General features: G+C 39.9%; 4 protein-coding genes across 10 annotated transcripts in view; 2 read left to right on the top strand and 2 right to left on the bottom strand.

Annotated features, from left to right (window-relative positions):
• Window positions 1-184,264, bottom strand: part of LOC127581007 (amyloid beta precursor protein binding family B member 2-like) — a 217,935-nt gene extending 33,671 nt beyond the window's left edge. The window contains 10 exon segments of the mRNA XM_052035069.1: window positions 26,083-26,210; window positions 28,253-28,318; window positions 28,321-28,401; window positions 57,504-57,564; window positions 57,671-57,756; window positions 60,077-60,136; window positions 63,492-63,697; window positions 99,825-100,619; window positions 119,720-119,822; window positions 184,061-184,264. Of these exon segments, the coding sequence (XP_051891029.1) occupies window positions 26,083-26,210; window positions 28,253-28,318; window positions 28,321-28,401; window positions 57,504-57,564; window positions 57,671-57,756; window positions 60,077-60,136; window positions 63,492-63,697; window positions 99,825-100,619; window positions 119,720-119,765 (1,529 nt within the window). The 5' untranslated portion in view covers window positions 119,766-119,822; window positions 184,061-184,264.
• Window positions 184,265-236,129: 51,865 nt separating this feature from the next.
• uchl1 (ubiquitin carboxyl-terminal esterase L1 (ubiquitin thiolesterase)) lies at window positions 236,130-245,479 on the top strand. The gene is made up of 7 exons (XM_052035080.1): window positions 236,130-236,286; window positions 240,882-241,032; window positions 241,291-241,376; window positions 241,466-241,513; window positions 243,873-243,942; window positions 244,416-244,474; window positions 244,973-245,479. Exons 1-7 carry the CDS (start codon window positions 236,233-236,235, stop codon window positions 245,057-245,059), a joined length of 555 nt encoding a protein of 184 aa, XP_051891040.1. The 5' UTR covers window positions 236,130-236,232; the 3' UTR covers window positions 245,060-245,479.
• A 20,542-nt stretch (window positions 245,480-266,021) lies between these two features.
• On the top strand, window positions 266,022-543,173 carry LOC127566568 (LIM and calponin homology domains-containing protein 1-like). 7 transcript variants are annotated; one of them, XM_052008988.1, is made up of 29 exons: window positions 266,022-266,569; window positions 397,773-397,843; window positions 422,475-422,544; window positions 444,795-444,901; window positions 456,818-456,848; window positions 458,482-458,592; window positions 460,488-460,683; window positions 465,180-465,432; window positions 489,122-489,157; window positions 495,674-495,800; window positions 497,704-497,861; window positions 500,142-500,553; window positions 503,067-503,306; window positions 504,630-504,756; window positions 506,356-506,528; window positions 506,843-506,969; window positions 509,033-509,131; window positions 513,505-513,579; window positions 515,344-515,372; window positions 519,236-519,349; window positions 523,166-523,258; window positions 524,025-524,192; window positions 525,204-525,427; window positions 527,842-527,960; window positions 528,592-528,757; window positions 530,067-530,147; window positions 530,381-530,489; window positions 534,228-534,330; window positions 539,526-543,173. In XM_052008988.1, exons 1-29 carry the CDS (start codon window positions 266,471-266,473, stop codon window positions 539,549-539,551), a joined length of 3,744 nt encoding a protein of 1,247 aa, XP_051864948.1. In that variant the 5' UTR covers window positions 266,022-266,470; the 3' UTR covers window positions 539,552-543,173. The 7 variants fall into 7 exon arrangements, with proteins under 7 accessions (XP_051864948.1, XP_051864958.1, XP_051864968.1 ...); XM_052008998.1 differs by lacking the exon at window positions 489,122-489,157; XM_052009008.1 differs by lacking the exon at window positions 513,505-513,579.
• A 19,253-nt stretch (window positions 543,174-562,426) lies between these two features.
• On the bottom strand, window positions 562,427-565,008 carry LOC127566869 (paired mesoderm homeobox protein 2B-like). Its single transcript, XM_052009371.1, has 3 exons — window positions 564,768-565,008; window positions 563,642-563,829; window positions 562,427-562,906 (listed from the first exon to the last, which is right to left on the bottom strand). The coding sequence occupies exons 1-3, from the start codon at window positions 565,006-565,008 to the stop codon at window positions 562,427-562,429; spliced, it is 909 nt and encodes a 302-aa protein (XP_051865331.1).
• Between the last annotated feature and the right edge of the window lie 11,708 nt (window positions 565,009-576,716).

Genomic DNA, 576,716 nt, shown 5'->3' with positions numbered 1-576,716 from the left:
TCATCAATCTGAAATGTCATGTACAGACTGAGTGTTAGCAGTACTTAAATCGTAATCAAAGATCCAGTCACTAATAGAAGCAGGGCATAAACATTCAAAACACTATTTTCTCAAAGCCACACTGCTCACATTTAATAAAACACAATTATTCTGCATAGTTTCCTTCATTCTAATTGCAGATCCTTCAGAACATGTGACCTGACACAATTTTAAAGAAGTAGATTAAACTATATGGAAATCCTTTCGTCAATATTGAACGAGTTTGAACAGTGAACCACCCATCAGGAAATTAAATGGCTTTCAGACAAATATGCTGCTGTTTTAAACCTCAACGTCTAGTGACACGTTGTGCCAGATTGGTAATGAAGTGACTGCAATTACTCCCAGGGATTTTATTTTCCATTTCACAAAGGAGTGACCTTTTGTTTTTTTTAAAACAGTCCAGTGCACTATACTGTAGAGCCTCACATTTCGCACACAATATCCTTACCTCACAAATCCATTACAGTTAAATCTCTCAAACCTCAATCTTGGCACCGATCGCCCAAACAACCGCAACACAGCTGCACACTGCCAGCAGCTGCCTTAATTGAGTTTCAGGTGGTTTATTGCAATTGTTCAATTTAACCTCTGACATAACCATGGACATTTTTACCAATGCATTCTCATCCAAAACAGCACTCAATGAAAACATCCTTTATGTATGTTCACCACTACAGCACAGTTAAAGCCAAAAAGTTGGCCATTATTTAGAAAGGTAGTACTATATACGAGTTACATCATGCACTATTGTAATCATCAGTACCATACAATGTGGAAAAATAACATGCTCCAAGTACTTACAGTACTGCAAATATATCTCTCTGTGTTAGAGAACTGCCAGCCTAGGGGATTGCAAATGTATTTCTTTATCATGCTAGAAAGTGCAATCTTCATTTCAGTCTAGCACATGGTATCTTGCAGAAGGTCTAAAGAGAAAATAAACTGCTCTGTGTAGCATGCTGCTATTAATTTTCCTCTCTTACCCGCTTCAATTACTGCAGCGGAAAGGAATTAAATTGCCGAGCACGTCAGATGCCTTCACACTACAGACAACACGCTGACTAGAATAATTCCCACAGGCTTTGGTATGCATCAGGTGATGTTGAGTGCTCCTGATATAGCCATGTACTTCAATGAACTGTGGAGAACCTCCCGAGAATGACAGCTTATTCATTTATTAATATGCTGATCCAATTTCTTTCAGCCTCTCTGCACTTCCATATCAGACAGTAGCCTAGTTACATCCTCTGATGTCTTACTGATTACAAACAGGTGCTGCAAGTGTAGAAAAACCTCTTCTCAATGCTGTGTACATCCTACAGTCATAATTTTTACAAATCTGTTACTACAAGCAGAATAGTCACTTTCAAATTTGCTGGAGATATTTCTGTAAATTAACGAGTTCAACGAGAGAGGAAAAATGCTTTATCACATTTGCAAAGTACTATGACATTACAATTTTGTTTCTTTTCTCATTTATAAAATATAACTTGTGTAGTTTAATACCGGTTTCATTCAAAAAACAGAGAGCGAAAAATAAATGGATTGGGATGCTAGAATTAATGATGAGATGGCAACAAAGAAACAATTCAGATGGCACAATAGTGCCATTAGAACAGCTGCCACCTCATAGCTCTAATGACATGGGCTCAATCCTAACCTCTGGCGCTGTCTGTGTGGAGTTTACGCGTTCTCTGTGACTACGTAGGTTTCCTCTCACATCTCTAAACAGGTGGCAGGTTAATTGGCTGCAGTAAATTGCCCCTGGTGTGTAGGGGAATGGTTGAATCTAGGGGGAGTTCATGGGAATGTGGGGAGAATATAATAAAAAAGGGATTACGGCAGGTTTGGTGTGTATGGATATTTGATGTTCAGCACAGACTTGGTGGGCCGAAGGGCCCGTTTCTGTGTAGTATGACTTTAAAACCTCATCGAGATTTAACCATCGGGTGCTTTGAAGGTTCAGCAAATTGCTTCCTGGGACAGGGTGGGGGGGGGCGGTGGTGTGGTGGATGGAGGTGGATGGAGGTGGATGGAGTCTCCCATGGGGAATGATTAAGCAGACTGGGGTGGGGATATTCTATCTATAGAGTTTAGAAAAAGGAGAGGACATCTCACTGAAACATATAAAATTCTTACAGTGCTCGATGGGAATGTCGTTTCCCTCAGCTGGTGTGTCCAGAACCGGTAGTCACAGTCTCAAAGGCGGACAGCCGTTCAGGACTGAGATGAGAAGAAATTTCCTCACTAGAAGGCTCATGAATCTTTGGAGTTTTCTACCCAACAGGGCTGTAGAGGCTTAGTTGCTGAGTATATTCAAGACAGAAATTCATGGATTTTTCTGCATTAATGGAATGAAGGGATATAGGGTTAGTGCAGGAAAGTGGTGCTCAGGTAATGATCAGCCATGACCTGACTCAATGGCAGAGGAGGCACAAGGGACGAATGGCCTCCTCTTCCTTCTGTTACTTGTGTTTATAAGTTCATTCAACTTTCCAAAAAACCCTCAAGCCTAACAAGAGCTTTACACAAATATATAACAGAACATTCCTAATCCATGTAATTAAAAATATTCTTTCAAAATTAATGATTTAAATGGTTAAACATGCTGCATAGTCACTGGCTATGTGTTCTCCTAAAATGAAAAATAATATGCTGGGAAAACTAATCCCAAAGTAACTACTTGTTTTTTTTCCCCAAATTTTATCCCACCACATTCTTTTAAGGATCAGATGTGGTAGAAAAAATTATTTTTTAAATTTCCCGATTTTTTTTAACCATACTCCTGTTATTACTATTGTTACATCTCAACAGTACGGAATTAAAGACAACTAGATTTTTGAGGGCTGTATCTATAAATGGTCTAAAGCCTTTTATGAAACACTAACTAAACAAATTTCATAAAAGCTCCAAGTTACTTTTGTTACTAATATCAGACTTCACAATTTCAAATCAAAAAAGTCATCTCAGGATGAGAGAAAATGGTGCAAGAATTATGACTGAAGACATTTCTGTCAGAAGCGAAGTAGCAAGCATTGTGCAGGATTAAATTTTTATCAGTAGCTAACTATAATTCATCAATCTTTCATTACATACTCTCAAAAAAAATTATTTGGTCAGAAATTGTTAGCAATATTTTCATCAAGTGCAGTAGAGCTTTTGAAATATAAATCACTATGAACATTACACATTTTAATAAGACAGTCTCAGCAGCAATGATTTTATGATGAAGCTTTCTGCAACAATAAAACACATCTGTACTGGGAAATTTTCTGATTACAGCAACAACAAAAACTGGCATTGATGTAACACTTTTAATGGAGTAATGGGTCCCAAAGTACATTACTGCAAAGAAGAGTATCAAACAAAATTTGACGCTGAACAACATACTAAGGCAGAGAATCAAAAGCCTGGTCAAGAAAGTAACCTTTAAAGAAGCATGAAAGGATGAATGAGAGGTAAAGAGGCAGAGGAAAGTACCTGGGTAGCAGCAATAATGGTGGAGGAACTAAAATTGGGGATGCATTAAGCTAGAACTGGAGAAGTGCGAGTATGCTGAGGGTTCCAGATGACTCTGGAAGTTTGCAAGCGATTTACAATCAAGAGAATTTTAAAATTAAAACACTGCTTAACCAACAGCCAATGCAGGTCAGGTATGATTGGTGAATGGAGCACTGGTGTGGAATTGGGAAAGTTTTTTTGATGGCCTCAAGTTTACAGTGGACAAAAAGTAGAAAGCTGGGCATCTGTTTTGGAATGGTTAAGACTAAAGGTAGTGAAGGCATAGATAAGAGTTTCAGTGGCAGATAAGCTGAGAATACAAAGGTAGAATGGGTGGTACTGATGCCAGTGAGGATGTGTGGTCAGAAACTCATCTCTGGCCTGATATGACACCAATGTTAAGCAACCTGGTTTGGCCCAAACAACTGCCAGAAATAGGAATGGAATCAATTACTAAGGAATGACATTTGTGGTAGAGCCAATATGCTTAGCTTCCCAATGCGTACTAAATGTTGGATAAGCAATCTGGCAAGTTAAAGACGGTTGAGCACTTGAGTGAGGTAGTTGCAAGGTAGAGTTGTTGTTGTCAGGGCATCATCGGAAACCGATGTGGATTCTTTACATGTTGATGTTTATGGGAAACATGTAGATGAGAAACAGGAAGCCAAAGACAGATCCTAGGGAAACACAGGAGGCAAACCCAAGGTATTGGAATTTTGACAATGAGACTAATTATAACATAATGGATGGACGTTGACATGCTGAAAAATGTATCCTTCTGAAAATACAGTATGGACAACATTTTAAGTTATAACCGAGAGCTCCATTTAAAGCATGACACAAGACTTTTAACAAGGAAAAATAAATCTTAATATAACATGCATGAGCAGTACACCTGCTCTTCAGTGCTTCTCTAGTCCCTCATTCACAGTCTGTCCAGTAATGGGAATTACTTCCCTCAAAGGCAAAAGAAAAGCAGGGAACACTTTTAAAAGAGGCAGGCTTATGCAAGTGGGAAAAAAAGCTACTAGCTCTATATTTTTCCTCTCATTGTAAGGATCTAGACTTCACTTCAAAGCAGTTTACCAGAACCAATCTAACTAATTCAAACCAAGCCACAAGGCTGGAACTCTTTCAGAAAGGGTCTACCAACCACGCATCTTAATTGCGGCAGAAATGGTGGCCATTAGTCTGGAATTTCCACATTCTGTCAAGGTCATGGCAGGAAATTAGAGAACGTCTGGAAATTTCAAATGTCTACAAACACTTTTGAAATGCTTCCAAAAATGTGATGTGCACTGAATAGCATTAAATTTATAAAAACTAACAACACAAAATCGTTTTATTCTATTCATCAACAAGGTCATGGAGGTCACCAATAACTTAAGAATGAGCATTTTTCAATCATCTTAGTTTCCCATTTCCTCTGTTTTATACTTTTGCTACCTCTTGGTTTGTGGTGCATCGCTGATTTGATATATGCAGAGTTTTGTAGCCTGGCTAGTCAAGGCTCAAAAGCCCAAAAATGAGAAAGCATTTTTAGTTCAGCTCTAAATTATTGAAAATTGTGATTATCATGGAGTGAAACTCAGTGAAGGCAATTTCCTTGTCATTTTGTGCCACTCAGAAATTTGAACAAGCATTTCCCTTTGTGAGTTGATCTTGCATGTCTGATCTTCATCAAACTACATTAGCAGCCCAAATTAACCTGGGTGAGGCTACAAGTGGGTACTTCCTGGGCAACCATGTTTTCATTGTGCAGCACTGACTAGGACCCAACTAAATCCCATACCTACCCTCATCAAGTACCCCATGGCCCTTGCACTCGCATTGCCCAGCAATCCACCCCACTCATTATTGCAGGTTCTTCTCCACACACCATGGTGATCTTCCTTCACCAACTGCCACTGGCCCTGGCTCTCCGTGAACCAGTAATCCCCCCAGTGTGTTCTGCCCAGTGTTCCTTCAGATTTCTGATGAGGGCCCCAGTCTCCATCTGCAACTCTCCCCTTGTCCGATCCCCTTATCAGATTGCTGAACACCACATCCATACTCTGACAGCTCTAATCCCAATTGTTGACCATTTACCAAGGCCCCATTCCTGATAACTAACCTAAGGCCCAATCCGCACCATCCCACGGCCCAGTCTGCACCATCCCTAAGGCCCAAATCCTAGGACAGCAACATTTAAGAGGCATTTATTTAGGCAGACGTATGAACAGGCAGGGAATGGAGGAATGCAGATAAGGCAGATGGGATTAGATTGGATTGACATCATGGTCGGCACAGACATCATGGGCTGAAGGGCATGTTCCTGTGCTGTACTGTTCTATGTGATGTCACTCCACCATTCACCTTGAACCCCTGCTGCTGACTAGATCATCATCCCAATCCCAGGCCTATGACCATGGCCCCCTCACCCATCCTGGCCTAAATTCATGCTGGGTGCCACATTTTTTTACCATTAGGTCCAAGGCCACAACTGAAGTTTGCAATAGCAGGGCAAAACTGAAGTAACCAAACAGTGCCCAATATGGTGCGCTCCAATTTGTGCACTCCTTGTTCATCTCTCCTGTTTTAACTTACTTACAAAAGGTATATATTTGCAGAATGTAAACCAGGAACACTAGTCAGCAGAAATCTGAAAAGTCCAGATCCAATCTTAATTGAGCTCAGGAGCAAAGAATGGCAAGAAAATGGAAATAAAGGTGACCACCGCTCCAGCAGGTGGGGTGGGAACTGGGGTTCTACATCTGCTTGTGTGCTTCAAGAAAATCAGAGCACCAAAAACAATTGAAACAAGGAGTTGTCGGGGGGGGGGGGGTCAAGGAGTGTTTCAGCTTTTTACCTTTGAAGATTAGATTTCAAGATTCATTAGTTTATTTAGGTGGGCCATCACTCATCGATAATTACACTATAAACTGGATTACGTGGAATCTGTAGTGTAGAAACAGGACACAGCTCAAATGGTCCATGTCATATTGATACAGCAGACAATTTTCATACCACTCTAATTACTTTGTATCACTCCATTGCCTTATGCATTAAATCTCCTATTAAATGACATAACACTATGTGCTTCAGCATTAAGGAGGCAAAATGTTCCACGTTCTAATTGAATGTGGAACATTTTGCCTTTGATACTACTGGCAGTCATTTGAAAAGTTTTTACTCTAGCTTCAGGGCCTGAATCCAATTGGAGATCATTACTACCTCTGGAGCATCAACAGCCATCATCTGGTTTCACACTAATCTTATTCATCTTTATCTTTCCTACAGAGCCCAAAAGGCTTGATGCTGAAGACTGGAGCAAATGATCTCAGAACCCTTAAGTGCGCATAGTAGCAGAATTTGGCTGATTTATTGGATGACCCCTCACTTCTTCCAATAATTACCATTCAATAATGACCATTAAAGTCACTTAGAATGGAATTGCTGGAAAAAGCAGAATAAATAGTTCAATTAAAAAGTAATGGAATTCACTTAGATCTCAGGTACATTGACAAAGAATGTGATACCATATCTGGCTTTAGATATCATACAACCAATGTGGTGACAAATAACAGGAAACAATAGTTCGTATAAAGAATTATACCAGAATTAAATACTGTTATGAGGAAATAATGGTGATATTGGAATGGGAGTGGGTGGATGGTTAACAAAAGGGAAAAAAAAAGATAATCTGCTTAAACCTCAATACCCGAGTAGTAAAACAGATTTTAATTCATCAAACTTTGTCATGAAACTGACACAGTTCAATTTAATCATTAGTCTCAATCCTTCATTCAGCAACAGAAAACATGGCTGCATATCCTTCAAGGGAGCACATTGACCAGGCATCAGTCTTTTTTCACCTTATTCTCCTTTCCCCAAAGGGCAAAATGTGCCACTACAGTAGGAACACATATATTGAAGTGCAATTGAATAGATTATGAAGCTAATATCCTCAAATACCTTTCCTTCGGACAAGCCATATCAATTAGAACATGTACAGTCGTAATGAACGTTATCTGGACAAATAAATGCACCTGTTTAAAAAACCAAGGATTGACAACTCCTAACTGTATAGAGAGAAAAAAAATTAAATAGGAGCACGTCCAACAGCATTTCTGCCGAATGTATACTGGACCCAATCTCAGAAAGTTTATGCAAACTTGAGGATTCAACACTCAACTTCAACATGTTCCTCCTCTTGGACAAAAGATCTGTAATCAAAATAATGCTGAAGACTGCAGAGCAACAAATACATTTTGGGTAGATTACCAAGAGCACAATATGGATTTTATTCTTAAGAGAAGCCACACCATAACTTCAGTCTGGTCCCTTGAAGGAGGAAGAGAATGACGTCCATATAGAATGCAAAGAGAACTCAAACTGATTATTTGCTTACAGAAGTGTGGCCTGATGTGAGCTGACATAATACCTTTCTTACTTTTTTTTAAATGTCATTACATCATTTCTTCGGAAAAATCTTACATTATGTAGTTAAAGATATCCAGAGACACACAATTCAACTTTTTAACAAGCTCATTTTCTATCTCAGAATATATACTGAATTGAAGAAATCCCTTCAAATGAAGAAGACTCTGCCAACTAGACTGAAAAGAAACACCCTTTGCTCTTACATTACATCTCAAACCAAGATGTGGAGTGGCATAATAGATTTTTCATGTCGAATTCTACAAAACGTAATTTTCTTGCCCATAAGGAGACAAAAGCCTTTGGACAATAACATGTCTGCATCTGTACACTTCAGATCTCCTAAACAGCTAATATTCTTGACAAACACTGCAGTATCTCTACATACAAGAATTAAAAATGAAAGAACGGAAATTGTTCAGGATTTAATGCAGATCTGTTTGGTAGTTATTTACTAAGTTACAGCAGCTACCGGCGAGGGTTTGGATAATTATTTTTATGAGTGGCCTTGACTCATGCAGCAAAGCTCTACCATAAGTGATGAATCATTGGAAGCACCAGTGGCTTAAATTACAACGTTGTATAATGAGAGTTCCTGTATGCCCTGAGGATTACATTTTCATATATACTGAAGACACTTTCCTATCCATTAACTGCAGAATGTTAGTGTTGACAATGTTTTAGCTATAATGGATATATAAATGTTAAGAATTATTTTTGCAAATGTTCCCTAAAAATTGGCTTTTAGTTCAGAATACTGCAATAGATGTGTTGATGCTTTCCTCTATTTTCTCTTGATGCTTCCAAGGTTACTAAGTTTATTCTCGAGTGTAGTGGGGAAGACCAAAGCAATTTCTTACACTCCCCTTCTATTTGTAGTTCCTTTGTGATGGGGCAATGTGCAAGAATTGCCTGATATTAAACTGATAGACTGCAGCAAATTTGATGTCAAGAGCACTAATTTAAAAAAAACTGATTTGTGTTTTCCTTTACAATTAGGGAGTTAACATCCTTAACCAGTCAGTGCTAGCTTTTTTCCAGATGAATAGAGGTGCTGGCTGTGATCACACCCTGCAGTAATCTATATTTATGCTGCACTCTACCTTGCAGTATATACCATGAAGTATAATATTCAAAGTAATGACTCTGACTTCATTAAGCTTTGCTTGTTATTTTTTCTACATTAAGTGTAAAAAATTCTGCACCACCCCTGCCTCAGCCTTGACTCAGTTATGCTACTGAGATGGAATGTTGTAAATTCAAGCCCTATTTTGGAGACTTAAGTAAATAATCCTGGTCGACACTTCTGTATACTGCTGAGGGAGAACTGTGAATAGAAAGATAAAGGTGGCACTGCATTACATTAGTAGAAAATTTTCTTCTGCTAATCATTATATTTATTGGTGCAATAAAAGCTACTAGTCAGACTCTGTTTGAGGTACCATGTAGTTATCTAATCATAGGAAAGATACTGCTAATGCAAAGACAATGGAGAGGGTGAGCAATGCAGATGTAGAGCGCTGGAGGATGAAATGAAATTTTAAAGCAAGGACTGTCTATCTTCAAAAGGTGACTGTGAAAGGTTCCACAGCAATAATTGAAATAAAGAAATTTCTCTTGGTGGCTTGGAGAACTTTTCTCTCTCAGATAAGACAATTTGACTATTTATTTCATTGATGTTTCTGGGAAACTGCTGAAGAGGAATTGTCTGCCTTGTTGAAACTGAAATGACAACACTTCAAAACTGGTCATGAAGTGCTCAGACATCTCAGGGTTGTGAAAGGTGTTATTTCAAATCCACCTGTCGCCAGGTACTTCCTAGTTCTTTAAAACTGAAGTTATATTTCAATACCAGGATAACAGCTGTGAAATTACACAGGGGTTTAAGTCACATAGAGTGAGCAGTAACTGGGCACAGAAAGGCATATTAAACCTGTGGTGCAGGGCAAGCAGTGCATAGTTTTTCCAAAGGGCTTACTCCTGCAGGATTGCATTAAATACAAACAGGTATGGATCAAGGCCACAGTAGTCTTGGGCATCCTGCTGCGGCATGGGCTGGCTAGTAGCCCAAAGAAGAGCCTCCACAAAGGATCTCTTAGCTCCAGGTAGATGTTTTGAGCTTTGGATTTTGCAGGCCTTTATGTTACAGTGAAACAGGCCTCATATCTTACGACAGCTTGCTTCTGCAGAATAAGCCTGTGCTGAAAGCAGGCCAGATATACATCAATGAATCTAATGGAAGTGGCATCCAGCCATGGGTTGCATACCACTGGATGCCATTGCGCAAGGTCTGGTGCCCATGTAGAGGTAACATTTTATACATGGAGGAACCAGAAGAAAAGTCATAGATTACTGATCGGTTTGCTTGAGAATGCCAAGTACATATAAAAGTTGTGCAAGGCTCTAAAATATCAATGCTCCTTATATCAAGGTTCTTAATTATTTTATTAGCTTGATAGTTTTTTAAAAAAAAATAGTAAATTTCTCATCATAATTAAAATTATTAGCAGCTGGATTTACTTTCATTGCTTACCACTCAACCTTCTCTGGGGCAATACTAGTTTTCCTGTGACTAACTGACCAAAATTTCACACAGTAAAACTCCCATAATCCATTAACTAGTTATTTTGAAATCCAGATGGTTTGGCATCTGGCTCACCAGGTGATGTTTTCCACTTTACCTGACTAGGGCCCTTGAAACTTAACAAGTTCAATACAAAATTTATAATACCATATAACATTTTTAAAAAAAGTGAATTAAAATTGTAATGGGGTATTAATAGTCTGGAAAATCTGCCACTCCTGCAGCAAAGTTCCAAGTGTGCTGAATTAATGGAGTTTTATTGTACTTCAATTATATCCTGTGTGGTAGCATCTACAGTTGCAAAATAACCTTCTTTGTTCTTCAGAGCAGCATATAGCTCTCTGCTATTGTAACTCAATACTTCATTTATCTTTTCGTAAAAAAAAATGTACTTTACAGGATGTGGGCATTGTCAGCAAAGCCACTGATTAGTGCCCATCCCTAGTTTCCTGAGCAGAAGGTGATAAGCCATCTTAATGAATTGGTACAGTCCTTTTTGTGAAGGTTCTCCCACAGTCTTGTTGGGAAGCAAGTTCCAGTATTTAGACCCAGCAGCAGCAGTACACTGTGTTGATGCTCTCATCTTTGTTCAACATGGCCCTAGATCTTTTTCCTCATCAGCATGCTTCATCATCATCTGCAGAATACCATATTACCATACTAATTGTGTTTTTTACACCACCACATTCAATTGCATCTGTCATTGAAGGGCTATTGGATTTCAGATACTATAATTAAGATCACAGGGGTTCTGCTCTGCTTTAAATGCAGCTAAATTAGAATTTTAATTAAGAATGTAATCAATTATACACTAAGACATCCCTTTTCCAATGGGCCAATTTACTAAACATGATCTACTGCTCTCACAATGACACTTCCTCCTTCACCCATCCATACTGAATTGGTCTGCAGCTACACCTCCAACCTTGGTTGAAGCACAAGAATAAAAGCAGCAGTGAGCAATTCAACCCCTCGGATCTGCTTCACCATTTAATGAGGTTATGGCTGATCTTTCACCATCAGCGTCACTTTCCTGCAGTAACCCATACCCATCAACTCCCTATTTATCCAAGAAATTAACCAAAAATCTGTCTTAACTCAATGATTAAGCCTTCACAGTCCTTTTGGGTAAGGAATTTCACTGATTTACTATTCGCTGGGAGAAGAAATTTCTTCTCATTTTTGTCCCAAATGAGACTCACAGCTCCAGATAGGCCAGGTTCAATCCTGGGTATCCAGGGTGCCGTCTGTGTGAGTTTTCTCTGGCTGTCTAGTTTCCTCCCTCATCACAAAGACATGTGGGTTGGGAGGTTAATTGGCTACTGTAAATTCCTCTCAGTGAATGGGTGAGTGGTAGAATCTGGGGGCAGTTGATGGGAATGTGGAGAGAATAAAAATGAGATTGGTGTAGGATTCGTATAAATGGGTACTTGATGGTCAACATGGATTCAGTGGGCCTAAATTTCCAAGTTGTATGATTCTATTGATTCTAGACACTCCAGCCAGGGTAAACATCATCCTTGTATCTCCAAAGTCAAGCCCGTAAGAATGCTATATATTTCAGTGATTTCACTTTTCTTTCTTCTAAACCCTGGAGATTATAAGGACAGCTTGCTTTGCCTTTACTCATGAGCCAATGCCACTTTTCCCACCCTCCCCAGCAATCCCAGGAGAAAAAGTCTGGTGAACCTTCAGTACACTCTCTTAATTGCAAGTATGTTCTTCCCTTGGGTAGGGAGGATAGACAGCTACAGAATATTCCAGGAGCAGTATCGACAGCGCTCTCTGAGAAACATCTTACTTTTGCACTCAAATTCTCATGCAAAGGCTAACATACCAGTTGGCCTGATGGGCTTACTCTGCCTGCATGTTTACTTTCAGTGATTCATGTACAAGGACACCCAGATCCCCTTAAACACCATTTTTCACTATTACATTTGAGAGGTACTCTGCTTTTCTATCTTTTGTACCAAATTGGATGATTTCACATATTTCCACATTATATTTCACCTGTCACGTCCTTGACCGTTCACATAGATTGTCTTTTATCCTTCAAAGCCTCTCTGCATCCTCCTCACAATCAACAATGCCACCCAACTTTGTATCATCAACAAACCTGGATATATTACACATGCTCCCCTCGTTCAACATTGATATAGATTATGAAGAGGTGGACTCTAGCAATGATCCCTGCAGCACTCCTCCAGATATAACTTTTCAACCTGAAAAACACTCATTTATTCCTACTCACCATTTTGTCTATTCACCACTCCTCAATTCACACCAATATATTACTCACAATCCCAAATGTTTTAATTTTGCTCAATAGCCTTGTGTGCCACCCTTCTTGAAGACCAAATACACAACATCCACCACTTCATCTATTCTGTTAATATAACCCAAAAAATGCTTATAAATTTACCAAACATGATTGACTATTGTTAGTTACCCCTTAAGATAGGTTAATGGCACAAAGAGTGAAAGAGAGTTGATAGGCATGCAAAAGAGAAAATTAAGTTACACGAGAGCAGGTAAATAAGGAGAGGTGGTTTGGGATGAATGGAATTTCTCCTCTAGCAGTTGGCAGACCTGATGGGCTGAATAGCCTTCTTCTGTGCTGTTAAAAGATATTGAAAAAAATCTTATTTCACCTAATAAAATATCAACAGCTTTGGGCATTGCTGACAGTTTCTAAGTGCCCTGTTAGCATTCCCTCGACAATAGATTTTGCATTCTTCCCATTATTGATGACAGATTAGTGTTGTAGTCAAGAGGTCTGCTCAAAGCAACACGGGCCAGACATTGAAAAAGAGATGTGCAATTTGCTGGGAAGATTTCTTTAAACCTGACAAGGGATTCTTGACCTTAAAAACACTACATAGGAATTAAATCAACTCACCGAGTCATAAAATCCTCCAGCAACTGGATAGCTGCCAGCAGCAAGATGCATTAAGGTAAGAAGCTGCCAAAGTGACAGCAGTTAATTTGCATTCTTCTCCATAAAAGAAAGGTATAGCAAATCATGAAGTGTTAATGAATTTCATTTTTAATTGTTTATTTTGGTTTGATGAGGAGAGTTGTGTGCTCCTGATCTTTTCTTAGCCTTCTAGGTTCAAGGTCTGGGCTCTACTTTGCCATTCATTCTAAGTCTAACTTCAGTACGTCACTCAAGTAGTACAATGGAGGGAGAAACAGAATTCCTCTCTCGGAGCTGCCCATAAAAGAATGAAATTTTAACTTCATGCATTACTTATAAAATAAATCAATGGGAATAACAATATATTTGCACCCAAAGAAAGCAGACTTTATATCTACGCCCTTGCCAAGACTGCCTATTTTCAAATCCACCAAATCACTGGACTTTGGCCCATCCCAGCTCTTTTGCTGGTGAAATCTTCATTCATACCTTTGTTACCTAAAAGTTTAGCTGTTCCAAAACATCCCTGCCCCCCACCTCTTTTTCCACCCTCTAAACTTCAAAACCCTGCTCCCACGTCTTAAATTGCACCATCCCAGTTATCCAATGACCATGCTTGTTGACCTACACTGTTTCCAGTCATAAAATCTCCGACTTTAAAGTCCTCGTCCTTGTTTACAAATCTCTCCACTGTCTTTCCCCTTGCACTCTTTCTGTATTCATCTCCAACCCTATAATTCTCTGAGTGATTTGTGCTCTTCCATCAAATACCTGCCAAGATGTTTGTGCTCCTCTAATACTGCCTCTTGGTTATTCCTTTAATTGCTTACCCGTGAAGGTTATGTACCTAGCTGTTAAGGCTCTAAGCTTTGGAATGCCCCCACCCCCCTTATTTCTTCACCCTACTCTCTCACCTTTTGACCAAGTTTTTGACCATCTGCCCCAAAGCTCATTAAGTGGCTCTGTGTCAATATTTTAGTCTGTTAGCACTTCTATGAAATGGCTTGAGATGTTTTTACTACATTAAAAGTTGCCATATAGGTGAAAGTCATAATCCTCACATAGGAAAATGGAATAATTATTCAGTAAATTAGTGAACCCAATTATAAGTTGACAGATTCATGGAATGTAATTCTCCAAATATTCATAAAATATCATGAATCCTGTGCAATAAAAATGGAATTTAACATTCACAGTCACTTTTAAAATAGCAATCTTGCTCATTTATTATTAGTCTAACTAAAATAAAGAGGCAGACAGCTGCTTGTTTTCAAAACCCGATGACAACCTGACTACAAACTGGCATTAAAGCAACTTAATTCTCAATGCAGGTGAGCTTACTCATCTTATTATCTTCTTCTGACAAGTGTGCTTCTGTAATCCATCCTTTGGGAAAATACATCTACAGCTCAACTTCAGCTATTATTTATCATTTGATTACCTTTAGAAAAAAAATCGAAGCTGCTATTTGTCACTAACAATGTTTCCTTCTAAAGGTGCCGGGCTCTACAAAATAGAAGACAAAAACACAATAAATTGAAGATCTTCAGTTGGAAGAAAATAGAGGTGGGGGTGGGAGGTGTCAAGTATCTAAATGGCACAAAGGCTACAATTAACATTTGGGTCTGGTCAGGGGGATAGTATTCCACTTGTGCAGGCTATCAATACTTTGGCTCAGCTATAATCTTCCATTGGATGAAGTTAATGAAACAACCAAGGAACCATATCTCACAGATCTGTTTCCATTGGAAGTTTTACACCAAGATATTATCCATTAGTAAGGATAACACCAGGAGGTTAATAAATCTACCAAATAAGAAAGTATCAGAGATTATTCCATGTGTCATTACGAAATAATCATCTGCATCATATTTTCTCATCTGAATTCGCTTTGAAGATGAAAATTTAAAATGGACTGCATGGTAGTGTAGCAGTTAGCGTAACACTTTACAGTGCCAGCGGCCCAGGTTCAATTCCGACCACTGTCTGTAAGGAGTTTGTACGTTCTCCCCATGTCTGCGTGGGTTTCCTCTGGGTGCTTCGGTTTCCTCCCACATTCCAAAGACGTACAGGTTAGGAAGTTGTGGGCATGCTATGTTGGCGCCAACAGCATGGCAATATTTGTGGGCTGCCCCTAGAACACTATGCAAAAGATGCATTTCATTGTGTGTTTCGATGTACATGTGACTAATAAAGATATTTTATCTTATCTGCCTTGGTTATGGAAATATGGTGTTCTGGCACAGATGTTCAGATTAATTCAGTGGTCCATTTTATATCTTCATCTTCAAAGTAAATTCAGATTAGATAATATGGTGTAGATAATTATTTCTTAAATGATACAGCAGACAACCAAAGAGTTCTGAATTTTAGAAGTTTAATGGCTTAGTGTGGAACCACAGTCACAGAAATTTTGATGGGCAAAGGTGAAAATTAATTGACAGCAGCCCAAGTAAAGGCCAAAACACCGTATTCAAAGCATCTCCAGAAGAACCTAATTTATGTTGAAATATCTTCACTGCTTTTAAGATAAGATAGCGACAGTACTTACAAAGACTACTTCACTGCCTGTTGTTTTTACTCTGAAACCCAAGAACAATTACAGTGAGTAAAGAACACGTATCTGCTTTACTTCCAGAGCAAGGACAACTTTGGAGCAACTCTATTCCAATCTTTATTTACAGCTGCACTGCATCTCAAAATGAGTATTGGGAAAATGAGACTGAATCAAAATAGTTTAAATTCCACTTTCTATACACTTTACCTTTGAGGCCAACTTTGATCTTTGATAAAGTGCCAGAAGATCAATGAGAAGTAAAAGTGACAACAAATTCAGAAAAGTGTTAATTGTACAAAAGGGAGAAATAAAATATTTTTAAAAATTGCTCCTTTGTGTTGCAAGATACTGATACACAAATCAAAAATTTTGCACCACAATAAAAGATAGAATTAGCATCTGCATCATTATTAACCTATTTACTGCTTTCCAAAAAAAGTAGGATGTGGATCACATAACATTACACCAAAAAAAAATTACATTATTGTGAGATACAATTTGAGCTGCCCATATTTTCTGAAATCATTGAGGACCATACCTTTACAGGAAAGCTATATAAGAAGGCATGTCAAATGAGACCTGAGGGTATATCTGGTTAACTGCAACATGAAGCACTTGAAATGGGTTGTAAAAAATGGCTGACATGCAAAGGTATTGTGTCAGTTGTCAGCACACAGTAAAAGAGCACGAACAAAGAGCCACAATGACGACTTCTCATCAGCAGCAGAAATCTTTTCTGATGACTTAGCAGAAAACATTTTTCTGCTGACTAAGATGCTTAAGATTAAGCAGTTTACACCGTTGCAGATGGGGAAACTCAAAGTTGGAAATTTAGTACATAAAAGTGCAAAAGGATTTGAATAATGAACTGGACAGAGATCCCAGCAGAACCAGCAATTAAAAAAAAAGATAAAACTAAAAGATGTTGAAGCTTTTGGCCAACTCTAGTTCAATGAAACAAAAGAACCTGCTGGGAACCGCACCTGTGTACATAAATTGAGGTGCCAACTTGACAGCACAGCGCGCACTTTATAGCATAGTTCCACATCCCACTATAAGTTTTCCCAATTATTTATTTTGACAATAACCACTTTGCTGAAAGTTTGAATGAACTCACATGAGCAGAGCAACTGACTAGTTATTGTGTGAAGAATTGGGGAAGTAAGATAATTTGCTCAAAAATCCAACACCACACAGGTAATGAAAAAGTAGTCTGGAATTCACTTTATATATCTGTCTTTTATTTGCACGTATTTTCTGTTCACAAAATCTTCTTTGTTGCTTTTGTCCCAATTAAGCACATAGACATATACACTTGGTTTGGCCACATTTCTGCTCCACTACTCAATTAGATCAAGGCTGACCCTGTTCTTAAAGTTTGATTTCTTGACTAATCCTCACATCTTCCAGTTCACTTGGTGTCCAAAATCTATTAACCTCAGCCTTAAATATATGCTCGATGGCTGAACATCCGTAGCCCCAAGATAGAACTTTCCAAAGATTCAAACCATCTGGAAATAAATGTCCCCTCATTTCACTGCCAAATGTCAGACAACTTAACTTGAGACTGCAAACTATGACTTTTGAATCTCCAAGCAGAGGAAACAATCTTTTAGCATCTACCCTATCAATCCCTCTCAGTATTGTGTTATTGGGATATTCTGCATTCTTCTAAACTCCAAAGAGTATAGGCCAACTCTACACAATCTTTTCTTATAGGACAAACCATCAACTGAGGAATCACTGGGTGCATCTATACTGCACTGATTCTAAGTAAATTCTTCTTTAAGAAGTCCAAAAATGCACACAATACTCTAAACGAAGTCTCACTGAAACCCTGTAAAATCTTAACTAAACTTTCTTACCTTTGTATTCCAACCATCATGCAATAAAGGCCAAAATATCATTTGCTTTCTAAATTGTTTGCTGTATGTGCCCATTTGCTTTCTACATCTCATGAACCAGCACACTTCTGAACACCAAAATTCACTAGTTTCTCAATGTTTAGAGAGCTCAAGTTTTCTGCTCTTCCTAATGAAGAACATAATCTCATGTTTTCTAACAATAAATGCCACCCTTTTGATCTCTCACTTAATCTTTGCAATTGCTTTGTATCTTCCCTACAACTCACTTTCACTCCCAGCTTGATATCAATAGCAAACTTCAACACATCTTTTGACCAAAGTCAATACAAATTGTGAATAGCTTGACCCCTGTAGCAGCCCCACTTGTATTTGAAAATGATCACTTTATTCTTGGTCTCTGCTTAAATGATGGAGAATAATGCTAATACGTTACCAGAAGTCATGGTTAGCCAACCCTGACAGGACCTGATTACATGTGTTGGGCTGTGGTCAGGACAGGTGTATATTCTTATGAATCGTTTGTGGTTGGGTCAGATAGGACCATGCCATGAGGTCTGGCTCAGTAATTGATCTAGATCAACATGATTTGCTAGCCAGGTGCCAGCATATTTAAGATTGTTATATTTGTGTCAATGCTTTGTTCTGGAAAAAAGCACTGATCATGTTTTAATTTTACTCTCAAACAGATTTCTAAGTTGCTAGCCTCTTTTTTATGCATGCTACCTTATCAAGTGACTTTTGAAAATCCAAAATCCTGAAATACTTTCCCAAAAAACAGGCTTCTTCTTTCTTAAAGTCATGTTTATTCTTCCTAATTAGATTGTACAGGGCATGTGGAAGATCACAATGTCCTTAATTATGGTTTCAAGAGTTTTGCCAACAATAGATGTCAAGCTAATAGTCCTTTTCTTCCTCCTTTCTTAAACAACAGTGCTGCCTTTGCTACCTTCCAATCCGCTAGAACTGTTCCTGAATGTAAAGCATGTTGGAAAGTCATCACTAATGCACCCCTTCTCTACAGAAACTGCTTTCGATTTCTGGAATGCAGGCTTTCAGGGGATTTGTCTGGGCTTAGTTCCTTTAATATCTCCAGTACTTTCTATTTAATGACATCAATGACAAGTTCCACACAGTCATTAAACCTTTGGTTTCTGTTACATTTATTATGTCTACTGCAGTGAAGGCAGGTACAAAATATTTGTTCAATGTGTTAGGTAATTCTTCAATCCCCATTATAATTTATTGTGTCATTTTTACCTTGCCCCAATTCATTCTTCCCACCATCTTCTTTCTTAGAGTAAGAAGATCTCACAATTGTTTTTATATTTCTTGTTAATTTATTCCCAATCTTTATGAAATTTTGATCATTCATTGCTAAATTTTGTAACATTATCTGATTTTAAATTCTGACCTCACATTTATAAGAAAACTGCCATAGTAACTGGTCATTCTGTTCTTACATAATCTGATCAGAAGTTCTAAAATAAACCTTCAGCTTTGCTCAACATGCCAGCCTCTGTTCCAATTAACTTTATTTCTCAAAAGGACTTGTTCTTTAATTTGCTACAAAAACTGCCAAATTTATATTTTATATACAAAAGAGAAATTGAGGACTGAACTCCATCTGTTTATCTTTGTCCAACTGCATGCTCATTATTTAAAACCACTTCACCTTCAGACAACCTTTGGTCTTGATGGTGCTAGCGCATTGCCATAGAAAATTAATTACTGTGTATATTATGTAAAAGGAAATTTTTGCTATGCATGTAAATAGTGTTTGCAGTTAACACACTTGCTTTGATTACGCACTTGCATCTACATTGGGGAACTGGCTGTAAGCATGATTGATTGTTCCAATGTGCTACACTGCAGGGCAGTGGATAAAGGCTACGGTACTGGGAATGAGTACGAGCTGGAAGTCAGTCAACACTATGAACACACAAAAGGTTTGGGACCTGCTGAGACTGGTACTGGTCCAGGTTATTGTGCTAAATGTCACCATGACAGGATTTGACGAGCAATGAAGCACTTGTCACAAGTACCCACAGCATTGAAAAACTTTGTTAGTCATCAGTCAGACTAACGCCATAACACAAGAATGTATGGAACAAAAGAGAAGGTGATTCAGCTATGAAGTGACCATGCATAGCTATTCTACAGTAGATTTTATCCAATCTCATTTATTTATCATAGTCACTGAGTCATTGAATCATGGAACACAGAAACAGGCATTTGGCCCACCATGTGGGCCTGTCACCAAACACTCACGTGTACTAATCCCATTTTCCAGCACCTAATCCATAGTCTTCAATGCCACGACAATTCAAGTACTCATCCAAATATTTCTCAAATGTTGTGAGACTATCTGCCTCCAATACCTCCTGAGACAGAGTGTTCCAGATTCCAACTACCTCTGGGTAAAATAAAAGGTTTTTTTTCCCCAGATCTCCTCAAAGTCTCAGCCCATGCCTCAGACCTTTGCACTCTGGTTTTATACACCTCTGATATGGGGAAACATTTCTTAATATCTACCCTATTTATGTCCCTCATAATTTTGTATGCTTCAATCAAATCCCCCTTCAGCCACCTGCATTCCAAAGAAAATAAATCTGGCCCATCCAGTCTCTCCTCATAATTGAAAGGCTCCATCCCGGACTACATATTCCTGAATTTCCTCTGCATCCCCTCCAGTGCAATCACTTCCTCTAGTGTGACAACCAACACTCCAGGTGTGGCCTAACACATGTTTTATAAAGTTGTACCTTAACCTCCCTGCTCTTGCCTTCATTAGCCAATGCATAGAATTTGTATCCCATGTGCCTTCTTAAACATCTTAAACATTGGATCCAATTTGCCAACTTGTCCTGGATTGATGGACTTAACCTTTTGGACTAGTGGGATCTTGTCAACAGCCTTACTGAAGTCCATGTAGACTAATCAATCACACTGCCAAGATGTGCAAGGTTTCATCTTTGCTTCTGGATAGATTATTGAAGCCCAGGGATGATCGTTTGCTTAAGACTCTTTGACAATTTCCTTCCATGCTTATATTTTTAAACTGGATTACATAGGTAGATAATCCAATATTACATAAACTGTTTTACCTGAGACTCATTCCATCTTCAGTGGCATGAACTGCTGGTCTACAATGCTTATAAATTCATTATGATCTTAATCTAATAAAAATAATTAGACATTAGGACACTAATACATATCCAACTTCAAAGCAAGTTTAAAACCAATTTTAGTATCATTAAAGTGCTTTTTCACTGTTATTATGCTCCTCACTCTATCGCCATTAGCAGGCACCATATGACATCAAAGCAGTAACAACAAGTCTTATATTTTGTATAATTTCCATATTCCTAGATTCAGTCAAACCCAAATTAATGCTCAACACCCACACATATCCACTTATTCTGTTTCGATCATCAGGGAAACTGGAGTCAAATTCTTTTAAGCATCAGTAACCCAAGAGCAAGCTGAATATGTAATGACAGATTATCAGTGAGATATAATGATCAGCAAGCTTGATAAGTCACCTGCCTGGATCCACTGTAACCTTTATCATTTCTGAAAGTATTCGATATCATCAGAATACATAAAATATAAAATGCAAGAGTTGGTCATACCAGCCTTCAAGCTTGGTCCTATATTATAAAAGTTCATGGCTGATTTTCGACTCTGAACAATTCCCACAGCATATAGAAATCTATCCACCTCAGCCTGAAATGTATTTATCTGAAGAAATATAGCCCTTGTGTAAAGAATTCCAGAGATTCAGATCTACAGCATAACAACATTTTTCATCTAAATCCAAAATGGTCAACCATTATCCTGAGACTATCCCCCAGGATGAGAAATGATAAAAGCTTTTTGCTGTTCTTTTTAATGCATTCACATGCCAGACGCAGTGCATTGCACTCTCTGTATGTCACACTTCAATGTGTCATATTAAATTGGCATGTGTTTCTTGGGAATGCAAGCATGCATTGGATAATGAGTCTTTTGGAAACTTCAGAGAAAGAAGTAAACTTTTTATTCCTTATATTAAATGTAGTCTATTTGCACAGAAATGTCCTCCTACTAAATGCTGGGAATACCAAAGCAATTAGTAACAGACTCTCATCAAATTTGTTTCAGAGCTGCTGTCAACTTTTTTTCCACCACCAACATCAAATTAACTTGCTTACAATAGTGAGGTCTAAAGCTTTTTACTTGAAAGCAAGGACACATACTTATAGTCCTCCAACCCCTGTAATTGCAAAGAACTGAAAAACTGTCAGCAATACTTTTCAATGTCAATGCTACTTCCCTCAGCAACCTAGAATGTATTCCATCCAACCAGGAGAATTATCTACTTCAATACTAAACACATAGTTCTACCTCTGTATCTACTTTTATGTCAACCTATGTTTCAATCTCTTTCTTATTAACGATGGTGTAAAGTCCTCTTCTGTAGTAAACACAGATGCAAAGTATTCAGCAGCTACACCTTCTGCCTCCTCCAAGAACCTTTTACTGTCAACGCAGTGTACCTATAGACCGCCTCTGGATAACATTTCTATATTGGCCCTCAATCAACTCTCATATTTCATCATGCCATTCTTATTTCCTTCTTCACTTCTCCTCCGTACTTTTTATATCAAACATAATAGGAATGCACTTTCATTTTGTACATTTCTATAATAGATGGAAGCTGCCTTGTCTTACAATGTTTGAAAATGAAGGTTAAAAGAAAGTTTACCATAGGATTTGACTGACTTACTGGAAATTAAAATCAAACATGATTTAAGGATTTTGTTTTATGTACATGTTAAATTATACCTGATTAAGGCATGAAAAAGCACTTGGACCCCAGATAATATACAGACATCAATGTATAAACATCCTAAAACAAAAGACATTTTAATCATGGCTAATTGCCAGATCTAGTTTCATCATCATTTATGCGGCAAGGTTTTGTTCCTGCTTTTAGTTCCAGTAAACATCCAAACTCAATAAACAGAAAACATCATTCATATACAACATAGCATTCAAAAGATCTACCAAGACAAAATTATTCCTGATTTATTTTGAAGTCCTATTCTTCACCAAAACTCTTAGAAATAGGGTTTTAATAGAATATATTATTCCCTGATCCAAATTTAATGTTAATGCTTTGGGAGTTAACTAAACTCAAAGTAAAAGTTAACAAATAGATTTAGCATGAATAGATTGTTTTTACAGCATGATAATTTAAGAATAATAGAAATAGTAGGTGTAGGCCACATGGTTCCTCGAGCCTGTGCTATCACTGCTGTTGTACTCTATCATTCTCAAATCTTTGACTGCGAGGAATGTCAGGAGAACATGGTGAGCAAATATGACCTTCAGAGACAATATAACATACTTGGGAACTTCATTAACTATACACGGCACATACAAGTTCAATTCACTAGAGACTCTGTCTGCTTCTAGCTGCAGACCTCAACACAGCCTTTGATCCAGATTAGATCTGAATGTGTAGAGAAGATTGAAGAATTGCGTTTGACATTAAGCTATCATTCAAAACTGAGTGTGCTGACTGAGAGTGGGGGAGGGGGAGGGGGAGGTGAGAGCCAAAAGGAAAATGTAACATGTAGCTGGAGATACACCCCATGTAAAAGTAAAAGAGTATAATTGTTGAAAGCTAATTATCATTCTTTCAACATGTCACAAAACTGGTATACAACCTCTGAGTGGCAGTGTAATGCATCTTCTTAAGTATTTGTGACAATTTGCACACCATCTGATTCCTCAAACTTCTCCCCCAACCACACAACTCAATGAAGTCAAAGATGAAATATTAATTACTTGTCTAGATGGATACAGCTGCGAAAACACTTCAAAGGCTCAACATCATTCTGGGCAAAATAGTTTGACTGCTATGACCTGCCACTTGACTCAATAGTTACCAACAGCGCACTGAGGCTATAATATGCATAATTAACTAAATATATAGTACAACTCATCAAGCTGCTCTTGATAGCCCCAGTGACCTCTACTTCAAGAGAAAAATCAAAGAAGCAACATAGAGAGGAAACTGTCTGATACCAATCTGTCTTTGGCATATACTTCACCATTACTGGCAGAGAATTCTGGAAATCCCTGCCTTACACTTTTGCGATTTATCATCCCCACAAAGAGCACAGTATTTCAAGGAGGAAAAAATCAGCCCCACCTATTTTGCAGTACAACCTGAATTGACAATCAACCTGCATTCCCCTATTCCAAGGAGATCAAAAAGAAGAAGACCAATGTATATATCCTAACCACATATAGAATTGGTAGTTTCAGTTATGGAATGTTAACCAGTGAGTTTCAAGTTGTTTCTGTAAATATGAAAACTATATTATAAAACTATATTTTATAATCCCTGATCTCAGGGAAGGTTCCATTAGATTGAAAATATAATTTATTTTTTCCAAAAGGGAGACAGAATTCAAGCCAAACAGCATAACATCTATTGTGGGGAAAATGTTAGAAGCTCTTATTAAAGATGTTACAGCAGAACACTCAGGTAGTCAGGAAAAGTCAATGCAGGTTTATGAAAGGGAAACCATGTTTGACCAATTTACTGGAGATGCAATGGATAAAGGTGAAGCAGTGATGTACAATACTTAGATTTGAAAAAGGCCTTTGATAAGGTGTCACAACAAAAGTTATTGTGAAAAATTTTAAAAAACTCATACTCTGAGAAGCAAATTATTGGTGTGGATAGAACATTGGTTGGTTATCAGGAAACAGTTGGCATAACTGAATGCCTTTCTGATTGGCAAGATGTAACAAGTGGTGTGCCATAGATTGGTATTGGGGCATCAGCATTTTATAATTTATATGAATGACTTGGATGATGGTACCAAAGCAATGGTTATTAAACTTACTGATGACACTAATACAGCTAGCCAAACAGGTTGCAAGGAGAACATGGAGATGCTACAAAGGGATACAGGGTGTTAAATGAGTGGCAAAAATCTAGCTAATGAAGGATAATGTGGGAAAATGTGAAACAGTAATTTTGGCAAGGAAAATCATAGACGCATTCTTTCCTAATTGGTGGATTATTGCAGAGTTTAGATATGCAGAGGGATGTGTGCCCCCCGTGTAAGATTTGCAAAAGATTAGCATACAGGTACAGCAAGCAATTATGAAAGCTAACAGATGTCATTATATGTTGCTAGCGAGATGGGGCTTCACTAATGTAAGGCTTTGGTGGGAACACATCTGGAACACTATGTACAGTACTGGTCTAATTTAAGGAAAGATGACAATGCATTGGAAGCAGTTCAGATAAAGTTTACTATATTAATACCTGGAATGGGCTGGTTATCATATGAAGAAAGGTTGAATAGGCGGTGGTGCATTTCCACTGGAATTTGGAAGAGTGAGGTTGACTTGATTGAAGCATAAAAGATCCTGAGGGATCTTGATAGAGTGGATATAGGGAGAATGTTTCCTCTGGTGGAAGAATCTAGAACTAGAAGGTACTCCTTAAAAATAAGTGGCTGCCCATTTATGACAGAGACAAGGAATAATGGTTTTCTCTCAGAGAATCGTGAGTCATTCGAACTCTGCTTCCAGCACCCTTTAAGGAAGCAAGTCTTTGAATATTTTTATGGCAGTGGAAGACAGTTATTTGATAGGCAAGAGGGTGAAAGGTTACCATAGGTACACAGGAATGTGGAATTAAAGTTACATCAGATCAGTCATGACCTCATTCAATGGTGGAGCAGGTTTGAGGGCTCATGTGGTCTACTCCTAACTCCCCATTCATATCATTATATAAACAATTCACATTCATGGAATAGCAACAAAATGTGTATTATTTTCAGCTTCTTCAATGCTAATAACATGAACAAAATGAGCAACATAGAAATGTGCAAAGCCTGGCAAAAAAGCAGTTAAGTAAACTGTCAATTTCACAACTACAAAATGCACAAAATTGTTTCCTGATGGTGTAGCTTTCCGAACAAATTCATACAACCATCCTTTCACAATTAAAATATTTGACATTTGAAGTATTTAAATGCTTTTGACTCAACTTTCTAAACTAGAATACCACACAGAAACCATTAAATCCTTTTCCTCTTGAGTGGTCTAAATACTGCACCCCCACCAAAAGATGGGAAAGCAAAATTTAATTCAGCAACACATATCTTTAAAACTAATCACTCACCGCCCATTGTCACGACCAACACCCCACACCCGAATGCTCACAATCGGCTGAGAATGGAGAACAGTACGATCCATGGGGTCAATTAGGTCCAGCATGTTATTTTCCAGGATGAGGTACATATCCTTACCCTGAAATTCAACAATAATATGAATCATTAGCATCCCCCTTAATAATGAGGTGCTTTAACTTCATCAAGTCCAGTTGTTTCATTGGAACTAAAGTTATTGAAAAATCAGCCAACCAACTCCCCCAAACCAAGAAGCACTCAGCAGGTCAGGCAGCACCTGTGGAAAGAGAAACAAAGTTTTGACCTGAAAAGTCAACTAGGTCAACCAAAGTCAACCAATTTCTTTTTCCACAGATGCTGCCTGACCTGCTGACTGCTTCTAGAATTTTTTGTTTTTACTTCCCATTTCCAGCATCTGAGCATCTGCAGTTTTTTTTTTAATTTCATCTCCCAGGGCTGTCCCTTATTAGGATTGCAATCTAGCATTTGTATCCTGTGAGCTGATAAGTCTTGACAGTTGTTTACTCCCAGTGAGTGCAAGAAAGGGAGGGACTGACTGTCTGAACTGTAACTATGCACTCCTTTGGCAAAGTGAAAAGTCTATACTAAAACCAAAGGGGTCTATGTCTTGATTCTGTTATGAAAGAGAAACATGTGCAAATGTCAGGGAAATATGGTTTAAAGAAATCCTGAAATAGAAAAAGGAAGCAAAAAAGAAAAATGAGAAATAATGTGAAAAAGATTTTTAAAAAGTAGAAATGAACAGTATACAAATGCCATATGTACATTTTCTGAAGCCTATGCCTTTTACCCACATTTATTTTGTTCATATGAAGTTTTAATCGTTTTTGTTATTCATTCATGGGAGCTGGGCTTCGCCGGCTTAGCCAGCATTTAATTGCCCATCTCTATTTGCCCTTGAGAAGGTAGTGAGCTGCCTTCTTGAACCACTATACTCCCTGAGTTATGGGTATACCCACAAAGCTGTCAGGGAGGAAGTTTCAAGATTTTAACCAAGTGACAATGATATATTTCCAAGTCAGGATGGTGTGTGGCTTGGAGGGGAACTTAGGGATGATGGTGTTCCCATGCTTTTGCTACCCTTGTCCTTTTAGCTGATAGAGTTTGTGGGTTTAGAAGATGTTGTCCAAGGTGACACAAGGGATGTTGGAGTGGGGTTGAAAAAATACCTCACACTTCCTTTGTTAAGTAAATTTGTCACTTCGCAGTCTCTGCAGTGTCTGCCTGCAGTACATCCTCTCTCTTGAGCTCTCCTTTCTCTGGCTTTAGCCTCAGTACCACCACCAGTAGCCAGGTGGGCCCCCACACTCATTAATTTCCTCCAGAAACAAAGTCACCCCTCCTATTCTCCCTCTTCCTTTTAGATACTCCTGAAATTACATTTCCACAAATTTGCATCATCTCTCTTAATAACTTCCTTTTGGCTCAGCAAAATTTTAACACCCTCTCACAGCTCAGTGACAGCTATCAGGTTGTAGATTTCAAAGCTACACGTTTTAAAAATGTAAACTGTCTTTGTTCTTTACATGGTACATAGAACAGTACAACACAGGAACAGTCCCTTTGGCCCACAATGTCTGTGCTGACCATGATGCCAATTTAAACCAATCCCATCTGCCTGCATTTGGTCTATATCCCTCCATCCCTCATCTGTTCAAGTGCCTATCTAAATGCTTCTTAAATATTACTATGGTATCTGCTTCCACCGCCTGCCATGGCAGCGTCTTCCAGGCATCTACCACTCTGCATAAAAAAAACTTGCCTCACTAATCTCTTTAACCTTTTCTCCTCTCACCTTAAATCTATGCCCTCCAGTATTAGACATTTCCATCCTGGGGAAAAAAAGATTCTATTTACCTTATCTATGCCTCTCATAATTTTATATGCTTCTATCAGATCACCCTTCAGCCTTCGACACTCCAGGGAAAACAATCCAAGTTTGTTCAACCTCTCCTTATAGCTAATACTCTCCAATCCAGGCAACATCTTGGTGAACCTCTTCTGCACCCTCTCCAAAGTCTTCCATATCCTTTCTGTAATGTGGAAACCAAAACTGCACACAGTACTCCAAATATGACCTAATCAACGTGCACTGCTTAAACCTACGGTTAGGAGGAATGGTAATTAGTAACTCTCTCTTACCTCTCCCCAAATCCCAACTGTGTCCCTGATGTCGTTTTTGCAATAGGAGAGCTGACGGATGCAGTTTGTTCACAGCAACCACTACTCTTGCCAGGTGCCAGGTCTTCCTCTGCCATTTCCACCCAACCCAGGGAACGCACAGCAAAACACTGCAGTTTAAAACAATTGGGAATTAATGAAAACAACATTGTAAAACTTCCAGTAACATAATTAAAATCATTTGGTCTCAGTGTCATTTGTATTTTTTTAAATATAAAATAAAAATATTTTTAATCAAGTAGATTTTGTTTAAACAGTTCCCCTTATTAGCTTTGATGCAAAGCTGGTTCAGGTTTGAATTCAAACTGGAAAACTGACCATTAATAAAGGCAATACACGCAAAATGCTGCAGGAACTCAGCAGGTCAGGCAGCATCTATGGAGGGAAACAAACAGTCAATGTTTCGGATCGAAACGCTTTATCAGGACTGGAAAGGAAGAGGGCTGAAGCCAGAATAAAAAGATCAGAGGTAGGGGGAAGAGCACCAGCAGATAGGGCCTCACAGAACTCCTGAAGAGAGGAGGAAAAGCAATTTGATGTCTGTAAATAAACCAAATCGATCAGTTCCCACAAAATGAATCAGTCCATGAAAAAGCAATATCATAAGGGGTACATTTGTAGTCCGTGACAGATAGAAGAAATATAACTTTAACACTTTATGGCCGAGGAGGCATTACTATCAATGAGAACAGAACATTCCTTTGCACTGCATGTAAAACCTCTCGCTAATTGACTTGGGGTTCATACACTAATTGTACAGCCCAATATATACAACAAAAATTACACAACACAGAATTTAATGTAATCTATGGATCCCTATTTTAAAAAAATCTATGAGGACAGAATGTTCTGAAGCCTAGTAGTCATCCTCTGCTCAATATAATTTCCTTGGTTGGGTGCAGTTGTAGGTTTGGCAAGTATATGGGCACATTTGTCCCTGTACAATTAAGATTCGTGAAGAACAGTATTAATCCTTTTTTTTTCCCCACTACAAACTCAGATTGAAAAATTCAGTCCAGAATTTCTTACCAGCTGAAAATTGTCCACACTTGCACCTGACCCACATGAAAAGTTCACTCTTACATTGTGCAAATTTGTCACTGCCAGTTTGCATTCACAAACAGGCCCACTTCGCAACAAGGCACCTGTAGAAACACAGCAGAACCAGAGCAAGCCCCACCCAGAAAACAGCTGATAAAACCTTTCATAGCTGGCTAGGTTATGCCACCTGGCTTAGCTGGCTGTCAAACTTGAATGTTTCCATATATCTCTTACTGAAACATTTAGGAAAAATCTGAGGCAATTAACAATCCTTAAATATTAAAAACAACAAGTTTTTCAGGTCCTGGTCCCTCATTTCCACTCAGCTGCTCTTCCTGCACCAGGTCCAAAGTGGTGTGGATTTAGCAAGCAGATTCTCTCGTGTGAATGCAAGACAATTGCCACAACTTTGCACTCCACAGCAAAACTCTGTGAGGAGTCCAACCTCTATTGTCAGGAAATTGCCAATAAAGAGTACCCAGCAAGTTGAGGACTTTTGTGAAAATGTTGCAGCATTTACTGTATATGGAAAATTACCAGCTGTCCTATCATACTTTATAGATGATTCATAAATCCTACCCAAGGAAAATTACTCCAATAAAAGGCACAAATTTTATTTTTTTCTCAGTTATTTTTGAGAGCTATTGAATTTGACAGCATAAAATTCTCTAAACACACATCTGGTTTATCTGTATCCGAAAAAGACAGATTGACATTTTGAGGACAAGTCCTTTACTGTAAGAGCTCCAAAACGTTTCACTTACAATGAAGGAATTATCCTCAATGTGTCAGTCTGGTGGAGGCAAAACTGAGCATTGGTGAACAGATGTCACAACTAATGACTCCTTCCAATACATTGGGTGGAAATGGCCAGATGAATACTGGGATGGTTAGGCTGATCCTGTTTATTTTGGATATGGACAATCTTACACATTAATTGGATAGAGAACATCATAGCTGTCCTGGTGCAGACTGACAAAGGCGTTGTCTAGCTCTGGTACACAAGCTGTCAGTTACACAGCAAGGATACGGCCAAATCCCATAAGTTCAACCATATCCATTGATCACGTGGAAAGAAAGTAAGAGTTGGGAAACATGTATTACTTATACTCTCACTTTGGACCCAGAAGTCTTAGCTGATCAGGGTTGCAACAGAGAAGCCTACATACTTCATAAAGGGTGAAGTCAACCATCTGATTTCAGATCAGATCAGATATCTTTATTAGTCACATGTACATCAAAACACACAGTGAAATGCACCTTTTGCTTAGAGTGTTCTGGGAGCAGCCCGCAAGTGTTGCCACGCTTCTGGCGCCAACATAGCATGCCCACAACTTCCTAACCCGTACGTCTTTGAAATGTGGGAGGAAACCGGAGCACCCGTTTCACATTTACAATCCAGTTTTAGTGCCACATTAAAGCAGAGACTACACATCCACTAAAAACACTAAAGGTGAATACATCCTAATTTCAGTATTTAAAAACTAAAGAACTGCAATTATTGTCACTTCAAGCATAAATCCAAACTACATCATACAAGCAGTATAAAAAGCTTATCTTGTGATTATACGATACTGCCACCACATGGCCAGAGTTTGCTATAGCAGGACATCAAACAACATCTGCCTTTTGTTATACTTGCTCTGGTACTCTTCAGAGGTTTGCCCACAAAAATGCTCATAGTGCAAGCTGATAATAGCTCAGAAAGGGATTCAGAGTGGCTGAGATCCCGTGAACAGACCAACTATAAAGAGTTATGCCCTTAACTAAAGTGATTTCAAGATTGGGAAATAAACACCCGAAGGATTGAACTAAAGAAAGTGATTTCATTGTCAAACTAGAAACAGAAATAAAGAAGGAATAAAGACTGGATTAAGTGAAAACAGAAGAGAATACCGAAAAATTTTAAATCTGTGAAGGAATGAGACCATATTTTCATTTTTTTCCCCCCACAGTACCAGACGCTGATCAGCAATTTAAAAAAAAATACCGTTGAAGAGTTACTTGCTCTAATTATCAGTTCAAGATATACAGAATGTGGTGGGTTTAAGTTTGGATCTACCATATAAATTGACAACCACAGTATTGTATGCATGTCAATGAGAGGCAGGCAGGGAATTGCCATTTTTACAATGTCAGTGGCATCTCAACAACACTTGGATATTGGCACTTAACCACAGAGCTGCCTCTAGCCTCAGGTACTGTTCACTCCTGTGAAAAGTAACAGGAGTAGGTTATGTAAATCAGAATCAGAACCAGAATCAGGTTTATCATCACTGATATATGTCGTGAAATTTGATTTGTGGCAGCAGTACAGCGCAAGACATAAAAATGACCATGTTACCAAAAAATAAATAAAATAGTGCAAAAGAGGAATAAGAAGGTAGAGTTCATGGACTATTCAGAAATCTGATAGCAGAGGTGAAGAAACTGTTCCTGAAATGTTGAGTGTGGGTCTTCAGGCTCCTGTACCTCCTCCCTAAAGGCAATAACACGAAGAGTGCACGTCCAGAGGTGGCGAGGGTCCTTAATGATGGATGCCGCCTTCTTGAGGCACCGCCTCTTGAAGATGTCCTCAGTGGTGGAGAGGGTTGTGCCCGTGATGGAGCCGGCTGAGTCTACAACCCGCGCCGTCTCTTTCAATCCGCACATTGGAGCCTCCAAACCAGGGAGTGATGCAACCGGTTAGAATGCTCTCCACCATACATCTATAGAAATTTGCAAGAGTCTTTAGCGATATACCAAATCTCCTCAAACTCCTAATGAAGTAGAGCCACTGGCGTGCCACCTTCATGATTGCATCAATGTATTGGGTCCAGGATAGGTCCTCCTAGATATTAACACTCAGGAACTTGAAGCTGCTCACCCTTTCCACCCCCTGACCCCTCAATAAGGACTGGTGTGTGTTCTCCAGACTTCCCCTTCCTGAAGTCTACAATCAATTCCTTGGTCTTGCAGATGTTGAGTACAAGGTTGTTGTTGCGACACCACTCATCCAGCCGATCTGTCTCAATCCTGTATACTTTACACCTATTCTGCCATTCAACAAGATCAAGTCTAACCTGCAACTTAGCTCCATACAGTTAAGATTATATACATTAATATATATTGAAGTTATGAAATACACTTGTTGTATATTTGCGTATTTATATTTGTAATTATTATGTTTGTAATATAATAATTAGAAATATCATATTATATTTACAAATTATTATATTTATTATTAAATTTATTATATTTGTAATTTTCATGCTTCCATCTACAATTGCTGCTTTTTTTTGACAAACTTGGGTATGTTGCTTTCTATCCCATCAGCCAAGTCATTTATAAGTAGTTGCAGGGTCTGATTACAGTCAAACAATGGCAGCATTAACGTCACCATTATTTTAAGATCTAATTGTGGCCTGAAATTTGCCTACAATTGACACCATTTTTCATTCTCTTTCAATTTCACGCAGGATTACCATTTGAATTATCATCCTTTAAGTTACTAATCACTAGTGTAAGTTTCCCAGGTAAAAGTAATAAAATATTATGGCAAATAGTATAAGGTTCAGAATTCAAAGTCAATATAATTTAAAACTCTGACTTATGACACCAGTTAAAACCTACTTATTCAGTTAGATTCTTCTCCAGGCACTGCAGAATTACTTGAGATAAAGCCACTCTCAAGCTCTTGATCTCCACACTGACCTAACTCTCTCAGTGCATTAAGCCGAGACAGCAGAGTCGGTCAACTATACAGTAGTTTGCTGACCTCTACAAAATAGGGGAGCTAGTAATAATGTTGGAGGAATAGCTACATTCTCGATGATCCTGTGAGCACTGTTAAAACCTGCCAGGATAAATACAGGTTTGGACCCAGCTGATTCAGAATAAATCAGACGTTCAGTAGCATGCTTGAAATACTATAATCTAAAGCTTAGATTTGATTAGCTATTCAGGTTTTGAAGTATGTTACCAAATAGAACACATTCAAATTCACTGTCAGAATAAATTGGTAACAGTTGGAAGGATGCCTCAGGTTTCACTGTTTGCGATTAAAATTTTGGATTCAATTAAGAAAGAATTTTCTTACAAAAACATTATAATTTAGGAACCCAATTTAATGCTGTTATAATACTGTTCAAATTCTTTTCACTTAAGGCTATTTGGGCCTTTAAGAGCAGTCTCACTTGTTCAGCAATGCAGTCTGAATTCAAAGCCAGTTCTTCATTTATATGAGGTACTTGAATAAGAATTCAAAATATTATCAAAAATATTTTGGGCCTGTTAGCCAGTCAAAAATTGACTATTTTCTTTAAAGTCTCAGCTTAAGCAGAGATGGAATGCCTGGAAGAGAAAACTAAAGATAATAAACAATGCCCAGTGACTTTAAATAATTTGATAAATCTACCGCACATGTTTTTAGAACAAACATGATGCTGTAACTCCATTACTTAAATTAAACAGTGCAGTGCTAGTTTCTGCTGCAAAGCATTTCTTAAGCATGGTTAAACTGAGAGAACTTTAGCGAGATAATGTATTATTTATTAAAAGTCAAATTTTACCAGAGAATTGGTATTCATTAGGTTCTTCTCCCATGCACAGTGCTACCTTCTAAAATGATTTCAAAAGCTACTTAGAATGGAATATTACCAAAGTATTGGGGTAGCTCTTGTGTTTCTAAGGTACTAATTAATTTTCAAAAGTAACCCTACAAATATTTCTTTAGACACTGGACTGAGGAAGTTGTATGCTGTGGTTGGTTAGATTTTTTACATTCAATTTTTGTTTGGTGTGGTCAGAATTTTGGGCACTGAGTGTCAGTGTCGATAATTTTCAAGTCAGGTGTGGATGAATGCAGAATAAATTTTGTTTTCACAAGATTAATGCTCCTTTAACCCTATTACGTTCTTAGCAATGCCATTTCTCCCAGCAGCATTCTTATGGCACATCAGACCAAAACTGCCTATTGTGCAGAATTAGGGAATATTTTTTATTGTGCCTACCAGGAATAAATTTAAACCTAAACGTTGTGCTCTAGGCCACAGAGAAGAGAATTTAAGCCCTCAAGAAAGACTTTTTAAATTCAGCTCCCATGTGTGACAGTCCAAAATCCAACCAACCATGCCATGCAATTTCCTTAGTCTGGTGCCTGAAGGAATACTTGTAGGTTTATTCTTGAAAATTAATTTTGATCAAGTCTTGATAATGATCAACATAAACTTACCCCGTAACCAAGATTCAACAAAAATGTGGGGTTATGCGAGAGACTGGGAGAATTTCCAAATTCAATAAGTCACACATTGTGGCATACAAAGAAGCCATTCAGAGCCTCAGTTGCATCATTTCTTTGAAAGCAATATATATTTCATCCCATCCCTGCCATTTCCCATAACTTTTTAATTTTCCCCTTTTCAAAAATTTTAATAATCAAAGCAAATAAATATACTATAAACCCTGCTTACACAAGCGTTTCTGGCACAGCATGTACTGACATACTGTTTTGCTGAAATTAATCTCCTATCATCTACCCCATCTCATTCTTTTGCAAAGGCTTTTGAATGAATGTTTTCAAGGTACCAATTTAATAATTCTTAACTCCCTTTGCTCATCAAGACACTTTATATTTTTATCAGTTTAATCTAAGCACTTTACAGTCTAGCTCCGTACTCTTTCATTTCAATTTCACAATTCTGTAAAACTAAAGTTCTCCTTCGGGATCTCAATTCCCTCATCATTCACTGAAGGATTTTTATTCTCACCTTCAATTAGTTCTGCTCCATGTTGAATTTCTTTTACTATCTGTATTTATTAATTTTCCTTTGCATTATCGCCAGTTTCTTTATACTTTCCCAGGCATTCTTTTGTTTGCTTTCCATCCACATTTTCTATACTCTGATTTTGTTATTAATTCTAGATTAATTTATTTTACATTAAAATTCCCCAATGTGCATTTGCTAAACCTGTTTACTTACAACTATTTTGCACCCTAACCTCCTCCCCTTTTAAATACAGACTTTGTTGAAGTTGATTCCTGAAGAAGGGTCCTGACCCAAAACATTGACCACCTGCTTTTCTCCACGGATGCTGCCTGGCCTGCTGAGTTCCTCCAGCATCATCGTGTTTTTCATCTAGATTCCAGCATCTGCAGTACTTTATTTCTCTTTGTTGAAATCTGTAGCTTCCCAATCAAATAATTTGAATGTTGCCCACTGTTTTCAATTTCTATATTAAATTTAATTATTATATGGTGCATTTTGCTAAATGTTTCCTTTTCTTGACAGGGCAACCTTCTGATCCCCAAGAAATAGCCAGGTGAAGCTCTTTTGAACATAAAAGATCTGGGGTTTGACAGTGCTTGCTTCTGCAGAATGGGTGACACAGTATTGTCCACTTTTGTGTACTCCCTGCCTGATAATAAGTATGAATTAGGCTAACAGAACTGGTGCAGGAAGGGAGTACAGAAGGAGGGCAATTCCTAAGCACCAATTTGGTGTTATCAGCCAAAGACAAGGCTGAATTTAAAACATTTCTCATGAGTGTCTTCTATCAACCTGAGAATGAACTAGTCAATTATTGGGATGGGCCAGGTGATAATTTTCAAAATAACAACAGCATAAAATACATGCTAAAAATGAGAGCATAAATATAAAATATAAAACCAAAAGTGAACGTTTCTTATGGTGCTTTCAAGACTGATTTTATGTCTTAAATTAAGAAGCAATTCCTGAAAAATTACGAAGAGGAAGTAAGAAAGATAGCCTGACACGTGAATAAAGCATCAGTTAATCTTTTCCCATCTATTTTATATAACTAGCCGAGAGAATGGACAGGAGCACAGATGGTAGAATGAGGAAGAATATTAAAGCTTGACATAGTTTTTGATCAGCAAAATGCCCAAACTCACTGGTCACCTGCCTATGGACCACACTGCACCCTCAGGGGTATGCTACAGATAAGAGTGTGGCATACACCTGAGGGTGCAGTTTCCCACTGGAAGGTCAGCACCTAGCAGATTGGAAAGCCCCAGTGGAAACCACACCACCCACCCAAAAGTGTCAGACTTCTTCCCAGAATAGTCCCAACAGCCAGCGAGGTTTCACCCCCAGGGTTACCACCAGTCAAAACCATCATTTAAATTAAAAGCCTGACATTTGCAAACATCCAAATGCACTCAGGCACTAAAGAAAAATAGAAGATTTAAATTTGTTAGAAAGAATTATAATATAAAAGTATTCATTCACAAATGAAAACAATTATATAAATTTAATTTAATTTAATTAAATTAAAATAAAGTGGAATTTAACTTCTACTTACCATTCTCTCCCCAACTAATTTTTCTTATTGATCTCAATGGGCCAAATGGACTTACAGCAGGTTAACTGGCACAAGCTCAGTGGACAGATCTCCAAGCTGGTGCAGGGAAATCTGGTGCATTTAAAGTGTCTCAGGATTACTATTTAGTGGGAGCAGAAAGTTCGACTTCACCCTGTGTTTGGGAGTGGGTAAAAGATGTAGATGATTAGGGCTAATAAATAGTTGGCATTTAAGACTTGGGTTTTTGTGGGCATATTTCCACTGACCTTTATCCCTAACTTGGATGCTTTCTTTAGTATGGAGTGGGGAAAGGTAAGAATTTAACCTTCCCACAAATTCTGAATCCATTTACTAAGTTTCAGTAGAAGATGGAATGTGCTGTAGTGATCAGTGTAATATTCCAGAATTGATGAAGTTTTCCTTGGAACCTCTGTCAATTTTAGTACAAATGTACATGTATTTATGTCAACTCTGGAAGCAGCTCAGCAGTCACTGGTTATAGAACCATAGAGTCAAACAGCATGGAAACAGGCCCTTTGGCCCAACTGGTCCATGCTGACCAACATTCCCATCTAAGCTAGTCCCATTTGCCCTCATTTGGCCCACATCCCTCTAAACTTTTCCTATCCATATACCTGTCCAAGTATCTTTTAAGTCTTGTTCTCGAATTACAAAACAATTTGTTGCGACCATTGCAATTACATATCTTCAAAATAATTTAAAATTATATTTGTAGGGCAATATTAGAGGATTGATGGAGATAAACTTCATAAACATGAAAAGAATAATGTGGTTCCTACTGTAATTAATTGGAAAAAATAAAGACAGAATACTTGACCTACTAATTGAATTACTTGCAAGTAAAATTCTGCTAGTGACTACAATGGCTTGCAATAAATCACAACCCATGATTACATTTATAGAAACTAACATTTAATCTGCATTTATTGCAGAGTAACATTTGGAACAATTAAAAGTACCTGTTAATTTGGAAAATTTAGTAGAAGTCAAATATGTGTGTGTGTGTAAGTGTGTGTATATATATAAAAACATAAAACATTAACAACATATGCACATTAAAAAGAAAATCACTTCTGACATTTTCTTTTAAAGTAAAAGGCACTCAAGCTGAATTGATAAATAAGTGCTGCATTATTTAACTGTAATCCTTTTCCAAGGCAGCAAATACATTTTAATGTTATGTTTGGCACTCAGCCAAATATTGCAACAGCAACTCAAATCAGTCACTGTGGCCCTCGACAGCAGCACTTTGGCCCAATAGACCAGGAGCAGACACCCATCCACAACGTTTGACAACTCAGCGACTTTTGTTCCAGTCTCACAGCCCGTCACTGTATAATTCTGGGTAACAAAAGAAATAACTAATACTGTCTGATCCATGTCTCCCAACAGTTTATTTACATTAAAAAGTTCACCTCAATCCTTATATATTTGTGGCTATTCTTACAGCTTTACACTTCAGTTATGCCATACTTAGGTCCAGTAGCTTCATTCTCTCTCAGTGTTAAATCCTAGCTCAAATCATCTCAGTTTAATTTTGTAATTCCAACATCTACATATTCAATAAGTGAACCCTGAGTTGCGATAATAGTAGCCTCTTGAGATCTAATCAAACATTCATACCTTTTGTGTGTGTGTCTATCTATATCTATATATATATATAGATATATATATCTATATCTATATATATATACACACACACACACACACATACACACACACACATCCCTGATGGAGCAGCTAAAGTAGGTTGGGGCTTAGATAATGAGGAGGAAAAACTCTTGCAATGACGTTCCCATGTTGAGATGATTTGCCTCGGCTAGACACAATCATCTTCCTTTGTCCCAGCTATGACTAACTAGTGGAGAGATTTCCCTCTACTTCAATTGACTTTATCTTTACTCATGGTCCGTAATGCCACACTAAGTTATGTGTCACAATTTCAATTCCTCTTTGGACCACATTTGGACTAGACAATGAGGTCCAGAGGCAAATGCCTTTGGTAATCAGCTATCTGCTAGGTGAGCAGCACTTGGCAATACGAGGAATGATTCTTTCCACCATTTCAGTGATGATTGAGGGAAAAATGATCACATGGTAATTATCAAAATTAAATTTCTCCTGTTTTTTGTGGACTGGATATGCCCAAGTGGAATGCTTAGTACCATGTTGCTTATGCACATTGAGCTTTTTTTAAAAAAATAACATGTGCAAAAGAAGAGGAATAAAAGTCTAGTGAATTGATACATCTATAGTAGGGACTGCCTCACAATAAATAAGGTTAATTCTGTTATTTTGCTTAAATAAACTCGGGGGATTATTTACTTAAATAAACCCGGCATCAACCTCCCACCGCAACTCCCAGTCTCATAACTGGGATGCAGGACTCAACCTGCCCCTGTCCCTGGGCCCAAGGCCCATGATGAAAGCCAGTCTCCATTACTGCCATTTATCCCTCCCCTACCACCAGCCTCCTACTTGACTACCACCAGCTGAATTGATTGCCACAGCTATCCTCCTTCAGATTCCAAACTTGCCAATCATCTGACCCCGACTATGAAAATGTGCAATTCCCCTTCAGTACCTACTGACGTTTACAGCAGTTTACAGCTTTGATCCCTTAAAACATCTATATTGGTGAGCTGAGTTAACAGGTTCTTTATCTTGGAAAACACTTAAGTTATTCCCCAAATATTTTAAAGTATTTGGAAGCTATGACTGAGAAGGACGATGGAATCAGATTCCTCAATCACTTCCCCAAAGGCAATTGGCCACTAATTAGAGAGGACTGATATGGAGAGTACTGGGGAATGGCTGAGGCATGGAACTAAATTAACTAATGTTCAAAGAGTAACAACAAGCAAAGGGCTTCCTACAATTCTTGGATCTCAAGCCCATATTCAGCTATTTGTACGACTTGATGCCGAACACCATGTATGAGAAAACTTGTATAAATCAGAAAACAATGGACAAAGTTGGAAAACTGAGAAGTATCAACTTTGAAGAGCAAGTAGAAATGAAATGCAGAATTGAGAGCAGCATTTTCTTTGTGATAAGCAGTTTTCATCACCATTGTGATATATATATTTAGCAGTATTATGTCAATTGGAGAAATTATCATTAGTCATTCAAAGGTACTCAAATTTATTGTAAGCATTTAACACATGCTAATTAATCCATGCACCATGTTGGTCAAAATCTGTTTTGAAGAGTGATGAAACCAACCTGTCCAGTTCTGCCCTCATCTGCACAATGCAGCATATATTAGCAAAACAAAAGCATGAAATACAGAATGCATATTAAATAGAAAGGGACAAAGGAGGAATTGAATATACCCATTATAGCACAAGGGCAAACTAATCAGAACATCTGTTAGAATGGTAGCCTTAATAACAATGAAATATATATATTTAAAAATAATTAGAAGTTGGTTTAATTTAGATTACAGATACTTATTTGTTGGATCCTGATATTAACATGACTAAATCTTGTTCCCTTTACCAAGGATCATACACAGACTCTCAAAAACTAGATCTGAAGAATAAGCCTTTATAAGCTGTGTGTTGGGGCAAAATGAAATCCATATTCATGGACTATTTTGGTATATGATTCTGCGCTGTAATTTATTTGATACCATAAAAATCACTGAATGGCCAATTAATTGTAAATACATTTAGAAATCATTAATGCTAAATATAATTTCAAGATTTTCAATAGATTTCTTTTATTTATCCAAAGTTCTCACATTAACACAACATTAATATTTTGCGGAATACAGGATTTAATTTTCCCATAATACCTTTTATTAAAAATCTGGACTAAAGATAAAATATTACTGGCGTAATTAGCATAGACACTAATTATTAGAATAGCGTCTTCTGTCAAAATAACAATGGTGCTAATAGTACATACTGAAACAAAAAACAGAAAGTGTTGGAAAAGCTCAGCAGGTCAGGCTGCATCTGTGGAAACATCTTGTCGGAACTGGGAAAGAGAAAGACAGGTTAGTTTTCGGTAATTCAGAAGATAAAGGAGTGATATGTAGAAGCAAGAGGAGTGTCTGTGATAGGACAAGTCAAAATGGCTTAATGGCAGTAATTCCCAGCACATTAAGCTTCTTGGTCTGTGTAATGAATTGTTAGTGTAAGGAGGTGGGACTTGTCTGGTAGGCTAGGCTAATGCAAGTAGGATAAGCAAAACAAAGCCAACAAGATACAAAAACAGAAAATGGAAAATGCTGTATAAATTAAGCAGGTCGGGTAGCATCTGTGGAAAGAGAAATAGTTAATATTTCAGATGAAATGCCCCTCATCAAGCCCAAAAGAAATAATTAAGTTAGACTAGATAGCATTGAAATGTGGGTGTAACCAAGGGGATTCCTCATGTCGAGTGATGATATGTAATAGGTGGGATAAGGTAAAGCTACTATGGCTGGGTAATTTGTTCCTGATGGAGCTCTGGGATATTGTGACAAGTCCAGGCAGGTGAGACTCTACACAGACAGCAAAAAAGAAAAGAATGGCAGGCAGAAATGCTTCCTACATGGACAGGAAGAAAGAGCATGTTATCTAAACATTAGATTAGGTCCAGAAAGCTGCAACATGCCCAGATTGAAGATGAGATATTGTTCCATGAGCTTGCACTGGGTCTCACTGTAACATGCAGGTGATTATAGTCAGAGACATTTGCTAAGGAAAGGGATGTGGCTGGGGAATCGAGTCTTGATCAATAGCTTATCGAAGACTAAAAAAGAAACCACTGAGGATGAACAAGGTGAAAGGGACTGGCAGAAATGCTACCAGGGAGCATAGAATTTTCCAAGGTTGAAGAAGAACTTCTGTGCCAATATTGAAGAAGCTCTCCTCTGTTCTCCTTGTTGTTAGTTTTATGAAAATGCCATTTTACTATCTGGTCACCACTGAAATTTACTTAATGGGATGAAGTTGTACTTCCATGGTATGCATGAAATGAATTTGTCACATTGTTGTGTTGTCATTTCAAATTCAAGTATACAATGTAAAATGTATAGAATACCATCAATTTCTTTGGTATTCAAAATTGACCATTAAAAATATGAAGTCACATTCCTTCCAGTATTGTTGTTGATTTTTTTTTAAATCAATAAAAACTTTTCTTGTCTCTATTTCTCTCTTCCTTGATCTATCCTTCATTTCCCTTCACTGATACACCTTAGCCGACACTGAATTCACCAACTTTACATATAAAGTAAATGTTATAAGGCACACATAATTCATTGCTCAGTCTGATTACAGAGGCACACTTGGTTGTTCATGCCCCAAATACCTCATTTTCCATGCCACACCTTTCTCAGCCCACACATTCTAGAAATTAAACATGCAAGGACAAGCCTAATTAAATTGAACTGATAGATACATGCTTATCGAACTGCTGAACAGGACTGCTGTTTCCCAAACATTTAAAACAATGCACTATTGTTGCTTAAAGAATCCAGCAGACGGAGCTGATTTCCTGACTTTGCGGGCTGTGCACTCAGCCATATGAAAAGAAATTTTGTGCAATGTTCTCCCGATCATTTACCAAAGATTCAAAATAACCCCTGGAGAAATGGTGTAAATGGCCATGTTTATTTTTCGCTGCTATCACAAGCAATCAAGGGAATCTCAGAAAATACAGGTATTTTATTTTGTGCAGTATCATTTAGAAAATTTCTATAAACCATATACATGCTGGGATCCCTACAATAATTTGTCCAAGTAGACATTCTCCCCATATGATCCAAAGCAGGCCATGAGACTTCACATTCAAGTTAAAACCCGCCTCTACTTTGAGGCCATGAAATTCCCCATGAGTCACTCTGTGATGCACGATACACAGTTACATTCTTCCGTTTGGCCCACCTTACCAAGCAATCAGCCATTGACTCTTGCTGCTCCCATAACCACAAGTCTTTTGGATGAGTGAGGCCCCACCATGGTTGTCAGTGATCTTTACAACAGATAAAGACCAACTCTTACACAACAGCTAAATGTCCAAAGCCAGCATCTAACCACGGTAGCTTTAGTGCCCCGACAGATGTGACATTCACCGCTGAGCCAGCTGTTAAAATCATCAAAAGACTATGAGTGCTCTTCACATTCTGAAAACATTTTAAATGATTTTAAAGATTATGATTTAGAAATTACATTAGAAATAAAAACTTGTAAAACTAAAAACTTGAAAACAATTAAATAGCATTATCTCAATTAAAAAATGTAAATGACCTGAGCCTCTTTCCCAGAGCCATTCCTGTCTATTGAAATAAATGGAAACAGTGAACCCAAATCAGGTCCAAACTGGTACAGGTCAAACACCCAGATTTCCTCAAGCAACTGCAGTGAAACTACAGGTAATTGGTGCTCTGCTGCAAGATGCCAAGTAGTAAATATTGGAGCACAGTCAGAATGACAGCTCATTGTATGTCTGAGACTTCCGTGGATCTCGTGGAAAAGTTGTGCACCACTGTGTACAGTGGTCAAGAGTAGGAATCTTGGCTAATTGTTCTCCTAGGCTGTCTTACTGCCACTGACTTGAACCCACAAACAAGACTACGTCAGTTGCCTTTGCTCAAGTCAGTGAACTGAAAAACATCAGACCATTGCAACTCATTACCTGTAGTATATACCTAAGATTTGATTGAGTAGTGTTCAAGTTATTCTGCAAGTACAGAGATAGCAGCCAGTCTTATATCACAGAAACAAAGACAGAAATTGCTAAAAAAACCTTGGCAAGTTAGTCAGCCTTTGTACCAAAAAATGGCAAAGGCTGAAGTTGCAGGTAAAAATTTTCATCTGAAGTGGAAGATATTGCAGAGGAATAGCTTAAAAGAAAATGAGGGAATTGTAGGAGTTAGGCAGGGGGGTGGAGGGAAAGAAACCCTATGAGCTGTTAATTGATCAGATCTCAATGTTGAAACAATGTTCAATGTTTTACATTTTATTAAGATCGCTGTACCTCCTTACAAAATTGAGACAGGGTGATCATTTTCCCTCCATTGAGCTTGACATCATATGGAGTATAATTCAAGTAAAGCATCAAAACACATTTACTGGAGAATTTCCTTTACGCCTGGTTGAAGCCAATTTGAATAATCAGAGTATTTGGATGCTCAATAAATGTTTGAAATCCAATGGCTCGGAGAGGAATTATCTACATACCTATAAAATGTGTAAATTATACTCCTGGATAGGAGTATTTCAACTGGAACCTGGGTGACATAAACTAAGTATCGCAACTGTCAGTCTTCTGATAGTTGCAGTAACTTTATTAAGAATGTTGTCGGCAAGAGAAGGAAGCAGGACAATAGCTCACATTCTACCTTCTGTTCCATTCTTTGTCTCTTGTGGAATGTGGAGTGTCATCTTAGAATGTTATGCACTTTGACTCTACACAGAATTTAATCAATCTAGGCCACGATCTTCACCAGGAATGAACGATGGCTTCCTGGCCACCCACTTTGAACACAACAGCTTCACCGAAATTATGTTATCAGCTTGCATTTAGTGTGGGATGCTTCCAAGCTCTCTAGATGGCTGCAATAACTCAGGTCACATTAAGGAGACATTTTATGACATTAAAAATTAGATTTGGCAGGTAAACTTTTGTAGGGATTTGTGATCTCTCAATGCAGCAGTTATAAAAGAATTAACTTTCATTTGTACGACCCTGTACTGTAGCATAATGCTTCACAAGAGTTTTATCGAAAGACTGAAAACATTTTAAAATTGAGTTAAGATATTGGCCACCGAGCTTTGATTTAAGTTCATTGGACATGGGAGGTCAGACAGAAAAGCATTGGAAATGGTCAACTCTTGAAGTAACAAAGGCATGTTGAGGTTTCACATAAGCTAATACAGGAGTCAGGCAACATTATGGAAGTGGAAGTCAGTATTATTGGTGATGGTTCATATTTATGTTCACAAGCTCATTCCTAGTTGCTAGCATCTGGCTCAACAGGAAGACAATCGCCAGGGAAAGAAGTAAACCTGATAGCAATGGAACAGAGCTTGTGTAAGGCTGTGGATACTGAGGCCCAAATACAGGTATGGAAAGCACAATGTAGGATTAACTTGTTCATCAACATTCTAATACCCAACGATTATAACAAATGCATTGTCGGTAATGTTGTTCATTAGTCTTTATTGTTCAAGCATCCAGCCAATGTTGCAAGCGGCTAGCAACAGTTAAAGCAAGCCTACACCAGTAAAACAAGTGCATATGTATTAAAGGAAATGTGCTTTTGGGTTGATCAAAGAACTGGTAACATATCTTACAACTGAGGCTGACCAGGAACTATATTCAAATCATCACATCCCCATCACTCATTAATTTCTATCAATTGGCTTTCATAACTAATATTCTTCTGCTTTAATGCACCTTCAGGCACTTAGCATTGTTCTAACCTCACATGCTCATAGCACAGTTCATGCTAGTACTTCTTAGGCAGTTCTGTAGAGACTTCTACTCCAGTATTTTGAGGATAGGAAGATGACTCTGCATGATTTCATTCGAGATGGGGATGTCATTGCACATTTACCACAAGGCCTTGAAAGAGCAAGGTCTTGGTTCATTGGCGAGGTGGCCCAAGGCAATTGGAGATCAGGTTCTACAGCATGGGCTTAATGTACACACACACACACACACACACACACACACACACACACACACACACACACACACACACACGTGCAGATACACACATCTCTTGCCCACACCCTCTTCTATCCTCCTCCCTCACTGTCCAACATTAGTCACTTCCCTCCAGGTTTCCCTTCCCTTAAATCACCCTTCCTCAAAGCCAGTGTCAATAACTACATAAGAACACTCAGAGTTCAGAGTGACACAAGAATCAGAACAACTTAAGCATCATCACAAGATCACAAGATAAGGGAGCAGAAGCAGGCCATTCGGCCCATCGAGTTATTAAGTTATCCCACAACAAATGGTTTAGATTAAACATCAGTAGTCCTGTGAGTTAAGTATTGTACAACTTGGAGGCTGTGCAATAACAAATACTAAGTCTCTAAATCCTGTGCTTAATAAATTCAGTGTAGTTTTTAAATACACAAAATAAGGTAGCACCAAATGGCCCTGCGAATGATATCTTTCCCAATCAACTACTATAATTAGCACTTCTAACTTGTGCTTACCCAATTTACAAAGCGAAACAAGTACTTCTTTAAAAGCACTGAGTAGGTCTTCAGCTGCTTCCTTTCTAAGTCCTTCATCTTCCTTTTCTTTGACACAGCCAAAGCTGCAGCTTCAAAAATTTTACAGCCAGCACACACTCTGCCGGTAATTCTCCCATGACAGTGACAATATTCAAACATATTGCACAAGACTCCACAGTTCCTTCTCTCTTGTAGGGCACAGTACAAAACAACTGGACAGCAGCAACTAGAGACAGAAGGCATGCTTGCATATTACCATCATGGAGTATGGCATTAATCAGCAGAGGGAATCCTGTTGCCAAGGCCCAAGCCTGCTCAAACATAACCCAAACTGTCCTTTTGCGCTGGCAACAACATCTTCCATCACTTTGATAATCATTGACAGTAGACTAATTGAGCAAAAATTAGCTGGATTAGATTTGTTGTGCTTGCTTTCAACAGGATTTACCTGGCCAATTCTCAACCAGGTTGAGTAGATGCCACTACTGTAAAAGTACTGGAAGAGCTTGGTGGAACCCCAGCTGGTTCTGGAGGACAACCTTTAGAACTATAGTCAGAATATTGCCTGGTCCTATAGCCTCTGCTGCATCCAGTGCTCTCAGCTGTTTCTTGATAACACGTGGAATGAATCGAATTAGCCAAAAATGGTGGGAATCTCAAGATGATCATCCATTTGGAATTTTGGCTGAACAATGATAAAAATGCTTCACCCTTTTCTGTAGCACAGCATCCTACTATCATTGAGAACAAAGACATTAATGGAGCCCTGTTCTCCCACCGTCTAATTGACCTCGCCATTCTCAATTAGCTATGGGCAGGACTTTAGAGCTTTGATCTGATTTGTTGTTTCTGGGGTGACATAATTAAGTTACATCTTAGGAGTATTTTTGGAAAGGGTTGGGAAAGGTTTTTTATTTTGATTTTCATTGCTTATTATATGTGTGCAGTGTTATGGACTCAGTGAAAGTCCCTTTAAGATAGAGAGTGTGTGTGTATGTGTGTGTGGGGCGTGCTTACGTCAATAGAAGATAAAGGACGTAATGACGTTGTTGAAGAGGTCAGAAGAAGAAGAAGAGAGAGAGAGAAGGGAGAGAGACACCAGCCTGCTTGTTTTCTCTATCGATGGATGAGAAACAATAACTGTGTTTGCCACTGAAATCCATGTATGGAAGTTGGAAGTAATCCGGTGGAGTTCACTTTGTTGCTGACCTGTAGAAGGAAACAGGTATTTGTATGTGGACGACCACGGTTCGGATGCTTTTCGGGGTGAGGAAGTCACTACCGAGTAAACACTGAAGTGTCGTTTGGGTTCCATCGTGGAACATTTGGATTTCGTATGTACTCTCTCTATGTTTTTCTACATCTACATCTTATCTTCAGACAACGGTGGTTGTTGAAGAAGCCCTTGCTCATGTTTCACCTTATGGCTTGCGGAACTGAACTTTAAGAACCATTCCGGAACTGGGAGTTTTGGACTTTGTCACACACACACACGAAGAGTTTAGTTTTGGGGTTAACGTTCGAGGTTTAACATTTTTGAATTCTAACATACTAACATTTTTACTTTTATTTTACGTATTATCATAAGTAGTGACTAATAAAATAGTTTTTAACACTGAATCATGCTCAGTGTGTTTCTTTTGTTGCTGGTTTGTGACAAAATTGGGGGCTCGTCCGGGATAGTTCCCAAGGTTAACGAGTGTCGTCTGGGATTGTACCCCAGATTGACGAGATTTGTTCGAGATTCAATCCAAAGATTTTTGAGGGAGCTCTGATAAATTCTTTTTAATTGGCTTGTGTGTGTGGAAACCAGCAGCAATGGATATTAAGGCATTTTTGGAGTCACCAACCCAAAAGGGATTGGAGGTGGCGAAAAAGGATGATCTGATAAAGATTGCTACAAGGCTAAACCTTACAGAACTAAAGCAGTCTATGAGAAAGGCAGATATTCAGAGACTGATAGCTGGCCATTATGTGGAAAAGAAGGTGTTGAGAAGGAAGTGTTAAAACAGTTTCCTGGCAGTGAAATAGCAATTTCTGAGGCACAGGTGCAGCTGGCAAAGATAGAGGCTGAACGAGAACAAACCCAGTTAAAGATAGAAGCTGAACGCGAGCAAACCCAGTTAAAGATAGAAGCTGAACGAGAGGAAAAGAGATTAGAGGCCGAACAAAAGAAATTAGAGACTGAACAAAAGATAACTCAGATGAAGATAGAGGCTGATCTAGCAATGAAGCAGATGGAATTGAAGAGGATGGAGCTGGATAACGAGGAGAAAAAGAGGCAGCATGAGTTACAAATGAAGCGTAGGAGTTCGGAATCTGATTCTGATGATGGTTTTTTCAGCCAGCAGGGAGGTTCGATTAGTCCCTCCGTTTGAAGAAGATCAGGTTGATCAGTATTTCCAACATTTTGAAAAGGTTGCTGTGAGTTCAAACTGGCCAAGGAAAGGATGGGCTCTTATGGTACAGAGTGTGATTACAAGGTAAAGCTCAAAAAGCTTATTCTGCTTTGTCTGTTGAGGATGCAGCTGATTATACCAAGGTAAAACAAGGCTATATTGAAGGGCCTATGAATTGGTCCCTGAGGCTTATAGACAAAAATTCAGAGACTTGAGGAAATCTGCAGATCAGACTTATATGGAATTTGCCAATGGAAAGAGAATATGTTTTGAAACGATGGTGCCTGGCTAAAAATGTAGATGGGGATTACGATAAATTGACAGAATTGATACTGGTGGAAGACTTTAAAAGATGTGTTCCAGCTGAATTAACAACATATTTAAATGAAAAGGCAGTGGAAACTTTACAAGAAACTGCTAGGTTGGCAGATGATTATGCTTTAACCCATAAATCCAAATGGGGACAACCTAAAACCTTTCAAAAGAGTTACAAAGACAATCCAGGGAAACCAGAGAGTAAATTGGGAGGTAATCAAAAAGGAAAGGATGAAAAGAAGCCAGGGCTGGAGAAACCTGTTGAGCGTACTTGTTATTACTGTAGGAAACCTGGCCACGTGATATCTAATTGTGCCCTTTTGAAGAAAAAGAAGGAAGCTGGGCCCAATGCTTGCTTTCAGGCAATTAAAAATCAAAAAGGTTTAGAAGATGCTGTTAAAGATCAGTCCTTGCAAGAGGGAAAAGCGGAAAAGTTGGAGGAGGTGAGAAAAGAATTCCGTTCGTATGTATCAGAGGGTTTTGTTTCACTGAATGATGAGTCACCCCAGGTGCCAGTGAAAATTCTTAGAGATACTGGGGCTAGTCAATCTCTCTTGCTGGACAGTGTTTTAAATTTTGGTGAAGAAAGTGACACTGGTGAAGTAAATCTAGTACGAGGCGTTACAGGTGAGACCATGTCTGTCCCTTTTCACAGGGTGATTTTAAAGTCAAAGTTCGTAGAAGGACCAGTCGAGATAGGGATAAGACCTAGTTTGCCAGTGGAAGGAGTTTCTTTGTTATTGGGAAATGACCTTGCAAATGGAGAAAGTGATCCTGTGGTACGGTTAACAACCAAACCAAGGATTGATGAGTCTGAGAATGATCAAGATGTTTACCCATCATGTGCGGTGACTCGAGCTAGAGCTAAAGAATTAGCCAAGACAGACAGTCCGGTGCAGTCTGATGTAGTTCCTTGTGACAGTCCTAAACAGGAAGAAAATTTTGATGCCTTATCTGAGACTTTTCTGTCTTCACTGGAGGATCAACATCCTTACAGTGAGCCTGAATTTAAAGATTTGTCTTTGTCGAGGAAGGATTTTATGGTGGAAACAGACAAAGGACCCTGAATTGGACAGAATTGAAAGAAAAAGCACTCTCATGTGAGGAGATTGAAAGGTGCCAACTGGATACTATGTCAAAAAATGGAGTGTTAATGAGGAAATGGAGACCTCCTCATGTTCCTGTTACTGAGGAATGGGAAGTTATTCATCAGGTTGTTGTTCCAAAAGTTTATAGGGATGAGATTTTAAACCTGGCCCATAGTATGCCTTTGGGTGGTCATTTTGGTGTGAATAAAACTGTAGGGAAGATCTTGAAACAATTCTATTGGCCTGGTTTGAGAAAAGATGTGGTGATGTTTTGTCGAACCTGCCACACATGTCAGATGGTAGGTAAACCAAATCAAAAACCCCCTGTGGCTCCTTTGAAACCAATTCCTGCTTTTGGTGAACCCTTTTCGAAGGTGATTGTGGACTGTGTTGGTCCATTACCAAAGTCTAAGACTGGAAATCAGTATTTGTTAACCATCATGTGTGCCACTTCTAGATTTCCAGAGGCAATACCCCTTAGAAATATTAAGGCCAAGACGGTGTCAAAGGCTCTTGTAAAATTTTTTACCTTGTTTGGTTTGCCAAAAGAAATCCAATCTGATCAAGGTAGTAATTTTATGTCAAAAATTTTTCAACAAATAGTCTATGAGCTGGGAGCAAAGCAGATTGTATCATCTGCATATCACCCAGAATCTCAAGGAGCTCTGGAGAGATTTCATTCTACTCTCAAAAATATGCTGAAGACTTATTGCTTTGAAAACACCAAGGATTGGGACGAAGGTATCCATTTACTTTTGTTTGCCGTTAGAGAATCGATCCAGGAGTCAATCGGATTTAGTCCGTTTGAGCTTGTGTTTGGACATAGGGTGAGAGGACCTTTGGAGTTGTTAAGAGAGCAATGGGTTAATGAGGAAGTTCACTTGAGTCTGTTGGACTATGTCCAAAAATTTAAAACTCGGTTGGAGAGAGTCTGCCAGCTAGCGAGAGAGAATCTGAAAACAAGCCAGATAAGAATGAAGACATATTTTGATAGACGTGCTCGGCCTAGGACATTCGCAGTGGGGCAAAAGGTATTGGTATTTTTCCCTAGCCAAAATAATCCCTTGCAAGCTCGTTTTTCTGGACCCTATGTTATTGAATCTCGAGTGACTGATCTAACATATATAATCAAAACACCAGATAGACGCAAGAAAACACAACTCTGTCATGTAAACATGCTAAAACCTTATTATGAGAGGGATTCAGTGGTGGCCTTGGTGGATGATGTAAAGGTTATTTCTAGAATGCCTGATGTTGATGTTGAGGAAGGCCAATTTAGACCAAATATTGTTCCATCGAAACTGAAAAACCAAAATATCATGGAGAACCTTGAAACGAAGTTGGACCATTTACAAGTTTCACAAAAACAACAGATGAGAGAATTAATTTTAAAATTTAAAAATCTGTTCCCAGATGTTCCAAACAGAACATCGATAATTACCCATGATGTTGATGTTGGGGATGCAAAACCAATCAAACAACACCCATATCGAATGAATGTGGAAAAAAGTAAACTTGTTGATCAGGAAATCAAATACATGTTGGAAAATGATATTATTAGACATTCTACTTCAAATTGGAGTTCGCCCTGTGTTATTGTACCTAAACCTGATGGAACTGTTAGATTTTGCACAGATTACAGGAAAGTGAATGCTGTAACAAAGTCAGATGCTTACCCTATTCCTAGAGTGGATGATTGCATAGACAGAGTGGGAAAGGCAAAATTTCTTACAAAGATTGACCTATTAAAAGGGTACTGGTGTGTTCCATTAACAGATAGAGGAAGGGAGATTTCAGCCTTTGTAACCCCTTCTGGATTGTATGAATACAATGTTTTGCCATTTGGAATGAAAAATGCTCCGGCAACATTTCAAAGAATGATTAATTCAGTGATTCATGGGTTAAAACATACAGATGCCTACATTGACGACTTAGTGACTGGGAATGATACTTGGGAAGATCACATCTCTGCGTTAGAAAGGTTGTTTGAAAGACTTTCCAAGGCTAACCTTACAGTTAACTTGGCTAAAAGTGAATTTGGCCATGCCACTGTGACGTATCTTGGTTATGTTGTAGGTCAAGGCAAGCAAGCTCCTGTTCAGGCAAAAGTTCAAGCAATATCTGAGTTCCCTATTCCCACAGGTACGAGGACTGTTAGATTTTTGGGAATGGTTGGATATTATCGAAAATTTTGTAAAAATTTTGCTGATATTGCTCTTCCCCTAACTAATCTTCAGAAGAAGGGAGTAAAGTTTGTTTGGACAGATTCTTGTCAAGAAGCATTTGAGAAGCTGAAAGCCATTTTATGCTACCATCCTGTGCTCAGAACACCTGACTTTGAAAAGCCATTTTCATTAGCAGTAGATGCCAGTGATGAAGCTGCAGGAGCTGTGTTGTTGCAGAAGGGTGACCTTGATGATATTGACCATCCTGTAGCTTACTTTTCAAAGAAATTTAATGAGCATCAAAAGAATTATTCCACCATAGAGAAAGAATTACTGTCGCTTGTTTTAGCCTTGCAACATTTCAGTGTATATGTTTGCATCGCTCAGAAACCATTGACTGTGTATACAGATCATAACCCATTGGTGTTTCTGAGCCGAGTCAAAAACAAGAACAGAAGGCTGTTAAATTGGAGTTTAATTTTGCAAGAGTTTGATCTCATGATAACTCACATTAAAGGCAAAGATAATGTGATTGCTGATTGTCTTTCCCGATGTTAAATGGGAAACATGTATCTGTACTAATCTGATAGTCTGTAGTTGTGTAACATGATAATTATTAACATTACTAACTGTATGCGCGGTTAAAATTTTCTTGGGAAAATTTTTTTTTTAGGTGGGAGGTGATATGGACTCAGTGAAAGTCCCTTTAAGATAGAGAGTGTGTGTGTATGTGTGTGTGGGGCGTGCTTACGTCAATAGAAGATAAAGGACGTAATGACGTTGTTGAAGAGGTCAGAAGAAGAAGAAGAAGAGAGAGAGAAGGGAGAGAGACACCAGCCTGCTTGTTTTCTCTATCGATGGATGAGAAACAATAACTGTGTTTGCCACTGAAATCCATGTATGGAAGTTGGAAGTAATCCGGTGGAGTTCACTTTGTTGCTGACCTGTAGAAGGAAACAGGTATTTGTATGTGGACGACCACGGTTCGGATGCTTTTCGGGGTGAGGAAGTCACTACCGAGTAAACACTGAAGTGTCGTTTGGGTTCCATCGTGGAACATTTGGATTTCGTATGTACTCCCTCTATGTTTTTCTACATCTACATCTTATCTTCAGACAACGGTGGTTGTTGAAGAAGCCCTTGCTCATGTTTCACCTTATGGCTTGCGGAACTGAACTTTAAGAACCATTCCGGAACTGGGAGTTTTGGACTTTGTCACACACACACACGAAGAGTTTAGTTTTGGGGTTAACGTTCGAGGTTTAACATTTTTCAATTCTAACATACTAACATTTTTACTTTTATTTTACGTATTATCATAAGTAGTGATTAATAAAATAGTTTTTAACACTGAATCATGCTCAGTGTGTTTCTTTTGTTGCTGGTTTGTGACAGCAGTGAGGAAGATTTTTCCTGCAGTATTTCCAGAACTGCGCCCTTAGTCAATTTCTTTCATACCATAATATAATTAGATTATTTGCATAAATGGGAATAAACAGATTTAAAAAAGGCAGAAGAGAACATTACTTGACACGAAAAAAAATAAAGAAAACTTTCCTACAATAAATTGAAAGAATAGCAAACAAAAATGGGGAACATATAATAAACAATAAAAATCAAACATATTATTCCATGAATAAGACAAAAATGGCAAAAGCTGGGATTTCATACATTAAATCAACACAGGAGTAAAAAAAAAACCAAAAGGATCTCTCTTTTTAATGCAATGATACAAATGAATTGAAATACACAAAAGGTTAAAATTTGGAATTTATATAGCACTGATAATCAGAAATAAGATAGCAAATAAAATTTAATGCAAAGATCACAAAGGAGATATTAGGATATGATTAGAAAAATAGTCAAAGAATTACTTTATCAAGAAGAGTCTTAACGTAGTACAGAGGGGGAAATATGGAGATTTTAGAAGAAATTCTAGAGCTTAGGGGCCACACATCTGAAGGCACACTCAATAATCATTACATGATTAAAATCAGGGATGCACAAGAGACCAGTGTTGGAGGAACGCAGAGACCTAGGTGGGTTATGGGGCTGGAGAAGATTATTCTGGAGCAACCTGAAATGAAGGATAAGAATTCTACAATCAAGGTTTCTGGGCCAGAGGCCAATATAGGTTAGGAAGCCCTAGAGTGATAACTGAACGAAGCAGCAGAGTTTTGGATGAGCTCAAGTTTTAGCACCATTGGATCATTGATGTCTAGTGGTAACAAAAGCATGGACAAGATTTTCAACAGTGACAAATAAACAGGATAGAAATTGATGAGGTTATGGAGATGGAAGTAGGTGGTCAAGCTGATAATCTGCAGACTTTCATCAAGATTAAATATGGCACCCAGGTGAGAACAGTCTGGTTCAGCCTCTGTTGCCAGGAAGCGAGATGGTGTTGATAACTTGGGAAAGGAGAGGTATGGTAGTTACTTGGGAAGACAAAGATTTGAGTTTTCCCAGTATTTTGACAAAGGAGATTTCTGCTCATCCATTTATGGGTGTTGTGGCGACTCACCGTCTAGTCGGGCGAACTGGCTCGGCAGTCGGGTCGCGCGGCGTCGGAGCGACGAGGCCCAAGATGGCGGCGGGCCTCGTCTTTCCGAGCGACGGGGAGAACCCGCGCACGGGAAAGTCCTGATGACGTAGGACTTACGTCATTGCCGGTTTTTTGGGCGGGAGTTTTTCTCCCTTAAAGGGCCCGCACAAGGCGGGAAAATAAACCAGTTCTGTTTGGCAATCCTCCGAGTAGAGTCTTGTTTTATTCCGCGGTAGCAACCGCTACAGTGTCAGAATTTACAGATAGTGGAAGGATGGAGAGAGTTGGTGACAGAAAGTGAAGGGAGAGCTGGATGCCCTCAGCGCACATGTGCAAAATGATACATCATTTTCAGACAATGTCACTAAGGGCAGCGCACTGAGGAGAAGCAGGATATGACCAAAAATAAGCCCTTGGGAGATTCCATATGGAAAGGCGCAGAAAGAAAAGCCACCACAGGGTTATGGCTAGACAGGTTAAAATGGAACTAGTTGGGGGCAATCACATCTGGTTGAGCAATAGAAAAGAAACAAAGAATAATGTGTCAATGGCTTCAGATATAACAAACGATGAAACGTGGTTTATCAAGCTCATCAAATGGCATTTATGACCGATAGCTGCTGATTCAGTTTTGTCAGGGAATCAATATTAAGCCATAAGAAAGGAGGACACCAAGCTAGGAGTCAATTTTGGAGGGGAAAGGGAGGTTAGAGATGAGGCAGTAGTTTTCAAGAGCAGAGGAGCTACAGGTGGGAGAGAAGATTGCTGCCAGGTTTGAAGTGGAGTACAGTAACCAGAGGAGAGATAAGCATTAATCATATTAGGTAACATTGGGGCTACAGCTGGTTAGCCAATAGTGTTGTAGGAATGGAGCTGAAGGATCAGGAGGTGTGTCTTGTGAATGAGCTCAAAGAGTGAGGATGGAAGTACTGGGGGAGATAGGAGGGAAACTAGGGAAAGATGCAGGTTTAGTAGTAGGGCAAGAGGAGAAACCAACAGGAGCAGCTGAAGATTCTGAATCTTAATGACAATTAAATCCATAAGTTTCTTGCCTGTGGCATTGGTGGTGAGGGTGGAGAAGGGAGGAGAAGGGAGGAAGTGTTTATAAAGGCAGATTTTAGAGAAACCAAAGCCTATCTCTGTACCCCAGAATGATCCTGGAATACAAAGCAGATTTGGCAAAGCAGAACCATTAGTCGTTTTTAAATCTAGCCAGATCTGTTAATGAATAACTTAAAAGTTATCCACTAAAAATGCTCAAGTCTGCACCCCTAAGAGCAAAAATGAGGGCTCTGACTAGAAGAATAACCTGGATAAAAGACTTTCATGGGGACAAGGATATCTAAGGAAGACGACATGCTGTGACCTACGACTTCAATATCCATTGATATGTTGCGATTAATAGATGGGCAAAGGCATATAAGCAGTATTAGCAAGATTTATATATGGTTGCCATTAGATGAAAGCTGTAAGCTGGTAGAGAAAAGTGAATGAATGGCAGAATTACTTTATTTCTTACTTTAAAAGATGATTCATGTTGAAATTGTAATACCAGTTGGTACAAAACGAACAGCAAAGTTTATTGTATAAAGAGAGATTCTAACTATTACTTAAGCTTAAGACAAAAATGATTGCACCAGCAAATGTGCATTGCCACTTCAAAAACAAAGTACAGAAAATTATAGTTGAATTCATTTCAGCAGGTATAGACCATAATACAAAGAAACATCAGCCAATGAGAATTATTCTCCGTGGATTTGTGAAGGGCACATTGGCTCAATCAAACTCATGGAAATCTTTGAGGAAATGAGAGACAATGGATAAAATAAATACAGTGGAATTTTTTTTTTAAAAGATAACTCATTATCCTGTATCAGAACAAAATAATTTATATGCAATTCCAACGTGCCTTTATATGTATTGTTGTATGTTTTACCACAAAATTCTTCAATAAGTTATCTGCACTTCGCAAGAAATCAATCTTTCCATAATACATTTTCTCCATAGTTATTCACTTGAATATCTTAATGAAACAGCATCTATGCAAGCAGTCATATACCAGACCTTCATGGGAATATCTCAAGTTCTTAAAGTCATATAGCTCACTAACTCAGAGGTTGAAGGCCATAGTAACAATTCTTGCTCAAAAGCAAGGCTTCGTTTCCAATCCAGCTGCAAAGAAGGATTAGTCCCATATTAGGAAGCAGTTCCCAAATGATGCACATTAACTTTTAGATATCTTTTGTCAAAGGCGATTAAAAGAGCATATGTCAATATGGAATTGAATTGTTCTGAGTTTTTAAAATTAAAGCATGTTCCCCTTCTAAAATTGTAGCTCCAGATCACTAATCTTTCTTTTACATTGAAAGCAGTTTGGTGGTCATCTGATGTTACAGCATACTAACCCTACCAGCAGGTGACTGAATACAGAAGAATATATGCTGGGTAGCTCACATCAGAAAATACAGAAAATAAAGGGCCAATTGCAATCAAAGACTGGCCAGCATTTCCACAGAAAAATACCAGCCAGTGGCATTGTGTCAGTGCATTCTGTGCCCTGCAGGTGGCAGTAGGTCCAATCTCTCACTCTGGACTCAGCATCACCCATTCATTCGAACACAATTGCTGAGCTTCACTTTAAGAGAAGTTAGGTCTTTTTAAATAACATTTTTAATTTAGTTTAGTGATTTGGAAAAGTTTTCACCCATTTCCAAATGTCTCTGGTAACTAGAGATATTTGAAAAGAGCAGACATCGCATTCTGGCAGTACGAGTTGTCAGAAGACTATCAGGCTATGGGCAAGGTTCTAGTTTTCTGCAACCTAGTCACCAGTCAGAGACATCTGTCTTGTGGAGTGACCACAGAGCGAGACCATTAGGCTCCCAGTGTCCTCTGGGCAGCAAAAGTACAACCTCAGGCACCCTGCTAGAGACATTCATGAGGTGCGGACGTGATCTGGTCCATTAGCAATCCCTGAACCTGTAATAGAACTGAAATATTCAATTGTCCTTTCGCTAGAAGAAAACCAATAAACAAAGCAAAGAGCAGCAATGGACCAATTAAATTTTTTTAAATAATGTAATCACATACGTGATATAATTTACAGGCACAGATTTGAAGTGTAGAATGGCAGTGAACCAATACTGACCTTTGCTTCTGGGTCACTGTTGATAGTGCAGGAACCATCTTCCTCAGACTGTGGTACTGTTCTACAGAAACAATACCAAATTGTAAACAGAAAATAATGTAGAAGACAGATACTGCAGTACAGAAAATCTAGATCAATACTTCTGTTGAAAAACAATCATACTTTACCTCAGTTTCAGAGAAGCATAGCGTAATGTTGCTCCCTCAAACTCTTTCAGACTTGGGTCTGGATTTACAGTAGCAGCATGGAGATCCTGTGACAACAGAATACTTGTTTAATTTCAGAGAAAATACTGGAAAACTTCATGAGGTTAGTTACTCACCAAAAGATAAAATTATTAGCATCGAAACACTTGTGCTATGTAGCATCAGTATTAAGTACTCTTATCAGGGATAGTGCACGTCAAAAGCAAGAAAACTTGTACAATTACTTCCGCTTTCCAGATAGACTAATTGTTTGCTTAGCTGAATGACTTTGCTAACCGTGTCAAATAATTACGTGCTTTGTACCATGGGTTCATAGCTACACACACAGACACACACACACACAGACAGGTATTTCATACAGCCTTAGTAACTTGCAGAATCAGAGAGATACAAATGGAAAAGGAGCCAGAGCTAAATGACAATCCCACTACAACAGAGGATGGGCACTGATGAGCATTGTGTTACTCAATGCTGCAAATTTTACTATAATTTCTGACAACTTCCCAGTTTGGAACGATAAAGCTCACCCTCAAAAAAAATTCCACTAGATTGATTTTCCATTCATAAACCTACACTCTCCCTTGCATTGTGCAACACTACAACTAAGTTAAGTGGGATTGATTCAGAACAGACCCAGGAGCTGAAACTGGGCCTCCACAAAGTATTGTGGGCCATTAGCAGTTGCATCATTGACAATGAAAAGTTGTATATTGTTACAAAATGCAACCTCGTGAGTCAGCACACATCCCTCACCTTCTAATCGCAAACAATCCTGTGTCAACAACAAGAATGCCAGGAGCAGCATCAGGAGTTACTGAGTCTAATGACATAGGCCCAACCATCTTCAGCTTCTTCATCACCCATTCACAAGGACAAAAGAGGGAATGTTTGCTGATGACTGCAGAGTGTCAGCTTTATTAGCATCTCCTCAGATAAGAAGACAGTTCTGAAGATTACCACCACTCAAAAATTTAACAGGACCAAACACAAGACTTCTTTCAAGAACAGGACAGAAGTTGAGCATCCTGTGACAAAAGACTCACCTCCTGATAGATAAGTCCACTCCAACAATACTCAAGAAGCTACACATTATTTAAAACCAGATAGCCTACTACATTGACACCCATTAAGCATTCACGCCCTCCATCACTGACTGACTGCAATGCCATCTACAAGATGCATTGTAGCAACACACAAAGAGGTTTTCAACAGCACCTCAGAAGCCTACAACCTCTTCTACCTAAAAGGAAGGTTGCAGCGGGTGCACTGAAGCACCATGAAGCAGGGCCAAGTCTTGTAAATATATGATCATTTCTTCATTGTCTATGTCAAAATTCTTCAATTCCCAACCTGTGAGGAGTATGTCCACCACCACACACAGAGAGCGCCAAATCAAGGAGGCAGTTCACCCTCACCTCAAGGGCAAAAAACAGATGGACAATCAAAATTTGCTTTGCCTTCCTTGCCTACATTCCAGGAATGAAAATTCAAAGTGCCACAAATTTTATTTTGTGTGGACTGAACCAAACAAAAGCAGCTTACTTCAGTTTGAACAAGCAAAATTTATTTCTTGTGAGTGCCAATATGTTTGATCTCATCACTAGAAACCTCACAGCAATTTGAACAAGACCTTGATGCACAGAACTTGGTTAATATATCAAAACCTAAAACTATAGCTTGCAACTTAAGATCGCAAATGCAAACTGACCATCTATGGATTTACTTTTATCATTAAGAGGTTTTGTATTGTCTCATGCACTGACCTTTTTAACTAATCAATGAATTTTAATTTTAGAGTTGATTTTAAAGAAGCACCAGAGCAACACAGACACACAAATATTCAGCCTTTCCACATATCTGCTAGAGACAATGCTGGATAACCAATAATTTGATTTTGAAACATTTGCCACTGCACAGATCCACATGAGAGAAACACTGAAACTTCTCTAGATTTAACATGACTTCAACTCTTCTAATTTTCACTAGAATATTTATTTGGGAAAATCACAAGGTACTAACATTTATACGCTTGCCCATTCAGAGCACTGGAAGGTGGGAACTGCCTTCACAGCTTGTTCTAAATGAGTAAATTAACTCCATGAAGTTCATCACATAAATTAGAAACTGAAATGCTACTATACTGCAAATTATTTAATTACTATGCACTTAAATCCAGTAAACATTCAAAATTTTTCAAGATTCATGCAAGAAATGTTTTTGATCGAGTCTTCAGTGCTGTATGAAATTATGTCTACCTGAGCTTTATCATATAACACTCATTAATTCAGATGTTAAATGGCATCAAAACAATTAAAATAATGCAGTTTTTTTTGTTAAAATTTTTTAAATATTTCATAAAATACTTGCCTTCCAAATGTCACTATTAATCTTTCCACCATTCAGTACAGCAAAGTCAGTCCAAGGTTTCTAGATAGACAATTAATTACAGACGAAGATGCACATCAGCATGGAAACAGAAAACAGGCACAGTTAGCACACCAAAGCAGTTAGTAAGACAACTTCCAAATGCTGCAGTACTATTTCAACTAAAACTACTAGATTTTTAAAAGATTAAATAATTACCATGTTTAACCAACTTAACCATATGTATGTATACAACAAAAATGATGACTGCAGCAAACGAAAAGGAAAATAAATTTAAACATGCATTGACGAAAACCTTGAACATCTCAAAGTACTACCCTAAATGAAATGTACAGGTCTAGAGTCTAAACTATGTAACTCAATCCCCCAATGATCCCTTTACCTCTGCAGATGCTGCTTGACCCACAGTTCTTCCAGCAGTTTGTTTTTTGCCCCAAATCTCTCTGCCTCTTGTTCGCCCTTGAAAACCATCCTAATCTCTACCTTCCTTGACCATGCCTTTGGTCTTTTGCCCTAAAATCATTTGTGTCTTAATGCCAACTTTTGTGTAATAACTTTTTTGTGATATATTTATTCAACTTTCTTAGGATGTTAAAGACACATACAAATGCAAATTGTTGACGCCCTTAAAGCAGACTACAGATCTATATTATTGGTTTCTGCTAATAGATCAGTCATCAAGTAACATAAGCACTACACATTTGTTTCCAGGTAAGGTCAGATGTTAGCTCTTTGGCAGCACAGATATAATGTGGCACTTTGTTTTTGGGGAAGCAAGCAACAAAGTCCTTAATTGCTGTAATACTTCTTCCTCAGAGACCAAACACAAGACAGGATGTGGGGAAAAAAAGGTGCAATGTTTTGTATAAGGGTAAAGGACAAATAGATGATCAACCTTTAAATATTTTATAAGAAATAGTCATATGGACTTGCTCTCTGCTCTGCTATTTTTACCAGTCTCAAATGTATTGAGTGGACAAAAATTACATTGATTTAAGAGCTTAATGTTTGCAAATAGATAACTGGAAGTGAATAAGAGGTTTGGAATTGTTCTTGTACTTAGATTGGACTATTTCACTCAGTTTTGAAAAGCAAAAGTCATAAGTACAAGATTAAGCATATGTGATCTAGAACAGAGGGCAGCTGAAGCTTTTTCCATACTGTGGGTTTTGTAAGGGATAAAGTCAAAAAATATGTCAACATTCAAGAATAGAATAAGCAGATGTATGTGAATAGTGTAAGTAAACATGATTCAAACCATAAGCTTACAGTGGGGTCAGTAATGACATGGACTGATAAGATGACTAGTGTGTTTGTATACAAGAGACCAACAAACAAAGCAGCTGTGAACAAGATTCCAAAGCTCTTTTGAATAATACTTTTATGATATTAAAGCTGTGTAAAAATACAATAGTGGCAGAAAACAACCATCAGGGTCCTGAATGATAGAATCTTAATGAACAAATGCAAGAGAATGTTCAAACAGCAGAAAGGTTCATTCAAAAGTAAACACATAACAAAAATCTCATCTTATTCTACTTGTTAATTTCAGGATATCCTTAGAAAAATATGTCCAGCAGGCTGAAGATCTGAAAGATACTTTCCCTATGCTTGGCAGATTGGAAGACAAACATCAGTAAGACCTCCTCTCTGGGTCAGTCTGTGCTTGACTTACACAACTGTACACTGCAATATGGAAGTTGGGAAAATGCGGGAGGTCAGACAACAGTGAATCTGACCACCTCCTCTGCCATCAGACTCGACACTTCAACCCAGGAATAGAGCTCACTTGCACTGAACTGGAAAGCTAGATATGCTTCATAAATAGCCCCTCTGTCTATGTCAGCTATGGCTGGTGCATGCAATAGCGCTCCATTCATTTGAATAGGGGCACTGATCCAATTGGAAAAGATGTGAAGGCAAATGATGTGTTTATTTTTCCTTAATTTCAACTAATATTAAATGTTTATAATTAATTTATACGTTAAATACATTTTAAGTAAGTTTATTTAAATAACACAGCAGGCTCCTCTAGAAGGTTAAATTGCATAGAATCCAGAGAGAGCTGGCTAATTGGATATGCAATTGGTTTGACGGTAGGAAGCAGAGGGTGATGGTGGAAGGTTTTCTCCCCCCCCGGACTGGAGGCCTGTGACTAGTGCTGTACCTCAGGGGTCAGTGCTGAGCCCATTGTTGTTTGTCATCTAGCTCAACAATTTGGATGAGAATGTACAAGGCATGGTTAGTAACTTTGCAGATGACACTAAAATAGGTGGTGCTGCAGACAGTGAAGAAGGTTTGTCAAGAATTACAGTGGGATCTTGATCAGCTGGCTAAGTGGGCCTAGGAATGACAAATGGAGTTTAATTCACATGTGCAAAGTGTTGCATTTGGAAAGTCAAATCAAGATAAGACTTTCACAGTAAATGGTAGGGCCCTGGGGAGTGTTGTAGAACAGAGGGATCTTGAAGTTCAGTTACATGGTTCCCTGAAAATCGCACCACAGGTAGACAGAGTGGTGAAGGCGGCTTTTGGCACGCTGGCCTTCATCAGTCAGGGCACTGAATATACAAGTTGGGAGGTATGTTGCATTTGTACAGGATGCTGGTGAGACTGCACTTGGAGCATTGTCTTCAGTTTTGGTCACCCTGCCATAGGAATTATGTTATTAAACTGGAAAGAGTGCAGAAAAGATTTACAAGGATGTTGCCAGGACTCGAGGGACTCAGTTATAGGGAGAGTTTGGATAGCTGGGACTTTTTTCCTTGGAGAGTAGGAGACTGAGTGGTGATCTTATAGAGGTGTACAAAATTATGAGGGGCATGGATAGGGTGAAGCCACTCAAGTCTTTTTCCCCAGGGTTGGGGAATCAAGAACTAGAGGTCAGAGGTTTTACCGTGAGATGGGAAAGATTTAGTAGGAACTTGAGGGGCACAGAGGGTGGTACACATGTGGAATTAGCTGCTGGAGGAAGTGGTTGAGGCAGGCACAATAACAACTTCTAAAAGACAATTGGACAAGTACATGGATTGGAAAGGTTTAGAAGGTTTGGGCTAAATGCTGGCAAATGGGACTAGCTTGGATAGGGCATCTTGGTTGGCATGGACCAGTTGGGCCGAAGGACCCGTTTCTGTGCTGTATAACTCTATAACTCTATGATTAATTCCAAGTGTGCCATTGCTTCAAATTTAAAATGTGATTCTTCCTTGTCCATGTCCCTTCCTGCCCCTCTAATTTCCTCCAGTCTGCCATAGCCATGCCCTCCCTCTCCCTATACTCTTCTCCAGTCTTGTAAGCTGCCAACCTTGATTCTTGTTGCTCCTACTCTGGCCCCCTGTGGTTTCCCATTGTTTTGCTTCATCTTGCAAAGGTCTCAAAGCATCAAAGACTACTTTACCTCATTTTCTGGAGTGGGAGAAGGGGTTATTGAACTCAATGACCCTTTTCGTATGTCTGGGACCTCTGCTGATGTAGATACTGGTCGCTCCCACTGGGTAGTGCCAGTTGGTATATGCCAATAATAGATGCCAGCAACATCAGTGATCTTCTTCCATCCTGGTGGGAGATCAGGGTCAGTCTGAAATGACTGATCGCTCCATATGTCTGTTGGAAAGTGGAGTTGAGAAAGCATTAACCAAATTGAAAACCCAATTTAAATCAATGAAGATCACTAGCATTGCTGCTGAGTTTAGATACTAGATGGTAATTAATAGGTCCTTCTCCTGGTTCTTGGAGAGAATTAAAAAAACGCTTCTACTCAAATGGATGTTAAGGTTCCTCTGAATCCAAGATGATCCAATTTAAATCCAAAACATAAAAGGGCACAACAACTCACAAAAGAGATAACATATTTTAGAAATGAATCCTCATCTCACAAAATGAAAATAAAATTCTTTCATTTTCAGAATATACCAAAGCAAACAACTAGGATAATTTTTAAGGGCCCTTGTGCTCAACTAATAATCCTTGCTAGGAAATGTACATGAAATGGAGTCAGGACCAAGCTCATCTGTAAATGGAAAGCAAATCAAAAAGTGTTAAAAATATTCATCAGTTAAGGTAGCATCTGTGGAGAAGGTAAAACAGAGTAAATGGTTGGTTCTGAAACAAACTAGAAAAGTTGATAATATGAACTTGCTGAATCCACCAAGTCCTGAGAGTTGTAGCATGCCCAGTGAGGAGACCAGATGCTATTTCTTGATTTATGTTGAGTTTTGCTGGAAAAGTGAATAAGGCCAAAAACAGAAGTCAGAGTGGGAGTCAGATGGAGAATTAGAGTGTCAAGCAACTGACTGAATGGCAGTGTTCTGCAAAGCTGTCACCCAATCTACATCTGGTTTCTCCAAAAAGCAGGGGATCACGTTGTGACCACCAAATGCAGTGCAATGAGTTAGAAGTGCAAGTGAATTGCAGCTTCATCTGGAAAGCGTGTTTAGGTCCGGGATATTGGGAAGGGACAAGGTAAAAGGACAAGTGTTGCATACCCTGCAGTTGCATGTGAAGGTGCTGCGAGAAGGGAAGTGTGTTGTTTCGGAGGAAATGGAAGAACAAACCAGAGAACCACAGAGGGAAACAGTCACCTTTGGAATACTGAAAGGAGAGGGGAAAGGAATGGCAACACATTGAACATGATAGAAATTACAGATGAATGTGGAAGCTAGGCAGAGGGTGTGGAAGGTGAATCCAAGGGGAACCCTATTTTGCTCCAGGTGGGAGAGAGGGTGAGAGCAGGTGTGTGTTAAATGGAAAAGATGAGAACAGCACTGTGTTATCCAGAAGGCAGACTACAGCCCTCAGCACTCAGCATGGAATGCAACAATTGCAGATAACCATCCCTTTCAGTTTGTACCTGAACTGGCCAGTTCTGATGAAAGCTTCAGCAAAAAAAAACCTGCTGCAGTCCTGTTGCAGGGTCTCAACCCAAAACATAGACAATTCCTTTCCTTCCACAGATGCTGCCCGGCCCGCTGAGTTCTTGCAGCAATTTGCTTTGTGCTCCAGATTCCAGCATCTGCAGTCTCTTGTGCCTTGATGAAAGCTTATCGAGCTTAAATATAAACACTTTTATTTTCTCCACAGATATTCATCAGCCTGACCTGATGAGTATCCCCAGAAAGCTTTTATTTTTGAATTTGAAAGCAACTGCAGTGTTTTATAACTCATAGTTCCAGCACTTTTATTCCTCCCTCCCTCCTCTGTTCTCATTCATCTCTTTCTACTTACACCTCCTCAGACAGTTCAGCTGAGATTAACAAGTCTTCATTCTCTCTGCCCCACCATAATTTGAGTCATTTAGCCTCTCTTGATCTCCAACTTATTGCATACATCCCCTTTCTCTCCACCTCTCCCCTTCTCTTCAGCTTAAAACATGTTTGATTTCCAGCTAATTCTCATTCATCAGAAGGTCATTCACTTGAAATGTTAGCTCAGCTTCTCTTTCTCAAAATGCTGAGTATTTCTTGCAAATTTTATTTTTATTTCAAGCTAACTTGTGAAAACCCCATGACTAAAATGTTCAAAGGACTTTCAACAACTGGACCCCTATGTGCAGAGTGCTCAATAGTAAAGCTTGGCAAGGTCAGGAAAGTGCAATATACCAGGAACTGTCAACTTCAGAGAAGGGGTTAAAAGACTGGAAAAATCTGGAGGGGAATGGGATCAGCAAACCTGAAAATGTAAAAGATACAGGGCTTACTTTCTAAAAACTCTGCTCTAAACACACAACTATTCAGCTAAATTTACTTTTTGTTCTGTACTTTGTATTCTATTGTTTTACATTCAAGCAAACATTTGCATGTGTATTTAAAAATACAATCACGGCTCACCTTAATGACTAAACTGCCAAGTACACAAATATTTTTCCACTCCTATTTCGATCAGTTAATATTCACTTGAACTACATTTTGAGTAAGGCTGCTACTTTCCAGCCGAGTCACATTATTTGGCCAATAAAGTTAAATGAAGAATTACTTTCTGATGGGTTTTGGCAAAAGCTACTGGACTTGAAATTACTTCTTTCTCCACATGTTGCTCAATCTGCTCTGTATTTCCAATATGCTCTGATTTATCATCCAGACCATGGATACAACTTACCGGGAGAAATCACAGGTACATTCTGCTAATCAGAGGCCAAAATATAACTACTTAAACTTGCGAGAATAAATGTCAATTGGAATGTAGTAGTGCAGAACCCAACCCTCACTTGTGAAAGCGTCATGCTGCATGAGGGAGTTTCAAGGAAGGCACAATGTTTGTCATCCCACTGCAGAGGCCAGCAGTGCACTAGAACTAGGCTCAACTGTCAGCACATTGCTAGCTTCACTGAGGAACTGAATTTGTCCACAACAGTATAGACTGCAACTTGTTACAAGGGAATAGGTGGTGGCTCCTGAAGACCTACATAATACCAAAGGCATTTTATGATTTGGAAACCAGATGCTGCTATCTACCCAGAATTTTTACAGTCAATGGCAAACAAGATTCTTGTCACTGACCTGCAAAGACATCCCACCCCGCCCCCCCCACCCCACCTCCTCAAAAAGATCTAGTGATCTCTGGAGAAAGAACTTGCTCACTTTTGCTGTCAGGCATCAATTCAGAAGGATCCTTGGCTTTCTACAGATGTGATGCCCTCAAAGTGGCTATGCAGCTAACCACAGAAAAAAAAATTGCAGACAAGAAACCAGAAAGCAATTGTTTACTTCCTAAAGGTTATACAGAGTGCTAACTGGAGAGTTGAACAACCTATATGATTACAGGCTGAAATATCAAACACATTTTCTAAATTATGAAGTTAATTTTATTTCAAAATAAGCTTTTCAGGGTTGGATGTTTTGCTAAGTAGTAATTTGGTTTAGTCCACCATTAAAAACGTAATTAGACTATGCAACACAGTGCAGAATTTTCAGGGTGCTTTAAAGCAGGAATTTAACCGTCCCTTAGTCCCTTTGGAAGAGTACACAAACAGAACAGATTGTGAAAGCACATTGGGAGCACTAAATGCATCTTCCAGATTTCTACATTAAACCACATATGCATGAAACTCACAAATTTGCTGCTCATTTCACGCAGAATACCAACTGTTTACACCACTGCAAATCCAAGCCACAAGCTGGTAGTTTTCATATTTCTGTATGACACAGGACGCAGCTGTTTAGCCCAAGAAGTCAATGCCAACTCTCAGTACAATCCCATCCATCTCATTCCCACTTATTTTCCTGTTACACATTCCCTATCTCATGTCTTTCAGCTCCCTCCTAACTCTCCTACTGGTCACAAACCTAACTAGGGGTAATTTACAGGAGCCAATTAACCAATAAACCAGCATGGATATGGGAAGAAACTGGACTATTGGGTGAGAGAGGTGGAGTAGATATCCTATGTGGTTACAGGGAAAATGTGCAAATTTTTGAGGCACAAGAATTCACCCACCCAAATTAAGCATTTTTACTATACATATTTTCTTCAGTTAAGCCATTAGCACCTAGGTGGCAAGAATACCTTTGGATTTTTGGTTTCCAGTATCACTAAGGCTTGGGATGAACAACATAACTGACATACTGGTTTCAATAAATCGGTTGAGAGAAATCATTACTACAAGTGACACAAGAAAACAAATTAATTTTTCAATACATTTCCTTCTTCCCACAGCTCCAAGGGAGTCCAAAATCTCCAGCAATGTATGGACAGCAATGCACACCACCATTGTCAAATCAGGAGGCCCAAGTGGGTTAGCATTGCACGATTTGGATTTTGGAGTTTGTCACCCCAGTCCACTGCTGGGATCCAGGTTGTAAGGAGGCAGTAATGTAATACAAATACTTTGCTCCATGTTTGATGTTTTATCCCCAAAAGGGCAAGTGAGGACTTATTAAACTGAATTATTAAACTGCCATAAACAGAGCTCATTATCTTTCTTCATTTTTATGGTATAATGAATTTTTCCAATATCATTTGCGAATGCATTATTTTTTCTATAGAAAGGAATGCAGATAGAATATTTGTTTAAGGAAATTTATGTTGGCCATCTTTAATTGTGACTATATTAAAGGCTTTTAACACATACAATTTAAAAACAATGCTAAAAGTATCTTAAAAACACTTGTCATACTAGTGATGAGTATGAGGTTGAAGTTGCAGGACTCTCAATTTCTTATTGCTCAGGTAGCATACTGACACAAGTTCAAATTGTTTCAGGAACCATGGAGGCCAAGTGCCTTCCAAATCTTTCCATGTATCCTTATAAATGGGAGGGACAATCCAAACAAAATGACATGCTTGTTAAAAAATATTTGTTGTTATGGTATTGGTATGCTAAATCCCTCCTTTTCCTTACTACGAAATTTGATGATGACACATCAAACTTTCTCTATTGGCTTTCACTATGCAGATATATGCAGATACTTTGCATGCTTTCTTTTCTGTAGGATTGAAGTCATCTAATGCATTTCCAAAATTAGTGTTTCCTCCTTCACCAAGAGATCCATAACCTGTAAGGATCACACCTTGGCTGCCCAATCTTTTTGAACTACATACTGTCCTGTAGTCGCATCATGCACCAGCTTGGCATAAACTTCATTATGAAGACTAATGATGCCAAACCTTACCACTTCTCCATTTCTCCTAAAGCCACAACAACTCCATATCATCAGCACATTCTTAAATCATATCATCAAGAAACAAAAGCTTTCTTGTTGCTGATTGCACCTTCCCCACCCCACCCCTCCCCAAAACTCCTTTTACAACCAATTTCTCAGAATGGACAAATAAGAAACAGAATCATGGCATTCTATTTGAACCAAAGCTAAACTGAAAACCATGCACCCCAACAATACTCAAGATCATATTTCCACCTCTATAACACTGCCTGCCTTAGACGCCACCCCAGATTATCTGAAAACCTCTTCGGTTGACTCCAGATATTCTGCAGGTCTGGATTTTGCTTACAAATCCTAGAAAGTCCAGGACCTCCATGCACGTGCAGTCAAATGTGGAAGTCCCAAACCTCCTCACCCTTTCATTGGTACATATGTGCAATTAGCTCACCGCCAAACTGTGCATGGAGTTTCTGGTAGAGTTCCATCATGCAGAGACTCCCCAGGATTTACATGGGGTAAATCAGCTCAAGGGTCCTGCACCAGGTTGGTCCTGAAAGAGGATCAGACATCCATTGATTTCTATGGGAATTATAGAGTAGGAAAGAAAGGTAATAAAAAAACTTATTTCAAAATTGTTTTTTTTTAATGCTTTTACTGATTTGAAACGATTAATCAGATTTATTTTTCTGCATTTTAAGCATATGTATAAAATGTTTCATTCATGTCCATTTAAAATGCCTGACAGTGTTGCTAACCAAAGCTGGGGACAAGGCTTGCAGCTTAAGGTAAATTTTGGAGGTGCTGCTTTTCCACTGTACTACTGCCACATAGAGACTAGTCATTGGCCACCAAGGAACTTCAGACTGCATGACAGGCCCTCTGGATTGCAATCAGGAAGAGCTGAGCAAGGGGCAACTTAACTGGTAATTTCAGACGGTGGTCTCTTCTACAGGCCATTTTGAACTTTCCACTGGTCTCTCAGCCAAGTTACAAATAATCCATCAAATTTCTCCTTGCTAAGCCACAGTGAATCAGTTAGTCCTGATATATTGAATTTAAAATCCTCATTTTCGACTTTAATTGCAAGTTACTTTCATGGGAGAAGAAAAATATTATGGTTCCTCCAGTATGGCCTTGGCACCCAGCATATCTACATTGTGTGATGCAGTGGAGGGAACATCTCAGTTGGCTGCTCTCACAGAATGGCTCTGACAACTGACAAGGCACCACTGACCAAACATTCAAAATCATTCCAGACTTGTAACAAGATGTAAATTACAAAAGGAAAATTAAACAAGTAAAAAAACATGTACAATTAAAAGCAATTAAACTAACTTAAATTATATCAATTGAAAAATGCTGCTCGACATTTGCCCACATGGCCGATTTCTCCCAGTGTTTACTACAGGACTGCTGCACTCGTATCAATTCTAACACAGCCCAGGCTGGGAAATCTGCAGATGGCGGCATGGCACTGCCCTGTTAGACTTCATGAGGAACGGACCAGCATGATAGAGATGTCCATCTACAGCAATGAACCAGACAACAGCTACAATCCAAACTCTTCTCTGCCGACACATTCTCTCAGCATTACTCATGTGGGAGCCTGATGGGCATAAACCGAGTGATTTTTCTCCCACACCACACTAGGCCTATGCTTCAAAAAGGTACTTCACTGCCTATAAAGCACTTCACCACTTCCACAGCTTGTAAAAGTGATGTGGAAAAAAAACATTTCTTTCTTCACTTTTATGTAGATAGCAGCATTCTGACCATGGCTATTCAGATTTTAATTTATTCAACATTTTCAATACAGAGTACTTTTCCAGCTGGTGTCGATAAAATGCATTTCTTTGTGCCACATCAGTTATGTGACTGGTTGGCTGCCAGAGGAATTTTTTGATATTTGGTTAAAAAAAATTAAAAGTCACTCTTCATTTCCTCACCAGCATTTAGAAACGCAAAGAGGTACATTATATGGAAATGTAGCCTCCTAAAAGTTGTATTAAATTACAAATATTTTCTTTTAATTTTGCAAACTGCTTAAAAAACTCCAGGGGCAGGAGGGGTTACAGCAGCTTTTCACTGGATGTAGACAGATGGTTCAATTTTAGATGTTATGTGGCTTTGCAGAATTTCAAAAGTCATTGTTATTTCAGATGGTTAATTCTGTTTCTCTTTGTTTTGAAAATTGTCATATTGCAGTTCAAACCAAATAACACTTAGAATTTCCATCCATCCAAAACACTCCCCTACAATATATTACCACCCTACTCAAAATGTTACAGAACCTTTCAAGGTTCTTGGAATTACAAAACTATCACATAATCTACAGTTAATTTAAGGAGAATAGAGCAATGAACTTGTTCTTTTTTTTAAAAACATGTTTTCCTCCTAGCTTATCTAAAAATATTATTACAATTCACTTGTATACTAAATAGTAACACCAAATTTTAAAGCAATATACTCATGCAAAAAAGGATATTTTTAGCACCTGGCACTTTTACCCATGAGAAGAGACTATTTTCCAGGTGTATTGGAAAACACTTCTTTCTGGGCACTTAAGTATTTATTGTTGCTTTTAACCATAAATTTCATTTCGAACATTGGGTAACCTGGGGCCATTTTCCAACCTACAGTATATCCAATTGAGAATGAATGCAAGATTACATAAATGGAGTTCATAGTCTGCTCTGTTAAGTCAAAGTTGTTTTGCTTACAAACATATCACAAAATCACCTGCAGCATACAGGTCCTCCCCAGGTTGCAAACACCCGACTTATGAGCCCATACATATGAATGAGTATTTGGGAGACTGGGGGGATGGATTTGCTGGCTTCTGGGGGGCTGCAGGCATCTTCTGCCGCCTGGAAACCCTGATCCCAGCTGCATTTCCGACTTGCAAACTGTTCAAGTTGTGAACAGTTCACAGGAACAGAACCCTGTTGTAACCTTAGGAGGACGTTGACTTGTAATTGGTTAACCAGTAGAAGCCTATGATAGACAAACTGGTCAACAAGCTGAACAGACTGGGTCCAAACTTATCATATGTCAACATTAAACTAGCACAAAAACACTTATGAGAACTTTATCCTTATGGGTTCATTAAATGCATATTATGGATTCTGTGCGTTGGGTGTTGTCTGTGGAGTTTGCATGTTACCCTGGTGACTGTGGGGTTTCTAAAGGTGCTTTGGTTTCCTCCCACATCCCAAAGACTTGGTGGTAGGTTAACTGGCTGTTGTAAATTGCTCCTTAGTATAGTTGTGGCAAAAGAATCAAAAAGGAGTTGATGGGCACACAAGTTGCAAGAGAGTATAGTAAAATAAGGGAAAGGAGAATGGGGCCATTGAGATTGCACAGTTGGCAGCCAGCATGGGCTCTGATGGGCTGAATGGCTTGTTTCTGTGTTGTAATAAGTAAACTACTGGATTGGGTGCCTAAAAGTTGTGTGTTATTGCAACTCTCTTGAGACAATGGAATAATGAGAACATGGCAAGGATTGCAGAGTGAGGGGATAGGAAGTAAAATGGATTAAAGAATGCCTTCAAAACTGAGTTTAGGATATAGGATCCATCTCACAATAATTAAGAATGGTAATTCTAACAAAAATGGGAGCAGGAGTAGGCCATTTGGATTAACGATGACATACTTAGAGTCAGAGTAATATAACATGGAAACAGGCCCTTCGGCCCAACTCATCCAGGCCGACCATGGTGCCCACCAAGCTAGTTCCATTTGCTCACATTTGATCCATATCCTTCTAAACCCCTCCTTTCCATGTACTTACCCAAATGTATTTTAAAGGTTGCTATTTCTCCATGTTGTTGTTGCTTCTACAACATTTCTGTGGATTCTAAGATGGCTGATGAATCCAATGTAGAATCCGCAATCTTTGCCACAAGTGGGGAAGTGTGTACTTCACAAAACCGTTGGGGTGCTCTGTGTTCCTCCTAATGTCTGCACATAGGCTCTGTGTGTTCTCGTTGTGGAGGCTCAGTGCCTGCCAAATGTTCCTTCTCTACTGAACTGCCATTGACCCGAGCTTCCCAAGAATCTGCGAGGGTGTTACGTGCTTTGAGGAGACAACCCATAATACATTTTCTCTATCCTTACCATGACAGGATTTGAAGTAGGGAGCTTGCTTTGAGGTCATAGGGAGATACGGCACAGAAACAGGCCCTTTGGCCCACCAAGCCCGTGCTGACCATTAACCACCCATTTACACTAATCCTACATTAATCCCATTTTGCTCTCCCCACATTTTCATCAACTCCTCCCAGATTCTGCCACTCAACTAGACGCAGTGGCCAATTAACCTACCAACATGCACATCTTTGGGAGGAAACCAGAGCATCCAGAAGAAAATCATGTGGTCAGAATCAGGTTTATTATCACTGACTTATACGATGTGAAAGTTGTTGTTTTGTGGCAGCAGTATAGTGCAAAGACATAAAAATTACTATAAATTACAAAAGAAATAAATAGTGCAAAACGAAAGGAATAACAAGACAGTGTTCACAGGGAGAATGTGCAAACTCCAAACAGATGACACCCAAGATCAGGACTGAACCTGGGACTCTGCACTGTGAGACTGTGACTCTATTAGCTGCATCACTGTGCCACCTAAGCACCGACTGGTATTTACAGAACAGAATTCTAACCATCCCATTATACTTTGCATATATTAGTGTTTTCTAACTATTTCTGAGGGGTTGGCTTTAATAATTAATCTATGTCCTCTCATTCCTAATTCACCAACTCACAAGAACAGTTCATCTACTCTATTAGTTCTCCACAAAAACCTTAAGCTTTGACAGAATCACCCATTAATCTTCTGAATTCCTGGTTATTTGATCACTCTGCCTATATGAACTCTGGAGTCCAAGTATAATTCCAGTAAGTTTATACTATACTCTAAGCTAAACAGTTAACCAGTCTTGAAGCTTAGAAACATCTAAAAGCAAAACAAACAAAACTCTAACAATAAATTAAACTAACAAACCAACTTCTTTAATAAATCACTGCAAATTAAATACTTACATTCCTACGTGACCATCCATCAGTTCTTGTGTTTTCCCCTTTGTCTCCCAGTCTGTCCCTGATATCCCACTGTGGTCGCTAATGCCTTTTAAAAAATGGTTTATTGTAATTGATATTTATTTCTAGTTACTCAGTTAAGAGTCATTGCTTGATTTTTAACTCCCAGAAAACACAGAACAAAATTTTAAATACTTATTCAAACAAACTTATATAATTACAATAGCCAAATGCAAAAAAAAGGTACCTTTCCACTCTGCACTGAATTCTTCTGGAACAAAATTCTGAAATGTTTTAACTATCTGTGTTACATTTTGAATTAAGTTAGTGCTGCCAACAATTCAATACTAATATGAAATAGAAAGGTGGCTAGGAAGCAGGTGGGCCACAACATGAGGAGTTTAACTGTCCATTCTATGATGGTCCATCATTTCACCCTGTCACAGACATTCCCTTTGTTCTAACTAATGCTCTTCCTCACCTTCTCAGTTACTTTGACTAACCCGATTTCTCTTTCTCAGTTCTGAAGCATCTTTGACCCAAAATATTAAGTGTTTTCTCGTTCCATAGCTGCTGCTCAACTTCCAGCATTTCTGTTTCAGATTCCGGCATCTGCAGTTTTATTTGTTTTCCATTTCTTGGCCACGTCATACACTTTTTTCCTCTGCCCTGCAGTGAATTATGCCTCCAATTATACAGCCCTGCCTTGTAAATGTATTACTTTAAATTGCTTATCAACTCTGAGATAGCAATCAACTGAACAGACAATTTATTCAATACACTTCACAAGCAAAAGTCTTGGCTGATGAAAGATACAAAGAACACATTTTTCATTCACAGCGTCATTTCAAAGCACTTAAAAGTCTTCAAAGTACAAAAGTGAGGTCAAAGGTAATGTAAGAAAATGTTTATGTTATTTTCACAGAACAGTAATCAACTACATCAACCAGAGAATTTTGAGAACCTTGTTTTTTTCTTAAATCTCTTTTCCAGGGCATGATAACTCAGGAAATTGTTAGAATACAAAATCAAGAGGGGAAATAAGTGTTTAATAGTATGAAGCCAGAGAGAGGGAATGAGAGAATATGCAGTCAACAGGACATACAGAGGGAAAAGAGACTATGAAAATCTCTTTTCCATCAGAAGTACATCAATATAAAGATGAAGGATATTCAACAATTTCAGGAGAGTAATCTTCAAACATACAAGCAGCACAAACATTTAATGTTAACAGTTTTCACCCTATACAAATGATACACTGTTAGTTTAAAATAAATTTACTAGTCAAAAAGATTTTGGTCAATATTCCTCCCAGTGTTGGTACTCCATCACTGACAATGTCACGAATCTCATCTCTGTATTATTAACATATACGTGTTGACAAATGGTGATAACTGCACCAGAGTCAATGACTGGTACAGGGCTGCCAAATTTTGAATGATATTCTGCAGCTATCAGGTAAAGAAGGTTTCATTATACTACAATATAGGTCTGTTTCCAAGAATGCAGTTAATTCAAAGTATTTGAAGTCTCGTTGTGCTAGTAGGTCTGGCATTTAATGGAAACCTGTCACTTCCTGTGATAACTTTCAAAAGGTGAACATTTTGACTAGTTTCCACCTCTCAATTGTACATCATTGTAAAATTTAGTTTAAACAAATAGTGAAATCTTTAAAGTAGGGTTATATATTTAAAAGTGCTCATGATATGACTTAGTATTTTTATATCATTGCTGCAGTGGAACAATAATGATTGTTCAAGAAAATAAACATATGTTAAAAGGACACAAGGTCAAGAGGCAAAGATGGTTAGTTATGTCAAAAAAACTATGCTGGCTGCAAAGAATGTGCTGAAACAGACATTCTTCTGAGCTCTGACATGGCAAACGATTACCAGGCAGATAGAGGACAAGATTCAAGGATGTGCTCAAAGCTTCACTGAATAAATGCAACATCCCCACCAACTCCTGGGGAACCTTGAGGCTATGTACTACAAGAGCATTAGCTCTGTATAACCAGTGGAAGGAGCAGATCAGCTCGCAAACTATCCAGCTGCACAAGTTGTTGGCACCACCTACCACTACTATGGAAGTGTCTGTGGTTCCCACATTGGCTCATCTGCCACCTCAGAATCCACAAAACCAGAGTGAAAGTAATAAGTCATCCTCAATCCCATGAAGCTGCTTAGGATAAAATAGCTGAAATAGATTTGTGTCTTAAAATCAGTAGCGCTCTAATTTAGACTATGTCATGCGGGAAGCAGACAGCATTTAAAGGCAAATTAAATAGGCAAATGCCAATTAAAAATATAGAACATTAGAGGAGATGAAACAGTCAAAGGACCACACCACTGAATCAATGACATTTGTAACAGAATGCAAAATATGTAACGTAAAGATCCATATGAGGAGGAGGTCAGTTTGCATGGAAGTAAACAAGGACAATAAGAAGTTGCTTAATCTGAAAACATGTTATTGAAATGACGAAGAGCAAGATAAATCCGGAGGTTGTTAGCATATATGATCAAGGAAAAAATGTGTATAAAAGCCAGGGAGCAAGAGCACCTGCAGTCAACAGGACTCACAGGGGGAGAAAGAGACTATGCCACAGTGACCCAGCGATGTCATGGAACAAGCTGTGACTTTTGTCTTTGTTAAGCATTGCTTCTCTGTACAGGATGCAACTTACTTAATAAGTCCGTTCTGTTTATATTCAATATACCTATACCCATAGTGGTTTGTTGTGGTCATGAACCAGTTCCTTGAATATGTTTAAATTAAACCTTGGAAGTACAGTGAAAATTAGAATTGTTAAAACTCATGCAAGTGGACGGACTATATTTTTTAAAAATTTGATTTCTCCTTGACAATTTCTCAAATTAAAAAAAACACCAAAACCTCATCTGTAAAGTAAGATACAAGAGACTGCAGATGCTGGAACTTGGAGCAAAAAATAAACTGCTAGAGGAACTAAGTGGGTCTAGCAGCATCAGAACAGAGAGTGCGGAGGGCAGATGGCCAGTATAAAGAGGTGGGGGGGGGGGGTGAGACACAGGGTGGTAGATGATGGGTGGAACCGCGGGAGGTGTGGGGCATAATGGATGGATGGAGCTAGGTGGGAGAGGGGAGGGGGTAGGGGGGAGGTAGGAGGCTGGTAGGTGATGGGTGGAAAGGAATAAGGAAAAAAAAATGGACAGTTGAAACCAGGTGGGGGAGACGAGGGGAGAGGAGAGGAGGGGGCAGGAAAGTAGAGACAAAGGCTGGAAGGTGGAATAGAATCAGATAAGGGAGAGATGATGGACAGATGGAACCAGGTGGGGGAGGGGCTAGGGAGAACCTCCTATTCCACTTGGGTAGCTGACAACCCAATGGTATGAACTCCCCTCCCACCACACAGCTCCATCTGCCCATCATCTGCTACCAGCCCCTGTCTCACCACTCCCTCTCACCTCTTTATACTGGCTACCTTCCCTCCACACTCTCAGTCCTGAGGCAAGGTTATGACCTGAAATGTCAACTATCCCTTTGCCTCCACGGTAGCGTAGCGGTTAGCGCGACGCTATTACAGTGCCAGAAATCGGGGTTCGATTCCTGTCGCTGTCTGTAAGGAGTTTGTACATTCTCCCGTGTCTGTGTGGGTTTCTGCCGGATGCTCCGGTTTCCTCCCACATTCTAAAGACGTACGGGTAGGTTAATTTGGGGTTTAAAATGGGCGGCGTGGACTCGTTGGGCCAGAAGGGCCTGTTACCATGCTGTAAATAAAAAATTTAAAAAAGTTTTTAAAAAAAGATGCTGTTTAAAAATTAATAGCTTTATCCAAACTGTTTGACAAGTTTTCATCTTTTTCAAAGTCTATCAAATCACACTGTCTCCATAATCCCTTCTAATCCCACAATTTTCCAAGATAAAAATAGAGAAATAAACAACTGGAAATAAATCTCTTCCTTTCTTTTAGTATTTTGTGCTGTGTGGCCATATTTTGGACATTCAAAAACTCTTATTCAAAAAGTGTACAATATGAACCCACCTCAACATTACCCAACACTTGCATTTAAAATAATGAATACAATTCTGGCATTTTAAGCATCCCCAACTTTAATCATCCCTCTAGTCGTGGCCCTGCTTTCAACCACTAAGGTCCTAATCTCTGAAATAACTTTGCCACCTCTTTCTTCTCAAGATGCCCCTTAAATATGTTCCTGAAAGCTGATTCCTTTGACTTAGCTATTGGCCTTGTGTGTCACCTTGCCACTGTTTGTTTAATAATTGATTCCGAGAACCTCCCAGGATATCTTTGCTACATTAAAGGCATTATATGTGGAAATTATTTTTCATGGGTGTGTACTCCCATTTCACCTCTATGTAATCCTTTTCTCATGTGAGCTATAGGACACAGACCTTTCAACCTTAGTACCTTTGTTAATATTTTTCTGCTGTATATTTGACAGCAACTATCAATCTGGTTGAAATTATTTGGCCTCTCAGACCTGTCATCCAGAAGGCACATTCTCAGCCTAACACATGGTACATGAGCTAAATCTCCACTTGGAAAATATTTTACATGAAAATTAAATAATATTAATCTTAAAGCAGATTTATACTTCAGCCTTTGGAATTAAAATAAATTTCTAATATAAGGCAGCAAATCATAAAATATTGAAAGAAAGGAAGAGATTGGTCTTCAGTTGTTTATTTCTCCACTCTTAATGTACAAATTAGTGTATTCTTTTGTCCTGTCAGTCATACCTGTGGGGATTCAAATTAATATCAGATGGATCAGGTGAATGAACAGCACTAAGATTAACAAAGTGGGTGGGAATGCACTGAAGAATGACATGTTATGCAAATATCTTGTTTATGCATCTAACTGTTCAATTATGGTGCATGCACAAATTAAATCACCAGAGTCAAATCAAACTTCTGTCACAGCAATTATAGGAATAGATGTTCTAGCAAAATGCCATATAGTCAATGTTACATAGCGAGATTCTTCCATTCTTAGCAGCTGACTCATTAACATTTTATTTTCAAACCATCGCTCAAGAATATTTAATGCCAAATCTTCATTATTGATTGTTGTCAAAATAAAGGGCACCCTTGTCCTAACTTCAACAAAATTTATTGTTATGGAGCACCTTTAAAACAGTAAAATGACCTAACACACTTCATAGGAGCAATTACTAAACCAAATTTGATACCAAGCTAGAGAAGATACTTGGGTGGATGACCAAGCATTTGGTCAAATAAGTGAGTTTTAAGGAATAATTTAAAGGAGGGAAGAGCAGCAATGCAGAGAGGTTTCAGAAGGGAAATCTAGAAGTTACAGATTTGGCAATTGATGGCATGCCACCAAAGGTGGAACTTAATCCAGAGATGATCGAAAAATCAGTACTAAAAAGGTCCCAGGCTGGGTTATACAAATGAAGGAGATTATGGAGTTAGTGAGGAATGAGGCCATTTACAATCAAATGACCATTCAATGAAACACTTATGTAAAAATATGCAATAGACTATAGACAGACAGAGCAAAGCAAATGGGCCTACCTTGTAGAATTATTATTTCCTCACATTGACAATATCTTCTGTCACATTGAAAGTGACACAGAACTCGTCCATAGTTACATGTTTGCATTTGCTATCAGCTAGTCTTTAAGAGTAGCTGTGTTAGATATCTATGAGTTAGTTAACCATCGAGTTATCTTGGGGAACCTATAGGGTAAGAGTCGTAAAAGTCGATGTCTCACAGCAGGAACAGGACATTCTGAGAGAGGAGGGTGAAGAGCCAGAGGTCGTGGTCCATATAGGTACTAATAACATAGGAAGGAACAGGGATGAGGTCCTGCAAAGTGATTTTAGGGACCTAGGTAGTAAGTTAGAAAGCAAGACTTCCAGGGTTGTAATCTCAGGATTACTACCCATGCCACATGCCAGTGAAGTGAGAAATAGATACAAAGTGCAGTTCAATACATGGCGAAGGAGCTGCTGCAGGATGGAGGGCTCTCTTCAAGGGCAGGTGGGACCTGTACAAACAAGACAGTTTGCATCTGAATTGGAGGGAAACCAATATCCTTGCTGGGAGGTTTGCTAGTGCTGCTCAGTATGGAGATGGGAACCACAGCACCAGGGAAACAGGTAGTAGGGTTGGGGGAAAAAAGATGGTATGACAAGTAAGACTGAAAGGAAGTACAGCAAGGGACAGGGTAATAAACATGGTAGGACTGATGGACTGAAATGTATTTATTTCAACACTAGGAGTATTATGGGTAAGGAGGATGAACTTAGAGCCTGGATCAGTACATGGAATTATGATGTTATTGCCATTACAGAGACCTGATGAGTGAGGGACAGGACTTGCAGCTCAACATTCCTGAGTTTTCTTGTTTTAGACATGATAAAGAGGGGGACAGAAGAGGTGGAGGGGTTGCACTACTGATAATGGAGAATGTTACAGCAGTACTCAGAGGACATGCTGGAGGGCTCATCCACAGAGGCAATTTGGGTGGAGCTCAGAAATAAGATAGGTGTAATTACGCTGATGGGATTATACTATGGACCCCCCCCCCCCCCCCCCAATAGCTATTTGAGAGGTGGAGGAACAGATATGTAGACAGATTATGTAAAAGTGCAGAAACAACAGGATTGTCATAGCGGGGGACTTTAACTTCCCAAGTATAAATTGGAACTTCCTTAATACAAGAAGCTTAGATGAGGCAGGATTTCTTCAGTGCATCCAAGAGGGGTTTTTGAAACAGTATGTGGAGGGTCCAACTAGAGGAGAGAAGATAGATACTGGAACTAGTTTTGGGAAATAAGCCAGGCCAGGTGACAGACCTGATTGTGGATGAACATTTTGGGAATAGTGATCACAACTCATTATGTTTTAAAATAGTTATGAGTAAGAATAAAATCAGATCTTGTGGGAAGGTACTAAATTGGGGGAGGGCAAATTATGACAGGATAAGACAGGAGCTAAGGGGCATTGATTGGGAGCAGCTGCTGTCAGACAAGTCCACGTCTGACACATGGGAGTTGTTTAAAGACCCGCTGATCAGAGTTCAGGATCAACATGTTCCAGTAAGGAGTAAAGACTAGGATAGTAAGGCAAGGGAACCTTAGATGATGCAAGAGGTCCTAAATTTAGTCAGGAAGAAAAAAGTATATGCAAGGTTCAGGAAGCTAAAATCAGACTGGGCTCTTGTAGAATATAAGTAGAGCAGAAAAGTGCTCAATCAGGTGGTTAGGAAGGCCAAAAGGGGCAGTGAAATATCTTTGGTGAGCAGGGTCAAGGAGAATCCCAAGGAATTTTATAGTTATATTAAGAAAAAGAGGATAACTAAGGAGAGGGTAGGTCCACTGAAGGATAAAGAAGGGAATTCATGCTCGGAGTCAGAGCAAGTGGTTGAGGTACTAAATGAGCTAAATGAGTACTGTGTGTCAGTATTTACCGAGGAGAAGGAATTGGAGGATAGTGAAAACAGAGTGGGGCATGCTAATATGCTGACTAAAGTTTTCTTTTAGCTGCAGCATAACTTCTTTACTCAACACTCCTACCAATGAAGGCAAGCATCTCGTATGCCTTCTTTACCACCTTATCCACCTGTGCAGCCACTTTCAGTGAACTATGGACCTGGACCCCAAGATTCCAGATTAAGGAGGAGATAGTGCTGAGCCTTCTGAAAAGCATTAAGGTGAATAAGTCCCCAGGGCCTGATGGCATATATCCCAGAATATTGAAAGAAGCAAGTGAGGAGATTGCTGGGGCTTTGACAAAGATCTTTGTGTCCTCACTAGCAACAGGCAAGGTCCCGGAGGACTGGAAAGTAGCAAATGTTGATCCTTTGTTCAAGAAGGGAAGTAGGAATAATCCAGGTAATTATAGGCCAGTGAACCTCATATCAGTTGTAAGGAAGCTATTTGAAAGGATACTGAGGGATAGGATTTATACTCATTTGAAAAGGCATGACTTGATTAGGGATAGTCCGCGTGGCTTTATGTGGGGCAGGTCATGTCTTACAAACTTGACTGAGTTTTTTGAAGAGATGATAAAGGAGCTGGATAAGGGTAAGGCAGTGGACATTATCTACATGGACTTTAGATTGATTCAGAAGATGAAGATACATGGGATCCAGGGCAAATTGCAAGTTTGGATTCGGAACTGGCTTGCCCATAGAAGATAGAGAGTAGGGGGTGGAAGGCTGTTACTCTGGCTGGAGGGCCATGACCAGTGGTGTTCCAAGGATCGGTGCTGGGTCCTCTGTTGTTTGTGATATATATCAATGATGGGTGAAAATGTAGATGGGTGGATTAGCAAGTTTGCAGATGACACCAAGATTGGTGGAGTTGTGGACAGTGTAAAACACTATCAAAGAATACAGCAGGATATAGATCAGTTACAGATAGGGGCAAAAAAGTGGCAGATGGAGTTTAATCCAGGCAAGTGTGAGGTGTTGCACTTTGGGAGGCTAAATGAAAGGAGCAAGTATACAGTTAATGTTAGGCCCCTTAATAGCATTGAAGTACAGAGGGATCTTGGGGTCCAGATCCATAGTTCACTGGCACTTTGGGAGGCTAAATGAAAGGAGCAAGTATACAGTTAATGTTAGGCCCCTTAATAGCATTGAAGTACAGAGGGATCTTGGGGTCCAGATCCATAGTTCACTGAAACTGGCTGCGCGTGGATAAGGTGGTAAAGAAGACGTACGGAATGCTTGCCTTCATTGGTAGGGGTGTTGAGTACAAGAGTAAGGAAGTCATGCTGCAGCTATATGAAACTTTAGTCAGACCACACTTGGAGTATTGTGTACAGTTCTGGTCCCCCTATTATATTAAGGATGTGGAGACTGTGGAGAGGGTGCAAAAGAGGTTTACCAGGATGCTGCTTGGATTAGAGGGTATAAAGAAAGGTTGGATAAAATGAGTTGTTCTTCCTAGAGCGTCAGAGGCTGAGGGGAGAACTGATAGAGGTCTTTAAAATTATGAGAGGAATAGATAGGGTAGGCAGTCAGAATCTCTTCCCGAGGGTAGAAATGTCAAACACCAGAGGTTAGAGGGAGGGAGTATAAAGGCGACATCAGAGGCAAGTTTTTTTTTATGCAGAGTGGTAGGTGCCTGGAATAGGTTACCAAGGGTAGTAGTGGAAGCAAGCAGTTTGGTGGCTTTTAGATAGACACATGAATATGAAAGGAATGGAAGGATATGGATGATACACAGGAGGAGGACATATAGTATAAATTGGCTATGTGGGAGGGAAGGGTTAGATAGATCTTAGAGCAGGATAAAAATGTCAGCACAACATCGTGGGCCGAAGGGCCTGTACTGTGCTGTAATGTTCTATGTTAAGATCGGCACAACATTGTGGGCCGAATGGCCTGTCCGGTGCTGTACTGTTCTAAGTAATACTGAAAAATAAGATTTGTTTCTGGGAGGACTGCTCCCAAAGCTCCCCGCCCCCAACATCCATTAATCAAATTCTACATGACCACATGCAGATTGAACAGCTAAACACCCCAAACTAAATTCTTTAGCAGTATTTTTTAATAGCAAAGCACCTAATCCAATTAAATAGCCGAATATGCTTACAGCAGACAAGAGTTTAACTGTTATACAAGATTAGAAATTAAATTTCTAATCTTGTATAACAGTCTTTGGTTATGGAGAACAGTAATCCCAGATTAATGCCTTATTGGGAGTAGGGGATTGCCTTTTAATCAAAATTTGTTAAATTGGACTTTTGAACAATTTACCAATTCTAACACATTGCAAATTACACAATGCACAACAGGTCAATGCAGGGCTTGTGCGAGGATACGCTGGTACAAAATTCTACTGCACGCAAGACCCAATGCATCATGTGAAACAAAACAGGCCTGTGTGGTTAATGTGCATAAAGACCTTTCCTCAGCTCATTCTAACACTACAGATGTCAAAAAGAACATGGGTAGTGGATTGCAGAGGAGTGTGTGTCTGTGTGCGAGAATGGTGGGCAGATGATCCTAAAGTCATGATGGCGTGGTGAGGAGCGTAGTGGATCCAAGGTAGTAATTAGGCTTTAATATAGTGCTGGGTATCTGAAGGTAATGTCATAGTGAAGGCCAAAAATTTTAAACTCTAGACACTATGATTTTGGACCAACTCAGGCAGGTTTTCATCAATATAGCAAAGCTAAAGTGATATGTGCTTTGTGAAGGCCTGATGCTGCATAAGAGACCCATGCTTACTGTGGCATACATGTGACCAAGTGCCCCAGAGGTGGCATCCAAGCATGTGATGTGAGCCACTGGACATCGCCACACATTCAGGTGCCACTTTAAGTCACAGGCTCCAAGGAATCAGAAGCAACTTTGCAGCATTTGTTGTTTCAGTGCTCAGGTTTCATTCTGGACGTAAATATTCCATTACGTATATCCAAACCCAAGTCAATACTTTGCAGGCCTGGTTCCCAGACTCAATCTATCTCCACTGGAAAATAAACTGCCTCAAGCAACCTCCAAAAATAAAACTAACTATAAATTGAGGTACACAGAAAGATGCAGCTGCTAATGCAGGCATATTACCTTGAATTTACAGTCCAAACGTAGGCCGTTTGGCACACTCAGTCTAAGTGATGGGCTAAATGGCCCATCTTTGGACTAAGCTCCATATAAACCATGGAAATGCAGCAGATTACTACACAAGGACAACGGCCCGACTTTGGCATATTCAAGGTCAACATTATATTAATTTTACAGCATTAGTGAATTCAGCTTGGCTATTAAATTCTATCTAAATAAAACATGAACATACCATCATAATTTCTGTTATTATCCACAAGTCAAACTCCCTCATCTGCAAAAAAAATCACCTTGAATTATCCATTTAAAATCAGAAAATTAATTCCTGTTCACTCCAAAGAATACACAGCACAATACTTAAGAGTTAATGAAACAGCTTTGATAGTCACAAATTACTTGTGAATAAAGAATAAAGAGAAATTTAAGGTACAAAAAAAAAAACCTTCAAGCATCAAGCTTTATTGAAATAGTAATATATGGAATGGCCATATTCTAATCTTAAGTACAAAATGAATAAAAATATTGAGCTACACTGGTGATAATCCAATTATCGTACCCCTTACTTGCTTATATTCCAACCAGATAAATATTGTTCGTTGGTTAACCAGTTGGTTGGCACTATACTCCATACATCAAATTAAAAATTAAAAAATTGTAAAACCATTTGCATAAGGCAGCTTTACAATTTGAGTCCTTGCAATAGTAGTCATGGATGATTGGTTAAATTCTAAAATCTCTACTATACTTATCATTGCTGCATTGTCATAGACAAGGCCTAATTTTTGAATAATTAAACTCCAAATAATTTCACATGCAGAACAAGATGTCCGAAGTTTTACCTACCCTCATAATTCACGATAATGATAGCCAGCATATAATCTTTCCCCAGCATCATTACGAGCACACCATAAATTTCCCCACTTGCAGTTTAACTAATAAAATAAAACCCCATGAAATGCTTAATGGTTAGACAAAAACATTCAGAAAGCAAACTTCTGGGTTGTATCTGGTGAAATACATTCATTGCTAATAAGATTACACAGAGAATGATCATTTGGTGCATTCTGCCTTTCTCTGCTCAGCACATTTTGTTACTATAGCAACCAAAAGGATAGTCTCCCTGCAGTCTTTCAGCAAAATAATCACATGACTGTTGAGATACAGCTTTGCAAGGAGATTTTCATTTTATTGATCAACTAAAATAGTAATTGCAAACATTAAACCTCAAAGGACAAAAGGTTTTCGTCTGGTGTACTTTTGCAAAACATTAAAGGGAGGTCAGAGGCTAAGGCTTTCCCATTGCATAGCCGCATTAGAGTACCACAGCAACATTTCCATAGGAAAATAAATCCATCTCAAGCAGGTAGACACCTTCAGACACCCTTTGCAAACACCGAGAAGCTGCACAGAACCTACATTTAAAAACATGATCCAACAACCGAGTTAGAAGCTGTAAACAATACTCTACAATGTGTAGGGAAAAACAAAATGGTCAGCAATTACAAAGTATACTGTACACTTCACTCCTGCTCCACCACAGAGCTATATTCCTTCCTGAGAAACTCTGACTGACTACCACATATAATCTAGCTGTCAGACATAAAGCCTGATCTTTTTATTAGAAAACCACGTGCCCTATAATTAGTAATTCACTAAATCCTATCCATTTTCTTCAGTTAAGCACTGTTAAAAGACTGACCCTGGGATCTTATGCAAGTGTCATAAATCTTGATAGAAATCTGAAATTTATGTATAATACTGGATAGTTAGATGAATTATAGATGCAATCCCAAGATAGTTCAAGGTGCTCATCACTCATGGACATAAAAAGACCATTAATATTTGTAATTCACTCCATCTTATTGAATGCAGATGGCTTCCTGTGAAAAATGTTCAAGTCTGTGTGGTGACAGCTGAGGATATCTTTAGAATGAAAAACACTTACAACAGCAAAAATGAAATGTCGGAAAGTTGAATGAAAGACAAAATGCAAATTGTGAGAGTCAGTGCACACACTCCAACAGTGTTAGAAATTATAGCCATAAGTGACTTTATATGGAATGTTGTTATCTCGGACTGTAACACAAGATCAAACAGAAAGAATCTACAAGCCACAGCATTGAGCTCCAGAGGGCAAATACTGCTACTTATGCTACACAACTACAACCTTCAGTGGGGAAAAAAATCAACTCTATAAAATAAAGTGGAAAAATTATAATAATGAAGAAAATTGTTTTGGAACTGAAGTCGTGAGGAATAAATAAGGTGCCAACATGTTTAGCAGATGCACTGAATCCATCAGATAGCCATACAAAAATAAGCATTTATCTGTAAAAAGTTTTGGAGAGATCAATGATCAAACAAGGTTACTTGCAGCTTAAAGTTCTCTAAAACATTAGGTTTTAGACATTCTGTCAATGCTCACCTTGTATTTTTCAGCATTGACAAAATTAGTTATGCTTTTATTTTGCTGCCAGTCATGTAAATGTGTTAAAATTCTTCCAGCAACTATTATTAAAGGATATTGTGGCTCCCCAAGAGTGGGACTGAGGGTTCTATTGATATTAAAGAGATATTATTACAAATACTACCCTTTTTAAGTTGTCGCAGGACAACATTCATCAGGTCCAGATCTATTCAAGGGGATCACAAAATAATTGACTGGCACCCAATTAAAGTAACTAAATGACTGAGAGAAGTATCAGTGAGTTGCCATTTAAATAAAAAAAGACTATTTTTCTGCAATAAAATGAAATTCAAGATTACAGTTGCTGATTATAAACCTCAAAAATTCAGCTAATGTCCAAGACAAACAAGAATAGTGGTAGTATGGTCATCTTCGATCAGCAAGAGATAAACAGCATCGACCAAGATTACATTCCACCCCTCACATTCACCTTTTGACAGCATCAAATAGTTACACAACCAAAAGGTGCAAAAGTTAACGGGACTCCTCACCATACATGCAGACTGAGAATCTGAAATTCTACTCCAAAATTAAATTCATACCTGATCTGCTTGTTATATCACCCAAACACTACCACAATCAATTCTGGATCTTCCCAAAATTCAATGACACTAAACATAATGCATTTTTCAATCAAAGGTTCTGATCAACATCGTTGATGTGAATTGCTAACTCTATCCCTCTTTCCATTGATGCTGCCTAACCTGGTGAACAGTTTTAAACAGCTGAGCTTTCAGAAGCCAGTGGGATCTAGAAGAAAACTGCTTAATATGTAGTTTATGGAAAGACAATTTGAAGAGTTTGTAGGAAATAAGAGATTGCTGCATGGATACACAGAAAATTATTTTTCAATGAATTTAGAATTCAGAAATTTCACCAGTTAGAAATCTGTAAACTTGTGACAGATTATTTTGTTCTCCAAACTAAATTTTGAACAAAACTAAATTCATTATTGACTATATCTTCTTTATTTAAAGAATTACATATTATTTAATATTATTTCGGGGACAGGCACTCCAGTTACTTAATTCTCTCTTAGATATTAAGGGAATCTTGGCAATGCAAGGAGACTTCCATTTTCAACAGAATCAATATGCATTATTTCAGAAAATAAATTTTCCAGGCTACAGTAGTTACACAGATAGGAATATCAAAGGTTTGGTTTGGAATATCACCAATTTCATACAAAGGTCACTAATTCAAACAGTAAAATGATATTTCGATAATATGATGTGGAGGGATCAGTTAAAAGATGATGGGAAAGCAAAATTAGCTAAGTCTCAGTTCAAAAACATATACTGCACATCCAACAAGTTTTTAGTTGGTAAAGTTGAATTTGGGTTTACAGAATTGTGGCTACTTCACCTTTTTTTTCTTGGTAGACTATTTGAACAGCTTTGTAGGGAAAGACTAAAAGATGGTTTCCAGATTAGAAATGCAGGTTGCTAACCACCTGTAACAATGTTATTTAAGTGTTTTGCTGTAAACATAATTAAGTTTTAATAAACTGAAGTAAAATAACAATGTAAACAAAACTGTTTTAAGTAACTTCAACTATACTGTGATGAGTAATAAATAAAAAGCAATGATGCAGTTACTTTTATTTCAATTTTTATGTCTTTGCTCTTCACTACTGCTGCAAAACAACAAATTTCACGTCATATAAGTCAGTGATAATAAACCTGATTCTGATTCTATTAACTGTAGCAGCCTAACGAACATTCTGTTTTTCACAGAATGGTTACAGCAGGGAAGGAGATCATTCAGCCCACTGAGTTCATACCAACTCTATACAAGAGCAACAAACCAGTCCCACTCCCTTTAGCCCTCCAAATTCTTTCCTATGTTACTTTTCCAGCTCCAGCCATTTGTATTTTTTCACTTCCTTTTGGAAGTCCACATGTACCACATCCCTTTATCAGCATCTAAAGGTTAACTTGCAGGTTGAGTTGGTGGTAAGGAAGGCAAATGCAATGTTAGCATTCATTTTGAGAGGACTAGAATATAAAAGCAAGGATGTAATGCTGAGGCTCTATAAGGTGTCGGTCAGACCACATTTGGAGTATTGTGAGCAGTTTTGGGCCCCATTTCTAGGAAGGACGTGCTGGCATTAGAAAGGGTCCAGAGGAGGTTTACAAGAGTGATCCAGGAATGAAAGGGTTTACATTTGAGGAGCATTTGATGGCTCTGGGCCTGTACTCGCTGAAGGGGGATCTCATTGAAACCTACTGAATATTGAAAGACCTGGATAGAGTGGACATGGAGAGGATATTTCCAGTAGTGGGAGTGTCCAGGACCAGAGGGCACAGCCTCAGAATAGAAGGACATCCCTGTAGAACTGAGGTGAGGAGAAATTTCTTTACCCAGAGGATGGTAAATCTGTGGAATTCATTACCACAGACGGCTGTGGAGGCCAAGTTATTGGGTACATTTAAAGTGAAAGTTGATAGGTTCTTGATTAGTAAGGGTGTCAAAGGTTACAGGGAGAAGACAGGAGAATGGGGTTGAAAAGGGAAAGATAAATCAGTCATGATCGAATGGCAGAGCAGACTCAATGGACCAAATGGCCTAATTCTGCTCCTATGTCTTATGGTCTATATACCTCAACTGTAGCTTAAATATCTCCACTTTAAATACCTCCTATTGTTCAGTATCTATACCCTTTTCCATTGAAATTGTAAACCTTATGACATTAAGATCACTATTTCTAATATGTTTCCCCACTGATATTATCATTTCACTTATCCCACTTCATTTCCCAGAACTGAGTCCAGGAATGCCAGCTTCCTCTTTGGGCTGGAAATTGATTGATCAATGTTTTGAACAGAAATCCTGATCTTTCATTGCTTCATACATTATTTTATCCCAGTCTATATACGGACATTCAAAGTTTCCCATTATCACTACAACATGGATTTTGCACATCGGTAATTTTCCCCCAGTTGCTTTGCCCACTAACTGGCAGCCACAGAATAGTCCCAGAAGTATAACTGCACCTCGACTGTTTCTCAGCTCTAAACAGATATTTTGATCTTGATCAAAGATATCCCCTCTCTCCAGCTACATTATTCTCCCTAATACTGGGATTCCCATTGCTTTATTGCCTTCCCTTATTTTTCCTGACCAACTTGTGTCCAAGAATACTGAGAACCCATCCTTGTCCTACATTTTAGCCAGCCTTCTGTCACTGCCACAACATTATAACCCCAACTGCAGCTCAACAACTGTGTTAAGTACATTTCTTGCATTTATGTACTTGCACCGTAAATCTATCTTAGTCCTTCTTATACTCTTAATCATGTCACATTTTAAACATATGAATTAGGAGCAGGAATAGACACTCAGTTCCTCAACCAAGCTTTACCATTTATTAAGATAATTGCTGATTTGACTGCAACTTTAACTCTGCATTCCAGTCCTGTTTTAGCCTTCACTCCTTTGTTTATGAGGAAGACTCATGGCCTGTTTAATTCTTATTCCCATGCTATTGCTAGTCATGTATCTCGGGCCTTTTTAAGTCTTTTTTCCTCTCCAATATTACCTTCCTATGGCCACCCCGGCAGAATTAGTTTGAACCTCCACATCGTACCCATAAGAACACTGGCCCTAGCTCTGATAAAGTGCAACCTACCCAGTGTGAATGTATCCCAACACCCTGTGACCTGGTTCCAATGGCCCAGGAATCTTAAGTCCTCCTTCCTGCACTACCCCTTCAGCTACACATTTACCCATGGTATAGGACTGTTCTATACTCACTGGGATTAGGAGTAATCAAGGAAATTATCATCTTTGAGGTTCTGCTTCATAGATCTTCCCCTACTTCCTTAAAACCTGTCTGCTGGACCTCATCCCACTTTCTACATTTTCTTGGTTCTGAAATTGTCATGACCTCTGGAAGTCAGGAGTGACTCTACTTAGTAAGGAGTTTGAGGAGATTTGGTATGTCACCAAAGATGCTTAGAAAATTCTATAGATGTACAGTGGAGAGCATTCTGACTGGTTGCATCACAGCCTGGTATGAAGCCTCCAATCCACAGGATCGCAAGAGGTTGCAGAGGGTTGTAGGCTCAGCCAGCTCCATCACGGGCACAACCCTTCCCACTATCAAAGACATCTTCAAGAGGCAGTGCCTCAAGAAGGCAGCATCTATCACTAAGGACACTCATCCTCTTGTCCTCTTCTCATTACTACCATCAGGGAGGAGGTACAGGAGCCTGAAGACCCACACTCAATGATTCAGGAACAGCTTCTTCCCCTCCACCATCAGATTTCTGAATGATCCATGAACAGGACCTCATTATTCCTTTTTTATGCACTATTTACTTTTGTAATTTATAGGTTTTTATGTCTTTGCACTGTACTGCTGCCTCAAAACAACAAATTTCACATCATACGTCAGTGATAATAAATCTGATTCCACTTCAGAATGTTATATACCTTTCTTGACACATGAATGATAGAAAAATAAGGGGCTATGTGGGAGGGAAGGGTTAGATAGAGCTTAGAGCAGGATAAAATGTCAGCACAACATTGTGGGCCAAAGAGCCTGTACTCTGCTGTAGTGTTCTGTGTCCTATGTTGTGCAATATCCTCCATCTTAGCACCAGGCAGGTACCCTTCTATTCTGAAATCATGTTTGCAACCACAGAAATTCCAGCCTCTTCCTCTAACTATAAAATCCTCTATAGCTATTGCATTCTTGACCTTTCTCCTCCCTTTCAGTGCAGCTGAGCCACCCATGCTGCTATGGATTTATGTCTGGCTGCATTTTCCAGGTGAAACCTCTCCCCCACTGTTCAGAACTAAGTAAAGGTTAGAGAAAACAATACCCTCAGGAGGTTCCTGAACCACTTACTTACTTTTTTTTTGTTTGTCTGGTCATGTATTCCTCCACTGGCTTTACTCTCTTAAGCTTTAGGATGATCACCTCCTGAAACAGCCCATTCACCAAATATTCCACCTTCTTCATAGGCAATATTTAGCTTTGGTGGGTTACAGTTACATCCATTCCCATAACTAAATTAGTAGAGAGCAATGTTTTCAGACTTGATTATAATCAGTACCATTTCAAGAACTCCAGGAGAGGCCACTAGAAGCTTGTGATGAAACTGAGACAGACAAAGGGGGGCAGAAGCACCATCTGCAACTAAACTTATCTGCAGCTTGATAGGATGGGAATGTGGGAGAAGATGTGGTTGGATAAATTGTGTTGAACATTTTATTTGTTGGGGTTGGGGGAGGAGAGAAGGGGCACAGCTGGAAGTCATCATGATCTTCAGTAGAACCAAATACCATTGCAAGGAAGCAGGTTCAGATTCCAGGGTTTTCAGGAGGTAGGGAGTAAGATAAAGGCTGGGACCTCAGTGTTGGCGTTCTCAGGATTATCCTCATCATTTAGTGCAAGTATAGGAAACAGGACAGCAAAAAGGAAAATTGGGGAGGGCTTTGGATTACAGGAGCAGTGGGCTCAATTCTCAGAAAACAACAAGACCTATACAAAATGAGCAGATTATCCTAATCTGGGCTAAGATCCTGTGGGAAAGGCTAACTGAGAAGGGTCTAAACAGATTTAGTTGTTCAGGTTGGAGGAAAGGGTTACCAGATTGAAGCATTAGTGAGGAGATACAAGATGCACAGAAGAATAGGGGTGGTTGACAGCAGTAGAATAAAAAATTAATCAGAAGTAGGAGGATGGAGTGGAAGTGCAAGGTAAACTAAAATAGTTTTGAAATGTATGTGTAAAAGTGCACAGATTGTAGAAAATAAGGAGCAACGAACTGCAGGTACATATAGCAACATAGATTAGGATACCATGGTAATAATAAAGAACTAGCTCCAACAATGTAAAGAATGAAGTCAGGAATATTAAATGCATAATGTATTCAGGAAAGGATGGACAAAAGGATGAGAGGATAATGATATTGTTAAAATATACTGTTACAGTAATGGAAAGGGATGATGTACACAAGAGATTATAAGCAGTTTCATTGGTTTGCATTATTGGACAATAGAAGAGCTATTATGCTGCTGCAAATAGAGGCCACCAAACGGTGAGAAAGAAGAGGAAATTTGCAAGCAAATTCTAGAAAGATGCAAGAACTACATAGGCATAATAGAGCACTTCCTTCATATCAGTCATAAAAAGAAAAGTGTAAAGAACAAAGGGGACGGAATTCTTGAAGTGCGTACGAGAAATTTCTCAATCAACATCTTTCCAGCCGAATAAATCGAAACAAGCACCATATGTTATACTCATGGCACATTTCAATGAGAGGATATTTGGTAAACTCTTGCCTCAATCGACAGTTAAAGAAAGGACAAGTACAGTACAATCAAATGTGAAAAGAGAGGAGGACTAATTTCAAATGGGATTTGGCACAAGTAGAGTGGAATTTCAGTTGTAGTTTTACCTGTCAATCTGAGAAGTGTAAAGCCCACCAGAAGGAGATATTTTGAGCAGATTAGGTATATTCCCACAGGAAGTGAAAAGCATCCAGAACTCAATATTCTTGGGTGACTAATGACCTTGAGAGTAAAGTGAAAGAAAACTTTATAAATAAAACTACTCAAAGAAAGTGTGGGCCAACCGGGGACTAAAACTAAAATGTTCTTTTGGACGCAGGGGGTGTGTGGAATCAAATGACCATTTTGTACTTGTACTTCACTGAAGAGGGGCTTGCTGCCTTTGTCACTGACTATTGCAGGATGAGGATATGGAATAGAATAAAAGTAGATAGAGTGTGTACATAACAGTTAGCGTTTCCCGCAGGATCTTAGCCCTGATTAGGATAATCTACTCATCTTGTATAGGTCTATTGTTTTCCGAGAATTGAGCCCACTGCTCCTGTTATCCAAAGCCCTCCCCAATTTTCCTTTTTGTCTTCCTGTTTCTTATACTTGCACTAAATGATGAGTATAATCCTGAGAATGCCAACAAAAATACGAGTAGAAAAGCCACCTCATCCAGAAAGGATGCACCCTTGGTTGCTGAGAGAAATTATGCAGGAGTCCTAAATTTTTGGTTAGTGGTTGACCATTGACATTTTCTGATGATGCCACAACACTGGACTCTTTATGGGAGATGAAGAAGAGATCATGAAGTCATGACAATTCCCCACCAATTATGGTAGAGATTCCCAGGGAACATCCTGCACCACTGACCGCTTCGCCATTGATTTCAATGGAAGGAAATGGCTGCAAGGGATGAAGACAACTATTAGTTTAGTTTGTTTTCCTCCTAAATTTTTTGAGCATACATACAATTGATTTTAAATGCTTTAATTTTCAATATTTTTAAAGTACAATTTTTCAAAATCTTTTTTTTAAAATAGTTTTAATAATTTCTAGTAGTTTCCTAATTTTTGAAAGTTTCATGTTTTTGAATGTCAGGAACATTCAGATTATTGAAGATTGTTTTGTTGCCAACAAAAATATGAGAAGGAAACATTGACGGGGGCAAAGTAAATCCCTCCAGTTTAGCTGGCTGGTGAAACTCCTAAATGATCTGAGTGTTCCTGACATTCAAAAACACTTTTAAACTTTAGTTATTTCCAACTTTGCTTTCCTCGACTCAGTTCCACCGTGCACTCCCACTGCCAGATCCCATTACATTGCTGGAAAAAAGAAACAAGAAAATAGGAGCAGGTGTAGGCCACTTGACCCCTCAAGACTGCCCTGCCATTAATATGATCAGTATCTGCCCCAGCTTCAGTGGCTTGTCCATGCCAGCTCACATAGCCTCAATTCTTCACATTTACAAAAATTGATCTACCTCTTCAATAAATACCTCCAGCGATTTTGTCTCCACAACCTTCTGAGGTAGAGAGTTTGAGAATCACCACCCTCTGCAAGAAAAAATTACTACACACTGTTACAAGCTAAGGATTCTAAGACATGTCATTTGAGACTTTCCCACTAGTAGAAACAGAGCAACTCTGTTAATGCACAAGATAGCTCTCCAAGGGACCGAATAGGCTTCCATTGGGGAATAACATTAAGCAAGTTATTTCTATGTTCAGTGATCAGAGCACAAATTCTAGCCTATTATTTACCATGTCAAAGGGGAATAAATGTACACTTGTTTTTGTCTATATTCAAGTACATTCAGATCATGCATTCCTATTGATGAAATTTTTGAGAAATAATATTACGTACAATTCCAGCAGATAACAATCCACAGTAAGGTTTGCTCTCTTCAAAAAATTGCTTACACCACTATTTTTTTGTTTTCAATGACAGCTTAAGATTGCCTCCTCTGCATTCAAAGTTATTTCCTGTTTTGGGCAGTAAGAAGAATAAACTCCGAAGTCAACTGGTCTCATCACGGGCACTCATAGAAAGACTTGCCATGTTCCAGGGTAATCAGGGCAATCAGGGCAAAGCAGCTTTTGCCAAGAACTGCACACATGATCATTTCAACTATAGGCTTGGGAGGCAGGAATCCTGCTCCAGATTTAATGTTCACACTAATTTAATGGACCATAAATGAATGTCGGGGCTTAAAAATACATGCTCAGTCAGAATAACCTGAAAAGCAGACACAGTTTAGGAATTTAAAAGGAAAGTAAGAATATACTACAACTGAAGACATTGCAAGGAAGAAATCCTTTGGATCCAAACCCTTTACCTAAAAAAATATACTTAATTAACCAGCTACATGTTTCAATTAAAAATCATCCAACTATTCATCAGGTAGAAACCATGATCATTACTTCTTCGCCTTTTTCTCTTTTGCAGTTTGCATTTTTTGATTTGATAGTTCTAATCTTAAGCTGTACAGATAGATAGAAATCATTATATATACATCCTATCTTTGCTTCTCAATACAATTCACATGTTACTTCTGCATGCTGCTTCATTTCAATGTGAATTCCTGGCATTTGTGGGTTTTGTTTTTAAAATGAAGAATTGGTAAATCTTACAATAGCAGCATATTTGCAAAATTAAGAATGGTTTCTCAAGAACAAATTACTGTCTTGTATAGCCTTGACACACACAAGCATAAACAACATTGATCTGTACTATACTTACCATTATCAATTGCTTCTCGCCAGGTTAGCTTCTGATCTACCACCAGCATCTTTTTACTTAAGTATGCACATGCTCCACTAACTCTATACTCCAGTAGCAGCATCAGAATACCATCAACATACACGGTAACAAACTGAACACAATGAGATCTCTTTTACCGCACAGTACACATTAACATCCTACGTAAGGTTATTCTCTACCAGATCATGCTGCTTTGAGTTCTAAAACAAGCATAATTCCCAGTATTAATGCCAGTCTATTTCAATAAACAAAACAGAAGACAGCCATGAAGAAAGTATAGCAGCAAATTCATTCAATGCTGTCATTACAAATGAGTCTCCGACTGGCAAGACTGATGTATTTACTGACTGATTTTGTTTAAGAGCTGACATTTTGAAATTGTACATTTTGAACTAGTGGCATTCAATATCAGTCACTGCAATGCTTTTCAACATAAACGAGTGCTCTCTGCAAGAGTGCTTGCTGCTCTCTCATAGTCACTTAAATCAAATGTAAAATTCAATGAATCAGCTAAACTTTGAGAATGCTAACCACTAATCTTGCAGAACAGAAATCTTCTTTGGGTTTCTAACCTTCAGCTCCCTGTAGATGCACTTCAGCTACAGTATAAATTGATTTAGTGGAAGATTTTCTATTAGCTAGAGTGCTGCTCTCAACACGAAGACCTTCTCCACTTTCTGATCAATAATTCAAACTAAGCCCAACAGTAACGTCAATCAGCCCAAACTAACGAATCACCCATTTGCTACAGTCTATCCTCCAACAATTAATTGTAAGGTTATAAAAAAAGTGAAAGGACTTTAAATAAAATATGATGTACACTTATCTGATAAGTCAGCAGGCAAATGTTTCAGATACCTGTTGATGCAAGCTCCGAAAAGGATTTAAATTACAAACTTATTTTTTTAATAACGTGCAATTAAGACTGAATTGATAGTGCATTTTTCATCTCTCAGATGAACATATCAGCAACAAAGATGGAATCCTCACAAATACTGGCTGCAATCCACAATTCAGTAAAATCTGGTTAATGGCAGAGGTCACATGGAATAACAGTAACAGCTCTATTACCTGTCATTAAGAACTTTTAAAGAAAGAGTAGGAAAAGAGGGAAGGGAAAGAAACATTCCTAATCCAGAATCAGAATCAGGTTTATTATCACTGACATATGTCGTGAAATTTGTTGTTTTGTGGCAGCAGTACAGTGCAAGACATAAAGATAACTTTATTACATACTGCTTTGTAAATTAATCTTCATATAACCAGATGATTGACAAGGTGTATACTTTTCACAAATACACACCTCGTGTTTGTATAATCAGGAATAGAGAAACTCGGGAGCATAGGAAAAGATTAATAGACACTGAATTTCATCAGGCAGCTGGTCCCAATTCATTGTGGGAGATTTATGGAGACCCCAGAAAAATACTGGTCAGAATTTATGGCTAGCAGCAAGCCATCCACACTCATTGCTGATCTATGTGCCAAATATGGATTTGCCCTTTCTAGATCCTCCAGCATTGTCTTGCCAGCTGATGTCATCCTGATCCAAAACTGCAAGTCTCTGCTCAGTGGGTGAGTGATCTAATGCCAACAATTGGCAAACCTGAATGCATCCTACCCATGAAACAGTGTACAGCATTAGCCACCAGTTAATCCTGCCTTGGACAGTGAATACTCCTGACAGCCAGAAACATCCAAAAGAATTGCAAAGCTATTTAAAAAAATTGAAGGATTAAATAAATCTGAACCATTAAAATTATTGAAGTGATGTAAGCAAATTCAAGCACAAGTATCTAAGCAAGCCCCAAAAAAATGTAAATGATCTTATCTACCCAGGATTTTCAAAGCCATTCTCCCTCCATCAAAACAATGGATTTACTGTTCAGCAGATGATTCCTCCTTTAAATATTATGGGGGGGTGGGGGTGGGGAGGAGGCGAAATCACGCCAGATTCCTTGCAAAGTCAACATCAGAGGGCGGTTGCAAAATTGCCAGTGATGAGCAACCAGCAAAGTCAGGACTTTGGCTCCATGGCAGTGCCTAACCTGCTGTGGCTACATGTTCACTCAAACACAGAATAAGTCTATAACCCACAATGGGTCTTGAATTTCACAATGTATAGTTCATCAATTGACAACAGTTCTATTTGGAACTACCAGCACATCCCAAAAGGCTCAAGCCAAACATTAATGCCTGATAATGGTTCCAATGATTTTTGCCAAAGCCATGAATGGAATCATACATTTATATTAATTGCACAGATGAATGTTTTTGATTTTTTTTACACTACATCCAACACTCTTGGATCAATCATTCTCTTTGGTAGATTTTGCACATCCTCAGAATTTGAGCATATTTCTGGCAGACTTGAAGACATCAAAACTGTGGGTTAAAACAGAGAACCACTTGAGGCTCTCTTCAATAGGTCCATTGGCTTCTACCAAGCCAAGGTTTTGGCTATAAATGAGCAGACCATTTAATTAAAGCAAGTCAGTGAACATTCTGCAAATAATATTATAGACTATACTATCCTTCACAGCATAACAAAGATCCACACTTACGTATCATTTCAACACAACTAGAAGCTATTTACTCAGTTCTTACATGGTGCAACCTAACCATAGAATTAAGCTCATTCTCTTCAGCCTGAAGAATGACTGATAAGTTGGAGGCAGTTCAATGGAAAGGCAAAAATTGAACAGCTGGCCACAGAACTTGCCTGTCAAGCAAGACCACAAAGTTCATTGGCTCTGCCCCTATTCTGTAGGTCTGACTCATGCTTTCATCCTTGATACCGTTGTCGGTCAAAAAAAATCATCACCCCAAGCTAACTCAAGACTGTAATCTGCAGCTAATTCCTTGACTAACTTGATTAAAGATACTACAAATATTTTTCAGATTTTAAACCAACTTCTTTAACTTTCATAGAAACATTGCCATTTTGGTTCATTCAAACACAGAGTAAGTCTACAACCCACAATGAGTCTCGACTTTCACAATGTATAGTTTATCAATTGACATACATTATATTAATCAAAAGCAATGAGACACTAATTAATTTTCACCTACCTGAATGGCGCATATTTCTGTATCCATAATTAATTCTATGTATAAGAATTATCAACAAGGAAGCAAAATGCAGACAAATATTTCTGTTCAGTAAAGTAACAGTTCAATAGCTAATTATGCTCTACTGATTTGGGATAAACAAGACATGAAAGAGAAAGACAAAGCTGGAAGATATTCTGCAAACAACGTGGTCTCCACAACTTATGCTTTTCTTTGTTCTCCACACCTCTGTTCCTCGTCTGCAACTTAAAACAATGTTTGATTTCTCACTTTCCCAGAGTTGATGAAAAGTCATTGATTCTGTTTTGCAGTTTCTCTCTTCATAAATGCTACGCGACCTGCTGAATATTTCCCGCATTTTCTATTTTTATTTTATATTTCCAGCATCTCTTTTTTTTTGTGCTTATCAGTACTGGTTGAGAACTCATATATGAAATCTAGATTTGTGACTTTCACATTATACACACTGCAGGCTATCCCTAAACATCAGGAAGCATGAGCAAGAACAATGTAATTGCTTCCTAAGTGCTGTTGATCTTGTGTAATGTTGCGCTGCTATCTAATTGGACTAAAATCTACAGCACCTTACATCATAATGGAATACGAAAACGTAAATAAAAGTTGCTCTGCAATATAAGATTGGGTGTAACTGGTTTGCTATTTATTTCTCTTTAATTCTTTACAAGTCTCTTTTATTTTATTCATTCAGGAGATGGAGGCAACCATTCCCTGCCCATACCTAACTGTCTTGAATTGAGTAGCTAGCTGGCTGATTTCAGAGAGCAGCTAGAAGTTAACCACATTGCAGTGGCTTTAAAATTTATTAAGATACAATGATGCTGAACATAAGCAATCCTTTTCTCTGGGAAGCACATATATAAAATGTTGCATATATTTATTGAGCACAATACAATCAAGGTATGAATGTATTTATAAAAAAGAGAGAATATCTATACCCGTTTCTTCAGGTGAGCTCAATGAAGCACTGTCCTGAGACAGGGTGGTCCAACTTGAATCTTCATCACTGGGAGCCATGTTCTGCATTTTACTTAACGCACAGTCAGTTTTCCCTCCGAATCTAGATGGAGCTTTCTTTGTTTCAGAACCGGAGGAAATAGTGGCCATTTGACAATCTTCAGGACTGGCAGACACACTTTCGTCACTGGCCACATTATTGCTTGCTGTAGTTTTATCATGAAACTGATCAGCATTTTCCTCACCCGAGCCGGTGCCATAGTTTTGCTCTGATTCACGAGTGGATGATTCCAGGTCTGCATAGTAATTGAGAAAGCTCTTGCTCTTCCTTGGCTGTGATGTCAAGGGCTCAGTGCAAGATGGGTCTTGCAAGCTTGGCTCCTTACCCTCTAATTTTTCTGAAATTATGTTTTTAACAACATTTGTACTGATGTTTTTGTTCATGTCCTGCTGGCCCTGCTCTGCTGCTTTACGCAGCTGGTTTTCTCCGTTCTTCGCCAGTTTGGAATTGGAGTTGTTTGCTGTAACTGGCACTGCTGTTGTGTCTCCCAGGCCCATTGCGGCCTGAATATTAGTCAAGGCATATTTCTTCCTGCATTTTGGAGGAGTATTGTTCTTGACTTCTGTGTTCTTTATTTCTGAGTTTACCAATTTATTGTGGGAAGAGCGAAGGTTGAGTGTATTTGGCGGAGTAGCTGAACTGTTGCGATTCACTATATCAGTTTGGCTGTTGGCGGTGGCAAGGAACACTGACATAGTGTCCACAGAGTCTTCAACTGCAAAAGAGGAGAGGAAACGAAATTGAGTCAATCCCAGAATGCAAAGTTCCTTACACCGCGTTACAGGGGGATTGCATTCCTAGAAAACCGCCTGCATTGCATCTTTCCATAACACAAGGCCTTGTCAAGAAATGAGAGTTGAAAAAAAATTAATTTTATGTTCATTTATTTATTTTTTCACATAAATTTTGTAAGAGTGAATTTTTATTCCATATCACAGATTTTTATGGTAGTGATTTGTGAATTCCATAAGGGCAAATTTCCATTATCCAAACTGTCGTAACACAGGGGTCGTCTGTACTATAAACACTGACAACAGTATGACTAAATAACAAGATCACATAATCATCTGTTCTCAACCAAGGTTGCACAACGGTCATTTCAAGGCCCCGTCAGTTACACTATACTGGAAGTCTACCAGCACCAATGAAGATTATTCCTCAATAAGGAGTAAATACCCTCACACCAAGGAAGTAGGGGTGAATTGTGCTAGTAAAAATGGAAAGTTATTTCTCTAAAAGGACTTTGTTAATTTCTTGTAGATGTGTCATCAGAATATCAACTATCATTAAATTATTTCTCCCCTTCTAGATTAATGACGCTAAATTATGGAAACTGTGGCCTTAAAACTATGATCATTAATAATGCATTTTCAAGCGAACACAGTGTATTTACCCATTTGCCTCCAGTTCCTGTTTTAGGCGACTGGAAAAATGTTTGTTTGATATAAGATGAACAATATTAATGCCACGATAAACATTAAATTTTGCAATAATTTCAAATTAACAAAATACAACTTCTATCTTACAAGATGCTCATTGACTGAATTAAGAAGAAACCCTTATAACACTCCTTAGTTTGACACAATATAATTCAACATTCCACCATGATTTATAAAGCTGGAAAACTGTGTCAAAAACATGAATTGAAATTAGAATTATTTACCTTTAGCCTTCTTAAAATTTGCACAAGGAATTATTTTGAATATAGTCCAGACTGGTGTCCCAATAGCAGAAGCAGAAGCAGAATCATTGCAGCAATTTGTTATGAATGGAGTTGGAATGAATATAGGAAGCAACAGATGTTAAAACTTAAGTGACCAATAATGAAACTCCTAGCAGCAAAGTTGTACAAGAGTTAAGTTAGACTCATGCTATTCTGTGTGCTGATTCATTCAGTTACGTGGAATAAATAATTCAGAATACAATGATTTTGGTTTGATTATTCAATTAATGAAATCTGGTTTATTAAAAACTCTGCAAAACTTTCCCTCAATCATATACATCCAACTGAAATGGGAGAATTTATTAGCAGCCAAGGTTGCACTATACTAATAAATTCTACCACTTCAGTTTGAAAATTCAAACAACTGCATTTAATCATGGAGTACTTTCCAAGCACATATTTCAAGTGTTATATAGCCATAATGGAGTTGCAAGTTTCTGACAAAACAGGGCGTTCAAACTGGACCAAGGCCCACAATCCTCTACGTGTTCAATTCCCTCTCAGGCATTACATGATTGAAGGTGCTAAGTGCAGAGTTACCACATAGAAGGGTTGAGTTATCTACTTATTGCTGGCAAAGATCCAGAAATAATCACCTATCTATGCTCTTAGACAACAGGAGTGGACAGACTGGGAGGAAATCAAATAGCACTTATAAACAAAATAAAGTTAAGAAGGTACAACATAAAATAAAAATAAAAACTGCATGGAGTCTGGTCATGGGTGTGAAGGACATGCAAAAGGAATAGCAATCATGGAAGCATACCAAAAAATGAATGCAGAAAACAGTATGTAAAACGTTCACTTATTTGTATTTATAACAAATACTGTGTTCCCAAACTGATTCCCACAAGTTGAAATCAGTGTATATTATGCTCTTCTTTTCAGAGGCAGGTCTAAGAATTCATACTCTAGAACACTTGAGTCAAAATCTTAAAAGAAAGAATCTTACTTTGACCTGGGAGCACTTCTGATAGGGATCACAGGGCTTCAGCAATGAGGAGACTGGAGTATAGGTTATATGAAATCTGGAAAAAGGGATCATTCAATTAAACAAAAACATTACCAAAAAAAACTAAATAAACACAAAGGAGGCAAAACAAGCATCAAATCTCAAGCTTCATAGCATCAGGGAATAACTCAAATTTATCATGCGGACAGCAAAGTATCTGATAACACCAAAAATGTCAAAATTGATATTCCCATGCCCAAGTTAGCACATAAGGGTTTAGCAAATAATGTACAACCTTCATAGTAGCATAATATCCAAATTTAAATTGACATCCAAGTTTCATGTAGGTTGTTGCAACTTGCAAGCCTTAGGTGCAAGTCCTTTCCCAATGCTCTTGACAGGTTGAAGTGTTGAACACTAAAATTTAGGGTGACTTTCACAATAGTGAATCAAATAATTACTCTAAATCTTTAAAACACTTCTTGTTACTGTACCAACAGCGAGTGGATTAACTTGTTAAACTTCAGAGTAATCACACTGCTTTAACTGAATAAAATTAACATAATTAGTTCCATGAAAAACATAAATTCATCTCAATTTGGCGCTGAAGCTTCAGGTGGAGTATTAAATAAGTTTAGTAGTTAAGTATGCATAACCACTTTGAACATATTATCCTGTATATTTTCTTTGTGATACTAGATGGGAACATGGGGCAGATTTAAAGTAGAATATTGATATAGTTTGCTGGAGATCAGAAAAACTTCAACCGTAGCATATGGCAGCTCTTATTAGGAATTTATTATTTTAATCCATCTCAAAAGGATCCTCCCACAGTTTTTGCAACTTTCTGCTCATTACAAAATACAGGAAGTAGAAATGTCAATGTTTAAATTAATTCTGATGAGCAAACAGCCATTTACAGAACCTTAAAGGTTTGTCACTAATGGTCAACTGAAATCCAAGACATGTCTAGTTTCTGCACAAAAGTTCAGTTCATATTTCAGAGTAGCTTATACACGTCATCCAAATATTGGATTTGTCTGCTTCCAAAAATGTAAAGTTAAACAGGCCAAAAACAGGCCATCAGGCCCATATTATCCAGTTAACAGCACTATCAAATAAACATGTGCAACACACCTGAGCAATGCTGTCACTCAAAGATGACAAAAATGCAAAAAAACTTAAAGAAAATCACGAGACTGTTCAATAAAGAAAATCTGGAAATTGGGATTCACAACATTGTGAAGAAAGATTTGATCAACTCATTAAACTGCTGGCCGGGTCCGTGAGTCAAGCAAAATTCAGTTCCTTTCAGATGAGGCTGACGAAAGAACTCAGTAAATGAGGGAAATTGAGGTTTAATATTAGACAGCTTCCCCCTTCAGGTTTACAAATACTGTTCATTTTGTGATCTGTAGGGAAGAAAACACCAGTTGAAAAGTTAGGAGTTCATATTTGGGTGCATATAGCTTCAAACTTTAGTCGATTTAAGAAAATAGGTTAAGAAAATGGTAATTATAGCAGAGGACTGAAGATTGAGATTTTACACATCATATTACACAGAACAGAAGATTATTAAAAGCCCAGCTAATAAAAAAAACAAAGAATAACATTTGATTAGCTTTGATTCCCCCCCCAAAGATTTTTTTTAAACCAGTGAGGCTACATCAGGGCTTTGAAATTGATCAGTCATCATTCTAGTGTAAGCATGATATTATTTGATGTGTGTTCAAAAATTACAATCTATAGAAAAGGTAAGATTAAATGCAACAGAATTGTTTTAACCATTTTTAACTACAACTAAGTGAGAATATTGGCTTGGATTTTCTAGCAAAGCTACAACTCACTTTGAATGTTTAAAGAAAAATAATTTTCAGAACGAGAGTATAACTATCAAAGGCAGCACTGTTTGTCAATCTATCTTTGCTCTTGACAACTCCTTGCCAAGCCTTTTCAGAGGGCAACATAGACAACTCTTGATAGTTATAGGATTGGAGTCAGATGTTGACCAAACCAGGCAAGGTTCCAGATTTCCTTCTTTACAGAACCAGATGAGTGTTTTCCCATGACAATCAGTTACTATTTGTTACTGAAATAAGCATTTTTAATTCTAGGTGAGCTAATTGACTAAATTTAATTTCCACAGCTGCCATGGTGGAATTTGGAATCCTATACATTGTTAGTAAAGGCTTTGGTTATTCTTCAAGGAATTTAAGCATTGCATGAGTATGGGGCACAGAGTAGAGGATTGTATTTCTGCACAGGATTCCTCTCCCACTCTCCCCATTGTCGTTCTATAATTTCTGTGGCCTGAGTGTTGGGCAGGTTCCCTCAAATGTGTGCCACCCTCTGAGTGGTATCCAGGCAAAACTTAATGTCATGCAGTAATAATAAAAAGCTACCCTGTGGCAAGCTAGCTGCACATTATTTATTCAAGTCAGCTCATCACTGCAACTATTTATAACTTCATGCGTTGTCTTGAACGTACAAAAGTAGCCACATTGAGAGAAAATTGTGCTGGAAGTGAAATCTATAGAGATATGGAGGTAAATCACAGAATAGCAAGACAGGTAGTCATCTTTTCTTTGGAAAGATTCAAAAGATACTCTAACCTGATGCCAGATTCTGCCAAGACTCAAGGGCAAAGGAAAGAATAGTATCAGGCAAAAATGAAGAGAAAACAAAGCCATTGTGAAAGCAATTGAATAAACCTTGCAGGTAAATAATAAAACATCCCAGCATTTGTTTAAAGGTCAGTAAAGTGAAGGTGATGCAGTTGCTCAATAATATCACGGTACTGCAGTATACCTTGGAGTCAAAAGACAGATGTGAGATTATAGCTAAATGCTGCCATTACTTGCTGTATTTATTCTACAAGAATTAGCTGCAAGTATCTTTCAAGTAGTTAATACAGACCTTTTTTCCCCTGTTTAAAACAACCTTGTTGTGGGGCCTCATGGTTTTTTCAGTCAAGGAAAATTAGCAAATATAAAATACCGAGGTTAAAATCATTTGCCATGGTGGGTAAAACTCTTACCCAACATTAAATGAATAAAAAATATCTTGCCATTTATCAATTTGTCCAGAACACTTAATAAGGAGGCTACAAAATAACAATTTCCTGCTCCAACAAGTTGCTTCCATCATGCCTGATATCACCCAAATATAAACTAATAGCTAAAGGTGATGTTCTCATTGACATTCTGCCCACTTCTATCTATTGAAGATCACCCCAAGTTTCCTCCTCAGTGATTCAAGAGGAGTGGTTACATTAAGTTCAACTTTGATATGGCACTCCACACGTGAAAGGGGTGTAATACTCTTTCATTCCCCAGACAATTACTTTAATGTGAATGGAAACGGTTGAAGGATGACCATTCTACAACTGGCAGAATAATAAATTTAATACAGTCATCAACTGCTGTGCTCTTCAGCATTTTCGTTCTTCTGCATGTCTTGACAGAGGAAGGCAGAGAGTTAAACCATAATCAATTTTCTTTGTCTTGCAGTTTACAAGGGCGAGCAGGGAGAATTTCGCACAGGATGTCATAAGTAAACCAAAACAGGAATTATACATCAAGATTAATATTAACTGGGATTGTTTCTAATCCTATTAAAAAAACTATTTCAGTTAAAACTATTAAATTCTAAGTGCAAAGCAATAACTAAAATTTGTAATACAATAAACAGTAATCACTCAGTCACCTCCATCCGGAAAGTATGCAAGTACAAATCATCACCAGCTATTTCCAAAGGTAGCCACATAATGATACCTTTTACTTGGAGAGAAAACCAGATTGTATGCAGGCTGCTGCTTGTGTTTCAGGATTTAGCATTCATTATATGTGATGACTGAAGCACAAATATAGTCATTTGTGATAAAACCATAAAAGCTGAAAAAAGTGTTGATAAGATCATTAAGTTTGATACTATTCTTTAAAAAAATTGATTATAATTGATTTCTCCCCCCAGCTTAGATGCAAAGTACTAAATGCAAGGCATCAAATTTATTACTTTTTACCTGTGATTTATTTAAAGCTATTTATTCACAAGAACAATGAGTTAGGTCAAGGACAGATTTATTTTCTTTCTTCTCCCCAGCTACCCTTATCTTCTATAGCTCACCCAAATAGATTTTCACACTCAAAAGGCATCAAATATTCATTCCTTTTTAAGCGTTATAAAATACTGCCCATCTTGCATAGTGTCGAGAGCTTAACTATAACATGACACCAGACCCTTCCCAATCTCACCAGATTCACAACAGTGCTCATCTCGGTCTTGAACCTCTACCTTGAACATTCTGAGACAATCCAAGCAGAGACTATTTTAATGCCAATAGAAACACTATAGATGGCAGCATTAGACCATTAGAAATATACTTGTGGGAGGTGGCAGAGGGTGGAAGTTTGCTTTTCGGGTTGGAGACCTGTAACCAGTGGTGTGCCACAGGAACTGGTGCAGAGACCTTTATTATTCGTTACATGTATATTAGTGATTTGGAAGATAATATAGATGGCATGATTAATAAGCTCACAGATGACACCCAAAATTGGTGGTCTGTGTGCATTCACCCTGCCTGTGCCCCTCATGATTTTATCCACCTCTATAATACCACCCCTCATTCTCCTACGCTCCCATGAATAAAACGTGGCTCCCTACACAGAAGGCCATCCTGTTCTTTACGGGGACCTCTCCTCTCACTAGCCATCCGCTTACTCATAATATACTTGTAGAATCTCTTGGAATTTTCCTCAACCTTGCCTGCCAGGTCCACCTCATGCCCTCTTTTTGCTCACCTGATTTCCCTCTTAAATGTACTCCTACACTTACCAAGGAATTCGCTTGATACCATCTGCCTAAACCTGATGGATGCCACCTTTTTTCTGACCAGAGCCTCAATATTTTTCGTCAACCAAGGTTTCCTAACTTGTCAGCCTTACCCTTCACCCTAACAGGAACAAGCTGTCTCTGAACTCTTGATATCGCACTTTTAAAAGCCTCCCACTTTACCTGCAAACAGTCTCACCCAATCGACCTCTGCAAGTTCCTGCCTAATCCCTCCAAAATTGGCCCTGCCCTGATATAGGCCCCTAACCTGTGGACCGGTCCTATCTTTCTCCATAAGTATTTTGAAACTAATCATGGTTATTGGCTGCATGGTGCTCCCCCACTAACACTTCAGTCACTTGCCCTACCCCGTTCCCTAACAGAAAGGTCCAGTGTTGCACACTACCTAGTAGAGCCCTCTATTTATTGATTAAGGAAGCTTTCTTGGACACATTTAACAAATTCCACCCCATCCAAGACCTTTGTACAATGGGTGACCCAGTCAATATTAGGGAAGTTAAAATCTCCCACTAATACTACCTTATTATTCTTACAGCTATACATACATACAACAGTACAGCACTGGACAGGACATTCGGCCCACAATGCTGTGCCAATCTTGATGCTAATTTACACTAAATGTCTTCTCCTGATTATCATCCATATGCCTCCATTCCCTTCGTATTCATATCACTGTCTAAAGGCCTCTTAGACTCCACCAAACTGCCTGTTTCTACTACTACTCCTGGTAACATATTCCAAGCACCTACCAGTCTCTGCGTAAAGAAATTGCCCCTCATGTCACCTTTAAACTTCTCCCCTCTAACCTTAAAAGCCTGTCCTCTGGCATTTGACATTTCTACCCTGGGGAAAAGATTCCAATTGTCTCCCCTATCTATGCCTCTCATAATTTTAAAAACCTCTATCAGGTCTCCCCTCAGCCTCTGATGCTCTAAGGGGGAACAACTCGCGTTTGTCCAACCTTTAAGGAAAGGTTGGACAAACTCATACCCTCTAATCCAGGCAGCATCCTGGTAAACCTCTTCTGCACCCTCTCTACAGTCTCCAAATCCTTCCTATAATGGGGCGACCAGAACTGCATGCAACATGACTTCCTTACTCTTATATTCAGCACCCCTACCAATAAAGGCAAACATGCCATACGCCTTCTTTACCACCTTATCCACTTGCGTAGCCACTTTCAGTGAACAATGGACCTGGACCCCAAGATCCCTCTGTACCTCAATGCTATTAAGGGGTCTACCATTAATTGTATATTTTCTCCTTTCATTTGACCTCCCAAAATGCAACACCTCACACTTGCCCGGATTCTGTGATCTTCCTACATATCTGCTCCTCTAATTCACGTTGACTATTGGGGACCTATAATACAGTCCCATCAAAGTGAACATCTCCTTCTTGTTTCTAAGTTCGACCCATATAGCCTCACTGGATGACCTCCCCTCTCCCCCCGCCCACCCCCAAAGAATATCCTTTCTAAACACTTTTGTTATATCCTCCCTCATCAAAAAGGCAACTCCATCCCCCCCACCCCCACTTCCCTGTATCGCTATCATGCCTCTAGCATTTGTACCTTGAAAGGTTGAGCTGCTCTTCTCTCAGCCACATTTCTGTAATGGCCTGAATATCCCAGTCCCCTGAGCCAATCCACACCTTGAATTTGTCTGCCTTTCCTGTTAAGCCGTCTTGCATTGCAATAAGTGCAAGTTAAACTATCAGTCTTTTCTCTCTTTGCTGTGCTCCTGGCTATCCTATCTGCTATACTTGCTCTCATTGACTACAGTATTTGCCCCCAACTTCTCAACTGCCTCATTTCTGCTCAGGGACCCACGCACCCACCCCCCTCCCCCCCACCTCCAAAAGTGGACAGTGAAGAAGGTTGTCTAAGGTCATAACAGGATAGAGATCAACTGGTAAAGTAGTCAAGGGAATGGCTGATGGAATTTAACTCAGACAAGTGTGAAGCAATGCATTTTTGAAGGTAAACCAGGCCAAAGTATATACTGTGAATGACAGGGTCCTGGGGGTTGTTGTTGAACAGAGAGATCTTGGAGTACCAGTACATAGTTCCCTGAAAGAAGCGACACAGGTAAACAGGTAGAAGGTGTATAGCATGCTTGTCTTCATTGGCCGAGGCATTGAGTACAAAAGCTACATCATCATGTTACAGTTGTACAAATCATTGATTATGCTGCACTTGGAGCATTGTGTGCAGTTCTGAACACCACACAAAAGGAAGGATGTAATTAAGCTAGAGAGGGTGCAGAAAAGATTCTCAGAAATGTTGCCTGCACTGAGTTATAAGGAGTGATTGGATAGGTTGGGACTGTTTACCATAGAACGAAGGAGGCTGAGGGGTGACCTTTGAGGTTTATAAAATTACAAGGGGCATCGACAGGGTAGGTAGTCACAGTCTTTTCCCCAGGGTAGAGGAGTCTAAAACTGGAGGGCATAGATTTAAGGTGAGAGGGAAAAGAAAAAAAGTGATTTGAAGGGCAAGTTTTTCACCCAGAGGGTGATGGGTATATGGAACAAGCTGCCAGAGAAAGTAGTAGAGGAGGGTACAATTACAATGGTTAGAAGACATTTAGGAAAGGATAGGAAAGTTTTAGAGGGATATGGGCCTCATGCAGGCAAATGGGATTAGTGTTGATGGGCATCTTAGTCCTGAAATAGAAGCTGAAAGAGGCCATCTAACCAATCAAGCCTTTTCCATCATTCAGTATGATCATCCTTCTAAATCAATTCCACTTTTCCACATTCTTCATTTCCCTTCGTCCCCCAAAGCTATCAAACTCAGTTTTGAATATAGTCAATGACCAAGCATTCACAGCTCTCTGGGCTGCAAAACTCAAACTATTTGGTAAGGTGTAATACTTCACCTCATTAGAGCCTAAAATGATTTCAAAAAAATCTTAATTCAACCCTCTTGCCAGGGGAAAAAATCTCTCTCCATTTACCTTGTCAAGCCATCTAACAATTTTATAGATGTTAATGAGAATTCCTTGCAATTTTTCTAAACTCCAGAAAACAGATTATCCCTAAAGGACAGGCTTCTTGTATCAATATCACTTTAAGGTAATGGATTATAGCTGGTAAGTTAAACCAAGGAAGTGCTCTACTAAACAAAAGAACTGACAGAGGAAAACAGGGGGAGAGCATTCCTTTTTTTGTACACCTACTCCCAGACAGCACTGATCCATTCAACACTGACAGAGCAAAAATATATACTCAGAAGGTTGTGCCACCACCATCTCGTGTCATATTTGGTGCTCATCTAATCTGCACTTTATCCTCACTGCATCTCCAGCTCCAAGTGATATCAGGCCTTTGGCACTTTTGTGGTAGCAAATTGCACATCATCTTTCACAAACTTCTGGATCTTGTGTTCGTCATAGAGTCACACAGCACAGAAACAGGTCCTCAGCCCCCCATCAAGTCCCATCGATACCAATCCCACTCTCCAGCACTTGGCCTGTAGCCTTCAATGCCTTGGTGATTCAAGTGCTCGTCTGGACACTTTTTAAATGTTGCAAGTTTCTCTGCCTCCAACCACCCCTGCAGATTGTGTGTTCCAGATTCTAACGACACACTACCTCAGAACCCCTTTAACTCTCCTATCCCTTACCTTAAACCATTGCCCTATGATTTTATATCGGGAGAGAAGCTTTATACCATCTACCCTATCTATGCCCCTCAATTGTATTCACTTCAGTCAGATCATCCCTCAATTTCTTCCACTCTAAGGAAAACAACCCCAGCCTATCCAGTCTCTCCTCACAACTGAAATACTCTATCCTAGGCAACATCTTGGTGAGTCTCCTCTGTACACTCTCTAGCGCAATCATGTTCTTCCCAGAGTGTGGTGACCTGAACTGCGCAGTACTCCAGGCTAACCAAAGTTATACCATTACCTCCCAGCTCTTACATTCTATGCCGTGGTTAACAAAAGCAAGTTCCCATGTTTTCTTAACCACCTTATTTATCTGTGTTGCCACCTTCATCAATCCTCGATTTGCAAGGTCCCTCTGCTCCTCAATGCTCCCTTGGAGCCTAGCATTAATTGTGCATGTCCGAGCCTTATCAGTCCTCACACTAATTAGGATTAAATTCTACCTGCCATTGCCCTGTTAATCTTACCAATTCATAAATTTCATTCTGTAGCCTTGGACTACTCCCTTCAGTGTCAACAACGCCACAAATTTTCTTGTCATCTGCAATGTTATTAGTCATATTGCCTACATTCACATCAAAATTGTTAAACTATATAACAAAACAGTAAGGGTCCCCTGTGCTGACCACCGTGGTACATCACTGGTCCCGGTCGTCCAATCACAAAATCACCCTCCACCATGACTCCCTGCCTCCTATTACCAAGCCAATTTTGGATCCAATTTACCAACTTGTCCTGGATCCCATGAGCTCTAACCTTTAGGAATTTGGTCTTACTGAAATCCACATAGACCGTTTCAACTGCACTGTCTTCATCAATACATTTTGCCCCTACTTTGAAAAGTTTAATCAAATTGGTCAGACCAAATCGCCAAAGCCAAGCTGGCCATCTTTGATTAATCCCTAACTTAAGTGTAGAAAGCAGAGGGTTGTGGTGGAAGGAGTGCCCTCGGATTGGAAGGCAGTGACTAGTGGTGTCCCGCAGGGGTCGGTTCTGGGACCTCTACTTTTTGTGATATTTATAGATGACTTAGATGAGGGGGTGGAGGGCTGGGTTAGTAAGTCTGCGGACGACACTAAGATAGGCGGTGTTGTGGATAGTGTGGAGGGCTGTCGGAGCTTACAGAGGGATATTGATAGGATGCAGAGCTGGGCTGACAAGTGGCAGATGGAGTTCAATCCGGAGAAGTGTGAGGTGGTACACTTTGGAAGGACAAACTCCAGGGCAGAGTACTGGGTGAATGGCAAGGTACTTGGCAGTGTGGAGCAGCAGAGGGATCTGGGGGTTCATATTCACAGTTCATTGAAAGTTGCCTCACAGGTGGAAAGAGCAGTTAAGAAGGCCAATGGGATGTTGGCTTTCATAAATCGCGGGATTGAGTTTAAGAGCCGTGAGGTGATGATGCAGCTTTACAAAACTCTAGTTAGGCCACACTTAGAGTACTGTGTTCAGTTCTGGTCGCCTCATTATAGGAAGGATGTGGAGGCGTTGGAGAGGGTGCAGAGGAGATTTACCAGGATGCTGCCTGGATTAGAGAATATTGAATAGGAGGAGAGGCTTAAGGTGCTAGGGCTTTATTCACTGGAAAGGAGGAGGATGAGAGGAGACATGATAGAAGTATATAAAATACTGAGAGGAATAGATAGAGTAGACAGTCAGCGCCTCCTTCCCAGGGCACCAATGCTCAAGACGAGAGGTCATGGCTTTAAGGTTATGGGTGGGAGGTTCAGGGGAGATGTCAGGGGGACGTTTTTCACCCAGAGAGTGGTTGGTGCATGGAATGCACTGCCTGGGGTGGTGGTGGAGGCAGATACATTGAACAGGTTCAAAAGCTTGTTGGATAGGCATATGGAGGAGTGTGGGATGGGGGGATATGCGGGAGGAAGGGGTTAGGGAGTGTGAGGGTGGTTTGATGGACGGCACAACATGGTGGGTCGAAGGGCCTCTTTTGTGCTGTATGGTTCTATGGTTCTTAGATTAATCTTGTCCCTTGGAAGGGTTTTCAATAACTTCCCCTCCACTGAATTCCGATTCACAGCCTGTAATTACAAGGTTTATCCCTGATGTTCCTCTTGAATAAAGATATCACATGTGCTTTCCTCCAATCATCTCACACCTTATGCTTGGCCAGCAAAGATTTAAAGTTCTGTCAGAACCCCACTAATCTCCTCCCTTGCCTTCCTCAGCAGCCTGGAATACATCTCATGAGGCCCTATGGATTTATCCATCTTTAATCCAGTACCTCCTTTTTAACTGTGACTTATTCGAGAATTCCACAGTCCGCTTCCCTTAATTCTCAATTACAATGTACTCTTCTGTAGAGGATAAAGATGTCTATTTTTATCAAACCCATTTGCTGGGCTGAACTACTTGTGACCTCTTTCTGTTCAACTATAAAATGAAATCCCATATTATAGCTTTCGATTTGTTGGATTCACCACTTTGACCGTCTCCTAGCCCACTTCTTTGTGGCCTTGTTGAACATCAACAGCACATGACTCATTGGTTTTAACTGCACCACCAATGCTTCAGGAAGATACTATTTAGTCCCAAGTCAAATTGAAATGATCTTGGTTGCTCTTGCATCAACAGGTGGGCATAGTTATATCTAGCAAGCATTCCTTATACAGAATTTACCTCATTTGGTACATTGCGCTCAAGTAGCACCTCACCATCTCTCTGTTCCTGCACGACTGATCTTATCTACCCTTTGAATTTACAATGTCCAGTTCATTGTGCACTATATGTGGAAATAATATTCTGATCCACACTGTGCATACTTCCTCCCCATATGGAGGAAATTTCTTTTTCAGTGTCTTACATTGCTGTCCACAACAGCTGTAATACCCACACCACTGTGGCTGGACCATTCTTACTTTTGTCTCATGCTTCACACACATGTACTTCCTTCCACTGGGCATCTGCTATTTCTCGCCTGGGTTTGGATCATGCACAACTCCACATCACCTTCCTAGAATTAACTCTGTCTCACTCAGGCCAAACTCCCAGACACCACGATCAGACTGATCAGCAAATTGTTCAAATCTGCAAAACTGCAATGATTTAATAACAATCTTAGCTCTGTTAAGATCTGAACTTCTGTTAAGAAAGTATTAACCTCACAGATCCTGACTGCAAGGAAATAACTGATAACTATCAATGCACATCTATTGTACTCCCCAGTGCCTCATTTTGGGCCAATAAGTTGTAATAGTATCTTGACTTTTGCCTGTACTGGTTCATCTTGAAAAGCCATAATACAGTGAAAAGTTTTCACTGTCTCCATTCTTTAGACAGAGTTTACTTGCCTGGAAATGCAATGGCTCAGCAGCCTTTATTTGCTCCCTGGTGCAGCATCTCACTTGATTCACACAGTTCACCATCTCTCAGCGCACATCCACGTTATCGCAATTGGGAGGGATTCTTTATGGTGCCTGGTATTCAGATTCAGGCACAATATCCAAATGTCTTAGTGTTACCAACATGGCTTCTGTCACCTCTCTCTAGTGGACCACCAGTAAGTTAGATTATGAAAGTACTTTAATAAAGAAAATATTTACAGAAAAAGAGACAGAGCACCTCTTTTTCTATGTGCCTACTGCCAGACAGGAAGCTGGTTCAAGCTTGGTCAACATAAACTAAAGCAACATACGTAGAGAGCAGCTGTTAAAATGACAGAATATAGGCATACACTCCCTATTTTACCTAAACCACATATTTTACAGGTCCCATCATGGTATCAATCTCATAAATCTCTGCTGCATCTCCATTATTGCAAGAATATTCTTTGTGGCAGTACTCATGTGTGGTCTCACCAAATCCCTATACAAATGCAGCAATTCTTCTTCAATCTTTCAATCCTTTAATTAAGTCACCTCGCAAGAACTGTTAAGATGCCATTTGCCTTTCCTCAAGCCATAACTGCATTTTAACTTTGATTTGTGTATAGCATCCCCCAAATCCCCAACACCAACCTTTGCTGCAAAGTTAACTATCACCTCACACTATCAGCATGATGGCATCTACACAACTCTCCCACAATTCAGACAGCTATGGGTAGAGTTGAGGCTATTCCAAAAGGGTAGCAGACATCAAGACCTAAACTTCTTGAAAAAGTGATTGAGGAATACTTCAAAGTTCTCCATTCAGCCTTGATTCATTTACAAAGTATTCACCTTAGTTTTGTTTTTTTCTCTGCTTTAAACAGTTTACATGTAAAGGATACAAATTTAAAGGCTGCATATTTTAAACGAAGAACGGATTTCATGGTGAATTGTCCCTCATCTCTTGGAGACCACAAAATGGCATTTTGTTGAGACAGTGCAAAGAGCCAACAGACCACCATGCTTCTGTTAGACACTGGTAGTCTGATCTAAATAAAAGCTTTATTCTGTGCTTCCAATTTTATATGTTAATGCTGCCAAATCAAATACAGCAATGTAAAATAATTACATTTAATGTAGAGTACAGTAACTCCCTTGTATCTCATTGCACTCTATCAAATACTTCAAACTCACCACCCAAAATGTAAAAGGTCTTTCTAAGAGGGTAATTAACCAGGTTAGTCAATTAGTTAGATTACAAACACTCAGATTGCCAGTGCCCAAATTAGACCCAAAATATTACACCTATAACAAAACTGCATTTATTCTGCACAAATGTTTTTATTCTATTTTGCTTAACAGTGTTGCATTCAGTGGCACAGCCAGGATTTAAAAGCAAACTCCAGGTCCATGGTAAATTCCTTACCACTCCCTTGCATGAGGAACTTTACAATCATAATAATAATCCCACAACAATTTAGAGGAGACATGCCTGCTGGAAGCACTGAAAAAAAGAAAGCAAGGAAACAACCGGAGTGAGATGTTACAGTGCAGGTGGCATCAAAAAAAGTTTAAGTGGAACAAAAAGCTAGATATTCTACTTTCCAACTGCCCTGTTATTTAGCAAATGAACTTTCAACAGAGCATAATACAAACAAGATAATTACTACTTTTTTTAATGCTTTTACTTAATTCCTTCTTTTCATGTGCATCAATTACATAGTGAAAATAAACCAATATGTAGTTTATTCATTTTCTAACTACAGATCAAGGGATAGGGCAAGTCCTTCTGCAGTTAATCTTTCTGGATGTACACAGCCATGTGGTTCTTTGTGAACCCAGCCCCATGGCACAGAGGGTTTATGCACTAAGCAATCCAGCCGCGGACTATTTTTCTAAACCCTGTTACTCTAACGTAAAACACGGAGCTGGCATTCCAAGCTTCCCACCTCAAAACCTAAAGTGAAGGGATAAAACAGAGAGAGACCAAATGAGTATTTGTCACACTTGCTGTTGTGCCAATAACCTGCTGGGAGGCAGCTGCAGCCTTGTGCCATCTGCAGCAAGGAGGCTCGTGGCCAACATCGGCAGAGTGCTGTCAACACCATCACGGCCACATTTTCTTTTCAGATTTTCTGCCTCTGCCTCATTCCAGCCCAAATGATGGAGCAGCTGCTGTATCAACTAATGCACTACCACAGATTCATTGACTTTTGTCATCTTCCGCACTTCACCAAGAAACTTTTTTTTAATAATAACTAACAAGTACACAGCATCCAGGCAGCAAGTCCCTCTCTTTTCCTTGTCGACCTTCATCATCCATATCCACAGCCAGGATCACTGGCCTTTTCAGTAAACATTTGCCCCAAAGGGTGGGTTAATCAACAGGCTCCTGGATGCCAATCATGCCAAAAACTCCTTTCTTTCAACAGGAGCATCAGAAGCATTCGACTAGCAAAAAGGTGTGAGAATATTCAATTCCCCCTACCATGTTGCTTCACCACACTCTCATGGCATAAAATAGCAATTTAAAATCATTACATTTATTTACTTACACCCTGATGAAAATAGAAGTTGAAAATGTAAATAAACTACCTTCACTTTTCTAGTGTAGTAAAATTTCCAGCTCCTGGAATGGAAACTCCCAGAAGCAAACCTATGTGTAGGCAGCAGCTTGAAATGAATATTTAATTATGGCCAACCAAGAAGCTCGGGCAAGAAGAGCAGCTGTGTCAATCAGTGGACAGACCACTGTGCACCAAATGCTCCAAAACACTCTAATATCTCAAAGTATCATGGATGAAATTAATGGAAGAATTCAACATAGACATAATCTTAAGGGAAAGCATATTTAGGATTTCAAACTTGTTGTTTTAATACAAGTGCTATCTTCTGAATTGTTTGATTCTGGATCAGGCATTTAAATTGAAGTGTGCAATTATTTTAAACTATTGATAACAATATTCAATCAAGCAAATTAGGTTGGTCTATTTCCTTATTCATCAAGATTACTTTGAAGTGCAATCATTTAGCAGTATCACCATCCAGCCATACCAGGTTAAGGTACATGTTGGAAACAAAGCAAAAGGCATTGCAGTCCTTCCAAACTAATTTTAATTGCAGAGGTTTTCACATTTGTTTGCATATCCACTTTGAATGAGATTGATAATCCCAAAGTTGCAAAGTGCAAATTGTTACAGCTGTCAAGGATGAAGGTACGCCAGATCAGTTGGAAAAAATAACTTTTTAGTTATTGCAGCACCAGATCCTTTAAACAAAGTTCACCATGACTTGTGTTTATATAGCACCCTTAATGTAATTAGAAGCTCCCCAAAAAGAAATCACAGCAACATCTGACACCAAGGTGAGATGTCAAGGACAAAAATTTAATCAAGGATATACATATACATACGATAAGACTCTTGACCTCACAATCTACCTCATTATGACCTTGGACCTTATTGTCTGTCTGCACTGCACTTTCTCTGTAGCTCTGACACTTTACTCTGTATTCTGTATTGTTTTATCTTGTACTACCTCGATGCACTGTGTAATGAATCAGTACGGATGGTGTGCAAGACAAGTTTTTCACTGTACCTTGGTACAAGTGACAATAATAAACCAATTCCAATATTTTTAGGAGGAAAAGCAGAATTATCTCAAAGGAAATATGGATCTGAACATATGCTCGCCCAAGGTCTAAAAATAAAAAGCCGAATCAAGCAAATGCCCAGCACTGGAAGAAAACAGGGATATGGGAGGTTATAGAACATTTCAGTGATCTTGGACTAAGGATGACTTAAAAACAAAGAACATAATTTTAAGAGTTGAGTCATTTCGGACCAGGAGCTACTGGGGTGGTAGAAATTTCAGCAGTGAATTAGCTGAGACAAAGACAGAATCTGGCAACGTGACGGAAAGGTTATGAAGTCAGAAGCTCAAACTCAGTTTGACGCCCAAAGCAACGCTAAGCTGGAAGCAGTCTGATTCAATTGCAAATGGTGGCCTTAGAAAGGAATAGAGACATTGACCAGGACACTGAGATAAAGGCAGGATTAAATTGGACAACTACATGGGGAAAGGGAGGGAGACCAACAAGGAGGACTTGAATACATGGTATGGCAGCAGGAGAAGCTGCCCTTGCAGGAGATTCTTGCCTGTGCCTTAATAGTTATAATTAAATCAGATGAGACTGGCTCACACAGATGAATGTCAGAGAAGAGACACTAGAGGAGGGTGGTGTGGTCAACTATGTCAAAAGATGCTGCCATGTTTTACAGTAACCCCTATTTCATTACATTTATGAGGACACCAGCTGTAATGCCACCAGAATTGAATATTTTAACAACAGTCTCATTGCCATTAATCTAGGGTTTCTGATGAGGGATCATGACCTACTGCTTCTTTAATTACTGCAGCCCAGCATGAGAATTGTAGGAGTCTGGGAGCAATAATAATGACCCTTCAGACTGTTGATCAAACAGGAAATACTAAGATGTGACAAGTAATTTACACTACATCAAGCACATTAATCTTCCTGAACATTCATATCCCTTTTCAGCTGTTAAGTGGCCACTGTATGTTTCATTTACAAAATCCATTTCAGTTACTACTCCAAGACCACCTCCCAAACCCGTGACTGCAACCATCAAGGAGGGGCAGAGCAGCAGTCGCTTGGAAATACCACCTCCAACTCCCATGCCATACCAACTTGAAAATATATTGCAGTTACTTCATTAATGCTTGCAACTCCCTCTGCAACAGTGTTGTGTATTTTCACCATAAGAATGAAAATGGTTAAAGAGGCCACCACCTTCTCAAGGTCAATTAAGGATGGGCAACAAATGTTGGCTTTGCCACCCCATAAATGAATAAAATAACCTAATACTTTTGAGTCAAGTCTGAATTGTATTTTCATGTGATGTTCCATATAGGAAACAAATGTAAAACAGATGCTGCAATTTTTTTTAAAAACTAAATTCAAACCACAAAAAATTCCAAACATAACTGTTGTAATTGCATCATATTATTTATATTCCCAAGTGCCTACATTTATTGAAATGATTCCATTCCCACCTGCCTCCAATTACATTACAAACTTGACTTAGAAATAATTCACAACAGAAACAGATTCTGGATATCATATTATTGAACCTTAGATAACTGGAAAGAAATTCCAAACAAACAATAGTACTAATTCACATTCCAGTAGAATAATCAGAATATTTATCTCCAGATTTTTGCAGCAAAGTTAATAGAATTAAAGGAAATGAACTTCTGTACCCATACATACATTCACTATTTGGACGATGATAAGCTCCTGGGTATCGTCTGCCCATAGTGACTGGTCAGCACATTATAGCATCAGACAAGTATGGCTCAAAGGAATTTCATGCCTGAAAAACAAAAATAATTTAAGATTTAATGAAAAGATCATTAAACATCTTCCATTAAAATATTAACAGTCTCTGCACCAGAAGATATAAATAAAGCCATGCACATTTAGCTATGTCAAATGAGACAGTCATTGAATCATGATGCAAGAACTTCTATTTATCTTTACAGTCATTGGGCGAAAATGACAAGAATTACAAACTATAAGCATTTTAATAATAGGTTGTACGTTGGATTCAATTTCAAATTCAATTTTCATTCTCCTGAACTGTTGAATCAAGACATCAAGAACATTGTAACTTTAAGCTGAAATCTACTAGATGTTAACAGCAGGATAAAAATAATACCCTAGCAACCAATGACAAAAAATATCAGATCAGTAAGAACTACACTTCACACATTTCAATTACTTTTTTTTGTGGGCAAACAAAAATACGTGCTTATGGACATTCTGGGACAAAAAAAAAAGTAGAAATCAAATACATTGGGCTGTTATATATTGGTCAAAAAGTGGTGCAAATAATGGCCAGATTTGTCATGCAAATGTGAAGTTTTCATGTCATAGCATTTTTTCATGTACATAAGTACACTCATTTTTAAGAGGCTGTAAAAAATTAACCCAAATCTTCATTTTCCAAATTTAAAAAGATTATAATTATCCAACAATTTTAATAATCAACAAAAACAATACATTGAGAGCTCACAGTGAACGGTAGGACCCTGCGGAGTGTTGCAGAACAGAAGGACAGATGAGTACAAATACATGGTTCCTTGAAAGTGGCATCGCAGGTAGACAAGGAGGTGAAAAAGGATTTTGGCACGCTGGCCTTCACCAGTCATGGTACTGAGTATAGAAGCTGGAATGTTATATTGCGGTTGTACAAGAGATTGGTGAGCCACATTTGGAATATAATGTTCAGTTTTGGTTACCCTGCTGTAAGAAAGATGTCATTCAGCTGGAAAGAGTGCACAGGAGATTTACAGGGATGTTTCCAGGACTCAAGGGACTGAGTTATGGAGAGAGGTTGAGCAGGTTGGGACTCTATTCACTGGAGCATAGGAGAATGAGGGGAGCTCTTATAGAGGTGTATACGATCATGAGGGGTATAGATAGAGTCAATGCGCACAGACTTTTTCACAGGGCTGGGGAATCAAGAACTAGAGGGCATAGGTTTAAGGTGAGAGGGGAGAGGATAGGAACCTGAGGGGCAACTTTTTCACCCAGAAGGTGGTCAGTATATGGAATGAGCTGCCAGAGGAAGTGGTTGAGACAGGTACATTAACAACATTTAAGAGGTACTTGGACAGGTACATGGGTAGAATAGGTTTAGAGAGATAAGGGCCAAATGCTGGCAAATGGGACTAGTTTCAATGGGAATCTTGGTCAGCATGGACCAGTTGGGCCAAAGATCTTGTTTCCATGCTGTACAACTCTGTGACTCTATAACTTACAGCTAAGAAATGAATTGTTAGAAAACCTAAAATCATTAATGTCTTAATAACATTTCATGGAATTATAAACTTATACACACAAAAGGAAGCTACTCGGTCAATTTGTATCAGTCAATTTGTAGTTTTCCTGTTACGAACTGAAAGACTTTTTGAGAGGGTAAAGAAATATTTCATCAATTCAAACTCACTATTTTGTAAATCAGTTAGAAGTGGCTTAAACAGGATCATCATTAGAAGAATAGTGAAAGTTATGAGAATATCCATCCATTAAATCATAATAAACATTCATTAAATCACAATTCAAGTATCTATAAAAGATGATTATAAAAAGATATAGGGAAATGGAGCTGTCAATACAATAGATATATTGTCAAATTACCTGATGTGTGATTTCTAATCCTACAAGTAAACTCAGCATTGTAAAGGAAACAGACACTCTATTACAGTTTCCTATGTCCATGTGCCCTTTCTAGTTTCTAATCATTAACTCTTTGCTTCTAATTCTATTGTGTAAAACATGCACAAATATCTCATTAAATTCAGCACCGGCACTCTGCTTACAATTCACTCATCATCCCTAACAGGGCTTCTTAGAAGTGTCATTAATTAACAATTCTGAGCATTTTCTCTAAGCAGTTAATCACTGTAGAGTATGTCATTCTACACTCTGTAGGCAAGTTATTTAATTATTAACGGTCCAATTATCAGCAAACACCACTGCACAAAATTATTTTGCAAAAGTCGCCAGCTTCAGTAAATTAAAACTACATGAATTAAAAAAATTGGGAGTGGCAAGGCATTATTTTTTGCAATACATCTCATCTCCAGACGAGGAGACAATAAGACACCAGCTATAATTTCAGCCTAATGCCTCCCCCATCTCTGTGACTTTCATGCTTCGGATATCTAGATTTAACAATGCATAAACTGCATTTCTCCAAGTACATCAAGCACTTGAGTTTTTTTGTCTGAAAACTGTTCTTACCATTCCCATAACCATTAGCCTTGCACTAATAATTAACAAATCTGTTGATCAAACGACTAAAAGAAAATTCAAACATTGTGATCAAATGGGTTTTAATTGTGTTGAAATTGTTTTATAGGCCTTCCGAAGTAAAAGCCTAATATTTTTGGGAGGAGTAGGGAGCAGGTGGAGGGGTGGAAAGAAGAGGCACTTAGGAAATAAACAATAATGGGTTTACTGAAAATGCAGAATAAATATCCAGTTAAATTGTTTGGAATGGTGTGGTTTTGGTAACTGTCCAAAAAAAGGTCAAAATAAATTCAAGCAAATAGTACAACATAATGGTACATCAAATAATGGTACAGTCTAACAGAGATCTGGGTTCAATTCTGACCTCGAGTGCAGTCTGTGTGGAGTTTGCATGTTCTCCATTGTGAATGCATGGGTTTCTTCTGGGTGCTCCAGTTTCCTCCCACATGCCAAAGATGTGGTGGTTATAGGTTAATTGGCTATTGTGTAGTACCCCTGGTGTAGGTGGATGGGAGAAGAATCTGGATGTTGATAGGCATGAGATACAGAATATTACTAGGAAAAGGGGTTGATCAAATTGCTCTGAAAGTTGACAGCCTCAATGGACCTCTTCAAAGTCGTGAGAAAACATGAGATATGAACAAGCTCAATGTCCACCCAGCTGTTCTCCAAACAGAGAATAATTTCCATTATTACCAATAGATTGGTACCTCAGGATGCATCTGCAGGAAGAGTAAAGCTAATGAAGTCAATGTAAATAGGAATCAGGGCCAGGGTGCAGCCCTGAGCCCCATTGAACAATGCCCTGCTCACCCTAGCACAATGAACACCAGCCCTCACAGTCAGCCTTTCAACACTAACCCTTGGGTGATTCTTTGGTGCAAGAGGGCCAGTGGAGGGTTGGGATTTACACCAAGTTCCTGGGACCCAGGTTCCTGGCAGTATGAAGAAGGGGTGGGGGTACATACCTGTAATGTGTTTGGATGGAGGTCCAAAATCACTATAATAAATCAGTGCTCTGCAGATAACGCTAAGCACGATACCAATGTACCAGGCAGTAAATCAAGACTTCCCCAAAGCCCCAATTTGCCACTTGCTTTCAAAGAATCCTTTCTAATCATACGACCCTTAATAATTCAACTTCAAACTGCAACAAGTGGAACAGAACCTGGACCAACAACATTGTTCAAAACAAGTAACTCATTGAAGACCTCTGGTGAACTCCGAGGCACTCAATCATTAGTGCACAGGGACGCTAGGTGGGATGATATTGTGTAATGCTCGATCCTCACAGGTGATTGACAGGGAAATCCTTGGAGACACTTCCTGGTTGTGTCCTTTTCCTTGTAGATGGGGAGTGACCTCATTACTCGCCACCCTAAATAAGCACACAGCTGAGAAACAAAGTATTCCATTTCAAGCTCCTGGGATGAAGGGTATATTTAAAAATATGATGCAGTCAGACTTGCCCTCTTATAATGCATAAAGATTTCCCCCTGCCCCCACCAACAAGACTAAAAGATCAGTACCGTATTCCTTCTACATCCCCATCCTGACCACAAATCTCTTGTACCCACGCAAAACATCCCTCACAGTCCGCCTGGACTTTGTTCCACCCATCTCTCTCCCCCACAAGTTACAGACTGAACTAGTGGCCTTATTCCTTCCTGGGGTTTCACTTAGTCGGAGGTCTCTCTCATCACTCAGTGATCTAGATGCGTTGACAAATCTCAGCAGAGCCTGGATCACTGACCTTGGTGCCTGCCCACTGATGGTCAAGAGATCCCTGGCTCCCAGCAGGGCAGCAAGGGACTCAACTGTAGACGGGATGTTAGAAAGTCAACTGTTTTCAGTGATTATAGGGACTCTATTGATTGATCAACTTTTCACTGGAACTACAAATACCAGCAATTACTGCCTGCGGTTGGGATGATCTGGCCCAACTTGCAGCTCATATTCTCTCCCTTCAGTAACCATTTTCTAACCTCAGCAACATAAATAATGTTTCTGCATTGCTCAAAATAGCTAATACCAGTCAAGAACCAGGAATCAAAATTCACCTTGATACAAAATAATAAACTGCATAAAATCAGTCACATTCTCAGCATGATAAACCACCGAGTACAAGGTGAATTATAAACAGAAAATACCTCTGGAGAGACAGAGCTAACATTTCAGATCAATGACCAGAAATTTAAGCTGTTTCTCTCTGCACAGCTGAGATGCGATCTGTTGGTATGTCAACCATTTTGTGGCTTTATTTCAGATTTCCAGCATCAATAGGATTTTGCTTTTGTATTTGAGACCAAGGTGAAGAACATTTATTTCCCACACCTCCAAGAATACTAAAGCGAGCTAGAATTATGAGAATGATGAGAACAGTTAAAATGTAGTGTGGAGAGAGGGAGGTATAAAGAAAAAGGGGGAAATGGTGGTTCCATTGCACAAAGAAATCTATGTTCATTGATGCATGTTTGTTTACATTTATTGCTGACAGCCACTTCAATTTTTCTTTAATTATAATTTAATTTGCATGACAACGGTGCTGTCCATTCCAATTAAACATAACAATAGGTTAATTATAAAAGATAGAACACCATTACTGCCACAGAGCAGAACAATTTGTACAAATGACATCATTACACAAGAGCATGACTTGAACCTTTTGGATACCTGGATATTCTGGTACATTCAGGTGTAGTATGCACACTGTGAATAATTCAAAGTAGGCTTACAAGCTAAGCGTGATTGACAAGCAATAGGCACATTGTCAAAAATAAGTGACTGTGAACAAACTTTCAGTTATTTGGACAAGATCACAGAAATATGGTTGAGAACAGCGCAGGACTGGCAGCTTAATGTACCAAGGTATGAAGTTTCAGACATTACAGAGAGGGATGCAAAAGGAGGGGGAGTGGCACTACTGAGAACATCACGGCTGTACCAAGAAGGATATCCTGGAGGGATCATCCAAAGAGGCCACATGGGAAGAATTTAGGAATAGGAGAGGAACAACCACTTTGCTGGGGTCATACTATAGGCCTCCAATAGTCAGCAGAACAGATGCATAAGTAAACTGCAGAAAGGTGCAAGAGTAATAGGGTTATAGTGGTGGGAATTTTAACATTCTCGATATTGACTGGGATTGTCTTATTGCAAGGAAATTTGATGGGGAGGAATTTAAGTGCAAACAAGAGTGTTTTTTTTCTGAGACAATATGTAGATAATCCTACTGGAGACAAAGCAGTACTCAATCTTAGGAAATAAATCTGGGCAGGTGGTGGAAGTGTCGGTAGGGGAATACTTTGGGAACAATGACCATAATTCTCTAAGTTTCAGGATTTCTAAGATTTGGGAATCTGGATGACAAAGGATATTGAAGCATTGCTAAGGGAGAAAGCATATGACTGGAACTGAGTGAATCTTGACAGAGGGGGTAGGAGAGAATTTAAGGAATTAAATGTAATTGAGTTTTTGAAGAGGTAACTAAGAAGAATGATGAAGGCAGGGCGGTAGACTTTGTCCATACGAACTTTAGTAAGGCATTTGACAAGTCCCACTTGGTTAAGGAAGATAGAATTTAAGGCAAGCTGGCTAATTGAATGTAGAAATGGATTGCTGATGGGAGGCAGAGGGTGGCGATGGGAGGATCGGGCAGAGTAATGTCGGATGGAATTTAATCCAGATAAGCACAAGGTGATGCACTTTGGGAAATCAATTAAGGGTAGGACATGTACAGTAAATGGTAGGGCGCTAAGGAATGTTGATGAACAGAGGTACTTCAGGGTTCAAGTCCACAGTTCCCTGAAAGATATGAAGGCAAACATGCAGTATGCCTTCTGCACTACCCTATCTACCTGTAGTGTGATGAAGAAGGCATAGTGCACATTTGCCTTCATAGGTCAGGGCACAGAATATAAAAGTTGGGATTTAGCATTGCAACTTTACAAAACATTGATTAGACCGCACTTGGAGTACTGTATTCAGTTCTGGTCGCCACATACTACGAGAAAGATGTGATGGTGCTGGAGGTACTGCAGAGGAGTTTCACCGGGATGCTGCCCAGATTGGAGGGCTTTAGGTATGGGGAGAGATTGCATAGGCTGGGTTTGTTTTCCCTGTAAGAAAGAAGGTTGAGGGGTGACCTGAGAGAAATATATAAATAAAAATGCATAGTTAGGGTAGATAGTCAGAATCTTTTCCCCATGGTAGCGGTATCAGAAACAAGAGGGCATAGTTTAAAAAAAAGAGGAAGAAGTTTTAGAGGGAATTGGAGGAGAAAGCTTTTTATTTTTTTTTAAAAGCACAGGTAGAGTTTGATACCTGGAACTCATTGTCAGAGTTGGTGGAGGAATCGGATACAATCATGACATTTGAGACACATTTAAAGAGGCGCCTGAATAGGCAAGGCACAGTGGGCAAATGAGATTAGTGTAAATGGGCAAAATTGTCAACATGGATGTAGTGGACTGAAGGCGTGTGACTGTGCTGTACAATTCTGACTCTATGAACGCAAAACAAAGTAACAACTGGTCAAGTTCTACAGGTCATCTCTCTGACCTACATGACTTGTCTTCCTCCTGCTGCTCCACTTCCACAAACTCAAAAATAACAAATCTGCAAACAGTTAATCATTTAAATTCAAGTCAGTCAAATTTAATTAAAAATGTAACTTTGAATTAAATCCTGCTGATAGCACATTCCCATACGAGATAAGAGCCATGTATAACTTAGAAAGTAAGCCTTTTTGTAATGATTGTTTGGTTGACACCTTTTCAAGATTTACTGCAGAAAAATACTTATTTAAGATAATGCAATTCATTACAGTAACAATCACAATAACGCAACCAATATTTGATTCTCAAGAATCAAATAACTGAGAAATACACAAAAGCAGCAAATGCTAGGAATGCTCAACAGGTCAGGTTGCTTCTGTGGAGAGAGAGACAGAGCCAACATTTACAGCTGATAACCTTTCATCAGAGCAAATAAAGATCTGTGCAAATTTGGGATACTGGAGTTCAACACAATATAACAATTACTACTTTGAATCACAGGGACCCAAGGCATTTTGCATGCAAGCCTCTAGGCAAAATTGTAACCAAAAAATAACGTTAAGTTCAACCTCAAACTAAATATCATTGAGAGACCATTACACATTCTATTATGCATTACAACTCTCCCTCACCTACTTTCCAAATATAAACCACAATAACTCAGTCTTGATACAAAACTAATCATGATTCTCAATGACAGCACACAGACAAGAAAGAAGTATAACCAAACTGACATTCTTCCAGAGAGCTCAAAAAAATTGTGAAATATCTCTTTTGAAATTTCTCCTTTGTCCTTTACATTCACCTTATAGTGTAAGTTAAGGGCTCTACAAGTATGGCTCTTGTTAGTCTGAGTTTCAAACAAAGTCTGATTCCTGATTCTCAGAATCTTTATGAAAATGGCCGCTGTTCAATAAGCATCGTCATAAATGGGCAGTTGCAGTTCCAAGTTGCTCTTGCTAACCACTGGATGGAAATGGAATGCAGTGCAACAACAGTTTTGAAAATGCAATTATGAAAGTACTGGCATACACAGCCGCAAAAATATTAAACTTATTGGTAAAATCACCTTTACAGCAGTTTCCAAATCCCAATCAATTTATTTGACTTCAAAAATGGAAAAATTGAATGTGTTCTAATATAACACCATTAATTTTCCCCAAATAACCATTTCGGATTCCTTTTACAGCATTTATAAAAGTGACACACAGAACATGGCTGTTGGAGAAAAAACTGGACATAAATATTTAATAATTTAGTAACATTTACATTGGTTGGTGTAAACAAATATTAAACTGGGAAGCCACTATAACGTTTCAGGCAGAGCAAGGACATTTCCCTACAGCTGCAGGTTAAAATCCTAGTACTCTCTGCCGACTCTGTATTTTTATGCTGTGGTTACATTTATTGATGAATGGAATGAAAAATCACCAAGAAGACATGGAGAATGTCAAAATAAATATGCACTGCAAAAAAAAAACAAAATAGACAACTCCTGCATAAGATGGAACCCAGTCAGGAAATATTTTAACAAATAGTTCCTTCACATTAAAATGGAACTCAAAGCCATCAAAGCTTTAAGGATTCCAAATACGTTCGAACTCTAAACTTATCAGCATCACCGTATTCATATACAGTGAATTAAGAATTTTAATCACAGAGCATAACGATATTAAGCACAATGATTTTTATTTAAATCTGTAAACCAATCGCCGAAAACAATCAGCAACTTGGTGTGCACATTGCGTCCTTTGGAAAGCTGGCAAGCAGTCCTCTGCACCAAACAAGGAAAGTGGGTAAGTATATGAAAGGAAAGAATTTGCAGGGCTATGGGATTTGGGCAGGAGTGAAGGACTCAATAGATGGCAATGCCTAAACCTAGTACTGATTACTCTTGTGTTACTATTCTGCAGTTCTATCTGAGGTGGTTATACAGAGACCCTGCTGGGCATTCTGCGACATCAAATCACTGGTAAATGCAAGACTGACTTCACCATAGAAATTACACTATTGAAAAAAAACTGCTGGATTTTGACTGCTGGAGCAGGCTTTAGAGGATAGGCAATGATCGACTGGACTGCAGATTAAAGAGCTCATTCCACCACAGCTGCTTCCTGGGAGCCCAGCAGTTAAACAAGGCCCACTGTGGTCCACCTCCTCTCTTGGAGGATGCATACTGACAGCAATCCCTACCGCAGATACCTCCTGCACAATGCCCCCTCTGTTGATGGATACACACATTGCCCATTCTCAAACCACCTGCATGACTGCTCCAAACCAGCCCCAACTGTTAAACATCAGTTCCTTTAAGAAGCCCAAAGTTGCATAGGACATGGCAACCAAAGTTCCATTCTTATGCATAAAGGTGTCCAGGATTCATGATTCTAAGCTGCAGGATACATTGCATATACTGCACATTAAAAGAACACACTCCTCCATGATCATGTGCAAATCTACTGCAGGTTTCTAATGCATCACTGTTTTTAAGCATGCATTTTTCAGGTACGATAGTGTAGTGGTTAGCGTAACGCTATTACAGCACCAGCGACACGGGTTCAATTCCGGCCACTGTCTGTGAGGAATTTGTAGGTTCTCCCCATGTCTGCATGGGTTTCCTCTGGGTGCTCCAGTTTCCTCCCACATTCCAAAGACGTACGGGTTACGAAGTTGTGGCCATGCTATATTGGCACTGGATGCATGGCGACACTTGCGGGCTGCCCCCCCCCCCCCCCCCCCAGAACACTACGCAAAAGATGCATTTCACTGTGTGTTTCGGTGTACATGTGACTAATAAAGATATCTTATCTTAGAATGCAAAACAACTTATAGGCTTGTATCATGGTAGTAGGGGAGGGAAAGAATAAATCTCCCTGCATCATATCACAGATATGCAAAGGGGAAGCAAATGGACAATTAAAATGCAAAGCTTTTAAGAAGATACCATTGAAATCTTAGATGGAGATAGGTTTTAAGGCACTGCATTGAGGTAGGGAATCCCAGAGGACGGGGCTTAAGTCACAGTGGAAAAGGGGGCATGGAATGCACAAAAATGGTCAAAGGAAGCAGGGAAGCCCTAGGACTCAAGAAGGCCCCAGGGGAGGGGTGAAGGCATAGCGATTTAAACATAAAGATGAGAATTTAAAATTCTCATCCTTAAGAATTTTATGTTTCAATTAGATTTCCTCCAGGTGCTCTGGTTTCCTCCCACATTCCAAAGACATGAAAGTTGGTAAGATCACTGTAACTTTACCCTAGTGTGTAGGTGACTGGTAGAAAATGGGGGGAGTTGATGAGATTGTTGGAGTAAAATGTAAATTGGATTAGTGTAAATGGTTGTTGATGGTTGGCGTGGACATGGGGATCAGAGGACCTGTTTTTGTGCTGTGCCTCTATGATTCTAGATTCCCTCTCAATTATCTAAGCTTCAGAATCCAGTTAGTTAAATCTCCTCTCATAGAGCAGTTGAACCATCCAAGGGACCGGTCTGGTGAATTTTTGCTATGCTTTATGGCAAATGGGTCTTTTCTTAGGCCAAAATTGCGCACAATACTCCAGATCTCTCATCAAGGCCCTGTGTAATTGTAGAAATACACCCTTGCTATTTACTCCTCTTGCAATTAAGGCCAACATACCATCTGCTTTTTAACTGTATCGGTGTGTTTCCTCTCAGATCCCTGTGTACATCAACTGTCTTTGTTTTCCTACTAAAGTTGATTACTTCACATTTACCTACGTTTTAATGTATCTGCATTTCTTTGCCCATTTGCTCAATCTGTTACCTTGCAGCATCTTTGTATCCTCCTCAGAATTCATAATCCCATTGAGTTTAGTACACTATAAAATGTTACATTTGGATCACTCATCCATATCATTGATATACATTATGAATAGCCGAGCCCAAGCACTGATCCTTGCAATACCTGACTACTGCCACATGTCAGTCAGGGAAGTAAGAGATAAAATTGGAAAAAAAACACAAAAAGAGAAAAAAAAATTCACACTGAGCCACTCTTGGTAGAATACATGATCTTTATTGTTGGTGTTGAACTAGAATTCCACATTCTATTCTTTGGCATGCACAGTGTTGATGACTACTTTGTATTGTGATTTTAAAAATAAAATCAAGAAATTTACTAAGCAAACAAAAGACCCTAATCATTTGCAGCTGGCAAATAGTTTATCCTTCAGCAAAAGATAATTGCATGCCTCAAGAGACACGTGGTTCTCAGTGGGCTGGATTGGCAACCAACCTATTGTGTGGTGAAAATAATGATGAAAGTTGGAATGTTTCTCTAATGTGAAGTGGAGCAGAAAACATAAGGGCAGATATAGTCACACAGGAAAGCAAGGCTGGGTTTTCCTCAGGATTTCCTTTGAGTTGGTGTTGCAAATTAAAAGCAAAGAATTCATAGGCACTTTGCTTTCCACCATTTCACAAGTCAGGATTTAATTCTCAGATATCCAACCATAATTATTAATTTCAAAGACATACATGTATTTTGTTAGAATTTATTGGGATTTGTAGCAAACCTCTTATTTTTAAAAAGCTCTTTGCTAATTAAGTCAGAACATCCAACTAACAATATTCATAACTTTGTTATCAAATTTCTGCTATTTTTTGAGAATGCATGGTGTAGTCACTTAGCTTCGTTTCTTTTCTTTCATGGGTAAAGTCCACAAATCTCCATGTTTAACTTTAGTTAACTAATTAGTAATGTAAAACTTTGATGCTCATTTTAGTTTCTATATTCAATTATTAACCAAAGTTATACATCAATAGGATCAAAGCAAAGGCTATTTCTCATCCCAGGTAACCACTGACAATTTGCATTTATTTACTGCCTTTAGTACAGTAAAATGACCCAAAGCATTTTACAGAACTTGACCAAACAATTTTTATTTTGTTGGAGCAGTTGCTGATTCCCAGATTTCGCTCCAATGGCTCTCAGGGTCCAGATCATTCCATGAAAGTTGGAGCACACAAGATCAAAAAAAAGATTTTCTTGACTTGAGCCTACAGTTTGGTAAATGGGTGATATCTTCATATAGCAGGAACTCAGGATTGGGCACAATCTAATGTTGGGAGCAGATTTTACAGCCCCACATAATTCTACTTCCTTTCTCCTTAAGCAGCCCCTCAGGTTCAAGGATGAATCACCTTCACCAATTCTATAGGTTCTGAAGTAGCTGATGAGGCCAATGTGGGGGACACACATTCTGACACAGGTGGGAAAAGAAAACAACCTGGGGAGGTAATACACTACCCTCCACTGCTTACACTGAGCTTCTGCTCCCAACACACAGATGATAGTCTCAATGCCACCCCAAATGCCTCTTCTCCATTTTAAGCAGTCATGGGCAAGCTATTACACTTTCTATAATCCAACTGAAAGGAAAGGCAGGTTCTCAATTTTGTCTCATCTATCTAAAATATAAAGAGCAAATCAACAAAATAATCTGGAAGATCAGCTGCATACCTAGAGATTAACTCCAGACCTCAATGAAATTTGTCTAATCCTCCTCCTCCAACAGCAATTTACTGTATATTTATGTAGCATGTAAACACAAAGTGTGTGAAGGAATTTAACTGCAGTATTATCAAACAACATTTATAATTACACCATAAAAAGGAAGTTAGAGTGAACAAATAAGCCTCAGTCAAGAGTTTTGAAGAGTAGCTTAAAGAAGAAAGGGAGGAATAGACAGGGAATTCCAGAGTTTTGGCAGCTAAGATTTCTTTATTAGTCACATGTACATCGAAACACAGTGAAATTCATCTTTGCGTAAAATGTTCTGGGGGCAGCCCACAAGAGTCACCACACTTCCGGCGCCAACAAAACATGCCCACAACTTCCTAACCCGCATATCTTTGGAATGTGGGAGGAAACTGGAGCACCCAGAGGAAACCCACGCAATCACAGGGAGAACATACAAATTCCTAATAGACAGCGACCGGAATTGAACCTGGGTTGCTGGCGCTGTAATAGTGTTATGCTGACTGCTACACTACCATGCCTGCCCCTCTAGATGTATATCTGCAATATTGATTAAATTCAGGATGATCATAAAACCAAAACTCAAAGACCCACATATCTTGGAAGATTACAGGAAGAAGATTACAGGGATTTGGGACATTGACATTATGGATGGATTTTCAAACAAGAATGAGTATTTTAAAATAGACTCGCTGCTTAACCGGTTAATGGATGTATTTGACTTGGTGGAAGCTCGGATAAGGGTAGCAGAATTTTGAATGACCTGATGTTTCCAGAGGGTAGGCAAAAGAGGCCGGCCCAGAATGCATATTCAAGTCTATCGATAACAAAGACATGGGTGAAGGTTCCAGCAACGGGTAACTGAGGCAGGTGAGAGTCAGGTGATATGCAAATGGAAATAAGTAATCTCAGTGATAGTCCAATTGTGCAGTCAGAAATATTTCAGGCAGCAAAAGTTAGAAGCAACCTGATTTAATTTCAGATGAATGAGAGGAGGAGATAGACTGAGTGGCAAGGTTACAATGTTTGAGTCAGGGACCAAAAATGGTGGCTTTAGTCCTCTTATTGATCTTTTGAAGGAAATCTTTGGTCATCCATCACTGATGTCAGGCAATTCCAAGGTAGCAGAGGAATCATGAGAGGTAGAGCTGAATACCACCAGCGCACATGTCTAGGTGCTGAATTTCAGCAAATGTTTCTGAGGGGCAGTGAAGAGATGGGAAACACATGAGATCACAGAATAATATTTTCAGGACACCAATGGAATGATGCAAGAGCAGGAAAATGCCACCAGTCGATTTTCCAGAAATGACTGGATAGATAGAAGTAGCAAAGGCACAACCAGCTGGATAATGGAGGAGAGGTATTGGAGGAGAATAGTGTAGTCAACCACAGCAAAGGCTGCAGACAGGTTGAGAAGAACAGAGGATAAGGAAGGGATAGATTACTCTTGGAGTGAGTCATACTGCAAGTCATCAGTGACCTTAATAGCAATTTTGTAACTTGCAAAATTGATTCAAATAAGGAGCTCAAGGAGAGACTGACTTCAGCATGGGATGCTGCAACCCAACATTAGAGTGGAAAAGCAGTCACAGATTGGGCAGTACCTGGATGGGTGGAGGAACCATGTCTTTTTGAGGCAAGAAATAATGCAAATTTGGAGGGGGTGCAGTACCCAAGATGAGAGAATTAGCAATATCGGCAAACATGGTAGACAGGAAGTGGGATCATCTATTTCCTAGGAATCGGGTCAAAGAAGCAGCAGGTGAACTGTGTGGTCAAGATAAATCAGAATCAGGTTTATTATCACAGATATACGTCGTGTAATTTGTTGTTTTGTGGCAGCAGTACAGTGCAAAACAAAAAGACATAAAAATTACAAGTTACAAAAATAAATAAGTAGTGCAAAAGAGGAATAACGAGGCAGTGGTCATGGACTGTCCAGAAATAAGATGGCAGAGAGGAAGAAGCTGTGCCTGAAACATTGAGTGTGGATCTTCAGGCTCCTGTACCTCTTCCCCGAAGGCAATAACATGAAGAGTGCACGTCCAGAGGTGGCGAGGGTCCTTAATGATGGATGCCAACTTCTTGAGGCACCGCCTCTTGAAGATGTCCTCGATGGCAGGGAGGGTTGTGCCTGTGATGGAGTTGGCTGAGTCTACAACACTCTGCAGCCTCTTTCGATACTGCACATTGAAAGCTCCATGCCAGATGGTTATGCAACCAGTCAGAATGCTCTCCACCATACACTTGTAGAAATTTGCAAAAGTTTTTGGTAACATACCAAATCACCTCAAACTCCTAATGAAGTAGTGCTGCTGCCGTGTCTTCTTCATGATTGCTCAACGTGTTGGGTCCAGGATAGATCCTCCGAGATGATGAAGCCCAGGAACTTGAAGCTGCTCACCCTTTCCACCACCGACCTCTCAGAGATCTGGTGTGTGTTCTCCTGACTTCCCCTTCCTGAAGTCCACAATCAATTCCTTGGTCTTGCTGACGTTAAGTGTGAGGTTGTTGTTGCAACACCACTTAACTAGCCAAACTATCTCACTCTTGTATGCCTCCTCATCACCATCTGAGATTCTGTCAACAACAGTGGTGTCATCGGCTAATTTATAGATGGCATTTGAGCTGTGCCTAGCCACACAGTCATGAGTTTAAAGATAATAGAGCAGTGGGCTAAGCATACATCCTCGCGGTGCGCCCATGTTGATTGTCAGTGAGATGTTACTATCAATCCACACTGATTGTGGTTTCCAGAGGTAGTAAAGGATCCAGCTGCAGAAGGAAGTACAGAGGCCCGGGTTTTGAAGCTTGTGGTGTTGAACGCCGGGCTGTAATCGATAAACAGCAGTTTGACATACGTTTTGCTGTTGTCTAAGTGCTCCAAAGCCAAGTGGAGAGATGAGTTCAGAGAAAGGCAGGAGGGGTGAAATAAGATGTCAGTGGCCAAGTGGGAAAAGAGCAGAAATAGCAGAATGGTGAACATTTCACTGGCAAAGAAATTCAAGGCTCCATTCACTTGATGTCAGAGATGAGAGTGGAGGAGACAAGAGAGAAAAGCTTAAGATGACAATTTGCAGTGGATCGAAGACAGCAAGAATCATCTTGCATTCCAGGATCAGTCTTGGTAGGCTGATCGTATTTGGGTACACCACACAAAGTGCACAGTTAAACCTGTTGACCACCTAATCCACACAAGTTTGCATCACTTGAAAAGGGAACAGGTATGAGGATTGGACTGTGGTAGAGGCCAGGGGGAAGAGAAGAATTGTAGCCAAAGTTGAGGAGATGATGCAGTTGAAGAAATGAGCATCTAAGAAATGCCACAGCAAATGGAAGTCAAGTTGAGACAGGCCATTTAAGTTCAAATATGATAGTGTTATGAGCAGATAGGAAAAACAACACTCAGTGGCCTGGATATGTCAAGTGGTAGATTTCACAGAGCCAGCATTAATAATGGATAAACTTAATTGTACAAACCTGAATACAGCTGTTTAAGAAACACATGACTATCCCAAATGCAGATTCTCGACGCGAATAGATCAGAATTAGTTGGACCACTTTGCTGGTGAGCCTTTAAGGTCACCATTGAATTGACTTAGGAATTTATATTTCTGCAGACTGGGTCTATGGAACGATTGTGACAGAAGGCCATTTATATTGCAGTAAGGATCCCAGTTGAATCTGGAGCTGCAGGCATCTTCTGTCATGTGGGAACTCTGTTCATGACAATATCATTGCATCCTGCAGAGAAATCTGAATGGTTGCTTTAAGTACCTTGGTTTAACTACATGTTGTCCTTGATTAGCCTATGCTTCTATTTAAATATATTGGCAGGTGGACACATTTCTGACTTGTGAACTGTTCAGGTTACAAACAGTTCTCAGGAATGGACCCCGTTGTAAACTCTACTCCATCAGTAAGAAAACATAAATGCTGAATTAAACTCTGATAACAAGCAGACTTCCAAATATATATAACTACAGATCACTACATACAGATTAATACATCACCTCTTTTACATCACCTTTCCTGAATCTTCAATAATGAGTTATATTTCAGAAATACCCAATCTCCTTTTACACCATACTACATCCTGTTGATACATTCAAAGTACTCCAGGACTTGACAAAGTTAATGTTTTACCTGGATAGGGGTCCAGAACAAGGGATCAGAAACTCAAGATAAGGGTTCTGCCATTCATGAGATGAAGTTTTCTTACCCAGGTTATAAATCTTTGGCCTGTGAAGACCCAGGTCACTGAGTCTATTCAAGATAGCAATCAATAAATTTTTATTTATCAGTGGAATCAAGAGATATGGTGTTTTTGCAAGAAAGTTACGTTGAGGTGAAAGAACAGCTGTGATCTAATTGAATGGCATGGGATGACAATTTTCCTTTTTTTTTAATAAAACACAAAATACTGGAAATACTCAGCAGCTCTGGTAGCACCTGCAGAATGAGAAAAAGTTAAATATTTCAGGTCAATGATCTTTCTTCAGAACTGAGAAGATTTAGAAACCAGACATGTTTAAATTTGTAGAGAAGTGGGAAGGAGGATAGAACCAAACATACCTATGATATGATGGAAGGCAGGAAAGAGTAAATGCCAAAATGCTGTAGTAAAATGGAATAGTGAATAAGAAAAGCTCAGCCTAGAGGTGTAAACAGAAGCAGAATAAGTATCTTAAGTTACTAGAATGGAAAAGCAAAATCAAACCTGGAAATAGCAAATGCAAATACTGGAAATGATGATTCATGCATCTGAATTCAGTGACAAGTCTGGAAAGCCATCATATGCCTAGCGGGAAGATGTGGTGTTCTTCCTCAAGCTTGCATGTGGGCTTTGTTGAATGGAGGGTGAGACCAGAATTCAAAGTAGGAGATGAAGGAAGAATTCAAGTGACCTGTGATTGGAAGCTAAGGGTCACATATATAGACTGAGCAGTGGTGAAAAGTTGTCTAATAACATGTATTTGATTTTCCCAAATGTAAAGGAGACCACATTGTCAGCACCAAATGTGGGATACTAAAGTGCAAGAAATACCCAGAAATCAATGCTTCACTTGGAGAATACGTTTGAGAGACTGGATACTGTGAAGGATGGAAGTAAGATGGTAGATGTGGCATTTCCTGTGGTTACAAAGGATGGTAGTGTGGGAAGGGGAGTGAATATTGATGGAGATGGAAAAGTGAACCAAAATGTCTCAGAGGGAATGGTCCCTTTGGAGCACTGGAAGGGAATGTGGATGTTGCCGCAGTGGACAGAGTACAAAGGGAACCTTTTGCTGTTCTGGTGGGAGGGGGGTGGGAGGGGGAAAGTGTGTGTGGAGGAAAAGAGCAAGAACAAACATGTTAGAAATGGCTGATGGCCTTGTCAACTACAGTGGTGGGGAAGAGGAATGGAATGGAATGGAATAGAGGGGGAAAGGGACCAGGTATAAACAGGGTCCAGGAAGAAAAGACCAATCTGTATGCGAGATGGCATAAGTCAGAACAAATGCATCCGACCCAGGAACCACGAGAATGGAATAGTATCCTTACTGGAAGCAGTGTGAGAGGAAGTTTAGATATGGTAGCCGTGGAAGCCTACAGGTTCGTAGTTGATACTGGCTTCACTAACTATCCTCTGAAGTAGTGATAATCAAAAGGAGAGAGTCTGAGATGGCGACAGTACAGTGAAAGCTGGCAGCAAACCTGATGAAACTTTCTTGTACAGTCAAGAGCAAGAAGCAGCACCAAAATAGTCATCATCACACTGATACATACAGTATACCTGAGAGTAAATGTACATTAGATATTCTGAAAGTACTGGGACAAGTTGAGAAGGCCTTTAAAATTATACAGGATCCTTGAAGGTTATACTTGTCCCTAATAAAACAATGGCCAGTCACCAGCTGAAAAATTCTGTTCAATTCTAGTCAACACACTTTGAAGAGGCAAAGGCCTTAGAGATGGTGTGCTTTGACGAGAACAAGGATTGACAGACTTGCTCAGAGAGCTGGAGAAGCTGGAGATTTTCTCCTGAGAACAGAGAAGGCTGGAAAAGATTTGATAGAGGCTTCCAAAAGTTATGAATGTCTTTGTTAGGTTGAATTAGAACACATCAGTTCCGGTTGCATAAAAGCTGGTAACCAGAGGATATAGAACAATGGCAAGTAATAAAAGATTCAATGTTATCACAGAAATGACTCTTTTGCAAAGCAAGTTGTTCTAATTTGAAGCATAGTGCTTGAGTGGCTGGTGGACTCGGATTCAAAAGAATTGGATAGCGTGTTGAAGGAAAATAAAGAGCTATGGGTAAGCAGAAGAGCAAATGGCTGGATAGTTCTACTATCTGGCATGAAAGGCTGAAGGATCCAGCAGTTCATATCTCTGCAAATTTCTGTATGTGACATTAATCAAAAATAGAGGCAGAGCTATTGCATTTTGCTTTTAAGAGCTCATTTTTGATCTGTTTACTAGAGTTTCTATGAAAGCACACTTTACTTTTTAAAATGCATTCCCAGCAACTTTTGAAAACTTTCCAATTGAATGAAAAAAAATTACTGACTGAAGTGCAGGTCCTGCCTTTTGTGGTACTGAGTCACATAGACTCGGAAATAATAGGCTTGATCTCAAGACTGTGATGTTAGACAATCTTGGCTGTACCTATATTAGTCGATTTTGGCTATGTTAAACCATTGGTTGTTAGAAAAGGAAGAACTTGCAAGGGAGGTCCTGAAGTTATGCCTCATCTAAAACACAGCATTCCCCCAGGAATATACTGAAGCGTCACTCTGCATTATCTGCCCATTTCATGGAGGATTTAAGTCCTTATCTTCTTGATGATGAGACAACATTACTGCTGCTAAGCTAAATCAGACTCTAGCACTCTGTGCATAAAGGCAAGCCCAGGCTCCACTGTACGTGCCATCTTAGTAGCTTTCTTGATTCATGAGGAAAGACACTTATTAATGCTGGGAAGTTAAACCCTTCAGAAGAAGATGGGACAATTAGGAGGAAAATGAGCAAAAATTACCACTTGTCCAAGAACCCCAAAATACTATTGTATTGTCTTTTCAGCACGAGGTATAGTGTTTCAGGTAAGGCAGGTAAGGAATAAAATTGATTGGAACAATGTTAGTGTACAAGTTTTATTCTTCTCTTTATCCAAGTGCTGAATCATCCCCATCCCATAATCAATATTATTTCAGCTCCCTAACAATCTGCTCGGTATCTCCATGCCAGTGACACTGCTATCATCAGTACTCAGAAGCTACTTTTTTGTTAGAACATCAATTAAATTGGGCTGACCATAAAAGAGTGATTGCAGCTACAATGAGAGGGAGTCTAGATGACAAGACAGTCTTTAACATTTGTCTAGAAACAAAAGGCACTGTCCAACCACCACACTAAATCTTGCAGCTTTGAGGATGAGAACAGATGTTGTATGTGGATACACAATGAAGTATGACCATGATTTCCAGACATGTTGAACAGAGGTCCAAAAAGGTCGAGTTCCTGTGGTCAGCAGCTACTCTCATTTTATACTGTAATTCTTGGGGCATTGTATTATTACAAATTAAGGTGATATATTGAAAGGATTAAGTCCTTTCAGGAGGGAAAAGAAATGGCTCCAAACAATTGGATTTTAAGTGCTGACACAGATTGCCCCCACAGAGAAAGGGATGGAAGAGTACTATATAAAGTTGTCCTATCAAAATATTCTACTATCTTAAAAATAATTTTAAATTGAAGCAGTTTTAGTTTAATGAAAAGGCACTTTCCATCCACAACCGTACAACACTGATTGCAAACATATCCAGAAGCTTACTCTATTAACTAAGTGAGAACTTGCCAGCAATGGTACAATTCTGTCAGACCATCCACACTTATCACATGATGCAAGAATAACAAAAGAATTGACAGGCAAGCAAAGAAACTTGGGACAACAATCCGAGTATATTTCAAACAAAATTATGCTTGGCTGCACGCAGCAAGGGTCCAATTCATTTTAGAAACCTCACAATCTTTAACTTGCAAAATGAATGGAAGTCACCAGTAAAGCTTGAGATTTTACGGATATATTAATCACCTTAAGCCAAGTTATAACCTGCTAAGCAAGTCACAAAAATAATAAATAAATAATGTGATAACGTTGTAGAGCAATGCAGGAAGCACGTCTTACTGCTGCAGAACACTTGAGACACAGTTTTGACCTAATTAGGAGTCTGCAGCTATTGCAGTGTACAATCACGAGTCTCAGGAGGATACAAGGAGGAATTATTTTGCAACTCCAAGCCAGAGATAATTTATTGCAAAACCACATTTAGCAGAGAGAGAAGCCAATGCTACAAATAAGCACAGCCAACATCCATCCACCTCCTGTAACTGGGCCCAAACTCTACCCCTTATTGAGGCACCAGATAACATTCTATTTTGTTTGCCTGCTGTACAGGTGCCAAATTAAACTTCTTCAGCAATCACAAACAAATCAGGGCATGTTCATGGCACAAAATGCCGAGGATTTGCCAAGCCAAAAAATCCATCACAAAAGAAAGACAAACATGTGTCAAATGTCAGCAGTTCACATTGACAAGCAGTATTCTTGAGGCCCAGTATTAACATCTCTTCTATCAACAATTGCTGTAAAATATCAGTAAGGACTGTGCCTAACTACTCAGTATTGGTCCTGATAGAGTGTTAGTGCTATTAAAAGCAATTCTGACTACAGCAAGCTCTGAGAATTTACACGGAGGAGCAGAGGGATCTAGGGGTTCATATTCACAGTTCATTGAAAGTTGCCTCACAGGTGGAAAGAGCAGTTAAGAAGGCCAATGGGATGTTGGCTTTCTTAAGTCGCGGGATTGAGTTTAAGAGCCGTGAGGTGATGATGCAGCTTTACAAAACTCTAGTTAGGCCACACTTAGAGTACTGTGTTCAGTTCTGGTCGCCTCATTATAGGAAGGATGTGGAGGCGTTGGAGAGGGTGCAGAGGAGATTTACCAGGATGCTGCCTGGATTAGAGAGTATTGAATATGAGGAGAGGCTTAAGGTGCTAGGGCTTTATTCACTGGAAAGGAGGAGGATGAGAGGAGACATGATAGAGGTATATAAAATATTGAGAGGAATAGATAGAGTAGACAGTCAGCGCCTCCTTCCCAGGGCACCAATGCTCAAGACAAGAGGCCATGCCTTTAAGGTTATGGGTGGGAGGTTCAGGGGAGATGTCAGGGGGAGGTTTTTCACCCAGAGTGTGGTTGGTGCATGGAATGCACTGCCTGGGGTGGTGGTGGAGGCAGATACATTGAACAGGTTCAAGAGCTTGTTGGATAGGCATATGGAGGAGTGTGGGATGGGGGGATATGCGGGAGGAAGGGGTTAGGTAGTGTGAGGGTGGTTTGATGGACGGCACAACATGGTGGGCCGAAGGGCCTCTTTTGTGCTGTATGGTTCTATGGTTCTATGACGACAACATTCAGCTCTGCACTATGTAATGAATGCAATCACCTCGACAAGCAGAAGAATTCAAGTTGGAGTGTGACACAGTGGGGATGAGCAGAAAACTAATAGTGATGAAGGAACAGATGGTAGTACTAAAATGACCCTGAAGGGGAGTGGTAAAAAGTAAATGCGAGTGAAACTGCACACAAAAAAAAATCAAGAGGAAGAGAGCAGGTTTTGTGAGCAAATGGCCTTTTGAATCTTTGCTGACCAAAAAGAATTACTCAGACTAATACCACTTCCCAGTTTTCCACCACTCTTTCAGGTTCCTTTTTGCATTCGCTACTCTTTCAAGGAGTTCCAATCACCATTAAGTGGAAATGTTTCTCCTCAACATCCCTCCGGTCATTTCATCAATTACTTTAAATTGGTTTTGCTTAGTTATTAACTACTCCACTGAGGGATGGCTCACCCATCACTTGTAATTTTATACACATCAATTAACTCTCTCCTCAGTGTCCTTTGCTTCAAAGAAAACCACCCCAGCCTAACCAATCTCTCCTCAAAACTAAATTCTCTAATCCTGCCAATATTCTTGTACTACACACCTGCACACTTTCTCATGCCATCTGTTATCTCCTATAATGTGGCGGCCAGAATCGTACACAGTATTCTAGCTTTGGTGCAACTGTTATGCTTAACAAGTACTGGGCATCTACAATCAAAAATAAAAATTCCATTATTGCAATTCATAATGATTGCCAAAATCTCAAGATCATATTGCATACTAAAACAGCTTATCTAAAACAACATTTGGATGAAAAACTGCACTAACTTGTGTGATGCCATCTATACAAACATTCCTAATGTAATCCAGGCTTTCTGACACATTGCACTCATACACTGAAATAAATGACGTCTGGCAAAAGAACAGTCACAAAAAAAAAACTTCAAGACAAATCCCCTGTTCCAGTACATGGCATTATCTGGAGAGATATCACATAGCAGTTTTGGCTCTCTCGCACATCCAGCAGGAGTAAAATTCCAATGACTGTGAACAATCTTGCAACCAGCGTTGGAGATCAATAGCAGGTACATTGCCAGATAGAGTGCAAGTCTAATTGGTTTATTACCGTTGCATGTGAACAGCCTACTGTTCTGTGACAAATAGACCACAACAAAGTGCAAAGTAGATCACATCACAAGTTGCCACATTAAAATGTTAGCATTAAAAATGTACAATTGTACCATTTTCAAACAGAAAGTAAATTAGACTTAACACACTAAGTTAGATTACATTTTTTCCATTCATTATCCTTGGCAAAATTATAGAAATGAGTATAAAGCAGAGAAATTTTGATAAGGTCTTGGAACCAACTGTTAACAGTTTTTCTTTCCACAAATGCTTGCCTGATCTGCTGAGTTTTTTCCTGTATTTTCTGTCTTTATTTCAATGGGATATGAGTGAGGTCTTAAGTGAATACTTCTCATTGGTATTCGCCAGGGAGAAGGATGTGGAGGCCAAAGAGTTAAGGGAGGGGTTTACTGATATTCCGGAGCACGATTGTATCAGGAAGAAGTGTAAGAAATATTGGAGCACATTAGGGTGGATAAGTCCCTAGGCCCTGACAGGATCTATCCCAGGATGCTAAAGGAAGGGAGGAGATTGCTGGAGCTTTGACAGAGATTTCTGCATCTTCATTAGCCACAGGCAAGATGCCAGAAAATTGGAGAATAGCAATGCTGTCTTATTATTCAAAAAGGGTAGTAGGGCTAAGCATGGAAACTTCAGACCGATCAGTGCGGCAGGGAAGTTGTTGGAGAAGATCCTGAGGGACAGGATCTATGTTCACTTGGAATGGCGGGGATTGACTTGGAGCCAGCATGGTTTTGTGCAGGGGAGATCATGCTTCACAAATTTGATATTTTTTATTTGAGGAGCTAACTAAGACAATTGATGAAGGCAGTGTTAGAGATTATTAGACATCTTTAAGGAGCAATTGAATAGGGGAACAGTTAGTTATTCAAATGAGAACTAGTCTTTAAAAAGCTGTTCACAGTGTAACATCCACTAATGTTTTAAAGTCATCAAAACTGGTGATAGGGCATGGGACATTCTGATTCTGTATCATCATAACTACGCAGAAGATGACAATAAATGAATGTTTATGTTAATTGACCCTCATTGAAACCCCTATGAGGAAATCAGGGAAGGAATTAAGTGGCCATTCCCTGTAGTAATACGTCATTAAAAACCTCTCCCTGCCACTTAATACACAGTTCAGGACATGTCTGTCTTGTCAATTAATATTCTGGCTGTTCATATATTCAGGGAGCTGTCTATAAGCACTGTAACAAAAGTAGTACACCTTGGGTATCTAGTGTTTTGTGCTCAGAACCCCTTGGACCAGGAACTTGTATTTGAATGTTCAAGGGGGTTCTGTCAGTTGGGATGCGCTCCCACTGTAAATATATTATTCTGCAAAGTTACCCATCTACACTCAAAATGTTAGAGTTAAGTAGGTAATTATAGCCATTAATTGTAGTTAATTGTTTATTGTTATCTTTGTATTTAAAAGGTAAAAGCTGTACAGTTGAGTGTCAGGAGAGTAGAAACAGATCCTCCAGATGACCTGCTTCTGTTGAACAATGACCTTTCACATCTATCAGCTTCAGTCTCCAGTGACTTGGTCACAGTCACAATATTTGGGGGCTTGTCCAGGATACGTTTGTGACCTATTTTGTGGCCAGCAACCTCAGCGGTCTAAGGGGGTGAGTATTTTTAAAGTGTAGCACTGCGTACTTATATCTGTTCAGACCACTGACCGTAGGATCCCAAAGTGTCAAAGAACACAAGGGAGAGCAGGAGGGGCAAATGCAATTGTGTGTGTCTGTCTAAGGGACCAGATATCAGACGGCACTGGGCATTTGGTGAGACAGGACCACCAATTATGAAAGGTGGTTACTGGCAGTTTGTAATACCAGAGGGGTGTGTGTATACTCGTTCAGACCTTGTAGCAGTACACTTATTTGTGAGTGTGTTTGTGTGCATTAAGAATATATCTTTGAAACAAAACCCAGGAGGGGTAATAGAGTAGGAACATTTTACATAAAAGGGAACACAGCAGGCATCATGAGCTCAGTGCCATAGAAGGGGGGAGGTTACATACTCCTTGGGTTTATGTGTGCTTTTATTTTTGTACTACCCTTGTGTTTTACTTAATATGGGAATTAGTATGGAATTATATGAGGGCAAGTTTATATACAGCCATCCCTGTCGGGGTGGTACCCATCAAGGTCAGACAATGACAGGCGCAGAATCCTGATGACCCTCCCCAGCCAGCCCTTGGCACTGATTACCACAATCCATAAACCCTTCACCCCAGGGGAGAAGTAGAACATACTGTCTAAGCTACCATCACTTAAGAGTTGTGTGTGGGAATGCAGACTTTTGGTGCAAGTTCAAAGAAATGATTGGAATTCACTAGGTGCACCCTAAAGACACACATGTTGGTTAAAGCCAACTGCCTGAGAAATACATGGAACAGTATGGCACAGGGGTGCAGGATGGTTCCTGGATGACCAGTGGGTGTGCCAGTAATGAGGAAAGGAGAAATAGATTCTCCAGAAGACCTGCTTATGTTGAACAGAACTTTGCATCCATCAACTTCAATCTCCAGTGGCTTATTCACAATCACAACAGGTAGTATAGTAGACGTGGTTGACATGGAATTCAGTAAAGCTTTTGACAAGGTCCTGCATTGTTGGCTGGTCCAGAAGATTAAGACACAAGAGATCAAATGCACGAGCAAACTGGATGCAAAATTTACATGGTGATAGGAGGCAGAAGACAGTGGTGGATGGATGCTTTTCTGACTGGAAGTTAGTAACAATGGTTTACCGCAGGGATTAGTGCTGGGACCTTTGTCATTTGTAAAATAATTTGGATAAGGTAGTAGGGGGCATGATCAGCAGGTTTGCAGACAATATGAAAAGAGCACTTGTAAATATTGAAGACAGTTGTCTAAGGATACAGTGGGACATGGATCAGCTGGAAAGTTGGACAGAGCAACTGCAGATGGAATTTAATTCAGACATGTGAAATAAAGCACTTTGGGAAGTCAAATTCTGGTAGGATCATTGAAATACAGAGGGACCTTGGGGTGCAAGGCCACAGCTCCCTGAAAGTAGTGACACAAGTAGATAGGATAGTGAAAAAAGGAATTTGGTATGCTTCCCTTTGTAGGCTGAGGCACTGAATACAAGAGACTTGATTGAACTTGGTTAAAGTGCACATTCAGACTTGAGCTCTTTCTCCCAAAAGTCTGCCATCAGGAAAATACATTAAATATTACCACTTCATGAAATCAACCTACAATAAGATGTCCAGAGAGACCGTTGCCCAGCACTTCTCTAAAAGTTCAAACATGTAATAAAAATTAACCTAAACCCCATACTTTAGGAACAAAGCACACTAGTGCCACTAATTGCTTTAAGGAATTCTATACACCAATACTTTTCTTTCTTTTCTCAAATAAGGCAGGAGGGACATTGTGCAGACTAGAGACGTGGAATTCAAATGAAAAGAAAACCTCTGAGGAGCACGTGGACAACAATAGCTGCTATGGAAGTTTCTTTATCCAAAGCTTAACAGGAAAGCTTGACATTTGGTCAAAATATAGCAATCTGTAGTAGCTGCTACCGCGATGTAAAAGCAAGACACTAGTCGGTGGGTTGCAGAACAAAAACTGATTTATTTTCCCTGCCTTGCGCGGGCCTTTTAAGAGGAACGGTTCCCGCCCACCGAAAACAGAAATGACGTATGCACTACGTCAAACTTTTCCTGCGCGCGGGTTCTCCCCATCGCTTGGGGAAGACGAAGGCCCAACACCATCTTGGGCCTTGCCGCTCTGATGAAGCACGACCCAACCGCCGAACTGGTTCGCTTGCTCAGACGGTGAGTCACTACAAATCCTAAATTTTCTCTTAAATCAACCCAAAGGCTACAACAGATCTTGTAAAAGGCAGACTACTGTCTTTGTAGGGCAATCTGGAACAGACTATAAATGCAACATTTTAAGTCCTGCCTACATTTTAAAAAACTAAATGTTAAAAAATACCCTGGGAACTTGTAAATAGTTAGGTGTCTCTGCGTATACCACTTTCTTCAAATACAAAAAAATTTGAAAGTTCTGCTCTGTTTCATGCAAGAAATAAATCAGTGAACATGTTCTCCAATGTATATTATTTATGCAAAATATTGTTTGTATTGGTAAATTTTACCTTCTCCCCCACTGTCATAGATGTTAAATAGCCTTGTTTCATTGATAATTTTAATAAATATGCCTGTGTAGAGCTGTTGATGGAATTAGCTGAGATTTCCACTGATCTTTCAAGCCAAGTTCTAGTTTAGATACACAAAAAAAAACATTTCTCTAGAAGCTTGCAAACAAAAAAAAACTTGCACACGAATCCTGTTACGCTTCGCAACAGAATTGGAGGCAACAATGCAGTGCGAGAAACCAGATACGATTTCACACAGTGATTGAAAAAAAATTAGAAAAATGTAATACCAAAGGACTGGAGGATAGCTAATGTTTTACTTTTATTAAATAAGGATAGCTAATGTTTTACTTTTATTAAATAAGGAAACTATGGAGCACTCAACGCAACATTGATATTATGAAAAATAATGTCAATGGTGCAGTTTTCTAAAGAGAAAGTTTTGCTAAACAACATTACTGAATTTTTTTTTGAGGCAATACAAAAAATATCAAAAAAGAAACAAGTTTATTTGGGTTTCCAAAGGGCACTTAATTCAAATCAATCCATTATACCACCATCATGCTAACAATCCATTTCTTCACCTTGGTTTTCATATTTGAACTTTGTCATTTTACCTTTTGAATATCTGAATCAGAAGTACATATTAGGGTTAAGTACCAGATTAGGTTTTCCTCAAAAGAATCATTTTCTATGCCCTTCTACATTTAAATTAAATGAAAAGGACACCATAACAACATTTGCATTGTTTCCATAATAATTGTCGTTCTACAAGAAAAACTTAAAGAATGCACATCCAATCATATTTCACATGGGAGTCCAACTTAATTTTAGCCAAGAGGTATCCGATATAGATGGAAAAATAAATTGCATTTAATAGTTTCCAAAATATACTTCGTAAGAAATCTAGATGTACAATTAGCATTTTCCAATTGGGGTTAACCCATTAACCTATAGAAAATTGAAGTTCCATTAGTGAAAACTGCTGAAATATCAAGCATGAGCAATCCCCTGGGGAAAACACAAACCAGTCTCATTTACTACTGGAATACTGAATCTATCACCAAAATTTGAATTGCTTCTGAATTTCCATCATCTTGGAGACAACCTAAATTCCAAAGAATCCTGATTTATCTCCATTAAATCACTAGTTGGTCAGACCACTGACCAGCAGGAGATAAAAGCTCAAGTGTGCTTCAAATTAGTTTATAAATGGTGTGCAAATATAAAGCAGTTTATAAATAGGACCTAAACCAGAAGAATATTTTGCAACTTGAAGTGTAAGGAAATTAATACAGAAGGGTAAACATTTTTAATTCTTAAAAATTAACAAACTTAAAAATCAGAGACAATGATTGCCGTAGAACATGCACATTGGAGATTCAAAGTGATTAGCCTTCCAGTGAGTCCTCACTGTTAGCTCACATGTTAGGTACAGCTTGGGATCTTGAACAATTTTCAAAGCAGCAGAACCCAGCATGAACATTTTCAGGAAAAGGTAGATGGGAAGGGAAGACTAGGGAAAGAAAAAGTATTATTGTTTCTTACTTTTGTAGAATTCTAGTACCTCCTCTGATAAATTAACATTAAAATCTCCTCTGGATTATCATCATCTCAGTGTTGCCTGACAAACCAGTAGAATACTGAAAAATAAAAAATGTATATGGTATGAAAGAATTAGAAATGCAAAACAAAAATCACCAATTTTGTTGTCTTCCATACTTTACAGCAGATGGGAGACAACCAAATAACTTGGTGCATACACACCTTCCCAGAAACTATCACAAGACAGTTTTTAAAAGTTGTTTAATAATATTTTTAACATTGATGAATAATGTACATTATAAATAAACTTGTACAAGTTACCATGGTAATGCAGAAGGCAATGTTGCTGCCACGTAACCCCAGCAATCTGGGTTCCATCCTGATCTCAAGTGTTGCCTTTGCAGCATTTGTAAATTCTCCCTGAAACTCCTTGGAGATCCTCCCAAATGCACGTTGGTTGGTAGGTTAATTGTCTACTGCAAGTTATCCCTGGTGTGTAGGAGAACCAGGGTGGAATTGTTGGGCATGAGAGAGGGAATGCACCAAATAGAAATAAATGGGATTGATGGGGTTACTCCAAGAGCCAACATAATCTCATTCGGCTGAATGGTGTCCCATGTTATAAGAGAATACGAAAAATATAATAAGTTCTGTTCCCAATGTCAGTGGAGGGAATCTTTACACAAAGGATAGAATGCAACTCATTCATCGTTGGTCTCCAAAGCTTCACTGGTGATTTTGGGGAGAAGGACATGGAGAATATAAGAATCTGCCTAAATTAAGTGTTGGTTTTATTTAGTAACCTCATTATATTTACATTATTGCTAGAAAGATGATTCCACTGAATTATCCATCCCCAATCCTACTTACACCACCCAAACCTCATTGAACTGTACGTTCTATTTAGCAATGGTCTACACATTCACGTATCTGGTGTTGATTCATCTAGTATCATGTTGCCAACAACTTATGAGAAAAATACAACTTGAGAAAAAATGTCATAAGTACATAGTGTTCTCACTTCAATATCTTAGCTTCATGCTCTTAGCAACATCCTGCCACTCCATAGAACTAAACTGTAGGACTAAACATAGGACTAAACTGTATTTCCCAAGTGCATGTAATGGTATTCTTGTGTGATTTGTTGCAAACCAACTGCTACTACCCATTGTTCAACGTAAAATTATGTTGCTTTAATGATGATTACACTGAAGGCTGAATTTGTGGTGAGCTACATCAGCTAAGAGCTTATTTTCAGCTTTAATACATGCAAGAGTGAAACCTATGCTACACAACAATACCTATCTTTCATCATTCTAACATCAAGAGCTCCTTGAGCAGATATTAGAAATCATCTATTGCGAGATACTGGGGATCATCCTGAAAAGATTTCCAAATATTAGATGAACTGGATAAATACACCATACAATCAAGGAACAAAACAAGTTGCCAGCTTCTGGAGGCAATGTGACACGCAATATAATTCACTTGGGCTTTAAGCCTAAAAATAAACATTGTTTACAGCTAAGTGGAAGTTCTCCATTCTACAGAAAACAAGATTTATCTGAGTAGCACACCGTACAACAGCAGAAGAGACGGTGCCAGAGTGGAGGTCATACAACTCAACCCAGATTGGGGGTGCAGAGGAGGGTCAAAACAACCCTCCTGGTCTTTTAGTTCAGCTGTCCCTTGGATCGACTTGCTGAACTATATAGGGAGAAAAAAAGTAGATAATTTTACAAAATACACACACACAAACCTAATTACTACAAAAACAAAATGAGGACAGTTGTCCACACTGAGTGCATCTGTGAGTCCACACTTGACAATAAAATGAAGTAAAAGATCCTTAGATACCATACAGTAAAATATTCTTGCTGTAAACATTCTCATGGGAGAGTAAAATTGGTATCAGTAAATTAGTTGACTAACTTAACACTTGGAAATATGATATGATAATTTGTTAACATTATACAGCTTTACAATGAGGACAATGCAAAACACAACACTTTCTCTTCTGCTTCTCCAAAAAAGATTTGATTCACTATGCCAAAGGAAAAAATAGTTAAGCCCAGTAACAGTTGTTTGTCTAGCAGAAAAACATTAAAATTCTATAAGTTCAATGCATGACTACTAGTCAGGACTTAAGTGGAACATTTCACAGTAATTCACCCAGCTCATAAATACAGTTGTTGAATGTTGTGCTTCATACCAAAAATCATATTAGTAATTTGCTGTTAAGACCCTAATCTACACACCACAAAAGGCCACCACTCAGTCACCTTTATGGTACAAAAAGCCCAAGTTGGTCAATTTTTGTACCCATTTTCACTATAATCTCATTATTGCAAATTGAAATCAGGAGTGATAGATATTTAGATCCAGAAATACTGAAGTCAAGAATGGTGTATTTTTATTTTTAAAAAATCTTTCAAATCTTCTTAATATCAAATACACTTTACTTCCAATGGAGTATTTTTTGAAGATTCTGTCTTGTAGGCAAATGCATCAGCCAACAGTGTACACAAACAAGGACTGAAACCTAGTTTAAAAAAAAGTTAGGCTGTTCAGTTTAAAGGTTTTGATTAATGAATAATTTGCTAGAACAAACATAGAACTCCCTTAAATATGTATGCACCAGTGGAATTAGGCAGGACTTTTGTTTCATGTTGAAAAAAGGCACCTTCAATGGTATGGCTCTTCCTCAGTGGAGTATTGAATAAGGACTCAAACCTTGGAATGGAGCTTGAATCCACTAATGTTTGACTCAGGAAACGGATTCGTTCATGGGATGTGGGTGGTGCTAACAAGATCAGCATTAATTGCCCACCCAAGGGCATTTCAGAAAGCAGTTAAAAGTCAATTCTTGTGTTCAGAAGTTACAAATGGAAAATTCTGTAAAGCTCCAGTGCCATTAATAACAAAATGAATTAGGTTTTTAGGTCCAATTCACCCCAATGGACCCAACTGTTAAGTAATACTTCATACAAACCATATTTTTAAAGCACAAACCTTAATGATAACATAACACCATTAAAACAATAGAAATGGCTCCAGAAACTTGTCCATAATTCAATTATTTTCAAATAACTCGTGCTAGGACCACATAATCCTACTAATAACAGCCAAAGTTGACATGTTGGAAGGTTACTATGATATCTTTGTGCAACTCAGAGGGATATTTTCACATACAATTGCATCTCTTTAGTAAAAACTGATGAAAGTACTGAAAAAGACAGAACAATTAAGGTTTAATAAATATCCAAGAAAAAAAATACAAGTTATTGAATAACCAAAGGTTATGTTCTATTCAGAATAGCGTACAAGCTTGATTTGCCAATTAGAAGTAAAACCAGAAAATACTGGAGATGCTTAGCAGGTCAGGCAGCATCTGTGGAAAACTTCTCTACTCTGCTGAGCATCTCCCATATTTTCTGGTTTTAGTTTAGATTTCCAGCCTTGAAAATATTTTGCTTTTTGATTGGTGCCAAATTAGAGGAAGGCCAAGAAAGTTCATACATTTTTGGGAGAAGGGAAGGAATGCAACATCTGTGAAATAGAAGTATTGCCATTCATATCCAATTCTCTTTCTGGCAAATAGCAAGAATATTTAATGGAACTTTGGGATTAAAAAAAATCTACCTACTTACACCCATAGTTGCAAATTTGAGTAAGAAAAGGGAGAACGTACAAGTTGCAGCAACATTTTGTTTACTGGCTTCACTATCTTAAAATAGGCCAATGGTGGTGGTAGGGGAATTGGGGTGGCAAATGAAAGAAAACATGTACAGTGCTTCCCATTCTCAAACAATATCCAGTGACTTGTGTTTGAAAGCACATACATGCAGCTATCAAGAGAGAAACATTTCAGGGCAGGCTCAGTCAGCTCCCATGTTGATGGGTGTTTCCATGTTAACCCGTTAACATTAAGAGAATAGGCAAATTCACAAAGGATAGAGGTATCTAAGCTTCTTCACTCTTCTCCCTCAACTGAAGGCTCAGCAGAGAATACTAAAGCTGGTGTTCTACTAAAAATAAAAATGGAGAATTCAGTCAATTAACTAACTCGACAGGGAAGTTATGGGCATGCTTTGTTGGTGCCGGAAGCGTAGCGACACTTGCAGGCCGCCCCCAGAACACTCTACACAAAAGATGTATTTCACTGTGTGTTTTGATGTACATGTGACTAATAAAGGTATCCTATCTTATAAAGATTACTCTTTTCTCCCCTCTCTCATCGGGCAGAAGATACAAAAGCCTGAAAGCATGCATCACCAGGCTCAAGGACAGATTCTATCCTGCTGTTATAAGACTATTGAATGCTTCCTTAGTACAATGAGATGGACTCTCGACCTCAATCTACCTCATTATGACCTTGCACCTTATTGTCTACCTGCACTGCACTCTGTAGCTGTTGCACTTCATTCTGCATTGTTTTTACTTTGTACTACCTCAATGCACTGCTGTAATGAATTGATCCGTATGAACAGTACGCAAGACAAGTTTTTCCACTGCACCTCAGTACATGTGACAATAATAAACCAATTCCAATTTTAAAAAGTATCAAATTTTGAAAAAGTAAACAAATTTTCTGCCTACTCAAATAAAAAGGGTTTATTGGCACATCTTAAGATTTTGAGAACACTGCTGAAAATCACATCATGTTCCAATTATGTTACTTCACTGGCATACATTCAAATAGACTGAGTATAGTGAGAAAGTTAGATTAGAAATCCAATTGCAGCAACACTCTGACTGATGAAGTGATAGGAACAAAGTTGACAAAATTATGATTGTTCTTTGTTCACATCTTGGTAAAGCAATCCAATTAAATTTTATTATCTAATTTAAATAACTTCTTACTAGACAAGAATAGCAGAGTGCTATGACTACTTCCAAATGAGTTTGTGATAGTAAAGGTCATTCCTAAACCAATCTGGGCAGGCTACATCCTGTGCCTCTTGGAATGGCAAGTATTTTTGGAATAGACCTGCAGCTGTTAAATAACACCCTGAAGGAGAAGGTAAATTGCATGGTCAAGGAATGGAATGCAATGCAAATTCAATTGTTAGAAAAGTTTACATTCTTCCAAAGTGAAGAACGAAGCCGTCCTTGCATTTGAAGAATGTTCCTAATAAAAAAAGTAGCACCTGTAGAAGACTAAACAAAGTTTCAGCAAAATACATTATACAAATATGCTTCCATATCAATGAGGTTAAGTAAATGTTTCTCCAACAACTACATACATAATAGTGGAGCTAGAGTTGTTACATTCATATGAATGCAACAATAATTTCTGAAGTTGGTAATGAATGCAATTCGTATGGATTCTAAACCAATTACACAAAGGAGCTACAAATCTCATATCCAAGCACTTTTACTACATAATAGCTGTCAAACCACAAGTTTACTACCATGGTGTTGTCCAATACATTTACCATTAATGCTAATTGCAAATTACTAATAGGGCAATTAGATTTTATTTAATAAATTAAAATTCATTGATCACGAGCTCAAAAGTCACTTGGCAGCCATATAGATACTTCACCTTTTGTTGGTAAAATGGTGACTTGAAAAGCAGAGGAGAGTGTTTTTAAATGACGATGGTTTTACGCCCTTGATTACTGCTTACTAAATTACCTGCCAAAAATGCATGCAAGGCAAGCAAAAATATCGGACTTCAACATTATGGAAACACCAGTGTTGTATCAAGCAGGCAGTGGTCAGGAACTCACATCATGCTTCAAGCTTTCTGAAATAACCCCAACCAAAGCCATCAGGGTACATCACAAGACAGTAATAGCATCCAACCACATTTTGGATGGAGATTACTCTGGTGAAGTCAAAGTACCTCTTGCAACTGCTAGGCAAACTCAAAGCTGCATTAAGATATACAGTACCTGATAAATTTGTCAAAATTAAAGTTATCTGGAAGAAAAAAATTTGCAAAGCTTTGGAAACAATACAAGAATAATTCATTCTATGTACGGCGTAATCTCCTCAAATTAGTGATCAGGCAAGAACAATGTTGCCTCAGCTCTGCCTATGGCTAGTCGATCATTCCTACTGAACAACTCTAGTTTGATACTCTGGTTTCCTCACTCCACCACTGATTTAAGACTGCAGCCGAAATTTTGTCATGGACAAGTAACAATTTCTTTCCAATCAACAGCTACCCAACAAAAAAAATTCTAGCCACTTTATTTTCCCTCCATGGGGAAAATCAAACTACTAATATGTTAGGCATCCTGAAAAAAGATACCGTATGTGCTTTGCCTCCAAGATCCCACGACCAGGATCATTTGCTTTCACTTCTGCAACATTGCCCTTAGCCATTCCAGTTCAACTCCTCTGATTTTGAAAACATTGATGCATGCCTTTGAGACTAGAGATCTTGACTAATCTAATCTATTCCTTGAAAAATACTACGGAGTGGTGGGAGTCTATTGGTGGTGCTTCATGGAGTGAGACATATTGGCTCTGCTCCATCTAACTTTCATGTAACACCCTTTAATATGACTTTTATAATAGTTACAAGATTAATTTTGATTTTTAACTGTCGAAATGAATACCAGTTCCAAAGCTGGAGTTAATGGCAAGAATAATGGAGACCCTCAACCTACTTTGGAAGCTATTTCTAAACTGGATAAAAAGCTTGATCGAAGATTTGCCGATTTGTAAACACTTTTAAAGGACATTGAAGACAGACAAAATACACTCATTCAGGAAAACGCTAAACAGCAGCAATTAATTGCTGAGCTGGATCAAGCTGGTAAGAGAGATTCCAGATTGAACTCACTTGAAAAAGATTTAATTATGACCAAACAAAAGCTGGAATAGCAAAAACAGAGGATTATTGATTTAGAAAGTCGTAGTCAGAGAACGAATGTAAGAATCATCAGATTTCTAGAAAATGCTGAAACTGGCAACCCTACTGAATTCTTTTCTAAACTTCTAGTCAATGTGTTTGGCTCTGAAGTGTTTTCTCCTCAGCCTATTCTTGATCGTGCTTATCAAGCAACAAAACCAAAGCCTCTGCCAGAGCAAAAACCACAGCCAGTAATATTGAGATTTCATTACGTGAGTATGAAAGAACATTTGATTTGAATTGTCGTGCAAATGATTCAATATAAACAGTGGAAGTTTTGTTTGGTTGAAAAACACTACGATGCCTGAGGAACTCAGCAGCCCAGGCAGTATCCATGGAGAAAAGTAGGTGGTCAATGTTTCAGATCAGAACCCTTCTTCATGACTGAAGATAGGAAAAGGGGAAGCCCAATATATAAAGGAGGGAAAAGCAGAGCAGTAATAGCTGGACAAAGGAGGGGAGGCAGGGTGGGCACAAGGTGGTGATAGGTAGATGCAGGTAAGAGATAGTAATAGGCAGGTGCCGGGGAGGAGGGAAGAGCAGATCCACCAGGGGATGGATCAAAAGGTAAGGAGACAAAAACTGGGGGGTAGAAAAAAAAGAGGGATAGGCTAGGAAAGGGGAAAGAAGATGCACGGTTGGAGGGGGTGGGGAAGAAAGGGTGTGGGGATTAAAGTGGCCTCCCTTTTTCTCTCCTTACCTTTGACTCACCCCCCCCCCCCCCCCCCCGGGGTGGATCTGCTCTCCCCATCACTATCTCTTACCTGCACCTCCCCGTCACCATCTAGTGCCCACCCCACCCCTCTTTTGTCCACCTATCACTGCTCTGCTTTTCCCCTCCTATATATTAGGCTTCCCCTTTTCCTATCTTCAGTCCTGAAGAAGGGTCCTGACTCATAACATCGACCACCTGCTTTTCCCTCCACGGATGCTGCCTGGTCTGCCGAGTTCCTCCACATCATAGTGTTTTTCATCTAGATTCCAGCATCTGCAGTCCTTTGTATCTCTAATCTCTTCCTTCCTGGCCTTGCATATTTCATTCTACCCAAACACCAATGTCCATTTAATATAATTTCTTCCATTATCCACACTTTCTTAATCCACTTCTTTCATATTTACTTTCACAGTATATCTTAAATCCCCCTTCCTTGAACCTTAATTAATAGCCTGTTATGCAGTATTCCATCAGGTGTTTTGTGGGGAGTTTAGTCATATCACATCCTGGACTTGTATTACCATAAAATGCCAAAGTGGTCATTTAGGAAATCACGTTGCCTACTACTTACCAAGTTATCACACACAGAAATCTCAAGTTTATTTCACAGGAATCAATTCCACTACTATACCTAGTAAAATTAACAAATCAACAGATGTTGACACTGGAGTTGATGATAAATGCAAGTGCTACAAGGATTTTGAGGATGATTAACAGAATGACAAAGACCACATTATAGATGCCTCTTCTTTAGGTAATACTTTCTTTCCATCAGCTCCCTCCCACAAAATCAAATTTTCCCCTTGACTCAAGCTTCTATCCCTCAGCCTCCACATTCAAAGGATCCATCACATCCAGAATGATGTCACCATGAAGTGCAAACTCCTCCCTTTTCATCTTCCATTAGGACCCCTCCTTCCATGACACCTTGGTTCAATCCTCAATTGTTATTGATAGCACCATGCCTTAATTTTTCCATTATTCTATCACAGGGATTAGGCTAGGCCTGCTTTTGCCTCTCCATAATTTCCTCAAACGCTGGGCTATTTCAGAGAGCAGTTAAGAAACAATGGCTTGGGGATTATTAAATGGTGATTCCTCAGCAGCTCCCCACACAACCACACCTTTCCCCCACCTTCCAGAACTGTAAACAATCCAGACCAAACAGTGATTTACTTTTCATTGCAGGGGATCAAGAGCAGCAGATATAATGCAGTAAATTTAAAGTAGTAGATGACCAATTGTAAATTAGCCGATCACTTTGCAAGACACCTCAGTCTACATGTATAATCCAACATTTTTGCAAACAACAGTAAATTTTTAAATTATGGCAGGTGCAATGAAGTTTTCTCTTCAAAGCTGGTTTAAAATTATACTGGAAGCTGCTCTCTCCCATTACACCATTCTCAGATCAAAACAAAATTGAGCACAAGTTTCTACCAATAGCGCCCTTTCAAGGAACATTTCAAATTCATTCTGATATTTTTCTTTTGGGCACAATGGCACCAGCCATCATGCTTTAAAAGTTTAAAAACTTAAAAAAAATAAAAATTCACAAAATACTGATTAATATGCAGCATTCAAAATAACAAAGAAAATAAACCTATACTGAACTATAATTTAAAAGGAACTGGTTGCTCAGGAGATGGAGTAATAGAAACTTTTCAAAAAGTTAACACAGGAAAGCTTTCACATTTGGAATCATGTGTAAGTAATTGGAGATGCGGGGGGGGGGGGGGGGGGGGAACTTCACCCATTATTTCCCCATCTAAAAAGAAAAGGATAATATGCACTCAGTTTTATGATGGTACAAACCTAGAAATTACACTACAATTCTGTTTACACAGCTTTATCTATTTTTATCTTCAACTGAAGTCTTAGATGTGAAACAAAATGCAATCAGACACAACTTCCTTGCAGACTGATGGAAACATCCAAGCCACTGATTTGAAAGATTAACTGCTGTGGAGCGATGCCAAGGAGTACATGTCTTAATATAATTTCAAGATCAGACAATTCTCCCACAGCAGCAACCAATCACGTTACTCCCATGAGAATGAGGCCCTGCAGGATTACCCTTATACCACCTTAAAAGTAAGCTTTTCTTTCCTCTGAATTTCATGTCATCAGGTAGAACTACAAATAGGATTAATGATGGTATCATTTTCCAAGAAAATACCACACCATCAGGATAAACGACAGATGTATCCATCGCCCGGCACTTGAACTTTTTCTTCATTCAACTTGAAAATTAACTACAATTTTCTTTCACTTCTTCAAAAGGGAAATACCAGAACAGATTATGACCTCACCAATTTCTCAACATCCTTTAACAGAGCTCTAGCACGCACAGCTCTTAGCTGAAAACAGACATTCTACATTTTAACATAAACAAAAACATCTGCAAATCTGCAGTGTTTAATGCTTACTCGATGAACAGCATCATGTTAGTTACCAGCAATAAATTGTGGATGAATCAACTATTCTATTATAAACATGTCAACACTGAAGATAATTTCTTTTATATTCTTATTTGGGGTAAGTAACTGATAAATTAAGACAGCGTTTTTTTTCTTTCATGAAATACCTTTCAAGGTGGAGAATGAAATGCCAAGTATCGTTCTAGAATTCACAAATGAAGTCCCGCTAACACTGTTGCCTTAATTTGAAAAAGCAACCTAATAGTACCCACAAAACTCAAAACATGACACATTGAATGCAGTGGATAATCACAGTATATATTTAAATTGTTCTAAAAACCTGTAAATGCTTCTCAATGAATTTAAGTAATTATAATTACATTTGTTTAATACTAACTTGGTTAACTTGGGGGATTTTTTTTGGTCGTCTTACAAACCCAAACATGCACACTATCCTTTTGCCAGTGCCGAACTGTTACATCCTGGCGGGAGGACAAGTCAGCAATGCATGAGGTTTACATGTGAAATCTGTCTTTGTTAATCTGCTCAGAACTTCCCAATGCAAGAGAAAACTCCATGCAGCCCAGCTAGCTCAGTCAGCAGACCATGGAACTCTTAATCCCAGGACCATGGGTTTGAGCCCCAGCTTGGCCATTATAAGGAAATCTATACAAGGAAAGTGTGCAGTGTCTTTACTTTCTTAGGAGATTTGGCTCATCACCAAACACTCAACTTCTGCAGATGTACTGTTGAAAGTATCCTGACTAGTTGCATCATGGTCTGATACGGCAATTCAAATACACAGGAATGCAAGAAGTTGCAGAGAGTAGTGGACTCTGCCCAATATATCACGGGCACATCCCTCCCCACCATCAGTGGTACCTACACGATGTGCTGCCTCAAGTGGGCAGCATCTATCATCAAAGATCCCCACCAGCCGGGCCATGCCATCTTCCCACAGCTACCATCAGGCAGGAGGCACAGAAGCCTGAAGTCCCATGCCACCAGGTTCAAGAACAGCTACTTCACTCCAACCATTCGATTCTTGAACCAACCAGCAAAACCCTAATCACTACAGTTTAGCAATGCTATGAGCACCTGCTGGACTAAAATGGACATTGTTTTCTTTTGTTCTAATTGCATTCTTTCTTGTGAAAATTGTGTATAATTTATGTTTATGTTTTTCTTGTGAATGCTGCTTATATGACGCTATGTGTCTGTGATGCTACTGTAAGTTTTTCATTGCACCTCTGCATATATGACAATAAACTTAACTTTGACTTTAATTTTAGCAGAGTACTTGAAGAGCGATAGGATCTGACAAAGTCAATATGGAATCATGTAAGGGGAATCATCTTAACAAATCAGCTTAACAAATCTACAAGAATTTGAGGATGTAACTAGCAGAATAGTCGAGGAAAAACCAGTGACTTTCAGAAAGCTTTCAATAAAGGACCCAAATAAGAGGTTAACATTAAAAAAATAAAGCTCATAGAATTGGACATAGGGAGCCATTAAGGATAGAGAATTGCTTGACTTACAGGAAACAAAGAGCCAGAATAAAAGGATCTTTATCTGAGTGGTAGGCAGTGACCAGTGGGGTTGCAGATGGATCAGTACAGGATCACAACTACTTATGATAGGGAATTAAAAATAATATCTCCAAGTATGCAGACAAGACAATGATGGGTGGAAGAATAAGCCCCAAGGAGGATGCGGAGAAGCTCCAAGTTGAGGGAGTGGGCAGGTACATGGCAAATATAGAATAATGTGGATAAATGAGAGGTTATCCACTTCTGGTGGCAATTACAGAGGGAGAGTATTATCTGAATGGTGATATATTGGGAAAGGGAGAGGTGCCAAAAGATTTGGATGTCCTTGTGCACCAGTCACTGAATGCAATCATGGAGTTACAACTGACAAATAAAAGGTTATAAATTGTATGCTGGCCTTCATAGCAAGACAGTTTAAGTATAGGAGCCATGCAGCAATTGTACATGTCCTTGATGAGACTGCATTTAGAGCATTGAATGCAGCTCTTCTCATCTGAAGAAGGATATTCTTGCTATGGAGGGAGTTCAGTAAAGATTCACCAAACCAATTCTTGGGAGGATACATGGAGAAAGATTGGGTCAATTAGGTTTACATTCACTAGAGTTCAGAAGATCGAGAAGGCATCTCAGAGACCTAGAGAAAAATTCTAACAGGACTGGACAGATTAGACGCAGGGTGTTCCTCATGGCTGGGGAGTTTAGGACCAGAGATGAGTCATTTAGGACCAGAGATGAGTCATTTAAGACCAAGATGAGGAGAAATTTCATCTCCCGGAGGGTGGTGAATCCGTGGAATTCTCTACCACAGAAAGCAATTGAACGAGGGAGCAGGCTCAAAAGGTCAAATGGCCTGCTCTTGCTATTCTTTCCTCACAGGCTAACAATGCTGAAGTTCATTGCTGGCGTGCAAGACAACTGATTATTTTTGCCATTGGAAGCTTGTGGCAGACAAAAAGTAACTGAGGAAATACTATCTCAAAGAAAATATTAAAGCCCCTGTCAGAATCCAGTCTAGTCAATAGCCACAGACTTGCCAAATATTTGAGAGAATTATTCCCCTGCACCTTCCCCCCTCCAAAGCAAATACTGTATCATTTTTGCAAAATGAAAACCACATTGAAGTATGTAATAGAGAAAGTCAACTCGACCTAATGCCACATTCCCAGTTTGTTCCCAGTTCATTTTATTCTTTCCTTAACCACCTGTCCCAATTCTTAATTGCCAACATACTTTCCACTACAAAATCTGTGCATTTCACAAACTCACCTATAAAGACCAAGCCAAAAACAAACAAAAAAAAAATCACAGATGGAGGAGTGGCAGAAATGGCCGGTTCTGACAGAGACAGAGAGAACGAATTACCCAAAGTCAGAGAATTAAAAGTATGTTGATGTTGGTGGGTTGGAAGGCGGCCAGAGGAACTCTGTTCTTTCTTTCACCTGAAGAGGGCTCTATCCACTATGGTAGAGGGGAAGCCACAGTTCAGCAAGCAGGAAGACATTTCAGAGGCACCTGTGTGGAAAGTCTCATCAGAGCAAATGCAGCAGAAACAAAGGAATGGGGAGAATGGAAAAAAGCCCTTACAGGAGAGAGGGTGGGAGTAAGTATGATCAGGATTGTTGTAAGAGTCTGTGGGCTTGTAACAGATGTCTGTGGCTAGGCTACTCCTGGAGATGGAGAGATCTGATGGAGGGGAAGGGAAGAAACAGATGGACCACGCAAGGCTGAGAGCAGGCTGAAAATCAATGGGAAAAATAATTAAATTTGAGTTCTGCGTGATTGCCGGAAGCAGCATCAATGCAGTCATCAATGTGCTAAAAGAAAAAAGAGTTAAAGGAGTGGGCCCAAGTAGGACTGAAACAAAGACAGTTCTACATATCCCACAAAGTGACAGGCAAAGCTTAAACCCATGTGAGTGCCTATAGCTACACCTTTCACTTAGACAGAGCAAATGAATTTGAAGGAGAAGTTGCTCAACACAAGGACAAATAAGTGTATTGGTGGAGGGGAACTTGTTGGGCCTCTGTACACGGAAGCAGAAGGTCCTCAGGCCCTCTTGATGTGGGATGGAGACGCATGCCCATGGTGAAGATGAACTGGTTGCAAGCAGGAAACTGGGAACTGGATGCCTTTGCCACTTCAACAAAGTGTGGCAGAGCCAAGTGGAAAGAGACTGGACAAGGAAGAAACTATGGAGTCAAGGTAGGAAGAAATAGGTTTGGTGGGGCAAGAGCAGGCTGAAACCATGGGTCTGCCAGACAGTCTTCCATGTGGATCTTGGGCAGAAGGTGGAAGTTTTGAAAACTGTGCAAGGAAGAAATTCGAGTAGGGTACACTAAATAATGAGGGGAACAGAAGGGCACCAATCACTACTTCAATTGTTAACTAAGCCGAAAACTTGACGAGAGCCAGGTGGTCTAATGTCTCTGCCACAAGTCACTATAAGTTGCAAAAATAAGCCACCGAGTACTCCGTTCAGGGCTTGGCAGGTCAGATGTTGCTGGAGTTTGAGATGGGGGGGGGGGGGGGGAAGGAGTGAGAAATTTTAATAAAAAGATATAAAGTGGGCAATTTCATCAAGGTCAGTTTGCAGGGTGGGGGCCACTAGATGAGGTTAAGCAATTTAATTGTGACGGGATCCCAGTCTAGCAGACTGCCTTGGCAGATGCTAACAGGCCATTGTGATGCAAGTTCCCAAGCAATCCACCAAAAAAAAACAAAATAAATGCATGGGGAACAATCTTACTACATGAGACTTTGATGCAGAAGCGCAAGCATGGCTCATGCCAGGTTGTGCACTGTCTAATTACCAGGCACAAAAATAGTCATTATTGCATTTCATTCTGGAAAATAAATTCAGTCATAACAGTGGAAGGGAAAAGTAAATGAATTTCCTTTAGCTATATAATCTGCGGAGGAAAAGCAAACATTTCCTTAAAAGGAACAATCATTGCAATCTCTACTGAATACAGTTTACAAAAAGACCTATATCTAGTCACCTTTCATCATAATTGTTCAAATCTAGCACATCAGAAGTGAAAACAAAAAAATTTGCCTGTAACAAAATAAAATCTGGCAATCAAGTACAGTCATTAGCCTCTAAAATTGCCAATTCCAAGTCATTTCTGTAATAAATTTGCTTTGAATTTACAATACAACAATGAATTTCCTTGACACTCTGTGGTTTAAGCATTGAGTGGCTTTCTGGAATGTACCAAGTGCCAAATACATTTTCCTTCCTCGACATTACATAATTAACAGCTAATGTTCAGCACACTATAAGGATCTCCAAAGTTATTAACTTAGCCGGTGTTATAATTTGCTGTGGTAGGTGCAAATAAAACAAATTTGTTTTATACAGCATCTTTAAATAGTAACTCTGCAGATTGTGGTGTTCCCACTCACCTGCTGCCCTCATGATGATGGAGTTTGCAAGCATGGAAGATGCTGTCAGAGTTGCCCAAGTAACTGCAGTTCATTTCATAGATGATACATAGTGCATCCAGAGAGAAATGAATATTTACAGTGGCAGAGACAAAGAAATTGGGCATGGATGAGGACTTCGGGAGATAAAATGAGACAACACAAAAGAGAGCACATTTGTTCCTTCATTTATGTGCCACAAATAGGATTCAGAGCTCATCTTGGGGTCAGTTATGACACCAGGTTATGAGCAATTTAGTTTAATTTCAAGCAGTTGCCAAGAGCATTATAAGGAGTTATTGTCCAGAGGACAGCTTATATTGTAGGTTGAAGACAATAGCTAAAGTCTTTCCAATATTTGGGAGTCATTTCTCCTCATCTGGTACTGGATTGTAGACAGTCTTATAATTTAAAGACAGTTGAGGGTTCATAAGAAATCATGCCATCATTTGATTATTATTGGCTTGCACATGAAAACTAATGTTATGGTTTGGATGATCTTGTTTAGAAGCTACATATGATTGAAAGGCCAAGGATGGATTAATTTCCCACATGCATTACAGAACTTAGTGGATAGTTGATCAAGAAATTGAAACAAATCATTTCCTTTATTTCTCCTTAGTATTTTACTTTAATTTATTAAAATATTCAACATGCTGTTATAGAAAGAATTACTACAGTAACTATGGTCAGCAAGGCTGGCTTTGCTATCCCAAGGCAGCATTAGTTTCATAAATGATTTCTTTTGACAAGGTTTGATAATCTCCTCAATATACAAATTCAAACCAAAGCCATTGGCCTACAGCTAAAAAATGTATTATTGAATAATATTTAGCAAGAAACTATTTAGATTATAGTTTTTAAACTATGCAGCAGCATTTTTCCATACTCTCACTGAAGCAAATTCTCCAAACAAGATAAATTTTCCCATCCTGATTGAAGTGGAATCTTGTTTGTTTAGTAAAGGATATTCATTAAGGTCAGTAATTAGTGAGTTGAATCAGAAATATTTCATGGCAAATTACACCTCAAACAATGGATTAAATAAATGGCTGTAAACTAGCAACTGGATCACATATGAATACAGCTACCAAAATTACCATGGTCATCATTCATTCTTTTCTTTTCCAAAAAAGATCTGTTTTGTCATGGAAATTATTACTTTGCCATAGTTTAGGGGTGCAACAATGTAAGCAAACACTGCACAAAGAGATCAAAGTAGCCACTGAACCAGAAAAGTAGACAAGGAGAATGCTAATGACATGGAATTCAACAAAACCCTATCCAGATGGATAACGTACAAAGATCTAAGTGACAGATGCTGCAAGACAACCATAAAACAATTCTGTCAGGAATGTTAACAAATTAAATTGCTCTAAGATAGATAAACAAAAAAGGACATTGATTTAAGCTCTTGTTAATAGATTTGGTTTCAAACTTCAACCTTCAATATTCAATTACCGTGTCAACTCATCATACATGTATATTAACTGAATGCAAAGAATTAATTTGATCAATGAGTTAGGAAGATTCATCAAAGCACAACAACAAAAGATCAAGGAGGTTCAAGATCATCATCTTAATCCTTTGAATTGCTGCTTTGCGGCACAGCTTTCTGTAGGGAATTACTTTGGCATTTTCTCCAGCCAGCCAACTTCTGTCCTGTCAGTATCATTACTACTGAGCATCAGGTGCACAACACCTTGAGAATACAATCAATGGTTTTTAAACCTATATTTTCTTGAAGCTCGCACCAACTTGATTTCCACAAAATGCAAGGTGGTTTTCTGGAAAGCTGCGTAAGCAACTAGCTGTCATATTTCCTGGTCACTCCATGAAAATCAAAGTGTAACCTATATTCACACATACAAACCTGTTTATTACCCACAGACCATAGGAGGCTCCTCTAACAAAAGGAAAAGTAACAGATTCTCATTCCCTTCTCTATGCAGAGACGACAGCTGGACAAAACGCATATGGGCTCTGGTTAGGCAAGAACTGGATCAACCTCCATTTTGATCACCAGTAAGGGACTTAAGTGATGAAGCTGAAGGACATCACTTATTGTTGGGTGGATGAAAATCTTGGTGTGAGTTCAGGACCAAGAAGGAATAAAATTAAATGTTATCAGCCATACTAGGACTTCTTATTGAATATACTAACTGTATGTAACTTTTAGTAACATAGTAGAAATTCAGGCAGGAATGAACCATCTACAGCCAACATTAGCCGTCATGAGTTTACCGTTATGCATTCCTATTTCCTGCAAGAAATCTAGCACATCATGCAAGAGGCTTCCAGTGAAAATATTACCGGAGATGGGTGGTGAGAGGTGGTGTTGAGGGCAAAAGGAATGAACTGGATAGCCAAGCAGCCACAGGAATCTTAACATACTGATGTCACAGTTGTGGCCCTTCCATTAGGCACAGTAGCCCATAAACAACAGAATGGAAAAGCATGCTCACAGTTAGTGTAATCAGGCCTTTTTACCATTTCCAAATTCTACTGATGAACAGAGACTTCTGGAAACAGTTGAAAAATGTCAAATAAATTTTAAAATTAAAGTTTTAAAAATGTATAACTATTGTTAAGCAGAAAAATAAATAAGAAATGTACCTTTTAAATGAAGTTCAACATTTCAGACAAATGAGGCCACATTTGAAGTACTAGCTATGGCTGGTGTAAAACCCTCAGCCAATATACGAAATGCATCCGGCCCTTTAGCTCACAGCACACTGAATGCTTCCCAACTCACTGGCAAGTGAGAAAAGGATTGCCACATGCTCTACTGAACTGCCAGCTAGTCATCACTGTGATCAGGGCACAATGTTTTTAAAGCTGTTTCATATTGGCTTTGCTTCAGTATGGATTACAGTCAACCAGCATGCATGAACCAGTTCCCACTGTTTGCATGACTTACTCTTGATCTTTACTCCAGCAGAACTCTTTAAAGAAATTCCATAAACTGGGTGTCACTATCTACTGATTGTAGAAGGGAAACATTTGATGGCACAGAAACAAGAAACTTGTGCTTAGATGACTGCTTCTCAGAATCAAAATTAAAGTGGCTTCAATGTGACACAGTTTTTTTAATACTAGTTTCCATGTATCTGATAAAAAAAAAACTGATTTGCAATCATATAGCATTTTTAAGGGCCTTGGGTCATTCCAAATACCTTACAATCAAGGAGTTATACATTGTTCTTGTGTTGGAAACATGGCAACCAATTTACACATCAAGCTCCAGACCAAAAGCAACCTGTTTTTATGATATTATTTGGGAGATACACAATCGGCCAAGAAAAGAGGATAACTTCTCTCTGCTTCTGAGCTAGTTGCAAGGGATTTTGTTTCCACCTGGAAAAGATAAATAGCCTTAGTTTCCCACTGAAAGACTGCACCAGTACAAAAAAAACCCACAGTCAAGTAATAACAGAAAAGGAACTGAAAGCCTTAATTATATTCACCAAATACCTGAAACATATTCCTCTAATAATTACATGCACATTACATGTAGGGGACATACAAACAAGTTGTAGCTTGATAATATACAATCGTATAATTTTAGTGGCTGAAAGCTTCCAGACCAATCAATATGACCAAAGTCATAATTCTAGTGTATCTGTAAAATTTCTTGTCCATCTTGATCTCTAAGTATTCTGCAGCTTGTGTGTTTTTATATTCTGCAATGTTTCTGTAATGCAAATATTTAGAGGACCAATTATCCAAATGTGGCTCCAATGATCAAGCACAAAATAAATACAGCTTTGCTCTTCATAACCTTCCACCTAATAAAGACCTAATCAAAAATTACAACTTGTGCATATGCAATTTCCTGATGTGCAGGTAATGAATGCACCTGGAAAATTTACCTGCACATCACACAACTGGCAGAAGGGTCTTGATTGCTCCAATTTATTAAGCTGCTTATGCTCTCCTCCCTCCCATCTGCAGCTACCAGCAATGCCATCTTAGTCCCAGAAGCCAACCTCCCATAGCACTGAAAATAATAAGCCATTCCCCAACAAAGCCTTTGCGACATATTTGATAAAAACAAAAGAAAGTTATATTTGGAAGATTTAAGTTTTCAGGCTGGGATTTTAAGTGTAAAATTTTCAGTCTTTATTTTGTGTGAGAGAGAGAGAAAACAGAGAAATAACTGGATTACTCAAAGTACCCATACAAGTACAATGAGCCAACACCTACTTCTGCCCTGTATCATATTATGATTTGCCACTGGACTTAGATCAAGGATAGATCTTATTTAGTTGCAGAATGTAGTTTGTACATTGCTGCAGTCACCAGGCTCATTTCAACAGTACCTTCAAACTCTATGATCCTAACCAACAAAAGCAGCAATCTTATAGGAACATCTCAAAGCCCAAGTCCTGTTCAAATCATAGAACATAAGGACTCAGATATATATCACATCTTCTATATTCACTAGCTTGATATTGTTAATTGGTTATTGTCACATGTACTGAAATACAGTGAAAAGCTTTTGTTTGCAATGTCATACAGACAGATCATTCCATACACAAGGACATAGAGGTAGCACAAAAAGGAAAACAATAACAGAATGGGGAATATAGTGTTACAGTCACAGAGAACGTGCAGTGTAGGTAGATAAAGTGCAAGGGCTATGACAAGGTAGGTTAAGAGATTAAGAGATATCCTGCAATTCTCAATTTGGACCATTGAAGGAGCACCCAGGGCCTACAGTTGTTAAAGATTGTCCTCCAGAACCTTTTCAGAGCAACTTATCAGCTACCATGTAGAAATAAGAAAACCAAACAAATTGACTTTTGACTATTTTAGTGCACAAGGTTCCCATTCAAAGACTAGGGATAATCCAGAAAGACCAATGGATTGTTTTCAAATGTTTTCTATATTGAACTGTACTATTAAAATACCACTATTCCTTAATAGATAGTTACAGTTAAGGCCCACTTTTTGTTGCTATCATCTAATTGCCTTCTAAATAACAATGCGTCAGCTGAGAACTCACTAATAATTCACCTTCCATAATACAAATAAGATCTTAAGTCAAGTCATTAGATTACTTCCATGATACAGGGCAGAGAGACAAAGGCACCAACCACAAGTTAAAATATTTTCAACACAAAGGGGACAGCACAGTCCCACTCTAACAAGAGACTGACATGTTTCTCTTCACAATAAATGTTTGTTCTCCCTGGAAAGAATCAGCACAATGGTAATCTGCTTTGTGGAGGCAAGTTAGATTTCAAAAAAAATAATTTAGTCACAATCTGTCATGCAAGACAGTATTAACATTCTCTTGCATTATGGAGAGAAATGGGTCACATCACTAAGCATTCCATTTCTAAAAATTGCCCTCTTCTGGGTAATATTTCTCACATGTATCATATCCAGTTCCTTTTCCTATGCACTTCAATAAAAGTGAATTGTTCCATTATTGGAATGCTTTTGGAAGTGAAAACCTTAAATAAAACACCGACTGAGGATCTGGGGATAGAAATGTGCTGTCAGTCACTTAGCTAAACACTCTGAATAGAACTGGTTTCATATTATACTTGGCTTCCAAAATTCTGCTCCACTGAAATCAATGGAACTGAATTTTGGAAGCTGACAACAGTGTTCACCCACTAATGTAATGCACATTTTACAATTCATTTAGTGAGATTCAGGTGGCCTTGGTGTGGAATGTAGTCACCATAGGTTCAACAGATTCCCATTAGTTCTTAAGATTAACCCCTCTCCTACAGGAAGTTTGAGGAAAGGTGTAGCATTGCAACAAGATAGATTGAGAAAGATGCTAAGGAAATGAGGCAGTCTTATCTGACACCAGCTTTCATTGACATTGGCTCTGTTGTAGACCCATTGGCTAAAATAACTTGCATGCCATCATGAATTAAACATAAAATAGTGCTCCACTGGACAGGCCACATTCGCAGGCTCTATTCCAACTGAGAATAGAGCCTGCGAATGTGGATAGAGATTACCAGATGGAGAAAGGAAAAGATCCAAGGATACATTCAAAGCCTTCTCAGAAAAAGCATTACATCCTCACTGACTCACGGGAATCTCTGGCCATGGCCACTCAAAGTGGAGAAGGAGCATTCAGGATGGTACCAAGAACCTCAAGGTTATGCAGTGGGAACACATGGAAGCCTGAGAGAAAGGCAGAAGGAGCACACCATATCACATGCACCTGCTATCCTGTCTGTGGAAGACTGCAGTTTTCACTTTGGCCTCAGTCACCTCAGAACCCACAAAACTAAAGCAATCATCCTTGACAGAGGGGCCACCTAAGAAGTGATACAAAGGAACTAAGCACCGCTCTCTCACTCTGGTCTCCTTCTGATATAACCTTTCACAATTCTCAGTGTGTATTATACAATGCAGCCTAACCAGAATAATGGCAGAATGCATTGAAAAAGATTAAGTTATATGTGTCCTATAATTCTTGTACCTTGCACCTCATCATCTGTTTAGACCATACAAAACCAATAATGGCATTAGATATTATGCATACAATTACTGCAACACTAAAAAAAAGCATGTATACACAAAAATTATTCAAGTTGAATATGTGAAACAAATTCAGGGGAACAGAAGGAAAGCATAATTAATGGCATTTTGGCCTGGAGAAATGCAGGAAAGTGTGGTATCACAGAAAAAAAACAGAATACACAATAGCAAAGTACAGCAGAATGGTGGAACTTAATTTCAGTACAGAAACAACCTGGTGTCCCTAATTATATAAAGGTTGTTTAAAAGGCCGGGTGTTGCTGTGCAAGCTTTAGCTCACGTCTCCATAGTCACAGGTTTCAGCACAAATTAGCTCGCATGTATGGAAAGAGCCTGATCAGTTCTCAGATGTGTTCTTCTTCATTAAACATCCTCCTGGGAAAAGCTGCCTTGCTGAGCAGGAACTGATTGCAAAATTAGTTTTCCATAACTACCTTAGGAGAAGCAGAGGAAGTGAGGGGGAAACTGAGAGGGGAGGAAAAAAGGGATAACAAAAAAATAAAATCAGGATTTCAATCCTTTTCAGTGGGACCATAGAGAAATAAAATCATTAGCTCCTTGACTCAAAACAACTATCAAAATCATCTTAAGAACACAATCTGTTGAGAATGACAAATCCATTTTGGATTCTTTCTTGTACAATAATCACAGAACATACAACTAGGCTGCCTCAGCTTGCATCAAGCAACTTGATCAGCTAGTTCCCGATCAAATCAGTAGACAAGTAACTAAAGCAAAAACAAAATTATTAAGCTCAAGTAGCAGGAATGTTACTAAGTGCAGAGTCTCATCTCCAGTTGACTTGGACCTCCTTCCCAGTGCACTAAGATCTGTCAAGACTGTATGGTACCTGGTGAGCTATAGCACACCCATCCTCAAAAATTATAAATACACCACTTTCAATTTGTGGAAGGGAGTCATCTTTGACCTTATGGATCTGCCCAAGAATCAAGCAAACAATCCTTTGGACAAAGGAACTGTGTTCATGTCAACAGCACCTCAGAAAAATGCCCTGAAGCACTTCAAAAAATAAGAAGTGGTGGGCATAAATCCAAAATGAATTATTACTAGAAAGGTTGGCCAAAAGATTGGTCAAAGAATCAGATTTAAATGAGAACCATAGAAAGAGAAGGAATTGAAGTATTAGAAGGGTTAGGAGAGGAAGGTCCAGAGCGAAAAGCTTTGGGCAACTAAAAGTTCAATGATGGATCAAAGGAAGTGAATTTTCACACAGCCTCAATAAAAGAGTGCAGTTCGTTCAAGGTAGACAACTTTATAATGCTCAGGATATTCTCAAGATAAGAAGTGACAAGACCATATGGGGACTAAATAAAAATCTGAGGCTTTAAAATTTGAGACACCAAGTCAGGGAGAATTAAAAGGTAATTATTAAGGTAATAGTAGGCAATAAAAGGACAGATCTTTACTGAACAGACTCAAAGTGATGGTCAGTCAGGAAAGCATGGTAGGATTTGGCTTTGTAAGAGTCAAAGACATGAGGGAATTCAACAAGAGATGAACTGAAGTAGGGATGCCAACAAGTAGGTCTTTATACTGGTGATACCAAGGGTCAAAACTTCATCTCAGCTGAATGGACGCAGAGATGATGAACAGATTGGTTCAGCATGGGCTCGTGACCAAAGGGGTGAAGTTTTGGTGAAACCAAGCAGCTTACGTTGGGGACAAAAGATATTGGCTTTAGCCTTAGCAATGCTCAGCTGGAAGTTGATTCACCCAAAATATGATACAACTCCCACAGCATGGAGGTGGTGGTGATGAGGTGAGGGAGATGCAAGTGCGCACATGGAAGTTAATCACCACGTCTTTTCCTTATGTTGCCAAAGTACAACAACATGCAGATTTGGAAAAGGAGGAAATCAAAATGAATCTTTAAAAGGACCACTGAGGTCACGATATGTGCATCAGAATAGAAAATGTTGTGCAGAGATGCTGGGAGCGCACAATATCACAGCTGCACTCCAATATGCAACATCCCTGCAAAATATCCGGGCAAAAAGACCTGGAAGTTTCCCCAGAGTGTGTAATTCTTTCAGTCTGGCAGACAGGCTTCCTTGGTCTTAGACTCTGTATGATACAAGTGACTCAGAAGTGCAAGATCTTGAATTTCATCTACATGGTAGTCGACATCAGAGTTCAGCAGGTGGTGAATTTAAGGTGGCAAGTTACAACTATTCTATGGTCTGCTTTTGCCATCCTTTTGGATGCTATGGCAAAAGGGGGTTCATGTAAACTATGTACATGTCATCCAGCTATCAGTCAGCCAAGAACTACTGCAGTCTAATCAACCCAAAATATTGCTCAGGTTTCTTTTTCAGAGACTGATGGCAAACTGGTGTACACTTCCAGATATTCTGCAATCTTCCTTGTTGTATCATTTCAAAGATGTGCTGATCTCACTACTGTAAAGTTTTCCTGCTGCTGCCAAAATCTTGCCATAGATGAGAATTCAACTCAATGAAAACCCCAAGTAATTATGAAGCTGCTTCAGACAGTAGATGGTATTGATGTAGGAAAGAGAACCCAGAAATGACAGACATGATTGTGTGCTATATCCTAGTGTCCTAACACCTTTGATTTTGCCAGACTGTAGCAAATCTCTGATCAAGCAGTGCAGCCAATAGGGCGCACTGTAGAGGCAAGTGATGACCTTCAAAACCTTGGGGGCAAATCTTCCTGGTTGCAGCCAGCACCTCTGAAGGGGTTCTCTTGCATTCAGTCATTCCAATGTAAATAAACATGCTGCGAGTGTGAAATTAACAAAGTAACCCATCACTCGACCCCATTGGCAAGGTCCTGCCTGATCGGAAGCCAGGTGAGATCCTAAACTTTTTAAAAATAGGAATAACTGGCCTAGAATTAGAAAGCAAAGTGTACCTGTTAGCAACACAGCTTTATAGCTAGTGTAATAAACATAGGCAGAGGGATTAGTTAAAAGGTAATACAAAAGAAATTCACTGGATAAATAAACTGTCAACAGACTGTTCTTGAAGGGATTCATAAATGGATAAATCAAAACTCTTGATCATATGATGCATCTCAAGTAAACTGAAGTATTCAAACCAAGATGATTTTCTCAGCATTGGAGTCAAAGTTGAAGCCGAGTTTATTGTCATATGCACAAGTACATGTACAGATGGGTGCAATTAAAAACTTACTTGCAGCAGCATCACAGGCACATAGCATCATAAGCAACATTCACAAGAAAAACATGCATGAAACATAAATTATACAGGTTTTTTTTGAAAACAAAGAAGTCAAAATCCATTTTAGTGCAAAGTGATCAGTGGTAATAGTGTTGCTAAACAGTAGTGATTAGGGTTTTGCCAGTTGGTTCAGAGTCATGGAAGGCAATGCAAACCTGAAACTCCTTTGTTTTACGCAGTTTAATCCCCAAATAAAACCTCACTCATATGATCTATCAAGTGTACACTCAATATTCAAAGTACTAATGAATCACAAAAAGTTGAATCAGAGTACAAGACCAGATGTCTGTTTATATTTGTTTTCCCATAGAAACCTATTTTAATCACCTGATTACACTTCCTCCCACCAAGTTTCCTATAAAAGGGTCTCAGTTTTTCCATCATCACCACATCCGTTCCAATGATCCACTTTTCAATGTGGTGCCTATAACGCATCTTCCTTTTTCATGAATTAACTTCCATCATTAACAAGTTAAGTTGTTCCTTTTCTTGCTCACAGGGATTGGTACACAAATTGGATCCTCCACTTACATAATAATTGATGCACCATCTCATAAACCACCCACCCTTTAACCACCCTCTGCCCATCTGTGGAGGAGTCTGCGGTTCCCACACTGACCTCATTAGTTGCCAGACAATCCACAAAACCAGAGTGGAAGCAAGTCATCCTCGATCCTGAGGGACAGAAGGAGAATCTTCAGTAACTAATTGCTGTATTGACTCCTGATAGCATTGTGCTCTGCAAGCGAGAGAGTGACTACTTGGACTGCAATCCAACATAGATATTCAGTATAGCAATGGTAATGTCAGAAAGCATGATGCAATTCAAATGAAACCTGTACCAACACTTTCAATTACCCTGGAGTTAATGATAGCATTATGGTGAATGGACAATGGAGAGGGGATAATAAGCAATTAACACAATAAAGTTTCCTGCCAGTAAACTCATTCCCAATTTTCAGACCAGTTGTTCAACTAGGTTTCCTGCTACTATGCACCACATCATAGACTGCTCTTGCGCTCACATTTAATAGCTTATTAAAAATAATAAACTGCATTTATATAGCACCTTTAACACAGCAAAACATCCCAAAGTCTTCACAGGATCTTGACAAGGTAAAATTTAATAATAAGCTCTATAAAGGAGGTAAGAAAACAGATGATTAAATGTTAGTTTAAAAGAGGCAGGCTTTAAAAGGAGAGCCTGAAAGGAAGAAAGCTGGAGAGCTGAAAGCTATTTGGGAGCCCAAGTCACTGGTAGCTGAAGGCTCAGCCAACAGCAGGTGGAAGGGATGACAGTGAAAGAGCAGGGTTATGGAAGGATTTTAAAAAAGGGTAAAGATTTTAAAGAGAACAGAATCTCCCTCCCTCATGTGTTTATGCCATTCTACATGCTACACCAATACACAACACTGTGTACAACCTGATGCATTTTGGTATGTTACACACATACAAACAACAATCAGACCTATCACACCGTCACCTCTCCTGGCTCCTTCACACTTTTTTTTCCAAAATTGTTATACCACTCATCTGACATCCAATAACAAGTAGAATTTTTTTCCTGAAATAAAAAAAAATGGAAAAAATTACTGTTTATCTTCAGGCCATATCACAGGCAAGGTAGTGTTGCAGTTAACGTAATGCTTTACAGTGCCAGAGACTCGGGTTCAATTCTGGCCACTGTCTGTAAGGAGCTTGTACGTTCTCCCTGTGTCTGCAGGGTTTCCTCCCACATTCCAGAGACGTACGGGTTAGGAAGTTTTGGGCATGCTATGTTGGCGCCAGAAGCGTGGTGATACTTGTGCACTGCCCGCAGAACACTCTACGCAAAAAGATGCATTTCACTGTGTGTTTCGATGTACGTGACTAATAAAGATATCTTATCTATTGATCAGCCACTAATACTATCTCTCCCAAGTTCACCATTTACTATCTGAAATAATGTTTTCTCAACCATAATATCTACTGAGCTTTCAAAATGTATACTTTTTTTGTTTTAGTACTGGCCACCTACTTGCACCTCCATAATATTGCCCAGTGCCACCCTGGTTTCAATGCATCTGCTTTGAAAACCACCTTTCACGCCTTAGCAGTACTGTCACATCTCAATTTGAACTCGAACTCAGTCCTCCAAAACTAAGCACAAAATTCTCGGCTAAAACAACTAGGCAGTAGGGAGATAGTACTGCACTACTGAAAGTGCAGTCTTATCTGAAGGTGTTAGCCTAATGTTCAGTCTGCATTCTCAGGTAACCAAAAATAATTTTCACTGGCAGCAATTTGAAGGGCTATTGTTGTGGCCAATATTTATTCCTCAATTAACTACAAAGACAAATCTAATTATCCCACTACTATGTGGGGGTGCTTGCTCATTATGAATTGATTGCCGTATTTCCTACATTACAACAGATGACTTTGACATGCAATGTTTTGGGATAACCTGAAGCTACTTAAGAAAATGCATAAAATGGATGTTTCTTATTTGTTACCAGAACATACGATTATTCCACTGCTCTCCTGGATGGCTTCCACCCTGTATCATCTGTGAATTTGAGTCCATGCAACTCTGCTACAATAAGCTAACATGTGGCAAATCATTAATATGCTTGCTGACTTACACTGACTCCTGGTCTGACCAAAAGAAAAATAATTTTAAAGTTATCATCATCGTCAACTCTTTCCATGGCTTCCTTATTTGTGTGACCCTCCATCCTACCAAGATCTGTGTCATTAAATTCCAGCCTTCTATGCATCCCCAGTTGCCATTGCTCCATTACCGATGACCTTACCTTCAGCTGTAGGGGGCTCCAACTTCTGGAATTCTCACACTACATCCCTCTGCTTGTATATCCTCTTAAGTTACTCCTTGAAACCTGTCTCTTTGACAAGCGTTTGGACTTCGTGTCACCATCAATAAAGTTTTTTTTTCTCCAATGACAGATATAATGCAAAGCTCACGTTGGCCTTGGAAAGATCTCAAACTGTGACTGAGCCTTCCTTAAGCAGTAAGTGGACAATATCATATGGTATGCCTCTTGCCACAATTGCAAATCTTGAAGATTACAGCTTGGCTCCATTTCATCACACCAGATCTTTACTAGCCAACGTTGGTTCTGAGCCAAATCAGGATTTTCCAGGTGGTCCCCTTTGCCTCTACAGGAAGCTGCTTAGTTATACTAATGCCCACACTAACTCCCACTGTCTAGATCTGCCAAAACTCAAAGTTGCAGCAGTAATGCAACCTAGCTGTATTATCATGAGGGAGCTCCTGCATGACTTCAGCCATTTTTCTGCAACAATATAACCAGATAGGGGTCTGGCTTCTTCCATTTGTGGTTTTGTGTTTCCTTGGCTAGTCATAGCTTTCCATATGTCTGGTGATGCTAATCCAATGAGGGCATACAAGTTGTTGGCATTCATTGGCTCAAAGCAGCCTGTGATGATTCTGCAGCTGTCATTGCCTATAGGTCCTTCCTTCAGCAATGGACAGAGCATTTTCTTACTGAGCAAGTAAATCCAACAGTGGAGTAATGCAGGGCCAGCACAAATCATGGGTGAGTATGCATCCATTTTGAAGCTTCTAGACAATATGGTTTCAGGCACTGACTTTACTTGTCACCTTCTCAATGTGGTTCTTGATAGAGAACGTGAAATCCAAGGGTAAAACTATATTTGTGCAATGAATGAGCTAGGTGCTGTGCCAGTTGATGTCGTGCTTATATCTGCATTATGACTGCAGCAATGATAGAGTTTCATCTGTGACAGCGTCTTGATTTGGTTTAAGTTCATTAGCACCACAGCAGTCTATCAACCTGGCCAGTATAGCTGTCCAGACACCCGTTCTAACATTTGCCTATGATTCCCTCTGCTTCACGTCATTTGGTAACCTTGGGATATGTCAGAACTGTAAAGACACTTCCTAAAATAAAGATGTCACTGCACACAACTCTCTACAATCAAAACAGTGAATCCAAGGAACAGAGAGTTTGGAGTATTAGAGATGGGTTTTTAAGGCTGGTTGCAGTTATACATAATAGGAGTGGATAAGGTCACAAAGTGATTTATACGTAGGATGTGTGTGTTAAATTTTGGCCAAGTGAAGCACCAAAAGCCAATGAGGTCAGGGTTAATGGGTTCGCAAAATTTGTTATGAATTAGAATATGGATAAAACAAGTTCTGGATGAACTGGTTTACAGAGGGTTAGAGGCTTTCCAGGATTGATAAATCTGGAGGTGACAAAAGCATGCATGAGTTAGGGTTTAGTTTAAACAAAAGCCAAGGAACCTTGAAGCAACCCAAACATTCTTTGTATCAAAAAGTTTACCACCTCTTTACATTAATGATTCTTTGGGGAACAACCTTCTCACCATTGAGGAATGGAATCTAAACCTATCAAACTGCAGCTACTAGTGGAAAAGACATACTCAAGAGGCATAAATGTGGATAACGAGAGAGGTTAAGGCTAAAATAAGAGCAAAAGGGAGGGCAAACAAGGAAGCAAGAATTAGTAGGAAAACAGAAGACTGGGAAACTTTTAAAAACCTGCAGAAAGAAACTAAGAAGGTCATTAGAAAAGAAAAGATGAATTATGAAAGGAAGTTGGCAGATAACATTCGAAAGGATACTAAGAGTTTTTTTAAATATATGAAGAGCAAAAGTGAGACACGGGTTGATATAGGACCAATCTATAACGGTGCGGGAGAGATTATAATGGATGATAAAGAGATGGCTGAGGAACTAAATGAGTATTTTGCATCGGTCTTCACTGTGGAGGACATCAGCAATATACCGGATAGTCAGGGGTCTCAAGGAATGGAGCTGAGTTCAGTTAAGATCACTAGAGAGGTGGTGCTAGGAAAGCTAAATGGACTAAAGACAGATAAGTCTCCCGGACCGGATGAGGTGCATCCCCGGGTTCTGAAGGAGGTGGCTTTAGAGATTGCGGAAGCACTGGTGATAATTTTCCAGGAATCGATAGACTCCATCATGGTTCCGGAGGACTGGAGGGTCACAAATGTAGTTCTGCTGTATAAGAAAGGTGGGAGGCAGCATAAAGGAAATTACAAACTTATTAGTCTGACGTCTGGGAAAGTTATTAGGATTGATCCTCAAGGATGAGGTTATGGAATACCTAGCGGTGCAGGGCAAGATAGGTCCAAGCCAGCATAGTTTTGTGAAGGGAAGATCCTGCCTGACCAACCTACTGCAGTTTTTTTGAGGAAATCTCAGGTAGGGTGGATAAGGGAGAGGCTGTAGATGTTGTGTATTTAGACTTTCAAAAGGCCTTCAACAAGGTGCCGCACAAGAGGCTGATTAGTAAGATGAGAGGTCATGGAATTACAGAATGGGTGGAGCATTGGCTGGTTGGCAGAAAGCAAAGGGTGGGAATAAAAGGATCTCGTTCTGGTTGGCTACCGGTTACTAGTGGTGTTCCGCAGGGGTCGAGGTTGGGGCCGCTTCTTTTTACCTTGTACTTTAACGATTTGGATGATGGAGTAAAGGTTTTGTTGCTAAGTTTGCGGATGACACCAAGATAGGTGGAGGAGTAGGGAGTATTGAGGAGACAGGAAGGTTGCAGAAAGACCTAGATAGTTTAGGAGAATGGGCAAGGAAATGGCAGATGAGATTCAATGTTGAGAAATGTGCCATTGTACACTTTGGAAACAAATAAACGGGCAGATTATTATCTAGAAGGGGAGAAAATTCAAAGTACATAAGTACAAAGGGACTTGGGGGTACTCGTGCAGGATAACCTAAAAGTTAACCACCAGGTCGGATCGGCAGTAAGGAAAGCAAATGCTATGTTGGCATTCACTTTGAGATGTATAGTGTATAAAAGTAGGGAGGTGTTGATGAGGATCTACGGGGCACTAGTGAGGCCTCATTTGGAACACTGTGTGCAGCTTTGGGCCCCATATCTTAGGAAGGACGTGCTGATCTTGGAGACGGTTCAGAGGAGATTTTCGAGGATGATTCCCGGAATGAAAGGGCTTACATATGAAGAGCGTTTGTCGGCTCTTGGACTGTACTCACTGGAGTACAGAAGAATGAGAGGGGACCTCATAGAAACACTTAGAATGTAGAAAGGACTGGACAGAGTAAACGTGGCCAAGCTGTTTCCCTTGGTGGGTGAGTCCAGGACCAGAGGGCTCAATCTTAGAATTAGAGGGTACCAGTTTAAAAACAGAGATGAGGAGAAATTTCTTTAGCCAGAGGGTAGTGAAATTATGGAATTCTTTGCCACGTACAGCTGTGGAGGCCTGATCATTAGGGGCATTTAAGGAGGAGATAGATAAGTATCTAATTAGTCAAGGTATCAAGGGACATGGGGATGAGGCCGGAAATTAGGACTAGAAAGGAATAGTGGTTTTTTTTTAAGCTCATGGAGCAGACTTTTTTCCCCCCATTTCTCATTTCTTTTTCCCTTTCTTTTCTTCTGAGCAGACTGGATGGGCCAAATAGCCTACTTCTGCTCCCTTGTCTTGTGATCTTGTGAAGAATACGCACTAGAGCTTTTTGTTTAACCAAGTGGCATGATTCCACACGTGAAGCAGAAAAAGACTTCCTGTAGCCAAGAACTTAAATCATGCTCTGCTTTTAAATAACAAATAAACGTCAAGTAGACTATCAACATTTAGTCTAAAGATGCTCAAATAGTGAAGGTTTTGTATTAATTGCATCTCACAGCCTTAAATACTGTAGTCACCTCAGTATTTACAATAGTTAACAATTTTGCCCAGAACCCTGCATACCAGCATGATTTAAAGCATGCAACAGCAAATCCTTAAGGCACCTTCTGTCTGCATAGCCTTCAATCACCATCCCTAAAGGCAACAGACAAGGAAGGTCATCTTGCCATAATGAAGCTCAGACCTTTACCAACAGCAGTCTCAGATTTCATTACCCTTTTTCCACACTTTAATATAGTCACAAATCATTCTCATCTAAAATTACTAGTCCTCAATATTGTGGGCAATGCCTCTGTGAATAAGAATGTGCAAGGTCCTTTCCAGGCCAGGTGTTCACTCTTTGGGCATTTTGATGTGGGTTAGTAGATAAAATTATTAAACTAATTCAAACACATGAAGGATTCAAAGTATTAAGTTTGAAACACTAATATAGAAGAATGCAAATTAAAAAACATAATGGATTGGATATTTATTCCAGTTTTTGCAAAATAAAAAGATCAAAATAAACGTTGATACACATTCATAAACAGTGCCTCTGTGCACATAGTTTTCAATAACATTCAAATTGAACTGAATGATGATCCTAAAACAGAAGATTAGACAAAGAAACCACTGTACATTTCTGATGAAAAAGTGAGGACAACCAATCTGCATATCCAGCTTCTACCATAGAAGTTATAATACTGTACGTGAAGCTATAATACTTAATTTGCGAAGAAATTACTTAACTGAATAAATTAAATCATCCTGAAGTACAACTAGCTGTGCCTTGCATTTTAAGGTGCCATTACTGAATCCTAAATCTGGAATGAACAAACTCAGAGAAGAAATGTATAGCAGCTAGCCAACGTCTGATGAAATGTTGGATCGATTCATTTCTTATACTGCTGTATTATAACTTGGGAGATTTATTGCTAATATCTCATTACCAATATTGAGAGCACACATCCCACAAACTAAAATGATTCATCACTTGACTCCCAGACTCAGCTGGTTTGCTAAATCAACATTCTGGTAAACTCTGCTGGTGACTGCTGATCAACATTCACAACTGTTAGATGTACATGATGCCTAATGTCTCAAATGATACATCATATTCAATGACTTCTGCGAGTTAAAACAAGACTATACAAAATAAAGGTAGATGTAGGAGGTTTCCAGTTTTGATTCCCCGGAATATCTGTTTCTACAACCAGAAGTTTGTCTCCCTGTACACTGCAGTCAACGATAATACAAATCTATCCATTTTTGGTGAGGAGAGGACTGGTAAGAAAAAAGGAAAAATAAATTCAACTATGCATTATGAACATCTGTACAAGAAGCAATAGAATTTACACTTAAAATGTAATTCCTAATGTAACATAGTGATAAATGTTCTGAATGAATCAAAAGAAAGAAATACATGGGAAAATTGGACATGATCTGATTAAAAGTGCTTGGTATCCAGCATTGATATTACTGCAATCTCAAAGCAGGCCACATTGTTGTTTTTTTTTAAACTGGCATGGACACAACCATTTCTTTGTATTGCCAATTTCCACATCATTACTGCAATTTCCAATTTCCACTCTGCTGTCAAAAACAGATGTAATTTTCATTAATAAACAAGCAAAATGTTGAAATGTTATCAAAGTGCCTTTAGTCCTTATAAAGGACTTCTGATAACAATTTTTAAAATGTATATTCATATCTGTAAATGTTATTTCTTTTTATGGAATGGTGGATGTGACAATAACATACTGCCATTTTTAAGCACAAAGGATTTACAAAGATCAGGAGGGTGTGTCAAACTTCAACCACCCACCAATTATGAAGGGGAAACACAGGCAAATTGTGATCAAATTAGTTCATTTTATATTATAGGAGGCACTAAAAAGCATATCCAGATAATGACTGTATTCTATAACTTGCAATTCCAAAGCCTACAAGAAAGGAATACACGAAAGATATAAATTGTGTAACCTAAAGCAACAGCAGAACACCTATTTCACAACCAGGACAGACCACATAAAAGAAATCTTGATTTCTGACGTGCACAAATGACTGTGACTTACTGTCTGAATACTTTTGCACTGACAGTTTAGTTACGAAGTTCCTGGCTTCTCTGGCAGAAAACAAACAAAAGCAGTAAACCTTTGTTGTTAGGTCAATCAAAAAGAGGGGCAAAGGAGAGGCGGGGGACAAACAAATACTTCCTATGTTTGGTTTGTCAGAATCTCTCAAAATTATGCTACACGAATTGTTTCAAGCACGAATGTAATTGTATGCAGATTAATTACACCTGGAGTCTAAAACCACAGTATAGAGTCAAAATTAATTAAAATGATTTTTTCACCACCAATTACTTGCTGTAGAATTTATGTTTTATATTTGAGAAGGCATATTTTGTTGAATAAAATTAAATCTCTTCGGATTTTGAAGTTGAAATCCTCGAGACATTCTTTATTAGAACACCTACACGACACACTCACGCTATTACAGTGCTGATCCGCAATGGTCTGAAAAATTAACCTACCCGAGTTTTAAAACAGTGAATAATATTCTCTCATCTTATCAAAACAACCTGCATTAATGAAAGACGTGCTGGAGGAGAAAGGCAAATGTTTTTCTTAAGCGCTCAATACCGTTTCCACAATAAGCCAACGCCAATATTTCATTTTAACCATTTGGCTACCAAAGCAATATACCTACAAAGGTTTGCGTGCCATTACCTGGCTTTGCAAAGGAAGGAAGAAATATATGCAGCTTCAATGTGGATAAATGAAGGACAAATTCAACTGGTTGAAATAAAAACCACAGCTCCTAAACGGAAATGTACGACACTAGCCAGACGTGAAATTGAATAGCGCCAATCACTACCTACTTTCTAGGGGTGGGATGGGAGAGCCAATTAAGAGACTCAAAGGCAGCTGATCCGTTATTTGGGATGTAATTTAAAACCATCGATCCCGCAGGGCGATGCACCAAAAAGGTGCAGACACAAATCATCAGGTTGCAGCAGATGGGGAACAGAACAGATTGCGAGAAGACAGCGAGATGGAACCCAGAAAAACGCGCCCGATTTGGTGGCTGTTCTCTTGCGGTGGCCGCTACACACGACTGAAATGTAAACATTCAGCCTATTGGTTTCCAATCATTTCTGGAAATACTGCTCCAAACTGATTAATAAATTGAACCTGCTCCGAACGCTTCTTCTCCCCACAGCTACATATCAATAAGAAGCCCATCAGGATCTGCCCACAACAAAAAAGACACCGATGTAACAGCACCTACCACTGTCCTCAATCATCTGTGCATGAAACAAGACAGCAGACTACCTCGCCCTCGCCTTGAAATGGAGCTCGCAATTTTCCTGCTGCTGCCTCGGGCTCTAACAACAATCAACTTTAATAAAATTGCCCCGTCTGTAACATCAAGACCTCTGCAAGAAACCAGACGCCAAACCACAGCCAACACTTCATTGATTTGAGAGCAGTGGACTAGACGTGTTGAGATTCGCAATGGCAAAAGCCCTCCACTACCTTCACCCAGCTCTGCGTGTGTTTTCAGTCCCGCTGTTCATCCCTCTCCCTCAACAGTCTCTCTCTCGCTACTCTCCCCTCGTCCCCACTTTCTCCACAACAGAATCAATTCTGCTTCCCCTGCACTCAATCTATCTCTCAGCCGACATCCTTCGCATCTTAAACGCTTGCAATAGTAGAACTTGTAAAAATAAATATGTTTTGGTTGAAGTGGCGCAGCGCTACTAAATGGCATTCAGCACGTTCACACCGCAATCAGCAATAACCCATCACTGTTTAAAAGCAGGACTGTCTCCGCGCCCACTGTTGTCCGCATCTTCAGCGCCTCTTATTCAGAAGAAACAAACCAACGCTGCCGCGGTTATTTCTCACTCACGCCGAATCCGTTTCTCTTTCCCCTTCTGTCACCTCGAAATCGGTCTGCCGACCAGAAGCCGCAGTCACAGTCCGCCTCACACTGTCTGCCGCAATCCCTGTCCCCGTTGCCCCCTTGATGCTGTCAGCGGAACGGCGACCCCTTCAGCACCTTCCCCGCCCGCCCGCCCGCCGCACTCACCGCCGCCCCGCCAGCACCGGCCGCGCGCCGAGGCTCGCTCCGAACGCGAGGGCGCCGAATGTTCCACCGCTGCCAGCACGGAATTCTTCACATTCCGCGCGCCGCGTCCCGCGTCCCGGCTCCAGGTTCCAAAAACCACCGCAATCCCGGAAGAGATTTCCCCACCCCCCTCCTCCTTCTCCCAAACCAATGCGCAATCCGGCGGAAGTGACCCTCTTCCCTGGGAATGCGTAAACACTGGGAAAGAATTCCTCGGGGGGAAGAACGGCGAGAAGCGTGTGGGGATGCTGGTGGGGAGTTTGTTCCAAATGGAAGTTACCGGCGTGAATTTCAATTAAGAAAAACGCAACTCTGTAGCAATTTATAGCACATGTTATATAACCTTGCCCTTACCATTGCTTTTATGTTTAGAGTTGCATTTCTACAATTTACGAGTAATCATGAACACACCTCTATTTATTTTAAATTAAGGCCTTTTTTTCTTAAAATGTATAAATGATGGGAAAGATTTTTGTATTATAAAATGAAGTGTCCGACCAAAAGCAGTATTATAGCAAACAACAATAGTTTTGGAGGCATAAGTAAATATTTAAATAACGAAAAAGAGTAAAGTGAAAGTCAGAACAGGGAGCATAGCCACATTAGGTTGAACGACCTAATTCATGCTGTAAAAGTCTATTACTGATCGACTACTAACAAGTAAGTTATGTAATGAATTGATCTGGACGAACGGTATGCAAGACAAGTTTTTCACTGTACCTCGGTACAAGTGACAATAATAAACCAATACCAATAACTTCTAATGCACGTGTAGAATATAAGGGAGGATAAAACCAAATGAGGATGGATATCTGGGAATAATCCAGTGAAAGAATTAAAATATCATTTCGTTATATGAAATCATGAATAGCCTAATGTTCATCTCAGGATCAAATATGACAGCAACCTTCCTAGCAGTCTGCAAAGGATTGGCTTGGTGGCTAAGCAATGGAGCTTGTAGCCTGAACCCAATGATTTTGCTCTTCCCATTATTTTGTTGGAAGAAATTACTGCTCATCCGGTGGCAATGTCAGGTAAAGAGTTTTACAATTTAGAGACAGTGACGGGAATAGGCAAGGTTTGCTGTTTAAAAAATAAGCATAACCCATTTAAGACAGAGATAAGGCAAAAATGTTTTCTCTCTGAGGATTGAGTGTCTTTGGAACTCTCTTCCTCAAAGGGTGGTGGGAACAGAGTCTTTAAATATTTTTAAGGCTGAGGTGGACAGATTCTTGATAAGCAAAGGGGTAAAAGGTTACAGGGGTAGTAGAAATACAGAGTTGGGGCTATAATCAGATCACCCATGATATTATTGAAAGTAAGCAGGCTCAGGGGACCGAATGGCCTAATCTTGCTCTCAATTCTTATGTTTGTACAACTCCTACGAATAGTATACATTCTTTGATCATTCCTTAAAATGACATATGGAGTAATCATATACACAATGTGGCTACCAGAGCAAGTCAGATGTTCGGAATCCTGTGGTGAGGAACTCACCTCCTAACTCCTCAAAGCCTACCCACCATCTATAATGCTCAAGGCAGGAGTGTGCCTGTATGAGTGCAGCTTTAACAACATTCAAGAAGTGTGACACCATACAGGACATAGCAGCCCGCTTAGTAGGCACCCCATCCGCAACCATTCACTCACTCCAGCACTAATGCACAGTAACAACAGTTTGTGCCATCTACAGGATGCACTGCAGCATTTCACCGAGACTCCTTAGACAGCACCTACCAACCTACAACTTCTACCAGCTAGAAGAACAAGGTCAGCAAAAGCATTGCAACACCACCATGTGAAAGTTGCCCTCCAAGCCACACACCATCCTGACCTGGAAATACATTGCTGTTCTTTCACTATCACTAGGTCAAAATCATGGAACTCTCTCCCTAGCAGCATTATGGACATACCTGCACCTCAAGGACTGTAGCGGTTCAAGAAGGCAGCTCACTCCCATCTTCCCAAGGGCATCTAGGGATGGACAATTAAATGTTGTCTCAGCCTGCAAAGCCCACATCCCTTGAATGATCATATAAAAAGAATATTTTAACATAATGAACTTATTTATTTCATTACAAAGAAATATCTCCAACATAAATATTTATATATTAAAGCACATATGGCAATTATTCTAATTAGATACAAATGCAAGTATTTATAGAAAACTTTTCAATGGATACACTGTCCAACACTTAAAATGACATTGTGGCACTGATTTCATATAGTAGGACTCCACTGTTTGACCTTTGCATGCTTAGATTATGATGACACGAGGATGAAATCCATCATTATATGACATCTGCCCCTCCCCATCCACACATGCCCACGAGGAGGGTGGAACTTCAGTTGTAATTTTCTCCACTAGGAACATACCATAGTTATCTATGATAGCCACTAAATAACTGTTACGTGTGCTTCTATCTGTGTTATATATTGCCACTGGTGTATAATTATATGGAAAATTACGCCAGGGACTCCGCTTTTCCACTGGCTGCTGGGGATGTTAATGCTGATGGTAACATATTTTTCCCTTCTTAACTTGGGACATATTGCGCAATCTAATTCTTCACTAGATTCATAGTCCCACTGGTAATATTGATGGTCACGCCTTAGTATTTCCATTAACATTTTAATTAGGAGGTATAAAGGATTTTCTCAATCTTTTCATTAAATTTTCATTGCTTCTGACAGCTTTTATTAAGATAAATATTATGAAGGTTCTAGTAACTTTCCGGCAATATATAATGTAGGCAGAAGCATATATAACAGTTAGTGGCTATAGTAGACAACCACAGTATTTGCCTACATTGAGGTAGGTTAGAACCAAATCTTCACCCTCCCCACAGTCATATGTAGATAAAGGGAAGGGATAATGCTACATTTTGCATACAATTCTACATGATAATGATACATTTTTGACATTTGTTATCTTAATTTACCTTAAATTAAGCATGCAAGGGTCACCCATCCTCAACCATGGGGACCTACTCTATGAGATCTGTGCCATAGTAGCGTTCTAAATGTTGGACAATGTGTCTTTTAGATTTTTTTTGATAAATACACACTATGCAGAATAATTGCCACACATCTTTAAAATTCCAACTCTTTCAATTGGAAATATTTCTTGATTTGCAATGAAGTAGATGAGTTCAGATGAACAGGTGTATGTTGAAAGTATCCTGACTGGTTGCATCATGGTCTGGTATGGCAGTTCAAATGCACAGGAATGCAAGAGGCTGCAGAGAGTAGTGGACTTTGCCCAATACATCACGGGCACATCCCTGCAAACTATTGGTAGTATCTACAGGAGGTGCTGCCTCAAGAAGGCAACACCCATCTAAGATCCCCACCATCTGGGCCATGCCATCCTTTCGCAGCCACCATCAGGTAAGAAGTACAGAAGCCTAAAGTCTCACACCACCAGATTCAAGAACAGCTACTTCCCTTCAACCATTTGGTTCTTGAACCAACCGGCAAAATTTGAATCACTACAATTTAGCAACATTATGACCACTTTGATCACTTTGCACTAAAATGGACTATTTTTTTCACTCTAATTCTGTTTTTTATAAAAAAAATGCATCATTTATGTTTAATTTATGCTTTTCTTGCTTATATGATGCTATGTGCCTGTGATGTTGCTGCAAGTTTTTCATTGCACCTGTGCATACATGTACTTGTGCATATGACAATAAGCTCGACTTTAACTTCATTATATTAAAATATCATTATTAGAAATGTTGAAATAATTTAAGATATTTGAATGTCATTTGCATAATATTATGCAGTGGAATTTTGATTATCTATATTTTCATTACTTGCATAATTTGCACAAGTTCCAACAACTTAGTGTAAATTGGCTTAGCTTCGCATTGGCCATTAAAATACAATGGAGTAGTTTCCATTGATCCTTCACTGACTTGGTTTCTTGATCCAACAAGATAGCTAGTTGCTTCGCAGTTTAGTCATTTTCATGCCATATTGGAAATGGCAGGTACGGTAGCATAGTGGTTAGTATAATGCTTTACAGCACCAGGGACCTGGGTTCAAATCTGGCCACCATCTGTAAGGAGTTTGTACATTCTCCCTGTGTCTGTCTCGGTTTCCTCCTGCATTCCAAAGATGTACAGGTTAGGAAGTTATGGGCATGCACTGTTGGCACCAGAAGTGTGGCGACACTTGCGGGCTGCTCCCCCCACCCCTCAAAATCACTATGCAAAAGATGTATTTCACTGTGTGGTTTGAAGTACATGTGACTAATAAAGATTTTATCTGCAGCAGCCAATTTGTACATAAGGATTCACAAACATCAGTGTCATAGTTAGTTATAGTAGTCTCATATGGACAGGGTACAAGTAGATTCTCCTTCCCTTTGAATACTACTTTTGAATGATTTACGTCAAACAGGAAATATCAGTGGGACTTAATATTTCTTCCAAATATTTTCTTTAAGGCAGAATTCTTTGTCTATGAGATCAAAGTTATCTGGTAAGAAGGCTATTAAACTTCTTAGGCCTCTGACTGAACTTCTAATGTTCACCCAATACCAGATTCAAGCTCACATCTTTTCTTTTATTTCACTCCTTTCTCCTCTCATGCTTCTCCAAATTCATCCTGTCAATGAGACTTACCTGCTCTTCTCAAACCTACTGCCACTACCTTGCTGGCCACTCAGCTTCTTCTCCAGGCCTGTGTTAGCTGGTATTGTTAATGTTCTTTCTCACTTGTTCTTCTCCTCTTTTTCAAATGTGGAATTATCACCTATCTCCTCAAAAAATATAACCTTTGATTCCAACCCCCATGCTTATAACTCACTAGCCCATCTCCAAGTCCTTCAACACATGTTCCATCCTTATATATCTGCCAGAGAATCACCAGCAAAGATTTCTCTTCCCATGCACACACTTTTACCTCTGGTGCTCCAAGGATTTATTCTTGTCCTGCCCCAATTCTCACCTACATACTGCTCCTCAGACACAAATTCTAGGGCACTGATGTTATACTATTTTTATGCTATGTTATTGCGTTTCTCTTTTAAGAACAATGCATGCATTTCCTTCTTGACGACCCTATGTCTCAGTTTGGTGATGACAATAAAGAAGCAGTCATGTTATCATCATGTCCAGCAATATGTACAATATTCACAAATAAAAGGACAAAAAACATCAGTATCCTGTACCCAATCTATCTTCCCCTATAACTTTTGACCCTTCCAATGTCTCAATTCTCAGATTTATTTGACATCCAATAATGCTTCAGCAGAAATTTCCTCCCAACAAAATAATGGCAAGACCCAAGCCATTCCCCCCCACCCCCAAAAGTCTTTTCTCTAACCATTGACTCTGCACTGTAATTTATGCAAGTTGTCTAAATTCATATTCTTACATTATTCTTGTTGGCATGCATCAGTGACAGAAACAGGCCATCTTCATCCTTTGTGTCCTATTTGAATATTCCAAATGTGCCTTATGCCATCATGAGACGATATGTTTCCACTTCCACTATGTTATCTGACTTCCCCTCATCCATATCCACCTTACCTCATCTGCTACACATGGTCATCCATGCTTTTGTTACCTCTAGACTTAAACCTTCCTATCTTGCCTGCCTCTTTCTACTCTGTAAACATTCAAACTCTAAATTACATTCATTGCCTAAATTACAAAGTCCACTTAACATCACCTCTGTCTGCTGACATTTATTGGCTACTGTTTAAGCAAGGTTTTGATTTAAAATTCTAATTCTGGTTTTCAAATCCCTTCAGAGCTTTGCCCCTCCCATAGCCTGAAGATGCCCATACACCTCTAATTTTAGATTCTGGGCCATCCTAGATTTTCATTGGTCCTTTGCTAGTTCAATTTTCAAAATCCAAAAATTTGTTTCCTTCTGAAACCTACAATTTGGGGGAAAAAAAGCTAACAGTTGATAAAATAAACAAAGTATCTTGAAAATGAAGAGAACTAATCAAATCTGTGAAGTGTGGTTATTAGAAGAAAATAATGGTTGCCTTGCAGGGACTACTAAGGATTTTAGTTGTCTCATTTCCAGCTGAATGAATGGCAAAAATTAAGTAGGCTGTTAACAAAAGTATCTTCAAAAAGTGAAGGCTGGTGGTCAGTACTGCGAAGCCAATTATAGATTTACTGCTGAGAACATTGTGGTGCTAAGACCCGCAGGCTGCATCACTCCTCAGACTTGCTCATTAAATAGGAACAGGCTTGGGGCAAGAGTCTAGAGAAGGAAAAGGACTTTTCTGTTCTTGCCTTCTCTCTCCCCCTCTCTGCAGCACTGCACTAGTTAGCAGAGTGCACTGTTGTTCTTCACCAGGTGGATCTAATAAGTTCAGCAGCTGTTTACAAGACCAACACTAAAATTTCCATGTTGCAAATGTGCCACAAATATGCCTGATAAAATCTCATTCAGAAAAATCACAGTTGAACAATCTACAAAACTTAGAATTGGGAAATAAAACTCTCATTCCCTCTGGCTTTCTTACTAGTCTTGATAATCTGGGCTCTGCTTTACAAGCAGGGCAACTACAATGTAAAGGATTAGGAAACCAATGCACAATTTTTCCTTTCTGAGGGCCACGAGATTCCATTATTTAAGGTTGGGTGGTGCCACAAACTATCCTCCCATACCACCAGCAACAAGTGTCTACTTAAATTCAGATGTTTACAAAAGCAGGAAATTGTTGAGCAGTTGATTAGATCTGATTGTTTTAATGCAGTGAAACATTCCAAAATTCTTCACAATAATGATCTTAAGCAGAAATTGATGCCCTTCAAATTAAATCGATAATAAGGCAGATTTACAAAAGTAGGTTTTAAGGAGAATCTTAAAGGAAGGAAGAAGAGGGTAGTCTTGAGCTAAAGAATGACACTGCTGAATTGGCAAGAATGGAAGAACAATAAAAGATGGAGTTTAATCCTGATAATTATGAGGTAATGCATTTTGGGAGGACTAAACGCCAGGACATACACGATGAATAGTAGTACCCTAGGGAATACCAGGTAAAAGGGGGATTGTGGTCTGCAAATTCAATGATGCATGAAGACAGCAATATAGGTAGAGAAGGTGGTTAAGAAGGCATCTGGCATACTTACCTTCACTAAAAGGGCATAGAATATATGACATAGAATACATGAGCAAGGAGGTTATGGTACAGCTTTAAAAAACATTAGTTAGGCTACAGCTGGATTAGAGTGTGCAGTTATGGTCACTACACTGCAGGAAATGTTTGTACTGAAAAGGGTGCAGAGAAGATTCACCAGAATGTTGCCTGGTATGGAAATCAGTCACGAGTTGAGACGCGATAGAATGGGTTTGTTTTCCTTAAAGTGAAGGAGGCTGAGTGGGGACCTGACTGAGGTATACAAAATTATGAGGGACGTGGAAAGGGTAGATTGTGGGTATTTTCCCCAATAGTAAAAGTGCATAAAACCTGAGGGCATGAGTCTCAGGAAAGGGTAGGAGGTTTGGATGGGATAGAGGTAGAATTTTTTCACCCAGAGGGTGACTGGAATCTGGAATTCACTGACTGAGGGGCTGGTGAAGGCAAAGACTCTTAGGACATTTATTAAGTATCTAGATCACTTGAATCACCAAGGCATAAAAAGTCATGAAACAAGTGCAGAAAAATGGGATTAGTATAGATTTATATTTAATGGTTAGCATGAACCTGGTGAGTCAAAAAGTTTTGTTTCCATGCTCTGATACTATGATTTTATGAAGGAGAGATAGAATGGCTGGAGTTTACAGGAAGGGAATGTCAGAATCAGATCTCAGCAACTTAAGTTACAGCCATCATTGGTGTAACTTACACGTAGTATTAAAGGAATAGATCAGTATAACATTAATTTAAGGAGCATTCACTTTTACTCCTTTATATATAGAAAGGAAGTAATAAAATGTGAAAACTACCCTCCAGTGAGGATAGACCAATCTTACTCAATCTTTCCTCAAAGATCCTCATTCCAGATATCACTCCAGTGAAGCTGTGCTCCATTGATTCTAAGCCAAGTATTTGCATCTTAGTTAGAGACCAAACTGCACACAGTACTCCAGGTGTGGTCTCACCAAAGCCCTATACAAATGCAAGAAGATTTCCTTATTGTTGTACTCCAACCCCTTGCATAAAAAGCAACATTTATTTTGTCTTCTGAAATGCAAAAGGGTAGCTGTGGTGAATTGCTTGTTTCACCTGCATGTTCAACGACTCATGAACCAATATATCATTCTATTTTTCCATTTTCCCATATTATAGTTCATCAGCCACCTCCTTGCTTACTTGCATAACCTGCTATACCTGTGCAGACTCTTTACATCCAGCTCACAGCTCTTTCCCTTCTTGTTTAGTATCAGCACCCAAGTTGGCCAAATTACATTATGTTGTGTATAACATTCTGCTTGTTATAGAAGTGTATATTTAAATATCTTTAACATCGTTAAAGAATACCTACTAATATCTGGATTTTTAAAAAAAATATTCAATTCATTTTGTTTTTAAAATCTTGGTGGAGAAGTGTCCAGACTTCACTTTCTATTTTAGACCATTCTGGTAATATCAATGTTTGAGAGAGATCTGCATTTCCTGGAGCCAGCTTGATTTGATCCTAAAATAACAGTCTAGAGTTAATGTTATGAATGTGAAAAAAATCCATGAAATCTCATGTTCACACTTGTCAAACTGCAAAAACTTAAGCTCATCCTTTTTTGTTTTGCTTCCCTGTTCCTAACTCATGCTTTACCCTGTTCTCACATTAACTCATTGACCAATAATAATTCCCATTCTAGCAGTACTGAGGTTTTAAAATTCTCCTCCTTGTTTTCAGATTTCTCCTTGGCCTCAGTTTTTGTTTTATTCTCATCCAGTTTGTAACTCTGGGATATCTGCACCCAGCTAATTCTGGCTTTTCCTATGTCTCAGACTTTTGTTTTGCTACACTACTGGAGGATATACCTTTACCTTGAGCTCTGAATCCTTTCCCTCCTTTGTTTTTTTTAAACCAACTTCAAAAATGTATGCATCTTAACAATTCTTTACACGTTAGATATCAAATATTGTCTCATAATACTCTTGTGAAGAGTCCTGACCCCATTTGTGTTATGTTAAAGGTCCTACTTAAATTCAAATTGTTGATTCCCAAAGTGATAGCGATTAATGGCTTGTTCTGCAGGTGGTACAAAACCTCGTTTTGTTCATGCACCATCTTACTTGGTAGTAAAAATCTGTATAAACTATCTTGAGAAAGTGGGTTTTTACAGAGGAGACATTGAAACCAACTAATTTACCCTAACTAATGCTCACTCACCTATTTTTACAAGGTTATAAAAAAATCACCATGTTTGCATATGTGAATGGAGGTGTTCTTTAATCCAACCCCTTTGCAGTTTCATTAACATAAGTTGGTTAGATGCCCAGCCATGTTAGGAGTCAATTATGCTACTTCTGCTTGAACATCACAGTCAAGAGATTAACATTAATTTCAAAAACTACTTGTTAAAATCAAAGCCATCAGCCCACGTATAGCTCAATGGAACTCTTAAAGCAGGCTCTAGGTTAATACATATAACAGAATACTTACGACTGGAATTTTCTTATTCCTACAAGGACTCAGATAGGTGTTGTACATATTGTGTGGAATAAAGATGAACAAATGCTAACAGTTTCATAGGCAGGATGATTAAATGTTTTGCATTAACAGCTTTAAAATGGCTATTTCCATCTCCATATTGTGTTTGTATGTCCAAAAAGCCTTTTAATATTTTCCAAATTTTGCAGCAAAGTTTTTGCAGCTCACTAACAGCATTCCTATGGAGAAGCAGCAACTAGTTTGCACATTGCTCCACTGTATCAAAATGCACATGCAACTGAGTTGCAATCAACTGGGCATTTTCGTGTGCAGAGAAATGCCTCTGTACTCCTCTAAGGCTTGTGAGATCAGCTGCAGGTCTGATCAGGCCTGTGGCAAGGGAAGGGAGTGCATTGGAGCCTAACTTCATTCATCAAGGGGACCTTCAGGTTCTGCACGAGAATGAGAGGAGGGGGAAGCAGGAGGGCACGCAAAGTCAGGAGGGAAGGTGGGATTGGGATGTTACCTTATGTGAGTAGGTAGAGGGAAATCAGGCTGGTACTTCCATGTGGGGAGAAGGCTATTGCAGCACTTAGTGAATTGGATGGGAGACCAGATGCACATTAGGAAGAACAGGAAAGGACAGCAGATAGGGGTGGGGGAAGGCAAAGGATCGGTGCAGAGTGGTGGTGGAGCAAGGATTTAGGTAAATACTTCACTTAGCGACAGGGCTCCCAGGTTTGCGTTGTGCCCAGAAGACCATGTTGCCCTGGGAATGCTCTGTGATGAGTTTCTCCAAAATATAAAGCCAAAAAACTGCAGATGCCATTACTGTAATATATCTGGATTTTCAAAAGGCATTTCACAATATATCTCACAAGTTGTTATATAAAATAAGGGCTCAGTGTGTTGAGGGGGCAACTATAAGGACAGATAGACAGTGATTAAAGGCACAAACCAGAAAGAATAAACAAGCATTTTAGAGATGGACATTCTGTTACTGGTGGGGTGCCACAGGGATTGGTTCTAGGTGATCATCTAGTCACAACTAATATTAATGACTTAAAAGTAAATGCAGAATGTAATGTGACTAATTTGGATACTGATACAAAGTTAGGAGAGAAGATGAGCATGAAGTGGATGTAAAGAGTCTGCAAAAGGTATAGCCAGGTAATGCAAGTAGGCAAGGAGGTGGCAGATGGACAGGAAACACAAAATGTGTTGGTTCATAAAACATTGAACATGCGGGTACAAGAAATAATTCACCACAGCAAAATGAGTAATTGTAGAATATATGAACATTAAAAGTAAAAGCTGTAGCAGGTCATCCCGCTCTGAGCACCTGGCTTAATATACAAGAATATCTATTAGCTTGAGTCTGCTTTCCTGCCTGATCCCCATATCAGATCTAAAAATCCATCACTCTCAGCTCTGAATGTACTCAGATAATTGAGCATCCACTCTCATCTGAGGCAGGGAACCCAAAGACTTCTAATATTCTGCATTAAAAAGTTGTCTCCTACTCCTTTTCTTGAGACTAAGGCAGAGTTTTAGATTTTCTATCTTCCCTATCACTGTGTCTTGCAATGTCTCAATGAGATCTTCTAAACTCCAGTGAATGTAGACCAATCTTATTCAATTTTTCCTCAAAGAGCCTCATTCCAGACATCAATCCACTGAAGCAATGCTCCATTGATTCCAAGTGAACTATATTGTTCGTTGGGTACAGAGACCAAACTGCACACAGTACTCCGTGTCTCACCAAAGCCCTGTACAAATGCAAGAAGACTTCCTTTTTGTTGTACTCCAACACCTTGCATAAAGATCAACATTCAGCTTGTCTTCTGAAAAGCAATTACTCATTTTACAGCTGCAGGATAATATACAGATAGACAGTTTGAGGGAGCCTATCACTACCTCTTTTCAGCATAAAGAGTCAAAAGTACACCAATTCAGTATCCTACTATGATCTACATCTGCTTTTTTGCAGATCATGTTGCACAGTTTAATTAAATCATTTGCTTAAATTGGCTCTCAAGTTAAGCTATTTATTCTGGCAGCACCAGATTTTTGCATCTTATTTCACTGGAGGAAATGAATACTTTGGTTTCCCCTGAAAACCAATAGTCATTTCCTCTTCCTTTTACGAATCTAAATAAAGATACAGACACATTACTCAAACATTTACACTGACACATGTTGTCAACAAAAATATACATGCAGATCCCATGAATGATGGAATTAATTACTGGAATTTACTTACCAAACCTGATGTTTTTTCCATTCACCTTTATGAAACACTAGTCTTCTAGAAAGGTATATTAATACACAGAAGTCCATGAATGGTGATCTACAAGGTAGTATTTGCAAATACAGAAGGCGATGTAATTACTACTACAGTCTCTTGGTATCTTTGAAATTTGGCTTTTAATGCAGTTTTTGTTGAGATTGTTTTCCTTCTCATTGCTGTCAATAAAGATTTTACAATAAATAAATGTGTGAATATTTGCAAGTCAAAGCAAATTTAAAAACATTCATAATTCAGTATGCTAACATTCAAAGATGTTCACGTAGACCTCTGAGACATCTCAGTGCATTTCCTTCATTCACTCAAGATACTGGAGGATAGCTAGTTATTTAAACTATGTGTTTTATTAAACAAGAGAATGTAGAGAGATGGGCACACTTTCTCTGCTTTGTGTCTACTACCAAAGAGACAGTCACTGTGGGTCATTTAATCTGATGTGTATTGGATGTCTATTCTTAAACAAATTTAATACACATCTAATATTATATAAGCCACAAAAGTTACACCCCTCCAGCAATAATGCAAAACAAAAAACATACACCCTATCTATTCCATCTGTACATGCTTTACTTTGGACTTCCAGATATTCTAATCCATAGATCTGGTCATAATTAGTTGCTTTTGACATTGGGCCTGTTGCGCAGTGTTCTTCTCCTGCAGGGCCACTGGTGCATCCTCCAGCATCTTTACATCTTCTGTGGCCTTGCTAATATGGTGCCTTGTTATTTGGCATGGGACATCCTCCTTTGCTATGAATCATTTGGCATGCAGTATGCCTTGAGTAACCACTGCTTTCTGCCATATTCAGTATTGGTCTTATGTGGGCTATATCCTCAGTGTCTCCAACCATTCATGATGTAATGTCGTTGACAGATCTGTGGTACTAGTGTGCCTGGCTTCTTTTGGGCACCTGCATTCTTCCATCATTTTGTATGTTGGTGTCCCTTCAGCCTGCCCATTCACTCGTGAATGGCACAGCTGAAGTGATTGCTTGGGTTGAATATGACCCTGTTTATTCCTAAACAGCTCATCTCATCTACTCCATCAACATCCAATGTCCTCTTTGTTATGCACCATTGGCAGAAATGATTTTCCATTTCCCTTTTTCCATATGCAGAATATTTATCTTTCAGACACTCATCCATAATACCTCAATGCCTATGTCAACTTCCGTCTACTTTCCCTTTTTTGCCTTAATGGACTTTCATCTGTTGTCTACCCAACAGTCCTAGCCTGCATTTGGATAGCTCCACAGCTTTGCCTTCTATGTATATTTTTGTACTGTTGACTGATTCATGTAGTAGCTGGTCCCACAGTCTGGACTCCTGGATTCACATATAATCCAGTCTCTGACGAGTGAGACCTGCAAAGGTACAAAATTGTAGTTATCTGTCAACAAGTTTTGCTCCATGAATAAAGTATCAAAGGATTCTCCCTCCTGCTTTTACATAGAACACTACAGCACAGTACAGGCCCTTCAGCCCACAGTGCTGTGCCAACATTTTACCTTGCTCTAAGATCTATCTAAACCTTCCCTCCCAGATAGCCCCCCATTTTTCTATCATTCATCTGCCTATCTAAGAGTCTCTTAAATGTCCCTAGTGTATCTGCCTCCAGCACCTCTTCCAGCCGTGCTTTCCACACACCCACTACTCTGTAAAAAAAAAATTACATCGACATCCCATTATACTTTTCTCCAATCACCTTAAAATTATGTCCCTCACTCTAGTTATCCTTCACATGCGTGTAGAATGCCTTGGGGGTTTTCCTTAATATGACTCACCAAGGACTTCTCATGTCCCCTTCTGGCTCTCTCAAGTCCATTCTTAAACTCCCTTCTGGCTACCTTGTAACTCTCCAGAGCCCTGTCTGATTCTTGCTTTCTAAACCTTAGGTAAGCTTCTTTCTTCCTCTTGATGAGATATTCTACATCTCTTGTCAACCATGGTTCCATCCTTACCCTGCCTCAATGGGACAAACCTATCCAGAACCCCATGCAAGTATTCCCTAAACAACCTCCACACTTCCGTTGTGCACTTCCCCAAGAACGTCTGTTCCCAATTTCTGCTCCCAAGTTCCTGCCTAATAGCATTATAATTCCCCCTCCCCCAATTAAATATTTACCCATATTGTCTGCTCCTATCCCTCTCCAAGGCAATGGTAAAGGTCAAGGAGTTATGGTCACTGTCTCCAAAATACTTGCCCACTGAGATCTCATTGCCTAGTACCAGGTTCAATATGGCTTCTCCTCTGGTCAGCCTGTCCTCATACCTCCTGAATTCTTCCTGGACACTGACAAACTCTGCCCCATCTATCCCCTTTACACTAAGGTGCCAATCAACATTAGGGAAGTTGAAATCACCCATGACAACAACCCTGTTATTTTTGCACCTCTCCAAAATCTGCCTCCTGATTTGCTCCTCAGTGTCTCTGCTGCTATTGGGGGTCTGTAGAATACTCCCAATAGAGTGATTGCTCTCTTCCTGTTTCTGACTTCCATCCACACTGACCTAGTAGACGATCCCTCCAGGACTTCCTCCCTTTCTACAGCTGTGACACTGTCCCTGATCAGCAAAGCCACTCCCCCACCTCTTCTACCTCAGTCCCTGTCCCTTTTGAAATATCTAAACCCCAGAATATCCAGCAGCCATTCCAGCCCTGTGACAGCCAAGTATCTGTAATGGCCACAACAGCATAGTTCCATGTACTTATCCAAGCTCTAAGTTCATCAGCCTTGTTCGCATTAAAGTAGATGCACTTCAGCCCATCCAACTAACTGCAATTTTGCCCTTTCAACTGTCCATCCTTCCTCACGGTCTTTCTAAACACTGCATCTCCTTGTACACTAAATGCACTGACTTTTCTCACTTGGGTTCCCATTCCCCTGTCAACCTAGTTTAAACCCTCCCCTACAATTCTAGCAAAGCTGCCCACAAGAATATTGGTCCCCCTCCAGTTCAGGTGTAACCCATCCCTTTAGTACAGGTCATACCTTCCCCAGGAGAGATCCCAATGATCCATAAATCTGAAACCCTGCCCCCTGCAACAATTTCTCAGTCACGCATCCAACTGCCAAATCAACCCATTCTTACCCTCACTGGTGCATGGCACAGGCAGCAATTCAGATACTACCCTTGTGGTCCTGATTTTCAGCTTCCTGCTTAGCTCCTTATATTCCCTCTTCAGGACCTCATCTCATGGTGGGCTGAAGGGCCTGTTTTGTGCTGTTGTGCTGTATGGTTTTCCTACTTATGTCATTGGTACCAATATGTACCACAACTTCTGGCTGTTCACCCTTCCCCTTCAGAATACTGTGGGCCTAATCCAAGACATCCCAGACCCTAGCACCCAGGAGTCAACATACCATCCAAGAGTCTCCTTCACATCCATAAAATCTCCTGTCTGCCCCCCTTACTATGGAATCCCCTATCACTACCACTCTCCTCTTCTCCCCCCTTCCCTTCTGCACCACACAACCAGGCTTAGTGCCACAGACCTGGTCACTGCAGCTTTCCCCAGTAGGTCATCTTCCCCAACAGTATCCAAAGCAGTATACCTGTTATTGAGGTGAACAGCCACAGGAGTACTCTGCACTACCTGCCTATTCTCTGTCCATCTCCTGACAGTTACCCAGCTACCTGCCTCCCTGTAGCTCTTATCTATGAACTCCTCATTCTCCTGTGGGAGCCAAAGGCTATCCAGCTGCAGCTCCAGTTCCCTAACACAGCCTTTAAGTAGCAGCAGCTGGATGCACCTTGTGTAGATGTAGCTATCAGGGAGACTGGAGGTCTCCCAGAACTCCCACATCTCACAGGATGAACACACCACTGGCCCTGGAGCCATTTTAACTGCTCTAGCCTGGCACTAAAGGGAATATCAATGAAAGAAAGAAACTTACCAGAAACCTCCGTCCTCCGCATCTTGACCCAAAACCACAGTTCCCCCTCCCTCCAACCATTGCCACTCTGCTTGGCCTCACCTTCTTTTTATTGACTGCTGTTAATTAGCCAATCAACTGTTAACAATATGCAAATGTACCTCTGTCAGACTCCTACAAGGTGAAATTCACAAGCACAGAGACTCACCTCACCTCAGTGTGTAAAGAACTGATAACAGTTAACTATATCATTTCTATGTGGGTTGCAATCTGCATATGATGCACCAAATGCATTTTCCAGGTCTCTAGAAAACATTATAGTGTATAGCTTTCTCTCCCCTTGCATCTAAAGAGATACATTAAGTTCTCAACTTTTGTCCGTTCTGGGTTATCTGCCATAACCAGCTCAGTATGAAGTGTAGTAAGCTCTTGCTTTGGTTGTTTCCATTCCTTGTTCAGAGTACTTGACTGGGATCTGGCAGCTCAGGTGTGTTATCTCAATTGAATCACACAGCTCTCTGTCTCTTGGCATGTGTACACGTTATCCCAAGTGGGAGAGACCAAATCTGACTACTGATTCAGATACAGTGTCCAAATTACGTAGCTTCATTAACCAGCACTTCTGACACCATGTCTCAGTATCTTTCTCTCATTCGCTCACTAAGATACTGAAGGAAGGCTGACTATTTAAGCTAACAAAGTGCTTTATTAAACAAAAGTACTTACAGAGAGACAGGCAGCACTCTTCTACTGTCTACCTACTAACACAAAGTCAGGTGGTCTCCTGCCAGAGGCAGACACTCTGTGGAAAATTATACCTTAAACATCATTATACATAGGGAAGTTGGTCCCAGAGCATAATTCTCAAATAATTACACATCTAATATTACATAAGCCACATATGTTGCAAAAACTATGAGATGTCCTTCCAGTTTCCTCCTAACTTGGAATCACATGTCATGCAGGTAGACCTGTGAATGGACTAATCCAAGAATACAACCAAGAAAGTGTACCATAGTATGCACAAACAAAAACGGTGGCAATTTCTGCTGTCTAAGAAGTGTAACACTCCTCAATAACTTGTGTTTGAGAACTATTGTCAATATGTAAATTGAAGTGTGCTGATTGCTTGAGTTTTCCTAGAGCTATTAGTGCTTCACAGTGGATCCTCCACATAGAACACCAAAAACTGTTGCCCCTAAGTTAAAAGGTTATCCTCATCAGTAAAACATAAATAGATATTAAAGGTTTGCCGATTACATAGTCTCTATTTTTGACACAGAAATGCTTCAGTTGTATATTTCATGTCATCTGAGAGCTTAATCTGTGTTCTACTGGATGACAGAAATGTCATAGTCTGCATATACACACACTCATAACCCTATTTAAGTGAAATAAATATTTTAAGTATGAGAACAGTAGATTGAAAGTTTGTGTTTCTTTTCATTGGATAATCATTGTTTATCAATGAAGCAAACATCAATGTCTCTAGCAGCTCTTTTCCCTTTATCAATGAGGATTATCAATGAGGTTTTAAAAGGAAAAAGGCAAATATTAAACAAAAAATGAGCTGCTGGAGGAACTCAGTGGGTAAGTCAGCATCTGTGAAAGGAAATGGACAGTCGATGTTTCAGGTCGAGACCCCTCATCTCATCCAGATGAAGGGCCTTGACCCGAAATGTTGATTTTCCCTCCACAAGTACTGCCTGACCCACTGAGTTCCTCCAGCAGCTCACTTTTTTGCTCCAGATTCCAACATCTTGAGTCTCCAAGACAAATGTTAAAATTGATGCACAAAAAAGTCCTAATTATAGGAGATACATGTAAAGTCTACAGCAAAATAAGCAGTGTTCAGCAGTTTATCCTTTTATTCCCTCTTCTCATCTCAGTCTCTTATTTTTCCATCTTGATTTACATTTTTCTGCTTTGTTTCTGTCAGGGTGCCTTTTATCATGATGCTTTTACTGTTACTACATTTTACTTTTCTTTTCATCATTTATCACTGTCTCCATGTGTCCCTTGTCTCTGCCCCTGTCTTGCATCTAAATATTGTACTTTCCACAAGCACCTAATTGGGACCAATTTTAACTGGGAGCCAGTTTTCACTGGATGAACTCTTATGTGATTTCAAAGCTCATCCATTGTGGAAAAACAGCGACTGTAAGGCATTTTGACTTCATGGACTCTAAATGATTCCAGCTGATTTCCTGGAGGCATGCGAAGAAATGTGCTGGAGAAACAATTTGTAATCTTTTGTTGAGAATTCATGAAGTGTGAACAGATTGTTGAAAGCAGGATATTTTTAAAATATAATTTGGTTACAATATGTTTAGATGCTATCTTTGACATAAAATAATGATCAATGGATAATTCCTAAATGAACCAGTGGATTGTGAAAAGCCTTTCTTGTACTGAAGGCTTTGGAGTTCATGCTTAGAATTAATACAGAATAAGAACTAAATGACAGTTGTGGCAGAGGAAGTCATTGATCATGGTTGGAGGACATGAAGTGTGGTATTTCTCTTCTTCTAGTCTATGTAGGCTAATTATGAATTGTAAAGGAAAAAATTCCTAATTTTAGCTTTCAATGTTTTTGTAGAAGTTTGTGCTTTTGGTGCTGTCAACTTTTACATTTTTGTCTTGGTCTTTAATATTGTCTTTTAGAATTATTTATAATTCACTCTTATTCAGACTTTAGCTTATTTTTCTATTTTCCCACTGTGTTGCTTGAGGTTTTACCATTCGTATATTTTCAGACATTATAGTGACTAAGCAGTACATAATATTTTTCACCCCAAATTGTGGACCCTTTCACCCTTCAGTACTCCTGACCCATTCATTGCTAACTGCCAATGCGACTTTGAGTGTCTTGACTTTTCCACTCCTCTCTTGTGCTCTAACATACCTTCCTCTGAACTTGCAGCACCTACATTCACTAAGAACCAACCCTGATACTGTCATCAAACCTGCTGACAAGGCTGGTGCTGTTGTAATCTGGCAAGCCGACCTCTGTCTCGTAGAGACCAAACACGCAGCTCTCAGACACTTCATTACCTTCCTTTGGATCATTACCCCACCACTGAACTTCAGGCCACGGTCTCCCTGAAGTCCTCTAAATTTACTCAGGAGATCTTCCCTCCACAGCTTGCAGCCTTATAGTATCCCAGCTCCACAGTGCCCGCTTCTATCTCCTGCCCAAAATCCACAAGCAGAACTGACCTGGCAGACCCATTATTTCAGCCTGCCCATGACTCACTGAACTTATTTCGTCCTACCTGACTATATCTTTTTTCCTCTGATCCAGTCCGTTCCAGTTAAGTTCATGACACCTCTGATGCCCTCCAACACTTTCACCATGTCCATTTCCCTCGTCCTAACAGGCTCATCTTTACCATAGATGTACAATTCCCCCACACCTCCATCCCACATTAGGATGGCCTGAGGGCTCTCTGCTTCTTCCCTGAGCAAAAGTCCAAACAGTTCCTCTCCACAACACACTCATTTACTTGGCTGAACTCATTCTCACATTGAACAACTTCTCCTTCAAACCCACTCACTTTCTCCCGAACAAAGGTGTGGCTATGGGCACTCACATGGACCCAAGCTAAACCTATCTTTTTGTGAAATGTGTGGAACAATCATTGTTTCAGTCCTACCTGGCCCACTCCCTAAAATTATTTTCTGGATGAAGAGTCTCAGACCTGAAATGTTAAATCTGTTTCTCTTTCCACAAATCTCAACTGCTGAGTAGTTACTGCATTTTCTGCTTTTATTTCAGATTTCTGGGATCTGCAGGGCTTTTCTTTTAACTTTCATCCTTAAGATGTTATTTGGAAGTTGATTTGGTGAGCTCCTTGGGTTTTCCATGAAACTGAGGCCTTACTGCCAGAAATAAGGTTCACAACAATAACACCAGCAACATAAAAGCAAAGTCCAAAATTCTTTGCAAGTAGAAGAATTCAAAGTGAAAGATTGGAAATTTCATTGAAGAAACTGATTTTGAGTAGGTCTTTAAAATACAGAAGGAAACAGGAGGAATGTAATACCAAGTGGCTGAAGATTCAGCTATCAATGATGAGAGAAAGGGTGGCTGGTAGGAAGTGAAACAGATCATTCAAGGAATTATTTGAAACAGAGAAGAAAGCAGCAAAAAGGTAGACAAAGCCATGGAAGTATTTGTGAATAGAGGATGATGTTTTAAATCAAATGAATCAGGAAATGGAATTTAATAGTATATTTTGGCAGGAATTCTACTAATGATCAAGTATGATATTTCTCTTAGCAAAGCAGTTAATAATTAGGAGAAGTGTATTTAAGCTAATTGGTAGAAGAGCAGAGCTGAAGAAGGCATTTTTTTAAAATCATCTAGGAGGTGGTGACATCCTGGAACTCACTGTCTGATAGGATGGGTAGAGCTCTTCATTACATTTAAAATGTGCTCAGTCCAGTGCTTGATCTTGCATGAACTACAAAGCTATAAAGCAAGAGTTAGGCAGTGGGGTCTAAAACGCTTTTACAATTGACATTGGCACAATGGCAAAAGGATTGCCTCTGTGTCGTGATTTTGTGGTATAAATTCTGCACTTAAATCCTCAGCCACTCAATCTCCTGGGCAAGAATTAAAAAATAAAAATTAGGTCTATTTTGATTATTAATAGAGTTGTACTAGATGACAGTGACCATGGTGACACATCCTGCAGCACCTGTATAAACAGATATGCTTGTGTCTCACAGGAACTCATCTAGCTACTGCTTCAATGCTTACAGAGTTCCTTACCAGCCGTTTGTGGCAACAACTTGCTCCAGAGGAGTTGATGACTCTATAGAATAATTACATTCTCTAGTCCTTACTATCCTATCCGATTTGAATAGCCTGTCCTATCAGACAAAATCTAAACCTTTAATTATTTTGAAAACTTCAATTAAATCTCAAAGATTATGCACTTCTAAAGCAAAAAGCACCAATTTGTTTGGCCTATTTTGGTAACTACATATCTATTGAATCTGGTGGTCTTTTGAAATTTTATAGCATCCATCATATAAGAGCACCAAATGGAAGGCAATTGTTGGCAGGCCCAGAGCTTATAAATGAAAAGAACAGTAGTTATTGTTTTATTTAAATTTTCTGGCAATACAAACAACAGTTTGCAGACCCTATTGTCCTGTCACGTACTTATGAAGATGCAGTGTGAAACCCATTCTCCTACTTGGAGGCACAAGAGATCACAGATGCTGGAATCTGGAGCAACGAATAATCTATTGGAGAAATTCAGTAGGTCAAGCAACAATTGTTGGGGGAAAAGGAATTGTCAATGCTTCGGGCCAAAACCCTGCATCTTGAGATGTTGATGCAAATCGTCGACAATTCCTTTCCCCCGCGGATGATGCTCCACCTGCTGAGTTCCTCCAGCAGATTGTTTGTTGCTTGTCTCCTATTTATTAACCTTTTGTGTAATCCTATTGCTGTTTCAAGTACGAAATGGGAATATGTACTATTGATTTGCACAGTATCCACAATTCCATTCCCAACTCCTCAAATATCAAAGCAGTCCCATGGAATAAGAAATGGCAATATTCAGGCTTGAAGTGAGAAGTAGCGAGTAATGTTCATGCCACGCAAGTTCCAGGCAAAGAGAATTTCCAACAGGAAAGAGCCACACTCATCAGTTCTCAAAATGGTGGATGCAAACCTCAGAGGGTTGTGAGGTAATTACATCAGATTACTGGTGCATGCAGGAAACAGAATGTGCATGTTTGGCTTGTGGCTGCTAAAAGTGCATGAAAGCAGCTGAACACTGGAGCACTGAAATGGCCAAATCACTAAAAGCTGCAGGTTTCTGAATAAACAGTCATTTACCAGTGTTGATACCTCTGGTATTGAAAGATTGCTATATGTCATTTGTTATAAAGATTTCTCTGCTGAACTGAAGAAACATTTCAAACTGCTGCATCATCTGGAAACTTAACACTTCGAGCATAAAAATCAACATGAGGACTTATTTCAAACAGAGAAGGTGCAATAACACAAGTTGGCTTTGGCACATTTGGAAGTTTCTGGTATTCTTGGGTATGGGTAAATCGCATGCAGTGTTGCTCTGCATTGTCTGTGCCAAGTATCCACATGTGGGTGAGGAATTGGTTCTACCAATGTGCAAAAGCATTGTGTGGCTTATGCTTGGGAAGTATACTATTGAGAAAATGTATTGTACCTATTGAGCTGGATTTGGCCTACTGACCAAACTCACTGTCCATAATCCTTGCCCACAACTTACTTGGAAATCAAAGAACTGCAGATGCTGAAGATCTGAAATAAAAGCAGTAAATGCTGGAAACAACAGTCTAGGCAGCGTCTGTGGAAGGAGATACACAGTTAACATTTCAGGTTGATGACCTTTCATCATGACCATTTACTTGAGCTGGATCCAGAGGACAAAACAAACTAACCCCAGACATTCTGAAACCTCAATTGTACTTTATACAGTTTTAGAAAAAGACAAAATTTATCAAAACACTTAGAATATTAAGAAATAATTAAAAATATTAAAGTAAAAGGAATAACAAATAAATAGCTGAATTACCTTACCTTTTCACATTTGGTTAGCAGGGCTGACACTGTAGATGGGGATGGCACTGCTGTCCTCAGTCTGACTAGCACAGTATGGGAGAGGCAGATCACCTTAGTGCAGTGCCAGGGAATCTCACCATGATCAGGCTCTGCTGCTGGACTCCAAGTGGAGACTCAGGTGTTCCAGTGTGTCTTACCACTTCCCAGATTTATCACAGGTGGGAGCAGCTGAATGCAGAGCGGGCTTGAAGGGCCAAATGGCCTGCTCATGCTCCCATTTCATCTACTGGCACCTTCTTCACAGAGCCCTGCAAACTCTTTCTTTTCAGATACTTATCCAGATCTCGTTTGAATACTACAGTTGAATCTCCCTTCGCTACTCTCCTGGCAATGCATTTCGACCTTAACCACTTCTTTTGTCTTGACCCATCTGCCAACGAGAACAGTTTCCCTCTATCTACTATGTCTGTAACAATTCATGGTTTTTAATGCCTCTAACAGATCTCCTCACAACCCCTCTGTTCTAAGGAGAACAACCCTTGCTTTCCAGTCTATCCACATAACTAAAGCCCCACATCTCTGGAATTATTTTGGCAAATTTCTCCTGCACCCTCTCCAAAGCCTTAACATCTTTCTTAAAATGAAGTGTCCAGAACTGGACACAATACTCTAGTTGTGTGTTCAAAGGCAAGTTTTTCCAAGGCTTGTTATGACTTGTTCTTATAAATATAATTATAAATAAAGTCCTGGATTCCAAATGCTTTTTTTAACCACTTTCCTCAACCTGTCCACCTATTTTCAACGGACTATGTATATACGCTCTCAGATCTCTCTGTATTTTAGAACTATGCCTTTTAGTTATATCGTCTTTTCTCATTCATCCTACCAAAATACATCCCTTCACATATCTCAGCTTTAAACTTCAACTGCCACTCTACCACCATTGTCTTTAATTCCTTGAAATCTATTACAATCCTTCTCATAGTTCACTATCCGTCCAAGCTGTGTCTTCTGTGAATGTTGGAAATCTTAAATAAAAGCAGAAAATGCTGGAAATACCTTGTGGGACAGGCCATGTCTATGAAGACCTTCTAAAGGGTCACAGACCTGAAATGTTAACTCTGTTTTTATTTCCACAGATGGTGCCTGACTGGAGTATTTCCAGCATTTTCTGGTTATTTTTCTGGAATCTGAAAAGTGGGCAAAAAATCAAGTAGGTGCTGGAGAAAGCTTCCAAAACTTTGATTTTGCATAAATCTTGAACACTAGAAAGGGCTTCATACTGTACATTTGAGTGATATTAATCTACATCAAAGATTACACATTTGATGCACACTTCAGTCCTGAGGTTGCTCTGAACGTGAGCTGGAATGGGAAAGTGACCCTTGGACTTGCAGGGCTGGAACATTTTATGTGCTGCAGAAATGCCAAGGCTCAAAGCTGAAGTGATTGGGAATTTGGATGCATAATTTTGGAGGCATCATAAAAGATCTAAAGTTTAAAAAGGGCAGAGTATTGGTAGGGTAACATCACATGCCAGATTACCACCTTTGGAGTATCCAGTAGCCTGGATCCTGGTTCTCAGGTGAGTCTCCAGACCTGCCTCTCAACCTGAAATACTTCTGAATGCTTTAGGCAATAAATAGTAAACTGTCTCTTTTCAAAGTGCCTCTGCTGACCACATTGTGTTCCTCTACAATGCCTGCCAGGAGTGTAACTTGCACTCACTTCCAGTGAGCACCCAACTGATTTATTTAAATAATATGACCTCATCTTCAGTCTAAGTACTCCACTGAAGTCAACAGTCAGCATATGATGATTTCCAAAGCAGGCAACAAACTTTATTCTTTGTTACCATGATTCTTCATCACAATCTTTTGGTCAAAATTTTTATTGTAAACTGGTACATTTGATATCCCCCTTCAATATTCCCATGTAAAGTTGTGAAAATGCTCACTTCTTTCTCCCTGTTCTGTTGCCATCACATTTTTCTGCAGTGCTATGAATTAATGCTTTCCTTTTTATTCCAGCCTATACTGAGGTTAAAAAAAACACCCTGCATCTCAAGCAATTCACTCCTCCCTCTCATTCATGAAGATCTCCAGTTGAACTAAAGTAAAACATCATGGGCTCAGCATTGGCCTCCACTTTATTTTCCTTTAGTTGGAATTTCCTCCCCTGACTCCCAGTCCTCTGGCTTCTTTGCTCTTCCTTAAACTTGGACCTCCTCCCAATATATATGTTGCTCTTTTACTGCCTATAACATTTATTATAAAATGGACCCCTCATACTGCACCATCTTCACCACTGCTTCCTGCTTCTCCAGCCTTTCTGTTCTATTTACATCTTTATGTCCGCATACTGTAATAAATTTAGCTCTCATGCAATATCTCCCAGATTAATCTAACCTTCAGCCCTGTACCTTACATCCATTCACTATACAACCAACAGCTCTTCAACAACATACAACTCTCCCCAGTCTCTATGCTCCCACCAATTTACACCTTCATGTATAATTTTCTTCTGCTTTGCCATCGTACCATCTGGCCTTATAGAAAATAATATTTTAAAAATTTTTTTAAATTGACAGTATTTGGAAATAAAATGAATAGTATGAAACAGTTCAGATATACATTACAAAAAGATTTCACACTGGAATGTGCAGCTGAAATGGTTAACATTTTGGCCAAATTTCAGAAGTACATAGAAGAATTTGAGAGAGGACTAATACTGGTCACTGTCTTATACTCATAAAGGTTTAACATTTTATTATTCCCTAGCTATTTGGTTACAAGGCTGCTCAAGTTACAAATCAGTTAATAATGCCACATATTAGTTTACAAATGTCAGCAGAAAGATTGAGTTACAACCTTAGAATTTCTGCTTGCTTCTACATATGGGATAAATTCAACAGTCTCATGCTCCCAGCAGAAATTTGCATTGAATGGGAATGGGGGTCAGAGACACCATTCAGCAGGATTCTAGCCCCCTGGTTTGACCTAAGTACTCTTTACCCACAGCCCCCTACCGGGAGTAAAGGATTAATGGAATTACTGTTCCTATAAAGCAATAAGAAATCTGTATTTATTACATTAGAATGAAGAAATTGCTCCATGTAATGGCGAGAAATTATTTTAAATGGCATAGTTGAAACAGGAACACAATTGCATGCAATGAATCACAATCATAGGCACTTCAAAAATGTGAAGACAGATTGAAAATAATGTAAAAGAAGCAGTGATAGGCAATGTTGATGATTTTCTTCTTCAGCATTAACATTTATAGAAAGTAGCAGATGTATTGGTAAATACCATCTTTTGTGATTTATCTGTGCATTCCAACCACAAATGCATGCAGCACTTCTAACCCTTATGATTCATGTAGTCAACATGGTTAAACTAAATTCAATACAAAAACAATTTCAACCTTATGGAAGAATCTTTAGCAAAGTAAAATATCTTTAGGGAGTTTGCAGGAGGCTTAATGAAAACAAAACCTGACACTGGGTCAAAGGACGCATTAGGACACAGACTGCCAGATCATGTTGGATCTTGTCCATCTCTTGCACTTTTTCCCTGTGCTATTCCCACAGCCACACTAATCTTTTATAGATCCACAAGTCAAGTCAAACTCCAGGCCTTGCTGCTGCAGCTGTCCTGCAAAGTGCAGCAGTCCATGAACATCAAATTGGCCTCAGGCAACAGATCCTGAGGCCCTGCACCAGAACCAACCTGATTGCCTTTTGACAACTTGTGATATCAAAGGCCTTTTACTCTGTTTCTATCACTGATAATTGACATTTAAAGGCAGTTGAAACAGACTTAAATAAATTAAAAAATATAAATATTATCTTGCAATATTCAAAAAGCAACACACTTAAATTATGGAAATTAAAAGCAGTAAGGTTAATTAGTTAAAAAACAGCAAACCATTTACTTGCACTTATGTTTTCAATACAGAACAGCAACCCCATTCTATTGAACATGGTCATGCTGTACAAGTTAATTGTAGCTAGTGAAAAAGATTGGGGGCCTGATATGAAGGTGTCCAATCTTCAGCTCCACTCCTGGACTCGCTGTTGAGTTTAGTGATAGAATGGGAGGAGTTCCACTGCATTCCTAACTTCAGTGTTGTGATGTACATATGTCAGGAATGTGTTGATCTGTGCAATGCAGCTTGTAATTATGGGGGCTGTGAAATTTTATGTTAGACCTCAAAAACTGCTCAGAAGTAAAAATTGCGAATAAGAAGCTAACATTGTAACCAACCTGCACACTTCCACAACTTTCTTGATCCCATTCCCCCCCATTAACTTTTAACTACCTTGATCACCTGGCCCCCTCCCGTTCTATGATATTCCCTGTTATCTGTCAGCTTCTCCCCCAGTTGCAAGCAATGACTGGCAAAAGGAAGCTCTCGCCACACTCCTTGGCAATCACTAACCCATCGACCCACAACTAAACCGAGCTGCTACTTGGTTGTTGGACAATCAGCCAAGCCTGACAGCTGGATGAGTATTTAGACAGGGGACCTATGCATGAATAAAATCACACATGGCCTTACATTGAAAAACTCGTGCTTCAAGTTTCTGATCAGAACTTCTCCCTAACTGTAGCCCCTAACCCTGCATCGTTCACCAATGTACTGCCACCTCACTTCAAAACTTTGTCACTGTAAAAAAAAGTAGGGCAACGGTTTGTGATTCTGGGTATAATTTTCTCTGAGAGGCAGTAGTGAAATTCATTAAAACATACTTATATCTCCTTCCGCAATAACTTATCTCAGAAATTGTTCAATTGAACAAACTGACAAATATCCACACGAATGCAGATTAAGGATGAAGAACAGCTGCCATGAAGTTAACTAGAAATAGTTTAAAATAAATTGGTCCATTGTATGAAACTCACTCTTCATCCCAGTCTTGGCACAGATACGAATGTTGTTTCCCAAGAAAAATATAAATGGGGTCCTTTGACCTACTTACCTGGTTTCTTTGAAGAATTCCGGTCCAGAAATTTGATTGGGTGGCACCTTTTTTTCCAGCACCATGCATAAAAAAATGATTTTTTTCCAGAGGGGAGAGCATTTATGATGACTTCGGGGCTGAGCAGTACCATTCCACAAATGTGACTGGGCGCATCCAGCCACAGATCGCACCACGTCAGACTCGCACCCAGTGACATCATCCCAGGTGCAATGCTCCTCTACAGTACTGCCGGGGAAATTAATTCACTTGATTCTGAGATGGGCCTATTGTTGGGCATACAGTCAGCACAATCAGTTTGTACCAGCATTACTCTCTGCAAAAGCACAATTTAATGGGGCTCCTCCCTCACTGCACATGGTGGGCCGAAGGGCCTGTTTTGTGCTGTATGGTTCCAGCCTCGAGGTAGGAACCTGGCCCAGCTAGGTCTTCCTAATCACCCTCATTTCTTTAGATCACCTTCCTCCACCAAGTCTCCCACTCCCAGCCCCAACTCATGACACCTGGCTGACCCACTGACCTGCTGGCCTTGCTCCCACTTACTGATCTCCCAACATCTAGACAGGGGTCACCTGATACCTCAGCAGGTACCAAACCAACAGCAGCAGCAACCAGCCTTGTACAAAAATCTGGATCCTGCTTTTACTAAGTTATTTTTTTCTTCTTCTTGTGTATTCTTCCACCATAAATTTTGTAAGAGCAAAAATCAAGGAGACTCATTTGGTTAATCATAGATGCATAGACAATGGTCTTTTGTCCCAAGGCCTTTATGCTGTATTGAACCAACACTAAATTCATGAGCTGCTTTGCTCTCATTATTTTTAACCATAAATATCTGCAGCATTGTAATAAATACTGAAACAACTTTCTATAAGGAAATCTCCCAATCCCAGTCCCGAATAGTGGCATATTTAAATTGACAATCCTTCCTCAATTGGCTCTTATGAATGGAAATGCTCCTTTCTTGATCATCATCCTAAAACAATTTATGATTTTGAAAACTGTTGTTTAATCTACTTTTACCTTTCCCAGCTTCAGTAGAATTAGTGTTGCATTTCTGATAATTCTGTAAGATATGCACTTAATGTAGTAAATGTGCTTTCTCTGATGGAAATAAATTGTTCTAAACATTCTACATCGTTCTCCACCTATGATCATTGTCCAGTACAAGTTTATCATTATGTTCTGTTCTGCTGTTCCATGACCCTATGTATAAAATTCAAAATTGTATCAAACTTTATTAACAGCTTTATTTACCTGCAGTTGCATTTTCAAGGCCAAAGCATTCCATTTCAAATCGCACTTTCTACCTGGAAGTACCAAAGTACACAATCCAAATGTCATTGTCAACACAAATATGAAAAGCAAATTACACATTAAAGGTTAGTTATGAATGAACACCTTTGTAAAATGGATACATAATACATATGCAAATATATATATTTTTAGGAACCTAGCAATTATATTTACCCCATATATTCCATAAATTTACATCCTCCTGACTTTTGGTGTCCTCCCTACCATCAGCCTCACTAATAGTACATTGTTAATGTCAAGACCTCTAACAGTGTTGATGTACAGAGGGATCTTGGGGTCTAAGTCCATAGCTCCCTGAAAGTAGCTGCATAGGTTGAAAGGGTAGTAAAGAAGCCATATGGCATGCTTGCCTTTGTTAGTTGAGGCAATGTTCAAGAGTCAGGAAGTTATATTGCAGCTTTATAAAACTCTAGTTAGGCTGCATCTGGAGTAATGCATTCAGTTTTGGTCAGCCCATTATAGGAAGGACGTGAAGGCTTTGGAGTGGGTGCAGAAAAGGTTTACCAGGAAACTGTCTGGATTAAAGGGCATGTGCTATGATAAGAGGCTAAGATAAGATAAGATAAAGTGAGATAAGATATCTTTATTAGTCACTTGTACATCGAAACACACAATGAAATGCATCTTTTGCGTAGAGTGTTCTGGGGGCAGCCTGCAAGTGTCGCCACACTTCCAGCACCAACATAGCATGCCCACAACTTCTTAACCCATATGTCTTTGGAATGTGGGAGGAAACCGGAACACCTGGAGAAAACCCACGCAGACACGGGGAGAACGTACAAACTCCTTACAGACAGCGGCCGGAATTGAACCTGAGTTGCTTGTGCTGTAAAGCGTTATGCTAACCGTTACACTACCGTGAGGTTAGACAAACTTGGGTTGTTTCCTCTGGAGTGGCAGAGGCTGATAGAAGTTTATAAGATTATGAGAGGCATAGATAGACAGCCAGTATTTTTTTCCCAGGGTAGAAATATCTAATACTAGAGGACATGAATTTAAGGTCAGAGGAGGTAAGTTCAAAGGAGATGTGCAGGGCAAATTTCTTTACACAGACAGTGGTGGGTGCCTGGAATGCACTGCCAGGGTGGTAGTGGAGGTAAATACGATAGAGGCATTTAGATAGGCATATGAATATTGCAGAGAATGGAGGGATATGGATATTGTGTAGATAGAAGGGATTAGTTTAGTTAGGCATTTAATTATTAGTTTAATTAGTTCGGCACAAGATCGTGGGCCAAAGGGCCTGTTCCTTTGCTGTACTATTCTATGTCTATGTTCTATGCAACCCCTCCCTCAACTTGACATTGGAAATTTAATATTATACTCCTCAATGTCTAAGCTGAATCATACATATTCCGAGACAAAACAGACCCTAGTTTAATGCTTGGGTAAACCATTTGAACATTTTGTTCAATCTGTGCAACAGTCATTAAGTTAAACCTTTGTTTTCTTTCCATTGTTCATTTTTTTTATTCATGCTATATTTTCTCTTATACTATATGCCTGAATTTTTTGCTGCAAACCCCTAATGAAGCAATCTGCATATCGTAGACATCACAACTATTCCACTTCTTTTAAACATCCAGGCAGTCCTGCTAAACAACAATCAATTTGTTAAATTTGACTTGCTGGCTGTTCTTGATTGATTAGCCCATTAATTTCTAAAAAACTCACTAATTTGATTTCAACTAATAGATTTTGCAGCTGAAGTCAGATTAACCATTCCATCCAATTATAAGCAGAAAGTGCCAAAAACACGTGACAGGAAAGGCATCATCTATACACAGAACAAACAGGTTAATATGCAAAATTAGCTTGACTTTAATTGCCTGAGATACTGCACGAATGTTTCTTTCCAGATTGCTATTCCCCAGGTTGCGCAGATAAAGCTTTAATTTGTTCTCTGGTGACCCCTACTGGAAATATGAATGTCAGAGAAGTACAGAATCAGGTTACAGACGTGATGATTGGTATGGCTAAATGGGATGCTCACATAGTGTCACGCACTCATCTTCCATTAGATTCTGTTGAGACCTACAAGAGCAGACCTAGGATAAAGATGGAAATCAACATTGACGTTCATGTTCTTTGAATGTTTAGTGTGTTCTCCATTTTTACCAGACTTTAACTTGTTTAAAATAAAAAGTTAGTCATTCCATTCAAACTGCAAGGAGAGGAATCTGATGTGGCATGTTAAGAAGCTTTACAATAATGTCACCAACACTAATTTTTACTTTGCCATTTTGTTTCAGCAGTGAGTCACCAAATATGTGTGCTTGTATCAGTTGTTAGATCTAGCACAATGAAGTTGAACTAGCATACCAGGTTGACACTGATTCATCTTTCAGCTTATGACTGCATCTCTACTAATCACTCAGCTTCCCAGCAGATAGCCATAGTAACGCAAAGAATACTAATGCATCAAGTGACTTCATTATAGCTCACTGTTTCAATAGAGTGAAAATTATCACAATTATTTGTGACCTTTATCACCACATTCAAATGGATATATCAGGTCCAACCTGCCACAGATCTTCAGGCAGATTCCCCAATATAAACACTTCGGAATTGCCAAATCATTGTGCCAGTTTACTGGATTCCATAATCATTCCAATATCAGAAAGCAGCCAGATAAAGATCGATGAAGGGGTGGTACAGTGGCGTAACTTGTAGAGCTGCTGCTCCACAGCTCCAGTGACCCAGGATTGATCCTGATGTGCTGCCTCTGTGGAGTTTCCATGGTCTCCCTGTGAATGCGTGGGTGTCCTCTGAGTGGTCTAGTTTTCCTCCCAAAACCCAAAATTGTGTGAGTTGTTAATTGGTCACTGTAAGTTGCCCCTCGTGTGTAGGTGAGAGATAGAATCTGGGAAGAAGTTGATGGGAAAGTGGGGAGAATAAAATGGGTTACTGTAGGATTACTGTAAAAAATGTGTGCTTGATGGTTGATGGAAACTCCGTGGACTGAGGGCCTGTGTGCTGATTCTCTCTAAGGCTGTAAGAGAGACCAGCAAAATAAAGATCTCCACATTCTTGCATGGAAATCCCAAATTTAGCATTGCTTAAATCGTGGAAATCTGCCAGCATTTCCCCACAAAATCTTGGTTTCTGCTTTGAGTAACACATTGGGGAGATGAAAAAATCAAAAACATGAGGGGCTGCGTTCACAAAACTTGGCATTGAGCCAAAAGGCTCAGGGATGTTTGGGCAGATGACCAACAGCTTGGTCAAAAACGAAGCTTTGAAGGGGTATCTTAAAGAGGGAAAGAGGAATGGAGAGATGGAGATGTTTAGGGAGGGAATTCTAGAACTAAAAGACTTGGCAGCTGCAGGACAAGGGAACACAAAATACTCATTGAGAAGGGGATGGAAGGTAAAATTGGTGGATTTAGATGAGGAAAGATGGGAGGAGTTTCAAGTGGAGCAATAAACACCAGAATAGACTCATCGAGCCAAATGGTCTGTTTTAATGCTATATATCCTATGTATTTCTATATAAGGCCACAAATGGTGGAGTGACTACATCTGGGGATGAGAAAGAGCCCAAGATTTCAGAAGCCAAGAGATCACAGAGGGTTACAGCAGTAGTTAGTAGCTTTTTGATCTAACTGATGAATATACTCATCTGACTTATTGAGAAATATCATAATCAGTTAACTGATGTATCGTGTCTGTATTAAGAATACATTATGTACACACAAGGAAAGTTAATTAACATCAAATGGGGGATTGATAATAGATCATGATTAATAGTTCTTCATAACAATGACTGAATCATATGTTGAGAATAATTTTGAATAAGAATTAGCTTAACACATTGTAAAAAACATTTAATATTTAAATATGGAACCAGTAAAGTTATCCAAGTCCAGAACCACTGGGTTGTAGCTATCAGTGCTTGAGATGAGGAAAGAATATATTGCACTGTTGGTGTAATAAAATCACATAATCTAGGATGTGTTAGGAACCTAAAGGGTCAAATGGTGTCAATTCCTAGCAACAGATGGTCATAAAGAGCTGCTGAGTTACCCCCCCCCCACCTTAAATATGACATATTTCCAAATGTCCAAAAATACATTTCAGAACAATCCTGCAGAATGTTTTTGGAGCAAAGGGACAGATCTGCAGAAGCAGACCCACTGCAGTCTGGATGGATGTGCAGATACAGCCAGTGATTCATAACCTATGTAAGAATTCTGGAGGAGCCGAGGAAGAAATCTTCTATTTCATGTAAGTTGTTACAGTGTTTGATGTGCATTAATATACATGTTTTTCAGTTACATAATGGCATCCAACATACACTGATTTCTTCATAGAATCCTGCTTCCAATGGGACAGCTGAGAGATCCGTACATGTGTTAAAAGAAGCCTGGAAGAAGCAAACATTCCTCGAATTTACTAAAGGTATCGCCACTTTCCCAATTAACTCCATACTTTGTGACTGGTTTTTCTCCAGCATGGATGTTAATGGATCATGTCTTCGCATATGATTGAGCTTGGAACATAGAAGGGAGAGTAGAGAGGCACCAGACAAAAGAAAATGTTTAAAGGAAGAGAAAATCAATGTTGACTGAGAGGGGGTGTAAGTCAACAGACCAGTGAGCAAGTACAAACTCAGCAATGGGACTTCGGTAAAATATTGTAAATCTGTAGTCCAAAGAGGTATTTATTTTGTATCAGAAATCATGTCCACATTGTCCACAGAGATGAAAAGATTGCAGCACTTGGACACACATGTCCATCTCCAAGTTTGCAGATGCACACTCCATCTACAAGTCTGCAGAAGACACCACCATAGTGGGCCGAATCTCAGGTAACGATGAGTCAGAATACAGGAAGGAGATAGAGAGCCTAGTGACATGGTGTCATGACAATGTCCTTTCCCTCAATGACAACAAAACAAAAGAACTGGTCATTGACTTCAGGAAAGGGGATGCTGCACACACTCCTGTTTATTGGAACCTGCAGTAAACCTCAACCATCTTACAGTCAAGAGGGTTGAAAGCTTCAAGTTTCTAGGAGAGAACATCACCAATATCCTGTCCTGGTCCAATCACGTAGATGCCACAACGAAGAAAGCTCACCAGCACTTCTATTTCTTCAGTAGGCTAAAGAATTTTGGCATGTCCCCTTTGACCCTCACCAATTTTTATCAAGGCACCATAGAAAGCATCCTATCTGGATGCACCATGGCTTGGTATGGCAACTGATCTGCCTGTGACTGCAAGAAACAGCAGAGTTGTGGACACAGTTCAGCACATCATGGAAACCAGCCTCCCCTCCATGGACTCTGCCTACGCTTCTCTCTGCCTCAGTAAAGCAGCCGACATAATCAAACAGCCCACCCACCTTGGACAATCTCTCTTCTCCCCCCTCCCATCAGGCAGAAGATACAAAATCCTGAAAGCATGTACCACCAGGCTCAAGGACAGCTTCTATCCAGCTGTTATGACTATTGAACAGTTCCCAGTATGATAAGATAGACTCTTGACTTCACGATCTAGCTTGTTATGGCTTTGCACCTTATTGTCTGCCTGTACTGCACTTTCTCTGTACTGTACACTCTATTCTGCATTCTGTTATTGTTTTACCTTGTACTACCTCAATACACTGTTGTAATGAAATGATCTGTATGGATGGCATGCAAAACAAAGTTTTTCACTGTACCTCTGTACTCGTGACAGTAATAAACCAATTTACCAATTTACATATTGATACTGAAGCAATTATGATGTTGAATCTATTCCTGATGTCAGTACAGAATTAGCTACAGGATCTCAGAACAGCAGTGAGGTAAATCAAGAGGCTGCGAGTTTCTCAGTTCCAGGAACCAGAACAACATCAGAGACAAATACACAATTGAAGAGATCAAATAGACTAAGGATGCCAGTCAACAGAATGAATAAGTAATGACTACCTATAACTGTGAAAAAGACAGAAAGTATTTTTTTTCCCATATATATTTGGAAGTGTAGCAGTAAGCCGTTTTGCCCATTGAGTCTGCAGAGCAATCCCATACACCACTAATTTTCCCAGCGACCTATTCTCCCCACATTCCCATCACCTCCCCCAGATTCTACCAATCACCAACACACTAGGGGAAATTTACAGTGGCCAATTGACTTTCCAATCCACACATTTTGGAATGTGGGAGGAAACTGGAACATCGGGGAAAACCTGCGAGGTCATAGTGTGAACATGCAAACTCTACACAGACATCACGTTAAGTCAGGATTGAACCTGGGTTTCCAGTGCAGTGAAGCAGCACTCTGCTAGCTGTGCCACTGTCTTGTGTACTTGTATATTGTATTCAGACGACACAGCAATGCCAGGGTACACATATATTTTATGAAGTAAACTTTACATATAGGAATCAAAAAACAAACTGCTGGAGGAATTCTGCAGGTTAGGTAGCATCCATGGAAGGAAATGAACAGTCAACGTTTCGGATCAAGACCCTTCATCTGAACTACACATAGGAAATTCCTTATATTTAAAGTTAGAATAAACACCCTTGTTTAAAGTTCCTATGTCCTCTAACTGTTATTACCAGAACCCCCACCACATCTGATGTCCACCTTAGTATGCATTATAATAGTGAAAGATTAAACTAATTTATATTATAGTAAATAAAAAGTCATATAAGAAATTTTTACTTGCAGTGCATGACACTAGTTGTCACATATTAAATCATCTCAGACTCACCTAATTGAAACTTCCTCGATTTTTATGCTAAATCTATCCCTTAAACTTCCCTGTGATTTGATCCAGTTTATTTTTCAGCCTTCTTTTTTTGAAGTGTACTGGAACTGTGTTATTGTTCACCTAAATATTCTCATGCAAAATCATGTTCCAGTAATGTGATCAATAATTTATTCATGAGCATGCAAGGGGAGGGTCTGTGAAGCAGTTTAGCTGCCAGAGTAATAATTAAACCATTACTGGTTCCCTCTGCAAGCTGACTGGAAGCAAAATTCTGCAGAACTGGTTTAAAATGATAGCTTGCAGTTTCCAGCTTGCCAATGTCTATATTTTCTAATAAGTCGCCTAGCTCTGCAGTGTTGGATCAAATCCAACAACTCTTAAAGCACATCCGTGCAGTCAGCAGAAATGTGCACTTGATGCCATTCGTGAACTGATGCAACAAATTTTCTACATGTAAAAAAATTTGATCACACAGTCAATTTAACCACGACAGTATTAAAGCCGAGACAAAAGCAAGTATGACTGCAGATGACCCACATTACCTAAGGCCTACTTTTGGGGTCAACGTCCTTCAACTTCCACTTTACTTCTGAGACTGTAATTGAACCATTCGATATAAAAGAGCTGCATGAGTAAAAAAAAATGCTATGTTCAATGTCTAGTCAAAATTAAGCAGAGCAATAAAAAACTAAAACCAAAGCTGAATTGAGTAACCTTTTTAAAAACTTGGCCCAATCAAATTTCTAAGACTTAATATTTGGGGAAACTCAAATGCAAAGTTAAACATTAATTGCTGAACCAGGAGAGCTGGAGTAAACGCTATATTAAAGGAAATAGTTGATTAATCCATTTGTGCTGATGCTGGCACAAATGTATGGAAAGTAATCGAAAAGAAAAATTGAATATTGGTCTTCATTGTAAAATGGAGGACAAAAAGGAAGTGATGTTTCAGAAATGCTAAATCCTGGTCTAATTCCCCATCTACAACATTTAAAATCAAAAAGTGATTAATTAAATATAATAATATGGAGAAACTATTTTCTTTGGTGGAGGAATCCAGAATAAGTGGGTATAATTATAACATTAGAAGTAAGCATTTATAAATGAAATTGGGCAGCATTTGTCCACAGAAAGGGAAGTGAAAGTATGGAAATTCTCTCCCCAAATTGAGTCATTGAGTTTTTAATGTAAGACTGATTAAATACTACAAAAGCCAAATACTGGGGAGGCCAGATGCCTGAAATATAAACAGAAAATGCTATACTCAACAGGAGAATCTGGGAGAAAGGATCAGAATTAACCTTCCAGGTATTTTTGTATTTATTCATTTTTCAGGATGTAGGCCTTAGGCCAGTGCTTATTGCCCATACTTAGTAGTCCTTGAGAAGATGGTGGTGAACTGCCTCCTTAATTTGCTACGGTACTTTTGGTGAAGGTACTTCCACATTGATGTAGGGTAGGGAGTTCCAGGATTTAGTCCTACTGACATTAAAGGAACAATAATATACTTACAACTCACAGTGGTGTGCAACTTGGAGGGGAACTTGCACCTGCTCCCTTTGCCTTTCTTGGTGTAGAGGTCATGGTTTTGGGAAGGGCTTTCACAGTGGCCTCAGTGTGTGACTCTTTGCATTTTGCAGATGACAAACCCTGCAGTCATGGGGTGCTGATAGGTTTGAATGAATTGTTAAGTCAAGTGACTGCTTTGTCCTGGATTCTGTTGTTTCAATTACCCAGGCATGTGGAAAGTATTCCATCATGCTCGTAACTCTTATATTATGGATTGCAGATAGGCTTTGGGGCGTCAGGAGGTGTCTCACTTGCCACAGGATACCCTGTTCTTATAGGCGTGGTACTTATATATCTACTATAATTCATTTCCTGTGGCTTCCAGGATGTTGATGATGGGGGTCTCAGAAATGGTAATCTGTTGAATGTTATAAGTAGGTGGTTAGACTCTTTTTGGAGGTGGCCATCGTCCAGCATTTAAAAGCATGAATGTTACTTAACACTTGACAGCTCCACCTGACTGTGGTCCAGATCTTGCTGCATACAAGCATGGACTGCTACATTCACTGAGGAAATGCGAATGGAATTGAATATTGTTCAATCATTGGAAAATATCCTCCCTTTTGACCTTATGGTGGAAGCAAGGTCATTGATAAAGATGGTTTTGTTACAGCAGTGCCCTGAGGAGTGCCTGCGGCGAAATCCTGAGTCTCGATAACCATTTCCTTTGTGGAAAGTGTGATACCAACCATTGGAATGTTCTACCCTTGATGCCCATTGACTTCAGTTTGAGCTCTTTGATATCACATTGAGAAAAATGCTGCCTTGATGTCACTTCATCTTTGCAATTCAACTCTGGTCTGTGTTTCATTCAAGGCTGTAATGAGGTGGAGTGATCCTGGCATAACAGAAACTGAGCATTGGTGAACAGTAGGTGACATTTATTTGCACTGTTGATGACATCTTCCATCATTTTCTTGATGATTGAGAAGAGGTTGATTTGGGAAAATTAGCCAAATTGGATTTGTCCTGATTTTGCGAATAGGACATACCAGGGCAATTTTCCCTTTGTGTAAAAACATAAGAAATAGGAGAAGGAATAGGCCATTCAGCCCTTCATGCCTTGCTCCATCATTAGAAGATTGTGGCTGTTCTTTTACAGTGCTGCTTTCCTGTACCAACCCCATATCCTTTGATTTCCTTAATATCTAAATATCTATAAATCTGTCATGAATGTAGTCAGGGACTGTGTCTCCAATGCCCTCTTGGGTAGTGAACTCCAATGATTTCCCACTCTCTAGGGGAATCCCTGTCCTGAACGGCCCATCATTATTTCGACTGCACTGTTGAAGCTACTGAAACAGAATGGTTAGAGGTGTGATAGGTCATCAATACCATCCCCAGGATATTTTTCTGGAACGATGGTCTTTGCTGTATCCAGTGCTCTCAGTCATTTCTTGATATCATGTGGAGTGAATCAAATTAGCTGAAGACTGGCTTTTGTGATGGTGGAGATCTCAGGAGGAAACCAAGATGGAACACTCATTCAGCACTTCTGTTTGAACAGGGTTTCAAATACTTCTGGTTTGTCTTTAGAATTCACTTGATCGTTCCCACCATCATTGAGGATGAGGATGTTCTTGGATCCTCCTCTTCCTCTTTGCTCTTTAATTATCCACCACCATTCACGATGTGGCAGAACTGCAGAATATTCATCTAATATAAAAACAGAAAATGCTGGAAATATTCAGCAGGTCAGGCCACATCTGTGGGAAGAGAAACAGAGCTAACATTTCAGGACAAACAGAGCTAATGTTAGCTCTGTTTCTGTTCCCACAAACGTGGCCAGAGGTGCTGACATTTTCAGCATTTTCTGCTTTTTATTTTCGATTTCCAGCATCTGTGGTTTTTTTTGATTTGCACTTTCATCTGATATGTTGGTTGTAGATCACTCAGCAGGTTATGTCTGTCATGCTACTATTTGCTGTTTAGCCCTGATGGGCAGGCACGGTAGTGTAGCAGTTAGTGTAACACTATTACAGCGCCAGTGACCTCGGTTCAATTCCAGCCGCTGTCTGTAAGGAGTGTGTATGTTCTCCCCGTGCCTGCATGGGTTTCCTCTGGGTGCTCCGGTTTCCTCACACATTCCTAGGATTAGGAAGGTTAGGAAGTTGTGGGCATGATATGTTGGTGCCAGAAGTGTGGCAACACTTGCGGGCTACCCCCAGAACACTCTACGCAAAGATGCATTTTACTGTGTGTTTCGATGTACATGTGACTAATAAAGATATCTTATCTTATCTCTTATGTAGTTGCAATTCTCCAGACTGGCACATTATTTTTAGATAAGCACTGTGGTCCTCCCAGCATGCCCTTCTGACACCTAATTAAACCACGGTTCATCCTCTGAGATGGTAATTGGTAGGATGAAGGGTATGACAGGCCATCAGATTACAAATTGTGGTGATGTGCATTTCTGCTGCTGATGACGATGCATGGTGGCCAGTTTTGAGCAGTTCTGTTCTGTTCTGTTCTGTTCTAAGTCCATCCCATTTAGTACTATTGCAGGGCCATATAACATGCTCAAAGATGTCCTCGGTATGAAAGATTGAATCTGTCCCTGCAAGGACTGACAGCTGATCACAGTGCTGTCATGGACAGATGCATTTGCAAGAGGTAGATTGGTGAAGATGGGGTTAAGTAAATTAGCTCACTACACCTGCTGTCTGGTGGTTCAGGATGTTCCCAGTAACTTTGATGGATAAGTCTGGCATGCTGTCTGTAAGATATGATTTTGTACGACCAGCAGACAGACAGAAGGGTGTGGTTTCATGGCATCCAGTTAAATGTGGGTAGGTGAAATCTCCTCTTGATTACCATCTACCATCCTCCATCGGCCGGTCAATCTGTGCTCCTCAATGTTGATGAAGTACTAAAAGTAGCAGGGCACTGAATGCACTCCAGGTCAATTCCATTGTCAATTCCCATCATCATTTCCAAAAGGACATAGCTGAGTCTGCAGCAGGTGTAGTGAGCTTCACAAGTTTGTGGCAAAGCTCTCCCAGTTGTTTGTGAGGAGGACCTTGCAAGGCCAACTAGCTGGGAACAACTTTGCCATGTCCAAGTCTGGTGCCTAGGTAAATGTTTGGTGGTTGGTCTAGTTTCATCATTCTTCGGTTTTAATATACCAATTATAAAAAAATAAGCCACTTGCTAGACCATTTCATAGGACACACAGTAAGGTAGAGGCCAGATTATCTCCTCTGATGGATTTTTACAACAATCCAGTAATTAGTGACTGGATTAGATTTTAATTCCTGATTGCTAACTGAATTGAACCTCCACAGGAGCCATGGTAGGTCAACATTAACTGTTCCTCTCTCCACAGATGCTACCTGGCCTGCAGAATATCCCTTGCATTTTCTGTGTTCTTTTCGGATTTCCAGCCTCTTTATCTTTTTGCTTTTTGGTGATAGGATTTGAAATCACTTCTATGGATTATCAGTACAGGCCTCTGAGTTACTAGCCTGAAAACTTAACCAAGGTTTATAAGAAAACTTGATAGATATTTATTAGGCTAGGTTAATAAGGGATATGGATCAATGTAAGATAAGTGGTGTCAACATATAAATCTGTTAAAAACTACTAGAATGGCAGAACATGCTCAAGAGGTTGAAAAACCTTCTATTGTCCCTTTATTCCTAGTCATCTGGAAGGAGATTTTAAATAAAAGTCTTAAACACACTTGCATTCTTTTTTGCATTGTTGTACATAAACTTAATAAAGAAAGGTGTGGATTAGTTTAACATGTGCATGATAATGTAGCAGTTCGTGCTGCTGCCTCACACCTTCAGGGACCTGGGTTTTATCCTTGGCTGCTGTCTGAGTGGAGTTTGAGTGCTCTCTCCCTGACCATGCCGGTATCTGCCAGGTGCTGCAGTTTCCTCCCACATCCCAAAGGTGTACTGGTAGGTCAGTTGGCTACTGTAAATTAACTTTAGTGTAGGTTAATGGCAAAAAGAATTAAAGAACAGGTAATGAGTATCTGAGAGAGTAAGTTGGAGGGGTACAGCAAAACAAGAAGAGAGAGAATGAGACTAATGAAATTGTTATCCTGGGAGCTGGCCTGGACATGATGGGCCAAATAGCCTCCTGTGTTGCTACAAGTATAAATTTTATCTTTTCTGAAGTTTTTTATCATTGGTGCAAAAAGTCACACTCTAAATGGGTAGACAGATTTGTTTATTTACTTCAATATGCTTTTGAAAATTTGCTACTTAAAAAATGTTGCACACATATATGAATTTTCCTGCATCTTGATATTTCGAAGAGGGCAATATCTTACGTACATAATTTTAAATACTGCACAGTAGAAATACAATGTTTCTCTCATCGCAATACATTTCAGCAAAAATGAAAAAAAAATTAATCTTATTTTCATTTACTTACATTACATAAATGCTACATCAGTGTTCACAGGGTTAATAGTTATACTCAGATGCCATCATCTTACTTATTTTTGGTCAGAGCTGTTCAGAGATAGAAAAATATATTAATTGAACTAAAATCATTGCTGAGTCACTGCATAGCACAGCCATTTTGTAATACACTGTGAGTGCTATGGTCTCTAATGGTTTCCTTGGATAATAAATGATGAACAGACGAATGCCAACTATTCATTCTTATGTAGATCAATAATAATGTCCTGTAGCATCAATTCTACAAGATTGTGTTAATAAATATAGCATTATTTTTAGTATTGCCCATATCTTCAATAACTATAACACTTTTTATACCAAAATTATATATCTGCTAAGATCTGAAAGGGAAGAAGCAAAATATAATTAACGTAAATATTTAAAGAAATATTTGAATTGTCTTTCCTTTATGCATGAAAACAGTAAAACTGAACATGATAGGTGGTATTGTCTGTTCCATGGATCGGCAGATTGGAAGGTGTCTGGCTGACAAAATCACTTGCCTGATGCAAAGTTGGCTGTCTTCTGATTACCAGCAAAACCCCCCTTTGCCACACGACTCGGAGTGAGGAATCTCCTGATCATTCCGTTGTCAGGTGACTTCTGCTGACACTGATCCAAGCTCTGCCAAGACTTTTTGGTGCACCTGGATCACTGAGTGATAGGTGGTCTTTGGTCATGAGGTCCCAGGAAGAAACAGGGTCTCCAGCTTAGTCTGTGACTCAAAGTTGGGGGTGATGGGTTTTGGAACAGTACTGTAAACCCTGATAATAAGTAGTCGGATAAATGTCATATCTTGAAAAATAAATGTTAAAATAGAACAAGCAACTGCCTGCTGCTTTCTTCTGACTTTCATAATCCAATCACTTGTAAAGATAAAGGCAGGATTACATTTACCTTGGCTCCAAACTGGAGATTACATTTCCCTAAATAAAAGCAAGGGCCTCTGCATGTATCTATTTATAGCTCCTCGCCAAAGGGAGAAGATGGGCAGGCAGAAAATCAGATTTTGGCTCTGGTCCACTTAGGTGCCTGGTCACTTCAAATATAGGCTGCTGCTTTGCTGTTTCACCAGGTGCATCAACTACAGATAAATCAAACAGGGAGGATCCTGCCATCAACACAGTCTGCACAAAATTTTGCCCTTTTTAGTGGAGATAAAATTGAATGAGATATCCACACAAGTGATCCAATATGGTACATGGCTGGACAATTAATTTGTTTAATTGATTTTCAGGATTTTGGAGTCACTGGCAAGGTCAGCATTTATTGCCCATTCTTAATTGCCCTTGAGAAGATTGTGGTGAGCCATTTTCTTGAGCTGCGAGTGCCCTTCTGGTGAAGGTGCCCCCAAAGTGAGGTTGAGTACAGAGTTCCATGTTTTAACACCCAGGGATGATGAAAGACCAGACATAGATTTCCAGGTCAGGATGATGTGTGACATGGAGGTGGAACCTGCAGATGGTGATATTCCTTCCCGCCTGCTGCCTCTGTCCATCTTGGTTTCTGCCTAATGTGATTGTTATGCCAGTTGAAGCATATCTTATAATGAGGGAAATGTTTTATTCACTGCGGGCAGAGAGATCGAGAGTGGGATTGTTGGGAGGATTGCAGAGGAGTGGGTGTTATGGAGAGTGGATCAGGAGAGTTGGTAGGGCAGGGGAACAGGAGGAGATGTGGGGGTCAGCCAGATTGTTGGGGACAACAGTTGGACAGATGTTGGAGGGTCAGAATTGGGAAGCCACTGGCTAAGTGAGACCCTCAAAAGGAATGGGGTTTCTGGGGTTCAGGGAGGAGGTAGAGTTGCAGAAGTAGCTACAAGTTGAGAAACTTGTAATTTATATACAAAAGCATGATGGATGCAAGTTTATTGAAACCAGTCAGAAATCTACAACTGAGTACAAAGATTATTTTCAGTCTGATTACTGATTTGGGATACATGTGGCTGATGAGTCGATGGCTCTGTATTAATTAATGGTACAGTAGGTACCAACCTTTGCCCCAGGCTTCTCCATCCATGCTGCCAACACAATACTTAGCAATAATCTCCGCCAGACAAAATAGAAAAATTATGCACTAAAGTCTGCCCTGACGCTTAAAATATCAAAAGTGGGTTTAAAATCTGTGCAGCATCACCATATTGTTTTTGTTTGTAGGATTAATTGTGCAGTAATGCCTGTAGGGATTTTAAATCTGCAGATCCTGTTGCAATGTACAGAAATATCAGTGTGACAGATTCTCTATATATTTCAGGGAGCTGGTGTGTACTAGCCTTTGATAATTAGACTAATATTCAAATTCCTGAATCTATTTTGCGATGTAGTTTCCAAGATCTAAATCAATTAAATTAACTGTCATCTGACTTAGTCCCAGTATATTTTTATTCCTACATTCCTTGATAATAAAGGGAATTTGGGTGTCAGTCATTGCCTCTGAAATTAACAAATCAGAATTTTTTTAAAAACACCACTGGTGTGCATTTAATGCTGGCAGGTCATCTGACTTCCTACACAGACCAATGAGACCAGTGCAGTGCAAGAGACAACATCACCGAGGTTTATTACACTTGGGGAAGAGGCTTATGAATAGCAGGTTGGATATTCTGGCCCAGTTTATGGTTTCTGTTCTTTAGCTAAAATAAATTGATCAACAATTTTGATTAAGTTTATGTGTTCTGACAGGAACACAATGCTCATGGCTCTCCTACAAAAACCAAGATACAAAAATGTTAGCTTTCTGAGATTCTGAATACACATAAATCGCAGTGAGATAAACTGGTACTGTCTTATCCCGACAAATGGAAGAAAATATTTAGGTCAAACATTATAAATTGTGTTCATATTAATGAGAAAATGATGAGGAGCAGTCAAAAACCAGTGCTTCAATTTTATTTTAAAATTTGCTGATAGACATGTAGGTTTTTGGCTATTTATTGCTACGTTGAGTTACAATGCGAGCAGCCCAATTAACTAAAATGATTTTTCTTCTTTATATTTATTATGAGACTGCAGTATAGATGTTACTTTATCCTGTACGGTACTGAACAATTTTGAGTGTTGTAGATGCTGCACTCTTCTAGCCAAGTGGAGAATATTTCATCATTCTCCTGACTCATGCTTTTCTGACGGTGAAAGGGCTTTGTTGTTTGTGGAGTCAGGAGGAAGGTCTCCTGTGCAGAATACCAATTATCTGCCCTGTTCTTCTAGACACAGTATTTATTTAGTGGTTTCATTACATTTTGGGTCAATGGTGACCTTAGGACATTGACGGTTGGAAGTTCTGCAATAGTAGGTCAATTGAAAGTCTTGGGGAGGTGGTAAGAGGCAGATAGATACTCATTGCTTGCCACCTCTGTGATGTGAATGTTAATTGACACTTATTAGCCCAAGCATGAATGTTGTCTAGGCTGTCAAATGGAACTGGATACACTGCTATCAGGAAATATACCCATTTCTAACAATATGATGGAGGAATGGTTAAGAAGCCTAAGATTGTTGGGCCTTGTAAAATTCTTTGTGGAATTCCTGCAGTGATATCCTGGGGTTGGCCTCCCAACAACCACAACCATCTCTTTCTGCTCATCTCATACAAAACCAGAATACTGCAGGTGCTTGAAATCTAAAGCAAAACCAGAAAATACTGGAAGTACCCAACAGTTCAGCAGTCACAGCAGAGAGAGGGGAAATGAGTTAATGTCTCAGGTTGATAATTTTACATCAGGTCTCTCAACGGGAGTTCAGTTCCTTTTTTCATGTTTGGTCCAAGTCTGAAGTTAGAAGCTGAATGATCCCAGTGGCTCCCACCCAGCAGCATTTTGGGAGCAGCTTCACCACATGGACAGCAGTGACTTAAAAAGTACACCATCATCAACTTCTTAAGGGTAGCATCTGATGAACAACAAGTGGCGACCTTAATAGTGACTCCCACATCCCAAGAATTTATTTTCAAAATTGAGTACCTTAACCTTGTCATGACTTATAATAAAGTTACATAAGAACATCTGAACATAAGAAAATGTGAGCACGCGCAGGCCACTCAACTCCTCTAGCCTGTCCCGCCATTCAATATGACCATTGCTGATCTGCCCCAGACCTCATCACTTCCTGTTCTCTCTTTCCCTAACTCTGTATTTGCTTAAAACTTTTTAATGTCCCTTGTTCCATTTCTGATAAAAGATTATTCTTCTGAAATGCTGACTCTGCTTCCTTTTCCACATTTTCCATTTTTGACCTTCAGAGTTTTTTCCAGGAATTCCTGGTTTTGTCTTACGTTATACTACATTGTATTTACTTCATTGTGTGTTTGCCTGCACTGGTGTTAAGACATAAAAGTTGGAAATAATTAACCCTCAGCTTGGGAGAGTACAACAGCTTTACTCTCCTTCACTCATTCATTTTTCTTATGATCACAAGGTAGCTTCTCCTGAGATAGTTGAAATATGGTCATTTTTAAGTCCTCTTCCAGTTATGATTTTCTGGACATGGCAACATTTAGTGCAATGGGAGGTAGAGCTTTTCCAGCTTCCTACTCCCTTCTTCTTAAGTAGTCCCTTGGGGTTAATAAAGACTTGCTTCCATTCTTTGGGTTCTGAGGTGACCAATGAACTGAAAGTGAGACCTGCAGGTTTTGTCACCGATAAGATAGGTGGAGCTTGATGACTGGATGGATAGATTGGATTACTATATGCTCCTTTGGCTATTTGTGTTTGGTCTCCATACTGTCCTGACAGAGACTGTGCTATGAACCTCCTCAGATGCTTCACCACATTTTGTGCAAAGGATTTCCATCGCATTACACTTTTGCAAGGAGGCTTTGAAGACATTCCTTTAGTGTTTTTGTGTCCTTTTGAAAATTATTGGCAATGACAAAGCTTAGAATAGAGTGCTTGATTTGGGACTTTTATTGTGGACAACGTGACCTACCCACTGAAGTTGGTTGGGCATGATGAGAACCTCAGTGCTGGGGATTTTGGCCAGGAAGCAAAGGCTGATATTGGTTTGCCTAACCTACCACTGGGTTTGGAGAAATTTGCAGAGCTGCCATTAGTGTTTCCCTTCCGCTAGTCGGTGGTGCCTGCTGTAAGTTATCCATGTCTGTGATGCCTACAATGAATGGTGCACTTCGATAGTGCACTTTCTCAGTGCACCATTGGCTTGATGTTGGACTTGAGATCTTGTTCTTCACTTTATTCTGCAGGTGGACTAAGGCTGCTGGGGGGGGTGGTGGGGGCACTTCGATAAATTTGATCATCAATGTTGGTTCTCATTGAGGCCTGGTTCCCAAGACCAGTGGTGCACCACCAGGATCGGTGCTGGGACCTTTGTTGTTTGTCATACGATTTGGATGAGAATGTAGGTGGCATGATTAATAAATTTGCAGATGACACCAACATTGGTGGACAGTGAAGAAGGTTGTCAACAGGATATTGATCAGCTGGTAAAGTGGGTAAGGGAATGAATGATGGAATTTAGCTTGGATAAGTGCAAAAGTGATGCACTTTGGGAAGTTAAACCAGGGCAGGATATGCACAGTGAATGGCATTGCCCCGGGGAGTGTTGTTGAACAGAGAGACCTTGGAATAAAAATACATAGATCCCTGAAAATGGGAACAAAGGGAGACAAGGTGAGGAAGGCATGTGGCAGGCTTGTTTTTATTGGCCGAGGCATTGAGTACAAGAGTTGGGACGTCATGTTACAGTTATGCAAGGCGTTGGTTAGGCCGCATTTGGAGTATTGTGTACAGTTCTGGTCACTACATGATAGGAAGGATGTTGTTAATCTAGAAAGAGTGGAGAAAAGATTCACAAGGATCTTAACTGGAATGGAGGGCTTGTGTTATCAGGACAGACTGGATAGGCCAGGTCTGTTTTCCCTGGAGCGAAGGAGGCTGAGAGGTGACATGATAGCAGTATATAAAATTATGATGGGCATAGATAGGGTAGGTATATCCAGTGTCTGTTTCCCATTGATGTGGTATCTAAAACTAGAGGGCATAGGTTTAAAGTAAGACGGAGGAGGTTTAAAGGAGATCCGAGGGGTAAATTTTTCACACAAAGAGCATGAGCTACCAGAGGAGGTGGTGGAGGCAGGAACAGTAACAACATTTAAAAGGCATCGTGACAAGTATTTGAATGAGCAATATATAGTGGGATATGGAATTAGTGCAGGTAATTCTGGGAGGGTTTCCTCCCACATTCCAAAGACATGCAGGTTGTTAGGTTAATTGGCCACTGTAAATTGCCTTTAGTGCAGATGGCCAGTAGAATTGATGGGAACATGGGGAGAATAGGTTAAAGGGAAATTAGTGGGGGAAAGGGATTGCTCTGTGAGCTAACAGACTTGATGGCCTGAATGGCTGCCTTCCATGTCGACGTAAATATTACATGTTAACAAGCAAAACATTTGCAGCAATCTAGCTGTATGCTCACATGGCTCACTAATTTGCATTTCCTGATGGATCTGTTTATCATTTTCACACAAAGTGGTCCAGAAACATTATACTTTCACTGCAACAATAATTAAACCACTCACCAATCAATGTATCATAATCAACTATTTTAGCTTCTAAGCTTATTTCAATCATTCTTGGGATAGAACATTAACCACTCTTCTAATTGCATCTTGATATTGTACTGTTGACATATTAAAACTGAAATGTATGCTTAGTTTGAGTCCTGACTCATCCCCTGTGGAATTTCAACTTGCTGCATTATTGTCAATGTAGCATACTTTTCACATTATTTGGATGATTCCTGTACACCATAAAGCAGTACAATTGCCACATATTCAAAATGTTGGCCAAGAGACCCAGGGTTCATTTTGTCAGGAATTCTGAGAACACTCTGATTGTAGACAATTTTGAATATCAGATATTTGGATTGAAGATCTTCTGATCTATTTTTGGAACTTCAGCCATATCATCCCTTAACCTATATTTCAGGTAATATAACCTTAGTTTGTGTAAGCATAATCCAACCCTTAAGGGTAAAGGTGTACTGTCTCCAAGAATCTTTTGTCAGAACTGTTCACAGTCCTCCAGGTGTGGTCTAATCAGGATCGTGCACACCTGTAGCTTAACTTTTCTCCCCTTGTCCTCTGGATGCAAAGACCAGCATTCCATTAACACTTCGATGATTTTCTGAACTTGAAGTAAAAACAGAATGCTAGAAAAAAAATCAGCAGGTCAGACACCATCTGTGGAGAGAGAAACAAAGATAATGTCCTAATTAAATTTTATTGACATGGAACATTATCTTTCTTTCACTCTCCATAGATGGTAGGTACTTCCAGACATTTCTGCTTTTATATCATTTTCCCAGATCTGCAGATTTTGCTTTAGATAGGGCACTTATGACAAAGTTTCTCAAATGACTTAAAAAATCCATATAAATCTATGGATATTCCATGTTCCACTAAAGTTATCTCTTCAAAAAATTCTGGGAGGTCTTCCAAGCAAATCTTACCCTTCACAAATCCATGCAGGCCTTCTCTGATCAATGGAATGTTGACTGAGAGGGTGTTCAGCCGCTCTACTTTTTAAAAAAATTTTAGACTTTAAAATTTCCCTGAAACAGGCATCAGGCTAGGTGGTTTGTAATTCCTTGGTTTCCCTCCCTCACCTTTCTATTAGGAAGGGCATGAATGCCATTGCAGAAGCAACACTGGAGCAGAATCCATCATAGTGTTAAAATGTAAACAGGATAAAAATCTGGAAAAATGTAAACAGGATAAAAATCTGAAAAAATGTATGGGCAGAAAAAGCAGATACCAATCTTAGCAGATGGGTATTTTTAAAAATCTAGCTACCTCTGATGGAAAATTCACCATAGAGTCATAGAGCTTTACAGCACAGAAAACAGGCCCTTCGGCCTAACTCGTCCATGCCAACCAAGCGGACTGAGCTGGTCCCATTTACCTGCGTTTAGCCCACATCCCTCTAAACCTTTTCAATCTACGTACCTGTTCAAATGTCTATTAAATGTCGTATTTGTACCCGCCTCTACCACTTCCTCTGGCAGTTCGTTCCATATACACACCACCCCGTGTGTGAAAAAAAAATTGCCCCTCAGATCCCTGTTAAATCTTTCACCATTCACTTTAAATCTATGCCCTTTAATTTTGGACTTTCCTACCCTGGGGAAAAGACTGGCTGTTCACCTTATCTATGCCCCTCATGATTTTATAAACCTCTATAACGTCCCCCCTTAAACTCCTACGCTCCTGAGAAAAAAAAATCCAGCCTCTCCTTATAACTCAGATCCTCCAGTCCCAGTAACATCCGTGAAAATCAACTTAGTACCCTTTCCAGTTTAACGTCATCCTTCCTGTATGCAGTTCTGGTCAAATAAGGCTTTACCAATGTCTTGTACAGCTGACATACCAACTCCTGTACTCAACATCCTGACCGATGAAGGCAAGCATGCACAAATTGGAATAATTAAGAATTTTAATGTGTGCAAGACATCAGGAGCATCTTATCAAGACAAACATTTAATATGATCTAAGATTTCAACTACATTTCAATAAGAAATGGCTAAAAAACTTCTCATGTCCATCCAACAATGTCATAGATCTTTCAGGCACAACGCATCATCTGGTCTCAACAAGATAGAAAGCAGATCAAAGGTGTTGCATGGTCTGCCTCTCCCCACAACCACAAAGACTGACTCATATCATTCAAAGAGATAAATGAATAAATAATGCATGTTAATAAGTGTTTTTACCAAATGTATTCTGCATTTCCCTTCCTACTACTAAATTTCACATTTAATTGCTGTTAATTGTGGTCGATATCAGTTCTGATAATTTTGTTATAATGGATGATGTTGAATTATCTTGCATTCAGCAGTTGTAATGTGTTCTGATGTAATGTTTATATTGTACTGGAGGTAAATATCCAAGCATCAGATCTGTTATATTAAATGTAATACTTTGAAATTTGATCATTATTTAGATTATTTTTGCTAGAGCATGTGATTTTTCTAATACCATTGAACTTTGATCTGCAGATCAAATTTTACTCCATAGCAAAATAAAGCAGCAGCAATGCAAAGTCAAGGTCAGTTATTTTTCTTTCCATTAATGTACATGCAAAGAAATGCCAATTTCGACTACAATAATGTATAACACAAAATAAAATTTTGTGAGAAAAGTCTAATTCTGAAAATCAAGATTAAGTTGTGAATATGGCATTCTTTAAGATGAATCTACATTTTAATGCAATTAGATGGTTGATTTTACATTTATTTTATAACAAAACCTTATTCCCTGCAGTTGTAAATATGTACAACTTGATAAAACACTACAATGTATTCATTAAAATAACCCATTTCTGTGGAAATAAATAGTATGTGTACTTCGTTTAATTCTAAGTATAGCTATGGACCAGCTATGTGTATATTTGATTACATGTGAACCGTCCACTTCTGAGAAGTCATGACAGCGAATAAATTCAAAAGATGGGCCAAATTTCCTCTATGATCACATTCAATTTCATATACAATTCCCAGGCTCATAATCTTCAAGTGCCACCTATTTTTCCTTAACCGTTTCACAACTGTATCGTTTCACAACTCTATGTTGCAAAAAAAAATGGGGTGGGAAATTGCTTTTTGTATTTATATTTAGTTTAATGCCACTTTACAAATCATGCATACAAAGCATTAAATGCACCCCATTACTGAACAAGAAATATTGTGTATGCTTCTAAAGATCTGAGCAACAGATCGATATGCACGGTCATTTTGGACCTGACCACTCTTTTGTTGGTTTTAACACGACAGTGTATCCCACTGTTTAACATACCACTGGTCAGCGCTTCATTATCTGCACTCCCTCGCAGTGAAAATACGCATTGCGTACGATCAGTACACTGTTACCCGAGGTAGGTTGCAGGTCATTACCACTTCATTGCTAGGAAACTTCTGGCCGATAGACGAATGCCCTTCTATTTTGAGGGCCGACCGACTGGGCTTTCCAGACGGATCAGGAGACTTGGACTGTGCTAACAGTACGCGGGGCCGGTAGGTGCAGAGGGAGATGAAAGACGACCGAAACCCCTCCCCAGCTGGCACTCGTTAGCCCCAGTACTCTGACGGGGAAAGTGGCCGCAGGTGTTTGGCGGTACCTTGATGAACACCGCTGATCTGATCTCCGTCTCTCCCCCCCCCCCCCCCCATTCCGCAGTGGGTTCACTCCGGTGTGGGTATTAAAGCCCCGCCCAGTTGCCAGATTGTTCTTCTGCACACACACCTACTGCCAGTGCTGTCTGCTCAGATTCGGTCCGAAGCACCAGCAACAATGGAATGGAAAGCAATGGAAATCAACCCTGAGGTGAGCGCCCTTCTTCAGGCGTTGTAATGGTTTATTGCTGCCGAAATGTAACCGTGTTGACTTTATCCCTTTTTATTTCCAGATGCTGAATAAAGTAAGTGCGCAACGCCGATTCAACGCCCTCGTTTGATCTACAAACATCTTCGGGTGGTCTTTTAAGTTAAGCAAAATAAAACGGTTCACTTATTTCCCTTTTATCTTCCCCGCGCGCGCATACAAATAGTTATCTCAATTAAATATTGAACGGATAAAGGGTGCGGTCATAAGGAGTAAATTACCGATTATTGATGCACCGCTTGACGCTCCATCGCATTAGATGTGTTGGCTTGGCTTTTAAAATGCCGTTTTGATCTAGTAACACTTTTAATCTAATAATCTTTTATATCAAAAATCTTGCCTTCTGCATAGTGCCTCTCTCGTCTGGGTGTGGCTTCTAGCTGGAAGTTCGTAGATGTTTTGGGTCTAGAAAACGAATCCCTCTCCATGGTACCATCGCCCGTGTGCGCTCTGCTACTGCTCTTTCCCCTCAGTCAACAGGTACGGCACCGTCTGCAAGCGTGTTCATCCCGGGTATTGTGTCAAATCATTGGTGAACTTGGCAGCACTGAATGGCAAACTAGATTTTTTTTCTAGCAATTACTAAAAGCCGATAGGTGGGGACTCAAATCGCGTGTATAAATCCACACTGCATCATGCTTGAATTTGGTGCATTTTCCAAGCAGTAGACAGATATACAAAGTAAAATACCCTTAGTTTGTTTCTTTTTTTTTAAACCTGCAATGCAGTATCCAGAGTTTTTTTTGCAAATAAGAGATATTTGTATCTTCATATATGGGCTTACAGTTATGGGTGGCAAGCTGTGAAGCTTTGGAATGATCTTAAACTGTCTCCCTGAAGTGGGATTTTCCTTACGATGAAATCCTATCCCAACACTACATTCATCATTGACTGCTAATAATTTCTATGGAACAAATACCTTGTCCTAACTAGGCTTGTCAGTTTTATCTTTTAGTGGTGCCTGTATCAGACATGCCTGTATCTGACCTTGTGCAAACAATTAATTGACCACTTTGGCATTGAGTATTGACTCTTTTCTCATTAAGCAATGACTAAAAGAAATCTCATGAAGGGAATCTCCATTCCTTTCTGGTCTGACCAGGAGGCAGACCAAATGCCCATAATTTAAAATATTAAGTTATTCCATCTATTGAGATTCTCTTTTCAAGAAGCCAGACTTCTATTCTGTAATGAGTTGCCTTTCTTTAAAAAAGGTACAAATTTAACCAGGACCCATTTGTTTCAAATTCTTGCCTCCCAACAGTGAAATGTATGAGGGAGGGAGAAGAGATACTGTGATCATGAGCTAACTTTATAACCAGTTAAATTGAAGCACTAGTTAAGGATGTCCTGCATAAAACAGTCTGAAGCTATCTACCTTCCAAACAGAACTCAAATTTGTTATTTTGCAGTAACAAACTTGTTCAAAGGTGAGAAAATTGAAGATCTAAACTTGCCCTAGGTAATAGCTAGTAACCTTGGGTATACTTTTTGCAATAAGCATCCTTTCCTGAAGTGGTTGAAATGGGTGTGGCATAATGAAACTAACCTGAATTACAGTATTTGGTTAATTGGGGATTAAAAGGCAGACATTGATATTTATATTTCATTGTTTTTTCTAAAAGGCTGTTCTACTTGTCAACTTTCACAACATGAGTAAAATTCCTGCAATTCAGTATACTTGTTAATTTCCTATCTTGCTAGTTTATTCTTTTTAGGTACATTTTTTTGTAAATGTATCTATTAAAATTCATCTGGTTGATTTTCTACACTGAATTTCATGGTATTAGTCATTGGCTTAATCTCCAGCTGATGCACAAATTTGGCTTCCAATTCCAAATGTATCAAATTATTTCTCAATGCAAAAGCACTGAACCAGCCTGATCACCTAATTTGCTACTTTAACCCTGTTTGCATATTTGGGGTCCCAGATAGCTATTTGGTTTTGTATTTGCTGGAGCAAATGTCTAGTCTGCAATAATAACTGATTCCAAAAGACTTGGCTACTCAGAGGTTAAAGCTGCCTATTAAAGAAACAATTTAATTTTAAAAAAGGCTTTGTCCTCTTCTTTGAAGATGTCTGAATGGGCCAAAAGCTGCTGGCAGAGCAGTATTTTCTTTGTGCCATAAGATATGCCCCAAGTAGGAAAGTGTAACAGGAATTTGTTTATTTGATTATCCTGACTTGTGTTTTGTGGACAGTGAAGGCTTGAGTCTTGTTGCACTGTTAGCTGGTGTATCTTGAACTGTTTAATATGACCTTGTATTTTTCCCTGAGATTAAGCAACACTATCTCCCTTTATTGCGTTGTTACGTGTATTTAATTGTAACATTACATTCAGTTGAGCCTTCAGTACAAAACATCCTAAACCAGAGAGTCTGCAGTAAAGAGGTTGATGCCAATACTGAGCTTGGTGAGGGATGGACCTGCCATTGTAGTTTGTAGGAATTAATCCATCCATTGCCCTGATACTGAGATTTGTGCACAAAATCTCTAAAGGTGCAACCTTGCAAAATTCCAGCTTCCTCTTGATATTTCCTTCATGTGATATACAACATCTCAACTGAAGACCTGTGCTCTATAGAACTAGTCATGCCAGTCTAACAATGTGGGGAAACTACCCAGATACATCCTGTTCACAAAGCAGGAAAATTCCAAGTGTTACCCAGCCTACTGTTTTATGAATAGGAACTATTGAGTTACTCCAGTAGCCTGATCACTTTGCCATGACTACTTGTCTCATAGCCTTGGTTCATGCTCCAAGGAGCTGAATTCCAGAAGTGAGTGACTACCATCTGTGGCAGTGCTTGTCAATGTGGCATCAAGAAAGTAGTCCAATGGTGGAGTTGTACAAAAATAGCTGCAATTGTTTCAATCATTTACAATAATACTGCAGCAATGATTGAAATACAACCGTCTTCAACAGTGATAAACTTCAAATGTCAGAAGTGGGGATGTCTGTTCAATTTCATTCATAACTTGGCAAATGAACCACTCCATGCCTGTATTTGGGTATGAGCTAAGTGGCCAGTACTTGTCTGGCACTTATGGCATAAATATGATTTGAGGATCAACCAATAGGTCTTGCCATTCAATGGTATTGCCATCCTCCCTGCATTCTGGGGTGCATGCCATTGACCTGAAAGTCAATACAGCAGTTGCAAATACTGATTCTAAAGAGCAGATCCAAAGCTGGGTATCCTGTAATAAGTGACTTGCCACTTGACACTAAAGCTTTTTCCTCCATCCAGAGTACAAGCAGTGTGTGGAGTATTGTTCACAAATGAAGAACTTCAACCCATTCAAGAGATGGAAGACTGCTCGCTTAATATTCCTTCAACCCTAGGTATTCCTTTCCTGTGCCAGTGCAGTGGCTATAATGTATACCATCTACAAAATGCAGTACCGTTATTTACCTAAGCCATTCTGAAAGAACCTCCAACAGGAAAACAAAGGGTTTTGGATGCACGTGAACACCATCTGCATTTGCTTTCCAAGTCACTTCGTCTGGATTTGGAAATATCCTTTCTTCACTGCTGGGTTGAAATCCTGGAACCTTTTCTCTTGCAGAAGGCAACCTGACACCACCTAAAAGAGCAATTTGATACAAGCAAAAAAAAAAATGCTGACCTTAATAGTGATGCCCAGAACCCCCAATATAATCTGATAAATTGTGTTTTAAGTAAACCAGAAAAGTTGTCCTGGAATCTTTAGTTGTCCAAACCAGTCATAAATGCCTTCTGAGATGTTAACCTCACTGACTGCAGTATACTTTTTAAAATAACTAATTGATATTTTGTTTGCTATTTGAGATGCTTTTGGGTCTAGGGGTAGTTCTTTAGGTTTATTAGTTATGACCCACTCATTTGACAAGTCCCCATCCTACTTATTCTGTTTCATTCCAAGGTGTAACAATATTTTGCATAGTAATGTGTATATTTTTCCTTGTGTTGGATTACAAATCTGCCCTTCCTCTATTCAGTATAAACTAATTTAGTCTGGATTTGCACCTTCAACAATTGTTAACATTGTTTTATGAAGTATGATTTGGTTTTAAATTTGTAATGGGGAAAATACCTTCCATTGCCAAAATACAACTAGGTAACCAGGTTGTTTATCTTGAGGGTTAAGATTAAAATTGTTTTGCACTTGGTGCACAATGATGAGTAATCAAATTAACTTGGGTTGTTCTGGGTTTGCATATATTGAGATTGGGGAAAGCTTTTGGTACACCTCTCAATCCATTATGACTTTCCTTTCCTTGCCATCTGTCGTGCCCTTAGTGCATTGTAGTAATTGAATGCTGGAACTTGAAAGTGAATCAGCAGTTGACTGAGCTGGTTTTTTAACTAAAGCCAGGATGCTAGACAAAGTTAAAGGAAACAATATTATTGAAAGCCTATAATGAAGTTGCTCAGCCTTTCCCTTTACACCCTGAGCTTGTACTATTATATTATAGTTGTTTTCCTTTTTTGTATCTGCTAATATACTTGTTATTGATGGTTGTCAATTTTGAAGGATGTTTCTATAACAAATGTGCACAAGTTTCTTTGCCAATGGATTCTAAATTTCTGCTATTCTGTTCCAGTAGTTTCCCTTCTGTGAACAAATCCAATTGCATCTTGAGTTTGCAGCTGGAGATTCTAGTGACTACTGGACTGTCAGTTCAAAGGCCTTTTTAAGTAGGCAACATGTCTAAATCTTAATGTGGCAAGTGAGGAATTGCGCTATGGTTATGACTACACAGCATCTGTAAGGACAGAATAGCATAGACTGACTAGCAAAAGGTTCACTCAGTTAATCTTGTCCTAAAACTGGCAGTCTGATTTGCTTCCTATCATACACATCGGTCTTGAGACTTCCCAATGTCAATTCCAGTTCTTGTTTCCCTCCTTTTCTCTCCTCTGCCCACCAGCACCCCCCCCCCTCCCCCACCTCCAGTGGGAGTAAGGTTGTAGGCAGCAAGGATCCAGGATTATCATCATGCTGAATAATGGAGTAGGCTTGATGATATCATTGCATTGGCATCTAATGAAAATGCAGTTTACTAATACTCCTCCTCTTCCCCACACAGCATGAATCTCACAGGAACCGCCAAACATCAGAACTGAGTGGGAAGGGTATTGACTCTAAAATCTACTTTGTGGTGCAGTCTATTTCAAATTCCTGTGGCACTATTGCACTTGTTAACACTGTTGCCAACAATCAAGATAAACTTGACTTTGGTAAGCAAATTGCTTGCTAAGATTTTTGTGTGGTCTACTAATAATTTTGTGCTGAAATTTTGTAGAAAGCAATATTTCTTATTCAGAAATCTAAACTACTGCCTGCATATTTAAAACTGCATTAAGTGGATATTCTACAGTCTCTACTAAGTTATCTCAAGACTTTATAACTGATTTGCTTATTCTAATGAACTGTGGGTGGGGGCTTCATCAGTTGAATGTGGGCCTTCAGAATACATAACTTTTTTGTATTTGCAGTGGAAGGTTCAATATTGAAGAAATTTCTCAATGAAACTGCAGATCTCTCTGCCAAGGAAAGAGCTAAGCAATTGGAACAAAATGAGGTGATCTTCAAATTTACAAGAGCTGTTTATCTCTTTGAAGCTGAACCAAATTATCAGACTTCACTAACCTGTCTGAATTTTCTGTACAGGAGATACGTGCAGCACACGATGCCACTGCAGAAGAAGGAGAGTGTCGGGTGAGAAGCTTGTGTTATAATGGCTTTGGAATAAAGTTAACATTTTAACTTGTGTACCTGTCCTTGTACCTTAAAGTGGAAATGGGTTTTTGTTGCCATCTGTTGCAGTTCTGTTAATGAACATGGGAGGGCTCTATAATTCTGCAATTTGTTAAGAAGGCTAAATGAATTGGTGCTGTGCCAAGATAGTAAGCCTGACTGGGTAATTCTACCTTTCATTGTAAATTTTAATCTTGAGGACTAAGATGGATTTTTGTTGACTCAACCTGACACCTGGTTTGAGTTTTGTCCTCTCAGCTTTATTAGCAATATCAATGCAGAAATCATGAGATGCTCTCTGCTGGACCTTGGAATAGATATGTTTGCAGTATTTCTGAATTGGATCAAGATAATATGGACATGCTCTTCCCCATGGGACAAGATTGGGCTTTAACCATGGATACCAGGTTCTTGTTTGCTACTTGACTAAAGCTTTGTTCTATCAAAGTACCATGATGTAGCTAGAAAAATCTTTCCCATTAATCATCAGATAAATGCTAACAACCACTTCATCCCACTGCTGTTTAAAAAGATGTTTTCAGTTGCTATAACTTTATTAAACATTGGGTTGCTGTGATAGTCTGTTCCCATGCCTCGCTTCAATGCTGAAATGGTTGGCATTTCAAGCATGGCTTTCCTGTTGGCCTTTTCTCAATGTTCTAACATGGCTACCAGATTTTTGCTCTGCTTATCTTTGCCATGACTTGTGATCACAACAGTAAGTGACTGAAATTGAGTTATTTGTGTAACTGTCCTTCTTGGGGGGGAGGGGGTCTTCAATTAAAAATTGCTGTAATTTCAAGTTTTAATTCCTCCACTGCCAATTTCTGTGTGGTCAAGAGTGAACCCAGACACGCCACACTGCATCCAACTTGTTAGCTGGCATTTTTCAGTAGTGAGCTTTGAAATGTCATCCTTTGACAAATGAACAGACCAAGTTGGATCATACTGTACTTTAAATCTGCTTGTGGAGAATTTGGTACCAACTAAAACCAAGCTGGCTTTTGCCCAGTGATATGAAGAAAAATAACATGTAGATCTACTTGATTACAAAAATCAAGAGTAGGCCTCTTGGCCCCTTGAGCCTTCTCCACTACTCATTAAGATTGTGGCTGATACAATCTTGGCCTCAACACCACTTTCTAGCTCTTTCCAAACCTCCTAAATCCCTTGTAGTCAAAATGCCTGCTGACCTCTCTACAGTGCATTCTAGGCCTCTTTCTTAGGTACAAAGATGCACAACACTAAGAAATGTCCTTGTTACTACTCCCTTATTTTAGAATTGTCCATTAGGAGAAGCATCGCCACTCAATGACAACCCCCCACCCTCCCAGAATCTCATTTCAATGAATGCCAATTAGAATCTTTATTGTAATTGGGAATCAACTTCCTGAAATTTCTATGTACAGCTTTCAGTGCAAGCATGTCTCCTTTAATATGGAGACCAAAACTCTGCAGTATGCCAGGTGTAGTCTCTGGTGCCTTGGAAAGTTGCATTAATATTTCCCTAATTTTGTATTCTGAACCCTGCATCAAGGCCATTGTTTTATTAGCTTTTTAATTACTTGCTGTATTTGCATGCAGCTTTTCAAATTAGGATCTCTTGTACCGTAATGTTTTGTAATCTCGCTATTCCAGTTGGCCTCCTGCTCTCCCAATATCCATAAGATATAGGAGCCATTCAGCCCATTGAGTCAGTTCTATCATTCAATCACAGATGATTTTTTAAAAATCCCTTGCCAGTCAAGAACCTATCAATCTCTACCTTGAATCCACCCAATGACTTGGCCTCTGGCCTACTGTGGTGACAAATTCCACAGATTCCTCTTCCCCCCCCTCCCCCTGCGCGGTTGAAGAATTCCTTCTCATTCCTTTAAAGGGATGTCCCTTTATTCTGATGCTGTGCCCTTAATCCTAAACTCTCCTACTAATGGAAGCATCCTCTCTGCATCTATTCTATTCAGGCCTTTCAGTATCTGGTAGGCTTCAATGAGATCTCTCCTCACTTGTACATCCAGCTTCATGCCCATGCACTTAACCTTTTGCAAGCCCTTGTACCTGCCTTGCAAAGTTCTAACCTACTTTTGTAGCATCAGCAACTTTGACTACCGTATACTCGGCCCCTTCAAGCCCTCAATATAAACTGCAAATAGAGGCCTCAACAACTCTTAACTAAAATTTCTCGTATTACAGTGGGAGTTTGTCTTTAGATTGGTGATCTAGAACTGAGATTTGAAATTGCTGGTGTAACAGCCAATGTCTGAATATAATTCTCAGATAATATCATGCAGTTATTATGATTCAATCTACTTCTCTGTAGGTACATGAAGATGGTACAAACTTCCATTTTATCACCTTTGTTGGTGTAGATGGACACCTCTATGAACTAGGTAACACTTGTACACAATTTGGAATATTTTTGACAATTAAACTTCATTTGAAACTATAGAGCTATTAACTGTATGAAACTTTGGATGTTGTGCATCATTCACCAAGATTAGACACCCAAGCTAGGTGCTGACTTGAAATGGTCATGTTTAATATTTGTCACTGTTCATTTGCTTCTGTAGTTTAGTACCCAGTCAGATTACATGCAGGGCAACTCTAGATAAGATGACAGTTGAACTTCTGCAGTTAATTTTTCCTGGTTTAACTTTGCTGAATACCTAGTAGTGCTTCCTATATGATGGGTAGTCATTCATTAATTCATTCAAATTCTGGAGTTCCCAGTACACAGTTAACTTTGTTTGCAGCATGTTGCTTTATGGCTTTTGCCTCAGTTGAATAGCAATGTAATTGGCCTTTACACCTATTTAGAACATCCTACAAATTTTAACTTTCTTTCCTCCGCTGTTTTAAAAAGATGGAAGGATGCCATTCCCAATTGACCATGGAGAAACATCAAAAGATAATTTATTACAGGTGGGTTTTTGAGCATAAATTTCAACTCTTCTGATTCCACAGTAACTTCAACATGCCTTTTAATGGGTAAAAATCTAAATTGTGCTTAAATTTGGTCAGAATATTTAAACCAATTGTATACATTTGAATATGAACAAATGCCAACCTCTGAGTAAGCAGCATGCAAGAAAAAATGGGCACAGTGGTGTAGTGGTTAGTGTAATGCTTTGCAGCACCAGTGACCCAGGTTCAAATCTGGCCACTGTCTGTAAGGAGTTTGTACATTGTGTCTGTGTGGGTTTCCTCCGGGTGCTCTGGTTTCCTCCACATTCCAAAGACATACAGGTTAGGAACTTGTGGGCATGCTATGTTGGCACTGGAAGCATGGTGACACTTGTGGGCTGCCCCCAGAACACTATGCAAAAGGATGTATTTCACTGTTTCAATGTACATGTGACTAATCTTAAATTCAGTGGTTCTGGGATTCTGCTTTTCTAATGTTAATAATTGTCATTTCAGGATTCAGCAAAAATATGCAGACAATTTATGGAACGTGATCAAGGAGAAGTTCGCTTCACTGCTGTGGCTCTCTGCAAAGCCTCTTGAATGGGGGTGGGCAAAGTAAACAATAAGCACAGCACTGCAGTTTTAAATTGCTATTAAGCTTTGAATGTTTTGGCTTAAATCACGTGTATATTGAGGCACTTTAAGCGCAGCCTTTTTACACATTAAGAATGGTTAAAGTTTAATGGATAGTATTTCTGCACAATTTCAATATTTTGTGCAGTATTGGATTGTAGGCAATATTTGTGATTGTATTCAAAAGCAGTCTTAAATTTTTGAGCATCCACCTTGTTAACATTGCAGCAGGTTGGTAGAAGCTGCTTTATTTAGTGCTGGACTATTGTACTTTCTCATAAATTTGCCTGCAGGAATCTGTGGAAATGTTGCTTAGGCACAATGTGGAACTAATTTTTACAGCTATTCCTGTGTAATATCTGAAATAAAATCACTAATGTAACAATATTTAAGATGTGTATTGCAGACAATTATTGATGCAACATGAGAATTCTTGAAGCAAATGGCATATTTCTACTTGTTTTACTTTAGCCTCCACTTCCCTCCAAGGTTTTGTCAAATTCCTATCTGAAGTAGGGTTTCCAGATTCACTTGTCCCATTCTGTATTCATAATTTGACAATGAGTCTAGTCCCAAATTCTGATCCTCTGCATTTTTACTCTTGACTCCGAACCAAATTTTACTGGTTCTGAGTCAAGGCATTTACTTGAGCTACACCTATAAAAGACAAGCCGTTTGGAGTTCATGCTGATTCAAGAGCAGTTTGGTGCCCTGCTCTCTCTAATACTGCAAGTTTATAATTCCTTGAGTAATAATTGTTTTTGAAATCCATCAAATGATCATTTCTACTTCTACTCTCCTTTGTTCAAGTCCATTACCTCTTAAATCATTCTCATCCCTGAAATCATTTGCCTTGAATGTTTAAATTTACCATAATCTTAGATGTCCATTTTTATAATTAAGTTTGCCATCATTGCTCATATAACCATAACTCTAGTCATTAAGACTTGGAACATGGAACAATACAGTACAGGAACAGGCCTTTTGGCCCATAGGATCTGCCAACTGAGATGAATACTATCTTCCTGCACATGGTCTATGCCCTCATTACCTGCCTAGTCATGTGCCTATCATATCTGCTTCCATCACTATGCCTGCTAGTGCATGCCAGGCACTTGCTGTTTTCTGTGCAGTTTTTTAAAAAAAAATTAGCTTGTAAGTCTTCAAACTTTACCCCCTCTCACCTTAAAGCTATACCCTCTAATATTTGACAGTTCTACCCTGGGCAAGAAAGATCCTGCCTGTCTATAACTCTCATTACTTTGATCAGGTCGCCTCTTTGCCTCTAATATGCAGGAGAAATCAATCTTAGTTTGTCTGACCTCTCATTATAGTTAATGCACTCTAATCCAGGCAACATTCTGGTAAACCTCTTCTGCACCCTTCAACATATCTGCATCCTTCCAATAGAACTGCACACTATTCCAAATGAGGCCTAACTGAAGTTTTATACAGCTGTAATGTGACTTCCTGACTTTTACACACAATATCCTGACCAATGAAAGCAAGTAGGCCATATGCCTTTTTACCACTTTCTACTTGTGTTGCTTCTTCCAGGGAGCTGTGGAATTGCACCCCAAGACACCCCCCCCCCCCCCATACTTTAATATTCCTTGGCCTGCCATTTACTGTATACTTTCCCCTCACATTTGACCTCTCAAAGTGCAATACCTCACACTAGTCTGTTAAACCTCTATCTGCCATTTCTCTGCCCACATTTCCATCTGGTTTGTATCTTGCTGAATCCTTTGACCTTCCTCACTGTCTACAACTCTATATCAATTTTGGTCTTGTCTGCTTACTAATAAACCCACCTACATTTTCATGTATCATAAACAACTGAGATCCCAGCACTGGCCCTTGTGGAACACTACTGGTCATAGGTTTCAAGTCAGAGTAATGCCCCTCTACAACTACCATCTGGCTTCTACGTCCAAGCCAATTTTGAATCCCATCTACCAAGTCTCCATGGATCCCATGTGGCTTAATCTTCTGAATCAGCCTACCAGTAGAGACCTTGTTGGAAGCTTTACTAGAGTGCATGTATACAACATTCACTGCCCCACCCTCATCAATCATCTTTGGCTCTTGACACCTTTAAAAGATCAATTCTGTTAGTACATTGCACTTCTAATGCTTTCTGTTTCCCTGTGAGTTTCCTTTGGATACCTGGTGTGAGTGCCTCAGCATCAATTTTTTGTTCTCCCCTGACCAATACCCTGGTGGTCCAATGCTGGTGGTCAGAATGGTCTCAAATGCAGTAAAGAAAATGAAATGCGTATCAGTGTTATGTAATAGAAGCTCATTAGTATCATGTTTGATGATGGATTGCCCCTTCTGTTCCCATTTCAGTTAAAGGAACATCCTACGTGATTGCTGTTGTTGAGTCTGAGTTTAGTAGCTTTGCAAAGAATCCTAAATATAGGTGTATTTAGCAGATAACATATAAATTAAATAAATATGCTTAGACTATTAAAAGCCATACATAAAACATGAATTGTAAGGAATTGTTTTTCTTATAATTATGAAAATAGCAGAGAGGAAGGACCTGAAGTGTATCCTTCATGGTGCAATAATGTAATTTGAAGCTTGCAGGTACTTCTAAATTTGTAAACTTCCCTGACCAATCTAACTCATTCATCTCTAAGCTAATATTTACTTGGATCTTTGTGGCCTGAAGAGGACTCTAAATTGATAGTCAAGTATTGAGTGTTCTTCAGAGAAGGCAGCATTTGCCTTTATCATAGAGAATAAAACTCTACTTACTATAAGCAATGAGCATGGTGCTAATGCCATTTTTCCAAGTTTATAAGGTACAATTGACCAGCATTAATGTCTAAAATTCTATAACTTGTTCCTAGACTCTGCCCTAAACTAACTCTGCAACCTTTTTCAATCTTGTGTCCATATCTTTGATTCCAGCCTTTGTTCATTCTCTCTCCCTCAGCTCCATCTTCAATAACAGAACCTTAGCTACCTTAGTCTCACCCAACTTAACTACCTTACTTATTATATTAAATTTAAAGCAATTTTTAAAAAATTGTATTTCACCTTTCTGTAAGAATGTGTGGCACTTGCTTCTTTGGTGGTATTGTTCTGATCCTTCTGCTTCTGTGATGGTATGGTTATTTGCCTAAAAATCAGTGGGAACTTGAAGATTAAAATTCATTGAAACCCAATGTAATATTTTTATCACCAAATTAATATGCCTAATTAAGAGCCAACATTTAAGATCTATGTATTTGGTGTAAGCCTCATGCTAAAAACCTGTAGATGTGCTCATATCATTTGAACCCTCTTAGTGAATGTTGAAGAACTTAAATGAAATCATATGTAAAAACTTCTATACCTAGCAAAGGTCAAATTGAAGGATAGGAAGTAAGTTGAATACAAGAACTAGGTAAGGTTAATTGATTTGGAAGCTGGACAAAATAAATTAGAATCATTCCAAATGAGAATTGTCTGGAACTGGAGTGTGAATAGGTGACTGCAACCCTGATGATATGGAATCAAACATTTGTTAATGTTGCACACAGATATTTTGGCTTATAATCTCCAGTGTTTGAAAGTGCATTCTTCAGGTAGCTTTGGACTATAAAATCTCTGGGATCCTCCTATAGCCCTTTGTTCTGGCAATTGATTCAACTTCTCTTGATTAACCAAAATTGTTACATTCCATCAAAATATGGTAGCTTGAATGTCTGCCAGAAGACAACTTATAATTATTTCCAAAAGTCTTTATAGTTAACAGATTCTGTAAGGTGCGTGGTCTTGAAGGAAAGTATTTTTAACCATCTATATACTAATCCTAATTATATTGTTATTTATTGTGCTGGTTCTGGACCTTGCTTTTACATAGTTCTCAATTTGTAAATAGAACCTTTATGTATTGGTCTGGTACTCATTACTTGTTGCCTTTTGGAAGGACTGTGATAATCTGATTGGCATCCTGTGTATTCTCCAGTGATTAATATGATTACAGATTGGAAGTTAACATTGGATATTCTAACTCATTGACAGCATGTGCTTGGAGAAAATTTCAGTTCTTTAGAGATTTGGTCTGCTATGAATTTTTTTTTTACCCATGAACCCAACAGAAGTAAAAGGCTAAGATTTTTGCTTCTGGTTCTATGTTAATATAAAACAAATAAAATAGAAGATATAACCTACATTTAGATATCACCATTCACATCTGTTCTAATGTTCTTAAAAGTCAATAAAATGATTCTAGAATGGTGTTATCATTGTAATGTAGGAAACCATAGAAGACTACAGCACAGAAAACAGGCCATTCGGCCCTTCTAGTCTGTGCCAAAACTTTAAACAAAGATCCTACAAACAGCCGGAAGATTGGAAAAAAAGGTAACCTGTTTGAGAGGTGTTGATTGATGGATGAATATTAGCTAGAAAACGGGAAGAATTCAAACATTTACAACTATCTGTGAGAAAATAAGGTTTAACTTCTCTCAGAACTGCAATGAAACCATCCTAGATTATGTGTTCTTGTCCATATTAATGAAAAACTCCATTGAGTCTGCAAGCTCAACCCTGAGCTTCTGATTACTTGCCAGTTTGATTTTTTTTGTCGTATTCTCACTCCTACTGTTCCGCTGATGAAGGAAGATAGTTTCTTTGTGCGGAGTATTGTAAATCTTCATAACTCTGCACCTCAGAGGGATGTAGATGCTCAATCACTGAATATACTTAAAGCTGACATCAATACAGTTTTGGCCACTTTGGGAACAGGAAGATGTGTGGAATAGGCATGAAAGTGGATAAGACACAGTACCAGCCATGATTTTATGGAATGGTGAAGCAGACCTGGCGAGATGTATTCTGTTTCTTATATTTTTACACCTTTTGATTTGGAACCTTACAAAAACCTTCAAAAATCAATGCTGAGTTCAAAAACATAAAATTATAACCACCACTTTCATTTTTGGACAACAGTAATATTTATGCTATAGTTAATTTCAGCTCAATATTTTATTTCATCCTATTTTGCTGTAAATACTCCTTTTTGTCACTCACCAATGTCCTTCATCCTTTTATCATTTCATTCATTCATTCTTCCTTCCCCTCCCCTCCCCAATTTCCCTGCCTCCATTTTTGCTGTTTAATAGTTATACTCCTGACTTCCAGTTCCAACAAAATGTCAGAGACCCGTAATGTTAACTCTATTTTCTTCCCTAGGTGAAACTCTTCAGAAGCCACTTGTTATGTTGATTATTTGCCCTTTTTAATTAAAAATAATAATGGACTGTAGTGGCTAGCTACACACTACGAAATGAAGACACAGAGTCGCTGGTTTGAAATCAAAAGTTGAATGAACAACAGGGGCGCAGTGCGCCTTTAATATCCGAAAACTTCCCGCGCTACAGTTCCCGCGCTACAGTTCCCGTGCTGACGTCATGCACGGGTCACCTGACCTTCCCGCGTGCAGGCTTTCCTAGCCCGACGATGGGGAAGGAGGAGGGCCCTGCACCATCTTGGATCAGGGCCTCCGACGACGTTCGTGATGTTGGGAGCCAGTTCGATGCCGGTGCGGTGAGTCGCTACATAACGCCCCTCCCCACCCCCCCCCCCCCCCCCCCCCCCCCCCCAGAACCGGCGATACCGTTGCAAAAACCAGAATTAAATAAACTATGACTTGGGTGGCCTGCCCCTGTGTTGTGCTCGCTGGACCACCACGGGTTGGTCCAAGTCTAAATGAGCCGGCTTCAGCCGGTCAATTGTAAAAACCTCCTCGTGCCCCCCAATGTCCAGCACGAAGATAGACCCATTGTTCCTGACGACCTGGAATGGCCCTTCGTACGGCCGCTGCAGCGGTGTTCGGTGCGCGCCCCTCCTGACAAAGACAAACTTACAGTCTTGGAGGGAAGGTCAGCATACGGGTCGGGGCCTGTCCGTGTCGCGAGGTGGGTATCGGGGCCAGCTTTCCAAGCTGCTCATGCAGCCGGTCGAGCGCCGCAGCAGGTTCTTCCTCTGGCCCCCGAGGGGCTGGTAGGAACTTGCCCGGGATGACTAAGGGCATTCCGTAGACCATCTCCGCGGACGAGGCATGCAGGTCCTCTTTTGGCGCGGTGCGTATCCCCAGCAGGACCCAGGGGAGTTCGTCTACCCAGTTGGGCCCCTTAAGGTGGGCCATGAGTGCCGACTTCAGGTGTCGATGGAACCTCTCCACCAGCCCATTGGATTGTGGGTGACAGGCGGTGGTGAGGTGGATCCGGGAACCCCACAAGTCAGTGACGGCAGACCACAGGCCGGGGGTGAATTGAGCTCCCCTGTCTGAGGTGATATGGGCTGGGACACCGAAACGGGCCACCCAAGTTGACAAAAGGGCCCGTGCGCAGAACTGGGTGGAGGTGTCTGTGAGGGGAATGGCTTCAGGCCAGCGGGTAAAACGGTCGACAATCATGAGGAGGTACCGCGCTCCTCGGGAGACTGGGAGGGAGCTGACCAGGTCGACATGGATATGGTCGAACCTCGGGTGGGTAGGTTGAAAATCCTGCAGGGGGGCTTTGACATGCTGCTGTACTTTCGAGGTCTGGCAGTGAGTGCAGGACCGGGCCCATTTGGAAACCTGTTTACGCAGGCCATGCCAGACGAACTTGTCGGACACCATCCGGACAGTAGTCTGGATGGATGGGTGTGCGAGGCCGTGGATGGAATCAAACACTCGTCGGCGCCAGGCAGCTGGGACGATGGGGCGGGGTCTACCTGTGGAGATATCGCAGAGCAGGGTGTGCTCACCGGGGCCTACCAGTAGGTCTTGCAGCTGCAGGCCCGAGACTGCAGTGCGATAGTTGGGCATCTCCATGTCCGTTCACTGCGCCTCCGCCAAGGCGCCGAAATCCATGCCCTGGGACAAAACTTGGATGGTGGGCCGTGATAGTGCATCTGTGACCACGTTCTCTTTCCCAGACAGATGGCGGACATCAGTGGTGAACTCTGAGATGTACAACAAGTGCCACTGCTGCTGTGCTGACCAAGGATCTGAGACCTTGTTGAAAGCGAAGGTCAACAGCTTGTGATCGGTGAAAGCTGTAAATGGCCTGCCCTCCAAGAAGTATTGGAAGTGTCTGATGGCCAGGTACAACGCCAACAGCTTGCGGTCGAAGGCGCTATACTTGAGCTCTGGTGGTCAAAGGTGCCTGCTGAAGAACGCCAGTGGTTGCCAACGCCCTTCGATAAGCTGCTCTAGAAAGCCTCCGACCGCTGTGCTGGAGGCATCGACCGTGAGGGCAGTCGGGACGTCCGTACGAGGATGCACCAACATGACCGCGTCCGCCAAGGCCTGCTTGGTTTCGACGAATGCAATGTGAGCCTCTTCCGACCAAACAATGTCCTTGCTTCCGCCTGACAGGAGAGCAAACAACGGGCGCATGATGCGGGCGGCAGATGGTATGAACCAGTGATAAAAGTTTACTACACCGAGGAATTCCTGCAGGCCCTTGACGGAGGTGGGTCTGGCGAAATGGCGGATGGTGTTGACCTTTGCAGGCAGGGGCGTGGCACTGTGTTTGTCGATCCGATGGCCCAGGAAATCGATTGACTCAAGCCCGAACTGGCATTTGGCTGGGTTGATGGTCAGGCCGAAATCCCTCAGGCGAGAAAAGAGTTGGCGGAGGTGCGTGAAATGTTCCTGGCGGCTGCTGCTGGTGATCAAGATGTCGTTGAGATATATGAAGATGAAGTCAAGGTTGCGCCCGACCGCATCCATCAGTCATTGGAAGGACTGAGCAGCGTTCTTGAGGCCAAAGGGCATTCGGATGAATTCAAAGAGGCTGAAAGGTGTGATCAGCGCCGTCTTTGGAATGTCGTCCGGATGCGTCGGGATCTGGTGATACCCGCAGACGAGGTCGACCTTGGAAAAAATGGACCGCCCATGCAGGTTGGCAGCGAAGTCCTGAATATGCGGCACAGGGTACCAGTCTGGGGTAGTAATGTCGTTCAGACGTTGGTAATCGCCACAGGGTTGCCAGCCTCCGGCTGCCTTGGGGACCATGTGTAGCAGAGAGGCCCATGGGCTGTCCGACCTGCGGATGATCCCCAACTCCTCCATTTTTTTGAATTCCTCTTTTGCGAGGTGGAGCTTGTCCGGGGGTAGCCGCCAGGTGCGGGCGTGGAGGGGAGGGCCCTGGGTGGGGATGTGATGCTAGACACCGTGCTTGGGCAAGGTGGTGGAGAACTGGGGCGTTAGTATGGACGGGAACTCTGCTAGGACCCTGGCGAACTTGTTGGTCGACGTGGTGACAGAGTCGAGGTGTGGGGCCGGTAGCTTGGCCTCAACCAATGAGAACGTTTGGAAGGCCCTGGCATGTATCAAACGCTTACCCCGCAGGTCGACCAGCAGACTGTTGGCGTGAAGGAAGTCTGCCCCGAGGAGTGGTTGCATGACGGCGGCTAGGATGAACTTCCAAGTAAAGTTGCAGGTGCCGAACTGGAGGTGCACCAAACGGGTGCCAAAAGTCCAAATGGTGCTACAGTTGGCGGCTCTGAGGGCGGGTCTTGGTGTGCAGTTGCGAGTCTCATGGCTGTTGGGAGGCATGACGCTGACTTCGGCTCCAGTGTCCACTAGGAACCGACGTTCGGAACGCCTGTCCCACACGTGCAAGAGGCTATCCTGGTGGCCAGCTGCCATAGCCATCAGCAGCGGCTGGCTCTGGCATTTCCCGGAAACCTGCATGGTGGCTGGCACCTGGGGGTGTCAGCGTCCCACCGCTGGTGGTAGAAACACCATTGGTCGGTCGGTGTCTCAGACCTGGCAGCGGGTGGGGTGCATTCGATTGCCGGGTCTGGCCTGCTGGGCCACTGGGTACATGACATGGCAATGCGCTCGATGGACGCCCCACTCTCCTTTTTCACCCGCCAAAGGATATCCGCCTGGGCAGCCACCTTCCGGGGGTAGCTGAAATTGGCATCCGCCAGGAACAGGTGGATGTCATTGGGTAACTGCTCCAGGAAGATCTGCTCAAACATCCGGCAGGGTTTGTGGCCGCCTGCCAGGGCCAACATCTCGTTCATGAGCGCGGAGGGGGGTCTGTCACCCAACCCATCGAGGTGGAGGAGGCGGGAGGCCCATTCGCGTCAGGAAAGGCTGAAAGTCTCGAGAAAGAGGGTCTTGAACTTATCGTACTTCTCCTCCTCAGGGGCGCCTGAATGAAGTCCTCAACCTGGGCTGCGGTGTCTTGGTCGAGGGCGCTCACCACGTAGTGGTACTTGGTTTTGTCCCTGGTGATCTGGCGAATCTGGAACTGGGCCTCGGCCTGGTCGAACCAGCCGTGAGGCCTGAGGGTCCAGAAGGTGGGCAGTTTAAGGGCTACTGCCTGTACCTCTTGTTGTGCAGACATCGTGGGTCCAAAAACGTTTGGGCCCGTCGGGGTCACCAATGTAGCGGCTAGCTACACACTATGAAATGAAGACACAGAGTCGCTGGTTTGAAATCAGAAATTGAATGAACGACGGGCGCAGTGCGCCTTTAATATCCCAAAACTTCCCGCGCTACAGTTCCCGCGCGGGTCACCTGACCTTCCCGTGCGCAGGCTTTCCTAGCCTGATGATGGGGAAGAAGGAGGGCCCCGCGCCATCTTGGATTGGGGCCTCCGACGACGTTCGCGATGTCGGGAGCCAGTTCGATGCCGGTGCGGTGAGTCGCTACAGGACCATAATTGCCTGCAGACACTTTGCTGCCCCTTTTAAAAACTTGCACAGTACATTGGCCTGATTCTAATCTACTGGTACTTCCCTATCACATACCAGAGACTTTCTTACAAAGGTTCTTGATTCACTAATGAATTTCCTTTGGAAATTTCCTTTAAAGCACTGGGCAGATTTGGTTGGAGAAAGCATGTCTGACCTATGAATATTTGGAGGAACTAGTTGTTTGATAGATTTATTATCTTGTTTTTATCTTCAGTTTCAGACTGTTTTCACCTTTTAATGGTTCTCTTTAATTCTCATCAAACTGATTGTATATTTTGGTTCTAGCATCTTTTGTTTTCATTTCATATTTCCAGCATCTATAGTCTTTTCGATTTCCATTTACTTGTCACCACCCCATCCACCCTGATAGTTTAACATGTTGCCCAATATGGAAGCATCTACTGTAGAAAATTATGTCTATTGCTGGGAAAAGTTGCATCTCCAAAACAAGTTGCCTTGAAACCAGTGCAGAAAAGGTTCCCTAAATTGATTCAAGAGATGAGGGGGTTATCTTATGAGGAAAGATTGAGCAGAATGGACCTGTACTCCTTGGGGATTCGAAGAATGCAAGGTGATCTGATTGAGATCTGTAGGATTCTGAGCAGAATTGACAGGGCGAATGTTTGAAGGATGTTTCCCCCTTTAGAAAGATCTAGAACTTGGGGGTATAGTCTTTTGGCAAGGAGTCAAGTATTTAAGACAGAGCTGAGAAAGGATGTCTTTTCTAAAGGTGAATCTTTGGAACGCTCAACTGCTGAACACTGTGGATGCTGAGTCATTAAGAATATTCAATGTTGAGATGGGTTGATTATTGGACAACAGATGAATCAAGTCTTATGGGCATTAGGCAGGAAAATAAATTTGAGACCAATGCTCATCAGCCACGGCCATACTTAGTGATAAAACAAGCACAAGGACCCTATTGTCTATTCTACATATTTCTCTGGCTCGATCATTATGCCTCAAGATATTTGTTATAACACTGTTCATCTGAAATTTCTTTCCATTATTTTAATAGAGATATCAATATATTTAATATGAAAGGGATAATATCTCTGTTAAAATAATGAGTTATTTCACATTATCTCAAGGCATAGTTTCACAGTTTGTCTTTTTCCCATGAGGTTGCTTCTTCTTTAATTTATAATAGTCAATGTTAACTCACAGGCAGCTGGACCATAGCTTGGAGTTTACCTAGAATTTGGCTGATCAGATATAGGTAGAAAAGAATGCTACATCCCATAAATCATGATAAATGGGACAGCCAGAACAGTTCAAGAAAACCATCCGAGGAATTGCATAAAGATTCTTATAGAAAAACAGGCATTACTGACAATTTATGCAGCGAACATTAGATGAAATGGAGCCTGAGGAATGAAATCTGGAACAGTCAATAAATTTACAGATGATTCTTTCGTAAGATCTATTGGCATATCTTCCCCTCCGCCATCAGATTTCTGAACAGTCCATGAACCCATGAACACTACCTTGTTATTCCTTTATTTTTGCACTATTTATTTATCTTTGTAACTTATAGTAATTTTATGTCTTTGCACAGTGGAGTGCAAAGACATAAAATTACTATAAGTTACAAAACAACAAATTTCACTCATATAATAAAGCTGATTCTGATGCACATCTATTTAAGGAAGCTCCAGAAAAGCGACCTATAGCTTAATAGTGTAGGCACCATGTCATTTTTAAATTATGATTTTATCTTAAAGAGCCTTTCTTGCTAAATTCAAACTAGGAAATGAATTTTTATATATATATTAGGCAGAATGTTCATGAAGAATAATTGAGATTGCTTTTGAGAATTAGTTGATATGATAATATAAAGTCCTGAAATCATGGACACAATCAAATAAAACACTCTCTAAGATGACCATCTCTCCAGCATGAACAATCTTTTCTGCTGAATGCATCAACTAGCATCTAACTGAGAAAATTCTCTACACAGTTCGTCTTTAGTCCACTGTGAACATCATTAACATTACTCCTCATTAACATTATCCACAAGCGTGGGGTTCTTTTTCGCCAAAGTGTCAAAGGGACCCTGGTAGGTCTCTGCTATGATAACATGCTGTACAGTGCAACAACCTGCCTATATAAAATCAGAGATGAGTTTGTATTTCCTTCAGATCAACATTCATAACACTTTCTGCTGTATTTTCACATCCATTATTTGCACTCCATTAATCTCCTTGTTGTCACTGAGCTTGTATTTATTGCTGCACATCATTAGCATTATAGTCTAGGAGGATCTGTGCATCCCGCATCGTATGATTACCAAGAACAATGTCTCCATCTGCAGACATCTGTCACTTATACTCCTTGTTTTCTCAAATCCAAAACAAAATCACAAATGTGTTTCTCCCAATCTGCAGGACTCTGTTAATCTTAAATGCTGTGATGCAAGTGCTTTCCCAGATAAAGTTATGAATGCCAATTTCTCTATGCTCGTCAGATTGAACACGCTTTCTGTTCTGAGCACATCAACAATAAATTAATGGTGTACACATGGTGAAATGCTCAAAACAACATTACAAGCAGAGCTTTGTCCCTCTATGATTTTAGGGGAGACATGAGGAGAAATATCCACTCTATGATTATAGGGCAGACATCAGGAGAGTTGTATGGAAGAGACTTCTGGTAATTTGTAGTCAAGTATGTTGGTGGGGGTTAGAGATAAAGTGTGAAAGTTTAGGAAGAAGATTTCTGAAAATATATCACTGCCAAATAAATGAAGGGAGATAGGATAAATAGTGGACTTGACACAGGAGACCAAGCATAATGAACTGGGTTGTAGCTGAAGAAGATAGAAAGTATATACGTAATGAGCCAATTTATAGATTTAAATATGCTATCAAAAATTTGGTGGTGATTGTGGAGGGAATAGGGAACAGTAGAAGTTAGTGAGCACAAAAATTATTGAATCTTAGCAAATCTTAGTGATGGATAGGATACAGCAGAAGAGATCTGGATGAGGGACATGAGAAATGGTAGCAGAAAGTTTAAAATCTCAATACTCAATTGATTAGTGTTGGCTCAGATGCCCAATCCCTCTACTATTCCTTTGTTACAGTAGAAGATAGTATCACAATGCTAACATGTTAAGATTTTTTTTGTCAGTTTTAAGCAGGTCGGGCAATCTAGAATAATGTAGGAAATTGAATGGGTCCAAAGAAAATCGAAAAGGAAAAAAAATTAGATGATTGTTTAGAACCTGAGAAAAAGTTGGAGTACCTGTTTCTGCATTTTCTGAGAGAATACATCCTCTGGGTGTAAGATTAGTTTAATAGATTGGGGTTCAGAGTCCAAACTGAAGGTTTTGTCATATACTTGAGAACATTAGAACATAGGAAGAAGCGGGCTTCCTACAAACAGTAGTGGAAATCTGCATCTTCGCCTCATAAAATGAAAAATTTTAAACTGTGATTGATAGATTTTTATTAGGCAAAAGCACTAATGATTATGGAACTAATGAATGAACATTGTTAAGCATCAGATCAGCCATGGTCTAATTGAATGGTGAACAGAATTAAAGGGCTGAAAAGGCTACCCCTATACACTGATTCAATTTGAAAAATTTTTATGAACTAAATGATAAAATCCAATTTTCTGAGGATTCAGATTCAACTGAGTACTGAAATTTAAGTTATATTGTACAATTTTAGTAATTAATATGGTAATATGCTTGTGTGAAGTTCTATCTTTTATTTTAACAGAGACATTAATCCAGTCATCTTTTGGCCCAATGTAACCTAACCCCATTTTATGAGATATATCATAAGTAATAAGAATTCATGAATGACAATGTGTCTCAGAGCCTGCAGACTTTAATTGTTTTGAGTTAATAGGCAAATGCTTTTTGCACTGTTGACATCTCATTGCTAGAACAATTCTGATTTGTAACTCTTTTTGTGATCTTAAGTGCTTCATTCATCATTCAGAATGGGCCGGAAGTTCTCCCAGTATCCCGGCCAACTTTCATCCCACTAAACACTGCCAAAACTAGATTAACTGATCTCTTAAAGAAAATATGTTTGAGAGACAACATGAATCAGATCTGACTACTGAAAGGCAATAGCATATATCAAAGAGGTCCCCATGAAAAATAATTAATTTTATGCCAATTAATTCATTGGAAAAAGAGTATTGAATGATGATTTGTGTATGAAAAGAATTGATGAAAAATATGAATAAAAATGACCAAATTCTCAGAGATGAATTAGGACATTGTCACTTAATGGTTGGGTCCTTCATCAACATTCAGCCAAGATTGATGGTATGGAAGTAGCTTCCCTCTACTAACTGTAGGTATTTGGACAATGTCAACTCAACTTCTAGTGAGCAAAGTTTAATTTCATTCATTTCTGGGCTCCCTGCCATGAACTGTTGTATATAGATATTTGAAGACCACCAGTGCAGTGTACTCCTCTGGTCTCCAAATTTTATTTTGTTTTGTTCTTCTTTCACCCTTAGCCCAACTGTCTGGTGTCGTCGCCAACTCCCAGCATGTGGCTAACAATGCTGTCAGTTGTCCAAACAGCATGCAGCTGGCAGCCATGAACCTGTCAGTTGCTGACCTTTCCATCCACCACAGTAACACTACAAATCTGTTTTCTATGGCATCTACAGTGAAGAAGTTTTTTGATGCTTCTTTGAAAAATATTTGAACAATAGAAATCCTATTAAAGGCTGTAATTTTAAAAGGGTATCATGCACTGGAAGTCAAATTACTTAATATTATAACTAGAATGCTCCCACCAGAATTAAAAATGCTTGAGAAGTCTGAGACTGCCTGTTGCAATAGTTTCCATTTGTGCCATTTTGCACTGTTCATGCACAAAATAGCTTCTATGTAAAGGCACATTGTAACTTGTGCTTTGGCTCCAAAGATAGTTTAAATTTTTTGTTAGGAGGCCAGATAACAATCACATTTTTATGAGCTTCATGACTATGAAAGCAGCTTTCTGAAGGGAAGTCTAGAATTTATCATAAATTCCTGGAGGACAGAAAAAAACTGTTGGAAAATTGTTCTAATATTCCCCTAAAATGTACCAGAGTGATCCTTCATGCAAAAGAGGAAAATGAAGAGGTAAAGTTGGTTGACTCTAAGTAAGCTTTGCGGCTAATACATTGTTTACCTCTCTTTTAGTTATGAAACTCACAGGATTTAAACTATATTCAAATCAGTATGTTTACTATAAAATCACAGGAAATGACCATCTTCAAAGAGATAAGCATTGACAGTATCTCTTTCCGTAGGCTTCAGTGGCCATAATTATTGATACTTCTATCATAAGTATTGTATCCCTAAGACCAAATTAAAACCTGGTCACCTCCCAAGCCCTCAAAACCTCTTCATCATTCAGGCCAGAAGTGTGATTCACCTCGATGCATGCGGCCATACAAAAGCTCAAGAACTTTGATTCCATTCAGCCCAAAACAGGCTGCTGGACTGGTATACTTGCCATTGGTTTCAATATTCACTCTGTCCACCTGTGCCACACTGGCAATGTTGTGGCTGCGGTATACACTATCTATAAGGTGTACTACAGAAACTCTTAAGCTTATTTAAACACTACCTCCCTCTTCTGTGATATCTACCACCAACTTATAGCCAAAAGTAGCAATATCATGGGAACGTCATTACCACCAAGTCATATATCATTCTAACTTGGATACTTATTATTACTCCTATTGTTTTGCTGCATCAAAATTGTGGCATTCCCTACCTAATGGAATTTTAGGAACTCCATTTGAACTGATTCAAGGAGAAAGCCTACAATTGTCTTCTCATAAATTGAGTCTAACAAATAAATATGGACTTGGAATTGGTTTATTATTGTCACATATACTGAGGTACAGTGAAAAACTTACCTTGCATACTGTTCATACATATTAATTCATTACACAGTGCATTGAGGTAGTACAAGGTAAAACAATAACAGAATGCAGAACAACAGCAAAAGAGAAAGTGCAGTGCAAGATGACAATAAGGTGTAAAATTATAATGAGGTAGATTGTGAGGTCAAGAGTCCATCTTATCATACTAGGGAACCATTCAATACTCTTATAACAGCAGAATCAGAATTAGGTTTATTACCACTGACATATGTAGTGAAATTTGTTGTTTTTCAGCAGCAGTACTGTGCAAGACATAACAATTACTATAAGTTACAAAAATAAACAAATAGTGCAAAAGAGGAATAATGAGGTAGTGTTCATGGGTTCATGGCCATTCAGAAATCTGATGGCGGAGATGAAGAAGCTGTTACTGAAACATTGAGTATGAAATTTCAGGTTCCTGTACCTCCTCCCCGATGGTAATAATGTAAAGAGGGCATGTCCTGGATGGTGAGGGTCCTTAATGATAGATGCTACCTTCTTGAGGCACCGCCTCTTGAAGACATCCTCGATGGTGGGGAGGGTTGTGCCCATGATGGAGCTGGCTGACTCTACAACCCTCTGCAGCATCTTTCAATCCTGTGAATTGGAGCCTCCATACCAGGCGGTGATGCAACCAGTCAGAGTGCTCTCCACCATACATCTGTAGAAATTTGCAAGAGTCTTTGGTGACATACCAAATCTCCTCAAATCCTAATGAAGTAGAGCCGCTGGTGTGCCTTCTTCGTGATTGCGTCAATGTATTGGGCCCAAGGTAGATCAGCGGGATAGAAACTATCCTCAAGCCTGGTGGCATGTGCTTTCAGGCTTTTGTGTCTTCTGTCTGATGGGAGAGGGAAGAAGAGAGAATGTCCGGGGTGGATGGGGTCTTTGATTATGCTGGCTGCTTTACCGAGGCAGTGAGAAGTACAGACAGAGTCCATGGAGGGGAGGCTGGTTTCTGTGGTCATTCCAGTATAATATGATGAGATAGAAATAACTCTTATGAATGCAGACCAGTAGAATTTTAGTGTATTACTGTTGGAGAGAAACACGAAGAAGGCAGAGTGGGACAAAGAAGATGAACTGACTCATAGAACTGTAAGAAATTTATGACAAAAGAAATTAATGTGTTGGTGGATAAAGAGTTACCCACATTCCAACAATATGTCCTTCACCTTTAAATGTAATAAGGGTTTCTACTCCACCACCATTTTGGATGGTGAATCTCAGACCCCTACCATCACCTGAGAGAAAAAGTTTTTCTTTGCCTCCCTTCTAATTCTTCTGCCCTTTATAGGTCCTCTCCAGGTTACCAACACCCAACTTATGGACAGCCCATACATATGATCAAGTATTTCGGAGACCAATGGGATGTATTTGCCATCTGCTATAGGGCTGCAGGCATCTTCTGCCATGTGGGAACTCAGTTTGTGGCTCTAGTGCAAAGTTAGGATCACAGTACAAGTTCTATCTTCAAACAGCATGAATGAAGCAAATCAGTCCTTTATTGCATACAGTGAACAGACATTACTCAGTATGGATAATAGTTTTCCCGCAATAACAATGTTATTGCGTCTTACAGTGAAATCTGTATGGTTGAGTTAAATGTCCTGGTTTAACTACACATTGCCCTTGATGGGCGTATGTTTTTATTTAAATATATTGCCCAGCAGACATATTTCCAATTTGCAAACTGTTCGGGTTACAAACAGTTCTTAGGAACAGAACCCTGTCATAACCTGGATACAAGAGATCCTGCAGATGCTGGAATCTGGAGTAACACACATAAAAGGTGCTGGAGGAACTCAGCAGGTCAGGTTCAGATGAGGGGTCTCGACCCAAAACGTCGACTGTTTATTTCCCTCCATAGATGCTGCCTGACTTGCTGAGTTCCTCCAGCACTTTTTGTGTGTGTTGTCTGTCATAACCCAGGGAGGTTTTCTACTTTAAATCTATACCTCCTGGTTTTGTGCACTCTGTTCAGTGAAATGCATCATTCCTATCAACTCGATCTATGCATCTCAAGTTTTCAGTTAATATTGTCTCAATTTTTTTTGAGTACCATTTGTATTTTGTAGCCAACTAATTATCAATCTAATTATTAGAAAAATTAATTACTAATTACAATTTTGAAAAAGAACCACAGACAATACAGGAGAGAAAAGGACTCATAAATATAGAGAAAGATGGACAGGTGGTTTCCCCTCTTCTCACTTTAATTTCTTTTTACAGTGAAACTGAGTGAAATAGGTAGAAAGCAAGGGAGAAAGGAGTTCGGTGTGAGCCATTTTTGGGTCTCCTGGGTAACAACTAGGTTAGGGAAAGAGGAGGATACAGGTTTGAACAAGCTACTGGAAGGTGAAGCATTTGGGTTACAGGTGGTGTGGGACGGTGAAGGGCTAGAAATGGAAAGGTAGGGGGATGGGAGATTCAGTAGGGTAAGGGGGTGGTGGGTCGTGGATGGGCAAGGTGCAGATGAGAGCTACATTTTACCTGCAGCCTCCACCAACGCACCTGGTTGGCTGTTATCCCCACTTCACTACCTCTCTCCTAAGAGGCAAGAAGACAAAAAGAAAAGTGGTGGCGGTAGGTAGTAAAAGAGAGAGGCGCGTAGGAGGGGAGATGGAAACCAATAAAGGGTAAGACAATGGCCAGGTTTTCCATTTTACTGCTAGAAATCCCTTAGTATCGAGGGGATTTTTTTCCATCGATTTCCCTCACCCAATATTTATCGTGAAGAAATTAAAAACCATTACGGCTGGAAACAAAGACACGCGAGGCCTTGACAGCGACAGCGATTCACAAGCAGGGGGCAATCTTCACTCGGAGACCAGGCGGGTGTGCAGCCAGGGCCGGGGAAGCCGGCGCCCACAGGCCGAGCCTCTCACTCCACGGCCCAAGAAACTGCACTACAGGCGCCCGGAGCGGGAGGGACGCCGACATCACTCACAGTGACACTGAATGTATATCACGTACGATTACGTCTATTATAAGAATCATCGACACTTTCGACTAAAATGATATTTAATGTTGGAAATCTGAGATTAAAATTGTCACCTTCCGATCAGAACCATTAGTCATCCGGCTGGTAATCACCTCCTCGGTCTGAGCAAAGGTTTTTATTTACCGAGACTTGAACCAAAACTATAACATTGGTGGCAGAATGGGGACTGCCTTTGTTTTGAAGCAGTTGAAGAACTTGCGCCATCAATAAATACTCTTGCACGTTTGACTGCTTTTGTGAGCTAATTTGGCTGCCTGCAGAAATTCATCTCCACTTTTCGCTTGCTCCTTGATGGAAGCCTTGACCCTAACCAACAGGCCCGCAAAAGATCCAATCTAACTGCGAATTGGTGTCCAGCAAGATTATTTCATCGCCCCAAACACTTTTAACAATCTTTCTCCTTATAACGCTGCACCTAGCCGACGACAAGCTTAAAGCTGGAATGGAACTAAACTTGCTGGAGTCATAGAGTTACACAAAACGAAACAGGCTCTTCGACCCACCTATTCTGAGTTGACCAGTAAGGACCCATTTACAACAATCCTACATTAATCCCGTTTTATTCTCTCCGCATTCCCATCAACCTCCCCCCTCCCCTCCAATTTTACCACTCACTGACACATAAGGGGCATGTTACAGTTAATCCACCTCTTTGCCTCTTTGGGAAACAAGAGCGTTGGAGGAAACCCACATAGTCTCAGAGACAACATGCAACTCGGAACAGACAGCACCGGAAATCAGAATTGAACCTGGGTAACCAGAACTGTGAGGTAGCAGCTCTACTAGCTGAACCACTGTGCCATCATAAATGGGAAACTATTCGTCTTACTCAAGAACCAATGTCACTCCATCCTCACTAGTCCAGTTCCGGTATCCAGTTATGTTTGCGTGTGCAAATATTTTCATGTTAGCATTCAGAGACCAAATAGTTGACTTGCTCACTGAAGCAAGTTTAAGAAAGGACCTTACACTCAACATCTGCTAAAGAATGGTCTTCTACCACTCTCCAATAATAAATATCCACAACGAGACCCGGAAAACATGGAGCACTTGTCTTCTCTTGGAAGCCATCTCTCAACGTACAGATAACAATTATGAAATTCACCATCAGCTTTCGTGCACTAGCATAGTTTTGACTATTTGAAGACAAGGCTAATGAAGATCAAAACCTGAAGCATGGCACAAAGCTCATTTTCTAATGAGTCGCTGTAATTCTTGTTCTTCTCTATCTTTCCAAGACTTGGGCTACTTACAGCAGACACCTCAAAGCACTGGAGAGATATTACCAATAATGGTTCCATGAAATCCTCCTATTCCACTGGCAGATAAGTGAATCAATATAAGCATTTTCTCTCCCACCAACATCTCCAACATTGAGGTCCTAATTACAACCTCAGCTGAGCAAGACACATCATTCACCTGCCTAATATCAGGTTCTCAGAAATGACACTCTTCAAGGCATGGTCAAGTGGACAGATAAAAAAGATTCAAGGATGTTCTCGAAGTCTCTGTGAAACAACACAACATTCCCATTGACACCTTATCGCTCATGACCACTCAAAATGGAGAAGGAGCAATCAGGGTGATATTGAGAACCTTGGGTCCATGCATCAGGAGCACAGAGAAGTCAGTGTACATGGAGGACGGAGTGCACTGCATCACAAACAACCCACACACCTAGCTCCTCCTGTCCACCTTTGATAGTAGTGTGGTCCCTACACTGGCCTCATCATTGGCCTTAGAACCCACAGCACTGGAGTGGAAGTAAATCATCCTTGATCCCAGAAGTTTGCCTCAGGAGATGTTAACAAAGTTACCAATAAGCGTATTCAAATTCAGGCTGGATCTACAACAGCAGAAACTAGTCGCAGGAAGGTACTCATGTACCTGTAAACTGGTTTTATTAGATCCACTGAACGGTCTAATAATGTTGCAAGGTGTACCTTCTAATTTATATTTTCAATAATGCACATCTGGAAACAATAACATCTTTGTCAATGTAGTTCTTGTCAATGCTAAAAGCCCGCTAATCAGCAGAGTCCGGTGTTTGGTTTCAGAACCTGCCTAGTTTGTCTGGCGAAATGCGAGGAAGGATTGTCAGAAAGCAAGGTGCAAGTACTTCTGGAAACAGGCGCGCTGCGGACCGGCTGAACTTGATCGCATGATGTGCTGAAACCGACATTTTTAATGAAGCAAACGAAAGGTGCGCAAAGGCAACTGATGAATGACAAAATTCAACATTTCACTTGGCGGCATGAACTTTGTGTTGCTGTGACAGCGTCTTTGCCAGCACTTCATTTCCCCACCTCCGACGCCCACCCAAGTTAAAAATAAGAGAAACAATTAAAATGAACACTGCATTCGACAGCTAGAAGTAAACCCTTTTAAAACCTCTGGACCTGCCTCTCATCGCTGGTGTTATCAGCGACAGCTTTTGCCCATTGCCTGACTACATGGACGAAGGCGCTGGAAGAGGTGTCAGCGGAGACGGTGGCTCTGGATTGCCATTGGTTGCACCGGGGTGGATTTGCTGTGTGTATTTTTAGCGTTGCTTCCCTGTTCAGCGCCGAGCGGCCAGTCTTACCCCCAGTCCTACTCAGTACAGCACAGCTCAAGCCAAGGACAGTGGGGGAACTCACATTAGGATCGTGGCCGGCCACCCTGCCATACCACTTTGAAAAATCAGCACCCAGCCTAGAGCGGTCAGAGTTGAGAGCGGCTTGTTACTGGGACCTGTCTCATTCTAATTCAGTCGGAGGGCTGCGGGCTTGCAAATGGCCAGTCCCAGCGTCAGAGACGGGGAGTGGGGAGAAACTCCGCACCAAGACTCCGGCCCCGGGCCCGCCTTCACCGAGGCGCAACACTGGATAGAAGTAAGTTGACGGCGTTTGCATTTTAATTTGATATTAACAGGCGATTAGGTGGCTCACAATCTCTTTCAAATTCTGTCTCCCATCGACATGTAACGACAGCTGCAAAAACGCATAAAGTATCATCTGCAAAGGGTTTAGTAAAACCCCACCGCAATCCCGTGCAAGTGGCTTTTGTGGCAAGTTTTATACAGGGTGCAACTTAAAAAGAACTGCCTGTAACCTTGAGTGGAGGAGAAGGGTGCATTCCACTTGCTGCAATGGAGCGCGTTACTAATGTTACTCTGTACGCCCGCTCAGTAGCAGCAAGAGGAAGTTTGACCGAGTGCGGAGAGCTCGCATCCATTAGGTGATACATTGGGTGCTTGTGCTTCCAGCAGCGGCGGCGGGCGACAAATAACCCAGCACAAACACTTGCAATGATTTTAGTTCAATGTAGGCGAAAGGGGTCTGGCGTTCACACTCCGTGTGCCAGTTTTACAGTCAGTGCACCGCATCACCCAGACAGCTCGCCGGATAGAACGATACTGAAACGCTTTGTAAGATTGTGCTGCTGGGAGCTGCTTACATTGCTGTGTTCAATATCCGAGGCTTGGAGCCAAGGAAGAGTGGATTTGCCGCAGACTGAGTAAGGCGCGTGAAAGTGCCTGCAGGATCTGGGGATGGCTGAGCACATTAACGACCACATTGCTTGTGCAGTCGAGGGTAGAAGAGCTGTAGGAAGGAGGGAACCGGCGGGGCTGGTGTCCAACAGGCGAGTGTAATGAGCCCCCAGAGCCTGTTGTTTGAGTTTGCCATTGAAAAGCGGGAGAACTTTCCATGACACGCCCCTCCGTACCTCAATTGAAAACTAATGCAGGCCAGGCCTCAACAAGCAAGTGTCTAAATTTTGCAGTGTTACAAGGCAAAACAAGGTAACATGCCATCTTGATACCTGCACCAAAAATAAACACGTCTCTCTTTTATCTCTAGACTTCGTTTATTTAGATAAATAAACTGCATTAATTTAACACTTATGGTACATGTGTATTTGACTTCAGATCAGAGGAAAGTCATGGAGTGGTGTATGAATAGGGTTATTGCAGGGGTGTTCCCCAATATTATCTTGGATCAACTTAATGTGAAAGGCTCAAGAGGATGTGGAATTTTCAAAGTGTGTCCAGGGGAACTTTTTGAGCTGGTAATCCTTCTTTAGTGGAACTATCTAGTTCTAGTAAATCCAGCACATGAGGCTGCTAAACAGGATAGGAGAGGTACTAGCATGGCTAGAAGCTTTCTGCCAGTCAGCCAATCTAAGAGTGGGAATAAAGGGGGCCTTTTCTGGTTGGCTGCCAGTGACTAGTGGTGTTCCGCAGGGGTCGGTGTTGGGTCCGCTAGTTTTCACTGATAGATGGAGGGGCAGGTAGTGTTGAGGAAGCAGGGAGTCTGTAGCAGGACTTGGACAGGTTGGGAGAACGGGCAAAGAAGTGGCAGATGGAATACAGCGTAGGGAAGTGTATGGTCATTCACTTTGGTAGAAGGAATAAAGGTGTAGATTATTTTCTAAATGGGGAGCAAATTCAGAAATTGAAGGTGCAAAGGGATTTGGGAGTCCTAGTGCAGGATCTCCTAAAGGTTAACTTGCAGATTGAGTTGGTAGTAGGTAAGATGCGGTGAGAATGGGAAGATGCAGGTCACGGTTCCAGTTGCCCGTCACTTCAACTCCCCCTCCCACACTATCACTGATATGACAGTCCTCAGACTCTTCCACTGCCAGGAGAATTCCAAGTGCAAACTGGAGGAACAGCATTTCATTTTCCATCTTGGAACCTTGCAACCTAATGGCATGGCTATTGAATTCTCCCACTTTAGATAATTTCCCCCACTCTTCCCCACAAACCCCACCATGCTTCTCTTCCATTTTCTAGCCTTTTTTTCCTCTTTCTCCTTACCTTTGACCCATCCCCTGGTGGATCTGTTCTCCAATCCTCCTCCTCACCTGCCAATCACTATCTCTTACCTGCATCTACCTATCACCACCTATCACTGCTCTGCTTTTCCCTCCTATATATTGGGCTTCCCCTTTTCCTATCTTCAGTCCTGAAGAAGGGTCCTGACCTGAAACATTGACCACCTGCTTTTCTCCACGGATGCTGCCTGTCCTGCTGAGTTCCTCTGGCATCAATGTGTTTTTCATCTAGTTTCCAGCATCTGCAGTCCTTTGTTTCTCTAGCATCCTGGTAAATCTCCTCTGCACCCTCTCTAAAGCTTCCATATCCTTCCCATAATGAGGTGACCAGAACTGAACACAATACTCCAAGTGTGGTCTGACCAGAGTTCTATAGAGCTGCAACATTACCTGGCGGCTCTTGAACTCAGTACCCTGACTAATGAAGGCCAACACTCCATATGCCTTCTTAATAACCCTATCAACCTGCGCAGCAACCTTGAGGGATCTATGGACGTGGGCCCTATGATCCCTCTGTTCCTCCACACCGCAAAGAGTCCTGCCATTAACCTTGTATTCTGCCTTCAAATTCAATCTTCCAAAGTGTATCACTTCACACTTTTACGGGTTGAACTCCATCTGTCACTCCTCAGCTCAGCTCTGCTTCCTATCAATGTCCTGTTGTAACCTACAACAATCTTCTACACTATCCACAACACCACCAACCTTTATGTCATCTGCAAACTTACTAACCCATTCTTCCACAGCCTCATCCAAGTCATTTATAAAAATCACAAAGAGCAGGTGTCGCAGAACAGATCCCTGCGGAACATCAATGCTGACCAACCTCCAGGCAGAATACGCTCCATCTACGACCACCCTCTGTCTTCTATGGGCGAGCCAATTCTGAATCCACACAGCCAAGTTTCCCTGGATCCCATGCGTCCTGACCTTCTGAATGAGCCTTCCATGAGGAACCTTATCAAATGCCTTACTAAAATCTATGTACACCACATCCATGGCTCTACCTTCATCAATGTGCTTTGTCATATCCTCTAAGAACTCACAGTCAGGCTCGTGAGGCACAACCTGCCCCTCACAAAGCCATGCTGACTGTCCCTAATCAGCCTATGCTTCTCCAAATGCCCATAAATCCTGTCTCTAAGAATCTTCCCTAGTAATTTGCCCACCACTGAAGTAAGACTCACTGGTCTATAATTCCCAGGGTTATTCCTACTCCCTGTCTTGAACAAAAGAGCAACATGTGCCACCCTCCAATCATCTGGCACTACTCCTGTGGCTAGGGAAGACGCAACGATCATTGCCAAAGGCACAGCAATCTCTTTCCTTGCTTCCCATAATAACCTTGGATATATCCCATCTGGCCCCTGTGCCCTATCTATCCTAATGTTCCAGCAAATGCTCTTTCCTCACGTTGACATGCCCTAGTGTATCAGCCTGTTGTACACCATCCTCACAAACGCCAAGGTCTCTCTCACTGGTGAATACTGAAGCAAAGTATTCATTAAGGACCTCCCCTACCTCTTCTGACTCCAAGCATATGTTTCCTCTTTTATCCCTGATTGGTCCTACTCTCACTCTAGTCATCCTCCTATTCTTCAGATACATGTAGAACACCTTTGGGTTTTCATTAATCCTAGTTGCCAAGGCCTTCTCATGCCCCCTTCTAGTCCATTCTTAAGCTCCCTCCTGGCTATGTATCTCTCCAGAGCCCTGTCTGATCCATGCTTTCTAAACCTTGGGTAAGATTCTTTCTTCCTCTTGACAAGATATTCTACATCTCTTGTCAACCATCGTTCCTTCACTCTACCATCCTTACCCTGCCTCATGGGACAAACCTATCCAGAACCCCATGCAAGTACTCCCTAAACAACCTCCACATTTCCATTGTGCACTTCCCCAAGAACATCTGTTCCCAATTTACGGTCTGAAATTCCTGCCTAATAGCATCAAAATTCACCCTCCCCCAATGAAATAGTTTCCCCATATTGTCTTCCCATTATTGTTGTTAAGGCAGGGATTAATTAAAGATTGCATGGCTTTGTTGGAGGAGATCTTGTCTGACCGATTTGGTTGAGTGTTTCAAAGGAAAAGGTTACAAAGCATGTTGCTGAGGGCAGTGTAGTTGATATAATCTACATGAAATTTGTTTTTTGACAAGGTCCATGTGAGACACTGGTCAAAAAGGTTAGCATCCATGGGATTGAAGGCAAGTTGGAAAATTGGATCCAAAATTGGCTTGAGGCAGAGGTTGATATTGGAGGGTTGTTTTTGTGATTGGAAGACAGTGACAAATGGTTAACCATAGAAATCATTGCTGGGCTCCTTACTGTTTGTTTAATGCATTAAGAAACTGGATTTGTATGTGGGAGGTCTGATTAGTAAGTTTGTATATAACCTGAAAATTGGTGGTGTTGTTGATAGTGAGAAGGGTAGTCTTAGGCTATAAGATGATATTGATTAATTGGTAACATGGGAAGAGTAATGGTGGATAGAATTTAATCCCAATAAGTTGTAAAGTGATGCATATTGGGAGGATTAATAAGGTTGGGACACACACAATGAATGGCAGGGCCCTAGGGAATATAGAGGAACAGAAGGACCTCAGTGTACAAGGCCAAAGATCTCTGAAGGTAGCAGCATGGTTAGATAAAGTGGTTAAGAAGATATGCAAGGTACTTGCCTTCATTAGCCGGGGTATAGAACGTAAAAGGGGGGTTATGGTACAATTTTATAAAACAGTAATTGGGCCATAGCTGGCATACTGTGAGCAGTTCATATAGCATGATCGTGAAGGTGCAGGGGAGGTTCACCAGGATGTTGCCAAGTATTGAGGATTTCAGTTATCGGGACAGCTGTATAGGCTGGATTTGTTTTTGTTGGAGCAGAGAAGGTTGTGGGGTGACCTGATTCGGGTGTACAAAATTATAAGGGGCATAGATAGGGTAGGCAGTGACAAATGTGACCCTGTAGCGGGCTTTTTCAAAAATCAGAGGGCATAGGTTTAAAGTTGGGGATAAGAGGTTTAGAGGGGTCTGAGGAAGAAAGTTTTCACCCGTATTTAGAATGCACTGCCTGAGGTGGTTTTGGCAGTGGATATTCTCACAATATTTAAGAAATATCTAGATGAGTACTTGAATTGCCAAGGCACAGAAGGCTATAGAGCAAGTGCTGGTAAATGGGATTAATGTAAATGGGAACTTAATGGTCAGCATGAGCATTGGTGGACCAAAGAAGCTGTTTCTATGCTTTATGACTTTGTGACTATCTGCGTCAAGAACATCACAAACTTCATGTAAACACAGCTGCAACGTTTGCTGATTCCCATATTTTCGGGTTGCCACCATAATAAAAATGATTTGTGGCCAAAGTTGTTTTTTATATTTATTCGGGAGGTTGAATTGCAAGTCATAACAACATCCTTCATAATAGTGAATAAGAACATGGCCATGGTTCTTATCAAATATTTCAAGTAACACTGTTGCCCCCGCATAAGAAGGTTGGGTTTTCAAGCTCAGCTCCAGAGATGCTGGTAAATCATTTAAAGAGGCAATTCAGGCCGGTACTCGGGGAATAAAAACAGAAAATGCTGGAAGTACTCAGTAGGTCAGGTTAGCAACCATGGAAAGAGAAGTAGTTAACATTTCAGGTTCGAGACCCTTTGTCACAACTGGGAAAGAGAGAAAACAATTTGGTTTTAAATTGCCAAAGGGTGGGGCAGGAATGGATAGGACAGAGCGAATATTTCTAAGGTTGAGGCCAGATTTGTGGTGAGAATAAGCTGTAAATGGTTATTGAGTTAATGGGGGCCAGAAGAGAGGGAGAATCTGACCAAAGAAATGCAAAAGCTATTACATGAGGGCAATTAGAGAGTGAGAATGCAAACAAAGGAAAATAAAAGTTGTGAATTGCAGGGGTGTCGGATATATCCAATAGGTCATGCTATACTAATGGAGAGAGAGAAACTGAGCCGATATCACAGATAGACTGACCAGTTCTGATGCATACAGACCAAGCAACCTAGTTGTTTTGTCTCTCCCCCTTCTGACACAGGGTCTTCAACCCGAACATTAACTCTATTTCTCTCTCCATTGATGCTGCCTGATTAGCTAAGTGTTTCCAGCATTTTCTGTTTTTATTTCAGACTTCCAGCATCTAACAGTATTCTTTTATTTTCATTTCTAATATTTGGGAGGGAAAAACTGCACAATAATAAGTGGTGACTTTTGAGCAAGCTGTAAACTGAGTCCTGGTGACATTCATTATTTGAAGCCGTCTAGAGGAGTCCTTGCCTCAACCAATTACACAAAAAACAGATGATTTGTGTTCATTGGCTGTGAAGCACTTCAGGATATCTTGGAGTTTGGAATGTTTCTTTTTAAGGTTTCTCAAACTAGTTTTTAAACTTGTAGTTTTTAGTCATAGTTTTAGTCAGTTCCAAATGACTGATTTAAATGGTAATTTTCCCATTGTCAAGGGTTCATGCTGGCACATGTCCTTGAGTATACTAGGCGTAATTTTTGGAGTATTATGCCCCTTATGATCTGAATACATATTCAATTTGACTTAAGAATAACCCAAAATGTGCTTAGTGAAACTAGTGTTAAAATGAATTGTTAAACTATTTGAGTTCTCATTGAGTGAGTATACAGAAGAAATAGTTTTGATTTTATCAGTCAGTATACTTTATCTTCACATAATGATGCAAGATAAAAGACAAACTATTAATGAATGATATTTAAATCATCAGGTTCCTGGTTTAACACAATTATGGTTGTTTTATGGCCCACAGTGATTACCAATTTAGCAAGTCAGTAGTATTGTGGCCAATCTGCACAGAACATTGCAGCCATTGTAAAGTTGGTCATGGCCAAACTCTGTTCAGTAATCCCAGATTGTAAGCAGTTTAACCTGTTTCTTAAGGGGACTTCAGGAGGATGATTAAGCAAAAGGTTCTGAAATATACAGATGTGGTTCCTTGCAAAGTTGGTAGCATTAGAGCTGTTGTTGGCCCTTTCTTATCTTACGAACACCCCATGCCTGATCACGCCCTTTCTGCTTGGACCTTGTAGTGGTGCAAAACTGGAAAGACCCAAACAGATTTTCTGCACTAAGTTAGCTGTTTGCTGCTTGTATCTCACTTTCTTTTTTAATAATTAAGTGTGAGGAGAATTTTTAAAGAGGCTTTTGGGCCTCTCTATTCTGAGGTTTGTGTTTATTTTCAGGTGCTAATAAATTTAGGCCCAATGTCTCGTAGCAATCCTTCATCAATTTTTAGGCCCATTGCTTCAGTAACTGGTCTCACAGACTTTTCTTTGACTCGGCTTGGTGGGCCCGTAGTCTTTATTACCTTTCCTGCTCCCTCAGCTGGTTGGGATTTGATTCCTGGACTACTGTCACTCTCCTTCTGTTGAAAGGAGGGCCACAAAAGATGCCAATAAAACCTGCTATCATATCTTCTTCCTTTGAAAATAGCTTAATGTACAGTCAATACAAAAGTCATTCTATCCTCTTCCAGGTTTAATGTTAATCGTGAGCCTACGGGATGAGGTAACAACTCCATTATTGTAGTTGATTGTGATTGTCCTGAGTAATAGTATCAATGTCTGGTTTTAATTCTGCAGACATTGCAGCTTTCCTTTTTAACCTGCGTAAACTCATTTCGTTTTGCAGCCACATTTCAAAATAGCTGTTCCTTCTATGTTTTTCTGTGCATAAGGGTCAAAAGATCCAACAACATTACAGATGCATTTTTTTACACAAATCCTTTCTCCACTTATTATTGGCACGAGTCGGACTGCTCCCTCACAGCTCCAGCAACCCAAATTCAATCCTGAGCTGAGAATCTGTGCTACCTGTGTGGAGTTTGCATGTTCTCCCTGTGACTACATGGGTTTTCCCTTGGTGCTCCAGTTTCCTCCCACATCTTGAAAAACGTGCAGGTTGGTAGGTTAATTAGCCACAGTAAATTGTAGTGTAGATGTAGATGTGTGGTAGAATCTGGGGGGAGTTGATGGGAATGTGGGGGGAATAAAATGGGTTTGACAATGACTGGTCTAAATGGGTTCTTGATAGTATGTATGTACTTGGAGGGCTGAATGACCTGTTTGTGTGTCATATCATGCTGTGCAGGAATCCTTTGGGAACAGTGACTGTAATTTGGTAAGCTTCAAGGTAGTCATGGAAAAGGTTTGGTTGGTCCTCAAAATATGACCCTAATTTGGCGGAAGGTGGATTTCAATAGTGTAAAACAGGACCTGGTGGAAGTAGATTGGGAGCAGCTGCTAGTAGGAAAAACAGCATCTGATAAGTGGGAAGCATTTAAAAGCATGATAAAACTGTAAGAAGCAAAGATGGTAAGATAAGGGAACATTGGTTAACAAAGGATACTGAGGGTTTGATCAGGGAATAGAAGGAAGTATATGTCAGGTATAGGATTGGTATCGAGTGAGTCCTTTTGAGATTTATAGTGGATGTAGGAGAGAAGAAAGAAATGAGGAAAGCAAAAGGATGCTATGAAGTGACCTTGGCAAGTAGGATTAAGGAGAATCCTAAAATCTTTTATAAGTAAATTAGAAGCAAGAGGGTAGTTGAGGAAAGAGTAGGTCCCCTCAGGGACCAAAAGGGTGATCTATGTGTGGAGCCAGGGGACATGAGCAAGGAGGTGAATGAAAACTTGTTGGTATTCACCTGGGAGGAAAATGTGGAGGCTGGAGAGTTGAGGAAGGGATATGGTAATATTCTGGAGCATATCTGTATCAGGAAGGAGGAAGTGCACATTAGGGTGGATAAACCCCCATGGCCTGATGGGATCTATCTCAGGATGCGAAGGGAAGCAAGGAAAGAAATTGCTGGGTCTTTGAGGAAGATTTTTGCTTCTGTTTTTAGTTATTGGCAAGGTGCCAGAAGACTGGAGAATAGCTAATGTTGTCCCTTATTCAAAAAGGGCAGTAGGAATAAACCTGGAAGCTATAGGCCAGTGAGCCTTACATCAGTGTTGTTGTTGGAAAAGATTCTGAGGGAAAGGATTTATGTTCACTTGGATAGGCAGGGACTGATTTGGAGGATTTAGCATGGTTTTTATGCAGGGGAGATCATGCCTTCATAAATCTGATTGAGATTTTTGAGGCGGTAATTAAGCAAATTGATGAAGGCAGCTTGGTAGATATGGTTTATGTGGACTTCAATAAGGTTTTTGACAAGATCCTGTATGGTAGACTGGTCCAGAAGGTTAAGGAAAAAGGGATCCGAGGTGTGTTGACAAATTGGATCCAAAACTGGCTGGATGACAGGAAATAGAGGATAGTGGTGGGTGGGCGTTTTTCTGACTGGAAGTCTGTAACACATGGTGTACCACAGGGATTGATGCTAGGATCTTTGTTGTTTGTAGTACATATAAATGACTTGGATGAAAATGTAGGTGATCAGATTAGTACATTTGCAAACAACATGAAAATTGGTGGTATCGTAAATAGTGAATAAGGTTGTTTAAAGATATAGTGGGACTTAGACTAGTTGGAGAGTTGGGCGGAGCAGCAACAGATGAATTTTAATCCAGGCAGGTGTAAGCTAATTCACTTTGGGAAGTCAGATTCTGATAGGACATATAGAATAAATGACAGGGACCTTGCAGCTGTACAAAATATTGGTTAGACTGTATTTGGAGTAAACTATGCGCCACACTAGAAGAAGGATATGGTAGTAATAGAAAGAGCAGACGAGAGGCACCAGGATGTTGCCTGGAATGGAGAGCTGTAGTTATAAAGAGAAGTTAGATAGTCTGGGTTTATTCTCACTGGAACGTAGGAGGCTGAGGTGTGATCTGATAGAGGTTTATGAAATTATGATGGGCACAGATAGAATAGCTAGCCAGAGTCTTTTTCCCAGAGCATGGGAATCTAGACTTAGCTGGCACAGATTTAAGGGGATAGGGGAGAAATTTAAAGGAGATCTGAGGGGTAAGTTTTTTCCATACAGAGGGTGGTGAATATCTGGAATGGGCTATCAGAGGAGATATAATTATAACATTTAAAAAGCATTTGGTCAGGAGTATGGCCTCATACAGGCAAATGGGATTAGCATGGAGAGGTGTAGGCTGAAAGGGTCTGTTTCTGTGCTGTATGATTCTATGACACTGTAGCCCCACTTGCCATGTGACACTGGACCTTATGGTAATAGTTCTCAATCCAGGCACTGAGATCGTGGAATTATTGCCCACCTGAGCGCCAACCCACCCTTACAAGATTTACCAAGCAATTTTAAGAAAAGTACTAAGTACATGAGAATTTCTGTTGGTCACAAATAGCTAATATGCAACAATACTAGAAATTTATGAAGAATTACAGGTTGTAACAGCACAATTTTTGGTATAGACTCATATGATTGATATTTTCTGATATTCTTGTGAGGATATGAATAGAGTCTGTTGGTTGAATCATCATTTTTCCAGGCAGGGAGCCTACTGCACCTGGTACTGTCTGGTGGTCTTCCATCCAAGCACTGACCATGCTTGAATCAGTTTAACTGACTGGTCCCAGAGAGCATTGCAAGAATATATATCATTGTTTCTTGGTATCAGTAAGGATTGCATAAGGATACTAGTTATGTTTCAATTATAAAAGTAAATAAAATGATTAATCTACTTTTTATAAGTGGTCTATGTTTTATTAACTACTTGCTAAAACATTGACAACAAAAACTTGGGAATATTAGCTAATTCTGGAATTTCCTGACATCTGGTACAGTCAGAAGCCAAAAAATGGAAATGACCAAAATCTATTGCAAACAAAGTCTCGTATCTAAGCCAATTTTTTTTCGTTAAACTGCAAGTTGTATATTTATTTACAATTAGCTTTCAGTCTTTTACTTTCCATATCAAAATCTACACTTGCACGCTAGCTTGACTGTTCATTGGTAATATCTCATGGGATCCATTTAACTTATTGTTCATTAAGCCATTAGATCCCACAGTGTGGAAATCTAATTTCAGTACAATTTTCACTCAATCTATCAGTTTCCATACTGATCTCTATGATTCACACTTCTCACTACTTCATGCTTATTACAGTAAGTGTTGAGATGTTAAAGGCATGACCAAATGATCAAATGAGAGTTCAGATGTGATGACCTTGCCAACATACGTGCTGTTGCATGAATCTCATGGATTGACAGGCATGATGATTTGGGTCATTGATGCTGGAAATTTTCCAAAAGAGGAAATAAAAACCTCAATGATTTGTATTTATACAGTCCCTTTAATGTAATAAAATTCTCAGGGTTTTAGACGGGAGTGTGATCAAGCAAAATTTGACATGGACCATGAGATAATGGGGAAATAATCAAATGCTTGGCTGAAGCTGTAGACTGTAAGGAAAAGAAAGAGTGAATTCTAAAGCTTAGGCCATGGCAGCTCATTGCACAGCCACCAATAGCAGAACAATTTAAAACCAAGAACACTTTGTAACAAGGAAGAAAAATGTTATAAGGAATCACTACCAATCATTTTATCTATTTCCTGGTATTGCATCATATTGGCTGCATATTAATGATTCTTTAAAAAAATCTCATTCATTCAGCTTGTTGAAGCAGTGAGGCACATATCAGGAAGGGAGACTAGATCATTTTTTAGCTGGGCCATGTTGATTGACTACAGGCAGAAAAAGGAGTGTAAATGTTGCTCGGTTAGGGTGATGGTACCAGCTTTTTAGCAACTGTGATGGGACCAGCTATTAAACGTATGTGATTGTCACCTGAAGACAAAACATCAAGCATGGCTGAGTTGTCCTCAAAAGTAAAATTACTTGCTGATAATCACTGTCTAAGCTCACAAATTATTTATGACCTTTGGGTAAGATGCTTTAGGGTGAAGAGCATCTTGAGAATATTTTTACATATAGAGGAGGAGGACTGTATATTGGAGGAAGAGAGAATACTGGACATAAACAGAATGAAGATTGCCTGGTTATATATTGGAGGTAACTTTCTGAGTATTTGCTGTTAGTAAGGAACCTTATCATTGAAAGCCTAGGGTGACTGCCTACTCTGTTTGGTTGGAGCAGTGCCATCCTACAAAAATCCAGTTCCATGTCTGTGCAGCATGACTGCAGGAAGCTCTTTTTCTTCTGCCACATTAATCCAGGCAAGTAATTGCTTCCATTGGGTTATTGGGCAAAGCAACAGTACACTACCAAAGGCTGTAGTGGGTGGAGTGGACATGCAGCAGGGTGCTGGGGTTGGCAGTTGTGAGGCATCAGCAGGGATGGAAGCCACTAGATCCATCTTCTAATCCCCTCAGTCTGAATTCACTTCTCTGAGCGAATGCCCTGTCTTCTTTGATTATGTGCTGCAGTGTACTTGGTGTGATAGAAAGTTTGCTGATGTCTGACCTATAAAGTCTCAATCACTCAAGACCAGGTTCAGGAACTTGGCCTTGGTGGGACCTGAGGAGCTGTTCCCACTATGCATTTAAACATCGTTGCCACTAGAATGTGGGAAAAAAAATTATGTGTAAATATAAATGAGCACTTTCTTGTACTAACATTAAATTGGCTCGACTGTTCACCCAGCTTTGTTTAAAAGGCATATTAATCAATGTGGCAAGTTAGCATCTTGCATCACCACAAATAATGAAAAAATATGAGGGTGGAGGAGGTAGTGTGATTTGGTAGAACTGCTGGTGAGTACAGTCACAAAATGAGCCATGTTCTTTATAAGTACAATCTGGGGTTACAATTCCAAATACAGTCAGCAGCTTCAATAAAAACATTATTGATTATTCATAGGAGAGCCTGTTTCATGGAAATTAATCCTCCATGGGAATAAATCCTTCACAGATGTAATAAAATAATTGAATTTAAAGAGGACATTTCCTTGTTGGTTGGTATCCTTTGAGTTATTTTTAGTTCAATCGTAGCCTCCTAACTCTGCATCAGAAAGTTTTGAGATCCAGGCACACATCACTGAAATATGCTTCTATTGCAGTATTGAGGGGATAGAGCAATGTTGGGGATGTTTCTTCCAAGTGGGGTTTTGAATTGGGCCCTGGCTGGCATCATAGATGGTTACAAAAAAAATACCAACCCACTACCTTGACAACATGAGGAGAAATATTCTGGTCAATATTTCTTTCTCAACCATCATTGTTTATTTCATTGCAGTTAGTGGGACCTTGTTTTAATTTGGCTGCCAATTTTCCCTATATTAAAACTGATTAAACATCCTGTGGGTATGCAAAGTGGTACATAACTGCAAGTCCTTACTTTGTTTCACAAACTTGATGAAGATAATTCATTTAGGGGCTAGGATGCTGTAATTGGGGGTAGCAAGACATGTAATTTTAACCATCCGTGAATTAATGAAACTTGTTCTTGGCATAGAATTCAAGTCTGTTAAAGCTCTGACATCAGAATATCATTATGATTTGTCTGTCTGGTGCAGTTATAGTGTCAGAGCAAGTTTTAATCTTTGCATCTGCAGACTTGCCACATCCACAGTGCCTCCTCCACTTATTATGAAAGATGATGTTGTAGAGAATGCCACCTTCCTTCATTCCTCATTAATTTGTTTGTTGGTAAATGCTAATGTCTGAAAGGAATTTCTTTTACTATGCACTAACATGCAATCAGGGCTAATCAGACAACAGAATATCTTGGTCCAGTCATTTGCCATGTCCAGTCATGGTTAATTCCTCTTACTTTATTTCTCTTGAACAACTGCTGGAACTACTTAACTGTATGGTGTGAGGCCCACTCGACAAATAACTTGAAACATGATGGTTTACTGAACAATAAACTGCACCAAACATTCGGACAATACAATGTGCATGCAATCTGTGGACAATGGCAATATTTTCTTTGCAATAAACTAAAAACTTCTCAAATTAGCAGTATTTTGATTTCTTTTGGGGCTGTTGTAAATGTAGAATATGTTTATTTCTGTAATTTATAGAATGTAATAATGGAAGTTTACAGAAAGCCTTCTTATTCATGATGACTTGAAAACATGCCCTATCCATTGCAATATAGTACAAGAGAGATTTGTTTCATTTCTCTTGCCCTAATGATTAAATCCAAATGAATTATTTTAGGGAACTACTGGTGTACTTCTGTAAACAAGCCTACAGATTTTACAGGACGATTGAGAGATTCAGAGTAACATTCACAATGTGGCAGCTTTGCTACTGAACAAGTTATAGAAGCAGTAAAAGGTAGGTTGTCAGCATTATGATCCATTAATTGAGGAAAATAGATGTTTGGCAAAATTTTTCATTTGGTTAAGGAGAAGTTCCACATGTAATTCTTTTCATGATTAGTTGGTGCACATGGACTAATGGAATGGATTCAGTACCACTTATATTTCATGGTTAGGAAAATAAACATTTGGCAACACATCATAAAGTTGGCGATTCTTTAGACAGTTTTCTAGATAAATACTGTCGTGTAGAATAGTCAAGGTAAATAGCATGGGTGAGTTTATGGGAAGCTGTATAAGCACGTGATTTAAAAAAAAGGAATAGAAGGTCATGGTGCTTGTGTTAGTCAATGTGATCACTAGCATAGAGCTGCTGGACTGAATGGCCTGCAAAGTGAATGTAATTTCATGTAATCTGGCCATACTGTTTATGCAAAAGATCAGTCTGCTCTTGAAAGTTGTGTATTTAATCATATAAAACAATGTTAATGGAGATATATTGATGAATAAAATAAAACAAAGAATTATTAAATTTGTTGAAAAGATGTGCTAAAGGGAGTAAAATCCCTAGTAGGGACCATTTGGACTACATAACTTGTTTCTGTGTTGTAGACTTCAAGCAATGGTATGGGGAAATGGTGAGTGGGGTATGGTAATGCAGTGTATAGTTACTGACTGAGCAGCAGATCAGGACCATTGATCCAGAGATAAGAGTTTGAATTCCACCGTAATAGATGGGAAATCAAGTCAAATATATTATCAATGGAAAGCCAGTCTTGGAACGGTAACCATGAAATGACTGGAGTGTCATAAGAACACATCTGGTTTATCAGTGACCTTAGGAAAGGAAATCTTTATGCAGTCTGGCCTGTATGTGACTTCAACACCCCCCTCCTCCTCCAAATGTGGTTGACTATTAATTGCCTTCTGGAATAGGAGCAATTAGGGATGGACGATAAATGCCAGTCTTGTGAGTAATGCACACATGAATGAATAAGTAAAAAATCTCCATAGAAGTGTTGTGGAAAGTAGTCACTTGCGACCCAGCTTATCTCCAAGAATATCCAACATAGAAATTCAGGATCTAGTGCAGAATTTGAGTCATGGAGGGTGAATGCTTGTTGTGACGGTTTTGAATGGTTATTGTAATGTTAGCTGGTCCCAGAGGGTCAAGTTTACAGAAACTCTATTTTTATTCATAGTAACTTGCTTCCACTCTAGTTCTGCACACCAGCCATCGCACAATTTGATAGAGTGATGCCTTGAACCCATGGCAAGGAGGTCCATAGTGACTGGAAACCAGGCTCTGCTGCAGACTTAGGATACACACGTCTGTTGTCAAACACAAACAAACACATACATTGGTGCACACACACAGACACTTGCACAAATGCACACGATCTTGCCCCCACCTTCTTTCTTGGCTTCCCCACTCCCTTTCCTCCCTCCTTCCCTTCTAGCCCCCTCCCTCTTTTACGTCCAGTTGTTTCCTCTGCTCTGTCTCCTGCTGTCCTTAAACCAACAGGGCCTCTGTCTTCTGTGCTTCCCATAAACCCACAAAGCCTCTGCCCCTAAAACCCATGCGATATCTGCCTCCTGCATTGCCCTCAAATCCTTGAAGCCTCAGTTCCCTCCTGACCCTAACCCCTTGCAGCCTTTCTGTCCTGAACCATCCTTAATTTCTTACTATGCTGTTACAGATCCTTTTATTCACAGGATCCAAATGACTACAAAGTTATTTAAGGCAAGGAGAGAGTTAATGGAACTATCGGTATTCCTCAGCCCAGGCATCTCTTCGTTTTCTTGTGGCCATCCACCAATCTCGTCCATCCTTCTGTGGGAGGGTGTCAGGGGTTGAAGTGGGTTGGTCACAACCGTATTTGTTTACATGGTGATAGCAGGATCAGCAGTCAGAAGGACTCCCAGGAATGTGATGTGGACACTTCTGCTGTGGCCTGAATTTTGCAGCATCTGCTTCTTATTTTTACAATCTGTTTCTGCTTTCAGCGTTCATATGGAGAGGCTGGATGATGGACGGGCAGACTAGCGGAGGCGGGCTACCACCAGGGATTGGAGAGAAGAGATTGGTGTCAGGGAGATGCCAGTGGGGGAAGGGGAGGCAGAGAGATTTGTGGAGGGGAGGAGATGGCGGGGGGGCGAAGGGGATGTTGCTAGGGGTGAAGAATTTGGAGGTGGGATAAGGGCATAGCTGGATATCCTAGAGAGATTTGAGAAGGAGGGCAGAAATTCACAGAGGGAATCCTTCCTGATCAGGAATTTAAATTTAAATTTATTGCTTTAGGTTTAAACTAAACCTTGTATTCTAACTTTGGTAGAAACTTGTAACCTGGATAAAATATTTTAACTTCTCATTAATATTTAAAGTTGTCATTTTCACAGTGATAAATATCCTCTGCAATCTGAATTGGACAGAAGGTTTTCAATGACTAGTAGTTCTGGTAAAGATGCACAAGAGGCTCCTATGTCTGCAGGACCCTGTGTTCAAGAAGTAATATCTCATTCTGAAAGATAATAGACTGCTTGCAAGGAGAGGTGATTTTCTGCTGATTCACATCAAGGAAGTATTCTCTTCTGAGGGATTGCAAAGGGAATGAATATTAATACCTTATGGTTGATGCCACATGTAAGGAGCAACTTTCATTGTACAAATTAAAAAAAGAATGCTGCAAGTACTCAGCAGATGAGGCAGCATCAACTGAGCAACGCAAGGTTAATGTTTCATAACTTTGACCTTTCATCAAAACTTGTGACATTTTGTCTGCTTTTCATTCAACAGATGCAATAATTATTCAAGTCTGAAGAAACATAATAGTTGATTGTTTATATAACAACATTTCAAGAATGGAAAATACAACGCATCTTTTTTTATTGTAAGCTAAACTTTGAAAGAATTTGAGCCTTTTCTTTGCATCCTCCTTGGCCCTGTTTCTGCAGTGCTGTCAATGGTTAGGCTGTTTGTTACAATGGAGAAAATCTGACAGCTACCATGGGGCTATGTCCATATGAAATACATTGCAGAAATCCAGAAGCTGTTGTAAGATGTACTCTCTTCCTCCACAGGGTGTGCTGTAATAGTTCTTGCTGATATTTAGTCCAAAATCACTGTATGAGCATAAACCTTGTGAGTTGCCCAATAGTGCCCTGTTAAAGATACTTGAAAAAATTGGCATGATTCCAGAGGAATTTTTCATGGTATGTGATTATTACTGTCAAACACGCTCTGCACAGAAAATTTAATTTTGTGAGTGTGAGGTCTCATTCCTTCATAAATTACTTGTTTTTGGAGATTTAAAAAAAATCCTTTTTTAATTTTTTCTGTCTGTCACCTTAGTTTCTCATGGTCTTTCCAAATGTTCATTTTGCTTGTTTTGCATGATTGAAATCTGGTTTGTATTACTTGTTCTATAGCACCTGGTTTAAACTCTGCTTGTCTCAGTGAGGATTTTTCAATCTGATTGCTTGAAGAACCATCCTGTTTTTCTCCAGGTTGGCTGAAGAAGCCACGGATTCCCCTGTAGGCGACAAAAGGCCATAATAGGATCAAATGCCCTAATAGAATGATTACATCAAGAAGCCCCAAAAAATCTTGTTGGCAGCTGTCAACAAAATCCGGGCCTTTATTCTTGAACACAGGGTCCTGCAGACATAGGGGCCTCTTGTGCATCTTTACCAGAACTACTAGTCATTGAAAATTTTCTGGCCAATTCAGGTTGCAGAGGATATTTATCACTTTGAAACTGACAACTTTAAATACTAATGAGAGGTTAACACATTTTATCCAGGTTACAAGTTTCTACCAAAGTTAGAATACAAGGTTTAGTTCAAACCTAAAGCAATAACTTTAAATTCCTGATCAGAAAGGATTCCCTCTGAATTTCAGTTGCACATCTGAACCAAGGAGAATTTTCAGAAAATCTATAGACATCCATAAGATAAATTTCTTTCCCAGCACCAGAATGCTTCTCCCTCTACTTAGTTTGATGATCCTATTATGAGATTCATCCTACTTTCTACTAAATTTCCCTCGATTGGTTACTGTCCCCCCCACAAATGGATGCCTCCCTTTGACTGACTGTAATAAGATGGCAAGTTTCAATGAGAGCACATTCCCCTCCGTCTAGATTGGTAATGGTTGGATAGATGTGTCAGCAGATCCCTCTCTCCCCCGTAGACTTCTTGAGTCATTTAAAGTCCTGTAATGATAATTCCACTTTAAAATATATATTTTCCTCTGAATTTAAGTCCTTCTATGGGTATCTGGGCTTTTTAGTACCATGCTCTTTCAAAATGGTTTTCCATAGAAACTATGTTCATTGTGATTCTAGCTGTAGGGTCTGGTCTGTCTTTTCAAAATTTCAAAACTGTTTGCTGCTCAAAGGAGTTAATAGTTTGAAGACTAGTTTTCATTTGAATTAATGGCTGCTCCCCATAACTCCTGATTATTGCTGCTTCATCCCTAACAGTCCCTAAGTTTGTTACCACATCTTCACTTTCTATTTCGTAGAGATCTGATCTTACCCTGTGGGTTCCATTCTGCTTTGGATTTAACTGCATTACTGTCAAAGTATCTTTTCATTGATACTTTCCATGATTTCAGTAGTTGCTGATTTTACTTCACATTCAAAACTCTTTTATCTTCTTTCACTGGTCAGGTTTGCATTGGGTCCTCAAGTTCCTTATACTGCTTAAAGTGTGGGCATTGAATATGGGAACAGGAAGATCATGATAGAACGGTGTAGGCTGCTGCATTACAGAATGGTGTAGGCTGCTGCATTACAGGACAGATGTGATGGCACTATAGGAGTTACAGAGGAAGTTTATGAGAATATTGCTGAGGGTGAAGAAGTATAGTGATAGGGCTAGATTAGCTAAACTGGGATTGTTTTCTTTGGAACCAAGAAGAGGTTTCAATGGAGATGTGTACAAATTATTGGAGATGCAAATGAGATGAATCTATTTAACTTGGTTTAGGAATCAATATCTACAAGGCAAAGGTTTAAGGTAATTGATAGGATAATTTAAAAGAGAGTTGAAGAATTTTCATGTGCTGATTGACCATTTGAGCATCCACTATTATGTGTTAACATAATACATTATATTTTGATTTGAGTAGTCTGTAAGGCTTAGTTATAGCACACCTATGGTTTGTAAACCTCAGAGATTTAATTTCCCCCAAAGTGGTTAATCATCTCATTGCTTCAAGAAGAAATCAGTAAGGTTGCTAAATGATAAAACACATCATCCATCACCATTTTTTCAAATAATATAAGTAGTTAATAAATATAAAAATAAAACTATGGCATTGTCCTTCTTTGAACTAATGAGCAGGGATTAGGCAGAGAACCTCTCCTATAAATGGCTCGAGCACAGTTCAGAACACTTGGCCAGAATACTCAGATCGATCTGGTTGCTTTCTCTTTGGTTTCACCCAAGACTCAGAAAGCTGAGGTGTCTTTGCCATGGACAGCAAGCTGTGGAGCTTGTCGTTGATGGTGACCTCGCTGCTGTTCGTGACTTCTCACGGGTTGTTTGTTAACCTGGGCGCCTCCACCCAATGTTTCCCAATCCCCAAGGCAATGGCCCTCTGCTACGACATTGGCTATTCGGAGATGAGGATCCCCAGCATCCTGGAGCATGAAACGACGTACAGGTAGGTTAATTTGGGTTTAAAAAATGGGCGGTGCGGACTCGTTGGGCCGGAAGGGCCTGTTACCACGCTGTAAATAAAAAAAAATCAAGAATTAAGATCAAATGCAGTGTCGAAGGAGGATGAAAAGGCAATGGAACAATAGCAGCAGGGAACACAAATGTAATTTTGTCTTCCTTTCAAAGACATGCTTTTTTAAAAAAACTTTGATCTTGTACTTACAGCAATTTGAAAAACAGGTACAGCTGAGTTTTTAACTTGCTGAAATTGGCATTAGCAGGGTAGTAGCAGCCTCAGATTTGTTATGGAAAATGGCTCTGTAAACATATTACTGTAATTGCAGCATCCTACCATGCTGGTTGTTTTGTGCTTTGACTATCTGAAAGATGGAGTTATATCATGACAAATTTACATAGGCAATTTCCATTGTAAATTTGGAACCAAAAATTTATCATAAAAAATGACAGGTGTAAGTTTTTTATTATATTACTAATGGTCTTCCACAGCATTTGTCATATTGAAGCAGAGGGCTCAATTCTTATAGCAATGAGAGTACTTTATTCCATGAATGAATGCATCTAAATCACATTTGATTACTGTGATGGCTAATCACACTTTTTACTCAAGTGTATCTGAGAGACAGGATCTACCTGCATTTGGAAAGGCAAGGACTGATTAGGGATAGTCAGCCTGACTTTGTGCAGGGGAAATTGTGTCTCACAGATGTGAGTGAGTTTCTTTGAAGAGGTGACCAAGAGGATTGGCGAGAGTAGGGCAGTAGACATTGTCTACATGGACTTTAGCAAGGCCTTTGACAAGGTCCCACGTGGTAGGCCAGTCCAGAAGGTTAGATCACATGGGATCTAGGGTGAGCTAGCTAATTGGATACAAAGTTAGCTTGGTGGTAGGAGTCAGAGGTTGGTAGTGGAGGGTTGTTTATCCAGATTGGAGGCCTGTGACCAATGGTGTGCCACAGGGATTGGGGCTGGGTCCCCTGTTGTTCATCATCAATATTAATGATTTGGATGATTAATAAGTTTGCGGATGACACCAAGATTGCTGGTATAGTGTTCCATGCCTTTTCATCCTCCTTCAGCACTGGATTTTATCTTAACTCTTGATTACAACAGGATCTAGGTCAACTGGGAAAGTGGGCCAAGTAATGACAGATGGAATTTAACTTGTACAAGTGTGAAGTGTTGCATTTTGGGAAGTTAAACAAGGGTAGGACTTGCACAGTAAATGGTAGTGCCCTGAAGAGTGTAGTAGTACAGAGAGAACTAGGTGTACATGTACATTGTTCCCTGAAAATGGTGACACAGGTAGACAGGGTGGTGAAGAAGGTGTTTATCACACTTGGTTTCATTGGTCAGGGTAGTTATTACTGGAACTGGGGTGTCATATTGGTGAGACTGGACTTGGAGTATTGTGTGCAGCTCTGGTCACCTAGCTATAGGAAGGATGTCTTTAAGTAAATTGGTTTATTATTGTCACCTGTACTGAGGTACAGTGGAAAAGCTTTGTATTGCATGCCATCCATACAGATCAGTTTACTACATCAATGCACTGAGGTGGTGCAAGGTAAACTATAATAGAATGCAGAATAAAGTGTTACAGTTACAGAGAAAGTGCAGTGCAGGCAGTCAATAAGGTGCAAGGCCAATGCAAGGTAAATTGTGAGGTCAAGAGTCCATCCTTATTGTACTAGGGGATTATTTGATAGTCTTATAACAGCAGGATAGAAGCTGTCCTTGAGCCGAGTGGTATGTGCTTTCAGGCTTTTGTATCTTCTGCTCAATGGGAGGGGGGTGAAGAGGGAATGTCTGGGGTGGGCGGGGTCTATGATTATGTTGTCTGCTTTACCACGGCAGCGAGAAGTGTAGACAGAATCCATGGAGGGGAGGCTGGTTTTCGTGATGTGCTGAGCTGTGTTAACAACTCTCTGCAGTTTCTTGCAGTCCTGGGCAGAGCACTTTTTTTAATTCCAAAATAAACTTTATTCATCATTAAAAAAAACAAACTATATACAGCAATAAAACAGTGCAAACCTTTACATTTGTGTACAGATCAATCATTAGTGTTACTCCTTTTTTTGAAACCCACAGCACTGATGCCACTCGTGTGACTCCCTGGGGTGATACCTCAATCCCATATTCACACCACTTAAGGGTCTTCCTCGCCTGACCTCGCCCCTCCCTCTCCAGTGGCAGAAGAATCAGTTGCCATACCAAGCCGTGGTGCATCTTTCTTTAAATCTTCAAATTTCTTTAGCTTCCTGAGGAAGTAGAGACACTGGTGCACTTTCTTGGCCATGGCGTCTACGTGGTTGGGCTAGGACAGGCTATTGGTGATGTTCACTCCTAGGAACTTGAAGCTGTCAACCCTCTCAACCTCAGCAACATTGATGTAAACAGGAGTACGTGCACCGCCCCCCTTCCTGTAGTCAATAACCAGCTCTTTTGTTATGCTGACATTGTGGGAAAGGTTGTTGTCATGACACCATGTTACTAGGCTCTCTATCTCGTTCCTGTAGTCTGACTCATTGTTATTTGAGATTCGGTCCACTACGGTGGTATTATCTGCAGACTTGTAGATAGAGTTAGAGCAGAATCTGGCCACACAGTTATGAGTGTAGAGGGAGAAAAGTAGGGGGCTGAGGACAGAGCCTTGTGAGGCACTAGTGCTGAGGATAGTTGTGGCAGAGGTGTTGCTGCCTGTCCTTACTGATTGTGGACTGTTGATCAGGAAGTCAAGGATCCAGTTGCAAAAGGAGGTGTTGAGTCCCAGCTGGTAAAACTGCAGAAAAGATTCACAAGGCTGTTACTGGGACTGGAGGGCTTGAGTTATAAGGATTGAGTTAACAGGAGAGGCTGGGGCTTTTTTCCCTGGAGTATAGGAGGCTGACGGGTGACCTTATAGAGGTGTATAAAATTATGAGGGACATAAGTGAGACGAATGGTTGTCTTTTCCCCAGGGTATGGGAATCTAAAACGAGAGGGCAAAGGGCTCAAGGTGAGAGGGGGAAGATTTAAAGGGGACTTGAAGGGCAGGTTTTCCACACAAAGTGGGTGGTGGGAATATGGAATGAGCTGCCAGAGGAAATGGTAGAGGTGGGTACAATTACAACATTTAAGACATTATGACAGGTACATGAAAAATAATGATTTATAGAGATATGGGGCAAATGCAGGCAAATGGGACTAGCTCAGGTTGGCAAATTGGTCAGCATGGATGAGTTGGGCCAAAGGGCCTGTTTCTGTTCTGTATAACTCAATGATTCTGTTTATCCTGGACTTTTTTACTGGTGCTTTGACAACTCTGACAACTGTTCAACAAATATCATAAGTGACTAGCTGTCTGCTTCAAACTTCAGTTGTTTAATTAACTCTGGAAATGGTTGTGATTTTGCACTCTGAATTAGAGCATGATATTTCCATTTTTCTTCCAGTCCATAATGTTTCCAGAATACTGAAATACTATCATGGTCTTTAATAAGACCTCAAACCTTTGCAAGTGACTGGCTATTTGCTCTAAGTGCCATTTGTTTAAGTAATTCTATAAATGGTTATGATTCTTTATTCTGTTTAATGCTTTGGAGTGTGGTATTTCCATTTTTCTTTCAGTCCATAATGTCTTCAAAAATCACAGTGTTATCATGGTCTTTAAAAATGCCTCTGATCTGTTAGACTTTCCATAATGTTTGTGGGCAACTGATGGCTTTGAAGGATATGACATGAAGGCCTGTCATGACTGAAGCTAAAACGTCAGCTGCCAGTTGGGTCAAAATAGTTGCAAATATGATTAGCATTCAGTCAGAGCCAAATTTAGGAATGCAGCAGATGCTATTCACAAAACCCTAACACACTATATGAAGCAAATATAGGATTGTCACAGTTTGATAGTCAATTAGAATCCCTGTCGACAGTGCTATATCTTAAATCAATGGACTTTACTGCTTTGTAAATCATATTCACATCATGTGTTTCTTGAGAAAATCAGTCTACATTCCTCCTTGCCTTTCTGCTAAAGTGCACAAACAGAGAGTTTTCAAAGATAATGCTTTACTTAAATTTAGATGAAGCGCAGAACTAATTTATTTTTCTACTTTCTTGGCAATCTGTCCATCATAAACACCTGTAACAATAGTGCCATCAGTTAAAGAGGTCACCACAATACCCCCTGAAGATGATATCGTGTTTCCATAGTCAATCATTATGTAGTGTAGCATCACGTAATGTAACAGACTAAAAGCAGACCAAGTAGCATTAAGAAGTGCTGTAGCCCACCAAGAGTAGCCGAAATGTCCATCACCACCATTTGTAAGTTTATGACATGGCATAACACATTAAGCAACTGGGAGGTCAGTGATCCATTGTGCTATTTCAAACTAATTAGCACAAGCAACATGCTATTGATGGAAGATGAGTGAACTCATACTCAACAAGAGTATGTCGAGCTGCAGGAGATGGGTGGGATTTTTAATTAATATTTCTCCTTGGTGTTTACTGAGGAGAAAATCATGGTTGCTCAAGAGGTAAGGGAAACTAGTGGAGATGTTTTGGAGGAAATTCATATTACCAGGGAGGAGATATTTGCAGCTTTACAACGCATTAAGGTGGATAAAACCCGAGGGCCTGACCGAGTGCATCCTCAGACTTTGTGAGAGACCAGAGGAGAAATTGCGGAGGCACTTGCAGTGATATTTGCTTCATCATTAGCCACTGGTGAAGTTCCCGAAGACTGGAAGGTGGCTAATGTTGTTCTGTTGTTTAAGAAGGGTGGCAAGGACAAGCCAGGGAACTACAGGCCAGTCAGCCTGACATCAGTAGTGGGGAAGTAGGAGGGAATTCTGAGGAACAGGATCTACCAGCATTTGGATAGACAGAATCTGATAAGGAGGAGTCAGCATGACTTTGTGTGTGGGAAGTCGTACTTGACGAACCTTTCAGAGTTTTTTGAAGAGCTAACCAAAAAGGCAGATGTGGGTAGGGTAGTGGATGTTGTCTGTTTGGACTTTAGCAAGTACTTCGACAAGGTCCCGCATGGTAGGCTGGTCTGGAAGGTTAGGTCCAATGGAATCCAGGGAGATCTAGTTAGGTGGATTCGGCTTGGTATGGCAATTGCTCTTCCCAGGACCGCAAGAAACTGCAGAGAGTTGTGGACACAGCCCAGCGCATTACGGACACCAGCCTCCCCTCCTTGGGCTCTGTCTTTACCTCTCATTGTCTTGGTGAAGCAGCCAGCATAATCAAAGACCCCACCCACCCGGGACATTCTCTCTTCTCTCCTCTGCCATCGGGTGGAAGATACAGGAGCCTGAAGGCACGTACCACCAGACTTAAGGACAGCTTCTACCCCACTGTGATAAGACTATTGAACGGTTCCTTTATACAATGAGATGGACTATGACCTCACGATCTACCTTGTTGTGACCTTGCACCTTATTGCACTGCACTTTCTCTGTGGCTGTGACACTTTACTCTGTACTGTTATTGTTTTTACCTGTACTACATCAATGCTCTCTGTACTAACTCAATGTAACTGCACTGTGTAATGAATTGACCTGTACGATCGGTTTGTAAGACAAGCTTTTCACTGTACCTCGGTACAAGTGACAATAATGAACCAATACCTATACCAAATTTGCCTCGGAGGTAGGAAGCAGAAGGTGGTGATTGAAGGTTGTTTCTCGGAATAGAGGCCTGTGATTAGTGGTGTGCCGCATGGGTTGGTGTTGGGATGCTTGTTATTCGTTATTTATATAAATGATTTGGATGTGAGTGCACAAGGCTTTGATCAGTAAGTTTGTGGATGACACAGAATTAGGAAGTGTTGTTGATAGTGAAGAAGGTTATCATAAGTAACAGGGGGATCCTGATCAGTTAGGGAAAGTGGGCCGGGGACTGGCAAATGGATTTCAATACAGATACGTGTGAGGTGATGCATATTGGCAAGTCATAGCGTAGGACTTATACTATGAATGGTAGGGCACTAGGGAGTGTAATGGAACAGAGGGACCCAAGAGTACAAGTGCATAGTTCATTGAACGCGGCATCACAGGTAGATGGTGGTGAAAAAGTACTTTGGCACGCTGGCATTGAGTATAGGAATTAGGTCATTATGTTGCAGTTGTACAAGTCATTGGTGAGGCCGCACTTGGAGAACTGTGTACAATTTTGCTCACCCTGTTATTAGAAAAGACGTGGTTAAACTGGAAAGAGTGTAGAAAAGATTCACAAGGATGTTGCCAGGACCAGAGGGTCTGAGTTATAGGGAGAGGTTGGCCAGGCTAGGTCTTTATTCCTTGGAGCATAGGAGAATGAGGGGCAACCTTATAGAAATGTTTAAAATTATGAGAGGCATAGATAAGGTGGATGTTAACAGTCTTTTCCCCAGGGTAGGGGAGTCCAAAACCAGGGGGCATAGATTTAGGGTGAGAGGGGAAAGATTTAAAAGGGACCTGAAGGGCAACTTTTTCATGCAGAGGGTGGTGAGTATATGGAATGAGCTACCAGAGGAAGTGGTTGAGGCAGGTACAATAGCATCATTTAAGAAGCGCTTGGATAGGTACATGGAGAGGTGGGGCTTAGAGAGATATGGGCTGAATGCAGGAAATTGGGACTAGCTGGGTGGACAACATGGTCGGCATGGACACATTGAGCCGAAGGGCCTTCATCTGTGCTGTATTAGAACATAGAACATAGAACAGTACAGCACAGGAATAGGCCCTTCGGCCCACAATGTTGTGCCGAACCAATTACATTAGTAATAAAATGCCCAACTAAACTAATCCCTTCTGCCTACACAATGTCCATATCCAGCCATTTCCCTCACATTCATGTGCCTATCTAAGAGCTTCTTGAACGCCCATATCATATTTGCCTCCAGCACCACCCCAGGCAGCGCATTCCAGACTTGACCCACACCTCCTTTGAACTTACCCCCATCACCTTAAATGCATGCCCTCTGGTATTAGACATTTCAACCCTGGGGAAAAGATACTGACTGTCTACTCTATCTATGCCTCTCATAATCTTATAAACCTCTATCAAATCTCCCCTCAACCTCTGCCGCTCCAGAGAGAACAATCCAGGTTTGTCCCACCTATCCTCATAGCATGTACCCTCTAATCCAGGCAGCATCTTGGAAAACCTCTTCTTCACCCTCTCCAAAGCCTCGACATCCTTCCAATAATGGGATGATCAGAACTGAAGGCAATACTCCAGATGCAGCCTAACTAAAGTTTTATAAAGCTGCAGCATAACTTCCTGACTCTTGAACTCAGTGCCTCGACTAATGAAGCCAAGCATGCCACATGGCTTCTTTACCATCCTATCAACCTGTGTAGCCACTATCAGGGAGCTATGAACTTTGACCCCAAGATCCCCCTGCTCATCCACACTGTTAAGGGTCTTGCTCTATGATTCTAAGTCAAACATATATAGGCCTTTTTTGGGAGTAAATAACTGTGGAGATAGCTGGAGAAAGGAGTACCAAAAGTATTTCTGCTCTCAAGAATTGAGGAAGCCCATCAAATAAATGCATGGGTCAAAGTTGAATGCTTAGAAATTCATTCCCAGTGTGCGTTACTAGAGGCATTCCATAGTTGTGTCAACCTTTTGTGCTCTGCCTCCAAAATTAATTCCATTGGCTGCAATGTAGAAAACTTCAGAGAAAGAATATGATGTTCTGATACCATTATGTCCAGTCTTACCAACTGGGGGTATTTCTCCAGGCAATGCTGAGCACTTATGAGCCATGAATGTTACATACCGTTTATCAGTGTGCCTGAATGTTGTTCATCACTTTCTGTATGTAGGCTCTGTTTTATTATCTGAAGAGTTGCAAGTAGAACTTGACTGCACGTTGTGCAATCAATAAAGAATATCGCTGCCTTTAACATTATGATGTTGCAGAGCTCATTCATGAAGCAAATGAAATGGATAACCAGACAAGTATGAGTTGTTACACTTTGGGAGATCAAATGAAAGGGGAAAGTATACAGTTAATGGTAAGCTCCTTAATAGCATTGAGGTACAGAGGGATCTTGGGGTTCAGGTCTATAGTTCACTGCAAGTGGCTACACAAGTGGATAAGGTGGTAAAGAAGGCATATGGCATGCTTGCCTTCATTGATAGGGGTGTTGAGTATAAGAGTAAGGAAGTCATGCTGCAGCTATATAAAACTTGGAGTATTACATGCATTTCTGGTTGCCCGATTATAGTAAGGACGTGGAGACTGTGGAGAGGGTGCAGAAGAGGTTTACCAGGATGCCGCTTGGATTAGAGGGTATGAGCTACAAGGAAAGGTTGAATAAACTTGAGTTGTTCTTCCTAGAGTGTCAGAGGTGGAGGGGAGAACTGATAGAGGTCTTTAAAATTATGAGAGGCATAGATAGAGTAGACAGTCAGAATCTTTTCCCCAGGGTAGAAATGTCAAACACCAGGGGACAGGCTTTTAAGGTTAGAAGGGGTAAGTTTAAAGGAGACGTGAGGGGCAAGATTTTTCCGCAGAGACTGGTAGGTACCTGGAATAGGTTACTGGGTTAGTAGTGGAAGCAGGCAGTTTGGTGGAGTTTAAGAGGCTTTTAGATAGACGCATGAATGTGAAGGGCATGGAGGGATATGGATGATACACAGGAGAAGGACATTTAGTATAAATTGGCATCAAGATTGGCACAACATCATGGGCCAAGTGGCCTGTCCAATGCTGTACTGTTCTATGGTATGTCCCAGATACTACCCTGCGGATCTCCTTTGGTGGTGCCCTGGGTTTGAAGTGATTGAGCTCCATCAATCACAGCCATCTTTGTGCCAGTGGAGAGATTTGCCCTTGTTGACCAGTCTTGCCAAAGTTTTTTAATGCTGCCTTGGACAAATGTAGCCACAATATCATGTTTGGACCAAGGGTGTAATGCAGTCTAGGGCTGTGGCTCTGGCAAAATTGAAACTGAGCAATATTGAGCAGGTTATTGGTGAGTAAGTACTACTTGATAGCACTGGTGATGAGACCATCAGTGGTTTGCTGAAGGATGAGAATAGACTGATGAGGTGGTACTTGGCCAGATTGAATTTGTCCTGCTTTTTGGATTCATATTTCAAATTGAGCCAAAAGCATGAGAAAGGCATAGAATATGATTGGAAAAATTAGGAACATAGGAGACCAGATTTTCATTTGTCAAACCATTTCAAATCCTGAACATGTTCCAATGAAGTATTTTTGAAATGTAATTTAGGGAAAACAACAGCCTATATGCAAGGTCACACAAACTAATTGGATAACAGCCCGATAATCTGTTTTTAGAGCTGTTATCTGAGGATTAAATACTTCCAGGACACTGGGAAAACTTGCCAATGAAATAATGCAATGGAATCTTTTGCACTTACAAGAGGGTAAAAAGGGCTTGATTCAGAAGGTGGGTGAAAATACAGACTTTGGGAATTAGTTAAAAGTGGCAAGATTACAACAAAAGCTTTAGTCTCTTCCCTTGTACTTTGACTCATGATTATACACAATGGTTGTTCCTCCCTAATATCAGAATAAACACTTGAAACGCTCTTTTTATAGCAGTCATAGTATTGTTCTGAAATCATTTCCCTTCAGTAGGAAACAGCTTTCTGGTTCTTTACAGGGGCTGTCTTCATGAAAGTGGAGCAGTGCAGAAAGTGTGATATTGAGATGTAGGACAAATTTGTGCTGCAGTGTGAAAATGAATAATGATGAGCATAAAAATAATTGCAGATACTTTTCTCAATGAATGTGCCACTAGTCTGTGGATCATTTTATACAGCATTTTATACATCTGTATAACTTGGTAGCTGATTCTGACTGAAGAAATGAATGATACAGAACAATACCTTACAATTAAATAAAGTTTTAACTGCTTTATTTCTGATATGACGCAGTTTGGTGCTGTCTTACTATCATAGGTTATGGTACACATGGGAACGATCAAGTCGAGTTACCCATGGTTGAATATTGCACACGACCTCCACTACTAGTTCAACGGCAATGAGGACAGTTTTAGATTTGTTACTAGTTGACATCTTTTATTTGATTATTTGCTGATGGCTACATATGTGATGGAGGAGGAATAAAGATGTGATGATATTTTAGCTTTTCCATTTATCTCTCAGTCTAAAGTATGCAGCTTCCATGACTTCGCCGCATTTTCTTTGTGTTGAGCATGTTTGTCCAGAGAACCAGGATGGTGGAATGTTCCAAAGTGAGCCTCCAACACCAACAAAGCACGCAGAACATTTCTAAAATGGGAACAAGCAGCTGTCCTCAGGGATTTATGGCATTTGAAGAGCTGAAGAGATTGGCACATTACAGCTGGACTTGTCACAGCAGCCACCAGACAGCACGGGATTAAAAATAACAGTTGCAGGATCATCTGGCAGCATTAATTTTCTCGACAAAGGTGGAATGACTCCTGTTGGGGGAGCACACTTGAGGAAAGCTTTTCCTCCCCCTGGGAGAGATTGCTTTGCTGAATTGTTTATTCTTAAAAGTGAAACAGTCAGGATTTTATTAATGTTGGCAAGGACACGACAACAGTTTCACAGGAGACGTCTGGACAATACTGTTCTCATTCTGCATCTTGCTAAATGGAATCATGGGAGACAATTTTCAACTGAAGAGTATATGGGTCAGGCAGGGGACAAAATATTTTCTTCTCCCTATTTCACTGTGGCTGCTATTTCGAGTATGATTGGTGGGTGGGGTGAAAATGGAGGGTGTACCTGCATACTTTTTGACAACGAAGGCGGTAACAGTTTAAAAATATATACTTTTCCTATATGTTATTGCTGCAGATGTAATAGAGAGGTGAAGTACTCACAGAAATTAAGATCGTTCATTTATAGCCTGCTTATGCCAATTACTCTTTAATGGGGAGTCAGAGCTACAGCTTATTGTTTATGCTGTCATGATTTGGACTACCCATCTCTGGAAGGTGATGTGGTATGACTTTATTTAAATAAAAATGCAAACATTAGGGAAAGATATATAAACATATAAAGGCATTAAAACAATTAAGATAGATAAAAACAGAGAACAGCTGAGAGATTTGGCAGTTTCATTTGGGTGAAGTACTTTACATACATCCTGCTGTATTTTTCAAGTGTTATATTGTGTAAGTTCGGCTATCATCCCGAACAGAAAAGGGGCTCTCAAAAAGAAATATTACTTTGTTTTTGAGATGAGAACTTAATTGGCAAACTAAAATAATCAGTAGCTAATTCACTGAAAGAATTGGACTCAAAACAGTAAAGTTGATTAGCATTTGAAGAAATGTCAGATTATTATTTTACTTCTTTACCAGAAATAAAAAAAATTGAAGGCTTTGTTTGCATCTTTGTGAGAGCAGTTAAGATTTCTTGTATTTTCAAACATTTACCTGTTGCTGTCTGTCCACTTTCTTTTAATCTCTTTTATTATTAGACTGTCTTTTTCTAGCATTACCCTTTTATTTCATATTTACAATATTTTAAGTTTTTATCTTGCAGAATGGTGGTCAACTTCATACTTATTGAGTAAATTAAACAAAAGATGAAGCAAATGCTGCAGACGTGGAGCATATTGATTTTCAAAGAAACATTATTAAAACCAGAGGAAGTATTATTGTAAATGTAATATTATACAGAATTGTTAAAGAGAAATGTGCCGATGTGGAGAGAGATGGTAAGGGGCTAGAAAGGCATAAACCATGAAGAATAAGACTTCAAACAATTTATGGGAGATGAATTTTCTTCATATTGTCTTTCGTTCATTCTTTTTTTATATGGAAAGGCCAGCATCTATTGCCCTCTCCTAATTGCCCTTGACAAGGTAGTGATGAGCTATCTCCTTGAACCATGACGGTCCTTCTAGTCAAGGTGTTCCTACAGACCCAGTAACGATGAAGGAATGGCAGCAAATTTTCAAGTCAGAATGTTGTGTGGCTTGGAGGGAAACTTGCAGGTCGTGTGTTCTCATGCATTTGCTCCCATTCTCCTTCTTGGTGGTAGAAGTCTCTGGATTAGTCGGGGATGTCAAAATAGATCAGGTGAGTAACTGTTGGGAAACTTCTTCGATGTTGGTGTACCTTGAAGAGACTGAAGAAGTAACTGTGGTATGTTCTGTCGATGGCACACTCTGCTGCAAAGGTGCACCAGTAGTGGAGGGAATGGATGTTTAAGGTGATTGAGGGGACCCAATCAAGTGGACTGCTTTGATTTAAGATGATGATAAGCTTTGCAAGTATTGTTGAAGCTGCACTCATCCAGGCAACTGGAGAGTATTCCATCGCACTCTTACCACAGTTACTTACCACAGGATACCCATCCTCTGATCTGCTCTTGTAGCTACATTGTTTATGTGGCCGGTCCAACTGAGTTTCAGGACAGTGGTGATTCTCAGTAAACTGTTGCTCTAGGACTCAATAATGGTAATGCCATTGAATACCAATGGTAATCAAAAAGCATAGGATTTGCATTTGATGGAAATCTGAAATAAAAACAGAAAAAGCTCAAGTATTTTCAGCATTTTTTGTTTTTGTTTCAGAATACCAAAAGTAGATGGTTAGATTCTCTTGTTGATGGTCATTACCTAGCACTTACACAGTATGAATGCTACCTGCCACTTAATTGCAATTGTAGTTACTGAAAATAAAATTGTAGTTGCTAATATTCTGTGGGTAAATGTTGGCAAATCGTTTGTGGATGGCAAGGTTCAACTAAAAACAAATGAGACCATTGATCATTAATATATTTTTGCAGGTGGTGGTTGACCGAATGAAGTTAGCCATATAGACATATAGTAAGCCTTGATTTAATTTCGATTTGAAAGACACCACCCCTCCAATGCAGCAACCCCTGCTGTGCACCAATGTGCTGTTGGTTTGGAGCAGTTACTAAAGTCCTAGAGTGGGACTTGTATCTGCTGCTGTCCTAAAGGAGTAAGTAGTAGGAAGTCACACACAGACAACTTCCACTCCACAATATGAAGTTCGGGACCTGAAATGGCAGAAATCTAATGGACAATCCCAGCAAACAACCCATCTGCCCATCCCATCAGCTACCACTTTCCCCATCTATGTAAGAGTTTGCGGTTCTGCATTGCTTCATGATTCAGTTCAGAACCCACAAAACCAGAATGGAAATAAGTCATTGATGATCCCAAAGGACTGCCTTAGAAAAAGACTTTGTATTTAGCTGCTTAAAAAAGAGTGATCACAATGACCAGCTTGCCTCCTTTGCATTATCGCTGAATTCTGGTTCATGACAAATAGGGATTGAATTTCACTCTGTCTTTCCTGATTTTGGTTTCCATTGAGGTCAATTGAATTATCTGTTGTGTTTCAATGTTTTAGCATCTACTGTATTTTAGTTTGGTGTCTGCTGGCCCAAATATTGCAGAAGACAAAATATTGAGTCCATCAGCACTCATTAATTGGGTAGCAACCTCCAGCCTCGGCACATGAGGTGTTAGATGCAGAAATCAGAAACGTGCTGTCCAATTTGTCCTGGTTCTCCACAACTTTCATTGCACTGGTATTCCACAGAGAGATTTACGATTCAAACATCATTTCCAATTATCGAACTAACCATCAGATAAACACTAAACATGCTGGAAAATTTTAGGATTTGCCCAATTAATTGTAAGTGAATTTTTAAATGTGTGGCAAATCTTAATTATCCATACATCCTCTCTGACCTTGAAAATTAGATTTTTTTTCATTTGTGACCAAGAGATCAGCCAATTACTTCAGTGGAAGGTTACACATATAATTAGTGAAGATCAGAAGCAAGCTGCAGCGAGCCAAAAAGATGGAAGGTTGTAAAATAATTAAAATTGATTTGATTTTACTTTGCTTCTTTTATCACTTTGTCTTTATCCCCATTTTATATTTTTCTTTTATTTATTTTGTTTTCTTTGCATCACTTCCATTGAATTAAACATTTTAACTTCTTTGCATCGGACTCTGTGGTCACAAAAGGATTCTTCAGTCTGGTTGATGGGAGATGTTGCTGCTTGCCCTGTTCACAAAGGTCCCAATTCCCGTTGAAAAGGTACTCACTATATTGAATTGCTGATGACAGTAAGTTGCCACACAAAAGCCACAAAGTGTATTTGGGCAGTTTAAGGGCATAGAACATAGAAGAGTACAGCACAGAACAGGCCCTTTGGCCCATGATGTTGTGCCAAACTAACTATGACACCTAATACCTTCTGCCTGCACATGGTACATATCCTTCCACTCTCTGCATACTCGTGCGCCTATATAAGAACCTTTTAAATGCCACTATCATATCTGCCTGCACCAACACCCCTGGCAGCACATTCCAGGCACTCACCACTCTCTGTGTGTAAAACAAAACTTGCCTCACCCATCTCCTTTTGAACTCCACCCCCCACCTGAAATGCATGTCCTCTAGGATTAGACATTTCGATCCTGGGAAAAAGACACTGGCTGCCTACTCCCTCTATGATTTTTATAAATGTCTGTCAGGTCTTCCCTCAGCCTCTGCCTCTGCCTCTCCAGAGAAAACAGTCTTAATTTGTCCAACTACTCCTCATAGCACATGCCCTCTAATCCAGGCAGCATCCTGGTAAACCTCTTCTGCACCCTCTCCAAAGCCTCCACCTCATTCCTATAATAGGGCAATTAGAATTGAATGCAGTACTCCAGAAGTGGCCTAACCAGAGTTTTATAATACTGCAACATAATTCCTTATTCTTGAACTCAATGCCTTGACTAACAAATACCATACGCCTTCTTTACCATCCTGTCGACTTGTGTGGCCACTTTCAGGGAGCTATGGACTTGGACCCGAAGTTCCCTTTTTACATCAGTGCCGTTAAGGGCCGTGCCATTAACTGTGTACTTTCCCTTTACATTTGATCTCCCAAAGTGCAACACCTCACACATGCCCAGATTAAACTCCATCTGCCATTTCTCTGCCCATATCTGCAACTGATCTCTATCCCTTTGTATCCTTTGGTGACCTTCTGTACTATCCACAACATCACCAATCTTTGGGCCATACTCAAACTTACTTACCCACTCATCCGTGTTTTCATCCAAGTCATTGATATATATCACAAATAACAGAAGTTCCAGTATGGATCCCTGCGGAACACCACTAGTCACGGACTTCAGCCAGAATAAGACCCAGCGACCCTCTGTCTTCTATGGGCAAACTAATTCTGAATCCAAACAGCCAAGTCACTGTGGATCCCATGCATCTTAATCTTCTGGATGAGCTCACCATGAGGGACGTTGTTGAATACCTTACTAAAATCCATGTAGACGACCCCTATTGCTCTACAATGAAAGGCAACTTCTATTTGCTGGCTACTGACCATGAATTTGGTCATTCAGTGTTTTTGGTGTATTATATTTCAATTTGGTATGTTTCTGTCCAAAAAAGTAACTTGGGTAACAGTAAGATTGTAAATTACTTCCTTTGCAAAGCATCAGGGCTTGACGAGTTGTCCAAGCATTATTGAAATTGTGCATGAAAATGCTGTTTACCTTTTAAAAATGCTGTTTTCTACAATTACCCCAAGGCTATTCATATCATCTTCACAAATATAGGAAATATCTCTTTGTTCAGTGTTATGCAATACCCAGTAATTGAATACTGTAGCTTTAATTAATCTTCTGTAATTTAAAATGAGGAACAATTTAAAAACAATGCTCTCATGGAGTAGGGTTTTGCCTCCTGGGACCATACATTGGGAACGTAGATCTTGATGAGAATTGTCACTCAATGATATCAAAGTTTTCATCTTGCAGAGGTGAATCTCTGGAATTCTCTGCCTTTTGGAGGGTTGTGGAGGCTAGCTGTTGGAGGTATTTAATGATGAGGTAAGTTATATTTTTGAAAGATTGGGGAATTGAGGGTTATAGGGAATTGGCACAAATGAAGAGATGAGGCTTGGAGCAGATTAACTACGACAGGCTTGAGGGACTGAGTGGCTTACTCCTGCTCTTATTTTTCTTGCGTTCTAAGCCCTGTAGTTTGCGGACTTGGTGGCCTCTCCCATGCAAAACCTCACCAACTACATGGATTGGAAGCAAAGATTCTGACTATCTCTCTGCTGTGAGATTACCACTGGAATATCAGCAGAACAATTACAAATGTTTAACTCAGACCTCCTTAGTTTATGACAGGAGCTCAAGAACTATTGTGGTTGTACTTCAGCGTGTATAAGCAACATAGAAAGTGTACCTAGACACCAGGATTGAAGCTTCACCGGCTGCTGTGAAACCTTCTAAAGACTGGTATTCTGTTTCTTATCCTTTATTTATTTTGGGCCATTGAAGCATGTACTATACTATGGGAAATCTATGACTTGCTTGTTGGTACATCTATTTGCTTTCTGCAGGTAATTTTGTTCTTCCCCTATCAAATTTGCCAGTTTTTTCAGATATCTGCCTTTGTTACAGTTGTTTCTGGCTACACCCAAGAAGCTGGCTGGTTGCATAAAACACAAGAGTCATTCCAGACTTGTATAACCCTTATGAATTTTGTGCTTCTGGCACTTTCCATTATTGAATTGAAGATTGCAACCATGGTGCCTGTGTGTGCAGCACTTCTCTGATGTCCTAGATTCATGGAGGTTGCTGGGGTGTCTGAGGTGAAGGTCTGCTCATGATTAAAGTTCATTGAATTCAAGAGGAGAAAAAAATGAATCTATAAAATAATGTGTTCAGACCAGCTGAAAATTCATTCCTATGGATTATTTTAATTGATTGTGAGCTGCTTATTTGGATTCTTGGATTGATGCCAGGCAACTGCCTGTTTTATTTACCAGTGTACTGAAGCATGTGGACTGCCATGTGCCTTTGGCTGCTGGTCAGCAGACAATGGAACATTCCCTTCTTGCAGCAAGTTGCAGTCCAATGCTCTACATTTTTGACATGCTGCACAGTTTGTGGTGCACATGGCTAAAACAAATGTTTACAAAGGCTTGCACTGATTCTTTTGATGAGGTCTCTAACTCTCTGTGGAAGTTACTTTCCATCCTTTGTTGATTGATATGGCAATTAGTCAGTTTAACAAAGCCACCTAGACAGCTTCAGTTGGCCTTGCTTTATTGCATTAATAATGCAGCAGAAAGTACGATTGCTCCCAATTGGCACTTTTAGAACAAGGACTTCTTTGCCAAGACCAAAAGTGGACTTTTAGGTAAAATGGAGTAGATCCACACTGCTACCTTGCCGAGGCAGAATCTGCTTTGGAAATCAATATGCCCAACAGGATTTTACATTAATGGCTGTTTATTTCTGTGGCGTTTGCAAAGTTCTGAACCAAAATTTCCAAAGGTTCTCTGACCAGAGTACCTTTGTACCAGATTTATACATGGGAATTAACACAGCATGGAAATCATAATATGTGAGTTATTTCATAGCATGTAATTGTTTTAACTTAAACCCATTAACAAATGCAGTAGATGTTCATGTTTACTGCCGCAGAAACACTAACACCGCTGGCACCTCATTATTAATCTCAGTTTTTTGGTGGAACGGTTAAATATACCCTGCTGCTGAACAAGGAGAAAATCTAGGTCAGAGCTCTTAGAGTTGTGAAACTCTCATTTAAAATCCAGATCACTGTGCTGAGCATATCTGAGCAAAGTCTGTTTTAACTACTTCCTACCAGTTGTCAATGGAAAGAACTGTAGCACAAAACAACTACCCAGTCATTTACTTGACCCACCAGGAGGCCACAAGGAATAGAATAGCAGAATGGTTACAGTATGAAAAGAGGCCATTTGGCTTGTCAAGTCTGTACTGGCTCAATGTCAGAACAGTTCAGCTAATCCCGTTTTCCTATCCTTTCCCCAGAGCTCTGCACTTTTTTTTAATATAATCATCCATATACCGTTTGAACACTGCATTTGAATCTGCTTCCACTGCTATCCTTAGATGTAAAAAAAAGTTTTTCTTCATGTCACTCTTCTCGTTCATTTGCCAGTCATCATTTGTCTCCTTGTTTCTGACCCTTTTAGGAACAGGTTTTCTCTACGTGCTCTGTCTATATCCTTTGTAATTTTAAAAATTACATCCCCTTGCTACATCCTCGTTTCCAAGGTGAACAGTTTCTCCACTTATCCATATAACTAAAGTTCCTCAATCCTAGAAGCATTTTATTGAATCTTTTCTTCACCCTCTCCTAAGCCGTCACATCTTTCTTGAAATGTGATTGTAGAACTGGATGCGGTGTGGCTGAAAGAATGTTTTCTACCACAATAGAAACAGAACATGCTGGAAGCACTCAGGTGAGGAAGCATCCTTCCATCAGAACTGATCTTCATCTTAAACATTGGCTTTATTTCTCTTTATAGATGCTGCCTGACCTGTTGAGTGTTTCCACCATTTTCAGTTTTTATTTCATATTTCCAGCATCTGAAGTTCTTTTGATTTTTTTTAATACCATATTGACTTCCTTGCTTTTGAACTTTATACCCTTCATTATAAAGCCTAGGATCTTGTATGCTTTTTTAAAAACTGATTTCTCAATCTGCCCTTCCACTTTCAATGAACAATGCATGGAGACCCCCAGATCTCTCTGTTTTTGTATCCCTTATAGTATTGTGCCTTCTGGTTTATATCCCCTCCTTCAGTCTTCTTACCAAAATGTAACCATTCGTATTTCTTTGCAAGATAACAAATATTTCTGTAGGGCCATTTGCAACCTCAGGAAGTCCCAATGTGCTTTATTGGCATTTAGGTACTTTTGAAGTGGGGTAAATGTTCCAAGAAACACAACAGTTAGGTTACATACAGCAGGCTCCCACAAATATAGTGATAAATGATCAGGTAGTCTGTCTTAGTGATGTTGGTAGAGGGATAAATATTGGCCAGTGCATCATGGAGAACTTCTCAGCAGAGTAGTGTCATAGCATTTACTTCACTTCACTGCCAGCAATACAGCACTCCCTCAAGAGTAAGCGTTTAACAGATAACCTTTTGATGCAGTGGCAAGATAGCAACTCACAAGGGTGAAACAAGGTGGAAATGTTTGAAGAGTGTTGGAGTGGACTAGCGCACACTCTTTTCAAATCTGGGAACTCTGATTATGAACATACAACTGAGGAACAGGAGTGGGTCACTTGGCCCCTCAAACCACTCAACTAGATCCACATTCCCATCTACTTCCTCAATGTGTTGCTTATCACATATCTACTTCTGCATTAAAATTATTCAAAGACTCTTTTCCACTATCCTGCAAGGAAGAGAATTCCAAAGACTTGCAACCACCCAAGAGAAAAATGTTTGCTTCACTTCTTTCTCAAATGGGCGACCCGTTATTTTTAAACTAAATCATAGCCACCTGTCAGGACATTCAGCATCTTGTATTTTTCAGTCAAGTTCCCTCTCATGCCTCTAAACTCCAGTGCATACTGGAGTAAACACTGCCTCACCTGTTCCACCTTTCCTCATAATACAACTTGACCATTCAAATTATTAGCTAGTATAGCTTCTATGAACTGCATCCAACATATTACATAAGGACAGCAGTACCGTACACACTAATGTGGTCTTACCAATGCCCTATATAACTGAAGTATAACCTCTTTAGCTTTGTATTTAAAGCTCCAAGCAATAAATGGTACATTCTGTTAGCTTTCCTAATTACTTGTGGTACCTGCATGCTAGCTTTTTGTGAATCATGCACAAGGGCATTCAGATCCCTTTGTATTTCAGAACTCTGCCATCTCTCATCCTTTAAATAATACATGCTTCCTTTCAGCCAAAATGGACAAGTTTACATTTTCCCACATTAAACTCCAGTTGCCAGATATTTTCCCACTCAGTTAACCTATTTATATCCCTTTGTAGCCTCCTTATGTCCTTTTCATCACTTTCTTTCCTACCTATATAGGTATTATCAGCAAATTTAGCATCCATACTTTTGGTGCCCTCATCAAAGTCATTCAGCAAAAATTCAGGATAATCAAGCAAAGTTAACACCCTTTGTAAAAAAAAAACGTTGAGGCCCTAGAAATGATCCCTGTGGCACACCAGTCATTACATTCTTGCCAACCAGCAGAAGACCCACTTATGCCAACTATATTTCCTGATGCAGGGTTTTGACCTGAAATGTCGACAATTCCGTGTTCCCCACAGATGCTGCTTGACCCACTGAGTTCCTCCAGCAGATTGTTTGTTGCTCTTTCTTTCCTGTTAACCAACTAATCTTCTATCCATGCTAAAATGTTACCTCTTGCACTATAAACTTTCATTTTCTGCAATGACTTTTGACGTAGCACATTATCAAATGCCTTTTGAAAAATCAAAGCATAATATACTCATCACTGTACCTTTATCCAAACACATACTACTTCTTCATGGAATTTCAATAAATGTAAATCCTTGCAGCCACATGTATTCTGCAAAAGTAATGGAAAGTTGATTGCTTTTTAAGTATTGATTAACCTGCGGCAGCTTGGTGATTATGGTACTGGATGAGTAAAACAGAGGTCTGGATTAATCCAATTTAATTTCAAATTCAATCAACTATTAAAAGAGAATTTAATTAAATAACCTGAATAAAAATATTTATACTGGTAATAGTGATGGTGAAACAGCAATGAAGTTGATTCATAACTGCTCATTGAGTAACTTGGACAATAAATATTATCCTTGCTCGAGTGTCCATGAATGAATTGAAATAAAAATGGAGAGAAGGAATCAATCCCATCCCATCCTCTGTTTTCTTCATCCAGATGTCAATCAACTCTAACTCCAGCCGCATTCAAGATAGCCATCAGCAGGGGGTCTTTTAATAAGTGATGGTGTGAGTGTACTTGCACATTGTCGTGCTGTGAAATATATTTAAAATTAGATTTTAAAAATTTTTTAAAAATTTTATTTACAGCGTGGTAACAGGCCCTTCCGGCCCAACGAGTCCGCGCCGCCCATTTTAAACCCAAATTAACCTACCCGTACGTCTTTGCAATGTGGGAGGAAACTGGAGCACCCGGAGGAAACCCACGCAGACACGGGAGAACGTACAAACTCCTTACAGACAGCGACGGGAATCGAACCCCAATCGCTGGCGCTGTAATAGCGTCACGCTAACCGCTACGCTACTGTGCTGGGTTGCTACGGGGCTTCTAGTTGTGGATAATGGATGTTAGTCTCTTCTGAGATGCTGGAAAATGAATGAAAAGATCAACCAAGGTTCACATGTTAAATTTCCATCCCATGATGTAATAAATGTAATAAATTGGATACACATGGAAATAGGATGAGAACATAACTGGTCTGCAGTCATAGATGTCTGCTAATATGCGGTCCAAAATTATTTGTGACAGTTGGTCTTCTGCTAAACTTGTGACTTTATTTCTTTGTGGTTCATTGATTTGAGGAGAAAAGATGGTCAGGAAAAAGGAATAAAATGGGGAAAAAAAATGACGTTCACAGCACGTCATTGAAGCACTGTCATGCCATAGAAAATACCTTCTGGACCAAAGGTTCTGGCACATGCCTGTTCAGCTGTTCTGCTGAAATTGGTTCAGGAATACGGTCTTCCTATTCTGGGTCACTTGTCGATTGCTGAACCAATGGAAGCTCCAGACAGGTCGGGTTAGAACTCCCAGCTTAGCAAATGTCATTTTGCTGTAGGTAACCTTGCTCTCAGTCAGGTATTACTTTTGTATAGCATTGATCTGACTCGTGTATGTCTGGTCCAAAGATGAAATAGATACAATTCCACTAGATACTTTTAAAGACACCTTTGGCCAGTAGGGAGAATATTTCTTATTACTTTGTGCATGATAATATAAAGGACAATGATAAATTCAGCAATCCAACATGTTGGAGAATCTTAGCTACGGTTTTTTAGTCTGTTCTGAATCAAGTGCAACTTCACATTGTGAGGACAGTATTGCTATATTTTCTCATTGGTGCCTTAAGCATACGTTCAGAAGCTGGCTGCTTCAATTAGGCAATGTTAGCTAGAACTGGTCTCCAGTTACATGGTCTGTATGGTTGAGCTTCCAGGCTAAAAGGAGCACTTGATTAGCCACTGAATGTAATTTTATTTCAAATTCAGATAGAATTGTGAGCATACATACTTACTAAGAACTCAAGAGGCTATAAAACAAGTTTGGCACTGGAGCTTCAAATTACCTGGGGCAAAGGGGTGCAAAAATGCTTTAATCGGGAAAGCAGGAGAGAATTTGGGATGAAATCTGAAGACCGTAAACAATTCCAGCACGGACACGGGATCTTCAGCCCACTGCATCCATGCCGACCATCAGCCACCCATTTACCCCAATCTCGCATTACTTGCATTTTTTATTCTCCCCATTTATCTTGTCCTTTTTCTTGTCATATGGGCATAACATGATGACATGAAATGAGAAATATAAATTATACCATGTATTTCCTATCCAGTGTGGCCTTGTGATGTTGGATTGATTTGAAATTTGTATGGGATTGATATCATTTGCTGTTAATGGACTCACAGGAAGGGAGAAATGCTAAGCTTTGAAAGGTCATTTTAGAATCAGTTGCTTTTGGGAAGCTGTTTTGCTAGGGTGCTAACTTGGCTCTAATGAACTGACTGATGTTAGTGTTGGAAGTTTGTAAGATGAGTCATGGTGGCCACTATATTGGAAAGGATGTTAGTGTGTTTAACATGGGCAGTTATCACAATGAGAGAGAAGTCAGATCATGATATCAGTAAGTGTGCAATATTGATTTGATGGCAGTACAGCCAAACTGGAACTCCAAGCTTTTAGTAAAGACTCCTCTTGACCTCATATGCATTCGTGAAGCAAGAATGTCCTCATTAACAGTGCTCTTTAAAGGAATCTTGAACTACTTGCTAATTGAGTTCTACTGTTGCTATGATTGTGCAAGCATTTGGTGCTCTCAATAAAGTTGATAAGTCTCTGGTGAGTGGTATGCAAGGCACTGAAGGTTTTGCCTTGTTTTAAAACTTCTGCACAAAGTCATTTGTTCCCAGACATAGATATATCAACAGGCATTTCCCTTGACTTTCCATGGAGTGCACAGATGACACGTAAAATAGGACAAGGTGCTAGAAGAAGGAGGAGGAAAAAGGCTTTAGCAGGAAACCATGTCTTCCTAGGGTCTACGAATAGCCATCCTCATGTAACTCCTTTTTGAGGAAGTGCATGAGGCTTCATTGCTTTATGAAGAGCTTCTTCAATGAAAAATGACATGTAATCCATCCAAAAGAGGGAAGTCTGCTTTGGCAATGATTGACAGGGTCACAATAGTGATGAACTTTTGCACGTTGAATAACTTCCAGGTGAAACGAAGCTATTGACACCACCTCACGGATTACTACTCCCAATGTTGCATGTTGTCTGGTGTTTGAGAGCATTGTAGCCTTGTGGTTATGCTCTTTGATCAGCAATTCAAAGGCCTGCATCGATGATTTGGATACATGTTCACATTCCACCACTGTAGCTGGAGAATTTAAATTCAGTTAATTAAATAATCTGAAATAAGGAGCTAGTATTGGTAGTAGTGACCATTGGATCAAAGCCTATCTGATTCAATAATTCCCTTCTGCAGGGAATTTGTCATACTTACCTCATGTAGCCTAACTCCTCCTCCCATCAACACAGTAACATGGTTAACTCTCAACTGCTCTCTGAAATGACCAAATCAGCCATTCAGTTCAAGGGCAATGCAAGTACGAACATTAAGAGTGATGTCTGCAATCAATAAAGCATCCCACTGGCACCATTGGTTCTTGTACTTGAGCGAAATTGTGGAATGAGGAGGAAGTGAGATTTGAGAAGGAGTATTAGGTATGAGGATACTATCTTCTATAGTTTCTGCTCCTATCCTAGCCATGGATTCTAATGGCTGTTCCAGTTATAATCAGTACTCTCTCCTCTGTAATGGTAAAGTGATGAATCTTGACCAACACTTCCTCCCAACCACCTCCCACTGCTGCCTCTTCTTCTGCACCACCTTGTCCTGCAGGTGAGAATGAAGTATATCAGAGAGTGCCATGCAATGAGTTTGAGTGACATGATCGTTGCACATGCTGTGAAATGTAGGTCCAGTGCTAGCACCAGGACTCAGTGGAAGATATGAATGTTAGATACTGATTGTTATGGACAGAGGTTGTTGACAGAAAACTAATAAAGTGTGCAGTGCATTGAGTAATTACATTTGAAGGTCCATTCATTGTCCTTGACCATTGCCTACAATACTCAGCATCGAAACATGGCTGGCATGAATCAATGGCTGGGCATGATACTATGTGCACAGCTTGCTTGATTAAGTTTTTTAATGGTACCACTTACCAGGCATTGGGTTTAAGCAAGCAAGTCACAACAATTGTGGGGCAACAATTGCATAAGATGTCCAGCACAAATAAACAGGTCATTCAACCCAACTGGTCCCTGCTGCACCTTACACACCACATAAGTCTATCTGTGTCCTCATTATTGTTAACTTTTATCCTGTATGTCCAAATCATGAAATAATGCAGAATAATCCAAGTGCCGACCCCTCTGTGGGAACCATTCAGCAGCCTAAAGGACAACTATTTATCACCACTCTCTGTTTTCTGTTTTTGCACAGGCTCCAGTTTTTTGAATCATCCTTTTTATTGTCAAATGCCTTTTAAAAATCCATATAGGTGACATTTAAAGCTTTCACTTCAACAACCTTCAGTTACCTCTTAAAAAAAAATTAAGCAGGTTAGTCAAATGTGATTTGTCTTTAATAAATCTGTTGTGGTTCTTGTTTCTTAATTAAGAAGTGTCCAAACACCACCTTTTTCTCTCCTGATTATTGTTTTTAAAAGCTTCCCCTCCAATAAGGTTAAGTTGACCATCCTGTTGTTGTGGGTTGTGGCCTTGCAGCATTTGGTTTGAATAATCCTCTGGCACCTCTCATACTCCAATCTATGATATGGTCAACGATAACACATTCCTTTTGTCCACTGAACTCTCAGTTGCCTGCACAAGAACATGGGTCCTTAACCCCCTTGTCTTCAATTTTATCTTCCTCCTTTTACAGAAAGAACTCTTTTTATCCCAGACACCTCAGCTAAGATTTTGGTCACTTGGATCCTTATATCTTCCTCCCTGGCTTGTCAATCTCCATAGGGTCAGAAGACTTTATTTGAGGGGCAGTGGTGGACTCTGCCCAATACATCATGCGCACGTCCCTCCCTACCATTGGTAGTATCTACTGGAGGCGCTGCCTCAAGAAGGCAACATCCATCATCAAAGGTCCCTACCATTCGGGCCACGCCATCTTCTCACAGCTACCATGAGGTAGGAAGTACAGAAGCCTGAAGTCCCACACCGCAGCTATTTCCCTTCAACCATTTGGTTCTTGAACTAACCGGCACAAGGTTACAAGAGTTTAGCAACACTATGACCACTTTGATCACTTTACGCTAAAATGGACAGTTTTTTTTGTTCTAATTGTGCTCTTTCTTGTAAAAATAGTGTTTAATTTATGTTTAATATATTTCTTGAGAATGCTGCTTATACATGCTATGTGTCTGTGATGTTGCTGCAAGAAAGTTTTTCATTGCATCTGTGCATACATGTGACAACAAACTTGACTTTGACTTTGACTTTGCAGATAGAAGTTGTGGCTGATGATTACGATGTGTTTTTTTTCATTTAGCTCCTCTTCCAGCGTAAAATGCTGTGATGAGGTTTGGAAGAGGGGGTGCTTTTGAGCAATATTAAGGTAACAGTGAATAGCCAAATGGCACCGCAGTGGGTGCCGTTTGCCATTTAGATACCAATGTGCGTTCCTATGGGAATGAACTTAAATGTTTTTTTCTGCTTTGCGGAACCCCTGGAAAGAGTCTTTGTGTACTCTTTGATCTTGGAAACAATGATTCTGTTGCTTCTGTCATAACATAAACATTCAATCCTGGTCTGACCTCAACAAGGCAGGAAAATATACAAAGCTTGAAGAAAAAGTATTACTTGTAATTTGAAAGCTGTAAAACAAAATAAACTGAACACTAGAGCAATATTTTTTAAATTACTGTATACTGAACATGAGATACAAAGTAGTTAATAGTGCAAATATTTTAAAAGAATTGTAGTATTTATTTATTTCTATCATTTCAGTTTGGGACTTCAAAATGTTTCCAGTAATTTTGTTTTTTTTTATTAGTAAAAGGGCCAGTTGGTATCCCTTGATCACTTTCAGTTTTCTACTCACCTAAATTTGAGCTGTTATTAAAATTTCATCCTTCCCGGTTGAGAAATTTACTGCATTCTGTGACTCTAAAATTGATGCCATCAAATCTCGCCCATTAAGAGGGACATTCATTTGCTTTTAAAATGTATTTTACCTTTCATATGTACTGTAACTGCTGAAGAAAAATAGATCATTTTCTTTAAATGGAGTTATAACCTGTCACTCATTTTGACGATAAATCTCTGTCCTTGTATTTCTTCAATATCAACACCCCTGAGTAAAGAGCTTCCTGTTGAAGAGCTGCTATTTAGTATTTGGGGGAGATGGTAGGTGCATTCAGTCGCTTTGGTAGCTCCTTTTTCTTGTGTTATGAGTAATAACTATTCCTTGAAAAAGGCTCTACACTTTTGAAAATTTTAATGAGGAATAAAGTACATGACATTTGATGCAATTCTCCAACGCAAGCAAAACACAACATGATTATCCACTCAACAACTTCTAAAACACAGATAGTTAATGTCAAAAACACATATTACATGTACATAAACACTTGGTATTCAAATATTACTTCACTTTTAGAGTAACATATTCAGCATTAAAGTATATAAATGAAATACCAAGGAAACTTTTGGAGAATCTTGCATTTACTTCCAGGAGTAAATGGTAGCTGGTGTCTCTTAAAAAGAAAGAAAACAAGATATTGAAAGGACAAGGAAGGTTAGGAAAGTAAACAAGATATTGAAAGCTGCCAAGGGCCCATAAATGTTTTAATGAAAAAATTGTACCAAGAAATGTTAGTATATCCCAAAGCAGGATTCAAATGATATGTACCAGGTCCAGTTTTTTTTGGAAGGAACAATCATCTGCTATGAATTTAGAAATTGTTACTCACACATAAATAATCTGGAGGTAACAATAGATCTTACTGGGATGGAAATATTTATAATATTTATTAAACATTGATGTGAGAAAGGGCCTGTAAAACAAAGTAGTGCAATGTCATTTATCTGAAAAAAATCATCACCGCTTAATCTTGTATTGTTTTAATAGGGGAGAATAACAGGGTGCCAAATAGTTAACTGGTTTAGGTGGTGTGAGTGAAGTGAGTGCTGTTAACAATTTGTCTGGACCCTGAGAACATGTTATGCATCGAACATATTTCTAAGTGGGTGTTTTTTTGTGTATGTCATGTGTTTCTTCCATTTTTGGGCTTTTGGAAGTTGAATCTGCAACTCATACTGCTAATTATTGACATTGTGGAGCCATGCAGCTTTGATAGGAAGGGCTGTACATAGCAGGAGATTTTTTTTACCAGAAGATAAATTAGCAAGAGAATAGAAGTATTTTTCTGAATCATAGTTATACCCTTGTTTATAATAGTATACTAGAATCGTCGAATCATACAGCATGGAAGTAGGCCCTTCAGCCCAACTTGTTCATGCTGACTGTGTTGCTCAGTGATTTAGTCCCATCTGCCCTCATTTGGCCCATAGCCACCTAAACCTCTTTTATCCATGTACTTATCTAGATGGCTTTTAAATGATGCTAATGTGCCTGCCTCAACCACTATTTCTGGTAGTTCATTCCAAATATGCACCACCCTTTGTGTGAAGAAACTGCCCCTGATGTCTCTGTTAAATCTCTCACCTCTGATCTTAAACCTATGCCCTCTTGTTTTTAGCATCCCCTCCCTGGAAAAAAGGACTATAAGCTTTCACCCTGTCTATGTCCCTCATGATCTTATATATCTCTATCAGGTCATGCCCTCAAACTCCTACGTTCCAGGCAATAAAGTCCTAGTCTATACAACCTCTCCTTGTAACTCAGGCCCCCAAATCCAGGCAACATCCTGGTAAGTTTTTTCTGCACTTTTTCTATTTAATAAGATCTTTCCTACAACAGGGTAACCAAAACTGTACACAATACTCCAAGTGCGGCCTCACCAACATCATATGTAACTGCAAAATAACTTCCCAACTCCTATACTCAATGCCCTGACTGATAAAGGCCAGCGTACCAAACGCCGCCTTCACCACCCTATCTGCCTGTGACACCGCTTTCAGCGAACTATGCACTTGCACTCCTGGGTCCCTTTGTTCCATAACACTCCCCAGGGCCCTACCATTTACTGTACAAGTCCTACCCTGGTTTGATCTCACAAAATGCAATACCTCACATTTATTTGGATTGAAAGCCATTGCCAATCCTCTGCCAACATACCTAGCTGATCAAGATCCCCCTGTAATTTTTCATAACCTTTTACACTATCTACAACACCACCTATTTTAGTATCATCTGCAAACTTACTAACTATGCCTTGTATATTGACATCCAAATTGTTTATATAACCTACAAACAACAAAGTCCCAGCACTGACCCCTGTGACACAGGCCTCCAGTCTGAGCAGCAACCCTTGATTATCATCCTTTGCTTCCTACCACTGAGCCAATTATGAATCCAATCTGCTATCTCCCCCAGATCCCATGTGATCTAACCTTCCAGACTAGCCTGCCATGAGGGACCTTGTCAAAGGTCTTGTTAAAGTCCATATAGACACCATCCACTGCCCTATCCTCATCCGCCTTCTTGATTACCTCCTTGAAGAATTTGTCAGACACGACTTACCACACACAAAACTGTGCTGACTGTCCCAAATCAGGCCCTGTCTCTCCAAATGTTGGTAGGTCCTGTCCTTCAGAATCCCCTACAGCAATTTACCCACCACCGATGTCAGACTCACTGGCCTGTAGTTTCCTGGTTTGTTTTTTTTCTCCCCTTTTTAAATAATGGTCCCAATCTGGAACCTCAGCTGTGGCCAGAGATGAAGCAAAAATCTCTGCAAGGACTTTGCAATTTCTTCTCTAGCTTCCCACAAGGTCCGAGAATGCACCAGCTCGGGCCCTGGGGATTTATCCATCTTAGTGCACTTTAAGGCTTCTGATACCTCTTCCCTGCTAACTCATATCTGGTCCCTGACAACACCACTCATTTCCCCCATTTCCTTAACTTCCATTGTTTTCTCCACAGTGAAAACTGAAGAGAAATACTCATCAAAAATCTCACCCATTTCCTTTGGTTCCACACACAGATGGCTCTGCAGATCTTTAAGGGGACTTATTATCTCCCTAGACACCCTTTTACTCTTAATATACGTATAGAATCTCTTGGGATTTTGCTTCATCTTGCCTGTCAGATCCTCCTTGCATTCTCTTTTTGCCCTCCTAACTTCTCTCTTAAGTGCACTCCTACATTTCTTGTAGTCATCAAGGGATTCACTAGTTCCCAATTGCTTATGCACAGTGTATGCCTCCTGCTTTTTCTTAACCAGAGCCTCAACACCTCTTGTAACTACTTTAGCAATAGTGTAATAGTGTTCCATGGCCAAATGATGGGCAGTGGCACATTACCTCTGCTTTAAGAGGAAGGAATTATGGTAAACAATAGCTCTACTGTGGCACAGGCAGCCGTTGTGTTATATATGAGAAGCTGGCAGGTAAAGGTAGGCTTGGCTTATACCCTGGGAAATGTTCCGATAATTGTCTCTGCCTCGGACTTCAGGGAAATCAGAGATGAATTGTGTTACAACGTTGTACTGTTTATAGTTTTGAAACTCGTTATATCGAGTAGTAATGTCAGTGAAGTCTGTTATCAATGTTACTAAATATTGATATGGTAAACCTACTGGGCTAACTACTTTAAAATATTGAATTATTTACAATGCATTTTTAAATTAAAGAAAAGAGCATTGGTGAACAAAATAAAATTAACATCTTAGTTGTCTTCTTGAATGAGTTAGGGTTTCTGCCAATTAAACATTTAATTAATAGTGCTTGGAATTAATTAAAAAATAGCTCTATATAATTTATGTGAACAAGGTTTTTAATTTTCTGTTCTAAAATTTTGTCTCTGATTTTTTTTTCTCTCTGTTTTGGGTTAACATGTCATTGCAGTGCAACTGATGTCATGTGACACAGGCCATCATTAAAACATGCATCTCCTACCTGAGTTCAGCAGGTAACAACATCCATCACCAAAAATTGTGGCATTAAAGTGCAAGATTGCTTAGAATCAGACAGTCTCTGTTTTAATTACCCCCACCACCCCCACCTCCCAATCCCCCTGCAGCATGGAGGGTTAAAATCAATAGTCTTTGGAATTCTTACTACTATCAAGTACCTTTTTTAGAATAATCATGTGCCATGCAATGATTCTACTTTCTCGAAGGGTTTCATTAGATAGTAAATAGTAGAAACCCTACTTTCCTCCTTTAACCCAATAACTCCTACGAGAATCAGTAAACTCAGCATAAGCCAAGGCTCTGGAATGTTCATCAACAGAACTTGGCTTCTCAGTGAATAAATGTGAAGAGCCACTGGTGTCCTAACGTTTTATTTTTGCGATTTACCTCATTGTAATGTACCACAAGACATGCTGCTGAAACTCTACAAATCAATGTTTTAATTCACCTGCAATATTGATTCAGCCTCTTCAAAAACCACAAAGAAATTGGTTTTATCAATGCAAAACATTTTTATTGGCAGATATCAAATAGGCCAGTAAATAAAAGGAAATACAGAAATTTGGTGACAATTGGACTGAAATCTGATGATCACGTTTCATGCATAAAGAAATGAGAATGATTTCTTCACACTTACATTACTCTCCTACAGTCTGAACAGACAAAATACCCTCTACACTCTTGCCCCAGGGATGCCCCTTTGTTCTCTAGTTTAGAGAGAGCACATAGGGAAAGCTGTTGGACTCACTGTTACCAATATCAATAATGGAAAGCAAGGTTTGTAGAAAGTCTTTTTCTTGAAACAAAACAACCATCTTACCAGTCACAGGAAATGTCCCAGGTCCTGCATACTGTATACCATACATACATTGAAATGAAATTACTGTAAATTAGGCAAATGCAACAGGCAGTTTTCAAACAATGAAAACCCATTGACACCCTGGTTGAATGACCGGTTTCCTGCTTTTCTTGAAGCTGACTGTTGCTCTGCTTTCTTTGGAGAGTCTCAGGAAGGATCAGAATGTCATGTCTTATTCAAAGGACAGCAGGAGCATGGTTCAATTTGCCGTTCCTTACCCAGCCACCCCTGCTGGAGAGGATGTGGTGGAACGTGGACTTACACACTGCAGGTTTCCTGGATTCTGACTCCTGCTGCTAAAGAAACATATTGGTTGCTACCCTTGTAGAAATGAGTCCATCTAGGTCCAGATTTAGGATATAGGAGACAATTAAATTTGTTTTGTGGTAATATTGTCATCTGTTTTACATTGGAAAACAAGGGGCATTTGAAACTTTAACTTCAAAACCCACCACCATTCATGATGATAACATTCTTCTGGGTCCTCAACCTAGCAAATTTTCTCCAACCAATTTTAAAAATACACTAATCCAGTCCTACTACCTTAAATTTACAAATGTATCTGAAGGCTATTGAGTTAAAGAAGCTATGAACTGGTTTGGCTTTAACAATTGGCGATACATTTCTCAGAGGAATATTTTTCTTCCTTTTGTCTGTCTATGCATAGGATTACATTTGAGAATCTACACTGAAAACTGGGTTATTCAATCCAACTGACCTTTTTTGAAATTGCTTTTCAGGAATTGGCGTGGCTGGAATTATTGTCTTGCTCTAATCATGCTTAAGAAGGTAGCATTGAATACCTTCTTTAATTAATGGAGTCTGTGTTGTAGAGTTGCTGTTAGGTAGGGAACTCCAGTGTTTGTACCCAATGATGATTAAGGGACAACAATACAGTAGTAAATAGCTTGAAGGAGAACTCAGATTTCCTGAGCCACTTCTTTTGTAGGCAAGGAGCACCAATTGCTAAGGCTTCCCTGACAGTTTCACCCCTGAGTTATGTAACTGTCTTTGTAAGTGCCTTTTCAGTGCTCCGATATCCATTTCATTGCATGGAACACAAAGCTCCAAGTTGTACTCCAGCTGTGATCTAACCAAGGTTCTCCCTCCCAGTAATGCTTATAAAAATAGGCCTGAGGTAGATGAGGTCACTTTTGTTCTACATTTTATGGCCCTTGAGGGACAATTTTTCATCCTTTCCTGTTTCCTGAGGTAAACTGCATTTGAAATCTCCGCAGTATTCATAGGGTTTAGTTTTTAGATGAACAATTGGCAGTTGACTGCATGAAAATTATATTTATTGCAATTAATGTACACACATGTAATTTATTCATATTTTGTTTAGAAGTAGCAATTAAGCTATCTATTTTAAACAACTTAATGAAGATATTAAATTAAAGCAGGAAGGAATTTTTAACAATTGTGTTAACCAGTGTGACAAAAATAACATTCAGTGGGATAACTAATCTTACTGAGAATTCTAATTACCTGTTGAATTTGCAATAGACAGGATCTCGATGAATGCTTCAGGAGGAATAATAAAAAGCTTCGCAATTGGACCGGGTTTTTCTCTGTAACAAATGTTGCACTGTGGAGTTCATGAAGCACATTGCTTCCATCTTGAATGCATTTTCCTGTGTTATTCTCAAGTGCCTCATTTGGCTTTGAAAATCAGTGCCTTGTTTGTAGTTGGTATGTAATGATGTTGACTCAGAAGAATTAACAACTGTGACATAATTACTAGGAAATTGCAGGGTCAGTATATAATTATATTAGTTTAACCTGCATTAAAATCGTACTGGAAAACTGGAGTTCCACAGTGAAGAGTACACATAATTCTGTTGGTTGGGAGATAACCTTCCCCTCTTGGTTGGTACTGAAAGTTTTTACTTGTTTTGTTTTGAAGAAATAGAAGTCACCTTCTGTAAAGGAACAATTGTCTCATTTACAACCTGAACCTTCTCTGTTAGGAACAGAAAAACAAAGCCAAGAACTGTTTGGCTGTTGAATGGTGTTGAGTTTAGTGAAACAAAATAGTGAAGGACTCTGTTAATTTACTGGATCAAAGCAAGGCTTCTCATGGGGCTATTGCATTATCCTCTGGGATGCTACCAAGATTCTATCAGATGTGGTCATTCTGTATGTTATAAAACATTTACTGGCTCTGTTGATATGACAAAAAACTTTATGTAGTTTCACCATTGTTATATTAGGCTTTATTTCAGAGCATCTTTCTATAACCTCTGTGCTATAACAACAGTTAATGTTAAATAATGTGGAGAAATGTGAAACCTAGTGTTTATAGGATGCATCATTGGGTGGGATCCAATTTAAATTGCTGTTATTTGCAAAGATGACCTACCTTTTTTCAGTGTCTGTTGCTAAATACAGCAAACAAGTGTACTCTGATAGTGCCTATAATTTCTATTTTGGAAGCTGTGCACACAATTTGACATTTCTGGAGCAGAAAACATTTCTGGAACAGAAAACATTTCCATCGAATAATACTGAATATTCCTCTCCCTCTGCTTTATTGCTAACAAGAAGAAATGATAATCCAATGTGTGAAATCCATGATGTAGAGTTTCACCAGCAAATTTTGCAAATTATATGAGCGAGATCATCACACAAGGACAGTTAGTGTCAAATTCTGTCTTTGAAATGTAACCTGGGAAAATACTTAGCTTCAGGAAAATATCTCTGCACCAAACCCCACCCTCCCCCCACCCCAACCACCATATCCTCACTGCCCCTCAGATTCAGAAGACATGCAGCATTGTTGGATCAGAGATGAGCAAATAACTGTTGTGCCTCCATCAACTACACTCCAAGCTGGATGACACATGGAATTATGGAATTGGAGGTGGAATTGCTTCATTATTACTGCATATTGATTGGCACCTCCTTAGTGTAAAGGAGATAGAGGGGGCAGAGTTTGTTAGGAGTGTCCAGGAAGGATTCCTGTCACAGTATGTGGACAGGCTGACTAGAGGAGAAGCCATACTGGACCTGGTACTAGGCAATGAGCCTGTTCAGTTTTCAGATCTTGGTGGGAGAGCATTTTGGAGACAGTGACCATAACTCCTTGACCTTTACCATAGCCTTGGAGAGGGATAGGAGCAGACAATATGGGAAAGTAGTTAATTGGGGGGAGGGGGAATTATGATGCTATTAGGCAGGAACTTTGGAGCGTAAATTGGGAACAGATGTTCTTGGGGAAGTGTACAACGGAAATGTGGGAGTTGCTTAGGGAGTATTTGCGTGGGCTTCTGGATAGGTTTGTCCCATTGAGCCAGGGTAAGGGTGGTAGAGTGAAGGAACTGTGGTTGACAAGAGAAGTAGAACATCTTGTCAGGAAGAAGGAAGAAGAAAGAAGCTTACCTAAGGTTTAGAAAGCAAGGATCAGACAGGGCCCTGGAGAGTAACAAGGTAGCCAGGAAGGAGCTTATGAATGGACTTAGGAGAGCTAGAAGGGGGCATGAGAAGGCCTTGGTGAGTAGGATTAAGGAAAACCCCAAGGCGTTCTATACGTATGTGAAGAATAGGAGGATGACTAGAGTGAGGATAGGATCGATCAGAGATAAAAGAGGAAATGTGCCTGGAGTCAGAAGAGGTAGGGGAGGTCCTTAATGAATACTTTGCTTCAGTATTCACCAGTGAGAGAGACCTTGACATTTGTGAGGATGGCGTATAACAGGCTGATACGCTAAGGCATGTTGACATGAGGAAAGGGGATGTGCTGAAACTTTTGAGAAACATCAGGATAGATAAGTCACTGGGGCCGGACGGGATATATCCAAGGTTATTACGGGAAGCGAGGGAAGAGATTATTGCGCCTTTGGCAATGACCTTTGCATCTCACTGGCCACAGGAGTAGTTCCAGATGATCGAAGGGTGGCAATTGTTCGTCTGTTCAAGAAAGGGAGTAGGGACAACCCTGGGAATTATAAGCCAGTGAGTCTTACTTCAACAGTGGGCAAATTACTGGAGACAGGATTTATGGGCATTTGGAGAAGCATAGGCTGATTAGGGACAGTCAGCACGGCTTTGTGAGGGGGCAAGTCGTGCCTCACGAGCCTGATCGTATTCTTTGAGGATGTGACAAAGCACATTAATGAAGATAGAGCAGTGGATGTAGTGTACATGGATTTTAGTAAGGCATTTGATAAAGTTCCTCATGGAAGGCTCATTCAGAAAGTCAGGAGGCATGGGATCCAGGGAAACTTGGTTGTGTGGATTCAGAATTGGTTCACCCTTAGAAGCCAGAGGGTGGTTGTAGATGGAGTGTATTTTGCCTGGAGGTCAGTGATCAGTGGTGTTCCACAGGGATCTGTTCTGGGACCCCTGCTGTTTGTGATTTTTATAAATGACTTGGATGAGGATGTGGAAGGGTGAGTTAGTAAGCTCATTGATGACACAAAGGTTGGTGGTATTGTGGATAGTGTAGAAGGTTGCTGTAGATTACAACAGGACATTGATAGGATGCAGAGCTGGGCTGAAGAGTGGCAGATGGAGTTCAACCCAGAAAAGTGTGAAGTGATACACGTTGGAAGATTGAACTTGAAGGCAGAATACAAGATTAATGGCAGGACTCTTAGCAGTGTGGAGGAACAGAAGGATCTTGGGGTCCACGTCCATAGATCCCTCAAGGTTGCTGCGCAGGTCGATAGGGTTGTTTAGAAGGCGTATGGTGTGTTGGCCTTCATTAGTCGGGGTCTTGAGTTCAAGAGCCACTAGGTAATGTTACTGTGTTATAAAACTCTGGTTAGACCACACCTGGAGTGTTGTGTTCAGTTCTGGTCGCCTCGTTATAGGAAGAACGTAGAAGCTTTAGAGAGGGTGCAGAGGAGATTTACCAGGATGCTGCCTGGATTGGAGAGCACGTCTCATGAGGTAGGTTGAACGAGCTAGGGCTTTTCTCTTTGGAGCGAAGGAGGATGAGAGGTGACTTCATGAGGTCTACAAGCTGATAAGAGGAATAGATCGAGTGGACAGTCAGAGACTTTTTCCCAGGGCGAAAATGGCTCACACGAGGGGATATAATTTTAAGGTGATTGGAGGAAGGTACAGGGGGGATGTCAGAGGCAAGTTTTTTACACAGAGAGTGGTGGGTGCGTGGAATGCACTGCCAGCAGAGGTGGTGGAGGCAGATACATTAGGGACTTTTAAGAGACTGTTAGATAGCCTCATGAATGATAGAAAAATGGAGGGCTATGTGGGAGGGAAGGGTTAGATAGATCTTAGAGCAGGATAAAATGCTGGCCCAACATCGTGGGCTGAAAGGCCTGTACTGTGCTGTAATGTTCTATGTTCTGTTATCGTCACATGTACCAAGGTACAGTGAAATGCTTGTCTTGCATACCGTTCATACAGATGAATTCATTACACAGTGCATTGAGATAGTACAAGGTAAAACAATAACAGAATGCAGAATAAAGTGTCACAGTTACAGAGAAAGTGCAGTGCAAGTACACAATAAGATGCAAAGTCATAACGAGGTAGGTTGTGAGTTCGAGTCCATATTAGCGTACTAGGGAACAATTCAGTAGTGTCATAACAGCAGGATAGAAGCTATCCTTGAGCCTGGTGGTACCTGCTTTCAGACTTTTGTATCTTCTGCCCAATGGGAGAGGGCAGAAGAGAGAATGTTGGGGGTAGATGTGTCTTTGATTATGCTGGCTGCTTTACTGAAGCAGCGAGAAGTATAGATAGAGTCCACGGAGGGGAGGCTGGTTTCCGTGATGTGCTGAGCACTACACCCTGCAATTTCTTGCGGTCACAGGCAAAGCAGTTGCCATACCAAGCTGTGATGCACCCAGATAGGATGCTTTCTATGGTGCATCAATAAAAATTGGTAAGGGTCAAAGGGGACATGCCAAATTTCTTTAGCCTCTTGAGGAAGTAGAAGTGCTGATGAGCTTTCTTGGCCATGGTGTCCATGTGGTTGGACCAGGACAGGCTATTGGTGATGTTCACTCCTAGGAACTTGAAGCTCTCAAACTCAGCACCTTTGTTTTAGACTGGAGCATGTGCACCACCCCACTTCTTGAAGTCAATGACCAGCTCTTTTGTTTTGCTGACATTGAGAGTGAGAGAGCATCACTCTGTTCTATTTCCTACACCTGTGTGGAAGTGCATGTTCTCTGTTTAGCACCATGCCTTTGCAGTGTAGACCTAGGAACTACATGGTCTCATATACTTCAGTTTAATAAAGGGTTGAAGTTGATCCCACTTATATTCTTTCTTCTGTTAATTGTCTTTTTGAAAGCAGTCGAATTCTTAAACGTGAAGATAAATGTCCTGGGGCAGACACCTGTTTCTGTACAAATGGACAAGTGAACTGAGGAACATATAATTAAATCAGTGGCTGAATTCCTATCCCTGAAGTTGCCCATAAAAGCCAGCAGTGTGGAACAGCGTTTAGAGAAGAACAGGTCGAAACCTAGGGCTTTTCAAGGGTGGACCCATGTAAGTCAGCATAGAAGGGAACCAAAATATATAAAACCATTCCACTTATTACAGGTTGTATTTATGCCATCCAAACATTAGACCAATGTTATGATTGTTACTTTTCAATATAATTGACTTATTCCTCATCCCATAGGTTAATCTATGACATTTTAAACATCTTTAAATCTTATAAGCACACATGTGCAGCCTATTATTTCCGCATTATTGAAATGCGCACATTCTGGGACAATCTGTATGCTCATGCTGCTTTCTACTTGAGGTGACTTCTCTCCTTGAATAGAGAATATCTGTGACATTTTTGTGTGGAACTGTTTTCTGCAAACTGTGAAATGTGACATACACATTAGATGTGCCACCTGGAATGATCTGGAGGCCAGCAAGTTCATGGTGATAGTAACAACTCTACAGGTAGAACAGACACAGGGTCAAGGCTGGAACTCAGCTTGAAGAAGGTGGAAGATGTTTGTCAGTACTGCCTTTGACAATTGTAACAACCCTTGAAGAGTCAGTGGTAGAAGAGTTAGATCCTAAAAGATTCCTGGGACAGTGAAGGCAAGACCAACGTATGTGAGTTTGGTCTTGCCTTCAGCTTGCTTCCTACTTGCTGGCCTTCATCTCCAAGATGGGCAGAAATCTTCAGAGGGGTTGCAGCTCCAAATTTCATTATGTCTGATACTGGAGAGCTCTGCTCCAAATGACTACCCTATCCCTCTGGTATTTATAATTCCTTGTTCCTGCTGTTCAGACCCAACTTCCTCGGCATTGTCCACCTTGTCTGTTAATTGCATGCACATCGATGAGCATCATATGACAGTTGACATCACCCCTCCATGCTTTGGATGCTTCAGGCATGTGTGCTTGCTACATTCAAGTCCCTTTAGCATGAGACTTACCGTTAAGTACTGTTCACTACAATTAATCTTGCAGAGCTTATTAAAAAAAGGTGCAAAATTTCTAGTTTGCACCCTCTTGGTATGAGAAATAGTTTTGGAAATGTTGAGATAATGTTCACTATTTTAAACCGATGCATCAGGACCTTTTGGATACCTCCAAACTGTGCTGAAAACCTGAGTTTTTTCAGTCTAACCTAATTACTTAGACCTTGTGCTTCTCAGGGTTCTTATCTGCAAGCCTTGATTGTCTGTCCTGTGTGTAAGTGATTAGCCCTGTACGTGGTCTGAAGTACAATGCCATTTGAGTTGATATATCAAGCTACAGTATCTTTTCGGTTAAGTAGAACCATTGCAAATTTACCATGATCTGGAATCCATATTCATATATTGAAATGTTTTTATCTTACTTCTCCACACAATGACCAGAGAAATCACAAAGTATACTGAACAATTGGAGGTTAACCTGATGATAATAGGCAAAAAAACAAATTTGTATCCCTTATTCCCAGCCCTAGAATTCTGATCTCTATTACCCTTTTTATCAATATCATTGAATATGTTTAGCACTGAAGATGCCACTGGTTTCAAATGCACTTGTGTCTGGCTGATAATAGATTCACTCAGTTATACTGCGTTGCTAATTGTGGCAATCAGCTTGAGTCAGAAGAGGCTGTGAAGAGGACAGAGGCTGCATTGATATTTGTCTTTGCTGTGCGTGCCTAGTATTTAGAATTCCTGATGATAGTTCCCATGGATTGCTTTGTTTAAACTGGCATAAAGAAAAATTGAAAGTATTTTGTGTAGATAAGATCATAAATATGAAAAATGCAAGTCAGTATAAATAAATCATTGAATAATGTTAGAAAGTCCAGAGGCAGCAACAAACTATAACCATAGTTTATGTTCTGGAGAAAAAAGAATGTGAGTTGTACTTCTTAAATTTATGAAATGTTTAATTTTTTATATTAATTGCCAAGAGAAAAATCAACAAGCTTTAAATTGCAAATTGAAAATAACCATGACAAAAGTGAAAAATGAAATTAAGTACCATATTGCAAAGCTGTTTTGTCATATCTATGGTTTGGAGCTAAAGGTAAAATTAAAATATTCTGGCATTGTTCATCATGAAAGGGTATATGGCGCAGCATGTGTCACTTTGTGCCTTCTGCCTGGGGATTGAGGATGACTTGCTTCCGTTCCAGTTTTCTGGGTTCTGAGGTGACTGAAGAGGCCAATGTGGGAATTACAGACTCTTCCACACATGGGGCAGGAGCTGCCTGATGGGGCAAGTGGGTGGGTAATTTGTGAGGTCACGGTCTCCTTCCGCCACTTATGCAGGGCCTTTTTGTTATCCCGATGTATGGACTTGAGTTTCTCAATATTATCGTGAAAGATTCTTCATCACTTGAGAGGTCAAAGTCAGAGACTACCAAGGTTAGAAGGGGATTTTGTTTTCAAGGAAGCTTTAGGCACATCCTTGAATCTTTTCCTCTGTCCACCTGGTAATCTCTTTCCATGAGGAGCTCAGAAAAGTGTGTCAGTTTTGGGAGTTTGGAGTCCAACAGAGTCACTTGAGTATAAACTGTGCCTGGGAGCGGACACTGACATTGGCTCAGTAATCCTAATGAAAGGAAGATTTTGCAGAGGCAGAATTGGTGGTATCTTTCCAGTTCCTTTCAGGTCTCAGGAGAGTATAGAAGAGCATGAATCACTGGTGCCCAGTAGACCATGAGTTTTGAGGTCTTGATATTCAAACATCCTATTCCTCAATAAAGTGAATGTTGTGCTGGTGCATTGAAAGCAATAACGAATTTCATCATCAATGTCTGGCTTCGCTGAGAAGTGACTCCGAAGACAAGAGGAGTGATCTACATTTTCCAGCGACTCACCCATGAACTTACATTGATGGATGTTAGTATTGTATAGCAGGCCCAGGGTGATAGAGGACCTTTTTCTCATCAATATTGATTGTAAAGCCTATTCACTTGTATGCTTTACTGAACAAGTCAAAAGTGGCTTGAAACTTGGCGTTATTCCACAGGAGTGTGTGCAAACCCAAGCATTGTCTGTGCACTGTGGCTCAACTACTGGGATTTAGGTGACTTTGGTTCTGGCATGTAGTTGTGGTAGGTTGAGCAGCTTCCCATTAGATCCAAAGATTAGCTCCATTCCCATGGGATGTTTGTTGGAGGTGAGCTTGTACCACATGCTTTGTAAGCTTAGTGTAGAAGATGCTTAAAATTTACCCCATGTTCAAGTTCTGTAACTGTTGGTAGCATAGGTGTGCAAGGCAAAGATAAGCAATCCCAATATATTAATCTTACCTTCCATTAACCTGTTCTGTATATTAGCAATATGGGCATTATGCAAGATTACATACAATTTTTGGAGCTTTCTGGATTTCATCCAGAACCTTTCATAATTTATGAAAATTTCCATGGCTTTGGGAACTCTGTGAAGACTGAATCACCGCAGGTGGAAAGACCCACAGGAGTCATGGACCAAACTCATGTTAAGGTGAACTTGCACCAATTTGGAGTGGGCTGCAGTTTGAAGAAAGCTTCCAGCTGTTTTTATAGAGGGAGGAGGTCAGAACTTTAGATTTAAAGAGGAGTAGCAAAATTGGGTGAGGGGATTGGGTGGGAAGGACAAGAGCAGTGGAGTGGGAATGAATGTATGCACACTTCTGGTTTAAAAAAAAACTAGGGTCAGGCCACCCCCAAGAATTTAATACAAATGTACAGACAGCCTGCCCGCAATTCAGATTGTTATTGAGGTCTTGGAGTTTGGTAAATTAAAGCGAGACATGATTCACTGTACCTTGACACCAGTTAGATAGACATATGATAAAAATGTACTTCCAATGAAAAGGTTAAAAAAAAGCCGTGATGACTAACAAGATTAGGCCTGACTTGTCAGTTATTTGGGTTTTGGGGCTGATGATAGGGCAGTGGGAGGAAGGTTGGAAGGAGTGCACAAATAATGGTTAGATAGAATTATATTATCCTCTGGCCTTAAAGTTTCTAACACATTGTAGGATTTACCTTCAAAGAGTATAGAGATCTCCAATCTTTGGTGGAATGTGAAAATGTTTAAAAAAGAATGTCCTCCCAATGAGTAATGTTCTTGTGGATGCCAGTCATGGAGTTTCACAGATATTAGAATTGGGGCAGTTATTTGAAACATTTTAGCCCTGCAAAATCAATTTTCTGCTTGGCCTTAACATGGATTAATATGAACAAGCTAGTGCCATTTGCAGTTCATATTCTGCAAATGGCACTGTGTTATTTTGTAGAGACCTTTGTCCATGTATCATGCTTAGGGAAATTTGGGAGATTTTTAAAAATATTTCAACGGTTGCAGAGTTGGCTAAATCCAGTGTCAGTTAAATCCAAGAGTTCTCCAATTCAATTATTCTAGAGGCCCTTGTAGAAGGCCCTATTCCACAGGAGGATCATTTGAAGGTAGCACACATTCTCTAATTCGCACTCCTTTTGATTTAAGCTCCTAGCTGGAAGGATGGGATCTATAAATTTGCCCAACAGACCGATCTTTATCTATTACTGAAAATTTGAGGAGAAAACAGTAACTTGGAAGCTAAAAGTAACAGATTAATCATGATTTAAAAATGGAATGTAAGGAAATAGCTTGCTGTTTGACTTTTTTTCATTTGGTAACATCATTTCGTTAGTTTGATGTAAATAGCAGGAAGAAAGTACATGTTATAAGAACCTAAGAAATGGAAGCAGTTGTAGGCTTTATGGTGCCTTGAGGCTTCTATTTCACGACCTTAATATTGTAGGATATATTAGGGACTAGGCTCAAAAAGAGTGCAGCTCTGAGCTGGCACTGCATTTCTATAGGATGTTGCCCTGGCTCCTTTCCTTTAAATGCAGCTCCTCACTGGGACTCTGGGATCATTGAATGTTGGTTGGCAAGTGATTTGTAAGCAGCCAGGCTTGAGGTTTTCCCTACAGGATGATGCAGAATAGGAATTTATTCATTTAAATGTATTATTTATCCAATAAAACAGCTTAGCTTTCATTAGGGAAAATTCAACAAACTTCTTATAACTTCCTTTTAAGTGACTTTAATAGCAACTTAATGTAATTTTATTTAAATATATTTAAAGTCTTATACAGGAATGCCTCTGCCTTATTTACCTTTTAAAACCCCAAGAGGATGAATAAAAATGATTAATCATACATGATGAAGGCCTGCAGAGAAAATCTCTGGGAGATAATTTCATTTCATTTTCATTAACGTGTTTAGTTTTTAATTTGAGATTTGGTTTTGTTTCACATCCTCAGGGAGAGTGGAGTTTGAAAGATTGGAATGGGAAAGATCATTAGATACAATTTATGTATCAGATGTTAAGACCTGATTTTAACCTTCTGTGGTAGGAAGACCATGGGGAAATGGGTAAAGGTGGACTGATTGACCGTTAATGCACACTGCCTGATTTTCCTTTCTATTGATGTGGCCATATCCTTACTTGTTGAGAACAATATAATCCAATTAACAATAACTGATCAGCTTTGAGGAATGCACAATTGTAAATCTATTCTGGAGTCACAAGAGACTGCAGATGCTGGACCTGGAGCAAAAAACAAACACTGGAGGAACTCAGGCAGTATCTGTGGAGGGAAATGAACAGTCATCGTTTTAGGTGAAGACCCTTCATTTGGACCTTTGAGACCCTTCATCTGACAGGCAGACCAGGGAAATATCAACTGATCATTTCCCTCCACCGATCCTGCCTAACCCACTGAGTTGCTCCAGCAGTTTTTTTTGCCAGAAGTCTATTCTGCAGCCTTACTTTTAAGATTTGTATGTTGCTGAAGAAGATCCAAGATGGACGGAGAGCATTGGATATAAAGTAAGGATATTGACATATAGCATGAGGATGTTCTTATTCTTTCCTTGGATTCAGATGATTGGATTTTTACGATTCATTATATCAGCAATAAAAATTAGGTCACAGTATGCAGAGTGTAATTTGGAAGGGAACAGTTGGGTAATGTTGATTTTGTACTGATGAGGATAGCAAATCTGTTATGTAACCACTTTGATTTTATATCCATTGTCTCATTATAACCAATTTTATGTCTCTGCACAAGGCAGGGCCTACCCTGGTTACTTGTGGTTTTCAGATCTCTCCAACTGGTTTATCTTGATCATCTTGCTTCCTCTTTGGGATATGGATGTATTAAGTATTTGATAATCTTGTCCAATGTAATTTTCAAGCCAAAAGCAGTTAATATAGTTAAAATATTTATGACAACATAAATTAGTTTTATTTTATTTATGCTTGCTTATTTATTTGAGAGCACAGTAGTAGCAGTTAAAATAAGAAAAATATCTGTTTCTTTCAGCCTGCAGTAAGATATCAGTTTGGTTATATTAATAGTATACTGTTTCTTTTACGTAACCTGAAAAGGATTTTTGTCTGTGTGGCTGTCACATATTGTCCACAAGGGTATAACCTGGTAGATGCTGACCAGACTGAATTTCTGTAATGAATTTGGCCACGCAGCAGAACAACATCACAGTTTTAGGATTGGCAACTAATTAAATATGATTGTGAACATATTCTAATTGATTCTGATATATATGCAAACATTGTACAGACTTGACCTTTAGACAGCTGGTCAAACTTGTGTCTGCAAGTGTTTAGTCTGGAGCATTTAATTCCATTACAAGGTTTTTATTGAACATATTTTCAGGAAAATGTCTGAGTTGTTGATTTTTAGCATTCATTTTATCTAACCTGCTTTTTCCAATCAAACCTCAATTAAAAAAAATAATGTTAATCAAATCAAACTATGCATAGGTAGTGATCATATTGCCAGCAATGTAGCAACCACAGTACTTCAACGAAGTATTTCCATCATAAACCACAACACATTGCCTGTTCTTTTTATCATTTATGCCTTGTTGTGTATTGCTGTGTTCCTGTACACCAGTTTTAAATCTTTTACAGGAATTTCTAAAATTATTAAGTAGCAGTCGAGTTTACTGCTAGGCTAAGGAAAGTTGATTATAGTGAAATGGTTTCTTCCTTTATCTACGTAGATTTTGTACGCACACACACAATTAGTCTTACAGTAACTAATATGGAGTAGAAAGTACTGATAATGAAATTGCATGATATTCCTGTACCAAACATCAGCTGAGCTATAACCCATTTAAAATAGTCAGAGAATAAGGTATGAATGCACAGTTTGGCAAAGTATGGGACAAAGGAAGGTTGAGGAGCTTAAGGACTGGATATCAGATATTGGATACTGGAAGCTGATGGATAGAGGATGCACAATGAGATCCAAATGAGAAAGATAGCAAGCTCACTGAGTCTTATAAGGGGGGAATAGGTTGGGGAGATGATGTGTCAATCCTGGAGAAGGTTTTATTGACAGAGCAAGAAATTCATATTGGGGAATCTGAGAAAGATTAGTGAGCTACGGATGATGGATCATTGGGGATTGGATATAAACAGGAGAGTTAGCTAGGGCTTATGAAGGCCACCTACAGTGTTGGGGTTCTAAATAAACTACATTCCTCTTAAATAAGTCACTCTGTCAAGCTATCAGCACTGTAGTGAAATTTTAGATGGACTCAATTATTCAGCTTATTCAGTATATTATTTTCCTGGTTTTAGACTGTACTGAGCTTGGGATAAGCTTTCTTGTCTTTCATCTGGCATTCTGCTCCATTAGAGAGCTATTGACAACCTATCATTTAACACAAGCCAAAGATTATGTTAATAATCAGTTCATAAAGGCCTATTCACATGATGAGAGGAAAACAGTCTTTATGGTTCACACTAATGAACTATCATTCAAACTGGGAAAAGTTAGAGAAGTAACAAGTTTTACACAAGTGTAGATAGAGGCAGTGAAATGGAAGTGGGGAATCAAAACAAAAGGGAATGTGATAGGGTGGAGGAGGAAGAGATTAAGTTACAAAGTTCTGTATGTTCTTTGGTGCAGAACAAAAGGGGATAGTAATAGGAACAAACAAAAAAACAAAACATGTAATGAAGAACAGTAGAATCATTATAAACAGGAGAACAAAGATGTTAAATTCAACCGTAAGTGAAAATTAAAAGACTGCAGCTGCTGAAAATCTGAAATAAAAATAGAAAATGCTAGAAGCACTCAGCAAGTCAGGAAGCATCTGTAGAAAGAGTAACAGAGTTAATACACAGGTTTGGAACCCAATATTGAGTTCCCTCTTCCCTCTACACACTTTTTCAATCTGCCCCAATCCTGCCCTCTCTCCCTTTAAACTCCAAGCTCATCCTCCCTACTTCAAACACCCAATTTTTGATTTGCACTGAGCTTACTTCCCTTACTCCTCATGTTTTGTATTTAAATTCTGGCAGTTTCAGGAAACAAATATTTTTATTCTAATATTTCCTGACTTTAGTTTTGCACTTTAGAACAATGTCAACATTTGAATATTGAATGTGGCACCCGTGCACTAGACCTTGATTATTTTTAACTTCATTTTCTTACTTGCATTAGAAAAAAGTGTATTTATTCATATGTTTTGTATGTTTGATTTTGTTTAGGAAGGCCATCACCATCTTGATTTAGATAAGCTGTAAGTGGGCTCATTATTCTTTTTGTTAATTCATCTAATGGAGAAGGGAAGCATTTTGTTCGCAGCTTTCTTATCAATACCTACTGATAAATTAATGCAACTTCTTTGAATTTCAGTGGGAAGAAAGTTCCCCTGTGATTTTTTTTAACAGATCCACTTTGCATTTGAGATAAGATATTGCAAGCTAAAGCATCATTATGTGACACTCAATTTTTCAGCAGGAAGCAAAATAAAGGTCGCATTTTAAAGCAGATGCATCTTATCTCAGATACTGGTGCATTTGTATTGCAGAAAATGACACCTTTTCACTGATGATTGGGAGTGGGAGCAAGGACTGTATATAGTGATACACTTCCCATACTGATAGACCTCTGAATACTGGGTTCCTTAATTTGAAAATCATTCAGCCAAATTATTCAAATTTTGATCATCTTACTGTGCTTCAGGAATGTTCAAAATATGTTCTTTGACCAATTTTCTGCAAACTTGTCAAGATTTTTTTGTTAATCCGTCTTTTTGATCTGTTGACATTGACTCATTTTAAGAATGGAAATACAATACTTAATAAATATTTTAATAAGCAATAAGAGGTAATTTAAATAAACATTAGTACTTGAATTAGACATTGAACAATGTAAATGGCTCTGGTGAAAAAACTAGTGAAGTGAGAAGGAAATGATTATTCTTAACACAAGCTCTGAATTTTGAAACCCACAAAGCTAGGCATAAAATACCAACTTAAGTAATTTATAAATGTGTGGACAGCAAGGACAATGTTGATATTTTATATTTATTACAAAGTGGCCTCTAACCAGTGATTTTCCTACCAAGCTGCTGTCAATCTGTTAAATTGACCAGCTGAGGATGGGAACCACAAATCCTGCCTTTAAATTCAGCAGATTTTCTATGTTCCCCTTTCTCTTGGGTTAACCCCCTACTTCCTGGCTCTCCTGCTGTCTCGTCACATACATCAGGATGTATATCAGAAATGTACCTTCCATACATTTTGAAACTCTTTATCCCTTTCACCATTTTCATTCCCTGTCTTTGTCAGTTTAATTTGGGGTTGTTGAGAACCCCCATTGACCACAATTCTTGCTCTTTTAATCAATTCATGGTTTTGCTAACATTTCTTCTATTTCTTTTCCACTCTTTACTGGTTTGCAGGAAACTTCTCATAGAATTTTTACACCTACCATTCTGTAAAAAAAAATCTCACTTGTCATGCTTTCTTCTTCCTATGTTTTGTTTTTGTGGATACCATAGCATTCAATACTTAAATGACAGTGTTGTCCTGTTGACACAGGTGTTTCTGTCATCCCTGTAGATTTGTACTTCCACTTCTGAATAGTGCATCTAATTCTCCTTTTGTGATGGCGCTCTGTACATTTGAACAAGGAATGTAATGTGACCTTTTAAATTTCTCTGCTTTGCTTATAATAAATTGTTTCATTACTTACTAAATTTTTCTTTTCTCTGGGTACTTATTATCTTTTCTATTCTGATTTTAACTTTCAACATTTCTCCTATCTTTCAAATCCACTTCTGCCAATTTAGAACCTCAAAAGGTATTTTCACTGATGTCTATCTTTTCTGCAGGATCTTGTACTTAGTGTGGTTTAGGTGAATCCTGTGCATCAGTGTGCCTCATTTCTGTCCCTGCACTGGAATTGATATTCCTTCTATTTGACTCCTCTTATTGAAACTATTTAAGGTTGAGCTCCTCAGATGTCCCAAAAATATAAAACACAGGACCAATACCTAAAACAGATGATCTTGTCATTATCTGATAGGATTTCAGTGACTTTGTTGTGCCCAGACTGTTTCTGACATCACAGCAGAATCTATCCTTACTTAATTGGCAAAAAGTGTTTTGGGGCTTCATGAGGCTGGGAAAGCTGAAGGTTTAGTAAAACAAACTTTGAATTTGTGAACAAATTGTTTACAGTAATAAGCAGTGCCTTCAGGTCAGCCAAAATTATGGCTTAAAGGCATCTCAGGAGCGATCTCCTTGTGCTTTATTCTGACCTAATGGAATAAATTTAATGAAACACAGGAGTAGAGGAAATTCATGATTTTACTTATTAATATTTCAAGACAGGAATAAAAAATTTTGCTTGAAAAGATGTTGTATTACAGGATAAATTGGAAAACTAGTTTGATTCTCACCATGAAGACAGCTGCATTATAATTTTGACACTCAAAGCAATGTTTAGTCAAAACTGTTTCACTGCATTCAGGCTATTTAATAAATTCCAATCTATCTGAGGATTGACTCTATTTAAAAAAAGAATAATCCACTGTGGCATCTGTTCCAAGTATTCTGGAATTGTTTGAATTCTAATTGTCCTTGTATTGCTATGCAGATCCAAAGGTTTCCAGAAGGAATTACTGTCACAGTGGATAACTGTTGTTTCTAATCCTGATTGCTATTTAGCTACAAAATGTTTTTTTTAATTATTGGTCTATGTACAGTAACCACTGGTTAGACCAAAAGGCATCTGAAATCTATGGCCAGCAGCACATGACTTGCCATGTGGTGTCTGTCACCTTGAATTCAGACTAGAAAATGTCCAGTACTTTAGCTTTATATGCCGATAAAATTAGCTAATGAAATAACATTGTGATAAATTGGATGGAAAACCAGATGTGACAAAAATGTTCCTGGTAAAGCTCAAGTTCAGGGGAAGCCATTCTTCTGTGGTGTAAATTTTGTCTTAAAAGATTTTTTTAGATAATAAGAATTGAAATTCCAGCTGAGAGTCTAGTGGTCATTTAATTCTTTCTGACAATTTATAGCATTTATAGTGACCTGCCCTTTGTCTTTATAAAATGATACGTAGAATCCTAATAAACATGCTCTCCAAGAAAAGTATGATGCTGACTTGTAGAATTCATCTGCGATAATGGGTTGGAAATAAATGCTGTCTTGTGCTTGTATCACCTTATCCGAGCCCTTTTGTAGTTTAATTGACCTGTAGGGCCAGGAATAAGACTGTTAACTTACTTTATGCAGAGGGAGTTAGAAGGTTATAGAACTCCAAGTAGAAAGTGAGGTATAAAATGAAGCATAGAAGAATAAAAAGTCAGTTGGCCACTTTCTCATGTGAACCTTTCTCAGCCTCAAAGAATACATAAGAATCTATTTATTATGGGCTCTTATCCCACTTAACTATTGTACTGAAGTAAAGTTCTGCATGAAAGTTGTACTTAATCTTCTAGTTTTACTGTGAAATATCCCTTCTCATCATAATTGAGGAAATTAGTGACTAGCAGCAAGCTTTCTGTGCCTGCTGCTTATTGAGATTAAATAGAGAGAGCATTCCTATTTGCATTTGTATTTAGGTACTGCACATTGAATGGAATGCACTTATGTTCCCGATGCTGGCTGATTCTTGGTAGTGAGACCCAAGACATGGCAAGGCCTCCTGCACCATAATACTTTCACATTGGGGGACAAGCGTGACCATGAAGAAGCCGAAAATTGTTGACAGCTTGCTTAGTCACATTTCTGACTTGGCTGGCTGTCAGTTATCAAAACACTGATACGTATGAATGCTTCTGAATGTAAGAACATCCAAAAATTAAAAAAAATATTTTAAAGAATTGATTTATTTTAATTATTTTAAATTAAGCTCACTTTTGACTTACAGCACCAGAGACCCAGGTTTAATTCAAACTTTTTTTATATCAAAATAAACTTTATTCATAATAAAAGACAAACTATATACAACAGTGCAAGCCTTGTACAGATCATTCATTAATGCTACCTTTTTATATAAAAAAGCACTGATGCCACACGTGTGGCTCCCTGGGGGCTACCCAGTCCCGTATTTACAATATTTAGGGGCTTTCCTGCCTGGCCCCGTCCCTCCCTCTCCAGTGGCAGAAGAACCCTAAACTGTAGTCCTTCTTGGGTGGTGTCTGTGTGAAGTATGCATGTTTTCCCTGTGACCATGTGGGTTGCCCCCGAGTACCCTGGTTTCCTCCCACACCCCAAACATATGGTGGGTAATAGGTTGACTGGTTGTTGTAAATTGCCCTTTGTGTGGGTTAGTGGCAGGTAAATCGGGGGATGGGGAGAGTTGATGGGAATTACTGTAGGATGGGTGTAGGTGGGTGCTTGATGGTCGATGCAAATGCAGTGGACTGAAGGGCCTGCTTCCGTGCTGTATGATTCCGTGTTTCTATAATTCAAACAAGTAAAACAAGTCAAAGAGTACAAACAGTGCTAGACAACCTTGGGAGCTTTGGACTCCTTGAAGTACAGTTGATTAAGCTATTGAATCAGCAGATCGCAAATCAGGGATTTTGGCATTTGTGCAGAAATACCAAATTAGTGGTCAGTAATATGGGCAAATGTCAGTAGTTACATAAGTTCATACAAAAACCGGCCTTTCTCATTTCCTCTTGGATGTTTCAAGAATGGTGCATGCTTCACACCCTTAGGAGATGCTGTTTTCACTGTTGAAATTATTCTTTTATGAGTGGAGCCCTCGGTTTCTTCTGGGAAAATAAAATATTGTTCATGTTATCATCAGACTAATAAGTGTCTGAAAACCTCCCCATCAGAATCCAGAGCATCGTCCCCTCATTCCAGCAATTCAGCGAGGCCTTAAATTGGCTCACTGAAAGGATTCTATTCTTCCACATTGGGGTGAATGTTTCTCAGGTGCAAACCCCCCACCACAAAACCTAAATCAATCCAGTCCCTGTAATTAGAGATTGTGGAAAACCATTAAAGGACATCCTATATGATCCACTTCCTGTGGCAATGAAGAATTCCAACAATTTTAGATTCCAGTTTAACTTTGCATTTTTAGTTATTTGTAAACTATGTATCTCGCTAACATGTCAAAAACTGGAAGACTAGATTACTGTGATAGATTTTGGCCTGTAGTTTGTAAGTTCCACAAGCCTTATATTTCCATTTCGTGGAAAATGTTGGCTATGTGGACATTTGGCTTCCCAACCTCTGGAAGAGGTTGTAAATACAACTGTATGGTGTCCCCTGCTGCCAACTGTGACAAATCCTTAAAGTGCCTACATCAATCTCAAACTCTGGGGGGGAAAAAAAAATCCTCTTCTCCAATTACCAACACATAGCATTCATATTCTGAAAACATTCTCTCATTTCTGCATGACATAACCATGCCAAAATATCATGGAGTGTCAACAAATTTTCCCTTACCTCAAACAGCAATGAGTAAATTTTACCTCCTCAGGAACTTTCCATGTTTCCAGATTATGATGGCATTCATGGACTATCTTCTCGAATCCTGGGTTGTCAACGAAACAGTTAATATTTGATTGAAATCTGAGTTATTCCTGCTGGATGTTGTTTGCTCCTCAATTTGTAAGCTGAGTATATCTGACTGGGAACTGCTACCTTTGCTGCATTTTTTTTCATTGTTGCCATTCTAGGGTTTACAGGAATCCTAACCTTCATTTATAAGGATTCAGACCATATCTTCCATGATCAATTGTTATTCTCCATATGTTCCAGTTTGTTTGAGAATACTTTCAAGAAAAAATTTCCTTATTGCATAGTAAAAGGTAAAGACTTATTATCTTTAATTCTGAAGAGAATGGACAAGGAAGGATACCCAACGAACGGCTGTTTGGAAAGATTTAATGAATTGTACGGAAAAGAATGACACTATTACATGTTCAAATTGCAGGGCAAGAAATCTATTTTAAATGTTGCTGGCAACGTATTTGGAAACATTGTTCCAGTGGCATCTAAGATGTTGTCCAATGACAAAAGGACAGTTGTACATGGTTTGAGAATTCCAGGCCTTGTACTGATGTGGACGTTCTGTCTCAGATTCTGAAACAGAAATTCCAGCTTTCTCTTGCAATAAACTTTGTCTACTTCAAAGCAACATTTGACAACACTTGGAGTGAAAGATGTGAAACCAAAGACCTGCCCCATCAAATCATGCATTTCATTATAAATATGTATTGTGGTGGTAATTGATATTTGTAGTGACTGTTACTGTCACAATTGATAGTTAAGGAGATTTAGATCATACATGGTTACACCACTATTTTTTCCATTAGGCATCTTGAAACAATAAAGCAAATTCCATTCACTTAGTGCCCTTAATGTAGAAAAATTCCTCAAGCTGTTTACAGAACATGATGAAGAAAACCAATGCATGAAAGAAAGAGGCAGCCTTGCTTTAAGAGTCTGGAACTGGTGTGAAAACTTGATTAAAATAATGGGTTTTGGATAATTTTTAAAGGTGGAGTTTAATGTGTAGGGACTTAGAGTGATATGTTCCAGAGAATATTTTCACATTTTTATAATATTTTTCCTTGCAATAGAAAAGGAGGCCATTCATTCCATCAAGACTGTGCTAGTCCTGTGCTAAGAGCAATCTCATTTCCCCCTTATTTCCCTGTAAACTTTTCTCACATGGTCATAAACTCCTGTCTGATTCTCCTGCCACTCACCTACATGAAGGGTAATTTACAGTTGTTAATTAACCTACCAACTAGTGTGTCTACGGGATGCAGGAGGAAGCCAGAGCTCTGGGAGAAACCCATACAGTCTTCGTAGGGAGAGCATGCAGAGTCCACGTAGACAGTACTGGAGGTTCAAAATTGAACCTGGGTCACTGGAACAGTGATACAACAAGCACTGTCTGCTGCCCAGGAGGGTCCATTTGAGCAGATAATGAAGGCAGGACACATAAACTGCCAGACACAGCACTGAAAAGTGCAGGGTGGATGTAAGAACATGGGGTGCATGAGGACACGGAGGGCTTTGAAAATGTGGATATAGAGGGTCATAGAGTCATATATATTCTAACTTTACACCTTGAGGAGCTGGATCCAGCATAGGTCTGCGGTTTGGGTAATGGGGTGAGCAGGTCTTGGTAGTAGGCAGAAAATAGACAGCTTTACTCTGAACAAGAGTTTATTGATGGAGGAGAATAGGACTTTCACCTGTGAGAATATGGCGAAATTCAGATTTTTGTCTTGTTATCGCTCTGTTTGTACTGAAATCAGGGTGGGAGTGGGGTGACATTCAAGGAGAAGATTTTGCCACCTTACTCCAGAAGCTCTGTTCTTTCTTATCTTCAGGGTCTGCAAGAGCCCAACACTGCCTGAAACAGGCGGATTGTACTGCATTCAGTGTTCAGTGACTGTTTTGCAGAGCACCTATGCTCAATCCCAAGCTCCCAGTTGCAGACCATTTCAATTCCCCTTCCCATTGCCACACTGACCTGTCCACCCTCGGTCTTCTCCCCTGCCAGGATGAGGCCCAGCACAAACTACAGGAACAACACCTTGTATACTGCCTGCGTGGTCTATAACCCAATGGCATAAGCACTGAGTTTTCCAGTTTTAGGTGAGCCTCCCCTCCAGTGGGTTCTTTCCCCCTTTTGTTTTCCCCTCCCCCTCCCCCATTGCCCCGCCCCCCTTGCCCCCTCCACCCTTTCTCCCTCCTTCCAATCTTCCTCCAGTCTTCCCATTTTTGTCCCCTTTTCCTGAAGCCATCTCCCCTCAATCCCCCCCAAAATCATACATCTTCATTCCCTACCCCTATCTGGTTCCATCCACCCACTACGCACTCAGTTCACCCACAGCTCCACCCTGTCCCCACCACCTCCCCTATCGAGTTCTGGTTCCAACTGCCGTTCACCTCTCCCCTAATGGTTCCTATTCTCACCTTCTTTGCTTATTCGAATCCAGCACTGGTGGCACTGGTGTTCCTGCTTATCTCCTTCCAGCAGCTAGCTCCAACCTTCATACTCCCCTCCCTCCTCTTTGCTCCGTTTGCCTTTCATTTTTTTTCTCTCTTTCTTTGTCTGCTTCTATCTGTCATTCACCTGCCACTGTGTCCCAACTCCACCCCCTTTCTCCTCCCCTAACTGACACAACCTGCCTGTCATCTTACACCCCTCCTCAGTCCACCTATCACCTTGGACTCCTGTCTCACCAGTCCCTTTCTCCTCTTTATTCCGGCCAGCTCGCCTCTCCACTCTCAGTCCTGACACAGGGTTTCGACCCGAAACGTCAACAATTCCTTTGCTCCCACAGATGCTGCTCAGTCTGCTGAGTTCCTTCAGCAGTTTGTTTGTTGCTGCAGGTGTATTGTTAATCTATGCTAATGAGAGTCAGTGTGATGCTCTCAGGGACTTAATGTCAATTTCCTACAAGACACTGCTACTAACATAAATTCTAAAGATGTACGGTAAGTGTGAAGGTAAACTTTGGTTTACTCGAGTATGGTGAAAGCCTCGGGGAAAGGCACTGAGTGACTACAGTGGGTTGGAATGGACATAGAGTCATACGGCATGGATACAGGCCCTTTGGCCCAACAAGTCCATGCTGACCATGGTGCCCAGCCATTTAGTCCCAATTTCCTGTGTTCAGCCCATGTCCCTCTGAGCCTTGCCCCTCCATGCACCTATCCAAGTGCTTCTTAAATGATACTATTGTACCTGCCTCAACCACTTCCTCTGGCAGTTCATTCCATATACTCACCACCCTCTGCATGAAAAAGTTGCCCTTCAGGTCCCTTTTAAATCTTCCCCTCTCACCCTAAATCTATGCCCCCTGGTTCTGGACTCCCCTACCCTGCGGAAAAGACTGTTACCATCCACCTTCTCAATGCCCCTCATGATTTTATAAAACTCTATAAGATCACCCCTCATTCTCCTATGCAGCAAGGAATAAAGACCTAGCCTGGCCAACCTCTCCCTATAACTCAGGCCCTCTGGTCCTGGCAACATCCTTGTGAATCTTTTCTGCACTCTTTCCAGTTTAACCACATCTTTCCTAATAACAGGGTGAGCAAAACTGTACACAGTTCTCCAAGTGCAGCCTCATCAACGATTTATACAACTGCAACATAATGTCCCAATTCCTATACTCAAGGCCCTGACTGATGAAGGTCAGTATGCTAAATGGCTTTTTCACCACCCTGTCTACCTGTGACGTCGCTTTCAACGAACTATGCACTTGTACTCCTGGGTCCCTCTCTTCCATTACACCCCCTAGTCCCCTGCCATTCATAGTATAAGTCCTCTAAGGAGGATATTGTAGTAGTAGGTTTTCACCAAGGAGTGCAGGACATGTAGCAGTTAGTGTAACGCTATTACAGCGCCAGCGATCCGGGTTCAATTCCCGCAACTGTCTGTAAGGAGTTTGTACAGTCTCCCCGTGACTGTGTGGGTTTCCTCCGGGTGCTCCGGTTTCCTCCCACATTCCAAAGATGTACGGGTTAGGAAGTTGTGGGCAAGTGTGGCGACACTTGTGGGCTACCCCCAGAACATTCTACACAAAGGATGCATTTCACTGTGTGTTTCAATGTACATGTGACTAATAAAGAAGTCATATAATACAGTTTAGTCAGATCTGGCAGTAATAACTGAACAAGTTGTGATCGCGATGAGCGCAGATTTGTGGCCAACTGACCTGAAAGGGTTTACATGAACAGCACCAGGAAATGGAGATGTGGGGAGGTGCAAGCCAGTTATTGGGATCTAAGGCCACTGAACGTAGTGATGAAGAAGTAAAGGTGCATACCAGCACAGGTAAAATATTGTGCAGGGTAGATGGCCAGAAAAACATGAGATAGCAACGTAAGAGTGAAGTGCAGAAGGAACTGGGGAGAGTTTTGTTATGAACAAATGCTGGTGGCAGTATGTGTAGCAGGGGCATAGGGAGATGAGTGAAAAGGGAGATAAGGAACAAGCCATAAATGGTCTTAGGTCAGTGATTAAGAAATCAGAGATTGCTGTGACATAATAGGTGGCGAGGCCTAAGGATCTGATCTGTGAGTGGGAGAATTAAGTAGGAAAGAGAATTCATTGAGGTAATCTTTAGGGTGTTTATGTGGAGTTTGCTAGACTAAGTACTTCAGATAAAACCTAGAATGATCTGATGATTGAAGGATGACAGGACAGACAGAATAGAAAATAACTATTTTAATACCATTGATATTTATGTTAGAAGAACTGTTTGTTTGCAAAAGACAACAAAGGCATTAACTCAAAGGAGTGCAAGTGAGAAGCTCAAAGAATAGAAAGATAAAATACATTTGATAGAAAAGAGCCAAAAAAGAATTGCACAACTTGTGGCTTAATCTTCTTTGGAATTAACTGAAAGCTTCAAACATCTTGGCAAGTATGACTTAGCTGATGGAACTCACATGAATTAAATTGCAGGAGTGAAAAAAAAGTTGTATTTAAGTAATTGCCACCACCACCTATACTGAACAAAACAAAACTTAGCCATTAAGTCTATAGTGCTTTAATTTCCCCAGCTGTATCAGATGATCCACAAACATAATATTCTAACACACATTAATGACTTGCGTCATGTGTGAAATGCTCACGAGAAGATTGGTATTGGTTTATTATTGTCACTTGTACTGAGGTACAGTGAAAAACTTGTCTTGCATATTGTTCACACAGATCAATTCATTACACAGTGAAGATACATTGAGTTAGTACAGAGTGCATTGAAGTAGTATAGGGTAAAAACAATAACAATACAGAGTAAAGTGTCACAGCTACAGGGAAGTGCATTGCACGTAGACAATAAGGTGCAAGGTCATAACAAAGTAGATTGTGAGGTCAAATGCCCATCTTATATTGGGGAACCGTTCAATAGTCTTATCACAGTGAGATAGAAGGTGTCCTTGAGCTTGGGGTATGTGCCCTCAGGGTCCTGTATCTTCTGCCTGATGGGAGAGGAGAGAAGAGAGAATAACCCAGGTGGGTGGGGTCTTTGATTATGCTGGCTGCTTCACCAAGGCAGCAAGAGGTATAGGCAGAGTTCATGGAGGGGAGGCTGGTTTACGTGATGCACTGGGCTGTGTCCACAATTCTCTGCAGTTTCTTGCGGTCCTGGGCAGAGCAGTTGCCATACCAAGCTATGATGCATCCAGATAGGATGCTTTCCATGGTGCATCAATAAAAATTGGTGAGTGTCAAAGAGGACATGCCAAATTTCTTTAGCCTCCTGAGGAAGTAGAGGCGCTGGTGAGCTTTCTTGGCCGTGGTGTCTACTTGGTTGGACCAGGACAAGCTATTGGTGATGTTCACTCCCAGGAACTTGAAGCTCTCAACCCTGTCAACCTCAGCACTGTTGATGTGGACAGGTGCATGTACACTGCCCCCTTTCCTGAAGTCAATGACCAGCTCTTTTGTTTTGCTGATATTGAGGGAAAGGTTGTTGTCTTGATACCATGTCACTAAACTCTCGATCTCCTTCCCGTACTCCGACTCATCATTATTTGAGATACAGCCTACTACAGTGGTTTCTTCTGCAAACTTGTAGATGGAGTTAGAGCAGAATCTGGCCATGCAGTCATGAGTTTATAGGGAGTAGAGTAAAGGACTGAGGACACAGCCTTGTGGGCCACCAGTGTTGAGGATAATTGTACTGGAGGTGTTGCTGCCTATCCTCACTGATTGTGGTCTGTTGGTCAGAAAGTCAAGCATCCAGATATAGAGGGAGGTGTTGAGTCCCAGGTCTTGGAGTTTGGTGATGAGTTTGCTTGGAATTATAGTATTGAAGGCGGAGCTGCAGTCAATAAACAATAGTCCAACGTAGATGTCTTTACTGATTAAGGAGACCATGATGTCTTTCAAGAATAATTAGCATCCCTCAAACTTGAGAGTTAGCTGTTTTCACTTATGATCCATTTTCCTGTACACCCTCACAAGTATGCATTTTATTCCTCCAATGGAAGTCTGGGATGTAGAACATATATTGCCTTTTAGTAAGGATATTAATAACAGAAAATTCTGTCTTTCACGTGGAAAACATTCCAGCATTTTCCACTAGCTGAGTCAAAGGTGCAAAGACCAAAGCTTGGTCAAAGAGGTGGGTTTTGAAAATGACTTTAAAGGAGGAGAGGAAGATGGAGGAACAGAAGGGCTGAGGGACCAGTTCTAAAGTCGATGCAACTGAATGAACAAGCACTTTCACTAGGATGTGGGAGGTGTATGCATTGTAAAAGAGGCCAGACAGAGCTAAGGGGCACTTGGGTGTTGGAGGTTGTTACCAAGAGCAAATTATTTAAAGACAAGGATGAAAGATTTTACTTTTGAGATGTTGAGGGACAGAACAGCTATCTGTTGGTCAAATGAATATGTGTGTCGTGGTGCTAGTGATATGCCTAATTAATTGCTTTTGAGTAAGTAGAGGGTTGCTGGTAGGCTGTTCACTGTCTATCACTGGATGAGAGTGATACTCCCAGAGTTCTTGGTGTTAGTATTCAACCAGTAATGCACCCACCTAATCCACGATAGTTTGGTGAAAGTAGTGCACAGCTTTGCGGCAGTATTATTTTCCAAGCTTAGTGTGGAGAGTTAGTGACTACTTGAAGCCAGTCTGTGTAGACAGTTAAACAGCATAAATATGTAGCGGAGTTTTATTAAAAAAATCCTTTCTGACATTCAGTTCTGATTCTCAATAATTTCCTTCAGCTAAACATGGGATAGACCAAAACTAGTTTATGGACAAATGACAAGTCTCTTGATGGCGAAACTGGGGAATTAGTAATGGGAAATGAGGGGAAATGGCAATTAAGTTAAACCAATAATTTTCATCAGTTTTCGTAGATGACTCTGCAAATATCCCAAAGATAATAGATGGGCTAGTTTAAAACAGCATGGGAGAACTTGTAACATGAGGGACAAGATAATGGAAAAACTAATGGGACTAATTACAGGCAAGAATTTTAAGGGAAGTGGATACAGAGAATAGTGGCCCCCAATGGTTGAAGATTTTCAGAACTCACTGAGTTCTGGGAAGGTAACAGCAGACTGGAAAATCACAAAAGTGATTCCCTTGCTCAAGAAATGAGTGAATCAAAAAGAAGGAAACTATAGGGCAATTAGCTTTTAGGCAAGATTCTGGAGTTATAATCAGGGAAGAAATAGCGAATGCATTCAAACCAAGTCAGTACAGTTTTAAGAAATGTAAATCCTGTTTGACAAACTTGTTTGAGTTCTTTTAGGATATAGCAAGCAGAGTCAGTAAAGGGGAATTTTGTAGATGTAGCATACTTCGATTTCCAGAAGGTAATAACAAGGTGCCACATAAAATTCTGGTGCACAAGATAAGAGCTCATGGTATAGGGGGAAGTCTGTGAGCATGGATTGAGGATTGGTTAACAGATAGAAAACAGAGTTGGAGTAAAGGGGTCTTTTTCAGGCTGGAAAGATGTACATTAACTAGTGGACTGCCCTAAGAATCAGTTTTTAGCCCTCAGTTGTTTATGATTTCATTTTAATGACCTAGAAGTAGGGACAGAGCGTGAGTCACTGGGAGGGCCATGTTGCAATAAGGATATTTGGACTCCACAACAGAATTTAGATAGGTTGAGAGAGTGGACAAAAACTTGGCAAATGGAGTTGAATGTTGGAAAGTGTGAGGTCATGCACTTCAGTAACAGGAAGAAAAAGGCAGACTGTTATCTAAAAGGAGATAAGTTGCAAATGAATGGAATACAGAGGGATCTAGGTGTTAGCAGGGAGATGCAGTAAGTAGTTAGGAGGGCAAATGGCATTTTGTTTTTTATTACAAAGGGGTTGGTGGTTAGAAGTATGGAATAGTTGTCACAATCTTACGAAGTGTTAGTGAGGCCACACCTGGAGTACTAGCATTGGAGGCAGTCCATAAGTGATTCACTAAGCTAATTCTTAGAATGAGAAGGTTGTCCCATTATGAAAAGCAAAAAGAGTTGTATCTGTATCCTTTGGAGTTTAGAGGAACGAGGGATGATCTTATTGAAACCGATAAGAAACTAAGTCGGAAGGACAGGGTAGATATTAAGATGTTTTTGTTAGTGGGAGAGGCTCAAACAAGGGAATATAGTCAAAAGCTAAGGGGGTGGTCATTTAAAACCAAGGTCATAGGAATCTCTGGAATTCTCTATCCCGGAGGGTCATGGGGACTAGATCATTGGGGGCATTTAAAGAGGATGCAGATAAATTTTTGAAAGATCAGGAAATTAACACCTATGGGGAACCGGCACAGAAGATGAATTTGAAGCGTGTGGCAGATCAGCCATGATTGTGTTAAATAGCAGGGCAGACGTGATGGGCCAGGTTGCCTACCCCTGCTCCTTTTTTTTGTGTTCTTGTGTAAAGTAACTTGGGACAATCTGAGCTGTAAGATGTATGGTATAAACATAGCTGGTTATTTATGATAAGAAACATTAAACTGCAATGTGTGCAACAAGTTACAAAGTGAAAGAACTAATTTTTTTTTAACCAAAGCAGAAGTAAGACAACACGTAATGTTTAACAACTATTTAGTGCATAGACAATACAGCTTCAAGTTTAACATCAAGCTTTACAGCAATTAATAGATACAATTAAATATGATAGGGCTGACCCAGCAATTTCAATAGTAAGACTAATACATAGAATTATGTCACAAAATGAGTAATGTAAGGCATGAAATCAATTTAGTGATGTTACCTGAATTGAATGTTAATGATATCAATGATTATTCTACTCGAGTTGTGATCAGTGCATGATTGTACTGCAAATTGGCAATGTTACTTTAGAAGTAAGTCATTTGACAGCAGATTAGTTAACGGTATTAGATTGCTAGCTGACCAGCTAGGTGGTAGTTTTAGTGTTAGTAGATAACAAAGTTTTTAGAGCTTATATGACCTTGTCTTTATGAGTGGTATGGTTGAGTTGATCCTCCTCCTCTGGACAACTGGCATTAATTTTTGGAGAATAAAGTGTATAACCCCTCTCCCCCCTCTCCCCTCATTTTCAGCATTGGGCTATTTGTCCTACTTTAATCTGGGTTGCAATTGAACACATTTGCATTCTTTTTTTTTGCACTCATTTAGTACCTCTTTATTTGATGTTTTTCACCTCAAGTTAGGTCAATTTTAAAGTTAGGTAATCAAGAGAGTAAATTAACTCTCTTGATAGCTTCTAGTGAACTGGAATTGCAACTGTAATTATCTTCCCAATGCTTCAATCCCTTTGGATCCCATGAATTCATTTTTTCTCTCCAAATTCCCTGATCTTAGTTCTTTGGGTGTTAGAACCTAAAGTACAAATCTTGAACATATGTATTCTAATTCTCCAAACCAAAGGATAAATTCAGCAGCAACATGTTCCCAGTAGAAAATCACACGTGCAAATACTGTAAAAATAAATGTTATTTTGCTGTACCATGATTTTGTAAACTTAAAATTATTTTTTTCAAGTAGGGTTTATGCATAATCTAAAAGTAAATGTGTTAAATGCAGTTTAATCTCTATTGGCAGCAGATCCAGTTCAAGCAGATTTCTGTAATTATTGGAAACAATTTCATGGCTGCTGTTAACAAATAGAGGATTAAAACAGACTGTTCAATATCTAATTAAATGGTAGAAGACACAGGAGTGGATGGACTTCTCCAGTCCCTGTGATTGCTCATATGGTGTTGTTCTGAGCCATGCAGACTTTGAGAATTTGTTGCTTGTTCCATTATCTGTGCAGATCTGGGAAAATTCTCAGCCCTGGCAGTGTTGTCTGTGCTACAATCAGCCTGTTTCCCCTTGATCAGGATGTTCATGGGCTGTGCGCTCTGGTATAAGCTTCACTTACTACTTCCCTTTTCAGGGGAACTTGCTCACAATCAATGTCTTGGTCACATGTGGGTTGCCTTTTAACTGCACCCTGTGTGAGCCTTCAGATTGGAATAAAATAAAGTACTAGGGGTGGAAGTACACCATGTTCATAATATAAAATAATAGCTAACAGAAGTACAAATATAATGAACTAACAGCTTTCTATGCAAGGTATTAACATACTGTCCTTTTTTATACAGTAGTAGGTGTACTAGTGTATTTCGGAGACAGTGCCAGTGGTAAAGTAATCTGGTGATTGTGCACATCTTGCTAGCTATATCTGCAGTGAAATGTGCATTGAATAAATCAGATCTTGGTGGAAGTTTAAGGATATTGCATAAACTCTCCTGAACAAATTAAATATGACTGGTGGCTTAGTAAACTAGGGAAGATTATTGGTTCCACTCTGTTCGTAGATTACTCTTAATTGATGATGTTAATTGTAATGTTTGTACCATTGTCTTTTGAACTACCAGAAAAAATAAATGCCAGATTGGTCAATTGTTTTGCTGCTGATATTTCTACCTGCTATGGATTTAACTATTGTGATTTGTTTAACCTGAAGGAATATCTAACTACTCCAGAACTCAGCCACATACCTGGAAGCTTGACTCCTCGCTGATGGGTTGGCTGCCATATGACGCTGCTTAATTCTCCTCCTTGTGACCTTTCACCAGACATAGTTTGCTGAATACAACAAATTCTTCCAATACACATGACATTACTTAAACTGTTACTAAAGTGAAGCAATGGCTTTCCTATAAATTCAGTTAGAAGCTGGTTGTGGGAATTCATGGCTAGGTTGGCTCAGGGAAGTTTACCTTCTGATTTATACATTCTCTGGAGAGGAAAGTAGTCTGCCTTGGATAACTTCAGCTCAGGTTAGTTTGAATGTTTATACAAATATTCCATAGTGAACTTCAAAATACATGGTATAAGATTAAGATGTTAGAAAACTTGAATTTTGAGCTGCTACATAAATGCATACAATAATTAAAAGAAAAATTTCTAGTAAAGTTATTCAGAAAATAAATTTAGAGTACTGTTATGATGGGAAAATACCAGCTGCTAGAAATCTGAAATAAAGTGCTGCAGTTACAGTTCGGGCACAGCTTGTAGAGGGAGAGATGGAGTTAAAGTTTTACTTGTATTCATAACACCTTGCCAGAAAGAAGGAGGCCATTTGGCCCTTTTTGAGTCTATGACAGCTCTCAAATCAATGCCATTTCCCCCTCTTGTTTCCCTATAACCTCTTATCTCCCACATGTTCATCAGCTCCATCCTGATTCTCATACCACCCATCTACACTAGAGATAAATTACAGTGGTCAATTAACCTACCAACCAGCATGTCTTTGGAATGTGGGAGGAAACCAGAGCATCTCGGGGAAATCCATACAATCACAGCGAGAACGTACGGACTTTATGAAGACAGAACCCACAGTCAGGATCAAACCCAGGTGATTGGAGCTGTAAGGCAACAGCACTACCTACTGCACGACAACGGCATTCAATGACCTTTCATCAGATTATTCAATTCTACGCTGGCAGTAAAGCCCTTGCATTTAACACCTCCGAGCAGAACCCCGTGTATTGTTTAACATGCCAAGTTGTGTGGGATAGGAATTAAAAGGTTATTGAACACAGCATTTAACAGGAAATGCCTTTGCTGGATTTCTTCACAGGCCTTTCCATTGGAGTTTGATTTTTATTATTATTTGCTTTTTGCTATTCCCTTAACAATCTCAAATCTCAAGGCAGGAGTCTGCCCTGTTTCCAGATATCATTTGAGTCTGCTGATGATGTTGAAGGAAGAGGAACTCTAGGGTAGGATTGATCCTGGCAACAGGCTAAGAACCTTGGCAAACTAGAATTGGAAACTAATGGGGAAACCTGCTTTCATGTGTCCTTACACAGACCGTGGGGTAGGTATTCCCAGATTTAAGTCACTACTGGTTCTCCAAGCAATGGATGGGGACTATGCTTCTCCATTGTGTACCTGTGCAATCTCTTACAATGAGGCCTGAAACACATCACATGTACCTGGTGGCAATCAAAGTGACAATGAAATTTGGTCTCATTTCAAACTGTAGGAGTATAAATAAACCTTCTATCTTTACCTGCAGATAATCCCTACTTTGTGAAGACTAACAATTTTGTAACATTTCCTATGGATGCTGGCACTCAACAGAAAGATCCTGTGTACTTTGTTTGCACAGGTTCAGGGAGTCATTGATTTCACCTGCAGGAAGGTAGCTCCTAATCAGCTGACTGCATTTTGAAAAGGAACAACTTGTTACTGCAACACTGTTCAATAATCACTGCCAATGAATCAAATAGTTCTTTGCCAAATTATTCTGCAGCTTTAGCATTGCCAGGTAGCAGGAAATATCTTGAAGTGGCCCAATTCCAGAATAATTGTGCCCTTAAATAACCGATGACCTTATGATTGCATACCAGCAGTGAATAAGTAAAGCTGGGAATAATTGGTGCTTGTTCTTGTCACTGAAACATACCCTGTTTCCAGGGTATCATTTGAGTTTGAAAGGTTATAATTGGAATTTGTGCCATGTCATGGACTTGGAAATGGCAGCTCAGGTATCTTCTTAAGTCAGGAGCCACATTTTATTATCATTATTTGCAGACATTAGTCTGGCTTCACCTTTAAATAATATTAAATAACACTTTTGAGTAACAGCAGATTCATGAGAAAATCTGAGGAAAAGATGTTAATGAATGTGAATGTGCTTCATCTCAATGACAAGATGCAGCTTAGATTTTAAGTTATACAATGATCATGTACAAGAGCATGTGTGTCCCTGAAAGGTTGTATGTGTACTGGACCATAGGTTGACAATACCACATTCAAAGCACAATGAACCTCAATTTTCAAGTGCTGAAAGCAAAGTTTGCTAAAAATCTGAAGCCATATCCAGCCCCAGTTTTATCTAAAATAAAATCTTGGCCATGTTAACCTGTTCTCAATAATTTGATTTCTGCAATAAGACATTTCATGGTTTAGACTTGAAGTGGGATTTTTGTGGGAGTGAGCCAAAACTATCTCGAGAAAAAAAGGACTGCAGATGCTGGAATCTAGATGAAAAACACCATGATGCTGGAGGAACTCAGCAGGCCAGGCATCATCCATGGAGAAAAGCAGGCGGTCAACGTTTCGGGTCAGGCCCCTTCTTCAGGACTTCAAAACTATCTAGATCTTGGCAGACATGGTAGTGTAGCGGTTAGCTTAACGCTTTACAGCGCCAGCGACCCGGCTTCAATTCCGGCCGCTGTCTGTAAGAGTTTGTACATTCTCCCTGTGTCTGCATGGGTTTCCTCCAGGTGCTCCGGTTTCCTCCCACATCCCAAAGATGTACGGGTTAGGAAGTTGTGGGCATGCTATGTTGGTGCCGGAAGTGTGGCAACACTTGCGGGCTGCCGCCAGAACACTACGCAAAAGATGCATTTCACTGTGTGTTTAGATGTACATGTGACTAATAAAGATATCATCAGCATCAGCATCATCATCATCATCATCAGAATGAGGCCCGGGGGATTTGACTTCTCAAGACTCATCTGTGTAGGTTCCTTCAGTTTCCTGTTCAAAATGGATGGGACGTGGCAGCTGGCTTTTGGCTGTGAGTGGAATGTCAGTTGACGTAAGACCACCATTGCACCTGGCTTTCAGGAAAGGGAAGGGAAAGGAAGCCTGGACAGGAATACCTGTAGTTTCCTGATGGAGAAAATCTGCCTCATCTGGGCCCTGAAGGAAAGTCAAATACATAAAAACCCACAACCTTATTGAGCCTGTCACAGTAACAGCTTCTGTTCCTACTTTATTTATCTGGTTGTTTAGTTAGCTTACACAATGCAATTCAGATCTTTATTGTTTTTGTTGTTTGCTGATTCGATCATTTATTTCTAGAGGCCACAAACCTAGTGCAACTGGAGTTCCCAGGTGCTTTCCCATCTAAGTATTAACAAGGCTCAAGTCTACTCAGCTGGGTACCCGTTGGGAAGCCCGAGAAGAAAGCTGAACCGTTCTCCTCATGTGTCTGGTGGGAAAGTCGAAGTGAATGTTCCTTGTAGGCCCTCTGGTTAAAATATCTTTTGGGCTCCAAGGATGTCATTAGAATCTGAACTGCATTTGTCAAAGGTTTTTCCCAGTTTCCAATGGGAAACTGCCTTCCCCCATGTGGAAGAGCAGGTTAGAATTGCTGTGGAAGACAGTGAGATCTTTGCAGGTAATTACCATGGCTGTTTTTATTAAACGATCTTCTTTCCAGGTTTCTGTGAAATAGAACACATTAAAGTAATTTTTGACAAAGCACTTCAGCAGAACCAGAACAACTGGAAAAATGCAAATAAAACTAGTTCATACATTTCCATGGCACATTTCCCTATGATCAAGGATAATTGTTGGCAGTTCCAGATAGATACTCTCTACTGTAGCAACAGCTGCAGCTAACTAGCAATGGAAACATGGCATTACCATGGTGCAGTTCAAATGTCAGAAAGCTAGCTGATGATCAGAGTTGCCTAATCTCCCTGCAGTATTTAGCTAGAGATCATTGACAGCACTTTAAGCAGTAAATTCTTATTCTTATTCTTCACTTGGCTTCCGCTCTTGTCCAACATGCATCATCATAGTGTTATTTTCTCAAACACACCAGCTGTATCCGTCAGAATGTGTGCACCTCTGCCTTTGTTAATGAGAGGGTTGCCATGTGGAGTTGCCTTGATCTGTACCAAGAGCATTGCTGATGGGGTGCTCAATGTCCTACATTGACAAAAGAACAGCAAATGTCTGCAATTCTGGCCATTCGCAATGCACACTGTTATGGATGGACTCATAGCATATATAGCATAAGAACCTGTTGCTGAAAAACAACAGTAATGCAAAATCAGGAGGAAGTAATAAGTGCAAAACATTAGTTCTCATTTGTTTGACTGAGTCATTAATCACTTTTAGCGGTCCAGTCCAAATATTATTGGATCTGTGAGAAAATTTTGAAGCAGGAAAACATAAATCTCAAAAGACATACCATTTAGTACTCTGTCTGTATTAAGATCAAGCCCCACAATCCACTCTTGTTTTCTGAGACTTTGGCTTCTTGAGTAGATAGTAATTTACATCCTGTTTATGAATTTGCAATCTTCAAATAAAACATTAAATTATGAAGAACTTGACCTGGAAATCATAAATGTTTGAAGATGGTTTTAACACTTTTAGGAGTGCATCAGCTAATTTAGTCAGTAGATCAAAAATTGCAGCTTAATCGCCAACATGTTGCTTACTGGTGCAAATGCTGAATTTGTTCCAGTTTGAACTTTTCATATAAGCTCATTGATGTTTAGCTTTTGATCAGTGTGGTTCAAAAGAAAATCAGTGCCATCATCTGTTCTTGAACTACCATTTAGGTCATTCTAGCAAGATTCTGACAACATTGGAATTATGTCAGGTCCTCCATTAGGCATATTGTCTACTCTTCTTAGTTTATAAAGTCATGCCTCTGAAGTCATGTGATTCACCCAGATTTAAAATGGGTGTGGGATAGAACCTTGTGTGTAAAAAGGTCAGTTGCTGTATTATCAAATTATTCATAAAGGCTCCTCTGCTTTGACTCAACATATTCTTATAATCAAAAACATCAGGATATGTTACACGTAATGTAACACTTGTGCATTCACATCAACTTTGTTGACAGTACTTTCTAATGTGTAATTACCTTGAATTGTCTATTAAAACTATACAGGCAAGGAATAGATAATCCAGGCTAACTCTTCATTACAGAATAGAGGGATTGTCCCATATTAGAGCTGCAGGTAAACCAATTTGGGTACATTTTTGGCTGCTTTGTGTCTTTTGGAGCTTCGGCAAAGCATTATTGAGACAATTGTGGGATAAATCATACCACATTTTTGAGAGCATTAGCATACCTGCGGTGAACAGACTTGGCAGGTCATGACATAAATCGGATTGCAACACTAAATTAAGTGTTTCTATTCTGGAGTTCAGTACTACTTCCAAACTCTCTGCTGACGTCACATGGCTGAACAAGGATAACCTCATTTCTTCATTTACCCCTCCATCCTGCAACAGTAATATTAAAAGGGATGTTCAATTGCAGGTTGATTGCTTCAGTCTATTACAATTCTATGAAAGTTTGGTTGTTTTCTTAGCTATTAAAGTTGCAAAAAATGACAGTGGTACAAAAATTACAAAGCACGTAGATTTTTTTCCTGCCTTTCAGGGTTCTGCATTAGTCATAGGCTCCCAAACATGGGTACACTTACAGACTTTCCTTTTTGAATACAGAATAACGGATGTGCAGAGGGTGCACAGAGCAGGATGAGCTGCTGCAAGAGGGAGGAGGAGGGGGAGAGAGCTCTCAGCAGGAACCTGTAACTGCCCAGAGTTTTCAGGGACCTCAATAAAAAGTAACATACACTACAGTAAGAATGTTCTCACTGAAACTTTCCACTTGCATCCTCAGAGTAGGCATGGACTGCATTGCTGGTGGCTACTTAATCTGACCTTGGTCATAAATTTTACATGGTTGGAACTTATTGTCTGAGTAACATTTTTCAGTGTGGCAGAAATGATTGTGCCTGGATTTCCTATTTCAATAGAGCTAACTATGTGTTTTGGAGGAGAAGGCACATAGATCTGCTATGACTTCAAGGTCATAGCAGATCTATGTGGATGAATATTGCTTTACAAAAGAACATAATGGATCCAGATGAAAGGTCTTGACCCAAAACATCGACTATCCATTTACTTCCATAAACGCTGCTTGACCTGCTGAGTTCCTCCAGCCTTTTGTATTTTGCTCCAGATTCCAGCATCTGCAGTCTCTTGTGTCTCCAGAAATAGATCCATGGTTGATTGAAACCATTGCCACTCTCCCAGGCTGGCTCCTCAGCAATTCTCCTGCACTCTGTGACATCCTTAAACTGCTTTGCACAATGTAATCCACAGCCATGATGGCTAGCATCCTCTGACATGACTGTCTGAGCCTTCATGGGAGCAGCTTAAACTTTGACCCCATAGCATTCAGACATTGGCTGCTGCTTGTGCTGTAAGACCGACCGTCAGATGCACGCTGCATGTTCAGTTGCTCATGCTAATAGGGTGCCGCCCATTTCCATGCAAAAATAGAGAGGATGCTAGCTTTTCACAAAACCCTGTCTAGTGTTGGTGCCAGACTCCTCCAAGCATCTTGGGATTAAATGCAGGCTTTGTGGCAGGCTTCCCAGTGCTCCAATCATTCCATTGTGTATACGCATTAATCTTTCTATGCAGCCTTCTCCATCAATGACGTCATCTTCAGCAAAGTCCTTGTGCACTTTTGTTCTCTGATGAGGCTCAGAATAGTATCAGGTGTGGGGTGGTGCAGTGGAGCATTATTAAAGTTGGGTCCTGGTCGGCTGCTGATCGAGCTGTGCAGCACCTCCATTAGCTTTGCAGAAATGGCATTTGACTTTTGAGATGCATTGAATGAAGTGAAGCTGTATTTGCACATTATCTTAACTGTAGTGGTTTATATGATATTTAATGTCTAAGTAATCTATTAACAATGTGATTTGTTAGTTATTGCCTGTCAACCACTCTGACAGTTAAAATTAATCAAAACAATCATAAGATTGAATTTCCCCAGACTTTATCAGTTTCAGATTTTAGGCTGCAGAATATTTTAGTGCTTTTTATTTTTATTGTCCTTTTAATTTATTCTTTGTTTCTTCCTCTTTGTGACCTGATTTATCATTGAAATTTACAGTTCCTGCTCAGTCCTTGCATTTCTCAGACCTTCAGTATGTTTCATTAAACAGAGCTATAGTTACAAAAGAACAATCTGCTGGAGGAACTCAGCGGGTCAAGCAGCAGCTGCAGGGGGAAAACAATTGCTGACGTTTCAGGTCAAAAATCTGTATCAGGACTAAGAATGGAGAGAGGAGACAGCCAGTATAAAGAGGAGAGGGGGAGCGGTGAAACAGGTCTCCAGATCTATAGTTGCTTTCACTGCTCAGTCAAATTCAGTGTCACTTGCTGTGACATTATAAGCTTGCACTTTTAGCAACTTGTGATGTCAAAAATGTAAAATCCGAACAGGCAGAGGGTCAGTTTACTTTATGGCAATTGCTGTTAGATGTTCAACTACAACATGTTGTAAAATTTATCTTCATAATTTTCAATCTCTACCAGTCACAACTGAAATTAGAAATACGAAAGCAATAGAACAGGATAAAAATTTATATATTTACCAAATGATGCATTTTATTACTAAATCTAAGTATCCTGGAAACTTTTGGGCTATTGAAGTACCATATTTTTAAAAGAAAAATTCAGTGAGGTTACATTGCCAGGCACAGACAATATGGATCCAAGTCAACATCGACAAGAAGATGATGGACGCCTGAACCATTCTTTTCAGATATGTGGAAATGTGAAATTGACAGTAGCAAGTATTTAAAATGAGAGGCATCGGTCATGAAAGCATAAGCTAGATAGTTTTAATTCAGTTGTGGACAAATTTTCTGGAGCAGATTTTCAGGATTACAGATCCATTGTGAAATTCCTGGCTCACTATTGTGAAAACTCCAAATGTGAGTTCATTGCTCATAATTTTCGGCCCATTGATTTAAGTAAATGGGCTGTTCTGATCCTGCTTGCTGTGGTCCAGGTACCTCAATGCCCACTAACACATTAGTGGAGTACAGAGAGGTAGGATATGCTGGAGTTCATGGTGCAGTCCAGTTGCTGACTCTCATCAGGCATGCTTATCATATTTGGGTGTTAAATGTGATAAGCAACTTGGAGTGCTAACTGTGATAAGCAACCTTGCAGCCTCCTCAAATCGGCATGCCCAGTAGCTGTCAATGAGGGACTTGGAAACATCATGATGCCTTTTTGCCTACCGATGTTACCTGCTTCTTCATTGTATTCTGCGCCCCCGCCTCCCCCCACCCCAACAATATCAGCCTTTAAAAGCGTTCAACTTTTTCTCTCCATAAAATGAGAGCACTGCTCCTTTCAGGACTGCCCCCACCCTTTCAAAGTACAAAAGGAATCCCAAAAGTACCCCTACGTACTGGTAGAATGAGTGCATTCACACATGCAGATTTTATAAGATCGTCTTTCTTGCCAGTGTGTAATGAACCCTTTTCTCTTTTCAAAAGCTTTAAGAAAAACTTGTCACTTGCCAGTGGATTCATCTCTTTGCATTGGCTTTCAGCCATTGCAAGCTTTTTTGTTCTTTTGTCAGCATTAAAATGAGCAGTGGTCCTTCGTCATTTTCAATTTTCAAATGTATGACCACAAATTCAATTGCATAATGGCTCTTTCCAGCAAAATGCAATTGAAAATTGATTTTCTTGTTTTCAGAATACAGTGCAATTTTATCTTTTTTCAAGTTATTTTATGCCACTCTAGAATTTGATCAAACATTTCTAGCTGTGAGTCACTTTCACATTTCTGAAGATATTGGCCCTGCCTACACCCCCTGACAAACCTCCTAGGATGTTCCCTCACCCAACCCTGTCGCTGGCCATCTATCTTTTACTATGTAAGAGTAGTTCCAATATTGAAAGCATGCCGTGCTGGATCATGTGCAGCCTTGGGTGGGCTGTGTAGGTAGGAGTAGGTGAGAGAGGGTCAATAACTAAAATGGTTGTTAGCATCCTTTAATGTACCCCCTTGAGTGCATCGAGTTGTTTGTCCTGCCAGCTCTTTCCCTTTTTATTTAAACACCATTTTAGAAGTAGCACTTAGTACATTTTTTTCTAAATCAATAGCTTACCCAATCTCCCCTCCTTCCTTGTTTCCAAGGCTGTGTCCTTGCTGCAAGCTCTTTCAGCCTCTAATCCCATCTAGCATCATATTATACGTGGACTCTGCCTTTTTGCAGACCCTCTGTTCCCTCCCTCTGGTAGTTCCAAATTTGGTGGTGAAGCCTCTTGTTACCCCAGTGCTGCTCATTGGATTTCCTCCTTACTCCCCTTGTTCTTCACCTCCCTCAGCCATCACACACCATGGTTAATAGGCTATATTTTAGGCACTGTTGTCTTTATTCCTTCTTTCCCTCATAAAAGCATTTAATAAGTGCATATTGTTAGCACTGCCTTTAAAACCAAAGCCTTACTTTTTGATTTGTCTCCTCTGCTGGCAAAATAATTTTGCAAAGGACAGTGAGGGAACTTCCTGATCTTTTTTTTGTGTGAATCGTGCCACAATAAGATGTTTATTGACTGAGCCAACTGACTTCATCCAAAGGATAGTGTGGCACAGCAATGTACTGGTGTGCTAACTGAATTATGAGTTCAGACCCTGCAAGTTGAGAAGGATAATGAAGCAAAGTGGAAAAAAAAGATTGAATTCATTTTCCCAAAATCATTCTTTATTTCTTACACTTGAGTGGAGGCATTGTCTTCGTGAATCTTCTAACTGACATATTATCTTGGAGTAGTGTCAGTATACATACATACCTCACTAGTTTATTCGAAGAAACTAGGCCATACCTTCCTGTAACAGTCATCAATTTAAATTACTTTTTGCTTTTTTACAGTCTCTGTGATGGTTTGCTTGTACCCCTTTGGTCAAAGTACACAGCTACCAGCCTATTATTCAAACCCTCAGCAGTAATGCAGCAACTGACATGTTGTTTATCCCTTTCAAAAACTGTTGATTGTTTCCATATCTGAAAAACATGTACTTTATTTGATGGATTGAACCATTAAGGTCAGGATTATTTACCCTCTTAAATAAAGTTCTGTTTTGCAACTTCTACCACCTAATTTCATTAATGTTCATTAACAAAGAAGCAACAGTTTTGTATAAGGGCGGCTGCTAGACTCTGAATTCCATTCACCGAGTGCGAAATTCCTAATGGCCCTCAAGTCACTAAATTATAGATGGTCTTCTGAGTCTTCAATTAGCTAATGACTTCATTAATACATATGTAGAAGGCCATATGTTGGCTGTATTATTCATACCACATTTATGAGTATAGATGATAATAGGTGACCCTGTAGCTGTGGAATTTTCATACAGCTGGCATTGATACTGTTATACATGACCAAATAATTCACCCTTGCACAAGACAATGTAAACTGTGCAGCGTGCATAATGTCACCTTTGAATATTCACCTGGCCGTGCATATGGTGACCTCATCCCCACCCCACCCCACCTGAGGCTTGAACATTGTTCAAGCCTGGAGCTCATTTCTTTTGGATCAGGAAGTTGCTGAGGAGAGGAGCACTGCTGGGAAGCTCGCCAATCAGTGGGCGGGTAATCTAGCAACTTCAAGGCAGAACCAAGCCAGATGAGAACTGTGAAGAGTGGGAGGGAGGGGGAGGTACCGGCTCTCTGGGAGTTTATTGAGTTTCTGATAGCTGTTCACTGTAATTTTGTTGGGTGGGGAGGAGCAGGAAGCCCACAAACATAGTTGTTAAATTTTTAGCAGTTTTTTTTGTTAGGCTGCTCAAGGCATGCTATAAGTGAGCAGAGAATGCACTGCACTTACCTTTCCCATTCATATTGAGAATTCTAAATGAAACCAGTGAAGGACCCCCAATTTACATGGTAAAAATAGCTTTCTGCCTTTGAATACGCTAGCTGCTCAATTGTGGCCTTGTGTGAAAATTGTATTAGCCTCATGGATGGATTACAAGATTGCCACTTGCCTGATGCAGGTGAATATTCGAAGTTACCATTTTGCACTCTGTGCAGTTTGTGTTATCTTGTGTAATTGTAGTAGCCTAGCATCTGGGAGGTGTTTTTGCTGTATTTTAACTGGCTGCCCAACTCTATTATCATAAATAGACTAAGTGGTAATTGATGATGGATTCTCTACACCAGAGGTTTTCAACCTGGGGTCCGCGGACCCCTGGGGGTCCATGGCGGGTTGCCAGGGGGTCCGCGAGCAAGCCAAGAAAAAAAGTGGAAAAGCGACCTGTTACAAAGACGTAGCTTACTTGCTTGCTTCAGTTTTCTACTATTCAGAAAATCGGCCATATCTGTTCTATCTGTTATAGGCGACAATCTTAGAGACTTAGACGGTGTTCCCTTCTGGTAAGCTGTCTCTTAATATTCGATTTGTGTAGTCAAAGTAGTCAGTAGTGTTCACTACACACTACTATTCTGTTGTGCACTGTAGTGTTAGCGAGACTGAGTGACGTTGTTGGTGTGCCTTCATAATATTGCTTACTTACCGTGCATTTACGCCACAGCGACGTCACTGTTAAACGAAAAGTGCGCAAGCGTGTAAATTTTAGATTAGTTTTGATAATTTTGTTTATCAGTAATAGTAATTAAACTGACCAGCGTGTATTGCTGAGTATGGAGAAATTTCTGAAGAGAAAAGCTGACCAGAAACCGGAAGATTCTGATGACGAAGGGGATAAGGGTGACCGAAAGAGAAAACAACGCAAGTACGATCCAGAATACATTTCATATGTCTTCATCGCAGTGGGGACAAATGCGGACCAACCTCTCTGTGTTGTGTGTTTGCAAACACTGTCCAACGATGCAATGAAAACAGCGAAATTGAAGCACCATTTAACAACAGTGCATCCAGATATTGCCAGTAAGCCGAAGGAATATTTTGAGCGGCAAAAAGAGCTGTACCTCAAGCAGAAAGGTGCCTGCGCCACTGTAAATGGGAAGGCTCTTCACACATCGTATTTGGTAGCATTACGAATAGCACATTCCAGAAAGCCTCACGCTATTGGAGAAGAGCTTATACTGCCTGCAGCAGTAGATATGTGTGAAGTTGTACTGGGAAAAGAATCCAGTCAAAAACTGAAAGCCATTCCACTGTCTGATAACACAGTAAGCAGAAGAATTGGTGATATGGCGGAAGGTATACAGAGCCAGCTGATAGCACGTCTTCAGCAAGTCAGCTTTGCGATTCAGCTCAATGAAAGTACTGATGTTGCCAGTGCTGCACAGTTGTTGGTTTATGTTTGATATTGCTGGGAAGGAGAGGCTTTGGAAGACTTTTTGTTTTGCAAGGCGCTCTCAGGCATACAACCGGTGAAGAATTTTTCCGTATGCTTGACACTTTTTTTGTACAATCAGCATTGGTGTGGACACAGTGTATTGGAGTATGCATGGATGGTGCTGCAGCAATGATGGGACGGAAGTCGGGTCTAGTCGCACGAGTGAAAGAAGTAGCTCCACGTGTAGCAGCAACCTACTGCATGATTCACCGTGAGGCTTTGGCTGCAAAGGATATGGATGAAAATCTTGCGGATGTGTTCTCCACGTGCATTAAAATCGTTAACTTTATCAAAGCCAGGCTGCTTAATCATCGTTTGTTTGAAAACATATGCCATGTAATGGAAGCCGAACATAAGCATTTTTTGCTACGTACAGAAGTCAGATGGCTGTCACAAGGCCGCGTTGTGCAGCGTGTATATGAATTGCGAGATGAACTGCTCATTTTTCTAAATGAGCATAATGGATCATTGGCACAGTTCTTGACAGATGAGACGTGGGTTGCCAGATTAGCTTACCTTGCAGATATTTTCAACATTTTGAACAGCTTCAATCTATCATTGCAAGGACCTGGCTCAGATGTTCTGAAAATGCATGACAAAATCAATGTCTTCCAGAAAAAACTCTGTATCTGGAAGGGAAGATGTGAGCAAGGTGTCTATGGTATGTTTCCGTTGCTGGCTGACTTTCTGACAGTGAACGAGACTAAGACAGAGGCCATCACGAGCACCGTTTTGAACCATATTCAACAGCTGTCACATTATTTCCATGAGTATTTCGGCAATGATGACACGAGCATGTTTGATTGGATTCAAAATTCATTTGAATGCATATTTACTGATTTAACTGGACGTGAACAAGAAGAATTGGCTGAACTGTCATCTGACAGGACTTTGTGCTTGCAGTTCAACCGAATGTCACTGTTGTCGTTCTGGATAGCATGTTCCCAGGAGTATCCACTGCTGTCCGGCAAAGCCGTCAATGTTCTGTTACCACTTGCAACCACTTACTTGTGCGAAATAGCATTTTCTGCAGTCACTGGCATGAAAACCAAATACAGATCAAGACTGAATATTGAGGATGACATATGCATACGTTTGTCGCACATACCACCACGTTTGGACAAACTCTGCAGTGCAAAACAGGCACCACCTTCACATTGCACTGAACACTGAAAGACACTGCTGGTAATTATCAGTGATTGAAATAGTCACTATTTCAATAGGGCCTATGTGCAGTAATTTAAGTGTTGTATGCATGAATTATCGATTGTTTGATTTTGTGGGCTTTGGGGGTCTGCCATCTAACAAGGATATGTTCTGGGGGGCCACAGCATGAAAAAGGTTGAAAACCACTGCTCTACACTACCCACACCTAATGGGGTCTGACCATTGCGTAATGTTTAAATTGGGTCAGGTGTGTATTCTGATAAAACATTCAGGTTTATGTTGATTTGGGCTGTGCTAGTACCTCATTCAGGTTGGGATGCGTTGCTTAGTGTTACCACGTGTTCTCTGTTATTGATCAATAGCAAACTATGATCAGCATAGTGAAGTGTTTTTTTCTGCTTTTCTACAAATGCTGATGTGTTGGGAATGAAAGAAGTAGCTTGGTCATGGATTGGTCACAGTTGGGTCAGGTTTTAATGTTATATATAAGCAGGTCTCCAGCTGAAGGCCATTCTCCACCTACCTCTTCCCTGCCCTACCCTTCTCCATGTCCACGTTTGACAAAGAAGCTTTTTGACGTCACAGTTATAGGTTCCTATTGAAAAGCAGTTTATTAAGTTCAGTTTAGTGTGCAACTGCTTCAGGTCATATAAAGTGGTGGAGGGACAAGAACAACCTAGAACAGCTATTGAATTTTAGAAAGAATTCTCGGTCATAATATTGAATGATATTCTGAAATCTCTAAAGAGGGCAGGTCATCATGTTTGAATTCATTTATTTCTTCTCTTCAGCTGGTCTGTAGACATGACATTGTAGAGCAGAGAAGCAAATGGCCTGTTTCGTGCCAAGATACAATTCCAAATCAAATATGACCACAGAAATTTCAAAGCTGTAAACAATTTTGCTCCTCTTGTTACATGAGGAGCTTGTTAACTTTGCAAAAATAATATTGCAATTAGAAAGCATGCGGCTTGTTTGATCTAATATAGTGCATTTCAGTATGAATTGCTCATCAGTTACCAATGAGGTCAATTGGAAATATTTACACTATTAGTTTCCATAAGTAGATGTAGATCATTTTGCTCTAGTTCCTCAGCTTAAGTGGCCTTCCCTAAATCTATTTCATATATATATATTTCATATTTCATATATATATATATACTTCAAAACTCTATTTCAGTGTTTGTGGATTACCATAAATCATCCCTTTCATTCTAGCTGTAACGAAAGGACTTTGGAAGGGCTACTTTCAGATGGATATAAAGAGCAATTACATACTTAGGAATTAAGTATACTTAAATTATCTCTTCAAAATTGCATGGATCATATGAAGGTTTACAGAGTTCTTCTCCAAACTCATTCTTAGGAGTAAGCAAAAATTTTTTCACATTCTTAGGAGTAAGCAAAAATTACAAAATTATTTCAGTTATGTACTGATGAGCAAGAAATATTGGATTTATTAATGAGAACATAGCGTAGTGTATTGCAGATTTGGGAAGGTTACAGTGCTTTGAGAAATGAAGTAAGAAAGGTTGCCAGAGTGCAATCTCAGATATTCTCTGGAGTGCAATAGGGTATCAGAAATTCTTGAATTCCAAATTATACCATGGTAATCTAAGTCATGAGACCTCAATTCCTTCTATTAACTACAAAGTATTTGATTCCAACTGAGGGGAAGAATCAGAAGTCTCTAGGATGAAAAGTAGCCAGGATTGCATGGAAAGGATCTTTACTGACTTTGGAAAAACTTTAGCTTAACTAGGACATGCTTAATTGATAAATTTTGAAGAGGTAGAGTAATAAAATGAACCATTGCTGGGGCCTTCTTGAAAAATTCCTGGAATTTGAGAATGTTGGTGACAATAAATGAAATAAGGTTCAAGTGCATCAGAAAATTACTTTCAGATTCAGTTTGGATGGAGTAAATCTTGGACATCGTCCATTATCTTGACAAATGAGAGTAAATGTGACGAGGTCTTTCAGTCAATGGCATTTGGGAACGAGTTTGGAGAAGTACTTTGTAAACCTTTTATGGATATGGATCCATTTACCAGATGGAGATAGAAACACGTTCTTCTTTAACTTGGGCTCTCAGGCGCAACAGGATGACTGCACCACATTTGACCTAATTTTTCCAGATTGAGCTGCTGTGGACAGACTTGTCCCAGTTGTCAGCGAGAATGCTGAAATTCTTGAAACCTTGCTTGACATTGCCGCATCAGAGTTTTGACAAGCTGAAACATACAAGCTGAAACTTGGAAGCTGAAACTCACCAAGTTCTGTTTCCTGTGCTGTTGTTAAACTTAAAGGGGCTCAGTATCCCGGTCCCTTTAAACTCACCAGATTTACTGGAAAATTTATTGTACTACCATGTAACATGCTTTAAAAAAAAGTGAAATAAAAATGTTTTGGGATAATAGGAGTAATATCCAACCATTCAGTCTGCTAGTCTGGCACCAACATAGTCCCAAGGGTGCCAGATTATTGGAGTTTATTGCAATTTATCATTCAGCCCAGCAGGTCCATGCCAATATTTATGCTTGGCTCAAGTTGCCTCCCATCTTTTATCAGCATAACTCTCTATTCTTTTCTTCCTCATCTGCTTATTTAGGCACTCCTCAAATATATCTATATTATTCTCTTCAACACTTCCTGATGTAGCAAGTTCGATATTCACTGCACTCTTTGGCTGAAAAAAATTTCTTCTAAATTCCCCGTATTATTTTTCTAGTCACTGTCTTCTACCAATGGATGCTAATTCTGTTCTTCCCTACAACTGAAAGTACTGTCTCTATCAGCTTCTTCCAAATGTTTCAAACGAATAGGCACATGATGGAAGGATATTAGAATTAGATGGAAGGATATTAGGATTTTAGAACAGCTTGTTGTTGAGCCCACTGGGGGATCAGCTGTACTGGATTGGGTATTGTGTAATGAACCATAGATGATTAGAGAGCTTAAGGTGAAGGAACCCTTAGGAAGCAGTGATCACAACGTGATTGAGATCACCTTGACATTTGAGAAGGAGAAGCTGAAATCCGATGTGTCGGTATTTCAGTGGTGTAAAGGAAATTACAGTGGCATGAGAGAGGAACTGGCCAAAGTTGACTGGAAAGGGACACTAGCGGGAAGGACGGCAGAGCAGAAATGGCTGGAGTTTCTGCGAGAAGTGAGGAAAGTGCAAGACAGATATATTCCAAAAAAGAAGAAATTTTCGAATGGAAAAAGGACACAACTGTGGCTGACAAGATAAGTCAAAGCCAAAGTAAAAGCAAAGGAGAGGCATACAAGGAAGCAAAAATTACTGGGAAGATAGAGGATTGGGAAGCTTTTAAAAACTTACAAAAGGTAACTAAGAAGGTCATTAGGAAGGAAAAGATGAGCAATGAAAGGAAGCTGGCAAATAATATCAAAGAGAATACTAAGTATGTAAAGAGTAAAAGACAGGCAAGAATAGATATGGGACCGATAGAAAACGATGCTGGAGAAATTGTAATGGGAGACAAGGAGATGGCTGAGGAACTGAATGAGTATTTTGCATCAGTCTTCACTGAGGAAGACATCAGCAGTATACTGGACACTCAAGGGTGTCAGGGAAGAGAAGTGTGTGCAGTCACAATTACAACAGAGAAGGTACTCAGGAAGCTGAATGGCCTAAGGGTAGATAAATCTCCTGGACCAGATGGAATGCACCCTTTTGTTCTGAAGGAAGTAGCTGTAGAGATTGTGGAGGCTTTAGTAATGATCTTTCAAGAATCAATAAATTCTGGCATGGTTCCGGAGGACTGGAAAATTGCAAATGTCACTCTGCTATTTAAGAAGGGTGCGAGGCAGCAAAAAGGAAATTTTAGACCGGTTCGCCTGACTGGTTCGATTTTCAAGGATGAGGTTACGGAGTACCTGGAGCACATGACAAGATAGGCCGAACTCAGCATGGTTTCCTTAAAGGAAAATCACGCCTGACAAACCTATTGCAATTTTTTGAGGAAATTACAAGCAGGCTAGACAAAGGAGATGCAGTGGATGTTGTGTATTTGGATTTTCAGAAGGCCTTTGACAAGACGCACACATGAGGCTGCTAAACAAGATAAGAGCCCATGGAATTACAGGAAAGTTACGAGCATGGATAGAGCATTGGCTGATTGGCAGGAAACAGAGAGTGGGAATAAAGGGATCCCATTCTGGTTGGCTGCTGGTTACCAGTGGTGTTCCGCAGGGGTCCGTGTTGGTGCCGCTTCTTTTTACCTTGTATATCAACGATTTGGATCATGGAATAAATGGCTTTGTAGCTAAGTTTGCCAATGATACAAAGATAGGTGGAGGGGCGGGTAGTGTTGAGGAAACGGAGAGTCTGCAGAGAGACTTGGATAGACTAGGAGAATGGGCAAAGAAGTGGCAAATGAAATACAATGTTGGAAAGTGTATGGTCATGCACTTTGGTAGCAGAAATAACTGGGCAGACTATTATTTAAATGGGGAGAAAATTCAAAATTCAGAGATGCAAAGGGACTTGGGAGTCCTTGTGCAGGATACCGTAAAGGTTAACCTCCAGGTTGAGTCAGTGGTGAAGAAGGCGAATACCATGTTGGTATTCATTTCTAGAGGAATAAAATATATGAGCAGCAATCTATAAGTCATTGGTAAGACCTCACTTGGAGTACTGTGTGCAGTTTTGGGCTCCTTATTTAAGAAGGGATGTGCTGACGTTGGAGAGGGTTCAGAGAAGATTCACTAGGGTTAACATATGAGGAGCGTTTGACGGCTCTTGGGCTGTACTCCTTGGAGTTCAGAAGAATGAGGGGGGACCTCATAGAAACATTTTGAATGTTAAAAGGCCTGGACAGAGTAGATGTGGCAAAGTTGTTTCCCATGGTAGGGGAGTCTAGTACAAGAGGGCACGACTTCAGGATTGAAGGGCGCCCATTCAGAACAGAGATGCTGAGAAATTTCTTTAGCCAGAGAGTGGTGAATCTGTGGAATTTGTTGCCACAGGTGGCAAAGTCATTGGGTGTATTTAAAGCAGAGATTGATAGGTATCTGAGTAGCCAGGGCATCAAAGGTTATGGTGAGAAGGCAGGGGAGTGGGGTTAAATGGAGAATGGATCAGCTCATCATAGAATGGCAGAGCAGACTCGATGGGCTGAATGGCCGACTTCTGCTCCTTTGTCTTGTGGTCTATTGGATATAGGCCATGTGCAGGCAGATGGGATTATCTTAAATTGGCAGCATGCTCGGCATAGACATTGTGGGTCAAAGAGCCTGTCCTGTGCTGTACTCTTCTATGTTGTAATTTTAAGTTGCCCCACAGCCTTCTTGCTTACAAGAGAAGAGACACAGATTGTTCACTGTTTCATGGTAACGTCAATATGCTTGGGCAGGCACGGTATTGTAGTGGTTAGCGTAATTGCTATTACAGCACCAGTGACCCGGGTTCAATTCTGGCTGCTGTCTGTAAGGAGTTTGTACATTCTCCCTGTGTGTCTGCGTGAGTTTCCTCTGGGTGCTCCAGTTTCCTCCACCATTCCAAAAAGACATGCAAGTTAGGAGCTGTGGGCATGCTATGTTAGCACTGGAAAAGTGGCGACGCTTACGGGCTGCCCCCAGCACATTCTCAGTAACACAAAAAGACGCATCTCACTGTGTGTTTCGATGTACGTGTGACTAATAAAGATATCTTGTCAGTTTTGGATCTTCTACAGTGCCTCTAACACACTAATTAAGATCTGTGAATCCTTTGCAACAATAACAGAATTTGGTTTTACTTAATAAAGTTGCTCTGGGTTGCAAAATATGGTATAATTCACCCTATTTATATCAAGACTTTCTGGATATAAATAGCTGCAGTAGAAAAGTTTATATTTCAGTTTACCAGTCACTGAGCTCAGGAACTGATGATCAGTATCTTCCACTTCAGTACCTCATTGTCCCCAACTTCTCCCCCCAATCAGGCAGAGTGGATGAAAGGAAAGAGCTGTTTCAGATCAAAGATTGAGTCATTAAAATTTAATCTAAATCATGCAGATCCTTGGAAGGGAATCTGGGTTGAGGAAGACTGTTTGAAGAACACTCCTTATTACTCTCCAGCATCTTCAGGGTAATGAAGTCTATGTTAAAAGAGTCCTTAAGCCCTTTGAGTTTTTTCTTGTAAATAGTTTATGAACCTTATAATCTTTGATGAAAATAAAAGAGAATCTGAAATAATGAACTGGTATTTTGCTCCAATAAAAATTAACTTAATGATGGTGAAAACATTGATAGTTGTTTTTGTAGTTTTTCTTAGATTACAGTAGTTTTAATTTCATAGAATCATAGCATTGTTACTGCACTGAAGGAGCCCATTCAACTCAATGAGTCTGTACCAGCTCCAGGTAGACCAATCCCATGAGTTAATTGATTAATTAATTAATTGGTTAATTGGTTTATTATTGTCACTTGTACCGAGATACAGTGAAAAATACCGTTCATACAGATCATTTCATTACACAGTACATTGAGGTAGTACAAAGTAAAACAATAACAGAATGCAGAATAAAGTGTTACAGTTACAGAAAAAGTGCAGTGCAGGCAGACAATAAGGTGCAAGGCCATAATGAGGTAGATTGTGAGGTCAAAAGTCCATCTCAACGTATAAGGGAACCGTTCAATAGTCTTACCACCGCGGGATAGAAGCTGTCCTTGAGCCTGGTGGTATGTGCCCTTAGGCTCCTGTATCTTCTGCCCAATGGGAAAGGGGAGAATAGAGAATGTCCGGGGTGGGAGGGGTCTTTGATTATGCTGGCTGCTTTACCGAGGCAGTGAGAAGTATAGACAGAGTCCATGGAGGGGAGTCTGGTTTCCGTGATGCGCTGGGCTGTGTCCACAACTCTCTGCAATTTCTTGCGGTCCTGGGCAGAGCAGTTGCCATACCAAGCTGTGATGCATCCGGATAGGATGCTTTCTATGGTACATCGATAAAAATTGGTGAGGGTCAAGGGGGTAATCAAGTGTTTTGTGGTTTTGTCTTGTAGCCCTGATGTTCAGATTGGGAAATGGCTTTGTAAAGTCAGGTCAAGTCGAATTTATTGTCATGTGCCCCAGTATGGTGAGGTACAGGTACAATGAGAAACTTGCAGCAGCATCACAAGCACGTAGGTACAGACAATACACAGAATATAAATTGTACGTAAACCAGTTCCATTCCTTGCCCTTTCTCCATGGCCCTGCAGGTACTTCAGTTCTCATTGATCGTGCTTTCACTCTTACAAGCAGTGAATTCTGGATCATTACTACTCTCTTGAGTAAAAAGATTTTTTAAAAAATAACACTAGTCATTTTCTACGTGTAATGTACTTTACATTAAGACATTCATGGATCTGGAGTTGAGATGCTTATTTTTTTGATTTGTATTCTATTAAAATTACAGATAGAAATTGTGTAAATCAAATGTCAGCATTATCATCAGCAAAAAATATGTATTTGTATACATGTTCAACTTAAACTCATGAATGTTGACAAAGCAAGAGTTTGTGGTATTGCTGTTCCCTTTAAAGTGCCTGATAGGTAGAATGTGCTCGATGGTGGGTGCTGCTGTGGGTGTTTCAAAACCTTTTTAGAACTGGGCCTTGTTACTATGTTGCCGGTAAGCTGCTGTTGCCCTCAGAGGACTTGGAAAGTGATCCAACCATCGGGCTGGTAATTCTTTGTGTTGGCATTTGGGATGGTTTTATATTAAAGCTTATGAATATCGTAATGCCCCTCTGTATGTTGATATGGATTGAATTGACAGTGCAGCTCTAAATTGAGGTAGGCTTTTCCCTTCCTACAATGGATATACCTAATGTCATCCATTTGCTCTTCACATGATGAGCTAGTTTCCCAATTGCTGCTCTGAAATCAGCCATGGAGAGATAGACAGATGTGTTCTGGAATAAATACCTAGGATTTTCTCACTTCATTATGGTTGAGATCATCAGCCTTATGATGAGATTTCTCTTTCATGAAGAATGAGGGTATCTGCTTACTCTACAGCCAATGACCCATGAATGAAATCATGGGAATATGTTAACACAAAGTGTGATTTTTTTGGAGACTGTTACTGTGCTAATGTTTGATTAGTAATGGAGAAAATTAAGCAATTCCTTTTCAAATAGGAACTTCACAACAGGAGTATGAGAAGAAATGTGTTGGGATATTACAATTCCACAAATTATTTCTCTCTATCGTTCTATTTCTATGCTCTCTGAAGAACTGTCTGCTCTTTGAATATCTGATTGTTTTTATTTGACACTTCGTATTTGCCTGGTACTATAGAGAAAAATGAAGTCCACATTATATTCATCTGTATTATTTTTCATAAGCGGGGTATGGCATACTGCATATATGAGTGTTTAAAAAAGGTTAGACCTAGTAGAAGAACTTGCTTTTAGATTGAAAATGTATTTTCACTTTGGGCTTTAGCAGATGTATAATCTTCCTCCTGTCAGTGTGCTATCTTTCTTAAAAACCTCAAGAAAGGCAAATCTGTACAGAAAACTCATCACATCATTAAATTCTATTTTGTTTTATTGTAAATGCACTCCTCCTTAGAGCTCAGTTTGGAGGCAGCTGCAAACTGCATTACAGTATAATTCAGCACAAAACAAGATTTTCCACCCCTCTTCAATAACAAGTCTCCCTCCTCTGTGACTGTACAATTCCACTTTGTCTTGTGAAATAAAGCCACATTCTGTGAAAACATAGAGGAAGAATTGACGTTATCTCTGACATCTCCAACTAATCAGACTGTATAATGAATTCTTCACAACCTACAATGACATTTTTGCACTGTGGTGGGTGAATTGAACAGCATTTTTAGTTTTTTTTCTTAAAACATGTAGTGAAGGCTGATTGGTTGGCTGTGGTACCTATCAGATTCTTCTGTAGATCGTATACAAAACCAAAGGTGAAAATGCATGTTCAGATGCAAGGTTTTTTCATTTTATTCTTCATATAAATCATTCATAAGTGGGTGCTATTTGCCCTCTGCCAGTCACCAATACTTATTGAAGGGGTGTGATCGGGGCACAGAGCCATTGTAATATGGTTACCATGTTGTGATATCGTCTACAAGGGGAAGGGTTTGTTTATCAATGGCTAATGGTTGGGTGCAGTACAACTGGTTCTGTTTTCTGGGCAGAGTTTTCACCTTGGCACAAAGTCACTACCATTAATATAGTTTTGAATCTGACATTGAACCAAATAGAAGGTTAAATCCAATGCAGGCTATGATAGTTTTATCAGTTCTGGCAACACTAAGTCACCAGAGTTTATGTATATTAATTACAGGGCTTGACAGCTGATTGAGCAAGGGGTAGATGCCTTTCATTGTTAGGTTCCAAGTTTCATCCTAATGCCTAAATGGCTACATTCCATAATGCTAACAACTCAAAATTTATTGCAACATAACAGCCACAAAACTAAATAGACTGCTTTACTGTAGAATATTGTTAACCAGAGCGCTTAGACAGCTCTCCCAGTTCCAGTGCTTTTCTCCTCATTTTGTCTTTTCTGTTTTCATTTGTTTCTTTTTATTTGCAGCTCCTACACACAGATCATCTGTGGTTAACACATCATCAGCAGCTTCCCTCAGCTGGCATTGCCCACGCGTGTGTCAATCAGTCTCTGTAGGTCTCCACCCTATTATAAACATTCCCGTCATTCTCTCCATCCCTCTCCCTTCTCTGCAATTCATGCTTGGTTTCTGACTTTTCTCAGTTCTGGTGCAAGGTCGTTGATCTGAAACGTTGAATCAGTTTCTCCCTCCACAGGTACTGTCTGACCTGACGAATACTACCAGTAATTTCTGCTTTGATTTCAGGTTTCCAGCATTGCCGCTGTATTACAGCACTGTAAAACAAAAAAAACATTTTTGATTTTCAACTGGAACAGGTTGTTGTGACCCTAAAGTAACTAAATTAGAGCATAATCAAAAAATGATAAAAATATTTATTCAACCAGCATAGCTTCAGAAACAGTAAATGTCTAAGGTTAGCAAAAGAATATAGTACATTTCTTATAGCAGTCTTTAAAATAAAGTGTTGTAGATTACAGCATCAAGCTCTCCTTGCAGTAAAAACATCTGTTGTTACAGAAGTTAACATAAAGCTGATGGGTCATAATTTTGTACCGTACCCTACTTTAACCCATTTGTTTATCTTAGAACTTCACTCTATGGTCTATTCCACTTCTGCTGAATGTTGTATGATTATCGAAGCATATGATGTGCCCATTAGTCACTAAACAAACTGTCTATGGTGTGCCACACCATCATTCTGTAGCACTCTGGACTGTATATTTTCATTTGTTCTCAGGATGAGAGCACAAAACTATTGCTAGATTTAGTTTTCCTTCCTCTTTGGTACTAATTATTTGTACGATTGTGTGGTTAATTGCCCTGCACAATGGGAAGTTAATATCCCTGAAGCATAATAGTGAGCAAGTTAGATTTTGTGATTATCCAATAATCTCATGTGCATTTCCTGCTGGTGCTGGTTCACTGTTGCTTCCTGGCAGGGAAGTATTTAAGCATGGTACTTCTGGGTTATTAGTCTGGTCCCATCTCCACTATATTACAACACCCTACCATACATTTCGTGTCCAATGATTAAGTCAAGCAGGCACCAAGCACTTCTGTTTGTTAAACTGTGAGACATGCAAGAATTGACTCCAAATTCCCTGGAAGGTTGACCGGCTCTTTACTTGTGGGATTAAAAGCTGTTACAGTTTTGACACTCATACAGATTTTCATGTTTCCCATAAACATAGCAAATGATTTTGAATTCTGGTACTTAGCCATTGGAAAATATTCCATAATGAATTATTGTTGTCCTGTTCCTTGCCTGCTGTTCCATGCAATTTTCAAAACCCTTGTGGTACAGAGGGAAGCTCTTCTGGTGCTTCGTGAGGCAGAGAAACATGAAGAGGGGATGAGGAAGGATGTATAGGATTCTCCCAGAGGAGTTCTCCTATGAGTCCCCAAAGCTATAACATGGCAGATTCTACTGAACTCTCTTCCCCCTTCTCTCTAACTACCAACAGTCCCCCCTTTCAATCATGATACCCATCATGTTGATGCACTTTATATACACAACTTTATAATTTATGCTATATCACTAAGCTACTGTCCTTAGCCATCTCAGAAATGGCTTTGGATTGTTTAAGGCAAGTATATAAGCTAATGGCCTGTCCTGTGATGCTGGTGCTCAAGTGGCCAATGACATCAGCTACCAGAGCCCTCATGACTCTCCTTGGACAGCCAATATCTTAGTGACTTTGACTATTCTGTCCATCTTTGGCCCTCATACTTCCGCCCTTTGAGCATGGCGGCACTCACCAGCCAGAACTCTGAAGGCCAGCAACTATGGCAAAACAAACCCTTTAACTTCATTTCTCCAAAATTGTTCAGTCTTGATTTGGCAAATGGTTACACAGGTCATGCCCTATAGATTGAAAGCACTACTGCCTGTCTTGCACGGTCGATCTCCACATCTCTGTGATGGATTCCCCAGAAGCTGAAGCTTCGGAGATAAGGCTGCCAAAATTCTGCTGATGGTGTGCTAGTAGAACCCAGCTACAGATTGCCCAGTCCTAGGCTTCCAATGAAACACTGCTTTCGAGGCTGTTCGAGGAGCAGGTGCATTGTCCTTCCAAGAGATGACAGCACATACCTCCCCCAGGGAGTTATTCCCACTCTTCTAACTGTGCCTCAGTATTACCACTGCTTGAGAACCAGGTGAAAGCCACTTATTTGAGTTCCTTTCCATGTAGCCAGGTGTGCCTATCTCTGCGGATCCCTTTGCTGTGGTTATAGAGCTAACCATGTTTGACTCCACAAGCCTAGTACTATTCACAGAGGTGTGTGGTCCTCAGGACTCTTTGAAATTGGATGAAAACACAGACAGGTAGGGAAATACACTTGGAAAGGATATGTGCATAGCTATTCAATTTTAATGTACAATGGATTCATGATGTCTTTAATTGCATCCTGAGGCTTTGTAGAGCATCAAAGAGAAAAAAGGGGACAAGGCACTGAAAGTGTTGAATAAAACAAAATGCTGGAAGTTTCTCAGCCAGTCAGATAACATCTGTGGAGAGTCAAAAAGTTAATGTTTCAGGCTAATGACTTTTCATCAGAAAACATTGAATGTTTTGTGAAGAGTGGTCTCTGATTGGGAAACTATCTTTCTCATTCCTGATTTATTTGGTTCTTAATTGTATTATAATGATGCAAGTGACTGGGAAGAATAACTTGGATTTTCATAAGTGATCAATTGATTTCTCTGAGGAATATAATATTAAATGGTCAATAGAACTCTTGTCTGGAAACATTGATTATGAATAAATTTAAGAATGGTAGTGGCACCATGTTGTTGTTATTATTAATAATAATATTATACTATTTCGCCAGGACATTTTTTTATTTTTCATCCTTTTCTTGGTTTCATTCTTCTGTCAGGGAAATGACAGAGCCAATCTGCTTGTCAACCTCTATCAGAGCTATTCTAGAATTGATTATTAGGGAATGCAATAAAAGTAGATCCCTAAAAAGATATTCCCTCTATTCCATTTGGCAAACTCACCAAGCCTCTTAGATTATATTTATTGTAGCATTTATTTCAAGCTTTTAAATGGTAGTGATCTTGGATAAGGAATGGCAGGAAGGAACTGTGGGGATAGGATGCAAGCCACAGGATGGGTGGAAGTTTGGCAAAACCCTGGTAAGTAGTTGAGTTTAGACATTTCTTAGGTAATTTCATTGACCTGCTGTACTAACAGGTTCTGTGCAAATTCCAAATGAATAATTACATACATTGCTTATCTAGTGATCCTGCAATTTATGTAGGGCCACTCCATTTTTGTTAATATGAATATGAATGTAAACCTGATGTTACCTTTTTGCTTTACTGTGCTTTTCACTTTTTGCACATTCTTGAGTCCAACTATAGATAGGAATAAGCTGCAAAAAGGATATAAGGAGGCTACAAAGGGATATGGATAGGTTAAATGAATGGCCAAGGTTTGGCAAATAAGTCTAATGTAGGAGAAGATGGAATTGACTATTTTGGTATGAAGAATAAAACAAAACGGCAGTCTGAATGGTGAGAGATTATAGAGCTCTGAGATGCAAAAGGATCTGGGTGTTCTAGTACATGATTTACAAAAGGCTAGAATGCAGGTAGAACAAGTAATTAGGCAAGATGACAGAATGTATAATTTATCGTGAGGGGAATTGAATACAAAAGTAGTGAGGCTATGTTTCAGATATATTGGGCATTGGTGAGATCACATCTAGAGTATGGTGTACAATATTGGTTTTCTATTTTGAAGAAGCATGTAAATGTATTGGAAGCTGATTTATGGACTGATACCTGAAATGGACAAGTTGTCTTATAAGCCTTGCCTATCTGACCTTTCTTAATATCAACTGGAGTTTAGAAGAGTGAGAGGCAATTTGATAGAAAGATCTGAAGGGTCTTGATGAAGTGGATCTGGAGAGAATCATCTCTCTTGTGGCAGAATCTGGAACATGTCACTGTTTAAAAATAAGGCAGGCAAAGTATTATCTCTCAGAGCATTGGGAGTCTTTGGAACTCACTTCCTCAAAGGTTGGTGAAAGCAGAATTTTTGAATGTTTTTAGGAGTAGAGTTAGATAGGTTCCTAATAAGCAAAGGCATGAAAGGTTACTGGGGTTTGGTAGGAATGCGGAGTTGAGGTTTTAATCAGATCAACCATGATTCTAAATAGTGGAGCATGCTCAAGGGGCTGAGTGACCTACATCAATTCCTAGTTTGTATGTTGGTGTGTTTGTATTTTGGAGTAACAGTAAAATATCAACACCAAGCCTCACACTGTCAGAGTTTGTTGAAAATGAATCAATAGATATTATCATAACTTGGACATTATCATTATCATAATGTAATTATTATTAAATCATGCAACTGCCAATCTGATAGGAAGTGAACTAGATTTCCAATTTTGTTTTTTTTTCTGTCTGATGATTCTTAACATATTGAGTAATTCTAACAGCTTCAGAACAAGCATATTCTTGAAGCCACAAGTCATGAAAAGGAGCAGTCACTGTTATAAGAAGATACAAGTGTCATAGAGCTGTACAACAAAGAAACAGTTTCATGCCCTGTGCCTCCCTCCTGCTTTTGGATGTGTGGAAAGTTTATTGCTGTTGTTAAGTGCTGGAGCCTAAAAGGAGTTTAAGTTTGCTTCTTCAGAAATAACGCCCAGAGCTTTTATGATGATCTGGAGGTTAGGATAATCTTAATGGGATGCTGGATTTCAACACTGAAATCCCTCAACACAAATCTATTTTATTTCTGATGATGTCTGTTTGTAAACCTTACATATCAGATAACCCTAGATTAGATTCAAGGCCTATTTATGTTAGTTAATATCTGCAAAGATAGCGATTACTAGTTTAATTGTCTTCAAAGCCATATCCTCTGGCCAAATAGAAGAAAAATGAGACCATTTTAATTCATTATCCATGACCATGTTGGGTAGTGCATTTGCACATATATACAGGTTTCGATGTATTCAAGGTGCCTGAATAATTGAATACCCACAGTTAAAGTACTCACACGTAGAATCATTACTCATTTGAGCTACCAAACACTGTGCAAACCAACTGAAATGTTTAATGTACTGAAGAAGAATTAATGTTTTTGAAAATATCTTAACCTATCTCTGCAAGAACATTGCAAAGCACTAACGATCCCTTTATATGAAACAGAATATGAATTGCTAATGAGATGTCAAAAACTAAAGCAAATTTTGAAAGTCATGTTGACCGCAGTAATAATCCCATTTTTAGGATTAGGATAATGCATTAAGGGTGTGTGAGTGAAGAAGTGGTAAATTAGCATGACTATTCAAAGTGTTAATATTTGGCAAACCTGTTGTAAGCAGCTTTAGAAAGACTGGAACGTACCTGGCCAGATTAGAACATAACAGTACAGCACAGTATAGGCCCTTCAGCCCACAATGTTGTGCTGACCTATATAAACACCTACTCCCTTATCAATCTAACCCTTCCCTCCTACACAACCCATAAACCCCAATTTTACTGACATTCATGTGCCTATCTAAGTCTTTTAAATGTCCCTGCTGTATCAGCCTCGACCACCGCCCTGGCAGTGTGTTCCAGGCACCCATCACTCTCTGTTTAAAAACAGGTAGGGATCAATGACATGGATAGGAAGGAGGAGGAGGTCCTGCAAAGAGAGTTTAGAGAATTAGGTGCAAAGTTGAAGGACAGGACCTCCAAGGTTGCAATCTCAGAATTGCTACCCGTGCCACATGCTAGTGAGGCTAGAAATAGGAGGATCATGCAGCTAAATATGTGGCTAAGGAGATGGTGCAGGAGGGAGGGCTTCATGTTTCTGGACAATTGGCTTTGCTCCAGGGAAGGTGAGACCTGTTCCGACGGGACGGTTTGCACCTGAACTGGAGGGGGACTAACATACTTGCGGGTAGGTTTGCTAGTGCTGCTCTGGAGGGTTTAAACTAGATTTGCAGGGGGAGGGAAACCAGAGTGTTAGAGCAGATAGTGAGGTGGAGGAGGAAAAAGGTTGTGTGAGGACTGCAGGTATAGACAGTAATCAAAGGTTTGTACGTAATAGAAATGTTCTCAGGTGCATCTATTTCAATGCAAGGAGTATTGTAGGTAAGGCAGATGAGTTTAGGGCGTGGATTGGCACATGGGATTACGACATTATTGCTATTAGTGAGACTTGGTTGCAGGAGGGGCAGGACTGGCAGCTTAATGTTCCGGGGTTCTGTTGTTTCAGACGTGATAGAGGGGGAGGGATGAAAGGGGGAGGAGTGGCATTACTAGTCAGGGAGAATATCACAGCTGTGCGGAGACAGGACAGCCCGGAAGGCTCATCTACAGAGGCCATATGGGTGGAGCTGGGGAACAGGAAAGGTGTGGCCACACTAACAGGGTTGTATTATAGACTGCCCAATGGTCAGAAAGAATTGGAGGAACAAATCTGTAGTGAGATAGCAGACCAATGTAAGAAACAGAAATTTGTGATAGTAGGGGATTTTAACTTTCCACATATTGACTGGGACTCCCACACTGTGAAAGGGCTGGATGGCTTGGAATTTGTCAAATGTGTTCAGGAAAGTTTTCTAAATCAATATATAGAGTACTAACGAGAGAGAATGCAATACTCAATCTCCTATTAGGGAACCAGACAGGTCAGGTGACAGAAGTATGTGTCAGTGAGCATTTTGGGTCCAGTGACCATAATGTCATTAGTTTCAAGTTAATTATGGATAAGGATAGGTCTGGTCCTTGAGTTGAGGTTCTAAATTGGAGAAAGGCCAATTTTGTGGAAATGAGAAAGGATCTAGGAGGAATGGATTGGGATAAGTTTTTTTCTGGCAAGGATGTGTTCAGTAAGTGGAAGGCCTTCAAAGGTGAAATTTTGAGAGTGCAGAGTTTGCATGTTCCTGCCAGGATTAAAGGCAAAGTTAACAAGCATAGGGAACCTTGGTTTTCAAAGGATATTGGTGCTCTGGTTAAGAAAAAGAGAGAGGTGTATAGCAGGTATAGGCAACTAGGAACAAATGAGGTACTTGAAGAGTATAGAAAATGTAAGAAAATATTAAAAAAGGAAATCAGGAAGGCAAAAAGAAGACATGAGGCTGCTTTTGCAGATAATGTGAAGGTAAACCCAAAGGGTTTCTACAAGTATATTAAGAGTAAAAGGATGGTAAGGGACAAAATTGGTCCCCTAGAAGATCAGAGTGGTTACCTATGTGTGGAGCCTCAGGAGATGGGGGAGATCTTAAACAGTTTTTTTGCATCAGTATTTACTCAGGAAACTGGCATGGTGGATATGGAAGGAAGGGAAACAAGCAGTAGTGTCATGAAACACATAGAGATTAAAGAGGAGGAGGTGCTTGCTGCTTTACAGCAAAATAAAGGTAGGTAAATCCCCCGGGCCTGACAAGATATTTCCTCGGACCTTGAGAGAGACTAGTGTAGAAATTGCAGGGGCCCGGGCAGATCTACTTAAAATGTCCTTAGCCACGGGTGCGGTGCCGGAGGACTGGAGGGTAGCTCATGTTGTTCCGTTGTTTAAAAAAAGCTCTAAAAGTAAACCAGGTAATTACAGGCCGGTGAGCCTGACATCAGTAGTAGGTAAATTATTGGAAGGTGTTCTAAGAGATGGGATATACAAGTATTTGGATAGCCAAGGGCTGATTAAGGACAGTCAGCATGGCTTTGTGCGTGGTAGATTGTGTTTACCGAATCTTGTAGGGTTTTTTGAGGAAGTTACCAAGAAAGTAGATGAAGGAAAGGCTGTGGATGTTGTCTACATGGACTTTAGTAAGGCCTTTGACAAGGTCCCACATGGGAGGTTAGTTCATAAGGTTCAGTCACTAGGTATCCATGGAAAGGTTGTAAACTGGATTCGAAATTGGCTGTGTGGGAGAAGACAGAGAGTGGTAGTGGATGATTGTTTCTCAGACTGGAGGCCTGTGACTAGTGGTGTGCCTCAGGGATCTGTGCTGGGGCCGTTGTTGTTTGTTGTCTATATCGATGATCTAGATGATAATGTGTAAATTGGATCAGCAAGTTTGCTGATGACACTAAGATTGGAGGTGTAGTGGACAGTGGGGAAGGCTTTCAAAGCTTGCAGAGGGATCTGAACCAACTGGAAAAATGGGCCAGAAAATGGCAGGTGGAATTTAATGCAGACAAGTATGAGGTGTTGCATTTTGGAAGGACAAATCAAGGGAGGACATACACAGTAAATGGTAGGGCACTGGGGAGTGTGGAGGAACAAAGAGATCTGGGAGTTCAGATACATAATCCCCTGAAAGTGGCGTCACAGGTAGACAGGGTTGTAAAAAAGGCTGTTGGCATCCTGGCATTCATAAATCAAAGTATTGAATATAGGAGTTGGGATGTTATGGTGAGGTTGCATAAGTCATTGGTGAGGCCAAATTTGGAGTATTGTGTGCAGTTCTGGTCACCTAACTATAGGAAGGATAACAGTAAGATTGAAAGAGTGCAGAGAAGATTTACTAGAATGTTGCCGGGTCTTCAGGAGTTGAGTTACAGGGAAAGATTGAACAGGTTAGGACTTTATTCCTTGGAGTGTAGAAGAATGAGGGGAGATTTGATAGAGGTTTACAAAATTATGAGGGGCATAGACAGAGTTAATGCGAGTAGGCTCTTTCCACCTAGATTAGGAGAGATAAGTACGAGAGGACATGGCTTTAGGGTGAAAAGGGAAAGGTTTAGGGGGAACTCCTTCACTCAAAGTGGTGAAAGTGTGGAACGGGCTGTCATCTGATGTAGTAAGTGCGGGCTCACTCTTAAGTTTTAAGAATAAATTGGATAGATACATGGATGGGAGTGGTCTGGAGGGTTATGGACTGGGTGCAGGTAAATGGGACTAGCGGAATAACGTTTCGGCACAGACTAGAAGGGCCAAATGGCCTGTTTTCTATGCTGTAGTGTTCTATGGTTCTAAAAATAAAAACTACCTCTGACATCTCTCCTAAACTTTCCTCCTCTGACCTTAAATTGATGTCCTCTGGTATTGGCCATTGCTGCCCTGGGGAAAAGGTGCTGGCTGTCCACTCTATCTATGCCCCTCATAATCTTATACACCTCTATCAAGTCGCCTCTCATCCTGCGTCGCTCCAAAGAGAAAAGCCCAAGCTCACTCAACCTTTCCTCAAGACATGTTCTCTAATCCAGGCAGCATCCTGGTAAATCTCCTCTGCACCCTCTCTAAAGCTTCCACATCCTTCCTGAAATGAGGTGACCAGAAATGAACACAATACTCTATAAATTTGGTCTAACCAGAGTTTTATAGAGCTGCAACATTACCTTGTGGCTCTTGAACTCAACCCCCTGACTAATGAAGGCCAGCACACCATACACTTTCTTAACCACCCTATCAACTGGCATAGCAACTTTGAGGGATCTATGGACGTGGACACCAAGACCCCTCTGTTTGCCACACTGCTAATAATCCTGCCATTAACCTTGTACTCCGCCTTCAAGTTCATTCTTCCAAAGTGTATCACTTCACACTTTTCCAGATTGAACTCCATCTGCCACTTCTCTGCCCAACTCTGCATCCTGTCTATATCTCATTGTAACCTACGACAACCTTCTACACTATCCACAACACCACCAACCTTCGTGTCATCTACAAACTTACCAACCCATCCCTCCACCTCCTCATCCAAGTCAGTTATAAAAATCACAAAGAGTAGGGGTCCCAGAACTGATCCCTGCAGAACACCGCTAGTCACTGACCTCCAGGCAGAATACTCTCCATCTTCTACCTCCCTCTGCCTTCTGTGGACAAGCCAATTCCAAATCCACACAGTGAAGTCTCCATGGATCCCATACCTCATGAATTTCTAGATGAGCATATCATGGGGCACCTTGTCAAACGCCTTACTAAAATCCATACACACCACATCCACCGTTCTGCCTTCATCAATTTGTTTTGTCACCTCCTCGAAAAACTGAATTAGGCTTGTGAGGCACGACCTGCCCCTTTCAAATCCATGCTGACTATCCCTAATAAGACTATAGTTCTCCAAATACTCATAAATCCTGTCCCTAGGAATCCTCTCCAATAGATTATAGACCAGTGAGTCTTGTGCCCATCACTGACGCAAGACTCACTGGTCTATAATTCCCAGGATTATCCCTATTAGCTTTCTTGAACAACGGAACAATATTTGCCATCCTCCAATCTTCTGGTGCCACTCCTGTGGCCAGGGAGGACACAAATATCATTGTCAGCGCCCCAGCAATCTCTTCCCTCACCTCCCGTAGTAACCTGGGGTTATCCCGTCCAGCCCCAGGGATTTATCTATCCTAGTGTTTTTCAGAAGCTCCAACACTATCTCTTTCTATCTCCAGCACATTAGCCTGTTCTACGCTGACCTCACATTTGTCAAAGTCCCTCTCCCTAGTGAACACTGAAGCAAAGTATTCTTTAAGGACCTCCCCTACCTCCTCCGCCTCCAAGCACATGTTTCCCCCTTTATCCCTGAGTGGTCCTACCCTCACTCTAGTCATCCTCCTGTTCCTCATGTACATGTAGAACACCTTGGGATTTCCCTTAATTCTACATGCCAAGGCCTTCTCATGTCCCCTTCTGGCTCTCCTAAGTCCCTCCTTAAGCTCTTTCCTGGCTACCTTATAATTCTCAAAAGCCCTGTGTGATTTTTGCTTCCAAAACCTCAAGTATGCTTCCTTCTTCCTCTTGACTAAATGCTTCACCTCTCTTGTCAACCATGGTTCCTTTACCCTACCATCCTTTCCCTATCTCAGTGGAACATGCCTCTCTGGAACCCATGCAAATGTTCCCTAAACAGCCTCCACATTTCTTCTGTGCATTTCCCTGAGAACATCTGTTCCCATTTTATGCTCCCAAGTTCCTGCCTAATACTGTTGTAATTAGCCCTCCCCCAAATAACAACTTTCCCATATCGTCTGCTCCTATCCCTGTCCATGGTCATGCTAAAGGTCAGGGAGTTGTGGCCACTATCTCCAAAATGCTTGCCCACCAAGAAGTCTGTCACCTGACCAGGTTCATTGCCTAGTACTAGATCCAATATGGCCTCTCCTCTAGTTGGCCTGTCCACATATTGTGTCAGGAATCCTTCCTGGACACACCTAACAAATTCTGCCCCATCTAAACCTTTTGCACTAAGGAGGTGCCAATCAATATTTGGGAAGTTGAAGTCTCCCATGACAACAACCGTGTTATTTATGCACCTTTCCAAAATCTGTCTACTTATCTGCTCCTCAGTGTCCCGGTGGCTTTTGGGGGGGGCCTATAGAATACTCCCAATAGAGTGATCGCTGGCTTCCTTTTTCTGACTTCCACCCACACTGACTCAGTAGACCATCCCTCCACGATGTCCTCCCTTGCTGTAGCTGTGATATTATCCCTGATTAGCAATGCCACTCCCCCACCTTTTTTTACCTCCATCACTACCACTTTTAAAACATCTGAACCCTGGAAGATCAAGCAGCCAATCCTGCCCTTTTGACAGCCATGTCTCTGTAATGGCCATAACTGATCCATTAAGTTCATCAACCCTGTTCTTAATACTTCTCGCACTAAAGTAAACACGTTTCAACCCATCCAACTGACTGCGTTTATACCCTATCCACTGCCTATCCTTCTTCACAGTCTCTCTGCACAATGCATTTACCTTTATACCAACTGCTCCATCATCTGACCGAACACTCTGGTTCCCATCTCCCTGACAACCTAGTTTAAACCCTCCCCAAGAGCTCTAGCAAACCTGCCTGCAAGGACATGGATCCCTCTTGAGTTCAGGTGTAACCCATCCCTTTTGTACAGGTCAAACCTTCCCCAAAAGAGATGCCAGTGATCCACAAATCTGAAACCCTGTTCCCTGCACTAATTCTTTTGCCACACATTCATCTGCCATATCCTTCTGTTCTTACCCTTACTGGCGCATGGCACAGGCAGCAATCCAGAGATTACCACCCTTGAGGTTCTGCTTTTTAGCTTCCTTCCTAACTCCCTATATTCCCTCTCCAGGACCCTATCACTTTTCCTATCTATGTTGTTGGTACCAATGTGTACCACGACTTCTGTCTGCTCACCCTCCCCCTTAAGAATGCTGTTTTAGTTGACTAACACAATGGAGTACTGCCATTGCACAGAAGACAAACTTCTTTAAAGTCTATTGTTTAAAGAAAGAAGATATGTAACTCAGAATCTTTTTGTATGAAGACAGGATCTCTTGTTATATAAATTTATTGCTGGAATTGGACTTTAAGTTAACCCTTTGGTTTCATTTCACAGCTTGGTAACCTTGACTTCAGAAGTTTTCTTTTTCTCTGCAATCTTCGTTGCTTTTCCACATTAGGCACACAATTTAATGAGGAAGGAAAACCTGTGTGTTCCTTGCTGATACAGCACCAGCTAATTAAAGGAAACAAACTAAATACCACTTACTTAAGCAGTGGGATCCACAGAGAGCAGTAAAAGTCCTAATGTTGGGCTGTGATAATTCCATTTGAATGTTGAAGTGCATCAGGTTAAAGAAAAATTCTTTTATGATCATTCTTTTTGTTTGAGGAGAACATAATACATGACACTGCATATAATGCCTGCACTGTTGAAATAAAATTTTGCATCAATATGCTAAATTATGCTGTTATGTTCAGAATATGAATTCCAAATAAAACCCTCCTGGCAAACCTGTTCCTTACTGAGAATCAAGAATAACTGCAGAAAAAGATATGTGATTTGTTCTACATTTTCATACCTTCCTTGCATTTGACTTATTCCAAGAGTTTGCATTTATATTGTGCTTCACATGTCATCAGGGTGTCTCAGTTGCTTCATGGATGATAGTTACTTTTCATATGTAGAATTGTAAATAATATTGCCAGTCCATTTTATCATAGTAAGATTCAAAAATTTTTGGTTGGTTACAGGAGATGAGATGGTCAGACTATCAGGAGCATTTCTCAAAAATATTCTGCATAGTTATTTCAGTTCCACTGAAACAGTCAAATACGATCTTTGGAACATTTATTTGCAAGACAGCATCTTTGATAATTTCATCAACAACCATTGCACCATACATCATCGAAGGGTCAGCCAATGTTATGTGCTCAACTGCAAGAATTAGATATAAACCCAGAATCTTTTAAGTCAGAAGCAAGAATGCTATAAATTAACCCAATCTGCTTCTGGTATTGCCATATAAATGCTTAAGGCTTAAGAGATTTCTATTCTAATTAAATCTTTCTCAGTATTGAAACTGAGTGGAATTTTCAACAGTGGTTGGGAGTGGAATTGAAATTTGGAGGTAACAGATGGTCATGGACAGGAAAGATAAGCAACCAATCTGCCTGATGGCAATGTTGCCAAAGTTGGATATCTGTCTCTCTGAGATTATTCACTTTTCAGTGATCCCCTTGTTCCATAGCATACATAAAATAACCCACTCTTGCAGTGCAAACCATACACTGACAATGTTAAGTGCTTACTTATTCATAATATTCTGCTGGCTGTCTTTGCAAAGTGAGAACTCCATTCTGTCCTTCACCATATGTTTATAGAAGTCATCAACTCTGGAGCTAACACAACTTTACAGAACCACAACCCACAGACTTGAGGCAGCCACAGAACACATACACAAACACATACACACCCCAGATCAAAGTGAGCAATGGGGATAACATACTGAGCAGTAGTAGTGGAAGGTTAGCAGAGTCTGTGATGATGAGGGGCCTGTAGGTAAGACTCCAGAGGTCTGGCGTGCTGACTGTATTAAATTGTATGAATGCTGATAAAGCACCATATTGATTTGAGGAGGCACTTGTCCTTTGCAGGTAATAGTGGAAGAAGGCCTAATTGGTGAGGATTGTCCAACATATAAATTTCTTGTTCTCTCCTACACAGCTAATGTTGAAAAGGTGCTTTGAACTACAGCCTACCATTGATTTATGCGGCAATACCAGAGTGCACATCAGTTCCACAGATGATAAATATCTCTTAAATGTTCAAGGTAGCAGCTTTAGTTCAATTTCAAACAGTTGTGGTCAACTTCACCTCTTTGAGAATGGTTACAAACACCATGCATGTAGCATTTTCAAATCTCTAATGTTACTCTTTAACAATTTGGGCGTGATGGGAGAGCTGCTCTCTAGAAGGAACCAGGCACAAAAGAACAGAGGAGGAGTCAACTGGCACTACAGGTGGAAGTTTGCATACATTCACAATATTGAAAACCACAAACATCCATCACTCCAGAAAGTGGTGAAAATAATGTTTTGGATGTAGAATTTGTTGAAATTAGAAGGTATTACAAATAGCATTTAAAGAGTGAAAGTAAGGTGGGAGAAACACACATAGATGCGCGTGCGTGCGCGCGCGCGCGCACACACACACACACACACACAAATTTTAAGGAAATTAAAGATTTTTGTGAGATGGAAAAAAATGGTGAGTTGAAGTAGTGGAGTAGAGTTTAAGACTTTTAAAAATAGAAGACTATATGTCACAAACTGCAATGGCTTTGAGCCTGGGGAGGAGCAAAGCAGTAAAGGCCACCCTGGAACTGACTCACTCCACTCCCTTTCTTTGCATTGCTATGTAATCCCTGGGTTATCTTAATCTTGAAGTCTGATTTAAATACATTAGTTCTAATGCCTGTTGCTGGATGGCTGACGTGAAAGTGTCCCAACATGCAACAGAATGCATTACATTGCACATCAGTAGTCAATACTTTATTGTAAACACGTTTCAGGAAAGCAATAATTGCCGTCAAGATTCGTATCAAATGTGATTTGACTCAGCATCAAACTTAGTTTTATATCGGATGTGTTTAATAGTCCCACAGTATTCAATAGATTCTTTAGAATAACTGGAAGTATAAATGCCAGCTTCAGACGTGCTCAAAAGTGTAGTCATTATTAAAAAAATATCATTAGAGAGGGATTTCATTTCCAGGGACGATTCTGTTTCTATATCATATATTTTCTCACAGATAATTATTTTGAATCCTGAGGAATGCATTGGTTCGTAAGAATTTCTTCATCATGTGTTGCTTTACAAAAAAAGTTGATACATTTACAGTAGTATTTTTATATAGGCTGGACAGAAGATCAGATTATATTCGTAATAGAAAGTGGCATGAAACATTTTAGGGCTAGAATAAACTGAAGCATAAATGGTAAAAAAAAAACAATCAAAGGAATGGTTGTGCCAATTAAGGATTGAATTGCAGGCAAATAATATGGTTGGGGTACCAGGTGAGTAACCTGGATCTGAGTTCACTGGAGTGGAGCATTCTGCAAATGCAGCAGTAGGGAGAAAGGAGTAGTAATATTAGAAAGGATAAAAATTAAGAAGATGATCTTGAAAGGGTGGTGGTTCTCAAAATAGAAAAGTTACTTGGTCTCGATAAGATGCAGTCTTGGTAATGAAAGAACTTCAAATATTTTTCAGAGTCTTGATTGTCATGCTGATTGAATGGATGCCTGGTGAGCCCAGAAATATGCTGTACAAGCCTGCATCCAACCAGGCGGACACCAGCTACTTCTGGTATGGGAATTGTGGGTCTTCGGGGCAAATCTGTTCATGGGTTGGGGTTGCTGGATACCATTCAGGGGAGAGTCTGGAAGAGTAAGGGGAAAAATGCTGGTGGGCGGCGGGGGGGGGGGGGGATTTGTCAGGAGCATGAGGAGTGAATGAGGCACTTGACACATTGGCACTCAGTCCACAATCTCACACATTCACTTCTTTCATTGCTGGCACATCCTGATGGTACAATCTATGTAAGACACTGCTGAAAATCCTTAGGATTGTTTGACAGTGCCCCCTAAAAAAAATGTTGCTTTGGAATTCCACCACCTTTAACTCCTCTCCAAGTGACACACCAAGCAACTTGGAAATATGTTATCTTCCTTCACTGGGTCTATGTCCTGGGTCATCCTTCCCACTTTGGAAGTACCTTCATCATAACAACTGCAAAAATTTAAGGGGTTGTCTCCCCAGCAATTTAGCAAGTTGCAATAGGTAAAAGATGCTATACTTGCTAGCATTCTGCAAATGAACAAAATAAGCCCTTTCATGTAAATCTAGAGAGCAGAAGAAACATACCTGTAGCATCTTACCAAGGCAATATTTAACATTTCATGAAGATGATTCCAGGTACTGGCTTCTGAGGTTGGCAGGAGGAAGATATATTGCAGACAGAGGAGAGAGATTTCATAGCCTTTTGTACAAGGGATAACTGATCTTCACAATTGACAGCATGGTGCACCTTCAGACATATCAATCCTTCAGCACCGCTACATCACTGCCTGATGTTCCTTGTTCTCCTCACCCATTTGTTCCATTTGCAGTTTATTTTTAATGCTGCCTTATTAAGTATTAATAATGCACCAGTTTACACCCTGTGCCTGATTTCTTTTTAAGTCATTGTCGACATGGAGTGACATAATTGCATCCTTCATGATGCTGTGGGTATTTAATTTTATCTTCATACTGTTTCTTGTAGCAGGCCCTCTGGGGAAACTGAATATCTGATATGTGTTGTGCCGTGGAAGTCCCTGAGCTAGTAAGGCAAGGGCAACCAGAGGACAGTTCCATCCCACTGATGGCTTCCCTTGTGCTGCAAGCACTTGTCAATCTTTTTATTGATGGAATTTCCTCTCCCAGGACTTGTCCATTATTTGTTATTTACTTTAGTCATATGCAAACAATTTTGAGGTGTCGAAACCAGAGTCCAGGGGCCGTGGAATTTGGGAGAGGAGTTCAAAAACTGCCTCAAGTTACCAACTGAGATTCAATTTTTTTTCTGCATTTGGTCACTAAGCAGTACATAACTGATATATTCAAGTAATGTGTAGAAAAATCATGCTGCCAACTTGAGTAAGTGATATTGGGGTCTATTTACTTATGTGCATTGTACATGAAATAGTGGCATAAACTTTCGATGTTGGGTCTCTGCTTTCTTTCCACTTCATTTTGAAAATATGAATAAGATCTTTCTCTTCAGCCTACAATAGACAGATCTTTGGGCCTTGAAGCTTTTGATTTTCAATGACAGCCAGAAGGGGATAAGGTTGATATGGACAGTTTTCTCAGACTAGCTATATTCCCAACCCTAGTTAAATCCCTACTTATAAGCACAAGTCCTCTGCCCCTCTTCTGCCAGTAGGAAGAGGGACCAACCTACTCAGACCATCAAATCCACCAAATACAATGTCCGGTTAGGACAAATAGAGTGCACTTCACCACCAATCTACATTTGTACAGTGCCTTTAACATGATTTAATGCTCCATAGGAATGTAATGATATAAATGTCACTTAAGGACAATTTGGAAAGTTTGAAGAAAGGTAGGATTTATGAATGACTTAAAAGGGGGAGAGATGCAATGAGTTAGGGATATTTGGGAAGGTCCTAGACAGCAGAAGGCATGAAGTTTCAGAGATTTCAGAAGGTTGTAAAGCTGCAAAAGAGTAGTAGAGATAAGGATTTGAAAACGGGGATGAAAATTTGATAGGCAAAGAGCAACATAGGTCTTGGAGCACAAGGTAATGGGTGAGCAGGACTTGGTACAAGGTAGGATATGGACAGCAGTGTTCTGGGAATAGCTTAATTTTTTAGAGATTTGCTTCACAGGGTGTGTAGTTTCCTTGCTGCATAACATTGAGATCAATGTTCTAAAGCAAGGCATGGAGGATCCTGGGAATGTATCAAAGACATCCCTTACCCCTACAAGCCCAAGTTGTTTCCTTTTCAGTTCTGGCGAAGAGTCTCGGACCTGAAATGTTGACTCATTTTATCTTCTCACGGATGGGGCCTGACCTGCTGAGCATTTCCAGCATTTTCTGCTTTTTTTTAAGATTTCTAACATCTGCAGTATTTTTTTATTTTACCCCACCTTTCTGTTTTCACCCAAGTCAGCGATCCCTTTCTAAAGGCTGACATAAAACTGAGGGGCCTCATACTAAGTATATCAAGTCATTTAGTTCAGTCTGACCAAGGCCTGCCCCAGCTCACTGCTGAGTCCAGCAACAGAACTGGAGGTGAGGGGTATCAACATTTGATCCCAGCACCTTCCTGACTTCTGTGCTGCACCTATAGCCAGCAATTCTCTTCCTCTTCCGAACCAAAGGAAAAAGGTTAGAATACAGTATTTCAGCCCATAGATACAAATCAGATGGCATTAAGGAATTCTCAGTTTTTAAGGGCCTTACTGAGTGTGCATTCAGATAATAAATAAGAGTAACCTGGAATCCGTGTGTCGTGTTGTTGTTGCTTATTGGGTAGGGGGTTGAATTGATGGAGGTGGAAGGTTTTGTGATAAAGAGGAAACTGGCTCACGCTACTGTTTCATAGCTTGATATTCCAAATCATTTCCAACACAAGCACTTCTGTCATAAACAATAATATAAGTACTCATCGCCTTCTGAAGTCAGCTTGAGGATACACAATCTTGGAAATATGTTTGAATACTCAACTTTTTTAGCAGTCATGCATAATAATGTTGGGTTGGCCAATGAAATAGTACAGTGCTGCTGCAAGCCATAATCACATGGTTAATTGTTGTCAGATTTTGTTGTCCACATTTATCTTGAAGAGGTGGAGGACATGATCCGGTTTTAGCTGAAGATTAATCTGTTGGGGAAATGGATGTTGGCGTATTGTTAATGTAACAGATGGTAGACATATCAACTGATGTAGAAACGTGTTAGATTGCTAGAGAAGTTTAAATTGAAAGCAATTGTGGAAATCAAAATTGACTTTTAAAGGGAAATAGTAATTTTGAGAAAGGTCCTACTGCAATGGGCAAAAAAATCCTTGTGTTTTATGTTCATAAGAGCATATTTTTAGGTTGTATCTTTTAAGATAGGAAGAAGTCCCAAGGTATTTCACTGAGTGGTTATTAAACAAAATTTGACATCGATTCACATGAGCAGTTATAGGTGCACGTGGAAAAAATCCCAGATAATACTGGAAATATTCTGCAGGTCAGATAGCTTTTGTGGAGCGAGAAAAATCCAATTAGCATTTCAGGTCAATTACTTTTTATCATTGGTTACGTTAGTGTTTTTCTGATGAATAACCATTGACCTGAAAGGGTAGCTCTGTCTCTCACTCCAATGATGCTGCCTGACTTGTTGAGTATCACCAGTGTTTTCTGTTTTAACTTTGGACTTCCAGCATCTGTAGTAGTTTATATTTATGATTGAGATGTCAGGGCAGATCACCAAAAGGATGATAAAAAAGAAAGGTTTTTTGAAGACTCAGAGAAAAGTAGTAAAAGACCTAGGGGTCCAAGTCCATAGTTCCCTGAAAGTGGTAATATGAGTTCATTGGCTGGTGAATAAGGCATATGGTGTGCTTGCCTTCACAGATTGGGGCATAGAATATAAAAGTTGGGACATTATGTTGCAACTTCACAAAATTCTCTTTAGGTTGCTCTTGGATATTGTGTGCAGTTCTGTAGGAAGGATGTGGTTGCACTGGAGGGAGTGCAGAGGAGATTCACCAGGATGTTACCTGGATTGGAGGGATGTTAGTTATGGGGAGAGATTGGATGGGCTGGGCTTGTTTTCCCGGAGTGAAGGAGGCTGAGGGATGACCTGAAAGAAGTATCTAAGATGATGTGAGGCATTACGAGGGTAGATAGTTAAAATCTTTTTCCCCCTGTATGAGCATCAAAAACAAGAGGGCATAAGTTTAAGGTGAGATGTAGGAGTTTTAAAGGGGATCTGAGGGGTAAGTTATTTTACACAGAGAGTGGTTGATAGCTGGAACATGCTGTCAGAGGAGTTGGTGGAATCAGATTAATAAATGTTTAATAGGCATTTAGACAGATGCTTAAATAGGCAAGCTATAGATACAGTCCTAATGCAGGCAAATTGGACTAGTGTAGATGGGTAAAAAGGTCAGCATGGATGTAGGGGGCTGTAGGGCACATTTCTGTGCTGTACAGCTCTATTAATTTATGACTCGAAGTGGAGAGGATTAGGAAGGGAATTCTACAATTGAGGGCCTTGTCTGCTGAGGACACAGTGGTCAAAAATGGCATGATTAAATTTGGCCAGAGACTAGAAGTGGAGGATACACGTTTCAAGGAGATACGCGAGGCCAAGAAGGGTTCAAGAAAAAGGAAATTACTTTTTAATCCAGGTGTTAAATCAGGATCACTGGCAGAATTTTGTTTACCTTAAATTTAAGGGGAAGTACTGAGGGAGGCCAACCAGGAGATCCTCAGATCAGCCAAGACCAAAGGTAACAAAATAGGGAGGAAGAATGAACATCTATTTAATTGTGTGAATTTATGGTTTAAATCCTAATGGCAAATGGCATTAAAATAGAATTTGCCACAAATATCCCTTATTTTACCAACATTCTTCTGGTCATAAAATATTATGTGTAATGTAAAGCTCTGATTAATCATAGTCTGCCCTCTGCTGCAAACAGTCAGCACAGCAACAGGGTGACAGTGCCAGCTAGGTCTTCTGCCAAACAGGTGAATTTCTGATCTGAAGCTCTTTGGTATGTCACTTTCTTAAGATGAGCAACTTTTCTTTAAAAGTTAAGTATTCTACTCTTTCATTATTTGCTCAGGGAGATTACACAGAGAGTGCATAATTACTAAATTGATAAGTAGACCTGCAATATGATCTCTTTAGAAAATATAGGTTTAGCTGCTGAGAAGAGAATGCTTTTCCTATTTTTTCTACTGTTATTTCTCAGACTAAATCTTAAAATCTAATTAGTCAACAGTGAACATAATGATAAAAATAATTTTTTTGTCAGTGAAAGATTTCATTGTAGATAAGGTTACATGAACTTGAGTGATGACATTTATATTGTGTTTACTGTCAGTATTACTAAGTCTCATGTTTGCAGTGATTCAGGATTTTCTGGATATTCAAGTCAATTTACACAGAGATGTAAACCAACTTCCAGGAATTTTAATTTTCAGAGAACAAAAATGTTCCTATGTACATTGCATAATTTTCCATGCAGCTTTAGAGATGATTTGCCATTGTCTAAGATTTTTATTTGTTATTTTAATGATTAATTTCTGAAGCAGTTTAATCTAAAAGTTGAGCTTTGTGAAGTAATGAGAACTTTCGCAAGATGTGAAAAATGCCTGAAAATAAAGGAAACAATGTTTTTCTTGCTTCAGGAATGGTGGCAGCAAAGAAACAGAAAATGATGCCTAAAGAGGCAACAGTTGGAAGAGATGGCTTGTGGAAACAAAAACAAGTTGAGAAAATTTAAAGTGCTGCACTAATTCATAGAAGGCCATAGACTGTGGGAAATTATCCACTGAATTTCCTAGCAAACTATGATATACACACAGAAGCGTCATTTGTTTTCTCTGTGAGAATTTGTTGGCATGTTACTTAGTTTTAAAATGAGTGATGAGGCTGTCCAATCTTCAGCAATCTCAAAGTGGCACTGGGAAATGGGTTTGCTGCTAGAGAAAGCAGAGTATGAGAAATGGCAGGAAGGGCTGGAAGGAGCACGGGGAGCTGAGCGTGAAGGAAGTGGACTTAGAGGAATCGACCTTGCACAGAAGACTCTTGGCGCATGATAGCATCACTGGCTCTTCTCTAAGAAGTAGTGTGTTGGAAAGGGTAATTCTGTTGGGAGGCTTCTGCACCAAGATCTACAACCCCCTGTCACAGATGACACTGCATTTCCTGTCCATTTTTGCATTAATCATAAAGTAATGGAGTCATAAAATACGTAACCAGGCCCGTCAACCCGCCCAGTCTCTGCTGACCATCAATTACCCATCTATACTAATCCCATTTACCAGCACTTGGTCTCAGGCTTCTCTGTCTTGGTAACTCAAGTGCTCATCTGGATACTTCTTAAATGTTGTGAGAGCACCTGCCTCCACCACCCATGCAGGCAGTGCGTTCCAGATCCAAGCACTCCAGATTCCAGCATCTGTGGTCTCTTGTGTCTCCAACCATGCTCTGGGTGAATATTTTTTTCCTCAGATCCTCTCTAAATCACTTACCCTTTACATTAAGCTCATGCCCTCTGATTTTGGACATCTCTGCTATGGGGAAGAGTTTCCTACCATGTACCCTATGTATACCCCTCATATCAGGTTCCTGCCTCAGCCTCCTGCACTCCAAGGAAAACAGACCCAGTCTACCTAGTCTCTGATTGTATGGCTTTAGCTATATTTGCAGAAGTTAAAACTTTTCATGTTTATCAACATATCATCCTCATGCTTAGAGTGTCATTGTAGCATAGATTCTTCAGATGTGTTCTTGCTTTTGTGAATCACGGTGGCTTCCACTCTATCACTGAGCAGATGGCAGGACATCTGCAGCATTGCCGAAGCCCATATCTATCATGACTTCAGTATCTCCAAAGTGCAGATGGTGGCATAGCCTACCTGGGTGTTACAATTCAATGTTGCAGGGCCTCAACACATCCTTGTCAAGTCCTACCCATCTGTAGCCTGGAAGCAATATTGCTGTCTCTAACTAGCTTACCAAGTTTATATCAGAACCAAAAATTAACCAGAAGACTCTGGCTGAAGAATGCTGTGATATGGAGACCACTAGGATTGATGAAGGGTCTGGTGAATTCATCTTTTTCATTTCTGCTTATCTTTCTCATTATATTGCTAATGGAATATGCTCATTAGGATTTGGAACAATCTGACTTTATGTATTCAAAGACCAAAGAAAACGAATTTAAAGGAACAGCACAGTGGTGCAGCAATTACCATTGCTGCTACGTTGCTCCAGTAACGTGTATGACCCTGACTCCAAGTACTGTCTGTGTGGAGTTACTCATTCGCCCTGTGACTGCATGGGTTTGTCCAGGGTCATGCTGGTAGGTTAAATGGCTACTGTACAATTGTCCCTAGTGTAGGTGATTGGCAGGAGAACTGGGGGGAGAGAATGTTACAGGGAAATAATGTATGTGGGGGGTGGGGAATAAGACTGATGAAAATGTTCTGAGCGCCTCAATGGACTTGATGGACCAAATGGCCTTCTTCCGTATTGTAAGAAGATGTGAACAATAATACATTTAAAAAAAAACAAAGGGTATGAGAGGCTTGAAGCTATTAAAATAAAAATTCCATTCCTGACTCCAGGTATTCCTAAAACACCTTACAATTAGTGAGTTGCTTCTGAATGCTAGTTGTACCATCAGGGAATTAATTCACATCTTCCATAACTTTTCCAGATTTTAAATACTTTTAAAATTAAAATGCACTGTTAATTGGAGGAGTATTTTTATATGAGCTCCAGCTGTGGGAATTGTAGCTCTGCAGTTGTGCTGCACAGATGGTTTCTGACCCACTTCCAAGTTATTTGCAATGCATGGTTGATGCTTAGTATTGTATTCTGTCCCCTAAAGTTCAATCTTGATTCTTAAAATTAATTCTTTCTTTCTATAGGGGTTCCCAAATCAAACCCTGCACTTTTACATTAAACTGCTCTGTAAATGAAACATTAAAATTACAAGCAAAAATATTATCAATAAATGCATTTCTTAGTAGGCTAGGTAACAAAAAGTAGTAATTTTAACTTAAAATTAATTGAAAGAAAATATGTAAAATGCTTCTGAGGTGAGCATCTTTGATATTCTTATATGTTTAAAGAATATTTGTTTGATGGGTTTCCTTTTGTAACATTGATTCAAATGCAAATTCAGAATACTACCTCTAGTTATTTGAAATCAGATAAAAGGAAAAAGAACCTGCTACCTGTTGAAAGGATGATGACCTAGTTTTTTTCCAAACCATGGCTCAGGCTCCTCTAAATACACTGGAGTCTAATCTTTCACACTGGCCCAGATTTTTTTTGGACAGATAATAATCTTAATACATTTTCTTCTGCTGCTGCATCATTATTTAGCAAGATTTCTGTGCAATGAAATGCTGGCATCTTCGAAAAACTTAATTGGACTTGTCACATAACCACTATGCCTGGAAGAACAGTTCAGAGGCTGGGTACTTTGCAGCGAGTGACTCACTTCCTGATTCCCCAAAGCCTTTCCCATATCTACATTGCCCAAGTCTACAGTGGGATGAAATACTTTCCACTTCCCTGGATGAGTGCTGCGCCAATCACAGTCAAGAAGTTTGACACCAGCAAGGATTAAACAATCTGCTTAACTGGCATCCAGTTGTGGACTCTAAACATTTACTCCCTGATCTACCAGCACTCTGTGGTTGCTGTGTGTCCCACTTGCAAGATGCACTGCTGTAACTCACCTCTGCTACTTTAAAAAAAAACAATTTCAGACCCATAACCTCTTTTACCAAAAGGCCAAGGGCAGCAGGCACATGGAAATGTCACCACAGCCAAGTTCCTTCAAAGTCATAACCTTTCCTGACCTGGAGCTATGTTGCTCCTCCCTCTTCACCTCTGAGTTTATGGGCTAGGATTCCACAGCCAGCAGCAGCACAGGAGTACCTTCACTTCACAGGATGCAGCAGTTCATTAAACTTGCCTTTGCATGGGTTGTTAGGATGGGCAATAAAATGCTGGCCTTTGACATCAAATTGAAATATGACTGTGTGACAATAAGGAGCCCTGGTAAAACTGAAGGCAGTGGGCAGCAAGGGGAAGATATTCCAATCATTGAAGTCATACCTTGTACAAAGGAAGGGTAATTGTGGTTTCTGGAGATCATTCATCCTAAACCCACGACCTCTACCACTGTGAAAGACAAGCCTTCAGGTACATGGGAACACTGCCATCAGCAGTTTCCCCCTAAGGTGCATTCCATCAGGACCTGTAAACCAATCAACATTCACTCATCGTCACTGGGTTTAAATCCTGGAACTAAAGCCAGCAATGGCTATATCCAAAACAATAATTAACATGTATTCTGCTTCAAAGAATCAACATGTGGTTCATTGGAAATTTTCTTTCAACGTGGACACTGGGACCCATTTTAGAAACATTTTTCTTTTTGAAACTACTCTGTTGCATCAATACACTGAAAGTTGGTTATTCTGGTGTGCTGGTACAAATGACTTGATGCCAGATTTGTCTCAGAATTCCTTTACAAGCTGGGCTCCTGTTGGAAATGGCTTTCCATGTAAAGATGAGTCATGGTCCTGGGAGGAACTGTAGTGTGTGTGATGCATTCAACCTCTTGTGATTAATCATATTTCATCACCAGAAGATGTCTGGTAACCTGTTTGCTATGTCTCTTCAGCTCGGAGTCAGGTTTGTAGGAGAACTGGTCAGCTGAAGTCTGGGTTCAAATCCTGCCCTATTTGACAGGGTAAGGTTTCTCTGTATTTTGGCTTGTTTGGGAAGTTTCAACCCAGTTTCTAATTGACAACTCTAATCCAGAGGGTGAAAGGTTAGTTGTAAGTGGAGCAGGGAGTAAGTGGGAGGGGAGGCGGGAAATATTATTGCACTACTGCAATAGATGGTGTTCTTAATTTGGTTTATCTCTGAAGAGAGGTAGCTTTACACTGGATTTAGTTGTGCAATACCTAACCTGAGAATGTTTGATGCTGACGGTAGATCACTGACATTTTAATTCCTATCATCAGACACCATAGTGTGCAAGTATTTAAAGTCAGCCTGTGTACTATGATAACAGAGGAATTTAAAAGTTAAATTAAAAATGTTTTGTGACAATCGCTGAGGTTCCAATCAAAAACACGTTTCATAAGTCCTTAAGCTTGTGCTGTTTGTACACTCAGTGGCAGAGTTAGCTCTGCATTTGGTACAATTCAGTAATTCTGCAGTTCTTTTACACGTTTCTTGTAATGAAGTATCCAATACAAAACTCAACATTCAAGAGGTAAACCTAACAAAATGATATCCCCAAAGTGACCCCAAAAGTAATGTCCACTATTTTTGCACTATTGCACAGGAAAGGAGTTCCAGCTGATATCAGACCTCCATTTGGATTTGCTTTACATGTAGTGGACTGAGGGCAGATGCTTCCCCCATAAATATATTCCATCTTATTAAATGTCATTGTAATTTGCTGATATCACTAAAATTGTATTAGTTATTCACATCCCTGCTAATAGTTCTTCTTTCTCATCTACAGCAAGTAACAGGCAGAAGTTTTGGTGATAAAGACTTTCGAACAGGCCTGGAAAATGGAATTTTACTTTGCGAGTAAGTAATTAACTCTTCTTTATTGAGAAATTTATTCAAGAAAAACAACCGAATAAACTAAGTGAGAAGAACTATTCTCATTTGGTATCGAGACTAATTTAGTTGCTTCGCTGTTTTAACTAGGGTCAGAGTTCCCCCAAAATTCGGAGCTTTGCACAATGTCTAAAATTTGTTTATATATTGGTCCCAAAGTTTACACAATATGGAAGAAATTTTTTTTATGGCCTGGAGTGACTTAAATTATTACCCATTTTTTTTAATTAAATAGAAATTAAACTTGGTGAACTCAGTTGTAGCCAAGGGATGCGGTAGCTCTTAGTTGACCTTTAGTACACTATGTGGTGATGGTGCTTTCCAGTAGAAGTCAGTAGAAGTCACGTTGTGTAAATTAATTGCTGGCTGTGGAATTTACAGCCTGAGTTTACCGTGTTTCACAGTCTATAACAAATAAAATTTTTGTACTGAGAAAGCCCATATAGTTTGCCCTCTGATTCTATTGTAGCAAAATGCTGCTTTCCTAATGGTGCCAGTACCTGCAAAATAGAAGAAGAAATGATTCTGTGCCTGGTCACCAGCTGTTACATACAATTATGCCTGAATTTAAATTATATTTGCATTGATGTTAACAATATAGACAGTGATACTAGAACACTAATCAGAACATTATGCTGGTTGAACCGATTTATGGGGTCAGTAATGCAGGTATGTGTGAGTTGGGTCAACAGGCAGGAAGAATAATTATTCTGAAACCTCAGATTATTAACTAATCCTGCAATTTCCTGACATCTGGAAGATATGTGAAGCCGCAAGCAGAATCTGGCAAATGAACCAATTGGATTGTTTGTTTTGTTTTTAAACATTGTAAGCACAGATTCCAAACCAATAGCTTATCATCAAAATACTTTCAAAATCTGTCAACAGATTCTGTTATTCTAATGATGAAATGGATTGCAGTTTAAAGAATTAGTGTTAACAGAAGAAAACAAGCTAATCTGTAACAGATGAATTACTCTATCGCCTTGGGGCCAATCAGTGCAAAGTAAGGCTTCTGTGAACCTTTGTTCTTTGCATTTCTGCAGTAGGCTAGAAAAACCTCTAGTGCTGATGTAAGTTTGCAAACACGCAATGCTTATTCTATAAAGAAATTGGCCTGATTTCTCCTCTTCCCACTGTAGGATGGATAGGGCAGGAATTTTAGCTACCGCCTGACCCTGCCATGACCCTGGCTTGATTTCCTTAGTGTAAGATCAGTAAATGTGCAGGGAAGTCTCCTGCCAGAACAGAATTTCTCCCACTGGCCATAAGGAAAATAGTCAAAGTGCTATGGCAAGGCATAGGCACACCAGAGGATCCTCCCATATCTTGATTTTCCATCTGGAGATCAATGTAGCTTTGCAGACCTTGTTTTCTTCAATACTAGAGGTATTAGGTCAGTACATAGAACATAAGACATAGAACACTACAGCACAGTACAGGCCCTTTGGCCCACAATGTTCTGCCAACATCTTATGCACTCTAATATCTATCTAACCCTTCCCTCCCATTTCACTATCATTCATGTGGCTATCTAAGAGTCTCTTTGTCATAGTTCCGAGTGCTGGCCCTCAATTCGGCTCCATTGATGGTGCCTCGTTGTGCAGCACATGGAGTCCATGCACTACTAATCGCATAACAACACACACCTGAGCCCCATCAGAAGACTAGCACAAGAGCCCTGGTTTCATTAGCACTAGTTGCCAGAGTATTGGTCAACCTTTGGGTTTACTTTGTTTCCTGGCTGCTTAGAGTTGACAACTCTAGAGCAGTCCCGGTTTCACTGTTCCTCTTAGGATATCCAGTTTTCGTGTTGGGACACCACCTCAGGGCCCCGAGGCAAGATTCCTTCTGGTTGCTGCCTGCGTTTGGTTCTTAGGAAGCATCCTGACTCCAGTCTTGTACCAGTGTGCCACATTTGGGTTCTCCGCAAGCTCACTCTTCGCTCGACATTGTGACACTGTTAAATATACCTAATATATCTGCCCCCACATCCTCTGCTGGCAGTGCATTCCACGGACCCACCACCCTCTGTGTGTAAAAAAAAAAATAATTTACCCCTGACTTGCCCTTTCTACCTTCCTCCAATCACCTTAAAATTATGTCCCCTCATGTTAGCCACTGTCATCCTGGGAAAAAGGCTCTGACTGTCCACTCAATCTATGCCTCTTATCATCTTATAGACCTCATCAAGTCACCTCTCATCCTCCTTCTCTCCAAAGAGAAAAGCCCTAGCTCGCTCAGCCTATCCTCATAACACATGCTCTCCAATCCGGGCAACATCCTGGTAAATCTCCTCTGCACCCTCTCTAAAGCTTCCACATCCTTCCTATAATGAGGCAACCAGAACTGAACACAATACTCCACATGTGGTCTAATCAGAGTTCTATAGACCTGCAACATTACCTAGCGGCTTTTGAACTCAATACCCTGACTAATGAAGGCCAACACTCCATACGCCTTCTTAACAACCCTATCGACCTGCGCAGCAACCTTGAGGGATCTATGGACTTAGACCCCAAGATCCCTCTGTTCCTCCACACTGCTAAGGGCCCTGCCATTAACCTTGTATTCTGCCTTCAAATTCGATCTTCCAATATGTATCACTTTACACTTTTCCAGGTTGAACTTCATCTGCCACTTCTCAGCCCAGCTCTGCATCCTATAAATGTCCTGTTGTAATCTACAGCAACCTTCTACACTATCCACAACGCCACCAACCTTCATGTCATCAGCAAACTTACTAACCCACCCTTCCACATCCTTGTCCAAGTCATTTATAAAAATCACAAACAGCAGGGGTCCCAGAAAAGATCCCTGCGGAACACCACAAGTCACTGACCTCCAGGCAGAATACACTCCATCTACCACCATCCTCTGTCTTCTATGGGTGAGCCAATTCTGAATCCATGCAGCCAAGCTTCCCTGTATCCCATGCCTCCTTACTTTCTGAATGAGCCTTCCATGAGGAACCTTATCAAATGCCTTACTAAAATCCATGTACACCACATTCACTGTCTACCTTCATCAATGTGGTTTGTCACATCCTCAAAGAATTCAGTCAGGCTCGTGAGGCACAACCTGCCCCTCACAAAGCCATGCTGACTGTCTCTAATCAGCCTATGCTTCCCCAAATACCCAATAAATCCTGTCTCTAAGAATCTTCCCCAGTAAGTTATCCACTGCTGAAGTAAGACTCACCGCTCTGCAATTCCAAGGGTTATCCCTACTCCCTTTCTTAAACAAAGGAACAACATTTGCCACCCTCCAATCATCTGGCACTACTGCTGTGCCCAATGAGGACACAAAGGTCATTGTCAAAGGCGCAGCAATCTCATCCCTCGCTTCCCGTAATAACCTTGGATATATTCCGTCCAGCCCCAGTGACTTATCTATCCTAATGTTTTTAAAAGGTTCCAGCACATCCTCTTTCCTTGTGTCGACATGCCCTAGCATATCAGCCTGTTGTACGCCATCCTCACAAACGTCAAGGTCTCTGTCTCTGGTGAATACTGAAGCAAGGTATTCATTAAGGACCTCTCCTACCTCCTCCGACTCCAGGCACATGTTTCCTCTTTTATCCCTGATTGGTCCTACCCTCACTCTAGTCATCATCCTATTCTTCACATACATGTAGAACGCCTTGGGGTTTTCCTTAATCCTACTTGCCAAGGCCTTCTCTTGCCCCATTTTAACTCTCCTTAGTCCATTCTTGAGCTCCCTCCTGGCTACCTTGTAACTCTCCAGAGCCCTGTCTGATCCATGCTTTCTAAACCTTAGGTAAGCTTCTTTCTTCCTCTTGACAAAATATTTTACAGCTCTTGTCAACCATGGTTCCTTCATTCTACCATCCTTACCCTGCCTCATTGGGACAAACCTATCCATAACCTTATGCAAGTACTCCCTAAACAACCTCCACATTTCCGTTGTGCACTTCCCCAAAGTATTTCCACGTTATGGACCAGCAGGCAGGAAATGTACCATATATGCCCCACCCACTGGTTCTTGGTGAGGTCCAGCCTAACCAGCAAAGACAGAAAGAAAGAAGTATAAGTACTTGCTTTTATGGGCAGGCACGGTGGCAGTTAGCATAATGCTATTACAGCGCCAGCGACCCCGGTTCAATTCCAGCCGCTGTCTGTAAGGAGTTTGTACGTTCTCCCCATGACTGCATGTGTCTCCTCCAGGTGCTCCGGTTTCCTCCCACATTCCAAAGATGTACAGGTTAGGAAGTTGTGGGCACGCTATGTTGGTGCCGGAAGCGTGGCGACACTTGCAGGCTGCCCCCAGAACACTCTACGCAAAAAGATGCATTTCACTGTGTGTTTCAATGTACTTGTGACTAATAAAGATTGTCTCCTGTCCCGAGTTCCTGCAGCAGAGGAAGATTGGAAGACAGGGAAATGAAGCAACTTGCTTGGCTTTTTGGCTATTCTAGTGTGGGTGCCAGGAAGGAACGTGAAGGTCTGGGCAGGAGTGCCGATGTCTCTGGGTATCAACTGTGGCTCTATTGGCAGTCTTACTGCATTTTGGTTCAATTCCCACTCAAAACCTGAGAGCATTTAGTTTAGCACTCCATTGCAATGCTGAGAAGGTGCTAAAATATCAGAGGTTCCTACTTTTCAGATGAGATGTTAAACCGAGGCTCCAAGCAGGTAGCCATCAAATATTACATAGCACAATTTCAAAGAAATTATCCCAAGTGTCTTGCCGGCATTCAACATTACTAAAACAGGCCATCTACTCTTTATCGCACAGCTTTTTATGTGAGATTGCTTTCTGCAAATTAGCTGCTTTGTTTCCTTAGATTACAGCCCTAAGTACACTTAAAATACAGTGCTTTTGGTTTAAAGTGTGTTGTGACATGCTGAAAAAGACATGAAGGCTCTATTATGTATGAAAGTATTTCTTTCTTTGACCTAATTTCTCAATCTCCCCACTGTTATCTCCCTCAGCTAGGGTGGGAGGTGGAGGAAAACTTGCAAACAGTAGTGCAAATGTTTAAAATTTGTCATCAGTGTGATTTTTGACTGCATTGACTTGAATATAATAGTCGTTGTTCACACACAGAAGAACCAACTTTAATGAATGCCAAAAGCTTAAACTGAATGCTATTTACAGTCTAAACCTGGATTCATAGTCAGACAACTGTTCACCACTGCATACTCGCAGCTTACTCTGAACCATGCTCACAATGAAGACTTTACCTTTTCTGGCACCTTCCAGAAACCATTATTGTCTTCCAATGCCTGGTTATCCAAATCTGACACTCCTCCTCACAGATGACATAGGATTACAATAGATGTCTCCCCAAGTACCCCGGGTATCAGCATCCAACACCTCATGCATCCATGCTTCACAGGGGGCATCTTCTTAGCTACACTTCTCAGAGGAGCAGTGGCAACATAGGCTCTGCTTCCACGTGAGAGTCCTCAGTCGCACATGTGACCTCAAAAAAACCTCAAGTACAGGATCAGACATGTACCTGTGCTGTTTTTAACTTATTGAAAGTTTTTTCAGCTCACAATCATTTCAGCTCACCTCTGCTGGAAAACACTGAATCTCACAGTTTGCTGATCACTGCTCTCGACAAAACCGAACCCTAACTACTTATCTATCACCCCATCAGAGCAAACAGAGTAGGCCCGAGCATTTGTCCGCATTGCAGGCTTGCTCAAGGTGCACTCATGTTCTTACTGAGAGCTCCTTGGCAACTTCCTGGCAGGAGCACTAGGCTATAGTGCAGGAGGGTTTCTGTTGACGTAGGCAACAATCTTGTATTAGAAGGGGCTGCCATTTTTCAATGGTGTGCCCCTGAGGCACATAAGTATCCTGTCCTTTACTATCCTGTCCTCTATCCTGGCCCCCTTGAACAGAAGACATCCTTCCTGTGGGTGATGTGATTCACCTACCTTTCAATGTCCCTGTCGCCAAATCTAAATCACTTGGAAATCACTGGGTCACTCTCTAATGGCTGAACGAACGATGGTAGTGCTGTGTGCTTGTACTCTCAGCTGCATGTCTGAGTGTCGGCAGCAGGGAGAAGTTCAACAGCTTATGCCTGCTGTTCCTGAAACAAGTGGTGTGAAAAAATCTGTGTTTTGATTAGTACTAGCATATTTCTTGATCTTTTAAAAGCTTTTTTAAAACAGTATTAAGAAGTCATGCAGTGATGATTCAGTGCTTAAAAAATGACTCAGGTGAAGCTCTAGGCCTGTATATTACCTGTGTTTCTGTTTATTAACATAATTGCTTTGGCTGTCACAGCTTTACTCCAGATATGACCTGATCAGGCCTTTGTATGGCTGTAGCTAAATTTCTCTCCCACTATATTCCAGACCTCTGTTTATAAAGACTAATAGCCCACTCGCATCTCTGGTTATTTTTAATACCTGACTGCTACATTTTAGTGGTCTGCATAAATGAATCTGCAGAACTCTCTGTACCGCCTGTTCCTAGCTTTAATCCATTTAAATAATGCACCAATCTATCTTTTTGATTTCAACAAAGGTATTAATGGTGGTGAATAAACAATTCCTCATCATGAGTATTTCCTTCAATGTTGTGGATTCTTATTAAGTTAATCTTCCATTCCTGGCTAAAGTAGAGATAAAATTACACAATTGGTAAATCTAATGTCAGTGGGTATCAAGGGGAAAACATTCCAGTGGCTGGAACTATACCTTGCACAAAGGAAGATGATATGGTTGTCAAAGGTCAATCAACCCAGTCCCAGGATACCACTGCAGGAGTTCCTCAAAGCAGTTCCTAGATCCAAGCATCTTCAGCTCCTTAATTAACAACCTTCCTTCCATCAAAAGGTCAGGAGTGGAGATGTTGGCTGACAATTGCACAATGTTCAATTCCATTCACAAATCCTCAGACCATGCAGCATTCCACACCTGCATATAACAAGATCAGGCATGGACTGACAGGTGCCAAGTAACATTCGTGCCAGACAGTGCCAGGCAAAGGCCATGACCAATGAGAGAGAATCTAACCACCTACTCTTGATATTTAATGGCATTACTATCACTGTGTCAACTGTATCCTGTTCTGTCATTCAGGAATGCAATTTGCTTTTATACTTAGGAACTAAGAAGCACAAATTTATTTTTCCAAGTAAAAAAATTACAATGAATTTGAACTTTTAACATGACCAATGGATGCTCCTGGTTGAAAAGTGAATGTTGCATCAGAGCAAACATCTTCTGTTGAACTGGTATTGGATTAAAACTGTGGGCATCCTGTGGATAAGGTGCTGTTTCTGAACACAGAACATTGCTTGTTCTCTTCTAGTCCTTGGGACTCTGGATATACCTTAACCAAATGAATCTGAATCTTTTGGAAGATCTCTCCGCCTGCATGAAACCATTGGAATGTAATACTTAAGCACAGGTTTCTCAACCCTGTTAAAGCTTGTTTTTATATTTTTAATATCATTAAAGATAAAATATTTTTGTTCAGAAGAAAATGGATCTCAAGTTGATTATTTTTCTTCTGAACAAAAATATTTTTGTTATCCTAACTATTTTGAGATGTGTTTTTGGGAGAATTATTTTGCCAGTCATCATATTTTCAGCAATTAATGTATCAGGAATCTTTGTGGGTGCTTTTAATGTAACATTTTTAAGCCTTTTTGATAGAAGATATAGGAAGGGGAAATTTTCATAAATGCAATAAGGGGTTAGTACAGGAAACTGGCTTAATTTTCTTTCAAATATGTACCCTCCACCAATTTCACTGCACATCCTTCCTCACAACCCAGTCTGTTATTGCACTCAGCATGCCCAAGGCATTACTGTTAGAAAGGTTAAAATCTAAATAATTTAGGATGCAGACTAATAAACAGCTGAGTGTAATTAGGATTCAGTCTCATGTATATGGAGAAATTTATAATATCCTTGAGTTTTGCCTTTATGGTTTACAATGTCATTCAATGAATTACAACTTTGTAGCTCACTGCCAGCTTTATATTATCATTGATTTAATTACAAATTGATTATGTACATTATTAATAGGACTGCGTGATGTGCATTATATATTGCATACTGATTTAGTAGAACTAAGGGATATTATTCTTTGATGTGAAGTATAACTTTTGGGAGCCAATGGTGGATGATAATTGTTTCCAGGCGCTGTTCAGTTTATTTGTTTATGTCATTATTCTCAAATGGTGCCTTACTGGCCTGATTACAAGCTATAGCTGCATTGATTTGCCTTCGATTCTTGGCTGTGTGAAATGATGCAAAAATGATTTGATGAAGATGCGATTAATGAATGTTCCATATCCGAGTAGTCGCCCTCACATCTTGAAATTAAAGCTGAATTCATAAGATATGATGTCAATAGGTATTTTTTCTCTCTTAAAAGGCAGTTGATTCAAAGCATTTACTTGGATATGGTTATTCAGTATCAAGTGATATGTAGAGAAAGGACGATGAGTAGAACTGAGATGCAGATCATCCAAGAATTAATGGAATGGCCGGCTCGAGAGGCCTAATGCCCTGCTCATGTTCTATGCTGCTGAGATGCAGGACTTTGAAGAGCCAAAGATCATAGTGAGGCAGTCAGTGGGGAGGTATCAGCACATTGAAGGTAGACCAGTATGGTGCCCATATTCAGAACACATTGAAGGCAAATGCAGACTCTTGGCTTTAATTGTATTCCAAGTAAATTAAGTAGAGAAATTAAAGACATTTCAGAATAAACTGTAATGAAGCCATTGTTAAAATAGCCTTTTCAAAAATAATGGTGATGTTCTCAGTATGTTTGTTGTTCCCAAAAGAGGGCTGAGAGAAGTGGTGTTTAAAAAGTGAGTAAGCATGCTTCACATGTGAAGAGCCTTAGCTAGGGCCCAAATGGAGTACTGTGTTAGTTTCAGCTTCCAAACATTGAGGAAAGTATTGTCCTTAGAGGTGGTACAGCATAGATTTACCAGAACTGTACTGGGGCAAATGGCTTAAGATGTGAAGGTGTTTTGCATAAGTGTAGCTTGAGGAGAGGAATGATCTATGTCAGCTGTTTAAAGTAGTAAAGGGAATTCAAAAGAAACAACTTCCTATGGTGGGAAATGCAGAATAAAGGAAGATGATCATAAAAGTACAGCTCGGTCATTTTTGGAGTGGAATTAACCACTTTGGAAACCTGGAATTCTTACCAAAAAAGGCAATGAAATCAGGCCAAATAGAATTTTCAAGATCATAGGTTTTTGTTTGTCTGCTCTACACCAATTTTAACTTTGCTTTTAAGCAATGTGCTCTAGAAATTGGATAGCAACCAAATTAGGAGCAGGATCCTGACACTGCACACATTACGCACACCTATTGACTTTGTGGTTGGATCATGGCCAGTTTGTCCGCTGCTCTCATCAGCTGAGGGGGCCAGGTATGACCCCAGAGGCAGCTCCCTGATCAGGGAGACGTGTTAATTGTAGAGTGTGGAGGAACAGAGGAAATTGTGATGGATCTAATTGTGTTTGGCTTAGTCTACAAGTTTAATTAATAGGAACAAAAGAGATTGTTCCTGATAAAAGTTTTTAAAGTTGGAATACTTTGGAAAATGTGGTCAACACTTTGATTTAGCACATGGTAAAATGATTAACTCAGAAAGTTTGTTATATAGTGTAGTTCATGCCTAATGAAGCTGGACCAAATAGTCAGCATTTGTGGTATTAGGCTTGCTGGTTAGAATCACTCAGGGATTCATTTTTGTCTTGTTGCTTCCAGCTTCCACTATTGGCAGCTGCATATGAATAATTATCACAGTGCTCAGAGGCATGTGAGGTCAAATGCTTGTTTATGACACTGTGTTGAACACATCCTTTAGGATTTCAGAATAATCATCTCTCTTCAATGTTAAAATGTTGTTTATTCTTTTCTGTAGTTATAAGGGAAGATGGGATCAATTTCAATAGGCTGATAGAATGAAATAAACCTGGAAGAGGTTTTGAGTATTACTAACACAAAACATGTTTTTGTTGGTAATGTCTAAAATTTACCATTTTTCTTTACGACATAGAAGGCTCATGGAGCAATCCATACTCCACACAGACCACTTCCAAGGTCAGGACTGTACCCAGTTCACTGGCGCTGTGGGGCAGCAGCTCTAGCTGTGGCACTTTGCTACCCCAGCTAATACTAATTGAATCTTAACTAATTTCTCCTTTCTCATGTTGCTTATGCATTTTCAGCCTGTTTGTCTTTGAAAGCTCTTTCCCCTTGGGAAAGCAATAAAACCAGCTTATCTGTCTTCAACTTTGTTTCCTTTGGCCTTTGATGTCTGCCTCCCTGATGTTGAAGGGTGAGAGTCAATGGCCAACAGTTATATGACCTAGAAGTGAAAACAGAAAACGCTGGAAACACTTGGCAGGTCAGGCATTTGGCATTTTCTGTTTTTATTTCAGATTTCCAGCATCTGTAGGTTTTTTTTTTGTTTTCATGGGAAGTGAAATTAGTTTGGGTTGGTTTTAGTCAGTAATGAGAAACCTTATTATAATTTAGCATTACAATTACATCTTTATTCTTTAAGGACGTGGTATATGAAAAACCAAACTAATACAATGTGCCATATGCTTTTATAGTTGCTATCATTTGAGGATAATGCAGAAAGAATGTTGTTTTGCATTCGGCCAGTACGGGATTCAGTCTTGACAATGAGTGGTTTAATTTGCTTTTCATACAGTTTTTAGTGTGCTAGTTACTGGTCCACACTAAATTCCACTCCTGCTATTAAACATGGTTATTATTTTAAATAGGCTAATGGCTTCAGTAAAGAAAGTACAGAACAGAGTTTATTGCTGGCCAGGGTGTTGAAATTAGCACAGGAGGAAATGAAGCCCCTAAGTGTCAAAATGATGGTGATTTATTCTCAACACTGAATTCTCACCTTAAGCACATAGTCCACAAAAAAAATTAATTAAATTAATTGATGACGATCAGCAAACTGGAAATCATAGTTAAGTGTTTTCCTGTGGCCCGCTGCGCCACAGTTTCAGATCTGACATTTTTTCTCAGTTATTTTGAAGTGAAACACAGAATGTGATCCTGGGGGAGTTACATCACAATTACCTCTGTACATTGGGATAGATAAAGCACAGAGACTGGAAAACAGTTGAATAATGACAGTGGCTTGGATTTTTCAGTCTGCAGCAATGACACAGTGTTCATTGGTGCCCTTGAAGAAAGCTGCCTACAGATATTTGGCTACCTCTGTGGCATAGATATCCCCCTTGTCAAAACGACTCTCAGTCCAATGCATTCTGTAAGGGATTTTGACATCCATCACCTCTGATGATACCAAACTGGATGAACACTCAAACAGAAGAATTCTCATAAACATCAAATAAGGAAGTAAATAGCACTGATTTAGAATAACTTGTTTGCACTCTTGTAGGAAGTGAAATAAAAATTGGGATATTCACGTTGAATTAAAGTAGAAAATGAATTATCATGACTTTTTAAATAGTTTAAAATAATATTTATGACATTTTCTGATGTTAATTTCAAGGACTGGGACCTATAAACATATAATATAAACATATAAAATTAAGATAAGATATCTTTATTAGTCACATGTACATCGAAACACACAGTGAAATTCGTCATTTGCCTAGAGTGTTCTGGGGGCAGCCCACAAGTGTCGCCACGCTTCCGGCACCAACATAGCATGCCCACAACTTCCTAACCTGTATGTCTTTGGAATGTGGGAGGAAACCAGAGCACCTGGAGGAAACCCACACAGACATGGGGAGAACGTACAAACTCCTTACAGACAGTGGCCGGAATTGAACCTGGGTCGCTGGCGCTGTAATAGCCATGCAGAGTCAGGATTTGTACGCCTGTGATTTATGACTTAGTACAATGTTTAAATATTGAGTTACATTTTAATCAACAGAGCTTAACATTTTTAATGAGAATAGTGTGTAAAAGCAACAACATCTTGTAATAACTAATAAAGTTGAACTTTAAATCAATTCACAGATTCTGCAAAAGCTGCTGAATCAGGAGCAGGGTACATCTGACAGTAACTTCTTGATTTCTGCACCAAACAATGTGTGTGCAGGTATCAGAAGGTGTTGTGTATTAATGCCAATTCTGTTAGTTATGCCATCATAACAACTTGAATTTTGGAGCAATATACTTCCCATTAAGCACCTCTAGATGTCAGTGATAAGTGTCAATACGTATCTGATTGATTTAATGTTATCAACCTTGTCTTTGATTTAGGAGGTTCGCACTGTACTCCAGGAACTTGAATAGGATATTGGCCCCCACATCTCAGTGCAATATTGAGAGAGTGCTGCACTTCCAGTCATGTCATCTTTTTGAATGTTAAACTTAGTTGGTTTCTGAACTCTGAAGTAGATATAAAAGACTCAAGGACATGGTTTATCCTGACCACCACTTATCCCTTAAGCAATGCCTTTAGGAGGCTTCTGATGAAGCACCTTCAAGTGATAAGTCTGTTTCACTTCCATAGATGATGCCTGACCTGCTGATGAGTTCAGCATTTTCTGCTTTTATTTCAGATTTCCAGCATCTACAGTTTTTTGATTTACCATTAGGGAAGGACTCAGTGCTAGTTGAAGGACCAAGCTTTGCTCAAATTATCTGCACATTTTTCTCCTGACAACACTGACAATGCTTAAAATGTGTTTCACATTAGGGCATCCTAGAATCATACAGTATACCTCAAATCTTTTTTTAATGTACAAAGACTGTTGAAATGCTACAAATTTTGCTTTTTGGGCAAATTCATTGGCCATTCTGTGTCAACAATATTTTGCAAACAGATGACCAATAATAGCATAGGAATTGAAACGGACCCCTGGAGACAAGCTATAGGGCCGTTAAGTAGTGAAGCGAGATTATTTTAGTTAGGGTCCTGCCACTGGAAATCTTAGACACACACAAGGGTCAAGACCACAAGCGCAACAGCAGCATCACTGGACACTTTCCTCCAGGCACCATGAAGCACATATAGGAACATATAGGAAGATTTTATGTGAGAGAGGGATGATGGTCAGGGTCCTGGAAGGGCTCTAGTTTTCTGGTAGGACAGGCCAGATATTAGAGGTCTGATCAGAGCTTTGGGATTGGTGGTGCTGATGGCTTGCCAGAAATCAACACCTTTTGACTGGAGCCAGAGATGGATGATTCACTCCTCACTCCGGAGTTGGGCAGTTGTGGACTTGATGGTCAGGGCCTGGACAGATTGGGATGGAGGTGGGCTACTGAATTGGAGGGGTGGGAGATCAGTGGTCATTCATTGGGAAGCAGCTGAATGATATCACACTGGAGGAACTCAGTGGGTCAGGCAGCATCTATGGGGGGAAATGAACAGTTGACATTTTGGGTCGAGACCCTTCATCCTGATTATAGATGCTGCCGGACCTGCTGAGTTCCTCCAGCTTTTTGTGTGTTGCTCCAGATTCCTGAATCTGCATTCTCTTGTGTTTCCTAAATGTTATCACTGCCCAGAGAAGAGTTATTAAAACTTGGTTGTAGATAAGATAAGATCTTTATTAGTCACATGTACATCGAAACACACAGTGAAATGCATCTTTTGCATAGACTGTTCTGGGGGCAGCCCACACATGTCGCCACGCTTCTGGCGCCAACATAGCATGCCCACAACTTCCTAACCCATATGTCTTTGGAATGTGGGAGAAAACCGGAGCACCCGGAGGAAACCCACACATTCATGGGGATAACATACAAACTCCTTACAGACAGTGGCCAGAATTGAACCCGGGTCACTGGCGCTGTATTAGTGTTATGCTAACTGCTACACTACTGTGCCTGCTTCCAGAATACATGGTGATTGGGATGTTCCAGAATATTTGGTGATTGGGGCTTCTTGGTGAACTAATTTCTACAGCATTGCTCTAAAAGGAATGTTGCATGAGGAATGACAACATTAGTTGCCTGACTAACATAGAAATCTTGTCAGATATGGGAGGGAGATTCATGGCTGGAAGTGCATAGTTTAATTTCTGGACTGGTGTGATTTGACCTGGAGATGGATGGAGTTGTCTTCCACAATAGAAAGGAAAGACCTATTTTTGGATGCATAACAATGAATAGAACACTGTTCTATGTATCTGAATTTCTCAGCCAAACTGTTTTTGTCTAAAAGTGATTTATGGGATCTAGTAGCTGAGTGACCCTTTGAAAAATGCCAGTGCTCTCTAACAACAGCATATCTAATCAAAACAGGTAGAGAATTTAGGAATATGTTTGCGTAAAGTCAAACTTAATCTAATTTGTCACAAAGTTCAATTGAATCCTCAAAAGTACTTCTCAGTTTTGCAGAGAAGAGCCAAAATAATGGTGAATTAGAGCACTCCAGAATGGGAATCTTCTTTATTTTCTTGACAATGGGGAACATTATTGTAAGGATATTTTAAAGATTTTACGTATTGACGCTCTTAAAAGCAGAAATCTGAACCTGGTTTGAAATACAACTATGCTTTAGTATTATGTACATTGGTATTGGTGGTGGTGTGGCTTGCCAGAAATCAATGTCTTTTATTTGGTTGCCAGGGTTGAGGAATTAAGATAAGATATCTATTAGTCACATGTACATCGAAACATACAGTGAAATGCATCTTTTGCGTAGAGTGTTCTGGGGGCAGCCTGCAAGTGTTGACATGCTTCCGGCGCCAACATAGCATGCCCAAAACTTCCTAACCCGTACGTCTTTTGGAATGTGGGAGGAAACCGGAGCACCCAGAGGAAACCTACGCAAACGCGGGGAGAACGTACAAACTCCTTACAGACAGTGGCCGGAATTGAACCCGGGTCACTGGCGCCTCGGTTGGAGCCTCAGTCAGGAATTGTGGCAATCATGGACTGGCGGTCAGGGCCTGAACCAATTGGTGGTGGGGTGGGGGCGCGATCAAATTGAAGCACCATGGTAAATAATCTGAGTGGTATGCTTTATCTCCTGTTGTTGAAATCATTAAACCAGGAAACTGTGGTTAATTATCAAAAAGTAGGTTAACAAGACCAACATTAGTACCTAGAAACTGGGGTTCACTTTTTTTGTTGCACTTCATGTTCAATTGGTATTGGTATTGGTTTACTATTGTCACTTGTACCGAGGTACAGTGAAAAACTTGTCTTGCATACCGATTGTACAGGTCAATTCATTACACAGTGCAGTTATATTGAGTTAGTACAGAGTGCATTGAGGTAGTACAGGTAAAAACAATAACAGTGCAGAGCAAAGAGAAAGTACAGTCACAGCTACAGAGAAAGTGCAGTGCAATAAGGTGCAAGGTCACAACAAGGTAGATTGTGAGGTCAATTGGAGTGATTTACAAATAATCAGGAAATTGGTGAAAAGCCCGATGTAAAGGTTCTGAGGGTGGTTTTCACCTTGAATCAATTAGTAAAATTTTAACTGCTCTGTTTCTGAAAGCAGCTGCTGCTTCATTGCCATGACAACTCCTGAGAAGTGAGTCACCCTATAAAGAACACTCTTCACAGCTGCCATGGTACTTACCACCCACTACCTCTCTGGTGTTTAGAGCAGCAACAAAGCTATTTCACCTTGTCTGTTTCTGTCAAGTCTTTCACTGGTTTCCCCAGCTGTGCCCCAGGTCTTTAATCTCAACATGCTGTTTTCAGACTAGCTCATTTTCACTTATCTTCATGTGTCCATTTTATTGCTAATCAACTAATGGAATCGATTTCAATCCAAAGCACAGGATCACTCCATCTCCAATGTCTCTGGTAATGGCTGCACTGTATAAGTAGATCATGGTTTGAGATTTTTCTGGGCCAAAATATATGGAGAGACTTTCTGGGGCAAATTATATGAAAGTAACACACTTTAGACATGTCATGCTCTTTCATTTCCCACATTCTGCACCAAAGAGACATGATGAAAATAGACAGCTCTACTAAATCTTGAGCAACAAACAAAGTGCTGGAAGAACTCAGCGGGTCGAGCAGCATCTGTGGGTGGAAAGGAATTGTCGATGTTTCGGTTTGAGACCCTGCATCAGGACTGAGAGTGGAGAGGCGAGATGGCCAGCATAAAGAAGGAAAAAAGGGGAGTGGTGAGAAAGGATTGGTGGACTGAGGAGGGGTGTGAGATGACAGGCAGGTAGTGCCAGGTAGGGGAGGTGAGCAGGGGTGGAGTTGGGAGACAGTGGCAGGTGAATGATAGATGGAGGTAGAGAGAGAGGAAAAAGAAAAAAAAACAGAAGGAGCAAGGCAGGGGGAGGGGAGTGAGAAGACAGGAGACGGCTGCTGGAGGGAGATAAGCAGGAACACCAAGTGCTACCAGTATTGGATTTGGATAAGTAAAGGAGGTGAGGATGGGAACCATTAGGGAGAGGTGAGTGGCAGTTGGAACCAGATTGGGGGGAGGGAGGAGGGGCAGAACCTGTGTGTGAAGTGGGTGGATGGAGCCAGGAGGGGGAAGGGGACATGGATGGGCGAAGGGAGGCTGGGGGGAGGGTGGGAAAGGGGACAAAAATGGGAGGATCAGAGGGAGAGGGGGGAGGAAAGGGGAGGGAGATGCATAAAAAGGAAGAGGGGGGAGGGTACCTAAAATTGGAAAACTCAATATTCATGCCATTGGGTTGTAGACTGCAGGCAGAATACATGTATAAGGTTTTGCTCCTCCAGTTTGTGTTGGGCTTCATCCTGGCAGTAGAGAAGGCCTAGGATGGACAGGTCAGTGTGGGAAGGGGAAGGGGAAGGGGAGCTGAAGTGATCTACAACTGGGAGCTCAGGATGGCCATTGCAGACTGAGCGTCGGTGATCAGCGAAATGGTCGCCGAGTTTGCGCCTGGTCTCACCGATGTAGAGGAGGCCACATTTGGAGCACTGAATGCAGTAGACAAGGTTGGAGGAGATGACTTGGTTCCAGAGTTATATTTTAATGATTTCAAGATGATATTTAAGCTCCTGAAGATGTTCCTGGTTTTATTGATTCAGTTCTCAATGTCTTGGCTTGTTCCATGAGCCTGGCTGATGATGTTGTCCAGGTACAGAACACTACAGCACAGTACAAGCCCTTCGGCCCTCAATGTTAATGTATCTTAATGTTTCTGCATGAGTGACCCTCCCTCTGTATTGGTGATGAGAGGTAATATTAAATATCATGGTAACTGTTTCATTGTGGTTAATTTTCAGTCCAATTTGCTGACCAAATGTATTTTGGATTATTCCATCTTGTATGAGGTTTTGAATATCTGATAAGAGAGAAAGATTGTTTACAAAGTCAAGTTCTTCAAGGGATGAGAAAAGCATCCACTTGATGCCTTTTGGTATATGTCCTGTTGTACGCCACATTACCCAATCGATGGCAAGGTGAAAAGAACTGCAGATATGATATACCCCTGATGAATTTGTGTTTTGATTTCAAAAGGCCACCTCAATGTCTCTGAAGTTTATGCAGGATTGTCGCTGCTCTTACAGAATTGTTCTATTGTGGTTCATAAAGATGCATCCAGGTCCTTTCTGAAAATTGCTTGTCCTTTTCTGAGAACATTACCAACTACCTCTGATATTCACTGGACTAGGATCTTACAAAATATCCCCCCAGTTGTCACTTTCCCAGTTGTCATGCGTGTTCCTTTCTTCAATATTTTCACTATGATCCTGATAATCCACTCATTTGGTAATCTTGCCCTTTCCCAGGATGAATGCTGCTCACTCAGAAATTAGGTCAGACAGTTTTAGATTCAAGCTGTCTCTACCAGGAGCTTTCCTATTTGTCGACTTGGATGATCTCTTGGGAGGTCACTGTTGATATCAAGATCTTCTTCTGCCTCCCAGGTGTTTGCCTTCTCTTCAGGTGGCTCCCTGTTCAGCAGTTCTATGAAGTGCACCATCCTGTGCATTTCTTACTCTTTTGCAGTTGTCAGCAAGTGGCCGCCTTCTTCTCTGTTGAGCATAATTATTGCTGTCTGCCATTTGCCACGATAAGCTGTGAGATGTTAAGTATAGTTCCTTGATTGCCGTGGATAACTGGATCCTTTGCCTGTGTGGCTACGTTAGCAATATACTGCCGTTTGTCCACTTTTACACGTTTGACCTCCTGATGTACTTTGCTTTGCTGCTCAAGGTATTTGTCCTTAATATCTGGAATTTTGTATCCAGAACCTTTCTCTTTGGTGCTCAACAGGCTTCACTGCTCTGTTTATGGATTGTTGCACTTTGTCCAACATCTCGTTGAGCTCGTCTACATTCCTCTTCATCAAGGTCTCCAAGAACTTACTTCTCAGTCTTGGCTGTAGAAAGTGGTGGTCACGGACAACATCTGTGCACCTATCACACATTAGCTTAGGTTCCACTCAAACAGGGATTGATTTACTCAGTCAAATGGAAGGCAGCACCCTCCTGGAGTTGTTCGTCTTCTCATCCTGAGTATAGCAGACTTTCCTCTGATCCTCTTGTTCATCTTCCTGACCCCATACATCTACTCTTGATGACACTCAAGGTGTATACACTGTAGCATCTCATCACTGCCATGACCCAAAGTAACTTGCCCATTTTGTACAACTTGTGTCCCAAAAGACAATGTTGTTTATTGCCCCTGGTGTTGGTCACTTCAGTCTTCATGCCAATTGCTTCCTTTCGGGTTTTGCCACTGGCAGTCATATGAGCCATTGGCCATCAGACACGGTGGTGGTCGATATCTTCACCGTTGTGTCTATAAGATATTTTTACAGGGCAAGAGGTTATCCCTGTGCCTAATCCCATTCTGGAGGACATGGATGTGTGTTTTGTCTGGCCCCTCTTTCCTCCCACCAATCTGGCATGGTTGAATCTGCCAGCAGCAAAAAGCCCATGGCACAGCACAGACTCTGGAGATTATTAAAGGCTCTGACGCCAGCCTGCCACTGCCTGGGAGGGTAGTGGAAGCAGAGTCGCTGACAGCATTTGTCTAGACGAGCACTTCAATTGCCTAGGCAGATAAGGCTATGGGCCAAGGGGTGGAAGATGGGATTAATATGGATGGCTGCCTACTGATCAGCGAGGACGTGGTAGGCCCAATGGTCTGCTTCCATGCTGTATGACTCTACAACTTTACGACCAGGGTAGAGAGTTGCTGTGGAGGTGAGGGAACTGTGAAGGAATGGGCAACACAGTGCTCTGTCATGTGCCTGGCCACCCACATGCAATGGGGGCACTGAAATTTTGAGTAACCAGGAGCTACTGTGAGTCACAGCTCACCAAGCAGCTGGAGATCACAATATTGTGCAGCTCTGTGTGTGGTGAAGCTATTATCAGTGTCACTGATGCTTGTGGATGAAAGTGGAGCACAGAAAAATGAGTCTGGCAGAGGCTGCAGGTAAAACTTTGGTGTCCCCAAGGGAACTTCTTGCTGACTTGCTCCTTGCATTCCTGTAAGTGAAAAGCACAGGTCACACCTTTCACAGGCAGTAGATGTATAGGTGGCTGGTATGCATTGGATGACGTGTCTGATGCTGGGCAGGCATCTGATGCACGAAGGTGAATCTTCCCTGCCAGTTTCCCATTGGTCACTAATTGACCTGGTATTGATTGTAAAGTGATCTGACATGTGCAAAATGGCATTTGTGCACAAGTCATGCATAAAATTATTTGCAAAGAGCTGCTTTCTAGGCAAAAACCTTTTTAAATTGGATTCTAAGGAGAGGCCGGAATTAATGGGATCTATAGCCTCTCAGTGATAAAGATTTGTCTCTTTTTCATTTTAAGTCTATGGAAGACAGTATTAGGTCAACTACAATTCATTTTAAGGAATTACTGTAAATAGAATTGTGGTTCCATAGATTATTTTGATTGAAAACAAACCTCATGTTACCATATTTGCTGTTTTTGTGACTGAAAAACAAAGAACATAAGTCACAAGAGGACATTGCCTTGAATGATGGGATTGTTATTCTGTAATCATAAGACACTGTGTGATTTGGTGGTGATGCCATATCCCCATAGCCAAGTACTTTGAAAATGTAGCATTGTTTTCTGAGTTTCATGCACCCACAAAGAATACACACAGGAGATTTAGGGATAAACGCTATCTAATTTTCTAACCATTTAACTTAGTGGTCATGAAATTATATAGGGCATGTGCTTCAATTTCCAGTTTTTCCTTCTGGCAGGCAAGAAATCCCACTGGTAACCCAAACTTAGAAAATTATACCACAAAGTAGACTTCTTCTGGACTACTTAGACAGTAGTAATTATTTTCATTTCTATGCCACACATTTACAGAAAAGCAACACAAAATATTTTATGGCATGGTTGAAGTGTGCACACATCAGATAGAGGGGAAAATAGAAAAGCTATAGGTACTTGAGGGTGGGATAGGAATGATGAGGTGTGTTAATTTAAATACAGCATTCCAGAGATTAGGCATAATGGTTGGAAGAGGAGCAGCCATGAAGCATGGAACTGAGAGTGAATGTATCAGAATGGGAGGATTATGAGCTAAAATAATTGGGTTTATTTAGGAACATGTGCATGAGACAACCTCTTCATGAGGCGACGATCTACATGATTGGTATAAAGGACACCTCAATAGCTGAGTACGGTGATACATCACAGATTGCTGTTCATCTTCTCACAAGTGCGGCATGCCCATATATCCAGGACAGGGACCTGGCAAGCAATAACTATGAGGCTGTTGTGTGGCTCTGCAGCATTAATGATATGTCAAGGGGTTAATGGAACACATGGGAGATGGAGAAAGTAATGAGGGTGGGGAGTGAATGGATAAAGGAGATTGATATGTTAGCAAGATCATGAGGACTGTGTCACCACCCCCAATCAGAGAGATGCAACTGTGTACAGTGAGAGATGGGATCCATGTTCGGAGGTGATAGCAGGGTGGGGGTAATGGGGCAGGTGGGGGTGGTCATTGTTCAGATGGATGTGGTGCAGTGGAAACAACAAGTGAGGGTCTTCAAAAGGGAACTGGACAGGCACTTGAGACAGCATGATTTCCAGGACTTAAAAGAAAACACAGTTTAATAGATGAAAATGGTTTATTTTCTGGGCAGTGTAGTCAGGGCCAGAGGCATCCAAGTTTTAATCATCAACATGTGGGCAGTATTCCAGTATAGCAAATCACCCACCCATTGTAAAACCTGTCTGTTTTTCAATCCATTGAAATGAGCGGAATGAAAATTGGATGGGCAGATGATCCGCTCCATCAGATTACAGCTCAGGTGGGGAATTTGTTTTCCTTTTGTTAACTCCATCTCTAGCAACTGTCTGAGGTGGAACCAGACTGTTTGCAATTTTGCTACAATATTTGCTACTGGGGGAAGCTTCAGACTAGATATCTATACTGCTAGTAAGACCACCTATCTCTATTCCTTTAAAGTTGCCTGGGCCTCCTCCTACCTGCACTAATCTGCTGCTAAAACTCTCACCCATGCTCTTGTTACCTGCAGTCTTAATTATTTCAATGCACAACTTGCTGACCTACTGTCTTCTACCTTTCATAAACTTAGGAAATCAAAGTTTATACAGCCAGTTTCATTTCTCTAATACTTTTCTGCTTACTTCAAATTAAAAATTCTCATCATCATATTCAAATACTCTCTGATGTTATCCCTTCTTACTCTGTTAGCTCCTCCAGCCCATGATTACCTTCTTTAAACATTTGTGCTCCTCCAATTCTTGCTCTTTGTATGTTCCTAATTTTAATTGCTTTAGTGTTTGCAACTGTGCCTTTAGCCGCAAGGTGAATTCCAAAACTCTGCATTAAAAGTTATTGTCCTCCTTTAAGAAGTTCATTTAAATCTGCTTCTATGTGCAAGCTTCCTGTCATCCACCTTCATATCTCCTTATGCGGGTTGAAGTACCTTGAAATATTTGACTCTAGTAAATGCAATGAGTCAGAGGAGACAGCTGTTCACCCAGGCCTTAATGAATAGAAAAATGGCACAGCAGAGTAGCAACTGCTTTGATAAAGGAGGAAGAAAGGTAAAGATTGGTGCCACTTGCCTACATGTCCAAATTAATATTTGGTATCATGATAATGTTGGTAAAGGACAGCATGTAAAGAAGACAAAGGAGAGAACTCTAGTGTGCACTGGAGGTGACTGAACAAAACAGTAGGTCAATGGGGAGCAAACAAAGTGTGTAATGTCTTTATTAGTGGAAAAATGTTGGAAGAGAGATGCTAGAGTAGGGTTATGTCTTTATTACTGCTCCCAAACTAAAGAAGACACACATTTAAACAGTACCTTTCATACCTAGGGCAGCACGGTAGTGTATCGGTTAGCGTAACGCTATTACAGCGCCAGTGACCCAAGTTCAATTCTGGCTGCTGCCTGTAAGGAGTTTGTACATTCTCCCCGTGTCTGCATGGGTTTCCTCCGGGTGTTCTGGTTTCCTCCCACATTCCAAAAGAAGTATGGGTTAGGAAGTTGGCGCTGGAAGCATGGCGACTCTTGCGGGCTGCGCCCAGAACATTCTATGCAAAAGGTGCATCTCACTGTGTGTTTCGCTGTACATATGACTAATAAAGAAATCTTATCTTTCATGTCGTTCCCAAAATCTTTTATACTCAAAGAAGTACTTTTTGAAGTATAATTAATGTTGTAATGTAGGAAAGTACAACTAGTACAAGTGGACCCAAGAGAACGATAGCTTAAGAGTGGGCTGAGGGGCAGAATGGAACAATTAAGAGTATAAGTGACAATGGTGATGGTGAAGATGATAAAAAGCAACAGAAGACAATGATAGCAGTCGTGCAAGGAGTTGTGCATAACTGTGACTATACAGTCTTAGTTCTAGGGTTAATCATGGGTCCCCTCTCCTTTAGGTCCTTTTTCATTCACAGACATTTTGAGTGAAGGGAAACTGGTGGGATGGTTTAATAATGCTCCTTCAAGGACAGTAAATTAAGAGGATTCATTCCATCTTCATGTTCTTTCCTTTTACTCTCATTACATGACCCTGAAAAATTTATAGCTGAATGCATCTGAAAAGTGCATAACCTGAAACTCATATAACCAAAGAAAAGTAGTGGAAGATGGAAATGTAAACTGGAACTAAGATAACAAAAGTAGAAAATGTGTTTTCAGTTATGATTTTTAGAACCAGACTATTGATGTGCCAGGCAATGTGTTTGGGATGGTTTTATTTACAAATTTATGCTTTTATTATTAATAGAGTCATGGATAAGGCACGTTTTCCCAAAGTGGCCATGTTATATTTGCATCCCTTGTTTGCTAATTCTGACAATTCTAATACAAGAGAGTATTTCTAACAAAACTAAGTTGTAGTCTGCATATTAGGGCAATGTGTTATGTGTTAATATTGTTGTTCTCCAGCCTCAGGTTCAGGTTACAAAGCATTCTGAACTTCAAATGCTACTTTTATACTACATTTTGGCCTCTTGGGTACAGATTTGATGCCAGAATCTGTGTGAAACTAACCAATCCACATGGGCCCTGAAATCTTGCACGAGCAGATTTTTTTCCCAGTACTGATGCACAATGAATGCACTATAGAAGCAGTTGGCTGTATGACCCACCACCAAAAAGATAGGTTTCAGTAGTAAAACATTACCTCCCCTAATCCACTGCACTGCTATTCAGACTCGATCATAATCATAGGGCTAACTATCTCATTGCTCTTTAAGTAATTTTGTGCACTGTCAGAGGCCAGGAAGCAGTGTGAAAGAGTTTGAATCCTCACGGAAAAGGTTTTGCCTTCCCTTCACATTCCACTAAAATGTGAAAAGCCAAAATAAACTCCTGTCTTGCCAAAACCTGAAGTGATAAAGCACCCCATAAAAGGTGTCAGCAGATAACACAGTTTGTTTAGCATCAAATAATAAATGATTCTGGCTTTAGTGCAGACAGAACGAAGATGAATGTAGTCTAATGGATAATGTCTAAGATTGACATTACCAGCCTATGATATGTTTTGTTATAATTGTTAAAATGTAATTATATTAAACTACTGTTTGCTTCTCCATAAATTAATGTAACATTAAAAATTAGCTACACAAGATTCTCCCTAATTGGTGGTGGCTGCCAATTCTAAGTTGAGAATCAGATTAGGTGACAACACCATACGCACAGAGTTTTAATTTCATTTGCAAGACGTTTTGTTATTGGAACCATTGGTCTTTAATGGTAAAGTGAGAGCACCATCCTGTCTCATTGCATTTATTGCCATTTCTACTGCAGGTAACTTATCTGTGCTTTCCGAATTCTTGCATCTCTGGGATAATAGTTCATACTCATAAATTTAGAGTCTCCATTACAGTGCAATAAGATGAACTGACAGTCGCATTTAAATGAGACATGCATGAATTTAATGTACAAAAATTAGGGGTTGTTTCATCTGGTGCTCTGCAAAAATTAGTTAATCCAGTTGCTGTGACAGTAGTCTCCTGGAATAAGTATGGTAGAAAACTAAAAATATTTTTGAAGTTTTCATCTGTTTGAGTTATTAATTTAGACCAGTAACTGACATATTATTTGTCAACTGTACATGAGCTTTCTGATGGGCTAAGATACTTAACCCAATGACTTAACACAAGCCTAATTCAATTGGCTTCAGCCAAAGATTTTGCAGGCTGTTAAATTTTGGGTCTTTTTATTCTTTCTTATTTTTAATCATAGGTTATTAAATGCTATAAAGCCTGGGACTGTGAAGAAGATCAACCGTCTGCCAACTCCTATTGCAGGACTGGTGAGTTGTAGGTTCTTCTTATTTTTACTTGCAGCTTCAGAAAACACCTTGCATTACAAATTGCCTAAATTGTTGAAACAGAAGATAGTTGCTTTTATTTAGAGAAATGTGGCAGCTACTTTATGGTAGCACTGCCTGGCAAACAGTTTGCAGGTGAATGACCAATCTATACTAGTGGCATTAGCTGTGGGAGGAGATTGCCATCTAAGATGCTGTGCTGAAGTAACAGCTAGGGCCACGAGACTGACAGATGTAGTTTCACTTCAACATCTATTCCAAAGAATGGAACCTTTAGCAATGGAGCATTGCTTCGCCGTCACACTGGACTTCAAGCACAGTTTATGCACATGAAACCTATTGGTTTGAATACCACCATCATTTGAACTAGATGCAGGAGGAAGCCAAAGGTGAGTGTGTGAATGCACCTTTTTTTGATCCTAAATCTAACATTGGTAGGAAATGGGTGAAAACTCTGAAGAAAATGACAGGGACCTCATGTCACTTGAGCCTACCAGTTTCTCTGGGCTTACTGATGGCATACAATAAGAGTTCTGATTAGAGACTGGGAGAACCCTAACAGAAATACAGTCCTCTGTCATTTCAAGAGGAAGATACTGTAGGAAAATTCCGTTAGTGTTAAATTGTGCTCCAATCCTATTAAATCTTACATGCTCAATGATCTCTCTGGTTCACCAAGTATGAATGAGAGCATAGTCAGCATCCATTCATTTTCATGTTAGGAGTTCAAACTTTTTTGAAGGATAACTGTAGGGACTATTAGTGTTTTGATTTAATCATTGTGAAGCCCATACATTTTCACATACCATATGTAGCTGTGGCTGGGTATTAAATTCAGTAAAGTTATGTTGAAATCAAAATATACAGTATTTGTAATGGTGCCTTAGCATACTCTGTGAACTCATTCATGTGTTCTTCTAATGAAAATCTGTTTCAGTTAAAACATAATTTCATCTTGATTATATGTTACGTCTTGGCCTAAGAACTCTGTAGCATAGCAAAATGTTTAAATTTGCCACTTCACAACCCTGATCCATGCTCCACCATCACGTTTCAACATGGACCCCCCTCTGTACCAGGCCCCCTCCCACCAGCAGCTGATCACAATGCCCTCCAAGTATAGTAGTTGAGGCACTGAACTGCCCCAACTGATAAGGCAATGCTGGTGCAAGCAGAGGAAGAGTCTTTGAGTGTATTAAGCATGCAAAGCCTGTCCTACTGTGTATGGTGCTTTGAATTTTACAATGGACTCTTGCACTTTCTACTTTTACTGCAGCTGCCACGAGCAGAAGAACTTCCAGGTACTTGAATTCTAGATCTTGGAATTGTGCTGTATGATACTGACCCACATCTGACAGTTCTCTCTGTACCACTTCCAGACATTGTTACATATTTTAAAATTAATGTTAATATTCAACCAGCATAATTTGTGGGACCACTTTTATTGACAATAGTGAGGTAATCATCAGGTGAAGAAGTATTGTGCTGTGCTTAATTTTTTAATGATTGGAATGGTTTAAAATTGTTACCGTAATTCAATGAAGAAAGAAGCCTTTCATAACCACTCAATTATCTATTTTTAGAAGTGATAAGTTGTCTATGCAGCATGACAACCGTTGCCACAAAAATACAATGAATTACTTCAAGTCCCATTTAAAAGTAAATGGTGACGAAATCTCAGTGGGAAAGTAGAAAGGGGCCAGTCACAGTGGGAAAAGGAGTCAGCAACTAGAATCCAGTAGAAAAAAAGAGAGTGGCCAATATCCAATGGAAAAGGAAAGGGTGGCCAAACCCCAGTGGGAAAGGAGATGGAGCATGATCCACTGTGGGAAAGGAGAGGGAAATGCATCTCCAGTGGGAAAAGACGCAGGGACAAACCATATGTCAGGGCTGGAGGAAGCTGATGAGAGGCCAGAGAATGGATGGAGTTGGTGTGCTGGGTCCTCTTAAAACACCATGGCCACTGAAGTTGAGCCATGTGGAATTTCTAACAGCACCCTGACCTTGCTCTTACCACAATCCATTTTCCTGTTATTGTGTTAATTATGCATGCAAGGCAGGTTCTAGGTATCAATGAGAGGGTGTCTCTGCCAATCCCATGATTGGTGCTTTGATGCAGTAACCAAGGGGAAGCAGTGTAGAGAGCAGAAATCTTCAAAGAGCCCCAAGCAATTTCATTAAAGATACTCTGGGAAAAAAAGCCAAATCTGAAGACACATCCAAAAGGATGATACACAACAAGCAGCAGCAATTAGGACCCCTTCTTCAATGGCCCTTGTGTTCTTTCCACTGTTTCTGCATTTAAATGGCAGTATTTCAAGAAGTGCTTCATTAGCTGTAAAGTGATTTGGGATATTCAGTAGTTACAGTATGGAATGCATTCTATAAATGAAAGTATTTCTTTTTTGTCAATCAAGGAGCAAGCATGGTAGAAAAGTGGGAATTTCCACTGGTGGATCAGGTGATAGACGTTACCATTCAAGTCCCCTGCTCCACTGCTGCTGTACTACCCGATCTTGACCAATACAGTGAAGGTACAGTGAACACCTATGGAGTATCAGGTTTCTTCTGAATTCTGAGTTTATATTCATAATTATGGCCTCTATTCGGATTTATCCTCCAAATAGAAACATTTTCTCTCTACTTCCTATCAGAATTTGAAAATCTCCATCAGCTCACTCTTCAATCACTTATTTGCTAGGTTTGAAGACCCCCAGATTATTCAGTAACTTTTGATAAGTGTAATCTTTTGATTTTGATATCCATTCTAGTAAATTGCCTCTCACATTTTCAATTGCTATTCCTTTTTCATAAAGGGGAAACAGAACTGTGCATCATACTCCAAGTGAGGTGCAAGCAAATTTCAGTGCAAGTTTAACAAGGTCTCAGCTCTTATCCCTCCAGAAATGAATCCCGGTGATTAGCTATTTTTATGGCCCAATTAATCTGTGTTGATCTATATGGTGACTGTGTATCAGTTTCCCAGATCCACTATAGACCTATCCCACATTTTCCTATCAATAACTTTCCATATTGAAGTTCAGATGTCAATTACATGCTGCCTTGCTGTTCAGCTATTTGCCTCAAATCTGCAGGAGAGCACATAGCAATTTCAGCTGGATGCTGACATCAGCTATTAAATCTGTGCAGTGAAACAAAAGGACTGGGGCTTGATGCTATTGATCAAGGTTAACCAACTCTTCAAATGTCTGAAATCCCAGTTTGGCTGGAGATAGCAAGATTTTTATTAACCTTCAATGTCTTAGTACCTGTAAACTAAGGACAGCACATTGGTGCTGCAGGTCGTGCCACCAGCAATACAGGTTTAATCCCAACCACTAAAGCTCTCTGTGTGGTGTTTTCATACTCTCCCTATGACCATGTGGGTTTTGCTTGGGTGTTCTGGTTTCCTCCCATGTCCCAAAGATGCCCCCATTTTTAAGTTAATTGGCAAGCATAAATTGCCTCCAATGTAGGTGGGAGAATCAGGGCTGTTGGTGGACATGTGTGAGAGAATAGGTTACAGGGAAATAAGTGATGGAATGGGATTGCTCTGCGAACTGGCATAGACTCAATGGGCCAAATGGTCTCCTATGTTGTGAGGAAATATGTAAATAATGGGCTTCCTCTTCCCTTCTGCAAATGTCATGCAGCAAAAAAAGTGTTCCATTCTATCAATGTCTTCACAAGAAACTAAATGACCAATTCTGTTTATCTTGACCATGTCATAATATGGCTGACGTAAGTAGAAAAGACTAAATCAATAAAGTTCAACTCAGTCTCAGTAACCTATGCTACTCCACAGGTCCAGAGAAAGGTCTTAAAATCTCTCAAAAAAACAAGCAACACTTACCCCTGGTTCATCTTCTTTCAATGGCATCAGTCAATGTTTTCAACCATCAATTAAAAACACTTGTGGCTTAGCATATAAAGTGTGGAGGTCTGTATGCAAGGACATATTTTATTTTAACTTTGTACCACTCATTTATTGGAAGCTGCCAATGACAATACAAGTCCCCCATTCTTAAATAAAAATGGAAAATGCTGGAAAATTCAATAGTTCAGCCACATCTGTGGAGAGAGAAACAGAATCAATGATCTATCATTAAAAGTCACTCATTCTGAAAGTGTGGGCCTCCCTGGTAAATGCTGACATTTCATATTTCTGTCAGTTTGTAGTAAAGATCCTATCCTTACTTGGGCTTTCCTTTTATTCATGGGCTTGTAAATACTTCATTAACTATTTCTTTTTATTTAAATTAAAGTAGTGACTATGAGGGGGAAGATCATTAGAGGCCTCTGGCCCTACTATAGAGTCTTCCACCCATTTATCAGCATTGACCCCTGCTAAGGCTTTCACAGGCGTATCTTGACCTTTGAAACAAATAGGCCCCTTTAGATGACTTGTCTCCCCCTCTGATGCTGTAAATGTGGTCTTGATTTTGTAACTGGGTATTATATGGTTGCTGCTTAATGTCAAGTACCTTTAAGGACTTTGAATCAGAGAAATGAGTTGGGGTCAGGATTGAGCAGGAGGTATTCCAGCCCATCTGATACCTCATCCCAAAGAGGAGAATCCATCCTGGACTCTATGTTAATAAACAAAGTAAAGTAACAAATGATGACTCTTACCAAGACTAATGCTGCCAAATACTGGAAGCAGATACTTTCACAGCATTTAAGAAGTATATGGATGAGCATTTGAATCACCAATGCATAGTTTGCTATGGACTAAGTGTTGATAAATGGGATGAGTATAGATGGGTACTTGATCCTTGGCATGTAGGGCCTGTTTCTGTGCTGTATGACTTTATGACTTCGTCTTACTCCACTTTAACCCAGGCTTTTATGAAAGCAGAATGTTGTGATCATCTAATTTTGCCATGATATGCCAGCTTTTGGCCAGAGCAGTGAGAACCTGCAGCATGCTGGGAGCTGTTCCTGATAGTTGCTGGGTTTTGTCTTCAGCTTTGTCCTGATGAATGTGGTGAGTGCAGCATGAACATGAGGAGTCTCGAGTTGATTCATATCTCTCTCAGCTTTAATCCAAAACAGGCCAAGAAGGATGAACGATCAGCAAATTGTATTATTTTCACAAAACTCTCATTGGAGAAGGAAGAAGATAAGTGTCAGGTTGAAAAGGTTTAAAATCCCCTGCGGGTTGTCATGGTGTAGTACCAGTGTGTGTATCAATATCACAAAAAATTTGCTTTACCTACTGAGCAGTCACTGTTATTTTAGATATTTTTCTCTTCAAAACAAAACCATTAAAACTACATGTAAAAGATATCATGGCATAATTCCAAAAAATCCCACAGGGGTAACATAGAATCATAGGAAACGGGAGCAGGAGTAGGCCTTTTGGCATTTTCAGCCTGCTCTGTCATTCAATACGATCATGGCTGATCATCTTTCTCAGTAACACATACCTGCTCTCTTCCCCCATACCCTTTGATGCCCTACTGACCTCCTTAAAAAAAATCAATGGCTTTGGCTTCCTCAACCCTCTGTGGTAGCAAATTCCACAAATTCACCACTCTCTGTATGGGGAAAAAAGAACTCCTCATTTCAGTCTTAAATCTCTTGCTCTGTAATCTGAGTCTGTGACCCCTCGTTCTAGACTCCCCAGCCAGAGGAAACATCCTATGACATCCAATCTGTCTAGCCTTGTCAGAATTTTGTAGGTTTCAATTCGATCTCCTCTCATTCTTATAAACTATAGAGAATACAAACCCAATCAACCTAACCTCTCCTCATGTGGCAGTTGCACCATCCCAGGGATTAGTCTGATGAACCTTTGTTGCACTTCCTCTGTGGCAAGTATATCCATTCTCAAATAAAGAGACCAAAACTACACAAAACTCTCCAAGTGTGGTCTCGCCAAGGCCTGTATAAGTATAATAAGACTTCCTTGATTCTGTACTGATAATATCTGACTACAAAGATAAACATACCATTCACCTTCTTAACTGCTTGCTGTTCCTGCACATTTGCTTTCAGTGACTGGTGTACAAGAACAGTTAAGTCTCTTTGTACATCAACACATCCCAATCTAAAACCAATTAAATAAAACCCTGCCTTTCTGTTTTTTTGTTCCATCAAAGTGAATAACTTTGCATTTATTCAGATTATACTGCATTTGACATTTTTAAAGTCACCTTGAAGCCTCTTTGTATCCTCCTCACAGTTCACAATCTCACCCAGTTTAGAGTTATTGTTAACTTTGAAATATTACATTCTGTTCCTTCATTTAAATCATTGTTATGTGTTATGAATTTGCTGAGGGCCAAGCACTGACCCCTGTGGTAGCTCACTAGTTACCTCCTGTGTTGCTAGAAAAGACTCATCAATTCCAACTCTCAGTTTCCTGGCTTTCAACCAATGTTCAATTTGCGCAAATACATTATCTTCATGAAAGGTTAGTGTGTATTTATCAAAAACTTTCTAAAAATCCAAGTACAACATATCCGCAGGTTTTCCCTTATCTATTCTACCAGTTGCATCCTCAAAAAATTCCAGTAGGTTTAACACTTCCAGAAGTCCATGCTGACTTCGTCTTATCCCATTGATTCTTTTAATAAGTCCTGTTATCTCATCCTTTATAATTATCTCTAGCATTTCCCCCCTCTTGGACTCCTGCTAACTATTTCTTAATGAACATCTCTGAAATAGTTTATTACATTACAGCCCCAGTGGTGTTTCTGGCACAAATTGACCACCATTTTTTCTATGTCACAATGGCAACTGCACTGCAGTCAGCTACTTTATCAGCTGTAAACCACTTTGGGATGATGTTTGATTCTGCCTTTTTGGAAAAAAATTGCAAACTCTCAATGTTACAGATAACCTATGGACAAAATCACTTGTGTCCTTATGGCCTCATCCAGTGTCAGCACTGAGTTCCAAGTGACCTGACCCAGTACATGGTCTATTTTCTAAATGCATGTCCTGATATGGAGCAGAGCTGATCAGGAGTCTATTAACAAATAGCAAGTATACTTCTTGTATCTTTCTTTGCTTTCTCGTTCTAAAGCTCTCACAAATGTGACATGACTCAGAATAAATACACAAACACAGAGCTGGACCATTCATCCTGTGGATCAAAAGTTACTGAAGTAGTAACATGATCTTCACTTTGTTTCCAGTCAGAGGGTGGCCAGATCGGTGAAATAACATGCTGATCGCCATGCATTATACCTTCCATTGCCTGGTCATTGGTGGCGCCAGTCCCTCTCCAGGCCACTGGGAGATGGAATCTTAATTTTGCTTAATATTGCTGTGTAGCCATTGAGCCAATTACATCGAGATTGTACACAAAATCTGGATGGCTGAGGTCAGAATGGGAGTGGGGCAGCCAACTGGAAACTCAAATTTGCTTGTATAAACTGAACAAAGGGGTCACCCAATCTGCATTTGGTTTCTTCAATGTAGAGGAGACCACACTGTGAACAATTGATGCAATATACTATATTGGAAGAAATTCAGGTGAACCATGGCTTCATGTTTGTGGTTTAACACTGAATTAAACAATTTAAGGAAACCACCATTTATTTCTCTCCATAGATGTGCCTGTCCTTTCTGTTTCAATTTGTTTCCTTTCATTTTCCTCTTATGTCTCTACCTTTAGAATAATTATTACCTGACAACTTTGGTCTACAGCCTATCACAGATATTCCCTCTGTTCTCTCTCTCTCTCTATCCCTCCCTCTCTGTTCAATTTAAACAAAACTTTTTGAGTTCTGATAAAAGGTCACTGACATCCACTCCATTTCTCTTCCCACACTGGCTGCTTGACCTGCTGAGGGTTTCCAGCATTTTCTGTTTTGAAGTGAAAGCAGAAGCTTGCCCTTTTTAAATATTTTTTTTATCTCCAGCTTCCTCTCTGAAGTAAAACAGTGAGTGAATGCTCTGTCAGTGAGATGAGTTTTAAGTCTTAGTAAAGAGAAAAGAGATTTGGAGAGATGAGGGGGACTTACAAACATTAGGTGTGAATTGCTGATAGCACATTGTACTTATGGAATTTTATAAATGAATTAAAATTGTTCAATATTCTGTTATTATCATTTAACTGTTGTGAAGCTTTCAGACAAATATTTTATTCTCAGTACACCCATTTAATGGTTTTATTTTGTATTTTGAGATTGAGGAAGTGGGATCATTAACTGAACAATGTTGTAGCAAGTTCTGTCACTCAATCAATTACAATCAGTGGTGGGTGCCCAGACCTCTTACACAAGAATGTCCAAGCAGACTATAATACTAGGAAGTCTTGGTGACCAACCTTCAGAGTTTAAAGTGAATACACTGTTTAAGTAAATACAACAGGATCTAGGGGGAAGAAAAGGATCTTGCTGACTTATGCAACCAAGGCAGTTTTTTACTGTTATTATTTTCCCAAGGAATGGGCAGACACAGGAACCATTAAAGCCAGTGAACATTTAAAGCATTGCATTTTACATTATCTCAGAGGGACAATAACAATCAAATCTATTGTGTGTTAATCAGATTTGCTGTGTTTGGAAACACCACCTGTCATGTTTTTCTTAACTGTTTTTTCTTTCTTCGCCTCTGATCCTGGTCTTTAGAGCTCCATTTAGAGTGACTTTTGCAAGGCTTGGTTCTCAGCAATGGGTTTGTTGTCCTCAATTGTTGCTGTTTATCTTGGTTTGTGCCTGTCCCACTGTTTGGCTGGAGTTTCTAATCCAGTGTTGTAGGCTCTGCTCTTGCTTTCTCCCTTCACTCTGACCAATTCAGGGTCAGGCTTCGAGCAGTACTTATAGCAGAGTAAAAGGGGAGAACTGTAGTTCCAATCACAGTGTAGCCTGCACAATCAATATACATATTTTTAAAAATAACACATTTATACAGCATTGTCCACTGCATCTGAAGCACTTTTTACTTTAAGTGTAGTTACTGTTGTAGTGCAGAAAATATAGCAGCCAATTTGTCCATAACAAGGTCTCAAAAATAGCAATGGCCAGAAAGTCTGTATTTGATGATTTTGATTGAGGACTCAAAGAATAGCTCTACGGCTTTTCTTTGAAATTGTGTCGCTATCTAAATGAACAGGCAGGATATTGATTTAATATCTCACACAAAACGCACCACTTTTATTACACTCACATTCAATTACACCAGGGTGTCAGCCTAAATTATGTAATCAATTCTCTGGAATGGGACTTGAACACAAAGCCTTCTGTCTCTGAGGCAAGGGTGCCATTAACTGAAGTATATCCTGAAAAGGATATATCCCACTTTGCAGATAATTTTGTAAGGCTGAATTGCCCTTAAAAATTTTAACCATTTCCTTCTCATTGCCTTCTACTCTCAGAAAGCATGTAAATTATATTTTAGTTACATTTCCCGCATTGATGAAGTGACCACTTAGCTGTTTGTTGGTATGACTCTTTGATTTGCTCATGCTAAAATAGTCCAAGTCTCCAGCAAAATACAGCATATCTTCTGTTTGTGGCTAACACTACAGTAACCACAGATCCATTCACCATTCTGCTAATATGGCTGTTATGGAATTGTGCATTTTGCACCTCTGGTTTTGTACATCAGTGCATCAGCGGCACTACCATTATTTATTAAAAAGCCTTGTGGCCTCAAGCTTTTCTCATTCTGTCACTAGATTCACTGAGCACACCTGTTCCTCCACCAGCCATTGGGCCTGATTGGAGTTATTGGAATGGCACGGGAAGTATTTTATTTTCGAAGAACAGCATATGTAGCTGACACGTGCCAGGGAAAAGTGTTATCATATGTCTTACATTCGCTGTACATTCTTTGCTAATTATGGCTGGACATTTAGAGTTCCATCTCAATTATGGCAGAAGTTGAACCAAATGATTATATTCCTTAACTTGGAACCATGGAAAGGATTGCAGGGTAAAGCAAAATGGACATGAGAGAAGCTTTGTTCCTCACGTATCACTTTTCTCTTTAAAGCCAAAGGAAATATTTTCCCTCTGTAGAATTGTTTAGCCTTGAAGTGCATGTGACATTTTACTGCAGTACTTCTCATTGTTATTTGTGGCTTAGACTGTGATTGAAGAAATATTGATTGGCCCTACAAAGAGGCCGGCCACAGGGCATTTTTATAATTCTCTATTGGACGAGGGCCTTGAAACCCTCCTTGCTCCATGTTTCTCTTTCTGAAACTGTCCACTGCAATTTCAAGCTTCCTTCAGCAGATGGTCCATAGGAGGCACCAATAATGGTGTGGGAACCTACCTAAAATGTGCTAATTTGGGTGACCACTCCTAGTTCAACAAACCTGGCATGGTGAATGCCAAAGGCCATTCATCTGGGATTGATGGTCTGCAGATATTTGGCCCAGTAACATCTAGATTTGTTTCTGAGATTGGTATAACGTGTGTGTCCTAGATAACCAAAAACTTCACTATCCTGTCTGAATCTTTGCTTCTTAGGCATCATTTCCATTTGCTTGTCTTGCCACTTGTTCAGATTGAATCCATGATAGGTTTTCCACACGGTTCTGTCACAATAGGCTAATGCCCAGAAACTAGATTTCATAGCAATATGCTTATGTGGGTCACACAATCAAATATTGTTGAAAATCAGGAACTTCATGCAAATTGCCCATAGTTTGTGATTTTCATTCTCGGCCAACAGTCCACCTGAAACATAGATGGTTGCTCAGATATGTACAGTGGTGTTCATTGATGTGCCATTCCTAGCTAGAAACATTTTCTGTAATTTTCATTTGCACATCTGTTTCCTGTGCCATTCCCAAGAGACCCTTATAAAAATATTCGGCATGACTTAAGGGGAACCTTCCTGAGCAGTTCCAAGGCCAGCTCTGTGTCCACTTCAGCCAGGTTCCCTTTGAGGAGATAGTCGTTTTGTTTCTCCTTCAAGCTCCACACCCACCCTCCATAGCCCCCAAGCTTACTATTCACCCAACACCACCCCATTTACTGATCTGCCAATCTAACCCAACCTGAGATTACCCTTCCAATCAGAGATTCAGACCTACCAAATACTAATTCTAACTCACAAATATCAATCCTGCTCTACATCTTCTAATCCTGTCTCTCAGCTACCAATTCCACCTTCTGCAAATCCCCAGAAACTGACCCACACCGTAATTTAATCCCCTCCTTCCAATGGCAGCCTTCTTCCTCCAGCCCAAACTCATCCTTTATACCTCGCATGGCCCTGTGTCTGGCCATGACCTTGAGTTATCTGGTTTCCTTAATGGAAGGACCTTTGAGTGTATAAGCCCTATGTGGAAATGGAAGTGCCTTGGGTTGATTGGGTACCGAATTTTCCAGCAGTGAACTCCAAAATGAGATTATTGTAGGGCAGTCATGAAGTGTCTACTTACTGCTCTATTTCAGGGCACTGAATTAATTCCTAGACATAGTATTTTTGTTTTGCCAGGCAAATAATGAGCATTATCAATCATCTTGTATTGCTGTTTACCACACCTCCCCATTTACGAGAAGTTCCATGTCCTTATTTTTCCAAACACAGCATGGCCCTCTCTCCAGCAAAACAGAAATAGACACAGTCAGGATATAAACTTGGATAACAAGGCATATAAATGAAAGCACCCACTCTGGGCCTTGAAGTTCTGATTTCAGATTATGCCTTTACATTCAGTCTGGGTTGACTAAGGCAGGAGTAAGAGTATAAATGGAATGTCAGTGGGTGGAGCACATACACTGTTGTCCAAGGGAAGAACAGACAGATGATTCTTGCTTCATCTCAAACAGATTTTCAAGGTGTGTGAACTCAACTTCTAATGGTATTGCCCACCAACTGCATCAACACTCCCACCTTTTTCTCAATTGGCTGCACGTTACCCACCAACTAACAGTCACCCTTGTATTTATTTTCGAAAAGCTAAAAGCTACAGATGCTAGAAATCTGAAATAGATATACAAAACGCTGGAAGTAAGATGTGCTCCAGTTTCCTACCACATTCCAAAGACATTCAGGCTGGTAAGTTAAATGGCCACTGTAAGTTGCTTCTGGTGTGTAGAATCTAGGGGGAGTTGATGGGAATGTGGGAAGAATAAAATGGGATTAGTGTAAATAGCTGCTTGATGGTTGGCACTGACTTGGTGGGACAAACGGCCTGTTTCTAACCACCTATTCTTGACATTCAATGCCATTATTATTGCTCTGTCCCTTACAATCAATATCCTGGGGACCACCATGCAGGGTCTACATGTTGTATTATACTACACGAAGGGGAAGAAAATGCCAAACCTTAAGGAATCTCCCAAGGTAGGACTTGCTAATGGTACTGTCTACCGGGCATGTTGCCCTATTACATGGTATTATCTATCAATCTGTTCTCAATTTAGAGCCTGCCCAGATCAAGCATTCCTTGAGAGTGTTTTATCTTTATTTCATTCATACCAAAATTCCAACAAAGCACATGTTCAGGCTGCAATATAACCTTGGCACCATCACATCTTCAAGTGTTTCATGCATAACGTCATTGTAACACAAGATAGTTATATACCAGATGATTAACTGTTGGCACATAAAATAAATTTAGGTGGTGGTGGCAGGCAAGAGTGGTAATCTGACAACAGTAGCTGTTATATCTTTAGAAATAAAGCAGGACTGCATGGTTTGGCAGCTCTGCCATTGTGCTGCAGTGAGTAAAGAAATAAAAATGCTGGACATTCTGACCAACATTTCATTTACCTGTTGGTACGTTGGGGGTTGAATGTCATGATGGTCAGAAGGAAAAAAGATACGAAAAATATTAATGAAGGAGATGATCGTTACTGGCACTGTCATTCCTCTGACACAGGTGCTTTTGCAGCAGGTGGTACAACTCTGCAGTTGACTCTCTAATGATTGGTTCCAGCAGAACCAGTTTTCATCAAACATTGCCAGATAATGTGCAAAGGTCTGAAAATATAGTTGCAGGCTTAATGGTTACTGTGGACAATCCAGCTTTGTTGTCGTGTGATCTCACTTACATTCATTTCTGTATTGTCATATATTCATCTTACTTAAAAACTGGTTCCGTTGTTGATTCATCCTGATTTGCAGATTTATTTATTCATCTTCAGGATCTGGGTGTTGCCAACAACGCCAGCATTTATTTATTACCTATCCCTAATTGCTTTTGAGAAAGTGATGGCAAGCCACTTTCTTGAACCACAGCTAGCGGAGGAGTTCCAGTAATTAAACTTAGTGATGATGGAGGACCAACAATATATTTCCAAGTCAGGATGGTATGTGACGTGGAAGGGAATCTGCAGGTGGTGATGGTCGCATGTGCCTTCTTGATGTTAGAGGTCATGGATTTCGGAAATGCTGTTGGAGTAGCATGGGTGAGAATCTGCAGTGTATTTTGCCATAGTACATTCTGTTGTAATTGTGTAGCAGTGTGAGGGAATGAATGTTTGGTGAGATTGATGGGATGCCATTGAAGTGGGCTGCTTTGTCCTGGATTGTGTTGAGGTTCTTGGCAATGGTTAGCACTGCACTTATTCAGACAAGTGAAGTCACATATGTTGCAGGTATGTAGGTGGAGGAAAGGTCGTGGGGTATTAGGAGGTGAGTAATCTTGTAGCCACAGGATTTATGTAGCTGGTCTATTTGAATTTCTGCTCAGTGGTAACCCCGAATATTAATGGTAACAGACTCAGCAATAGTAATGCCAGGGCAAGCGCTTAGATTCTCTCTTGCTGGAGATGGTCATTGCCAGACACTGTAATAGTACAAATGTTAGCTGCCACTTATCAGCCCATCTCTGAAATTTGTCCATGCAGGCTTGGACTGCTTCATTTGCTGAGGAGTTGTGATTAGAACTGAACATTGCCCAATCACATGTAAACATCCCCATTTCTGATTTTATGATGAAAAGAAGGTCATTAATGAAGCAGCCTAGGATACACCACAAGGAACTCTGCTGTGTTGTCCTGGGTCTGGGATGATTGTCCTCTGCCAACCACAACCATTTTTCTTTATGTGTGGTATGACTCCAACCATTGGAGTATTTTCCCTTTGATGCCCATTAACTTCACTTTTGCCTCAATATCAAAGGCAATGACTCTCACCTCACCTCCATGCAGCCATCAGCTTAATAGAGCACCTTACCTTAGGCATGTGGCTACACAATTTTAACTCAGTTATATAGCCTCCATGAAAGAAATGTTTTCATTATTACAATGACGCTGACCACAGGCCGACATTATTTACAGGAGTTCTTGTTACACTAACACTAACCATGAATGCTACATTTTATTGCAATCTGCAATAACTTATTTAGAGATATAACATATGGCTTTTTGGAGACCAAAGATATCCTCTTCTGATCCCCTTGAATTAAGCAGGAACTAGAACAGAAGAATGATATAAGACAGCATCTTATCCTTGTTTAACATTCCTTCAGGGTATTGAAACAAAATTTTAATTCTTGGACAGATCATAGGGTGTTACAGAATAGCCTGCCAAGGTCTCAAAGCTTTTTGTAATCTGTTTCCTATTGCACAACTTCATCAAGGCATGAAGCAAGTGGAGTGAGAACTGCTCGGGTTCCAGTCTGCTTGTTTGTGGTGAAATTTGTTACTACAGCCTATCAATTATAAGCAAGTCTTGCTTCATTATTTTTAATGCCATTTTTCTCCCTCACAAGATTGAATATCTGTTAAGATGAACCTTCTTTTCTAAGATGGGTTATTCCCTTTCAGTTTCCTGTGTTTGTCCCAAACTTCAACCAAACATCTTGGAATAATTGGGAATCATCAGCAGTTCCTGCATTGCCAAGTTATGATTCCCTGCTGTATACAAAGCATGTTCATGTAGTCAAAGCATTTTCACATAAAATAGGAAGTCCAGTTGTGATCATATTTTAATAAAGAAAGACTTTGGGATATTCCAAAACATCTTATGACTAATGGATTATTTTAGAAGCCCAGTTATCATTGACAGGTTGGCAAATAAAGCAGCAAAATTTTACACAGCAAGATCTCTTGAGCAGTAGATGAATAAATACTGCATAAATTTTTGTTGTAGGTTGATGAAGGGTTTTGAAGAAGAACTGGGACTACTTTACTGAACCTCATCAAACACTGATCTTTTGTGTCCAATTGAGTAGGCAGGTGGGGTCTTGATTGAATGTCTTATCCAAAAGGCAGGGTGTCCAAACTTTCAGCACTTATTCAGTCCTGTCACTGGAAATGATGTTTTCCAATCCCGACTGGAATTTGAACTGGTAACTATGGAACAATTGTGGGTTCCAGTGTTATCATAGGTTTGCTTTCAGGGGTTTTTGCAGTTATGCTGTTGACTGTAGTATGCAGTTTTTGATGCATGCTACAATATGTACCCATAATACTCATTAAAAGCATACATGTTACTGCTTTGTAGTAACGTACAACTCGTGAGTAGCACTGTAATTTTCTTATCCTAGTTAGGACTGTTGAAACCAGGAGTGACAAATCATTGGACACTGAATGAGTAACCTCTATGAATGATTTGATTATAGAAATTACTTTTGGGGATGCTGGCATGTTAATATTATTTACATTGAAATCCACTCCTTTAATTTTAATGGAGGCTTTAATATGTTTATTTTAAATGGCCTGAAGTAGTGGAGAGAAGAACTTGATTATACGCAGTATTCATTCATCACTAATTGTTTAGTTGCAACCTCCAAGAATTAATACTAGAGATTTAATTACATTTTCAGTAATTACATTTCAGGAAATAATTTCATAATCTTCGTGGGTTTTTTACTTTAATAAAGACTTGCATGTTTAATCATGGATTGTATATGGAAGACGTTTGATTTTTAAAGTGGTCTTTGATTATGGCATGAACAGGATCAGCACCTGAGAACAAACAAAGGGAGAAGTAGGTTTGTTTTTCAGTCAGGGTCAGGCAGTGTACAGACTGAAATTTCTTGGCAGTAGCATCGCTTTCCTCCTCATGTCTGGGAGCCAAACCTCAGCAACAGATATTGGCAGCTGCGCTCTGTTTATCCAAAGTCATTGTACTCCACCTAGCTGCAGTGTACACAATATGATCATTCATTGCTAAACCATGATCAGTCAGACAAACGGGATTTATTTTTCAGTTTGGACAATAATGTCAGTGAAGCACAACCTCCTTAAACCTGTAGGAAAACATGGGAACTGAATATTTTAATGTGCAGTCACTCTCTGATGCTAACTGTGCATTGCTATTTTCACTTGGGCATAATATGAAAGACTGCTCTGGAACTAATCAGTTATAACAAAGTTTATATATAAACAAAGGGATGAGCCAAATGTTGCATTTCTTTATCAGAAAATAAGTGTTTCAGAATGTTTAGATAAGTAGATTAGACACTTTTCCCTGGCACTATTCCAGTAATTTAATGGAACTGTAATCATATTGGATCAAATGGTTAAACTGTGGTTTTTTTGTTGACTGTTTCTGAGGTACTGAGGCTCAACCAAGCTATGGAGGAATAAGCTATTGCATCTGAATAACTATCTGAAAATATATAGTGAATTTAGTGGGGGCATAGAGATGGGTTGGTGGCATAGAGATTTCCTTATTTCAGGTTTATTTTTAATTTTGCGATGTATTTTTCAATTTGTACCCAAATTAATAAACCAGATATTGGCTGAAATATGTCCCAAAATGAAATAGTTGCATATGTTCCACAACTCAAAATGGCTCAATTCCATCTTTTTTTAAAATGTGTGCACAGTTAGAGTGAGCAAAACTTCTGTATTGGAAATGGAAATGTGGTATTAGCTTTCAAGGCATGTACTATTATGGTTTTAAGGTAAGCCACAAAGTTGTTCAAGAAATATTTTTTGCTGGAGATTAACAGTTCTGTAACTTGCTTTTCATAACTTCTGAAAAGGATTGGTTGTCTTGCAGTTTGTTTGTGCTGCTGAAATGAACTGTGGAAGAACTTGGCACAGCCCAATTTCCACAGTGTTGGCATCTCTAGGATGCCAATAGTAGATTAAATACTTTTCTAAGGCTTTATTCAAGTATTTTAACAGAATTGTAATCGGATTGGACCAAATGATTAAACTGGGATATTTTTGTTGGCTGCTTCTGGACCACCAAAGCTCAATCAGATCACAGAGAAATGAGATCTCGTGTCTGAATGGCCATCTGAAAAGATGCAGAAAGCTTATTGGGGTGGGGTTGTGGGTGGCATAGTGAGGTCTGGTGATTATCTTGCATTGCCCAATTTCCACTGTGTTGGTATTTTGTGATGTCACCAGCACTGACAAGTGCACCAACAACAGTTGCTATGGGCCAGCTTTCCTCATATGGGATGTCATAATAGAAGTGTTACTCAGAAATAGATTGCAGATCCGTTGTTATAAATTGCTAATGAGTAAATCTGAGTGGAACATGCCTCATGAAGATCATATGATAATAATAAATGATTGACGTATGTTAAAATTACTGCCTCATGTTAACTGGTCAGAAATCAGTTCTATTACTCAGACACATTATAATGTTATATATTCTGTGACCATGGGATTGGTGCAATTCTGCTAAGCTCATATGTATGAACTTCTCCTCATGCTTAGTAGGGGAGAAAGGGTCATTAGGCCAACAGCAGTAGATAAAATCCACTGGGGGGAGCACTGATTCCTAATCCGAAATTTAACATCTGGAATATGGGCCTATTTTAACCAAAGTCATTTGAGACGCCTATAAAGCATACCCAACTGACATGATGGATTGAGGGTTAAGGAAGCTATAATATGTCCATACCTGTTTCATTTTAGTGGTCCTCTTTATATGTCAGGGACAGTTGGTTATTTTCTATACTTTGTTATGCAGGTGACATATCATCATTTCATGATGATACCCCAATAAAACTAGATGTCCAAGTTAGTTAGCCAAATTTCTTTTTTCTCTGTTCATGTGGAAACAAAACTTCAAGTGGCGATAACATGTGCACTTCTTTTAAACCAAGTCATAATTCTGATGCTTTGCATATATATGTGATGATATTGTGCTAACTAAATAAAGTAACTACTGTGTGATTTTTTGTTGCTTTTCCATCTGTTCTCTTAGTAAAGCTGTAATCTGTAGAGTAATGCCTAATTAAATTAGTTGACCAGGCACCAGTCAGGATTGCAAGAGAAGTTCAATATGCTTCCAAGGACAAGGAGGTACATTCTCTTATTTTCCTCCAGGACTGTAGCTTCAAAGGGACAGAGAATCCTCTCAACTTCAAATAAACTGAAGCTTAACCTCATTCAACACAGCAGCTGTTCTGTTAACCACCCTGAACATTCACTGCAGTCCATCACTGATGCAAAGCCTGCCATGCCTGTGCCATGTACCCAATAGATGGCAGCAACTCATCAAGTTTTCTTAACCATCATGAGGAAAACCCTTGATCTGAATGACCTAGAAGAACAGGAGTACCTCTCATTTGGATATAACACAGGCAAAGTGGAATCCAAGTCACAACATCCTTACTTGAGAATATATTTCCCTTTTTCAGTGGGCTTGCTGATCAATCATATTGTAATCTTCCCTCACCTCAAGCATTGCTACTGGTCAGGAAGTTGATCTTCTCAAACCTCAATGCACAGCAAACATTGATACCTCAGCAATATACAAGCAACGTGCTCGCCCAATAAGATCGACCATGTGCTCACCCAGTAAAAACCCTGAAGAAGTTTTCCTCCTCTCTTCGACTGGAGTTCTGTGAGACCTTCTCTCACTGCTCCCCTTCCGTGATCTCGGCTGCTCTCCAGCTCTTCGACCACATGCTCACCCAGTAAAATGTGTCCTCATATCTTGACTCCAGTTTGTCGCCCTTGGTTCAATCCCGTCCTACCTATGTTCATGACAGTTTGCATGCTCTCCATCACTTCAACGACTTCCAGTTCCCCAGCCCTGGCTGCCTCATTTTCACCATGGACATCGAGTCTCTGTACACTTCCATCTCCCATCAGAAAGCCCTTAAGGCTCTCCGTTTCTTTCTTGATAACAGACCCAACCAGTTCCCCTCCACCACCACCTTCCTCCATCTAACGGGACTGGTGCTCACCCTTAACAACTTTTCTTTCGGCTCCTCCCACTTTCTCCAAACTAAAGGTGTAGCCGTGGGCTCTCGCATGGGTCCCAGCTATGCCTGCTTCTTTGTCAGATACATTGAACAGTCCATGTTCCAAGTCTACACCAGTAACGCCCCCCAACTCTTTCTCCACTACATTGACGACTGCATTGGTGCCGCTTCCTGCACCCATGCCGAGCTCATCAATTTCATCAACTTTGCTCCAACTTCCACCCTGCCCTCAGATTCACTTGGTCCATCTCTAACACCTCTCTCCCCTTTCTGGATCTCTCTGTCTTCCTCTGTGGAGACAGATTAACCACAGACATCATCTACAAACCCACTGACTCCCACAGTTACCTCGAATACACCTCTTCCCACCCTGTCACTTGTAAGGACGCCATCCCCTTCTCCCAGTTCCTCGGCCTCTGCCGCTTTCCATTCTAGGAATCAAAGATGTCCTCCTTTTTCAGTAACCGGGATTTCCCTTCCATCACCATCAAGGCTGCCCTTACCCGTATCTCCTCCACTTCCTGCACGTCTGCCATCAACCTTTCCCCCCACCAACAAAACAGGGACAGGGTTCCCCTTGTCCTCACATACCACCCCACAAGCCTCCACATCCAACACATCATTTTCTGCAACTTCCACCACCTCTAATGGGATCCTACCACCAGACATTTCTTCTCTTCACCCCCTCTCTCCACTTTCCAAAGGGACCGCTCTCTCTGCGACTCCCTTGTCCACTTATCCCTCCCCACTGATAACCCCCCGGCACTTATGCCTGCAATCGCACCAAGTGCTACACCTGTCCCTACAGCTCCTCCCTCACCACCATTCAGGGTCCCCAACAGTCCTTCCAGGTGAGGCAGTGCTTCACCAGTGAGTCTGAGGGTGTTATTTATTGCATCAGGTGCTCCCGGTGCGGCTTCCTGTACGTTGGTGAGACCCGACACAGATTGGGTGACCGCTTCGTCGAACGCCTTCGTTCCGTCCGCCACAACAGCCAGGACCTCCCGGTGGCCACCCACTTCAATTCCACATCCCACTCCCATACTGACATGTCTATCCACGGCCTCCTCTACTGCCACATTGAGGCCAGACACAGCTTGGAGGAATAACAGCTCATATTCAGCCTTGGAAGTCTCCAACCTGATGGCCGTAGCATCGATTTCTAGTTACCCCCACCCCTTTTTCTTCCCCCCCCACTCCTTTGTCTTCCCTTATTCCCATGGCTCCCTTCCCCCACCTTGATAACCTGCCCATCTCCTGTCCTCCCATCCTTTATTCCATGGTCCACTGCCCTCTCCTACTGGATTCCTCCTTCTTCAGCCCTTGGCCTCTTCTACCTATCACCTCTCAGTTTATTATATCTCCCCCTCCCCCATCCACTACCTTCCACCTTTCACCTGGACTCGCCTATCACCTGAACTCACCTATCACCTGCCTGCGTGTGCTTCTCCCCCTCCCCCCACCTTCTTATTCTGGCTTCTGCCCTCTTCCTTTCCAGTCCTGGTGAAAGGTCTCAGCTTGAAACATCAACTGTTTATTTCCCTCCATAGATACTGCCTGACCTGCTGAGTTCCTCCAGCAATTTTTGTGTATTGCTCCAGATACATCCAGTTTCTGCAGAATTTCTTGTGTCTTCGTCTTTGATATCTCAGCAATTGTCTGGAACCCATGACTTCAATAGGACATGATCTCAGAAGTATTCAATGTGTAATTACTGCTGCATAACATTCTCAGTGCAAACAATTGAAAATGAATTTCGACCCCAATTATCTTAATGAGACCAACAACTATAAGTGAAAGTGAACTGAAGCTTTTGTTTCCTGAAGATTGGTATGGTTATGATGTTGGTTTCCAGATTAAACTTTAATTGTAGTAGCACTCATGCCCCCTTTTTCTCTTAAATTATATTCATGGCATGATCCTGTCTTTCAGAGGCATTAAAATAGAAAACAATGAGATTCAAAAAGCACTTCATGTCCCACTGCATCTTGGGTTCTAGAAAACAAGGATTAACAAATTAGTATTGCAGTCATTCACATTCCCTTTCCTATATCAGAATGTTTGAGACTGCTACATAATTGCAGAAGTGCTGAATTTGCTGATCCATGTCAGCCAGCCATTTCCCGGGTCTGCTCCACTATTGGTCTTGCATAAGATCACATCTTGCTGCAATTCTCCAGCAGACCTGATATAAGAACAGCACACCCATTCATCTGAATGGAGATGGGTGGTTATGAAAGAGAGGGATAAGTATAATTGAATTAATTAAATTTGCTTTAATGTTTTACATTGATGACGATTGTATGTGATTTAATTTTTATTTTATATTTTTAATACTTTAGAATTTTTAATTGATAATTGATTTGAATGGTATTTGGCTCTTTATGAATGTCAGAGACATTCAGTTTGACAGTTGACAAAGCTCAGGGGATGTGGCTGTGCCAGTTTTCAAAGTTTTGGGTGTGGGTTTATTCTGGAGCACTCAGGACTTTTCAGTACACTTAAAAGCCCTGCTATCAAATGCTACTGAACGGCTAGGCAGTAATGTACACATTGATCAACATTTTGGCCTTGTTATAATTAGTGGAGATTAGGGAAATTATTTTGGATCTATTCAATGCCGAATGTATATTAACAATGCAGCCCTCAATATAAAAACTTTATAGTCCTTAAAATAAAATGGCTACAAGCAGTTTTGCACCTCAAATTTAACTTGTTAGTCTTCTCTGTAGATCAAATTGAACAATCATTGTATCCATAAGCCTCTTGTCAGCTTTAACTCTTGAGCCCGTGGTTGTGATTCAATGTAAATAGGAAAATACTTTAGTTTTATTTAACGATATTTGTGAAGAATGTGCAGGTAAAATGTATCAATGTTTATTTAATCCACATCAAGAAGCAAATTTGGACCTTTTCATATACATACAGTCTTTGTGTTTGTAACTACATATCATGTTAATTAAACTATTTTGTTCAAATATTTTGAATGTAGATTGGATTGCAGATGTTATGCCAAAAAACATGATTACTTGTTTTTGAGCCTTACAGGCTATAAACCAGGATGAAACAGCATGGCTTTAAAACAAATGATCATTGGCATAGGGTAGTTATTCCATTAATCACATTTGTGCTGAATGTACTGTTGCACACGTGCAGTCATCCTGTATGAATTTTGTTTCTCCAATAGGACAATATTACTTTGTTTTTGAGAGCATGTGAAGAGCTTGGACTTAAGGGATCACAGCTTTTTGACCCTGGTGATCTCCAAGATATGACCAACAGAGCTACAGTCAAGTAAGTAAAAAAATAGAGCTACTTGTAATGAACATATTTTAAAAAATGCAATGTGCTTTATACAAATTGGAAAAGAATTTGAAAGAGTACTGAATGTAGAAGCCAATTTGAATTAATTAGTTCTTGCAATAATGAATGTATAATACTATTCTGTCATTTAAATGGAAAAAAAGGCGGATATATGCACTTTGTATAAGCAAATTCTTGAATGGAGCTTGTCTTGAATGGTGCACATCTTTACCATTTCCAAGGTTTGTTGCAATCTAGTGTGTTCCATACAAGTCTGAAGTAAATAACAATTTTACCCTTTGTCACAATAATGCTCAACCTCTATGCTACAGATTCATGTCTGTTTGGATACTTTCTGCCTTATTATTGCTAAAACATATCATATCTCGGCAATGACCAGACTTATGGAATTTGTTTCCAGGATTCTGAAGTATTCAATGCATTTATGTGTCAAATTAATATGCCAGTTAATTAATAATGCCAAGATATTGTGAATAAGTGGAATTCAAGTCATTCATATCCATGGAGATGTTTCTGACATATTGTTTATCGTATATAGAAAAGTTCTGCTATAAAATGTGACAGAACACTGAATTATTTTGACATATTTATCAGATGCGGCTGTGTTGTAATCAACATTTTCTTCCAGTGTGCTTTTTGATTACTGCATTTTTATTGTATATGAACAGACAGCTCCGTAAGTCATAAAAGAAAACAAAATATAAACAGGAAATCCAATTTTACCTTTACAAACTATGTAAATACTGTTAAGTGTAGCAGAATCAATGCAAATAAATTGTTCTGATTTGAATATATGCCTCTGCTATACTGGCAAAATAATTGCAACCTTATTTTCCTCTATGGATCATAGCACCGCAAGTTAAGTTGGTTGGAGGTGATCCTTCAGTTCATTTGATCACATCATTCCAGAACAGTATACGAAGCACTTTCTGCCTTCAGCATCCGACTATTTTTTTTAAATGAGTCTTGTTCTGGGTTCAATTTTATAATCTACTCCAGATGTTAATCATACTTCAAGTAAAAGCATATTTCTGGATGTCTTATAATTATCATATTATTACTGTAAAGACTAAATTCAGTTATACAGGAATTATGGTAGGAATATGAAGATAATTGTTCTGGCTACTGCCTGTAGCAACGTTATAAATGAGTTATTGTTGAATGTATTTATGAATCTTTGATCAGAGCAGTAGCTCTTGCATCATATATACTTCACTTTTTCTGGTCTTACTGAACCTTAACTTACTTTTCCTGCTCCAACTAAACCTATTTTTGGGTTGCACAAGTTTAACATATGGAAGGCACTGATTTAATGCGGCCCCAGAATATACTCAATCTACTTTAACATAATTACATAATTCTCCATGAAAGGTATTGATAACAAGCTTGATTGTTTTACTCTTTTTTTTAAGGATAATTAATCGATTCTAGATCAGCTATCCAGACATTCCAGCCAAGACATTCCCTCACAATGTTTTATGTACAATGTGAATGAATCTCAACAAAAACCCAACCACAGATGTAAATTGTGCTTTGTGTATGTGCAGTGAATGTTTAACCTGCATCCTCTGCACATATGTTACTCAATCATTACAACATGAATCTGAGCCTTGAACACTGAGGCAGATCTTACCCAAAGGCTGAGGCATATTTCAGTGTTCATTGAAGAGCCTGACACTGCCTGGGTGAATGCTGGGGAGTCAAACTGTTAAATGATTACAAGGTATGCTCCTTCTGTAACTTTGCACTCTTATGGATTAATGCCCCTATGTTCCCCTCCTGCAACCCCAGGCTGCTCTTCATGGTCCTGTGGATAACTCCCCAAATCTCTCTCTGCACTCTTCTCAGTTACCCTATCTCTGGATCATCTTTTTTTCAACACTTCCATTGCCCCAACCCATCACAGTCTCAATCATACCATTCATTCTTCCCAAACATATGCACACCCAATCATCTCCTCAGGTTTCCCATCCCAGCACTTGCACTCCTATTACCCAGCACTGTAAGATCATCCACTTCACTACCCCCCCATTATCCATGCACAGCAACAGATGTTTACCAGAGATTTCAGCAATTCAGAAATACATCTTCCCCAGCCTTTTGCAAACGTTTGACTTCAGTGGATCCAGGTTTCAGAAATGGAGTGAGTTACTATATTTATGTTTGGGAGAAGTGATTGAGGATGCTTTTTCACTCCACTATTTTATCTCAGTGTGTGTCCCGACTCTTGCAAAGTGATTGCTTCCAAGACAATCACCACCTGCTACCTTAACTTCCTGCCAACATAGATCCCTAAGATATCTTTATTAGTCACATGTACATCGAAATACACAGTGAAATGCATCTTTTGCATTGAGTGTTCTGGGGACAGCCCACAAGTGTCGCCACGCTTCCAGCGCCAACATAGCATGCCCACAACTTCCTATCTTGTACGTCTTTTGGAATGTGGGAGGAAACCGGAGCGCCCGGAGGAAACCCACGCTGATACAGGGAGAATGTACAAACTCCTTACAGACAGTGGCCGGAATTGAACCCGGGTCGCTGGCACTGTAAACGTTATGCTAACCGCTACACTACCGTGCCTGCCCTAGTTTAAGAATTCCTTTTTGGCTGAGACAGCATTGTCATTATCGACAACTACTTTTTCTTAGCCACTGTTCCCAACTTATCAGCACTGTCAGCATCACACCCACTCCTTAAAAAGGTATCCACAATTATCCTGCATGATTACCTCTACCTTCATCTCGCTAATTTCCTCCCTTTCTTAGATTCTGCTACAAGTTATCACCAAGTAGCTATGTGCCCATCTTTTAAATACTTTCAGTCCTTCTCATGGCATCTACATTACTGAGAAACACACCATTATTTTTGTGTCTAAAGACTCACTATTTATACTGTTCATCTGGGATTACACTCAGTGTCCTCCTGAAATCTCAGTGGATGATCGAAGGACCCATCCTGGAAGTGAAAGCCCAATTTCATCGCTAGTATTGGTGCAATTGGCATTTGAAGTCTAACCTCTTCCACATATTTCTCGATCTCTTGCGGTTTTTTAACCACACTATTAACCTCTGGCTCTCCTGCACAATCAAACAATATGACAGCTGCACCCCCATGTTCAATCCTAATCAGAAAGTATTTGATTAAAATTAGCTAAATGTAAATCCTGGACTTATTTCCTATGATTTCTCAAGTGACAATAACTAAGACTGCTGCTCCATACTGGATGTACCAGTTCACAAAATTGCCCATTCTGTTATCCCATCGCACAAAACTTTGCACAAGTTTCACTTAATAGGAATCTTTCTCCAATAGGAGCATCCCGGACAAGACAGTATAATAGCTAACATTCATTCACAGCGTCATGTCTTAATTTCCCATGAACCAGAGAATAGGAAGAATTGAGTTATCCATATGAAGTGGTACATATCTTGCATGTTTGGCCTGAGCAAATTAACTGCCATGTTTCCTACATTACAACATTGCATTTCATTTGAATTCCAAAGGATTTTATTGGTTGCAAAATGTATAGTTTCTTCAGTATTTCATTCCTTTCTGATAAGACTTGAATTTAAACAACTAGATGACTCGTTACACTTTCACTGCATCATGCCAACAGTTGATCTATCATCTTAATTTGGACAAATGTGCTGGCCAGCAAGATAGTTTGGCTCCTCTCATTAAGTGTTTTTGTTCATGTTTATTTGTTTTTTTTTTCTCTTGGAGCAGGTCATCAAGCATCATACTTGATTCTGTCAACTTCATATGTAGGATGGAGTATTTCTATGGTTAGATACTACTTGAATAGTATAGTTGTGCATGGACAAGACGTCTGACTTGGCTTGAAGGTAGTATTTCTGTCACTGGCCAGCAGGTTTTTGATCAACATTCCATGCCTAAGATGAAAACAATTTAGGCTGGCACTTTTGGGGAGTTCTGCACAGTTAGATGTTGTATCTTTCAGGTGACAAATTAAACCATAGTCTCACCTGCCAAATCTGATGTTATTTTGAAGAGGAACAAGGGAATTCTTCCAGGAATGAACAAAAGTGCGGGGAAGTACTCAGTAGTTTAGACATCATGATCCTTCATCAGAAATTTTCCAGCATCTGCCAGTGTTTTGGAAATTCTCCCTGGTCCTGGCCAATACTTATTCTTCAATCAGCTTTATCAAAGGAACAGCTTGCACTGCAATTGTGGTTTGTGGGACCAGGACTTGTGCAAATTACCTGCCATGTATTCTACATTACAACACTGACTGCATTTCAAAAGCATTTTATTGATCCTTTCCTACTTGTTTCAGGGAGGAGCTCTGGTCAATAAATCTGATTTGAGGTGCTTGTGTAGAAGCAATTGGATGCAGAAAAATCATGACCCAATTTAGGATGCCACTTTCACAACAAAAGAGAAACATCAAAGTTCAGCAGCTCAGCAGAGAAAAAAAATCAGCAAGTGCATCATGATAAACGTAAACAAAAATTCCTGGTGGCTGTAGCAGAGTGGCATAATGAATGCATGGACTCGTAAAATATCACAACCTCTCAACATCAGACAGGCACATTTAATAGGAGAACAGAAGGCTGGTAGCATGTGCTCATCCAGCGGTAGGACCAGTGAGGGTTTTACTGAGGATCAATTGTGTGTGCTTCCGTCACTGCAATGTTGTTATGGGGCCTTGTCTGAATTTGATGCTACAGTGGTGTTGAAAAAGTTGGAGTCCGTTCAATGTTCTTTATATTGAAATATTGTTACTAATCTAAAAATGATGACAGATAAACAGGAAAAAATGGTACAGTTACATAATTGATCTAGAATGCCTCATTAATCTATTTAGCCATTATGTTAACTCACTCAAAATAAAGGATACAGTTTGGCATCACTCCCACTGCATGCCATTCCCCGGGAGGATGCCAGATAACCTCATTATTGCAGCAGCACTGAATGGTTTCAGACTATTGTGGGAAATGGCAGTTAGGGTAATGCAGCGAATTACAGCTTTGCTTCAAAAGCAAATTACTGATTGCACGGTAGATAAAAGTTGTATCATCATTAATCCATACTGTGCAGAGTGCAGGAGCCTATGTTGAAGAACAGGCATGAATTATCTTAAACCCATCTTAATTTGAACTAAAATTTTTCCATTTGCCAATTTTAATAAAAAAAATAGTCCAGCATATTTGACATCACATTCTTATTCAGAGTTGATAATACTTTTGCCTATTTAGTAAATAGTTATCAAATGGGTTTGTACTCACTTCTTACTAAAGGCTGCAAGAACTTTTCCAGTGACTTGTTGGTCCATATACCCTAGGGCATTCTACTGAGATGAGAAAATCATAGAATCACAGAAGCATTCAGCACAGAAAGGGGCCATTCGGGCCCCCACCTCATCCATGCCAACATGATATCTATCTACGCTAATCCCATTTGCCCACATTAGGCTTATATCCCTCCATCCAAGTACCTGTCCAAATACCTTTTAAATGTTGTAATTGTATCTGTCTCCATTACCTCCCCTGGCCACTTGTTCAAGATATTCACCACTCTGTGTGGAAAAACTTACCTTTAAGTTTCTCCACTCTTACCTTAAATCTGTTCCCTTGTAGTTCTAGACTTCCCTGCCCTGGGAAGAAGAATTTGACTATCTATCCTATATATGTCCCCAATAATTTTGTAAACCTCTCTAAGGCTACCCCTCATCTTCCTACGGTCCAGGAAGAATAAACCCAGCCTATTTGATCTCTCTTTGCAACTATAGCACTCCATTCCAGGCAACATCCCAGTGAATCTCTTCTGTACTCTCGCTATTGCTTCCTGTAGTGTTGTGACCAGAACTGTACAAAATACTCTTAAGTGCTGTCTAACCAATGTTTTGTACAACTGCAACGTGGTATTCTAACTCTTGTACTCAATGCCTCAGTCTATGAGGAGAAACATACCAAATGACTTTTTTACTACCCTATCCACCTGTGTTGACACTTTCAGAGAGCCTTCGACTTGCAACCCAAGGTTTCCCTCTGTTCACCAATGCTTCTAAGGGTCTTACCATTAACTGTATACTTTCCCCTTACATTTGACCTTCCAAAGTGCATTACCTTGCCCTTGTTGGCCACCACTACACCCAACTTTCCAGCTGATCTATGTCTATTTTTACCCTTAGAAACCTATTTTCCTGTCTATGATTCCACCAATTTCTGTGTCGTCTGCACACTTACGAGTCATACCCCTTCTTTCTCAGTTGTCATTTATATATATTACAAATAACAAATGTCCCAGCACTAATCCTTGCAGAATGACACTTGTTGCAGACTTCCAGTCAGAAAAACACCCAATTTGTGTTTGCGATCCATCAAGAGCCAGTTGATCATAGCCGGAGTGATGTCAAGAGTGCTGTAATTGCTTCAGTGATTACTAGGTAAAAGAGGAAAAACTATCAACCCTTGTCCCATTCCATGTGGAGATATGATGAGGTTGGGAAGAAATCAGTCACAGAAACAGAAAAACAGGATCAGGATTAGGCCATTCAGCCCTTCAAACTTGCTCCACCATTCAACATGATCCTGGCTAAACACTCCTTTCAATACCAAATTTTCACTCTCTCCCCAAAACCCCTGATGCTTTTGTCAAGACATCTACCTACCTCCTTCTGAAGAAGAGTCAGTGACTTGGCTCCCAACACGTTGTGCACTAAAGAATTCCAATAGGCCTACCATCCTCTGATTGAAGAAATTTCTCCTCACCTCAATTCTAAATGCTTTTACCCAGTTTCTTGCAACCTGATCCATGGTTCTTGACCCCCACCTCCAACCCTGCCAGGGGAAACAAGCAGCCTGCGGAGCATGTCTTTGCACATTCAGTGAGATCTCCTCTCATTTTTCTAAAACCTAGTTAATAAAATCCCAGTCAATCCAACTTCTCCATGTATTCCCACCATCCCAGGATCAGTCTGGTGAGACTTCTTGGCACTCTCTCTGTGTCCAGTACATCCTCTCTTGGGAAGGAGATTATAACTGCTTACAAACCATAACCTAGGAACAAAAATCAAGCATTACACCAAAGTTCAATCCTGACATTGTTGGGTGGCACAGTGGTGCAGTAGTTCAAGCTGCTGCCAGTGACTGTGTCTGATCCTGGCCTCAGGTACTCATTGTATGGAGTTTCCACATTCTCCCTGTGATCTGCAAGGGTTCCCCCAGGTGCTCCGGCTTCCTCCCATACCCAGAGACATGCTGGTAGGTTAATTGGCTGTCATAAGTTGTCCTTAGCGTGGGTGCGTGACTGGAGGTTAAGGGGGGAGTTGAGGGCATGTGGGAGAGAATGGGTGATAGGGAGATATGGAGGAGTGGGACTGATGGAAATGCTCCGAGAGGCAGACTCGATTGACTGAATGGCCTCCTGCTATGTCAAAAGGAAAGATGAAATATGAAAATATGATAAATCTGAGTAATTTCTATACTGATTTCTGCTGAATTAACACTTCCTTGCCTTTGACATCGATCCTTACACTTAAAAAGTGAATGAATATGAATGACTAATTTCTAACTTCTAAGCAACAATAAACAAATATAAAATAGAATTGGTGATGCAGGAGACTGTAGATGCTGGAAATCTGGAGCAACACACAAAGCAACTGCCACTGTTGTTGGTAGAATCTCAGATGGCAATGAGGAGGTGTACAGGAATGATATCGGCTGGGTGAATGGTGTCGCAACAACAACCTTGCACTCAACGTCAGCAGGACCAAGGAACGGATTGTGTACTTCAGGAAGGGAAGGTCAGGAGAATACACCAGTCCTCATTGAGAGGTCAGCTGTGGAAAGGATGAGCAGCTTCAAGTTCCTGGGCATCAACATCTCAGAGGATCTATCTTGGGCCCAACACATTGATGCAATCAGGAAGGTGGCACGCCAGTGGCTCTACTTCATTAGGAGTTTGAGGAGATTTTGTATGTCACCAAAGACTCTCTCAGTTTTCCACAGATATATGGTGGAGAGCATTCTGACTGGTTGCATCACAGCCTGGTACGGAGACTCCAATGCACAAGATCAAAAGAGGCTGCAGAGGGTTATAGACTCAGCCAGCTCCATCACGGGTACAACCCTCCACACCATCAAGGACATCATCAAGAGGTGGTGCCTCAAGAAGACGGCATCTATCATTAAGGACCCTCACCATATGGGACATGCCCCCTTCTTGTTATTTATTGTTACTACTTCTTGGTTCTTCTTGTTACTTCTTGGAGGAACTCAGCGGGTCAGGCAGCATCTATGGAGAGAAATGATGAAGGGTCTCGACCCAAAATGTTGTCTGTCCATTTCCCTCCAGAGATGCTGCCTGACCCGCTGAGTTCCTCCAGCTCCTTTGTGTGTTGCTGAAATAAAATTGGTTTCTATCTGTCATTATAGCGAGCAGACCAATCACTGGTAAAGAAAATCAGCAGCACACAAGCACAGAGGGACCAAAGTCTTGCAAGTAACTGCCCTTTACACCAAGGTTGCATATGACCAAGTATCACTTTCGAGGATCCCTGCAAAATTGAAATGAATGGTTAACGGAGAAAAGCTCCCTCCAATACTTGGAGTTGTACCTAGCACAAAGGAAGAAAGTTGTGGCCATCTCTTTTCAGCTTCCTTCGTCTGAAGTAGGAATGTTCACAAGTGATTGCACAGTGTTTGGTTTCATTCACAACTCCACATACAAATGATATAATCATGCCCCATATTGAGCAAGACTATGCAACAGGAACAAATAGCATTCCAGATAAGTGGCAGGGAACATTTGTACCATACTGGCAGTCACAATTCTGTCAAGAAAGAGTCTAACCATCTCACTATGACATTCAATATCATTCCCGTTGTTGAGTCCCACATCACTAAATACCCTAGGAGGACATAGAACGTAGAATGTTACAGCACAGTACAGGCTCTTTGGCCCATAACGTTGTGCTGACATTTTATCCTGCTCTAAGATCTATCTAACCCTTCCCTCCCACATAGCCCTCCATTTTTCTATCATTCATGTGCCTATCTAAGAGTCTCATAAATGTCCCTCGTGTATCTGCCTCCACCACCTCTGCCGGCAGTGCGTTCCACACACCTACCACTCTCTGTGTAAAAAAAACTTGCCTGTGACATCCCCCATACCTTTCTCCAATCAACTTAAAATTATGCCCCCTCAAGTGAGCCATTTTTGCCCTGGGAAAAAGTCTGACTGTCCACTCAATATATGCCTATCATCATCTTGTACATCTCTGACAAGTCACCTCTTGTCCTCCTTCGCTCCAAAGAGGAAAGCCCTAGCTTGCTCAACCTATCCTCATAAGACATGCTGTCCAATCCAGGCAGCATCCTGGTAAATCTCTTCTGCACCCTCTCTAAAGCTTCCACATCCTTCCTATAATGAGGTGCCCAGAACTGAACACAATACTCCAAGTGTGGTCTAACCAGAGTTTTATAGAGCTGTAACATTACCTTGTGGCTCTTGAACTCAGTACCCCGACTAATGAAGGCCAACACATCATACGCCTTCTTAACAACCCTATCGACTTGTGTGACAACCTTGAGGGATGTATGGGCATGGACCCCAAGATCCCTCTGTTCCTCCACATTGCTAAGAGTCCTGCCAATAACCTTGTATTCTGCCTTCAAATTCGATCTTCCAAAGTCTATCACTTCACACTTTTCCGGGTTGAACTCCATTTGCCACATCTTAGCCCAGCTCTGCATCCTATCAATGTCTTCTTGTAATCTATAGCAACCTTTTACACTATTCACTACACCACCAACCTTTGTGTCATCAGCAAACTTACTAAACCACCCTTCCACATCCTCATCCAAGTCATTTATAAAAGTGACAAAGAGCAGGGGTCCCAGAACAGATCCCTGCAGAACTCCACTGGTCACTGACCTCCAGTCAGAATATGCTCCGTCAGCAACCACCTTCTGTCTTCTATGGGTGAGCCAATTCTGAATCCACACATCATGGACAACAATGACTACTATGGCTAAAAGAACAGGGCAGTGGCCAGTTGTTCTGCTCTTCTCCTGATTCCACAAAGCCTTTCCTCCATTCATAAGGCAACGTCTGGTGCAATACTTACCATATGCTTGGAGGAGCGCAGTTCCAACAGTACTTGTCTACAAGGTACACTGACCAAGGCTTCTTCCACAGAAACCTGTGCCATTTAATAAGGCAGCAGGCCAGTCAGACTGTCATCATCTCCAGGTTCCAGTCCTATTTGCACACTATCTTGACAAGGGTATGTGTCACTGCTTTTTCTTCATCACTGAAGCCAAATCCTGGAACTCCCTACCTAATGGCACTCTGTACTTTAATCACATCTGCTCAAGGGCTATTGTGGATGTACAATAAATGTTGGCCTCACTTGTGATGTCACAACATATGAATGAATAAAAACAAAAATTTAGATTTTTTTAATGATTGTGATAATGTTGAAATAAGTGGAACTTTATGCTCCCTACATAAAATTTTCAGCCTGTCAGTTCTATGCTGGTGTTTACACTCTGTGAGTCTCTTCCTTACACCTCATCAGCATGTCATAAAGTAATCCAGCATGGAAATAGGCCTTTCAGACAACTGAGTTTGCACCGATCATTAAGCACCCAATTACACTGATTCCATTTTATTCTCCCCTTATTCCCATCAACTTCCTCTAGATTCAATTACTCACCTACACAAGGGGCAATGGCCCATTAACGTCATAACCTGCACATGAAAAACACGATGATGCTGGAGGAACTCAGCAGGCCAGGCAACATCCGTGGAGAAAAGCAGGCAGTCAACGTTTCAGGTCAGGACCCTTCTTCAGGACTGAAGATAGGAAAAGGGGAAGCCCAGTATAGAGGAGGGAAAAGCAGAGCAGTGATAGGTGGACAAAAGAGGGGAGGTGGGGTGGGCACAGGGTGGTGATAGGTAGATGCAGATAAGAGATAGTGATAGGCAGGTGAGGGGGAAGAGGGGAGAGCAGATCCACCAAGGGATGAGTCAAAAGTAAGGAGAAAGAGGAGAAAAAAAGGTAGAAAAAGAGGTTAGGAAAGGGAAGAAGAGAAGAAGCACGGTGGGGGGTGGTTGTGGGGATGGGATGGGAGCTTCTCGAGTCCCTGTCTCACTGCTCCACCTCTGTGATCTCCTCTGTTCTCTGGCTCCGCTTCTCCCTCCTATATATTGGGCTTCCCCTTTTCCTATCTTCAGTCCTGAAGAAGGGTCCTGACCTGAAACGTTGACCACCTGCTTTTCTCCATGGATGCTGCCTGACCTGCTGAGTTCCTCCAGTATCATGGTGTTTTTCATCTAGATTCCAGCATCTGCAGTCCTTTGTTTCTCTAGTAACCTGTACATCCTTGGGATGTGGGAAAAAAAACCAGAGCACCTGGGGGAACCCCACATGGCCGTAAGGAAAATGTATAAATTTCACCCAGAGAACACCTGAGGTCAGGATTGAACCTGGGTTGCTGGAGCTGTGGGGTAGCAACCCTACTAGTTGCACCACTGTGTCCTTTTATTCCTTTCTCCTGCATGTACTTATCCAGCTTCCCTTGAAATTCATTGATGAAATTTGTTTCAGGTAGTCCATGTGATAGGAAGTTCCACAATCTAACTGCACTCTGAACAAAGACTTTCTCCTGGTTAAAGCCCATTTAGTGCCAGAATACCAGCTGCAGCAGACAAGCCGGTAGCACTGAGGAAAGTTTGTATTTTTAACTCTGCATATTGTTTATTAGTAGAAATGATATGAATGTAGTTTTCCTGTTAAAACACATTGTATGTACAAATTTCAATAATTAGTGTACCCAACAAATGATTGCCAAAATGATATTATTATACTGCAAATATTAATTAACCAATTTTTCTCTTTCGTTAATTTAGAGTACCAGAGTACAGCCGGAAAATGAAAAATGTAAGTATCTTTTTCACAGTACTTTAATGGATCCTGTCCACTACTCCGAACATTCATTTACTCTTAGCAGTGAACAGTGACTCCATTGTGTACCATCTACAAAGTGCACTACAGTTACTCACCTTAGCAACTCTGACAGCACCTCCCAAACCATCAATCAAGAAGGAGAAGGGTGTCAGGCTCATGGGAACATTATAACTTACATTTTCTCTTGCAAGTCTCACACCATCCTGATGTGGGAATATACTGTTGGTCCTTCATTGTCACTGGGTCCAAACTTTGGAACTCCCTGGGAGCACTGTGGGAGTACCTTCACCAGAAAGATTGCAGAGGTTCAAGGAGGCAGCTCACCACTGCCATCGCAAGAGATTTGCCGTGATGATCTGATCTCCAAAAAGGAAAAAATTAAAATAAAATGGATGCAAAATGCTAAATTGGGGGTGGGATGCATGATGAAAACAAATGAATGGTGAGCATGGATGGACCATCAGAATGCCAGATGGTTCAAGGTGAACATTAATATATTTCCTAGACCCACAAAAAAAACACCTGCTTCTTGACAGTGATCCCATTAACATTGAATCATTGCAAACTGTCAACTCAAACTTATTCAATTATCGTTATAATAAGGAAAATAAAACTGGTAAGAAGCCAACACCTTGGATTAACCTCTACTCAGTCACAATAACCTTTTGGAATGTTCGGTTATAAGTTGTCTTTTATAGCTTTAGTTTTTATTACACATGCGAGAGTAAAACTTGAAGGAGGAGCTGTATTGTATAACTTCCCTGATGATGAAGATATTTAGCTGTCTTGAGCCATACTTAGCCACTATGTTTCCTGCATAATGGGTATTAGTAGAAGATTGGATTTAGTTGGTAGAGTGTTTAACCCTTTCCTTATGAGTGGAAAGATGGGATGCCCAAAGATAAATTAATGTTTGCAGAGATGAGCTAATCTCACATAAAAATGTAAAGTTGACTTTTACTGACACTGTGATTAGTTAATGTATGATGCACTTGAATTGTTGCAAGAGGTCAGGCCTAGGAGGACTGTGGCCTGCTTAATGTTTCTGTTTTATTTCTATTTTCAGCCATTCTATTTCCTCGTTCATTTAGCTGTTAAAGTTCACAAATCTGGCAACAATCAAGCTAAACCCACGTAATGAAGAGGGGACCCACTAGTAAATTCTTTCCCTCCCCCCCACCTCCTCAACCCAACATCAGTGCCCACAATGAAGAACACACTCCAAATGGTCACTTGGCAACTTACTTGGGCCTGCAAGTCAGATTTCAGAGAAGCTTTGTACTTTAAACAAAAGTTTTAGATCTTCAATGTCTGTTTTTCAAAACATGTTTTCACTGTGCTAATGTGCAGCCTGACTCCACTGAGGGACAATGAGGTTGGCCCAGGTGAATATGTGTACAAAGGGCATCTCTGCCCAATATGCAGTGACCTGCTGACGGATTGTTTTTTTTTCATCCTGGTCGTAGCATTGTTGCTTCTTATACAATTTTTGACAATAAATATGATATTGTTAAAACATTGCCGACTTAGTTTAATGTGACCATGGCATTGCTGGACTACTGGAAACTGGGTATCAAGAATTTTTCTAATCATTTATATCCCACAGGTTTTGATCACTATTTACTGGCTTGGAAAAGCAGCAAATAGCTGTACATCTTACAGTGGACCAACACTGAACCTGAAAGAATTTGAAGGATTGTTGTCTCAGATTCAAAAGGTAATACATTTCAATTTCATTGTTATCATGCGCATGTTTGTTTTGTGTATGCATCCTTCATGCTGTGATCTTGTTGTTATCAATCATGTTCAGAGTTATTTGATTTACCTAAAATTATTGCCCATTTTCACTTCTTCAGCAAAGTTATTAATATACTATGGAAAAAGTCCAGATAATATACTCAATCTTTTTGCTGGTTTCATAAATAGAGGGAGAAAAAGCTTGGAAATGATGTTGTGTGCTATTGAACAGATGCTCCATGCACTCATATCAAATTCAATGATATCAGAAGCTATCAAAGCTTAAAAAAGCAGTTTTTGTTTGAAATAAATTTCTTAGCAAACCAGAGAGCAATAAAAAAAATCTGAAAAGAGCAAGATCATTGAACCATGTGATGTGACCACAGAATGAACAAGAACATCACTGTATTTTGTTCATGTGTTCCTTCTGAATTTTTTGTCAACCTGGTACCAATTATAAATATTCTAGATGAGATACCATGTGCTACATTTATTTCAGATATTGACAAAGGAATTTGATCCAAATATTTTGGGTGCCCACACAATAATATCACACAGCATTTCCAGGCTAATTTTGAGCTTGTATGTGAAATACTTCCACTTATAATGTATTTTTAGCTGCAGTTTCCACTTCTCTTTGTTGATATGAACACTAACCCAGAATTGGTGGAGAAAAGGGAAAACTGTTCCACTCCCAAGATTGAACAGTAAATTTGGAAAACATTGCCTTTATTAAAGTGTAACTTTTCTAAAGTGGCAGTGAGTGAGTTATTAAGAATACTAAAATTGCATCCTTTCAAAACGTTTGCTGTGTGTCTTAACATCTTTAAGTTTGCATTCAAAATTAACCAATTCAGGAGGTAGAGAACAACTTATAAAATATGAAAAGAGATGGATTGTTGAACCATGTGCTACGACCACAGAAGTGAACAAGAACACCACTGTATTTTATTCATGTGCTGCTTCTGAATTTCTTGTTAAGTTATAAATATAAATATTCTATGTGAGGTATCAGACACTACTTTTATTTCAGGCATGGAAAATGTCATGATTAAATTATCACAAGTAATCCAAAATCATTGAAAGGCTTGTAAAATAAAACCAAGAAACCTTTCGAACGTATGTGTGCTGATCTATCCTTTTCTGTACCAATTAACGTTAAAGCAATCTTTAATTGAGACAAGGGATTTATTATACCACTGGAGTGAGCATAGCATGGGATGGCTTCCATTGACCTTTTCTTGGGCTAGAGTTTCGATGTTTAGTACAGGCTCCTTGCCTTGGAAAGAATTTATAATCAAGGGCTGTGAAAGGCAGCGATTGTTCTCAATGCTCCAACCGTGTGGGTCAGATGCAAGTGTGTTCATATCCTTCAAAGCCAATAGCTGGCAAGCAGCAAAGCACTGGAATGATTTTTTTTAAAGGAACAGCTTTTGCATATTTTCATTGCTGATTGCTTCTGAAAGCTATTTCTCCTTAATCCAGGAATTTCATTCGTCGAGCACTGGGAACGTTCCATGCAGGATTTGTTACATTGAAATCCACAGGTTGTCACTTTGCTCTGGTAATGGCCACCAGCAGGGTGCTTATGCTTGGATGATGGACAAAATCTGATCATTGCTGTTTGGAGAGCATATTGAAAATGAGGGAATATTTTATTAGGAGAGAATCAAAGTTGGAAAATGCATAGCTTCACCAAATGAAGTCACCGTTGTTTCTGACAAACTTATCTCTGGATTATAGTATGCAAATGAAAGGCAGTAACTGAGTCGCTGGTTTTGTTTATTTTTTTTAACCCTTGAAGACTGGGGTAAGTAGCTGTTTAAACATATAGACCTCTCTTAATAATTTATTGCATACTCTCCCCATCACCAGGAGATGGAGGACACAGATAGCCCAAAGCGAAGCATTCGTGACAGCGGCTACATTGACAGCTGGGATTCTGAGCGCAGTGACTCCCTATCACCTCCCAGACATGCCAGAGATGATTCCTTTGATAGTCTGGAGTCATTTGGGTCACGGTCACAGCAGACTCCATCCCCAGATGTGATATTTAGAGGAAGTAGTGATGGTACGTACTGACAAAGTACCAAGAGCATATTTCCTATAAACAAATTAAGCAAATGTTATATGTCTGTAGTTATTAATGTCTGTCAATGCACAGGGATTAAAATGCTGAGTTGTATTCTAGACTCCCCTATCAGTCATTGGCAGGGATGTTGGAGGTTGCATTTATATAAAGAAATCTACTCTGTGGCATCTGAATGCTCTTTAATTGGCAATTAAGGATTTTAAACTTCAGAGCTATGGTTAAAAATAAAGAGGTTTAAAACTGAAATAAGGTGAGGCATTCTTCCAGAGGTGTCTCATACTTCTTTGTTAAACTAGGTTTGGGCAAGTTGACACATAATCATCCCATGAAACTTGTGTTGCTAGGAAGCCAAACTGTCTTACATTCATGTAATCTGTAATAGACCTGACTGATTAATGTGATATGACTGTGAATGTAATTTTATTTAAAAAAATGTTAAATAGTAATAACCTTATCTGTCTAAAAGGCCATTGACAAAAATCTGCTTCACTAGATTTCCTGCTTTTCTTTTCTTTTGTCTTTTCTCAACTGTAATATTTTTGGGCTTTTTGAAAAACTATTGTTGGTCCAATAAAAGTCAATGAATGTGAAAAGAAAACACCAGAAATGCCAGTAAGACTTTTAAGCAGAGATGGGATTACAAAGGGAGTTACCGTACTTTGTGTAAATGAAGAAAATGTACACCTAAGATGATTGAGTTTGCAAAATGAAGCATGTTACTGCTTTTGCCCTGGATAGTATTTCCAGACAGAATGTGTGAATGAGGAAATGGCAGCAGAAGGTTTCATTTTCAGCTGCTAGAGAAAATTGACAATAAAAGCAGCAGTTGGTTTGAAAAGGTTGGCTGATTTTGAGTAGCTTTAAGAGCATGTAACTGGTAACTGGCATGTCTGACAAACTAGATTATTGAAGAGGTAACCAGAAGGGTGAATGAAGATCTAGTCTTTAATTATTTCAAAGGATATGGATGACACTGGCAGACTGACATTTAGTGTCCATCCCTAATTTCTATTGCACTTTGTTAAATCTTCTCCTTTTTAAGGTATCCATAGAGACTTACTGCATTGCTAGCCAGTTTTGTCCTTTCTTATTAATCTTCCGGTCATACCCTGATTTATTTGTTTACATTCTGCCTAACTGAGTCTGGGAAATTAATAATGGAAAGCAAGGAGTTGCCAGATGAATTAAACAGATATTTTGCAATAGTCTTCATTACAGAGGATAGAAGTAATGTCCCAGGATTAGTTATAAATCAGGAATTGAAAAGGAAAGAGGAACTCAGCAAAGTTACGTTATCAGGGACGTGGTACTGAGCAAATTATTGGTGCTGTGGCTGAGAAGTCCCTGGGTACCGATGGACCTCATCCAAAAAAATAAAGTTGCTAGTGAGATGGTTGATGTCTTGGCTTAAATTTTCCAAAGTTCCCTAGATTCAGGGAAGATTCTATTAGATTGGAGAATAGTGAATACAACTTGTTGATTCAAGAAGTGGTGGTGGGAAGGTGAGATAACAACCAGGAAACTACAGGCCAGTTAGCAACTGTCGTAGCAAAAATGTTAGAAGCTGATATTAAAGATATTATACTAGGGCACTCAGAAGAATTCAAGGCCAGCAGAAATAGTCAATATGATTTTATGAAAGAAGAACATGTTTGACCAGTTTATTGAAGTTCTTTGAAGAAGTAATATACTGTGGATAAAAGTGAGTCGATGGTATACTAAAATTTCCAGAAGGCATTTGAGAAGATCAGTGGTTATTGTGGAATCTCTTAGTAAACAAGAAAAACTACTTTGTTGGTGGAAGATATGTCTGACAAATTGGAAGCAGAGATGGGTCTTTTGCTGGTTGCAAGATGAAACAAGTGGTGGGCTACTTGGATCAGTGCTGGGGCCTCATCTTTAAACAACTTATATTGTTAATTTCTCCTGAGAAGGTGGAAATGAGCTCCTTTCTTGAAGCACTGCCTTCCTTCTGGTGAAGGTACTTCCATTGTGGTATTAGATATGAAGTTGACGTGGTGGTTTTGATATAAAAACATAGCTTATCAGGAAATTTCAGAGGGCTACTAAGATTCAAAAGCATTGATGCATGTCTGGAGTTACTCTCGAGATAGGTAAGGATGGCAGATTTCCTTCCATAAAGGATATTAGTGAGTCAGATGGATTCTTAATGACAATTTGATAGTCTCATGATGTTAATAATACAATAATTTTTGAAGTCCAGACTTACTTAATTAACTGAACATTCACTGGTTGCCTTTGTGGGATTCAAACACTAGTCTACTTCTTCAGATTACTTCTCAAAAGTATACCCACTAACATATCAGAGCATGTTTGATATAATATTTATGAATTTGTCAAAGATTTTGACAAATTCATGTGAAGCAAATAAGAAAAATAAAAGCCAAGAGAAAGTGGTTTTGGAAAAGCCACCCCACCTCTCCCCAGACAGAACAGAGATAGAGTTCCCTTGGTCCTCACCTTTCACCTCACTGGTCTCTGCATCCAGCATATTATCTTTCGCCACTCCTGCCAGTTCCAACTGGATTCCATCACCAGTCATATCCTTCCCTCCCCAACCCTTTCTGTTTTCCACGGGCATCAATCTCTGTGACTTCCTGGTCCACTCATCCCTTCCCACCTACCCCTACAACAGTAGAAGTTGCTACACTTTTCTCTACAACTCTTCCCTCACCACCATCCAGGGACCTAAACAGCCCTTCCAGGTGAGGCAAAAATTCACGTTCACCTCCTCCAACCTGGTTTATTGCATTCAGTGCTCGCAATGAGGGCTCCTTTACATTGGCGAGACCAAGTGTAGACTAGGCAACTGTTTTGCAGAGCATTTGCACTTTGTACACAACGGTCATCTTTGAGCTTCTGGTTGCATGTCATTTGAACTCCCCATTCCCACAATGATCTGTCTGTCCTCGGCCTTCTCTACTGCCATGGTGACTAGGGGAACATCACCTCATATTCCATTTGGGTCACTAACATCCCAATGGTATGAATTTTGAATTTTCCAATTTCAGTTAATCTACTCCCTTCGTGTTCCTTTCCCACCACACCCAGTCTGCTCAGGATCTTTCTCCCTTAGTTCACCTTTTCCATCACTCCCCATCCTAGTTACCTGGACATCACCCTCCTCCACCTGGTTTCATCTGCCTATCACCCACATACCTATTACCTAGCTTTCTTCTTCTTTGGTTCATCTTTCCTATCCCCTCCCCCACCTGGTTCCACCTATCATCTAATCCGCCTTTCCCCATCCCCACTTGGCTCCGTCTGTCCATCATTCGCCACCCCCCGCCAACTGGTTCCAACTATTACCTTCCAGCATCTGCCTCACCTCTCCCTCTCACATCCATATACTGGCTATCTTTCCTCTACACCCTCAGTCCTGATGCAGAATCTCAACCCAAAACATTGATCATCCCTTTACCTGTGAAGTGACATAAGTACTGTGCTTTAGAGATAATGCATTAACCAGCCTAAGCACAATGGATTGAATTACTTTGTCCCAAAATTTCTGTGATTTCAAAGGAATTACTGATGCATTTCCAAATGCTTTTTAAATATGCTATGCATTTCTAGCTCTTCCAATCTCTCAAGAATTCAAGACTACCTCAATACACTGTCTCGAAAATGTCCAGGCAAATCCTTTTGCTATTCTGTGCTCCCTGATTACTGGCCTCTCATTTTGGGGAATAGTTCCTTCAATGTACTTGCGCTCTTTACCTTTTATAAATCTTTATTAAATCGACTGCCATCTTTCTCTGTCCAAATGGGGGGAGAAAAAACAAAAGGATATAATCTTTGTAACTAAAATTTTGCAGTCCTGATAAATCTCTGCACATTCCTAGGGTTAGAAGGGATGGTTTTGTATTTATTTGTTTGTATAGATTTAAGACATAGTACACAGAAAAATTATGGAATGTACCTGTGACTCCAGAAGTACATAACAAATGTTTTATCAAGGAATACTGCATTATCTAGCATCTTGGTCAAGGTCCAGTGATGCAATGTTCTGCACTGTGGAGTAAGAGGGCCTGGGTCTTTGCAAATGACTGCCCTCCCACTGTGGTTTCCAGCGAGTCGTTAGGAGCAGTTGTTAGAAGAAGACCAGGAAATTCCCTACAAAGAGATAAAGGCAAAATGAAACTGAGATGAACATATATAATTAGCCCTTATTATTGAAGTTATGATTGCCATCCTTCCTGTTGACATTTTTTCGCCACTTCTTAGAGAGCCAGAAAAAAAAGGAGAAAAATTCCAGGTTGGTTCAATATTTAATGGATGGAATGTGAGTGGGAACAAATTGTATCAATCATCGGGGTTAATCAGCTAGAGTCTGAAAGGAGGCAGATTAGATTTTTGGTTCCACTGGTTTCTAATTTCATTTAAGCATTGCTGAAATGTGTCACAGCAAAGTGATAGGTCAATTGCTGATGCCTTTTCTTTGGGTACTCCAAAAGGTCGTGGCAGTGATTCTGAATCGGATGTGACACAGAAGACACCTGATGTAAAGCGAGACGACATGTCCGTCAGACGGTCTTCCTATAACGAACCTAAATCATCCTTGCCTTTTAACCAATATCTACCCAACAAGCACAATCATACAGCTTACATGCCAGCACCTCTCCGAAAAAAGCGGGCAGAGCGGGGAGAAAATTACCGGAAGAGTTGGAGCAACACTACCTCACCTGTAGGAGCAGAACGCCCTTTCAGGTGGGTAACTGACATCATTAGATTATGTTGTATGAATTACAGGTATTAAGCAACATTCATAATGGAATCATATTAAAGTAGCACCATCAAATGCTCATTGATGGTGCTACTTTAATATGATTCCATTATGCTTGTTGATATTTTGAGTGATTGCAAGTTGATGGAAATGGTCCACAAAATACTCTTCCTAAACTGTGTCATCTCACAAATCTTAACAGTTTATTCTTGTGACTGACAAGCAAACAACATTCATGTGTATTTTCCCCCCACTGAAAATTGTTCATTGCCACCTTCGTGAATTCTGAACTGCAAGGCAGGAAATTGATGTGACTGCACTTGGAAATGGTTGAACTGTGGTAACTTAGTGTCAGTCTGCCAAGTGAATTTTAGTGTTACAGGTTTAGATGTATTCAGCATTGCCCAGCTTGTTTGAGAAAAATTCCCAAATAACAGCAAACCATCCTGGCCTTCAAAGAGATGGATTTGATCTTTATTCAGATTTGGTGAAACAGATCTGCCTTCAACTTAAAAGTTATAAATTTAGGTTGCATGGTTTAGTGTTCTGGAATTCCTGCTCTGGCTAGGCTTCAGTTGGCCACTATCATAATTATATAAGAGATCATCCCTGTTGGTTGCTGACATCTGGGATGACAGGTCATGATCTCAAATGATATCAAGAATAAAATTTGTTGACATAAATGGTTTGTGATAATCTGTAACTGATAATGTAAATTAAGTGATTAAGGTCCATTGCATTTTTGCCCTTAATATATCTTGTATAACTCGATAGTCATAGTCATCCTGAGCCTATACAAGAAGAACGCAGTGAAGAATCCTCTCAGGGTGAAGATTTTGCTGAGTCATCATCTACATTTTCCAAATCTCAAGCGATTAATGATTCCAAGCCAGCAGTAAAGTTTGAACTGGCTCCTGCTGAGGATGCTGGTGGCCTTGAGAACCAGTTACGAGCTTGTCTGGCAGAAGACCCTGGGCTCAGAGCATCCAAAGAATGTACAAGATGGGAGGGGAAAGACGAAGAGGAAGTGAAGAAGTTGAAAAGAATTCAGAAAGCTGGTATCACGGTCATGCCAGCATCTGAGAGATACCGCAGGTCAGCAATGTGCTGTAGAACTCTCATAGAGGTGAAGTAAAGGCATGATGTGTTGTTAGCATAGTGGGCTTTATTATACCATGGTGTTCTTTGAGAATTTTGTAAACCATAATTAGGCTTTAAATTAGAACTTTCTGATAAATACTGTTTGCCACAAGTAGACCTCAATCTAATGAAATTTGAAGACAATTGATTAAAATATTTAAAACATTTTTAAAAATTGAAAATTCATCTTAAAGATTTTGTTATCGAATGTTAATTTTAAGGTAATGATTTTGAATCATTGACTTTGACATGGTATAATAGGAATAAGTGATGAGGCTGAGGAATGTGTTTGTGTAACCCCAGTATGCTGGCTGATACTCATTTTGGCTTTGTATTTTTGGACATATTCATCATACACACATCAAGCAATATTTTCTGCATGACTGTATTCAAGTTCCTCAAATAACATGCTGTGTGAATACTTCAATCACATTAGATTGTACTGAAGACACTGCTTTGTACTTATCCAAAGATTACAGAGCAGGCTTACTCATCTTGGCATGATATCACTAGACAACCAACAGTTTGATAGAAGTATTGATTTTTTTTATTTCTGTGGATGTAGCAACATAACCCTGTCACCAATTAATAAATACATTTTAATAACACATTTTGGTTTGGCATGTCCAGGAGATGACAGGGATTTTGTACACGTTCTCACTCCTGGCTCCAAACTGTGCTACAAAGACACATATTGGAAATGTTAATCATGGAAATTAATGAGGGGATGAAGTCTACATGCTCAGATTCCCAAAGTATATTCCCAGTGAATGGGTTTGGGGACAGAAATTCAGAAAATTGTCTTTAGTAAAAATAAACATGCATTACAAAATAAACAGAGAGGAATGAGGTGCTGTCACATAAATGAACAGCAGATGTTCATTTATTATATATGAAGGATAACTTTGTAAACTTCATGCTCATATGGAGCTTCATCTGTAGGGAGTTCATTTGGGATTTTGGGATAGATGTTCCATGTTCAGGATATTGCTGAGCACCATCTGACCAGATTTGTTTTAAACATCCAGTTACACATGACTCTCCGCAGGACCACAAAGTTGGAAACTATCCCAAAGAGTAATCTGTAGTGTGAACATACGAACATACGAATTAGGAGCAAGGGTCAGCCACTCAGCCTCTCAAACCCAGTCCACCTTTAATAAGGTCATGGATGATCTGATTGCAACCTCAGCTCCACATTCCTGACTACCCACTGTAATAGTTCCCCTCTTGCTTAACAAGAATGTATCTTCCACTGCCTTAAAATAATTATAGCCTCTGCTCCCACCATCCTCTGAAAAAGAGAGTTCCAAAGAATTAAGACTATCTGAAAGAAAAAAAATTATCTCATCTCTGTAGTCAGTGGCCTACCCTTTAGTTTTAAAAGTGCCCCTAGTTGATCTCTCTGCATCCACCCTGTCAAGATCCTAAGTGATCTTGTATGTTTCAATGAAGTCACCCTTCACTAGTCTAAGCAGGTACATACATAGCCTATCCAATCCTTCCTCATAAGCCAACCTGTTCACTCCAAATATTGATTAATAAATCTTCTCTGAACTGCATCTGACATTAAAGTCCTTCCTTAAGTAAGGGAACCAATAGTTCACACAGATTCTTCAATTCTTTCATCCTAAAAGTGTCAACACATGTATTGTGACAAGCCTTACTCAATTTTCAGGGACATTAATCTTTGTACCAGCAAATATATGTTATTCTTTATGCATTATTTATATATGCAAATTAACTACAAATCTTTTACAAAGTAATAGTAATGGAGTTCCACTGTTTTTAGGACCTTGAAAGTTGATGGTGCTGCACCTGTATTACAGGGATACAATGGGCACCTTAGGGTCCAGCTGGTGGTAGTGCTAGTGTGCACATGTTTATTCTGTGCCATGAGTACTAAACTAGATTGGGTTGATCTAAGTTGTACTTAAATAAGGATGCTGTGTTTCTTGTAGGGCCTTTTTTTGACATTGAACTCTCTCTCTGCATCTGATTTTTTAATGATAAAATCACCATACAAATGATGTCAATAACTGCTTTATTCAAAGGGCTTATCCATTCCATCTGGGTTAGTCACAGTTAAATACTCGTGAACTGCTTATTAATGTTTCTAGGCCATTTGTTTTATATATTCTGAGCTCCTTCACATGGATACTTGCTTGTGGGGACAACTTTGCGCTGGTGCTGGGCTATTTCAGTTTGTTTCCATTACAGATGAGTTTTCCAGTGAGTCTGCCTTTGGACCTAGGAGCCAAGACACAGCTGGGCAGAAACCTGTCTAGGCTGTCAGCAGAGGCTCTGTGATCATCATAGTCCTGTCTGTGGAACTGACCATGCCCCACAATGGACAGAATGGTTTCTATGCTTTGCATGACACAACAAGAAAAGTTAGAAGTGAGCTCTTTCCTGCACTAAGCAAGTTTGCTGGCAGGCCACCCTATGTACCTAGAATTTCTTGATCAATTACTCTCCACCTTCCTCAGTAGCTTGGGCTCTTGAAGTCTCTACTTGACCATTTGTAACAGAGCTAGTACATGTTTTTGCCAACTGGCAATTGAGGCATCCTATCATCTTACTTCTGCACACATAGCTGTTGACTTGCCACATGACAACTTCTCTTTTAGCCTACCCTGTAAAGTTGGTACATTGGCAATCTTAGGGACCACCACATCTACAGGAAAACTGGCCTTGTCTTCTTGCATTATCCAATGGTGAAAGTAGCAACAATTTGCAATGCAGGTTGTGTAGGATGAGATGTAAATAGGCAAGGAGAAAGAGGTTAAACTCCAAAGACAACATTTCCAACAAAGGCATGCACTCCCAACCAGCTTCTCTCTTCTGTCTGTGAGAGAGAGAGAGAGACATAGCTTCCTTCTCCTGTAAGGAACAGCCATGGTATTGTTTTGAGAAGGGACTCAGGGAAAAAACCTTGGCTGTATGGGGGAGGGAGCTGCAAAGATTTGCAGTGTGGTCAACATATCAATATTGGAGTAGGAATGTGCATATGGAAGTATGATGATTGTAGAAGGTAAAGGTGAGCAAGTGAGCCAGAAGCTGTTAGAAAATATTAGGACAGGTAAGTCCCCAGGGCCTGACGGAATATTCCCCAGGCTGCTCCGTGAGGCGAGGGAGGAGATTGCTGAGCCTTTGGCTAGGATCTTTGAGTCCTCGTTGTCCACAGGAATGGTACCGGAGGATTGGAGGGTGGCAAATGTTGTCCCCTTATTCAAAAAAGGTAGTAGAGATAGTCCAGGGAATTATAGACCAGTGAGCCTTACGTCTGTGGTGGGCAAGCTGTTGGAAAGGATTCTTAGAGATAGGATCTATGGGCATTTAGAGAATCATGATCTGATCAGGGACAGCCAACATGGCTTTATGAAGGGCAGATCATGTCTCACAAGCCTGATAGGGTTCTTTGAGGAGGTGACCAGGAAGATTGATGAGGGTAGTGCAGTGGATGTGGTCTACATGGATTTTAGAAAGGCATTTGACAAGGTTCCACATGGTAGGCTTCTTCAGAAGGTCAGAGGGCATGGGATCCAGGGAAGCTTGGCCGTGTGGATTCAGAATTGGCTTACCTGCAGAAAGCAGAGGGTTGTGGTGGAGGGAGTGCATTCAGTTTGGAGGGCTGTGACTAGTGGTGTCCCAAAAGGATCGGTTCTGGGACCTCTGCTTTTCGTAATTTTTATTAATGACTTGGATGAGGGGGTAAAAGGGTGGGTTGGCAAGTTTGCAGATGACACAAAGATAGGTGGTGCTGTGGATCGTGTAGAGGATTGTCAAAGATTGCAGAGGGACATTGATAGGATGCAGAGCTGGGCTGAGAAGTGGCAGATGGAGTTCAATCTGGAGAAGTATGAGGTGGTACACTTTGGAAGGACAAACTCCAAGGCAGAATACAAAGTTAATGGCAGGATTCTTGGTAGTGTGGAGGAGCAGAGGGATCTGGGGGTTCATATCCACAGATCCCTGAAAGTTGCCTCACAGGTGGATAGGGTAGTTAAGAAAGCTTATGGGGTGTTAGCTTTCATAAGTCGAAGGATCAAGTTTAAGAGCCACGAGGTAATGATGCAGCTCTACAAAACTCTGGTTAGACCACACTTAGGGTACTGTGTCCAGCTCTGGTCACCTCATTATAGGAAGGGTTGGAAAGGGTGCAGAGGAGATTTACCAGGATGCTGCCTGGATTAGAGAGTATGGATTATGAGGAAAGACTAAGGGAGCTAGAGCTTTACTCTTTGGAGAGAAGGAGGATGAGAGGAGACATGATAGAGGTGTACAAAATATTAAGAGGAATAGATAGAGTGGACAGCCAGCACCTCTTTCCCAGGGCACCAATGCTCAATACAAGAGGGCATGGCTTTAAAGTAATTGGTGGGAAGTTCAAGGGAGATATCAGAGGAAGGTTTTTTAACCAGAGGGTGGTTGGTGCATGGAATGCGCTGCCTGGGGCAGTAGTGGAGGCAGGTACATTGGTCAAATTTAAGAGATTACTAGGTAAGCATATGGAGGAATTTAAAATAGGAGGATATGTGGGAGGAAAGGGTTAGATAGTATTAGGTGAGATTTAAAGGTCGGCACAACATTGTGGGCCGAAGGGCCTGTATTGTGCTGTACTGTTCTATGTTCTAAGTCTGAGCATTGGGGTATTCTTATATTAGCACTCTGCTGAAGTTAATTAAAACATTTTTAGCATTTCAGGCATATCTCAATGGTTCAGCTTCTGCTGTTGACCACTTCTGTGACACTCTCCAACAATTAGTAGAGGTTTGTCTTTGTACTGCCAGGAAGAGGTGGTGGTGGTGGGGTTGTGGGAAGGGGTGGGGAGATAGTTGCAGTGGGGTAAAGGATTTCACTCCTCCTATCCACTGCCTTGACTTACTCCTCAGCACAGCATCAATCTCTCTCGATCCTGTTTCTGAAATTTCTCTGCAGTTTCCAGCCATGGGGTACCATCCCTTTAAAATGGTGTTTAGAGACAACAATTTCCCACCTACTCACACTCGCCCACCCCTACTCCTCAATTAGCAACACAAGCTGAACACCTTCCATATTATAATGAAACGTCAATGTCATTGTCCCTGTTCCCCCAAGAACAGACACATGCAGTATCACCTTGCCTCCTGCCTGTCTTCTGTTGGATTGGATCAGATTTCAAGGACCATTTGTTCACAGATGTGCCCTACGATTCAGCCTGTAGTGATACTGAACTATAACTTGTATATCGCAGCACATGTGCTTTATCACATTGACAGATGGCTGCATTTCATTAACAGTCGTGGGGAAATTAATTCCTGTATGTATTTAGTATAATTCTAACTGATTGACACTAACTGTTATCAGTGATTGCATCAGCTATTACCAAGACCCTTACAATTTGTTTTAGCTATGAGTTGCATAACAAATATTGAAGAGTCCTAAGAAACTTGAGAGTAAAATTTTCCAAGATTTTGTGGCATTCCATGGACAGAAAACAGCTTGTCAAATAAAAGAAATTGCTGGTACTCAATTGGAAGCAGAAGACAGAAAATCACTGGTGATACACTTTCTAAATTGCTCTCTGTGCGAGGCACCAGCAATGCTGCAGCATCTTGGAAAACCAAGCTTGTAGTGGCACAGTGCCACAAAACATTTGAGCATGAAAGTGGAGTTAAAGTTGTAGAGGACTGTTTGTGGAAAATAGCACGAGGAAGAAAAATCTTTTAAAATACTGATGGTTGGGCTTCTTGATTAGTGAGTGATGCTAACGGCACGGACTCTTTGCCTTGCTGCAAAATGCTTTTCGTTCTTTTAGATAACAAATATTCATGACCTTTTACCTCTGTGGTAGACAAAAACAACAGCAAGAAAGCAGTGGGCAAACCAGTCCAGATATCATCCTCCGTAGGGAGAATACATTTTTAACAAGCTATCAGGACGATTCCGAGTCCGAGGAGGAGGATCAGAAAGTTCCAGATCTTGAGAAAGATGACTTCGCTCTGAGGAAGGCTCAGCTCCATCAATGCAAGCCCAAGGCAGTGGTCAATCAGTTCTTAGCCAGACCGTGCACGAAGAAGGATAGAGAGCTCTGGGCGAGTATCAAGCATTCCTCATGTAGAGCTGATGGAGCTTCACAAAGACAAGAGCAGAAAATGGAGAGGTGTGCCTTAAGTCACCTACAAACTATATATATAGCTTACTACCTACTCTTCTATTCACTTTCTAACCACAGACAGCTGGTCAATTTGGAATGAGAAATGGTTCTCAAGGGCGATCTATTCCTTTTTTTGGGGTAATAAGTTTGTCAGTGGGTACATTCCACCTGCTGCCTGCCTGAACTAAGTCAGTAGCCCAGATGTTTGCATGCATAGTGCCCTTATTTCTCTGTGCTGCCCATATAAAACTTAATTGGAATGTAATTTTCATATTTTACATCTCCTTATGACATAGAAGGCTATTCAGTCCATTGATGAAAGACACGATGATGCTGGAGGAACTCAGCGGGCCAGGCAGCATCCGTGGAGAAAAGCAGGCGGTCAACATTTCAGATCAGGACCCTTCTTCAGGACTGAAGATAGGAAAAGGGGAAGCCCAATATATAGGAGGGAAATGCAGAGCGGTGATAGGTGGAAAAAAGAGGGGAGGTGGGGTGGGCACAGGGTGGTGATAGGTAGATGCAGGCAAGAGATAGTGATAGGCAGGTGCAGGGAGGAGAGGAGAGCAGATCCACTGGGGGATGGGTCAAAGGTAAGGAGGAGAAAAGGGGGTAGAAAAAAGAGAGGCTAGGAAAGGGGAAAAAAGGGGCATGGTTGGGGGGATTACATAAAGTGGGAGAATTCAATGTTTATGCTGTTAGTTTGCAAAGGTTCCAAGCTGGAAAATGAGGTGCTGTTCCTCCAGTTTGCGCTTGTACTTCTTCTGGCAGTGGAGGAGGCTGAGAACTGACATATCTGTGATGGAGTGGGAGGAGGATTTGAAGTGACTGGCAACAGGGAGATGCAGAGAGTTGTGAACACAGCTCATCACATCACAAACACAAGCCTCCTCTCCATGTCTATACTTCTTGCTGCCTTGGTAAAGCTGCCAGCATAATCAAAGACCCCACCCACCCGGGACATTCTCTCTTTCGACCCCCCCCCCCCCCTCCCCTGACCCATCAGGCAGAAGATACAAAAGCCTGAAAGCATGTACCACCAGGCTCAAGAACAGCTTCTATCCTGCTGTTATAAGACCACTGAAGGGTTCCCTGGTACAATAAGATGGACTCTTGACCTCACAATCTACCTTGTTATGACCTTGCACCTTTTTGTCTGCCTGCACTGCACTTTCTCTGTAAGTGCAGGTGTTCTGCGAAACGGTTACCTAGTAGTGTCACTAAGGTGCAAGGTCCTGACAAGGTACAAGGTAGATTCAGTAGTCTTATAACAGTGGGATAGAAGCTGTCCTTGAGCCTGGTGGTACATGCTTTCAGGTTTTGTATCTTCTGCCCAACTGAGGGGGGGTGGGGGAGAGAATGCTGGGGAGTGGGGGGGGGGGGGGTGGTCTGTGATTATGCTGGGCTGCTTGACCAAGGCAGAAAGAAGTATAGATAGAGCCCATGGAGGGGAGGCTGGTGTTCATGATGTGATGAGCTATGTCCACAACTCTGCAGTTTCTTGTGGTCATGGGCAGAGCAGTTGCTAAACCAAGCTATGGTGTATCCAGATAGGATGCTTTCTATGGTGCATTGATAAAAATTGGTGTGGGTCAAATGGGATATGCCAAATTTCTTCAGCCTCCTGAGGAAGTAGAGGTGCTGGTGAGCTTTTGTGGTTGTGGTGTCTACGTGGTTGGACAGGACAAGCTATTGGTGATGTTCACTCCTAGGAACTTGAAGCTCTCAACCCTCTCGACCTCAGTACTTATCCAACTTCATATGATTTCATTTCCAATATTCTGCAACTAACAGTCTCTGTGTTCCCAGTCTAACATACTACAGAAACTGGTGCACACCTTGAAATTTCACTTATCTATTTGTTTTCTGCCTTCTCACTTTTTTTCTGTGTTTTTTTACCCCCTCCATTGACTTGCGTGCAATTGTTCAGCAAAAGTCACACTCAGGCTGCAGAGAGTGAAGTTATTATCCCTCAGGAAGCAGGCGTGATGCTGAAGTCACAGCAAAAGAATGGGCACAAAGACGAAGAGCAGGGGAAAGGCCCAGATATAGAGCGTGATGATCTGGCTCGGCGAAAGGCCCTGGTTGGCTTTACCAATCGGCAAGAGCCTCACACCTTCATTCATTCCTCTATCACATCAGCTGATATGGAAATATGGGAGAGGCTCAAGCTTTCCACTGATACCAGGTTGTTACCAATCTCCCAATCTGTTGTTGTAGTTATACTTACGTTGTATTTTTTCATATTATTCAGCTATTGAGTTTTATGTTATTTTTTAATCTAATTAGAAACATAAAATTACATATTAAAAAATAATAATTACCTGTGCAAAGACTCAGCTACTTCTAATGCATGTTTTTAGTTTTAATATGACCATATTAAATCTAGCAATAACGATTAGTGTGGTGTTGACATCAACAAATTGTCCATAATTTAAAGAAACAAAGCATTGCATAAACTCTACTACATATTATGTTGTTTAACCTAAAGCATTTCTTCAAGGAACACTGAGCCGCTTTTTAATAAGAAAAAACAAAGTTACCTACTTCCAAACCCAGTCACCAATGGAAGACTGTTCTTGCTGATTAATATTTTGTTTGGAATCTGTTTCATTTTAACCACATCGAAGGTTTTCATCACTTTGCTCTTTTAATGCTGGTTTTAAGGATACAAAGTGAAATAAACAGGGCTGTTCCCAACTGTTTAGTATCCATAGAGGAATAACATAACAACTGGTTGTTAATGAGTTGGTTGTGTTGGAGAGGCAGAAGCACATGGCTGTGTGAAGTAAAAGTTTCCCCATTGTAATAGAAGTGCTCTGATGAGCTACCGGGGAAGAGAGTAAGCAGTGTTACTCTATATTCAGCCCTACAGCCCTAAAGCACCAACAACAATTACCTTGATCATGAACCATTAACTTTCTCTTTGTAATTTTTCTTAATCAGGTAGCCTATGAAGTGATCCCAATGGTAGTAATCACTGCATTCCTCCACATGGATGGCTCCTGAAATGCAAATATTGTTCTGGTTAATTCAGGCAGTCAAATAGACAACCTAATTATGGATGAATACCCTTTTATCCTTAAAAATATAACCCTCCAGTATTACTTCACACCAGTCTGCTTCAATGATAAGCACACCTGTTATCTAGTAGAATAAAATTCCTGCCTTTGTCAATGTTACTGAAAGGGCACATACCTCATATCTGTATTTACTCTTTCCAAATAAATCTCATTTACCCTTACAGAAATAGGCATGTCTTTTTGTCAATGTCTGTTTTCTTGCTGGTGTCCCCAGAGCAGTGCATCATATTAACCAAGAGGGCAGATTGTTGACCTCCAGCAGCCCTCTGTGTTTATCATTGTTGTGTTTGCCATTAGGAAATGGAGTAGAATTATTCACCATCAATCTCTTCCTAATTTCCTCCCTTTTTTCTCACCTCTTGAAGTGACACATGGCTGGTGTGCATTGATCTATTTTCTGACCCTTGGCAGTAACACTTTACTTCCATTTCCGCTTGATTCTGTACTACTTTGGATTTTGTTGCAGTTGTATTCTTGGTGCAGATCTGAAAGATTTAATGTTAAAGCATTGGTTAAGGCAATGTGCTGGTAGAAGAAGCAATATAACAGCCAGCTAAAGTAGGGATATAGCAAACAGTTCAGCTACTCAAGCCCGTTTGACCATCGTTGTAAATTTGCTATCCATGTTTCCATAAATCACAACAGTTAACAAAATTTCACTCTCGGTTTTGAAATCATTGTATGACCCAGCCTTAATAGCTCTTAAAGGAGCCATTGTCAGATTTCCACTACCATTTCTGGTGAAGAATTGTTTCCTGACATCAGCTCTGTATGACTCAATTCTGATTTTAATTTTATGCATTCTTGGACTCTTCCGCCAGAGGAATTAGTTTCTCCAAATCAACCCCAACAAATGCATCCTAAACATCTCAATTATATCAACCCTCAATCTTCTATACTCATGTATAGTCTGTTAATTTGTGCTCATAATTTAACCCTTTTAATATCACTCGAGTTAACCCATGCCATATCCCTTCCAAGGGCAGTGTGTCCTCCTAAGCTGCAGTGCCCAGAGCTGACTGCATGACAGGAGATAGGAGACAGCCAGAGCTCTGAACTTCCAACCCATTGTATTCCAGCCCTCTTGAGATTCTAGTTCATTAGATTTTAGAGATATTAATGCTTAAATTTTCTGCTCATCTACTATATAAACCTTCTCACCATTTAGAAAATACTTTGAAATTGATGATTTCACACTTTCCCACAATGAACTCCACCTGCCACAGTTTTAATCACTCATTTGATCTATTAATATGTCTCTGCAACAGTTTGCTCCAGCTTACAATATTTATCACCCAATCGGTATCATCAATAACCCTGGACATATTGCTTTCTATTCCCTCACCAAGTCATTTATAAGCACAGAGAAGAATATTGTACAGATCCCTGGGATCTTCACTAGTCACAGTCTGGCAATATTTGTGCAAACCCATGATACCTACTATCCATATCCTACTTCCTAACCAAGCCAAAAGGTTACCTCCAATTCTGCACAGTTTTATTTTGTTAACTGTGTAGCTAAAAAAAACAACTTACCTAGAGATGGTTGAGAAGGCTGGATAGATGGTATTTTTGGTAGTAAGTTGCTTGTGACTAGAGTATCTTCCTCTTTTAACCAATGACAGTTCAGGGATTAATGAATTCAGTGTTGTCTGCTTCTAACAAGTCATCTTTCTCCATTCTCTATAACTTCGTCAAGTGAGGAATCTTCCAAGCCAATTAGAAATTGTTCTGAGGTGAAGCCAAAGTCTGGAACTGAAGTAAGAAAAGCAGCTCAAGATGACCTTGCCTATCGTAGGGCAAGAAGCAATAAGGGTGCTTCACCCAACTGCCAGCGCTTTGTGCATTTTGGCCCAGTGACGGAGATAGATCAGCAGCGTTGGGAGAAGTTAAGCATCAGCAGGGCTGGCCCAGGCAGTGAGTCAGAAGAAGAGCCAGATAGTTGCACCATCAAAGCCTACACCTGCCATCTCTTACCCTCTGTATCTTCAGCGGTTATCCTCAACTCACAAGATGGTGCGATGGGAGATAAATCCCAAATCCCTGCAGGGAGTGAGGTAATTCTCGCCTCCCAAAATGAGATCAGGTACATTTTGCCTTCCTTCCAGCTGGTCTGGATTGAGAGCATGCTTGAGCACTTAAGCATGTGACCTTGAGCCTGATAAGCATGATTCTTTTAACACAAGGCTAGAGTGTGATCGGCTCTTTGTTCATTAATTCCAGCTTTGTAAATAGCTTTGTTATATGGAGACTTCATGCTTCCACAATATAAGTTGTTCAATGTATTTTTCAAAAGTAACATAAAATAAAAATGGGCTATGCTGCAGCCCAGACGTTGTTACACCACCTATTTACACTGCCAGTTATAAGTGTTCCTGCTTCCAGTTTAGTTTCCTGAGCTGTGTTTTTCTTTTTCTTGCAATATGATTTGGACACATTTGTTACATTACACTATTTGTAAGTTTGGTAATATGTTTATGAATAATGGGAAATGTTGCATCAGGATGCTAACTTGCACTGATTTGTTTGATACCATTTGGAATTTTGGGGTTATCAAGTACATGTTTCTCTGCTGGGACAGTAAGGCCATTCTGACCTCTGATAGTTGATGGCTGATGGCAGTCATACCTCCTGGCTCCCTCCTGGCATTTACATGATTACTAACCCAACAACACACCTCCCCCACTCCCCCAACTCACCACCAGACCCCAGCCCATCATGTGATAGCTAGCCTGATTGCCTGATCCTGATTGGGACTATGCCCACTAGCTCTCTCTGCCCATCAGACACCCCACTTTAGCCTTGGTAGCACACTGGACTTTCCATCCAACACAAGGTGCATCTCCTGTTCGGACTGTGGGTCACACGTGCCACTTATTTGGGCAATGTGTCTATGTCCAAAATGGATGTTGACAATACTTTACAATGACCATTTAGTGCACTTGCTAAGGTGCACCTCAACTTTCTGGATACCTATGCCTCAATTAATTCTCCTCTCAGTTTCCATTTGCCCAAGGAAAACAACATCAGCCTAGCAATCATTTCCTTAAATAAATTTAGAGGTAATTGCTGCAAAATTCATCCGAGAGGTGCCCTCTGTTCAGGCTCAATGGTTATTGGTTTATTTCCAATGCCTACATGCACTTTTGTAGCAGGGGTTACTTGGGTCAGACTATAAAGAAGAGCATTAGCACATGCATTCAGTGTGTGCAGGGTCAACAGATCGCGATGCTAATTCACATGCAATACTGACTTGAAACCATTACCAGCAAGCTGCAGTTTAATGACTCACTTAATAGTGGTATTAACCTCAAATGGAAGATCAAGCATTCAGCCTCAGGAAGGAACACAAAACCTGCACTCGCCACCCTGCCCTACCACTCCCCTTACCATCCTCTATCCCCACTTGTCGTGTTCAAGGGGATCATCAAGTACTTGAAAATCAATTGCTGATTGATTTCTACAGAATGTGTTTCAATTCAATAAGCGTTTGGTGCTTCTAGACTTCTTTAATTTATCTGAAGTCTACAGGGAGTATTATGTCAGGAGCTGTAAGAGTTTGTTTGAACTTAAGCAATAACCAATTGCTCACTACTTTAAGAGCCATTGGAATGCAGCACAACCAGGAGAACAAACAGAAGGCACTCATAGGGCAAGGGAGGAGGAGGAGTGGGAGAAGAGCTGTTGGCAAAAGGCTATATCCACACATGGTTTTCAGTGAACAATGTTCCTCTCAGTAAAGAAAAATGTATGAGACAGCTCCCCTTCACTGAGATCATTCTCAATGAGGAATGTCACGTGATCCTGCCACAACTGCAGATCCTTTGAGTACTTTTTTACCACAGGCACTCACAGCGGTAATGAACCTGAAAGCAGCAAGCACCTTCCAGCCTGGAGTAGGGGGAATTTGCAACATCTCACTCTTTTATGGATAAGGGAAGTTAGAAAAACTTTCTACTCCCAAGAAAGTTGAATACATTTCATTATCTCTTGAAAGGAAACAGCAAGTGGAGCAAGCACGTGGCTTCACAAGAAATATGGTCTTCCACTTGGTGAACGATAGCAGACACTAGATGTCAACTCTCAGATGTTTCATTCCCTCTATGACCAATAGATTATTTGATCAGACAGTTCAGTACCTTATATCCTAGAGGTGGCGATGATGCTTTCATTTGCAATTACTGTGCCCCACCATCTGTATATCTGTCTTCACTACAAATGAAAGGGTGGGGGCCAGAGTGAGAAAGGCTAGAAACATGGCTCTTAACTCTGGTATGCAAACCATGCTTTTTGAGGGTAACATTCATATAGCGAATGACAGAATGCCTTGCTGGCTCGTGCAGTGTGATAAACTATTCCTTTTGTGTACTCAAGCAATAAAGTCCACTGCCTGGACCACTCTAGAGGAGCCAGAGTGCAGCAGAGTCAGCCTCAAGATTCATGGTGATCTGCTGATTGCAGAGCAATCTCCCATTAATTAGGATTCAATCCTAACCACCAATGATACGGTGAGCAGCTATAGAGCAGGAGGTGGAAGAAATGGAAGGCAGACAGCAAACTAATGTTGATTACCATCGCCAGTGCCTGTTGAGTATGTGTCTAAAGAGATTTCTGATGTCCTGCAAATGTAAAGCAACCAAATGTCTCCTCTAAGGAGCCTGATTTCAGTTTGTTGCTGAATTGGGTCTAGAAACCCCATTTCTTTAGTCTCAATACTAATTAATTGGATGATATTAAAAGGAGAGTAAATTAGCCTTGGTTCACATTCTCTGTTTCTCTTCGGTCAGTATTTCCACCTTATGGACCAGCAGGCAGGAAATGTACCATATATGCCCCACCCATTGGTTCTTGGTGAGGACCAGCCTAACCAGCAAAGACTGAAAGAAAGAAATAGAAGTACTTGCTTTTATGGGCAGGCATGGTAGCGTAGCGGTTAGCATAATGCTATTACAGCGCCAGCGACCCGGGTTCAATTCTGGCCGCTGTCTGTAAGGAGTTTGTACATTCTCCACGTGACTGTGTGGGTTTCCTCCAGCTGCTCCGGTCTCCTCCTGCATTCCAAAGACATACAGGTTAGGAAGTTGTGGGCATGATATGTTGGCGCCAGAAGCGTGGTGACACTTGCCCCCAGAACATTCTATGCAAAGGTGCATTTCAATGTACATGTGACTAATAAAGATATCTTATAATCCCTTTCATATCTCAGGTGGTCTCAGAGTGCTTTACAGCCAATGAACTACATGTGAAGCGCAGTCAGTGGAAATGTAGGAAATGTGGAGCCAATTTGTGCACAGCAAGCTCCCAATAATACCAATGTGAAAATGACCAGAAAATCTGTCATAACATTGATTATGGATAAAGTATTGGCCTGGACACCAACGTAACTCTCCTGCCCTTTTTTTGAGAAAGTGCCATTGGTCTTTTACATCTATGTTAGAGGGTAAACTAGTCCTCAAAAATCTCATTTGGAAGGAAACAGCTCCAACCACACAGCATTCCCTCAAGATTACACTAACTTTTGTGCCCAAACCCTTGGAATGGGACTTGAATCCACAACTTTCTGATTCAAAGATGAGAGTGCTATCAGCTGAGCTGCAGCTGACATTTAAAGGGATAACTGTAAACTTTTCCTATAACAATGGATTTTTTTTTTGCAGTTGGTCCAGATGAACAAAGCTTTCACCCCACTGGTGAGCTGTTCCAGAACACAATTTTACCTTTCACAACTCATTGGCTACATGCTAATGCATTTGCCATTGGTGATGTGTTCTATAATGTGTCAATACCCTTATGGTACTACTAGTAAACAGGCATTTCTAATATGAGTGTATATTTACAGTAAGCAGTATTGTACTGGGGGTTTGCATCATTCTGTCCATCTTGTTGTTTTAAGGAATATTTGTAGGAGTCTTTGCACAACTTTGTTTGCTTCTTTTCTGTTTTCACTGTATTCCTATTAGGATGAAGTATTGCAGTTCCAGGAAAATATTAGTATCAGTCTAACTAATCTAAGACCAACAACAATAATTTCCAGCCAATAATTCTCCACATGGTAACTTAGTAAAAATTGAATTTTCATAATATGAAGCTAAGAATAACATAGACTTGGCTAGAGAAGAATGGTATAACAGTGCAACACAGGAGTAGGAAAGTAATACTTGTGCAATCAATCAGCAAGTCTCCATGTAACTGAATTGCATTTGTATTTACATAACGTCTACTAACCTCAAACACATTCTAGATAATAATAAAAATATTTCTCTTGCAAAGAGAACTGAGTGTGACAGTGGAGCACCGTGGAATAGTCCAACCTCTGTTCAATTAAACCAGTCATATTCCTGCAAAAAAAATACACAGCAAATTTAGACCACCATGAGTTTGTTTCCTAACTTTCCCTCATTAATCCTTCATGAGTTTTTGTTTGTGTTTTCTCCTGCTGCTTTTGTGCTGCATTTCCCTCTGTTTCTGCATCCTTTCTGTACTGAGGCTCATTGGAACTGGTCAGTTTCAAAGAAAATTATGCTCTGGCAGGAGATCAGACACTACTGTCTTTTACAGAAGATGCAAAAGACTTATGGGCCTAATATTTATTGCAGCAGGGGAGCTTGGTAGTGTGGGGAAATCTGGCAGGACTGGGTTTCTAGTGGCCCTGCTGAATTTAATGACTGGACATGAGTAATTTTTCTTACAGTTCCTGTCCAGGGGTTGGTCAAAATTAACAGGCTGCTGGGCAGGAAAGCCAGTGGCTGGAGGCCACAGCTGGGGACCCTTGGGATGGGCCAGAGTGCAAAGAAGCGATAAACAATCTGCCAGAGGAACAGAGCAGGTCGAGCAGCATCAGTGGGAGGAAAAGAATTGTCAATGTTTCAGGTCAAAACCCTGCATCGGGAACAGTGGAGTTCCTCTGGCAGATTATTTGTTGCCTCTCATTCCTGCATCTGCAGTCTCTTCTGTCAACAAGGAAGCTACCAATGATCAGAGGAAGGCCCTTGTAATAGGGACCAAAAGTGTACTGCTGCTGCTACACGTGGCCTAGAAGAGGTGCTCTTACAAGCACTTACATTCTGTAGCCAGCAGCTTAGCCTTCCATTCCATTACTGCATTTACCCAAACTGGCCAGCTGTAGGTAAATTTAAGCGAGGCTTTCAGCAGTAAAAGCCTATTTAATATCAAGTCAACTGATAACCAGCACCTGATTTACTGTGTTACGGGGAGGGGAGGGAAACCCTGTGCTGCATTGTCTGACCTTGCCAAGTTCAATGGGCCCCAAGGCCCCCCAGGTTGGCTTTGGGCAGGTGCAATGCCTGGGGAAAGGTGTGGTTCCAGGTGGTTGTTGGTTTCAGGTGCAATGGCAGTGTGGCTCTGTGGCTCGTTCTTGGTCTCAAACGTCACGTGGATAGTGGTTTCTTTAAGCACTCGGGACAGGTGAGCTTTGTCGGGGACACAGCCAGCCCATCAGGCAGTGTGGGCAGAAAAGAACATTGCTGTGTCTGGTGGCCACCTCCCCCACTGCCCCATACCCAGCTGCACGGGATTGGATGTGATCCTGAAGGTCTTGGGATTGTGGGCAACCTCTGAGTAGAAGCTGCACTGGTAAAATGTGGCAGGGGGAACCAACACTGCCAGCAGGTGTCCATCTGCTCAGGCTTGTCTAAACACATGGGTCTTCAGGTGGGTCTGCAGCACAGCCAATCTGCTGAAGATTTGCTTGGTGCAATGGATGCAATTGTAGGTGGTGCTGAACCCAGGTGTAGCCCACTGTCACCAGGGACAGGAGGCTGCTGCGATTACTGGTCTCCTTTTCAACCCAAGCTTCCAAAATATTTCCATGGAAACCAGCCTCCCCTCCTTTGACTCTGTCTTTACCTCTCGCTGCCTTGGTGAAGCAGCCAGCATAATCAAAGACCCCACCCACCCGGGTCACTGTCTCTTCTCTCCTCTTCCATCAGGTAGAAGATACAGGAGCCTGAGGGCACATACCACAAGGCTCAAGGACAGCTTCTACCCCACTGTGATAAGACTATTGAACAGTTCCCTTAAACAATGAGATGGACTCTGACCTCATGATCTACCTTGTTGTGACCTTGCACCTTATTGCACTGCACTTTCTCTGTAGCTGTGACACTTTGTACTGGTGTTGTTTTTACCTGTACTACCTCAATACACGCTATACTAACTCAATGTAACTGCACTGTGTAATGAATTGATCTGTATGAATGGTATGCAAGGCAAGTTTTTCACTGTACCTCAGTACAAGTGACAGTAATATATCAATACCAAATAAAAATAGTATTTTGGGTTTTTTTTCAGAAGCTTTAAAATGATCAATTGTAAATGTGAAATGATAATTTTGTGTCTTATCTAACCATCCTGTAAATCATGTTGTTACCTCGCTTTCTATTAGTTGGTTCTTTCCTTCTTTGCCTAATTTACCTCTTCTTCCATAGCTGTAAACCTGAAGAAACTTTCCTTAGTGATATTTGCACAGCTGAGTATTTCCGAAGGACCCCTTCTCCTGTCCTGGTTGCCCACACTGTAACTATAAATGAAAGCCTTCAGGATTCCAGTGAGGAAGCTGAAAATGAAGACGAGAGATGCCCAGATGTAGAGAAAGATGACATGATGAGTCGGCGGATAAAAGCCACCTCCAAACAGGGCAGTGCTGCCTTTAATAAATTTCTCCCAGTCCCCAGTTCACAGCGAGGCCAGACATTGAGTGGAATTAATAAAGGAACTGAGCAGGAAGTAAAGAAAAGAAGAAAATCCGAGGATGAATCTCTGTGGACGTGAGCTATTTGTTTTGTTTATGGACTGACAGTTTGCTGTGGTTCTAGAGTCTGAAATGCACTTAAAGCCATCTAATTACTTGTGTGGGAATGCCAACATTGAAACAAATAGCACTTAACACTTGTTTAACTTTGTTTTGGTCTGTGTGCCACCTTGGCTGTTGAATTGCATTGTTGAAACTTGTTTTATGTCCTTTTGATGACAGTAAAAATCCATTTGTTGATATAGTAGCTTGTTAAGTCTTAACACACATTTGGTGTAGAGGTGGGGCTATGATTTGTCCTAGAACTGTTGAGATTTTCGTTGCATGGAATCATTAAGCTGATGTTACGCCATTTTAAAAAAAGATCCCTTTACGAACACCTGATAAAGAGAGTGCTGCTTATGTTCTAAATACTACAAATGGGAGATTTCAGAGTAAAATGTCTGTTCCTATAACAGATCTAATTATAATTTCTGAACATAAAATATAGTAATGAATTATGAGAGATTGGTAATCACACATACTACTTTATCATGTTTAGAGATAATAGTAATATCAGTGGAACACATTTGTACTTTAGATAAATAACAGGTCACAGGTGTGAACTAAAATCACCTGACAGAGCAAATGGCCTATTCATAGGGGATATGTTATTTATAGAGACATTTAAACACAATGTGCTGAAAGGGAATGTGACCAGGTAGAATTCCAAAAAAAAGGAAATGTTTTGATTCAAGTATATTTATTTTCTAAGATTGGGCTATATATCTGTAATTCTTTATTTATACATTCACTGAATGGCCATGAAAAGCTGGTGGTGAGCTGCCTTTCAGAATCAATGAGAAGGTATAGTTGTATAGTGAGTTCGATTTTGAACCAACAGCGAAGTGAGATAATGTATTTCCAAATCAGGGTGACGTGTGACTTGATGAGGACAGGTTCCCATGTGCCTGCTGCTTTTGTTCTTCTAATACTGATAGGAGATAAGAGTTTGGAAATTGCTGCTAAGGAAACCTTGACAAATTGCTGTAGTGTGACATGTTACACATCGCAGTGGTGGAGAGAGTGAACGTTTAAGGTGGTGGATGGGATGGCAAGCAAGCTGGTTGCATTGTACTGGCTTATGCAACTTCATGACCAATAATATGTAGTAGCTGTGAACTTAATGAATTTAATTTCTTGATTGTTGTTCTGTGATATTAGAAAAGTTTCCATAACAAATATTTTGAATGCAAGCACTGAAATTGGATATATTAAATACAGGGCTCTCTGTTTTGCACTTTCCATTTGTTTGTTTTACTTATTTGGTTGTTGCTGAATCATTCCAGCAGGATCTGGTATTTGTAAGGAATATCATTGTTGTAATTTAAGTTATTCATTACTTTGCTGTATACAACATTAGAAAGATCTAGAAGTGCAATGACTACAGTGGTTGATGTGAAAGTTCCGGCAATAATAACCAGATTGTAAGTCCAGTTTTTATGAACTTTCCTGGCAATATTCAGATTGATGTTACACATCTTAATTTGACTCTTGCCGTAAATTAACTTATTTAACTCTTCCCTAAATTCTGAAATATTATACATTAATAATATATTGTTTTCTCTAAAGTAGCTAGATCTTAATTTTCTGAATTTAGTCAAACAATTCGAAATGGGCCTCTGGAAATAAAACCCAAGGACTTCAGTTTTATCTGATCTACATCGTTTAATTGTTGGTGTACCTGGAATTCTTGAAGTATTAGGATTATGAAATATATTTATAAGTTAAGTTTTGGAGATGTGTAAAATAAATCCGTAACACAATAGTAAATGAATATTTGCACTAATTAAATATAGATGTGGTTAGTCTAAATGAAAAATTGACTTCTGTGTTCAAGATTTAATGAGCCATAATTGGTAGTATACGTCAATGAACAAATATTTTAATTCATTTGTTTTCCCTGTCCTGACACCCCTCATGTTCCACAGCAGTGTGAATATTATTAAATACCTTTTTGAAACCATCTACTCAGCCAAGGGTGGCCAGTCCTCCAATATTCCTTTCCTCTCTTAGGTTTGTATCTTTCCCTAAAGTCCATAGCAATATGTCTGAAATACATCATTGCAAGTAAATTTCCAATACTCTTTCTTGTATTATGTGGTCCATTCATTCTGCTGTCAAATGGAATTGTGTTCCAATGTAATGAAAACAAAAAAGTGCTGGAAGTGCTTCTGTGGGGAAAGTAACAAAGTTGAGGTTTTAGTCTTATAACTGTTTTGGTTGCTTGGTTGGGTTTGCTGGATTCCAGAAACATCTGACTGGTATGTTATTCAACAGAGCTTATTTTTGCTTTCCAATTGTTGTACATGATACATCAGCCAGGGCATGTCATTCTAAAGAGTGTTGTCATCCATTTGGCCAGTAAACCAACATTTGAAACTGGTTTTAAACCACTGAATGAACAATAACTTAATCTCTAATTTGTATAATTTGGGATCAACAGGAAGAAAACTTGTTTAAAAATAGCTTTGATGTTATTGAGTGGATAGATTGGGCAGGAAAAGCTGACATAAAGCACAAGAGACTTCTTTCAGAGTTACCAACTGGCAGCTATTAACATTTGGAGAAACTTTGGGACTTTGCCGGACTTCTGAAGATGTTTCTGTCTCTAATTAGGAGTAGTTGTTCCCAGCAAAAGAAATATGGGAAAATATCTTAGATATTTAGTCACCGGGACTGGATGAGATGTACCCCAGGCTGCTGTGGGAGGCAAGGGAAGAGATTGCGGAGCCTCTGACGATGATTTTTGCATCATCGATGGAGACGGGAGAGGTTCTGGAAGATTGGAGGGTTGCAGAAGTTGTTCCCTTATTCAAGAAAGGGAATAGGGATAGCCCAGGGAATTATAGACCTGTGAGTCTCACCTCAGTGGTTGGTAAGCTAATGGAAAAGATCCTGAGAGGCAGGATTTATGAACATTTGGAAAGGTATAATATGATTAGGAATAGTCAGCATGGCTTTGTCAAGGGCAGGTCCTGCCTTACGAGCCTGATTTAATTTTTTGAGGATGTGACTAAACACATCGATGATGGGAGACCAGTAGATGTAGTGTAAATGGATTTCAGCAAAGTGTTTGATAAGGTACCCCATGCAAGGCTTATTGAGAAAGTAAGGAGGCATGGGATCCAAAGGGGCATTGCAGTGTGGATTCAGAAATGGCTGGCCCACAGAAGGTAAAGAATGGTTGTTGAAGGGTTGTATTCTGCAGGGAGGTCGGTGACCAGTGGTGTACCTCAGGGATCTGTACTGGGACCCTTGCTCTTCGTGATTTTTATAAACAACCTGGATGAGGAAGTGGAGGGGTGGGTTAGTTAGTTTGCAGATGACAAAGGTTGGGGGTGTTGTGGATAGTTTGGAGGACAGTCAGAGGTTACAGAGGGACATAGATAGGGTGCAAAGTTGGGCTGAGAAGTGGCAGATGCAGTTCAACCCAGATAAATGTGAAGTGGTTCATTTTGGTAGGTCAAATATGATGGCAGAATATAGTATTAATGGTAGGACTCTTGGCAGTGTGGAGGATCAGAGGGATCTTGGGGTCCGAGTCCATAGGATGCTCAAAGCGGCTGCACAGGTTGACTCTGTGGTTAAGAAGGCATATGGTGTATTGTCCTTCATCAATCGGGAAATTGAATTTAGGAGCCGAGAGGTCTCATCGCAGCTGTATAGGTCCCTGGTCAGACCCCACTTGGAGTACTGTGCTCAGTTCTGGTCGCCTCACTACAGGAAGGATGTGGAAGCCATAGAAAGGGTGCAGAGGAGATTTACAAGGATGCTGCCTGGAATGCAGAGCATGCCTTACGAAAGTAGGTTGAGGGAACTCGGCCTTTTCTCCTTGGAGTGACGGAGGATGAGGGGGGACCTGATAGAGGTGTATAATATGATGAGAGGTATTGATCGGGTAGATAGTCAGAGGCTTTTCCCCAGGGCTGAAATGGTGGCCACAAGAGGACATAGGTTTAAGGTGCTGGGGAGTAGGTATAGGGGAGCTGTCAGGGGTAAGTTTTTTACTCAGAGAGTGGTGAGTGCGTGGAATGGGCTGCCAGCAACGGTGGTGGAGGCGGATACGATAGGGTCTTTTAAGAGACTGTTGGATAGGTACATGGATCTGAGAAAAATAGAGAGCTATGGGTAAGCCTAGTAATTTCTAGGGTAGGGACATGTTCGGCACAGCTTTGTGGGCCGAAGGGCCTGAATTGTGCTGTAGCTTTTCTATGTTTCTATGTTTTCTTTAGTTTTATTTAGTAAATAATACAATAATTAAGCTATTTCTATTAATTGAATGACATTGTAAGTTGTAATAAATTGTGAATTAGAAATGTCAGGAACCAATTGCCTAGGAACTGAAGTTTCTCTGGACCAGTGATCAGTTTAATCATTACATACCTGTTCCAGAAGGAAATTATCATTGTGGATTTTTGAAAATCTCAATCTTATGCACTTTGATGTTTCTCATGTTCTATTATAAATATTCTGTGTGTTCTTTATATTTGGTCTTGTAGATACAGTCCTACAGCAGCCCTGTCTGATGATACAGGGTAAGTGGTACCTTGAATTTAAAAATAAGGAATTGCATGGCTTGATCAATATTCGCAACTGCTTACTAAACCACCAAGAATAATGTGTTTGTCTAGGTGTGCATGATTGACTGCTTTGACTATATGTAGCAACATGCAGCTGGGCTTACTGACAGCAACCCTTTGTATAAGAAACAGGTGAAATTCCACTCATAAAAACTAAACCAGATTTAAAGAGAATGGAATTAGGAATGCTATTTGCAAATTGGAGGTCTTAATGAGTGCCAGTTGCTGTTAGGTCATTGTGAAATAAATGTCCATGTGTATTCTCCATATCCACATATTTAAAAACCTTTGCAGAACACTTTCTAACTCAATTGCTGTAGTATCTGGAATTATTAAGTATAACAGCAACTTATTTCATTAATAAAAACAGAGTACTCTAGAAGGCAGGCAGGGTTAGGGGTGGACTCTGACAGGGTGGGCGAGGAGATGCAATTAAAATGTAGTTATGTTGGTGGGAGGGGTACAGCTAGGGACTCAAGTATCTGGATTGCTTTGTAGTTCCTTGGCTGGGTTTATGTAACTCCCACACAAATGAAACATGTTTTGTTTCAAATTTGCATCTTGCCAAATATGAAATAAAATATGTTCTCAATAATCCAGTGCAAAACTTTCAAAACAGAATTATATATGTACTTGATAAAAGGATTAATTTTCAGGGCCAGGAGAAAAGCATAGAGGAGTGGAACTAATTGGATGGCTCCACTAAAAAGCCAGCGCAATTTTATTGTGCTGTATATAAGAAAATAATTGTTTACCTTGTGGTTGGAAGTGCACGGGGATGGATAGTGGAAGAGTGGATGATGGAAGAGAGCATCAGTGTAGGGGTAAGGTTTTGGAATGTGGGGACTTGTCCGTAAAAACACATTTCTTGACCAACTATTTTTCTCTGCTGTTACATGTAAATTTGGTTAATGATATTTTGCATGCCAACATATATGTTCATAATTAACTTCAAGTTAAATTGAATTTGAAGCTCTGAGCTTTTGCCAGCAGTCATAGAAAGTTGCTGCTTACATCTTCATGTATGTTTCAATGAAATATTCAAAGCACAGCATGAATCTGCCAGGGGAATGGATCAGCTCAAGAACAAATACATTGACAAAGTGTTAAATCACAATAGAGCTAAATGAAAAGGTGACACTCAGGAAGAATAACTGTTCTTCAATACCATCAATACCATTTATTGATGTTTGCTTTAAAATTATTGGAAGTGAATTTGACACTATATCCAAAAAAACTAACGTAACAGAAAAAGGAAGTATCTTGTACCTCTGTCCTATTTTCCTTAAGCAAGCCTTTGGTTTCTTGGTTCTTTCCTGTCTCTCAGTCAAAGTACTCAGCAAAGTGCTTTCAGATGTTCCCCAACTAAAATACCCAAAATAATTTTACAAATGTTATAATAAACAGCTGGCAATAAAATGTAACAGTGAGTAAGGTTGCCAGTACATTATTTAGCAAAAATGCAAAACAGGAATGTAAGAATTTGAGGTTACTATTATAGACCTTACAACCACATTTACAATTTCACTAGGTAAACAAGAAATTCCTCCCAAAATAAGAGCAGGCAGCATGATAATGATTCTTTAAAATAAAACCCTAGCATAGATGGGATATTTAATTAATGAGCAGGACTTTAGAATTTAATCTATTCAACTCCAGTGATGGCTGACAACTAATAGAGGAATGGGAGTATTCTGTGCAGTTCTGGTTGCCACACTATAGGAGGGACGATGAGACTTTGGAGACAAACTTGGACTGTTTTCTCTGGTGCTTTGGAGGCTGAGGGGTGACCTGAAAGTAGTATATAAAATTATGAGAGGCATAGACAGGCTAGATAGTCAAATTCTTTTTCCCAAGGTTGAAATGTCAAATACAGGAGGGCATAGGTTTAAGGTGAGGGGGGGAAAGCTTAAAGGAGATTTGTGAGGCAAGTTTTTTATGCAGAGAGTGGTAGGTGTCTGGAACACGCTGCCAGGGGATGGGGGTAGTAGAAGCAGATATGATCGTGGTGTTTAATAGGCATTTAGACAGACTTGTGAACAGGCAGGGTATGGAGGGATACGAACCATGTGCAGGAAGGTGGGATTAGTTTAACGTGGCATCATGATCAGTGCAGATATTGGTGGGCGAAGGGCCTGTTCCTTATATTTTCTACATTTTTTTCAATGATGTGATAGTTAAACCTTGTGCACTCATATACACTTAATGTTGCCCAGCCTTTGAATCAGTCTCATCACAATGTCCTTGATCCTAAATTCACATTAATTTGATGATGCTGTATCCATACATTCTGCCTGAGAATAATGTACTGTATGTACGTGTATCAAGCACTTAAAGCATTACATATAAGAGTGACATTTTGAGCGTGTTGTTTTGAATCACTTTTCATCTTATTAACTAATTATTATACTCCTAAAAATCATGACTGAACTGAAACCAATTTTGAGGGGGATAAATGGGTAGATAGTGAGAAACTTTTCCCCTTACTATGAGGCAAAGTTTTAAGGTAAGCGGTAGATGATTTGGAGAGGATTTATGGAATTTTTTTCAGTCAGACAGTGGTTGAAACCAGGAACTCACTCCCTAATGGGATGATGGAGACAGATATTCTTGTAAGAGTATTCATATGAGCACTTGCAACACAACGGCCTGGGAGGTGAAGTGCTGGGACATGGGATTAGCATAGATTGGTGCATGGTGGTTGGTATGGACACAGGGAACCAAAGGGCATGACTATGTGACTCATAGAGAAATACAACACAGAAACAGACCCTGCGGCCCAATGTCCATGCTAGGTGTCTTCCTGAGCTAGTCCCGTTTGCCTGCATTGGCCCATATCTCTCTAAACCTCCCTTTTCTTGTACCTGTCAAAATATCTTTTAAACGTAATTGTATCAATCAGCAAATACCAAGAAGTAAGAAAAAAAATTGTAATTCAAACAAAATCGGAAGTGTGCATTCTGGGACTGGTAGAAATGAGAAAGTCTGGGACTTGCCAGCATGTGTTGTCAAGCGCAGGAGTGGCAGACTTACAGACTGATTGAATTGTTCAGTGTATTTGTTCCACATTAGGAGGTAAAGGGGGCAGGAAAGCTACTTTCTTTAATTATGTTGCTTTACATTAATAATTTTCATTGTTTGCATTTTTAGTGAGTTATAAAAGCTGTTTATCAATGGGTGGGGCTTTGGGGGCAGGGTGCGTCTTCAGGGTGGGGGCTTCCTCGCCTGGGTCATGCCCACTGCCCGCATCACATCCAGGGTGCTCTGGGCTAGTCATACACAACCTCCTCATCCAGGTCAGATAAGTAGTGGGTGAACTACAGAGCGGTACCGGGCCAGCCAAATCTGGCCCAATAAGAACATTTCTTTTAAACGTTGAAGAAATTATTACAGTTGGATACATAATTTCTCTTTAATAATTGTGAGTCTTCTTGTAGGTTTCTAAATGAAGAATCAAAAGTTGGGTGTAGTGGTAATGTAAATCTGAATAGTGGAATCAATACCCAAAGCATTGAACTCGGTGTTGTTCTGGAAGACTTTAATGTGCTTGGTGTAAAATTTAGTTGCTGTACCTGAAGCTTCCAGTGATTTCATTGGATCTGTGTAGGAAGAAAGGGCAGATCAGAGGTGGGGGGGTTGATTAGAAAGTTGGAGTCAGGTACGTGTCTGCCAACGATCACCCATTCTGCGTTTTGTGTCTCCCGAAGCAGAGAGGGACTCATGAACAGAATGCAAAACTACAAAAACTGGAGTTGCTGTTTTGCATGAGCAGAGTGTTTGGAGCCCAAATCAATGGAAAAGGAGTAGGTAAAATTGATGAATGGGAAAGGGCATCTTATAGGAAGTATCATGATGTGGGGCATGTGCTACAAGCCTTTCAACAGGCAAACTGAACTTTAATAGAGTTCTTAAGAGTGAAAAAGATTGATGCTGGAGTATTTGTCCTTCTAATCATTGGATATAGACTGGAGTCATAGAATTGAGAGTGTCACAGGCTGCACGTCCATTCTGTATGCAAGGAATTCACTGTGGCTGAATACTGGGCATTATCCAGTAAAGAAGTAACTCCATTCCAGCTGTTGTTCTTGAAGATTAGATGGAAACATTATTCAGGCAAAGAATTAGAAATGGTAATGGGAGTCATAGTTGACGCAAGCTAGATACCCTTTAAAACATTGTTGACCGGAAATCAAAGCAAATGAAATACACACAGCACCTGCATGGTCTGCTATGAGCAAGGATGCATTACGTTTTGACTGCAAATGAAAGTAGTTCATTTGGAACCACAGAAGCCTGATGAGGGGCATGATGAGATGACAGTAGTATGCAGTGCAGGAGAAAATCTTAAATTGCCAATGGTGTTGGAGGAGATCTTATAAAACGTGTGTGATGTTGCTTAGAGGGTCAACTGAGAACAATCAGGCTTGTGCTTGATAACATTATCTGAGTTGCATGGCTTACTTCCTCTATGTTATACTCTGCAGATATTGTGGATTTGTTTTTGAAGTCTTAAGCAATTAGAACTACAATAGTTAAATGCAAGAGAAGGAGAATGACATTGGGGAGAGCAGAAGGGGAGTTCACTGAGGTTTAAAGAATAAACTTGAAGCTTAGTTTATTAATGACTTCCCAAATAAAGCAGTTCAGTGAAGAAAGAAAATGAATGGAATTGTGGGTGATTGGAAAGAGTAGACTTGCAGAAAAACCTGTTAGCTTTCATGGTAGTTGAAGTTATCAGATCACTCAGGATATTAGCTTCAAGTACCCCATGTTTGAGTCTTAGGCTACTTAAAATATGACTGATAACTGCACGTCTTTAATATACATTAGCTCTCAAATTTCACAAAGCGGCTTTACTTTTTAAAGAAATGAAATAAATATCAACCAGTGAATTTGTTGAATTTGTAACAGTCCCATTCAAGCCACATGAACGCAAAGGGTGGTGCGTATTTGGAATGAGCTACCAGAAGTAGCGACTGAGGCGGGCACATTAGCAACATTTAAAAGCCATCTCAATAAATACATGGATAGGAAAGGTTTCAAGGGCTATGGGCCAAATGCGGGCAGATGGGACTAGCTTGCAGGGCAACAAAGTCAGCGTGGATAAGTTAGGCCAAAGGCCCAGGTTTTGACTCTATGACTGACTCTATGAACAAATATATTTGCCATACTATTGCTTTCAAATCATATGGATACTAATCATAATTACTATCATTTGTCTGATGTAAGGGATGCATGGCATGTATCTATGAGTACTTTAAAAGATAATGCTTCCTTCCTTTCTTAGTTACTCCAAATGTTGTGTAACAACTGATTTAATGCAGGTTGGAAGTTGTCGCTATGTGTTGGCTGGCTTGATGGCTGTGTTCTGTTAAAAATTGCACAGATTTTGTGGATTGCATGAAAACAAACTTGTCTCTTGGGTGCTGAATGACACTTTTTGGCTTATTTTGTGTTGTTTCATATTTTATACTGCTTGGCTTGCAACATTTCACTTCCTTTTAACAGATTCAGCGTAAAAGTTATGCTTGATCAATTCCCATTGTTGTTTTAGCCTTTATGAATGAATTGAGGCCAAACCAACTTGCAGTTTTCCAGTTGGACATCTCCTCCCAAATCATAAATCACACCACATAATGAGAAGAAATGCTTTGAGCATTAAAATATTACCCATCTGTTTTTAACTGGAAACATCAGAGAAGTCAGGTCGGGGATAAAGTTGTACAACTGCTTTGTGGATTGTTCTTTTGTTTTGGATGTAGTTCCTTTCCAGGAACATCCTTCATGATAATCCAGGTTTTGAATGGGATCCCATGCCACAGTTCTGCATTTTTCTCAGAAGTATCTTTCCTTTTTACAATGTGATTTATTATTTGATATTATAATGGCAAATAAAACACCTTAGTTGTAATAATGCATTATGAATCCCAAGAATGTAAGCTTTGCAGTTTTATCAAAATTTTGAATGCAACAAACCTCTCAGTTTTTCATTTAGGGGAAGTGAACTGAAAATGTTCCAACCTCATGACTAGGTGTCCTGTTCAGGTCAATATTCAAGTGACAGTTTACATAATCTAAAACTATGTGTTGTGATATCAGAGGAATGTTTCCCAATTCCAGCAATTTTTGAAAATTCTAAATTGCTATTTGCTATTAGTCCTGTGAACTAAATTACAGATCCAAGTAAATTGTTCAAAAATCTACTTGGATCTTTAACCGTGTAATATTGTAGAAACTGTCAAGTGGTGACAGTGAACTTGCTTTCTGATTGATTATTGTGGAAATTGTGTACTTCGGCTTTACACATTAATTTACCCCATGGGTGAAATGAATATTACTCATGAGAAGAAGATGAATGAGATTGTATTTAATGAATTCTAGCACCCTCTTGTGGAAGAGGCATGTACAGTAATTATTACACACTAATTGTGAAAAATAAATGCATTCTCACACCTTTAAATTGCTCTGCAGAAGCGTCAGTATGAATGACATGAGGCCAGAAGATGACATTTCAGCACAGCCCCACAGTAAAGCACGCCATGAGGAGCTACACAAAGTTCACAGTCGACTTCGTGAAGACCAGGACAAATGGCAAGATGTAAGCTCTAAAAATGAAACCGTTTGCCATTGCACTCCATCTGTATCTCCCAATCATCTCCCCGGTTTCTTATTTCTACCCACCCTAATTCCTCACTAAAGTCAAACACTTGCCTTGACTGTTATCTCCTGCCCTGCACCTTGGTGCTAGCTACTACTCATCTGGTACCAAAAGGCAGTGTGGAAAGACAAAGACAGGAGCTGGTGAACCCCATCATCATCTCCTCCATCTTATGAAAGTGATTGATACCACCTGCCATTGTCTTGTTAGATAGTTTGAAGTAATGTTTTTAAATTAGTACCCCACTTTATTTGTAGCTCAGTGGTGAACAAGGGAGGGACATTGTTGGGAGTAAATTCTTGCCCTTGATGTTTTGTGCATTGCTTGCTGAATTTGCTTAGAAATTGTAAGTAGCATTTAGTGGCAGTAAGCATTTCAAAGGAACAAGTTAGTATTTGTGCACCAGTGTCAAGGGAAAACAATAGGATCAAACTATTTTACAGATATCAGTGAGCAATATATATTAAATTGCAACAGTTTTTGCTACCTTGCATAGAGGCTTCCGCAAGTGAATCAGCCAAGGTAATGCTGCCAACCTATAAAGATAAGCCACCTATTGTTACATTATTTTTGTTATTTAAAAAAAGTCCATGGAGATTGTGTTTGTGGTTTCAAGTGGCTGCATTGCAGACAGACCTGCAATAAAATTGTCCTAAAGGTTTTAAATTGTTTTAAAGGGTATTGGGATAAGATGACAGAAACAGTGCTGAATTAGTGGCTGGATGGGTTTTATGCTCTCCTCCTCTCTTCCCCTCCCTCCCTCCCTCCCTCCCTCCCCGAAATCCCACCCTGCCATTGTTGCTCAGTGCTAACTCTGGAAGATATTCTGGAGTTAGACTTGCTTACCTAGTGTTGGCAGGCCCCTAGTAAAGGAGGAGGTAAATGACCATAGTAACAGATGGCCAACGGCCTCATCTAAAGACAAGGACATGCTTAAATCCCTCTTTCCAATTCTGCACCTCCCAACCAAAGATGCTGATGAATTTTTCCCCTCCTTAATTTTTCTGCATCCTTTGATCCTGGTTTTACCCATTCCTAATCTACAGCTGAGGCACTATCCTCTCACACATTTCTATCTCAGTACTTTCCTCCTGTATCTCATTACTTTCAGCCTTGCCTCTTGTGTCACCAATTAAACCCCTATCACCTGTGTCTCCTTCCCCAATTCATACCTCTGTCAATTCTAGACTCAGATGTTCTATGCTCCCTTTGGCATCATTCTTTTTAATCAGAACCCTGCCAGCATTCTCCCTTTACATTCTTTAAACATTTCAGCCCTTACCCCCAATGCCTGACCGCTGATGTTGATCCATCCCCAATGCCTGACCACTAGTACTACTCTGTGTCTCAAAGGCTGACCAGCAATATTGCTCCATCTTTCATGGCCCAACCACCGATTCTCCCAACCCCCTTCCTCCCACAATTTTAGGCAAAATCCTCTCCATTCTAACATGACCCCTCCAACCCCAGTCCATCTACTAACCATCCACTCCAGCAGTTAGTGATCTACCTGATTTTCCCTCCTCTCTCATGAAAGAAAGGATTTGGTCCATGGATGTAGTCCACTGTGCATGATGTCTTGGACCTTCTGAGGGATAGAATTACACTGCTAAGGATGGTTGACTTTGCATAAACCTGTCACAGGACCTTTGCAGGACCAATTTAACACATCTTTCCCAGAACAGAAGGATTTCTGGCCCAAGATCCAATGGCCCTACAAAGAGCCTTGTCACTTTTTTTGAAAATGAAGGAGCTAGTGTAAAAGCAACTGATTGTTTCTGCCACAAAGGACTGATGTTAAATTCCAGACATTACACTGAAGAAGAATGTGACTTTTGTACAGGATCTGGCTCGCTGGAAGAACAGGAGAAGAAGTGCATCGCAAGATCTGATCAAACGGAAGGAGGAGAGAGATATTGTGGAAAAAATAATGAGTGGGGAACACAGTCTGTCAGAAAGACGGAGGAGCATTAAAACCTATAAAGAAATCGTGGAAGAAAAGTATGTTGTTTGGATACAATTTTGCCCTAACCTGATGATTTTTGTCAGTCATTGTGAGATGTGTTTGCACGATACTGTTGGTTTGGTCTGGTCTGGCTCAGGTTTGATGACCATATGGGGAGGAGCAGCACAGCAGAGTTCTAATCAGGAAGTCTGGGTTTCTCAGAGTGTCATTCAGTTCTGAACACATGGTGCTTGGCTTTCCAGTCATTTTGACTGTGTGGTTTCCTTGTTAGCTGGCCTCCAGGTTCGATTGTCTGATCCTAGACCCGGCCCAGTCTGAGAGGTCCATTCATGGGCACTGGGGAGGTGGAGTTAATCTGTAATGCATCAGTGTAAAGCCACATGGTTTACTGGGCAGGGAAGAAGTGTGGGGGATGGGAAAAAAGCATTCCTATTTCTCCTGAACCCTGGCACTACTGTTGATACACTCACTTTTCCAAAAAGCTCTCCCCACCTCCCATTTGTCCTTGGGTTTATAACAGCCTGCAACACTTGGCCAGCCAATGTTAAACTTGCAAGCTGAGTTAAATATGATTTTATAAATGCTCAATATGCAGCTTTAATGATTGTTTACCCTCAGTCCCATTCTACTTCTGTTAACATTGGCAGTGCTCTGATAGCATCAGCAATTGTATGTCATTGAATTATGATTAGTAATTAAAGTTCATCATTGATCTCCCACTTATTTTTTGGGCGGGTGAGGTGTGTGTGTGTGTCTGTGTGTGTGTTGGGGGGTGGAGGAGTAGGGTTGAAGAGAGGATTTCCTTCATTCTTATTCTCCATGGCCTTAAAGGATTACCGGTTACCTTTCCTCCTTACCTTCAACATGCAAGACAACTCTTTCTTTAAGCCAGTTCCTGCAAACCATTTGTTTTTTTTAAGTCTTCATAATTATTTTTAGGAATTTTGTTACCAATAAAATTACCAAGACTTGGTCCACTGGTAAAGGGAGACATAATCCTCTTCTGCCCATCAGAAACAGTCAATCAATAGAGCTAAAACCAAAGTGCAACCTTGTGCTTCCCAGTGCAAACCACTGGGTGGCACGGACACCCATAATATCTGTTGTACAATATCCTTGTAGACATTAGACCTGATGCTCTGTAATGGCTTTCTGGTAGGTTTGCATTGGCATTAATAAAAATTGAAAGCCAAAAGAGATGAAAATTCAAATTATTTTTCTTGGGTAAATAGGAGCATGGTTACCTCTTCGGGTTTGAAAAAGGTTGGCATTCCCAATGATTGCTCACCAAATCCTGGATGTGGATTTCTGCCCCCTGTTCCCCCCCAGGGGTACCTGCTGCATTGTCTGTTTAGTGTGAGTAGTGCACATGGTAATGTTCAACATTTTCCTGGCTGATCACTTCAAAGTTAAAATCCACCTTCAAACACCTCATTCGATCATACTTGATCATACCATTTTGAAATTTGAACCAAAATCAAATAAGGTTTGGAAAACAAAACTGAAAAAGAAGTAAAAGTAATACTGTGAGTAATACCCTGACTATAAGATGCATGTTAAGTAACAGTGGTATTCAGCCATTCCTGCATGCATTATTTTATACCCCATTTACTCCAGCTAGATAAATTTTACAACATTGTGGACTTTGCAATCATCTGGAAATGAAGTTGATATAAAACACTATAAAGCCTGGTCCAAACAGTTGAATTTATCTTCATAGTCTTAGTGTAGAGTAAAAAAAAGTCAGTAAGAAGTGCCCATGGGCACATCAAGGTGTTACTAACGGCCTCTGCCAGACTCATTTTTCCATGCAGCACTTTTATCATATAATCTCAATAGTTTTGTAGGTGAAGTGGCTACTGTAAATTGCTCCTAGTGTGAAGATGAAGATGAGTCAGAGGATTTGGGGGGTGGGGGGGAAGTTGATGAGAATGTGGGGAGAATGAAAACTGGGATTCAGGTAGGATCAGTGCAAATGGGTGGTTGATGCTCAGCATAGTCTTGGGGGCTGAATGGCCTGTTTCCGTGCTGTATACTCCATTACTCCAATCACTGTACTGTAATATCAAGGGATTGTTTTCCTGGCACAGTACCTGCTGCAATTTTTTCCTGCTAGATAATGAGAGAGGAAACTTCTAGACCAAAGCATTAGTACATAGAGAGTTAAATAAATGGGATGAAAACAATTCATAGAATCCAAACTGACCACAATCCAGCAGGCTGGTTTAGGCAAAAATATAAGATTAAGAAAGTGATCTGTTTCATTTGATACACCAAAACTGATTCTGAAATTTGGCTATATTTTTGAATCTCAGGGAATCCAGAGAAAAAGCACTCCAAGAGGCATATAAAAGAGCAAGGACCCCAGAAGAAGCTGAAGAAATTTTGAAGAAGTATTCACAGAGATTTATAATCAGCGAAGCTGTTCTTGAAAACCTGGAGATGCCAAAATTTCTGGAGAGAAGTCAGTCAGTGGATTCGGATTCGCCATGCTCACCAACAAGAGAACCAAATTCACTGAAATACTTACGACAGCGGTCATTGCCAATCCAAAAATATACTGCAACTGTTGAAGCAGTGATCACTCCCAGCAGCCAATCCCAGACTAACTTCTCTGCAGCAGTCACATCCCCAATCAAAACTGTTGCCCCCAAGGCAGTGCCTATGTTGACCCCCAAGCCTTATTCACAACCAAAAGATTCACAGACAGTGCTGAAATCATTTAAGGTAAGATGTTGAAGTCATAGTCTTTGATCTTTTTTAATGTACTAACCCTGGTCAGATGTCAGTCTCTTCGTTACATAAAGTTAGTAAATAGAACCAATACCAACTAATCCATGGAGAAAACACCCTCTTTCTTCTCGGTATAACAAATAAGTAAACTCTTCCTTCATAAATGAGTGCCACCCATTGAACTGAATGGGAGAAATCAGCTGCTGAGGGAAAAGTATTTTAACTTGAGCTAGCTTTTTTAATTTTAGTTAGTTTAAGTGGTCTGGCTTGCATACTGCAATGCACAGGTGCTGAAGTCAGAGAGGAGCTAACCCATAAATGGGGCACAGTCACTAGTTCTCCATGGACCTGCCTGTCATGGGTAAGCATGATCCAGCCCATGTTATTGTGTTTTCAGTCTTTTAATTTCAAAGATTTTATAAAGTTCTTTTAATCATTTTTAATATTTTCACGGATCCCAAATTATTCTAAATGTTTGTGAATGTCGGTGACACCTTTGTCAGCTGGTGGGCCTGGGGCACCTTGTTGCTGGCTGTCAAAGCTGTTTAGTCAGTATGGACAGCCACTAGTGCTGATAGAAGCCCTGGGCTGCCCTTGGCCACATCCAAGGTCTGGGAGACAGTTCCCAAGTGGAAGTCTGCACCCGGACCATGGTCCAACAGCAAATCACCAACAGCCTCGGGGCCATCCCAATTAGATGAGAACTTGAAGGGAACGAGCAGCAGAGTGGGATTAATTGGGTTGCTCTTTCAGGATTTAACACGGGCATGAAATTCCCAACACTGCTCCAGTTTTTCACTGGAGGACTTTCTGACTATTGTATTAGAAGGCCTCGAACCTCCTCAGCATCTTGTCCACCAGTGCCGCCATAGCCAGATCTGAAAATCAGTGCATCTGCTCTTGCCTGTGCGTCTAGAATATTACTAGTTAAAGATGCAGCAGGGTTTAATCTGTGTTAGTTATTTAAACTCGTGACAGTTATTCATGAAATTGAGCCCCATATTTATGCACTAGTGCAATAAAAAGAGATGTTATGGTTGTCTGGTCATTGAAACCAAGTTGATGAGGTTAATGTCAATGGAACCATATTTCAGAAGCAGAGTAGAATGTGCAGCCACTACAATTTAGTGAATTGAGTAATTTGTATATTTTCTTACAATATAGAAAGATAGTGCAGTAGATGTAGTCTGCATGGATTTTAATACGGCATTTGACAAGGTTCCACATGGTAGGCTTCTTCAGAAGGTCAGAGAGCATGGGATCCAGGGAAGCTTGGCCATGTGGATTCAGAATTGGCTTACCTATAGAAAGCAGAGGGTTGTGGTGGAGGGAGTGCATTCAGATTGGAGGGCTGTGACTAACGGTGTCCCACAAGGATCAGTTCTGGGACCTCTGCTTTTCGTGATTTTTATTAATGACTTGGATGAGGGGGTAGAAGGGTGGGTTGGCAAGTTTGCAGACAGATCAAAGGTTGGTGGTGTTGTGGATAGTGTGGAGGATTGTCAAAGATTGCAGAGGGACATTGATAGGATGCAGAGCTGGGCCGAGAAGTGGCACATGGAGTTCAATCCAGAGAAGTGTGAGGTGGTACACTTTGGAAGGACAAACTCCAAGGCGGAATACAAAGTTAATGGCAGGATTCTTGGTAGTGTGGAGGAGCAGAGGGATCTGGGGATCCATATCCACAGATCACTGAAAGTTGCCTCACAGGTGGATAGGGTAGTTAAGAAAGCTTATGGGATGTTAGCTTTCATAAGTCGTGGGATCGAGTTTAAGAGCCGCGAGGTAATAATGCAGCTCTACAAAACTCTGGTTAGACCACACTTAGAGTACTGTGTCCAGTTCTGGTCGCCTCATTATAGAAAGGATGTGGAAGCATTGGAAAGGGTGCAGAGGAGATTTACCAGGATGCTGCCTGGTTTAGAGAGTATGGATTATGAGGAGAGACTAAGGGAGCTAGGGCTTTACTCTTTGGAAAGAAGGAGGATGAGAGGAGACATGATAGAGGTGTACAAAATATTAAGAGGAATAGATAGAGTAGACTTACTCTCTTGCATGTGCAACAACTCCCCCCAATTCTCACACCTACATTAGGGGTAATTTACCATAACCAATTAACTTATTACCCAGCATGTCTTTGGGGTGTGAGTGGAAACATTGAGTGCCTAGGGGAAATCCACATGGTCACAGGGAAAATGTACAGACTCCATACATGCAGCACTGGTGGTCAGAATCAAACCCAGGTCACTAGAGCTGTAAGGCTGCAGTACTATCCACTGTGCTATTGTTCTGTCCTCAACGTAGGGGAGGAATTTGTGAACAACTGTATCTTGTACCACCATCTTAATGCATGTCCTGAGTTATATCCTGTGTACCCAGGAGCGTTATCTGAAGTTTAGGATGCCATTTTCCAACATGATGACTTTTTAAAATCTTTATTTTTGTTTATAACTGAGGAATAAGCATCTGATCTGAATTGTTTTATGCATGTATAAATGTTAATGCAGAAAGATGGAAAGATTAGAATGAATGGCGAGACCAGCCCAACATTTACCAGAGTGGAAGAGAATGAGTCCACGTCTCCAGTACTGGCCCCATTGCTCACCCAATCGCAGATGTTTGAAGGTGTGGCAAGAGTGGACAATTCCCCATTACAGTTACAGACAGATAACAACGATCATGCGTCCAGACTCGAGCAGGCTGTTCCTTCTCCCATAAACAATCCACAGACTGAAAACACAGAGCAGGTGAGTATACCATCTCCATTCATTAACCAGATTCTTATGCTAGTGTGCTATTGCACTGCTAGTGCTTGTTTTACAACAGGATTGCTAAAAAAGGTTATTCTTGAAAACTGTATTTACAGGTTTCTGGGTTATGATAGTTATGTTAGTTAAATCATTGTCACATTTTCCTTTAAGTTGTGAATCTCCAGAATAATTAGCCTAATGAGCCCAGAATTTGTTTAATATGGAGGCAGTACCTTGGCTGTTGCCTTGAAGCCTTGCTTCTGTTCACTGATATTGATCTCCCATGGACATGTAATGATATGTCCCCAGAAGGTGTCACCCTCACAAAGGTGCAAGAGTCAGGGTTGAATTACTTCTCATGATAACCTCAAAGTGTGAGGCCAGTGACTAGAGCTGCTCTCAGTATGGGATACAGACACAATGCAGCACTAGAGATAGAGGAGACAAGTAAGTTATTTTCAGTGAGTTCCTCAGGAGGAGAAGCAGCAAGTGCCTTTGGTTCCTGGGTCCGCCTACCCCAACCCTGCCACCACTCACTTGATTTGTCAAGGAACCATTCCCACAGGTAAGTGGGCCCAACTCCTCCCACAGGATCAGGCCCATCAGCAAGGCCAGCATTTATTTTGCACCCCTTAATGCCCTTGAGAAGGTGCTGAGGTGCCTACTTGAATTGTTGCAATCCTTCTAGGATAGGAACTGCAGGGTACTATTGCGATTTTCCAGGATTTAGACCGAGTGACAATGAAAAAACAGTGATATATTTCCAAGTCAGGATGCCATGCAATTTGGAGGGAAACCTGCTGGTGGCTTAATGAGAAATGGGTGTTCCCAAGTGCCTGCTGCCCTCGCCCCTTGTGGTGGTAGATGTCACGGGTTTAGAAGGCTTTGTCAGTGTACCAGAGCAAGTAACTGCAGTGCATTTTATTGATGGTGCTAGTAGTAGATATGGTGCCAATCAAGCTGGCTGCTTTGTCCTGGTAAGCACCAAGCTTCTTGAGAGTATTGTAGCAATACTCGTTCAGGCAAGTGGAGAGTATTCCATCACAATCCTGACTTGTGTATTATTGATTCTGTAAAGGCTTAACGGTGTCAGGAGTGAATCATATGCTGCAAGGTACCTCTCCTCTAACCTGCTCTTGTGGTCACAGGATTTATGTGACTAGTTCAGTTTAAAATTCTGATGACCGGCAACACCCAGGATTTAACGATGTGGGCTTTGGAAAAGGAAATGTCTTTAAATGTCAAAGATAGGTGGTTAGGCTCTATCATGTTGGAAATATTCATTGCATGATGTTTAACCATGGCTTCTTTATCCTATAGGAGGAACAAACTGAGATCACAATGGGCATTACCACCACTCAGCAGCCAAGCATCAAGGATGAATCTGATCTTAAATCCATCTGCAACGAGCTAGAGAAAGAGACGGTGAAAGATACAGGTCAAGAAGGTGCGCTGCTCATTTGAAACACCTGTAAATAAGGTTCACACTCTGCCTTGTCATACAACAGAACTTTTCAGAAATGTTCTATTCGCAGTGGACTTACAAATGAGAAGCTTAATGGCATTTAACATAGAACCATGGTTTGATACTCACATCAATGTGCAGAGGCAAGATTCTGTAAAAATGTTGGGTGAAAATGTTTTACAAGATCTAACTTGTCATTTGCAGAGCTGGTTCTTTTCCCCATCCCTGATCCTCTGGGAATCCAGTGAAATGCCAGGAACTGATAAGAATCTTCTCAGACAGTCACTTAGAGTCATGGATGACATAATTCCACTTTGCTTCTAAGAAGTGGACGATGCCTGACTGTGAATCCTTTAATGTGTGGTGGGCATTGCAAACCAACTACCACACAGTCTAGACAGAACAAGGTCTTGGCTTAATTGCAAGGAGCTTCAAGGCAACTGGAGACCAGGCTCTGAGGCACAGACCTAGCACACACATTCATGAGCACATGTGCACACAGTCTTGCCATACCCTCTTCCTTGGCAAACCCATCCTCACTCAGATCCTTTCTTCCTTAGTATCCCCTCCTTCAGTCTGCCCACCCCCACCGCACCCCCCCAAGTCCCTATCTCTGTCGGCTCCCTCCCACTTCCTTCTTGTCTCCTTCCCCTTTCCTTTGCATCTTAATTCTCCCGGTCTCTCTTCCTCACTCAAGCCCCACACACCCCAACCTCCCACCAATTCTCTAGCTGCTGGCTGCTCTCTCTGCCAATTTGGGGCAGCTGTTGACCACTGTCGATTGGCTGCCCTCTGACTGCCAATCACCACCCTTCCCTCTCCCCCGGTCCCCTCAGCCACATTGCCTGAAGCCTGCAACCTAGTGCAGAACCCCTGATCCTTTCCCAGAAAACTATGGGAGAATCTTCAATCACCCACCAGCCTCTGCCAATGATGGCACGTCAGCCTCTGTCAATGACAGCACATCAGCCCCTTAACAAGAATAAAAGCCTCCTTGGAGACTAAAAGGAAGTCATCATCTGATGTGAGAAGTCTGTCCCATGAGCTGTCATCAGGAAAATTCTAGAAATTCAATAATGGGATTAGCAACATGTGGAAAGTAGCTAATTTTAATATTTTAATGATCAAGGAAATGATGCCTGATGCACTTTCAGTTCCTTCACTCCTTCTTATTTGTTTCATATGTTCCTCCCTCTTGCATCAGTTCTCAGCTTTTACTTTTCTACTCCATGTACTGTCTTGTTTTATGAGGGTTATGAAGTTTACTTTGATTGCTGTCAATGAAGCCCAATAAATAACATCAAAATCATTCCATCTGGGAAATTGTTTCTCCTATGCTGGATGTACTTCATTCTGCGGGTTGGGAGAATATTTATTAAGGACAGTTAACACTCAGCTGAAATTGGAGCCTCATGATCGATCACTGAAATTATTTATTAGTCCACTAATTACTATTACAGTGAAGGAACAACATCTAGGGCCGAGTGGTCTACTCCTGATTGTGTTCCTTTAGAAAGTATTTGTTTGTACTGAGAGATAAAATTCACTCTATTGTCTTGTATTTCAATGCAAAATATGAAGAATATCAGCACGGGGACCTGGAAACTTCAACTGAACATGTTATCCTATCAGACAATGTTGAGTTGGACATACGGGACACAGTTGATGCCAAAATAATAACCACAGATGAAGCCTGCCTAACACCCAAGAGTGAGGCATCAAATAACAGCACCCAAGAGCAGCTTGAACAAGAAGTAAGTTTTTCTTTAAACCAACATGAAGCATAATAAGTTGTACTTTCTCTATATTTACAATTTGTTGTTTAATTGCAATGTTTTTGTAATAATGCTAAATCAGAGTTTTCAGTTTTCTGAAAGCTTTGAGATTAAAGTATTTGAAGCAGTTTGTGTAAAAAAAATTAGGGTAAGGCTGTATCACCAGACTAGGAGCCCATGGCATGCTTAACTTTTCAACTAAGTGTGTGAACTTAAGTCGATTGCAATTCTATCTGATACAGTTTAATATTTGCGGTGTTACAAGATCAATATTGTGTTTTAACACAAAACAGGGATTAAAATCAGTGACACCTCATCAGGACGAAACAGGAGATGTGTTGGATTCAGATCAGAGGATAAAGGAAGTGAAGGAAGAGGCAGCAGAGAACAGTCAGCATGTTGATGCTATTAATCAGCAAGGTGAGACATCAAAGAGAATAGAGGACACACCTGTACAGAGATGGAATTGGCTTAAAAGCACAGTATCTTTTGTGTGTTTTCTTCTGCATTTTAACTGAAGGTGTGACAATTTGTAGGCAAAATTATGTGCATAAAATCCTATAGTACCACAATACAGAATTTTAAATGCATATTACATGAAGCTTAATGTTCAACAGTCTTTGACACTAGTTTTAAACGTATTGCACTATAGGTAGAGCCTTGCTCCTCGTGTGAATTATTTACTTTGAGAGCTTCAACCTATTGCTCTTAATTGTTTCTCAACATTTTGTTTAAATAAATGTTATATTTAAGTGTTAAGTATTGGTAAAGTTTAATTAATATAGCTGAAAATGGATACATTTTAAAACAAAAAGTAAGCTGTGTCAGTTCACCACTTTGGAGAAACCTGAATTTAAATAATTGGAAATGCATTTTCATGAAATATGGAAAGCAATTTCCTGCTTGATTGGGCATAGCAGTCAGTTCCTTCATAAATGTTAAAAAAATGAAATTTTTAAAAAGCGTTAATTTGAAATGGGTCCAAAAATTAAGCTACCTTTGGGCAAAAGGCCACCTTTAGGTATGGTGTCAAAAGGATGCCCTTTAGTAATATTTTGAACTAATTAGGATTGTTGATGAATTTAAAAGGTAAGATACATGGAAAAATTGAAAGACAGCTACCTAAACGCATTTGTTTGCTTTGGAACAAAGCAGACTGAGGAAGGATTTAATTGAGATGTATAAAATTATGGGAGATCTAGACAATTTGAACAAGGAGGACCTTGTTGGCAGAGATGTGAATAACTAGGGGACATAGATTAAAGTTACTTTGTATAATGTTTAGCAGGGAAATGAGAAAACATTTTTTCATTGGTAAACTCCAGAACCCTCTGCCTGAATGAGCAATGGAGGCATAAACTTGCATCACATTGAAATTGTATCTGGATGAATGTTTGAGGAGCTGTAACCTACAAGACTAAGTCAAAGTCAAGTTTATTGTCATGTGCACAAGTACATGTATGCACAAGTGCAATGAAAATCTTACTTGCAGCAGCATCACAGGCACATAACATCATATAAGCAGTGTTCACAAGAAAAACATAAATTAAGCATAAATTATACACTATTTTTGCAAGGAAAAAATAGACAGAAAAACAAAGTCCTTTTTAGTACAAAGTGATCAGAGTGGTCACAATGTTGCTAAATTATAGTGGTCATTAGGGTTTTTCAGGTTGGTTCAAGAACCAAATGGTTGAAGGGAAGTAGCTGTTCTTGAACCTGATGGTGTGGGACTTAAGGCTTCTGTTCCTCCTGCCCAATGGTAGCTGCAAAAAGATGGAATGGCCCGGATGGTGGGGATCTTTGATGATGGATGTTGCCTTCTTGAGGTAGATATGACTGATGTACCCACGATGTATTGCTATAGATCAAGAGCTAGGATTTGGGTTTAACCCAAATTGTCTTTTTTTGTCTCCATCCTCTGCCACAAATTCTGCATTTATCTATATTTGAGAAAGCTCATCTAGATTTCTAGTTATTGGGAATAGTTGATGGTAGTGAGTGGAACAGAAGTGTTCTTTATTCCCCTCTGTTCACAACCTGAAGGGTGGACCTATGCCTGATACCTGTTGTTGACACCCAGAAACAAGGAACTCTCAAACCAAAGGAGTTGAGAGCTTATTAACAGCCATGACATGATACCATGATAAATTACTTACAGGTTTTGAGTGTTTGGGGAAATAATCTCAATGTTTGGCTTCTTAGCCCCTCAACCAGCTTTCATCTCATTATGTTTTGTGAGCTTGTGTGGAACAAGGTTTGCTTTTAAATAAATGTTTTCCAAGTCCTTTCCATGTGAAAATTAGTTGGAAAATCAAGAATTGTGATAAAGCCATCCAGTACATAGTCAAATGATGATCTACCACTGAATCTCTTATTAGGTCTAATTACTCAATAATCAGAAAATAGCGAGAGGATCAGCAAACAGCAGCTGGTTTTTATTCATTAAAAGACTTATATTCCAATTATGGTTCTTCTTTTAGGTAGTCCCTCAGGATCAAGGATGACTTGCTTCCATTCCTGTTCTGTGGGTTCAGAGTTGGTTGATGAGGCCATTGTGGGATTTGCAGACTCTGCCACAGGTGAGACTGAAGGTGCTTGACAGACAGGTGGGTGGATAGTTGGGGGAGGGGGTGGTGTGTTCCTTCTGCCAATTAATCTGAGCTTCCATGTGTTCCCAAGGAAGAGACTCAAGGTTCTCAACACCATTCCAGCTGCTTCTTCTGTTTTGAGCAGTTATGGGCTAGGAATTCCCATGATTGGTGGGATGTTATGTTCTTTCAAGGAGGCTTTGAGAACATCCTTGAATCATTGTCCTCCTGGTGATCTCTTGCTGTGACAGATTATGGAGTAAAGTCATTTTTTTTTAGTTCTGGCATGTGAACAATGCAGCTCACATAATGGAGCCAGCTATGTATAAGTGGAAGCTTGAAGGTGGTCTGGGAGAGGATGTTTACATTGGTTTGCTCATCCTCCAAGTGGATTTAGATAATTTTGCAGAGACTGCATTGGTGCAACCTCTCCAGTGCTTTGAGAAACCTACTGTAAGTTGTGTATGTCTCTGAAAAGTACAGGAGGGTGTACTGCTGCTGGACAGATCATAAGCTTTGTATTGAGTTTGAGATCTTCACCTTCAAACACTCTTTTCCTTGGACAGCCAAGGATGTGGAAGTGGTAGTTAATTTCATCATCGATGACTGCCCTTGCCGAGAGTTAACTCCTTGTATGTGGAAAGTACTCTGTGTTGTCCAGGTTGCATCATGGACTTTACTTTTGGGGATTAATTTTATACAATGAGGGCAGTTTGGAAAAGGGGCTTTTGTTTTGCAAATGTTAAATGTAAAGCCAATTCTCTGGCATGCTTCAGGGAAGGAGAAGATGTTGACTCAGAGTACAGCATACAAACGTGCATATATGCAAGTGATGTCTGCATTCTGCAACTCAATGACTCTGATTGGAGTGTTCTTGTTTCTGGAGTGCTGTGATGTGGGGTGAAGTTTCTCATTCATCCTTTAGGTTAATTGCACTCCAGCAGGAAGCCTGTTGGAGATCAGATGCAAAGATTGAGAAAAGGATTGGAGCTATCACACAGTCTTGCTTGACCCCAGTCTGCAATGCGATTGGGTTTGTGGTGGACCCATCAGGTAGAATTGGAGTTCGCATGGCACCATGTAGCGGGCATAGAAGGGGGACAAATTTCTGAGGATGGCAAAATGTAAGGTGGATTGTCCACAGTCCTGTCTGCAAGAGTCAAAGGCTCTGATACGCTCAAAAGAAGCCATGTTCATGCAGCTGCCTGCACTTTTCTTTGAGTTTTTGCATGGTGCAGATCATGTCCATCCTTCCTCTAGATGGATGGAATCCACGTTGCATTTAGGGAAACAGCTCTTTACCCAAAGATTTGTCTTGATTCTTGAAGTCAGTTCCAATTACAGCATCTGAGGTCCTAGGCATGTTAATCTCAATCTCTGACCTGACTCAATTTGTTCTTCAGATTAACATTACTCCATTGGCTCCAAATCCATTCCATTACGACTTGATCTCATTCATTTTTCTGTCTGTGGTCTTTCTCTTCTTATATGAGCCACCTCAGCAATCGTGTGTATCAGGAAGCATACTCTGCTCCCTTATCATTTCACCCCATTCTTTCTGCCTGACCATTGATAGTCAAGGTGCTCCTTCCTTCTGGAGCTTTCTCCTTGTGTCGTTCTACCACACATTTCTCTCCCTTCCTTCTTAGTGAAACTCTACTACTCCTTTATCTCTCTTATTGCCACTTGCGCTTTTCTTTCTCACTCTTAACTGCTGTGAGAAATCTTCAGTAATCTAAAGTGACAAACTAATGTAAGTTATGTATAATAATTGTGTGGATAAAATAATGCTGGGAAAGTGGAGATTTCAGTGTAATATTAGTATAATGTTGAAGAATTATGGTTGAGATAAGAATATTGTACACATAATGACACAGCAGGGAGCCATTTGGCTCTTTGGATCTGTGTCAGCTCTCTGAGGAACTATCCCTTTTTCCCTCTCCTTAATTCGCTTTCCTACTTTTCCTTGTATCTTGCAACTTATTCTCTCTCACACATGGCCATCAACTTCCTTTTTGATTTTTTTGCCGTAAACCTGCACTAAAGCGTCAATTATGGTAGCCAATTAACTGATTAACACCACTTTGGGATGTGGGAGGAAACCAGAGCTCCTGGAGGAAACCCACACAGTCACAGGGAGAAAGTGCCAACACGACATGGAAAGTACTCAGAGTCTGGATCATACCTGGGTCCCTGGAGTTGTGAGGCAGCAACATTGACTACTGAGCCACTCTAACCACCAGGACAAGACCAGGAAATGTACTGTTAAAAATGACTAGATTACTTACCCACTCAGGTTTCAACTATTTTGCATCTGAACCTTCAGGCAGAGGAGCCTTTATTTTTGAATGTGAGCAAATCAAGGTCCAGTGCATCAAGACCACAGTTGTATTTTAGGTGCGGCCTTTGGGCCCCAGAAGGAAAGTTTTGGCCTTCAGTACCTCACATGCCACCCTGTGCTTCCATTAAGCCTTACTGAACACCTCAGCAGTCATTATGTTGCATTCAGATGCCTCCTTTCTATACTTATTAGCTCAAATTTCTCCAATTTCCCTTATAATACAGACTGTTGACATTACAGTTAATTTTCCTCACTAATCCCTGCAGTATCTTTGGTGCCCAAAAGCCATCTTTGTTTCTCTGTGACTAAAGCTAAGCACATTAACCATGGGTACAGTCTGATCGCAAGTTCTGTTGAACTCAGGGCGTTTTGTTTTGTCTGGGGAATTCAACTAGGCTTTATCAATTTGTATTAATTTTACAGGTTAAACGCTGGAACTATTAAGACTCTTGAGGTTTCTTTTGACTTCATCTCTTGGTATTTCAACACAACTTTTGTGCATGAGCCATGTTTCCTTCCTTTATCTTTTGGTCTATCCCCTTAGGTATTTTGTTTAAATTATTGCTCTTTCTGAGAAGCTTCTTCCAAATTTTATTTCATCTAGAAATTTTGTCCAGTTTTCACTGAGTTTCTGAATCCAAGACGATATAAATTAGAACTAGTGTTGGTTCCAACAGGAAACACTGGGGTTCCGTTCCCCCTGTTTAATATATTCTTCCAATAAAATGAGTTTTCTAACCTTCAGCCATTTACCTTTCCTGCCTTGAATCCACAGGGCTTTGAATTTAACTGATAGCTCTTCATGTGGACTTTTATCAACTGTGTTATACAAATACATATTGCAATGTCTGCAGCAGTCTCCTTCCTCAAAAATCAAGATGGCAATCTAACACAGTTTCATTCCCTCTCAAAGGTGAATGTAAAAGAGAGGCCGTTCTTCGCAATATTTATCCCTCAAGTTTCCAATCATTTTTTGCATTACACTTGTCAGATCTTGCTGTGCAGATTGGCTGCTGTATTACAATAATGACTGCTCTCCAAAAATAATTATCCGTAAAATATCTTGGACATCTTGAAGTTGTGAAAGGTGGTATGAATGCAAGCCTTTCTTGGGTTTCAGTCACACTTGAGAATAAGCTCACATAATGAAACCAATTCACCTCCCACACTCCCAGGTTTTGTGGGCAAGCTTTGGCTTTAACTTGTGTAACTGCTGACACTTCCTTGTGTAATTGTGAGCAACTTTGAGATTTCCACAGTAGCCCTGAAGTTGTGATCAGAGGTTTGCCCCATTTTATCCAAATGCACTCTGACACTGCACTAAATAATTCCCCTATTTATGATGGGGAATCTGCTTAAGTGTGCAAATTTAGCAAAAGGAATGCTTCTCCATTCATTTCAAAGATGGGCACAGCTATGAGGGACTAAAGTAAGTTCTAGTTTTTTTAGATTTTTTCATGTTATTTGACCTCTATTTTTTAAAGTATATTTAAATATTTTAGTTTTTCTAAAATGTTTTATATGTTGGAAGTTTTTAATCATTTTCTTGGGTACTGAGTGTTTCTGAATGTCTTTTAAATGTCTGATATATTCAGAAACAACATTCGGACTGTTTCAAGTATTTGACAACTTTGACAATTCCTGATAAGCCAGGGAACATGACTTGGATGGCAGTCAAATTTTTGTCTATTCTGTGGGCATGGCTTGTTCTACCCTTCTGCCCACCCCTCCGTGCCATCACATTGAGGAGCAGTGAGGCCCTGCACATTGTGCCAGCATCCCTCACAAGCCAATGTCGGGGAGATCACAGTAGGTAAGCATGAACTTAGTTCTGAAAGCAGCCAGCTTACCACTGACCAAAGAATCTACCCCATTATTGATGCATCTTTACATAAGTTTGTAACTGTAAGCTGAAACAAAACTATTCTTGTAAGTTAAATACACATCTAATATAGTTTTGTTGTCAGACATTTTCTTATGATTTCTGTTTCTTCTTTCGTTTTGTTCTGCTACCCACTCTTAGAGCCAGCTAATTCTGCCAGTGTTCCGGTTACAGTTCGGAACTCTTGGCGACGCTCAGAGTTTTTCTCACAGCCAGGTAAAAGTTGTGCTTAGTAATGTCCCCTGTATTGCTTCCTATACCCGGGAGTGCCTTGAGACGCACTGATGATCACGAGTCACATTCATCTCCCGCTTTCCTAGATTTACCTTTCTCATTATCTCCTGCATAGTTGCCAATGCACACCAATATGGGAAAAAGCAGCCTGTTAAACTATGTGTTCAGATTTTCTTTTGAAAGTAATACCAATTTGTAAGAATTAAAGTAACTTATGATAAATTCTGTCATTAGAATAAAATATTCTGGATTGATGACTTCCGAATAGAGCTACCTTTTAGTAAACAAAGTGCCTTTCCCATCATTAGAAACTAAGTTGAAGCAGGCTAAAACTTTTGCACCTTGAACAGGTCTATGTAAGATGTATAAAGAAATGTATAAAAGAGGATAGGGACACAGTGTCACCACTTTAATTCCTCTTACTTTAACTTATTTTAAATTTGACCATTGCAATTTAAGCCACACCTCTTATGTTGATTCTATCCAGTATGTCATATTCTAAAAATGGTGATTGCATTAAACATGCTTTTATCAAAAAATGGCATAACTGTTACAGTACAATATCCCTTTAGACTTGCACCAGAAACACTCCTGTATTTCTTGGTATTTAAAGCCTACTAAGAACCTAAGTTCTGATTGAAATCTGATGTAAGGCAGGAATTTCAGAAATAGCCTTTGCTAATAAATACTGAGTATCAACGTTAGCAAAATTCAGTCTCGTCTCGTACAGGTATGGACAAGGTGACACAACTAACCATGGTAACTATTTCTTCTGGTTATCATTACATACATTTTTGTAGATTTGGGATTTACGGTAATATTATTTGCCTTTATCTACCATGCAAGTCTTAGTGTCCACAGAACATGGTATATAAAATTGGTAGGTTTGGCAACTATGCATGTTGCAGACTGGGTTTTCCATGTCTTTTCCCTACTAATTTGCCTGTTTTCCTATTTCAGGTGGCAAAATAATAAAGTAACAGAATCACACAGCATGGTGTTAGTGCACAGAATTCTCTGCAGTCCAAGCCTGTAAACTAAAGTTGCCTAATTTAGTAGCTTCTGGGCATCAATTTTTGATACTAAATTCCAGTTCCTCCCTATACCATCACTCTCTGTTTTGTTGTCATACCTAGAAATCATTTTTGCTGGTGGTGGCTCATGTTCAATTAACTGGTCATGATATCCTTTAATTTCAGCCTAGATTTTCACCTGTCTATCAATGATTCCAAGAGTTAATGAGCGAAACACAGGATTTTCTCTGATATGCTAATTTATTTTGTTTTATTTTGTGGGGCCATGCTGTGTGCAAATTGGTAGCCAAGGTTTCAACAATAGAAAGGTGCCTGTAGATCAAATGTGCTCATTGTCTGCACAGAGCTGAGGGAAGTACCGACTTTTTAAGAAGCACTGTGTTAAATGCAAGTTTTTTTTGTGTGTCAACAATATTAGTAAAAGAAATGTGCCTCCACTATTGGTTGCAAGCTCCAAAATTACACACTACATCTGACATTGCTGCAGACAGCTGACAATTTCAAAATAATCTTTCCTGGCTTGACCCTTTATTCTTAATTGCATTAATCATTCTTGTTGTTCACCAACACATTAGGAGAAATGCACTCATTAACTAATTAGAAAATCAGTATCCATCTTATTGCTGTTCTGTGCCTGTTGGACTCCTTCATAGACAAGTGGAAGCTCCCATGGTCGTTATTCCTTTATAATAAGCATTTCTTTATCTTTCAGCGGAAGTAGAAAGCAGTGAAAATATGAATGTAAGTACATGATATTTTATTTTCTGTGTAACATGGAGTTGCCGTGAAAGAGAAACAGTCAGTTAATAGAGAGCTTTATTTTTGAAAAGTGAAACAATTTTAGTAAGAACATTTTGAACAATAACGTCAACTTTGTCAACTTAACAAAGCTTCAAAAAATTGAGTTACATGGCAATCTTTTAAGTGGGGTCTTCAAGTAAACTTGAACAATGGTGAGCATTTATCATTTGTGCAATATCTTCATAAACTTTTTTTAGCTCTTGATGTACCACAGACCAGTCCCATCCAACATATCACAGGTGAGTCTCTGGATGCTCGGAGCAGACCCTTTGGGATTACCATTTTTTTTATCAGTGGGGAATCTGCTGGCCTTAGATTGATAACTCTTTTAGAAGTCCTTGCTAATTGGACACTGTATGGAAATTGTACTCATTATTCTATTGTGCAATGTATTAAATCCTATGTGTTATGGTACATGTTCAATTAATAATAGATGGCTTCAGTTCTGACATGGTGCATATATCAATCCCCAATTTTAGACATTATCTCTATTGCTTAGGTGGATTCTTCACAACTCTGATTAAAGTGTTTTAATTCTGTGAATTTTGTCTTTGAAATTACAATACATTTTAAACTCAGAATATATCTTGCACTCCAGAAAATCTGTATCTGTAACATATGTGTGAAGATGAGGATGGTCCCATTTAACCTATTGATTATTCAAGGCTAAGGTTGGGAGGCCTGAACCACTTTCAAGTTTGGGCCTCATTTACATTTCCCAGCCATTTTCAGAGTTTGGAAGCTGGGCACTTTGCGCACTGAGCCATTTGGCATGTGGACCTGCTTGGGGACCAGACCTAGCAGGAATATGGAAAGTAATAATTTGGAACTATCCTGGCAAATCTTAAATAAAAGGTGAAATTGAATGTGATATACTACATGTTCGCCATCTGATTTTCTTCAGCTAGTCAACATTTTTCAGATGGCATTTGAAGTTGGTGTCCCACCTATAATTATAGAGAATTGGCCAGACGTCAGAAATTAAGTGCTTTCCTTTGACTCTGATGTTTCAACAAACAACTGTATTTAAGTATCCTAAATGCATTTCAATAGCATGGTAATATTAATATCAGTGTTATGATACTTAATACTGTGTGTATCCAACATCATTCTTAAAATAGTAAGCACCATTGGGTGGAATTGAAAAATCTCCATTACAAAGAAAAATGGGGAAAGGGTTAAATTTTGATTACGTTCTGTAGCAATCGCTGCTTCATTCTAAGGCGAGAAATTCTGAGACAATCAAGAAATGTTTCCTGTCGAACAAAAACTGATTGAAATTATTCTGCAGTGGACTTACAGTTCTGAAACTTCGATGAAAGTTGTAACTCTGTACTCCTTGCCCACCAGATATTCAGGCAGAGCAGAAATTGAAATGGAGTGGGTTAAACATTCTACACAGTTCCTACCCTACAACAACTTCTGGGCCGTTTTTGTTTGGATGGTCAAGGGTGTTTTATAAATAAATTCCATGATGTTCATTAGAAGCTCAAATGATGAGCAAGGGAATAAACAACAAGATGCTAGAGGAACTCAGCAGGTCAGGCAGCATCCATGGAGAAAAGCAGATGGTCAATGTTTTGGGTCAGGACCCTTCTTCGGGACTGAAGATAGGAAGAGGGGAAGCCCAATTTTAGGGGGGAAAACAGAGCAGTGATAGGTGGGAGGCAGAGTGAGCAAGGGACCCATTTATGAGATGCAAGTCACAGCCGCATTGTTCAGGCAAGGCATTTTCACACAGAGGAATGTTATCTTTCAAACAAATCATTCAGATTGTCATTTCATGTTTGAATTCTGAAATTTTCAACACTAGTTTTGTGAAATAGTACTTGAAGCCACAACAATAATTCTTCACTATGCAGGAGGCGGAGGAATAGGGATTGACATTGTATTACATTTCATAGAAAAGAAAACTGGATAAAGAGTACTGGTGAATGACAACTGTAATTACTATTTTCTAAAATGGAAATTGAATAATTCCAGGGAATTATAGACTAGTTACTAAAAAGGAGCATGAAGGTGAAACAACAAAGCATCCAGAGATAAAAAAAACATTAATTTTAAAAGTAATGTGGAATTCTTAGAAAGTTTATGATCAAGCAACTTGGTTGGATTCTTTCAAGAAGTAACAGGTAAACTAGACCAGGTTCATGCAGGAAATGTGTCATATGCAGACTTTCTGAAACCTTTCAGCAAGTACTAAATAAGAGGTGCAGGACGAAGGTAAGTTGTTAGAATTTAGGTAGTGCATTGCTTTGCAGAATGACTACAAAGCAGAAAATAGGTTAGAGGCCAAGACACATGGTAGATGGGCAGAAGATAGGAACTGGTGTCTTGCTTGGATTGCTGCTTTTTCAAAACTTACTTGATATGGACTTTTCTTTGTTGGTGATTTGGTATCAAACTTTCCAGACAATACTAAATCAGGGTATATAATTATTATTGTGACAAGCTGTACCAAAGTGGAAGAGCAGGCCTTCACTAGGGATGTATATAAAACAAATGAAATTCAGTATAGTGAAGTGTGAGATAATTCATTTTGGTAGGTGAAATCAGGAGGCCATTTGAAGGCAAGGAGCTAAATGGTATAGTGAAGCAAAGAGATATCAGAATACAGACACATAAATCATTGAAGCAGCAATATAAGGTAATCGAGCTCGAACCTATAACTGAGCTCATTTCTAGAGGAGTACAATAGCATAAAAACAGGAGGCATTGTAAAATTCATATAGAACCTTGGCTGGACCACCTTTGTAATCCTGTTTTAGTCTCCATGCCACAAAAAAAAACATATTAAAGCACTGGTAGAAGTGCGTGAATGATTTATAAGGATCTTATTGAATTAAGGAAATATTAAGCACGTTGTTGCACTTCTCTCTAGTTCAGAGGAGACCTGATGAAGGTCTTTCAAATTAGGAAAGGACCCAATGGACTTGATATCTAGGAATAGATTTTGTATGTGAGCAAGACCACAAAAAGTAGGTATAAAATTAAAATCGCCACAAGAAAAAGTAAAAAATTTTAAAGGAATTCTTCATAGCGATCAACGGGGATTAGTGATGTGGAAGCCAGTGCCATGTGGAATGTTTGAAGCAGTTAGCGTTTAAACATTTAGATGGAGATTGATGTGTGGAAGAGATGAATGGAAAAGTTCTCGAATAGAAAGGGAAGAGGTAATTAAAATGCGTGGTTTGAATGGAGCATAAACACTAGTATGGAGCTAAATGGCTTTTATGAAGAATGTGTTATTAGATATAATCTAATCCTAATCTAAGTGTGGGGAGACACCATGCATAGAATAACTGTGTCACCAGAGGTGTAGAAGGAAAGTCATCGAATGAGCCTTGTCTTTTGCTCTTTGCTGCCTCCTGGGTCATTCAAGTGGAAGTTATGGCACATCTCGTATCCCTATCCCTTTCTCTCAGGCTGTTCAAAGGCAGAAGCTGGAGAAAAACATATGGATTATAGGCACTCAAACTGTTTTTGTCTTTTCTTACTACATCCCATAAGGGTAATTGTATGACAAGATAGATTAAACTATAGCAGTCGGAAATGACCATGGGTGCATTGGCTAAAATCTTTCATTGGTATAATCGTCTGTTAATACCCTTCCTATCTAACAAGCTACTCATTTAAACTTTTTGTTAAAGAGAACTTGAATGAATCCTTAGACTTCTGTTTACCTTCTTCAGAATCTGTCATTATTACTCTTACTAACTGGAACCATCAGCTTAATTGAAATTTCTCAACTCATGAAGTAACATCAATCTGTCACACTACTCTTTCTTGATGTGGATTGTTAGATCCCAGTTGCATCTTTAAATCTCCCTAAGCATTTTGATCGCTGGTATTGGGACCCAGAGGAAGAACGCAAGCGACAGGAAAGATGGCAAAAAGAGCAGGAACGCTTGCTCCAGGTACATTAACGTAACTTGCATTGACCCTCTGCTACAAAGTGCATGTTCTGATGTGGCTTGCCATGTAGGCTTGCATAGATGCAGTCCACCTTCAATTAAGGCTCTTTGCACTAATCCTTCATGCTTTCTTTCTCACAAGGATGGTTCTGATTAGCCAACCAGGAGACAATAATGAAAGGAAAGCAGAGCATCAGTGGCCTGCTAAGCATATTGGAGGCATGAAAATCTGAAGCAGAAAAGGCTTTCAAGATTGCTACAGCAGGGAGCAAATTACTGTAATTTAATATATTTCCAAAAATAGGATTGGTACAAATTTTGCTGAATTAAAATTGTAATCATTAACTTATTTGATCCAGTCAATCTTCTCCAGTGATCTCTTTAAGCTTAGATTTCCCAGGAATATTGCCAAATTACACTTGACTAGGTAGCTTGAATTGGAATGTCAGTTTTGACCAGTATTCAAACTTTTGATTCCCTTGATCAAGTGTCACATACACTGGATTCTATCAAGAAGTGAAAAGTAGCCAAGGAAACAAGATAAGGAGCCTATTGAACAACTTCAATATTTTAAAACTGTTCATTGATAGTTTTCACTGTCTGCTGGACTGGTCTGTCACCTAGATAGGTGCAAATGTTAGATATAAATGTGAGGAGTAACTCAGTACAGTGGGAAGAAGGAGCAAAATGTAAAACAAAGGTAATTTTCCTTTATTAACACATTTAATTTGATTTAGTTGTTCAGATTGTTTTAAAAACTTGTAATCCTGTAATGTTTGATTAGTATAAATCCATACTTGCACGTAAGTGCAAATCTTTAGTGTTAAATGTAATTTGCTGACTGCTGCAGTGATTAATTGTCCTTATAAATGCATGTAAAGGTAAACTATTCAAAAGAATAATTAATTTTCTAAAAGGTGGCTGGTAATACTGCTTCACTGGGAAAAATATGCAAGTGTTTGCCCAGCACGATATTGGGTGATGGAAATTGTGATTTTACACATGACTCCAGTTTTTGACTACTTCACAAAAAATATCTGTGTTCATCTATCATGTAATGTTCACTTTTGTTTAATATTTCATAAAATGTGCCCTGGACAGTATGATATTGGGCACAGTGCAATTTGTTAAATCATCTAATCCAGACAGTCAGATGATAAAGCATGCTTTTCATGATAGCTATGCAAATGGCTGTGTGCTGCCACTCTTATTAGCTCACTGCAGCAAGGAGTAATGATACTGGACATTGTCGACAATAAGAGAGAGACTTTGCTGAATTATTTTAATTGGTTGTGTAAATGAACTGACTTGCATAAATTTACATGAATTGACTAATTACTCAATGTTCAACTGACAAGCTGACATCCTTAAGAACAGCATGAACTATTGTGCTAAAACTTTACTGATCATTGCAGTAAGAAAACTGCTTGGAAGAGCAGAGAAAATGGAGTCAACTAGTTAAGAGCAGTTGATCTCTTGCCTTCCAAACTTTCACCTAGTTGCTTGAATCCAAACTTTATCATTGTGTACTACAAATATCCATTGGTCATTATATAAACCGAATTTAAATGAAATTGTCAAGTTATCTCATAACTGGCCTTTGAATTAGCCAGGCTAAACATAATAATAATAAAAAAAAACAATGAAAATCTTCAGTGGTTCAAGAAAGTGCCCATCATCACCTCCTCATGGTAATTTGAAATGAATATAATTTGCTGGTCTTAGCTGTGAATTCCCTGAGGGTTAGTCACTTAAAAATATCATTGTGCTCGATTTGTCACATGAACACATAAACCCCAAAATGTCTTGCAGCAGTCTGTATTTGGAATTACGTTTGAGAGGTGTTGGCTCCGAAGAGGTTAACAATTGACTCTGTTAGGACAGTAATGAGAATCTATTATCTCAATGTGAAAAATGACTTTTAAAAATGTTCAATTTGCAAGTTAGTCTTCTCTGCTTTAGGATCCCTGAAAGAAAGACTAAGAGATGAGGAAAAAAACATTTAAAATTTACAAGAATTATAAATGCCTAAAAGTGGAATTTGGACAAATAGAACAAGAGCCTCCAGCTAACGCTGCTGATCTTTCATCTTAAATCTGTCTTTTGCCAACAGTGCAGTGGTGATCCAGGCTCCAAAAGGAACCACAACAGCAATGAGGCATTTTGGTTCCCTGGATATACAATCTTAAATATTATTAAATCTAGCTGCTCTGGAAAGTTAGAACAATGTTGAAATGTAGGTATAGTACAAATCACAGCACAATATTAGCTGATGTGTGATGAATTGCTGCAGTTATCATTAACACCCTGGGAGAAGGACAAGTTGAGCAAAGTTTGTACTTGCTGTACAGAAATTCATCAATGTGTGAAGACAAATGTAGACTTGGCTGCAGTGCTTATTGACTTGGCCTTGCATATGAATTTTGACCAGCTCATGCACCAAGGACATGTTATTCGCCTTAGGAGGGCTGAAGCAACTTGGAAGGAAAAATTAATACCATTTTGCTGCCTGCAAAATCTGCTAATTCTCCATCTCTCTCTCTATGAATGTAGAATCTCCAATTTTATCGCAATGAGCTACTTCATCCATTGAATTTTTATGTATAAAGGATATTGGTATACTTCAAATATGTCTTTCTCTAACAGTGTAGAGGCCATCCAAGCTTCCAAGGGAATAAAACAGCAATCAGGCAGTCTAGTTCCCTGGATATACGGTTTCTAGTTCAGTTAAATCTAACTGCTCATTGAGGTTAGAACCTGCATTAGATATGGTACAGAGCACAGCATGACCTATGTTGATATCCAATGCACTTGGCTGTCTCTAAAGTTATATGAGTGAAACTGATTATCAAGTTAAAATATCATGTTGCTATGCTGAATAGAGGAGTCAAACAAATATGATTCAGCTGGTATAGAATCTATATATTGAATTTATGACATTGCCAGTGCAAATTTGATGCAGTATTTTCAGTATAAAATTGGCATTCTAAGTGGTAAATATGAGTTTCCCTACTAGTCATTACATAAAGAAAGTCCCTTATTGCAACTGTAGGGAAATCCCGACCAGACATCTCCATAGACATCAGTGTTCACCTAGAGCAAATTCAAATAAACTACACTGCATAATTCCTCTCTAACAATTCTTGGGCGTGGATTCCCTTTATGTATGCGGCAGGAAGATTACTAACAGCCATGTATTTAGGACTTCAACTTACCGAATCAATAATCCTGATTGTGGTCATGAAGCTCTACTAAGCCAATGGATATTAAGTATTGATTTTAAGATATGCATGTGGTTTGATGAGAATGGTATGCTCATTACCAGTTAATCTAAATTCCTGATATATGTGTAGCTATGAGTGAGAAGATAAATGCATTATGATTAAGTGTCATATAAGCACTTTTACATAGGGTTTTTAACATTTGTTGTGATATTTTTTGACTCTTCATTTACAAAGTTGTGTGAATGTTGATCTGAAATATGTTCTGGGCATTCAACATTTTAGGCTGGACTAGAACTTGTAAGTATATTTTATATATAATGTGTTTCAAGTTTGGTGGTAGCAATAATATCTTCTCATTTAAGCTAATGATACTTTAATAAATTTAGCATCGTGTCCAACTGGGCTTGCACTGAAGTGCTTAATGTAGTTACTGGAATAATAAGATTTACATTAATTTAATTTCAAGCAGTAAAGAGAATAGTAATTAATTTTTACCAAAAAAGACAAAAACATGAGCCTTTAAGAGGAGACAATGCTAACTAACCACTTCCTTGCTTGTCTGGCAACATGACACAAGTGTATCATTCATTGACAGGAGAGGTACAGAAGGGAGCATGAGAAACTACGTCAGGAATGGGAAAAAGCACAAAGGGAGGTTGAGGAAGAAGAACGTAGATATCATGAAGAGGTAAGAGAAAAATCAGATTACTGTGATACAATTGACAATTTAAAGGTCACTTTATTTTTTGCAAAAAATGTTTTTTTTTGTGTGATTCTGTTGCTTCTGTGATCAATGACCTGTACTTCCACAGTGGGTAGATGTTGTGACACAGAGCAAAGAGGCTCAAATGTTTTGTTGTTGGTAGAGGTTGAAGGCAATGATGAGTGGGTAGTATCACCAGGAAACTGTCCCACTGGTTTAGAGAGAAGGGGAAAAAATGTCAAGGTACCTGTTCTTCATTACTCTTCAGTGGCCTCTTTAGGAATGTGAGTTCAAGAGGATCCCACAGCATAAGCACTTTGAAGGTGGGCAAATAATCCTGACATTTAAAATAAGGACTGGCACCTGAGAAATGTCACTTTAAGAAGGTAGCAGAAAATAGCTAGTTCTTGTGAACAAATCCCCAGAATAAGTAATACCTTCAGATGAAAAGGAAAAATGGGCTTCCTTGGATAGTTTTCAGGATCCAGTGATAGATTCAAAAAGTAAAAATAGTGGTAATGTTTTGTCTGTAATGTATAGGACAATTTATTTGCCAATGTAATATAGATACAAACTGAGCCTAAGTGTACATGAATATTACAGAATGTTCTTCTACAATTAATTATTTTTAAAAGAAAACCTTTGTAGTTCTTGTCTGAACTGAAAACCATTTTGAATTGTTAGAAGAATGTTAAATTCTTCAGCTAGAAATATGTGCAACTGTGCTTCACTCATCTCCAATTATGTGCAGGAGCGTAAAATCATTCAAGAAACAGTGACTCCACTGACCCCACGATCACTGCCTATCCAACTTCCCTCTGAATGGCTCTCCATCTCAAAAACAGAGGAAATTAGGAATTCTGAGTCCACTGAAGTCACAGGTGAGGGGATCAAGCAGGTGGACTCGCAGAAGCAAAATGTAAGTCTGTTGGAATATTTAAATTCTGTATAGATCATTCTAAATATCCTTGCAATGTTTCTATCAGCAGAAAAAAAACTCACTATCCATTATGGTCACCTGAGTACATGGTTTTGGGGGTATGTGCAACTTGTCTATTAACATTATGTAATATTTCCTCTTAATCTTAGACAAGTAGTTAAAACTTTTAACTTGTTCTTTTAAAACTTTTAACTGCAGGGGCAGGGGGGACAATTTGTTTTACATCCTATAAGGTTCTTCCAGCACATAGCAGTTCCAAGATTGGCTTTAATCTGCCACATTACCAAATGAGATTGTACATCAGCAGCAAATTTTAAATGTATTCATCAACTTGCTGAAAAGTGCAAACTCTGGAAATTATCCCACTCTATTTATCATGTCAATGAGAGAAAATAGACCCTTAGGGAAAGCAATTGTGATGTGAGTGATGATGCATGTTGCCATCATATAGTGGATCCTATTCTGTGTTTGCTGTTTTATTTTAATGTTATAATGAAACCTAAGCTGGCCAGAAGGATCAGCTTAGTCATCAGCAACCCCACTAATGTATGTAAATATGATATCTGCCAGAGTTGTAGTAACTCACTGGTGGATGGCTGAGTCTTTTAGCAGTGTTTCTGTGCATACCTAGATTGTTCATCTCAAACCACTGAAATGATGGATTTGCAGAGGGTTTGAGTGCACGGTTTTATTCAGTGGGATTCTGATGAAGGCAGAAGGTAGTTCTGATAGGTTAACTGGACTGTTCTTTCATTGGTGCTGACTGAGCTGCTCATCATTTGCAGCATTTTCTGCTCAATGGTTCAGATTTCTGAAAATCTTTGGTTTTTGTTTTCAATCAAGGGTGAAAATTTAAATCTTCTAGTGGGGCCAAATGGTCATTTCTTTGGAAAACATCAACAAGCAACAGTGCTGTTTGATATGGTGTGACATTATGTCAAAACATAAGCCATCAACAAATAAATATCTCAATTTGTCTTCAATTAACAGATGGTAGAAATAGACAGTTGTCAGAAAGGTGATGAGGGAGGAATACCAGCCGAAGAACAACAAAGCCATAAGGAAGCAAACCAGAAATCAACACAGAAGCAAGCAGAAGAATGGAGCTCAAAGGATGAGAATGGACAAGAGGAAAATTGGGATGAAGCTGGGACAAACAGATTGGAGAAATGGCACTGGCAGGACACCAAACAACTGGAATCTGAAGAGCTAAAGTATGTATGAATGAAATAATAAGTTTCACAACCCCTGGTACCTGTGGATCTGAACAGTAATTATAGTACAGCTTATTTCTGTTAATGCTAATAGAGGCATATTAAGTTTTATAACATTTAATAATGTTTATGTCATTAATCATCAGTGCGCTGCACACTGGTAGGTTAAGTGTTTAATTTTTAGGCATTTCCTCCTTTGATATTTTAAGAGTCTTTGGGACACAATCCAAATAAAATGTTGAGGAAAACTGCTTAGAAATTGGTGAGCAATGGTAAATGTGCATCAATTAATCAGTTAATGAAAAGCAGTGTGTCTTCAGTAGTGTCTGCACAACTGAAAGGACCTTGCATATTCAAAGATTTTCCTTTGGCAAAGAGCCTGAAGAAAAATTGAGTAAATCAGAAGCTGGGTATGGGGTATCATTGGAGATTAAGGTTCAGGGTACAAAGGGTAGCCTGATGTATGGAGAAGAAAGGGATGTTCAGTGGCGTCAGGACCAGTTATGGATAAAAGGGAAGGGGTGGGAAGGGGGTGTGGTTGAGTCCAGGGGCTGAGATTGGTAGTCAGGGAGTAAGATTGGTAAGAGGTGGGATGGTGTCCACAGGGTAGGTAGTTTGGTGACGCTGAAGAACTTGTTGGGTTGGGACTGCAAAACAGTAGCAAGGTGTTTGTTGGGTCACCCCATCTGATGGCTTTGAGGGTGGGATGAGAGAAGGAGAGAAGCAACATCACATGTCTGGCACAATGATCAGAGGACACATTTCTGCTGCACTTTCTTTCTGCCAAATAGTTGAAAATTAACTGGGTCTTTTGGAGGTTTACAGTTTGCCAGTGCTGATTGATGTTCACAGACCCTCTTCTGGACAGAACTCAAATGTGCTCGTATTGATTTATAACCATCATTGCTATTGTTTGTGGGCCAAGTTCTCAAAATGACCCTTGTAAAATAACTAAGGATACCATATTCAAATATATTAATCTTCCGTTAACTAATTGACAATCATTAGTACATGTGCATCTAGTATATCAAACAATGTATACAGCTTATTGTAAAATAATTGCCTGACATCAGTATGGTTTCACTGTTCATTTTCAAATAAAAGAATGAATTCCATATTCTCAGCAGAAAATATTGCTCAAAGTGATTCTCCTCTGGACAAACAACCTGTGATTTAACCTGTGGTGGGATACAGTCCCTGAGACCACTGCCCCCTGGGTGCATAGGAATGCACAATCAGACTTTAAAGTGTTTTTTAATCTAACAGGTTAATGGCTTTAAAAACAACTGGTGTAGCAAAGAGATTTTATGTGAATATGTTAATCTTTGTTCAGCAGCAGGAAATTAAACCCTGATGGGGCTATACAAACATGTTGAGCTAATATGTTTGGATTGTTTTTTATGGTATAATTCTTTCTCTCTCTGTGTGTGTGTGTGTGTGTGTGTGTGTGTGTGTGTGTGTGTGTGTGTGTGTGTGTGTGTGTGTGTGTGTGTGTGTGTGTGTGTGTGTGTGTGTGTGTGTGCAGATGCAGATAAAAGTCCAACTAATTTTTACTGTTTAACTTTTCTGCTTTTGCCAGTTCATTTTTTCATCTGTGGTGCATGGTGAAAGAACATGTGGACAAACTAATTTGCACAAGGAACTATTCATGCAATGCAGCATTTTTCACACAATTGCATAGAAATGTCTGAAAGGATATAGTTAGATGGAATTACTGGTAGTCTGAATCTCAAAGCTTATTATTATTTGTTTATCAACAGTATATAAAATAAAAACTCTCATCTTGAGACATGATAAAAGTTAGTAATCTTGGTTCCCATTTTGAAATGCATTTTAAAAATGTATTTGTGCCAATGAAATTGATAATGCCTATGAGAAAGGAAAGTATATCTTGCATTTCACCAGCTTATTTTGCTTTGGAAGTTGTATGTTGCAAGAATGTTTGCAATCTTTAAAAACATATATACATTGGAACTGAAAAATTGAGCCAATTAAATATTTTAATTATTTCAAAGGTTTTAGTTAAGAAATTGGGAGGATAAGCTTGCTCTCAATCACATGCACTAACCACATGACAGAGTATCGTATTCTAATGCCAAAATTCGGTTCCGTTGAGTTTATGGCAAATCTGCTCAGTCTCTGTCATGTTCTTCTTAAGCCTGCCACTAGGAGGAATGAAAGAGCAAAGTGGATTTACTTCCCATCTCTTTAAGGCCAAGAATCACACTATTTACTTCCTCTTTCCAAACTGAGGTTGAGAATTTTGCTCTATAAAGACTATCAAGGATTAAACTTTCTCCTGGTTACATTCCATAATGCTGCATCTTGCTCAACAGCCTAAAGTTATGAATGAAAAGCATGTGTTGTTGTAAATATAAAATAATATTTGATGTTTTTGACTTTTTTACCAACAGATTGAGCTTCCAGTCTGCACCACATGTTTTCCAAACAGATAAAGAAAATGTTGGTGAAAGCCAGATTCAGGCACACAGCCAAACACTCCTCACAGATCATCAGCAAGTGTCAGCTCAAGGTATGACATCTAAATCTATGCTTTTCCATTTATTATTGAAATACCCCATATCTTAAAAGGCTTATCACAGACTTAAAAGGCTGTGATAATTTATCTTTCTCAGTCAACTGCATTCCTTCAGCTCTTTAACCCTCTCCATCTCCTGATCTCACCAGCTCTGAGATGCTTTTTAAAAAACCTACTTCACTGAACAAGATATAGTGAAGAGAATTTTTTAAGGTTGATGAGGACAGAATTTAACCCTGATCTTGTCAGGCCACTTAAGCATATGTTGACACTTAAGCATAAATTATGGAACCAGCTCATAAATTTGCACATTTTCACTATATGCCATGGTGAAACTTGAACTGCCAATCTTTTGAATTGATTGTCCAATACTCTAATGTATCCATGAGAGAGCCACATTTAAGTTTTTGACAATGCTGCAGTACTGCAAAAGAACACCCAGTCCTGAAAATGGTTGTTTAAATAAGACTGCTCTACTTATAAATACAATAAAATAATGTTTTTTGTTTCATTTAATTGAGATTAAATAATTTTGCTTCTTCAGGATCAGAATGTTAACATGCCGACTAATTCATGGATCTCTCTCTGATCATATACTAAAAGCTGCATTTTGTGTTCATTTCAGCTGCAGGTTCCCCAGGTTTTTCAGACAGATCTCAGAATGCACAAGAACTTCCTCTATTCCTTGACCTTCAGAGAAACCAACAACCCGATGTTCAAGATGAAATGAAGACTGGGTCTCTAGATAGAAGCTGGGCACATCAGTCCAATATGATGGACAGAAAAAAATGGTTAGTGATCCAATAAATGTACTGACTTCTTTTCCTGATTTGTATTTTATGTTTGAGTAGGTACATTTGTACTACTCTAAACTGGCAGTAAATATGACAAAGTGAATGTGGGAAACTTTAAAGTTGCATTATTTTTTGAACACAGATATGCCTTTTCAGGATTCCAGAAAAATCTACTGAAGCATATGGCATAGAATGTGTAGTAGTAACAGAGTTTATGCACATTGAAATGAAAAACTAATCACAGAATAGCTATCTGGTATGCCCAAAGAATCCATCCTTGGCTACCTCATCTTTCCTGTTCATTCTTGGTGTTATTATTCAGTGGCATTAGGTCATTAGTCACATATGTACTGATGACATCCTACTCTCTTTGAATCCAACAATCTTTGAATCCTTGGATAGCACTGGCCAGCTTGACACCAACTCTGGATGAGAAGAGAACTCTGCCACTTAAATCCTAATCTGAATGGTTAACAAGATGTGGGGCACATTCTCATTAAATTCTTTAATGCAGCTTGGGTACCCTTTATATTATAATAAATGGTGGTGTTTTTGTCTCAACTTGTTTGTGTTTGATGAACTTGTACATTACCTTGCGACTTCCCCAAGCATTGTCTCACCAGAATGAGTTGTCCATTTAACACTGAAATGATGAAGACAATTTGCTCTGAAGGTTTTGAATGTTTGGACAGCAAATGATTAAGGATGCTTAATCATTGAATGTATTCAAGGCAGGGATATATTTTGTACCATAAGGGAAATCAAGGGTTACAGGAATCAGGCAGGAGTGTGGAGATGAAACCAAAGATCAGATAAGACATGATTTCACTGACTGGCAGAGCAGACTCAAGGAGCCCACCCAACTCATATTTCTTATATTCTCAACCTTTACACAATGAAGGGTAGGAATACTGGCAGCAATGAGTGCTGGATGTATTCATCCAGCCTAGCCTGCCAGCTAGACTAGTTTCTACTGTGTGACCACAAATGTACATTGAGAGACACAGGTTTTGGTTCAACTTTGTTTTTAGATCAATCTATCAGTGGTCTTTGGATGACACTAACCAGTCTGATACCAACTGTGGATGAGAAGAAAGCTTGGCCACTTATATCCTAACATAAACTGTTGACAAGGAAAGGTATAGAGCAGGTTCTCTTTTAAAATCCTTAATGGATCTTGGGTACCATTTATATTGTAATGTTGTGTTGTTTGTGTGACATACTGCCATCAGATTAGAGGTGCAAGCAATCAAGTACAGTTTTAAAATATGACGTTTTCAACATCTTTTAATCTTTGTTTTGCTAGGTCTGGATCTCATGAAAATTTACAATCAAGCCAATCACTTCCTCAGCCACACTCATCTCCTCAGCTCCAGTCTCCCAGCAGGTAGGCATCATATAGTGGACAGGTGGCCACTGTCCGGTAGTGTGTCCCTGCAGCCCAATCATGCATCTCAGTATATATACATAGATATAAGAGTGCTATAACTGACTTAAACTTGATTCAGAATATTGAGGTGCACATGCTTACCCCATGAGTATTGTACTAGCAAAGGGTCAGCATAAAATGTTCCACTAATTGAATATGCCGTGATCTTTGTATTTTTGCCTTTGTTGTAGGTCAGTCAGCGGGAAGAAGTTGTGCTCTACTTGTGGGCTCCCTCTCGGAAAAGGTGCAGCCATGATCATTGAAACACTCAGTCTTTATTTTCATATTCAGTGCTTCACGGTAAGCCACCTGCTTAGCCTAGTTTGAGATACTTTCTTAAGGGTCATTTGACTTGTGTCTGTGCTGATGGTGATTGACTGTATTCATTGGGTGGGGGGGGGAGTCAGGGCAATGTATTTGCCTATGTAAATATTATTTGTAAAAATAATAATGTCAAATAAAGATAATGGAATCCAACAAACGTGTTGGTTCCACATATTCTCCTTCCACATTTTCAGAAGAGGTAAAGTAATAGAGATTTTAACTGCTACAAGTTGTTACAAGTTGGAATAAATGCTATTCAGTTAATTTTTGTAAGTGTTAGAGTAAGTATCTGACTCCGTATAGAAAGATATGGAAGGTTTAGTGAGGGTGCAGAGGAGATATACCAGGATGTTGCCTGGATTGGAGAGCATGTCTTATGAGGATAGGTTGAGTGAGCTAGGGCTTTTCTCTTTGGAGAGAAGGAGGATAAGAGGTGACTTGATCGAGGTGTACAAGATGATGAGGCATAGATTGAGTGGACAGTCAGAGACTTTTTCCCAGTGTGACAATGGGTAACACGAGGACATAATTTTAAGGTGATTGGAGGAAGGTATAAGGGGGATGTCAAGGGTAAGTTTTTTACACAGAGAGTGGTGGGTGTGTGGAACGTACTGCCGGCAGAGGTTGTGAGGGCAGATACATCAGGGACATTTAAGAGACTCTTAGATAGCCACATGAATGATAGAAAAATAGGGGGCTATGTGGAAGGGAAGGGTTAGATAGATCTTAGAGCAGGATAAAATGTCGGCACAACATTGTGGGCCGAAGGGCCTGTACTGTGCTGTAGTGTTCTATGTTCTATTTAAAACAGATTAATAAATCTCTTTAGATGTTGTAAGTATATCATAGTGTTGAAGCAATTTCAGCCAAGAGCAGGGTTCAGCAGTAGAAGGTGTCCAAGGTACACCTTTCCATCAGTAAATTCTCAAAAGCAGCATCTCTATGTCTGCTTCACTATTCAAAGGCATTGAATGGTGCAGAGTTGCTGGGTTAGCACTGTAGGTATGAATTAAACTCTCTACAGAGAATTGAGCCTTGTCAATACCCTCTCAATCACATGGTAAGTATTAATTACTGCCAGTCCATCTCTGGCATTGAAAATTTCTTATTGGCAGTGTGGAATAACATCGGGCTGAGCCATGGTAAACCCAGTGCACTGCTTCTCATCTGCTTGCACTTACCTGGACTGGATGTGGAGGACCAATTGAGCCAGGAGGGGTACAGTGTACTAATAAGGATGTTCGCTGGGCACCCTAACGGCCTTTGATAAGAGGCAGATGTACCTCCTGTCAAAGCCAGGACTGTAATGTAAAACTTATTAAATGTCTCTGATTTACAATGTATGTATTGGATTTTTCAAAAGCATTATAAATGTTTTAAAGATGATGAAATCAGAAATGTTAAGCAGGATTGACTGGGAAAGGATAGGAGAGGCAGATTCCCACCCTTCTGCAGGGGAATCCCAACAGGCTGGGGCTCTGCACTTTCACTCTGCATAGAATCCAGCAGAGGAGTGGGGAACAAATGCACTGGCATCTCGGACTTTCAGCAGGTCTGCATATCTGCAGATATTATTGCTCGGGAACAGCCAAGCACCAGAAATACCCTTAAGATTGGCCAAACCTCAGATGAATGAATCATAATCAGCGTGGATTTATTAGAGGAAAGTAACTTCTGACAAATCTTTTGGATTTTAACCAGCAGAATTGATAAGGGCAAACTAGTTGATGTGGTGTATTTGGACTTCCAGAATGCCTTCAATAAGGTGTCACACAAGTGATTATTAATAAAAATTAGAGTATATTGGGGTAATATACTGGCACAGATTAGAATTGTTTCTTTTTGTTCATTAACTAAGAATTGGAATAAGTTGTTCATTTTTGTTTTGGGAAGTTGTGACCAATGGGATGCCTTGAATTTGTGTGGATGAGGAGGCCAGGCTCAGTATATCCAAGTTTACTGATGATACAAAGCTGGATGCCTGTTTGAGCTCTGAGGATGATTGAGAAAAATCTCAGGAATACACCAACAGGCTAAGTCAAAGGCAGCTGAGATGTGGAAAAATGGGAGGTCACCTACTTTGGTAGAAAGAGATGTTTATTAAATGGGGAGATTGAAAGGTGTCGGTCTCTAGAGGGATCTAGGTGTCCTTGTACATGAATCACTGAAAGTTAACATACAGGTTCAGCAAGCAATTAAGAAGGTAAACAGTATGTTACTTTATTGTAAGAAGATTTGAGCACGAGACATATCTTGCTCCAATTATATAGAACCCTGATGAGATAATGTCTGTAATATTTTTTCAGTCCTGGCCTCCTTGCCTGAGGAAAGATGTGCTTGTAATAAAGGGGGCGCAGTAAGTGTTCAGCAGATTGATTCCTGGGATGAAAGCTTTGCTCTTTGAGGAAAAATTAAATAGCCTGGGTCTGTATTCTCTTGGGGTTAAAATAATAAGAGGTGATTTCATTGAAATGCACGAAATGTGTAAAGAGCCTGATAGGATAGATGGGCAGTAGATGTGTCTACTGGCTGGGATGTTTAACACCAGCAGTTGCTAATTTCTTCAGCCAGATGGGTGTGGAGGCTTAGTCGCTGAGTCAAAAAATAGAACAGGCACAAGTGTCTGAATCGCCTACCACTGCTTTTATTTCCTGTGTCCTTATTTATACCTAATCATAGAGTGATACAGCACGGAAACAGGCCCTTCAGCCCAATGAGACCACACCAACCTTCAAGCCCCCATTTATACGAGTCCTATATTAATCCCACTTTATTCTTCTCACATTCACATCAACCCCTTTAGACTCTACCATTCTCCTACACACTAGGGGTAATTTACAGTGGCCAATTAACCTACCAACCCATACATATTTGGGATGAGGGAGAAAACCAGGGCACCCAGAGGAAACCCATGAACTCACAGGGGGAATGTGCAAACTCCACACAGACAGACCTGGAGGTTAGAATTGAACCTAGCAGTGGCTGGAGTAACTTTGCCATTGTGCCATCTTTCTCAGTTTCAGGCTGCTTCTCAGTTTGTATCTGTGTGTATTTTTTTCCCTTTGTTCTTCAACCTGATTACTTGAGAACCTATGCAATTGGTTTTGCTATTCACTCTTTATCCTGATACCTGGGTTTCTTCAGTGGGGTGTTAATAACCCACACTTTCAACAGTTTGTCATGCAAGAGTTGTAAAATCCTAAATATGCAAAAGCATATTTTTCTACATGCTTTCTACCACATCTCTTTCTACCAAAGTGGATGACCTCCCATTTTTCCACATCTCAGCTGCCTTTGACTTAGCCTGTCAAATGACAGATGCCATCGGATGCCCTATTTCAGCAAGATGTGGCTCATTATATTGTGCCAGGCACCACTTAATTCCATAACTTGAAGAGTCATATTTTTTTGTTGTTCTATTTATACTCGATATTGGTTTCAGGTGTACTTGTGACATTTTAAAATTTCATTACCCACAGCTTCGGTACCAAGATAGATCACCAAACCATTTTCCATTGTAAAGTTCGAAAGAAAATGCATCAATTAAGTAAATAATGAAAGCAATAAAGATTCATTGCAAGTCTTCTTGTAGCTTGGTTTAGGACCATGCATGGAAGGAATAAGCCCAGGCTAATAGAATATGAGTAAATTTGCAAAATCTTATCACATACTTTTTTTGAAATTAAATGATTAATCAACTTTTTTGTAATGCAGTGTGGTATCTGTCAAGGACAACTTGGAGATGCGGCTACAGGGACGGATGTCCGGATCCGCAATGGTCTTCTCAATTGTAATGACTGCTACATCAGGTCCAGAAGTGAGTTACATTTGAGCACCGTGTGTCTCTTGTAAAGTGTTTCCTTGTTTGACAACATTCACAATTAGTGGCCCAGATTTTGCAATTGGAATATCAGCAAAACTGTCAGCCTGCCTGCATTGTTTTTCCAGTTGCAGCAGCCAGAGCAACAGAGGGGAGGAGCTAGCAGCTCATTAAAAGTTGCTTTTAATTGGCTAAGTGTGAAGCATTGGACCAGTGTAAGAGTGGGTAGCTGAGGCTTTGGCTGTAGAGGCTTTGGCGAGGAGGCACAGGTGAATAGCATCAGGGAATAAGCCAGGGGGTGACAGACCTGATAGTGGGTGAACATTTTGGGAATAGTGACCACAACTCATTCTGTTTTAAGATAGTTATGGGTAAGGATAAAATCGGATCTTGCGGGAAGTTACTAAATTGGGGGAGGGCAAATTACGACAGGATAAGACAGAAGTTACGGGGCATTGATTGGGAGCTGCTGCTGTCAGACAAGTCCACGTCTCATATGTGGGAGTTGTTTAAAGACCAGCTGATCAGAGTTCAGGATCGGCATGTTCCGGTAAGGAATAAGGATGGTAAGGTAAGGGAATCTTGGATGACCCGAGAGGTCCTAAATTTAGTCAGGAAGAAAAAGGAAGCGTACATAAGGTTTAGGAAGCTAAAGTCAGACTGGACCCTTGTAGAATATAACGATAGCAGGAAAGTACTCAAGCAGGCAATTAGAAAGACCAAAAGGGGCCGTGAAATGTCCTTAGTGAGCAAGATCAAGGAGAATCCCAAACCATTTTATACTTAAAGAAAAACAGGATAGCTGAGGAGAGGATAGGTCCACTCAAGGATAAAAGAAGGAATTTGTGCTCGGAATCAGAGCAAGTGGCTGAGGTACTAAATGAGTACTTTGTGTCGGTATTTACCAAGGAGAAGGAATTGGAGGATAGTGACAACAGAGTGGGGCACACCAATGTGCTGGGACATTTTGAGGTTGAGGAGGAGGTAGAGCTGGGTCTTCTGAAAAGCATTAAGGTGAATAAGTCCCCAGGGCCTGATGGCATATATCCCAGAATATTGAAAGAAGCAAGTGAGGAGATTGCTGGGGCTTTGACAAAGATCTTTGTGTCCTCACTAGCAACAGGCAAGGTCCCAGAGGACTGGAGAGTAGCAAATGTTGTGCCTTTGTTCAAGAAAGGAAATAGGGATAAGCCAGGTAATTATAGGCCAGTGAGCCTCGCGTCAGTGGTAGGGAAGCATTTGGAGAGGATACTGAGGGATAGGATTTATGCACATCTGGAAAGGCATGGCCGCTTAGGGACAGTCAGCATGGTTTTATGTGGGGCAGGTCATGCATTACAAACTTGATTGAGTTTTTGAGGAGGTGGCAAAGGTGCTTGATGAGGGTAAGGCAGTGGACGTTATCTACATGGATTTCAGAAAGGCATTTGATAAGGTCCCTCATGGTAGGTTGATTCAGAAGATAAAGATGCATGGGATCCAGGGAGAATTGCAAGTTTGGATCTGGAACTGGTTTGCCTGTAGAAGACAGAGAGTAGGGTGGAAGGCTGTTATTCTGGCTGGAAGTCATGACCAAGTGATTGGTGCTCAGCAAGGATCAGTGCTGGGACCTCCGATGTTTGTGATCTATATCAATGATTTGGATGAAAATGTAGATGGGTGGATTAGCAAGTTGTGGATAAAACCCAAGATTGGTGGAGTTGTGGACAGTGTAAAGGACTATCAAACAATACAGCGGTTTATAGATCAGTTATAGATATGGGCAGAGAAGTGGCAGATGGAGTTTAATCCGGGCAAGAGTGAGGTGTTGCACTTTGGAAGTCAAATGAAAGGAGGAAGTATACAGTTATTGGTAGGCCCTTAATTGCACTGAGGTACAGAGGGATCTTGGGATCCAGGTTCATAGTTATGCAGCTACGCAAGTGGATAAGGTAGTAAAGAAGGCGTATGGCATGCTTGTTTTCATTGGTAGGGGTGTTGAGTATAAGAGTAAGGAAGTCATGCTGCAGCTACATAAAACTTTAGTCAAACTTCACTTGGAGTATTGAGTGCAGTTCTGGTCACCCCATTGTAGGAAGGGTGTAGAGACTGCTGAGAGGGTGCAAGAAGATTTTTTACCAGGATGCTGCCTAGATGAAAGGGTATGAGCTATAAGGAAATGTTGGACAAACCTGGGTTGTTCTCCCTGGAGCATTGGAGGCTGAGGGGAGACCTGATAGAGGTTTTTAAAATTATGAGAGGCTTGATAGGGTCAACAGTCAGAATCTTTTCCCCAGGGTAGAAATGACAAACACCAGAGGACAGGCTTTTAAGGTTAGAGGGGAGAAGTTTAAAGGCAACGTGATGGGCAAGTTTTTTTACACAGAGAATGGTAGGTGCCTGGAATGGGTTACCAGGGTTTGTAATGGAAGCAGGCAGTTTGGTGGAGTTTAGCAGGCTTTTAGATAGACATATTAATTATGAAGGGATATGGATGATACACAGGAGGAGGGCATTTAGTATAAATTGGCATTAAAATCAGCACAACATCATGGGCTGAATGGCCTATCCAGTGCTGTACTGTTCTATGTTCTATGTTGTTAATGTGTAAAACTTCCACCATGTTTAGGAGTCCACCAATGGAGAAAATTACTGTCCATTACACCCCATTCCTCTGAAGGGTACATGTGACTTTTTTCAGGGAGTTGGTGATTTGGTATGAACCATACTAGATACTATTATCATTTAGAAAACCATGTCTATTTTGATAATAAATCACTATTACAGATTAAGCTCTTCTGTAGTTCTGAAAAATTAATTCTGCATTTGTGGAGTATCAGTCCATCAGAAAAGCTCTTAAAACTTGATGATTTGAAATAAAAACTTTTTGTTCAATTTCTTCTGTAAGCATAGGAGAATGAGGGGTGTTCTCATGGAAGTGTATAAAATTATGAGGAGCATAGATAGGGTGAATGTACACAGTCTTGTTCCCAGTGTTGGGGAATCACGAACCAGAGGGCATAGTTGTAAGATGAGAGGGGAGAGATTTAATAGGAACCTGAGGGGCAGCCTTTTCACCCAGAGGGTGGTTAATGTATGGAACAAGCTGCCAGAGGAAGTGGTTGAGGCAGGTACATTAACAACATTTAAAGGTTACTTGGACAGGTACATGGATAGGAAAGGTTTGGAGGGATATGAGCCAAATACAAACAAATGGGACTAGCTTAGGTGGGAATCTTGGTTGGCATGGATCAGATGGGCCAAGGGGCCTGTTTCCATGCTGTATGACTCTGACTCTAGTTTTTAAATGTAGAATTAGAGAATGGAAAGAGGCCATGCTAGGCAAGGGTAATCCCACTTCCCAGCACTCAATTCAAAGTCTTGTAAGTTACCAGACTTCCTACTCATCCAGGTACTTGTTAAGTTTAATGAGGGTTTCTTTCTTCACAGCTCTTTCAAGCAGTGAGTTTCAGAGCCCTCCCCAATCTGATCCCCTACAACATATTCTATAGCTAATGATTTTTGTTAACATCAAGCTCTCTTCTAACCTTTCTATCATTTACTTAAGACCAGGTATTGATGTCTTTGATAGTGCCTAGGTTTTATACACAATTAAATATCCTTTTTAGCCATATTTATTCAAAGATATGGGGGAAGGGCAAAGTGTAAGATGGGATAGTGAAAGAATGGGAGGAGAGTGGGAGAGGGGCTAGGGAAAAGAAGGGAGGAAGTGGAGAGCAGAATGGAAAGGAAGAATGATTTGGGTAAAAGGAAATCATGGGGAGAGTGGAAGAGCCCAGGGAGATTGAATGTAGAGGGTAAGAATCAGTATCACTTCTTAAATGAAATCTCAGCCCCTGGCAACATGCTTGTAAATCTGCTCTCTATCCTCTCCAGTGATAGTGTGGTGATCAGAACAGTGCAAAGTACTCTAGCTGTGGCCCTTGCTATTATTTTATTAACAGTTTAGCACAACCTCCCTAATTTTGTATTCTGTCCTTCATCCACTAAAATATCCCGTATCCCGTTAACCAACCTGTCTACCCGTGCAGCAGCCTTCCGGGATCTGTGGATGCACCCTTTGATCCCACTGTTTCTCTACGCTTCTCAGCATTTTTGCAGTTATGATTTTGCAGTGTGGTATCTGTCAAGGACAACTTGAAGAAACAGCTATAGGGACAGATATAATACAGCCTACCCAGATTAAACTGCTTGTCTTCAATGATTTGAAATGTACAACACTATTAGTTCAATCAGTACCCATTCTGCTACAGAAAGCAATTTTGGATGAACACCACTTTTCATTGGATCCTTTGGCTTCTATTATCTGATCCGCCTGCCTTGTTGGATGCTTTGGTAAAGCCCAGGCAGACTGTTTCAAGTGCCCTCCCCTCATGACATTTTAGCTTCCAACTTAATTCTGTGTCCTTTCGATTTTTTTATTTTGCTTTCTCTACTGTAAATTAGAAATGAAATATAATTTGTTGTGTTTTACTTTGTGATCTGTGAGTCTTAAGTTAATTAGGTTGATTGGTCTGTTTAATGATTTCACTTGCCCTGGATGCCAGAAATCCCTTGGTATTTGGTGGCAGATTGGAATAGGGGAAATCGGCATTCTAAATCCCAAACAGCCTATTATGGGAAGCTTTTGCAAAGTCAGTGATAAGTATCCCAAACCCAAGCTGATATATAAAAATGCTAAAGGATATAAAGTTAAAAACTACCGGTAATTAATAATATTAAGGATCATACAGTAATCATAGTTTTCTCAGAGTAAAACTCGATCATGTCATATGGCTTACAGTACTTGCATTATAATCACTGAGCCTAGTCTTGCTGATAAAATATTTCACATCAGTGTAATACAGTGGTAATTTCACCTTTCAGTTACCTTAATGAATTCTTAATAGTACTTGCATATTTTATTTACAAATAATAAAGAGCAAAATGCACCATAATAGGTTGTAGTAACAGTTTTAATATATACCTGCCAGGGTAGTCCAACTGCTTTAAATCCCAATTCCATTTTGGCAGTCCTGGCAATGTTAGGATGAGATGAGCTCAATTATGCTTCTTGAACATTTATCACAGATGTTTCAGTAACAAAATTGGAGGTTTTTAACACTTAATGATGCAGCAATATTTTTTATATCTATAAACTGAAATATCACCATATGTGTACACTGCCCATTCAGATTCTCTGTTTTGTTTAGCTGCTGGACAACCCACAACTTTATGACCATGCCACATGTCAATCAGCAACTGAAAGCCCAACAGAACACAGATGGCCCTGAAGCTCATTACGATGTTCACTGTTTGCAGACAATTGCAGATAGAAACCGTCATTCACTGGCTTCCACACTCAGAAAACCCTCTGTTCCCAAAACAACTTTTACCTGCATTGTTATTTTGACAACCTACACTTTAAATCATTTTCATATTTAGTGAAACCGCTGTTCTTTTGTTCATATAGTCACAATATTAGCATAACTTGATATATATTTGCTGTTGAAGAAAGCTTTTAACTGGATTCAACATGTTTTTAATTAATATTGTGTGATATGTAATTTATTTTATTGCCTCCTTCAGTTATGAAAATGTTAATCATAAAGGTGCAATTATTAGTGGAGTAAGTAATAAAACTCTATTTGTCCTGTGTAGTAGTTAATAACTTTGTCTTCCTTTCCTTGGAACTAATTTGAGCCATCTGTGTCACATTTAAGGAATGTAGAGATCATTCCAAATGGATAGATTTACAATTATTTTGATATTTTAGAATGCTATGTCCTTTGGGTGCATTTCTTCATAATGTAAGAATATCATGAAGGTCTAGCATACAGAAAAAAAAAATGATAAAGAGGAAATAACCAAGCTTTTCTTTCATCTAAGCTAATAGTAACTTGCAACTACACAATGTATTGTACCTGACATGACATTGTTAAACAAAAACAGAATTAAAAGCTGAAATGCTTGTCTTTTAGGAAAATGTGTGTGCCAGACAAAGATGTGTTGCACTCAAGTTTGCTGTTTTGGAAAAAATACAACTTGTATTTGAAACCTGCTTTCAAATGTGTACTGTTGGTGGTTTGGTATTGTCCATCAGATCCTTTAGATTGTCAGTACTGGCTTTCTTTCACCTATGATTCAGCTGATTAATCTATTCCACTGTAAAGAAGCATTTAGATCAATACTTTCTTTCAAGCTTGTGATTATTTAGTAGACAACTGCCAGACTGCAATTCAAATGCAGGTCAACAAGAAGGAATTTACCACCCCCATGCCTTGATCAGGTGGGTGTTCCAATATAATATGGAACCAGTCCATATTATAACATTTCCCTGTTAACCAGGTTTTTCCATTGTTTATGTGATTTATCCCTGATATAAAGAGGCGCCAAGTATTAAAATTCTAATAGTGTTCTGATAAATACAATCAGTATATCTGTGCATGCTCATATACTGTGGATTATAGTCTGAGTTATGAATACAGTCTGCACAGCCATTTTAAACTCCAGTAAATTGGGACATCAGTTTGGAAACTGGGCTAAATTCAATGAATAACTTAGAGGTTTCACACTTGTATGTCCATTGAAAATGGAGTAATTCCTCTTCACTAGAAATAGTAAAAGGTGTTAGCATCCTGTCAGGCTAACGAAAAGGTAAATACAATTATTTTGGTTATTATTGCACCTTTATTATGAAGCATTCTACCTAACATAAAGCATTGAAACTATGAAATATTTTTAGAAATCAATCTTTCTAAGCAGGGATTGAATTCAAATGGTTTAAATTATTTATAAATCTATCACAAGCCACTATTGGAATAATCTGCAAAACTGTTGAAGATTTTATAAAAATACTGGAAAACTGAAGACCCATTAGTGGAGAATTTGCTACAGAATTACATTATTTTGTTTTTTTTAACCTGAAAATATTATTGTATTTCCCACAGACTTTTAAATGTCACATGGGTTGATTTGTAGATCAAGCAAGCCAACCATTCAAGCAATTACAACTAATTTGAGGCATGTCATAATCCCTTGCTTAGCAAACCAATTATATCTGAGGCAATGCTTGCAAAGTGATTCAATGGAGAACTGAAAGCACCCTAATTAGCCAATGACTTGTATCTGCCTTAAACAACAGCAATACAATGCCTACTCCATATTTAGAGCTCTTGACTTCCTTGCAGGAGGATACATAGTAAGGTGTAGTCCATTATCATGTAGCAGCTTTGTTAAAGAGAAATAAATTAACAAATCTCTTTGGTTCAGCAATAATTATCTTAATTGCAAGGTTGATGTTTATTTATTAAAATAGTTTTAAAATCATGTTTTGCATGTTGGTGATAAGGCATTATATGATAATTGTGTGCTTATTTTTATTTGTATCCATTGTTAAATAGTCTGTTGGAATGCAAGATTTGTTACATTCACATTAAAACTGTGCCTTAGTAATGCAGGCTATTGCATATGGATAGTAAGAAGTGTAGTGAATATGAAGTGATGGTATCTGGCTCAATAAACATCTCTGTCAGCTCTTGATGAGCTAGATGCAAGTGATACTGGGAAGAGGGTGAGTCAGACATGATGCTGAGGCCTAACTGGTTCATCTCGTGTGACTGGCTAATAGTACCCAAAGATTCCTACCCTCCGCATGATTTCAGCAAAGGCTGCTGTTTCTTTTGGAGTCAGTCCATCTATTGTGTAAAATACATCTTTTACCATTCAGAAGATTTTTAAAGACAACTTTTTACATATTCTTATACACTTCCACTCCTCAGAAATTACCTGCAGAGGAAACATTGAACATGTATTGTAGCACATTCTATACCTTTTCCAATAGCCCCTTTTACAATTATGTCTTTTTTAATATCAAGTACTTTGATTTTGAACTAAATACAAAGTTACTAAGTTTTTAAGTGGTAGTACTGCAACTTCTTGACATGTACAGTAAACTGTTTAAGATTTATGTAATCTACAATTAAACAATAATCCAAACCATTTAATGCTAGTAGTAAAGACAAAAATATTGACTGGAAAATATTGTCAACAGTATTTGAAGAGTGATGAATTTATATCATAGTCCCATGTTCACTATTTTAAAGGTATTATTAGCTCATTCAAAATAAGTTGTGAAATGTCATAAAGCACATTGGGGTAGAAATTCATCCTCTGTTTTATATGCTAACCATGTGATGTAGTGACCGATGCAAATTGAACTCCACTTCTGAAATCGTTTTATTGACTAGAGTGAAATCAAATTTCGGAGTTTAATGCACACACATTACCATGTTACACATTTAACACGTATAACAGAGGACACATTTCCATCTCACAGTGCCATCCACAACAAATACTGATAGCAATTCCCTGCCTAAAATGTCAGATAGATGTTCAGAGAAGTGCAGTTCTATTAATTGTAACAGAGATGAATACCCTGGTTAACTATTGTGCAATGTGTGAGAAGTCCATATTTGGAATATTAATCAGTTAAGATTTGTCTGGGTAACCACTGTTGTGATTGCTCTTATTCCACTGTCACTTGATTATTCATGATTACATAATTTGATGTGGTTTCCTTAAAGTAGCATGCCATGAAGCTCTGCCAACATCTATTAACATCTGTACTGAGATCACTTATTTCTGATGGTGTGTGGTTAAACTGCATTTTCCCCAGAATGTGCTGGACCAAATATGGGCATGGACTTATGTACATTTAAGTGACAAATTGTAACTGGGGCCGTTGTTCAAACATAAACAATTAAAAGTATCTGGCATATGCTACAGTTGAACTATTGTGCTATATGTATAGTGTTTTGCCTCTTGAAGGAAAAATTACAATGTGTTCAATTAATGCAACAGCTTTTATAGTAAATGTATGTTGTTTATAAATAAAACAATTAAAAGTACTGTAATGTAATGCTTTTATTTCTCAAAAGTCAAGGTTTAGAACTCTTTTATGTCCATCTATAGTGATGTGCAGTCACTTCTGCTTATTTATCTATTTTAGATTTCGTATCCACATTTAAGATGGAAACTTTGAGATAAATTGGATAGTGCTGGAAAACAGGTGCTGGGAACTCAATACATGATTAACCCTCGCTTGCTCAACTAAGTGCAGGCAAAGGAACAAATTCATCCTGTTTAAATACTTTGATTTCAGCCATTACTATTAATTGCCTTTGTGCACCACCTGGGTCCCGAATTTCCTGAGTGGCAACAGTCAGTACAAGTTGGCCTGCACTATTTAAAGTCATCCTGCATCTAATCAAGGGAGGGTGCATTCTACCTGCAGCAAGTGGTGGAATTATCCAAGATGATTACAGTCGATTTCTTTGGAGAGGAGCAGGATGAGAGGTGACTTGATAGAGGTGTACAAGATAATAAGAGGCATAGATCGAGTGGGGTCTTTGATTATGCTGGCTGCTTTACCGAGGCAGTGAGAAGTATAGACAGAGTCTGTGGAGGGGAGGCTGGTTTCTGTGATGTGCTGAGCTGTGTCCACAACTCTCTACAGTTTCTTGAGGTCCCGGGCACAGCAGATGCCATACCAATCTGTGATGAATCTGGATAGGATGCTTTCTATGGTGCATCGATAAAAGTTGGTGATTGTCAAGGGGGACATTCCAAATTTCTTCAGCCTCCTGAGGAAGTAGAGGCACTGGTGAGCTTTCTTGGCTGTGGCGTCTACATGGTTCGACCCGGACAGGCTGCTGGTTGGACCTAGGACACTGCTATGAGGAACTCACACCTGCAGTGATATCCTGGATCTGGGATGGTTAAGACACAAAGGGAAGTGGTTATGATTGTTAGAGATCTATCATGGTTGTGTGGTCCTGATGCAGGGTTTTGACCCAAAATGTTGACAATTCCTTTCCTCCCACAGATCCTGCTCAACCCACTGAGTTCCTCCAGCAGATTGTCTGTTGCTCTCTTTGTGTGAGGTATGACTCCAGATCTTAAAGGGTTTTTCGCTTGATGCCCATTGACTTCTGTTTTAACAGAGCTCCTCGATGCTTTGCCCAGCCAAAAGCTGCCTTGATGCCAGGCCAGTCACTCTCACCTCAGCTCTGTTCAGGTCTTTAGCCCATGTTTGGTTTAAGGCTGTAATAAGGCAAGCGGCCTGGCCAAAACCAAATTGGGCATCAGTGAGTGGGTTATTGGTAAGTAAGTTCCATTTGATTGCTGATGATTGAAAATAGACTGATTAGGTGATAATTAGTTGGATTGGATTTGGCTTTTTGTGAGCAGAACATGCCAGAGCAATTGCCCTTATTGTTGGGTAGATGCCAGTATTGTCTCTGTACTGGAATGGTGTGGCTAGAGGCGGGGCTTTTTGTGGAGTGCAGGTCTTCAGTACTCAGCTTCTGTGATTGGGGGGGTGGTATCTCAGGAGGAAGCAGAAATGGATCATTCACTTGGCATTTTTGGCTGAACTTAAGTGCCAATGCTTCAGCCTTGTCTTGAGCACTTGCAAGCTGGCCTCCATCATCACTGAGAATGGAGTTTAGTTGTCCACTACTATTCATGACAAGGTGTGGGAAGACTGCAGAGCTTTGATCTTATCCGTTGGTTATGGGATGTTTTGACTCTGTTCATCATATGGTATTGGTTCATTATTGTCACTTGTACCGAGGTGCAGTGAAAAACTTGTCTTGCATACTGTTCATACAGATCAATTCATTACACAGTGCATTGAGGTAGTACAGGGTAAAACAATAACAGAATAAAGTGTCACAGATACAGGTAAGTGCATTGCAGGTAGACAATGAGGTGCAAGGTCATAACAAGGTAGATTGTGAGGTCAAGAGTCCATCTCATTGTATAAGGGAACCATTCAATAGTCTTATAACAGTGGGATAAAAGCTGTCCTTGATCCTGGTGGCATGTGCCCTCAGGTTCCTGTACCTTCTGTCTAATGGCTGATGGGAGAGGGGAGAAGAGAGAATGACCTGGATGGGTGGGGTCTTTGATTATGCTGGCTGCTTCACCAAAGCAGCGAGAGGTATAAACAGAGACCATGGAAGGGAAGCTGGTTTCTGTGATGTGCTGAGCTATGTCCACAACTCTCTGCAGTTTCTTGCGGTCCCGGGCAGAGCAGTTGCCATACCAAGCCATGATGCATCCAGATAAGATGCTTTCTATGGTGCATCAATAAAGGATGGTGAGTGTCAAAGGGGACATGCCAAATTTCTTTAGCCTCCTGAGGAAGTAGAGGTGCTGGTGAGCTTTCTTGGCTGTGGTGTCTACATATTTCTGCTGTTTAGCACACAACTCGTTCTGTCTTGCAGGTTCACAAGGATCAAAGTCAAAGTCAAGTTTATTGTCATATGCACAAGTTCCTGTATGTACAAGTGCAATGAAAATCTTACTTGCAGCAGCATCACAGGCACATAGCATCATATAAGCAGCATTCACAAGAAAAACATAAATTATACACAATTCTTACAAGAAAAAAGCAATTAGAACAAAAAAAACAATCTATTTTAATGCAAAGTGATCAAAGTGGTCATAGTGTTGTGCCAGTTGGTTCAAGAACTGAATGGTTTAAGCTGTTCTTGAAACAGGTGGTGTGGAACTTCAGGCTTCTGTACCTCCTGCCCAATGGTAGCTGTGAAACGGTCCCCGGATAGTGAGGACCTTTGATGATGGACATTGCCTTCCTGAGTCGATGCCTCCTGTAGATACTACCAATGGTGAGGAGGGATGTGCCCATGATATATTGGGCTGAGTCCACTACTCTCTGCAGCTTCTTACATTCCTACACATTTGAATTGTCGTACCAGGCGATGATGCAACCAGTCAGAGTGGCACCATTTTCTGTATGCCTGGTGCTATTCCCCACATGCCCTTCTGCTCTCCTTATTGAACCAGTGTGGATCCCCTAACTTGATGGAAATGAGAGAGTGAAGGAAATGCCAGGGTATGGATTGACAGATTGTCATTCTCTGCATTTCTGCTGCTGATAGAACAGACAACAGGACAGTACAGGAACAGGCCTTGTGGCCTACCACGTCTGTACCGGTCGTGAAGCCGACCTAACTAATCCTATCTGCCTGCGCATGATCTGCATCCCTCTGTATTCCCTGGCCGTTCATTTGTCTGTCTAAATGCCTCAAATGTTGCTATTGTATCTACTTCTACCACTCCCCTGGCAATGTGCTCCAGGCACCTACCAGTCTCTGTGTAAAAAAAACTTGACTCGCACATCTCCTTTAAACTTTCCCCCTCTCTCCTAAAAGCTGCAGCCTCTAGTAATTGGCATTTTTACCCTGGGAAAAAGACTCTGAATATCTACGCTATCTATCTATGCCTCTTATTTACTTCTATCAGGTTACCCTGACCCTCCGACACTTCAGAGTAAACAATCCAAGTTTGTTCAATCTCTCCTTATAACTAATACACTCCAATCCAGGCAGTATGCTTGTGAACTTCTTCACCCTCTCCACAGCCTCCACATCCTTCCTACAGTGTGATGACCAGACCTGCACACAATACTACAAATGTAGCCTAACTAAAGTTTTATACAGCTGCAACATAACTTTCCTTTATACTCAGCACCCCAAATGATGAAGGTAAGTGTCCCATCAACCTTCTTTACCACCCTATCTACTTATATTGCCACTTTCAGGGAGCTAAGGACTTGCACAACATGATCACTCTGTACATCAATGCTCCTAAGTGACCTGTCATTTACCATATAATTTCCTTTGGCATTTGACCCCCCAAAATGCATCACCTCACACTTATCTGGATTAAACTCTGCCGTTTTTCTGCCCGAATTTCCAACTGTATCCTGCTGTATCCCATGACAACCTTCTGCATGGGATCCAGGGAGAGCTAGTTAATTGAATACTTGAGACTTGATGCCCTGAGGATTCCCAAGGGAACTCCCTGCTGACTATGTACCATTGTATTGCTACGTTAGGTGGATCTGCCCTGCTAGTGAGACAAGAATTGTGATTGAGGAATCTGGCTCATTGGCTGCAGCATTGAGGATGACTGTGTCAGGCACTTGCTTGATAGGTCTCTGAGACAGGTATCTCAATTTAAACACCAGTCCCCAGACGTTTGTAAGAAGTACTTTGCAAGGCTGATGCAGGATAGGTTGTCCAGTTTCATTCTCTGCTTCAGCGCAGTGGGAATGGTGCCAGAGCACTTGTCAGACAACACACACACACAAAATGCTGGAGGAACTCAGCAGGGTCAGGCAGCATCTATGGAGGGAAATAAATAGTTGATGTTTTGGGTCGAGACCCTTCATCAGGATGATGCTACCTGACCTTGCTGATTCCTCCAGCATTTTGTGTGTGTTGCTTCAGATTTCCAGCATTTGTAGAATCTCTTTTGTCTCACTTCTGAGACAACCCACTTTGCAGAAAGTCTGGATTTATACTTGGGTCAGACCAGGGAAGGATAGCCTGTTTCCTCCCCTGAAGGCATTAATGAACAAATAGTTGTAAGACTTTAAAAAAAATTCATGCCGATTACCCAAATGTAAATTCTATAGTTGTCATGGTGCGATTTCAACTCAAGCTCCTGGACTGCAAGTGCAGCCTCTAGGTTACTAGTACAGGTAACATAACCACCGCACCACCATCACATCATTGAATTATTTTGAGCACAAAGCAGAATCCGTGCCTTTCCTACCAGTTTCCATCTCCTGAAACCCAATGGCAACAGCTGAACTCTGGTCTGTATCCAACATTTGATATGCATCTAATATCAAACCATTAGCAAATTGCCTATGATAACGTATAAGATTTTCATCCAGAAACTCATGGGATTCTATGGCACAGTAGGAAGTCCATTGTTCCTTTGTCAGCTCTCTGAAAGAGCTATCTAATTAGCCCCATTCCCCTGTTGTCTCCAAGTCCTGCAAAATGTCTTCCCTTCAAATAGTTATATAGTCATACAATTCCTTTTTGAAAGGTACTTTTGAATCAGCTTCTGCCTTCCTTTCAGGAAGTGACTTCCAAATCATGACATCACTACCCGAAGGAAAACTTGCTTACCTATCTTTCCACTGCAGTCATTTGAATGGCTTCAGATATGATCATTGGAGACATGCTGATAAGAACAGATTTAACTCCCTCTCTTTTGGAAAGCCACCATACAGTCGGGCCCAAGGAACATATGTTAACCCTGAAATCAGCACTTCCCTCCTGTGACTGTTATTCTTTGTCATGTACTCATTCACAGGATGCGGACTTTGCTGGCCTGGCCATTCCCTGGTCTGTCCAATGCCCACCCCTAATTGCTCGTGAATGGAAGATATAGGTAAGAGTCAACCCATTGGTGGGTCTGGAGTCACACAAAGACCAGCTTTAGTAAAGGTGGTGGATTTCTACCTCTCAAGGTAAATGGCAAACAGCGTGTTTTTTTTTATCACAGTCTGGTTCATTGAGACCAGCATATTTTTTAATCCAGATTTTATTTGATTATTTGAATTTAATTCTGCAGTTGCTTTGGTGGAATTTAAACTCGTGTTTCTGGATTAATGCTCCAGAACTCTGGTTGCTTGAGCAGCATCTTAACCTCTACACTACCGCAACCTGTCTCAGCCCACCCCCTTCCCAGCATTCACTGCCTCGACATGAAGTAGAAGTTATGAATACAAGCAAGGCTTGTAGCAGCCAATAAAGTCAATCTTGAAGCAACTGGAAATAATTAAATCATATTCATTCATGACCACTTCACGTACAATTCTGTCAGATTAACTGATTGATCAGATCGACCATGCATCTGATGCTCTTACTTCACTAACAACTTTTCAAGCATGGAACATCGAACATTTTCAGACATAGTCACTAAAGAGCAAAGAGCCTTAAAGCCCTGAAATCAGATTAAATTACCTGAGCAATAAAGTAAATATGTTAAGAAGCAATTTAAGAAGTGGATTTTATTCCCAGCAAATGGCCCATCTTCAGCCCCAGGGGCTGGTGAAACAATGTAAAAAGCTTCCCTTAGCTCAACAAAGTATCGCAATGCCATTACTAATTCTAATAATGGTACCATTGCTGGGAAAGGAGAAGACCTTTGAGAAGGATTAAAAAAAACTTCTGCTGAGAGTTGGCTCAGAGTTTTCCATTCTTAATGCAAAATCAGCATGTTCAGACAAAATACCAACAAAAATGGGTGTATTCTCCCAAAGCAGAAGCTCTGTCCTTATGATGGAAAAAATTCTGTTACCCACTTATTTCATCCAATAACAAATAACATTTCATTTCTTTCATATCAATTGTTGTAAAATATAGGAAGTCTTTGTTTCATAGGAGTTGTTTATAAAAATCCATACATACTCCAAATAAGCATAAATATTAAAAGCTGCTGGTTCTTGTGTACTTCTATATAAAATAAAGGCACAGGTAGCAAATAAAAAAGGGCTTGATTTATGTACATTATTTGACCTAATCAGGTACAATTTCCTTCCTTTCTTGAATCATAAACAAGCCATTTAAATCCACAACTTCGATTTATAAAGCACCTAAATTTTAGCAAAATGTCCCATGGCATTTCACAAACAAAAACTAATGCTGAGACACATAAAGGGATATTAGGCAAATTATGGTTAAAGATATGGGTTTCAGGGAGTGTCTGCAAGGAGGAAAGAGAGGTAAAGATCAGACAGGTTAACAAGGAGAATTCCAGAGCTTAGAAATGTAGGAGGTTTTCTACCTTCCCAACAATTGGATCATTATTTGAATCAGGTACACCAGGCCTGTAGCTGTAGGCATGGCTGCCAAAAAGTAGAGCAATAACTTTACAATGACCTACAGACCAGAATTTGATCAGTACAGACATCTCAGATATAATAGAGTTAGTGAAGTTTCCAGACATATTGAAGGAAAAGATTATAAAGGGATTAAAAACATAGATTTTTTAAAATATAAATCAAGGTATTATTTAACTAGGAACCAATGTAGTTAAAAAGTATATGGGGGTCAAAGAATCATACAGCACAGAAACAGGCCCTTTGGCCCACTGAGTCCATGCTGCCCATCAACCACCCATTTACACTAATCCTACATTAATGCCATTTTTTTCCGTCATGAATTTTTTTTCGTCATGAATTTAAATGTGAATTTGTGAATGATGTGCTGAGGGGTGACATGGGGATGAGAAGAAGGAGTGGGGCAAGGAAGGGTTCTCGGGGACACCAGAGATAGCAGTGCAGGAGCAGGAGGTGAGGCCCTTACTGGTGATTCTCTGGCTACAGCTGTAGAACTAAGAGAGCAGCCAATCCAGCTGGACAACAGTGGAGGGGTATTGGAGCAGAATGGTGTGGTCAATAATGTCGAAGGCTGCAGAATGGTCAAGGCAGGTGGATGAGGGTTAGGTTAGTACTGTTTACAGACTTACATATTTCCTGGTTACAGAGAAGAAGGCCATTCAGCCTATCAAGTCCACCCCAGTTCTCAGAAAACATCCATCTGTCCCATTTCTCCATTTGTTTCCCCTTAACCTAATTCTCTCATATGCAACCATCAACTCTCTCCTGGTCCCCCTGCCACCCAGCCACCCTGGGGATGATTTACAGTGGCCAGCGTAACTACTAGCATGTCTTTGGGATGTGGCCGGAAACTGGAGCACCTGGAGGAAACGCATGTTGTCACAGGGAATGCATGCAGGCTCCACGTGTCAGGATTGAACCCAGGTAACTGGAAATGCACAACAGCCGCGCTTACTGCCCTGCCACTGAGCAACCCTTATTAATATCACGGAGAACACATGAGGAAAGAAAGATGCAAGTTCAGGGATAGGGCACAAGAAGCAAGGAGGCCTGAGCAGCCGGCTGGTTCATTTCACTCATAGTGACAAATAATCTGACGTACTTTTTATTAAGTATGAGGATGGAGGAAGCAGGGTAGGGGGATTTAAGAAGACAGCTTGTAGCAGAGAAAAGTAGTGATTGAAGATTATTGTTGTATTCCAAGATGGAATATTGAATAACAAACAATCTGCTGGAGAACTCAATGGGCTGAGCAGCATCTGCGTGAGGGTGGGGGGAGGAATTGTCGATGTTTCAAGTCAAAACCCTACATCAGCACTCTGGAATGTTGAATAGTTTGGCAAATGAGAGAAAAGCCAGATGGTGACTGAGCCAGGTCTGACTAAATCCATTCAGATCCATATCCTGTGTTCCTCAGAGCTGGGATGAGGCCAAAGCAGAGAGGATTATGGTTTTACTGAGGAACTTCTTAAAAAATAGAGGTAAGGGTTTAATTAAGAAGAATAGTCGCTGCAGAAATATTCTAGTGAAAGGAAGCCAAAAATTAGACAGTTAAAATTTGGAAGGTGCAGATGTAAGATATCTTTATTAGTCACATGTACATCAAAACACACAGTGAAATGCATCTTTTGCGTAGAGTGTCTGGGGGCAGCCCACAAGTGTCGCCACACGTCTGGCGCCAACATAGCATGCCCACAACTTCCTAACCTGTAACGTCTTGGAATGTGGGAGGAAACCGGAGCACCCAGAGGAAACCCACACAGACATGGGGAAAACATACAAACTACTTACAGACAGTGGCCAGAATTAAACCAGGGTCGCTGGCACTGTAGTAGCATTACACTAACCGCTACACTACCGTGCCTGCCCCAGTAGGGAGTTTTATCCAGGGGCGACTGAAGAAAGGAAATACAGTTGGAAGCAGAGAGGAGGATCTTGGTAAAAGTGCTACAAGGAAGTGATCAAGAATGGTCCTTTCAAGTTTGAAACTGTCAGTGCAACAAGCCACATGAAGAGGCAAGGTCCAAGGTTGATGGTGAATGTGCATTTGGGTGATTACCCAGAGAACAGGAGGAGGATGAAATCATGGAAAAGATGACATGAGCTGCAGGTTGAAATCACTGAAAACGCTCACCGCAGACTCTGAGGGAGGCAAGTCATGAGGTTATTTTGTTCAGGATACAGTGTTGATATTTGGGTGGTTCGTAGAGAATGGGGATTTAAAATAAGAGGCAAGAGGGCTAAACAAGTTGAAATACTGAAAGGAGGAAAAAGAACCAATGAGAAGAGGCCAGACCAAGATGTGAGGAATTGCTGAAAACCACCCCAACACTGTGATGATCTGGGTAGGTACAGTCAGGTGGGTGATCTCATTAGGTGAAAGGTATTATCACCTATTAAGCTGATGATGGCTGTGCTATCATCGCCAGTGAACTCATGAATATTAAGAGACTTTTTTGCGAGTGAACTAACATTTTGGAGCGTGGTGTGAGGAGGTGCAGTGATAACTGGCTTAGATTAGGTTGGGTCAGTATTGGTGAGACTGGTGTTTGATGGTAAGAAGATAGGTAAGATACGCCCTGAGAAGCGGCCCCGGATGAAGAACAGTGACAAAGTGGGAAGGGCCATTTGATGTTGCTGCTAACAAGGAGGCAACTACAAGTACTTCAGTGGGCCCAGGTGGAATCTCACAATTCCAGTGTGGGTTTTCTTGTTGTTGTTTCTCTCTAACTGCATTCCTCCTCAATTTACACCTCCTCCAGACAGATTGCTTGCCATTAACAGGCCTTCACTGCCCTGTCTAAGTCAACATAAATCTGTGTCATCCATTTTTTCCTTACCTTCACCTTATTATATCCGTTGCTTTTTCCCTGCACCCCCTTCCCTACGACGTAAAACAAGCCCATTTTCTAAACTTTCCTAGTTTTGATAAAAGGTCAGTGACCTGAAACATTTTCTCTGTTTTTCTCTCTCCACAGATGCTGCCTGATCTGCTGAGTATTTCCAGCAATTTCTGTCTTTAGTTCTATTTAGTAATCGTGACAGGCATCCAACAAAGCCCTTTGAGGCAAATTCCTCCAAGCTCCATACAACGTCTTTGGGAACTCCTTTAGAACCTCCACCCATACGAGTATTGACTATATGGCCCCTCAGTCTCTTCAACTGTCACAGACCACAGGTCAACATACTACCTCTGGATGCACGATTTGGGCAGATGGACTTGATTTCAGATCAGTGGAAAAGGGTAATTATCAAAGGTTCTGTTTGTGGGTAAAACTGTAAAGCCCTGTAAATTCAGATTCCTAAATTGAATAACATTCCTTATCTGAGAAACACAGGTAGCAGACTTCCTTAACCTTGCCTTTGCAGTTCAGTCTGAGGTTGTAATGTGAGCTTGTAACTAGATTATCTGTTTCTAACCTTATCTTCCTTTGCATACTGTCTAAACAACCTTCTCTTCTGGCCTATTGCCCTAGAATTATCTGATATTTGTTGGAAGTACATTCCTGATCTCTCTTGCTTTTCTAGATAGATCTCAAATGGTCAGGAGTCCCTGCATGATGTGCTGACCTGCACACTTGCTCAAATTAGGCAAGACTAATAACTCGAATAACTCTTGTGAGATGTAGATAAATGTATAGCAGAGAAATTGAGCAGTTTGTTATACCTGGTGAGAAGAAAGAAATGGATGGATTATCCCAAAGACCCATTTGCTTTTGTATACTTTTATTTTTAACTTCTTCATTTTTAGGGGGTAACTGGGAATCACTGAAATAAAACAGTATTTATTGTCCATTTAGATTTCCCCCTGAGAATTGATTGTGACAATTGAATGGCTTGTGAGGTCATTTCAGAGACCATTTAAGAGACAACAAATTAATTAGGTCTGGAGTCATATACAGACTGGACAGGGTATGAATGGCAAATTTCCTTCCCTGAAGGCCATTAGTGAATCAAATGAGTTCTTCCAGCAAACTTTTGTGGTCATCATTACTAAAATTAATTGTCCTGACCATCCAAATTCCAGATAATTAACCTGAAGTTAGATTCCATGGTTGCCATGATGGGATTTGAACTCAGGTTTCTGGATTGTTAGCCCAGGCCTCTGGATTAATAGCATTTTAAATTAACCTCTGCATTGTCTATTCACTCTCTGCAAGTAATCATCAAAATGAAGTCAGCCACAGCTACCATAATCTGATGATTCTTTGAACTGTAGAGGAGGTACCTTTCAGCTGGTAGAATTCAAATGAGGCCAGTCAATGACCTTTGGCTCAACCACTACAAACGTTTACCACTTGGGATTTTAAATTTTACTCAAGTCCTCCAGAGGTAGTATAGACAAGGGCAATAGATTGAGGTATGGAAGCAGGTGAATTGAATTTGGAACAATTGGAGAGGGAAAGCCATAGGATGTTTAAAATTAACAAGTTCATCAGTTTTAATTGTGGGCATGTTTGGGTTTGGCAGAGATGTGGTGGAGTCACTTTTGGATCATTTTAATTCCTGCATTTTATGGAGAAATTGTGCTAAACTTGCATCCAACCTTGCCTAGGTTACACCTAGATGCAGTGCACAATTCTGGCCTGTATATAATGGAGGCAGTAAAAAAGGTTGACAAAAATGATACTGTAATGCAAGGAAGAAGGCTGAGCTATGGTCTAGCACAGGCCCTTAAAATTATGAATGGTTTTGATCTTGATAGGTGGCAGTGTTTCCTCAGATTTGTGAATGGATCGCTATCTTTGCTTCACTTTTTTCTTGCGGGTGAGATGGTTAAACTTTAGACCAGTCTTTCTGGAAGTGATGTGGCTGAGACTATGTTGGGTTAAAAATTAAAGATGAAACAAGGTTGGATGCGCAGAAATGTTTTCTATCCAGAAAGGTTGTTGTCCTATGGAACAACATTCCATATGTAATGGTGCAGTCTAACTCATTTCAGTCCTTCAAAAGCCTAATAGAAACATTTCTCATGAGCTATGAGATCATGACAGAAGTTTCCATGAGAAAATAAGATCCATTGCCTACTGAGTCAAAAGTCTAATGGTGTGAATCAATGTAGCCCAGCATTGTCCTTGTCCTTGCCTTATACTCGGTTATGCCCCTGTCCCTTCAAGCTACAGTTAACCTAATTTATGTACCAGAATACCATTTTCTGCACCACTATCTTTAAACCCCAATAGGGGGTTTTCATTTCCTTCATTTCATGACTCAAACACTTGAGTTTTTCTATATCTTTCACACGACTAGAGCTCAGTCATTGGTTCCTGCTGAAACAAAATAGCATGCACTATACTTTTGAGGCCAAGTCCCATGCCAACAGAATAATGGCTCCATTTCATGACAAGCTCTGCTCCAGATTGGTATTTTCATGTGCTCTCTACACAGTTTGAGCCTTGCACAAATAATGTAATAAATATAATGTCACTGCTAGACTAATCATACTTGGAGAATTGTGCCAACTTAAGATAAGTGTCCAGATATTTAGGAATAACAATGTTGAGGTCTCCTTAAAGACTCAAAACTCATTCTATTCACCAACTCTTCACCCTCTCACTCCTCTCGAGAATTACTATAGCCCAAAATTTCCTTTAAACGGTGGAGCAATTTGCTATTCTTGCTGAGCTCACAAAAAAGTTGCCCAGGGAAACGTAACAACAGAGGTCCTGATGCAGGGTTTCAACCCGAAATGTCAACAATTCCTTTCCCCCACAGATGCAGCTCGACCCACTGAGTTCCTTCAGCAGATTGTTTGCTACTCCAAATTTAAGCATTTGTAGTCTCTTGTATCTCCAAACATAACAACCCCACTGGTGCAGGCTTTCCCATTTCTGCTGATGTTTGCATCAGCAGTCATTTCTAGGGGACTTCTGGCATCCAGATGACATCAAGCTGATTGAGCAGCCAATCACATTAAAGGATTTTCACTGGGTAGTAAAACCAAGAGAGGAAAAGGCCAACATTTTAGCTAATATTTTGAGCATATTAATGATCCCAGTTAAAGATTGGAAGCTTAAATATTATTTTTTTAATCTCCATTATATTTTAAAATAGTTCAGACTGACACAATCTACAAATAACATTTTAGGGACGGAGAGCTTGCTAAGCTATAATTATAGTTTCGTATTTCATTACAAACAAGAGTATTTTACAAGACTAGTTAGTAAGTTCTCACCAGTTAATGTGATATCCTTCAATTCCTACAGAGAAGACTGCTCAGACAAAGGGGGAGGGCTGAATCAAGAGCAGCCTTGAGATATCCACGTTAACCGAACCTCAAAGTTTCTGTCAGTTTCACTGTGAAGAATAATAGAGACACAGAACTAGGCCCTTTGATCCACTATATCTATGCCAATGATTGATTACTCTTCTTATTATTAATCCCATTTTCTAGCACCAGATCCACAGACTTTTTTGGCTTGGTGATTCAAGTGCTTGTCTAGATATTTCTTAGATGTGAGAGTCTCTGCATCTGCCTCCATCATCCCTTCAAGCGATGCATTTTAGATACCAACTCCCCTGAGTGAAAAAAGTTCTTCCACAGTTCCCTCTAATCTTCCTACCCTTACCTTAAACCTGCACCCTCTGGTATTATACACATCTGATGTTGTGAAACAGTTCTTTTTGCTGCCGACCCTTTCTCTGCCTCTTATAATTCTGTATTCCTCTATCAAGCTACCCCCTCAGCTACAAGGAAACAAACCTAATACAAGATTATATCATGACAACAACAAAATCCAAACCCTTGTAATTGGTCAATTATGCCAATTTGTGGGAAAATGGATGCACATGCCAGCAATATCAGCCAAGTTTATATATATATATATATATATATATATATATATTGGCATAGCACTATTTAATGTTGGGTAAAAGTGAGTATTAGACATTACCACTTAGTACAGTGCTGACATTGCCAACTAACAGCAGTTCTGCCCCTATAATGCAAGCTGGCTGCTGGTATTATTGCAACACTTAACTTTTTTGATTCATAACAAGCAAAGACACTTTCAGATAGGGCCATGTTTAGATGTGCTTGGTATGCCTGCTAATCTGCCAGGTGTTTTATTTTTCTTAAATAAACTGTTTTATCCATGAGGTGCTTTGATATCAATCTAACCCCAAGGAGTTCAAAAACACTAATTTATTCTGAGAGTTAATTTTATAAATTCAGAAACTTTGACAGCTTTCTGCAAAGGCCATGGCATCAAAAATGGTACCAAAAACATGGCACAAAACACCTAACCATGATTCATGAGCTCTTTCCTCTGCATAAATCCCCATTTCAAAGATAGACAGCAGAATTACCACTGAAACTTGATTGATTATTTGCATTAACTGTTAATGTTTTGCATTAAATCTAGGCCTTAATCTAGGCACATGTACTAACGGTGAATGAATGAGGCATTTAGGCTCACTAAAAGAACCCAGACTTGTATGCTGAAAAGATCTTGTCATGGGGCTTGCTTTTCCACTTTTATGTTCATTTTGCAGGGATTGCTCAAATATTTTCTAATAATTGGGGCAGTTGAATGGATATTTCACACCAGTATTGTAAAACTCTGATAATCCAGCATCCAATTGTTCAGAAATTCTGATTTTCCAGCAGTTGGCTCATTTATTAGTCCAGAATCTGAGCTGAGGGTTCAAAATGAACAAACTGCCAGAAGAAGTGGTCGAGGTGGGTACAATTATGACACTTAAAAGACATTTGGACATGTACATGGAAAGGAAAGGTTTAGAGGGATATGGGCCTAACACAGGCAAATGGGACTTGCTCAGGTAGGCAACTTGGTTGCCTATTTCTGTGCTCTATAACTCTATGACTCTGTGACTCTATAAGTGCAAGTGGGGTATGCGGTCAGAGCTGAGGGTCTGGAGTATGTCTGGGGCCACAGTTGGACTCCAGAACAAAAGGGGTTAGGAACATTGATACATTTGAATCCAGAGCAGGGGTCCTGAGAGCTTGTGTATTTCCTGCCCCCTTTAATCTCACCAGGCTCAATAGAAAATTTATTAAACTACTGTGTAACATGTAAAAAAATGAAATAGAAGTGTGTTTGGGGATTAATAAGGGTAACATCTAAAATCTGCTAATCCAGCACCATCGAAGTCCCAGGTGTGCTGGATTATCGGAGTTTAACTGTGAGAATAATGTGCAATTTTTTTCTAAAGCAATTATCAGACAGAACAGTTATGCTGCATATGGTTAAATCTCCGAATCTCAAAACTGAAATCTACATTTCAAGTCTTCATTTATGTGGATAATTTCTGTATAGTCAACCTATATCTAGAATTGATCGATAGAAAAGAACAGTCTGTGAGGAGTGTCTCATTATTTCCCCATGTGTTTGTCAACAATCATTAGGAAACGTTTACTACATTTTCAGATGATTAATCGTGAGTAACAATAACTTCTAAAACTGTTAACAATATCTGCTTGTAAAGACTCCGTGCTGAACGGTGCTGCAGGATCCTCCCTCAGCACTGCAGGGGGCGACAGATACTGCAGCAAAATAATGAGCTGTGCTCTCCGGTTGGAGACTTCCAGAACGCAGTTTCCACTCATTTGGCAAGTATAACCTTAAAGGCAAATTGTTGGAAATCTCTTTTGGGATATGAAGGACTGGTGCTCGAATTATAAATTGGGAATCGCCGCTAGGATATCACAGATTGCTAGCCAGCGTGAGAAGTATTGGGATGTTGAGGAGTGAAGGTAACTCATTTTGATGGGATTATCTTCTGGAATAGAAGACTGGTTTGTGGTTTGGGGTGGCGAGGCAGGTGGTGGTGTTTGGGGGGTTGGGGGAGGGGTAGGATAAGGTGATACTAGGTATTACGAATTCCCACCCAGTCAGTCTATCAGATGTGGAAAACAAATAAAACTGCCAATGCTGGAATCTGAAACAAACAGAAATGCTGGAAAAATTCGGCAGCATCTGTGGAAATGAAACCAGTCAATGCTTCCGGTCGAAGACTATCAGAACTGAGAAAGAGAGAAAGCAGGATGGACTAAGTAAACAGTATTAAATCAATTTTAGTGGATGTATTTACTGAGATATAAAATACCAACACCAATGGTCAGCCGAATACTGATACTCAAGTCTGAGGTGAACCAGTTGGAATTCCAATTTCTGGTAAACTGCTTGATGGAAGCCTCCGCCGTGAGACAGGGGATTGAGAACTGTTGTATGATACAGGCACCGATCCTTGGCATGGAAACTCAGTAATTGAAATCCACCTACTTTGTTGGACACGTTCCTTGGTAATTTAGGAACTGCTCAATTTTGCTTGACTTTGAAATAATTTGATAATAATCTCTTTGGCTGCCATGGGTCTGTATCCATATTTAACGTAGGTAATTCAAATTCTGTTAGGATATCAGAAATTGGCACTCAGTCGATTTGATGGGAATGACTATTAAAGATCAGCCATCGGGATCCTCTGTGATATGCCCCCTCTTCCTCTCTTTCTGTGATCTGGGCCCCTTTGGGTATTAAGTGATAACTGTCTATTATATGGGACTCTTTACTGGGAGGTAAAGAATTGGGAGGGTTGAGTTCATTTCAGATATCTGAGGCTGACATTCAGTCTGTTTAATCACAGGGAGGCGCAAGGATATTAGAGACTGGTATCAATAGTTTTTGAAATGCACTACGTGGTTATTTCGGAAATATTGGCAGAAATCATAGAAAACTATAGCATCTTCTGTGATTTCAATCATTGGTGGGGCTGGAGAAATTATTGCAGCCATCTTTGTACCATGGGATCATTGATTCAGTTATCACAGTAGCATCCTGGGCTTTCATTGCTTGAGATTTTCAGATAAGGATTTCGAAATAAGAGTCCCGGAAATGAGGCATGAACTTACCTCTTTTAAAATATAATATGACCTTCGATGAAACAGAAGGTATTTAAGACATAATTAATAAATAATGTTAATTTGAACAACGGCACCATGCTTATTGTTATTTACGTTGGCAGTGTTCCTTTCTGCGTAGCGATCAATCTGGGAAAAGCACCTTAATATAAAAAAATTACATGGGTTATTTCCATAAATAAGTACCGTCTGGCAACCCTTTCTTTTAATGATGAGGAAGTGTGAATTGTTGTAGCCATTGGTCTTTCTACATTTAATGCCTGCTGCTGATTAATAGGTAGCATGTTGCTTTTGAAGAAGACTCAGAAGGCAGAGAGCCCAAGAATTCCTTCGCTGTACATGTTGGGTACCAGCGACATGCAACTAAAGCCTGCTTCACGTCACTCTTCTGGATGGGGAATCTGTCTTCTCTCTTTCTGTCTTGTCGTTCGTTGTGAGATTGGATCTATAAACAGTCGAGCTATCATTAATATAAATTAATTGTGATTAGCAGCAAACTGTGCCGGCTTGTGTCTTCCGACCTCTTTTTGTTTCCAACAGCAACCAATCGCTTGTGCAAAACTACCTGTTCAATTCAATTCCTCGCAGACTAACCAAATAGTATTCACTTAACATATTGCAATAGATATCCACTAAACTGATGGAGATGTGTTCCTTTTTAAGTATATCTTCTGGAGATCGTGACCCGTTTTGGCAGGACTTATCCCTGTCTTGTTTTCTTTTAATCAGATTTGAGGGTACTACTTGTTTTTCAGGCAACACCAATATAATTTGATTATTCAATACCAATCGGTGTACATAATGCACCAATATTCAGTGAATAAATGAAACATAAATATTTTGCATTTACTTTCGTTCACTCTCAATTACTTTGCACTTACTTCGCTCTCGTAATATGTTATTTTGGTGATAAAAGAATCAAAATGTTACGCGTTAGGCACTGAAAAAGTTTGTTTTTATTAGTTACCTTGGAATAGTCAATAGAACACGCGATTATTGTTTCTTGTTTGGGTCTCATTATCAAACATGAAAGAGGTTCTAGCTCTTCTATGTTTACCCCAGACCTACATCGGAATACAAACAGATAATCTGATGAGGAATCTCGGTGCTGCCTAGGAGACATTAATGGGAGAAGTATGGCTGCCGCGGTTTTCTAGATTACAGCATCAATCGCAACTCAGGAGCAGTTTATTGGCGAGAAACGGTTTGCAATGTGCAATATTTTAGAAAAGATTTGTATAACTACGAGTTTCTTCTTTTCTTTCCTCTGCCTGTATACTTTTAACCTGCAAATAATTTAGATTTGCTCTATTAAATGTCTTTTATCGCATTCTACTTCATGCAATCAAAGCAGAAAACCTTCAACATTTTCACTTTTTTTTCATTTTGTAAATCGGATTGATTCCCGTGATCTTGTTATTATCTGTTCAGGAATAAAAGTCTTAATATAGTTCTTGAAATTAAAAAGAAAGTAAGAAGCGAAAACTGGTTTTACTTAAATAGATGTCTTGCTCTTTGTATATTGCCGAGATATTCGTTTTCAAAGAATATTTTATCACCATGATTGATAGCTAAAGTTTGGAAATATGTAGACAACACAAAGTGAAACTGTAGCATTAATCAGCAGGCCTTATTGACTTTTTATTATTATTTCACAGCTTTGCTTTCGTTGACTGAATATTGGTATTTCCAGCGAACATGACATTTTAGAAATGAAAACTATTACAATTACAATCTGTATATAAATATCGTATTTCCAACCACTTCATTTAAAAATGTGTCTGAGCTTCTTCACACAAGACGAAACAGCTGTTAATATATATTAGAATGATGTTCACTCTAAGTAGCCAAATAATATTTTTTAAAAATCACATTGAATTCTCCTGTAGCCTGAAGTTGAAGATACACAGTTACCCTGTTTTAGGTTAATTTTATCTCTCAACTCCCTCATGTTATCGCCACATGTTTACTCTTAGTAACAAAAAAAACAGAAACATAATCCAACCTTTGCTTTGCATTTTATTATCAACAATCAAGTTAATGGTACACTTTTGGAAAACTATATGCACACGTAGAAATATTTCCCTTATTTAAATATAAGCATCCATTATACCACGTATAAATAATTTTGAACTCCTAAACATAATTTATGAGGATTATGCTCACAATAATTTCGATGGGATAGAGGAAAAAAACGACAACATGCATTTAACAAAAATATATACCGTTATTGTTATATGAACCAGCCTTTACCTAAACAAAATAACTCAACCCGGGATGATCTGTTTTATTTTGTATTCTCCATAAACACACTCCATATGGACTACAGGGGAGAAAAGTCTTTTTAAGATCAACTAGAGAGGACAATTAATACTGAGAATAACACTTTTACAGTTTAGTCACAGAACACGGCTGTAGAAAGACACACAAAAAGATTTTTTCTCGTTTTGTATTTTTTTTACATATTTTAATCCCAGTGGTGGGGCGGGTAGGGGGCAAGTTCAGAACATGCTGCTCTTTACTAAAGTGGCTTTGGTTCCGTTGGGTCTCTGCAGCGAGGACAGTACGCTGGCGAAAGGACCTCCTATTGAGTCGGGCACTGCGCTCACCCCGCCCGGACCCGTTGCCCAGCCGGTACCCGCTACTCCCGCAGCGGCTGCAGCCGCCGCTGCCGCCGCAGCCGCTGCTGCCGCCGTCTTGGCGGAGTCACCACCCCCTACGCCTCCTCCTCCTCCTCCGCCACCCCCTCCTCCAAGGCCTCCTCCTCCACCGTTGCCGGACGCATTGCCGCCGTTGCCCGAGGTTGGCACGCAGCTGCCCGGACCCGTGCTGTCGGGATCGGCCGGTTTCGAGTCCTTGTTGTCGTCGTCTGAGCGCAGGTCAGATTTCTTGGACGAGCCGCTGTTTTTTGCCGCAGCCGCCGCTGCCGCCGCCGCTCTCTCCTGTTTGCGGAACTTGGCGCGTCTGTTCTGAAACCAAACCTGGGGAGTGAGAGAAGAGGGGGAGGGAGGGAATTCAAAGTTAGGTGTGTGGTGAACCAGAAGAGTCGAGGAAGAGATCCATTCAAACTTCAAAATAGGAACTTTTAATAACGGAGAGAAACTTGGCGAAAGCGGAATAACAATGAGAGAGGTGAATAAAGAGTACAAGTATTCCTGAATCTAATTGCACAGAGGCGATGCAATCCATTGCAATCCCTCCCGGATTGAATGTTTACTTTTATTTCTCCTTTTGCAGCTCAGATTTGGCCACAACGGCTCTTTGCCTCTTTGATTGTTCTGTGTATAATGCACTTCTGGTGTGTATTGACTTAAATTGTTCATGAAGTGCGCCAAAAGCCAAAATGATTTATATTGCCGCGTTTAAATTGTTTATATCGTGATGTTTTGACTTCTATTTATATTTTCCTGCACCATTACAGCTAATCTCAAACGTGATTTCCATTCCATGCTTCAGTAACTGGCATAACAGGAACACAAATAACACCTGGCAATTGAGTTATTCTACTTCCATTATTACGCTAACAAGCCCTGTTTTCACTGAATCGCTGTTCAATAATGCCACGGAGGATGAGGGCGTTATCCAAATGTGTTTAAATGGTGCAATTAGATGTGTCCCCAAATTTACCGATAAAATTACCTTCTAATTGGAGAAGTGACCACATCTCCACTGTTAAGTATAAACATTGCTGGGTTAAATCTGTGTTTGAGTAATACCTGCACTCTGGCCTCGGTGAGATCAATCTTCAGCGCCAGCTCTTCCCGTGTGTAAATGTCCGGGTAGTGGGTCTCTGCAAACACTCGCTCCAGTTCTTTCAGCTGGGCGCTGGTGAAAGTGGTCCGTATCCGCCTCTGCTTCCTCTTCTCGTTCAAGCCGCCGTGATCCGTGAACAGTTTGTATGGTACTGGGGAGGGGGGGGGGGGGGGGGGGGGGGGGGGGGGGGGGGGGGGGGGGGGGGGGGGGGGGGGGGGGGGGGGGGGGGGGGGGGGGGGGGGGAGGGTGTAGGGAGAGCCAAGGGAAAAAGTCAAGAAATCAGTACACAAGCAAAACGCTCGAAATATCCTTTTTAATATATAGGAAGGTATAATGAAGGCATTTCTGAAAAAATTAATTCAGAATTTACTTAATTGCAAGGCAGGTGCATTAAGAGACAATTTTCAATTCTGCCCTGGAAGTCATTGAATTGAAATCAGATGTTAGAAGTGTACATAATAACAAGACGCGACCTTAATTCAAGATATAATCAATGGAACAAAAGTAATGCAAAAATAAATGATCAATAAATTATTCAGAATAGCTTCCTCAAAACGCAGGAAAATGTGCAATTCGAAATAAAATCAGATAATACCATCAACTGATTATTTTGTTTTAATCTGGCTTGAAACAAGTTTTGTGCAAAATTGTTTCTAAATTGTCTTTCTTAAGTGTTGTACCCTTAAAGTTTACCTAATGTCTTAAAATGATGGTAGCATTAAGTCCAAGCCACTCTGCTTTAAAGACATTCTGGTAATGAGCTTTAGTCTTTGGTTATTATTACACCAGGGACAGATTTTCTAAGCTTTACGTATCATCGCAAAGTAAATAAATTATGCCTATCATTTTGGCAGCTTAAGATAATTTTGTTGGCGGTTCGGGTGTGACTAGTATAGTGTAACCCTGTAACTGAATTACCCATTGCCTGCAATCGCTTCTAACGTGATAAATTCTTTCATTTGTGTAAGCAAATTTCGTTTGGTAAATACTAAACACATTTCAATTTTCAAATGCAATCAACCTTCCTATATACATGTTTGTTGCGGGAGAAGGGGTGCTCTTTGGAAAGGATGTGCGAGAGTTCCTTACCTGCTGCGTATGGACTGCTCTGATGGTCCCTAAGAGTTCCAAGGCTGCAGGATCCTGGAGTCAGGGATGGACATCCCGAGGTGGCCCCGAATGTGGTCCTTATAGGATTATATTGGAATCCACTCGCCTGGCTGCAAGAACTGAAGTCAGCATAAGCTGAAGCAAGGCTTGAAGTGTCCATACCAGCCATACACGACTCGTAGGCAGAAGAATTGAGGTAAGAATATTCCATTTTATACATTGAAAAGGCTCTGGCTAGCTGTCCAAAAATACAAAGAAAAAAGAGAAAGATAGAGAAGGTGCCTTTGGTAGGTAGATGTGCACTGCACAGAGCCTGCTTTACAACTGGGCTTCTTTCTAAGAGGAGAGCTTAGTTTTATCAAAATGCCTCCTATGAGCTGCCTTGCCTCAGGTCTCTAGAGCATATAGTCCTCATAATAAACTTGGCTGTTTCCACTTGGACAATAGCAAAGCGGTGGTCTTATTGCCTTCGCTTTTACATGACAATAACTCATCAGTCTATTGGGCTGGCACAGGGGGACTGAGCTGCCCAACCTCCCTATCATTGATTCCTGCATCTCTAATTAGAATTTAATACCACACCATTACGCACAAAGTCCCCTCCATCATCCCTCTAACCATATCCCTGCCCTTAATTCAATCAGACTACTTTTAAATAATGAAAGTTGGGTGACGATTCTCCCTGATCCAATTCCCTGCGCTTTTAAGCTTTTTAAGCGATCATAGCTCGGGCACAAATTGAGATATGTTCTGTTTTCGGGAGGAAGCCGGGTGTCATGGTCCGCCCTTTTTGTAATAATGTTTACACGCTCAATTTAACACAAGACTCCCCCCTGTTGTGCGTGAAATGTTATCACGGGTGGACATTCGCTGGACGTGCAAAAACTGAGCTAGCGTAGAAAGAGAAAGAAAAAAAGATTTTTTTTCTAAACACACCTGGCTGGGAAATTTACAGGAAAGACGATGAACACTATTGTGCGTTCAATGGTAACCTGTTTGAAAATCTTATTCTAATGCGAGCATTTTATTTTTTTATTAAATAGTGCATTCTGAATTTTTGAAATATTAAACAATAAATGTAAACCAGTGCTGTTTTCGTTTTTGGCATCGGGAATGTCTTCTTGGTTCTCAATACCGGAAATGCAATATTTGAAGAGTGCATTAACATAAGAGGTTTTAACATAATATTTTGACAATATTATTCAGTTATCGTTTCTTGTTGTTTACGCAAACATATGCAGTAGGTACGTAGGGAAAAGTAGCACCAGCTCGATTTGTGGACATTTTCTTCAAGTATGCTGACGGACAAATTAAAAAGTTAAAAGAAATGCAATTAATTCGGTGAAAAGTATGAAACAAAAATGACTTTTAAACACAAGGAGCTAAAGAATATTTTTCCTAATTAATCCTTCATCTTTAAAAGTGCACTTAACCAGAAATCCCAGTAGGCAACGGTTTACATGATTTTAAATAATTTGAAGAATCGTTTTGATTACAGCTAAGGGTTTCTTATCTGTTAAATACCAACTGAAATTGTAAATCGTTATTGCGTATAGAGTACATGATAAACACGTTTATTTATATCAGTAAAGCATCGGATTTCAACTGAGAATCACAAAATGTCGACAATTAAACAGGATACCTAAATATTACATGCATTTTAAAAATGTAAATATCAATTTATTGAATATAAAATGATTATTTTAGGATGCAGTCATGTTTATTCGCTTATTCTAATTAATAGCCGAGAGACAAACGAATATTTCGAATCATTGTAGGTAATATATATACCGCAAACAATTTCTAAAGAGGCTGATCACGGTTTAAAATATAAAGCTTCACCCATTTTCAAAATAAAAAAAGCATGATTGTGAAAGATGTGAAGGAGCGCAGTATTGATGATGGACGTGTTGAGTTGTGGTTTTGATAACGAAGGACTTTCTTTTGTGCTTTGTACACATTGTTTTTTTTTGTTTACCGGAGAAATGAAAACAAAGTTACCAGTGACACTGGAAACAAATTGCACATTGCACTAAATTGCTTTCTCATCATCCGTCTCCAGCCAGACGACAAAGGCGAGGGAAGCATCTGTCTTCCAACTCTGTTCAGTCGGTAAACCTAAAGAGCTGCAAAGACGAATGTGAATCTGAGTATTATTACAAGAATTTATCTTATTTATTCGCGCTTTCATGAATATGAATGCCGATTCCCTCCATTCGGTGAAGTAACAATAAACAACGGCAACAAATGTTGAAAGAATCCAGTTAAAGGAACTAAATTCCTCTGTATTTTTTCAGACGCTACAACTCACTGCAATAAATAGAACCCTATCAAAGAATAAGCGTTTACTTTTCTCGCTTCTATGAATTGGTTGAGGTAATTTAAATATTTTGGTAAGGCAGATGACAACCGCACCACGGGAAAATGCAATATTTTACAGATCGGTACAAGTATAACTCAGAATGGCATCCAAACAGTTTTTAAAGGAGTCTCTCACCTAGCTTGCCCAGGTGTACAAGCGCTGTAGGTGAGAGTAATGGGGATTTTGGATTGAATTCTCTGTGAAAGGTGGAAACATCTTTACAAAGGCCAAAATTGCAGTCACTCCCGTTCAAATTTAAAGAAAAGTAAACTGCTGATCAACATATTAGCTAATACTGTAACAGACAAGGATGTGTATTTTTTTTAAATAGGGCAATACTGTTACTACCGATCTCACAATATATCATCAAATTCACGACCCCCGACATCCTAAAACGTTAAGTGGCCTTTACTTGCATTCATAACATTAAGGACTCAAGTTAATTGTGCTTCCTCATAAAATCGTTGGGTGTTAGTGACGTACTCGGTACATTAAAGATTGTTATTCGTTTCAGACGTTAATTGAAACGCCAAGGAGTCACATCAAATAAAACATGAAAGCGAAGCAAGGGAAAATGCAGAAATACCCCACTGCACAATTGGAGGCGGTTTTTTTTCATCTTGCTTTCCTTTCTAGTTTTTGTAAGTTTGTTTTGCCTCTAAAGGAAAAAATCTTTTGTCGCCTGGTTTATTTAGTTGTGAGATAAATGGCTGGGGCTGACAACCAGCGGCCCTTGTTTTGTTAAACTTGCGCTCTCCACGCGAGCTTCTGGCGACCCAGCTCGGGCTAAAAAGTTGTACCAAATGGCTAATTCAATTATTAAAGCTATAGACCAACTGCTCCAGCAGCCATCCACCACGCGTCTGGGAAGAGGGAAGAGGAGAAAAAAGGAGACCGTCCCAAATATAATTTAATAGAAATGAAGACAGGAGCACCCGTTTCGAATTTTAAGTCGGGACCAATACAATTAGAGGCGCAAATAGGAGCCAGGCCATGAATATTGTCTGCAATCCCAAGGAAACAAAAGCCAGCTCTGCTTGCCAGATGTGAATAGCAACTTTCAAAAATACACACAGAAAATAAATCATTTAAAGATTTTGTTTTCAAAAAAAGATCGTGTCAATTAATTTCCATTTCGTTATTTATAGCACAATGCATAAGTTTTCATAATTTTCAGAAGAAAACGACGGCGGTAAATCTATTAAGATAGCGACTATTTGAGAAAATATATCTGTAGCTCTGAGTGTGAATATATGAACCAGTGAGTTTAGGTATTTGTAAGGCTTTAAAGAAATGGAGAGTGAAGACCAGAAATTGTTCTTTCCATTCCAGGCGTGAATTGTAGAGGGGAGAATGATTGCTCTTTTCTCCCCTCCCCTTACTTTTTTGAAAGCGATTGGAATGTTGAAGGGCAGCGAAACAAAACAACTCGTAACAAAATGCTATTGTATTCGTGTTATGTATTGACTGAAAACGCCTTGTCAAAGCTAGCATAACGTCTCACTTTAAGAAGATGTCTCACCCGAGGCTAAACTCAACAACGTGGGACCAGCTAGAATATTGCAACTCCAGTGAGAATTGTATGAAAATATTCTTCAATTAAAGAAGGTTCACTAATATTTACTCCTTAAACGTAAAAGCTGGTCATTACAGCCAAACACAAATACCACCGCCAGAAACTGGAGTAGTGATTCTGGTGAAAATGGTTGATCCTGATATTATTATCTTCTATTTTACACAAATATATATATATATATTGCAACGGAATTGTAACCGATGTTTGACAAAATAGTCCTTTCACTTCTATTTTGACCAGGTGTGGCGTTGTCTCATTGTTGATAAAATGATAAATAACCAGTTATTTTAAATTATAGTGCTAAACAAGTGCACTTCAGAAATGGTGTTAATTTATTTCTGCTAATTTTGTGAATTATATTTTTGAAGGGAACTGTACTAATGATAAAGACTGCAAATACACTTAAAATTGTGTATCGGCTCTCCGCTAGTTTCAGAGTGGCTATAAGAGAGAACATCTGCTGAGCTTAAAAAAGCAGAACGTTTGAACAGAGGCACAGATGTAAAGTGACATCTGCCCATGACAAAGGAGGAAAAACGAAATTCAATTAGTGGGAGGCCTTTTGCCGGCTGCCATGAAACGGTCCCTAAACCTGTAAGATCAACACGGCACATTGGTAGCCCACACCCACCAACCCTTCATCGTGCCATTTTCTCTTTCTCTTCGTTTTGTCATCTTTATGTAGGATTTTTACATTTCACTGATCGGCACAAGGAAGTGGCTGCATAGCGTTCTTATTTGCAATTGAGCCAAGGTGGCACTCACAAGTACAGATCACACGTACTATTACAACAGATCCACAATGGTAACAGGAGCAACTCAGCACCAGAGGAAATACATTCTAATCAGAGAGAAACCACCCTTAATCAGGATGTTTTAAAGCAATGCTTTCCGTTTTGGAAAACATGGTTTAAAGCATTAACTTATCACGTGTCAATTCTTCAACAATGTTCATCACAATTATCTTCATTTATTGATATATGACAAATATTTTATAGTAACAATCAACAGAACACTTTGAATAAGATGACAATGCTGTGCAGATTGGTGATGTACACTGAGGTATTTGTCGTTATTTTGTGAAGGAATTTCCTGGCTATTTATCACATCTGTGATTTTAGTTTTCCTGTTTTCCTTCTTGTCCTCGCCGAAGAGATAATGTTTAATCAGACGATTTGCATCCCAGTGCCCCCCGTGACCTGAAGACAAGTGGTGCCCATGAATTAGCATGGTAATCTCATTCTGATAGATAAAATTAGCAAAGTTATTACCCCAAATGCAGGCCGGGCATTGGAGAGTCGCTGTGCTTCGAATCAATTACTAAATTACCCTGAGCTTTTAGTGAGCATTAACAGAAAAAAATTGCTATCGACCTTAGACGGAGAGATAAAAATCTGCGATCATTAAATCTCTCAGTACTAAACACGAGCCTGATTCATAAGAAACTGTACAAATATGATGGAATTTAATTTTCAACGGAATCCGTTGTCAACATTTCATCTATTCACCCACCGTTTTACCATCCCTGTGCTCTGACATGATTTTCAATGCTTTAGAATTGAATCGGAGTTGGATGTTACATCCCTTTATCACTAAGATAAAGACATTAAGGTTCAAATGGCCGTGCCTTTCAATTTAAAACGTATAAACTGTGACACGGCACAGTACTGACACACAGTCTACAAAACCAGGAAACATAGCAAATCAGTAAAAGGAGGGCCTCCTATATAAGAGTCAGAACTGCAGGAGTGCCTGAATGAATATTTGTAGCATTGTATTGTTAAGTACTATCAGTATCATTAACTACCACAGTGAACACACCCACCCAACTAACTCGGACAAGGACATCTTCCGCGTAGCGCAGTGCATGGCTCAAAATGTTTGACTCTGCACAGGCTTTCAGAAGGAAATCAATTCAAGATTTCAAAGATAATGCTGGTTTCGTTCCAACGGCGTGTAGGAAAAGCGTGTTATCTCTCCTGTATTTTAGTTTAATATAATTACTCGGAAAGCACATATCCGAATCGTACTATCCAGCAGATATTTAGAAGTTATTTTTGCGAGTTTCCTATCAACACACTACTTAGCATACACCATTTTACTTTTAGTCAAATTATGAAAATCAAATTGATTATTGTTGGGGAAAAAATAGCCCTTAGAATCGCAGAAGGCCAACAGATAGATGGATAGGAAGATATGATCACGGGGTCTCTTTATACCGCTAAAGCTGTCAAATTGCTTTTGTATTAGTAATTGACGTTATTATTAGTATTATTCACATCACCTGTCAAATCGTTATTAAGCATCAATTGAAGTGCTGTTGGGGGAGTCTGGGTCAGGCTCATTAACCAGCTTCTGTCCCGAGTTTTGCATGTACAACCCCTCAGGCAACCTGGCTGCCATAGAGCTGTATAGATACACACACAGCAAGGACATCCACAGAGCTGGCCACATCCATTACTGTTCAACAACCAGCTATTGTTTATCCAGAGGTTCAGTGGAATTAACTGATTAGTGTCAACATACACAATGAGTTCCGCCTACGATGAAGAAAATGATAGTCACTTTTAATTCATAGCGCGGCGTTTAATGTAAACCTTAGGCGTAGATTAAATGGATACGTAAACAAATTATGACAATGCAATTTTTCGCTCCTTTTTGTATGGTAAACTAAATGTAATGAATAAAAGCATCAAGTAAAAGTTTCCATCAGAACACTCTTGAAAAACAAAACCCGATAGAAAATTTAACGTGATGTTAATTAATATATAGCACTGTTAATATTTCTGCATTATTTCATTCCTATATTTTTAATCATAAGTACACCAATTGTATCACCTGACTTTCTCAGCATATGACAAAACACGAATTATTTATCCAAGTGGCAACTTTCTCTCCCCTTTTTCCGGCGACTAGTTTAAGTTGTTCATAATGCCGCGTTCTTCCGTTTAATATGATGTCTAATATTTAAATAAATCGGGAGTTCACTGTGGGGTCGTACATTCTCTACTTTGAGGACTGACCTTAACTTTCAACTGCAGCGTCGTGCTTTCTAATTTCAGCAATTAATCCAGACATGGGTACATGGGAAAATGAATTTAGAAAGTGATTCATGACGTTACTGATAGAAGATCCCATTGTGATTAGCAGGAAATAAATCTATATATTTATTCTTAATAAACATTTGAAATCATTATTACATTGTGATTGTTAAACTCCGTTTTTTTTATTAATAAGAGCCTCACAATACTATCCTACGTGTGTTTGTATAACCTGTCCAGAGCTGATAACATGCAGATTTCGTTTCCATAGCCCCAAGTGAATATTTGAAACACTATTGGGAGAAAATCTCCAACCAGTCGTAGCTGTCGCTGAATCCAAACGCCTTTAAAGTGAAGAATGAAACGCCTGAGGATCGGTAAACAGATCGGAAAGTCTTAAAGCCAGCGGATTCTCTATGACAGGGCAACTCGTCTTGTGCAAGAATATGAGCATTTGACATTATTGCATCATTGGGCTGTGAGGCTGAATGTAACCAGCTGAAAAACCTTTATATAAGAAAATAAACATGCCCTCTCCTTGCTCGTTGCATGCTAGGACAATATTCTTGCCCCGCACTTTGAATAGGAACTATAGTCTCCTGGCATCACAAAGCGTTTCCCATTCACAAAAAAACCGCCCATTAACTCCAAGAGTACAATAGAAAAAAATTCCAGTTCCACTTTTGGGCTACAGTTGATGAACCTTTGGCACTTGCTGATTACGGAAGTGATTTTGAACTCGCAATAATATCCCCAGGCTTTGACTTCGCGCATTGTGTAACTTAGTCGGGTCACTCCGTAACCCTGAGCTCAACAATAACCTTCAGATATCGTCAATACAACATTGTGCGACGGAGGTCCGCATTGCATTTGCAAGGTGCTATTTAGGCCTTTGTTCTCCGTTATTTGTCGGTAAATAGCGGGTTCATATATTTATATGAGTCGTTCAATTGACTGTTGCGCACACCTCTGGTGTAACAAACTCATTATATTGGTGTCTATGAAATTACATGTGCTTAAATGGTTACCAATGACCTCACTGGCTAGTCCATTGAACCATGGTGTGGTGGGGATGCCCTTAAAGTACCGATAAACCACAATTAAATAGTCTAGTGTTATCAATCAAATTATGACACTGAGCCACATAATAAGGCAGGAAAGGACATATGATCCTAAGTTGACTAGTGAGGTAGTTTTGAAAGAGATCTCAAAAAAATTGAGAGTCACTGCCATCTGCAAACATCTGAAATCTACGTGTAGGATTCTGTCTCACCCATGTCCCACATCCACTAAGGCTTTGTTTTCTGCAGAGGAGACAGGCACTGGGGCAGGGTATTTCTAGTAGAAGCCTGTATTAGAGGAAAAGGCAAACAAGGACGGCAGATCCCAAAGTCACAACTATCAGCTGCTGCACACACTTCCAAGCCCTGATTTGGTAGGGAGGTTTCTCATACATCCTTCTACATCTTTTAAATGAATATACAGGTCACACGGCTTCTACAATAGGTGATCTTCCCTGCTGCCTCCACTTGTACCTCCTCACTCTTTCTCCTCACCATTATATGTTGTCATCTATGAATTACCTTGTGCATACTTCCACCCAATCCTCCCCCACACAACGTTGTCCACTCCCCCAAGATGAAAGTATCTCAGCTGGTCTGTGGAAGACAGAAAACAAGAAACACTGAAGCTGTCATTGCCTGGGTTAAGTCACAGAAACATGGGTCTATCTCTTGCTCTCGTGTGACCTATTCTTTATCATTTTCCCTGTCTTCAGCATTTTCAGAGAAAGGTAGACATCTACAACATTGAAAGAGGACATTCAGTCCAACATTTCTGAGCTGGGTCTTTGATAGGGCAGTTGAAAATCAATTTGCATACCAACTGATGTTGTGATGATGTGGCTGATATTACAGCATACAAAAGGTAATGGAACCTAATCTCTCCCCATACTGCAGCATCTCCCCTTTCTTTAAATATATATCCAGAATTTTCCTAAAAGGTGCAATTCTCTCTGCCTTATTCATTCTTTATGCCAAAGTATTTCAGCTCCTACAAATTTATATGTGAAAGTTCTGCTCATCTCTCCTCACTTTTTAATGACAATTTTAAATTGAGGATCCTCAATCACTGAGTCCCCAGCCAGAGGAAGTAGTCTTTTCTTATTCACTATACTCTTCAAAATTTTTTAGAAAGTCAATTAATTTTCGACATAGCTTCGCTTCTTGAGGAGAAACAGTGCCAGTATCTCAAGTCCCTCCTCACAATTCTATTTTTCCACAGTAGCAACATCCCAATCAATCTGCAGTATAGAGTCTTTGTGGTTTTAATATTCTTCTTATAATGGAATATTCAAAATTACAAACTCAGTTCTAATTCTGCCTTAGGCAATTTTTTGTATTTATTTTTCACTTATATTTTTTGCCCTTGCTGCTATAACTCACAATTGCCCTTGTTGCCTTGCACTTTTACAGAATTTTGAACATCTCTGCAGTCTCCCTGTTCATTCAGTTCCTTCAAAATCTTTCCATTGTGTCTTTACTCATGTTCATTGCTTTACTTCCCAAAATATGTTACATTGGAGTTATAAGCTACGAAAAAGGCACGCAGAAAGGACCAGCTAATCCCTTCATTCTGTCCCCATAGTGTGCCTGAGCAAAAGGCCATCAATGCATTCAGTCCACCAGTAGCCAATGGGTAATGTCAAAAAGCAACAAAACTCATCGCCAATTAAGGAAAATAAAGCATCATGAAAAATTTCTAAAAAACTCCTGTGATCAGCCAAACATGCATTTCAAGAAGTAAGTGTGACCATGAAGTGCCTTACTTTTTGCATGCAGCAATATCAACATCCTCCATGTCACTCTAAATATCTATGGTGCATCTACACCACTGTGTCAACTTACTTCAAAGGTCAATGGCCCTCTTTGAAAAGAAAATCTTAATAATATCTAACCTACTTATGGGCATACATTACTATGGTTTTAACTGCTCTCTAAAAGAACTAACCAAGCCTCTTAGTGCACTTAGGAAAGAAGAATAAATGTTAGCTTTGTCAGCAATATTTACATATTGTAAACAAAAGAAAGATCTGCAAATTTATCTGACTTAAACAGTCTGTACACATGCACATTAATTAATTATTCTGTCACTTTAACTATTTAATCCATTTCCCCCAAATCTATGCCTGCAGTGGTAAAAAGTCCCAGGTCCCTGAGAATACTGAGATAAAGGTGTAAAATTAGTTATTAAACTGGTGACCCTATTCTCAATCATTTTCAGGACTTCCATATCACTTAAAGTGTGGTGGAGCATTCCTTTAGGCTATCTTGAAATCATTTACCTTTTCTGAATTGATCATTAACAAGCTGTATCTGCGCATCAAAAACTTGAGCAGAGCAGCATGCGGCCTGTTCTGCTCTGGGCAGTCCAATTTTTATGAAGGATCCTTAAATAGGCTTCACTTTAAACTTGTTCTCATCCAGAGGTCCTGCCATTAATGGAAACCTTTTGCAGAAGAAAATGTAAGCAATTCTCTATCTCATCCAGGATCTGCCCTCACAGGGTTTAATTTTATGTAGCTAACTATCGTGTGACTGCTTATCTATTAACCACCATGAAGGATCTATCCAAGTTGATCTTTCTCAGAAGTTAATTTAAAGTGTTTCTAATGACCTCTTCTTTATTGGGGAATTTTATGGAGTATCCCTAAATTTCCTTTGCAGCAACTTTCTTATAACTAATTTTAAGCTTGTATGAATACAATTTCCATATTCTGATTTGATTTCTTTATGAATGTAGGTGCCTCTCTTGAATCAGACTCCAGCAGCTATTAACCAGATACATAAGGAGCTCAATGAGCACAGCTCCCACTTCTGTTAGCAACCTTGGGTAAATTTTGTCTGGGCCAGTAGCTCAATCTGATTTAAGATCTCTTGAGGTCAAGGGATAGAGATTTTCAGCTATTTCTTGAAGCAGTTTTGTTGTCTTAACATGAGTGTGATATCCATCACTAGTCTCCTGAGAGATTTTATCTTCAAACCTGTAAAAGTACCACTTAAGTCTAATATGCATTTTGATCAGAAAGCTTTTGCTCTGTTTGCCCTTCTCTACCTGCAGGAATATGCACGGCTCCCTTTTGCATTCATATTTGCAATATAACCATCTCATAGTCAATTTCTAGTTCATCCTATTTAAGTTTGCAACTTCAACTCTCTTGAAATTCAGGAACTGGCATTGCAAATTTGGCAACTTTTCTTTGACCAATTAGATTAAACCTAGGAATGTGATCACTATTGCACATTAAGTTGCTGCCACTACCTATCAGTATCTTTCTGAAATCTTTCACATTATTAAGCAGACAAACTTTTGTATCATTGAAACATTTTGAGATTGTTTTCTCCATGTTCAAGAGCAAATCCTCCAGTTACCCAAGGTCAGTCAATGTTTTCCAGTCTAAGCAATACCCATTTATCCAAACTTTTATTGCCCATCAATTAACATTTTATCCAAGCTGCTTAATTTACTTTTATAGATACGCATAGATTCTTTTTCAAATAAACTACTTGTTAGCCACCTCATTGGCTTCTTTTAAATCCAATACATCAATGGCAATCCCTCTACCTATCAAATGCAAGCTTCTAAAAAAACTCATTACATTTCCCAAGCTCTCTTCAATCATAAAATGAATCACAACAATGCAGAAAATGCTGTAAATTCCAGCAAATTAGGTGGTATCCATGAGACATTGGAGATGGCCAGTGACCTAAAATATTAACTCTGTTTATTTTGCCAGAGATGCTGAGTGTTTCCCCTCAAATTCTGCTTCCATTTCAGGCCTTCAGCATCTGTGGCACTCTATATTTGTAGTAATGCATCCATACTGGCTTCCCTCAACTGAATGCTTCTAAATATTTCTGAATTCTGTCTCATGTTAAGGATTCTAAGTT

Source organism: Pristis pectinata, chromosome 2 (genome assembly GCF_009764475.1).
Source record: "Pristis pectinata isolate sPriPec2 chromosome 2, sPriPec2.1.pri, whole genome shotgun sequence".
Lineage (NCBI taxonomy): Eukaryota > Metazoa > Chordata > Chondrichthyes > Rhinopristiformes > Pristidae > Pristis > Pristis pectinata.
Note: the sequence above shows the minus strand (reverse complement) of the source record. Positions and strands in the feature narration are given on the sequence as shown.

What these genes read in the sequence shown, in the direction of transcription:
- uchl1 (XM_052035080.1), top strand. Translation starts at nt 236,233, where the DNA reads ATGGTACCATCGCCCGTGTGCGCTCTGCTACTGCTCTTTCCCCTCAGT. An exon ending in AGCAATTGGAACAAAATGAG is followed by an intron (nt 241,377 to 241,465) that starts GTGATCTTCAAA and finishes TTTTCTGTACAG; the next exon opens with GAGATACGTGCAGCACACGA. An exon ending in TGGACACCTCTATGAACTAG is followed by an intron (nt 243,943 to 244,415) that starts GTAACACTTGTA and finishes TGTTTTAAAAAG; the next exon opens with ATGGAAGGATGCCATTCCCA.
- LOC127566568 (XM_052008988.1), top strand. Translation starts at nt 266,471, where the DNA reads ATGGCCAGTCCCAGCGTCAGAGACGGGGAGTGGGGAGAAACTCCGCAC. An exon ending in AAAGCAGTGAAAATATGAAT is followed by an intron (nt 515,373 to 519,235) that starts GTAAGTACATGA and finishes GTGGATTGTTAG; the next exon opens with ATCCCAGTTGCATCTTTAAA. An exon ending in CTGCTACATCAGGTCCAGAA is followed by an intron (nt 534,331 to 539,525) that starts GTGAGTTACATT and finishes TGTTTTGTTTAG; the next exon opens with CTGCTGGACAACCCACAACT.
- LOC127566869 (XM_052009371.1), bottom strand. Translation starts at nt 565,008, where the DNA reads ATGTATAAAATGGAATATTCTTACCTCAATTCTTCTGCCTACGAGTCG. An exon ending in GAGCAGTCCATACGCAGCAG is followed by an intron (nt 563,830 to 564,767) that starts GTAAGGAACTCT and finishes CCCCCTCCCCAG; the next exon opens with TACCATACAAACTGTTCACG. An exon ending in TCACCGAGGCCAGAGTGCAG is followed by an intron (nt 562,907 to 563,641) that starts GTATTACTCAAA and finishes CTCACTCCCCAG; the next exon opens with GTTTGGTTTCAGAACAGACG.